General features: G+C 43.5%; 10 protein-coding genes, 4 long non-coding RNA genes and 1 other non-coding gene across 29 annotated transcripts; 5 read left to right on the top strand and 10 right to left on the bottom strand.

The window, feature by feature from the left end:
- Positions 1-46,207: 46,207 nt before the first annotated feature.
- Ido2 (indoleamine 2,3-dioxygenase 2) lies at positions 46,208-90,449 on the bottom strand. 4 transcript variants are annotated; one of them, XM_087901167.1, is made up of 10 exons: positions 90,076-90,449; positions 80,297-80,392; positions 74,034-74,156; positions 71,448-71,566; positions 69,772-69,786; positions 68,435-68,534; positions 67,149-67,266; positions 55,514-55,565; positions 49,524-49,672; positions 46,208-48,321 (listed from the first exon to the last, which is right to left on the bottom strand). In XM_087901167.1, the coding sequence occupies exons 3-10, from the start codon at positions 74,151-74,153 to the stop codon at positions 47,972-47,974; spliced, it is 1,023 nt and encodes a 340-aa protein (XP_087757293.1). In that variant the 5' UTR covers positions 74,154-74,156; positions 80,297-80,392; positions 90,076-90,449; the 3' UTR covers positions 46,208-47,971. The 4 variants fall into 4 exon arrangements, with proteins under 4 accessions (XP_087757293.1, XP_087757292.1, XP_085536725.2 ...); XM_087901166.1 differs by having other exon boundaries at positions 46,208-48,318; positions 74,034-74,153; positions 90,076-90,447; XM_085680599.2 differs by having other exon boundaries at positions 74,034-74,153; positions 90,076-90,446.
- LOC125414576 (U6atac minor spliceosomal RNA) lies at positions 83,771-83,893 on the bottom strand. Its single transcript, XR_007236315.3, has one exon. It is a non-coding gene; the product is annotated as a U6atac minor spliceosomal RNA (small nuclear RNA).
- A 1,700-nt stretch (positions 90,450-92,149) lies between the features above and the next one.
- On the top strand, positions 92,150-93,973 carry LOC125414552 (uncharacterized). The gene is made up of 2 exons (XR_007236300.3): positions 92,150-92,356; positions 93,459-93,973. It is a non-coding gene; the product is annotated as an uncharacterized LOC125414552 (long non-coding RNA).
- Positions 93,974-108,910: 14,937 nt separating this feature from the next.
- On the bottom strand, positions 108,911-121,114 carry Ido1 (indoleamine 2,3-dioxygenase 1). The gene is made up of 10 exons (XM_048456390.3): positions 120,959-121,114; positions 117,855-117,950; positions 117,615-117,737; positions 115,149-115,267; positions 114,432-114,446; positions 113,040-113,139; positions 112,185-112,302; positions 111,043-111,094; positions 110,484-110,632; positions 108,911-109,519 (listed from the first exon to the last, which is right to left on the bottom strand). Exons 1-10 carry the CDS (start codon positions 121,055-121,057, stop codon positions 109,200-109,202), a joined length of 1,191 nt encoding a protein of 396 aa, XP_048312347.1. The 5' UTR covers positions 121,058-121,114; the 3' UTR covers positions 108,911-109,199.
- LOC125414430 (uncharacterized) lies at positions 119,895-140,052 on the top strand. Of its 2 annotated transcripts, none has more exons than XR_015736218.1 (3): positions 119,895-120,210; positions 122,752-122,963; positions 138,873-140,052. It is a non-coding gene; the product is annotated as an uncharacterized LOC125414430 (long non-coding RNA). The 2 variants fall into 2 exon arrangements; XR_007236263.3 differs by lacking the exon at positions 138,873-140,052 and adding an exon at positions 125,121-127,334 and having other exon boundaries at positions 119,899-120,210.
- On the bottom strand, positions 130,800-190,224 carry Adam18 (ADAM metallopeptidase domain 18). Of its 2 annotated transcripts, XM_048456387.3 has the most exons (20): positions 190,118-190,224; positions 189,476-189,549; positions 183,970-184,025; positions 181,812-181,890; positions 181,275-181,351; positions 178,544-178,712; positions 174,385-174,450; positions 172,891-172,962; positions 172,527-172,693; positions 171,746-171,827; positions 168,963-169,099; positions 167,937-168,120; positions 166,593-166,688; positions 162,137-162,335; positions 155,392-155,491; positions 153,795-153,981; positions 150,548-150,628; positions 140,512-140,626; positions 134,368-134,525; positions 130,800-130,944 (listed from the first exon to the last, which is right to left on the bottom strand). In XM_048456387.3, exons 1-19 carry the CDS (start codon positions 190,167-190,169, stop codon positions 134,371-134,373), a joined length of 2,148 nt encoding a protein of 715 aa, XP_048312344.3. In that variant the 5' UTR covers positions 190,170-190,224; the 3' UTR covers positions 130,800-130,944; positions 134,368-134,370. The 2 variants fall into 2 exon arrangements, 1 of the variants encoding a protein (XP_048312344.3); XR_007236262.3 differs by lacking the exon at positions 130,800-130,944 and having other exon boundaries at positions 134,412-134,525; positions 140,512-140,582.
- A 1,589-nt stretch (positions 190,225-191,813) lies between these two features.
- On the bottom strand, positions 191,814-237,816 carry LOC125414431 (A disintegrin and metallopeptidase domain 3-like). Of its 2 annotated transcripts, XM_048456392.3 has the most exons (21): positions 237,688-237,816; positions 237,247-237,329; positions 236,207-236,262; positions 230,840-230,918; positions 229,823-229,899; positions 229,203-229,377; positions 226,989-227,054; positions 226,549-226,620; positions 226,164-226,330; positions 225,072-225,153; positions 222,983-223,119; positions 221,127-221,313; positions 214,484-214,582; positions 212,916-213,111; positions 212,377-212,464; positions 211,963-212,140; positions 204,965-205,051; positions 203,385-203,499; positions 197,738-197,903; positions 195,943-195,981; positions 191,814-191,971 (listed from the first exon to the last, which is right to left on the bottom strand). In XM_048456392.3, exons 1-20 carry the CDS (start codon positions 237,743-237,745, stop codon positions 195,951-195,953), a joined length of 2,199 nt encoding a protein of 732 aa, XP_048312349.3. In that variant the 5' UTR covers positions 237,746-237,816; the 3' UTR covers positions 191,814-191,971; positions 195,943-195,950. The 2 variants fall into 2 exon arrangements, with proteins under 2 accessions (XP_048312349.3, XP_048312350.3); XM_048456393.3 differs by lacking the exon at positions 237,688-237,816 and having other exon boundaries at positions 236,199-236,262; positions 237,247-237,263.
- A 1,788-nt stretch (positions 237,817-239,604) lies between these two features.
- LOC125414547 (disintegrin and metalloproteinase domain-containing protein 5-like) lies at positions 239,605-287,715 on the bottom strand. 2 transcript variants are annotated; one of them, XM_048456626.3, is made up of 21 exons: positions 287,580-287,715; positions 286,136-286,215; positions 285,571-285,626; positions 283,412-283,490; positions 283,062-283,138; positions 282,146-282,323; positions 281,262-281,327; positions 279,891-279,962; positions 279,545-279,702; positions 278,650-278,731; positions 274,204-274,340; positions 272,322-272,508; positions 270,577-270,672; positions 266,189-266,384; positions 259,771-259,861; positions 258,906-259,122; positions 255,902-255,988; positions 254,952-255,066; positions 250,485-250,647; positions 248,684-248,737; positions 239,605-239,830 (listed from the first exon to the last, which is right to left on the bottom strand). In XM_048456626.3, the coding sequence occupies exons 1-21, from the start codon at positions 287,632-287,634 to the stop codon at positions 239,758-239,760; spliced, it is 2,319 nt and encodes a 772-aa protein (XP_048312583.2). In that variant the 5' UTR covers positions 287,635-287,715; the 3' UTR covers positions 239,605-239,757. The 2 variants fall into 2 exon arrangements, with proteins under 2 accessions (XP_048312583.2, XP_048312584.2); XM_048456627.3 differs by lacking the exon at positions 239,605-239,830 and adding an exon at positions 242,899-243,095.
- A 2,449-nt stretch (positions 287,716-290,164) lies between these two features.
- LOC125414534 (disintegrin and metalloproteinase domain-containing protein 32) lies at positions 290,165-380,592 on the bottom strand. The gene is made up of 22 exons (XM_087901090.1): positions 380,484-380,592; positions 366,915-366,979; positions 357,824-357,885; positions 356,653-356,728; positions 355,610-355,686; positions 354,227-354,401; positions 348,628-348,696; positions 347,449-347,520; positions 347,087-347,253; positions 337,476-337,557; positions 336,837-336,973; positions 330,879-331,056; positions 313,383-313,487; positions 312,081-312,279; positions 306,937-307,045; positions 305,738-305,927; positions 304,211-304,294; positions 301,016-301,112; positions 299,796-299,952; positions 296,691-296,735; positions 294,420-294,458; positions 290,165-290,282 (listed from the first exon to the last, which is right to left on the bottom strand). Exons 1-22 carry the CDS (start codon positions 380,554-380,556, stop codon positions 290,276-290,278), a joined length of 2,265 nt encoding a protein of 754 aa, XP_087757216.1. The 5' UTR covers positions 380,557-380,592; the 3' UTR covers positions 290,165-290,275.
- On the top strand, positions 299,439-302,374 carry LOC146890565 (uncharacterized). The gene is made up of 3 exons (XR_014998697.2): positions 299,439-299,479; positions 300,049-300,296; positions 301,451-302,374. It is a non-coding gene; the product is annotated as an uncharacterized LOC146890565 (long non-coding RNA).
- Positions 380,593-381,356: 764 nt separating the features above from the next.
- Positions 381,357-447,088, bottom strand: Adam9 (ADAM metallopeptidase domain 9). 4 transcript variants are annotated; one of them, XM_085680737.2, is made up of 22 exons: positions 446,878-447,088; positions 436,772-436,869; positions 434,881-434,939; positions 433,307-433,385; positions 428,359-428,435; positions 427,261-427,456; positions 426,165-426,230; positions 423,780-423,851; positions 421,875-422,044; positions 421,054-421,135; positions 420,086-420,219; positions 410,075-410,246; positions 408,795-408,887; positions 407,704-407,899; positions 402,316-402,421; positions 398,571-398,754; positions 393,062-393,142; positions 392,520-392,625; positions 387,336-387,495; positions 386,083-386,275; positions 383,570-383,637; positions 381,357-382,733 (listed from the first exon to the last, which is right to left on the bottom strand). In XM_085680737.2, exons 1-22 carry the CDS (start codon positions 446,972-446,974, stop codon positions 382,640-382,642), a joined length of 2,583 nt encoding a protein of 860 aa, XP_085536863.2. In that variant the 5' UTR covers positions 446,975-447,088; the 3' UTR covers positions 381,357-382,639. The 4 variants fall into 4 exon arrangements, with proteins under 4 accessions (XP_085536863.2, XP_085536864.2, XP_085536865.2 ...); XM_085680738.2 differs by having other exon boundaries at positions 387,354-387,495; XM_085680739.2 differs by having other exon boundaries at positions 387,360-387,495; positions 446,878-447,087.
- Positions 447,089-447,527: 439 nt separating this feature from the next.
- Positions 447,528-452,514, top strand: Tm2d2 (TM2 domain containing 2). The gene is made up of 4 exons (XM_048456395.3): positions 447,528-447,850; positions 448,272-448,359; positions 450,159-450,274; positions 451,829-452,514. Exons 1-4 carry the CDS (start codon positions 447,627-447,629, stop codon positions 452,040-452,042), a joined length of 642 nt encoding a protein of 213 aa, XP_048312352.1. The 5' UTR covers positions 447,528-447,626; the 3' UTR covers positions 452,043-452,514.
- Htra4 (HtrA serine peptidase 4) lies at positions 452,430-466,961 on the bottom strand. Of its 2 annotated transcripts, XR_015736217.1 has the most exons (10): positions 466,313-466,961; positions 465,846-465,945; positions 464,888-465,092; positions 462,139-462,333; positions 461,708-461,740; positions 459,841-459,955; positions 459,391-459,448; positions 458,916-459,011; positions 453,848-454,668; positions 452,430-453,787 (listed from the first exon to the last, which is right to left on the bottom strand). XR_015736217.1 is itself a non-coding variant. In XM_048456394.3 (9 exons), the coding sequence occupies exons 1-9, from the start codon at positions 466,785-466,787 to the stop codon at positions 454,503-454,505; spliced, it is 1,443 nt and encodes a 480-aa protein (XP_048312351.1). In that variant the 5' UTR covers positions 466,788-466,961; the 3' UTR covers positions 452,430-454,502. The 2 variants fall into 2 exon arrangements, 1 of the variants encoding a protein (XP_048312351.1); XM_048456394.3 differs by having other exon boundaries at positions 452,430-454,668.
- Positions 466,962-467,095: 134 nt separating this feature from the next.
- Positions 467,096-529,171, bottom strand: Plekha2 (pleckstrin homology domain containing A2). 4 transcript variants are annotated; one of them, XM_048456397.3, is made up of 12 exons: positions 529,033-529,171; positions 515,404-515,567; positions 495,104-495,160; positions 488,920-488,968; positions 487,364-487,461; positions 484,871-485,011; positions 484,190-484,336; positions 483,169-483,237; positions 482,763-482,833; positions 478,350-478,413; positions 471,603-471,680; positions 467,096-471,028 (listed from the first exon to the last, which is right to left on the bottom strand). In XM_048456397.3, the coding sequence occupies exons 2-12, from the start codon at positions 515,542-515,544 to the stop codon at positions 470,669-470,671; spliced, it is 1,275 nt and encodes a 424-aa protein (XP_048312354.1). In that variant the 5' UTR covers positions 515,545-515,567; positions 529,033-529,171; the 3' UTR covers positions 467,096-470,668. The 4 variants fall into 4 exon arrangements, with proteins under 4 accessions (XP_048312354.1, XP_048312355.1, XP_048312356.1 ...); XM_048456398.3 differs by lacking the exon at positions 529,033-529,171 and adding an exon at positions 528,668-528,802; XM_048456399.3 differs by lacking the exon at positions 529,033-529,171 and adding an exon at positions 528,497-528,636.
- Positions 527,163-534,232, top strand: LOC125414435 (uncharacterized). The gene is made up of 3 exons (XR_007236265.3): positions 527,163-527,503; positions 528,403-529,208; positions 533,865-534,232. It is a non-coding gene; the product is annotated as an uncharacterized LOC125414435 (long non-coding RNA).
- The last annotated feature ends 42,484 nt before the right edge of the window (positions 534,233-576,716 follow it).

Below are 576,716 nucleotides of genomic sequence, written 5' to 3'. Positions count from 1 at the left end.
ATGAATTTCTGTTTCTTATACCACTCGTGTGAAGTCCTTGTTCTCAACCCACTGCCAGAGCCTGGACTGGATTTCCCCAGCTATTCCAAGAAACCCAGAGCAGATACCATTACAATGCTTGTATTGTATGAGACCCCAGAGCTGGCAGAGCTCTGGAGAGCGACGAATGGGCCGATTTTCATTTTCATAAAGTGACTCAGAAATTCCAGGTGACACACAAATGCTATCAAACCAGCGACTGGGTGGACACACTGGCCACCCAAACTTCAGTCTTTAATAGCATTTCTCGGAAGGAAGTAGCAGTCCTCAAAGAAATGGCAGATTTGGGACTGAGGTAGGAAATATGCAAGATGAACCTGGATTACTTTGTAGTTCTATAAAATGGAAAATGTCTTAAAAGAGCAAAAAGGCCCGTGTTGGTGATACAAAGGCGTCAGGGGCAGTTCTCAACCTTCCTAACACCAAGACCATTTAATACAGTTCCTCATGTTGAGTTGACCTCCAACTGTAAAATTATTTTTGTCAGTACTTCATAACTGTAATTTTGTTGCTGTTATAAATCATAATGTAATTATTTCTGATGATCTTAAGCAACCCTTGTGTAAGGGTTGCTCAACCCCCAATGGGATCGCAGCACACAGGTTGAAATGCACTGGGCTACAGGCATTTGAACAAATAAATAAATGAATACTAGTGTTGAATGATAGCCAAAAATAAAAACAATTTCACATGTATGTAATAAGCAAGTGAATAAATAAATAAGAATAAATAAGACTCCCTAGGCAGAGAAACTCTCACTAAATCTGACAGGTATTCCGCTCTTAAAAGGGGGTCTTCTATTTCTTCATGCTTTTACCATGGAGGACATGGTGACCTCGTCCAGGAAGTGCAGGGTAGTGGGGTGGGAGGAGGCACCTGGCTGAGGACTATTACAACAAATAGTCTAGGTGGCCAAGGTTAAGTCATAGGCCGCAATAATGTGGCAGTATTCTCCCTTCACGGGGTCTGATGAGGAAGGTACACTGTGGACTCTCTTATCTCTGTGGTCTTTTGCCCTCAAATACATAGCATAATACCAATGAGGTAACTGGAAAAAAAAAGAAAGAAGAAGAAAAAGGAAAGAAAGGAAAAAGTCAAAGAAAAGTCTAGAAATGATCACAACCAAAACAAGCCTAAAGAAACACAACTACCAAGTGTTCCATATCTGGGAGTCTAAAGAATGAAAGAGCTTCAGTGGAAATTGAAGGAATCTCAATAAAGTGTTGACTTTTGCTTAATGATGGTGTATAAATATTGCAAGCAGTGTGGGTATTTCCCAATCCTCCAAAAGTAGAGTACCACGTGATATGCCAACTTCTCCTGGGTGTCCATTCAACCCAGAGATGTTTACAGCAGAGTGTCTGCCGTTCATACCCCGTGATCTCTCTGTGCTGGAGCCCAAATACCGAACTGGTCCAGATGCCCTTTGAGACTGAATGGATAAAGAAAATGTGTCGTTTCACTGTGAAAGACCCCTCAGCCAACAGAATGATGAAATCCCACCATCGGCAGCAACAAGAATCGAACTAGAGTACGGGATGCTGAGCGAAATTAGTGAGAGGTGGGAGACAAACGGCTCGTGTTCTCGCTTATGCAGGCAAAGCACAAACCAGCCTGCAGAAGTAGAGGTGAACAGCAGTCAGATGGGAAGGGAAGGGAAGGAGCCCAAGAGAAACGAAAGGGGTCAGCTAGGGACAGAGAGTTTCTGTAGGGGGTGGACAGGTGCAGGATGGGTGGGTGGACGTGATTCAAACACAATGCCTTGCGCATTTAGAAAAGCTACTGAGTGGGCCCTTTAATTTGTCCGATGTATATAAAGCCGGACAATCTAAATATACATGCCATTCAAGAACTGTGATAAACACATCACACTAATACAAAAATCTCTAGAATGAGGGGAGCTGGGCCAAATATGAGTGTCTGCATTACCTTGAAGTAGTCTGTAAGTTTGTCACTGTCCTGAAATAGCCTGCTTAAAACAAAATGACAGCAACAAAAACATGACCTCGTGTGCCTCTGGAGGCAAAGGGAGTTCACTGTGTTCCCAGCTGCTGTGTGGACGCATCTAAGCCAAGGGACAGCTAGATGAAGGCATTTTACCTATGCACAGGGTATTTATACAGGGAGCTAGGAACTTCTCGCCAGCTTCGATGATTAATAGTCAGGATCAGGATGCTACCACAGTAAGGCTATTCCAAGGATTCAGAAAATGGCTCCAGTCATCTGTCTTCTCTCTCTCCTCTCTCTGTTATGTTTAATTTATGGACTATGGATTCCAGTGTAGTGAAAGCTCACAAACAATAGTGGTTTGTTCCAAGGAAGTGGGATGCCAAGAACGCTGGGGCCCACGCTTCTCAGAAACAAAGGAGAGAAGTAAGCATGGGAGGAAACAGAGGCTTTCTATGGTTGGGATGTTCTCAGATCAGATAGTACATGTGGTGACCCCACCCCCACCCCGTCCCACTGAGCCAGCCCCAAAGAATTGCTTTTAATATAATGTGAAATATTCTGTGAGCACCGAAGGTTAATATTGCCTTAAACTTTGTGAAACTATGGGAAACATAATTTCAAAGCAAGTTAAATGGAAAACACACCCCAAGCCTTGTGTGAATGCACTTGCAAGAATGTAGCTAACACTTGAAATCTTTCAAACAAACTCCTAAAAAGTTTGGAATTGATGGAGCTAAAAGAAACAGTCCTGCAAGTCTTCCCAAGGGGACTGGCAATGACTTCGGCAGCACTGAGGCCACATGTCTCTCCCAGAGGACTGAAAATGGTGAAGGAGGACTTAGTGGCTGACCACAGGAAGTAGAGGACTGTTTCCTAACATGGAAGAGATGTTCAGTGAGAAGCCTTGTGCCCACAACCGCCTATACTCCAGACTGTGTTGTTTAGTGAAAATACAATTGTAAGCGCTGGCCCGGAATGGGCTGCGGCCTACGGATGGTGTCAGCTCCTGAGTCATTTAAGAGTTCTGATGAGTCGGAAGTACAGCAGGCACACAGTCTAAAGCGGTGGCAGGGTTCATTCAAATCCACAAAAACAGACACACACAAAAAGGACAAAAGGACAGGCTGTCCACATACACAGAAAACGGCAAGGGTGGAGGTGTGAAGACAGAGACACAAGTTTGTGTGTGTGTGTGTGTGTGTGTGTGTGTGTGTGTGTGTGTGTGTGTGTGGCTAGGGGGTGCAGGCCAGTGGTTACAGCGTTTGCTGCACAAGTATGGGGGTCAGAATTCAGATAGATCCCCACAAACCCATGTAGATGCCAGGAGGGCTCATCTGCAATTCCAGTCTTGGAGTTGGAGACAGGATTCCCAGAACAAGCTGGTTAGTAAAGCTAACCACATCGGCAAGCTTTGGGCTTGATTGAGAGACCCTGCCTCAGTGAATAAGGTGGAGGAACCACATGCACACACATGGGCATCCACATGTATGCACAGATGCATTACTCCCCGCTACCTACACACACACACACACACACACACACACACACACACACACACAGAGAAAATAGGATTTTAGAAAAGATATTAACGGAAAGGGATACAGAGAAACTAAAATCTTACAACTCAATCATTTGACATAAATATTTTTCAAAATTTATTTAAATTCATTATGTGTGTATTGGTGTGAAGGTGTCAGATCCCCTGGAAGTGCACGGTTGTGAGCTGCCATCTGGATACTGGCAATTGAACCTGGGTTCTCTAGAGGAGCAGCCAGTGCTCTTAACTGCTGAGCCATCCCTCTATTCTCCCCTCCTTTTTTAATTTAATGGTAGGGATTGAACCCAGGGCCTCAAATCATGAACCCCAGGGAGATATTTTTTAAATGATCTAATATTTCCAATATTGGGAAAGTAACCTTGCCAACTAATCTGCCTCTGTTTTGATTATATCATACTCTGTCTCTTATGAAGCCAACCCTAATTTTTCTGGGCTTTGTGAAATACCTAAGAAATTACCTGAGATATAAATTTTAAGTGGTCTCATACAAGATCCGAGCTCCAATTTTTCCTTGTCTGTTTACTTGTGTGTGCTGATGGAGCTCCCACGTTGGCTTTCAACAATTTTGCCTATCTAAAGAAAAATGGGATTGGGATGGGAGTTGTTTTTACTTCCAAAAAAAAAAAATCGACTGCTGTACAATTTCTAACAGTTATCTTGCTTGAAACACTTCAGGAGCATACCGTGATGGCCCAGCTATCAAATCATAGAGGAACTGGTAACGACAACAAAGAGGGAACGCTAGTGATGTGGGTAACACTGCACCTCATTTATATAAGCTAAATTTCCAGATTACAGAATAATGATATAAAACCTTGAATAATACCACACTGTCATTTCTATAGTCTGCGACTTGTTATGATGCAAAAAGGGCATGGCATCAGGGAGTCGAGGGGAGAGAAAATGAGAGGCCAGTTCTTTGAGGCAATCTGTCGATAATGCTGACGTGGAGCTCAGTGTGGAGATTGCAAAACAAACTTTTGAATTTATTGTCAGCCTGCCCTCTCCTGGAGCAGTCTAACTGACACTTCCCTGGGTCACTGTCCCTGTCCTGCGCTGTCACCTGGACCATGCCTTTCTTGTCTGATTTTCCAAACCTCACTCAGTGATCAGGCCTAGGTGAATGGCCCTCCTCCACGCTAGTCCCAGCTACCTCTCCCTCCATTCTTCCTTCCTTTCATTTAAATAGCCTATGTAGGAAGGAAACCAACCTGAATGCTGTCACCTGTTTGGCTTTGTAGAACTTGGAGATCTAATGAGTAATGAACAAACAGGGACGTGTTCTTTCTCTTCTGTTAAATATGAGTAGGAGAAACCCCAGTCCAGAATCCACGTGTCCCTCTTCTCTGCAATGGTTCCCCAGCAGTAGTGACCAGGTGCTCTGTAAATGCTTTCTTACTGAACATGAATGAGTCATTAAATGGATGCCTGGACATGGTAAATGAATGCTGATGTGAGGAGAGGGGCAATGAGGTAGAAAGACAGGAGCAACAGAGCAAAGTATCAGGTCAGGACAGCTTTAGGGGGTCACCTGTCACTGGTTCCCATAGAGCCCGTGGCTTCTTCAGAGGCTGAACTCGGTTGTTTGGACAGAATCAAGGCAAAGAAAGTGAAGGAGGACTTTGTAAAATTGACGGCCCTTCATAAACATGGAGCCCACATTAGCAGCTCTTTATGGCAAGTGAAAAGTCACAGGACACAAGCTGAAAATAATTCTCCTTTCTTAGAGCCCAAGGGAAAAACAACCCGTGAACATCTTTCTTCAATCATGTCCTCATTTCCAGTAATGAGAAAACTTCAACCACTCTATTTCCTGTTTATGTAAAACTCTGTCACTGGATGCAAAAGACAAAAAAAAAAAAAAAATGCTGGCTTTTCCTAAGGGTAGCCAGTGAACATTTGTGTTTGCTTCAAGCAGGATCTACTGGTATGACTTGTCTCCAAGGTCTAGTTTCTGGAAGCCTTGCTTCCTTGGTGCCCTGCAACCTAGCAAGGGAGGGGTTTCATTAGATTCACTCTGTTGTATGGCCAGGGGTCTGGGAAAGCCTTGGTTAAATTTGGATGTCGAGCTTGACATATGACCTTGGTGGTTCAGCCTTCTGAAGCTGGCTTGCCTGACCTGAGACCTTTCTCGAGATCTCTTTTGTAATGAACCAAGACAGGATTACAAGGCATTTGTTTGCCTGTCTTCAGGGGCAAATGCCAGAACTCCGCCTTTGTTCAGATCCCGTCCTTGTTCTGCCAACACTTCCTAGTGATCTTATCACTGAAAGCTGGCCTTTGTTAAGCTGACTCTGTCCTTCAGTGGTGGGGGACAGCATGTAATTCCGCCTCTGGTCATCAGTTTGTGGCAGGAATTTTATCATCTGCATACTTTGGCTCACTGTGCCTAGACTGAGGACAATTGCCAAGGAGGCACATTTTAAGAGTCTTTCTTAACTGATTGTTCTGAAATAATCTTATACTTACACCATGTTTGTCACAGACTCCTCCCCTCACCCATATATAGAAGGAATGTAGACATTTTTTTTTCCCTGTATCAAATTCAGGGCTTGCACATACAAGCCAGGGGGGACTAACACTTAGCCACATCCCATTCATTTTGAGACAGCATCTCAAAGGTGACCCAGGCCGTCCTTGAACTCAGCCTCCTGGATGCCAGAATCATAGGGATGTGCCACCACACATGGCTTTCTAAACTTGGAGAGAAGGCTGCCAAGACGACGCTCCTTTTAGTTATTGTACATTTTTTCAAATTAAGAATGTTTCTTAGCCGAGTGATGGTGGCACACGCCTTTAATCCCAGCACTTGGGAGGCAGAGGCAGGCAGATCTCTGTGAGTTCAAGGTCAGTTTGGTCTACAGAGTGAGTTCCAGGACAACCAGGGCTACACAATGAAACCCTGTCTCGAAAAACAAAACAACAACAGCAACAAGTTTCCTTATAAAACACAAATACAATGTCTAATGCAAGGAAACTATGATGGCTCTGGTTATTTAGTTTGGCAATTTTGAGGATTGGGCAGAGGGCCTCACACATGCTAAGTAAGAGTTCTACCCTGTTTACTTCCTTATTTAAGCCAAGCTTTCCCATCTTCCCCCTTCTGGGATCCACTATGGACCGCATTCTGCCCTTGGCTCTCATGCTCCATTCATAAAAAGGACTCCTGAGTCTCTTTTCATCTTGACCCTTACGCTTTTGAAGAGCAAGGGAGCGTTGTGCTCAGCCTGGGCCATCCTGCAGCCTTTGGCAGTTGGATTCACAAAGAGTGTGGGGCTATACATCACAGACGCAATGCTGTCTTGTCTTTCTCTCCATGTCATGCCAAGAGACACATGATGTCTGTTTCCTGAATGGTCATGTGTCCTTGCACACCTTCTTTAAGGTACACCATCAAACTTCTACCGTTGTTGATTCTTAACTGAAGCAATTGTTATTGTGGGGAACAAATGGTGGTCTTCTGAACATATCATGAGATCTATATGTATAATATTGTCATTCTCTGTCAAGAACTTTCCTAACTTGTTCATTTTTTATCTTCCTTTTCAATGTAGATGTGTGGTCTTTATCAGTTCTTATAACCCTTATTTGGTAGTTAAAAACAATAATCATTTATTTACCCAAATTTTGATTTGACTAGAGAAAGGGACCTTTTCAAGTTTTTTTTTAAATGTAATTTTGACATATCCCATCATTCTTTGAGCATTTCTTTTCTTTGGGAAATGTTATGATTTAGATATGAAGTGTATCCCCGAAAGGCTTGTGTGTTAAAGCTTTGCTTCCCAGCTGGCTGTACCATTGAAAAGTCTGTGAAAGAGTTAAGAGGCCACCCAACTTTATCAGTGAGTTAGTCTACTCATGAGTTTATAGTCGAGTGAAATCTTAGGTGGGGACAATCTGAAGAAAATGGGTCACTGGGCCTTGCCTTTGAAGGATACTTTTCCTCTCTCTCTCTCTCTCTCTCTCTCTCTCTCTCTCTCTCTCTCACACACACACACACACACACACACACACACACACACAATTCTCTCGCCCTTGTTTCCCTCCCACCATGAGATGAACAACTTTGCTCCCTCACCTTGAAGATAAGGGAATAGGGTGTGTATGCTCCTACTGATGGTATCAGTGTCCCAAGAAATTGTCAGTGGGCAGAGTCAAGAAAAACCTTGATGTGCACAACTAGACACACAAAGAATTTTGTATTTATTTGGTTTTGTGCATATACCCTCATTTCTAATCCAAGACTTGAGCCCTCAAAATCAAACTGTTTGTCATGTTTAGAAAATAATCAAAAGTATTCAATAAAAATTCCATCCTATGTACATTTAGAAACATTTTAAAATATCAAGAAAAAAAAAGAAAATCAGTTAAATTTGACTAGAAAAAACATCCATCTATTGAGAGACTTAATTGGTTTACAATCTATAGCCAGACAAAGCTTCAGTTTTTGAGGCTGGTAATCCGAATATATTTTGTCAGCCCTGGTGAAGAGGGCTTTCTCATACAGAGGCATTTATCACAAGCAAAAGGGGAAGTAGTGCCATGGAACTTGGTGAATTATTTTAAAATTTCAAGTAAAAGAAATGTTAAGAATAACCAAGACAACTTTGAAAAACCAGAGAATGCTTATCCTATTAAATATCAAGGCATGTTTTGAACTTTAAAAAAAATCAAAGCAAGAGAAGACAAGCAAAGGAATACCAACAGGGCCACAGAACAAATCGTGTTCAAAAGCAGAACACATGCATAAGAGAGATTCCTACCCGATTTGAACTTTACAGTAAAGGGCACAGGAAAAGCTGCCTACACATCTGGTAAGTTTACAAGACAAAACACAGGATATAAAAATAAAACTTTAATTCATAAAAGAATGGTGCAATAACGAAGCAAAAATTGTTCACCTATAACTCTATACAAACAGTACACAGTGTTCTGACAACTCACAGACAAACCTACAACGCACATGAAGAATGAAATGAGGGAGGGGAACATAAATCATCATTCAAATTTCAGGGGGAGGGGTGTGTAGTGTCCAGCGATCAAAGAAAATGCAAGTCAAAATGAGAAAGGATTCTTCCCACTCAACAGACAGGTGCTGAGTTATGAGATTCATGGACAACACGGACAAAACCATGGCTCTGGCTATCAAAGGTGGAAGGTAAATGGGCACAATCTTTTTCCATTGAAACTTGCTCTTATTCATTAAAAAGAAAACCGTGGGTCTCGGCAACTCTTGCTATAATTCATTAAAAAGAAAACCGTGGGTCTCGGCAACTCTGCTTGCAGTCACTGCTCTGGAGAGTCCCATACCATACTCACAGAAATGCCTGGAACGTTGCAAACTGAAGACTTCCTGGACCTAAAGAACTATTGTAAAATGTCACCCATATGGGATTTACTACCAAATCTTATCAATAATTATCTTGTATATATCTCTCGGATGCAGTGTACAGGAGAAAACTATTTAGAATGAAAACATAATACGCCAGGTTTAAAGAAAGAGAGAAACCAACAGATAACAGATTTTATTGTACAAATGAATGTGAATATTTCAATGCAAATATTTCAAGTTCATTTTCCCCAGCATTAGAATGCCAGAATGGATGGAGTTGCATTAAAATCAAGTTTCCTGTGAAGGTGTGACACCCGGTAAGGGCTTTAATAGAGTAGAAGACGCCAAACAGATAGGAGACTAACATGTAGAGCTCTCCCATCAAACACCAGTGTAGTTCTAATGAAGGGCCGAGAAGGAAGAGAGAGCAAAGGATTGTTCAAGGAAGGTTTAGATACTGTAGCCATTGCTTTGAAAAGAAAATGCAGACTTTACAATTGTTGCACTATTTCCGTTGCCATCTATTAAAGATCTGCACATTGCAAAGTGAGGAAGGAAGCCATTCGAAAGTCAAGGTACGTCTACCACAGCTCTGCTCTACACTGTTGCCCCTGTTGGCCCATGTCCTTTCACTTCTAAATGAAACCCAGATTCCCCACCATTAGCACCTGCTCTCCAGGAATTGCTCTAGATTTTCATACAATTGTCCAAAGGGGGAAAAAAAAAGAAGCCAAAATGGATGTAAGGGCATGCACCTGTGATCCAAGCACTTGGCAAGAGGATTGCTTCAGGTTGGAAGCCAGCCTGGGTAACACAGTGAGTTCCAGGCCAGCTAACGCCACACAGTGAGACCCTTTCAAAAAGTATAAATCAGTTGAAAAGGTAATAGCTTGGGCCAGTGAGATGACTCAGCAGATTAAAGCACTCTCTGTAAAAGCCACATCTCTGAGCTCCACCCCTGGAACCCAAAGTGAAGGAGAACCTGCTCTTGACAGTTGTCCTCTGACTTCCATACATGTACCATGCTTGTATGTGCCTGCACTCACATAGAACACACACACACGCGCGCGCGCGTGCGCGCACACACACACACAGCCTCAAACACAAGTTTTGCATCGCAGAGGCAGACAACCAGGTGACCTTTTCTAATAATGCACAATTTAATAATCACACATCAGGGGAAGGACTAACACAGCAGTCTAATAGCCCAACGATCTAGCTCTAAGAGATGCCATCAATATCCAGAGGCAGTGTTCATTCACGGATAGCAGGCAGAGGAGGCACAAGCAAGGCACGGTTCAGTTGTTCAGGGCACAGCAAGCCACCCTGCTCATATCCACTGATGGCAGAAGGACATTGAGATCAATGGGGGTTAGCTGGTGACAACCTCAGTTGTGTTTGACCAGGGTAGGGACCATCAAATGTCACCAATGTCAGAGCCAGGCCAGAGCCAGGAGGTCCTGGGAGATGTGGTCTCTGAAAGGGTCCCTTCTTGTGAGTGTTGGTGGATCGTGTGTGTTGAGGTAAGTTGGAGACTACCGTCAGCTGAGCTGCCCGAAGGCTGAGATTCTGTGGTCCTCTAGAGGCCTGTCTTGTTCTTGCAGACTTTTTGGTCCCTGCTCCTGATTGGTGCAGCCATGGGCTCCCAGCTTTGCCAGTTACAACCAAGCGCTCCCTTCTGCTGTCAGCACATTCTAAGGTCAGGACCCGGAGCTGTGGTGCCTCTCTCTTCTCTCTCTTTGGTTTTTATGTGTTCATTACACATACTAATGAATGATTTTTTTAAAGGAGCTCCTAAAACAAAGATACACATTGCTTCATTAGGTCCTTCTCCAGTCAACCCATACGTGCTACGATGGACATACGGGTATTTTTATTCTCACCTGTGTACTGCCAAACTCGAGAACACAGATGAGCTACCCCTGAAGTTGGAGTTATTAGAATGTAGGTACACAGGCAGGAAAAATGTGGGTAGGCTCTCTGAGAGATGGCCACCACTTATGGCCCATAAAACTGCAAGCAAAATTGGTGGGAAGCCATAGGGGTCAATAGGGGAAGGGGAGGATCCAAGCTAGCTAGCTGTTCAGTAAACTTCCAAACTTAGGCTTTGCCCACCCCAAGTGTGGAAAATTAATTCTTTGCTGGTGTTGGAAGATGAATTCAGCAATCCCCTGGACAACTGTTGTCCCCTCCTTAAGTATCTTGGTGGCTCTCCTCTGGAATTTGAGAAGTCCTCTTCTCAAAGCCACATACTCGTCGGGAAATCACAAAGGCAAACTCAGAAGCAGCTGTGACCTGTCTGGTACGCCAAGCCCCCCCACCTTTGCTTTCGGAGTAAAGGGGACACGCTAACCTCTACCAGCCTTAGCTACCAGCTACCGTCTCCAGCGGGAGGAAAGGCAGGGACTCTGGTTCTGAAAGGATGTGGCGTTTTGATCATTAATGACTGGAAGGTTTCAACCCGGAGCACCAGGGTGGCAGCTTCCTGAGTGAAATGATCAGGTGAAAGGCATCCCAAGGCGCCGACAGTCTTCTGAGGGAGAAAGGATGGGAGGGCAATGATGACTCACGAGATCCACCTGAGAAAGGGGCTTCTAAAGAAAAAGGTGTTCTGAAGCTGCCTGTTTCCGTTTAGCTCGGGTTCAAACAGTGAACCTCGAAGCAAAAGAAGCCTCGGATGGGATGGGGGCAGCCTGTGGAGACCACTCAGGGCTTCTCAAGGTCGGACCCCATCCAAGGACTTTGGATGCAGGCGAGGCAAACACCAGCCAGAAGGGGGCGGGGACGCAAGGAGCTTGAGAGCAGGGCTTGTGGGATAAACAGAGGAAGCCCAAGGTCAGTTAAAGGCAGCCAGAAGAAGCATTAGCCTGGTGAGAGCAGATGCCTCGCAGAGCAAACAAAGCCCAGGGAAGCTTTTAAAGCTCGATCAGCACAAGCTTTGTCATCTCTTTTACTGCCTACCCGAAGGGGAGAAGGGCTGACAGACATCTTCAAACGCTGCATCCAAGAAATCAATTTTGTGCTCAACCATCACCTGTTAGGCATTTTAAATGAATATAACTAAATTTGGCTTATAATGGTTTAATGCCACTTTATAGATGGCTCAGTAACTTCCCAGGCACAAGGCAATGGCAGCCTCAGATGACAGATAAACCGAGTCTGACGGCACTGTCTGAGACTAGCCCATTGCGGGCGCTTTTGTTAGCGTCAGTGTGTATCAGGAAAGGGAAAATCAGAAGAATGGGAGCCTGATTCTGAAGCACCTGCTGCCTTATGAAGGCAGACCTGAGGGAGCCACGGGAGGGCCACACTCTTTTGTCTCCATCTGACTCTCCAGTGTTACATCTTTTGCATTCATTTTGGAAAATGCAGACACTTAACCAAACATTGAAGATATGAGAAAAAAATCACTTATGTGTTTGTCAATCAGACTGAAACAGGTGCCATTTTGTCCAAATTTGTCACATCCAAACGTCACAGGAAACCATAAAACCCCTCCCAGACCCAGTCCTGTCTCCTCCTAAGAGGTAACCATGATTTCCCAGTTGCAATGTGGCATTCATATTCATATTGGTATGTGGGAAGACTTCCGTTCCCGATCAACCATCAGAGGTCCTGAGATGGCTTGTTGGGGTTGTTTGGTTGCGGTTCTTGGTTCTGTCCTGTGTTTTGCAGAGCCAGGGACCAAACCCGGGGCTGCTCTGGAGTCTTGAATTTGTGTCTAACAGTGGGACCTTGCATTTCATTCTCTTTGCTAGGATGATGCACTGAGCACTTTCCAAGAGCAAGGGCTTACCAGCTTGGCAACAAGCAAGCATTTACTGTGAGACTGAGCACGTTCGGCCTAGAGAGAGGATCATGGGAGAGCTGAGCTGACCCGGAAACCATCTCTAGACTAGTCCCTGCCTGCGGTGGGATGAGGATGAACAGTCAATCAATGCTAGGAATCATTTTTATGACTATGGTGCAAGGCAGACATATAAATGGAGAATTTCTCTAAACATGCTTGTCCTTTGTTTGTTTGTTTGTTTGTTTTTGTTTTATTTTTTTCACAGATTTCAACCTATCCTACAGGGTCACAGTAACTGGCATACAAACAAACAAACAGACAACAACAACAACAAAAATAAACGGTTGCCTACATCCATGGACTAGACTAGAGGACCTAGAAACTGGTCCTCTAGCAATTACAAACACCTGATTTTTGACAGTGATGCCCCAAACATACACTAGAGAAAGACAGATGGGGATGGGAAAATTTGATAAAAACATACAGAAAAAAAAATGAAACTAGATTCCTTTCTGTCACTTTATACAAAAACCAATGCCAAATGAATCACAGATCTCTAACATGAGACCTGAAACTCTGAAATCATCCCAGGGAAAGTGATTAAAGATACTGCCAAGGGCATGGACGTCCCCTCCAGTTTCTAATGGCCCAGGAATAATGCTAAACAATGCTGTGGGACAATAGTCTTAAACTTTGTAAAGATTTTCCACTTGTATTTTAATAAAATGCTGATTGACCAATAGACAGGCAGGAAGTATAGGCTGGGCGACCAGGCAGGAAGTAGAGGTGACCAGAACAGGGGAATTCTGGGAAAAGGAAAAAGTTAGTCTGCAGGCGTCACCCAGATACAGAAGAAGCAAGATGTGTTTACCTCGCTGAGGAAGGTACCATACCAAGCCACATGGCTAACACAGACAAGAATTATAGGCTATTGTAAGTTATAAGAGTTAATAAGAAGCCTGAGCTACTAGGCCAACCAGTTTATGATTAATGTAGACCTCTGTGTGTTTCTTTGGGACGGAATGACTGTAGGTCCGGGCAGGACAGAAATCTCTGTCAACAAAACAGAATTGCATAAAGTTAAAAAGCTTCTGTATAGCAAAGGAAGCAATCAGTAGAGAGAAATAACAGCCTCCGCAATGGGAGAGAAATCTATGCTCACTACAAATCTGATAGAGGCCTTACATGTAGACTATACAAAGAACTAAAAAAATAAATAAATAAATAAAACTCAAGGAAGCCAAGCAACCTAGTTGATAAACAGGCTAATGAAATGAGTAGGTAGTTCTCAAAAAATAAAGTGCAAATAGCTAGTGAGCAATGAGAGTGTTCAATCTCTGCCACCAGAGGAATGCAGATTCAGCTACAGAGAGAGTCCACCTCACCCTGCTCAGAACAGCGGCCATCAAGAAAACAAATAGCAGCTAGGGAGGACAGAAGAGAAAGGAAGAATCTTAGGCACTGCTACTGAGAATTTATAGACTGGTCCCCCCACGATGGACATCTGTGTGGAGGTTCCTCACGGTCTAGCAGTAGAACTACCAAGTGGCCCAGCCGTACCACCCTTGGAACAAGTTGGCGTGTCACAGGGATGCATGTGCGCATGGGCAATTATTGCAGCATTGCTCGCAGTAGCTGATAGATGCTGTCTATACATGGAATTGAGAAGGGAAATCTGGTGGACATACAAAATGGAACTGTATTCAGCCACAAAGAAAAAAATTATGCATGCCATTTCCAAAAAAAAAAATACAACTGGAGATTATCATAGTTAGGGAATGGAGTCAGAATCAGGAAGTCAGATAGGTGTGTTTTCTCTTATTTGTGGGGTCTCATTTTCACATAAAAACATGTATGTGCATAAGACCTAAAAGGAGAAATGGGACTAGCGGGAAGAGGGAAAAGTGGGGGAACTGGTCAAAGTTCACTACATACTTGTGAAAATGTCCCTTTGAAACCCAGTACTGCTATATATAATGAATGTACACCAATAAAAATAAACAGATAAAATTAGTACTGCCCCTGTACCTATACATGCCACCTAACATCCTGTTTTGTTTATCCTTAGAGACGCTTCATCTTTTCACTAACGAATAATCAATGTTTATTATTTTCACACACATGTTTGAAATTACTTGGATACTAGTTTTTATTCCCTGTTCTATTTATTCTTTTGGGTCCTCTTTGTCTTCATCCTTTGTTTGTATGATTAGATTTTTTTCCTACTCCCCCCTGCAGATAGTGTTTTGCTCTGGTTAATGCACTGTTGGAACTCAGCGAACTTGCATTAAAAGTCTTAGCTGAGAACAGGCCAGGGAAACAGCACTGCTACGTCTTGCAGTTAGTGCTGTGGAGGTGTTTCAGTCCTGGCCTCGTTCCTGTAACATGTCTTCACTCATGTCTACAGTGAGCCACGACCCTGCCCCTTCTCAGACATCTGCTCGTCTTCCCCAACAGCTGGAAACCTTTGTCGGAGTCAGCATCTGCTGTGGCAATGACGTCACCACAGTCCTTCTGGGGTTAAGGTCTTCAGGTGCTTCTAGCCAGTAGGAACTCTCTTGTCTCTCTCTTTCTTAGGTTAGAAGTGTATGAAGATACCTTTGTTTCTGTAATGGCAAACAGTTCTATGAACTTATAGCAGTGTAGCTCAGTTTTCCTGGTAGGAATCAGAGATGTTTTAAGAGCAGTTCCTATAAATTAAATGCATGTGTGCAAGAGTCTATCTGTGTGTGTCTGTGTGTCTGTGCGAGTGTATATGTCTGTGTGTGTCTATGTGTGTCTGTCTGTGTGTGTGTATGTGTGTGTCTGTCTATGTGTGTCTGTGTGTAGTTTGTGTGTGCTTCTGTGTGTGTGTCTATGTGTGTCTGTGTGTATGCCTATGTGTCTATGTGTGTTTGTGTGTAGGTTGTGTGTGTTTATCTGTGTGTGTGTGTGTGTTGTGTGTCTGCGTGCTTCTGTGTGTTTGTCTGTGTCTGTGTGTGTGTGTGTGTGTGTCTGTGTCATGAATAAACACAGGTCACTTTTCAGTCCCACCTGCCTCCCTTCGTCCCAGCGTTCACCTCTGACCGAGCCATAATTACCATCTGACTTCATAATTGCATTTTCCTGTTTTATGTGATAGCTTTACCGCTTATATTAATTATGAAACAAAGTTTATTTTTCTGTGATTTTTTTGAATCATAAGTGATTGAAATAATTACCGGTTGGAGCAATTGCTTATTTTCTCTTTGGGGCTTAAGGACCAGCTGTCAGCCTGCAGTCAGCCCTTATGGTTGGCCGAGGCCCGGTTGCCAGGTTACAAGGAAACACTCTTGAGTTGTGATGTGTCAAGCAAAGTTGCAGTTTGCTACATGTAGAGGCAATTTGGGTCAGATTCTATCACCCAAATATGAAACATATTCAGGCCAAGTTTATTAATTTACCATTGGTCATGCAAATCTAGGTAATGGTGAATTTGCTTGGTTCAAGGGGCCAAGCTCGCTGGCTCTTGGGAGACTGTCACCCAGATGGATGTAGCCATTTGATTCTATTTCTTGCTGCAGTTCTCACTGACTCATTTCAGTGATGATCTGCATTTGAGTGTTTTTCAAATTTCCTGCTAATATTATTGTGCTAGAATGATATTCTGCATAAGAGCATTTTTATGTGTTTTATAGAATATATATCAAAGGGTGAAAATAGATAATTTTCCTATTAACATACTTCTATTCTATTATATTTATATTACATATTAATAATTTATATTGATATAGACAATAGTATATTGGTTATATATTATTATATATGTAATATAGATTACATATACTTATGTATTAGTATTCATATAAAGATTTTGAAAATATTATCAATTATTACATACATACACACACAGAAGTCTAGCAAGGACTATGGATGTAGCAATAACAGGAATGGCTACCTGTGTCTTGGGATATTATACTTGGCCCAGAAACAGCCCCATTGTAACTGCTGAAGTCTGCTACTGGGTTGGTTCTCGGAAATACTCCCACATCTCAGGTCCTAATGTAAAGTAAAGAAGAAAAGGAGCCTCTCTTCAGATCCTACAAAGACACCTATCAACATCAAAGAACACAGCTTTGAGTTAAGGATAGTGTTGGGTTTCAGGCTGTTCAAATATCCAGAAAGACCTAACCCTGGATCATCTAGGAGTACTTCTAGCAGTTAGGTAAAAGCCAGCATTCCTTAGGAACTTGTGAAACTGCTTCCCATCTGCTAAAAGGAGTCATTTCCCTTATGTATGGTAGAAGGGACATTTGGTTGCCTGTGACACTTATCAGCACATCAAAGCCTATGCTGGCCTCCAGGCTCTCTCAGTATCGCAAGCACGTGTGAAAGGGACTAAATTTGAAGACATTTATGGTATGTTGAATCAAACAGAGAGGGGTGAAGACTGGAACCTAGACTAGTGCTTACTTAATACAAGCAAGGCCCTGTGTTTAACCCTCCAACCCCCTCCCCACATGAAAGTTTATGTAAGTCATGTTACCATTGAAACCCCTCCTAAGGTACAACTTTCTGTGCCTTTATCAGATGCTATTTATTAGTCACTAATATATTTATTACTTATTTATTTATGTGTATTATGACGTTTATGTATGTCAGGGTATGAATTCTAGGTGGCTTGCCGTTTGTTTTTGTCACCATTATTTCAATGCTAAAATTGTTGTTCTTTCGGTCACTGAGCTGTCCTTCAAGCTGGTTTCTTTAGCAGACTGGCAGGCATTCTCTATGTCCCATGTCACTTTTGGCTCTGCCAGTCTGATCCTTGATGACAGCAACACTGAAATGTTTCTTCGGGCAAAGATCTCTCTGTGCTGTGCTTTTGCCATTAAACCTACTTCCAGTAATAATAGCATTTTTATGTATTAAACCGTTTCTAATGTTAAGCATTTTGTGTGCAATTCATTCATTAATTTCAACTGTCCATGTCTGAGAAATGAGTGGAAGAGTCACAGCCCCTCCCTCCAAAGATTGCTGAACATTAGGTCAATGGATTATATGCCTGGATTTGAATGCAGAGTAATCCAACTCCAAACGTAATTCTGAGCCTCCATGCTTGATACTCTTAGTCTCTACATCATGGATGAGCAGTCCACATTCCCACACCATGCTACATGCCAAGGGCATGGAAGAAGGCTCAACCCTCTATGATATGGCCTGCAACCCTGCTGCAAAAAGAAGTCTGGGCATGCTCGGGAGAGGTGGGTCATTGAGTGCTGTGTGGTTTGGAAGAAAATGACCCCTGCAGGGAGAGGCACTATGAGGAGGTGTGGAGTGGGTATGGCTTTGTTGGAGGAAGTGTGTCACTGTAGGGTGGGCTTTGAGGTCTCTTATACTCAAGTTACACCCAGTGACACAGTTCACTTCCTGTTGCCTGTGGATCAAGATATAGAACTCTTAGTTGCTTCTCCAGCACCATGTATGCCTGCCATGTCCCACCATGATGATAATGGATTAAACCTCTGAAAATGTAAGTTACCCTTAATTAAATGTTTTCCTTTATAAGAGTTGCTGTGGCCATCCTATCTCTTCACAGCAATACGAGACCCTAACTCAGACAAGCAGCCTTTGCTATTTCCCTCTGTGCCTTGGTCTGTGTCGGAAACTATGATTCTCATAAAATCGCCTGCCTGCAGTCCCATCCCCTGGAGGGATTGCTTCACATTTTAGACTCTTGCTAGAGCAACCTTTGTCCATTTGAAACTACAGAGGAAGACACGTGACATTTATCGCCTCTTCCTACGTGCGTCTCTGCTTGTGCAGAGAAGCCACGGTTATAGGGCTTTGCAGAAATCACGTCACAGAAATTACCTCTCCTGAAGCAAAAAGTGCACTGGGGTGGAGAGTCACGGGGCTGAGTCACTCAAGAACACTTCCCAGATGCAAGTGTCTTGTAGACGCACACCAGATACTCAGGAGCCCGACACAGGACACCAGCCAACCTGTCAGCGCTCTAACGGTGCTGCTCAGCCGGACATAAAGGCTGTGATTTCGATTTCTTTTTTCTGATGTCAAAATCTGAGTGACCAAGTGGTCCAGTGTCTCTGCTTTGCAAGGTGACTTTTCTGGGTGGTTCAGTGCCCCCTCAGCTGGCTTCATCCCTCAGAGACTGAGGCATTCCATCATCCGTTGATGCAACAGTACTGGCTTGAGGGTGCCCAGCTCTCGTTAAGTAATACAGTTTAGGTTTTGCCAGGCAGGTTGGATGGCAAGGACCAGCTTGCATTGCACCCCATTCTGCAGAAGATGTGAGGTAACCTGTGCACAGTTGCTTTTCACTTAGCATATAGAATGGAGATTGCAGAGAGATGGGAGCAGGGAGTCCTTGCTGAAGAAAGTCTGACCTGAACACAAACAGCACAGCGACACACACAAGGATGGGGGATGGTCTCAGAGTTCAGCAGTCCCCTCTCTGCATCCAAAGCCAAGAGACCTAGGTAGTGGATGAGGCAATCTCCTGAGCTGTGCGCCCTCGGGTCAAAGAGTCGGGAGTTGCCGTGGACACTGCACCTCCATTCCCTTGCAGGCTCAAGAACTGCTAAATACCATAGCAGCTGTCTAGAAAACCAACAGTCACCATTTTTCATGCGGTTTACATTTTAACGTATTTTCCTTTTAGTTATTTTTAGTTTGTTTTCTGGAGGGTTCGTTTTTATTGTTGTTTTGTGCAGGGTTTCTTTATGGAACCCAGGCTGGCTTTGAACTCAGCATCCTTTTAATTTTTCTTCCTCGGTCCCCCAAGTACTAAGAGTATAGGTGTCCACCACACCCAGCAGTATACTTCACACTTTAACTAACATACCACTGTTTATATTTATGTGGTGCAGTGTGACATCCCCATGCATGTAGGTACACAGTGTGCACTATTCAGGTCCCACCTCCTTTAGACATCTAGCCCATTTTTCTACTTCTCCAGCCTCTATTATTCAGTATTCTGCATTTAGGTAGAGTTTTTTTTAACTTTCAAATATGAGAGAGAACATATGGTATTTGTCTCTCTGTAACTAGCTAGTTTTTCTTACCACAGTGTCCTCTGGTCCCATCCACTTTGCTTGTAAGTGACAAGATTTCATTCTTTGCGGCTGAATAAAACTCCTCTGTGTACACAGAACATATTTTCCCTGTTCGTCTGCCTGGGACTGTGAGTCTTAATGCATAGCAATACACACAGCAGATGCTTAAGACAATGCATTCATGGCGCATGTTTCTGCAGTTCTTAAAACCCTTGAAGACCCTGCCTCATCACGACTCCCTCCAGGTAGCTTTCCTTGTCCTGTGTTTGGATAACGGCCCCCGTCTGTGTTTTTCTACAGCCCTGTCTTTCCCATGCAGCACTTGGTACACTTGGTACACTTGGTTAAACCGGCCTGCTCTGCTGTTGTTTGCTTCGATTCCCCCGTGAGTCAGGGCTCAGTGAGAGGAGCTATTCCCGCCTTTCTGTTCTGCTTAGCATAGAGCCTGACTTACCTACGGTATTTAATGCCATTGACTGGATAAATAAATCAGTTCATAACAATACCCAGTCTTCTGTAAATATCTGCATCTTCTTATGCAGCCTCCTTAAGCCTCTGCAAAGGAGACCAGGCAGCTCTTCAGGCCCTCACAGCTGGGAGAGTTCAAGTCTAAAAGCATTAAGGCGAGCAGGCAAAATTGTGTGGGTCTGAAGCGAAGCCGCCTGCTGTCAAAGTCTTTGTTCCTGCTGCAGAATCCTCTGCCTTGTCTTCCTGATACACAGGCATGTTCTTCCTCCATAGGTGCCCCTTCATGTGGCTCTCCCCAGATGCTAATTGTGTGGCTATGCCCAGCTCCCTTCTGCTGACTGCCACAGAGGTTCCCCAGACCCACACTGTGACAGTCCTACTCATGGGCACGACAGTTGACAGATGGGTGAAATTTGCCACCCCGAAACATCACCTTTACATGGTTCCTTTGCCTAAGTTTTTCTTTAGGAACACAGATGTTTGTTCCCTACAGACTGGTCCAACCGAGAAGTAAGTATGTACAGGCTGCCTCCGAGGTGTGTTTCGTGTCTTGTACTTTGAATGTGAAACACTGCCTGTAGCTTTAGGGAGTTGGTTGCCAATTAATTAATCCTAGGGGCGTTGGTCCTTTAATGAATCTCTTCATCTGAAGTCATCACTGGGAGGTGATCAAAAGTAGGAGTTTCCAGCTCTGGGGCAGCAGCATTTGCCCAAGCTCCTTCCTGCACCCCTGCCTTCTTTTTGCTTCCCAGTTATAATGTGAACAGCCCCTCCCCCATCAGCGGAGTAAGCCTCTGCAAGCTTGAGCTGAAACCGACCGTTCTGTTGTCTTCTTTGAGCATTGCATCAGAGCCGCCTGACTGACACACAGCTCTGGGAAGCAACCCTGCCCCCTCCACAATGAGGATGGTTGCCATTGGGTAAACAGCACAGGCTCTGATGGGGTGTTTCAAGGGAGTGTTCCCACAAGAGCAGTAGGAAGGGATTGAACTCTCTCTGCTGCCTGTTAGCTCAGGCACCAAACACACCCTTTCGCGGCTTTTCTCCTAGGACACCATGGCGGCTCTTTCGTCCGTGCTTCCAAAGATTACATCACGTAAAAAATCACCTTCAAAGCCGGCGGTGGTGGTGCGTGCCTTTAATCCCAGCACTCGGGGGGGGGGGGGGGGCAGAGGCAGGTGGATCTCTGTGAGTTCAAGGCCAGCCTGGTCTACAAGAGCTAGTTCCAGGACAGGCTCCAAAGCTACAGAGAAACCCTGCCCCCCCCCAAAAAAAACCCACCTTAATCTATTCTTTTTCTCAAGGTCTTCTCTTTAAGGAAAACCAATCAATCCAAAACTGGCAAACCCACAAGTAGCAGAATGAAGATAAAGAACAGGACTATCTTTCTTCTATTAGATATTGTTGCAAAACACCCCATCATGACACTTGTTTCCCCTCCCTGGATCTTCCCAGATAGGTCACAAATCTGTTCCTTCACCAAGCATCAGGAAGTCATTCTTCTGTTTGCTGTGAGCCTTGCTGTGGCTGCACTGGCTCACTTCCTTGCGGGCAATCCCCCAGGGTAGGCTTGCCACTGAAACTACACCTACAGCAACTTTCAACTCCTGTGCTCTTTGTTTATCAGAATGGGCTGCAATACCTGACTAGCATGCCTGGGAGAAGACAGAAATCGTAAACCATCACGGTTGTCTACACTCCCTGGGCTGAGGTCAGCAGAGCCCACAGCACAATGGAGCATTCGCTTCCGGACATCCCTGTTTAAATCGGCTGGGGCGAGCGGGGAAGAAAACACACCCAATCGGCGAAACGCGGGTGAGAACTGGCCCCAGATGACCTTGGTTAACCATTTCCAAAGAGGTTTCCGAAACCAGTTTCTCCAGCCTGGTAGAAATATTTGTTTATACAAGAGGCGGCGCTTAAAATCCAAAGGTCAATGTCCTTGCCATCTCCTCCACGAAAGGCACACTTCTGACTTGTGCCCTCCTTTGGCCACTCCCTGGTGATCAGGACTTCTACCTTATTGTCACCACCTGGATGGTGACACATCACAGGTGTCCAGGAAGAGCTGTGGGTCCAGAGAGGCAAACTCGTTAGTGACAGAGTGACCAAGGCAGCTCTGTGACTTTCACCTTCCATGTATTCACATTCTATTGTTCAGCTCAGTGCCTGTCACTTCTCAGATGTTAAATATTTGTCTTGAGTCCTTGGATACAGAATGGATTAATGAATATATTCAAAATTCATATAGTTTGACGGGTTTATGTTGGTTCTGTGCATATATCCTCTGACTAATTAGCTCTGTGCATAGTGAGTGCTCCTTGGTTTTGCCAATGATACAACATGATGAAAGGTCTGTGGATGAGACCCCTCCTTCATGATAGGATTGTGCCCGTACCGTTGTAGTTATGGCTCAGCTAAGTGGGTTGTGACTGCCAGCATTGCTGAGATCCGGCAGCTGTGAACAGATGACGTCAGTTATGTCACTACTGCTGAGATGGGGCAGATAAAGTCAGCTATGACATCAGCACTGCTGAGACCAGGCAGAAGTCAGCTATGACGTCAGCACTGCTGAGATCAGGCAGAGGTGAACTATGACGTCAGCCCTGCTGAGACCAGGCAGAAGTCAGCTATGATGTCAGCACTGCTGAGATCAGGCAGAGGTGAACTATGACGTCAGCACTGCTGAGATAGGACAGATGACATCAGTTATGTCACTACTGCTGAGATGGGGCAGATAAAGTCAGCTATGACATCAGCACTGCTGAGACCAGGCAGAAGTCAGCTATGATGTCAGCACTGCTGAGACCAGACAGAAGTCAGCTATGACGTCAGCACTGCTGAGATCAGGCAGAGGTGAACTATGACGTCAGCACTGCTGAGACCAGGCAGAAGTCAGCTATGATGTCAGCACTGCTGAGATCAGGCAGAGGTGAACTATGACGTCAGCACTGCTGAGACCAGGCAGAGATGAACTGTGACATCAACCTTGCTGAGACTGGCAGACATTACCTCAGGTGTACCCTCCATGTTCTCCCCATGCCCCATCTTGCATTCTTATTTTTGAGGCCCCTCTTCCTCTATCTAACTCTGAGGTTCGATAGTGGGAACCTGGGGCTGTGCCGGTTTCAGGAAGACAGTTAGTTGAGTACAAGTCTTTCCGTGGTCTCAAGTGCAGGTAATCAGTCCCTGCGGGAAGGGTCAGCCCTGCTATTTACAGGGCACTGTGGACATGTCATTCGTTCTATATGGCCACGCATAATACAGTTGTGGGTTTAGTCATTCATCATCTTCCCCCAGTAAAGTAGATTCAGAGGAGGCTGTTTAATACAGAGTCCTTCAATTTGTAATGATATTATAGGATAGAGACACTTCTGTTTTCTTATATTGTGTGTAGTATTTTTGGAATGTTACATAAATAATATATTTTAGGCAATTGTTTATTATATTTAATAATGATGATAATAATTTTAATAGCAATTCAAATATTGAAGCATACAGTATATGATGGACTATTCTAAATTATCCATGTAGTTTTACAGATTATATTTTAAAATCCATATCATCTGTTTCAGTTTATATATGAGGAACTAGATTAAACAATAAATGATAGAGTCGATGCCCTTTGACCTATTGTAAACAGAAGAACAGAGTTTCACATTTGAGTCTGTTTGACACAAAATTCTTTGTTATTAATTACTTCATCAGACACTGGTCAGAGTGCTAAAATTAGGAGCATTATTTTAAAAAGAGAATTGGAGTGGTGGCAGCTATCATTAGGTGTGGGTTATGTGTATTATACCAATTATCTCATTTAATATTGAGACTATGCATCTAATAAGCCATGTTCTGTCTTCCCCTTGAACAAATGTGAAAATAGAAGGTCTTTAAGATCGTGTAACTTGTCATGGATGATCTGCAACCAAGCGGCAGTGTAGGGCTCCAGCTGTACCATCACACACCGAGTGATCTATCTAGAACCTAATAGGATAGAGACGAGCAAACTATGGCAGACATCCTTTGCTTCATGCGGTCCTGCTCTCCCTTCTTAGAAAGCTTTGGAACATTTACGTGTGGAGAAAGGTGAAATCTCTTCTCCTTGTGTTTATAGAGCTGTTGGAATCATGGGTCTATGTTTCTGGCCTTAGCTAATGAGAATAGAAGACCACATTTCCAACTGATCAGCTCCTGTGGACAAGGTGTGCACCCCTGACCTAAATGTGACAGTTGACACAGCGGTCAGCAGCGTCCATCGTGAGGAACTGGTGTGCTTGGGATCAGCTGTCTCTTTCCTTTCCTACTGTAATTCTACCGTGCGAGCCCTTTCTCAAGTCCCACATCCCCACACTGCTTCTACCTCATCGAACCTGGGAGCCTAATAGGAAAAGTCAGTCCCTCTGTGGACGAACTGCAAAATGGATGTCCCATTGACATTGTAGGGAGAAATAGTCTGAGATGAATCTATCCCTTGACCAGAGTCCGTGGCCTGGTCAGAGGATGAGAATGTTAGAAGGCAACTCACACCTAGGGGACCAATGACAGGGAGTTTTGAATTGAAATATGCCTGGGTCTTAGGCATCGGATCCCATCCCATTTACAGGAGACAGCCAGCTCCAAAGGAACTGCTACAAAATAAGATAAAAGTAAGACACAAGCTTGTTCTGTTCTGTTTGTTCTTGAGTGTAAGTTACACTTGGCCATCAGGAATTGGGACAATGATTCTCTGGTCACCCTGTGGTCCCAAACATGTGACAGAGTACTGAGCAGTTACACTCTCAAGCATAAGAAAAAAGGGGGGATTTCTACAACTGTGGGGACATGGCAGCCAACCCCAACCTGAAGGCACCATGTTACTGCCTGCTCTATCCTACGCAATTAGTGACACTTGCTCCAGAGAGCTCAGACCTGCCTAATAATTTATACATAACTCCCTATGATGGCTCAATGAACTTAACATGGTTCCAGGCATCCCTGAAGAACCACTGACCTTTGCCTTGGAAGACCTGTGAGATCCCCATGACCTGCGGCTGAGATAAGAACAAAATAACTGTGTTCCTGCTTTCTGCTTTTGTAGGCTTGCTTATCGCTGTGAGCCTGGGATGAAGTGGTCTTTTCTTTACTAAACAAAGGGAAAGAGAAATGACTGAGGGGAGTAAATCAATTTTCTTGTCCAGATATGCCACTGATGAAAGATGCCAAAAAAAATATATACATGAATGGAGATACATGCTGCCTTCGCATGTTCAAAGATTCGATTCAGTAAAGCTGTCAGCTCTTTCCAACGTGATACACATATTTAGCAAAATACTTATCAAAACTGGTGCAAAGTTTTCTTTGCATATACAGATAAGTTTATTCTAAAGTTTTATGAGGGAGAAAAGGAAATAGAATAATTTAGAAACAATTTTATAGAAAAGTATAGAGTGGAATCCAGGTGTGAAAATGCATACTTATAAACCCAACATTTGAGAGGTTGAGGCGGGAGAATCCATGGGCTTAAAGCTAACCTGTACAGCATAGCTACCTAGCTTACACAGTTAGACTATTCTGCTCTCTCTCTCTCTCTCTCTCTCTCTCTCTCTCCCTCCCTCCCTCTCCACACACACACACACACACACACACACACACACACACACACACAACTAAAGTGAGAGGAATAACTTAACTTCGTATCTAGAGTTATCATTTAGCTATCACGATCAAGACTGCATGCTACAGGATGGGAAGATAGCTCATGTAAAAAGAACGGGTGAGCTGGCAAGCATCTGTAATCCTCGCACCAGGAAAGAAGAGTCAGGAAGATCTCTAGTGCTCATTGACCAGTCAGCCTCACCTGACTTGTCAGCTCCGGGCTGGTGAGAGATCTTGTTTCAAAGCAGGTGGAAGATGCGTTCCTGAAGATGACTCCCATGGTTGTCCTCTGGCCTCCACATGCACACACATGTGCCCATGTGCCTGCACACACACACACACACGTGTGTTCAAACACATCAAAACAAGCCTCTGTACATGCACCACACATACAGATGAAGTGTTTTCTTTTTTAACAGAGATCATTTCATAGATCAACTCAATGGGAAGAGAGTAAGAGAACCCAGAAGAAGACTCATACCAGGAGGACCAGCTGATCTCAACAAAGCTATGAAAACAGTGCAGTGGCGGAAGGATAGTCCTCCTAACATACGATGCTGGAAGAGTGAGGTGCTGTGAGGGAAGAGAGACAGGAAGAGTCTTAGCTACTGCTCTATTGGTTGGAAGAAATGCCATCATCAAGGCAACTCTCATAAAACATAAAAATACTAGCCAGGCAGTGGTGGTGCATGCCTTTATTCCCAGCATGCAGGAGCCAGAGGCAGGTGTATGCCTGAGTTTGAGGCCAGCCTGGTCTATGGAGTAGTTCCAGGACAACCAGGGGTACACACATATCTACACCTATCTTGAAAAACCAAACGACATACAAACAAACAAAGCCCCAAGTGTTCAAAAATATTAGCCTATAGGGGTCATTTGTATTCAAACCCCTGTATTCCTTTTCCTGGTTCCCATAGACTTGTAGCCATATCAGGACACAAAAACTGCATCCAGACCAACCTCAAAAACCCCTACAGGCTTTCATAGTGTCAACATTGTTTAAGTCCTAAGTCCAAGTCTTTTTTGAGACTCATGGCACTCTCTTAACTGTAAATGTGTTGTAAGGAAGCCACTTGTTCCTTTCCTGCTTGGCAGCTCAGACCTGAAATAGTCACACAGAAACCATATTATTTAAATCACTGCTTGGCTCATTAGCTCTAGCTTCTTATTTGCTAACTCTTACATATTAATTTAACCCATCTCCATTAACCTGTGTATCGCCATGTAGCAGTGGCTTATTGGCAAAGTTTCAACATATTTGTCCCTGGCAGTGACTCCATGGCTTCTCTTTGACTCCGCCTCCTTTCTCCCAGCATTCAGTTTAGTTTTCCCTGCCTACCGAAGTTCTGTCCTATCAACAGGCCAAGGCAGTTTCTTTATTCACTAATGGCATTCACAGCATACAGAGGGGAAGCCCACATCACAAATGCACAAAAAGTAAATCCCATACTGTCAACATACAATGTCACAGAATATGGGACATAGCAAGGAAACACTGGACTAAAGCAAGAATGAAACCCAGTGGGGCAAACTCCAAACTCTGCGGTTCTATGTCAGATGTTAAAGTGTTTATCAGATGGTTTTTCTCTTCCAGCTTCATTGGCTGTTTCACACTTCTGTCATCTGGGCTGACTACATTTCTTTTTATAGCTTGCGTTGGCAGGTATCCCATGGCTCTGGCATCTCCAACAACTTGGGGTCTCCAATGCAATCCAGGTTTCAAATTCATAACCTCATGAAATGGCCTCTCTAGGACTTCCCTGTCACATGCCTGGCCACAGCAGCTTTCCTTAACCATGGAGGAGGAGTCCATAACCCCTTTCATGTATCCTCCTTGACACTAAACTCAGAACCACGTGAGCAAAGAGGCCAAGTTCTTCTGCCTGGAACCTGCCCCCCTCCTTGAATGACCTTTGCATAAACTTTCCACTGGTGTTTAGCCTAGGAAACCTCTCAGGCTTTACCTTCCACAGGTTGCAGGATTCCTGGGTGGGATCTTGGCCAAAGTCTACCGCTCTCTTTATTCCACTCAGCATCGGGCTTTTCTTGAAGCTTCTCATCTCCTTGAGCATAAAGCTTGGCTCCAACATTGCATTTCTTGGCACTCTTTTTCTCCTCAAACTGCACCTCTTGCGTTTCTCCTTGCCCTGTGTAAGAATGATCACTAATAACCATGTAGCACAATTAATACAAGGTTGTCTTGAAATCTCTTCTGCCAATGCCATTCATTCAAATTCTCCTATTTAAGCCTCAGGCAGATTTTGAGGACAAAGGCAAAAGGCAGCCATTCTTTGCTAAAATATGCCAATAATGGCCTCTAAGTCATCTGATAATATCCGTTTCCTCTAAAACCTCTTGTGCTGGGCCCCTACAGTCCACATCACCCTAAGAACTACTGTTTTCTATGCTTTCACTAGGATGGCCCATTAAGCCTTGGGTAAGAATTCAACGATTCTGGTCCAAAGTCCTAAAGTCTTCTATATTACCCAAAACAGCAGCATGGGTAGGGCTGTCACAGCAATAACTTAGTCCCTTGTACCAATTTGTGTTTTAGTTACTGTTCTATTGCTATGAAGGGATGCTATGACCAAATACAGCATTTAATTGGGGGCTTGCTTAAAGTTTTAGAGTTTAGAGGTTAGTCCATGATCATCATAGCAGGAAGCAGACAGGACCAGTTCTGGGGAACTAGCTGAGAACTTTAGATTCTGATCAACAAGCAACAGGTGGAGGGGTAGGAGAGAGAGAGAGAGAAAGAGAGAGAGAGAGAGAGAGAGAGAGAGAGAGAGAGAGAGAGAGGAAGAGAGTGACTAGGCGTGTCATGGATTTTTGAAACCTTATATCCCATCCCCAGTGACACACCTCCTCCAGCAAGATCACACCTCTCAATCCTTCCCAAAGACTTCCACTCCCTAGTGTGAGCATCAAATGTGTGAGCCTGCAGCTCTACTCTCATAGAGTCCACTGCAGGATATAAGGAGGATATAAGGAGGATAGAGGGAGGGATCATAAAAAGCTTCCATCTGAACCTCATACCTCATGCAAAATTAACTCAAAATGGATCAACTTAAATGTGAAATGCAGAAATTATAATCCTTTTTGAAGGTTTTGTGATTTTACAAAGAGCTATCATAGTCTCCTTGACTGAATAATCTATTCAAGAAAGATCATTGATCTAGTTCATAAAGCCTTCGCATTTAATAGAATTCTGGACGCAACTGGAACATTGCCTTCACAAGCTGGTCTGTATTTCTGATGAAATGGGTGAGGTCTGAGCAGCTGAAGACGGCAGGTCAAGGACCTGGTGGCTTTTCCCTGTGAATCTGGTGGAGTTTCTGGTGGTCCACCTTGCTCTCTGAGGCACACTGAGCATGAATGCTCTAGGCAATATAACTTCTCATAAATTATAATCTGTTAAAAATACATGTCAAGATTTTGAAACTAGGGCTGGATGAAACCAAAGCATAACCCATAAAAGAAAAACTTCAATAAACTGATTGCCCCCCAAATTAGAAGCTTTTGTTCTATGAAAAACCATAACATGAAGAGCCAAGCTGCAAAAAGGTTGAAAATAATTTGATCGAATACATGAAGACATTCATGTTGCACATGCAACAAATTCTCTAAACTCAACAGTAGAAGTAAGGCCATTCAATGAGACATGAAGAGACTTTTACCAGAGAGGGTATGTGGGTGAAAAACCAACACACTAAACTGTGTTAAACACCACCAACATTAGTAGTCTTGAGCCACAATGGATTGTCAGAGCAAACATGTCACAATAGTTAAAACTGATTTTTTTTCAATACCAAATGCCAACCAGAATAGCCGCAAAGCTAACCTATACATCAAAAGACGTATAGTTATATAATATATATTATATATGTATATGATTATATACTTACATACTATAAGAATTCATAGCTGATGAGTCAATCGTGTGGTAAAAATCATTATGGAAGGTGGCTACAGCTTCTTGAAAGAACAAACACACATTTGCCTTTCCCACCCACCGCGCCCCTGGGTATTCTCCCAGAAAACTGAAAATCATGTTCACCCAGAATTCCGCACAGCAATCTTCTCTAGCGGTTCCGTCTGTAACCGTCCCAAGGCGGGAATGATTGACGTGCCCACAGCAGGTGGATGATTAAAGCCAACTGCCTCCCCAGTCTCTCAGAATACTAGTCAGCGGTCCGGAAGAGCGAACTATTGATACATCAGCAGCACTGTGGCATCTCTGAGGTGTTGTGCAGAGCCCAGATGCCAATCTCCTACATTGTGGTGCAGATGCGCTGGTTTCTGGGGGGCAGAGAGTCATATAAGTGGGTAGACTCCTGGGAACATAGCAGGGAGCATTCTATCTCTTTTAGAGCAGTCTCATTTAGGAAATAAACTTCCTGTGCCTTGCCACACTTTTTATTTTAACCTTTAAAGTTTACTTAAATGGCTTTGTCATCCTATAGTGCCTTTCCTTCAGGGTGACCTCATAGCCTAAGAGAGCTGAGTCAAGGAGCATGAACCATGCCCCACTATACAGTAAGGACAACAGAGAACCAATTTCCTTACAAATCTTTGCAGAGTGGGAACTGAAGAAACCATAAGAACAGGGAAGCCTTAAGAACACTGAGAAGGTTTCAAAGGCCGTGAGCTGTCACACCACGTGAAACCCATTCTTCACCCCTGGGCTTAGCCAGCTCACCACAGATTCTGCGAATTAGGAAGGTGAAAGACCCAAGCAGCCCAGCCTTCACTGAAGAATCTCTAGAGCCATCGAGGTGCTGCCTGGGTGTGTCTGGTCTCGCTGCACACCTACAAGGAACTTTCCTGAGCTTGGAGGACAAGTGGAAGTGGAGCAGAGAGAACAAGGCATTGGACTGGAAGACCTCAATGGCCAATCAGAAGCAAGACTCTCAATCTCATTAATCATGCAAAAAGAGAGTCAGGGGTGTGACCAGCATGAAAAATACACTCTGCCTTGGGGAGATAAAAAATCCAAGGAACTGTAGTATGACGGGCCAGCTTGTTGGGGTTTCTGTCCTACCCGATACCCCACAGCCGGCAACTCCCAAGGAAAATCACACACAGGACTCCATAAGATTATAAACTGATTGGCCCATTTGGTCAGGCTACTTATTAGCTCTTATAACTTATGTTACCCCATTATCCTTATCTACGTTAGCCACACGGCTCAGTACCTTTCTCAGCTGGGCAGGTTACATCCTGCCTCTTCGGTGATCTGCGCGGGAGTGGCAGAGGGAGTTTCCTGCGTCCCAGAATATTCCTGTTCTCATCACCCCACCTCTACTTCCTGTCTGGTTGACCCACCTATACTTCCTGCCGGGCCAATCAGCGTTTTATTAAAATACACGATTGACAGAATACAGATAATTCTCCTGCACGAGGGAACTATAAGCATAGAAGGCTTAAGAACTCTGAGGGTGCGTTGGGCGGTTAAGCGGGTACACAGTTGGGACAAATGCAGAGAGCAGTTCGTGTCTAGGCTCTATTTGTAAATAAAATGTGGCCTACTGGCTTGTGTAACTGGGGAGTCCAAAGGCAGCACTGATTTTGGGAACAATGACTTGGAAAGCAACCTCTAAATTGTCTTTTTCTCTCTCTGTCTCTCTTTTCTCTGTCTCTCTGTCACTCTCTTGACTCAGTTTCCCTGTCTTTGTTCTCAGACCTGCTCCTTTTCTAAGTGAGTCCAAACCGTCATCATCCTGAAGCTCTCTGGCACCAAATGTCCTGAGTCCGTGAAGATTCCCATGCCCAACTCTTGATACTTTCTGTGGTACGGGTTCAAATGGAGGACTCTGTGGAAACGGAACTAAGTTATGGGGTCAAACGAACACTCAGAAGATCTGGATTGTCCCCATGCCTGAAATACACAAAGCAGGCAAAAGCCATCCTGAGACAGACTCTGAAATGCTGACATAGCAGGCGGGCACCCTGCAGCAAAGGTAGAACCAGGCACATGGTGTCCAGGAGTTGACACAAAGCAGTGGGGTTCTTCAGAGAGGACTAGAGGCAAGCTCACACGCTTCAGTGTTCTGTTAAAAAGGGACTGTGGGTGGGTCCCACACAAAGAAACAACTGGACATCCAGAAAGGACACCCACACAGAAGCCCAGCAGGTCAGGAGTGAAGTGGGTAGGCTGCATTTCTGGAGGACCACACTGGGCACCCGAAGTCTCCACACTTCATGGTTACCCTGAGAGGTCATTTGCTGGGAGTGAGCAGTACTATTGCCCAGGACGAGAAGGCCAGGTTGGAGTCCGATCTGAACCATTCCCTCACATAACAACAAATGCTGGTAAAGCATGAGGGGCGAAGTAGTTGTGCCCATTGTTACTGAGAGTTTAACTGCTGGAGCCTCTATGGAAATTAGTGTACGGGTTCTATACACACCTTTAATCCCTGCACTAAGGAGGCAGAGGCAGGCAGATCTCTGTGTTTGAGACCAGCCTGACTACAGAAGGAGTTCCAGGATAGCCGGGGTTACCAAAGAAACCTTATCTCAAAAAAAACCAAGCCAACAAAAACAATAACAACAAAAACTCCTAAAGCTCTAATGACCTTATGACGTAGCTAAACCACTCCTGGCAGATTCACAATTGGCTGAGTCAACACACTAGAGCTGCGTAGACATCCATGGATCTTGCTGCGTGACTCACAACATCTGGGCAGTGAAGTCGTCAGAGATGTCCAGCAAGAGACAAATGGATAAGGATCATGGTAAATATACAAGTGAGTTTACTCACCTGCAAAGACAGACAAAATCCTTCCATTTGGATAGAACTGGATATCATGAGGTAACCCGGATTCAGAAATATAAATATTACATGTTTTCTTTCATATTCAAAGTCCTGGTTTATATTTGTAAATGAATATATATGTACACACACACACACACACACACATATATTCACACCCACACATTTGTGACTCGAAAGCACATGGGGAATATTGGAAGGAGGAAGGGAAACAGTGAAACACTACCAACATTATTTGTAATGGAGTAGAGGATATGAGCGTTCACATGGCATTCACACACTAAAAAGTGTCATAGTGGAATTCTCTACAAGAAATACAGCTAAAACGAAAGCAAGAAAAGCATTCACCTCCGTGCACTCTGGAGAAAGAACACAGGTAGAGGGACGAAGACCCGAGCTCAGTGCCGGAATAAAGATAGTTCTGTGCTGCCATGAAAACAGACAGACCAAAGGCATGGGATAGAGGAGCGGAGAGACCAACACAGCTGTGGCCACTGAAGTTTTGGCAAAAGTGTCTCCAACATGTAGTGGGCCAAAGACAGCCTGTTCAACCAGTGGTACCGGCAAAACTGAGAACCTGCTTGCAGAAGAGTGCAATAGATCCACATCTCTCATACTGTACAAAAATCAATTCAAAGTGGACGAAAGATCTTAATTTAAAACCCTGAGATACTGGAAATGCTGGAGGTAAATACACTGTCCACGACTCTGGGGCAGGCAAGAACGTTAAATAGAACCCCAGAGGCACAGTCCTTCAACCAGCAGATGTGACTATGTGAAATCAGTGTGCGTACAGGGCAAAAGAAACTATTAGACAGTCCGTGGAATGGGAGATAATCTTTCTCAGCTACACTCCAGACCAGGAGCTCATATCCAGAATTTCACAAATAACTTATAATGTATGCATGTGTATGCTAATAATGCATGCATTTATTCGTGCTTAAAATCCGTGCATGTATTCATGCACGAGTGCAGGTAACGTCTAAAACATTTAAAAGGTGGCCAAGAGAGGGTGACAGCTGAGGATGAAGGTTGAAAGGCAAAAGGAACCAAGAAATAAAACACGAACCTATTCTGTCCTAATTTCAACTTGGTGACAGTTTTATTTTTTAATGATGATGTGCGAATTCAACTTTCTGCTATTGAAGTGGCAAGAATCATGTTCACCAAAAATTCCAGCATGTGCTCTTCCTTTGGGGCATGATGGTGAATGCCAGGCTGTCTGTGTCAACCCACTGGCCACCGGTGAAACAGGAAGTAGATGTGATGAGTCACCGAGTGTGTTTGTCACACTGCCCCTCTTGGAAAAGTGATTGTTCTGGTGGATGGACATGGACTGGAGAGATGGCTCAGTGATTAAAAGCACTGGCTGCTCTTCCAGAGGACCCAGGTTCAGTTCTCAGCACCCACACGGTGCCTCCCAACCAGCTGTAACTCTAGTCTCAGGGGGATCGGGCACACGCTGAGCACCAGGCTTGCACATGGCACACAGACATAAGTGTAGGACAAACATCTCTATACACAAAATTAAATAATAAAACCTTTAGAAAATAAGTAAAAGTCTATTTAATACTATAGTAGTATTATTTAACATATAAGCTGTGTTGCTGTACACAAAGCCAAGTGTGGACTCTTGGTGACGGAAGGACTGGTGGCTACCCTTAAAACCACGAGCAAAAAGAACACAAACAGGCCAGAAACCTGGCCTGTATGACAGTGAATGGCATTTTGAAACTCTTCAAACTTATTTTTATTTCTGAGATCTTTGAAACCTTTTAACTTGCAGAAAATTCGAGTGTGAACGTACTTCCCATTTGGGAAGATGGGCTGACACACGTTGCTATGTGCTTAGATATACATGCACATGTGTGTAAATACCAACATATGGATAGGCATGGTGTTTATTTGTGCCTGCTCCAAAGATTACTTGAGACGTATGTTCTGGGGATTCGAAGTGCGTCTGTGGTCAGAAATCACAGTGTCGTTTTCACCCCTTTGTAAAAACCAGTGAATTCTTACACTGTGCAGGTGCATAGGAAAGGTTGGATGCTGGCATTGGGTCAGCTACTTAGTCTGGGCAGCACCCACCTTAGGCATCTCTTCCCAGTCTTGTGTATGCTTGCAGTTTATGATCTACTCCTTGACATCCTGAGAAATCAGTAAGTCTGTCCTTCCTCCTTGGACAGAGGGGCAGGGCAATCCAGGTGTGCAGCTCAGTGGTATCTGACTTTATTAGGTCCTTAGAGGTAGGCCCTAAAGGAGCCACAAACCGAATTCCTTTCTGCTTCCTCAACCACAGAAATCCTTCTGAAAGCTGAGGCAAAGCCTTCAAGCTCAGCTCCTCTGAGGACGGAGAGATGGCAGAGTGGGTTAAGAACACTTGCTGCTCTTCCAGGGGGTGTTGGTCCCCAACACCCACAACCTGAGCTCACCATAAACTGTAACTTCTGCTCCAGGGCATCCAACTCAACCTTCCGGCCTCCACACGCACCTACCCACACTTGCCGTCTACTCATGCAGACACATAGACGTAAATAAAGAACGAAAGTATTATCTTAAAAAAAATTCCACTTCTCTGTCGTGATAACAAGAAGGTTCCTAGTGACCCCACCTCTGGGTTCGTGAGCCCAGAGGACCAGTTACAAATCTCCTCTGCAGTTCCTCTTTTCCCCCTTAGAGGAGCCCCTGACTTCACTGTCGGGATGGGAACATTAGCGTGACTTCTCTGTTGAGAAGGAGGCGGAGGCCGGCTTTCATTTCTCAGGCTCCTCTCCCACTGTGAGGGAACTTCTGAAAGGCCTGCTTCTAGTGCCATGACTTTTAAATTAAAGACTTCTGAAGTAAAGGGAACTGTTTATGACTGAAAACCGAATTAAAGATTACCGTGAAGCAGCCTGACTCACTGGCCACCTGAGGGTGACTCATCCAAGGAAATCTCCAACCCAAGCCGTTATTGTAGTGACCAATTAAGACCTGCCTTGGCTTCCTGTGTTTCGTACAGAGGCTCAGAGACAGAATAGTGGGACGGGAGTGAAAGTCCCAAGAAGCCGGTGCTGAAGGGCTGTAGCCCTCCACTGATGGGGAACCAGCTCATTACACACTTCCTCTCTCTCTTCCCCATCCTTTGCAATTCCTGCTCCTTCGCCAATTGTGTCCAGATGAACTAAGCAGGGCACATTGCTTATGGAACAGAAGAGAATATTGCATCAGACTGAACAATCCGGGTTAATCTAGGTCCCTGCCTCTGTGCTGCTGAGCACAGGCGGGTCACCATCTCCTCTGAGCTCCACTTGAGCTAAACTGAGATAAGAGTGGTGTTTGCCTAATAGGTTTGCAGCGCAAACGTGTGGAGGTAGTGTGTGTGAAAACATCGCCTCAGTTCTGCCTACCTGCCCTTCTGACCTGAACCCTTATCTCCTCAGCTGGCCAGGATGCTCACTTCGCCTCAGGTTTCAGTCCTCAGAGTGTGCTTGATAGAGATTTGAATAAGATGTTCCAGGTAGAGAACTGGGCTGGAGGACAGACCCCGGGAGTCCTTTGTCCCTGGCAATTCGCGACAGACTTGGGAGTTACTGTAAATAAGCAGGTTCTTGCTTTTGTTTTTATTTTTAAGTGGTTCTTGCCACCCCCTAGTTATGTCCGAAGTCTGGGTTGTATTTAGTCCCGACTAGACTTTCAGTCAGGGCGCCCCAATCCCCCAAGCACCTCTCTGCCTCCTCACATCTTCCTTCACTCCAAAAACAGGAAAGGAACCCTGCCCATCTGCAGTGACATCACCACAGGACTCACAGCTAAGAAGGATGCACAAATAAACAGGTGGCGGGTGGGGGGGGGCGGTGAGACCAATAGGAGCGGAAAGGCAGCTGTGAGACGTGCGGGCAGGGGTGGGGCTTGGGGTGGGGCTAAGTCCAGGTGTCTGTGCAAGTTTATCAGAAAATGATGGGATGGAGCTGAGGGTGCCCTGGGCTCACCCCACACTAACGGTCCTGAACTGGGAGGCATTACAATAGTGTGACCTCAGAAAACTGTCCCAAATCCTCTGGGACAGAGGGAAGACAGCTCAGCAGCTTGGTCAGGGGCCCCTGTTTGGGGGATGTGGGTTTTAGGCTTTAGAGGGGGCATGTTTTGTGATAACTGTCCTGGGTATAGCTTGGTCTCTCTGATCTTTATTCTATTGTCACGCCCTTGCGTTTGTTTAACACAATTAGGCCAATGCCAGCCTGCAGGGTCAAGGACTGGCCAGGCATACAATGACTCCATGTTGATGCTAACCTCTGAATGCCCCAGGGCGCACTCCTCTGTGAGCCGGCAAACACTGGGGGTTAAGGTTGGGCTTTGTTGGAATGATCACCTCACAGATGAAGAAACCAAGGTTTGGTTGAGTTATGGCAGAGGGACCCCATAGGCAGAGAGGCAACAAGGATGTTCCATTGTATAAATTCTACTTATTTTTCAGGAGAATCCTGATTTTTATGAAACATCTCCAAGTCTGTCTTTTCTCATTAACTTTTGATATTTGGAAAATATTGCTTGTTGGATGCACCAAATCAATTTGCTTCGAGGTACCGGGGCGGGGGCGGGGGGGAGACTCTTGTCAATAGAGTCAGCATTGAATTTAGACCCGTGGCCCTCAATCTTCCTAACGCTGTGACCCTTTAATACAATTCCCCATGCTGTGGTGACCCCAAGCATAAAATTATTCTCATTACTGTACAACTGTAATTTTGCTCCTATTATGAATCTGATATCCAGGGTGGTCTTAGGTGACCCCTAAAGGGGCTGTGACCCCCAGGTTGAGAAAGCCATCCCTCCCTGATCTTTTGTCTCTTTCTTCAATTTCTTGAATTTTTACAATGTTCTTCACTGACCAATAGCATTGTCTTTTATTCTGAAACTGAAAGTGCTGTCTCCTTCCTTCCTTCCTTCCTTCCTTCCTTCCTTCCTTCCTTCCTTCCTTCCTTCTTTTTTTCAGTGTTGGAGAGAGATCCTGGAAAATCTTTCTGCTTGATAAATTACCATTGAGCAACATCCGCAGCTGATGAGTTTTTCATATCTTAACTCTAATGTCAAAGTCTGGGCTGCGGAGCTAACCCAGTGGCTAAAGTGCCCGTCACACAGAGAACAAGGACCTGAGTTCTGTACTAGAATCCACATACAAAGAGCAGTCACTTGGAAGACACTCACTTGTATGCAATAGCCAGCAGGTCCCTAGCATTCCCTGGCCAGGCAGCTTAGTGCAAATGGCCCATTTCCAGACCAAGTCAGGGACCCTGTTTCTAAACCCAAGTGCACGGTACTTGAGGACTGAGGGTCGGGGTTGACCTCTGGGCCCTCTACTTGTTTACATAGCATGTCTACGCATTTTCAGACAGAAAGGAATGGGAGCCGTTAAATAACCAATGCCTGGGATTTCAACGGTAAAACATGACTGAAGTCTTCCTCTTCAGAAAGCAAAACCTGTTCACTAACTATGAGAAGAATCAGAGAAGTTGATTTATGGCGTTCTGGCTAACAAGTAAAACAAAGGAGCCCCCTATGCCACAGTTTCCCAGATTGTAACACCATTACATGGGAGCTGGGCTGAAAAGCGGTCTTCAGGCAGAACTCGGAGCTCATTGGATCAGGAACGCTGAGAGGGGCTGCAGTCCTTCTGTGAGGTCCAAGTCTGAGGACCACAGCTGCACATGGGACTACTTGAGTCTGAGCTGCCCCCACAGGCTCAAGCTTTTCAGGGTCCCCAACTAGCATGCTGGAATAGGGCCCGTGGAACTTTTGGGAGGGGAGGCCTGGCTGGAAGAAGTACGTCTCTTAGGGTGAACCTTTGAAGGTCTAGCCTGGCTCTGGTCCTGTGTTATCTACCACTGTGTTCAAACCTCTGCCAATGCTGCCTTGGGCTCTGCCGCGCCTTCCCTACCACCGTAGGCTATGCCTCTCCCAAACTATGAGCTAAAATGGTTTCTCCATGTCTCTGTCATAATCTTGGCAGTGTGATGCAAAGTCTAACAAAATCCCTGTGAAGAGTGGCAGGCGTCCGTCCGTTTAGATAGCAGCCATTCTGAAGGGCCGGGTTCCACCTCAGAACAGCTGCGGGCCGAAGGCTGGCTCACAACCCCGAGTGTGCACTGGCCAGCCAGAGAGAGGAGATGGACACCGTGAGGCCAAACACTGCCTTGGAATTCCATTAGTGGAGTATAACAACTACCCTTGGTTTTCAAGGCTATCAAAATGCAAATCCAGTAGGTAATGTTAATGCCTTCCTCCACCGCCAGGCTCTTGTGTAACCCAGGGTGCTTTAGGTGCTTTAGGCTCTGAGGGAAGGGTTGAAGAATCTAAAGGGCACTGAGAAGACTGCACCACAGAAGAACTAGGCAGAGCAGGACATAGCAACGCGTGCTTGTAACTCAAGCTCTCGTGAGGCGAAGATAGAAGGGTTGTGAGTTCGAGGCTAGCCTAAGCTATGTATTGAAAGCGTATTTGATTAAACAGAAGGAGGAAGAGGAGAAGGAGAAAGAGGAGAGGAAGATGGCTTGGAAGTGGAGGACTGAGATGGCTCAGGGATTGAGAGTGGGTCCTGCTCACTGAGGACGGGGATTTGGCTCCCAGCACCCACGTCTGGTAGCGCACGACTGCCCATGAGTCCAGATCCAGAGGGATTTGACACCTCTGGCGGCAGCAGGCACTTGCACTCATGTGCATATACCCCCCCCAACTCTATAATTTAAAATAAAAGCCAAAAAGCAATAATAAATAGGACTTGCCATTCAGTGGTTGCACACACAAACACATGCACACGTTTTAAAGTCATAACATTTTGCCTAGTGCGTGGCTGTTCTCGTAAATGATCACACTTAGAAGTCTCCCTTGTGGCCACGACATCCACAAGAGTAAGAGACAGCAAAACAAAAAGATATAAAAAGGACTTCTTGGAAGCAGGGATGATGGCCTGCCCCCTAATTTTCTGCCTGGAGAGAGATGAGTGCTCCTATAGCCTTGAGCCAGGAGGCAGAAGAGTCCTCCTAAACTGGGTTAATGACACCATGGGTAGTTAATGACAACCCTGGGTAATTCTGGATAAGAGAGAGGAGCAGGCTGCTATTCTTGGGATTGTTTGGTTCTACAGAAACAGATGCTGTTCCACAGAAGAGAAGTCACCAGCCTGGGAGACCGGAAGCACTGGGACCAGGAGGTCAGAAGTGAGATGTTAGGTCTCACCAGTCCTGATGGGCCCAAGATGTTGTATATCTTCACCCACAAAAGGAACTCCTGTGCCAGTGGCCTTGGGGGACTATCTCTGGAACCCTAATTCTGGTTGTCAGGGTCTGTGGTTCCGAAGGTGTTGCTGTTGTTGTTTTGCTGTGCGTTTTACCAATGCTAAGACTGGAGCAGGGCACACTCACTGAGCAAAGGCTCCATGACCGAGCCACGCCCCGGTAGCTACAGTTCCCTCAAATCATACATACTTCTCCAAAACAGACGATTCGGGTTAGATTTTAAAAGTAGAGGGTTTGGGACAGAGAGATGGCTCGGTCCAGATTATGTCTGTCTCACAGTATGAGAACCTGGGTTCAGATTCCGGCACCCACATGGAAAGCCGTGTGTAATTATACACCTAGCTATCACCCCAACACAAGATGCGGGGAAAGGGAAGGAGGCAGAGTACAGACTGTGGCCCCGGAGTTCATTGGCCAGCCAGCCTGGCAGAACCATGTCTCAAAAATTAAAGTGGGTAGTGACTGAGGAAAACATCCTATGATCACCTAGCCTACACACACACACACACACACGCACACGTGAGTGTGCATACACTTACATGAACGTGTCCATATACCACACACACATACCACAAAACACATGTGAAAAACAAATAGCTGGGCCTGACGGCAAACACTGGTAATCCTGGTGTTGGAGAGGCAGGACAATGGAAGTGGCCGGCCAAGCAGTCTAGGCTAATTAGTGAGCTCCCAGGTGAGACCCTTTCCAAAGGAAGAAGGCGGATGGGCCTCAGGAGGGATGCCTCAGGTGGTCCTCTGACACACACACACACACACACACACACACACACACACACACACACACGTAATTTATATGATCTGGAATTTGATGTAGGGTTGAACAGCTTTCCATAGGAGCCAGGACAGCCATCAGTGTGAAAAACGCTTCCCTAAAAATAAGAAAGCAGCAGGGAACAGCTCTTCTCACCGAGACCGCAGGCTTCACAGACTATGGCCTTTCTTGCTGCCAAGCCTAGGAGGGTCACACAGGGGGCTCCTCCGTACTTTATGCATTAAGTGAAAAGGATAAACTTTGCTTCCAGGACCTCAACAGTGAGTCTAGGAAGTCCAAGCAGCCATGACAACACAGTGGCCAGTTACACAACGTGTCTGTAACCGTCAGCACATATAGTCTGATCCGGGTCAATGACAGACGGCGCTCACAGAGAGCATGTCCTGCTGTGTCATACGGTTATTACCATGAAGTTGGCCCTCAGAGTGCCCCAACTGTGCCCAGCGGAGGAACTGGGACTCTCGTCATGGTGGGTGACGCAGGGAGGAAGGTTGGTGTTAGCGTGTCCCTGTGGGCTGCGTACTGTGACCTGCAGACATGAATCTCGAGTTGGCTTTATACTGCGGCCACAGGACGCCGGCCGGGCCTGGTCTAGATGGGCTATTTGATAGGAGAATTTTGAAATTCCTGGCCACTGTCGTTATTAATCACTGGGTAGGAATTGACAAAGGAAGTAATATGGGCTCACTGCGCGTGCATGTGTGCACACACACACAGAGTTTGTATTCTTTTATACTTATTTGGTATTTTCGAAGAAGCATGGATTTGGAGCAGTCAGGATAACTAACTTGATGTCTTAGTCTCTCAGTGCCCTGAACCCATCCAGAGCTGGAGTTGGGTTCAGGACATGTTTAAGAGGAACATGTTTAGGCTTGGCACACACTGGCCTTTGCATAGTAGGGGATCCGTATGGGTCACATGTCCCACTGAGTTACACACAGTGGGGGTGAGGGGAGAGCAAGGAGAAAGAGACTTCATGCCCATGCTACAGTCTGTCTTTTTTTTAAAGATAAAACCCCGACTAATTGCTCTCTTACCCAGGCAACCATGTGGCTTTTCCTATGCAGCAGCGATCTTTTCTCCAATGACCGGTCTTGTTACTAATCTCTTCCTAATTTGCTTTCATTAAAGCTTCTTGGACACTCAGATAACACTTATCGTGGAGACGGGGAGGACTCTTTTCCAGTTACAATAAATCTATCATTGTTTTCCTTTATCATATCTGTTGTATGCCATTATAATTATTAAGTTTAGCTTTTACAAATAGACTACCGTTTGCTTTGGGGCCCACAGAGAGCCATCTGTGCTGATTTAATGCGGTTCTGGCTGAAGGCAGCACCTGGGGTGAAATAACTTCTCAAGGTCTTCCCAGTGCTCCTGTGGAGGGAAGGAAAGGCTTCTAAAAATATGAAATTTTGTCTGTAACAAGCACAGACTCCAGCGCCCTTGAGAGTGCCATAAAGATTTGCAGGTTGCTACTGCCCTCTTGTGGTACGTAGGCAGAGCTGCAAGCAAAAACTAAACACTCAACAGCCATTCCCATCTCTGTTGTTTAGGCTTGGGGGTCATAGTGAGAAGGGGTGTTGGCATATAAACTCTACACAAGCTTCACAGTTACAAATCAGTGCAAGACAGTACCCAGTAAGTCCAGTTACTTTCCACGTGACCCAAATGTCCATATTCAAATTAAAATTCTCAGACCAAATGCAGGGAGCTGAGCTCCAGCATAGAGTTCCTGCTTAGCACGCCTGAGGTTCTGAGCCTGTCTTTGTGCAGGCTTACGTGAGAGAGGAGGGTGCACATGACTGTGTGTGCCTGTGAAAATGATGTGGGAGGAACATGGGTGTCCTCTTCCACTCTCTGCTTTATTGTTTGAGACAGAGTATCACTGCGTAGTGAGCTCTGGGGATCCTCACATCTCCATCCTTCCGTTCTGTGATCTCACACACACACACACACACACACACACACACACACACGAATGCACACAGAGCCATGCCCAGGATTTTTATGAGTGCCTGAGACTTGAACCCAGGACCTCATGTCTGCAGACTAAACGCTCTGACCCATTGAGCATCTCTCTCTGGTTTCTTGAACTTCATCAATACAAAACATCAAGAAAGGTGCTAAAAAGGGAATAAGATGAAAGACATTCTCTGGGCAAGGCTGTGTGGTTCGGTAGCAGAACCCTCACTGGTCTATGCAGGTCCTTTGCACTGTATTGCATTTCTCAGACTTCCTGGGACTTTGTGTAAGCAGGAGATACAGTCGCAGCCAGTCTCCGGCTCAGCATCCTTCTCCACACAGCTCTGTTAGGTGGCGTGCATGCAGGGGCTGCTCACTGACCACGTGGGCATCTCCCATCATTGGCCAAACTCCATCCTCACTCTTAAAAAGCGTCTCCTACCACACTCACTGGGTCAGTACCAATTGCACAGCCAGGAGCAAACCCAGGAAGTAGACTATAAACTCCGGGAGCTGTGGTGAATCCATTCTTTCAGAATTCCGATCTTCCACACTCTAGAGCACAGTCTAGAAGCTGGTGGATGTGGGTTGACTCCAGCTCTTCAGACGATGAGGACGTCTAAGCCAGTTTGTCGAGTCTGTCTTGGGCCGAGCAACAGAGGTTTCACTTCGTAACGCTCTAATGTCCTAGGTTTTTGCAGCAAAGGATTAAAGAAAGAGTCTATGGTCCCAAATTGAGGGCTAAAAGTGACCAGTGGATTGGGCATACATTATCCACCTGCGTGGTCCTTGTCACCTTCCCCACCCGAGTGTTGGTGTTGCCAGCAGTGACCGCTGGTTTCGAGCAGTGGACCGCGCATTGTTCTCCGAGGGAGGTGGCTAAAGCTTGCCACCCCTGTGCCTGGCATCCCAGCGTGGCCAGCCTTTCACTCTGAGAGTGGCTGCACTGAGACACAGTGGATTTCATCCTTCATGTTTTGGATGCTGTGGTTGCATTTTCTAAGTTCTTCCTACACGTCTGAAAAGCTAAGGTGGCAGCAAGCATTCACAAATGTCTTTTATTTGTACGTTTGACTAGACACATCATTAATTATTACTGTCGATGTTAATTGGCAGATGAGGTTAAGATAAAAGTATTTGTGTGTTAGAAATCATGTCAATAGATGATAAAACAGCAGGTATTGCAGAGTTAATAAATGATTTCTAGAATATATTGGCTAGAAAAGCTTTGTGCCCCATTGGCTCTAAAATGTTAGCAGTTTTGACCCAAGACTCCTGGCACAACCAGCAGCCACCCCATCTCTAGTGTTGGCTAGGCTTAGGGTCACAGTGCAAAGGGATGCTGGCACATAAATTCTGCACACTCTCCACAGCTACAAAGCAGTGTAGCCCAGTGAGAGGGTTGCAGCCCAGGGGGCAATTGAGGTGATACCAGCTCCTGCACAAGCTTTCCTTCGGAGCACAGTAAATCGGCCCACAGGTACCTGTGGGCAGAGGGAACAAACCCATCTGAACGATTAAAGGTAAATGTGCAATGGACTTGGTACGCCAGCTCTGCACAGAGGCGCGCGGCCTCAAAGATTGGTGAGTTTATAAAGCAAATGACTTCGAAAAAAAAAAAAAAGCTCATTTATTTTTTGATGATGCGTACACTCAAGAAATCAGTTTTTAATGTTCGTAGGCAGCAGATGCTAAATTGCAGCAACTAACTAGCGAGTGCGTCTCAGAAAGTAGTAAAATCCGACTTCTTTATTAAGTTTACTGTTAAATGAGCGAAGGAAGACAAGCGTCTCCTCCGTTAGCAAAGCAAATACAACATCTGTCCACGGGAATAGGCAGGACTGCGTTCGGTATGGGTTCCTCGTTCTGGAAGAATGACTGACGGGCAGGTACAGAGCGTTTTCTCCCTGGTCAAAAACTTCAGTCAGATCTGGAATATAATCTCGAAATCCCAACCCCTTTCTTTTCCGTCTTCCTTTCCCCTGCCTTCCCTCTCCCCCTTCTTTCCTCCTTTGTGTTTTGAGGACACTGGTGAAGGGTGAGCCCTCATCCGTGGAGACAGGGCTAGGCCCCGAAGGTCAGAACAGTGTGCACAAGACCCTCTTAGGCTGCTGTCCCCGTCACCAAGGCAGGAGACAGGAAGACGCTGTTCCTCAGAAGGTTGTGCGCATGCACAGCTGGAGTTAGTGTTGGTTCTTTTCTTTCTTCTCCCCCCCTTTTTTCTTCCCAGAGGGGCTTTACTTCAACACTTATTTGGAAACAGTGAAAGGTAGTTTCCAAATGAGCCAGAGAAGACTCGGTTTTGGACTTGCTGCCTTGACTTCGCACCTTGACAGCTGAGAGGGCTGTGTCCCTCTTGAAGGACAACTCAGAGCTAGCTCAGAGTCAAGGCAGACCGGAGCCCTAAGCACCTTCCTGCTGCCTAGCTTTGTGGCTTTAATGATTTTGTTGTCTGGATGTTAAAATCGTCTGTGTCTTTAGTACTCAGATAATCAGAACTCACTCCAACCATGTGTGGACACAACCTTGTGAGGAACCAGTGTCTTCCTGTCTCCTGCACTGGTGACAGGGGCAACACCCCTGAGAAATGCACCTGAGCTCCCCACTTCACAACACACTTTGCCCCAGACTCTAGCCCTTCTTTTCTATCCATCCCGAGGCTTGATATCTTCGTTTCGTAATGAGTAAGAAACCAAGGATCAATTTCTCTATGGGACTGATTGAAAACCAACCACACTGTTTCAAAAATGAGAACCTCAGAATGGGAAGCTAGGTCTTATCTTGAAGGCCCCACTCTTTAGAACAGCAAGGGCTGGGGGCATGAAGGTAACTAGTCTCCCTCTTAGATACTTCCTGGACCCATACCGCACATGGTTCATCCCAGAGAAACATTTGAGATAAATAAGAACATCTGTGCCCCTATGTGGAGCTGCAAAAGTGACTTCAGCAGGAGACAAGGATGTCAGGTGGAAAGGAAGGATTTTTTGAGTCTTTATAAGCTCAGGCTGAGGCTCTGGATAGAACAAGAGATGAGGGCGCTGCTAAGCCCTACACCAGGAAGAGGAGCAGCAAGAACAGTGACAGAGGAGCATGACCCTGGGTCTCTGAGAAGCCCTTATCATGGTCAGGTGTACCTCCCAATCTTTGCCGGATGGAGCCCAGGGGATATGAGACAGGAAGAGCTCCAAAGCCTTGGGGTAGGACCTGACTTGAGCCCTCTTTTGGAGCTAGCATTCTCTCTCTCCCCCAGGTACTGAAAAGTAGAAATACTAAGCCAATCTCCTGTGTCCTTATGGTGGCAGGGACTATGGAACAGTAGGACCATGGGGCCTGAAAGGGATTTTAGATATGAGGAATGGGGATGCTAGGTCCACCTGATCTGGATCATTGCAGGGGCCAAGCATTTAGAAGAGGCTGGGCAATGATCAAATGGTCCTCACTGATGCTCCCCTCCTAGATGGGACAATGGAATGAAAGTCTGGTGCAGGTGTGTGTGTCCACATATGCATTTGAAACGTGGGGGAAACTCTAGTTAATGAAACTGGCTTTAAACTGGTGAAATCTGAGTTTTCTGAGGTCAGGTAGAGTAAGACCTAGAACTAGAAACTTCAAAAATAACAGTTACATTTATTTATATCCGAAACATGTGGACTTTCTATTTATTCCTATTTGGCTCACTTAGTTTCAAAGGGTCAATTAAAACATTTTTCAAATACAAATTCCAGTGTCACTAGGAAAAAGAAAAACATTACCCTAAAAATAGAGCAGGGAATTAAAATAGAATTTGCGATGACTCCACCATGTGGGGAAGACGCATCAGTTCCAGTTCAGTTGCAGAGAGTCCCCAAGCTGGTGACATTTAGGTTTGCATGCCCAACACCCTCATCCACATGTCCCCACTGGAGCGTCTAACCCTCAATGTTGAATTCAGCGTGGGCAGGGAGGAGAAGGCTGTCCCTGTTCACAGACGGTCCCCCAACCAAGTCTCTGTAGAGCAGCGCAGTAGGGACTCAGAGAATTAAGAGACTCTATAGCCAGCTGTGGTGGACCATGCTTACAATCCCAATGCAGGGAAGGGAGGCTGAGATTGGAGGACTGCCTTGAGTCGAAGGCAACCTGAGCTAAGACATGGTAAGAACCTGTTTTAAAATAAAAACCAAAATAAACAAAGAGGAAGAGGGGAAAGGGGAGGCAACCGTCATTATCGTCATTGTCATCAGCAGCGACGTGGCTCACTGGTTCATTCCTAGACATCCCAGATACTCAAACACAAGTCTAGCAAGAGCTAAAAAAGCTCAAAACCAGACCAAGAAACTCATAAGACTTTTTTTCAAAATCAAAAACACAGAGAACTGGGGCTGGAACTCGGTGGTGGAGCAATTGCCTGGTATGTACAAAACCTCAGGTGTAATCTCCAGCAGGGGAAAAGAAAAGAAGAGCGCTCGTGGCAGTTAGTACATATACATAACCTCAGAAGGTTGAGGTGGGGGATCACAGGTTCTAGCTGGAAGCTGGTCTGGCCTATATAGTTTCATCCTGTGTCAAAGACAAAGGGAGAGAAGAAGGGGAGGAGGGATGGGGACAGAGTGGAGAGGAGGGAAAGGGGGTAAACATGGGAAGACAAGAAAAGGAGAAAGTGGGGGATGAGAGAGGGAGGGGACAGAGAGGGAAGGGGGAAAGAGATTGAGAGGAGGAAAAGATGAGGTGAGAAGCCCAAAGGCAATTTGATTCTTTTTAAATTGAGGTTGGGTATCTCTGATTTGCCCACTGAATGGAGACATGGCTTCAGCTCTTGGCTGTGAGGCAGCGGGATCAAGCAGGGCAGAAAGGTTTCTAGCAAGCAAAGTGGCTGAGGGTGGGGTGGAAGTGGGAGTCACAGTTTATGAACAAAGAACATGGGGTTCTTTGGAGCAAAAGGATGCTTGGGTTCAGGTAGAGCTCTGGTCCTGCCTTGGACTCCCACAGGGCATAAGCACAAGGATGCGGGTGTGAACTGCTAAGCACAGGGATGCGGGTGTGAACTGCTAAGCACAAGGATGCAAGGTGTGAACTGCTAAGCATAAGGATGCGGGGTGTGAACTGCTAAGTACAAGGGTGTGGGGTGTGAACTGCTAAGTACAAGGGTGTGGGGTGTGAACTGCTAAGCATAAGGACGTGGGGTGTGAACTACTAAGCATAAGGATGCGGGTGTGAACTGCTAAGTACAAGGATGTGGGGTGTGAACTGCTAAGTACAAGAATGTGGGATGTGAACTGCTAAGCATAAGGATGCAGGGTGTGAACTGCTAAGTACAAGGATGTGGGATGTGAACTGCTAAGCATAAGGATGCAGGGTGTGAACTGCTAAGTACAAGGATGTGGGGTGTGAACTGCTAAGCATTAGGGTGCAGGATGGCCTCCACGGTCTTCTCCCTGACACTCTTCAGGAAGCTCAGCACTGCGGTTCCCCCGGTGCCCCTGTCCTCCAAGGCGTGGGGCGCAGGATGGCTCAGCATCTTGCTCCTGGCCCTGGAAGCAGCGGAGATGATGTAACGTGCCACCACATTGATGTGGTAACTGCGCAGCTGTGCCAGCGCCTCCACACACTGGTTGTAGGCCATCAGGCAGCACCCAGTCCCAGAGGTCAGCACGTAGTCCCTCAGTGAAGGAGCCAAATGCAGGTCCTCCAGGAAGGCCTTATGGGAAGGCGGCATGTGGTCTCTCATTCTGTGCAGAAAGTCTCCTGAAAGAAACAACCGGAGTAAAACCTTAACGCAAGGCCAGCATTCAGGAGCCTTTGCCTGCTGTTCCAGATTCAGATACACTGGTACCAGAAGGGTTGGATAGGGTTCGCGTTCAGCCTAGTTGGTCTTTTGTTGTAGCTTCCAAATACTCAAATGTACATTGCTGGATGTTGACAAGAGATGCAGACAAGAAAAAGAAGCAAGCATCTCTCAGATAATAAAGTTGGACAGGAATCTATGAGCTAGGGTGTACGTATCCCAAACCAAACATGAATGACATGACGTTTCCTGCTAAGGGTCATGAGGCACATCTAACACACATGCATACAAACCCTTACACTGACTACCGGAACACCCTGGTGAATTCTGTCTGCTAGATGCTTCCTGTGGTGAAGGGGTTGCACAGGTGGAACCAGTTACCAAGGGCATAGAGAAGACATTGGGAAACAGGTATCTCAGTAAAAACCCAGAGAAGTCAAAATACTGAAAACTCAAGTGTTTACTAGAAAACTCATTGCACCCTTCACTAATGTGTGGTTTTGTTTGTTTGTTTCGGTTGTTGGTTTTTGCTGCTGTTGTTTTGTTTTTGTTTATGGAGAATCAGTAACTAACATCAAATGCTGAAGTCCACAAACAGCTCTGGCTGTTCCAGGAAACAGGGCAGATGAGACAAGAGAGTTTCAATTTGATTTTGATCCCAGTCAGAGTTTGGGAGCATGAAATACCATGTGTAGCTGTTAAGGGTACAGCTCTGTGCTGGTAAGCAAAGCAGTAACTCCTTCAGAGGCTTCAGATGGATGGGCTCCCTCTTCTGGCCCAGAGGGATTCAGCGGGAGGCTGGGCCATCTCATGGTAAAGGTACTAGAAGAGTTCAGGCCCATGACTGGCTGCTGCAGACTGGGCCACACAAGGTCCTAGCCCTTTAGTTTACAAACTAAGGACCCAAGCCCACATGACAGTGACCAGCCCAGGTGTTCACCATTCCAAGACTTTGTGTTAAGACTTGGAAACGAACCCAGGATCCTGCTGAAATCTGAAGCTCCGATATTGACTAACATGGGCACAACCATCTGGTGGTTTAGGCAAGGACAAACTTCAGTACGTTGTTCTTTATACCTAGTTTTATAAGTTGGTAGAAATGCCTCCCCGTTCTGTCTAATTCTCCCCTTGAGAGAATACGTGAGGCCGGATGGTTGCTTACCACTTCCCTTGCAATGTTGAATGCCCAGGAACTCGTCGAAGGCCTGAAGCACAGAGCTCTGGGCTGCACTTCCTCCCGAGTACCTCAAAGGCTCCGTGGTCACACCCTCATAGACCAGCCCTTCAGGCATGGCTGGGTTGTCCTTCCACCTAGGCAGGAGCCAAAAAAAAAAAAAAAGAAAAGAAAAAAATGTGTAGAGGGATATTCCGAGGCACAGCTTCTTCTCTGCCGCGAGCACAGTGCCAGCGAGGAAGTGCGCATGGCACCAACTGTGGTTTGAGGAAGGGAGAGCGAATCTCGTCAGTTCCCAGACTCCCAGCAGAACAGGACCCGACACACTCAACTTGTCTCCCAAAGCTGTGCATCTGGAGTCCTTTCCTTCAGCGCTTTGCCATCTAGATGTCTACCTTCATTAAGAACCGGGCTGTTCTCTTCTGCCACCGAGCAAGGCATCTGGGTCACAGGGTAAGTAGCAGGTTTGTAGTAGTGTCTCCGTCATTCTAAGTCACTGTGTTCAGAGAAGTGAACACGTGGACCCCATATATTCAACAACTATGTGTTGACTCCCCCATCCCCCAACATCCTGGACATTCTCCAGACTCTGCTCTGAGGTTGCAAATGCACCAAGGAGCGAGGTTGCCATATTTGGAGGCTGTTTGGGGTCAACTGTCCCACAAATCTCTATGGTTATCAGCTGGGCAGCCACAGTCAGGAAGGAGGCACAGCAGAGAGGGCAGAAGGGAGGATACACAAGAAGGGGAGGCGTCCCCTAGACTGTGGGACAGGGGCTCTATCCTGGGAAGATACAGAATTCAAGCTCAGCCTCGCTGTGTGAGTTGGTAGGCCTGGCTTATTACATTTAACCTCTCGGAGCCTTGACTTCCTCATCTGAGTGGCATTAGTACAAACTGAAGTTCCTGGGGGAGGCATGCCTGAGGTAAAGATTCTAATTGACTAATTGACTGACTGGCTAATTGACTGGCTGGTCATGGAGAGTTAGAATGTTGAAGATCCAGATTCAAATGACATTGGGCTATCTTTAACCCCTCCTGACTGACCCTGTATCTCTATGACCCTTTGGAATGTATTGACTTAGTAGACAATGAGTTTCTACCACCCCAAAGCTGAAAGTGCCAACATACGCCATCTGTGTGCGACCTACGCATGGCACGTTCCTTGTCTTCCTCTAGCTTGCCTACCTGAGGTTCCCATCAGTGTACCCACAAAATCCCTTGGTTGGTAATTTTCTTTGTCCTTGCACTACAAAAACTCTTCCGTTCCTTTCTGTGTTGGGCCATGTTATTCGGGGACAACTTGAATCTGTGTTTTTTTGGCCACTAATGTTTGGCCAAAGAATAAACTAACTCTTAGTCCTTTGAGGTAAGAGCTGTGTTTTGCATTGACATTCATATTTATCTTGTTGCTCATTGTAAGAACTAACTCAAATACTATTTGCCTGGAACAGATTAAACACAGTAAGCACCCACCTCTTATTGTCCTAGCAACCCCAGGGAGCACGAATGCCAGCCACAGCTCTCATCGCTCAGTCACAATGGACAAGCCTTCCTGAGCCTCTCCCTAGGTTGTAGGGGAACCTGCTTCCCGTACCTGTTCTGGGAGTTAAACGCGCTTCAGAGAGGTCTGAGCACAATGCAAAGAATTTCAGGGCTAGTGCAGTGGGAGAAGGACATTTTCTGAGCAAGAAACGTTGCAGACATGGCTGCTGTGGGGATAATGAACCTAGTCCACACCAGCGCTTGTGCTGTGATCTGTGTGAAGAGCAGCCGCGTGCACACACATGCTCCCATGTCTCTGTGGTCTGTGTGAGGACCCACAGGATGCATCCCCTGCAGCTCATGCCTCATCTTCAAGATGATCACCCCTCATGTCCGCCTCAGCTGCTTCCCTTTGGGTCCACCACTGAACGCTTTCTTTCCAACCTTGTTCTCCACCTTCCCACCCCATTCGGCAGCTGTACTGACAACCCAAAGCCACAGATATACCTCTGGTTATCCCCTGACTGTGCCTCTCCCAAAAGAAGCCAGCCCTGCCCATGCTGTCTGGCCTCCACAATGATGCATCCTTCACTTTCTCTGGCATGTTTGACCCCATTCTTCATGCCTGCTCCCTCCTCAAGGCTGTAGCAATGGTTCCCCTTGTTTGGAACAGGAATCCCCATGGCTTGCTCCATTGCCCAGGTATATCTACTCACCTGGGATGCAGTATTTTTAGATCCCAATATACAAGATACCTCAGCTGGCACACCTAGTAGTCTCTCCCTAGTTCCCTACATCCTACCTGGCAGTGCCCCATGGGGTAATACACATTGTCGGATGTTTGCTACTTAGCATCTGCTCTCCTCTCTGAAATCCCCAGCTCCACAAGGACCTTTGTTTTTCTACTTCACTGCTGTTTCCAGCATGTACGATGCGGTCTGGAATGTGGGAAGCCCTCGCTGTGTGTTTATTTGATGAAATAAATGAATGAAAAATGAGCATTCCACAAGTCAGTCCTGAAGGGACTCTGGCCAGCTCAAGCACAGTGAGCGGGCCCTGGCAAGGCCTTGGCCCTCTCCCATTTCCTCTGCCGAAAAACCTTTAGATTACATTCCTGAAGCTAGCTAACTCCCAAGTCCATTTCCTTATTTGGCTAATCCCTCTTCCTGAGTCTGACTGCCAAGGCCCAGCTATGGAAGTAGTGAAATTTAGCAATCAGAAGTCCCCTTTGTCTGGCTCACATAGCTAACTCCTCCTAACACAGGGGTTCCCCCTTTACCTTTATAAACCCCCATTTGCCCACGTGCCAGTCTGTCTCCTCTCTATCCAGAGGCAGCCCTTTGTCCCCTCCAGGACCCCTGCCCCTTTCCCTTGTTCCTTTACCCTTCTCCCTCATCCTCTATACCCTCTGCCACCCATTCTAAGTCAGGCCCATTCTAAGTCAGGCCCATTCTAAGTCAGGCCTCCCCTCTCTTCTCCTCTTAAAACTACACCTGCAAGATCATTTGCTGCTGTTTTACTGCCTGGGTCAGAAAGTAGCCATTTTAACTTTTCTTCCTTGCTTAATAAAGGATATCTCTGTAAAAACAGGTGTTTGGGCATGGTCTGTGCTTCATCGGGATCTGGAAAGGAGCCCCCACTGTGCGGGAGTCCCCCTTCAAGTATGATACCACCGGAAGACTCAAGCCAAGTTCTTGAAAGGGTCCAGCTAGCCTAAGGGAACTATCCAATATGGCGGAGGCCAAGAACACATCAGGAAGTGTCCCTCCAGCACACACTGGAGTGGCTTTGCTATAGCCAGCCATGCTGACGCTGATGCAGGAAACTGCAGCACAAAGGGCAGATGACATGGGTCTGCTTTCACACTCCACGGCTGTGTGAGACTCGCCATCTCGGTGAGAGCCACTGAATGAACCAAGTAGGTGAAAGTCTCTCCCAGGCTCTCCCAGGCTGGGCTGCTGTTTGGGAAGGGATGGGGCCCTTTTCACTTCCGGTCTCCATGGTAAGGTTATTTGTAGTCTTGCTGGTGTTATTTCTAGCGATTTCAAGGAAAGAGGAAGTCAAAAGAGACAGCAAAAATGAGGTGACAATTTCCCCCAGAGGAGTTCCTGGCCTTTCTGGGCTGGGAACCGAAGGGAACACATCTCGTTTCCACATGAAATCCTCTCCTAAATTTCTTTTTAAGAAAATGTGTTTTAAGAAGCAAATGAGACACCAAAGACCCAAAGCAAGGCGGATGCAGAGTGGGAAAACTGACATTTTAAAGACAAGTCTATTGTAAATTCTCAACACTCTGGATGCTTTTTGAAACTATAGCTATGCTCTAGGATTTGGTCCAGCCTCGTAGCCACCCAGGAAACAGTCTCAGGGAGCGAAGCAGAGGACAGGCTTTATGCAGACACCAGATAAAAAGTGTCATTACCCTACGCTTATTTTGATGAAAACCAAGCTACCTTCTGGTTCCTATCACGCTCTGAGAAAGGAGGAAGTAGAATGGATTCCTTTGAAAGACACTGGTGGGTAGGATTCTAAAATTAGTTCCCCAAGATTTCCAACTGAATTCCTAGGACACTTAATACTATGAGATGTTCCCATCAGTGTGATCTAATATACGACAAGGCGGAAGGACCGTTCAGATGCAATTAAGGCTCCTAATCAATTTAACCTTCATGTGGGAATTTCCTTGACTCATCCCTGGCGGTCAAAGGAGAAGTCAGAAAAAATGTGTAGTTCTAAAAAAACTCCAAGTACCGTCACTGTGTCAGAAATCACAACTGGTGGGGGGGGGCAACATAGGAGGCTTCTAGCAGTCCAGGTATCATTTCTACACACACACACACACCAAAGCAAAACCTAATATGCTAGCACTGAGTTGGGAAGCAAGTTTGTGGTCACATTCTCAGCTAAAGCTGCCTGGTGCAGGTATGTTGGTGTATGCATACCCATAACTACAGAGCAAGGGAGGCTGAGAGAAGAAATCCCAAATTCAAGACCAGCTTGGGCTACATTGTGAGATTTTGTCTCAACAACCTCATGGCTAGAGAGTTCATCCCTCCCTCCGATTACCTTGATTTCAGCCTCTAGAGGCCATTACAGAAATCACCCTGAGCTTGCCTGCACTTTGGGCCCACAGAACTGGGGAAACAGCCAGGTGTTTAAAGCTGCTGGACACGTGGAGGTGTTCTACAGAGAGCTGACAGGGGTTCCAGGGTAGGGAACCACTTAGGGAGGTCCGGCTCACTGACCGGTCTAGTATATGCCTGCTGTAGGGTCTCATATAAAGAGAGGCCTTTGTTGCCCCTTAGATCAAAATGGTTCCCTTGGGGAAACGTTTCAAAGAATCGACCTATCAGAACATGAAGCTCTTCTGGTTTGGTCTGAGGTTTGGTCCTTGGTCCTTCGATCTCATCATTTGGCTGTGACTGAGGGATGCATCAGGGTGGAGGAAACATGAAGGAGCAAGGCTGGGGACCCTGGGGCTGAGTTTCCCCCAAGCCCTTCACGGGTATGATTTCCTTCCAGGAGTCTTCTTCCTCCCAGTACTTTCACAACTTCTCATCAGCACCACAGACTGGCAGACAAGCCTTCTACACACGGCCTTTGGGGCTGTTTAGAATCTACACTGTATGACCATTAGCTCATTCTCCTCTCTATTTCTTTCAGATTACTCTCTGGAAATCTTGTTTCTAATCTTTACCCCCTCAGTAGGGTTAACCTCCCAAGCCAGGCCCACCTTAAAGAGCCCCACAGCTCTTCAATTTGAAGAAAGTATATTATTTATGTATCCATTTTGCTTTTCTTCCAATGGGAGATGGCAACAATGGATTTGCATGTGGTCTGTCTCTTGCTGTGTCTAGGCATGGCTTTGATTCTTTCTCTCAACAGTATCCCATGCACCTCCAAACCAACAAGACAGAGACATTAAAAACTGACTGGACTCTGGTAGTTGGTGAACTAGATTGTCAAGTCAGGGATAGTTAGGACTGTATTCCCCACTGCTCTGAAGGCCAGGCAGTCTAAGAGCAAGGCAGAGACAGTTTGGTAGGGTCAAGATCTGAACCCTGGTTTCCAGATGGGTCCCTGGATGCTATGACCTCATGAGGTCAAAGGGCAAAGAGGAAAAACATGACAATTACTTCGCAGGCTTCCTCTCCATTTTCCCTCTCCTCCTCCCCTTCCTCTCTCTCCACTCCTATCTCTCATTTTTCTGCCCTTGTCATCAAGTTAGACTTCTAAGAGATTCATGGTTCTGGTCCAGCAGCTAAGGACAATCTCTTTGCACTTAAGTACCCAGACATGGAGTCCTTCGTCCTTATGATGGTGTGTGTGGGGGAGTGGGGTCTGTCCTCCTAGAGTGGACCCAGGTGGTGACTTTGCCAGCTTTGATCGCTTGCTATATTTCTTACTTTAGAACGCTCCTATCTGTCCACCCTCACACAAACTTGGGAAACCGTACCGAGGTCTCAGGCAGGAAACCAACGGCACTGTACTTACCCAGAGAGGAAGATCCGGATGACTGTGTAAAATATGTCTGGGTCTACATAATCTGGAACACAATCAAACATGAACTTTACCAGAGGCAAAAAAAAAGCAATTGGCCACATGTGCCTGAACCCCACTGCTTTCCTGGGGCTCCCCCATCCCTATCTGATCTATGCAGAGCCCAGAATGGAAGCAGCAGCGAGCATAGATGGAATGCTCCCTTGCAGAGGGCATGGGCCCTTGCGGGGCTGTTAATCCATTCCGTGTGCTAACCTCCTCTGCTTGAGGCACTTCTATTTTCTGCTCCTCACCACCGCCAGCAAGAGATGAAGGCCATCCTTTGAAAGCACAATGGTTTAAGTAGACACGACGCGCAAAAGACTATGATAAGCTGAGGAGAGGAACGCAGAGAGCAGGGACCACCCCCTTTTCTACAGGAGAGGCAGAGCAAATGATCAGCGTCCAGAAGTTTCTGTGTCAGCTGAGGGTTTCTCAGGGAGTTGCCACCACAGGTTCATAGGGCTCAGTTAGCTCCAAGCCTCACTGGCCGGCATGGACAGCCATGCTCGTGGGAGGATCGGTTCCACTCTGTATGGAGTCCCACCTAAGGAAATGCGCCGTTGTGGCTCTATTAATTCCAAACGTCTTTGGTCTGCTTTGAAAGGCTGATTTTGCGACAATACTGAGTTCCTCTGCCTTCTGGAGACTAGTCTACATTCATCTTACCCAGATTAAGGTTTAGGTTTCTTGGTTTCTGAGAGAAAAAGAAATACCTTTTGATAAGGCTTAACTAATAACACAATGCTTCCCATTACCTTCCCTTCCCTCTTATCACACATGGAGTCCAGTCTTTGTCTCTTCTCTCTGTCTACTTTCTCTGAAGCTGGCAAGACTTGAGATGTCCAGGCCTCAATACTTCAAGACACTTATCAGTGTAGCCATACCCTCTCTTCTCAAGGTGACTATGTCCCATGTGCTAGATGTTTTCTGGGACCTCTCCTGGATATTGGTGCTTGCTCATCCGTATTGTTAAGTACTACAAACAGCTCTTTGCAAAAGGAGTAATACTGCGTACTAAACTGCTATTTGACACAACTTACTGTATTAACGGTAAAGCCAAGCGATCCTTATGATAGAAACAGCAGGGTTTACATGAAAATGTAAAACATATTCAGTGGATATTTTAAAAGAGATTCGTGAGAGAAGGATCAATGCTTCCATTTGGTTCTGTATTAGAGCTTCTAGCCAGAAGAAAGAAATAAAAGTTGTAAGAATTAATGAGGAATGGATGGATAAGGTAAGACATTCCATGGTGAAACCACATTTAAGCAATATCTGTCTTCAACCACAGCTCTACTAAAGGCCCTAGAAGGAAAACTCCAGCCTAAAAAGGTTAACCACACCCAAGAAAACACAAGGAGTAAATAATCCCAGACTAGCAAATCAAAAGAGCGGAAACGTGCATGCGCATGCACGTACATACACACACACACACACACACACACACACACACACACACACACATACCATCACCACCACAACCACAACAACAAAGTAAAGGAAATCAAACACAGCTTATTGATTACTGTCAAGACTAAAGGCTTCAATTCCCGAGTAAGAAGATATAGACTGATTGAATGGATGCAAAATCAGGATCCATTCTTCTGCTGCCTCCAAGAAACATACTTTAACATCAAGGAGAGCCATCACCTAAGGATAAAAGGATAGAAAAAGATATTCTTACCAAATGGACCTAAGAAGGAAGATGGTGTGGCCATTTTAATATCTGACAAAATAGACTTCAAACCAAAACTAATCAGAAGAGGTGGGAAGGACACTATATACACAAAAGAAAAAAAATCTACCACGAGGAAGCTGCAATTCTTAACATCTATATGCTGAACACAGGACACCAAAGTTTATAAAAGAAATGCTGTTACAGCTAAAATCACATATTGATCTACCTCAATGGCCAACTGTACCACTCTTGGGCATATACCCAAAGAACACTTCATCTGCCACAAGGACACTTGCTCAGCCATGCTTATTGCTGTTCTATTCATAATATCCTGAAATTGAGAACAACCCAGATGTCCCTCAACAGAAGAATGAATGAGGAAAACGTGGTGCATTTGTGCAGTGGAATATTACTTAGCTGCTAAAAAAAAATAACCAGAAATCATGACACTCACAGGTAAAAATCATCCAGGTAACCCAGACCCAGAGAGATAAATATAGTATGAATTCACTTATATGTGGATATTAGTTGACAAGGCAATAGTAACCAAGCTACGATTGACTGAACCACAGAGGTTAGGTATAGCCCAGGGAACTAAATAGACTATGTAGTTACAGATGGACATAGTTATAGATGGATGGATGAAGAGTACTAGAATAGGAATATTGAGTGGAGATGGGAGGGAAAAAGAGGGTGGGGGAGGGAAGACAGAGAGAGACAGTTAAAATTAAGGGTCATTGAGGGGTATTTTAGAAGCCTAATACAATAGAAGTTTCTAAAATACAGACATATATGAAGGCGATCTAAATGAAATCACCAAATAATGGGGGACACAGAGCCCCAAATGGACATTTCTTGTCATCAAATCCTCCAGTACTGGGATTAGGTTACATCTAATTGAGCTGTTTGTCAAAGGGGTTCCATGAGAACCCCCAAACAACCCATGTTGTTGCCAAGACTACAGACTGCTCTCCACAAACTGACAAGCTGCTATTTCTGAAGAACACACTTAACACAACTCAGTGAACATGGAGAAATCAAGCTGGTGCCTACAAAGAGCCTTCACCGCTGTGTGCAAGCGTCTTTGGTGCAAGAAGGTACTCTGCAGGCTTCCAAAGGAGAACCATAAACAGGTCCACCAAAGGAGAATCATAAACAAGCCCGCCAAAGGAGAACCATAAATAGGACAGTCACAAACCCATCGGCTCATCCACAATGTGTCCTGCCTGCAAATCACGCTACAGCAACCGCGGCACAAAGTTTGAGGCACAACTAACCAATATCTGATACTTAACGCCCGCTCCACAAAATGGAAGCCATACCCAACACTGCTTAGGTTACCAAAACCCTAAAACTAGATAGCCGAGGGACCTAGGGAGAAACCAAATAATATTGGTCTAGAAAATAAAAACAACAACAACAAAAAGCCCTCAGCAATAAAATGACTCCTAATGACTTGCTGCTGTACCCAAAGACCAGTGCCTTGCCCATCTATCATCAGAGAGGCTTCCTCCTGCAGTAGATGGGAACAAACACAGAGACCCTTAGCCAGACATCATGCAGAGAGTGAAAGACCTTGGAACATTCAGTACTAAATGGATTTTGATGTCTCCATCAAATGCTTCCTCTCAGGGTTCAGGATACCCTGTGGAAGAAGAGGCAGAAAGAGTGTACGAGCCAGAGGGGATGGAGGACACCAAAGAAACACAGCTTCTAACTCAACTGGATTGACACACATAGACTTACATAGACTGAGGCCGTGTGCACAGGACCTGCAGGGGTCTACACAAGATGAGGTCCTAGAACTGAAAGGAGGAGTGGACACATGCCTCCATTCCTAGTCCAAAATCTATCTCCAACTGATAATCACTCATAAATGAAAACTTAGCTTTCTCTAAGGGGGTTGCCCTGGGAAAACAAACCACTCTCAAGGATAGGCTGTGATTCCCGCAGTAGAGGGCCAACAGAAGACAAACTCAGGGGAATCTTTGGAGGTTCATTGTCCCATAATGTCATGTCAGAACTTTTCACTTTTTTAAAGTTTATATTATTTTTTAATTTAGTTTTACTTTACCTATTGTCTTAGGTAGGGTCTCTATTGCTGCGATGAGACACGGTGACCGGAGCAGCTTGGAGAGGAGAGGGTTTGTTCAGCTTATGCCTCCTCATCACAGCACTGCTCCTCATCAAAGGAAGTCAGGACAGGAAGTCAAAACGGGCAGAATCCTGGAGGCCTCAGGCAATGCAGAGGCCATGGAGGGTGCTGCTCATTGGCTTGCTCGCCATGGCTTGCTCAGCCTGCTTTCTTAGAGAACCCAGGGCCATCCACTCAGGGAGGCACCACCACCAGTCACTAATTAGGAAAATGCCCTACAAGTTTGCCTCTAGCTCAATTTTATGGAGGGATTTTCTCAGTTGAGGCTCCCTCCACTCAGCTGACTTTAGCTTGTGTCAAGCTTACAAAAAAACTAGCCACCACACACACACACACACACACACACACACACACACGTATAAGTGTATTTCTTCTTTTTTCTTCTTCCCCTTCTTCTTCTTCTCTCATTTTTGCAGGTCACTTGTTTCCAGTGGAGTGTTTCTATGGTGTTCCTGTGCCTGTGATGAGTTGGTCTCTGCGTCTGTATTTGCTTTTCGTGCCTTCTCTCAAGCTCGTTTCCATCTGTCTGTCTTGTCCATCTCCAATCTGATAGCTTTTGTTTTATGTGCTATTACCGCTTAGAAGCCTGTTTGTTTTCTAATGAGACACAGAAAGGGGATAGACCTGGACGGGAGGGGAGGTCAGGGAGAACTGGGAGGAGCAGAGGGAAGGGGAACTGTAATCAGGACACATTATGTGAGGGGGGGGGCTGTTTTCAATAAAAAGGAAAACAAGAGAATCCCTGGTGAACCTAAGCACATTCTGAGCAGGATTCCCACAGAGAAAACCAGAGAACCTGACAATGTTTCCCAAACTGCTAGATTCCAAGCTAATGTTCAAATATTAGCTAGAAGTGAACCTAGCAGAGATAATTAAACAAATAGATACCTTTGCTAAACCCAAAACTGCAAATAACTATTAATAAAGTGGAATATAGACATCTACCTTCCCTCGAATTAAACTCAGGTAAACCTGCGCATAAAAACACAGACTCACACAACACATTCACATGCGAGCAAACTGCTTACTCAGTGAGGATATGTGCACTGAGAGAAGGGTCCCTGCTTCGGGAGCTGTTTCAAGCATGTGACAGAGAGAGACACCCAGTAACAGTGACAAACCAATTAGAAGGGGTCATCAGGAAATGCTGGCTTGTATTTGATGTTGTTTCTTGTCTCTCCACCTGTTTTCCTTCCAAGACAGCAGCTGGATATCACAAATGTCGATATCACAATCCACATTTCATGCAGCTTGAGCCAAGTCCCCAACAGAGGGTTTTTTGTTTGTTTGCTTGTTTGCTTGTTTTGGCGGTACCTGCAAAGGTGACTCTACAGTCCACACAAGACACAGGGGCAGGCGGGCTCCTGAAGGAGAAAACCAGGGAAGGGAATGATCCTTAGGAAATGAAGAAGACTCTGAAGGCTCAGGGAACAGGAAAAGACAAGTCCAGAGGGGAAGGGAGCCGAGACCTGGAAGTAAACCTGTTCTTTAAGAAAATATAGTGAGGGACTATGTCAACACAGGAGGAAAATCCCTGTGAAATTCATTTCCTATCTCATAGTATACTCAGATAATAATAATAGATGAATTAAGAACCTAAGTACAAACAATAACAACATTAGAGGAAAATATGGGGGAACTATTACTTCCAACCTGCTCTTACTGCATAAGTTCTCAGGTAAGAGATCATGACCTTATTTCAGTTAAGAGCTTTTGCTTGCAAAAGGCATTAAACAAATCTTATTGGTGGCACATGTAGTTGGCAGCCATCCAACCATATGTAAAGTGTCCACGTGCCTCCTGTGGCCGGAGGTCACTGTACAGGGCTAACCAACACCTGATACGCGACTGAGCAGAAAGGGGCTTCAGTCGGACTCGGCTGTAAAACTTTACTTGTGCCACCGTGTGCTCTGTGAATCAGAGCAGGGGACATAGGAGAGGGGGAAGCTTTGGAACGGTGCTGCTGAGGCCCAGGCAAGAGACATGATGGCGTCAATCAAAGGAACCAATGTAAACAGTATTGGAGAAAGCAACTCCAGTTAAGCGTGGTGAAGAAGTGTGGTTGCCTCCAGCCACTGAAAGCAGTGCAGGGCTCTTGCTAAAGTAAAAAAAGAAAACACCAGAAAGGAGTCAAAAAGCCATAAGGGGGTCAAGGAACCACCAGGAAAATACAAAACCAAATAGGAAAGCAGTTCTGTGGGAAACGCACTTGCTAATCTCAGTGCACTTTGGCTCTGGGTGACGCGGCCAGAGGCTTTGCATTTACTTTAGGGGTAAGGTTTACCCCATAACCGGCTGGCATTAGCTGGGCATCTACCAGTGCTGATGTCTCCACCTTCAGTGTGAAGCAGCCCCACCCTGCCCAGCTTGCCACACACAACCAAACGAAAGTGATTTGCTACAGAAGAAAGCAGAACGGAAAGTTAAAAGAATCTGTCCCAGAAACGTTGGGGCTGTGGGATACAAATGTTTAGTCCAAATGTAATTGTCTGCTTGGGCCTCAGAACTCAGTTTCCAAATTGATTCAATGTAGTTTAGCATCTCCAGGACCCAGGAAGAGGGGAATCCAAACATCTTCTTCTTTCTTAAGGACTAGCTTGCAGGTGACACTCTATGAAAAATCAGCATGGTATGGTTTAAAAAAAAAATCAAACATGCAAGTTAACAGGACAACCATTAAGAATGAGTAAAATAAATAGAAATAAGAATTAAGAAATAGCAAAGAAGTGGTTACAAGCAGCCAGGGGGAGAAGACAGGGCAACAACACAGGCTTCAAACTCTAGAATCGGAAGCTCTTATTTTGACGAGCTCTGGCCGAAAGATCTTGGCTGCTATAAAAATATTGTTCCAGCCGTGGAGAGGAATGAGGCAATTTTCAGGCAACAGAGTTTACCATCTTTTAATCTATCAGCAGATAAGTCTTAGAGAATTCTTTCGGGCTCTCCTGGTTAGCCTCAGCTGTCAGCTTGGCATAGCCCTGAGTTGTCTGGGAGTCTCAGCTGGGAGATTTCCTCCATGAGACTGGCCTGTGTACCCATGACACAGGCACGCACTCTTGGGGGGAGGGGCATTGCTAATTGATGTGAGAGGGGCTTCATCCATGGGAAGGTGAACCTGGGCTGTAGAAGAAAGGCAGCTGACAACGAACCTAAGAGCAAGGTCACCACCTTCTCTTTCTTAGCTCCTGCTCTGACTCTCTCAGCAAAGGCCTGTGACTCAGAAGTGTAAGCCAAATAACCCCCTTCCTCCCCAAGCTGCTCGTGAGCAAGGGTCTTCTGAGAGTCAGAGAAAGCAAACCAGAATGGGGCTATATAGAGAGATATAGATATACGTGTGTGTGTGTGTGTGTGTGTGTGTGTGTGTGTGTGTGTGTGTCTGAATAGAGGGTTGGTTGTAAATACAGGGTAGGTTGTGAATACAGGGCAAATCAAAGCTATCAAAGCTAGCCAAATTAGAGAGAATTGTGGAAGCCAGGGATAAGGGAGGGATGCTGGTGAGCACCTACTGAGCATGCTCAAAGGCCTGCACTCCATCCCCAGTAAGGCAGAAAACAAAGCCAAACCTCCAGCTGGCATGTAGTTTAGGTAGTTTGACCCAGTATACCCCTTAGAAGTCATCTGTTAAGATTAAAAACTCTTCAGCGCATGGAGAGCTGCCTTGGGTATGTGTATTCTTGCTGTAACCCCAACAAAAGCAGCCTAGGGCGGGAAAGCGTTTATTTCATCATATAGCTTATATTCTGTTATGGAGGAAAGTCAGGGCAGGAACCTGGAGGCAGGAACTGAAGCAGAAGCCACGGAGAAATGCTGCCTACAGGCTAGTTCCTTCTGGCTTGCTCAGTCTGTTTCCTTACAGCAGCCAGGCATGCCCACATCAACCACTAATCAAGAAAATTCCCCACAGGCTTGTCTGCAGGCCATCTGAAGGAGGCATTTTCTCAGGTGAGGGTCCTCATCTCAGATGAGCCTAGTTTGAGTCAGGTTGACAAAAAAATTACCCAGAACAGTGAGTACACGTTTTCATAACTGATGCTCAACCATGATACAAGTAGATTTAAGAGGCCAATGAAACTAGATTTAAGGAAGCAGCTTACATAGTTTGGATACATGCAGGTAAGTAATCAATCCACCAGTGAAGGCCAACTTTAGAAACAGAAACACATGTCTTATTAGATTGAAACTAACAGGGAATTTCCATGTGATAATTTTCCAAATGGATTTAGGAAAAAAAAAAGTTTACAAACTAAAACTCAAAATTTCTTTCACAAAATTAGATGATCAAATCAGAAGAGTCTAATAGCTAAGGCTCACAGTACAGCCCCACCCGCCTCCCTCCTCAGGGGGCATCATCCAACACTTTCTTAGAGGGGACATTTGATTGCTCATTCCCTGTGTGCAAGTGTATGCATAACGTACGGAGGTCAGAGGTCAATGTTGGGTGTCACCCCACCTCCTTTGAGACAGAGTACATTGAGAGTGTGAAGTGCGTTTAATAAAAGCTCAGGGTCAGAAATTAGGCTTCAACCTGAAGATCTGAAAAGGAAAACAGCCAGTCACTGGTTTCCACCTCGATCTCAGTCTGAAATGGTGATCCTGCCTCCGGAATCTCAGTGTGTGTTGAGAGCTGTTTCCTCCCATTTTATAATCCTCTCCAGGGCTGGGATTAAAGGCGTGAACCACTGTGATTAAAGGTATGCACCACCTGGTTTCTTTGGCAACTAGTGTGGCTCCTGGGATTAAAGGTGTGTGTTACCATAACCTGGTCTGTAAGGCTGGCCAGGGGGACTGTTTTACTCTCCGATCTTCAGGCAGTCTTTATTTATTAAAATGCAATGAAATGCCACTATAAGAGTGCAGCTCACAAATTCTACTACACTGGCTGTCGTGAGCTCCAGGATCCTCCTGTCCCCTCCCCAGCACTAGGATTATAGGCATGAACCCCTCTCCCAGTTGTTTGCTAGGTCCTGGGAATGGTTCTGTCTTAGTTTGGTTTCTATTGCTGTGAAGAGACGCCATGACCTTGGCAACACTTAAAGAAAAAACACTTAATTGGGGTGGCTTCCAGTTTCAGAGGTTCAGTCCATTATCAATGATATGGTGGCATGCAGGCAGACATGGTGCTGGAGAAGGAACTCAGAGTCCGATATCTTGCCTGGCAGGCAATAGGAAGTGGTCTGAAGCCCTGAGAATGGCTTAGGCATCTATGAGACCTCAAAGCTCACCCCACAGTGACACTTCCTCCAACAAGGCCACACTTACTCCAACAAAGTCACATCTTCTAATTGTGACACTCATGAGTTTGCAGGGGTCAGTTACATTCAAACTACCCCAGAGATACAACACCTCATGTTACACAGCTGGGGCTTTATATCTGAACATTTCCTCAGTGTCTAATAGAAAAAATTATCAAGTGAGTCAGGCTGAAGCCAGACCTTCTGCTGACACCGAAGGAAGGAAGGGAAATTAATAAAATACTTTCTGGAGAGAAATGCACTTTCTAAGGAAGTGCTGACTCTTAGGGGCGTGACCTACTAGCTAGCTGCAGAATCATGCCTGGAAATGATTTAAAGACTTGAAACCCCGAAAATATTTTGGCTGTCCAACAGGCCTCCAAATTCCCACCCAGGTGGGTCGCATAGGTAAGACAGCCCTCCAAAAGCAATCACGCAGGTACACAGTGCTAAGCTGAAGCGGGTGACAACAGGTTGAGACGCCCATGGCTGACATGTTCGGAACTCTGGTGGCCTTACGGGGAGTCTGACTATAAAAGCAGTGGTCTGGCTTTATTGTTTCAGCTCTTTGTGAGCGCTGTGAATAACAGCTGTGTTAAGCTGGGCAAAGGCCTGGGGACTCGGCTTGTAGTGAAGTGGGGCCTCTGATGTCCACAAAAGGCATTTTTACAGCACCTGCATGCTTGGCGGGAGGGGAGGGTTAATCCAGGATGCTTCCTGAAGCTGGGCTCTGAGAATAGTTGGATTATCTGGTAGACTCTATTTGGGAGGGCTGAAAGAAGAGGGGATCCACCCCGCTAAGTTGTCCGTATCACACACAAAAATTAGCAACTAGAGATGACACGCTGCCCAGAGGATGGGCACGAATCCCTGCCTGTGCCTCCAGCCTTTGCTCTTATTAATAGCTTCTCTCTTTCACGATTACTGTTGTGGCACGGCCAGCCAGTCCCATCCCAGTGACACTGAGTGCCAAGGTATCTGCAGAGGGCAGGGGAGTGGTGGCCTGTTTCTGTCCCACAGTGCCGCAGTGGGCTCAGCATGGACGACTCATCTGAAGGCCCATTCACTCCTTAGCCATGTGTCAACCTCCTCGTGTGACTTGCCATTGCCACTCAGCTTGGTGGCACCAGGATTCTTATGTTCCCCATGGTGTCTCAGCACTCAAGATGGGAACTCACCGGCCATTTCTGGGTTCAGTGTTCTCATTACTGCTGTTTTGGTTGGAAGAATGTCAGAGGCAGGGGCACATCCTCCATCCTGAGATGAGAGGAGTGTCTGGCCGCACTCTGAGGGGCCCATGGAGTGTTGTGGAGGGTGCTGTCGTCATCTTTGGAGAAGTGTGGACACAGGTTCCCTTCCTTCCCCCATGCATGTAGAGACAGCTCACCACAGAACCTTAAAAATCCCACTGCATGGGGAAATTCATCTGGGGATCAAACAGGGCTGAAGGGAAGGGGTCCATCTGGATCCTCAGACCTCCTGCAGAGGATCATGAAGGTCCTTCTGGGCCTGTAACATGCTCAAAAACTAGTTCCGATGAGGCTGGGATTAGACAGTATGGCGCAACTCTGGAGCGCAGTGTGACTCACTGGAGAGTCTCAGAACCTCCACCAAGGGCTCCAGTGTTCAACTTAGGATTGGGGGGCACTTAAGAGTGGTGACCCCAGAGGGCATATTGGCAAAGCTGCAATGTATGTCACCAACTGGGGAACACTTTGGGGACCAAATGATACGTCCATGAGAGCTTTAAGGTTGAATCCGAGGAACTGGGAAGTGGACAGGAAGTGTGTGATCCTGTGGCCTCCGGGCGGACAGCGCAGAGCCTGGGATGACCCCATTTATTTATACTTCTCTTTCCCACCCTGTGCCCTGTCAACACTACTGCCTGGAATGCTCCTCTCATGAAGTCAAGACTCAGGGGAAAGGGTGTTTGACCCTGTTTCTCACACAAAGGGACCACGCACTCCTCCCTCGAACCTTCCTTAAACACCCAGCAAGCACAATTGATAGATTTCTATGTTCATGAAGATTAATAGAGCCAGCCAGATGGTTTGCACCTCCAGAACAGAGTCGTCCATCAGGGAAGGGATGTCAGTTACTCCTTCCGTCGTCAGCTCCTGCCAGCACTGGCCACAGAAGACTAAAGGAAGGCTCAGATGTCTCAGAACCCACAAGGAGGAAAAGCAAATGAATCTGGAGGGGTTTGCAGACACCTCCACCGGACAGCCCTGCACCCTGCATCCAGAGAGACTGAAGTACAACCAACCAATATTCCCCCTTGTAACCCCATCCAATCTCCCAGGCTTCCGCATAAGCTCAGCGTACCAAAGACGTATCTGGACCCTGAAGAAGGCAAACTACACCAATCACAGGAAAATATACAGAACAAGTCTGCAAAAATGTTCGTACCGCCTGAAAAATCATTCTCTAGTTGACTAGCGCCATCTTGTGGAGAGCTGTACCATCACCACTTAGGGCCCCGCCCCGGTCCAGGCCCCTGGAGGCTCCACCCACGCTTCTTACCATGCATTTGGGCCAAGGCTTTGGCCATGTCCTGGATGGAGAGTCTCAGCTGCTGCAGGGCCTGGAGCAGGGTGTCCTGGTTGTGTTGCAGAACGGCCTCCACTCCCCGAACCAGGGCCTGGGAATGAGATCCATTTTCTCAGTTCACGACTTTCCCTTAACGTCCAAGGAGTAGGCAGATCCCAGGGCAATGGCCCACACTTCTGGCACACCTCTGGAGCAGAAGCCTTGACATCAGGGCCCTCAATGCTAGTATTTTCTCATTCGCTTTGGATTTCCCATGTCATGGTCGTTTCTAATCTGGCCTCCCGAGCCGGGATATCCTCCCCGCAGATCTGTGTGACATCGGACAGGTTCCTGAAGACTCCCAAGCTCCACAGCTCCGTCAGTCCAGATGCCCTCCTTGTTTTAGACTGATCTCAGCTAAACCGACGACCTAGCATCAAGCTGCTGAATCTTCCAGGGGACCAGTGGGCGAGACAAACGAATGAGGACGGAAGTGGCCACAGGATTTCACTACCGTGTGGGCACCCATGTACCTACACCCCGGTAGACCATGGAGCTACACCCCGGCCCTGACTTTCACTTTTGAGAGTGAAAGATTCTGCAGTAATTACGCCCTGACTGAACACTTTATTGAACAGCAGGCATCCAATAAAACCATAAATCCACCTTAATCTAGAGATAAAGGTGATATATGAAGGTTCCCGTCTCACTGTTTATTGTCTATATACCCAGCCCCGCTAAACCCAATGGGACCTGAAAGGAGAAAAAATAAATTTTGCAGCCCCCAGGACTGAATCACCTGGGTGACTGCAACGATGCCTGCGCTCTGGAAGAGATCATTTCTTCTGCATATTTACAGTTACTCTCTTGTAAGAAATTCACGCACACGCACGCACGCACGCACGCATGCACGCACCCTCATATCTTACCTCAGCTGCCATTTCTGTGGGGAAGTTTGCCTGACCCTTCAAGCATGCATTACTTTCACCTTCTCCTCACGGAACAGCCTTTTTCTTTCTAACCTATGTGACTCCAGCTGCTGCGGGACCGTGCACTGTGACAGCCAGCACAGTGGGTGTCTGTCGCACCCTGCCCCCGGTGCCTGTGTGTAGACGGAGGAATGGTTCGCTTCGTGCTACAGGGACGCTGACCCCACAGACTAGAACTCAGATCCCTTCCTTCATGTTTGACCAACTAGGAGAAGGCCTGTGTCTGACTGAAGGTGAAACCACAAGGACAGTGCCTGACTGAAGGTGAGAGACTGGGAAGCGAGGAGATACCTTAATGCCAGGCGCGGCTGCCTTCTCCACCAAAACGGTCACCAGTGCAAAGGCCTGCAGGCTCTCTCCCCCGGGAAAAGAGATGATGGTTTCCAGGTTACTGGAAGAAAGAGGCCACCAGGAAGGAAGGAGACCGTGTCAGTTAGAGACAAGCTCCCCTGACCTGAAGACTCTGGGTGTTTACCGTGGCCTTGATGATCCTTGACCTTTGCCCCAGTGAAAGAGCCATGGGAATCCACCATGTTGGGCAGGTTTTAGCAAGAGGTTTCTAGTCCTTCAGGATTCTTGTCTAAGGCTAAGGGGTCTTGGAGCTAGAGGGATCAAAGTGAACACCTTCTTCCCGATTAAGGTATTGAAACGAACTGTGGTTCAGGGAAGTAAGGCGGCTTATCTTCTTATCTAGAGGCATATAAATGATTATTCATGGCCAGATTCAGTATAGTTTAAGAACTTAACCTAGCCCGCTCCCCCTTTTGGTGAGGCGGGGTCTTACCATATTGCATATTGTCCTCCAACTCACGATCCTCCTGCCCCTGCCTGGCAGATGTGAAGACTATGGCTGTGTGCCTCTGAGCCTGGCTCGAGTTCTAACCGAGCATGAGATGCTACCACAGAACAGGGCTGGAAGACTATCAAGAGGGGCCATCTCTACTCAACCTGACATCTGACCGTCAGATTCATATCTAACCCGATCTACCAAACCCAAAGAAGTCGCTTTGTGCAGCTGCTTCATCTCCAGCAAATATGAGCAAAGCCAAGACTCGAACCCCAAAACAGCAAAGCCGATGGGGGTCAAGCAGAGGTGTGTCAGCTTGGGGAACGATATTTTCACCTTCCACCTATACCCTTCACAGATTTGAGGGGGATGCACACACAGTGCAAGAACAGCTTCCCTGCCGGCTTTGCTGCCCACGGAAGGTGGAGCCTCTGACTGCAGGCCAGATCTGCCCTCAAGGGTTCCAGTCCACCGGATGACAAGGGCTTTCAACAGGACCTTCCTATCACTGCTGTCTGCTCGCATCTGGCCTTTCGCAGATGTCGTACACAGATGAGAAAGCCCTGTGAGACCGTTAGGCTCCGCCACAGAGTCATACTTTGTTGTTTTCTTACACTGCACTTTTTATTGTAGACATATGGTAATGAAAAATTAATCCCTTTACCCCTACAAAGTAGCCTCCCTCAGAGCTAATGCTTGGACTACTGAGTTTTTAGCATATTTCTTTGCCTTTTCATGCGTTCTTTCATGATGCTGTGCTGTCCACAGAGCTTGCCACGCCTCCCCTGTTGTTTTCTCAAAAACCTTGAAAGGTATCAGTGATTCTAAAGAGACAGCTTACCTGATTTCCCACGGTCTGGTCGCATTCCGGTTATCGGCAATGGCAAAGAGAACAAGAAAAGAACAACTCGGTTGGTGACCAGAAATAATTCTTGGAGTCCCCGGTACCCAAGCTCACACCCTCATCAGCAATGCCCATGCATACATACTCCTTGGCACACACCGAGGACACCATGGGTTGTGATTGGACAAAGAGCCACTGAGTGACAGCGCAAACAGGCGCTCAGCTCTTGGTGCCAGTGCCCTGTGTCTGCGCAGGCGCGGGCTCATTCCTGTTGCTCTTTAGCTGGCCCTCGCCACAAGATCCACCCACGTGAGTTACTCGGATCCTACCCACCTCTTAGATCAGCATCTGCTCCCTCGCCAAGCTCTCCCTGCTGCTCTCCTGGAATTCTAGAGATGCTGTTTGTGTTGCTCTTTGACATCCATCAGGAGCCGCTTTGGCCCGATATTGAATTGCTTCGGGAGTGTTTCGCTTCTCTTTCTTTCATTTCTGCAAAGCCCGAAGCTCTGTGTAGACATCTTAGAAGATGTCAGGAATACGTTCACCTAAAAGGACGACTCGGGAGTCCCGGTCCTGCACCTACATCTCTGGGCCCTGCATCTCACTTGCTGGGACACTAACTTCTCGTGGTTGCTTTTTGCCTTCTCAGCCCAGAGCAGACACATTCCCCTTTAAAATGTCTTTTTTTTCCTTTTCCCTTGAATCATAAACCCAGCTTAGTCAACGCAATGCAGTCACCACAATAATCCATGTCATAATATTTATTATCTCACTCATCGCAATTGACTAATCCTGGTCTAGGTTTGATAGCTCTCAGTGCATACCAGTTTTTATTGCTGTATAATTGGTCAGGCCATGGCTACCTATAACCACCATGCCAAAGAAGATCTCTCTATATCCAGCTCAGTGTCTCCTCTGTGGTCTTAATTTACCACAAAAGTAAACGCTGCCTTGCGTTTACAAGCTAAAATAAATTTTACTATGAACATGAAGTTTCCACGGATTTGCTGCTTGTTTAAAAGTTAGAAGACAAATGCTACTAGGCCCAACTCAGCTGTGAAATGGTGCAAACTAGGTGAAATAATGGCATATATCAGATTCCCACACACCTAGGATTGTTCATTCAGAACCATATTGATCACTCCTTGACACCCAATCCTGACCTGACTGGAATGGAGGGCAGAAGGGGGAATACGCCATGTGCTGAGAAAAAAAAGAAGGAAAGGAAGGAAGGAAGGGAGGGAGGGAGGGAGGAAGGAAAGAAGGAAGAAGGAAGAAGGAAGAAAAGAAGGAAGAAGAAAGGAAGGAAAGAAAGAAAACAACAACAACCAAAAAAAAAAAAACAAAAAACCAAAAAACCCCAGCACAGTGTGATTACACAGGAGACTGAAATTCAGAAATCCAGATGTGAAGTGGAAGCAAAGGAAAAAGCAAAGTCTGAGGCCAATCTGTCAATCTGTTTCGAGCCCACAAAGAAAAAAACATCTGCAGTTTAAATGTGTGTATCCACTCTTTCATGGAACCATAGAGCAAAGGATGAGTGTGAACACACAGCTCACTATAAAGTAGCCCTAAGCCCATGAGTCGTTTTATCTGAGGACAGCTGAAGTTCCGGGTCCTCCCAATCCTGAATCTCAGTCCGCTGGCCTCTGAAGAACCTTTTCCCTCCTTACCCTTCTGGATTCCTTTTGGTCCAGTTTGTCAGCACCAGGTCAGAGTGGACCAGGATGGGAGGGAGCCCCAACTTCCTGGAGACTTCAACAAAAGGAATGGCAAGAGTTCTTGGCAGCACCTTTAGGACAGGAATGCAGACGATCAGGGTATTCTATTGGCAGAGGCAATTACCACGGTTGCCTGTGATAAGTGACCCGGGGACCAAGCTTGGGTTCCCTGAGTAGTCCACATCTGGACCCTACAGACACTTCCTGGGAGAGACCCAGTGGGAATACTGTCTATGAGAACACATGGAAAGAGAGGCAAAATTCAGAAATGGAGCATATGTACACACAACGCAGAGAACTGCTGAAGACTATGTAAAGTAGAACATCACCAAAACGTTTAGTGTAAATTGAGGCCAAAGAACTAACAATGTAAATTGATCTCTAGATAGATGATAAATTATAATATATATGATAGATAGTTAGATAGATAGATAGATAGATAGATAGATAGGTGATAGATAGACAGATGATAGATGATAGATAGATAGATAGATAGATAGATAGATAGATAGATAGATAGATAGATAGATAGATAGATGGTAGACATGTCGATATACAGATACAGGCATTGATGCCTATGATACATAAATGGAAATAGCGATGTAGATGTACATAGAAAGGGTGAGAGAGACTGAGCCAAAATAAGAGACAGAGAGACAGAGACAGACAGACAGGCATGGTCAGAGAAACAGAGATAGGTGAATGAAGGCACATTCACGCTAAGTTGAATGTGCGAAAATCAGTGGACAACTTCAGGTGCCGATCCTCACCTTCCACCTTTTGTGAGACCCAGTGGTCTCTTGCTTACTATTGCCACGCCAGTTTTCACATAGGGTCTGGGGACCAAAGCGCCCGTGTCAGGCCTGCTTGGAAGTCATTTACCCACTGAGCGGCTCCCCAGCCTGCGACCGAGGGCAATTTACAGATCTACGTCTGCCATTCTTCCTTCCTCAGAGCTGGGAGAGAAGTGTGTTGTAGGAGGGGAACCATTGTGGAGTTTGCAAAGCGTGGAACTCTGTGGCAAGCTTCTGCAGGAGGCGGGGGCTGGGGAGGATGGGAAGAGGTGAAGTGGTCCCTCAGCTGGGGGATCAGGGAAGACTTACACGATATAGGTAAGGGTCATGAGGCTGGGGTGGCCTTGGGGGCTGGCCGTTGCTTCCCTCACCCCTTCTCAAGCCCCCCTCCTGATTCAGGAGAACAGTTTAGGGAGCATATGGCAAAGGAACTCATTAAGATGTCACAAGCCGGGCTGGAGAGATGGCTCAGAGGTTAAGAGCATGGCCTACTCTTCCAAAGGTCCTGAGTTCAATTCCCAGCAACCACATGGTGGCTCACAATCATCTGTAATGAGGTCTGGTGCCCTCTTCTGGCCTGCAGGCATACACACAGACAGAATATTGTATACATAATAAATAAATAGATATATAAAAAAAGATGTCACAAGCCTAGGTTTTCAACTCTCCAACACTGGACATTAGACCCTTGAGCATCCGAAGAAGAGATACAATAGCTGCCGCGTTAGAATCTAGAGGAGCTGTCCTTTCCTCCCAGGCTCCCGTGTTTCCTGGTGGGACAAGAGATGTGATGAGCCTGGCAGAGCATGGCTCGGACTTCTCACACAATGGGGCGGTCCTGGAATAAGAGCCACACTTGATTTCTGGGAAAGGGAAACTTAGGAAAGGGGAAGAGGAAATATCTGGAGCTCCTGTCGAATTAACTCAGCACGCAGAGACGCTGGATTCTATCCCGGCACTGCCAGCCAGCACAAACAATACAAAGGAGGGGCTCATAACTGGACAGGGTGGCGCATGCCTGTAAGCCCCACACTTGGTGGGCAAGAGGATCATGAGTTTGAGAACAACTTGACTAAAGAGAAAGTCCTAGTCTATTTTGAATGATTTGATAAGACCTTGACAAGGATTAAAGAAAATTAATAGACTTTTAGAAAGGAAGGAACGAAGGAACCAAGGAGAAAAGAAAGAAAGGAAGGGGAAACTGAAGGTAGAGAACTGGGGTTTTATGCCCTAACAGACAGATTGAAACTCGAAAGTCACACAGAGCTAGATAAAGGACTGATAAATGAACAGCAGGCTGGGCAGGTATTAAGGAAATAAGGGAGTGACCGCATCTCTGTGAGTCACTGGGGGAAAGACATCTGTTTCAGCGGAATCAGTTACTCTGGTCTTCCCACTGTCCTCCGGCTGCTCTGGGCAAAGGTATTGACTTTGACTGGACAACAGGATGATTATGAAAATCGTAATAACCGATGTATTTGAAAAAAATTATTCAAGGTGTTTTATGAGTTCTTGGTATCTAAGGAAGCTTGTCCCACATTTTTGGAATTGGTGTGTCAAGAGCCTTTGAAACTGGCCATTAGCCTAAAAGAAAATCAGCTCTATAGCAGGGGGAGAAAGTCCTAACCCTTTCCTTGCCTTCTTCTGATTTTTTGGAGACCGTGTAGTGGAACCTCGGACTGGTGGCTTGACTCTTGGTGCAGGGACTCCAGGATCACCTAATAGGCTTCTCCCTACCCCTCACCTTTGGGGGCTGGGTCTCTCCTTCTTGCCAAACGAATCCCATGGTGATAGCAGCCAGCACCAGGTGTGCCAGACGTTGCTCACGATGACTCTTTAGGAACCTGGAGTCCAGGAGGGGCATCTACTAAAGAGATGTTAAGATCAGCAGCTGAAGCACTAAAGGGTGAAAGACGAAGGCAGGAGTTCCGTGACTTGAGGGTTCTGCAGTTATAGGAGCTGTTTAGCTTTCAACAAACATCTAAATAGCTTCATGCACACCCACTTAACCCAGCGACGCAATGTGGGAGATGCCACGTTCTAGGGTGCCAGAACCTGGTCTCCATCTGTTGCTTTGAGGGTCGCAGAGTAAGCATCGAGGTTGAGCTAAGTACCCCCCTCCCCCGTACTGGCCTCATCATATCTGCTGCCCCCCACCCCCACCCCCGCGCAGTTGTCAAATCTCTTAACCTTGTAGCAGCTTTGAAAAGAGTAAGATCCAGTGGGTTAGGGATGTAAACTCCCTACAAAATCGTGGCTCAGCTGGGCATAAGGCTTGCTCGGGGCCCTGGCAAATGACCCACAACCCAACAAGATGAAGTGGCGGGGCTTTCCACCCAGCTCCGTCCCCACCCTGTCTCGTGGGAAACCCCAACTTCTGGTGACACGGAAAGGTCATCCTGGAAAGCAGCGCCAGTACGCAGTCGAGCCACACCAGCTTCCCTATCTAACCCGGGTGCCATCTGCTCATCCGCTCATCCCTTTGGCACTCTGCACTTCGCTGCCTTTGCCCCACAGGCGCCTCAGAGGGCGGGTGCCACTTGAAGCTGCTGGGGACACTGGCTCCCTAGGGGTGGGATGGACCCTGAGGGTAGAAGGGGTGCAGAGCCCTTCCTCCTCCCGCCGCTAGGGGGCAGGGTCTGCCTGCTGTTGTGGTGGTGCAATCAATGACGACAGTAGTTACCTGGTACTCGCTACAGGACGCTTAATTTAATGAAGAGTGTCTGAAATATGACGCTGAAGCCCCCATGCAGGATCCAAAGGGCAAGACTGTCGCAGAGGCATTTGCTAACGTCACAGAATCAGGAAGGAATGAGGTGGTTCTGCGGACTGACCACAGCCCAACTCCCTTGAATCATGAGTCACAGGTTTTGTTCGAAATTTTCCAGCAGCCACAATTTTTTTTAAAGCGACAAAGAAGTAACATTAGTTTTAAAAATGTACTTTGTTGAGTCACTGTATAAAACATATATTTCACATGTAATCAGTATAGAAATCTTTCAAACTCTTGAAAATCTGTTTTGTCTCCCCACTTTGTCCTTGGCCGCATCTCAGCTGTTGAAGAAGGCACCTACCTACAGGACAGCCTCGGTATAAAGGAACAATGTCCTTTGAAACAATGTTTTCTGAACATTGCAGGGTTGCTGGCCTCGCCTTCTAAACATACAGATGATTCAAAAAGAAACTATGGGAACTGAAAGGGAAACGCTGTCTTTGTAGTTAATCCCTTTGCTATCACAAACAACCACTGATGGCCACGGACAACGCTAAACGCCTTTTACCTTCTGGAGTTGAACGTAGTGGCCACACATTCCAGAATTTTCCACCGTTCATTTTCCAAGTTCAGCTCTGCTCTCGTTTCAGTTTTGTTTAGAACACAAAGAAGTGAGTTTCATTGTGACATTTTCATGTGTGTGTGTTTGGGGGGAGAGAAACTAGAGGTTGATGTTCCTTCATACACACACACACACACACACACACGGAGTTTATTTTCATTATTTCTTTTTCTGGCATTTGTTTGTTGTTGGAAAGGCTGCTTCTTTAGCTCCATGTTGGTTTGCTTGTGCAAACTTGATGGTTAAGAAAGGTTGCCATTCACTTGCCTTATTGACAGCTCTAACTGTCCAACTGTACTCACCATAAGAAGCAATGGTGTCTCTTTAAAATGCATATATATCATATGTAATTATATATATTATATATAATAATGATAATAAAATATATTGTATGTTATAATTATATATAATTGTTTTTATTGAGCTATATTTTTTCCCATACCCTCCTTCCTCTCCCCTCCCCTTCAACCCTCTCCCAAGGTCCCCACACTCCCAATTTACGCAGGAGATCTCGTCTTTTTCTACTTCCCATGTAGATTCGATCCATGCATGTTTCTCTTAGGGTCCTCTTTGTTGTCTAGGTTCTCTGGGATTGTGAATTGAAGGCTGGTTTTTCTTTGCTTTATTTCTAAAAGCCACTTATGAGTGAGTAGACACGATATTTATTTTTCTGGGTCTGGATTACCTCATCCAATATGATATTTTCTAGATCCATCAATTTGCCTGCAAATTTCAAGATGTCATTTTTTATCTGCTGTGTAGTACTCTATTGTGTAAATACACCACATTTTCCTTATCCATTATTTGGTTGAGGGGCATTTAGGTTGTTTCCAGGTTCTAGCTATGACAAAAATTGTTGTGATGAACATAGTTGAGCACATGTCTTTGTAGCACGATTCAGCATCCTTTGGATATGTACTCAAAAGTGGTATTGCTGGGTCTCGAGGAAGGTTGTTTCCTAATTTTTTGAGAAATCGCCATACTGATTTCCAAAGTGACTGTACTGGTTTGCATTCCCACCAGTAATAGAGGAATGTTCCCTTTACCCCACAACCTCTCCAGCATAAGTTGTCGTCAGTGTTTTTGATCTTGGCCATTCTTACAGGTATAAGATGAAATCTCAGAGTTGTTTTGATTTTCATTTCTCTGATGACTAAGGATGCTGAGCATTTCCTTAAGTGTCTTTCAGCCATTTTAGATTCCTCTGTTGAGAGTTCTCTATTTAGGTCAGTACCCCATTTTTTATTGAATTATTTGTTCTTTTGATGACCAATTTCTTGAGTTCTTTGTATATTTTAGAGAACAACCCTCTTTCCAATGTGGGGTTGGTGAAGATCTTTTCCCGTTCTGCAGGCTGCCGTTTTATCTTGTTCACTGTGTCCTTTGCTTTACAGAAGATTCTCAGTTTCAGGAGGCCCCATTTATTAATTGTTTTTCTCAATGCCTGTGCTGCTGGGGTTACATTTAGGAAGTGGTCTCCTGTGTCAGTGCGTTCAAGTGTACTTCCCACTTTCTTGTCTATGAGGTTCCATGTGGTTGGTTTTATGTTGATGTCTTTTGGACTTGAGTTTTGTGCATGATGATAGATGTGAATCTATTTGCGTGTTGATATCCAGTTATGCCAGCACCATTTGTTGAATATGCTTTCTTTTTTCCATTTTATGTTTTTTGCTTCTTTGTCAAAAATCAGGTGCTTGTAGATGTGTGGATTGATATCTTTGTCTTTGATTTGGTTCCATTGGTCCTCCTGTCTGTTTTTATGCCAATACCAGGATGTAAAAAACACCTTTTTAAACTTACAAATTATTGAGAATGGCTGTAAAATGCCAGGCACATACATATCAGTGCACAGCAAGTGTGTAAACATACTTTAAAATCAGAAAATGGTCTCTTCGGCATCCATACCACACCTGGGATGGAAGTGATGTTAGAAATTTAGTGTGCTGGCCCAATGTCTGAGGTTTTGTGCTAATTATATTTTTGAACTGCCAATTACTGCTGTTGAGTGGAAAATACGTTACTGCTGTTTGTGGGTACCCTGACTCCTCAGGGCATTACTGAATTGTGTATTTAATCAAATATTATAAGATGTTATTTAATTATTTATTTAACCTGGAGAATTTAATCTCAACATTCTTTCCTCGGAGCTCAGTAAATACTCAAGAGCTCTTCGGCCCATTCCTGCCGCCCTGCTGACCTCAACACTGAAGTGCTGAGTACACACTTCACTGAGTACAACACTGAAGTGCTGAGTACACACTTCACTGAGTACAACACTGAAGTGCCTGAGACACACCGGGTACTTGGGCACAGCACTGAAGTGCTGAGTATTCCTGAGACACACTGGGTACTTGCACTCAGCACTTCTGGAGCCTATTGCAAAGCATCCTCGGCTGCAACATCTGGCAGGATGAATATGTACAAGACAGGGTATTTGTTTCTATGCAGGGTGGAAAGAGTCTTTTTGAAGAAACACTTACAGTTCCGGCATCCAGGAGGCTGAGACAAAAGGACCTCAAATTTGAAGCCAGCCTGGGTTACTTATTAAGACCCTCTCAGAAGGTAAACATGCATGTCTCTGCTTCTATCATTTACATAACTATCAATGATATGCACGCATCCACATGAGCAGATGTTCAATAATTGTGCACATATAGCCTACCATACACTGTCTGTTGCTCGGTAAACCATACAGCAAAGATGTATAAGAGTGGTAGAGAGGGGCTGGAGAGACGGCTCAGAGGTTAAGAGCACTGACTGCTCTTCCAGAGGTCCTGAGTTCAATTCCCAGCAACCACATGGTGGCTCACGGCCATCTATAATGAGATCTGGTGCCCTCTTCTGGCATGCAAGCATACATGGAAGGATATGCTGTATACATAATAAATAAATAATTTTTTAAAAAAAAAGAGTGGTAGAGAGACACATACACGTGTGTCTGGCCTCTTAATAGCTGTGCGTTTTCATTTATTTAACAGACGTGTTTGTTAAGGGAGATTCAGGGCCTTCACCTTTTATCCTTTCATCTTTGATTTTTTATTTGCTATCGCTATTTAAAATGACTATGACAAACAGCCCTGTATATTCATTTTTAGTTTGTTTTGAGTGAGTATTTTTGCAAGATGGAGCCATACAAATGAACTAGCGGCAGCAAAGAACATGCGTATTCAACATCTCCATTGATGTTGGTACCTTGCTTGTTCCACAGAGCTGTCCTGTGGCTAGTAACTAGCTAATCAGTACAAAAGAGGGTGGACGAGGACAGAAGCCTTGGTTTGTGGGTTCCGTCACATTGGGAGACCTTCCCCGCCAATGTCCATCTAACACTTTTGTGGGTTCTGGTTTTCAGCTATAGACAGAAGCATGAGGCATTCCCTCTCAGGGTGGAACATCCTGTGAGGAGTTTGGGGGGACAGTGTGTATGTGCTTCAAGCCCACAGCTTGACTGGGGGTAGTGCGCTCACAGCAGGTTTTCTAGGGGGTCAGAGGTCAGCGTTCGTTCTTTCCTGATAGTATTCTCCGTCTTATTTTCTTCCTTCGATGTTTTTGTTAGGGTAGTGTGTCCACAGTGTGTGCAAACCGCCTCTGTGGGTCCTTTCCCAGCAGGCTTTGCATGAGCTTTGTACAAAAATAAAATAAAATAACTTGGGAGTTGTGTTTTCTTGCATGGGGCAATTTCAGTCCTCAGCTTCAATGGGTGAGGACTGGGTTTGAGTGAGGGGGGTGTTTATCTAGGCTGTTACTGGGGCCAGCTGCCCATCCTGATTTCCGACGTCCCGTGGGGCCATTCGATAAGTACGTCTCAATCAGCTCACAATCAGACGTTAAACACCAGCAAAGAAAGCCCTGAAAGATGGAGGGCTGTCTCATAGCTCTGAAATCCTACGGCCTGCTTCTTATAGATGTGGACAAGAAAGGGGAGGCCCCGTGCAGATGTGGGTGCTGTTACATGGCAGGAGCTGTGAAGGGGCATTTACAAAATCCATTGATACTCACAACAATAAGACGAAGGCTTCCTCCATTTCTCAAACAAGGGAGCGAGATTAGGAGGCTCTCTCCAGGTTTCGTGCCTACTATGAAATTTCTGAATCAAAGCATTTTCTCCTAGCATGCCTTCTGGAGAGAGATGGCTCCAATTCTCCTAGGACCAAGAAGCCATCCTCTTCTGTGCCTGCCCACTCTGTCACAGATGTACCTCATATATGTTCATGCAAATTTTAGTGTGATGTCTCTGGATTTCATTATTTCTCCAGAGCCGTGACTGAGCCTGAATTTATAAGTCAGAAAGACTTTGATTCAGCCAGTATATCACATGCTATATCAATGATATGTTCCTCGATAAGATCAAGGTAACCCACTCAGGGGTGGCAGATCACCCATCACGTGACTAGAGACAAGGACACGCCTATCTTCCTACTTCCTCCCCTTCATTTATTTTAAATGTTTATCTGTGATCTTTTTCACGCAAACACGATGAAGACTTGGTATGTTGCAGGTGTTTTTTGTGTGAGCTAAGGAAGACAGATTTGAGGACAGTCTCGGCAGCATGATCGGTTCCCTTTGCCGGGTCAATGGTCCTAACTCCCACAAATTCGGGAAGAGAAAGGCTGTGAAGACAGAAGGAGGGTTACAGCAAGCGGGGGTGGCGTGAAGAGAAGAACAAAACATGTACCTTGTACACGTGGGCCCGGAGCTGGTGGCTCTCGATTAAGTGAGGAAGTTCCCTGGCAATCTCCATCCAAGGCCTGTATTGATCGGGGAGTTCTTTCTGCGTTTCAAAGAAAAACAGCTCAGTGTTTTAGATCTCTATGGACATCAGCTTTGAACTACTCTTTAGGAGAATTCGAGTCAGCCCAGGGGTGCAAACAGAGCACACTACTAGCCTGGCCTGAGGCTAGACTAGCCACACAGACTTGCGGATGACGAGAATCTTATGCTCACTTCATTTAGCAAGGGAGGGGGAAGTGCAGGCAACCGGGTCCCGATGCAAACCACATGCTTCATTTTACGGGCTTGGGACTCTGCAGAGAACAGAAGTGGTTAATGCTTCACCTGCTGTGGGAATGAAAAGGGACTTTTTCACAGAATCATGAGCATGGGGCCTGGTTTTGAAATCTGAAAGTGACTTTTTCTTTTCTCCATTTTTGCTTTTTTGTATGTTTAGTCTTTTGAGACAGAGTTTTGCTACGTAGGCCAGGTTGACTTTGAACTCAAAATAGTCTGTGTCGGCCTCGCAAGTACTGGGTTGTGGATACAAGCCCTCAAGTCTATAATTTTATTTTTATTTTGAGGAAGTCTCTGTGAATTGCCCCGGCTGCCAGGAACCTGGCAAACCTCCTGCTTCAGCCACCAGCCCAGCTAGAATTACAGGCTTAAGCCACCTGGTCTGGGAGCATCTATCTCTGTGAATCAGTTTGCACTGAGATCCATCTGCCCCCATTTGTCTGTGGCAGCTTTTGCATGCAAGCTATAGTGCTGAGAAACTGCAGAAAAAAAAGCTGCATGCTATGCCAAGGACGTTTCCTTGGCCTGCCAGAAAATGTTTGCCAAACCTGGATGGAGCCCAGTGGCTTTTCAGTGAGCCGGTTGTCCGAATTCATGCATGGCCCCTGAGCTGCGGAGGAAAGGGACGAAGACCGTGTTTGTGAACTGAGTGACTGTGTGATGGGTGAAAACACGAAGAGGAAATGCAAGCAGAAGGCAGAGCAGGCAGAAAGCTAGTTCTCAAGGGGCAGAGCGTACACGTCTGCAGACATTAAAGCTGTGTGCCCAGCAGTGTGAGGTTCGGAGGGAAAGTCGCTGAAAGGGAAACCAGAGCATGCTGCGGGCATTTCAGAAGCTTGTGCAAACTGAAAGAAGAGAGTCTAGATTAGCACCCCAGGAGTGTTTACAAGGCAGATACAGTAATTGGCTCTATTGGCACAGATAAAGAGAAAGTTCTCAAAGTTCACTGAGCCATAGAGAAAGACCACACGGAAGTCAGAACGTAGGAGAATTTGATGAAAGGCAATAATCAGAAGATCAAAGGCATCTACATAGAGTTAAAAATAAGGCTTCCCAACAGGGCAGTGGTGGTGCACACCTTTAATCCCAGCACTTGGGAGGTAGAGACAGGCGGATCTCTGTGAGTTTGGGGCCAGACTGGTCTACAAGAGCTAGTTCCAGGACAGGCTCCAGAGCTACAGAGAAACCCTATCTCAAAAATAAATAAATAAATAAATAAATAAATAAATAAATAAATAAATAAATAAGACTACCCCTTAGCCACAAAGCAACAGAAGGAAGTGCATGCTAGTTTCTCCAGTTGTTGCTGCTGCTGCTGTAGAACTTGAGGTCAGGGTCTCGGATGCTGGGTTCAGATGCGCCTGTGTTAGGGAAGTGTGGGAATATGTGGCTGAACTTTTTAGGAACTATGTTGGTGGAAGGGAACCTGCTTTCCCCGAGGTCTTCTAAGTAAGTGAAGCAAACAGTTCATAGTCCATTGCTCTAACAGGAGCAATGGGAAGGAGGAGAGGAGGGCACTCAAGGGCAGCAGAGCCTGGAGAAAGGAAGGAGCCTGGAGGGAAGGGAGCTGCATCCTTGAGGAATGAGGAAGGAGGGAGATGCTGCATTCTGGCAGAAAGAGAAGCAGGAGCTAGAGGCTTGGCTTCCTGGAGACCCAGTTTTTCAGCTCACTGGAATGAAGTTGAACAAGTTTACGGGACTAGAGAGGGGTTAGCATTACACTAAGAATGGGGGAGAGGAGTTGGATCTGACCCTGAGCATCGTGACAACATGGCCAGGAAGTTCGACAGTACACATTTGGAGAAGTAGCGATCAACAAGAGACCCACATATCACTTGGTGGGGGGTGGCTTTTTTCATGAACACCTGCATATCCCAGGATTCTGGGCTCAAACTCCTGGTTAACCTGCAACTATAGTCATTTCCAACATCTTGCCATAAACTCTGAAATGTTTGGACTTTAATTAGTCAATTCTTTTCTTTCTCTGACTCTGAAGTAATTCCAAACTGGAAGCCTTGAATTGAACTACATCAGGAAGGGTGGTTGTAGCTCCTTAAAGATGGGGGTGTTGCTGGGGAAGACCGGCATCAGACTCGGTCATTAGTCTCGTGACTTGCCTACTTCTGGGAGGCAGAGTCTATGCTGATCCACTCACCTCACCTCACCCCACTCCAGCCAGCCTTTGTCCCGGGCAGAAGTCACTGATGGTGTCCTATTCTCCAGAGATAGGGGCAGAGCTGAAGAGAGCTGACTTGAAACTGATGTAAGAAAAGGATAGCAGGAATAGAAGCAGAAGCTGGTCAATCGCTCAGGGGCAGAGCACTTGCCTAGAGCTGTGAGCTTGACTCTCACCCTTAGTACTAGAGAAAGAGACAGAAACTAGATAAAGACTGATAAATAGATGGCAGAGAGATAAAACATAGATAGATGATAGCTAGCTAGCTAGCTAGCTAGATAGATAGATAGATAGATAGATAGATGATAGCTAGATAGATAGAGATATATAGAGATAGATAGATAGATAGACAAGATAAGATAGATTTATGCAGATAGACCTGTGAACTGGTGACTTGTTTCGTCTCACTGATATGATCCTTACATTTTAGAACAGACTAGCATACCTTCTGCTTACCCTGAAACAGAAAAGCACACATGTGAAGTCAGGAGGACTCAGATGACCCTGGAGTGGGCAAAACTGAAGAAAAACTGTCACTATTACCTGTACCTTCCTTTCTTTGGCACCTAAATAAGGACTCCCCCACTCAGAGTTAAATTAAGCCTGACTGGATTCTGCCTTCCTAGTTTCTGTGAGAAACCTTAAATAGCTTGAGACTCTAGGCTGCGGGCTGTTTTTCCCATTAGAACCCAGAGGGCTGCTGCCTCTCTTCATTCCCAACGTCTTATGTTTGGACTTCTGCAAACAAACACAGCCAGGAGCCGTCCAAGTGTGGTCAGAGACCACAATACCTGTATCCCTTGGGGACTGTCCAACCCACAGCCTTGGCCCTTATCCCAGGCACATACTCCACTCTAGTGGAGCCCTGCAGCCAGGGACCCCCAGCTAATGCTGACACTGCCTGAGTTGGACAACCACCTTCAGGGACTAAGCCTTGCAAGTAATCCAGACAGAGAGGAAGAGTCTGAAAGGTAGTTTGCAACCTGCCTCAGTAGGAGGCAATGCCTCCCTCAACCACGGGTGTTGCTAGGTTCCCCGGCCTCTTCAATTCTTCCCCAGGAGAGTACTGAACACCCTCTCATACAATACCACAAGCCATTTAAAATGCATTCTGCTGCCAGCCTTTCCTTTAGAGAGTGAGAAAAGCCCAGAATTATGTTTGTTACTCTTCACTGCAGGATTTCGTGTTGCAGCGTTGGAGACAATAGAAGCAGGCAAGAGTCTCCTTAGGGTGCAGGCGTCCTCTCTGATGTCAGTTCGTACTGTACCTGTCGCAGTCACTTAATTAATTGATTAATTAAACTTTCTTCCCCAAAGGATGTGCCTTAGCCCTTTGATGTCTGAGGTCTAAGGTCTCTAAGTTCCTCTCAAGTCTGGTTGTCCAGGGAATTTGTTTTACAAATTCAGATAGACTGTTTTATATCTCCACATAGCATCGGGGAGCCAAGAATCAGCTACAAGGGCTGTGTAGAGAGGAAAAGACCTTTGGGGCCTCTGGGATTCGGAATTTTCTGAAGTCCGCACGGTCCTGGAAGCTTGTCAGACACCTACAAATTCCCCATGATGGGGCCTGTTAGTATTTGTGAGATGACATAGAATGTGGTCTGGTTTACCCCTGACTAAAACCTAAGGGCTCTGTAAAGCTGGGCATGATGGGAAGTGTTAGCTCATTGAAGAGAACCTGCCTAGTGTATGCAGCAACAGCAAAGAATAACATTAATTAATTAATTAATTAGTTAATTAATTAAAAAGCCAAATAAACAAAAAATAAAGAGTACTTTCAGCGCAGAGGATGGAAGAGAAGTCCCAGAACCGCCTAGCTGACCTAGAGAACTTCTGCCCAGCTCTAATTTAGTTTCATTTTTATAACAAGGGAGCTGTAAGCCAGAGGTGACTCTTCAGGTAGGTTGATCAAAACTAGCTGAATAAAGGTCTCGGATAAAGGGCCAGAGCAGGTGCTAAACACCTCTAACTTCATTGTACTAAATGCTACATCACATGCTCCATGACTCTCTTGGTAACATCACAGTCAACAGTTGCTAGGGGAATGGCCAGAAAGAGCCATAAACGTTAGGAAAAGAAGGCTAGAACCACAGGTAGGACCACAACCTGAGTTCATCCCGGGTCCCACGAGGTGACAGGAGAGAACCAATTCCTGGGACAGTTGTCCACTAACCTCCAGAACTCCAGAAGCCCACTGTGGCATCTGCATTCATATTCTCTCTCTCTCTCTCTCTTTCTATTTCTTTCTTTCTTTCTCTCTCTCTCTCTCTCTCTCTCTCTCTCTCTCTCTCTCTCTCTTTCTTTTCCTCCCTCCCTCCCTTATCACAGAAACCAAACACAAATTAGAACACCCTCTGAGTGAGTCACTCTGATTGTACTCAGAGCCTTTTATAGCTGGGCCAGAGTAGGAAAGGTGAAATGGGCCAGGAGGCAATGATGGTTGTCTGAGACAGTCAAGTTCATTGCCAGTGGCTGTTTCCAGAGGGTAAAAGTACTTAATGACAGTAAGTTCAGTTGCTCAAGGAAGAAAAGTTGGTTCCAGGCCAAGGGCCACATGGTCGTGTTATAATCTTTTATATATGATAAGACAGCAGAATACTGTTAGGTTCAAACCGGGGACAAATGGCTGAGGTGACTTTAACATATCAAAGCAGACCTGGCTACCAGCTTCCCCCAGCATTCCTCAATACCTACCTATTAAAGCCCCCCATACCCCACCCCTACCCTAAATTCTCTTTATCCTATGGGATAGGCTGTCCTTTCCCCAAGATGACCTTCCCTATGCCATTCAGCCATTTTGGTTACCAGTTCTCTCTTTGGGGCCTCCTGGCTGCTGTACCTGGCTCCCCTACTTTCCCCCTTTTTTCCCCTCCCCCGTCTCTTCACAGGGCACAGGACCATGTCCACTCTGGGCTCTCCTAGATGTCTCTGCCCCCACCTATGTTCTTCCCTTAATCTCCAATAAACATTCTCCTCCCCCATACCTAGGAGCAGTCATGTCCTTTGGTTTGTTTCTTTCTGTTTTCTTTTGTTTTTTATTAGGTCCGACTGCCTGCTTCTCCGTTGTCTCTCCAAATTTTTGGTTGCAGTATTACCGGCCCCCAAACCCCACACTTCAGTCATTATAGCCTCCTTTATTACCGCGTGCATCCCAGTCTTGGTCAATGTCAGCCATTATGCAATCTCCTCTTTGCCTTGACACCTACTCTGGATTGATGGTGACTCAAGGCCCCAGCATCCCGAGTCAGATGTGCCCAGAGGCCATCTGCGCTGACCTCCCATTGCAGGGCAACGCTAGTTCTTCCTCTCTGTCTTGTCTGAAAAGTACAGCCTTCCGTGGCAATTCATCTTCTACCCTTTCTTCCAACCAGTTGTGGCCGGATGCCTCAACCAAGTGTTTAGAATTTCTTCTGAAGGCAAAGGCACGGGTTTGTTTTCTGGAGGGTTATCCTCAAGGTCACTCCTGTCAGTCTGTCTGTCTGCCTGTCTGCCCCAATGGTACATGTACAATGTCTTCTGATTGTCAAGTCTAAGGGGGCTCCAATTCCCCAGACTCCAAAATGCAATTCAAATACCCAGAAATGAGCTCAACCCGGACTACAGAAAAACTTCTGGTGGTTAGGAAAAAGCCAACATCCCTCAGGAACTTGAGAAACTGGTTCCCCTCTGCCTGAAGGAGCCTCTGCCCTCACCTCAGGCAGAAGGAACATCACCTGTGGCACCAGGCCCCTTCAGTATCACAAGAACCTGTTACCCACGTCAAAGACCATGCGGGTGCCCTAGCCCTTCTCACCCCTGCCCCAATCCTAAACTCCCTCCTGCTCGAGCTCCCCTCCCGCCAGCTTCTCCCTCTCCCTATGACCTTGCTATTCTTGCTAATTCTCCCCTACCCCAGCTCTGCTCTCTTCCTGTTTCTCTAGCTATGCTTTCCCTGTTCTCTATACCCTGCCTTCTCCCCTCTCTCTCGCAGACAGCCCTCGCCATGTCAAGTCAGTTGGCCATGCTCAATCTACTTCTTTCTCTCTCTGCTCTGGGCTCCTCCAGGTGCCTCTGGCTGTTCTCGCTCTCATGTCTACAATAAGGATCTTATTATCAGTTCATCTACTTGGTGTTAGTTTTGCAGGTAAACTATTTTCCAGCCCTTCTAGAAGGTTCTGTTGACTGTGGCACCTTCATAGCTGGTTTGTCTAGCTTGTTCTCTCAGTCAGCCATCCGCCAGCCCATGAGACTGGAGCCTGAATAAACAGGGTGGGTGGGGCTCAACATTTGGGTTGTTTGTGAAAACTCCCCTAATGGTTTCAACACACTGCTCAGGAACCACCGCTCTCACCTGCCCTGCCCTTAGTGCTGTGCAAGGAAATGTCTCAAGTAGCAGTCACATTGTGTTTGTGAAGGATGTTAAGTCATTTTCCGGAGCCTGGCGTTGCGACTCTCAGCTGGGCTGCAGCCCAGCCTCTTACTGCCTTTTTGTCAGACTGATCTTCTTGCATTCTTCGTCTCCCTGATGCACACAGAGAACAGACATCTTATCAAAGATTTTTTGTGTCATTTCATAGATAGGAGGAGCGATTTTCCACAAAGACACTGAAAATTGGAAGTCTTTGGTTTACAGAACCATTCTGCTAGAGCCTGTATAACGTAATCTACTGCCCCAAAGCCAGATTGCCTTCTCAACCATTAACTAACTATGTTTAGTTTAGAGAGACTTCTTGGTAAGGATTTGTTGTAAGGAAACCCAAGGACCCCCTGAAGGAGATGCCTGAAGGGCCGCCCTCCTCACTGCCCATGGCCTGAGAAGAACAGATCTTGGCTATGCCCTGGAGCAGAGGATTGGGTCCCACCCACTACTCTTTCCCAACCAGTGATTGATGTGTTGAATGTGTTGCAACACTATTTGTCCAGTGAGTCTGTCTTGCCCTTTGGGTCAGCCAGGGCCTGATTCTAATCAAAGTTCCTTCACTCTCCTTTACCAGAGAAGACACTTAAGACCCTCACACAAAAGAAAGAAAATTGAAAGAGAAACGAAAGAGTCATACTGAAAGCACTGGAATATAAGTGAGTCACAGGATGGAGCCAGAAATTTTTCTTTTCTGTGTGAGCAAGACTGGGGATTTCTTTCAAGGGGTATCCATCCACCAAACCACAGCATAGCTCCTTCCTAACAAATGGGAAGAGAAGTTGACGCTGCTATTTTGTCTTCTGTGGTCCCGACATTTATAAAAAGGAAAGCGACAGAAAAGTCTGACCCGGTGTTTTCCTGAATGCACCGTTATCTTTCTGACTCAGCCCACAGTCTTAGTGATGCCAAGGGCGTGTCTCATCAGCACTTCCTCTCCTGTGAACTTGGAAGGATGGGAATGTACTGGAGCAAAGTCGTGCGCGCACAGTCCTGTGTGCTTTGTGGTACATTGCTTGGTTGACCGTTTGGTTTTGTTTCTGTCTTGAGACAGGGTCACAGGGTCTAGAACTTGTGAGCCTCCTGTCTTCCAAATACAGACATACACACACCGAGGGAGGGGGCGGAGGGGGGGGGCAAAGAGACAGAAAAAAAAGACAGTGAGAGACTATGAGAGTGATAGGGTGACTGGTGACACAGAGGAGCCTTTTGAAAAAACAACCTTCAGAGCCCCTCCCTCAGGAATTCTCCCGAGGACTTTAAAATCAATTCTCAGAACAAAGAAGATATCCACCTTTTAATAACACTGTTGGGGCATTGGGAAGTCGTGTCAGGTGCTTTAGTTTAGCATGGACTATGTGACATGGAGCCTGGAGGAGTCAGGAACCATAAGTAAAAAGCTATCATGTATGCTGGGCGCTGGTGGCGCATGCCTTTAATCTCAGCACTCGGGAGGCAGAGGCAGGCAGATCTCTGTGAGTTCGAGGTCAGCCTGGGCTACAAGAGCTAGTTCCAGAACAGGGTCCAAAGCTGCAGAGAAACCCTGTCTTGAAAACAAACAAACAAACAAAATCTATCCTGTCAGAGTACAGACTGCTTTTTAGCTCTCTGTTTCAGAGAGAGAGCTGCAGGAAGGCATGGCTTAATTCAGGCTGCGAGATCTGGCCTAAAGGTTCAGCCCCCCCCCAATTAGAACGAGTACCCCTCCACCCCTCCAGCTTGCAAATGTGAGACTGAGGTCACAGCTAACCGCTTTCTGTAGAGAACTTAGTTCTTCCCGTCCCTTTGTTCCCTCCAGTAACATTAAAAAAACCAAGTGAGGAGTTTGTCAGTAATCCCAGTTTTGAGGAAGCTGAGGCAAGAGGCCAGTCTGGGCTACATAGTGATACACTGTTTCAAATCAGAGCAAACAGAAGTCTCTTTGCTATAGGTATTTGAGTTCCTGGTATTTTTAAACAACAGTAAGGGAGGAACTGGCCAGAAGCAAGATGTCCATGCTGATTTTAGCAGTTACAGTGACCACGACATTGAATCCCTAGACTTTTAACTGAACAGCCTTACACTCACTTGTGGTCAATTTTTAAAAGATGCCAAGAGCCTTGGCTTTGCCACTAGCACTTTGCCTGGACACATCTTCCAAACTCAGACTACGTTTAATGAGAACAGCCTGATACAAACTGGCAGATACATAGGAGCATGCACAATGTGTTTTCCAACGTTCCTTCCTCATCTCAGAGATTCCTGATACCATCTAATCTTTATCAGCTCTGAACACACCAAAGATCCCCCATTGTCTCTGTTGCCACCAAGATAAACTAATTTGTACTAACACAGTACACTGAGCACATCGGCTGCTCATTCTCTCTGCTGGAGTACATGGCAATCTTGTCTCCAGAGCAGAATGGATCTCCAGTGGGGACATTCCATTATTCTGCGTTACACCCTGGGAGAGGTCACGTGCCCGCAGCACTGAGCTGTTGATCCAGGGCCCTACTTGCCTTCTCTCTGATAGCACATGGGCCCAAAGCAGCTTCTTTATTAACCAACGGTAATAAAATATACTCACAGCATACAGAGGAGAACCCCACATCACCCCTTTGCTTCTGATGATTCAGGTTTTGCTATATAGATTCCTTAAGTATATTAACTATATGGGATATATTTAAGGAATCAGTAGGCAAACACTGCGGCTCTTTGTGCCATCCCCTGGGAATCACAGGCCCATATTTCTAGCATCCTCCGCTGGCTGGTGACTTTGTATTATACTGACCCTTATAATAACTCCCTCCCCCATAAAATAATCAAACAATCAAGATATCAAACAATCAAATAATCAAACAATTTGGGCTAGCCGGGACACAGCAGTCCTTACCAGAGGATTCTGAAGTAGAAAGCCATACTCCTCAGAAATGTGATATCTTCCCAAAGACAGTGACGTCACTGGCTTCAAAGTCTGCCTTTGAGGCTCCATATTCTCGCTTGAGGTATCCATCTGCCTGCGCTGGGGAAAATGACTGACTAGGAGAAACATCCAGGTTCGGGCAGCTTCCCAGCTGTCCTCTTTTGACTTAGTCCAGCTGTGAGCTGCTTTGGCGGCAGCAAGGAAGAACCTTGCCCAGAGGTTGAATTCCAGGATGGTCACAAAGCTGTTCTCAGACAAAACCAGGTAAACAGCGAAGATTAGGAATTAAAACACACAAGCAAACAAACTGACTCTAAGAGTCCCCCTGCTTTTCCTGCCTTATTCATAAACTATGAGAAAGTTGCCTTTAAACCCAGGCATGAAGAGCTGAACTCTGGGAAAGGAAAGATTAACTTGACTCTCAGTTGTGGTTGCTCAGATCCACACCCAACACCCAAACGTTCGGTTCCTGAGGAATTCTCACAACTTACTGGCTTTTAATCTTTATTTATGTTTTATTGGAGTTACTACATTCTTCTTTTTAAAAATTAATTCATTTATTGAAATTAAACTTTATCATCTCCTCTTTTGGTTCCCTCCCTCCAAGCCCTCCCATGTCCCTCCCTTGCTCCCTCTCTACTTCATGGCCTCTTTTTCTTTGTTGCCGTTACCTATACACGCATAAATAGATAAATCCAACCTCTCAGTCTGTTTAGAGTTCCTTGTATGTGTAAAATTTCAGGGTGGACCTCTTGATACGTATACACAAGGGAGGTACAGTAAAGAAGTTGCTAACATGACCGCTCCATAGTTTGTTTGCTTTGTTTTGTAGGAGAGAGAGAGAGAGAGAGAGAGAGAGAGAGAGAGAGAGAGAGAGAGAGAGAATATCCAGAGGCATCTGGAAGAATTCAGAGAGAAAAAGAAGTAGTCTGACCATGGGCAGTGGACTGGGCAGGGCAGGGCTGTCTGGGAGAGGGGAGAGGACAGCAGGGGACAGACACTAGAAAGGACAATGGGAATAGCGGGAATGGAGAATAATGAGAAGAACTGTATTATAAGAAGGATGAGCCGCTGGGGTGGAGCAGGGGGAAGCCCCTGAGCTGGAGAGGATTTAGGAGGAGGTGGGAAGGGCTAGGACGCCAGCATGGATTTTGAAATATGTAGCAGGTCCTTGTGACACTGAGGGAGCCTGGAGGCCAGCAAGGACTTAGATATGCAACCGCAGGTAGCCAGATGTCCCTTCTGCCAGAGGTAAGGGAAATGACTCCTTTGGGTAGAGGGGATCCATCTTCACAAATTCCCGAGGAACACTGGCTTTTATCTAACTGCCAGAAATCCTATAGGCCAGACTGAACTCACTTCTGGATGTCTGGACTGCCTTTTAGAGTTTGGGGAACTGGAGGTTCCTTTGGACCTGAAAACGTTGGATAACCAATTAGGAGGCTCGTCCCAGGGGAGACCACTTCTCCTGTTCCAGAGCAAACTTTTAAAAGTAGAAATTGCCTTGGTGGTGGGAAGAGGCAGGAGGAAGAGTCCAAGAGCAAAATGGGAACCTGAGGAAAGAGTGGGTTTGGAAGAGTAGTCCAGGTCCTGCTTCAGCGTGCACGGAAAGGTGGCACTGACCACTGCTTGACACTTTTGATCAAATAAAGGATGACCAGATACTTAAATGTTTGCTTTTCAATTGTGCTTTCTTTTTTAAAAAAATTCTAGAAAATTTCCTAGAGTTTATTTAGTATATTCTGATTATGGTTTTCTGTTCCCTAACTCCTCTCAAATCCTCTGTTAGGAAAACTCCTAAGACGAGCCACTCCGCCGGCACAAAGAAATACAATCAGGTTAAATCAAACCAAATTAAAATGCCCGTGTATTAATAAATTCAGCATTCTCGGGTGACGAAGAACATGGCAGGCGAAGAGTACATGCAAAACCCAGGACCACGTGTTCCTCCTCTGCATGTCCACGTAAATACCCTGTGAGAGTAGTCCTGACCCTTCCCCGGGTAGGGGTCAGGACCTAGCATGCTGGGATTTGGAGTCCAGACCAATGCAACTCCCAGGCCAGGGGCTGGGATGGATGCCAGGGGCAGAGGTGAAGCTCCCAACTCAACATTACATTCTCATCTTAGGATTTTTCCTAATATTTGGAGGTTCCACCGAAGGGGTTCATTTTTTCCTGCAGGCCCAGGGTCTAGGGCTATGCTGGAATATGCCCTTTTCATGTGCTCCGCCAGGAACATCAGCTTCACTTGGTGAGTTACCCTTTATAAACTACATGCTAGAAGAGTTTTGGGGTGACCCGTTCACTTTTTGGGCTTTTGTTAAAGTCTCAGCCATGCCAAAAGCCTGATACACGCGTGGCAAAGGCCGGGCCTTTTGCAGAGATGATTTTTGGGGCAGGGAGACGTTCCTGACCAACTTATCATGGACCCCAGTTTTGTTTTGTTTTTTTAACTCAGTGCTCCGGATGTGGGAGTCCCCTCTGTGTGCTGTGATCACCATTAAAGAATAAAGAAACTGCTTTGTACCTATAGCAAGGCAGAACTTAGGTGGGTAGGAAAAAGCTAGGGTGAATGCTGGGAGAAAGAAGGGTGGAGTCAGAGAGAAGCCATGGAGCTGCCACCGGAGACCACCACTATAGGCAGAACTGTCTTTGAAATTCCCTGCTTTGTGGAAAAGTCTGCTGGATACTATGAGCCTGTAGGCTGAAGATGGATGCTCCAACGGTACAGAAGAACTTTGAGTGACTGTCCAGGCAGCGAGATGTCTCTGTCAATTCCAGAGTTTTGGAAGTTGCTTACAATGCACTTCCTGTTTACTTAGATAATAGTATATCCTTCTGGAGTCTTTGATGGAGTTGAAGAATTTATATAGTTATAGTTTTTCTTAGTTATGATAAACGATAAAGTGGATATAAATTTTGTAACTGTAATTCTTGCTTGATAACTGTTTTGTTCTATGTAATTTTACTATGTTAAAGTTAAAGCCTTCCTTTTTGTCTCAACAGAGAAGGGGAAATGGTGTAGGAGGTCCTTCTGTCTGCGTGTTGCCTTTATTGGTTAATGAATAAAGAAACTGCTTTGGGCCTATAGCAGAGCTATAGGGGAACAGAGCTAGGTGGGGAAAACTAAGCTGAATGGTGTAGGGAAGAAGGGTGGAGTCAACACCAAAAGCACCTACACCAGCTCCTGGGATTTCACCATTAGTACCAGTTCTCCTAAATCAAGGATACCTGTGAACTCTTCTGGATTGAGGACACCTGCCAAATGAAATCTGGTTTCTTCTGCTATTGTGTCTCATCCCATGGCTAGCTCCATTTCATAGGGCCAATAATAACAATATTTTTTCTCCTAGCCACCTGCCTTCGCATCTCCCTTAAAAAGAAGCTGCCTGAGTTCTACAGCAAACCGGATGCCACCCCAACCACACCGTTCGCTGAGTGTGAGAGAGCCAACTTTTAGCTCTTCCCTCTTCCACATGGTCCCGTGCCTGTAGGAAGTAGCCAGACTTGAGTCTACGCCCCTTTTTCCAAAGAGAGCCTAAATGTTAGGCATAATTATCACCTCAACTTCCTATCACCCCTATATCCAAAAAGTCTGGAATGTAATATTAAGTTGGGAACATCACCCCAGCCACTGGCATCCATCCCAGCCCCCTGGCCTGGGAGTTTCATTTGTCTGAACCCCAAATCCCAGCATGCTAGGTTCTGACCCCTCCCCAGGGAAGGGTCAGGACTACTCCCATAGGTGCCCAGAGGAGGAACACGTGGTCCTGGGTTTTGCATGTACTCCCCAGTTTTTTGTGTCCCCTGCCATGCTCTCGGCCACCCAAGAATGCTGCATTTATTAAAACAAGAGTATTTTAATTTGGTTTGATTTGACCTGATTGTATTTCTTTGTACCGGCAGAGTGGCTCGTGTTAGGATTTTTCCTAACATCCTCTCCCCGTCCCCACCCACCCAAATCTACACCCTTTCTTTCTCTCTCATTAGAAAACAAAGAGGCATCTAAAATAATAGCTAAAACAAAATAAAATGAGAACGAACAAGTGTAGCAGGCGAAGGCATTGTGGTTATGCCATCTCATGAATGCGTTCTTCAGAATAGTGCTGAAACTGGCCTCTGTTCTCTTGGACCAGCCCTAAATTCCTTTGGTAAGCTGGTCTCTGGATTGACCGCTACAGACTCCCACAGTATGGGACTCTGACCTGAAAGTTTAACTGCTATCTCTCTACCGCTGTAAACAATCCTTGCTGGTTGCAGATGCTTTCTGTATGGGTCACTGAATGAAAACGAGAACATGATCCCTCGGGAAGGATCCAGACTGACCCAGACCATGGGGTGGGGGGAGGACAGCAAGTAAGAGAGGAAGAAAAGAGAGAACACAGATGGACGAGAGAGGACCCTAGGACCAGAAGGACAAAAAGTGTGGCATAGCCAAAATGGCAGGTTTTTATAGGAATCAGAAGCTGGAGGAAGGGAAGCAAAGCCCCAGACTGGAGACATTTAGGGTAGGGGGATGGGGTCAGAGACTGAGAGCAGCCAGGAGGCTCTGTCACAGGTACTTGAGAATTTGCATATGCTAATAGGTACCACAATTAGTCACTTGTCCTGAGTTTCTTTGGGACCAAACAGTAACCTTTTTTCCTTCTTTCTCTCTCTTTCTTTCTTTCTTTCTTTCTTTCTTTCTTTCTTTCTTTCTTTCTCAAACAAACTGGTGATCACAAACTGGCAGTTATAGCTGCTTCCTGCTAATCTTCTTGAGAAAATTAATAAAGACTCCATTCAACTTATTCAGGCGTCTTTGGAGTTTTTCTCTTCAGGTACCCTAACACAAGAAAAGCACAAAACAAACTAGGATTCATATATTTTTAACCATACCAGAAAGTTTGAAATAGCCTGAACAGTTAACTAGATTTAACTGCCTTTTGTCTTAGGGTTTCTCCTGCTGAGACAAAACACCAAGGTCAAAAAGCAAATTGGGGAAGTGATGCAGGATGTCTTTCTGTATATGTGATGCTTTTATTGGTTAATGAATAAAGTTGTTTTGCCAATGGCTTAGCAGAGTAAAGCCAGGCAGGAAATCAGAACAGAGATAGAGAGAGAATAGGCGGAATGAGAGGGACACCATGTAGCTGCTGAAAAAGATACCCAGAACCTTAACTGATAAGTCACAGCCTCCTGGCAATGCACAGATTAATAGAAATGGGTTAATTCAAGATGTAAGAGCTAGCTAGAAATATGCCTGAGTCATTGGCTGAAGAGTGTTGTAATTAATACAGTTTCTGTGTGATTATTCGTGTCTGAACAGTCAGGAAATAAATGCGCAGCCTCCGGTTACAGAAAAGTAAGGGTTTATTTGGCTTACACTTCCTTGTTGTTACTCATCATCAAAATAAGTTAGGACAGGAACTCAAACAGGGAAAGAACCTGCAGGCAGGAGCTGATGCAGAGACTATGGAGGGGTGCTGCTTACTGACTTGCTTCTCAAGGCTTGTTTAGCTTGATTTCTTACAGAACACAAGACCTCTGGCCCAGGAATGACCCCACCCACCATGGGCGGGGCCTCCTCCATCAATCACTAGTTAAGAAAATGCTCTACAGCTAGGTCATATGGAGGCATCAGCTCAAGTGAGCTTTCCCAAGCTTCCCTCCTTTCCGATAAGTCTAGTTTATCCATCAAGTTGACATATGACTAGCCATATTTTACTATGTTTTCATTTTTAATTGTCACGTAGTAATTGCAACTAACTTCATCGTATTACTTAACTTTCCAAAACTACCACTGTGCTGGGTTGTAATTTAGTGTAGAACACCTGCCTGAGGGGCCTACCATTATGAGCAGTGACTTTACATCTCATGATAAAACCGGTTATTTTATAATATAACTAATATATGCTAATAAAATTTAAATTTTTAACATTTGTGTGTGTGTGTGTGTGTGTGCGCGCGCGCGCGCACACGCGCGTGCGCCATGCCACATGTGTCTTGTGTTCACAAACTGGGACCACAATCTCTGCCTTTAGGTCCAGTCACTCAAACTAAAGGGGTCAATTATACAACAGCCTAATAGTAAGAGAACAGAAAGAAGGAGATGTCTTACATGTGGCCACACCGGGCTGAGGGACAAAGAAATCCAGTGACACCGCCCCCCCTCAAACCCACTGTTAGGGTCCTGACGTGAGATGGAAATTTAAACAGAAAGCTAGGGAATTTGCATAGGGAAGCAGTCCTGGTCAAGATTTGGTATTGTCCACCCTTGACCCATTATGGTCTGGTCTTCAGTTTGGCCTGTAAGGAGGTCTGATGAACTGTCATGGCTGGGTGCGATCTACTCCCGGGAGAGATGGCTGTGTACGATTTACTCCTGATCTACTCCCGGGAGAGAAGGCCCCTTCCATGGGTACCAGTCTTCAGCATTTTACTCCTTGCAGCAGGAGATTCCTGGGGGTGATGGGGGATTTCTAGTTTCGTGGGGTCCATAGTTAGGGTACTCTTACAGTCTGATGATAGACACAGATGTCTTTATAAAACATTTATTTCCAACAGGTCAGTTACAGAAAGACAAATTACAAAAGTTGGCTTTCTTCTACAATGTGGGTTCTGGGAACTGAACTCAGATCCTCAAGTTTGGTAGCAAACACTTCCACCCACTGAGCCATCTTGACTGCTAATACAATTTTAAATAATAAAAAAAAAATATTGGTGGGGGCTGAGAGGATGGCCAAGTGGTTGGAGCATTTGCTGTCCAAACATGAGGACCAGAGTTCAGATCCCCAGAAACCCACATAAATGTGGGGTGTGCATGGTGGTCTGCCTGGGGTTCAAGGAGACAGAGAACCTCCAGAGCGAGCTGCTCAGAAAGACAAGATATATTGGCAAGCTCTGGGTTTGGCGAGCAGACTCTGCCTCAGTGACTAAAATGGAAAAGCAGTGAGAGATAATTCCTGACACAAAGCTTGGGCCTCCACCTGCACGTGTGAACATGTGAGACTCGCACGTCTCCTGACATGTATAAACACACAGACATGCATACCCTACATACAGAGAGAAAAACAGAAAGAGAGAGAGATTGATGATTTTACTTCTGAACTTAATTCTACTACTTCGATTTACGGGTCAGTAAACTGAGGCATGGGTGACAAACTCACCTGCTCAATGTCAGGGAGCCAAGATGGCTACGCCTGGGGTACCCAGACTTCCAAACTGCTGCTCTCCTCCCTGGATCAGGGAACCAGGCTGGCTGTCACAAGTGCGTTGGGACTGAATTCTCTTTCAAGTAGAGCCTAGGATAGCGATTTCCATAGCCTAGGTCTGCTTTAGGAATGTCTAAGGCCTGGCCTTTGGCTCAGTGGACTCTCGGTGGTCTTCAATTGGAAGACTGTCAATGAATTCATCTGAAAGCTCGGCTAGCAATGCCCAGCTTTCTTCCTCCTGTTCTCTGAAATATGCACAAAACGATAAACAGTGCCGGGTTAACGCATGTAGAGGTTCCCGTGGAGATTTCTCTAATGAAGGCTGTGTGTCTCAAACAGCCTGACTGTACAAAAGCAGACCTGGCTGCCAGGTTCTTTCAGCAACCCTCAGTCCCTACCTCTCACAGGGTATGACTGGCATACCTCACCCCTTAATCTAAACTTGTCCAGCCCTAGGGCTGACTGCCCTTCCCTATTTAATCCAGCCATTTTAGCTACCTGTCTTTTTTGTCTACCCTTTACCCTCCTGGCTGTCCCGCCTCCTCCTCATGTGGCCCACTCAGCTCAGGGCCGCGTTCACTCTGAATCTCTCAGATGTCCTTGCCTCTGGCTTTGCTCTTCCTCTCAGCTACAATAAACCTTCTCCACCACACACACCTAGGAACACTCACATCCTTCCTTTTTTTAAAAATTTCCTTTTTCCATTCCCCATCATTTTACAATTCTAGCTGTGTTAGTTTCATCTAGACCCCTGTGCCCTCTCAAGAATTGTCTTGAACATTATAAAGCCATCAAGTCATAAAATGCAAGAACTGAAAGAGAAAATATAGACGACCAAATTAAAAAGTGTTATACGAGTAACCCAAGATTTATTGAGTGAAATGGTTCATCACGTGGTGCCTGGGGAGATGGTGACAATGCTCCCCCCGGGGTTCCTGGCGGGGACCTGCCCACTGTAAACTAAGGTCATCCGCCCGTGTGACCTTTTGACAGGAGAATTACAATCCTTAACGTTTTACACATTTCCAGGAACAGCAATGTTCATGCCAGAGACATTGCGCTGAGCACTTGAGAAATCTTGAGAGGAACAGCGGCGCGAGATAGCCAGCGCCACTTTTCTTTGTGTTCTCTCTCCGGCTGTGTGTCCGATTTCTTTCCCACGGTGCTAGCTGCATCTTTCTGACGCTGTGCGCATCACGTCTGAAGACCCAGTTGCTCGTGGCACTCTTTGGCCATCCTCTGCCTTGGTGCCGTTAGGCATTGCGCTCTTACCGTCACCGCCCATTTTACCCTTGGCTTCTGTTTTGATTTTGTCACTCTGAGGTCCAGACCCATGTCGTTGGGAGGTCTGTGAGTATTTCACTCAGGGAAACAAAGCTCGCGCTTCCTGGACTTGGATGTACAGGTGTCCATTTCTAGCTGTGCCCAAGTCATCAAAAAACAATGCGCCACCCACAACCAACCAGAACTCGCTTCTCTTCCTTTGTCCCTGTAGAGCGTCTCCCGTCGCTGACAGACTTCCGGCTTGTCGCCATACCTGAATTCTACTTCTTTCCTACGAAGCCTCCTAATGCAGACACTTCCATGACTTTGCGGAACTGTTGTCTCCTGTCAGCCTTCTACAATCAGCTTGTCCGTTTAGCCCACTGATCAGGCTCTGCCGGGTTTCGTTATTGCTAATGTGCTCACCTGGTCTCTCCCTTTAGCTTTCTTCAGGACCGAACCCACCACCGCCCACTTTTAGTTACCAGCCAGCCCTGTGTTTGGAACTAAAGAGATGTTTTCTAGCTGAGCTATTTCTCAGCCTCGTTGTGAAGTTCGCCTTTTTATAACAAAGCCCTTAGAATGCGGGACATTGTGTTCGTCCATTTTATGTCTTTATTTACGTGTTTACATTTATTTTTAATGTATTTACTTTGTAGAGCTGTGGATCAAACCCAGGGCCTCACAAGGGTTAGGCAAATGATTAACCCTCATTTATACCACCTACATTGATAAAAAACAAAAACAAAAAAAAACACTTTAGACCCAGACCCAGAAACTGACCCAGCAGAAGGGAACTCAGGGCCATCCTGTATAAAAACACTGCCTGGTGTCTTTTTTGCTTTACCTCTTAGAAGTTAGTTGGTATGTGCAGGATTATTCCTCCTTGGGTTCCATATCCTGCATTTTTATGAATCACAGTAGTTCTCTACACAGCAAGACTTTCTCTCCATGGAGAGCACAAATTTGGATCTTTGGGGAACGGACTGGTGGCAATTTAGAAGCTGAAGAAAACATTCTCATAAATGACTCTGGTGAGGAGGCATCATCCCTCCGTGACCTTGTGAACCCGTCAGGTTTCCTTTCAGTTTCTAATTGAATGAACTCTGAATCGGAATGGCCCAAGACCAACAGCCCCAACAGCACGGAATGTTCTCGTCCACCTTATTTAATTACTTCTTTGTTCTCTTGTCCAATGGGTCTCTGTAGATCTTTCCTTGACTGGTTGCCATCTTTTTTTTTTTAACCTTTCTTCTAAATACCTATCCCTCCCTGTTTCCTATTAATCTCCTCCTTGACAGTAACTGATATTTAACAACCCCTGGTTTCTCTATTGCTCAGTTCTATGGTCAGTGCCGCCCACAGAGAATCCACTTAACTCACAGCTGACTTAGTCACAGGTGCCAATCCTCTAGTTCAGATAAGGACACTGCAGCTCAGGTGTGTCCTGTTAAAGACTAGGGTCATGCTTTCTGTAAGAGGCAAAACCAGGACAGTCTGACCATGACCAGCATTCCAAGGCACCTTCTGTTCAGCCTTGACCTCCTTCTCGACCCCATCAAAGACTTCTGCATGCCTCCTTAGCCTGGCAGCCAGCAGTGCTGGGCTTCAATTGTGCCGCCCTACCTCCACGCCCACGTATCGGACTAGTAACTCCCAACCTGTGGGTCGCAGGCCAATTGGAGGTCACATATCAGATACCCTGCATATCAGATATTTAAATTATGATTCATAACAGTAGCAAAATTGCAGTTATGAAGCAGCAACGAAATAATTTTATAGTCGGGGGTCGCCACAATATGAAAAAATGTATTAGAGGGTTGCAGCCTTAGGAAAGTTGAAAACCGCTCTCTAGAGGTGTCTTGAAAATATCTCCGCACACACGCTATTTACTAGATGTCTTCTAGTGAGTAAGCTGGAGCAATTCATAAAACCCACAGCCACTCCCTGCAGTCCTGGCTCAGAAGGCTTGGTATTTAGTGACATGTCAAAGCTGAAGGAACTCCCTTCTCCTCCAGAACTGTTAGCTCCCATATTTCAGATTTTGGTAGATGGAGTCTCTTAGAAGCCAGGGTGTGATGGGGGTGGGGGTGCTCAGTAATGAACCTAATTCTCTTGCTCCGAAGTCTAAGAATATAAGACAAAAGAGCCTAAGGTGACGTCTGAGAGCCTGCGCATGCTCATGCCTGCTCACTACCTGGAGCCGACCTGAAACCACCTCTCCGTTAGAGCTACCTGCAAGAGAGTTATCAGTCTTGATACTGATACTAATTCTTCTGCATAGCTGTAGTATCTCTCTGTTTCCTGTCCACTGCCACGCTTCAAGGAAGACTGTCATTTCCTACCGGGCCATTGCTCATGGGGCAGTAGCCACCTAATAACTCTAGCCACCTGGTCTCTGCCTCGAAGCGATTGGACCATCTCCCCATGTGTTCCTACTTGGATTCCTTGAACAGCGTCTGCGGTATTGCCCTGTTGCATTGTTAGTCCCCTGTTAACCAACCCTTGCGAGCTTTATTTCTAACTCCTGGAAAGTCCCTTAAGTCTAAATTACTTATTGTTACATTTTGAAGTTAATCGTTTAGCTTTTATTCAAATATTTTACTGTAATTGAAGACATGTTACTGGTAAGATTGGCCCCTTTGTTTTCAGGATAAATCAAAATGACTTCATCGTGTGGCCCTTGAGTAGGTGGGAGGGGGGTCGTACGCATGTGATCAAGCCCCAGGCCCCACTCCCCCTTGGAGAAGGGTCCAGGATAGAATATTCTCCAATGGTTATTTTCCTCAAAAAGACATGCAATTCTGGCATTCGCCTTTACTTAAATTGCACTTTCTGCAATGGAAAGTCAAACAAAATGGATACCTCTCCTGCCTGATCTGAGGGAGTGGAGGACCAATGGATGAAGTAAAAATACTTCACGCTTTTAAAACATGGAAACTCAAAACTACTTCTGATGTTGAAGCCATTGTGCTGGTGAGTGTGATCTGGAAAGTAATTCTATGGACTCATCCACCCTTGACCAGATGCTGGCTTGTTGTTGGTTAGGACTTCTAACATAATTAGCCTAACCTCTCCATTTTAATAAATCTGCTGCATGTTTCAGTTGCAGAGCTGGAGGGCTTCTCATTGCTAATGGTTTTAGAAGTACAAAGCCCATTATAAAGATGAAGGAAATTAAGATAATAGTGATTGTTTTTCTTATAACAGACTATTTAATTTTACCACACCCTCAGTTTCAGAACAACATCAGGCAGATGCAGGTTATGGGGCTCCAGGTACGGTATTGGAATGTTTGCCGTGTGCCCATGTGGGTGCCTTGGCTATTGATGTTACACAGCCTTAGCTATGAGGTTTCTTTGAATATCAGAAGAGACACGGGACAATCTTGCTACTGTTAAAACTATGGGGGTGTTGGCAGTTGAACTGAATGGGTTTTACCTTGTGAGCCAGGATGAGCCTATGGGGTCTGAGGCAGAGGATCACAATTTAGATAAGCGATACCCCGCCACAGGCTCACATGTTTGAACATTGGTCCCAGGTTTATGCCAATGAAAGCTTTGGACGATGGGGTCTCAATGGAGGTAGTAGGAGAGCAGACATGGAGGAGCATAGTCTGTCCCTGGTTCCGTGGTGATCTCTTCACTCCCTTACTGCTTAGTGACAGAACCAGACACTCCTGCCGCCAAGCCTTCTTCAACATGGTTCAAAAATAGTCCCTCTGTTTAATGTTTCTTTTGAACTTTTTGGACACAATGACAAGAAAAATTACCCAATATTCAACGTGACTGAAATATAGGAGCAGGATAAAAACACAACTGTAAGCCATAATTTATGTTTTCACCTATGGAACTGTTCATCATAGCTGTGTGTATACAAGGCTTTTGCAGGGAGGCTTCAAGATCCAAGGTTTGTTGCCCACTTCTTTTCCTTCTGAACATTACAAGGGCCAAGATGTCCTGGGTTCCCTAATTAAAATGTAGAGTTTAAAATTATCTTTTGGGAACATTCCTGAGATAGGAAGATGTGTTAGATAAAGTTTAAGGCAACAGAAAGCTACCTGTTGAGCCTACCTCCCTAAATGCAGATATTCCATCGATGAATGCTAGCTAGGTATGAATTAGAAAACGCCAACGGGATCAAAGACAAATACCGCAGCTACTGTTTGGTGGGAACTCTGAAGATCTGATTTTCTCTATATCTCATTATTTCACCCTTTTGTGGGATTCATACTTGGTAGAAGAAGATGCTCTTTTCAGGATCAGCTGAGATCTACTCTTTAATGAAGGCTCCAAACACCACTTTAAAAAAAAAAAGCATAAGTGATTGCTCGCAGTTGCTCTTATTTTGGATGACAATGGTCTGGATAGCTGAAGGGGGTGTGTCCACCGCTCGTGTGCAGCTAGGCCCCGCCCCCGATATGACTAAAGATCAGGATGGAAGCCATGGAGGAGAAGTCGAGCACTCATCATCATTCTGCTTGTCTCTCTTGATGGTGGAGATGGAGCAATGTTTCATCCAAGGACCAGGAAGACAAACTTGCTCACTTCTGTTCCCACCACTGAAATCATAGTCTGCTACTCAACAATTGCCTGGCCGTGCACAATGTCATCTCCCCACCCTAGCTGCCAATATGACTTTCTCCTTTCAAGGTGAAAGATGTCTCTCTTGTTGTTTTTTGTTTTTTGTTTTTGTTTTGTTTTGTTTTGGGAGATAGGATTTCTCTGTGCACCCCTGGCTGTCCTGAAACTCTGTAGACCAGGCTGGCCTCAAATTCAGAGCTCCTTCTGCCTCTGCCTCTCGAGTGCTGGGATTAAAGACCTGTGCCGCCACCACCTGGCTTTGCTGTTTTTTCCACCCCTTCAATTACTGGAATTTAATTTTTTCTTTTGATTCTATCATAAAATCAAACCTCAAAATGAATACCAGGGTGATTTTCCATCAACTACATTTTCAGTCCTTTGCAAAACAGGTTAGTTGGGGCCTAGATCTTCTGAGCTAGACACATCTACATGCATGTTCATATTTCCTCTGGAGAATTTTCTGGCTAATCATCACCCCTGTGGATGTTCCCTTAACGAGAGAACGCTCTGTCTTTCGTTTGGCTGGTGTACAGCAGCTACCTTTCTTTTCCGTGACACATGACGAGCTCTCTTTAGAAACTTCACAGACATCTCCCTTTCATGAAGTAAACTCACCGCTACCCTTTGGGTTTAAAGTTTAGTTTATTTTGACCTGGAAGGAGTCAATGCAAAGAGCTATGGCATCTCATAATGTGTGCTTCTGATAACCCAAATGGTGGCTTTCTGGGTCAGGTTTTTGCTGTACTCAGGAAAAGAGTGTGAGTGTGACATAGCCTGCCAATATCTACTGACTTGATGTGTTGTGGACCCTCAACATCAACTGCAATGTCATAAGTAGTAGCATCGACAGCATTCCAACCTAAGGCCCGAATAGTAATGCAATTCCAGGTGCGCCTCGTATTTTCTGGGGAATGTGGTTAGGAGGTCCACATGGAGTACAGTATTTCCAATGACATTCCTCCTTGAAATGCAACCACGAAGAGCACAATCCTGACGTTACATTAAAAGTCGGAAAATGGGCCTGGAGAAACATCTAAGTGGCTGAGTGCTTATTGTTATTGCAGGGTAGGACCCCACCACCCACATGAAGGCTCACAAGTCACAAGCATCCAAACACCAGTTCCAGGAGGGTCCAATGCCCTCTTCTGCATCTATGGGCACTTGCGCACATGGGATTCACATAAATTCGTGCTGGCACACCGAAAATAAATAAATCTGTAAGATATTATAAAATGTTAGTTCCTAGGATATCGGGAACTAATGAGTACCAGCCTCAGGACTCTCTCAGGGTTCAGAACAGGACTTCTACAGCAAGCAAAAACTGGCTTGTGAACAGGATCTGAGGGGTAGAACTCACTGACTAACTTAGGCACGTTATTCCTGTATGATTTTGTATTCCTTCGGGGAAGAGAGCATAAAGGTAAGGGGCTAAAGGTAAAACAAAAATGAACACAAGGGACATGAGACTAAGGGCAAAACAAAGAGTTGATCTCCACAAAACTTTTCAGTTTCTATAGGCATACAGACGAGATAGCAACCCCAGAGGTGGTAACACATTTTCACAGAGTCACATAAACAGGTTGATCTGGCAAGGAGGCAACTTCTGTCTCAGAGGCAGTGTGGTTGTGAAGTTCCCTTCAGCTGGGAACACAGCCTTGGTAGCTACATGCCCGTTTGATGGTTTGATTTGCATTAGCGTCTAGCTGGTTGAGTTAAAAGGAATCTCTTCTGGGGACCTGCCTTTGACTCCAACAGGGTTCCCAGATGAGATTTTTTTTCTCATTTAGTTTTAGTGACTGGGACCTTTTCCTGTATAAACAATTAATTTCCTGGGCTGTGATCTTATGTTAGTTAAAACCAAGGTGAAGGGTAAGTACAAAATATTAGTAATTTTAGAGCAAAGGGCCAGTAGATTATAGCTTCCTGAATCTGTTTTAGAGCAGACATACTGCCTCCTGTTTGAGACTCCTTTCTTATCAGTGAGTATTGTCAATATAAAAAGTTTGTGGGGGACTATTTTATGTAGATTTTGGCTATGAGAACAAAGGCTTGACTGAGTCCTTTTCACACTGTGGCTTCATGATGTGGGGGAGGAGATATCTGGTTAACCTACAGGAAGTCAGATTTATACACTGCTGGGATACTATAGAAGTGAGAAACGCCAGGATTTCACTAGATGTCTGCGAAATGGAAAGTGACTCATCCAGAGGACAGGTGTGCCTGTAGCTCTGCAAAAGTGGCTTCTCCAGGTGGAGTGTACGGATACACTTCCCGTGGATGGTTCAATAGATCTGCCAGTTGTACATTTACTGGATAACACTTGTGGGCTCACCACACTAGGACTCCGTTCTTCCCTAATACAAAAGATTGTTATGATGGCCTGGTGGAGGGAATGTTAAGCTCCATTTTAGAGTCTGTTTCATTCTGTTCTGTACTGGATTCTCCCTTCTCCCTGGTGGCAAATTTCGAATACTAGTTGTGTGTGTTTGCTGTCTCCCAAATAGTTGCACAATTCCAAGACAGAAGGATGCTCTAGTTGGTGATGTATCATCCGTCACCTTAGGTTAGACTAGCTATGCGGTTATAGTTCACCTTGCTATCCTACTGATAGGATTATTTAAACTTCTATAGACACCAGCAATGACTCCTTACTTTGCAGGCTTCCAACTGCAAACCCTTCACTTCTTGTGTGGTTTTCATCACCAGGTTCCCAGGCCCTGATCTCTGCATTCCATAGACTTAGCTCCCTAGGTGCACAGGGAACCTTGCTAGGTCAGGAACTTGCCTCTGAGTTCCCTTTTTGAAACTGTTAGCCCATAGTTCCTTATGGTGATGGATAGAAAATAGACCTTTATTCCTAACCTTTACTGTTCTATTACTAGGATATACTTTTAAAAATCATGTATGAGTTGGGAACTTGGGGGAACTTGTAAATTAAGCATCCATATTTGATTACTGCGTAGGGCATATTGGAGACTAACCCATTGCTTTGTACGTGGTAGGCAAGACCCCAAACACAGAGCTACATAACCAGCCCTGGGATTGGCAAAAGCCCAGATGGCCAGCGTTTCCTCATTTCTCTTTCAGCACAGCGGGCATTACCATGTAATGGTCTGATAATTCTAGACTCAGAGCTTTTGGAAGTATTGGACTCTCTGAAGCGTTTTCCTTAAAGGAAAAGGCAACTGGGAAAGTGCTTTTGTAGCTCATTGGGACCCATGGGGAACTGATACAGGTGAAGCATTTGGAAGTGACAAGCGTAGGGAAGGACTGGGTATGAACTGTCCCCAGGAACACTTTCTGCAGAAGCATTGCTTTACCAAAAGATTCTGCATGTCAAGCAATCTGACCATCATTTACGGAAGCCACTCTTCTATCCTGACTCCTTAGCTCATCTGAGGACTTGTGTATTTGCTTTCTTTCACCCTAGGAAGCTTGCAGGTTAGCTGTAACCGTTAATTCAACCAACACTGTCTATCCCAGGAAACTTGTTCCAACTTCCAAACAAAGCAAAAGGCCCCCTATCCTGTACTGCTGCCCCACACAGCTTTCCCATAAGCTCAAATACATTTTAACTGCTTTTATGATTTAGCTTGCCTATTGATTTTTCCTTTTACATTTTTGTTGGTTTATTTATTTTGAAAAAGGATCTCGCTTAGCCCAAGATGGCTTTGAATTCTGTGTGTGATAAAGGCTGGTCTTGAACCCCTGACCCTTCTGCCTCTACCCTTGAGATGCTGGGGTTCTGTGTATGTTCAACTGTGTTATCTTACATGCCTTGAAAAGGCCCTTTGATGCAAGCTTGGCCTATGGTACTACTGCAAGATGATGGAACTTCTGGGGTCTGTGAAAGGAAAATAGATCACCAGAAATTAGGCCTTTGAAGGGTGTATTGAAACCCTGGTTTCTTACTTTTGTCTTTCTTGTGCCCCGAAGGCCTTGGTTTTGTTTTATCATGTGTTCCCAAAGTATTATTGTATTCTTATGACAAAAATATAAAGTGACATGCTTAGGATCTCAAAGCCAACCAGTATTTAGGATGAAACCTATATATCAATCACCAGATCTTAGTTTTGAAATTCTGTAGCATGGTAAGGCCTAAAGATAATCTTTTTGATTCTATCTCAAGATTTACATACACATATATAGACATACAGGTTCTTAGAATGTAGGTCTACAGACATACACACTTTCTCATTCTAAATGCATGTGTGTTCATTATGGAAAGATCAACAACAGGAAAAAGAAGGCACATGCCATCACATAGGAACAGGTAATTGTACTTGTAAATCTTTGCCGTGAGCCAAATTCTGCTTGATGCCACGAGGACATGCTGTATCAGAGGAACGTCACTGGAGTTCATGATTGCCTCGCCTTGCTGGCATCTACCTGTCTGCACTCGTTTGAAATGGTGCGTTGTATTTTATTTCTTCAGAAATGAAGCCTTCACGCATTTAAAGAGATTGCTAAGTCCTTGTCAGTGGGGCCATTGCTGAACTTCCCCATCCTTTTTTTACATACTTGGTTTCTGCTTACGAATTTGTCTCTCCTGTGATTTCAGATCATTGAAATTCCTTCACTTCCCACTTCCCCAAGTTACTTTCCTTCTAGCATATTCTAAGTAAAGAAGAAACAACAATGAGTGTAGTTGAGAAACTAAATGTCTTCTCTCTTGTAATTATGTGGTTCTGAGTAGATAATGCCATCCTTCTGGGCACCGACTCTGTCATTTTTAAAAGAGAAGATTGACTCAGAACTTATAGGTTTTGCCCATTTTAGTTTTAGTTTTGTTTTTAAACGAGGTCTCACTCTGTAGCCTAGGCTGGTTGGATTTCACTGAGTAGCTCATCTGGCTTTGGACTTCCAGGATCGCTTATATGTTAGGATTGCAGGTGTGCGCTATTACAACTGACCCAGGTGACTTTATTTACTTATTTACTTTTTTTTTTTTTTACTGTGTTTTACTTATTTACTGTGTTTTTCGATAAAGGCTGGCCTGGAACTTAGAATGTAGTGCCATCTTCCCCTAACTTTCATGACCCTCCTGTGTTAGCTACACGAATGCTGGGATTACAAGTACTGTGTCCCCATCTCAATTCCTCTTGACAAGGATCCCATTATGAAATTACCTCATGTCAGACTGTGAATGCCAGTAACCCCGTCTTTCAGAAGAAAATTGTATTACGAAGACTTATGAGCAACTTTGCTGTTTCTGTGATGAAATACCATGACCCGAAGCCACTTATGCAAAAAAAAAAAAAGTGGCCTGTGGTTCCAAAGAGGATGCGTGGAAGAGTAGGGAAGGCGCTGCAGCAGGCAGCTGCAGCAGGAAGCAGCTGGGACAAGCCTAAAACCCTTCAGAGTCACTTCCGGCAGCAAGGCTGTACCTCCTAGAGGCTGTGACTACCCGCAAACTGTGCCACCCAAACAGGGAGCAAGTGTTCAGCTTGCCCGGTGTGAACGCATGGGGGGCATTCATCATCCAAACCATCACAAAACTCAGTTCACAAACATCATCCAACCAACTCAGTTCCAATGAATGCATTCACACGTTCATTCATGCTTCTATATATTCATTCCAGAGACATTTGCTAAGACTGGCAAACAGTAGCCGGCAGCCTCAGCTTCCTGTGTAATGAGAATACATTAATAAATAATTACAAGGTGACAATGGACGCGTGCAATAGTGACATTTTGAAAGTACAGGACTCAGGAAGTAAAAGTCGTTTTGAGAGATCTTGAGCTACAGCTACAGAGGACACAAGATTTATTCACCTTACAATCATTTTTATTTACTGAGTTTCATTGTTATACCCCCAATCAACAATATAATTTATAGTGTTTCTTATATCATTTTAAAATATTATTAAATAATTCGCTTTTGCTGTTCTCCTACAGGGAGATGTAGAGATGATTTTGAAATTTCTACAGTGCCTTCCTGGTAAATCATTCCATACTCGTCCTCATTGGGGCTGATCTAGATCTAATAAGTTTTGGCAGGGCATATGCAGATCTCTGTGCCCTGATCAAATGCAATCTTGCTACACTAAGCGCTTTACAGAATGGCGTTCTCGGTTGCTTTCATCACACTCTTCAGAAATTCCATGAGGTTAGTACCCCCAGTCCCTCTGTTTTCGCCTCCATGTTGCTGGTTGCTCGAAGGTTTCACAATGTATGTCCTTACTATTTCGAGGTGGAATTTTCTCAGAGAGACCAGGCCCTGCACACAATTATTATATGCGTTCCGCACGTCTTCATTGCCTCTTGACATGACAAACTCACGGACTGAAGGACCTGACTCTAAGGAGCGAAGGAAGTTGCGGTGGGCTGGAGGCATGTACTCTCTCATCTCCTGGAGGAATTCTGCGGGAGATCCTACGGTAAGATGAAGACAGGTGAGGTGGTTGGGGAGAAAGGACTGCAAGGCCAGCAGGCTGCATGATCATTATCTAAAGCCACTGTGGAGGATTTGAAGGACGCCCACCCCAAATGACTTGCTGCATGCTCCTATTAGTCCTGAAGACAGAATAAGCAAATGCTCCTAATAAGATCTTCTGCCTGTGGTTGCTCTGCCTTCCTTCCCTTTTGGCTTCCCGTCTCTCCTCTCCCTCTCCATGACTCCCTCTCTCCTTGCTTTATTTGGTTCCTGCTGGACAGGATCTCACTCTGTAGCCCAGGATGGCTTTGAATTTGCAACACTTCTGCTTCAGCATCCTGAGTGCTGGGATTCTAGAGGTACAGCGTCACACCTGGCTCTTGCCTTCTTGCTTTCCCGTCATACTGGATCCTTCCAAGAGGCTGATGGTACAGAAAGGGAACGTACGGTCTGCCCTTAGTCGATCATAATGCCTAACTGACGGGTTCAAGCAATCTTTTTAAACACGTGTCCTAAGTTTCACCTGCCACGGCGCTATCCTCTATGTCTCCTAAGCTTACAAAAACACGAAAGTGGAAGAATTTTTCTCTCTCCCTTGAGGACCCTAGAAAGCATTTAATAAACACAGTCAGAGGGTGCAAGCCTCCCTCTGGGCTGCCAGGCTGCGGGATGTTGCACACCAGGGCGGTATCAGCCCTTTGCTGTCACTGAGGCCCCTGCCTCCCAGCTTCTGCTCACAGGCGTGTCTCATTTTCCAGCATACGCCCCTGGCGATGGCTGTGGGTCAACACTCAGAGAATGATGAACCTGAATTTGAGCTTTGGCTCATCTGGGAAAGGGAACAAGAGTCCTGAAGGCAGCAGATAACATTTGAGAGAGAGGCTGCTGGGGAAGATCCGTAACCTGCATTAAGATCTAGTCCCGTTAGTAGAAAAGAAAATACATGCTGTTGTTTCCACCTACCTTTACCAGAGCTGTGCTTTATTCCCAGAAGGATGTCGAGGCACTGGAAGATGCTGCTCTGGCCTGCGCTGCCCCCTGCAAACATTTCTGGGGTGTCCGAGACCCCCTCATACAGCAGACCATTTGGCAGCTTGGGATTGTTTTTCCAGCTAGGCCAAAAAGAGAGGAAAAGTCCTTTGAATTAATTGCGAGATGGAAGATCCTACACTAGCGGTGATTCTCCCGTACACCTTCAGTCACCCGTTTTCGTTCATGAAAATAACAAAGAGCATGGTTCAGAGAAAGTTTGACACACTTTCTGAGTGGAACCTTACTTCACCCTAGCTCAGAGCATTCTCTCTCTTCGCTCTGAATCTTTTTCCCACCCCTGTTCCAGGGACTCCCTGGCCAATAGTCACCAAAGAACACAGCCTATGCTTTCTAGACAACGTGGATGTGGATGTGGATGTCAGCATACGAATCATTATTTCAATCCAAAGAATAGTAGAGGCCAGCGATTGGGATCTGCTCTGGTCTTTACCTGACTGGAGAAAATAAACTCAAACCACAGACTACGTACCCAGACAAATATATGCGCAGAACATTGAAAAACTGGTTTGGATCCACAAAATCTGTGAAAAGATGCAAGTATTTAACTTAGCAGCATCAGCAGTATGCAACCAACTCAACAAACCATAAACAACCATCAGCTTACAATAGATGCTTCAGGCAGACCCAGGGCCTCCTGGGCAAGCATTCCTCTCCTCTGTTCTCTCCTGGAGAAACCTACTCATCACTTGCCTGTAGCCCGCTAAGGTATCAACTAGCCTCACCTCCAAGACACCGCCATCCAAATGAAACTGTGAGCACCACTCTGTGTGCTTCCCGACCCAGCAGATGCAATGCTTGCAAAATCAAACCAGGACTGGACATGCACCTCAGTGGGAGTGTGCTTTCTTAGAATCTGTGAGCTCTGGGTACCATCACCAGCAGCACATACACATACTCACAGGCACACTCACCCACGCGTGCGCGCATGCACACACACACACACACACACACACACACACACACACACACACACGCAGTAGCCCCATGGGATCCATTCATTGGTCTTCCTAAAACTTACTAACATTTGATTAGAAGGGCTTTCTCCCTCAATAGACAGTCAGTAGCAGCTTCAAACTCAAACAAAATCCCACTTGTTAAAAATGGGCCAGGAAGGCAGATTTCCTGCCGCAAGTACTCCTTTGTACTTGTGGGTTTTGTAGGGTCTCTACTTTTTCTACTTCAATTTTGAAGCAGTTCTTTTCTCTGTTATCCCAGGCTGACTCTGTGAAGAAGCAGAGCGAATTCAGACCAGAGTCTGGGTTTTTCCAACACTTAAATTGCCTTTGGGTTCAACAGGTTTCTTCGTGGATTCTAGTGGCAAGCAAGGAAGTTCCTCTGTGTTAAAAAAAAAAAAAAAAAAAAAGACCCCGCTTTGGAATTCTGGGCTCCTTGTTTACTACCAGTGGTGCGACCTTATCTCTCTGACTTTAGATTTCCTTTCCTGAAAAAGGACACAGCGAGATCTTCTCCGCAGAAGTGTAATGATGCAAGGAGACGGATAGGCACTCTGTACTGGGTACCTTGCATTTCCTTTTCAAAGCTCTTTGCTCCAGACACCAGATGCATAGGGCTGTGAGCTCAGAATACGCACCCACCGCCGGCAATACTTACTCTGCATCCTCTGGAAATATGTCCTGGCATTATTCAGACTCTCAGCTATAGCTTCAAATGCCTTTTCCAGTGCTTTCTGATCTTGATGCTGTACTGCACTGCATACAGTCGGGACTGCCTAAAAAATAAAGTTGAACAATTAGAGGTCTGTAAGTAAGCTCTAGCGGCAAACATAGGCACAGGGCAAATGGTATCTAACTCAGCAAATCAAGTTTATGTTTCCGTTCCGCCTTCTTGTGTGCACATGGATGCATATGACTCTGTAGACTTTTGCGGGTGCATGTGCATGTGTCACATGAATGTGGAGGCCAGAGGTTAATGCCCAAGGATCCCTAGGAGCTGTTCCATTGCTTAAGAGACAGGACTGCTCCTTGTCTTAGGGCTCACTAATTAGACTGGCTGGCTGGTCAGAGAGCTCCAGGGCTCTTCCTATCACCACCTCCGGGCCTCACAAGTATATCCCAACATGCCCAGCTTTTTCATGTGGATCCAGGAGACCAGATTCAGGTGACATGCTTACACAGCAAGCATGTCAATCCACGGAGCCATCTCTCCAGGACTCTGTGTTTCTTTGTCCAGTCAGAATAATTGCCTTTACATCACTGTATACTAATGACAAATCTCTCTGGGGATTGTTATTTCTCGATGAAATTTCAAATTTGATTCTAAATGCATGGCCCCTAGATTTTATATTTCAAAACAAAAAACCAAAATATTTCTTTGTATAGCAAAGGATGTTATTTCCTCCAATTTTATGACCAGCGTGAACTCAGCCATGCTACTGTGATTTAGTTGTTATGTGGTTGCTGTTCTTGCATGAAAGGAAAGGAAATGGCTAAGGAAGAGAAGACATACTTGGATGGCAGAAGAAGCCGCGATTTCCACCAGTAGAGAGACGAGGAAGAAGCCCCTGCCACAGTCTCCACCAGGAAAGGTGAACAGAACGTCCATGTTCCTGAGAAAACCAGTCACGGTTGGCAAAACATTCAGGAAAATGAACGGCAAATTTGTAGAGCAACATACTTTCCCAACATCTTTATTTCTACTTTTATTTCTTATTTCAAAAATAATTGTGCCAGAGAGTTGTATGCTATGTCCTACTCTCTGTACTACACATTTGAGAATCCTAAAAGTCAGGTACATTGGGTGCACTACCTAAAGATCATGTGGAATTAAGGCCATGCTCACACTTGGAATTTAACTCCAGCACATGGATCTAGAAACCCCATAGCAGGTCTGTTTCTATAAATCGTACAGGCATGCATATTATCATAAGTATATGCCCAAAGCCCTGAGTTCTAGTTCGAGTAAGCCCTGCCCACTCACACCCCCACCCCGTTCCAACCCCATCACACATGGAGAAGACTGGCTGAATTCTATTTTTCTTTTCTACTGAAGTTTTGGTATTGTCGCAAGTCTGGATTCAGAATCTGTGTATCCAGGAGTTTTGAAGTGTTTACATTTCTGGATCCTAGAGCTTGGCCACTGCTTGTCTGCTGTGAGATGCTGTTTTAAAAAGTTCTTAATTTAAAGTTACTGTTTAAACTCTTGGCCATCACTGATAAAGGCCTATGGGAGCATTCATTTCCCCTTTTCCCACAGCTATTATTCACGGTGGTGCAAGCTAGAGGCCTCCTGTTCCAATAATGCGTCAAAACATTTGTGACTCCAAAGACCTTGCCCGTCACTATGTCTTACACCATAGACACTAGGCCTCCCCCATCTTCCGGATTCCCCCTTCCAGTCTTCTATTGAGTAGCGCTTATAGCACTTTATTTTTTTAATAAATGTATTTCTATATATTTAGCCTAACTTCATCTAGGTGAGATTACACTTGTGTCATATGGCTTAGTTCCCCAACTTTTAGAAATTTAGTGCATAGATCAAAAATGGCAAGGGTTGGGTTAAAAAGCACAGAGATAGGCTATTAGGTGGTATTATTAACTACTTCTAGTCACAAAAGTCATGGGGGGGTCACAGGCACATAGACGTATGTACTTTTTGTATCTGCCCAAATTAATTTCATGCATGTAGATACTAATGGCAGCTTTGCAAGGATCTGTAGCTACAATATCAAATAGACAGACTCATATCAATAGCTATAATTAAGTGCTGGATTATTTGCCTTTTAAATAATTATTCTAATAACTTTCTTCTTAAATCCAGTCATGGAGAATATCCCCATAAACCTACATTCATTTTAGACGGCAAGTAATTATTGAAATGAAATAAGAACCAAATACTTACTCGAATGTCAAGGGCCTTAGGAGAGCAGCCACGAAACAATGAGCCAATTGGAAGAGGGAAAGAAAACAGAAAAACCAGGTGAATTTGAATATTGGTTCATACACTATGATCCAGTAGTGTTGAGACACGGGTTTAATGAAGGAAAAACATATTTTCTCTGTTTCTCAAGATTATTTACCAGTGGTTCTCAACTATCTTGATGCTGAGACCCTTTAACACAGTTCCTTATGCTGTGGTGAACCCCAACTATGACATGGGGGCACATGTGCCATGGTGCACATGTAGTGGTCACAGGACATTTTTGGGGAGTCAATTCTTTGCTTCCTTTACTTGGGTCCCAGAGATTAAACTTGGACAGACAAGGCTGTGCAAGTACCTGTGCCTGCTGAGTCATCCTGCTAGACCCCAACGCAACAAGCACTGCTTAGAGTGAATTCTCTTGGTGCAGAGGAAGGAACCGAATGAAGAGAAGCATGAAGGCATTTTCTGAGGTGACACACAGGCTGCTATAGCTGCCTTCGGGTGGTGACTGTTTGAGGTGTGGCCACAATAGTCACACTGAACATGAAGGCTCTCTGGATTTTCCTGACTGTATCCAGATACTTCACATGCCCATAAAACACATTCGTAGTTACAGACACCACAGTCTAAGGCGCCATACCCAACAACAGAAGCCATACCCAATTACAGAACAATGTAATGTTCCTAGTTACATACCCATTGGGGTCCTTCTTCTTCCAGTTTGCCAGGACGCAGTCTGCATAAGAGAGAATTGGAGGTAGCCCCAGCTTGTCTGAGAGCTGGCGGTAGGGAACAGCGATATTTCTGGGCAGCACCTGATTAAAACACATGGCTCATTTTTATCCACTGAAACACCTTACTTTTTCTTCTCATCTCACTGTTCAAACTTGTCCTGGAGCGTAGACAGCACTTGGAAGCCAGTGTGTAATTTTCTCTCCCACATCTCATAACGTAACCCTGGCAATTGTTCAGTGTTCGTGTTTGGGATGCAGGTTTTTGCGGGCATAATTTGGGCACAGAAAGGAAGAAAAGTGAAGGAGCCTGAAGGTTTGGTTTTCTAATGACCCTGGGTTATTTTCACTCTGTCCTTCACCCATCCGTCCCATGAGACGCCATGTCAGCTAGTGGCAGCAAAAGAAGGAAAACTCAGCTGCCCCTGGATTTCTTGGCTTTGGTAAGGACAAGGGACGTGGCTCATGCGAGAAGCAAAAGCAAAGAGCTGTTCCAGAGCACAATGAAGAAGAAAATACTCCTGGACAGCGCTCTCTCTCTCTCTCTCTCTCTCTCTCTCTCTCTCTCTCTCTCTTCCTCTCTCTGTCTCTCTCTCTGTGTCTCTCTTTGTCTGTCTCCATCTCTCTCTCTCTGTGTGTGTGTGTATTGTATGTTTATTCTGTTTTCAATAAACTTCTTTGTACTTGGCACTGGTGCCAGGCACATTGATGCAGACATGCTATCCCACAACTTGGAAGGATGATGCAGAATTGAGAGTTCAAAGCCAGCCCAGGATACAGAATGAGTTCCGTATGTGCCTGTGCTTACATGGTGAGACTGTGCCCCATGCACAAAACAACACAACAACCCGCAAGCTATGTGGTTAGCATTCCTTTTAACTGGATAGTTGTGACTGTTAATCTCAATTTTCAACTTGATGCTGGTGAGAGCTGAATAGGTTCGGACAGCATAGTAGTCTGGACATCTCTCAGAGGGTGTTTCCAAAGATTAGCTAAGCCTGGAAGATGTGCCCTAACTGTGGGTAGAAGGGTCTGCTAGACAGCAGCCCCAGGTGGAATATCAGGAGAACATTAGGAAGTCTACAGCACAGAAGTCTCTGCCTCCAGTCTCTGGTCACCGAGAGATGGTGCTCCCACCACACGAGGCCAAGTGACTCTGGACTGAAGCCTCTGAAGCTATGAGCTGAAATAAATACTTCTTTCTCTCCTGGGAGGTGCTTTATGAAGTATTTCATTGGAGAAGAAATCTTGCTTTCCCTATGGGTGAGTAGTGCATCCCCCTCAGTTCCCTGGTGTCCAAGCCGAGTAATCCCAGTGGTTTTATTAACTATACAGCTAACACTGTGTTCTGAATCTGTCTGGCTTAACATCATTTGATTTAGAACTAGACGGTCCTATTCAGTGATTAAAGTAATCACGGTCAGAGTGAGTCATAGCTAGGGTGAGCATATATAACACAGGGAGAAGGTGAGGGACCCAAAGGCCACTGGGGCACAGACACTCTAGCGGTATAAAGTGAGCTTCATAACACACAGATGGGTTGACAGTCAGCTGATGCCACGGTTTGGAGAAATAATGACTTCAGATTAGCTCAGTATACTTGGGGGTGGATCTAACCAAGAGAGCAATATCAGAACCACTGTTCATCACATGCTGTCAACTAGTCATACATGTGAACTCGTCATACATGTGAACTAGTCGGCTGCAACTAGTCATACATGCTTCAAAAGGAAATGCATTTTCTTCATCAGAGGTTGACAGACACAGGAGCAGAGGGAAACAGTGAAGCATTTAGTAAAATAATTCGAGCTGACCTGGGAAAGCAAAGGGAGTTGCCCTAACACTTTTCTATTACAGCCAGCTTTGCAGAAGAGAAGAAAGGCAGAATCCTGACTTAGATTTTGCTCGTTTATTTTTGCTTTGAAACAAACCTCTTCCTTACAATAAGCTGTTGTATATTTTTACTGCCAGGATTTTAAAGTTGGACAAAGTTGTGATACATTAAAATGTGCTCCACTCTATCTTTCTTTCATAATTCTGACTTCCCTGCTGAGTCTAATAATCACGTTTTGTGGGGTCTGTTGTTGTTTAATGATGCTAAGACCGTGATGGTCTCTTCATGCAAACTTCTAAATTGCAGCCCCATGGAACCTAACACACACAAGGTCCTGGGCTCAACCCTAGCATCTCACTTGGGAAGCGCCAATTCCTCGCCATCACAAATAGTAATGATAATAATACACTTCTAGTATTTAACTTTTTGCAGCCCTAGGTTTCAAATCTAGGGCTTTCCATATGCCAGGCAAGATCTCTGCCATTGAGTTATCTCCCAAGCTCTCAAACGTTTTTACATGTCATGAAAGCTGGAGCCCGTTTTCATGTTAATGAAAATCCAACATGGGAAATACCGCCCCCCCCCAAATCTCCAAACCTCCTTAACATCGTCATCACGTCTTTGGTTCCACACATACGCCATGGTGATGCACCCCAGAGCCAAATGTGCCAGGCGCTGCAACCTGTGCCCTTTCAGCTCGTCAATGCTGAGCGTTGGCAGCTGAGAATAGATGGAGAAATTGGGCTAACATCAATGCTGGGAATACTGTGGGTCTTAAAACCAAGGTTAAAATGTGAAGAATCTACACAGAAAGACAATTAATACGGGTTTGCAAACCTGGTCAACTTCTTCTCTAAGTTGCCCGTTGTCGATCAGTTCAGGAAGACTTTTAGCAATGCGGATCCAGCCCTCGAACGCAGGGGGCAGTTCCTCCTTGAAAGGAAAACAAGACCAGCTTGTTGCAATTGCTCATGGAGGTCACTTAAAGTAGCACGGACTCTCCTGTGGATGGTCTAGCTTGCCCGTGGCTCCACTGGCGTCCCCAACAAACACCGGACAGGTGTTGCCACCTGACTGGTGCACAGGCAGAGGCCCGAGCTCCTTTCTCTCTTCCATTCACACCTTTCTATACCCAGCTCGAGATTCTCCCCAAACCTTCCTCGTGACTGCAGCCTACACCAGTCTCCTCCCCAGGAATCCACGGGAGATACCATTTCACACTGCGCCCTTATGCCCTGATACTTCCTCCTCAGGTTTATTCTTTGAATGGAAGAGAAATGAAATGGCATTAAAGTCACCAGTAAATTAGGCATCGCGCTCAGTTCTGCCTATATGTTTTTCATATTCCACAATGCCCCAAGAAGTGGTCTCTCTCTCTCTCTCTCTCTCTCTCTCTCTCTCTCTCTCTCCCTTGCACATTTAAATATCCATCTGCCACTTGTTTTGTATATAATTTATTTGTAGCTCAAACAAGCATTTCCAGTTAGCAGAATCCGAGCTGCGTTGTGGTTCTAATTAATCTCTTGCAGGGCCTGGCATTACCGGGCACTTAGGGCCTGATCCATCCTAAGTAGGCAGCGGTCAGGGCCCTGTTGCTCTAACTTTTGCAGTCTGAGGTAGGGCAGCAGAACTAGGACAGAGTCTGTGTATGCACATGCATGTGTATGCATATGTGTGCATGTCTGCATGTGTATGCATGTGAGTGTGTGTGTGTGTGTGTGTGTGTGTGTGTGTACATGGTGAGAAGACAGTCTTAGGTGTGTCTTTCACCTCACTTTTGAGACTGGGCGCCTCTATCAAGGAGCTCACCCATTAGGTTAGAATGGCTGGCCAGTAAGCCCTAGGGACCCATTGGGATTTCAAGAATATACCACGTCACCGGCTTGTTTGTTTGTTTTGTTTTAATTCATGTTCTTGTACATGCATGGCACCGAGTGAATCATCTTCCTAACTTATGAATTCCTGGCACAATTTCCAACAGATTTGTTCCCACCATAAATCTTAGCAACCTCAATTTATGACTGTTTTTCTTTATTTAATCCAGAACGGTCACCTCATCACTTAAAGGAAATGATTGACGGGCTCTCACACTCCCCTGAGACATGCTGTGCATGTACTGTGAGGTGGGGGGGGGGGGGGACACAACGGGCTAGGACCTAGGCTGTCGAGGGTAGGAGAAAGCATGGAAAGTAAAGCCAATAGTGGGGAGGGGCTGCTGTAGGCGTGGTGTCTACTTCTTCCACCACAAGCTATTTTCGCCCCCACCCTCAAATGAAAATGAAATTCAAATAAAGATGTCTCCTAAATCTCGTTTACAATCACACATCGCCAGTGAGTTCTATAGAGATACAGGCAATGTCCCCAAATGAACTCCGGAACTCTGAACCACACCCACAGGCAGACCAGGTTACTCCTTCCCTGGGAAGCTTGCAGCTTCCAGCTACACCGCAGTTTCTCAACCCGTGGGTCGCGACCCCTTACGGGATCGATAGACCTTTTCACAAGGGTTGCCTAAACCTATCAAAAAAAAAAAAAAAACCCACAGATATCTAACAGTAGCAAAGTAACAGTTATGAAATAGAAGCGACAAGGATTTTAAGGTTGGGGATCGCCACAACATGCGGAACTGTTGAAGGGTTGCAGCATTAGGAAGGTTGAGAACCCCTGCGCTAAACCCTGAGGTGGCCAATACTCACATAGGGACCCGGTACGCGGAGACCTCAACACTAGGTACGCCAGGGTACCCGAGGATGCAGCCTCCAGGGCATGGGTACCAGGCGTGGTGCCCACAGGCAAGGAGAGCCTGGGGATACGCGCTAGACCGTAGTACCGCCCTCGAGGCAGCAAGCCAGCGGATTGGATGAGAGTTGCAGGATGCTCCTCCTGAGCGCGCAGGGCGCACACTCCAGAAAGACCCAGACGGGGCAAGCTGGTACAGGCTCGCGGGCACCCTTAACTCTGCAAGGTTCCAAGTTCCTCGCCATCCCGGGAACCGCCTTGGTTTTCCATATCTTACCTTAGTCTCTAACCCACTGACCCCAAGACGCGCACCTTCTTGGCTCCGGGCTCTTCCTGGCTGGGTCCCACCCAGTGTCACTCCAGCTCAAAACGCGGCTGTTTACTCCGATTCTTAGCGGGACTAGGTGAGCACAGGCCACCTCTATAGGACTATCTTGCCTCCATCCTATTCTCCGTAAGTTCTTATAATGAAATTGTTGATGATAAACTGATATGCGTGGGTTTCTGTTTGTTCAGTAGGTTTTGGGTTTGTTAATTTGAGATGGTCTGGCCTCGAATTTGAGGCAATTCTCCTGCCTCTGCTTCCCGGGTGCTGGTTTTGTGCACCATCGTACCTGCTTAAGATGCGTGGTGTTTTGAGATGAGTATCCCCTTCACTCCCCGACCCACACACATCGCACTTCGAGGCTAAAACTTGCGCAAAAGCACAGTCAATGCAGTTTAGACCCTCCTTTGAATTATGCAAACGACAAGCATTATTAAGACCAAACAAAAGTTACTTGATATGTCATCCCATTTATCGAAATTAGTGAGGAACACAGATTTTATACATTTGATATAGCTCAGAAGAGGGAGGGGAATTCCCAGGACTCGGGCCATTTGACTGTTGCCTTTGAAAAGGTGGTTGTTAGAAACCCACTTCCCTCTACAAGCGCTGTTACCTTATAAAGCTAAAAGACTTCCCAGGCTCTCCCTTTCTCCTCCCATTGCCACGTTAGAAAAGTAAGGAACACACACATGAGTGAGTTTGGAAGAACAAACCCTGAAGTGCAAAGAGGCTCGCTTATTTGTACCCTAGCTCCGGGTTTGAGAGTTCTTGATGCATTCGTTCAGGAGAAGGTGAGGCATAGTTGCTTATCCAGAAATTTGTCTGCGAAGACAAATAATGAGGCTAAAACAGAGTTTTCACTTATATCTCTTACCAGTGGATGTGGCAGAGCAAAGCCCACAACTTCGTTTATGTGGTATTCTTCAAGGATCCTGTTAGAACCTTCCATTGGTGATGCCTCACTGTGTGCCATTGCTGTCTACTTCACTGACCCCTCTTGGCCACTGAAGGAACTGAAGGAAGTTTGTCTTTATAAATACTTGGGCCAATCACAGCTGATACGTAGGCAGGGCAGGGCAGGGAGAAGTGGCTTCCCCTTGGGAAAGTTTCGTTTTCTATTTTATGTATTTGTAATTCGGCAAACAATAAAATCACAAAGCATCTCTATTCATCACATGAAGAAACTAAACATTTATATTTCTTATCAGATTTATTCCTCAAGGACATCAACTGTTGACTATGATGTACCTGGGTTTCCAGGACACATTATGGAGGCTTCAGCCCTGGAAATGCCTCCACCCTGTCAGTGACTTAGAAAGCCACCTGCTACCCCAGTAAGAGAATTAGGAGTTCAAGCCACGATGGGCACAGCTGAAGTGAAAGGAAAAACCTGGGGACAGGTGACCAGGAGAGAGCATTTTACTTTAGAGAAACTTTCCAAGTTTGAGTCTAAAATAAAGACTATCACGACAGCTAGGGTCCTAACTACCATAGTTATCTGTTATTGGCTTTTATATGAGCTTCCATAGGTCTTTAAAAATGTCAGTGTCAAGTCTCCGTAGCCCTGAAAGCCAACCTGGGAGACAAAGGTTAGCAAGCCTCTTCAGAGCTGCAGAGAGCTTTTGGTGGCCTGAGCCGATCCGTACACAGACCTCCCTCCTGGGTATCTTACCTTGATGTCTGTCTGTGCCAAGCCTAGTGGAGGGCACTCTTCTTCACAAGGCTAGTGAGTCATTTCCTGGTCAGCCACCTTTTCTATGGCATTTGGCAACAACTCTGCACCTCTGGGGATTTTCTAGCATGCTCAAGACTAAAGTAGAGGTTCAAATAATGAAACATGTTTCTCACAATACAAAATTGAGACTCTGTCTGATAAAGGCTTACAGAGTACATCCAAGCTTAAGTCCACTTTGATGCAATGGTTTTTTTTGTTGTTGTTGTGTTGTTTTTTATTTTTAAGGCAGGACCTCAGTCTGTAGAGTCGTTACTTGTTCTTGTGAAATACTGAACCAGAAAAAGAAATCACGTCGTCCTTTTTGATGATCAGGAAAAAAAAAGCAAAACCTTGTACAGTACATTAGAAGAAAATGCAGGCTTATCACGCAGACCATCAGGTGCTCTGGGAAATGAATTAATGAGCCGTGGCTCTGGAACATTCTAGAACAGTCTGACATCATTGTCGTATGATGGCTTTTCTCTGAACAGATGGCTTTTACAAGAATATGTTCTCGTTATTAAAAAAAAAAACCAGTCAGGAAAATCGAAACCAAAAATGACACAGCAAAGAGAACACAATGGTGGTGTAAACTAAGTACTTCATGAGGGTGGGTTCGCTTGGAACCACGGTCAGGGCGGGGTCAGGAAGTCATATGATATCTTCAAGGTAGGACACAAAGTAAGGTTTTTTCACACGGAGCCCTATCATTTCTACCAGAAAGACAGATTCTAACACAGTATTGACAATTGGAAAATGTGCTAGTCTAAACCCGGAATGAAGTTCTAGAAATTCTGGCTTGGAAAAAGAAAAATATCTCAGAAGTAGTTCTAACGTTCTGAAGGCTGGTGAAGTTTCTCTGTTACCATGCTTGACCAGGTGCCTTCACCCCATCTTTGACGTCACACACACACGCTTATTTGCTCGCTTCTCTTTTGCGTCACACCCTCCAGGTGCCACGCATTTCGTACATCTGAAGCTGCATTGTACCCATCCCATCTTCTTGATTCCTACGTCCTCAGCCATTTGCCTTGACGTCCCCACTGCTGAGAGCATCATAGTTCCATGCTCTACCACAGACTCTCGTCTTCCTCCTGAGGGTCTCCCCTGTGACCTCGTCATCAGCCAGAGAGGTTGGGAACCTTGGCTCTACAGCTTCCTGCAGGTCAGTCATGCATGACTCTGCCTTCCTTATTAATGTCACCCGTTTGATAACTAGGGTGTTTCTCCATCGCTATTATATTTTCTGCTTAGACCTTTAGCTATACAATTCGTTTCCAATTTCCTTATCAACACTCCCATGGGAAAATCCCATTGTCCAGTGCACTGTGGCTGTGACTGACACCAGACACAAAGACCTAAAAGAGAACCCGCTGGGCGTGGCAGCACAGACTCAGAACTCAGGCTAGATTAAATGAGGAGTAGATCAAGAGTTCAGAGTCAGATGGAGCTATATAATAAGGCAATTAGCTAACTAATGAATCAAAATAAAAGATCTGTGGAAAAGTTGTCCAAGGTTATGCTAGACTAAACTTATTCCTTCTTAATACACGAGCCTCTGAAATACATCTTGCTTCCTTCCTAGCATTGTTATTATCCTTAAAATATGTTTATTTTTTAAATAAAGGGATTCTAAGTTAAAAAACAGAAGGATCTAGGATCCACATGCAAGAAGAATTTAAAATAATTAAAACACCAAAATCTGCTGATATTTTAATATTTGAAAGATTATTTGGCACAACATTTTTGGTGCAAGTTTATAGCAGGCCAATTCTTCCCCATGAAAATTTAGTGTCAGGGATTTTCTAAAAACTTTATTGGAAGCGAGGACCTTCATAGATGTCTAATTGGGGAATTTTCTGGATATTCCTGAAAGGGGATTCCTGTGATTCAGCAGTTTCTGTTCCTTTAGTTGCCTTGACAAAACACAATTCACTACTCCTTAAGGAAAACACCACCTTAGACCTCAGAGCACCTGTGTCCTCCTGGTAGCGGTCGGACAGATGCTGACATGGCCTCACACAGGATGCAAGACTATGAAAAACAGAAGACAGCAGGAAGAGACACGGGGGACTAAGTGAGAAAATAGATGGCAAACTGATTTGTTTAACATTAAAAAGTAGAGGGAAAGACTGGGAAGTCTTTTATATAGCAAATATGAATAACAGCAAGATGAGTATTATAGTTCTTCTCAGTTATGGCATTACTCAGAATTTATGAACTTGCAGATCTGTCAGAAGAAAAATACAGATAAAGATTCATAGAAAAATATGGTTACAGGATGTACATGTTTATCTATGTGCACACACACAGAATCCCTATGAGATGTTGGGTGTGTTGAGGGAATCTCACATAGGTATTATCTTGGTCTTACTCGAAAGAACAGAGGCAGTATTTAAAGAATTGGGGGCAGAGAATCTGTAACCTTGAAAGACACAAAGTCTCGTGTACATGCAGAGTATGTACTTCACGGAGGTTAATGACAAACGCAGCCAATCATGTTAACGCTGCTCAGAATCAAAACCAAAACCCATTTACAGATTATTCTAGACAAACCAAGGACCTTTAAATGATCAACAATGAAACTGACAGTTGAATAACAAATGATTGAATTCTGTTGGCAACGAACGTGATACCTTAAAAGACCTCGTGGTCAAGAGTAAGTCCAGTAAAACAAGAAAGGATAACTCTCAAATGCAAATAAAATGAAACTACTATAAAGCAGAGTAGATGTTTATTACCAGCAAGTCCGCAATTAAGACAGGATTTGTGTATATTCAGAGAGAAAACAGTTCAGGAGAAGATGCAAAGATATGACTGCATGAATGCCTATAAAACAATGAAAGCCAAACTTGGTGATGCATGCCTTTAATCCCAGCATTCAGGAAGCAGACAAGTGAATTGCTGTAGGTTGGAGGCCAGCCTGGTCTGCATAGTGAGTTCCAGGCCAGTCGTGGCTGCATAGTCAGTCCCTAACACACACACACACACACACACACACACACACACACACACACACGAAAGAAAAAAAACTATTGCAACAATAGTAGTACTCATATTTACTTAGATACATGGTGGATAGGCATATGTATATTGAATTTGAATATATATCAACAATTCATATCTCATAAGTGTGAAGAGGGCTAAAAATAATGTTAAAAGATTCTTACATGCTCTGGAAATAGATGAAAACCAATTCATTAAAATATATAGAGGTTTGTTTTTAACCTCCAGACTTGGTATTCTGTGTGTGCTTGTGTGTGTTTGTGTGAGTGTGTGTGCATGCACGTGCATTCATGCCTGCCTGTATTTAAATTTTAAGCATCAAGTCAGTAGACTGGGAAACGCTTGTTTGTAAACAAACATCAACACAAGAGAAGACGTTTACAAAGAAGAAAGGAGAGACAGTGAAGACAATGAATCGTCCAGTGGTGTATAAACTGTGCAAGGAAAAAATGTTGAAAATGTATGATCCCGGATTGAGCTAAAAAATAACTACATGCCATTTAAAGATATATATATGTGTGTGTATTTCTATCTATCTATATATCTATATCTGTATATTAAATCCTATGTATCTGTCTGTGAGTGGGTGTAAGCCCGAAGAGGCCAGAAGAGTGTGTCAGATCTCCTGGAGCTGAAGTTACAGGCCACTGTGAGCTGCTCAGTATGAATGCTGGAAACCTAGCATGGCTCTTCCACAAGAGCACTATGAATTTTTAACCACTGAGCTTTCTCTCCAGCCCTGAATGGTTTAATATATAGAAACAGCATATACATTATACATTATATATTAAATGTGATGCAATTATATGAGTAATATTATTGTATATTATATATACAATATATAGCAATAATGTGCATATATTACTGTCATATATACAAATATTGTTATACATACATCATTATATATTGTATATATGTCATATAATATATAACAATAATGTTGTATATTACATGCCATATATACCATATGTATTATATAACACATGATATATTAATATAACCATTATATTAAATATATTGTTTAACATATAAAAATCTGAAATATAGCAAAAAAGGAATATAAGAAAAGTTAAAGATATGCATCATGCATGAAGGCATGCACAATAGGCAAGCATCCTCAAATGCAGGTAACAGCTGTTGTAACATGAATATTAGATTGAATATTAGATTAGGTTACATTTTGAGAATTTAGCTTGGCAGTAGAGTGCTTGCCTCTATACATCTACAAAGCTTGCTGAGTCTCATTAGTGTTGTCTGCTGGTGCTGTATGTGTTTAGGGTTGGGCCAGCCTCGTAGGACGGGGTAAGCCAGAGCTCATCCCAGGGGAAAACAGTCTCTCTTCCTCAGCAGCCTTCCTCTGACTGCCTGGAGCTCTTCATCTAGGGGAGGGGCCTTAGGACCTCCCAATCCATGTTGGTGTGTTAATAGAGTAGTCCTGTGGGGCAACCACATTGCTGACCGTTCCTGGGTGTCATTCCCAGAAGACACTGTCTCACAGCGGATGGCTCAGTCCTCTGGCTCTTGTAATCTTTCAGCCAGTTTTCCCACTGATATTCCCCGAGCCTTAGGTGCAGGGGTTGTGTGATAGATGTCTCATTTGGAAGTAGTCGCTCCACATTCTCCTACCTCTTCGTTTTGATCACTTGTGGAACTCTGTAATAGCCTCTGTCTGCTGCAAAACCTGCCCTTGGCGAGAGATGAGAGTTGACTCATCTACGGGCTTAAATGCAAGTATTTAGAAGGAAGCTGAAAACTGTATTAATTTAGCAACATGATGGTAGTAAGCTCTCTTCTAGGATCTGTGGATCAGGGTACAGTTCCAGGCACAAATTTTGACCTTTAGAATGGGCTCTAAACACAATTGGAGAACTGTTGGTTATCCCCAAGATGTAAGTGTCACGATTGAACCCTTGGGACTATCCTGCTGGGACGGTCCTTGCTGTGTTTCTCAGGAGCTACAGCCATGTCGTACTGCTGATGACATCTCCCTTGGCAGCTGCTTTGCACCTTCTAAGACTCTGAGAGTTAGCCCTCTGGGAGAAGGCCTCCAGAACAGCGCCAGCTTCATCTCTCCAAGGCCTGTGGTGGAAGTGTGGAGTGTCTTCAGCAATAGGTCTTATCTTCAGCAGCCTAGAGCAATGGCGGTAGCCTACATTGCTTTAGGTGTCTTGGACTTCCTTGACCAACAACTTGAAGGGATTTATCCTTTGTCTGGCAATAGGGTTTTTGTTAAGTCTATGGCTCTTGCTCAGTGAGTATACTCTTCATGTGGGGTAACTCCATTTTTATGTAAACATATAGAGTAATAAGCTTCCTTCCTCTTTGCAAATATCCTTAGTGCTATGCACCTGTCTTCTCTCCCTCTCCCTCAGTACCTCCCTCCCCTTCGCAGTTAAGTACTTTCCTTTCCTCACTTCCCCTCCCCCTTCCTAGAAGCCAGTCCTGCTATCTCCTCTAGTATGTTTAACATATGGGCTTTTTAATGTAGCAGTTATCTCATTTTGAATCAAATTATAATTTTAATTGCTAATCAGTTTACCAGTTTGAATTTCATTCTGCAGAAAGTTGGTGTTGATACTGATGTGTGTGTTGGTGTGAGGACTGGTGTGGGTGTGGGTGTTGGTGTGGGGACTGGTGTGTGTGTTGGTGTGAGGACTGGTGTGGGTGTTGGTGTTGATGTGGGGACTGGTGTGTGTGTTGGTGTGGGAACTGGTGTGTGTGTTGGTGTGGGAACTGGTGTGTGTGTTGGTGTGGGTGTTGGTGTGGGGACTGGTGTTAGTGTTGGTGTGGGGACTGGTGTGCATGGTGGTGGCCAGATGATGGTGAATGTTCCCAAACCTTTCCCAAATTCTCCAAAGATCAAGTTTGGTGCACAGGGATAGAATTGGAGGTGTAGCTCAGTTGGTAGTGTGGACATTGGAGTGGGTAACAGTTCACATCCTACCCAAGCAGCAGTGGTGCCAACAGTTACAATGGGTCTTCCTATACAATTAACAGTCAAGATGATCCCTTATAGCCCTCTGCAGAGGCTGACCTTGGCCTAGATAACCCCCTACAGCTGTCTACAGAGGCTGACCTTGACCTAGATAACCCCTTACAGCCAGCTGCAGAGGCTGACCTTGGCCTCGATAACCCCTTACAGCCACCTGCAAAGGCTGACCTTGACTCAGATAACCCCTTACAGCCAGCTGCAGAGGCTGACCTTGGCCTAGATAACCCCTTATTGGTTCCTAGGTGATTCTAGATTCTGTCCAGTTGGCAGTTGACATTAACCATCATGGGAAGAGAGCATGGAGACAAAAGTCATTTTTGGCTAAACACCTAATATCCCCCGAGGCTTCTACCATCCAGCCCGGGAACTCTGGGAAAGTGCCCTGATGGGTCACAATCTCTTGCTGGCCAGCTGTTTAGAGGAAGGATATTTTACTCATAACTTGTTAGGATATTAACTTGTTAGATCTGAACTGTATTAGATTTTAGCAGTTCAAAAGATTCTGTGACCATGTGAGCAACATAATTTTTCCTTCCAATATTTCCTCTTCAAAAAAATTAATTAACCCAAGTACGGCTGGGGATGTTTATAATTCTAACACTTGGGAGACTGAGGCAGGAGGATGGCAAATTGGAAGATAGCCTGGGTAACACAGACTGTTTAGGTAAAAATAAACATGGCCATTCATTTTTTTTCTCTTGCTTTTTCCTTAGTTCATTCATTGAGTCAGAAAGTCCAGTAATTATTCTGATTTGTCTGTGAACTTGAGGGAGCCTGCTACTCACAGATGTTCAACACAAATGGGTCACAGGTCACCACTGCTGGTCACAAATATGTCTTGCTTTGCCCACAAATCAACGGTGACCAGTAGAGAAATTACATGGTTTCAGTATGAGATGGATCCCATGAACTTAGTGTAATCAAGAAAGAGTCTCTGGACCAGCGCTAGCAGTGGCTCAGACAGGTAGGAGCGCCTAATGCTCTGCCCTGGTGCCAGGGGTCGCCCTGGTACCATTTGTCGCGGGTTAGAATCCCGCGACAAATTATGCGATAGCGATAATCATAATAACTCGATGATAAAATCGCTGATCAATCGCTGCCGATTAATAATCGGGAAAAAAAAGTTTGGGGGCTGGAGAGATGGCTCAGCGGTTAAGAGCATTGCCTGCTCTTCCAAAGGTCCTGAGTTCAATTCCCGGCAACCACATGGTGGCTCACAACCACCTGTTACGAGGTCTGGTGCCCTCTTCAGGCCTGCAGACATACACACAGACAGAATATTGTATACATAATAAATAAATAAATAAATAAATACATTTTTTTTAAAAAAAAAAAAAAAGAAAGAAAGAGTCTCTGGTTGCAATGGTGCATGCCTTAATCCCAGCGCTGGGGAGGCTGGGAGAAAGGAGAATTGCCGGCAAGTTCAAGGCCAGCCTTGGCAACACGGTGAGTTCCCTGTGCTGAGGGTCTAAACTCTGATTCTCACATTCGTGATGGCAAACATTTTATTTAGAAAGCATTCTCCCCAGGTCTTCAGCAAGTGAGGTTTTAAACTTTGTTTTATATTTTGTGTTTCTGCAATGGACAAGATCACATGAAATGCAGTGGTAGAGATTATGAATATTGACTTGATGAAGAACTGTGATCAGAGACGACATCTGTTAGGAATGTGGAATTAGAGCCATATATGCTCGATGTCTGCATCCTCAGCCATGTCAACGAACAGATATAGGAATATATATTTTTGCTATTTTTGGAACAATGTTCGATCAAAACTAGCCTTGAATTCCCTGTGTAGCAGAGGATGATATTGAATTGGAAAAAGTGCTCAGGGGTTAGGAACAGGGGAGAGAAAATGACAGCCACCTCTACACAACTGTATATAACATAAAATTCTGAGTAAAATGAATAACTTAGAAAATGCTAAAAAAAAAAATAGTAATAAATTAGGCCGGGCAGTGATAGTGAACTCTTTTAATCCCAGCACTGAGGAGACAAAGGCAGGCAGATCTCTGTGAGTTCAAGGCCAACCTGGTCTACAAAATGAGTTCCAGGACAGCCAGGGCTACACAGGGAAACCCTGACTCAAATAAACAAAACAAAGTAAAGTTGGGTATACCAGTTGGAAGGGTTACTTGGCCTTTGAAGAGCACTCAGGTGTGCCTCCTGGAAGTTCTTGATTATACTGAAGCTCACAAGCTCCCCAGTTGCCCTGTTCTAGAGTGGAATAAAGTCAGGTCTATTCTAGGTGTGCCAGGCTGGATTTGCTGTTCATGGGTCCTGGGATTTTTTTTCTCATTTCAGAAGCTTCAACAGAGCATTTTTGCTACCATGTGATGCTGTCTATCATACATGAGGGCAGGCATAACGGTCTTAGTTTCCTGGAAGATTTTGGCAGAATTACTATCAACTTGTCCTTCAGGGTTGGTTAGAATTCTTCTTTGATGCTGTCTGGGTCTACAGTGATCTTTCTGGAAATGGTTTTAATTGATTGTATTTCTGTATCGAGTAGAGGGCTACTGAAGTAACTTATTCTGAATTGTTTGTGGCACTGTGGTTGGGTGGTATTTTCTGTTGCATGTGAGATCCATGTTGCCTGTAACACACATAACCAACACCATCTGTCTCCCCCACATGTCTGCTGCGGAGCCACTGGAGTCCTGTGCCCTTGCCCTTCACTAGCTGCTCTGGGGGCTTCGGTCTGTTCTCTTATTCAAGCAAATCCCACGAAAGGTCAGATCCATGATCTCGCCCTACATCTTGGACTCATCCATGCCTTTTCTGTCTTTTTAGAGTAAAAACTAATTTGTTTTCATTCATGATCCTTTCCCCACTTTGTCTTCCTTAAATTTGTTACTCTGTCCAAGCCCCAGGTCTGTGGGGCAGAAGTTTCCAGGGTGAGGACTTTGGACAGCGCTCCCAGGGTTTGCCACTAGCCCCCTTTGACCCGCTGTTTGTCACCTGTCATTCACAGCCTCTGGAGAGACACAGAGAAGCCTCCACTTGTGCATGTATCCATTTTATTTTACAAAAGTCTGAGGTTTAAACTGTATCCAGGGGATAACAGAGGGATTAGGACACACATTTTCTCCTTTGATCTATTCATCGCTAAACTCCTTGGCAGCTTTCTGATGTGATGAATAACTTGCTGTAATGAAGAAGAAAAGAGAAATTCACAATTGGGTCAAGAACCAGACCTGCTTCTGGGTTTCCACCTAAAGTTACTTTCAAATACACAAACATGAAAAATCAAGCCATGGCAGACGTGCTTAATCGTTAGGGATCTGTCTAAGAAGTGTGAAAGGGAGATGGCGTGTATGCTTTAGATGACATGTATGTTTATTTAGTATTAATAAGTATTTAATAAGTAATAAGTATTTAATAAGTTTATGGTTGGGGGTCACTTTAACAAGTGGGATTGTATTCAAGGGTCACATAATTAGCAAGGTTGAAAACCACTGCCCTAGACCCTGGGGTGGTCAATACCCTCCTTGACATTGAGACCTCAACAATAGGTATCCCAGGACATCCAAGGATGCAGATTCCAGGGCACTCTTAGCAAAGGTACCAGGCATGGTGCCCATTGGTCTGGGAGTCCAGGCTGTACACCAGTATTAACAGAATGCTGTAGCTAATATTCAGATTGGTAATTTGAGTTCCAATGAAAGCTGCAAGTTCTTATTTGCTCATTTTCAGATAATACGTTTTGCTGTGATAAAGTGTCCACAGTATAGAATTAAATCCTTTACTTCCCAAGTTGTTTATAGTTATGTTGTTTTATCACAACAATAGAAACACTAACACACACACACACACACTTACATACACACAAAACATGTGTACACACAGATACACCCAAACACAATACATACATAACCACATATATACCCATATATGTACACATATACACACAGAGATATACATACATACATGAATACTGTCACAAACATATTTAATAGTAGAATTTAAATTTTCAACTTGGAGAGTACTTTTTGCTACATAATTAAGTTGTCCATCAATGCTTGAATACATATATGCAATATCTACATAGAAAAATAAAATATAGAACACCTTAGCCTTAAATAGAAACCAAAATGAAGTAATAGAAGCTTTGGCAAATGTCTAGGCATGAATTAGGCAAAAATTTTGAATTTATTTATTTATTTTTTTTTTTAGTAAATTTTATTAAATTATAAAAGTTTCCATTTCCGCCCCCCCTCCCAACACCCTCCCACTCCCCCCACTCCCCCCCTCCTTCCCCTCCGTCCCCCAGGGCAGTCAGGGTTTCCTGCCCTGTGGGAAGCTCCAGCTCCCTCCCCCTCCCTCCAGGTACAGGAAGGCGAGCGTCCAAACAGACTGGATCCCCAAAATCCAGCATATGCAGAGGAAACAGGTCCCAGTGTCATAGTCAATGGCTTTTCAGAAAGACCCCGGGCCAGCCACAGTCAGAGAATCCGGCCAAATTCCGAGAATCTGGCTAGATCACGTCCTCGTTCTCAAGGAATGGCCAACTCTGCCGGGCTGAGCCATAAGGATGGTTGGATCCTTTTGTTACAATGAATGTATAGTGACATCTTGTGGTCATTCCAACAATTGCAATTGAACATTTTAAGTAAAGTTGATCAACAAAAGATGTATGAAAAATAATTTTGCTGTGAAGATAGGAGGGCGCTGCTCCTTCCAAATCCTCAGGGGACTAATAGGTGGCTGGAACCTCCTGGAAGTGTATGATGTGTAGTCCGTGACGTGTGGCAGCTTCATAGGGTTCTGCAGGTAAACACATCCAACCCCAGCACCACAAGCGGTTTATAGAGTGTGTAGGCAGGGCTTCAGCGACATGTGAAAGAGTGACAGATGATCCCACTGGTGGCTTTTTGGAGAAGCAACCTCAAAAGGGGGCACATTTTTATGACCCCAAACGCTTTTTTCACTAAATTCAATCAACAGCCTAAACTCACAAGGGGCACCTGACTTTCCATAAGCGATACTGACAGACATCCGTACCACTGGAGGCCTGCTCTTTGTGTGCCAGACTTGAAGAGCCTGTATCTTGCAAGCATCTGCTACAATAGGCTCATGGGCAGCGTGATGTGAGCCTGTGTTGGCCAGCTTGGGAATTGTCTTTTTCTTTGCCTGTATATTATTCTCAAATGGAGAGGACAATTCTGCGCTATCCCCTCCCACCCTCTGGTTCCTCCAGCCATGAGAATCAGTGCATATCAGTTGTATTCATTCTGTTTCTCTGACACAAACTGACCCGAAAAAAATTCTTCCCTTAATGCACGATCGTCCTTGAACTCCCCCGAGCTATACAGGGAATTAAGCCTGATGCTAAAGAATTCCTTCAGCAAACAGAGTGTTAATTATCCTTTGTGCATACCACACAATGAGAACCCATCCTTCTAGGTCAGGAGCCCCCACCCCCTGCCCTTACCAGGGCAGCCAGTAACATTGCCAGCGTCACTACTGACAGCCTGTGGTTTCAGATCTGCATCCTCCTTCCGGAGACCAGATTTTTCTCTGGGGTTGATTTGTGTGGTGCCATCATCTGGAAAGGCTGGCAATTTACCAGGCAACAAAGCCTTCAGGAGGCCCTAACAATGCAGTTCACCAACTGAGCCCAAGCGTGTAACCTCTCTGAGACCAGCTCCACACAGCCAGGTGTGGCAGACTCACTTCTGTGGCAGGCAGCACACACCTCGGCTGGTCACACAAGGCCACAAGGCTTTTCAAGAGAAACTGCAGCTTGGCCAACCATGAGTTAGGGATTTAAGTTACTGAGTCTCTGAGCCTGGATTTCTCCAGACCCCACGTACGTCCATACCGTCACTCACTTCCCTGTTCCAAAGGTAAATGATTGGGCAGATTCTCGGGGCAGGCAGCCGAAAGCTCAAACTGGATTCTGAACTCATCTGGAAAGGCCCATTTCCCCCTTCCTACATTTCTGAAGGATTTATTTTTATTATTTTTTAAGTACAGGTACATGTTTATGTGCACATGTGTATGTGTATGTACATGTGTGTGCGGGTGTGTTTAGGTATGTGTACTTGGGTACAGGTGTCCACAGAGACCAGAAGCATTAAGTCCCTGGAACTAGAGTACATGCAGTTGTGTGCCACACTCAATGCATGCTGGAATCCAAACGTGGGTCCTCTGTCAAGACAGTATGTGTCCCTAACCACTGACCCATGTCCCCCTCTCCCCCACACACTGTTTAATCTTACAGCAGAACAGCCTGAAACCCTCATCCTCCTGGAGTCAGGGAGCCATACTCAGAAATGGAGCAGCCTCCATGACTTACTAGTGCCTCGGCACTCTGACTGCAAATGGTCATTTTCTCTCTTCCTCGAGGAGAGAGGAGGGGTGTTCTAACTGACATTTCAGAAATTCAGTTCCCAGTACAGTGTGGAACACAACTAGAAAAAGATCCAGGGAGCTCAAGTACTGAGAGAGAAAGTTAAAACAATTCAACTTCTATGGGGCCAAAAATAGTTCATATGTAGGAGTCAAATAAACCATCAAAATGCAGTTCCATTTAACCCAATAGGCTAATACTATGGATTGTATTTACCCCTCATTTTTGGCATTCTCTCTGAGGCAGGATTTTCCTTTCATTTCTCTTCATGATCCCAATGATGATGCTTAGGACAAAAGGCAGAAAGATGAAGAAACCCAGGATCAGCCAGCTGTCCTGATGCTTGCTGAAGCTCTTTGCCGCCAAAATTATGTCTGGAAAGCAAACACCAGAAAGGACAGGTTGAGCTGAAGCTTAGACTCCTTTCTTCCACTTTAATCTCATGTATGCATAATGTGCTTAATATGTGCTTAATACGTTGGCAAACTGCAAGCAGCTCTCTTGGGGGAAATAAGAGAACACTTCAAAACTACATGACACGTTTTCCATATGTCTTTTTCTGCATATTTATTTAACATTCTGGTGCTCCCTACTTGTTTGGAGGGATGTTGGTTTCGTGTGGTTCATTGGTTACATCAATAATTCAAAAGATTCCACTGAACGACCTCTCCACACCCCAGGGCCCAAAGTTCTTCTAGAATGGGGGACAAGATCACCGTGTCCACAGTAGAGACCTGCAGATGACCACATGCTGGATATTTCAAATGCGGCAAGGAAGGATGCTGAGGGCTTCCCCACTAAGCCACAAATGCTGGAAGAGTCAGGTCTGCTCAACCTGACTCAAATTCTTAGTTTATATATAATTTAATAGTTATTTTCATTTAAATATCTTAGAAGTCACTACGTTAACAGAGTTTAAGTGAAAATGCAAGAAAACTTTTGTCCACAGTCTTGCCAAGTAAGTTCCTCTCCTTAGATGCACACATTCTTATAAAACTCCATCTTTCCATGCAGTACTAACATTTTAGGCACACAGAGCCTCCTCTTTCCACCTTCACCACATCTGTCTGTATGTGCTGAGTATCTTGGAATAAATACAACCAAGGCAGTGAGAGAATTAGACAATAAAAGATTTAAGACACTGAAAAAAAAACCCTGAAAGATAGATCACCTATGCTCATGAATTGGTAGGATTAATACTGTGAAAATGGCTAACCTACCAAAAGAAATCTGTAGATTCAGTGCGATCTGTACCAAAATCCCAAAGCAATTCTTCATGGAACTTGAAAAAAAATTAAATCTCATATGGAAACACAAAAGGTCCAGTAGAGCCAAAATAATCCTAAACAATAAAACAATCTGCTGATCATATAACCATCCTAGATTTCAAGTTATGCTACAGAGCTATGGTAATGAAACATAAAAGCATTGATACATGGAACAGAACTGAAAACCTACGAACAAGCCTGAACTGCAATCAGCACCCAAGTTTTTACAAAGAGACCAGAAATACACATTGGGTAAAAGATAGAATCTTCAATAAATGGTGCTAGTCAAACTGGCAACTCTAAGTACAAGAATGAGGCTAGATCCTTATCTCTCTCTCACTCTACAAGAAAACTAAACTCCGAATGGATCAAAAACTTCAACATGAGACCTTATACCATGGATTTGATAGACGAGAAAACAGAGAATAAGGTTGAACTCAGTGGCACAAGAAAGGATTCCCTGAGCGGGAACCCAGGGGTGTAAACATTAAGACCAACAGTTGACAGGTGGGGCCTCATCAAACTAAGAAGCCAATGTACAGCAAGGGGTGTGGTCATCTATAGGCAGCCTACAGAATGGGACAATGTTTATCAGACACAGGTCAAATAGAGGGCTAGTGCCTAGGGTACATAGAGGGGAAAGCAAACAAACAAACTCCCCCAAACACCTGAACATCAAGAGAAAACAACAACCAAATTAAAAACTGGTGGGTGGAACCAAACATGGTGTGTGGAACCCAACAGAGTTCTCAAAAGAAGAAACGCAAATGGCGTTAGAAAACATTTTTTCTAAATGTCCAACATCCTTCGCTGTTGGGGAAATGTAAATGAAAACTGCTTGGTAGTTTCATATTATCCCAGTCAAAATGGCCAAGGAAACAAAAGCAAAATCCCCCAAAAGATGATGACAGATGCTGATGTGGATGTAGGGGAAACACTTATTCTCTACTGGTGCAAGGGCAAAGTCGTGCAGCTACTGTGGACGTCAGTGTGGCGGCTTCTCAAACAGCTCTGCTCTCTTGGGCATCTATCCAATGGACCCTGTATCCTGTGTTACAGAGGTACCTGACCATCCATGTTCAGTATTATTCTATTCATAGTAACTAGGAAGTGGACACAGCCCAACTGCCCACTAGCTGGTGCATGGATAATGAAAGTATAGGAGATTTACATAATGAAAGATTATCCAGAAGTTAAGAAAGATGAAGTCCACAGGTAAGTGGACAGAACTGGGACAGATCATTCTGAGTGAGACAACCCAGACCTAGAAAGACAAACATTACAGTTTTCTCCCATTTCTGGGTATTGGCTTTGGGTCGTCAGATATGTGTGTTTAATTTGGAATAGCCACAGAGGTCAGAAAATTAATAAAGGGACATGGGGGGGGTCTTTTAAAGGAAGGGGAGAGGAAACAGTGGCATAAGGGTGAAAGGGGAGTAATACAATCAGAAGGAGGGAATGGGAGGGCAGGGTGGGGGAATACAGGGAGGGACAATAAGACTAAGGACATTTTTTAAAAAGTCATATGGAAATGTACACTGTAGCAGTACATACACACAGAACAAAGCTGCAATGGTCTTGTGCACTAACGGGGTGACGAAGCCTCTCTTAGACACCAGGGCCCAGCAAGTGACCAGCATCTGGAACAGGTTACCTCTTTTGGAGTATTAGGCCCATGGTGTCTCATAGTTCCAGCAAACACTACAGGCCAATACGCTTGGCTACCCCTAGAATGAGATGGTGAGACCCTCCTGCTGAAGACACCACATGTTTGAATCACAGGACATAGAAATAGCAGTCTGTCACCTCCTGGATGTTTGGTGTCTACTGGGTGGTTTGCGCAGTGCTGGTGAGTGCTGTGTAGACTACCAAGGGAAAAGTAAGCCAAAGTCTTCCCCAGCTGTGAACCAAGAGAGCTACAACAGTGGCTGGCCTGACAGGAAACTGTGGCTAGAAATGTCATAGGCCCTAGAGAAAAACCCACTACTATTGGGATTAAAAAAAAAAAAAAGTGGGAGAGGACCCAAAATTGGTTGGGCTGGGTAGCAGGGGAGAATCTACGGAGAGCAGAGGGAGGAAGTAGATACAGTCAAAATGCTTTGTTCAAAATCCTCGAGGAACTAAAAACTGAGAAAAATCTTAAATATTTTTATGTTTTATTAAACATATTTTATTATTCGGCTAAGTGCAGATATAATATTAAACTGACCCAGAATCATCCTTCCCGTAGATTTGGCACATCCTCCCATCCTCATCCTCATCTTTTAACAGTAGGTGAACGTTAACAGAGACCCATGCATGGTCAAGATGCAAATTATAGGACTGCAGAATGCCCAGCCTGTAAATGACACAGCCACACCACACCCCTCCCCCACCAAGGCTCAAGGTTCCCTGCAGAGTGGGCAGAATGATTGGCAGACGTGGAGGTGGGGGGTAACTACGAGAGACTGTCGTTTTCCGGACACAGCAGGACACATAGGCACTCAAGAGGCTTTGATTGGATGCCCCAGACCTGTGCAACGCTCAGTCAGACAAACACCAGCGTGGAGGGAGGGGGCACAAAGTCCCACCCGTGACAGAGCAGCGGCTGTCAATTGATAGCTCAGGGAGAGGGGGAGTTGAGCTTCTTTCGTCACGTAAGTCCTGAACATAGACCATGTTCTAGTGGAAGGGCACACATCCACGAGTATATGACCAGTAAAAACCGTACTTCATGGGTTGCAAAAAGAGAGAGGACCCGGAGCTGGGTAATTAGGAAGGGAGCGTGGATCCAGAAAGAACCAAGGGAGGGTGGTAAATATGATCAAAATATAAATTATTCAAAATCTTCAAGGAACCAGCGAAAATATGAAATAAAAATTCATTTCTGAGAATTGTCAACAACAAAATCCTTTTCGTTTCAGTACCACAGAGTTTCTCCTTTTCTTCTGTGTTCGCCTGGTGACACAGGTGCAGTGCAGTGGACAGGGTGCCAAACATTGAGTCCTTCTCCTTGTCCTCTCTCCCTTCCCTCAGTCCGTAGCCATAACCTAAGGTTTTCTCCACTGCTCCTTCCTGATTGGACTACGGTGCTGGCAGAAGCGGCTGAGGGGAGATGACACCTGTCAAGGGGGGAGTCTGCTGCTCACACTCGTTATTCCAAATACTTCCTTCCCGTGACTAGAGGACTGGGTCTCTTTGGTTGACGCGTCATTTAACCATTCCAGCCGTTCTTTTCCCTTTCCTTCCTTTCCTCTGTTCTTCCATCGCATTGACAGGAATGTCGAAGCTGTCTCACCAATGACCCTTACGCCTATACTCCTCTCTAGTTACCCACAGGCCTACGTTCTCCTCCAGTTGCCCATAGGTCTATACTCTTTTTGACAAATAGTTCATGCAGTTTTCTGATATTATTCCGTCCTGACGAGAAACAAGAATCTAATTTTCTGTTTTGTTTTCTGCCTTTGTTTTCAGACCAGATTTCACACTGAAACCCAGGTTGACCTCAGACTTGGAGCAATCTTCCTGCCTCAGTCTCTCAAGTGCTGGAATCTCAGGCAGGAGCCACCATGGCCGGCTTCAACCACTCCTTGTTTTAGTACATGTTTTTAGCACGGGCGCTTGTCTCAGACAGTGTGTTTCTAAAATGCCACGGCTCCCCGAAGTTACACAGTGTCCTTTCCACACTAATTGCGGCGGCCACCTAGAAGTATGAATTATGAGTTCTTCGTGTCCTTAGTGAATTATAAACAGCATTATTAAAAAATGCCTTCACATGAATTCCACAGAGAGCCAAACTGCTTGCTATTCAATTTTTTTTTCCTTTGAGATAGCGTCTGGCTAGTTTCCTCTCAGCTTGGCTCAAGTGAGAGTTGTTTTGAAAGAGGAACTCTCAGCTGAGAAAAGGACTCCGGAATGAGTCTGCAGGGCATTAATCAGTGACTGATGTGGGAGGGCCCAGCCCACCGTGGGTGGTGCAACCCGGGCAGGTGGTAGTCCTGGGCAATATCAGAAAGGAAACTGAGCAAGATAGCAAATAACAACCCCCACGGCCTCCGCAGCAGCTCCCGCCTCCGGGTTCTTGTCCAGACTTTCTTCAGGGACAGAGTGTGGTCTGAGAACTACAAGGTGAAATAAACCCTTTCTTCCCCAAGTTGCTGTGAGTCACAGCAATAGAGACCTAAATAACACAGAGAGGGGCTTTCTTTTAGCCCAGGCTAGCCTCAAACTTGTAGCACTCCTCCTGCTCCAGATGCCTGCGTGTTGAGATTATATCGTGTACCGCTCTCTGTACAAATTTAAACAGACTGTGTTCATGCTCCTTCAACCCTTGACTCTCAAGGAGATGTGTCCAGCATCCTTGAACCTCGTTTCAGGGGCCAGGCATTAAGTCACAACCACGTTTTAGTCACTGCTATTTTCAAATACTTGACTTATGAGACAATTTATTCATTGTCCGCATATATATATCTACTTCAGGCCAACATAGCTAACGCCATTGCTTGTCAGGTAACACACTTTCATTATTAAACTTCCATGTTACTGATTATGTAGACTTTCCGAAACACGGATCTCCATATTAGTCCTTCTCCAAATACCTGATGACATGCTCATGGAGGAGATATATGAAGGAATAAATGATTGTACCAGCGAATGGCTTGTGATCTGGCTTTCATTCACCATAGGAACAAGGGAAAATAGGAGCACGTATTCAGAATGTGACTTACCATTATTTCCTGGTAGGGAATACTCTTACATTTTGCTGTACGTTTTTCTAAGTCTCAGTCAGAAGGAACAGCGTATTCCAGGGTTGCTTTTCAATAATTTTCTGTTTTAATAATATGAAATATAAACCTTGCATATAGTTTTCATTATTCTATATATGACTTTTAAAATTTTATTTGATGACACTTCTGAAACTTAGGGAGTGCAATTCTATTTTAGTTTATATCACTAAGTTGGTTAGAGTTGGTCAGAGGAAACGCATTACAAATATGGCACCCAGCTAATTTACCTTTAACTCGGCTGGGAAAGATGTGACAAAGATGTCTTTCTTCAATTAATACCACAGAAAACAACAGACTAGTTGCCTAGGAGGTTTATTTGTACTGACCTGACCTGAGAATGTTTCCATCGTCGATGCTGCCCCCTGGTGACCCAATCTGTAATTTACAGTCTGGAGGCCTGTAGTCAGGAAAGCATTGGCAATTACCAAAGTTATTACATATCTAAAACAGAAAAATATGTAGTCATTTTGAATCATCTTAGCAGGTAAATCTGATGTATGTGACTGAAATATGTAGAATACTTTAAAGGGTTTTATAGCATCTCATGCAGGCAGGCCATCGTTGTAGGTCACAGGGTTTGTATCTGGGCAATACTGGTGATTACTTTTCTCCTGGAGCATGCAGAGGACCTTCCAGCAACATGAATGGTAGCCACTAGGGGTGATGTTTCTAGCTGGGTACCAGCTTGACGTCTCATGTTTTCTGTTAGGTATGTGTGCTGTGATCCAAAGAGCCATGGATGTTCGGTCTACAGTAAGGGACCAGGAGAGGAGAGAATCTCATAAAGAAACGGAAATATAATACAGTGTTATAGAGGGGAAGGGAAAGCGTAGGAAGAATAGTAGGAGGGTGAAGTGGGGAGGGATGGGAGAACAGGCTAAATGTGGGGCGATGAGGAGGGACAGTTAACACAAAAGACTTCCTGAAAACCTGCTCTTACAGGAGTTTCTTAAAATTGTGTGTGTGTGTGTGTATGTGTGTGTGTGTGTGTGTGTGTGTGTGTAGATTGTAGAGGTCAGAAGAAGTTGTTGGATCCCCTAGAGCCAGAGTTACAGGACGCTGTAAACCATCTGTTGTAGGTGTTGAGAACTGGACTCAGGTCTTCTGGAAGAGCAGCCAGCATTCGTAACCATGGAGCCTCCTCTCTGGTCCTTGCAAATACTGCCATATTTCTTTAATTTGAAAACATTTCCTGCCTCTATGAATTGACATGGACCCTTTAATTCCCCATCCAGGCTCCCTTTCAACAACTGATTGACAATTTGTATGCCTTTGTATGCCATTATTTTTTTCCCAAAATAAAACAGATGTCAAAGAGAATGTGAATCACAAACAATAAGATGTGGTGGCATACCTTATAACCCCTGCTCTCAAATAAGAGTGAGCCCAGGGGTACCTAGGCTGTATAGTGAAGCCTTTCCTCAAAATGCACAACAAGTTTGTACTGCTACTTTAAATTTGGTAGTGTCTGTCCCTTTGGTATCAATCCTCTTTTATTTTAGTGTCTCAATATTTAATTTTAAAATTAAACAAGTATTTATTTTGTGAAGCTAAAGTGACGAAGCAATTAGAATATATGGAATTATGGATCCTCAACTAATAATGAACTCCCTGGGGCTCTTGCTAGACAGTTTATCTGGGTGTGGCACACAGCTGTAATCTCAACGCTCGGGAGGCTGAAGCAGGAAAACGAGGTACACCCGAGGATGGCTTGGGCTATGTAGTGAGGTCTCTTCCTCCCCCACAAATACCATGTGCATTTGCATACGCATTTATAACCACACATATCCAAAGCTACTGTCTAAGGGTTACTACCGCTGTGATGAAACACCATGACCAAAGGCGACTTGGAGGCGGGGAGAGTCTATTTGACTTACAGATCCTGAGTCACAGTTCCCTGTGAGAAGCCAAGCCATGGAGATCTAATGGGGGCAGGAACCTAGAGACAGGAGCTAATGTAGAAGTCAGAAAGGAGTGTTGCTTGCTGGCTTGCTTGTCTTGGTTTGCTCAGCCTGCTTTCTTATACACCCCAGCACCACAAATCCTGGGGCGTCCTACATTAATTTAAAAAATTACCTGCAGTCTTGCATACAGTTAAATCTTATGGAAACATTTTGTTATTTGAAGTTCTTGCTTCTCAAGATGACTCTAGCTTGTGCCAAGTTGACATAAAAGGTAGGCTGACAGCCAACAACATCTATTTCTATATTTTTGTCAAACTGTACCACCCATATTTCTTGAAGGCATTTACACACTTGTAAGTATAAATGTACGGATTAGCATATTTTTAAATTTTCACTCAGTCACCCATACTTATATAAGTACACTACAAAATTACCTTTCACATTTACATGTTTTTAAATAAGTTAGTATTTTTAAAATCCATTAAAGCTATTAACCTGACTTTTTCTGCATCTCAAAAGAGAGTTCAATAAAGTGAGTTTGAGTTGAATTATAGTCTTAGATTCTACAAAGTTTGAGTGTGTGTGTGTGTGTGAGAGAGAGAGAGAGGTGTGTGTGTGTGTGTGTGTGTGTGTGAGAGAGAGAGAGAGAGAGAGAGAGAGAGAGAGAGAGAGAGAGAGAGAGAGAGAGATGCTTGTTCATATTGCAGCTGGAGGAAACCATCAAGTGACTTGCTATACCATGCCCTGCCATATTTGCTTCAGAGATGGTTTCTCACTGAATCCAGAATTCACCATTTTTCACCTAGGCTGGCTACCCAGTCATCTCAAGTGATCTTCATGTCCGAACTCTTCATCGCAGGGGTTAGAGCTGTGTAGGCTGCATTTTTTGTGGTTCTGGACATCAGACCCCAGGTCCTCATGCTTGTACAGAAGGAACTCTTATCCGCTGCTGTGTAGAGGCTTCCTCCAAGATTTAAACCTTTCACTCTTGGGGGAAGCTTATTAAGATGGGGTGTGTAAAAGGAGGGGAAGTAACAGGATGATCTCAAAGGAGATGAAACTTTCCATCCTGCAGGGAAGCTCCTCAAGCTCAGGAAACAAACAACATGTCGGCTTCAGGAAGTCACTGAAGTTGAACAGATCCATTAGATCCCCTCCTCCCCCATAGTGTATAGACAGTACATAACATTGAGAGACATTTTCTGACTAGTCAACCTGCCCAGAAGAGGCAGAGACAAGTCAAGCATTCTGGGAGAGAATCAGACCAACTGAGGTCCACCTGGAAAGGACGCTCTCAACCTGCTGAGTTTTCTACAGACTGTGCAGTGGGCTCCAGGTTCCCAGCTTTGTGAGCTGTCGCCCATACTGGGGTAGGCTTTGGTGACGTCACTGTTCTGGGTCATTTCTGTCCCTTTAAGCACCTGCTTAGCCGTATTACTACAAGTTACCTTAATAAAACCCATTGATTCATGAAGTTGGACTTTGGTGGTATCCTGAAATCATCTGTCATCCTTTCTCTAGCTGAGGCAAGTAGACATTATTCATATCTCCCCAGTAATATTATCATACAACATCAGCTGGGTCATCTCCTCACCCCTGTACACACACTACAAAGTAGACTTTCAGTTGATAGATGTATATTTCTATTGTTGACTGTATGGTGTGTCAACAGTAAGCATATGAACACGTTGTTTGGAAGGTAGGGTTGGAATACTACTTGAAAACTATTTAGGTTTTATACAACCATTGGTAGCGCTGTGTGACTTAGTTCATACTTTTTATCACTGTGTTTCTCAAGTAACCTTGAGAAAGTCAGCTAGAGCAAACCCATACCAAATGTTCAGCATTTGTATTCTACATGGTGTTCCACATCCTTTTCAGAGGGGAAAACATTTCAGACCACACATTAGCTGACCTTTCTCATAGTAAAGATGGACAGCATCTCACTGTCCACTGAGGAGGCCACTGTCTGTCCACCTAGGAAGCCAGTAGGCCAGTGTCTACTGAGGAGGCCACCGTCTGTCCACTGAGGAGTCCATTGCCCTCCTCTTTCCCAGCAGGACTGAAAGAAACTGGCAAGATGAGAGACTTCAAGAATTTTGGGGGAATAAAGATAATAATCCTATAGAATCAAGCACATCATTTATTGGGAAATGAAAATCTATATCTCCCTCTAGACATGCATCTCTCAAAATATATATTTCCATCTGGACTTTAAACAAGGTGGTATTGCAAAACACCACCTCTCTCATAAAAGGAGGCCATTCTCATGACAGAACCTTTGTTCTGAAATAGGAAATATGATTTCTCTAGTGATGACATGACTCTTATGAAATAAACTTGATGTAATGCATAGGATCCCTTATAATATATGAGACCTTCAGGTTCCCAAAAGCCAAACAATATGCAGAATGTAGAGGTCAAGGTTATGTAGAACATGCAAAAATATAAATGATCAAGACATAGATGTGCACAAAAAAGAAGTGTCTATCTAGGTTTGTGATATAAAAGAATAAAGCTTAGAAACAGATGTCTATTAAAAAATTAACTTGTATCCAAAGATTACAGTCCATAATTCCTTTTGTATAAAGTACAGAAAGAGAAGGAATTCAAAATTATTTAATATGCGGTAAAAGGAAATATAAAGGGAAAATACAACTAGTAAATAGTCTCTAATATATTCAATAATAATTCTTTAAAATGCAGAGAGGAGAGGGTCCTGCAAACAAAAATACATCAAGAAGAGACACACTAGAAACCCAAATAGGGAAAACACATGTTCTAATTCCCTTTTTGTTGCCGTGACAAAACACCCTGACAAGTTGTCCAAGAGACTCTCAAAATGGTAGCTGTTATCCTTGGTTGCTCACCAGAGGTGGGTGGTAAGTACTGTCCAGATGCTAATGCAGCTGTTCCTGGCCATGGGAGCCACACTTGGCTCCTAGCACTTGGGAGGGTATGGCAGGAGGACCATGTACTTGAGGTCAATCTCAGCTACACATGGAACTCAAGGCCAGCCTGGGCTACAAGACCCTGCCTCAAAGAAAACAAACAAACATGCTTAGTCTCCAGTCATCAGTATGGACCTATGGGTAATAAAAGTAAAATAAATAAAATTTATGAAAAATTATATGTTCAAGAATTGATGATCTAGGAGAAATGGCCTAATTCCCTAAAAGAAAAAAAAATCCATGAAAATGTACATGAACAGAAACACATACTATGAATTCTTCTATAATAAGTAACAAAATTAAATGAATGTTTACTTTCAAAATAGAGAGCACGAAGCCCAGATTTATTCTTTCATGAATCAGACCAATGTTTAAAAGTTGCATCAATTTATCTATAGTCTATAACAACAGAAAGGAAAGGGATCCTTATAAATCCATTCTACCAGGCTAGCATGACCTTAGTTCCAGGTCAGATACCATGTAACACAAAAGAAAAGCCACAAGCCAATATTACTCCAAACACAGTGGAGAAATCCTCAAAAATACTTGTAAGAGCCGGGCGGTGGTGGCGCACGCCTTTAATCCCAGCACTCGGGAGGCAGAGGCAGGCGAATCCCTGTGAGTTTGAGGCCATCCTGGTCTACAAGAGCTAGTTCCAGGACAGGCACCAAAAACTACAGAGAAACCCTGTCTCGAAAAATCAAAAAAAAAAATACTTGTAAAATTAAATTCAACAGATCATAATCCAATAGCATTTATTGATGGTCTGTAGACAGGATTTAAGTTAAAAACGAATTCTCATAATCCATTATATCCATGAACTGAGTAAGAAAAAGGTCATACGATTGTATGAACAAAGAGGGATAATTTGATAAATTCAGTGCCATATACAATGGGCACTCTTAGAAAACAGGGACTAAACAGTAAACTGCTTATAATGAAAAAAATTCGATGAAAATGAAGCAAACAAAATGCACCCTGTGATGGGTGGGAAACCAGCAAAGCATCATGGAGTACATCTCTTCCATTTCTTTACAGCATGCACTAGAAATGTAGAAAATGCAGCAAGATAGGTAAAGGAGATAAAACACACAAAACTGAGAAAGAGATAATACTGTCCCTCAAGGCAGTCTAATGCAAACATCAGATATATGCTCAATTGTTTACAGTAGTGGGCAGTAGGAATTTGGACTTAAAAATATAATGCCATTTACACAGGTAAAATGGCACACTTATTTATGAACATAATTATTTATAAATATGATTTATGTTAAGAAAACAGCAAAAATTGGATTGAACTAAATTTTTAGTAGGACAGTGATGATGCATGCCTTTAATACTAGAACTTGGGAGGCAGAGGCAGGTGAACCTCTATGAGTTTGAGGCCAGCCTGGTCTCCAGAGTTCCAGAACAGCCAGGGTTACACAGAGAAACCCTGTCTCAAAAATAATTTTTTTATTGTATAGAACTGGAGAGATAGTCCATGTTAATGGAATGCTTTTAGGATGTTGGATCTTACCAAAATGATCCATAGATTCACCATGACCCTTACCCAAGTCCCAGGCAAGTTATCTCATGGATACAGACTACAGAGATCTGTCAAGCTAAATCATGTATTTAAAGAAAAAAGGTCTAGAACAAACAATGCTTTTCACTGTTGACAAAGAGCTAAGATGAATAACTTCGTTTTATGATCGTTTTATGAACCATAAACTATACAAATCATGAAAATGTGGCACTGGTAAAAAAAATAGAACAGTAAAGGAAGTTCAATTTAGATCCATAAGTTAGTTTTCCTTTAAAAATATTTTGCTGGATCCCACTCTCACCACTGGACAGGACTGTGAGACAGAAAATTAACAGAGAATAAGGAAACTAAGAGATGTTATGAATCAAATGGACTTAACAGACATCCATAGAACATTCCATCCAAACATCTTCTCAGCACTTCGTGGAACCTTCTCAAAAACTGACCACCTACTAGGTAACAAAGCAAACCTCAACAGATACAAAAAAAATGCAATAATTTCATGTATCTTATCGGATCACCATGACTTAAAATTAGAATTCAACAGCAACACTAAATTCAGAAAGCCCACAAACACGTGGAATTTAAACAATGCTTACCTGAATCACGAATGGGTCAAGGAAGAAATACAGGAAGAAATTAATGACCTCCTAAAATTCAGTGAAAGTGACCTCACAACATACTCGAATTTATGGGTCACAATTAAAGCAGTGTTAAGAGGAAAGTTTATAGCACTAAATGCCTACATAAAGAAGCTGGATAAATACCACACTAGTGAGTTAACAGAACGCCTGAAAACTCTAGAACGAAAAGAAGCAAGCTCAACCAGGAGGAGTAAGCAGCAGGAAATAATCAAATTGAGAGCTGAGAGCAATAAAATAGAAACAAAGAAAGCAATACAAAAAATCTAAGAGGCAGAGTTTGTTCTTCGGTAAACCAATAAAATAGGCAAATCTTTATCAAAGCTAACCAAAAGGAAGAGAAAGAATATCCAAATTAACAAAATCAGTAAAGAAAAGGGGACATGATAACAGACGTAGATGAAATCCAGAGAATCATTGGGCCATATTTCAAAAACCTGTACTCCACAAAATTGGAAAACTTAAAGGAAATGAAATTTTTTCTGAATAAATATTACTTACCAAAATTAAATCAAGACTAGATAAGCAAATTAAATAGACTTATAACTGCTAAAGAAGTAGAAATAGTCATCAAAAGTCTCCCAACCAAAATGCAGCCCAGGACCAGGTGGTTTCAGTGCAGAATTCTACAAGATTTTCAGAGAAGAACTAAGATCAATACTCCTCAAATTGTTCTACACAATAGAAACAGAGGAACATTCCAAACTCTTTTTATAAGACTATAATTACCCTGATACCCAAACAACACAAATACATTACTAAGAAAGAGAATTACAGACAAATCTCACTCATGAACATTGTTGCAAAAATACTCAATAAAATATTAGCAAACCAAATCCAAGAACACGTAAGAAAAATCATCCCCCATGATCAAGTAGGCTTCACCCCAGAGATGCAGGGATGGTTCAACATTTGAAAATCAGTCAATGTAATCCACCCTATAAACATTCTGGGGAAAAAACACATTAGATGCTGAAAAGGCCTTCAACAAAAGACAACATCCCTTCATGATAAATGTCTTGGAGAGAGCAGAAATACAAGGAACATACCTAAACATAATAAAGGCAATATACAGCAAGCTAACAGCCAACCTCAAACTAAATAGAGAGAAACTCGAAGCGATCCCACTGAAATCAGGAACAAAACAATGTTGTCCACTCTCTCCATATCTATTGGATATAGTTCTTGAAGTTCTAGATAGAGCAGTAAGACAACAAAAGGAGATCAAGGGAATACAAAACAGAAAAGAAGAGGTCAAATTCTCACTATTTGCTGATAATATGATAGTTTACATAAGTGACCCCCAAAATTCTACCAAGGAACTTCTAGAACTCATAAACACCTTCATTAATGTAGCAAGATACAAGATTAACTCAAAAAATCAGTAGCCTTTCTTTACACAGATGATAAATGGGCTGAGAAAGAAATCAGAGAAACATCACTCTCACAATAGCCACAAGTAGCATAAAATATCTTGAGGCAACTCTAACCAAACAAGTGAAACACCTATATGACAAGAACTTTAAATCTTTGAAGAACGAAACTGAAGAAGACACCAGAAAATGGAAAGATGTCCCATGGTCTTGGGTAGGTAGAATTAACATAGTAAAAATGTCAATCTTACAATGTAATGCCCATCAAAATCACAGCAAAATTCTTCACAGACCTAGAAAGAATAATACTCAACTTCATATGGAAAAAATAAACCCAGGATAGCGCAAACAATCCTGTACAATAAAAGAACTTCTGGAGGCATCACAATCTCTGACTTCAAACTCTACTTCAGAGCTACAGTATTGAAATCAGTCTGGTACTGGCATAAAAACAGACAGAAGGACCAATGAAACTGAATTGAAAACACAGATATTAATCCACACATCTTCGAACACCTGATTTTTGACAAAGAAGCAAAAAATATCAAATGAAAAAAAGAAAGCATATTTAACAAATGGTTGTGGCATAACTGGATATCAACACATAGAAGAATGAAAATAAATTTATATCCATCGCCTTGCACAAAACTCAAGTCCAAATGGATCAAAGACCTAAACATAAAACCAATCACACTGAATCTCATAGAAGAGAAAGTGGGAAGTGCACTTGAACTTGAAAACTTAGGCAAAATTCCAGGCACACACTCAAGATGGCTGTGCTGGCTGTTTTTCAGTCAACTTAACACAAACTAGAGTCATTTGGAAAGAGAGACTCTCAACTGAGAAACAAGCGTTTGTAAAATAGGCCTATGGGCAAGTCTGCAGTGCATTTTTTTTTATTGATGATTGATGTGGAGAGCCCAGCTCACTGGAGACAACACCACTCCCAGCACAGCCATGTGGAGCAAGCCACGTGGAACAAGCCAGTGAGCAGCATTCCTCCATGGCTCTGCTGGAACTCCTGTCTCCAGGTTCCTGCCTGAGTTCCTGCCCGGATTCCTTTCATTAGTGGAGTATAACCTGAGAGTTGTAAGGTGAAATAAATGCTTTCCTCTCCTAAAAAAAAAAAAATTGTTGGAAGGACAATATATACAGGGAAATATAAATAAACATGAATGGAAAAGTTTTATTGAATGAAAAAACCAAACAATCAAGGTAAAGTAATTAAATAAACAGCAATCTTTAAAAAGTGTGCCCAGTAAAGCAGAGGATCAAAAAATTACACACACACACACACACACACACACACACATACACACACACATATACACACACATATACACACACATACACACACACTTATTTTCTGCTTTATTGAAAGTATTAAGAATGAAACATTAAAAGAAAGATCTAACAGAGGAAAGCCACAAAACTGGCCAAAAATCAGAATTACAGAGGGCAAGTGCAAAGCAAGAGGCTTGTCCGTGTTAACCTTTCCACACATCCCAAAGCTGATAAATTCAGATATTATAAAACTGAATGCAAATAAATTTGAACAAATCCAAGTCTATTCTTTCTATTTTTGCTTTTTGTTGTTCTTGCTATTTTATTTATTTTATTTTATTATACTACATGCCAATTTCCTTTTAGGAAGTCCCCACACCTGTAAATGTTAAAAAATAAAAAGCAGTATCTAGGCAGGAGAAATTTTACATTACTAGATAAATGATTGCGAGAAATTAAAAACGCTCCTGAAATGAGCAAAACATGCAATTCACTCGATGGCATTGAGAAGGCTCATTTGATTTTCTCGTTTTAACCTACTGGTCATAGTCACGTCATTTAAGAGTAGTGCAGCCATCGATCAGTTCTCCAAAGCAGGAGATCGGAACTGCCCACAGTCGCTGCACGGGCACAGGAATCACCTGCACGGGCACAGTCCCCTGCACAGTCACAGTCACTTACCCCATTCCCTTTGCACTTCTTAGTAGCATTACAGTCATTTCCTGTTAGATCAACTTCTTGGCAGGTTCTGTTTATGCAATACTAAAATTAAACACACGATATTTCACGGTCACAAATGCCGCATAAAAATAAACCACTATTTGTTACATAAAAGACACACATTTGTTGCATAAAAGATGTCCAAGACCTGCTTATCCATTTTGCTTTGATTCCAATACCAATATTCTAGCTTTCTAAAGTAAGCCCCTCGACAGCAATGGTATCAAAGCAGGAGGAGCCTCTCTACTTGGAGCTAGACAGGGACTATGTGTGGTTTGAATTTTGATCCCTACAGTTTGAACTGACTGAAATCCACATTGCATTTCCTACACTGTCAATATTTGATGGATTTTTGGATAGAAGTCAAAATTGCCCCCTTAAGGCTGGAGAATAATTTTTCTTATGTCCCAAATACAATTCATAAGTTGTTTTGACTCTTTGTGGTGGCATATATCAGAATTATAAGGTAAGATAAATAGTTTAACTTTGTCTTTTGGCAATGACCAAGCCTTGTCCTGTCAAAGTAGCAACCAAATGGTAATCGGTAATCTGGTATGTAATTATTTTGGTCTCATTTAACTTTTTCTATTTTGTTGGGCTTGGTAGCTTATTTTTTTCAGTTGTTGACACAAGATATAATTAAGTAATTCACAAAATGAATACATCAAATGTGGGTGAAAATGAGATCTTTGTATTTATTCAACATTAACATGTAACCAATAAATAAATCATAAATTGTATATACTAGCCTTTCTTTGATCCTTACAGTCAATATGCAATGCAATATTAAGTATTCTAGCTGGAGCAATTTAGATATTAAAAAGAAAGAAAAGATATTCAAATCACAAAGGAAGTAATAAAATTATTTGTTTGTAGATGACATGATCATGTATGTAAGGGATCTCCAATGTACACAGACAGACTATACAGAGATGCTCGTGCCAACACATGCAGACTGACTGACTGTGGACAGATGGCTATGTAATCACACACAGGCCTGTAGGCTGCACAAAGATATCTATTTAAATACACACAGGCTGACAGATTACACACAGATGGCTGTGCAAACACAGGCTGACACACTACACATAGATGTCCAAGAAAACGTACACATAGACTGACTGACAGACTGTAAAGATCAGGCAAACACACCCAAGCTGACAGACTGTCCCCAGATTCATTTACTAGCACACATAGTCTCATACTGCACACTGATGCCTTTGCAAACACACGCCGACTTACAGACTGCACATGGAGGTAGTACAGGCACACACAGATTGGTAGACTACTCACAGATGCCCATGAAAATGCACACTGACTGATTATACACAGATGAATGTGCAAACACACACAGGCTGACAAGCTCCACACAGATGCGTGTATATAAACACACTAACACACTGCACACAGACCAGCATGGAAACACATAGGAAGTCACAGAAGGCACACAGATGGACAGGCAAACATATACAGAAGGTCAAACCACACACAGATGCCTGTGCAAACACACAGACTTACAGATTACATAGAGATACACAAGCAAACACACACACACACACAAACTTGATACATCAACGAATTCAGCAGTTTCAGGATAACATATCAAGTTGAAAAAAATCAGGTACAGTTCTACCAATTAACAATGGACAATCCAATAAAGATATTTACAGTTTTTGTCTTTATAATAATAACACAATATTTACTTAGAAATAAATTTAACCTAGCAGAAAGAAAGAGTCAGGTTTGGGCCATAGACTTGAAAAGCTACCCCCTCACCCGCCAGGCAGAGTCACCTGTGACCCTGACCAGGAGCACCACGCTACCTTCTACAAACTAACAACTGTCACTTTTAGGGATTTTTTTTGGTCAAATTCTTCATTCACAAGGCAGTCATGATTGGCACTCTTGGAAGTTCATTTGTTCCCACTTAGATGATGAGAAAATTTGGCATGCTGTCCTGGCAGCCGTGGAGTCAGGGCACACTATCTGGGGTGGGCTAGGTCCCAGTGCTTGGAGCTTCTACCTCATAGTCCTGTGTGGAATTCTGATCAAGGTATCTGGGGCTACTACCCTATTAGAAGGTCTGAGCTGAAAGATACACCTTCATTAATGACTTGCTCATCTATCTGGGGGTGGAGTTCTATTCCTCCCTGGTTATCTGAGTAGGGGTTATGTGTGTCTCAGGCTCAGAACTGTGGACTTCTCTATGGCTGCAGCTCACAACACTAAAATATTCTAAGACAAGAGAAACAGGCCAGGCCCACCATGCACCACACTTCCCTAACCTATTATTCCAAATCTCTTTATTCTATTTGTGCTAAGTGAGCTCTTAGATGTAGCTCATGAGGAAGTTGGCCACACAAGGCAGCCAAACCAAGGAACTGGGTTACTCAGCATTAATAAGCATCTCTGGGGTTCAGGAACCACTGATTTTGGGGTTAAGAGTTGATTCTATAATCTCCAAGTAAAGGTTAAAGGCCCCACTTCTGCGCTAACGTGTTTATAACCGCTGCTTTTAACCTCAAAGGACTATTCGTGTGTTTTCAAAGCTGGGTCCCCTCATCCCCTAGACTGATAAACTCTGAACTTTAGTTCTGCCTTAGTAGAATGACTACACGAGCGTAACTTGTGTAAGTGTGTACATGTGCAAGCACAGCTATGCATGCACTTACGAACCCATCTCTGTGCGATAGCCATTAGCCGTGCTTTCCTAGGTCAGCTTTGGCTCTTCCAAACTGTTCACACTTACTCTCTGATCAGATACATAAGCACATGATTTATTTAATATGGATATGGCTTGCAGCGAAGACAGGTGAAATGAAAACTCGGAATTTACTATTGTAAATTATTAGGTCTAAAAATAATAGCACTTGGTGGTTACTAGACTCATGTCAAAAAACATGTACTTTTTAGCTGGGCAGCGGTGGCGCACACCTTTAATCTCAGTCAGTTTGGTCTACAGAGTGAGTTGCAGGACAGCCAGGAGTACACAGAGAAACCCTGTCTCAAAACAAACAAGCAAACAAATGAAGCCCAAGCCCACATTTTGTCCACATAGGGACTGAGAGGAAGCAATGCAACCTGCTAACTAAGGCTTATTTCACACCATATTGGAAAGGAACACAAAGTATCAGGGTCAGACTGTGATCACTGTCCTGGAACACGGCTGTGGTAATTACACAGCTAAACGTAATCCTCAGCCTCTTACCATCTGGGGTCCACACACAGTGCCATCAGCCACAAACGCATAATCTCTGCCGTCTGACCTCATAGATAACCCCGGAGGCATGGACAGGCACACGCTGTCATGGACATACGAATATACCACGGACCGGGCTGTGCTTTTGTGATTCTGGTGTGGCTGAAAGCAAGCTAATTTCCCACAGAGAACATCCCTGGAAACGGAAAGGACAAAATTCTTCATCATTTTACTTTTCAGTGATCCCAGCTTCCTTAAGTATTGCGTGGATAGTGGCCTGAATGCTTGGCTCGTGTCAGAAAACCGGAAAAATGACACAGTAGCAACATTGTTTTATGATGCTCTAAGATTTTTTAAAACATAAATGGCTAAATGCAAGCAGATTAATTAGCACTGTGGCAGAACTGAGATGTTTATGCTTAGTTTACGCATCTACGGGTAACTTTATTTTCTAGTGTAGGTCTTGATGGACACTTAGGCTGACTTTAATACAGTTCGGCCAGGCTGGACCTGTCACCTAAGTTTCCCAGTGGTGGCAAACCATGTAGCCTTTCAGTATCTTTTGATTATGTGTCATTATATATATATATATATATATATATATATATATGTATATTATTATACCTCATAGAATTTCACAATACACTTGTCACTCAAAACTGTGTATACATATGTGCTCATATGTGCATGTGTGCGTGTACATGGAGGCCAGAAGACAGCAAGGGGGGTTAGTGCCAGTCACCTTTACTTTTTGTTTTTCGCTGGCCTCGGGCTCACTGAGTAAGTTAGGCTGGGTGACTAGTAAGTTCCTGAGAGCTGCCTCTCTCTCTCTCTTTCTCTCTCTCTCTCTCTCTCTCTCTCTCTCTCTCTCTCTCTCTCTCTCTCTCCCCAGCACTGAGATCACAGTGTCAACCCTCACATCTTAGCCCTCTTCCCCTGAGTTCTGTGGTTCCAACTCAAGCAAGACTTTACAGGAGCTAGAATTTTCCCAGCCCCTTGTGACTTTTTAAAAAAATACCCAAGTAAAATTCTGGCAGCACTTGCTACAATGCCATCACCCCCAGTATGGATCCAGGAGCTGTTTTATGCTATAAAAAACCATGTTACAATAGTCCAGTCTAGCCATTGAGACAAGCTCTGTAGCTTTACATATCAGTCATTTGGAAATAACAAACAAGGTGAGAATTTCTTTTCTCTCAACAATTGTATGTTAAAATAAATCAAAATACCCACTTTAGGACACCTAAATGATAGACAGACTTAAAACATGAGTCAATTTTAATACTTAATTGAGAACAGAACTCCCTATTTTCTGAAAACTGGTCAATTCCTCTTATTAAATTTCATTCTATTCCTCATTCAGTCAAATTCTTAGTGCGGTAAAGGGGAAAAACTGGAGAAAAGTGAAAAGTCTGAATTTCTATGAGATTACACACATGTACACATGTGTGCAGGGTGTTCATGGCACATACACACATGAGTGTGTCCATGCATACATGAGAATATTTTCCTATCAAACAATTTGATAGTTGTTTTTATTTAGTATTTGACCCTTGTCAAGCAACGGTTCTCAGAAGAAAAAAACAACCACACTTTACATACATACTTTTGTCCACATGGGGATGAATTTTTAAAATCACAGCTTGCCAGTTTTTCACGTGGTGAATTAACTTTTTCAAAACAGGCATAGGAGGCGCCTTGAGAACCTAAAATGGGAAACACGACCTTTAGGTTATTATCCTTAATGCAGATTACGTGCTCTTTAATAACAGACTAACAAAACTACCCTTTCAAAATAGGCATGTATTTTTCCAGCTTTTCTTGCTTTTCATGGGCAACCTGCCAATGTCATAACACAATACAAAAGAGATCATATCCAATGCTAGTAGTTACATTGATGTATTTATGTATTTCTTTGTTGTTTTGAAACAAGGTGTACTATACATCTCAGACTGGTCTTGGCCTTGAAAAATCTCCTGCCTCATCCTCCTGAGGGTTAGCAGTAGATGTATGTCCATCTTTGCTCCCTTAAATTTTTTCTAAATATATATATATATATATATATATATATATATATATATATTGTGTGTGTGCCTGAATATGTGCCTATACAAGTGCATTGTGCACATATACGCCTGTGTGTATACATGTCTCTATATGTAGAGATCAGAGTGAAAGTTTATGTATTTCTCCTCATGTGTATACATGCCTATAATATTCAGTCCTCTAAATTGGTGACAAGATAAATAACCAAAGCTAATAAATAGTCAGAACTGAATATAGTGTTTGGATTGCACAGCATAGCCTAAGACGCTTCCATTGGTTCTTCCAGACCTGCCTTCTCTCCCTGTGGGAGAGCATCCATCATCTCTGCATAGACATAATCAAGAGAAAGTAAGTAAAGAAAACAATTAAAAGGGAGACAAACACTTTAATAAGGAACATTTAAACACAATAATGAGATTTTCAGAATTAGTTACAGAGTTTTTCCACAGTAAGTTCCTAGGACATTCCATCAACCAGAGGATTTTAATAACTAGGAGAAGATACCAAGACCAACTCAATGGGGAGAGACTGCATCTTTATATTTCTTACATTATTTAATGTTTAGATATGACTAATTGCCTAAGGCATTTCAAAATGTGTTTGTTATGTTTATAAATGATAAAATGATAGTGATCTTGAGTTTAGTGAACCTACAGATGAGGATGACTGCATGTTCTTATTGTGACCACGTTTTGATATGATTGTCTGCCAAACCAGACCTCTAACCTTACTTGAACCTACTCTTTATATTTCCAAAAATTCACGCTTCTCTCACTACTTTTGTAAAAAGAATTATTATTGCTATCATTATTATTATTATTATTAGATATAATAATTCTTCCAAAACAGAAACTTCAGATTGAACCTGAAACTCCAAGCTTGGACCAGGATGCACATTCTTCATGCCAGCCCCGTGTCCACAAGAGTCATATGCAACCTTCAATCCCTCCCTAATCTGCAGTATTCATATAAAGTCCACAGACTCAGACCTCAACACAAAAATATGAAGAAGAAAGATATGAAAGACCAAGGCTGGATCCCCTGCTCTAGCCCCCTAGTCCTATAGGAGAATTCAAGGGGCATTACCTAGAACCCTGAACACAGAATTCAAGAATTACCTAGAACCCCGAACACAGAATTCAAAGAAAGAACCATGAGCACCACCAATGAATTGAAGAAGCTGAAGTAAGGCACAAAGGACGGCTCAGTGACCTTAAGGAGGTTAGATGTGGGAGTTATCCTGAAGAAAGTACAAGCATAAGGCTGATGGGAAAACTGAAAACAGCCAGGGGTTTGAAAATATGCACACACAAGTAACATTATACAGACTGATTAGGTTGTATTTATGTATTTAGGAATATATATATACACATACACAATACATACATATATGTGTGTGACAATAATTAATGAAAAAAGAGATCATTAATTTGAAGGGGAACAAGGAGAGACATATGGAAGGGTTTGGAGGGGGAAGGGGAAATGGTGTAATTATTTTATAATGTCAAAAACTAAAGAAATATAAAAGAATATAAGAATTTGAAAAAACAGAAAATGAACACGCAGAAAATGTGGCCACCATGAAAAGACCGAATATTCATGTTATAGGAATAGATGAGGCACAAAAATCTCAATTCAATGGCATAGATTAGATCTTCAACAGGATCATAGAGAAAAATATCCGTAAATTAAGATACACCCATACAGACACAAGAATCACAGGGAATACAAACCACAGAAGACCAAAAAAGACACACAAGCCAATAAATGTAATAAACCACATAAATGGACTGAAAGATAAAAATAGGATTATCCTCTCAATAGGTTCAGAAATTCTCTGACAACATCAAACATGCCTTCTTGATAAAAGTTCTAGAGAATGTACAACTGAGGGAACATTCCCCAACATAGTAAAAAGCTACAGGTGAGAAACTGACAGCCAACACTGTCCTAAATGGAGGACGACTTGACGCACACACACACACACACACACACACACACACACACCGAGATCATGAATGTGGCAGGGCTGTCCACTCGCCTGCTCCTTTTCTGCACTGTGCTGGAAGCACTGCCGGAACAATAAGGCGGGGCGGGGGAATTGAAGGGATACAAATAGAAAAAGAATAAGTCCAACTATCCCTATATGCAGATGGCATGATATTGTACATTAGAGAGCCAAAAGAATTCTACCAGAAAACTTCTAGACATGATCACCAATTTCAGCAATGTGGCAGGATACAAAATTAACTTGCACAAATCAGTAACTTTTCTATACACCTCCAACAAATGCAGAGAAAGAGATCATGACAGATCCCCATCATAAAAGATTCAAAGGAAGGAAAATATCTGGGAATAAACCTAACCAAGGAGGTGAAAGACTTCTACAACAAACACTGTAAATCTCCAAAAGAGAGAGGGGGGGAGAGAGAGAGAGAGAGAGAGAGAGAGAGAGAAGGAGAGACAGAGATAGAGACTAGAAAATGGAAAGACATCCCATGCTCTTGGATTGATAAAATTAATATTGTGGGATGACCACTTTACCAAAAGCAACTCATATATTCAACGCCATCCCAATCAATTTTCACATAATAGAAAAACTATCCCAAATTCTTATGGCACCACAGGAGACCCCAGATGGCAAACAATCCTGGGTATAAAGAACTGAGGGATTACCATTACAGAGTCAAGATATCCTACAGAGCCATAGTAATAAAAACAGTATGGTACTGGGGCAAACACAGACGTGTAGATCAATGAAACAAAGTCATAGACTTAAATGTGAGCACACATAACTACTGCCATCTAATTCTCAACAATGGTGACAAGAGCAGACCCTTGAGAAAAGACAGCACCTTCAACAAATGGTGCTGGGGAAACCGGATGTCCACATACAGATGAATGAAGCTGGAGCTGGACCTTTACAAAACCAACTCCAGGTGGATTGAAGGTCTACATGAGGAACCCAAACCCTGAAAATGCTGGAAGAAAATATAGGCAATCTCTACAGGATGGAGGGTTTAGGGAAGGGCTTTCTGAACAGGGCCCCATTTGTTAAGAAATTGAGGCCAACAATTTACAAGTGGGACCTCATAAAATAGAAAGCTTCTTATAGATAAAGAGGCAAACCTGTGGAAAGGGAGATAGCCTCTGCCAACTACACAGCCGACAGAGGCCTCATACCCAGAATCAAAAACCCCAAAACAAACTTGCTCCAACCAAACGTCCTAAGTAAAAAGTGAGATACAGATCTGAACATAAAGTTCTTAAAGGAAGAAAAAAAATGGGTAAGGGATATCTTTGAAAGTGTTCAGCATGCTTAGTTAGGAAAATAAAAGTTAAAAGGGCTTTGAGATGTCTTGTACCCCAAGCCAGAATGGCCAAGATATCATTCAAATGAGTGTACACACACACATTATATATATGAAGGCATGCCACCTGCAGTGATAACACTCCCATTAAGAGACATAAGACTACATAGCAAACAATCTGGGGTCAGGCATGGGAAACTGCCTTTAGAATTGTTGAGCAGAGGAGTCAAGGAGTCTTCGAAAATCATATCCACCATTGTCATTGCTTTAGTTGCCTCCCAGAGGTTGAAGGTGGGTCCCTATTGCTTCAAACACTACAGTACTTCAGACACAATCAAGCTGGATCTGACCTGAAGCAGCCCTCCCTGGGGATTAGCTCTCAAGCTGCCTGAACCACAATGGCCAGAACAGCAAGAGTCCTAAAAGGTGTAATAGTGGCATTTCTATCGTGAGGGTAACCGACAGCTGTGTAATTGGACTTAAGGCACTCTCAGCACAGGGGAGTCCATGCCTGGTACTGTAAACTTGCCAACTCTCTGGCTGGTGGGGCCATGGAACCTAGAGGAAAGTCCACTACTGCTGCTATCTTAAGCGAGTATAATTTATAATTGCATTTTGAAGGCCTCTCCTTAGATCACAAGTAAGTGTAACTCTCACCTCTCATGCAAGGAGCTTCTTTTTGCATCAGAGAGCCCATCACAGAAATCCACAACTGGTCAAAACACAGAGAACAGCTGGCCATGGAGTGCCCAACCCCAATGAACACATCTCCAATATAACCACTACACCCAAGGCTCAGTGGACATTTCAGAGGAGAAACAAAGAGGCAGAGGATCGGGATAGATGCTGTTTGATAGTCTCCTATACACAAAGGGAGGCTGCATCAGTCAAAAGCTCAAAAACATTGTTGCCTAACCAGGGCCTGAACAATTACAGGAGTGGTTAGTACAGCAATGGAAAAGGCTCTCTCCCCAGATGAAGACCTACAGGCAACCAATGGCTGATGAAAGAGGCAAAACCAATTTTTCCTGTATCAAGCTGTCAGGTAATGTTATTCAATCCCAAGTAATCTGAAACACAAACACATAGGCTCAACACCAAATGGACTCAACTGACTATACTTATACTACATACGTGCATATGTTTGAAACAATAAAGAAGAGATCATGAACTTGAGAGACGGGGAAACACGTGAGGAGTTGGAGGAGCAAGGGAGTATGGTAAATATAGTGCTCATTACGAGATTATTTAAAAAATTACATTTAAAAAGGGTTTAAACAGAGTTACCTTATAACAAGGCAACTTAGCTCCAATTAGTCTTTATAAAGTAATAAGTCCAGTGCCAGGAACAGGTTGCCTCTTAGAGAGGTCCTATAGCTCCCCAAACATTATAGATTATTGCCAATGCTCGTGGCTACTTTTCAGAACTGAACGGGAAGATCTTGTAGCTGAAGATGCTACCAAGCTGGTACGACCTGAAAGTTTCATCCTTATTGGCTAACTTTAATGGTGCTGCTACACAATATGCATGTTACCAGAACAAAAAAGTCATTACCCTACTTATCCGCCTGAGATCTTGTACACTACAATTACAATGGCCTAGCAAAACGTGCATATTGGTACACTAGTGGTACAAATGTCCTGGGAGGGGGCTGGAGAGATGGCTCAGCGGTTAAGAGCATTGCCTGTTCTTCCAAAGGTCCTGAGTTCAATTTCCAGCAAACACATGGTAGCTCGCAACCATCTGTAATGAGGTCTGGAGCCCTTTTCTGGCTTGCAGGCATACACACAGATAGAATACTGTAAAAATAAATAAATAGATAGATAGATAGATAGATATTTTTTTTTAATGTCCTGGGAGTAACCAACCACTTTCTGCTCGGATGTAAGGCCAATCCCATACACTGGAACACATAGCTGTAATTTGGGATAAGAACATGCGGCTAGACAGGTCATATTGCCTGGGGAAAGTCTATTATTCTCACAATATTAACTAGACTCCTAATGACTTATGAATATACCCATACCTGCTCTGACTGGAGGATTTTTCTGAAGGCTCCCTCCCCACATCAGGCCACCCTTCCTGTTGACTGTGGCAGATTTTTCTTACTCTCTTCTTTTAAGCTCTGTTCTAATGAAGTTCCTCTCCACATTTTAATTGGAAACCAGTCTTTTCCTTTAAAGCCCAGTTGTGTTGTGTTTTCTCAGACAGGAAACTCCATCCATCCTAACTGTTCTCCCACCTCAAAGTCCAGTCATAACTCACACGTCCATGAGGTTCTCTGCTCATCTTGAAGTGTATTTCCTGTTATTTCCCAAATCCATTGATCTGGTGTCTAACATTGCATTGTAAATCTGTTGTGTATTCAAATTATTTTAATCACTTGACACATAGATAATCATATTGGGGCACCCTAAAAACACCAGCAGGCAAGCAGGAGTCTTATCTAGAGTCCTCTAAAAATGTTATTTAAAAAATATGAATAAGGTCAAGACAGGAGGATGGTGAGTTCAAAGTCAGCCTGGACTATACAATGAGACTGCCTCAGACAAACAAAATCTGTCACAAATCAGAGACAGGAGCTCTGGCCAGGTAGCCTGTGGCTGCTGCTGCATTGCCAGTTCCTTGGTCAGAACAGAACATGTTACATGTGGATGGCATTCACTGTCAGCTTTGCAAGGCTCACGTTTTCAATACTGGATTATGAATGTGGTAGATAATAGAAAATCAAGGCATCACTATCTGCTTATCTGCTATTCATATTTTAATATAATTTAGGAGAAATGGCCAACATTTTTTTTCAAACCAAACCTACATGGCATTTTTTTCTTGGAAAATTTCAATTATGCTTTTAATTTTTTTTCTTTAATTTCAGTTTAACCCTCCTTAAAACTGTGACCCAGGCTCTTCCTCGCCTAGGCTCTCTCTATGGCGTGTAATATATACTCCACGGAGCCATCCAAGTGCAGCACAAATACAAAAGAAAGCAGTACCTTTTCCAAATAAGCTGACACACTGGTCATTCAGAGCTTGGCACTGTCCGTTGTAGCAGTACGCAGATCCCAGCCGGCACAAATGGCCGTTCACTGCGAAGGTGTCGGGGACACAGTGGCTAGAGGATCCGTTGCAATATTCTGTGAAGTCACACTCTGGGTCAACAGCCTTCCGACAGGGAGTGCCTGCTGGTGACAGCTAGGGACAGGAGGAAAAAAAGATCAGGAGCTGCGAATGACTCTATAATTATTGGTCAAAGGAGTCAGTTAAACATGTCTGGTTGTGGCTGAGGGACTGACGCCTCCCCAGGCTAAGAATTCTAGAAAGGGGAATCCAGGTAAAATGTCCACTGGGAAGCCCAGAGAAGGGCAACTGTCTTCGGGATAGACATAGATCCCCACGGACAGCAGGCTGGCAGCTGCCCACAGCCTTGTGAATTCCAACACGAGCCACATGTGGATTGAGAAGCATAGAACAATTGGTTCCACCTCTGATGTTGGCAAGACCCGGAAGCCAGTTCCAGCTTTGACTCTTACTAGCTTATTTGTGTTGGAGAGACAATGGATCTCTTTAATATTTGCAAATTCCTAATGAAGATCACATTCTCATTTAAGGAATGCACATCTCACCACCGCCGTTGATATTCCCAGAACAAAAGGGTCTCTCTGCATAGTTCGGATGCGTTTTTATGGCTGGTTGACCACATTTCTCATCTGTTGCCATCCATAACAAAATATTTATAGTGTTCAAATGTTCAACTACCCTATGTATTGAAAACACAGACACACAGACACACACACACACACACACACACGCTATAAGCATATGTAATTGAACTAATGTTTAGTGAAATAGAAAGATAATTAATAAATAAAGTAGTGTCTTTAAAGAAATGAAAGAGAAAAATCTCAAGTTGGAATTTCCTTTTTTTTTTTTAGAAAGTAATTTTATTAAATTATAAAAGTTTCCATTTCCGCCCCTCCTCCCAATACCCTCCCACTCCCCTCACTCCCTCTCCTCCTCCCTCTCCATCCCTAAGAGCAGACAGGGTTTCCTGCCCTGTGGGAAGTTCAAGTTCCTCCCCCCTCCCTCCAGGTCCAGGAAGGTGAGTGTCCAGACAGACTGGATCCCCAAAATCCAGTATATGCAGGGGAAACAAGTACCAGTGTCATTGTCAATGGCTTTTCAGAAAGACTCCGGGCCAGCCACATTCAGAGAATCCAGCCACATTCAGAGAATCTGGTTGGATCGCATCCTCGTTGGAGAAGATCTTCACAAACCCCTCATCAGACAAAGGTCTGATCTCCAAAATATACAAAGAACTTAAGAAACTAGACACTAAAACTCTAATTAACCCAATTAAAAAATTGGATACTGAACTGAACAGAGAATTCACAACAGATGAACTTTGAATGGCCAAAAGGCACTTAAGGTCATGCTCAACCTCCTTAGCGATCAGGGAAATGCAAATCAAAACCACTTTGAGATACCATCTTACACCTGTCAGAATAGCTAAAGTCAAAAACACCAACAATAGCCTATGCTGGAGAGGATGTGGAGTGAGGGGAACACTCATCCATTGTTGGTGGGAATGCAAACTTGTGCAGGGACTGTGGAAATCAGTGTGGCGGTTTCTCAGGAAACTGGGAGTCAACCTCCCTCAGGACCCAGCAATTCCACTCTTGGGAATATACCCAAAAGATGCCCTATCATACCACAAAAGCATTTGTTCAACTATGTTCATAGCAGCACTATTTGTAATAACCAGAACCTGGAAACAACCTAGGTGCCCCTCAATAGAAGAATGGTTAAAAAAGGTGTAAAGTTGGAATTTCCTACCCTGGAGATACACGTCAGGAGGAATGAGAGGGCCAGCAGGACACTTCAGCGGACAAACGTGTCTGCTGCCAAACAGGGTGATGACAGGGGCCCAATGCCTGGAGACCTCATGGTGGAAACAGAGAACTGGCTCTTACAATTAGCTCTTTAACCTCCACCTATGCTGTGGCATACACGTGACAATTCATACACACACAAAAATGATTTTAAAAACTATTGAGAAATAAAACCTTTCCTAGGCAAACAGTAGCTGAGAGAACCCATTCTCAGTAGACCCAGACTATACGAAATAGTCAAGGGAGGCTTTCAGGTGTGAGAAATTTGGCATGAGGGCAGGGGTGTGGCTCAGTGATAGAGCACTTGCCTAGCATAGGCACAGGACAGGGGTGTGGCTCAGTATACGCCTAGCATCCACACAGACCTGAGTTTAATCCTTCACTGAATAAAGTAACAAACCATTAAATAAGGGAAGTGCAATTAAAATATAAGAAATATGATAATCCACAGATATTTGCAAAGGGAAATGAACAGAGTAGAAAATGGAATACATGGTGTTATCTTCTTTCTCCTTGCACGTGAACTAAAGGAAACAAAGGTGGCAGCAGCATTGATGGCTACAGCAGTGCTTTATGCAGCATCTGTATGGATATGACAGGACGAAAGGGTCGATTATTGAATCTACTCTGAAAAGAGAGAAGGGGGGAAATAGATTTGCTTACTGTGTAAAAGTGATTTATTATGAGAAGGGATTATGCAATTAATCAAAGATTATTAAAGTCTGGGAAACTAATAGAATAATAGCTACGAAGTCTAAATAGTAAAGGTAAAAGAAAGATGTAGATTAATGATTTTACTTTGTGTTTAATTTACAAAGCAACTTAAGTATCATATGTTGGAACTCAGAGTAGAGCATTTTCTTTGGAAAATCATCCTTCCATTTTCTAAAAAGTTTCAAGTCCACTTGCTGCAGGATTCAGCAGGTCCCATGACAAGTAACTAGCTAAAAGTGAGTTGCTACTTCTAAATATTGTATATGAATATGTCACATGACCCTGCACTGGAGACTGTACTAATAACCTGTGGTGTGTCCTAAAAACTGCTTATGAATATATCACATGACCCTGCACCGGGGACTGTATTAATAACCTGTGGTGTGTCCTAAACACTGCTTGTGAATATATCATGTGACCTTGCACCAGGGACTGTACTAATAACCTGTGGCGTACCATTGTGAGACTTTCACACTATCCAGCAGCAGAGGAGTGATGGACTGATCAACCGCATGTGAAAACAGATCTTATGTGCATTACCCATGATGCTCAGTTTGTATGTTTACACATATGGGTCACCTGTGATGCGTCTGTGAAAGCAAAATGATAAAAGTAGGAAAAGTTGGTGAAGGATAGGAACTGTGGGCAGACTCGGGGTAGACTGTGGGCAGACTCAGGGCAGACAGTGGGTGGACCGTGCATTGACTGTGGGCAGACTCGAGCAGACTGTAGGAAGACACTCTGTGAACTGACTTTTGGGAGGCTGTGAAACCACCCCACCCTTCAGGAAGATGCTGCTTTGCTGTTGATTGTTCTAACACAACTCTCATTAACCAAGTTTTACTATATTAAATTAATATTAATAGAAAATTTGAGCTAGATAAAGAAACAAGCCTATAATTCCTGAACTTGGGAGGATGAGGCTGGAGGATTTCAAGCTCTAAAGTCAGCCTGGGCTGCAAAGTGAGAGACTAAATAAAGATCCCAGGCCTGAGAATGTACAAGGGTCCAGGTTCAAACTTCAGCACCGCAGGAAGCTGAGGACAATTGGGGGAAAGGAACATATGCAATTTTTATATATTGTTGATTTGTAAGAATGGGGATGCTGAAGTATTTCCATTATGGAGCTTCCTCTCTCCCCCAACCACATCGTGTTAGGGATAGTGCTGAACTGCTGCTGCAGTTTTTGCCACAAGTTATTGTGCATTTGTGTAATAATAAGAAATGTGTGCAACCAGGGCTGGTGAGATTGCTCAGTGGCTAAAGGTGTCTGATGTCAAGCCTGAAACCTGAGTTCAATCCCCAGAACCCGCATGGAAGAGAGAGTATGACTGCAAGTTATCCTCTGCCCTTCACATATGTATCATGGCATGCTTGCACGCACACACACACACACACACACACACACACACACACACACACGCCTGCAACAAAAATTAATTAAAAGGTAATCATTGCAATGCCAGAACCAATTCTGGCTGCTCTCCATGTGCCTTTACTTACCACCCTGTGAGGGCTTTGCCCTGTGTATGCTTTGTCTACTGTGCCCATTATAATTTCCATTGGCCATCATTTATCTGACTTGGTGAGTTATCTGACTATTGCCGCGCTCCATGGCGTGGTGTACATCTTTTATCCCATTCGAGCATCTAGAAGACGCTAAGCTTTGTGGTTCCCATACCATAGACTCGGAAGCACCAGTCTAGGACATCTTCCTTCAGGCTCATGGTGGTTTATCATGGAATCTCTAGAGCCCACATTCTTTGGATCATTCCACGTGGTTTTAATCAATCTCGCCTTGCATTACTGCGGCTCAACTTCCCTTTGCTAAGTACCAGCCACTCACCTCGCAGCTTGGTGTGCAACATCGTCCAGAGCCACATTTCGCAGAGGCTTTCAGCCTGCATGTTTCAGAGTTGCAGCACTCTTTAAACTGGCATTCCTGCACTTTCGGAAGAAAGAGGATTCCGGTTAGGATAGATGCCCCAGCTCTCCTTCCTTCTCCTCTTCTCCCCTTCCTTTCTGAGACAGGCTATCATGTGGCCAAGATTACTCTACTGTACAGTGGAGGATGCCAGTGACCCCCTCACTTTCCAGCCCCCATCTCCCAAGCTCTGGGATTTTAGGAAAGTACCACCACCCACAACTTAATAGCTCTTGCTCTTTTATCCCAACTTTAGTTCGCATGCTGTGCTCCTAATGATATTCAAGGAAGCTTCACTATCCTCAGCTTTTATTATTTGTAGAATTACCGAAAGTATGTGTGACTGAAAGCACTAAGGAAATAGCATTTAAATCCATTGTTGATCTCTAACATGAACATTTTGGTAACTGACTCAGAATTTACTAATATGGAATGCTTTGGGGTCCGGGGGAGTGTGACTTTCCAGGAGAAACACAAACTTTCTTCAATATTATCATTAATGATTTCTTTGCTACACATTTCTATTGAGAATGAAGCTAAACTTTAGGAAGGAAACCAAGACACATTAAGTATTTATTCATGGACACTTTTCCTATTAATAGTGTTGGCAGTGGCCTGTCTACGTCATAAGACACCTCCATTTTCTCACAAAGTAACAGAATATGGAGTCTGTATATTAAGACGGCGTTGGAGGCTTCTAGTGCCATGGTTGTTTGCAATGCTTCTGTGATACCGCTGTTATTCATTTCACATGGTTAAAATGACCCCCGCATCTCTTGATCTCTCCATCTAAGACATATCGGTCTCTCTTATTTTCTATCCTGGAAGTTTCAGGTCTTTCTAATTGGCCTTTACTCTCTGGATGGCTCTTAATGCACATGATATATGGGATTAGTATGGGAGGTCTATAAACTTCAGAGTAGGGCCATCTCAGGAGGTCACAAGACATTGAAAGTATCAGCTGTAGATTTTGTTTATAGACTAAGTTTGATCATTGGGAGCAGCAGTGGACACAGTTGGCATGACGGGCAGTCAAGCCTAGAAAGAATCAGCAATCTCAGCCTGCAGGCCGGTTCAAGGTCAGGCTGGGCTACACAGAACCATGTCCTACAAAAGAGATGTGGGAAAGCAATTGATTTATCTTCATTCTCATATATCAATTCTACACTAAAGATGCCATGATACGCCCAGCATGCACTATGACAACATGCTCTGTGCTCTTTGGATTAGAACAACTGTGGCCAAACATGAATGTCCAGTCCTCACCGTGTCATTGCCACAGTCACACTCTTCATTAGCTTCCACAATTCCGTCACCACACACGGGCTGACTCTCTCGTAATTCTTGCACATTTGAAAGGTTACCAAGACATTTCTCAACAAATTTTGAAGCGTAGTGCTTGTAGTCATGCATGCTACAGTTGCTAAAAGTCTTCACCCCGCTGGAACTCCTAAAGCAAAATAATAGTCTCAGATAAATAAACTTAGCTACTAAAACACATTTAGACAATGCTCCATTAGTAAATCATAGAAATATATACTTCAGCAGAGGTTAAACGTTGAGGAATAAGATATGTCACTGTGATTGGTTTAATAAAAAGATGAGTGGTCAATAGCGAGACCATCCCAGACTTCTGGGATGGCAGAATCAGGGAGAAGTCATGCAGCTGCCGCAGGAGACAGATGCTCTAGAACCTTGACAGTAAACCATGAGCCTTGTGGTAAAATGTAGAATAACAGAAATGGGTTAATTTAAGATGTAAGAGCTAGCTAGAAATATCCTTAAGCTACTGGTCAAACAGTATTGCAATTATTATAGTTTCTGTGTGATTATTTTGGGACTGGGCAGCTGGGAATGAATGAGCAATCTCCACCTACAAGACATGGACTGAGTTGGACACACACACATGGAAAATACTTTATATGCTATCTTATCAAGCACAATATAACATTCCAACTTATAATGTAGAAATTAATAAAAATATTTCAATGTTCATCAAATCATAAGATCAATATTGGAAGAACATGTGCAAAATTAGTTACAACTGAGGGCTAAAGAGATGGCTCAGCAGTTCTAAGCAGAGGTCCTGGGTTCAATTCCTGGCATTCACATTGTAGTTCACAACTGCAATTTCTGTTCTAGGGGACCCTGGACCTGATGCCCTCTTCTGTCCTTATTGGGCACCATGCCTGCACATAGCATAAAGACATACATGCAGGCAAAATACACATAAATAAAATAAAAAAGTATAACAAAGAATTTAAAGGTAAAATTCATCATAAAAATTCTTACACGGCTTCCTGTTGCATTATGCATGGAGCTCTGGGACAGGAACAATTATTGACATCATCATATGATAATCCTATTTGAAGGCCAATCAGTTGAGTGATAACTACCGACAATCCCTCCAAACCTATGTCTTCTGGACACTAAAATAGAGAAGATTAAAGAGAAAAAATATTATATAAGAATAAAACAAAGGCAAGTGATAAATGTCTTTGTAATCACAAAATTTTATTCTCTACTTCTTTTTATATTGAGCGTACCTTGAAATAATTTACTTTGCTATGTATATCTCCGGCTACTTTAATTTAGCTGTATGTTTTATTTGTACATTTATTAGTATAAGGTGACAAAACCCCCACAAAACTACACATAGTGTAGACATGCGTGTAACTTAACACAGAAAAATTCTATGAGTATGAAAAAACCTAATAGGTATGCTTCCCTAATGTTTGTTGTATCTAAGTTTGAAATCCTAGTTTTGACGTTTGAATATTAAAGTCAGAACATGCCATAGGGAAGACACCCAATTGGGGAACACCAGATTTTGAGGTAAAATATAGAATCTGAAGTCTTAATGCCCAGTAACACAGGAGTCATGGTCTTCTTTTATTATTGCCTAACTTATATAAACTATTGAATAAAGTCATTCAGATGAAGTGACTCCTCAAAATAAAACACTTTTCAAGTTAAAGTGCTCAAAATGATTTCAGTCCCAAAGCCATCAGTATGAGTTTTGCAGATTTAAAAAGTGCCAAGACATATCCTTCTCTGGGGTCTAGCTTAATTATCTACCACGGAGACTGAAGTAGGAATAAAAAGCCTCCCATCTAAAATAACTCCAGGGCCAGATGGAATCATAGCAGAATTTTACCTAACTTTCAAAGAAATTATTCAAAATAATAGACATAGAAAGAATAGTCCAAACCTTCTATGAAGCCAGTACACCCAAACGGAAAAACTGTACACAAAAACCAAGTAGACAGAGAGGGAAAACTTGGAATCTCAAGCTCTGCCAACCAATCACTGCAGTTCCAATCTCAGATAAAGACATCCATTGAGAAGCAGACTGCAAATCAAAATGGATCCTCAGCCAGCCCAGGAAGCATGCTGATTTTAGTGTAGATCCCACCTATTTTATTATTCATATTTTTGAGCACTCAATATCCATCTCGATTTGTTCCTCTGGTAAACGTCACTCAAGAAGAGCAAAATCTTTTCTAAACTGTCCCCTTCCAGAGAACCACTTCCTATTTTGATTATGCTTTCTGAGCATGAGAATTAATAAAAAAAACATTATTAAAAAGACAGAAAAGTAAGCTAATTCTCAATCCAGGGGTGTCACCACATGAATGAACTGCCTCAGGACCCATGGAAAAGTGTTCTCAGGAGAAAGGAGATCTACAGATGGAGAAGCAAGCATCTACACAGACCTGACTCTACTTCAAACAAGGCCTAGGAGAAAGATTGCATTGCCTTCCTGCTGATCTTCCAGTCAACTGCGCTTACACACACACACACACACACACACACACACACACACACACACACACGCTAGGAGGCAAGGAACTCTAAGATACTCTGTTCCCATGGAGACATCCTGGAACAGGAGCTGAGGAGACCTGGTCTAACAGCGTGTGGGTGAGGGACTAAGGCCAAAGGAAGGGCTTTGAAACACTGCAGAATGAAACAGAATACTAAAAGTAGAGAAAAGATGAAGTAAAATGGTTTTATATGTGTGCATATAATTAATAAAGGCTACTGTTCTGAATCATAATGTAAATGTCTAATATGCAGGATTATGCAGGATATCTGACATGCCACCCCGGTGAAAGGGTCATTCAATCTGCCCCAAAGAGGATGCGACCCACAGGTTGAGAACTGCTATTATAGTGATGCACGCAAGCAACAAACAAGAGTTCCCAAGTGGATTAATAGAGACCAGTAAATTCCAAGGTGTGTGCATGTGTGTACATATATATACACATATATTATTATATTAGATATTATATACACATTTTAAACACTACAATTAACCAAAAATTTAAAAGAATCAAATCCCTTCTCCCTCATCCAGCTCCCATGATGCCTGGCTTCTTTTTTTCCTCGGTCATTTGTAGACGTAAGTCGATGGAATATGAAACAGAAATGCACATGTTCCAAAGGAGATAAAGCAAGAACTGTCACGCCACAGCTGTGCACCATGTCCTATGTGCAGTGCAAGAGAAGAAGACACACTCCCCAAATGTCTCTAGAGGACTTTCTTAAACACAGAGGAAGGCAGACATATTTTATTAAAGAATTTGGACAAACAAATGTGATACAGTTATTAAGTCCAGGAAGAGCCACTTATGAAATCAAAGCAATTCAATATTAGTCCATTATTTGGCTCATAAGAGAATGAAATGAAATTTGTGTAGATAGCATTAAGGGTTATGAAATGGCAAACTCAAGTTGATGGCTTTTGCTACTGCCTGACCTTGGACACACAGAGGTGTCTCTACTTTTGAACTAATGTTTGTGCTACTTAAAAATCCTAGGCAACTTTTGCAAATGTCACAACTAGTTAGTGACAGAATATACTAGTCTTTGTATCATGCTAATTATGCTTGAAATGTGTGATACAATGGGATGTTCTTAGAGTCTAACAACTTTGTTCCAAAAGAGTAACAATGAATAGACATATATAGGCTAAAACAAGCTGTTGGAAACCATTTAACCACTGCACAAACACTTACATAATAATAAGGTTGTTGAAAAGTAGTAACATAAAGAAGATGAAAACTACGTACCATGACGATACCCGCAACATAGCTTTTATTGCATATTTCACCCGGTGATGTTGCTCCAATATTGTTTGGATGTTTCCTGTAACTAAACCATGATGGTTTGACTTTGTATTCATGTAATTACATAGTGTAATATATAAGCATTTGTTTACCTCCTCATGAAGTTAAAAAAAAACTTGAGAAATATATAAAGGTCCAATCTGGATATCTAATAAAGTTTGCAAAATGTTCAAATTATTATAATTATTTGACATCAACCTTTTTTCTTCACTTAGCTCCAAGATTTGATATTATTCTATTATCTGAAATGCTACCAAGTTTCCCTTATTGTGCCATAACTCCTTAAGCCACTAAAAGTTGAAAAGTAAGGAAAATAATGTTTAACTTGTAGAAGTCATTTTACTTGTCTTAAACATAAGCACTTATTTAATAATAAATTTTCACAAAGCAAGCTACACAAATCTATCCCTGTGAAAAGTGATATGAAATACATCGATCTATATAGGTAAAATTAAATAAACTATTTTTAAATTATTAATTAGATTAGATTGATGTATTCTGTAATAAAGCTGATATCATATAAGCTAATGCAATTCAGGATTTGTTCACATTAATTCTACTTTAAATGTAAAAATATGCAAATATGAAACTGGTCATCATTGTTTTTTATTTTTAAACTATTGCCTTCATACGTCCTACAGAAAACTGAAGAGTAGAATGAATGCAAAACTCAACCTTCGTGGAATTATTAATCTGTTTATCATGCAGAGCACTGTCTACTTACGTGAGTAAGTGTGTTATCTCACGGGACTGTAGGGTAAGATAGTCTCGTTTCCAGTCCAAAAGTCTTTGTAAAATATCATTAGCATCGCCATCAGTAGAAATTTGATTTTTATCTGACCACAGTTCCAAGGAGGCTAACACAGCCGTCAGTTTCAGCTGAGTAACCATCTATGAATAGGATTTACAGTGCATGCTTAAAATGCATTAGCTATTATATAAAAAATACAGAAGGACGTTCGCTAGAGTATTGGGAACATTGATCTAATAAAATATATTCAAGTCATTAATTTTCCATACTTATAAAATGCAAATTATATTTAATGTTTTTTTCATGAAATTAGAAATCTGAAAAATTAAAAACTTACTGTGTTGACAAGCTCAATAATCTGGAAAATTTTCTTTGTTACAGCCATAATGTCAGATCCCATATAATCATACTGAAACACAAATTTAAGGTTTTTAGAATTTATTAAAATAATACGACAGTAAATTTTCAACAGCCAAATTATTTTGGAAATTTAGGGCAAGCATAGGTTTATCAAGTATATTAATATTTTTTATTTTTTATTAAAGTTTTATTTTGTCAATGATATGTAAAATGTAATCCTAATTATAATACAATCATATATAATCTATATTATATAAAACATAATTATATATGATAAACCCTACAATTATACAAATACAACTATATAATAATAATTTTTTAAAGTAATTTTTATTAAAAACGAAGACCCAAGAACGCACTAGCATTTAGAACAGACTTAATGTACACTTCTAAGACTCTTAAGCAGAAAAGAAACTTATTTTTCTAATCCCCAAGCCCCTACCCTGCTAAGTGGTATCTTGGTCAAAACTGGTCTCCAACAGGTGATTTCAGTTAAGCCCCTTTCTGTGAATATGCAATTATAAAATAAAACAGCAGCTTCTGTATGGGGTTTAGTTGTCTCTTCCAGCACGCCCTCCTCTGCCTCACGTGCCCATCTCTCCACCCACTTTAAATTCGCTCCACGTCACTGAATCATCAGTCTTAACTGATTCCACTTCTCATGTTGCACACATTCCTCAGCATCTCCCAGCTACATATGGGTGAAACACAAGCTCCAGCCTTAGGCTGAGATTCAGCCACCCTGATTGGTCCTCCCACAGACCCACACTCCCGGGATGATTGTATCCAGTCCAGTTACATCCACCCGCCTATCACTCAACAAACAGAGCAGCATATTTCAGAGACTCCTGACTTGGGCTCCCACAACTGTGTGCATCTGCTACATTCTTCGCTACTTGTCTTAAAAATCTTCCCTGTGTGCATTGCACAGCTACTGCACCTTCCAGTATATCACCATTTCACAGTTTATATGAACATACACTATATCACAGTGCAATTCCCTTACTGTTTAGCTCTTTTCAAAATTAAATTTTATAAAGCAGACGATATGGAATAAATAACAAACTAAAAGACCTGTGAGCTCAAAGAAAACAAATCATTTCTGTCTCTAATTTTTTTTTGTTTTTTTTTTTGTTTTTTTTTGTGTTTTTTTTTTTTAGTTTTTTGAGATAGGGTTTCTCTGTGGCTTTGGAGCCTGTCCTGGAACTTGCTCTGTAGACCAGGCTAGCCTCGAACTCACAGAGATCTGACTATCTCTGCCTCCCAAGTGCTGGGATTAAAAGCGCGCACCACCACCACCTGGCTCTAAATTTTTCATTAAAAGAAAGGAGGAGAAGAAATGGAGGAAGGTAGTAGGAGTGAGGAAGTGAACAGGAAAGAAGGGGAAATAGGAGAGAGAGAGAAAAGGAGAGAAGAGAAGGAAATGTGATAGAAGGGGACAGGAAGGAGGAAAGAAGGGACATTGACTTACCAAAGATTTTCCCACTATCATGTGCAGTTTTAGACTTTGAGGTAATAGTTGTGAATCATTTTTATCCTGGAAAATAACCAAAAATATTAACTGTTAATTCATACTGAACTTTCTAAAAGCAAAAGTTAGCATGCAAAGAAGTTAGGGGAGACATATATAAAACCATCGTGAAGACCTAATATAAAAAAAAAACTATTACAAAACATAACTTTCACTTCAAAACATCCTTGACACGAGAGGTTCACTGAGGGCTTCACCTTTAGAAGGAGAACTTTAAGCACTGGTGGTTGCTGTGAGCTCCTGATAGGTTAGCCAACCACAAGAGGTCTGCTCTAACCACATATGTGCAACACTGAATAATCTCAATGGGCTGTGTTTATGAATGTTTTTCTCTGTCTCTCTTTCTCTCTCTGTCTCTCTGCCTCTCTCTCTCCCTCCCCCCTCGTGTGTGTGTGTGTGTGTGTGTGTGTGTGTGTGTGTGTGTGTAACAATTACAATTTAAAAAAAGAAGCCATGAATTCAAGGAAAGGAGGGGACACAGGACGAATTGGAGAGAGAACAGGGAGAGGGAGAATGATGTAAATACATGAAAAAAATCAGAAGCCCACTGGAGAGTCTTTATCACATTCTCCCTGTGTGTTTTTTGCATATTTGTTACTGTCACATGACCTTCTGCGATTAAAACACTGTGACTTTAAGAGAGGCCTGGTGTGGGAAGTCCTTCTGTATATGTGTTGCTTTTATTGGTTAATGAATAAAGAAATTGCCTTGGTTTGTGATAGGGTAGAGAAGAGCTGGTAGGGGGAACTAAACTGAATGCTGGGAGAAAGAAAGCAGAGTCACAGAGATGCCATGTAGCTATGGGAGGGGAAAGATGTGAGCTGCCAGTTGGAACCTTGCCAGTAGGCCACAAACCTATATAAAGTATAAAATAATGGAAATTGGTTAAATTACGATGTAAGAGCTAGCTAGCAATATGCTTAAGTGATGAGCCAAGCAGTGACTTAAATAATACAGTTTTCTGTGTGATTATTTCGGGAGTCTAAACAGCTGGGAAATGAACAAGCAGCCTCCTTATAACAGAGGCCAGTTGGTCTTTCCTTTCTTCTAGGGGTTGTGCCTTTGATTTATGTTGTGGGTTCTAAAACATTTTCAAGTGTCTTTATTGTCAATAACAGTGCAGTCATGGTTGCTTATGATTTTGTCTACGGCTCATGTTATTGTGTAAACACATATTATCTTATAATGATATCTAGTACCCATGTATCTACTTATCTTCTTGCTATTTTTTAACAGTTATGAGAAATTCATATCACTTTCAGAGAAAACATAGTCCTTCGTATGATAAATCTTACAGTCCCATAAATAAATAGTATTCTTCTCCACTTACTTATTCTTTATTAAATCAGCACTTTGCAGTTTGTGTGTACAGCATTTCTATACTTTCCCTGCTATTTATAGAAGTGTGATAGATTTTTATATTTCATATAATACTCACTACACGTGTATTTACATCATTGGATTCAGGAGTATCACATAATCTGCCAAGGAATCCTTTATCACGATGGGGAGAGTGATAAAGGGGGACGGCCCTGAGTTTATCAAACTTTAATAAGAGAGCAGTTGGTATTGTGTCACTGCGCATCATATTTGATTAGGTTTTCATGAATAGTATTTGTCAGGGGCAAACCCCACTCTATTACAAGGTTTCTGAGTGTCTACATCAAATGGATGTTGAATTCTATTATCCTCTTTTACTACACAATGGACAAAATGTGATTGAAACAAATGGAGGTGAAACAATTCATTCCATGGGAAAGTTTGTTACTTTCAGGAAATAGAAAACTCAAAATGTTTAGGAAGTCCCTGAAACTGACCAGATTCATTAAATCTCTCACTTCCCAAGATGTATATGCCATAAGGCCAGCTGAGAGAGACTCTCAGTCCATCCAGCCTGTGTGTAAATGGTATTTCTGTCTGAGGAATGTTGTCTAATCTTTGCCTTTAAATTTCGACTGTTACCCAAATACTTCAAAGTCATTTACAACTACGTATTCCTTCTGCCTGTGTAGTATACGCTGAATCTGTTTGGAATTAACGGATCTATGCTTTGGATGGCTCAATGTACCTTGTTCCCTGCTTTTCCTTTGTGACTCTTTTGTGGTTCTGACTCAGCAGTGCCTATGTGTGGGAGAGGAAGACCATTTGGTGGAAGCAGTGAAGCCTTTGAAGCAATGCCCCTCCCCAGTCTCCATGGGCTGGAAGCCACACACAGGTGGTAAGAGCTGATTGTGCCTTTGTGTGTTCTGGGTCAACAAGGCCAGAGAAGCAATCATCTCCTTTATGAGACTCTTGTAGATTAATTAAGACAGAAGTTCCTCCCTCCTTTTCACTACTGCATAGAATGAGATCAGCTGAACCTCTTCTGAATAAATCAGGCCCTCTCTTGGGCAAAGGGCCCCGAAAGCTAGTCCTTCTTCATCAATGCAGCATGGCGGCAAATGTGCATTGCTTGGAGGAGGCGCAGACAGCCTGAGCCGCCTAGAAGAGACACCCTCTATTCTGCCGAGTTCCTTGCAGGGGCAGTGTACTCAGGTTTCCAGCCCTTGTCATTTTTTAGTTATTGCTAGCCACTCCTCATGCTGTGGTGATATTTTAAGGTGGTGAGGCTGACTTTGAGTAATCACTTCTGTTTCTGTAAATAGCCTCTCACCCACAGTCCTGTAGGGAACCCCAATACAACACCGGTTCACTCAATTGGACCTTGTCAGTATCCATACTTGGATCTGTCATTGTAGTCCTATCTGGAGTGTTCAGATCTCCCCAGAAACAGTGTCATATAATACCAAAAAGTGGAGCTACCCCAAAGTAGGTGGATCTTCCCACTAATAAAGATAATCCCCCATAGACATACCTAAATGCTAAACTCTCTCTCTCTCTCTCTCTCTCTCTCTCTCTCTCTCTCTCTCTCGTCTTTTCAAGACAGGTTTTCTCTGTGTAGCTTTGGAACCTGTCCTGGAACACTCGCTCTATAGACCAGACTGGCCTCAATCTCTTACCAACACTCCTTCCCCAGGTGACTGGAGACTGTTAACTTGGCAATTAACGCTAAACATCAGGAGCAACATTGTGAGAATTAACCCTATCCAGGGAGACCTCCACCCAGGCACCAAGAGAAAGAGAACGCTGGCCTGGGCTCAGCACCTGCTTTAGGGGGTCCTGCCACAACCAGAAGTCTTTAAGCACAGTTTATATCAGTCAGATTACAATGTTGCAATCTTACAGGTACTTCCATCTGCAGCTAGGTTGTAGGGTCCAGCCCCAGGTTATGCTTTCTGAGCAACTAAACGAGTTCACAGGGACAGAGAAGTACAGATGCAGTTGTCATAAAACAAATCAGACACCCATCCTCTGGGCAGCTGACAGCCAAAACTATCCTCCCAAGGCAATGTGATAAAAGTGTTTCTTCTGATGGGAGGAAAGGGCTTTGCATTGGCAAGCGACTCTAATAAACAGGTTTCAAAAGGCGCAACACTCCAACAAACTTAAAATTCTAATTAAGTCAGAAGTGTCTCTCTATTTATCTTTCTATATTGGCCTAGAGAAACTGTTCAGTGCGTACCCATCTTACAGCCACACTTGAGTGATGGATGAGGCAGAACCCCTTAACTAAATGTTTTATTTCTATGGAACTTAGTATTTCCAAGGTAAGCTTATTAGTGAACCCTATTTAAGTCATAGTTTAATTGGTTCGAAAGCTTGCTAATATTTCTTTTCACCTCTGGTAACACAGAAATGACTGCCTATTAGAAAATATGTCCGATTAGCACAGAAAGCTACATAAGAAACACTGGAAGCACTTTGAGCAGGCTACTGAAATTAGTGGTATTCTTTCATTGTTCAGAAGATTTTAATAACAAATGTTTCTTTTGAAAAATACCGACGTGAAGATGTTACAACTACATCATAAAGCAGTAAATGTGAGGTAGGATCCCAGGTGATCTTCCAGGCTAAGTGCAATCTGAATGTTTCGTGTCAAGGCAGAGAACAAAGCTACGGAATGTACTATTTATACTCGTCAGTCTAGTCACTCTTCGCGACTGATGGACAACGGGAGGGATTCCACAGTGCTCCTTACCACCACAACTCCTATGGTTACCTGTGCATTGAAATGACCTTTATCGGGCTGGTCTATTTGCCAAATACGACTGTAATTTTTTGCTAACGTTGAATTGCCATTTTTCACTTGATAAACTATGTGCTCAAATCTTGCTGAAGACTCCAGTGGTTCAATTCTATAGGTGATATTTTCAAACTGTAGGAATCCCCTGAATTCAGAAAGACAGTCATTATCAAAACCATGTACAATACTTTCCAAGCTACCATCCGAAATGTGAGAAAGAAGAAACCACCGTGAAACAAATGGCTTCGTGCATTTTTCCTGTTTGCATTTGCAGGCAGCGCTATTTAAAACTGCCACTCTTGGTCTTAACTTTGAAGGATAGCTCAGGGTAGCCTCAAACCTTGGATCCTCTTGCCTCTGCTACCAAGTGCTGAGATTGATCGGATGCCTGCATCACCCTAGGTAGCACTGCACTCCTTTTAAAGGACAGTGTTAGAAACCAAGGTCTATTGAGGTGCAGGAACAGTGGGACAAAATTAAAGTCCACTTCATATGTTCCTGGGAATAAGAGCATCAGGGCAGCACGAGAGAAGTTCTGTTCTGGTGAGAGGAGAGGGGTATTGTGGGAACAGAGAGAAAATGGAATCAGAAAGACAACTTAGAGCAAAGTACAAAATCACAGGCAACTTCAAGTTCGACTCCTTGGCAGTGGGCAGAGCCCAAGCTAAGACACGGCGAGCACACACGTGCAACAAACTATCAGGCCCAGTGCAGGAGAAATCCCTCATCTTTAAGAGCTTCAAACCCAACATGAAATACGGCCAGCCAGGGATGACTTGTTCAGATAACAAATTCATTCCGTCTCTCAGCATCACTGGGGGCAGTAACCAGGAAGTATCTAGAAAAGGCATTACTGTTGAGGATACACTACTCTTTGGGTCAGGAAAGGTACAGTTTTGGGCCCCTGAGGAGACCTCGCCACAGTGACTGAGTGAAACCCAAGTTTAAGAGACAGTCACAGACAGGAGAGATTCTAACACATTGCCAAAGGAAATTTACAGATTCTGTGCACTCTCTATTTAAAAACAAAACAAAACAAAACCTAAATCTTGGTGGTGATGGGGCATCCTGAGATTCTTGTGGGAGGACAAAAGACTTTGATCATCCAAGTAATTGTGAGCAAATTCAGAAATCTGAATGTATCCAAACACTGAAGTTCAAGTTATACTACAAAGCTATCTATAGAAACAGAATGGCAAGTTATCGACAGAAGTACAGATCAATAGGGTAGGACCAAGAACCCGGAAGTAAGCCCATACATCTTTTGCAAACTGGTTTCTGACAAACAGGCCAACATCTTAGGTTGGAGGTCTGACCTCCTTATGAACATTGTTGGAAAAACTAGATATTCACAAGTAGAAGAGTAACGTATGAAGGCGTAAGTCACAGACAATCCCACACCAGTTTGGAATTATGATTAATAGAATGGTTATTTATTCAAAGGGGGAAAAAACTTACAGATTACCGTCCCAGACAAGCCCCTCCGTGCGAACAGGAAAGGAGTCTAGAAGCCGGAAGTGGAGCCAGAAGCTGGAGAGGGAGAGGAGGACAACCGCTGCTTTTTTTTAAAGAGAGAGAGAGACCACGCCCTAATGGGCTGGTAACTCAGCGGCGATTGGCTGAAGGAGCAGAAGGAGCTCCTGCAGCAAATGTAGATCTTTTAACTTATATAGAATTCATCAAAAAGTTGACCAGAGAACTTAGAACAAGACCTGAAACTTTAAAAACACTAGAAGAAAAAATAAAGGAAAGACTTCAAGAATGAGCCTTGACGAGGACTTTGCTTAGAAAAGAGGAGCATTGGCAAGTGAGATAGAATTAACGTGAAAGTGTCTGCGCGGCAAAGGATCAACAGAGCAAGAATGTCCTACAGACTATCAGTCATTCATTTGTCCCACATCAGACAATTGCCAAAAACCTCAAAAATTAAGAAAAAAAAAGCAGCAACTGAGTCAATAAATGGAGAAAAAGTCATAAAAGTCACTTCTCGAAATATGTTCAAGGGACCAGTAATACATGAAAAAGTGTTCAAGTTCACTCGCTGTCAGATAAACACAAATCAAAGCTACACAGGAGTCTGGTGGGTGAGCGCAGGGGTGGAGCACTTGCAGGCCAGGCCCAAGGCCGTGGTGAGATGCTCAAACACTGGGAGAAAGGAAGAGAGAAATGCACTGAGATTCCTTCTGGTCCCAGTTAGAATGGCTATTACCCCCCCCCCCCCCAAAGCCAATGCTGGCAATGAGGAGAGAAAAAGAACTTTATATATTGCTGATAAAGGTGTCAGTCAGTATAGTCATTATGGAGTACACTAAGAGTTCCTCAAAAAAGAAGCCGCAGAAGAACCAACTATTGCATTCCTGGGCATGCACTTCATTAATCAGCTTTCCACTCCTCAGACAAAATGCCTGAGAAAACTTTAGATGGTGTCTTAGTTAGGGGTTCTATTGCTGTTAAAGCACTCTCAAGTCCTCATTTCTCAAACCATCCCTTCCTGCCCAATAGGAAACACCTCTGCTCAGGTGGCCTCGGCTGGGTTAATGTGAGTGACAGCTTAGGTCCACGTGGTAGCACAGATAAAAGGTCATCGGAAAAGAAACTTTCAGAGTCCCGCTGGTGGCTCCTCTTGATTTGTATCTGCTCGGCACGGCTTCGCTTTAAAGTGGATCCTTCTGCGCTTTTACATAATCGTTCTCTAGGATGCTATTACCTGAGGCCAGAGCAGATGTTGAGAGTCACAGTGGAATTTGGAAGTTCATCAACATACCCTCGGTAATAGCAATGCGTCTGCAAAACAGATCACACGGGTGAAGACGCAAATTCTTTTTATAATAAAAAAAACTGTGTTGTCAAATATTTTAGAAGGCTCATGGTAGCAAAAGATTTGATAATATTAAATCATGAATTGTGTAGAATTTTTAGTGCAAACTCTCAGGAAGTAAGATTTGGGGCCCTTTCTTTACTTGTGGGTTTTCTCCATTTTTCTATCTCTTTCCCAGGACATTTCTATGTATAGAAGTCATCCATATAATAGGTCATAGTCCCAAGGAGTTAAACATTTGAATTGGTGTCAACATGGGTCTTAGAAAGTAGCACCATGATAGAGTTTTCTTAGGATGTGCAAAGGCCCGGGTTCAGTCTTAGCAACCGAAAGCAAAGTCTAAAAGGGAGTTGTGGTCCAATATACTGTACATTCTTTTCAGCAACAACATATAAGATAACAAATATTAAGACATCTAATTCTTACCATAATATGTGAAGAGTCAGTATACAAAGATCCATTTTCATTATATGTATAAACCAAAAAATCCTGGGATAAGAATGAACTAGAAGGAAACCAACAGACAGAATTTCAGTCATCATTTAAAATGAATAAGCACATTAATAAAATAATGTTTAGTGCAATGGATTTATATAGTAGCATGATTTAATCATATTAATTTTAGTGTGGTATCATTGTTCATACTATTTTTTAAAAAACTGACATATGGGCAGAGTCAGGAGAATTCAACCCTGGGACAGCACTGTCAGGTATTTCTGTGTATGTCTTCATTGAACAAATACTCACTAGTATGTTTATCACATGACAGTCCCTCGTCTGGGCCTTGGAATATAGTCCTAACAAGACAGTCAGAGTCACATGTGGTTATATGACAAAGAGCAAGGCCTGGTTATTGTGGAGTGATTACACAGAGTATATAGTCATACATGACAGCACTCGTGATTACATGCCCAGACACAAGGGATAGGCCATAGGGACCTTCAAGAACTGGGACAAAATGAAAGGGTCTTGAGCCAGACATAGCTGTGCACATACGAAGAGTAGCAGTGAATACTGGGTCTGGCCTAGAGTGTGGAGTGACAGAGTGAGATGGAGTCACAGAGGATTGGGGTACATGTAGATAGTAGCCAATCAACGTTCTAAGAGAGTCACAGGCAATGCTATGTTGAGAACAATCTGCAAGGCAAATACACAGAAGCCAAAGCTAGTCAGAAGACTAATCCTGTCACCAGAGTCATCGCGATGGAGTCTGGAATGGTGATGGAAATCACGGTAGAAGCCCACACAGACCTGAAAAACCCTCTGAACCTTGGGCAAGGCAAATGTAAGAGAGATGCTAAGGATATACTTTTCTTCTTTCTTGTCTTTTTTCTTTTTTTCTTTCTCTTTTTTGGAAAACTGGAAAGGATGACTTGCCATTTGCTAAGATGCTCATGAGTAATGCAGATTTGGGAAGAGCATCTGGGGTCCACTTTTAGAAGGTTAGCAACACGACTTGGAGCAAACATTTGATTATGAAAAAGAAATAGTGACTGAGCACAGCATCCATTGCAATGAAGAACCACGTGGATATAAACTGACAGCAACCAACAGTCAGAGAATACACTTATAGCCACAAGACTGAACTGAAACACTAGCTGACTGAATACACATTAGACACGAGATTCATTTTGTATCCTCGGCTTGGAAAGGTGAAGAAGAATCTGCAAAGGGCTGATGCAGAGAGAATAACAAGATTAGGAGTACTGGTAAGAGTCAAACCAGGGCCAGGGGTTGATGACAGTCTGGAGTCCAGTGGAGTCCATTTTATGGAAAGGACATTGACCAGTTACGCCAAATGCCCTCAGCTGGTAGAGAATAAATGACTAAATGAAGATTAAAACAGAACCATGTTATTAAAAAATACCTGAAAGGTAGTGACAATCTTATCAAAATTTCTAATCCTGTTTAAATGGGATACATTGCAGAAGGGAAGGTCACTGTGAGGTTGGCTGACATCATGGAGGACGATGCAGCCACAAAGCAAAGAGGAAGACAAGCGGCGGCTGCTGCACGTCTTTGTTGTCCCTGAGGCTGCAAAGGGGCCACCCGATTCCTCTTGTAAGAAAGGCCGAGAAGATGCAATGATGACATAGAGACCGTGGGTGGGAACAGAGACGGACGAAAATTTCAAGTCAACTGTTGTTTAAGGACAGAAAGATTACTACGAAGCACTGAGACTTCCGTGAGCTGAAGCTGACACGGGAGATTTTTAATATGCAAAACATACTAAGGAAGATTGTTTTAAGTCACATATATAATTAGTGCACCATAAAATTGACTCTACCTGAATTTCTCAACAATAGGCAGTTGAGTACTATTTGTCTTCAGAAATCTATGCAATTTACCACGCTTGGGTCTAATGGAAGATTTCCGAATACAAAATTCATTTCTCAATTTAAAATATAAATCTGAAAAATTAAATACAAGAGCCTCATAGGCATAATATTCAGGACCTAACAAATTCTAAATTGAAAAGTTGATTGACCATCATACTACTGGATTTAAATACTGTATATAAACTTAAAAGAGTAAAAACTAAGCATAGGTATTTACTTTTTCCAAAAGAAAAAATACATCTTACTAGTTCCTGAGATGCAGAGAATGGGATTCACCATCAATTGTAATGACATAAGCCACCTAAAATAGAACAAATTGAAAGATAATTTAGTAATGCAGACATATGCAACGTAAGACACTATTTTTCACTCAATAAAACTATCTCAGCACATTAAAAATGACCATATTCTTTAGAATATATTGCATTAATTAGTAAGATTTTAGAGTTGGTTGACTTTGGAAGAGTGTGATTTAGTGTGTTGCTTGAAATGCTTAAAAAGGAAAATATTTTGAAAACTATAATTTTTAGAATTACTGATATTTTATTAATTGATTTTATACATTTCTAATGAAAATAAATAAACAATGATTGAAAGTTATATTATACATCAAATATAATGAACAAATAACAATTTATAAATACATGCATATTATAGTATACACATCTCAACTCTCAACATGTAAAACTACAAAGGGGTTAAAAACAAGCCTAAAAGACTAAGCAGACAAAAAACCAAGAGCAATGCCACAGCCCAGGGGCAGGGCTCCCAAATATCAGGAACTGAGTAACAATCACCCTCTTCCATGTTACACAAAACCAAGCAGAATGGGAGGTGATTGCAGAGCCGCTTGGTTCATGCCTACAGATGGAGATCACACCAACCCAGCAACTCACTTTAAGTTAAACTACCAGAACCCGTGAGCTTTGCAGGAGACACGGGCAGTGTTGCTCATGACCAGACACACCCAGGAAGTTCAAGAACACACAGTTATAGAAGGGAAGCTCATAACCCAGATCTGGGGCAAAGCTGATACTAGCAGCCCCTTATGACCCATGCTAAGCAGTACATCAGATCCAACACATTGTTCTAGAATAAATGAAGAATCAAGACTGCAGTGATACATCTTATGAAAATATTTCTTATGCTGGAAGAGACTGGAACCTTTGCTGTACCTCACAACTGAGTTAATAATAAGCCACGTAAGAGTCCCTTGGTCTTTGAGCCTCAGGCTCTTACACTCTTTCCGCCCCCTCTTCTGCAGTGCTCCCTCAGTCTTCGGGGGGGGGGGGGGGTTGTGGGACTGTATTATACTCCTGTCCATGGAAGAATGCTTTAGTATGCCTGTGTGTTTTGACACTCATTTTTTTAAAAAAACAGCAAATAGAACAAAAAATGTCCTTATACAGTGAATATCTGCATTCATGCTGGAAATATCATTCATTAAACAATACAGAAAACTGACCACAAGAAAGGAATGAGAGTCATTTTACAGAAATCTGTAAGGTTTTGCAAGGGATTAAGTTACGCACCCTGACTGGTCCATCTAAGTCAGGTACCAAACAGTACTGCAAACACCATGAGTAAGTAACATCCATATGCTTTTTCCAGCATTGATGGTGGATATTTGTTGTAAGAATGCTCTAGACCCGTTGGTTGTACACACACACACACACACACACACACACACACACACACACACACACTGCTCTTAGTCGGGGACATGGAAGAGATTACAACCATGGCCATGCATTAATTTAGGTTGTAAAACTGATTTCATGAGAAATACCAGGCAATTAAGGTTAATTGTTACTCTCTACTCTTACAGGCAGGTTAAATAAATAAACGGGCTGAGTACACAGTAAGCTAATTCCTTACTAAGACCTCAGGGTATATGCTTAATTCAGCTTTTGGGTCCAGTGAAAGTTCTAGTCTCTTAGAATATAAGCAACATTTTCACAACAGTTTAGGCTGGCTTCACCCCCAGCTAACAGCTTTCCTCAGCAGGTATCCCATGACTCTGGCATCTCCAGCATCTTGGGGTCTCCAAGGCAACCCAGGCTTCAACTTCACAACTTCATGCAATGTACTCTCTTCTGGGCCTCCACTCAAGGACACCCCTGACTCAAGCCTGGCCCCAGCAACATTCCTTTGATGCAGAGGCAATTTCCATAACCTGTTTCTTTTATCCTTAACTCTAAAGCCAGAAGAACATGGCTGAAGCTGCCAAGTTATGCTGTTTGCTTGAGCTGGAACATGGCCCCCTTTGTCAACTACATCTTCACCTGCTTTCTGTTATTGCTTCCTTCACTGCTTAAGTTTGGATGTTTTAGAACTTGCTCTGTAGACCAGGCTGGGCTCAAACTCAGAGATCTGCCAGTCTCTGCACCCCACCTGGCTCTAAGCTTTTCATCAATGCCTTTTCACAAGTTGGAAATTTACCCGGATGAGATCCACCTGCCTCTCCCTCCCAAGTGCTGGCATTAAAGGTGTGCACCATCACCCTCGTTCAAAGCTTTTCTTTAGTTCCTCCCCATTATAAATCTTCATTAGAGTTGCTACCAAAAACCACATGACAGTCTATATTAGGCTATTTTGACAGAATCGTCAAAATTCTTCACTTTTGTCTTGGGCCAATTGTTTGGACAGGGGCAAAAAGCTACCACTCCTGCATCAAAATATCACAAGAATAATCTCTAAGCAACATACTGAAATTCTCCTCTTCTGAATTCTCTTGAGGTAGCGCCCCCCCCCCACAGTTCATGAAATTACATTCAGCACCATCTTCCATGTTCCTATGAGTATGACCCACTAAGTGGTGCTTAAAGTTTTCTGCTGCTTTCCTAACCCAAAGTCCCCAAAGTCTATATTACTCCAAACAAAAGAATGGTCAGGCCTATCACAGCAATATTTCATTTCTAATACCAACTTCTGTCTAAGGGTTTTTATTGCTTTGAAGGGACACCATGACCATGGCAACTCTTACAAAGAAAAAAAAAGTTGCAAAACGAAAGAGATAGAGATCAACAACATTTGGTGCTGCCTGCCCGTGACGCTGACAACCCCTATAACAGTGTAACTGAACACATGATTTTACAAGATTGATAATAATTTTTAAATGCTTGACAACGCTAGTGAGATACTAACTGTACAAAAGCATTGTTCTGCTTTGTTGATTCTTAAAGCTTTGAAAGTCTTGACTGTTATTATTTTGATAATATAGGAAAAAAACAGTACTTTTCAACTTACGCGAAAACATTAAAATTGCTTACAAGTTCAAGTTTGACATATACAATAAAACTTTGTGTGAAGTAAGGTAGTCCAGTCCTGCAAAAATGATCTTTAGACTCATTGCAAGCTTTTTCCAAATGTCAATGACACCCCACACAAAACTAGGAAAAAACTAAAATGAGCTTGCAACCTAAAAAGTCCTGGAGTCGAAGCAATTTTAAACAAAAAGAACAAAGAAGAAAGCAACATAAATGACTTCAAAAATATGCAACAAAACCATAGTAATCAAAATAGCATGGTGTTAAAATTTAAAAGAATAAACCATTATGGGCCAATAAAATAATATGGAAAATTTAGATGTAAACTCACATTTAAAACCATCTGATTTTTTTTTTACAGAGGTAATAGAAAAAAAAATCATTGCAAGAGGGACAAACTTTTCAATAAATGGCACTGGAAAATTGTTTATACACATAAAGAGTGAAATTAGATTCAGTACAAATAAAGATATTTAGCGTCATTGTTCATGGTAAAAGATCAAAGCCACAATGAGTCATTATGGTCTTGAAAGTGTTATTAGTACCAAAAAGACAGCAGACAACACGTGTTGGTGAAGATGTAATGAAATTAGAATTCTCATACACCAGTAGTGGCAATGTTAATGGTTCATCCACTATGGAAAATGGAGGAGAGATGGCTCAAGAATATTCAGACATAAATTATCACATAGCCCTTCAATTCAACATACCTATATATCTAAAAGGGAAAGGTCGATACAAACTTATATGCTACCGTGCAATATCCATTACAAATGTCTCAGAATTGCCAAGATATGAAGACGAAAATGTGCATTGATTGATGCATGATCAAAGAACAGGTGGAGGGTGTATGTGTGTGTGTATGTGTTTGTGTGTGTGTGTGTGCACATTGTAAACAGGATTGAGGTTTTTGTTTATTCTTTAACATAATCCTCTATCAGTGTATTCACACACACACACACACACACACACACACACACACAATGACCTTCATAGGAGGTAATGCTACCATATTTACTTAGATGAATCCAGATGCTGCAGCATTAGGTAAAATGTACCAGCTACTGAATGACCAATACAAGGTTGTACTTACATGCTGTGTCTACAGAATCAGACTTAGAGAAAGCGAATAGAATGTTGGTTGTCAGGCTCCAGAAAGAGGGGGAAAGAGAACTGTCACTTCGTGGGCATAAAGTTTAAATTATGCGATATGAATCAGCTCGAGAGAACTGATGCACACCCAGCAAGCATGTAAATGTTTGTTAAAGATGGTAGATCATTTGGTCATGTTCTTGCCACAAAGAAAAGCCCCGAAGCACATCAGGAAAGTCTAGGAAGTACTGCGTCTATTTAGTAAATTCAGGGTCTTAACGGTTTCACAGATGTGCGCAGATGCCAACACCCATAAAAATGTGCATTCAATGTGTGCACTTTTACAATCTAGAAAAGCCCAACAGAGCTTTAAAAACCATTTCTCAAAAGTAGACTCTACCATAAATCAGCTTCGAGACCTGCGAATAAGGGCTGGTGAGGCAGCCCAGCAGATAGAGGTGCCTGTCTCCAGGCTTGACTGTTTGAGCTCTGTCTTTAGGGCTGGCAGGGCAGAAGGAGAGAAGTGGCCCTCTCAGACTGTCCTCTAACCCTCACACAGGGACTGTGGCACGCATGCACGCAATCAGAGACACCCGTGGGGGAGGGGCGGTAAGTCAATTTTGAATTATTTTGTTTATTTATTTTCTGTGCATGGGTGTCTTGTCTGGGTGTAAGTCTGTGCAGGACACACATACAGTGCCTGGGAAGGCCAGAAGAAGGTGTCAGATCTCCTGGAAGTAAAACCACAGACAGTGGTGAGCTGCCATGTGGAAGAGTGGTTAGTGTTCCTTAATCCCCAAGCCATCTTTCCAGCCTCAATGACTACATCTTCAAAAATCAAAACAAGGGTAATTCCAAATTTTTAAAAAATATGCCAAACTGTAGTCAAGTATTAACACCTCCACCCCCACCCTGTTCTCAGTGAGAAAAAGTATTTCCTCTCTACATAATAGCTGTTAGGACCTTCAGTATCCAGAACTAGAAAGGCAAACTATCTTCCAACTTATTTGTATATAACACACATGTGTGTAATATATGCTATATATAATATTATACATATTCCTTTCTCTAACTTAATTCAGCTTATGACAACATTTTACTGCGAAGCAATTCATTGTGTAGAAGCTACTAACAGAGCTTTTGATTTGCACGTTGGGTCAATGTCATGCACATTTCACATAAAATTGTTTTATATTTTTTTTTAGACCAGAATGATTACTGGGAAATGTTCACTATTTCTTGCAATTTAAAAATAAAAAGAGACTTTAAAAGGAGATGGGAAAGGGGAAGTGACACAGGAGAGGAGAGGGTGAGGGTGCTTAGGACCAAAGCAGAGGTCAACAAAAGGCCACCCTCAGGCTTGAGGCATGAGCAGAAAACCCGGACTGACCTCTCCTTGAACTCCGCTCTCGGGCGGGTCTATCTTCCTTGGCACGGTGACTTGCAGCCATATTCCTTCCGAATCTGCAGCAAGAACGTGGATTTTGTTGTTTGGGGCTTTTAATTTCGGTTGCTTTGGTTTATTTCCCGAATCCATACTCCAGCCACCGTTGCTCAGTGCACCCTGAGCCCTAATGTGGTCAATAAACTTGCTTGCTCTAAACCCACTGTTTTTCTCAATGCACAACTTCCGGTGACGTTCTAACGACCCATTAAAAATGGTGTAGATATAGACAAAATAGAGACAATGTTCAACCTTGCCTCCCTGCTCCTCCTCAGAATCATGCTGAGGCGGGTGTCTCTCGGGGGTCTGGGGAACAATTAGACAGGGGATGATGGTGCACAGGCACCTGTGGCCTCCCTTCCCAGAATTTGGGGACCTTGGAACACTAGTCAGATTTCCTCTTGTTGGTCCAGACATAAAGACAGAGCAGAAGCCACTATGATTATCCTGGGTTCACCTGGCCTGGGCTGGACTGGGGATGAGGTGGGGCAAGATGGAGGAAGGACATCACTAGGATCCAGGAGCACAGAAGTCCTCTCTGTTACGGGAAAGCAAAACGGAAGGAGTGCGAGGCTCGCAGGGCCTTACCGAGGCCGGCTAACAGCATGGCAAACTCGGCGAGTATGAAGAACAGAGGCATGGCTGGACCGGAGTGCAGAAAGCACAGCGGAGCCCAAGACCGTTGGCAGCCGAGGGGCACGTGGGCAGCGTGGGAGACGCCCACCAAGGGATCGCCCGCCCGAGGCTCTCAGGGCCTCTATCTGGCTCAGAACAGACGACAGCTTCTAGCCCAGGCCCTCGCAGGAGGCATAAAAGTACACACAAGCAGAACTTGTCTTGCTTGGTTATTTTTGTTCTCTCCATATTTTTTCTTGTATTGTGATGGAAGACAGAGAGCAAGCTAGAAATGCTACCTATTATCAAGGTGACAAATGAGTAAATAGAACGTGATCTTGGCAAGGCAATCATAAAGCATAAAGCGTTCCTCTCCTGTCTTCTTTTCTTACTGTGCTTGCTTATGATTGGTAGAGGGAAGAGAAGGTTATCTTATAATGCAACTTAAGTGTGTTCTGTTAACGGTGACTATCTCAGGGCTTCTATCGCTGCAACAAACCACCAGCTAAACACTGAGTCTGATAGAATTTCCCCCGCCATCCTTTCTTCATTTCTAGTCACTAGGAGCCCTAAACCAGTTTACTAGTTGTAAACTAATTCTTGCCTTTACATATGTGTGACATGGTCTTTCTGAGTGACATTTTAGCATAATGACTATTTTATATATGATTTTATATATGACTGTTTTTTATATGATCACCATTTTATAGTGATATTTGTGGTCTGTTAAAGGCGGACTAATACTGAGTTGGGTGGATGTTCCGCATTTATCCAGTACAGTTGAAGGCATTTGAAAAAAAAAGAGCATCTGAGTCTCTGCGATGAAGCTTGGATCCTCTTTGCTATGGGCAAAGGCTCGATCACCATGACCGACCTTGATGGTGATGAAGAGCGCACTAACTCAAGTATCAGGTTCAAGGTGTGCGGATCTACCCTCAGCCTAGACCAGGATGGGAGTTAGGGCCATGAAGGCGGAAAATCACATCCAGAAAGCTCAGCTTCAAGAAGGATGCGGCAGAGTTCGGGCTTACCACATTTTAGGAATAAAATATCAATTCACAACTCAACCCAAGACTAGGTTGGGGAACCAGCTTATTTATTGGGGTTACTCACAGGACCAAGGCAGATGTATCAACCAGAAGGCTGTGTGACCTTGGTCGTGACTCTCTCATGAAAAGATTCATCCCTAGAATTACTTGCCTGGCTTACAGGCAGCTGAAGAGAACCACAGGGAGGGTCCTCTGAGCCTTAACAACTGCCCAAAGGGAGCTCCCTGTGTCGTGAGTTTTATGGCCCTGGTTCCTGCCCATTAGGAGGAATGCTTCAGTTCAGAAATAGCCCACAGCAGCAAATAACAAGAAATATCCTAATTCTAATTCTCAAGGGGCTATAGGGTCGTTATCAGTACCTCTGATCAGAAACTCAGTCTAGGACATTCCTTTAAGAAAATGAAAATAGTGACTATTTGGGACCCACAGGAAGAGCTCCCACCCAGGGGATCTCTCTCTGGGCATCCTGAAACTTGACGTGATAGGGCAGGGGAGTGAATAGGTTGTCGCACTTGCTGGCTCTTGACTTTGGGCACTTGGCAGGGAGTAGGCGTAGATAGTGGAGTGCTAAGTGCTGATCTCCCTGGCACAGAGGAAAGAAGTCACAGACACAAGCCTGCTTACTTTCAGCCACAGGTTTTATTTGGAGGTATGTAGAACCGAAATCTGTAAGCCAAAGAAAGAGAGACAGGCTGGCTCTTGTTCTCGGACCAGACCACAGAAGGTGAGTTTCTTGGGGGTGTCCTTCTTCCACTGTGTCTTTGATGTTGCATGACAGCTGTTGTAAGAAAAACACACACACAGGAAGTAGACAAGCTTAATTCTCACCATTATTCTCATCATTAGAAAATTCTCATCATTATTAAAAAGCTACCCAATTTATACTGTGAAACTATAGGTACAGAAACTTAATTAACTAACAATGAATTAACAAGATAAGTCTATGACTGTACTCTGACCTTCTCTGAGATTCACAAAGTTTGTAAAGCCAAGGTGTTTTTTTCCAAGTTCTTTTTTGTTTTGTATGTAACTAGTTTGCAATGACCATATGGAAAGAGTATGTTGTTAGATGTGTTTTATGTGTTTCAGCAGCATTTTCTAAACTTGACGTGAAGAACAGAAAACCACCCAGAAGGTAAGTCCCTAGTGCTGAAGATGCCACGCCCTTCAGACACAGGGCCCAGAAACCCCTGAGCTGGTACTGATCTGAATACCCCATTCCTGAGCCTATCTTTTATCATAGCAAAAGACGCCACACAAACTTTCAAAGGAGGGAAGCCGCTGTGATGCCCACGAACTACACGAAAAATCAGCAGGGCACAATAACCCAAAGGGTGAAGGAGAGGCATGCACACCTTGATGCTAACCAACAGTTCCCTAAAAGGCTCACTCAACCAGAGGGAAGCCACACCTGGTACTGGAAACCTTGTCAACTGCCCAGGGCTGGTTAAGCAATGAATCCTAGAAAAGAACCTAGAACCAAAACATTCCTAAACCAGCCTTACCCCTAACTACACTTTAAGTATTCTAAATATTTGTCCTTATACCCACAGGTAAGCGTAGTCTTTACCCCTCAGCAAGGAAACTTCTCCTACAACAAAGACCATGATAGAAAGTCACAGCCTATCAAAATGCACAGAGTCGAAGAGCCCAGTCCTGATGAATACATCTACAACACCACTGCCTTGCTCAGGGAACACTGTGGGAGAGGGGACGGAAAGGCTGTAAGAAACAAAGAACCGGGAGTTTGCTGTGAGATCGTGTCTCCTAGTGGTGTTAGAAGCTACACCCATGAACATCTCGCAAGCATGACAGCCTAAACATGATCTGAAGGAGAACGACAGACACGCTGAAGTAGGAGAGGAAAAGCTCAGGATGCCTCAGCCCCACACAAAGAACGGTAGGTAACTAAGGAAAGCTGAGAGCAGGAGAAACAGTCTTTCCCAGGAAAGAACATATCAAGGGATTATCAATACTGAATGGCCGGTCCTGGAACCGTATGTACAAGGAACCGTGCACAGACAGAGCCTGTAACAATTAATGAAGAAAGAGGCTGTGACTTTGAGAGAGAACAAGGAGGGATTAGAGGGAGAAAGGGAAAGGGGGACGTGATGTAACTGTATTATAACACAAAAAAAATTAAAGAAGTAACTTTTAAAAAAAGAAAACCATCAACAGGAAACAGAAGCAATGCAGAAGAATTGAGTTTTTTACTAATCAATGTTCAGTGACAAAAAGTGCTTCCCAGCCTCATGTGTAGTGTGAATTCTAGTTGGTCGCAATAATGAGAACTCCCTAGTGCTGGGATTAAAGCCATGGAATTCCAAATCCTGGGATCAGCTTGTATGATCTCTGATTCTCTTTTAGACAGATATTCAGTCTCGTGTAGCCCAGTGTGGCCTTGAACTCACAGAGCTCTGTTCTGTCCCCCGAGTGCTGGGATTAAAGGTATGCGCCACCGCTGCCCGCTGCCCGGTCTCTGTGGCTAACCAGTGGCTTAGCTCTGCACTCTGATCTCCAGGAAGCTTTATTTGTTAGATCACAGAATATCACTATGTCTGTGTGCATCACCAGCAGCTGCCTCTTCTACAAGGGATCAAAGGTCAAACTCATCCGCCCCCACACACGTCTGCACATGACGCTGATTGTATGTAGTACTTGGTCACTGTCACGTGTCCTTACTCTATCCCACCTGTCAGCACCCAACACTTTTTTTTTTTCCTGTGATCCAGACTTACCTTTTTCACACCTTTACTGTGTGGTCAACAGGCTATTTTATGCCAAGAAATGTATAAGATAAATACTACATCTGATCAAATCCTGCTCTTACCACTTTAGAAACAGTTTGACTACACCCCCATTCACATGTGGCTAAATGAAGGCTCATATCATGGCACCCTCAAACTTATGATTAGCTTGGGATTTGTCTTAGTATATTTTCTCTCTCGGTATTCATAAACTCAGAAATCCACTTTTGGAGGAGTAACAAGAGAGCAAACTTTGGATACAGAGAGGGCCTATAAATTTCAATACTTATAATTTTCTATCTTATTTACGTTATTCTTTCTACTTTGTTGGCTCTTGTTTGTTGATTTTGGCTTGTCGTTTGGTGGCGGCAGTAGTGCTGGCTTCCTGTTGTATGCCCACAAACATTATTTTTTCAGTGTTTCTTTTCTTTTTCTTTCTTTTCTGTTTTTGTTTTGTTTTGTTTTGTTTTGTTTCAAGATAGGGTTTCTGGGTTTCTCTGTGGAGTCCTAGCTGTCCTGGAACTTGTTCTGTAGACCAGGCTGGCCTTGAACTCACAAAGATCCACCTGTCTCTGCTTCCCTGGAGTGCTGGGATTAAAGGTGCCCACCTCTCAGTTTATCAGTGTTTTTTAAGGAAATACATTCACCTTCAAAATTTCTCCATGAGCTATCCTTACCACTCCTAGTCTGAAACGCGAGGGAGGCATCTACACTTCTGCCCCTACCACAGTACGCTATTCACAAAATAATGTGAGACAAACAGCTTAGCATTTGAAGCAGAAGTTTGAATTCTCAGTGGTACAGGTGAGTCTGACCTTTTATTCAGAGTGAGAGATGTGGCCTCCAAGGACCCTGCTGAGCTTTCCTTCTCCCCCCTGCTGCCTGACTTCCACTTCTGCCAGCCACATCCACGACAGTAACCAAGCAACCTGGCTCAGGCTCTCTTCTGGGGTATTCATGTGTTAAAAGCCACCCTTGAAAACGTGCACCCAGGTATTTCTGCCAGCTGCATTTCTACAGAGCACACACTGGCTGTGGACAGTCGGTGCCTCTACCACTATCTCTGATGTCACCTGGGTTTCTGGTTTGAACATGTTGCCAAGATAAGGGCAATGAGATTGTGCTGAGATGATTACAATTTTAAATAGGAATTTTTCAGTCTTGGTGTGTACCCCACTCTCCCACCCCAATGTTTAGTGACAGATGAAGCGACAGCAACCCATTAACTCAGCTATCAGAGTCAGATGCAAATGAATGGAAGACAGGAAGCTGGATGGATGTTTGAGGTGATGCTTTGTTGAGCTTTGGAATTTTTCTACTTGTTCAGGTGTAGTATATAAAATATCTTTAATTTTACATAAATGAGTAAAAATTTTGAAAAATATATATGGATCTCTCTTTTATCTTGTCTTATGATAAGGAATTGTCTTTCTGTTTGGCAAGGTGTGCATCGTCTTTCCTGAACCTCCATCAACATCAATTCCACCCCTTGTTTTCAGGTAGATTGTGAGGTATACCTGTCAGGTTGGTTCTGACAGTTTGAACTTGAGAGGCATGCCTTAAACTACAGCTACGCAGGCAGGAGGCACTGTTACAACTTCCTACATCTACTTCCTCATTTCTAAAGCTAGATAGCAGTTCCCATTGAACCTCGGTGATGAAGAAAAATATGGAAATATTGGAAGACAACCTCCTATACCTTTGCAAACTAGACCCTTAAACAAAAAGGTGTATTTGTTTGTAAATACTTTCTAAGAATATATGGAAAATTCCTTTAAAGAGATTTCTTTTAAAAATCGGATTACTGGCTGTTTACATTGAAGCTTTCCAATGCAAAACAATACAAAGAGCAAACGCTTTCTGCTGGTCTTGTTACAGCCTGTGAAACGAGCAAGTAGGAACCTGCTTGAGGAAATCCAAAAGCAGCTGTGGACCCATGCTGAGGTCTTGTTCACAGAGTATAGTTATAACATTTTCTCGGCAACTTGGCGCCCGCAATCACCTTTGACTCTATGACTGGTTGCTACCTTCGTAAATCGATCTGTTACAAAAGAGATAGGATTGTTTTTAGGATTATACAACACTGTCATTAAGGAAGAACAATCACAAAAAGCGTCACAAGCCAGATTTGTATTAAATGATCAATCGCTGTGGTATCAATACAATTTTTGCAAGTGATAGCCCATAATGAGACAGTACAGTGTTTGGTTTTTCCAAATCCTAACTTTCAAATTCTGGGTTATTACTTATTTGTTTGTTTACATTGGACGGTTTCGGTTTATATAGTTTTGGCTTTGGACTAACAGTCTAAACTATTGCTCCCCTCTATCTCGTCTACATGGAAATTGATGAGATATTAAAATACCTATCATCAAAGCAGTTTTTATTATTTACATACATATGTGTGTGTGTATAACAAATTCTTACCCCTCTTCAGTTTTGTTTCTACCAAGTAACTATACATAATTATTTTGATTTACCTTCACTAATGAGGCTTCTAATAAGATCTTTCAGCTACATTTAACAACATTAGTGGTATTAGAGAGCCTCTTGATCCCTTATAATGTAATAGGGTAATACACTAGGCATGCCATTATAGTTGTCAAGATTCTCCTGGGCCACCTATGGTGACTTCAGGTTTGAGCAACTAACTAGGGATCATCAACTCAAGTAGAATGTAGGTGACTTTAATTGATTTTTGCATAATTCTTTGATGCTCCATGTCAAGAATATGACCTATAGGGTTGTGAGTGTGGATATATGTTTGGTAATCTGTTTGAAAAGGAAAAGAGATAGACTGGGCGGACACAACAATCACCATCCATGGAGTGCTGAGGGCCACACGTCTGTGCCTCAGCCCCATTTCAATTTGGCCTCTTGCGACCCAGGAAGCCACCTATATTTGTAAATCTTATCTGCTTCAACATGGTTTTGCTATGCTTTTTAAACCATGATTCCTTTCTGTGGTACTTCTTCCAACAATCAAAATTTCTAGCAATTATTCAGATTTTCCCAAAATGTTCCAACAGTACAGGAATCTTTATGCCAATTGTCATGTCATTTGGTGACTCTGAAGGAATTTGATTGCTTTATAGGTGTCTACATAAACCATCAGGAACATTGCCCTAAATATAACTAGTTGCTGCCACCTCCTGCCTAATCTGAGAACTAGGGATGGTATTGGGGATTAGGCATCATTGTTTGCTTATAGTGAGGACTCCGAGAGACTGGCTGTTTACCCTCGTTCCATCATCCCGCCTTCCCTGAAAACCCACTAAACAAAGTGTGGCTTGCCCTGATATTATAGCTGAAACAAAAGCTGCACAACACCTTAATAGCAGCCTAGAAACACACAAGTGGTGTGAATCGCTTGCACACTCTGGCGCAGCCTTGCTCTGCGCTCTGGCTTTTCTTGCCTTCTGCGTATTCAATTCGCAGGTCTGCTCCTGATTTGTCTCTGCGGATCCCTCTATGTGCAAAAATGGCGTGCAGTGTGAGGACACGTAGGTTGCCTGGGAAATCAACAGAACCTTCTAAATCAATTACAGCTCCGGAGGCTTTTCATTTGAAAGGTCCTGAAGATTGGCTGAGTTGCTCCCATTGTCTTTGGCACAACAGGACATGAAAAGATGCCCATCAGAAAACGGAAATCGATTTTTCTATATCCTGAAAACCCTTTGCTCTGGCATTCTAGCAATTCGTGCAATCAACCATTCATCCAAAAAGCCGTACATACATTACATAGCTTGGTTCAAATACTTGCGTAGTGCATTTTCAATACCAACACGCTTACTTACCCTCCTCTTACAGGCTCTTCCTTGTGCCAGAATTTTTTTGAGATATTCTGCCTAACAACCATGATGGCAAACATGATGAGGAAAGGCAGGAAAACATAGAAACTGATCAAAAGTCCCTTCTTATATCGGTTATCACGCCGCTTGACAATCAAAGGTGTGCTCTTATCTGAAAATGGGAAAATCTCATTTAGGTTTCTCAAAAACTATCATTGACGCAGACCAGGGAGTGATTTGGATTATTTTGTTTGGTCCTCTGTGACTTCTCAGTTTTACTTTTATATACTGTTATGTTAGTTCGTTTTGAATTCATTTTTATGTGCGGTATATGGATCTGAACATTCTTTAGCGTGGAATTGTTTGGTCTCTTAAAGCAGAGAGACGAACAACACTGGGCCAGAAAAGGTCGCTGCCTGGAGCTGAATTTGTTTTACTTTACTTTTGTTTTATTCTGTTGCTTCAAAAATCTTCATCCTTGAATTAAATTATCTGTAGTTTTAAAACCAATCTGTTGTGCCACACATGGTCCGTTTCTGAGCCTTTCAATTACATTTGTGCGGCTGCACCCTTGCCCACACCTCAGACTCTTTCTCTCATTTACACACTTCACCATCTTCTCTCCATCTCTTCCCCTATTTACATTTTTCTGTGGTTTTAATGATTCCAGAGCTCCAGTTACTCTAACAATAACTCACTCCCTCTTATTTACTTTTCCTTCCTCTATTTTTTCTTTGTTTAAGTAATAACCCATAGTCTTAACTCATTTCTCCAAAATCTTTCCCTTAGTTACTCACATCTTAGTATGTACTGTATTATCTTTGTACTTTATCCCCTGCCCCAAGCTAGTGGAGATGGATAAGAGATTGCTTATAATTAATCGACTTTTACTGTATCTTTATTACTAGGTATGTCTATCAATTGTGGCTATTTCTGTAGTTAATATTCTACTCTGAGGGGCTGGGGAGTCCTGAGTTCAATTCCTGGAAACTACATGATGGCTCACAACCGTCTGTAAAGAGATCTGGTGCCCTCTTATGATGTACAGCTGTATATGCAGGCAGAACAGTGTATGTACATAATAAATAAATCCTTTTAAAAAATCTCTTCTGAGTTGTATTAGAAATCTTGCCTGGGACCCTGAAGGCTTAGTTATAGAGCTATACCTCAATTTGAGAAAGAACCAGTGCTGAACCCTAGTAATATAGGAACATTGCAAAAATGGCAACTAAAATAACGTGGGTGATTAAAAAATTCCAATCAATGATCTAAACTCAGATGCCTAAGTCTCAAAATAGAATTACAAGAAAACATGACAAAATCCAGGTGTGAAAATCATACTACTAATTCCATAGTAATGGATTCTGATGAAAGTGCATTAGATAAACTCCCAAAGAAACAATACAAAAGGAGGAGGAGGAGGAGGAAGAGGAGGAAGAGGAGGAGAGTCAAAGCAAAGGAGGATCAATGAAGTCAAGGTGCTGGGATGTAAGTGGCTGTTGAGTTGCTAGCCAAAAAAGGACACCCATACCAAGACCTGCCTCCAAACCTCTGAGCAGACAGGGCAGGAAGAACAAAAGCATCAGAGGATGGGAAGAGGCCCTCCCTCTTCTGGGCACTCATGAACTCACTGTAACTATGGTTACTTATATTCGACCTGTACGTGATCAGTCAATATACCTGTACGTGATCAGTCAATATCCCAGCACTCAGCGCTTCTTGGATTCAGTTGGTCTCAATAAAAAGAAACCAAGTTAAAAGAAGGTGGCCCAGCCCTGGTAAGTGGAGACATGTACGTCTCAGGAGCTCTCTGGCCAGCCAGCCTAGCCAAAATAGAGCACTCCAGGTTCAGTGACAGTCCCCATCTCAAAAAATAAGAGGGAGAATAACAAAGGGCTGTGCCGAATGTCCTGCTCTGGTCTATGCATCAATGTTCACAGGCATGTGCACACACATGTGTGCTTGTGCAAACACACATACACACTACATAAATTTGTGAAAAACATGATACATGAAAAATCATAAGTACTTTGGTATTTAAAGTCTTACATATCTAAGAAATCTTAATCTGGATATCTATAGCCTTGCAAATCTAAGAATTTTAGAAAAATAAAATCAGTGAGAAAAAGGTTTGATTTGCTAAACCTAGAAATGAAACTGACATAAATTAAGTGAAGATCACACAGATGAAGACAAATTAATAGATTATAATGATAAAACTATAATATAGAACATTAACAACATACATAAATTTAATTACCATAATTATTTCAACTAAACATTTCCTTAAATTAAGAAAATAAATCTTTCTTTCGTTCATCTACTAAGAAAAAGTCTATCTTACTGGGTTGAGGGAATGCACTTTAACAGTTTTCCTGAACCATCCCTATTACTTCCAGTCAGTAATTTCTTTTACACCAAGCTGCTATAGTAAGTTACTATAAGTAAGTTAACTATATGTATATATAGTTAATTATAAATAAAATGGATACATTGGTATACTTGACTCCAGACAGCAACCGTACATAACAGTATAGAATTCTAACTGTATGAATAAAGAAAGAATATTAAAAGCTGCAAAGGAAAAAGACCAAGTAACATATAAAGGCAAACCTATCAGAATTGCACCTGACTTGTCATTGGAGATAATGAAAGCCAGAAGGTCATGGTCAAGCATTATGCAGACATTAAGAGACTACGGATACCAGGCCAGACTATTATACCCAGCAAAACTTCTAATCATCATAGAAGGACAAAACAAGATATTTCATGACAAAACCAGATTTAACCAATACCTAGCCACAAACACAAAATACTAGAAGGAATCTCCAACCCAAGGAAGTTGGCTACATCAGCAAAAACACAGACAATTGATGGTCTCATTGCAGCAAATTCCAAAGAAGAGTAAAACGCACAAATTAACATCACCAACAATTAAAACTAAATTAACAGGGGATAGAAATCACTGGTCATTAATATCCCTTAATTTAAAAGGACTCAAATCACCTATAAAAAGGTACAGGCTAACCAATTGAATACAAAAACAGAATCCATTCTTCTTCTGCATACAAGAAACACCTCAACCTCAAAGACAGACATTGCCTCTGAGTAAAGTGTTGGGAAAAAAAAATATTCCAATCAAATGGACCTAAGAAACAAGCTGGTGTAGCTATCCTAATACCTAACGAAATAGACTTCAATCTAAAATCAATCAAAAGAGACAAAAAAAGGACATTTCATATTAGTCACAGAAAAAATCCATCAAGAGAAAACCTCAATAGTGAACATTTATGCCCCAAATACAAGGACACCCTCATATTTAAAAGAAACACTTCTAAAGCTTAAATCATACATTAAACTCCACATACTAATAGTGGGAGACTTCAACACTCCACTCTCACCTCACTGGACAGGTCAGTCAGACAAAAAAAATGAACAGAGAAATAAGGGAACTAACATATATAATGTCTCAAATGGACTTAACAGACATCTATAGAATATTCCGTCCAAACAGAAAAGAATATACCTTCTTCTCAGCACCTCATGGAACCTTCTCAAAAATTGGCCATATACTCGGTAACAAAACAAACCTCAACAAATACACAAAATCTGAAATAACCCCATGTATCTTATCAAAAGACCATGGTTTCAAACTAGAATTTAACAGCAATATTTATTCCAGAAAGCCCACAAACACATGAAAATTAAACAATATTCACCTGGATCATCAATGGGTCAAGGAAGAAATAAAGGGAGAAATTAAAGACTTCCTAAAATTCAATGAAAATGACCACACAACATACCCAAATTTATGGAACACAATAAAAGCAGTGTTAAGAGGAAAGTTCATAGCACTAAATGCCTACATAAAGAAACTGGAAAAATCCTACACAGGTGAATTAACAGAACATTTGAAAACTTTAGAACAATAAGAAGCAAACTAAGAGAACTAGATGGCAGGAAATAATCAAATTGAGAGATGAAATGAACAAAATAAAAACAACGAAAACAATACAAAGAATCAGTGAGACAAAGAGCTGGTTCTTCGAGAAAATCAACAAAACAGACAAACCTTTATCCAAACTAATCAAAAGGCAGAGAAAGAATATCCAAATTAACAAAATCAGAAATAAAAAGGGGGACATAACAATAGACATGGAAGAAATCCAAAGAATCATCAGGTCATACTTCAAAAACCTGTACCCCACAAAATTGGAAAACTTAAAAGAAATGGACAACTTTCTGGATAAATATCACTTACCAAAATTAAATCAAGACCAGACAAGCAAATTAAACAGACCTATAACTGCTGAAGAAATAGAAACAGTCATCAAAAGTCTCCCAACCAAAAAAGGCCCAAGACCAGATGGTTTCAGCTCAGAATTCTGCAAGATTTTCAAAGAAGAACTAATACCAATACTCCTCAAATTATTCCACACATAGAAACAGAAGGAACATTGTCAAACTCTTTTTATGAGGCTACAATTACTCTGATACCCAAACCACAGAAAGACATTACTAAGAAGGAGAATTACAGACCAATCTCACTCATGAACATTGATGCAAAAATACTAAATAAAATACTGGCAAACCAAATTCAAGAACACATCAGAACCATCATCCACCATGATCAAGTCGGCTTCATCCCAGTGATGAAGGGATGGTTCAACATACAAAAATCTGTCAACGTAATCTACCATATAAACAAACTGAAAAATAAAAACCACATGATCATCTCATTAGATGCCAAAAAAGCTTTTGGCAACATACAACATCCCTTCATGATAAAGGTCTTGGAGAGAGCAGGGATACAAGCAACATACCTAAACATAATAAAGGCAATATACAGCAAGTTAGCATCAAACAAAATGGAGAGAAACTCCCAGAAATCCCACTGAAATCAGGAACAAAGCAAGGTTGTCCACTCTCTCCATATCTATTCAATATGGTTCTTGAGGTCCTCGCTAGAGCAATAAGACACCAAAAGGAGATCAAGGGGATACAAATCAGAAAAGAGGGAGTCAAACTCTCACTATTTGTTGATGATATGATAGTTTACATAAGCGACCCCAAAAATTCTACCAAGGAACTTCTACAACTCATAAACACTTTCAGTAATGTAACAAGATACAAAACTAATTCAAAACAATCAATAGCCCTCCTGTACACAGCACCCCCAAACTCACTCTTCTCTTTGTCATCTTTCTCATGCATGCATGCATGCAAGCACACACACACACATACAAACACACACACACGCACACGCACAAACACACACGCACCTAGTTTTTAAACATGCAACTCTGTTGTAAACTTGAACATTTTCCTATGTATCTCTCTGGGGAAAGACAGAGTGCAGTAAGTTCTCATTGTTCCTGAAACTCACATTTCTGCAGAAAAGTATATGCTGCATGGCATGGAAATGTTCCGCAGGTCACAGTGAGACCAGGGGAATGAGGTTTGTTAGATATTCACACTTCTAGTTTAGATTGGAAATAGCCTCACACGGTTCTGTAAATCTAAATAAAGTCAAGCAGAGGAGATATACCACGTTCTCTGTTGAACTTCTTAAAAGTCAACTCTTCAGTGGCCACAACGACCAGCGGAGATGGTGTGTACTTACATACATGCGGACCCTACTCTGGACACTTACCCATGGGCAGCCAAAACCCGTCGTCTAAGCTCCCTCCCGGAGATGAAGGTGTCATGTCACACTCTGGAGGTGAAAAGCCAACATCGCAATGGCAGTTGTTTAGATTGTTGCAAATCTACAACCAGATCCAAATGAAAACTGAGCAACCCAAGGGTTTATATACATATGCCTATAATTTATTATGCATAAATAAGATGCATAAATTAATCAACTACTGTGGTTTAAGTTAAGCAGTTTTAATATGAAAGTAAAAATAGCAATGATCCAATAAATATGCTTACATTATGCTTTTTAAATCCTATCTTTTGTTGGTCATGTTTCTAAACAGAAGTTATAATGTTCTTGATGTAATTGAAATGACTAGTTAGATAGAGCGGCTATGAAGTTAGAGAATATAAATTGGGGCAATTACAATTTATTATTAATTTAGACTTAAAAAAATAGCTATGATGGGAAAAAAAAACTTCTATGGAAAATGAAAGAAAAATCCTTAAAGGAGACAGTGGACCAAAGGCAAACATTAGTTCATCCAGAAAGCTAGAAAGACTCTTGCGAAAATAAAAGGAGAGTCAAGTGCCCAGGAGGGACTCCAGAATCTGCATCACAGAAAGTGAAAAATGAGTTAAACTAGGTGAATTCCAATTCCATTGCTACAAAAAGCCCAGGTTTTGAGGAAGACACCTTGCTGGCACATTTTAAGCAAATGTAAGCTGCGAAATCTTCCGACCTCTTAAAGCTCACCGTATAATTTCCCAACGGCTGGGGAGGTTGAACTACCAGGGGTAGGTGTGACAGGTGGAACTGAACCACTGATGATTGAAACCGTGCCCTTAACAATGCATTCAGCACGTTGGAAGAGATTACAGCCTCGCCAGAATATGAGGAGACACCGGCTCTCATGCTCTCGTGCATGCTGTGTGGGTACGAGAGTCCCAGTACTTCTTAAAGAGAAAATGTTACCTATGTTCAGCCCCTAGGATTTCATTGCTTATAATTCGGGGAAATGGAGTAATTTTAATGTACAATGGCAGCTATTTTTTTTACAGTATTTCTACTGATTACACATTATCTAAAAGGCTGTCAGTGTGAATTAGCAAAGGCGGCATAGAAGACACAGGTGAGGAAATTAACTGAGGTCATTGAAAGATACACCTAATCTGAGTAGATCGGAAACCCTGGTTTCTTAAACGCCACATGAGAAGTCACGCATATATTAAAATAAATGAAGTGTGTGAGCACCGACATTCCCAGAAAGCTCATGGATGCATGGGGGTAGGCCATACGTATGGTGCTTGATAACACACTTACATGTTAATAATCCAACATTGGGACACTGTTTCACGCTCTATCTTCGTGCACCGTTCAAACCTTATCTGCTCAGTGGGCCTGTCGCAGTCTCATGGTGCGCACAAATCACGCACATCTGCGTAAATAGTACAGTATGTGCCCCCTTTTTTAGCTGCAGTTTTCGAAAGGGAATTTCCGCATCAAATAACTCTGAACCTGATTATTCTGTGGAAGGTTTGTTTCATGTGAACTGAAATGATCGCGTTAAATGAAAACACAAAATGGTTACAGACCCCTTGTCCTTGGCACTTCACCTCTGAGTTACACTTCAACTCTCCTCTGTAGGCATGCACACGTAAGCATTGCCCTTTGATGCAAGCCTGGAAAGAATATCAAAGAGAAAAATACAAAAATGAAGCAACAGCAAGAACTTCAAATACAAAGTCTGGCTGAAAAATTATATTTGCTACAAAATTATGGACAGGGATAGCATTTGCATAAGGGTGGATTTGCGTTTCACAACATCTAGTCATTCTAAGGAAAGGGTGTGCCCACAGACTTCGAGCGGCTTGCATTTTGGAAAGGAGATGCAGCTTCTTTTCCTTGAAGCAGCAGAGCTATCCACACACAACAATAACTTGGCATGAAAATGAACGCAGCCAACTTGTGCTGAGAGCAGAGCTCATTACTCGTGCTCTTCCTACTGCTGAAGACACTCTCTCACCTTCTGTTCTAACCTGGAGTGCTGTAGAATTCCTCCAGAGATTAGTTTAAACCATCTATGCATTCGGAACTGTATAGACCTATCTCATAGGTTAGGAAGCTGCAATAGCTTCCTGCAGTGAATAGTCAGTCCGACATCAGTGTGGATTACCCAAAGCCGAACTGAATTTGAACGTCTTTTGGTGCATTTTCTAAGGGGAGCGGCTGACTTCACTCAGATGATCTGATGGAATGGTTCACGTGGGATGAGTAGTCTTTTTTAAAGAGATACACTGACGCACAATTAAATGAAAAGTTTAATGTTAGTAAAAGGTGAAATTGGTGAACCAGAAGTGACTTGGAAGCTGCAGGAAAAAAGGACAGGAGGAGCTTTTTAGGGGGACACGGAAGGAAGGCAAAAGAAACACCGGATTTGATAGGCTGAAGGTGTCTAGTTGTGTTATTGGTTTTATGCCTTTTCTTAGTCAGATGATGGTAAGTTAGTTAACTGCTTCTGCTTGTTTTAGCTTAACGTTTCTATTATAGGCACTTATCTAAAAAAATACCTCAAATTATATCTCGCTATTTTTGCAAATCAAACAAGCTTAATGTCACTTAGAAGCCTTAACTGGCTTTGGACCCTCTGGAATTCTCTCTTTCTTCCTTTTGAAATTATGTGTGTATGTGAGAGAGTGTAATGTCTGCAGAGGCCAGAAGAGGACTAGTAAGAACAGCAAGCACCATTAACAGCAGCTGAGCTATTTCTCCAGCCCTTGGTCAGAAATCTCCAGACCCTAGGTCCATTTTAATTTATCATCCTAAAATTCCTATTGTCCATATTCATAATTCTGTCTCATTAAAAGAATTTCCAAATGAAGCTTAGAAAGGAAAATTATTTTATATTTTGCATATGCTCTAAGTTATTTGGCCAGTCAACAATTGGCATTTATTATGTCTTGATTTTTTTCTATGCCACTTTATATTTCTTTTTAAGATATATTTATTTATTATATATACAGTGTTCTGCCTGCATGTCTGCCTGCAGGGCCAGAAGACAGCACCAGATCTCCTTAGATAGTTGTGAGCCACCATGTGGTTGCTGAAAATTGAACTCAGGACCTCTGGAAGAGCAGCCAGTGCTCTTAACTGTTGAGCCATCTCTCCAGCTCCTGCTTTATATTTCTTAACATCTAAAAATCAGGTTAATACTACTCTATTAAAATGCATAATGTCTATTACTATTAGAATAGAAAAAACTGAGGTCAGGCAGTGGTGGCGCATGCCTTCAATCGCAGTACTCAGGAGGCAGAGGCAGGCATATCTCTGTGAGGTTGGGGCCAGCCTGGTCTACAAGAGCTAGTTTCAGGACAGGCTCCAAAGCTACAGAGAAACCCTGTCTCTAAAAATCAAAATAAATAAATAAATAAATAACTAGATAAATAAATAAAATAGAATAAGAAAAACTGGTCAGAATAACAGATTCTCTGGGCAGGGTAGAGAACTAACAGTCCATATGTGATGTGGGCTTCCCCTCTGTATGCTGTGAATACCATTGGTTCATAAAGAAACTGCCTTGGCCTGATAGGGTAGATAGGCAGGGAAAACTAAACTGAATGCTGGGAGAAAGGAGGCAGAGGCAGAGAGAGGCTTTAGAGCCACTGTCAGTGACAGACATGTTGAAACCTTGCCAGTAGGCCACGAGCCACGTGATAAAATATAAAATACAGGAAATGGGTTAATTCTAGATGTTAGAGCTAGCTAGCAATACACTTAAGCAATTGGCCAAGCAGTGATTTAATTAATACAGTTTCTGTGTGATTATTGCGGGTCTGAACTGCCGGGGGGGCCTGGAAACAAACTAGCGGCCTTCCCACTACACAGATGGCTGAGGACATGGCTTGGCCAAGAATCATCTCGAGGAAGGGGGACTCGCCTTCAAGCATATGAAATAAATAGGTGGAGTATTGTTTCCTATAATGTGATATAGGACTTTTCCTTTTCAGAATCCCAGTCCATGGTGGATTAACTGTCAGGCCACAGTCATGTAGGGTTTTATGTCTGCCTGCTTTTCTGAATTGACCTTTCCCTTTCTGCTCTCTTCTCAGCATGCTTTCCTCAACACATTGACTTCCTCCTTTTTGTAAAGCTTCCTCCTTGCCATGGGGCTGCTTGTCCACCCTGTGTCTGACCATCTAAATGTCATGCCTTTTTCCTTTCCTCCCAGCAACTGCTGAAGTCTTGCAGCTTGCCTGCCATCAGCTTCTTCTTTTCAGTGTTAATACAATTGTCCTTCATTTGAGCCCTTCTTAAATTCTTTTATTAGCAAGACTAAGAATTCCAAGTGAAGACCCTGAATGACCCTGTATCATCTGGCAACCACGAAGGGACCCCTGAAATTTGAGTAACAAGACAATACATCATTTACTTGATATTTACTGAATAATGAGTTAGACATTAATGCTTCTTACATATATGCTTCATCTCATCAATTCCTACTTTTCATTGCATGTACATAAGCATATACATTGGGTCATCAACGGTATCATCATCTGGGATCAAATATTCTGACATCAACCAGGTGTCCTGCAAATCAATTAAATTCTGACATTACATCTGTGGATGAGAACTCCTGGAAAGAAACTGGGTCTGAGGAACTGATTGGTTGATTAGAATTGCTGTGATGTGGAGATGTTGGGATGTTGCTGGCCTCAACCCTAATTGCCTTGTCTTGGGTTAGCTTTATCCATGTTCATCTCTGTGTTGAAACTAACATCCTGCGACTAATAGATAAAACCCTTTGAGAAACTATTAACTTAGCAGGTCACCATTTTCCATTAACCTAAAAGCTAAGGACACCTCTCTAATGCATCCATCAATGTAGTTTAAAATTCCTTTAATTCATGACTTATTTTGTCTGTTGCTACAAAACTCCATGAGACTGCTTTCGTGTGGGAACATGGAATCTCAGGTAACTCTGTGCTTCCCAGGCCACAGTCACTTGAAGTTGGCATCAAAATAAACTGTCGTTTAATCTTATTGAGGTGAAAGCTGTGTTTCTGTGTGTGTTTGTGTGTGTGTGTGTGTGTGTGTGTGTGTTTGTATGTGTGTAGATAAGTCTGTCAGATTTTTAGATAGGACAACTGGTTCACGAAGAAAGATAGACTACTGAAGAGGAGGAGATTGTCTGGAGTTATTAGTATTAACATTATGGGCAGGTATACAGAGGGATAACAGTATGGTGGGGCTCCAAGGAGGCCTCAGGTCTTGGCACCAGAGACAAATCTTATGGTATGTAGGCAAAGATTGCTCATTTGTTTCCTGGATACCCAGACCCAAATAATTACAACACTGCTTGAACAATAGCTTAGGTTTCTTATTAACTAACTCTTATATCTTAAATTTCTATTAATCTACATATTGCCATGAGGCTTGTGGTTTACCAGTAAGGTTCTCTGGTAAAGAACCTATCTCCTTTGGCAGCTATATGGTGTCTCCTTGACTCCACCTACTCTCTTTTCCAGCCTGGCTATATTCTGATCTGACATAGGCCAACGCAGCTTTATTCATTAACCAATAAAAGCAACACATATACAGTAGGACATCCCACAACACTTCCCCTTTTCTGTTTAATTAAAAAGGAAGGTCTTAACTTTAACATAATAAAATTACATATACAAAAAAGTTATCAAGCAAGAATGATAGAATTATAGTTATAATAATTATAGTCCATTTACATTTGGCAAATTAAGGAAAATACTCTATCATCTATCCTATCTTTATGAGTCTAAAGTTTTATGTCTAATTTATCTTTTATCAAAACTAAGGAAAACCATAACTATCTGTCTTCAACTCTTCAAAGACCCAGAAGGATATAATATTACCTAAGTAAACTGGAAGAGAATTACAAGCAACTTCCAAAACTGTAGAATTGACAGAGACATCTGACTGTCTGGGTAGTCACCCAAAGTTGTTCTGTAATGTTAGGGTATCCATCTTCAGTCTACAGGCCCACAGTATCTGGCAGACTTTTTCATGAAGCAGAAAATTTCAAAGATTGTTTTGCCTATATTGACAGTTGGTCAGTAATATTCTTCTCTGTCCTGCAGAATATCTGGCAGGCTCTTTCCTGAAGCAGGAACCTTGAAGGACTGTCTCACCTTCTTTAGGCAACTTAAGCAGTCATTTTTTTCTGTGGGATTGCATGTTCAGTTCATATAGCATATCATCAAGCAGTCCAGGCAAGAGCAATTTCTTGCCCAAATGGCCAGCAAACTTCATAAGGAGACTCTTTGATGCCCATCATCCTCTTGAAGTAATTGGTGCTGCTAGAAGCAGACATGTCTCACTATTGAGATAAGCCTAAATTCTTAAAGACTTTTAAATGCCATATTCTGTAGGTCTTTGAAGTGTTGAAGATTATCTTTCTAACTGAAATTATATATATATGGAAAACCTAGCTAACATGACTACAAGTTTGACTATTATAAATGACTATCTATTAATCTGTAATTTTCAATTATATATTATATTTTAAATGAGCTGTATAAACATAATACCTTAAACAAGAGTAGAAATATACATATATATTGTAACAAAATTGACCTTACATGTGTATCAATAGACGAAAATCCATACCAACATTCATTTCTATATCATGCACCCTTTTAAATAAGAACAAACATTTATAAACAATCATTTTGGGAATTTAGGCATCATTTTCTCCAAACTGCCTCCTGTTGTTTGTCAGGTGAAACATTTTTAGGGTCCACAGAGACATTCTGGGGATCTTGTTTCATCATACCACCTAGAAAGAATCCACAGGTTCACATCTTCCGTGGAAACAGAAACAGAATCTCTTTTTCAACATAACATATCCTTAAACTCAAATTTTGGAGTCAAGATACCTTTTTGTTGGTTTTACTTATCGGCCCCCACAATCAAATGTTTCTTTGCAGCCAAAATATTCAAAGAAAATATAATATGCATAATCCAGACTCTCTGCATTTTTCTATATTTACATGGCTTATTTTTTTAACCTATTACTTTTTAATATTTATTTTATTATCTTTACTCATTTAATCTATGACTGTTTATACTCTTATCTATACTTTTTTTTCTCTCTTTCCCAAGCCTACATACATTTTTCAGAGGCTTATCTCTGTGTGAATCTGTCTTTATTGCCTGTCTATAATCATTTTCTGACCAGGAGCACTTTCTTTTTAAATGCTAAGCAGGTGTGGCTAGGACCAACTCTGTAGCCCTGCCTGTTTGCTCCATTCAGTCCAACACAGTGGAGGTATGTTCACCACCTCTGCAAGCCATGTTTGCTGCCCCAGTTCCAGGGATGCAGCAGGTCTATGTAACCATTAAGCAATTTATAACCTGCTGCTCACAGACCCCATTTAAGTGATCTGTAACAGGACCAGCATGGACCAGGAAGCCTTCCCTTAAAGAAGCCTCAGAGTTTTGGTTGCTGATGCTGAGTCAGGAAGTCTTCTGTTAAAAGGAGTTGTGCCTCTGCTTGCTGCCAGCAAACAGAGCCCACCTGAGACGATGCTGCTGGATCTTGTGGTAGGTTGATTCCTAGTTTTCTAAGAAAACGCCACACTGACTTCCAAACTGGCTGTACAAGTTTGCACTCCCACTGGCAATGGAGGAGTGCTGCCCTTGATCCACACCCTCTCCCCTTGAACTGTCGCTTTGTTTTGGATCTTATCGTGCTGACAGGTAGTAAGATAGAATCAAAGTCATTTTGGTTTGCATTTCCCTGATGGCTAGGGATGCTGAACATTTCTTTCAGTGTTTCTCAGCCATTTGAGGTTCTTTTGCTGAATAAAATAAAATGATGTCTTGTGGGGATAGACACTTCTCAGTTTTTCTAGAGCAGGCTCTGCCTGTACTTTGGCTTTAAGGCGCAATTACCTATCTGAATACTTTGTTTGACTTTGGAGAATTTTAATAAGAAAGAAAAAATGACACTTGAACCTTCTGTTTTATTATTGTATCTTATTAAAAGGAAATTACTTTTATAACTTTTATAACAATACTATATTTTGGAGTGTTAGCATATTATGAAAATTGAAAGTTACATGATTTACTTTATTAGTTAATAATAAAATATTTATTTTTGACTAAGCACTTGACTCTTTCATCTCCTTTGATGTTAGTCACATTATTCTGACAACCTGACATTTTGGTGACATTTTGTTATAATTTTTTAAGTATGTTTTTTGGCTTTTCGTTTGTGGTTTATATAAATTATTGCAGGCCAGATCCTAGCCTATGAAGTAAGTTTAGATAGTCCAGTGTGAGAAAACAAGTTTAAGTATCATAACCAAATTCCTAAGGAAAATATTAAGAAAATGAAAAGTTTCTTTGACCAATAGCAACTCAGATTTTCCTTTCAAAGATTAATTATTGGATAACACACCAACAAGTGGATATTGTTACTCCTTTTTTTAGTTATATACCATTAAAGCCAGAGAAATTATATGCACTTAAATATTACACACTCTTGCATATGTATGTTCACACTCATAAATCCATTATAAACATACACTGTGTAAATGTCAAGTAAAAGTGTGTTTACCTTGCCACCACCACAAATGGTACCATCAAGGACATAGGTGTCGTCAGGCCCGGAGTGTCTTGAGTGCGCCGATATGCACACTTGGCCCGCAATGTAAGTATACTGGATATCATATTTTGTTGTTGGCACAATTTCTTCATGGTTCCAGTAACAAGCCACTTTCCCACAAAATAAAGCACTGGTGTATAAGGCAGAAAATTTGCATATTGTCACTTAACTGTCTTATCCATTAGTTCAATAATAATTCAATATGTAAGGATAATGCAAAACCTTCAGGCAGACTATACTAGCAAGTCGTTGGGAATATGTCCCTGCAATGACAGGCAACACGTGTCCCTGCCTGCAAACACTAGATGCACCTCTTTGCACTGCACATACCACACATGGAAAAGGTACAATTTGTTGAGTGTGTACCTATAATGACAGCGTCCGTGACAGTTTCCGAATTTGTCATTTTGACTGTTCACTTCTTCCATGCACACATAATTAGGACCCTTAGCATCTGAAAAAAAAAATAAAAAGAATCTCAAGTTTCTCAGGCTAAAAGCCAAAAAGTAATTTACAATACTTAAAAGTGTAGTATATTTATACTGAGATAGTCAATGTCTTGAAGTGTAAATGGGAGCAGTGGGCAAGAATCTACCAAAAACTACTCAGGAAGAAAACTGTATTATGTTAAGGAAAACTGTTGAGAAAACCACTCTCTCCCCAAAGCCACATGCTAATACTCCACCCTTCTCCCACCAATGACCTCACCCTGACTCTCACATCCTATGTGGTTTCAATGTTATAGTCTTTTCCGTTTTGACATGGGAAGGATTTGCTTTGATTTAATTTTTAAATATGGTTTTAGATCAATATTTTATAATAAGGCTACAGGATAGATTAGTGGCTTTAAAATAACAGCGGTTCAAAAACAAACAAACAAACAAAAAACAAGGAACATCTCTTACGTTTCCCAAATAAATCCATGCACTGCCTGTCCAGATCGCGGCAGATCCCACCAAAGCAAAAGGCCGTGCGGTTGTTGCAGGGCTCTAGGTCAGCAGCCATTGTGTCAGGACCGCAGATTTCGGAGTTTCCATTACAGAACTCAGGGAAATCACACAGGTCTTTACTTTTCCTACATGGGCGCCCCCTTTCGGCGATCTGAGAGACAAAGAACCGACAGCTGTTGCCTGGGTGACTCGGTTCTCCTGTTCCTGGAAGTTAGGCAAAATTTCTCTACTCTTTTGAAAGATCATGCCATATGGATTAAAAATCAGTTAAAAAGAAAAAGGAAAGAAAGAGAAAGAGGCAGTGAAGTTTCTCCGCAACATAGGGACGGAGCTTGTTTGCGGACCGTCAGAAAAACAAGCTCCCCAAAGACATACTGAACAAAGACCCCGCCACTCACTGTCTGACTTCAACTCATGGATTCATCATCTTTTTTTTTGTCTATATACCAGGGAACATCATTATAATATAATACCAATTGTTTTCAAAGTGGCCTGTAAGAGTGTCGAAGTGCTGGTTACAAACATCTTTATCACTAGGACCTGCGGGTGAAGCAGCTGGTCCTATTGATGTCCCTCATAGCTTTGCATGCGCAGCTGTGTCTAAACAAAAAGCATTAAGGAAAACTCTCGGATCAAATCTCTCAGCTTCGGACAAGGTCTAGTAGAAGCTCAACTATTTGCAAGAACACAAAGAAAAGACCAGGGCCTTCTCTACTTGAGGAGAGTTCTACTTATGGTTAATCATAGCTGACAGAATGAGAATGAACTCGTTCAACCTCTTTAGCGCTTCTCGATGTGGCTTTCCCTGATGAGCAACACTCCAAATTCTCACTCTGGAATGATGGGTTTTATGGAAGGGCCCGACTTAGAGATAAAAGTTATAAAAGGGTAAGTACAAGGTCTATTGTGGATGCCCTGCGTGGACTCTTCCATTCAGGCACCTTGAAAACGGACAACCTCTGGCTCTAACCATCAGTTCTCAGAGAAGACACCCTGCCAGGGGCTGGCTATCTGCTGCATCCCACTGGCTCGCTCACCTGCCCTGGTCCCCCTTTATGGTTTTCAGAATGGGATTCGCTCTGGCTGCTTTGTCAGACAGACCTTGTTAGTTCTCATTTTTGTTGTCCATTATTTGATCATAAAGAACTATGTTCAGGCATTGACTAAGAAAAATGTGTGGCCCAACCATTCTGAATGGCACTGCCTACCACAGCTGGAGATGTCTTTGGGACAGATTGAAGCGTGATGGAAAGTAGAGGTGAGGAAGTGATCCACAGGCTGAAAGTAAGGACATAATGGAGATTAGAAAATATCCTTAATATCTACCCCATGGGGAAATTATGCATTTTCTTGGGGAAAAAGAATGTGCTTCAAATGGTCATGGTCTAACTTAAGACTTAGACCAAAAGAAAGCTCTCCAAAGAGAAAACAAAGGAAACCATGTCAAGGATGCTTCCAGAAAGTAGGAAGGAAGAGCACTCGAGCCAGACTCCCAAAAGGCCATCTCTGTGTCTGAGACTCACCTTGCATGTCCTTTTGTCACAGCATGCTCCAGTCCCACAGTCCGCAGGCTTTATCAGAGTACAGTCCTTAGGGTTACAGCATTTTTTATGAGTACATTCCTAGAGAAGAAAGGATAATCCAGGTAAAGATAGGAGTTAGAAATCAGATATAAGATTTTTATCCCTTTTCCGAGTCCAGCTGGGGGCTGCTCAATGGACCTTCACTGGCTTACACACTTCTGCTGATAGCTCCAGCCCTACCAACAACAAACCATTCTGCACTGCAGCGTGTGCTACACACCGGTGTTCACGGCAAGCCTCCTACCAGTCAGGTTAACACAGACACGTGCAGCCACTGCCTCCATAGCCCTGACCGTGGGATAGAAGCAGGGGAGTGGCGGTGTTTCACTTTATCCTGTGGGTCGAGGCTAGGCCAAGGCTCCTGTGTGTTTTCGTCTTCGGGTGCGTGTTTGTTTGCTTGTGTGTTGCCAATTTCTTTAAATAAGCCACATAGCTGCAGCCACATTTGACAACAGTTTTTACACTCAAGCTGACCAAATCAGAGGATATAGTTCAAATACCTCCTTTGTGGAGCTCCTATAAACTAATCCAGCATTTCCCCTTCTCAAAACACGCCAGGGACAGGCGCTCGACAACTGGGACCTACCTGGGAGGCAAGAGCCATCCCTGAGGGCTCAAGTTCTCCAGTACTGCTCCTGGCAAGCCCTGCCTTGCCTTTTCTCCTGAGAGCAGGACAGAGGCCCTGATCACACTCCTCTCGCCCCCCACCTCTGCTTCTCACTTCCTCTCCACCAACTATGGCCTTTGTCCTGGCTTCTCTCTCTTCACCGGAGGCCATAAGGAGGAAAAAACTTCATTTAAGGAATAAGAAAAAAAACACTATGCAATTCAAAAGCATGTACTATTTCAAGAATATAAGTTAAAATTATAAAGGACATGATTAATTGATTCTTCCTAAAGGCGATGGGATGCGTTAATTTGGAAAAGATAGTCTTTTCAACCAATTACCCCCAAATAATTGGATATCCACACAGGAAAAAAAAAAGTCATCCTGACTCTAAAAGCTTCTGTTTATTAAAGGCTGCAGTACAGAAAATGAACCGGGGGATAGAAAACAATGGTGGGGTGGTTGTCATAAAATCGTTGGTCTAGTTTATAGCTAACGTATGATGCACTCAACCGTTATCCTGGAGGACAGAAAGAAAGAAAATACTTGTACTGCATTTCCCAAACTCCCTTGATTATTCCAGTACCTGTAGATTGGTATCATGTAATTGTCTTTAATCCATACTTTGTTATCTTCTAGGATGCTTCCTACACAGGAAGGCTGGTACTACAATAGCAACTAATAGATTATGTTAAAATATGCTACTTTTGGGGTGTTTACACTTCCATATGTAATTTAATTTAATTTTTTAAAATGTTCAAACAATTTTAAACTCAAAGAAAATTTTCAAGTCCAGAACAAAACCAACTGTTTTCTGAGCCATTTTGGAGTAGGTTGTACCATCATCACTCTCGGACACTTCAATGTATTTCTACCAAGGACACTCTAGTATAACCCACAGTCAGCCAAATCAGGAATTCAGCTCTGGGATTTGGTTGTCATCCAGCCTCACCAGTTGTCCCAAAGACTCAGCTGAGGGTTACACATTGCCTTTATCATGTGTCTCTCTGTTCTTTATCAGCCAAGAACAGCTTCCTCGGCTGTTCCCGGAATGCTGTGTTCTTGACTCCATGTGAAGACTATAGTCCAGTTGCTCTGTCAACTGCCCAACAACACAGATCTGTCCTTGTTGGATCATGTCTAGATCTGGGTTATCCATTCTTGGTAGAAATATCACAGAACCGGTGTGGGCTCTTGCGTCTTCTCACATGACCCAGGATTTCAAAGTTTGCCACAATCAGTCATAATAACATTGACCACTTGATTCATGTACTGTCTGTCAGACTTTATGTTTTCTTTATTTTTATTGTTTTATTTGAGCTATTTATTTTTCTCAGCTTCCTCCCTTCCTCTCCCCTGCCCTTCTACCATCTCCCAGGGTCCCCATGCTCCCAATTTACTCAGGAGATCCTGTCTTTTTCTACTTTCCATGTCTCTTAGGGTCCTCTTTGTTGTCTAGGTTCTCTGGGATTGTGAACTATAGGCTGGTTTTTCTTTACTTTATGTCTAAAATCCATTTATGAGCGAGTACATATAATATTTGTCTTTCTGGGTCTGGGTTACCTCACTCAATATGATGTTTTCTAGATACATCCATTTGCCCACAAAAAAAGGAAAAATATTATTTTTAAAGTTTCCTAATATATACACATGAGTTGAGAGGCAGTCATACTGCACAGAATGATAATACCTCATCCAGAAGCTGTAGGTTATCAAACAAAATGCCCAGTTACCAGGTTTGGAGTAGCTCCCTTTGAGTTGTTGGTTACCGGTCAGTGGGTCTTATAGAATTCACTGCTCCCCACAAAGATGTCGCTGCCATTGCTCTGAGCTATCCAATAGGACCTGATGGAAAGACCCTATTTCTCATACTTTGATCAGGAGACATGGAGAATTCAACCCTGACCTAGAAACTTCCCCCCTACCAGCTAACTTTCATTGTGTGGCAAGGGGCTTGCTACCCAGGCTGTGAGGAAGAACAGTCATCGGTGAAACTTGGGAGCTAAAACACTTGGCTTGGTGAGAAACACACCGTGGTGTGAATACTATAGAGGTGACCAGCTACTTTCTAACTGGGGCCAATGCCTGGTACTGTAATTGGAATCAAGAACTCATGGGTAGGTATGTCATGGACCCTATGAGAGAACCTATAACTACCATTTTACCAGTTGGATATAGTATCAAATTGTCTTTTAAGTATTTATTTTTTAATGTTTTTCTCTTTTTTCATGTGGTTTTATTTTGTTTTCTTGGTTTAGGTTTCTGTTGCTGTTGTTGTACTGCCTTTTTACTTATTTTTAAAGAAAGAACCTAAAGTTGGGTAGGTTGGGATCAGGAGAGAATCTAGAGGAGTGGTCCTTAACCTGGGGTTCCCCCCCTTTGTGGGTCAAATGACCCTTTCCCAGGGGTCACACATCAGATATTCTGCCTTTCACATACTTATAGTACAAGTCATAACAGTAGAAAAATTACAGTTAAGAAGTAGCAATGAAAATAATTTTGTGGTTGGGAGTCACCCCAACATGAGGAACTGTATCAAAGGGCCACAGCATTAGGAAGGTCCAGAACCACTGGCCTGGAGGGACTTGGAAGGAGGGAGGAATGTTATCGAAATATATTTATAAAATTGTGTTAGATAATGAAATATATGGCAGTAAAAAATAAAACCCCCAAATAATGTTTTGAGAGATGAAAAACTATTCTGAGATTATAGCATCATTACAACATCTCTCCCTTCCCTTTCTTCCTTCCAAGCCCTCCCATAAACTCCCCTTGCTCTTTTTCATCTTTGTGGTCTCTTTTTTCCATTAACTGTTATTATATGCATGTATACATATGCATATATATTCTTAAATATAGCCTGCTCTGTCTATATAATACTACTTGTATGTATGTTTTCAGGGCTGGACATCAGCATTGGATAACCAATCAGTGTGCTCTTGCCTGGGGAAGACTTTCTCTCACTCTCAGTGTTCCTTAATTATATGTAGTTCTTTGTGGAGGGCGGAGGCCCCATGGCTTTTCCCCCCTTTACTTTAACACATTCATTGGTATCCTCCTCATTTAGCAAATGACTAAATGACTGCTTAGGCAGTCATGTTAGTGAGATTTGGTGAGCACAACTTCTGACATGACTAGGAGACACAATCCTAGCAAACTCCCTGGTCCTCTGGCTCTTGCAATCGTCCTGCCCCCTCTTCCACAATGTCCCCTGACGTGTGGTAGTGTTTCATAAATGTAGCCGTTGGGACTAACCTCAACATTTTGATTGGGCGTGAGGTAACCTAGACCCAGAAAGATAAACATCACATTTTCTCCAAATCTTCAGATGTGAATATACAGTCTGGAGTAACCACAGAAGCTAGGGATGTAAAATGGGAAAATGGACAGGATAGGGGAGTTGGGGAGCAACAGAGAGGGGGTCACAGGACATGAGTGGCCTAGTAAGGGTGTTTTCCTGCATCCGTGTACCACATGTGTGGTGTCTGGTACCAGAGGAGGTCAGAAGATGGTTACAGATGATTTAAACCACTATGTGGGTGCGGGGAATTGAACCCAGGTTCTCTGGAAAAGCAGTCAGTGTTCTTAACTGCTGACCCATGAGGCCTAACGAGGGAAACGGGAAAAGGGGCAGTGTTTTAGGGATGAGGGAGGAAGATTAAAAACAATAAGGATATCTGAAAAAAACCCATAAGTAATCATACTATCAGCTACTTATCATTTAAAAGACATCTATAGTAAACCTAATTCTATGTATAAGTAACATATGTAATTTAAAGAGTTTTTCTCATTTGGGCTGACTATGCTTCCTCCAAGAGTCAAAGACCGCCTAACAAGAATTCCAACACCAAACACGAGAACCCCTCTTTTGAATTGTTGGCCAGAACTGTCCAAGAGACTCCCAAGACATAAAGCTTATTGCTGTTGTACTTGATTACCTCCTGGAGGTGGAAAGTAAATCCCTATTGCTGAAGACACCGCCATGCACTTCAGAAACAGGGCCCAGAGACAACCCCCCCCCCCTCCGAGCTGGAACTGACCCGAACACCTTTAATCCCAGCACTGGAGAGGCAGAGGCAAGCAAATCTGTGACTTTGAGGTCTGTCTGGTCTACACAGTGAGTTCCAGGACCGGGGCTACAGAGTGGGAATACATTCCAAAAGAAAACAAAATCCTTGTTTGTACTGAATCCTGAAATCCTCTGACATGCTCTTCTGCAAATGTGTGCTATGCCCAACAGTTTCTCTTTGGTTAGAATTCTTACTCAAACACGAAGAGAGTCAATGTGATCAGGCGTTCCATGGAATTAATGCCACATTGAGATTGGACAAATTCATTAGAAGGTTACAGCAAGTAGTGTCAATGCCCAAGACTTTAGCCAATCTTCAAAACTGAGGGCTAGACCAGGGTGGTAGATAGCAATAAGTTAAACTGGATTTCGGTTGCCTTCCAGTTTTACGCTCAGCATCTCCACACAGCCATCTGCAACTTATTTTTTTCTATTAAAAAAACAAACAAACTGGAACCTAATTAGAGCCCATTTTTATAACAAAAACCTACTCTGAGAAGTAGAGCGTTGGCCATTCCCAAGAATGGCAAGAGATGAGGCTGCATTGTTATGAAACAGTGTGTGATTGGATGACCAGGTTATGGTTCAGCCCCAGCTGCTTCTGCACACCATGCCTGTTCTGTCTGTAAAGCTGTTTGCTTGCGTGCATGTGTAGTGCTCTCTGAAGCTCCAGTAGCTCAGAGGACAACTTAACTCAGCAGATATTCTTTTCCCAAAGAAGCTCTGCCCAATTTAATGTGCGTCAAGTTCTAAGAAACAGAAGACATTTTTAAAGAATCGAGTGGATTAAAAAAAAAAAAAGGAGGGGGAATCTTTAAACAAAGCTTCACTAGGTCTCATCACAAAAGAAGACTTCAAAGGTAATGGCCGATATTTCCATAGGTACATGCAGAGAGACATAGAAATGGAGTGCTTTCACTGAACGAAGGGCAGACATTTCGTTCGTCATTACCAAGATGTACTGTAAATTAGCTGAAATAATCAACAGGGGGTTTGATAAAATTATAGCAATGGCAATGTTAAACAGCAAGTGTCTGGGGTTATTTTTGTGGCTCTGATGGGGAGAAGATTAAGAATAGGAATGCTGTGGACCCACACACCTGCTGGGCCATGTATGCTATTAAGGATAAAGATGAACAAATGAAGAATTTTCTGAATGATGCTGTTCGTGAAACTAAGTTAATATAAATGGCGTTTCATGGACCGATGTATCATTCCAACTAGAAATGCCACTGGAGCTCATGGTCTGGCTATTAAAGCTAATACAATTTGACCTATGCGACCTTAACCCACAGTTTAAATCTGCAAATTCAAAACTACTGAGCCACTATGTGCCACAAACTCTCAGTCTCCCATATTACAATGAAATGAAACTCCTGCATTCAAGGAAAACATCAGATACGAGCATGTTCGTGTTGGCATATTCAGTTAGTATGATAAATAACCAGGCCAGCTCAAGAACAACAGATATAATTTAATAATTGAAAAAGGGGGGAACTCACGCTACAGGAGTGGGAGGTCCGAAATCCAAAGTGGTCCAGCGAGCACCGCGCGGCCACACCCTAACCAGATGTGATTGGTTGAGCTTCCCCATCACTAGCAAATGTCGAAAAGTCTTTGCAGTAAGAGCTAACAACCTCGCTTATCCTAAGGTTAGTTACAAATACCATTTTGTTGTTGTTTTGAGACAGGATCTCCCCACGCAGGCGAGGCTGGCCTGGAATTCTGTATCCTCCTGCCTGAATGCAGGATTTTCAGGCAGCTGAATTACCATACCCAGCTTAGTTAATGCAATGGCCCATCATCTTTCGAAATGATGTCCTCCCCTTTCCAGTACATATAACTCTACAGGAGAATATGTGACCCACAAACCAAGTGTCGGGATGAGCCAGGACAGTTTGACTCACCTCTTCTGGGCCGCAGTCACACTCCTCTGGCGCTTCCACGATGTGGTTGCCACACCTTCGATCTTGGGGCGCCGCGACAACCTGTGGCTCTGGTTTATCCTGAAGGCAGTCTAGTTCCGACTGCAAAGCCAGCTGCTTGAATTCATTCATGCTGCAGCTGCTAAAAACCTTTATGCCTTGGGAACGTCTAAAAATAAATGAATATTCCTCCGATAAATGAAGTGCAAACGGTATTTCTTAATAAAGTGTATGAATCCCCAAATATCCGCCTTAAAGGAGAGCCGAGGAGGAGAGAGGGAGTTGCCTCTACCTTTAACACAGGCCAAAACCAAAGCAGTGCGTTTCTTTCTCTTATTATTTGTTAGAAACAATAAACAGAGGTGGAGGGGGGGAGTTAAAGAGCTGAACACCTCACCTTCGGGGCACGGGAGGAAGCACCACATTTGTTTCAACAGAATTATCTCTGCAAGAAGCTCGCAAGAATGCGTGAGTGTGGGGTAACTGGCCACACCCCTCTCTGCCATGTGGTGGAGATGACTTTGCTCCCCTAGTTTCCCCTATGTTTTTTTTTTTCTCTTTAGTGCCTGGGGAGACTGAATCCACTGTTTTTGACTGGATGTGTTTTTGCACATGGCTTCCATGGTCTCTATCATTCATCACACGCACACCCCCTTCCTCGCAAAGATTCCATGCCCTTCGGGACCCCTTCCTCCTGGCTGAAGCTTCTCTTTTCACCCTGTGAGTTCTCTTAACATTATCTGAACATAATTTTTTATTTTTTTAATCTGTACATAATTTTAACTCTCTTCCATCAGCTGAAGATTTGTACACTCTAGAACACTTGCCCTTGAGGCACAACCTCTGCGGCTTATTTACGCGCATGACTGAAAAGTCTAATGGACAATGGATCATGCTGGATGCAACAAATCAAACTGTTCCATAAATCTCAGTATTTACTAGTGGATTGTGATAGCCAGGAGCCTATGAGTGACTCTCCAATGGCTTTACTTCTCAACGTCGATAAACTTTCGTGGATTGTTATGAGAACAGCGAACTCCCTCAGTGTTTGGTCTCCCTTGGAGGCACCACACATTCACTTTGCAGCGCACATTTATTCATCCGTGCTGTGCAAAATGATTGTATACTATTTTGTTTATTATAAAATCTCCCATTCTGCAAACATTTAGTTTCTGCCCCAAATCTCAGGTTCTGTCTCCCTCTCTCTCTCACCTCAGGTTCTATCTCTCTCTGCCTCTCTCTCACCTCAGTTCTGTCTCTCTCTCACCACAGGTTCTCTCTCTCTCTCTCTCTCTCTCTCTCTCTCTCACACACACACACACACACACACACACACACACACACACCTCAGGTTTTGTTCTCTACCTCTTCCCATCTCCTTACTCTCCCTCTGAATCTGACTCTTTAACCAGGTTGCACTTTACTTTGTTTCCCCATGCCCACAATTTTCTCCCTTGTAGTCTAAGTAGCTTCTAAATTTTTGTAACCTTTTTTCTCCCTCTACCCCAATATACACAGCCAAATCTCCTAATTCAGGGGTCTGTTGAGTCCTCAAGCCTTCTGCTACTTCAGCATTATTGCATTTCTTCAATAGAAGCATGCTGGCAAAGCTAAGGCAAGAACCCATCAACCCCCACTCACTCCACAAACAAGCAGCACACTTGCCGCTAACTGTTAAGGACTGATAGGCGTGTTTTCTGTAATACCCTAAGCTCATGCTCTTCCCTGCGCTTTCAATAATTGCACGTGCACTCATTGAAACTATTCTTAGCCGAGCCCCACTGTGACAGAACACACTGCGAGCGTCTCCAGAGGTCTGATCTGGAAAGGCACCTTACATTGCTGAAGGATTCATTAGGCATGTGCTTCCTGGACAGAAGCAGTTGTAGACGTCATCGTATGTCAGACCCAGGTTAATCCCAAGCAGCTGCGACAGAACGGTGGCAAAGCCCTCCACGGTTAATGTCTTCGGGTGCTAGACAGAGAAAGACAACAGAATTATTGTGCCCAGTTCTCCTTCTGCTTCCTTCACCTCTTCCTCCTCCTCTTCTTCTTCCTGTTGGCTTTTGTCAGGCTTCGTCTGACCACAGCACCTAAACTACCATGCAAATTCAAGGAAATGGAATATCAAAACTTTCAAGAATGCAAATGTGAGAAGATATGAGCCAGTTGTGATTTTCTTTTCTAGGCACTAATCTTTTCGTCCGAATGGAGCTGACATATAGGAAAAAGAAGATTGCTACATCAAACTTCAGTTTATGGTATATTACTGAATAAAATTCAAACAAGCATAAAGGCATTTAGGGAAGTAGATTAATTTTAGGAACAATTTTTTTGAGGATATAATTAGGAAAACTGTAGACCACAGAGAGTTAACGAATGGGCAATTAATTTTTACTTTAGAAATTGTCTGAGGAAATTTAAATAAAATTTTACTTATAATTGACTTAAATTTAATATTGTAGCCAAGTGCAATGGCAAACAAAAAGTCTATGGAATATAGACGCAATGAAAGGAGATCCCCAAAGGTGGTGAAACACACAAGACAGTGATTCCAAGAACAGAAGGGGTATAAATATCTAGAATCTGTACAGTGCATACCCAAGGAAGATAGAAAAATAGTCTGTATGATAGTAAAAATGACAGCATGAAATCCTTCCCTACAACAAACTATTTTGAACATAAATGAATTAATATTCCCAATAAAAGTGTGATTTAGCAGAGTGGATTAAAATCAGAACAGCCAAATGAAAAAGAGCATTCACTTATATTTCTACATTTGTTAAATATAATATATGTATATATATTAAAACTTAGCTAAAAACAAATTCAAGACCTAAGTGAGAGATTCACAGCTGTAAAACAGAAGATAATAGCAGAAAGATTCAAGACGTCCTCACCATCGTCTCCCCGGAGAATGGGAGCAAAGGTAAAGTCAGGCAAAGAAGATTCTGCCACTGTCTCAAACGTCCATGTGTCAATGTCATGATAAAGTCAAAGTGAAGACAAACACACAGAGATATAGTGGAAAAAAACATTTAGAGACCACATGTCTGACAAAGGATTAATGTCCATAATGTAGAGAATGCCCACAATCCAACAACAAAGCATTAAACCACTTAAAAAATAGGCCAAATACTTGAATAGCTATTTCTCTGGTAATACATGATAAAGTCTATCAAGCATATGAACTGGAATTGCAGCGTTTGCGACTGCAGAAACACAATTGAAAGCCATGAGAAGATGCAACGTGAAGCACATTCGCCTGTCTCTATTAACTAAAGGAAAACTAAGTTTGGTTGACTGTGCAGTCAACTATATGTTGGTAAAAGGATTATAGACTGGTAAACGGTCTACCAAAACCAATATTATAGTCCCACAATAGATTAACAAGACTGATGCAAAATTCAGTAAGCTGACTTCTGGGCATACTCCGAGACTGACCCAAATTAGGCCCTCAAAGAGATATCTGCTCTATCAGATGCATTGCAGCAGGGTGCATAACGGCAAAGACAGGGGAATAAAGATCTGTTGATAGAGTGGATACATTAACTCAGCCATTAAAAAGAAAATTATGGCGTAGATGCAACTTTAAGTACATTGAATGGCTTCAAGTAAACCCCAAAGTTGCTCTAACAATAGAAAGAGGACAGAGTGAGCATCACCTGGGGGCAGAGGAAGGGCTGCATGATTGATGTGGAGACTCATCTTTAAAAGGTGGATGTATCTTGGGACTTATTTCACAATGAGGGTGAATGCAGCTAACATCACAGAACTGGTTAAAATTTGAAATGTTTCCCCCCAATCAGATCAACTATTTTATAACATTGAAAGCCTAAAACAGAGTTATAAAGATTGCTGAAAGTATACAAGAAATGCATTCTCTTGTCTTTTCATTCGGGGAAACATGGGCAACAGGAGGCATACCAGAGCGATTCCTGCTGTAAACTTCGGGTTGCAGACCATCTTGTGATATGTTGCTCCCACATAATCAGGATAATCCTTATACCTAAATTAAAATTTTATGTCAGTGCACTTGTTTCAAAATGTCGCTAGAAAGGACATTTAAACAATGGATTTCTGAACGTTCCGTATCTTTAAAACATGGGATTCATCATACATCATGCTTTGTGCTACCAATAATTCATTAAATAGTTAAAAACACAAATAGCATGCCCTCCATACTTCCCAGGAATTTGAGTTAAAAATAATGCTTAAGAGTCTATGTTATGCAATCTAAAACCTAGAGGAGCCTAGTATTTCCAAACCCTGTTCCTTCAGGATCCCCATCATTGGGTAGATATTGACTCTAAGATCTAAAGGCCAGTGTATCTATTGTCAGACTTTTCATTTACTAAACAAATCTGAGAATTGTAAACAGCATTGAACTAGAGGAGAGAGAGAGAGAGAGAGAGAGAGGTTCACCAAGAAAAAAAGAGGTAGCCTGTGTACAGAGATCAGTCCAGTAGGGCTGTCTTCAAACACCCAACCCTGGCCTTGAGCCTAGCAGGAGGAGCAGAAGACGTGTGGTTCCTGTCATATCTCTGGAGATCGTCGCCAGTGAATTTCTCGTATTTACATGTACCATGATTGACTGAGTAACGATAAAACCTACATACAGACTCTAGAAACACGCAGAGCAAGTAACTCAAAACTACCTCTTAGGTCACTATGGAAACACTGGAGAGTAGCCCCCGTGGCCGGTCCATTTCAGTTATTTACTTTTTTTTTTCCCACAGCATGATGGGCAATTATTGCACTCATAACGTTAACACCATGGTGCTGGTGCGACCGTTTCCCCGGGAGGGCTTTGCAAACACAGAGGCCTGTGTTCACCTTGCTGCTTTTCATACAGGACCTTGGTGCTGAAGTGCAGTGGGGGGCGGGAGGGGGGACTGCGTTTGGCTACTGATCACGTCTTTACATTTTGCTTATGCTGGCACAACTACACACGCACGGCTTTGGCAGTTGACGCTAATCAATTAGGCAAGTCCCCACCCGTGGGAAGCAGGTACTTACAGGAGTAAGTACATGATAGCCTCAGTGCTTTCAGGTGACTGCTTCTGTTTCCACAGCAGAAACCTTTGCAGGACTTCATCGGCGTCCCCATTTGTTTCGATCTTATTTTCGTCCGACCAGATCTCTACAGACTTTAACATCACCGTCATCTTCAGCTGGGAAAACATCTAAAAGGAGGACATACTTCGGTTTGGGTTGTCAATCACCCTGCCGTGTCTGTAAATGCTGGGATTGCATGCACTTTAGCGCTTTGAGGAGATAACCCAGCTCCAGGATCAAAGTGCCAGGAGGAATATGCATTTCACAAGAGCCCACAGCTTTGCACACAGACTGCGAAAGTGGGGTAGCATTAGCCTCTTATGTCATCGGAAACGGAAGTACTCACAGTGTTAATGAGACCAAAGATATGAACAACTTTCTGAATCGCGAGTCCCATCTCAGAGCCCATGTAGTCAAACTGAAAGACAAGTTTGTTTCTCAGTTACTCCTACAACCAATTCAACAATCACTCTTTAATAGTTTCAAATATAAAAGTGAAAATAATGCAGTACTCAGTTGAAGAGGCAAAGGCAAAATACGTTAAAACTGATTGTCAATTCATCCTTCCCATCTGTAAACTTTTCCCGATTATTGCCTTTACTTGCATTTTACACGTAACCCCGGGGTCTTAACAACTAAGGCTACTAAAAGGGGTATTTGTGATTAGCTTCCTTTTTATGGGCACAGAAATGAAGACAGGATATGGTAAAGTTCCAGAGCACGTGACCAATAAGGGCATGATCTAGGATTCCAGTGGCTGATCTCGGGCAGACAGCTCATCCCTACCATGGCTTTATCCATGACGATCATCACATTCAGAGTCCTCTTCATCAGTGCTACGTTTGAACCTTTCTGTGGAACAATAAAAACACCAGTGTTTGATAAAACCTTCAATGGGGCATGCGCACAGCTGTTCGCGGGGCTGACTTAGAACTGTTTATGGTACCCATTTTAGTAACCTGGGTGATAGATACGCTCTCCAGTCTCGGGATTCTTTAGAGTAAAATGCTCTAAAGACAGCTGGACTGGAAAGAAACTGCTCAGTCTTATAATGTGGACAAGGGAAACCATGACTGTTTTAAAGGTTGTTTCCTGTTCATATTCTTCTATCTTTGCTGAATGTCTTTCATTGAAGATAAGATGGGTATGGAATTAACTCGTTATTTATTAATAAAATCAAATATATTAGCCATATTATGTCTTCCTACTGATTTGGTTTGTGGCTTCTTGAACATTTTTTTTGTAATAAGGCTTACTTATTCCAACAAACATTTAATATTCAATTACATGAAATGTGCATACATGTGCACAAATATGTAGATTACATGAAATGTGCATACATGTGCACAAATATGTAGATTACATGAAATGTGCATACATGTGCACAAATATGTAGCTGGAGCTAGCTTCTGTGATCATAGAGGTCAGTTAGTCCAATGTCTAGACCGCTCCAGAAACCTGGAACTCGTCCAGGTCCAGAGCTCTCAGCTGGAGACCCAGAAGGACATGACACTGAGGTTGGACCTCAGTGGACCCAAAGACTACTGTACGTGAAGGTAAGCTTTCTTCTTTTCGGGCCTCCACTGATTTGACAAGAAGGTCTTCCCTTGTGTAATGGAGTACAACCCAGTTTACCCCAAATGGAGCCATGCTATTCTGATTCAAAGACACCCAGGACAACATTTTCCAACTCTGGAGTCTTCTCAAATGTGTCCAGTGCCTGTCCCATCATCAGGACTTTCCACAGAGAGTCGCGGAAAGTTTGGAAATTCCATCTCCAGAACATTGGAGACATTATCGGTTTTGTACTTTGCTGTTCAGTTAGTGACTGACTTTATCAGTTTTATGAATTTCTTTGTTTAATTTGTTAATCTTTACTAAAACCCACACTTTTAGCAAACTAAATAAAAACAAGGTAAGGGAATAGCGAAGGGAAGTTTGTTATTAATTAGATTCAAGCTTCATTAACCATTTCTTTTTGGGTGGGGGTTACTTTTGTTGTACATGAACAGTACTGAAAAGAATGTGAATCTAGAAATTAACTTATTTAGCCACTGGTGATCAAATGTGAAGTTGAGCAAACATTATAAAGGCGGACATTATGATACACACCAAAAATCTCTTTGGAAGAGTGTCTGCTATTGGCTGAAATTATTTATAAGCAAAGCTGATTCCTAATTTTTTCTATATTCATCACATCAATTTGCTGATTAAAGGGAAGATTTAAATGTAAAGATGACATAGTTGTATAAAGTATATACTTTTTGATGTAAAGCCAATATAAAGTTACACACTTATGGTCAGAAGCAGAGAGAAAACCCACTGCAAAACAAGAGTACTGCATCCCACTGCAGCACCAGACAGGGGAAAACAATATTTTGGTCCATTCTTATTTACACTTTTTCTTGTACACTCTTTTACTTATCATTTTAATAGATTACTTGCCAATATTATTTAATTTAGAATGTAATGAAATCACATTAATAGAAAAACGAAAAATTTAAAACAATAATCACAATTAGATTATTTTTCATTAAAAAAATCTTAGACATTTATGGTGAGGAAATGAGAGCAAATACACCAGCGTTCTCGGCACCATCTTTAGAAGGGGAGGTTTGAGCTGGTTTCTAGTTATTACATGACTCAGTTTTCTTTCAAAGTTTGTAGCATTGCAATGCTTTTTTACAAAGCAAATATATTGACAAAGAAAATACAAAGTATCAGTAAGTAAATCCAGAATGAATTATGTTAATGGTCTGCAAATTAATATACATAGCAACTATATGTGTCTCTACAAACTCCTCAAATAATAACTATACAAACTATTTTTATAAGTTTGATGATTTTTTAAAAATTATGCCTACTTGTTATTTTCTAAAGGCTATCTGAGAAACAAATGATTTCTTAAGATAATTACCATACAACAGTTTATCTTTGTTGTCCCAGTGTATCCAGTCTCAAAATTTCCATGTGAGTAGCACGGATGAAGGCAAGACTCACCTCCGGGTTTACAAGAATCCGGTAGGATGGACTTTCATGCTGGGGATTTACATTCTCTTTTAAGGGTGAATAATCAATTTTATTATTCTTTATTTGATAAATCATGTGTTCAAACGTAGCTGAAGATTCTAGTGGTTCAATTCCATAAGTGATGTTCTCTAACTGCAGCAAGCCCCTAGACATACAAAGGGAAGAAAGCGCAATTAGTATAGGCTTCCCCTGAGGAATCACACTAAAAGTATTTTCCATAAATTCCGCATCTAATCTCCAAGAAACACACAGTCTTACTTGGATTAAGTTTCAAACCCAGTGTTATACCTATTTTCTTTCCGTTATGGAATTTAAGAAAAGTTTGGTCCGATGTGGCCAGAATAGGTGACTTCCCTCCCTGCTCATGAGAGCTCTGTCTGCTTAAGTTTTATGATGGCAAAAATACAAAGAGGCCCCCAAAAGTACATGAAAGGACTAGAGAAAGAGATAGGAACAAAGGGGCTGTATAAACAGGGCCACCACAGTCTACGGGTCTGTGTTATTATTTTTTGGCCTCATTCTATCCTCACAGACGATGTTGGAAGATGAGGGTTGACATACAATCTTAGTTCACACTTCCAGAATGGTACCTGAGACCTGAGCAAGTGCTGAGGGTCACAGTGGATGCTGGAATCTCGGCAGCGTGTCCTTGATAAAAGCAATGGTCCTAAAAAGGGACAGAAGAAATATTCCATCTGATTCCCAATGGAAGCCTGGTGGTGGGGGAGTTATTCCCACTTCCTGACAAGAGCAAACATCCACCCACATTCAGCCGTTCCATCATGTGTCCGTGGGTCTGATGTCCAGCGTCCTTCCCACCACCCCACACATGCTTCCTCAGCACCTTCTTGGGCTTCACTTGTCATTATTATTTTCCTCTCTCTGAAATATTCTTGCTCTAATTTTAATTCTTGACCACTATTGATATCATTTATCCATATCTTTTGCTTTATAGAAAGATTACCTAAGAGTATATAGTTCATACACTCTGGCTTATGATTTATACCATTTGGCTGAGTTGAACTATGAACATTTCATTCAGTTTGGGGGGGGGGGGGTGTGAAAATGGTTTTTGAAGTATTTGCTCATTTATCTTGCCTGTCTGTGTGCACCTGTCACAGCGGGCATTCAGAGGTCAGGGAACAGCTTTTGAGAGCCACTTTGCTCCCTCTACCACGTGGGACCCGAGGATGGAACACAGACTATCAAGCTCAGCAGGAGGCATCTTGCAAGTCCCTAAGTATTTAGCTGACATTTGTCCTCCTTGCTTTCTCTGGGATCTTACTAGAAAGATAATTAATCATCAGTAATTTACTCTTCCTCATTGATTTTATCAGTGTTGATGATTCTCAAACTCTCACACAATAATCCTTTTAGTGAAGTCTTCTTCCTAAGTCTAAATTATAGTGATTTCCAGATACCTTTTTGTTCTTAATGCTGTGAAGCCTCACTTCCAAATAGTTCATTGACTCCCTCAAATGTGTCTATGCATTAAAAGCATTCAGGCATAGATTTCCATTTAACAGCACTACATATGCATACACACACACACACACACACACACACACACACACACACAAATCTACACAGCAGAAGTCTAAACTTACCTTCATTAAAAAAGAATGTGGTTGCAATGTTCCTAACTTGGTATACGAATTTGCCAGAAAACGTGGATGCAAAAATGATCTGTTTCAATCAAAACAATGACATTTCATTGTAATATATCATTAATAACAATATGTAGCATTAATAGTTCATTAACAACAAAAACTTCCAGAATAATCAAACTAAAGTGTAAATTTTACCAGCCCAAATATCTGAAAAGTAAACATACGTGTCTTTCCATTATGCAGCTTGCGTTCTAATGGTATATTATATACACAAAAACTCAAAGATGCCAACTAGGGCTAAACTCAAGGACCAGCATGGGGTCCTGACAAACTTCATATAGCAAACTGGTGCTCACGCCCGCCCACATCTTCTCTTTTCAGCTTTAGTTTCCCTGAACCACAAATCAGTCGCAAAGCACGATGACTGTAGCATTTGCTAATGAGTCGAATGGGCTGTTTATAAAGCAGCACCAAATGGTTGTGACAAAATTACAAACCTCCTGAAAACTCTTGCACCTGTTTCTATTTCATCTTCCTAGACCTCTGTTTAGTTCCATGCCCCATTTGTCACCTGTTGTTTGTTTCCTTGAAAATCAGCTTTTTCCTTGTCTGTGTTAGCCCTCTCTAGATCCTAGTTACTAACTGTCAGTTAGATACGTAGCTGCTAAATATTTATTTCCCATTCTGTAAGCTTCCCCTTCACTCCAGGGATGGTGCTCTTTATTGTTCAGAAACTTTAGTTGTTGGTTTTAATGCTTCCTTTCCTGTGCCAATGAGTTCAGACATAGTCCCTACTACTCCCTCTACCAGATTCGGGGTGTCTATCTTAGACTGAGGTCTGCAAGCCATTGGTAGTTGAATTTTCTGTGGGCTGAGAAATAAGACTCTAGTTTTCGACTGTACATGTAGTCATCCAATTTGGCCAGCAACATATTAAAGATGGTGCCTTTTCTCCAAAGTGTATTTTGGGCCTCTTTGACATAGATCAGGTAGCTTTAGGAGTATGGACTTATGTCAGGGTCCTCACCAGATAAACGTAACAGACATCAACAGAACATTTCACCCAGACACTAAAGAATATACATTTCCTAAGCAGCCAATAGAACGGACTCCAGAATCAACCATGTGGAAGGACACAAAGCCAGTTTTAATAAATAGGAAATGGAGAGGGCCGTCTGCATTCTAGCTGATCCCAAGGTGGGCATCAGCAACAGAAACTAGAGAAAGCACACAAACTCACGACGGACTACGGAGTCATTGCGCTGAGGAGGAAATCAAGAAGGAAATGTAAAATTCCTGAACATAGTAAGTGAAAATGAAAGCGCAACATGGAGGCAGTCATACAAGTAAGTCTAGTATTGAGGGTCTATGTCGGGAAATGTGAGAGATCCTTAGTAACTGAATGATTGCACCTCAAGGCCTTGGAAATAGAAGAGCAAGCGATACCCCCAACCCAGATAGGAAGAGATAATCAAAATCATGGTTGAAATTAGTGAACTAGAAATGAAAAAGATAATACAAAAAAAAACATAGTGAAATGAAGAATTGGGGTTTTTTTTTTTTTTGTAAAGATTAACAGGATTGACCAACATTTGGCCAATTTATTCTAAATAAAAAGAGAAGGTATCTGGTGTGGGAGAATTGTCTGTATTCTGTCAATCATGTATTTTAATAAAATGCTGATTGGCCAGGCAGGAAGTATGAGCGGGTCAACCAGACAGGAAGTAGAGGTGGGGCAATGAGAAAAGGAGAAGGCTAGGGATGAGGAAGTTCCCTCTGTCACTCCTGTGCAGACCACCGAAGAGGCAGCATGTAACTTGCCCAGCTGAGAAAGGTATGGAGCCATGTGGCTAATGTAGATAAGGATAATGGGGGTAACATAAGCTATAAGAGTTAACAGGAGGGCTGACCTAATGGGCCAATCAGTTTATAACCTTATGGAGTCCTGTGTGTGATTTCTCTTTGGGATTTGCCGGTTGTGGGGTACCGGGCGGGACGGAAACCCCAATAAGCCAGCCCCTCATGTTACAGGTATCCAAATAATAAAATTGAAGATGAAATAGAAGATTTTATGACTCTAAGGAAATTCAGAGAATCTTAAGAAAACACTTTAAAAAATCTAAGCACCTTGCTAACCAATTATGCCACTGGACCTTTGGTACCAAACTGTAAACCTAGAAAGAAATATTTGTGTTTCTGAATATATATGGCCTGCAAAAGCTAATTAGAGATGTAGTCTTGTAACATCCAATGAGATAGAAACAGTGATTTAAAAAAAGAAAACAAAACTGGGACCAGATGGATTCAGAGCAGAATTCTTTCAGACCTTCAAAGAAGAACTAACTCCAATACTCCTCAAAATACTCCATAAAACATAAAATAAAGGGGTATTTTGGAACTATTCTTATGAAATAGGTATTGCCCTGATGCCAAAATGAACATGGAAAGATCTAGAACAAAAAGAAAATTACGGGGCTTTCTCCAATGAATATGGATGCAAAAAATCTCAATAAAATGCTTGGTAACTAATTCAATAATACATAAAAAGATCACCTGCTATGATGTAGTCAACTTTTATCACAGAGATTCAAGGATGATTCAACATACATCAACCAATAGACATAAACTATCACAAAAATAGACTTAAATCATCTCATTAGATATATGAATGCCTTGGATAAAATGCAACCTCTCTTAATGAAAATAGTTCTGGGGACTCTAGGGATACAGGGGACATACCTCTACACACTAAAGACAATTTACAGGAAGACCACAGCCAACATCTTGCTAAATGGAGAAAAAGTCAAAATATTTCCACTAAAATCAGGCACAAGACAAGGATATCCACTCTCTTCATCCATATTCAATATAGTGCTTGTATTCCTAGTTAGAGCCATAAGACTACTAAAGGAGATGAAGGGATACAAGTTAGACAGAAAGAAGTCAAGACAGCTGGGCAGTGGTGGCACACACCTTTAATCTCAACACTCAGGAGGCAGAGGTAGGTGGATCTCCGAGTTTGAGGCCAGCCTGGTCTACAAGAGCTAGTTCCAGGACAGGATCCAAAGCTACAGATAAACCCTGTCTCGAAAAACAACAACAAAAACAAACAAACAAAAAAGACAGCTTTATTTTCAGATCCTGTGATTGGATAGATAAAAGACTCAAAGAATTCCATCAAAAAAAACCTCCACAACTGGTAAACAGAGTCATCATTTAGCATGCTATAAAATCAACACACACCAAAAACAAACAAACAAACAAAAACTACAAAAAGTTGCCTCCTATAAACAAATGGCATCAAGAATAAATTAGTGAAACAAGATCATTAACAATAGCCTCAAAAATTTTTGAATAAATCTAGCCAAAGAAATGAAAGACTTGTACAGTAAAAATTTAAGACATTAATGAAAAAAATTGAAAACCATACCAGAAAAGAGAAAGACCTTCCATGCTCATGGATTGGTAGGATTACTATGCTGAAAATGATCATCCTACTGAAAAATTTTACAGATTCAACATAATTCCCCTTAGCATTCCAACCCAATTTTTCACAGAAATTGAAAAACACAACTTTAATTTTTATATGGAAAGACAAAGGACCCAGGATAGTCAAAACAATCCTGAACAATTTAAAATCAAACAAAGCTATAGTAATAAAAACAGTATGGAACTGGCTCAGAAGCAGACACAAGAGCCTTCTAAAACCTATACCATGTCACTCGGCTTCTCTTTGGCCAAATCAGTATCACAGTCACAAAAGAGTGACAGAATTTGTAGGTCTCAGGATGGAATAAAACCATCTCAGTACACTCAGAAAGCTTTACAGGGTGCTCAGAGCATTAACCAGATTGTGTGGATCTGTGGTATTCCCCAAAGACCATGTGCCAATGCCAAGCCTTCAGTCCCGAGGGCTATTGGGATAGGGTAGAGCCTTCAGTCCCAAGGGCTGTTGGCATAGGGTAGCACCTTCAGTCCCGAGGGCTATTGGGATAGGGTAGAGCCTATTGGAATTGGGCCTTGTCCTAGTTTGGTTTTTGTTGTTGCTGCTGTTGTTTTGCTTTTAATAATATATTATTTACATCTATTTAAATGTATACTAAATGTTTTGGATTTTTGAAGCATGGAGATTAAATATAGTATAGAGGAGCCTGACCATACTTTGATTATAACTGTGGACTGGGATACATAGTCAGATGTAGCAAAAAAAAGCAAAAATGGTATTCCACCTTTATCTCCTATGTGCCTTAGACAAAACGCCCATTTGAGCATGGCAAGATTCTAATTGTTAACATTATTTTCAAAATTCATCGAGACAATCTCTGTTAAACAAACAAACTCTTATTACCTATTACACTCTACACTACAAAATTTTATACTGAATAATGTTATCAGATATATACCCACACTTAGAAAGTGTACCCTGCACACCGTCAAACAAGAACTGACTGTTTCAAAATGATGTACACAATTGTTGTGGGGGGGGGTTACTTTTTATAAGTTTCTGTAAATTTTATATAAAGACAAAATATAGACAGTGATGGAAGGTTGTATACAAGGTTAATGCCATTCACAGAATAAAGGGGGGAGAGGAGGGAAGTCAAAACTATATTGAAACAAAATGGGAGAAAAATAATTGTGGGTTGGCAAAACCTTTTGAGCATAAGAGAAATGTAGAGTGTAAGCAAGAAGCAGCTGCACTTGAGCAGGAAACATAAGACCGAAGGGGACAGGGGGCTGGTGCTGGGGCTGGGGCACTGAGGGGCGGGAGCTGTGCTGGGGCAGTGAGGGACGGGCACATTGAGAATGCAGATCTTCAGTAGCTACAGCTGTAGGGGAGCATTCTGCTTTGCCCCTGTGCCGACACCCCACAATTGGTGTCAGCTCACTCAAGACTGATTCTCTCCAAGCAATGGCCAAGGCAAATTTGGTCTGTGTTTTCAAATTAAAGCCACACTTTAGCATTTAAACAGTCTACCTGATTTCCTAGGCTGGGATATTTTTCCAGCCTGGCTTCCAATTTTTTTAAGGCATATGTAGTGTACTAAATAAGATGCTTGAAATCCCATAGCTATGCAAAACAGTGTACCAGGTGCAAAGTTCCACGTGGGGAGGCAGCAGCTGTACCTTCAGGACCGCATGCATGGATATGCTTTAAGGACTTTGGTCATTTTCATTTATCAGATGTGGCCTAAGACATCATTAACTTAAAATGTAGAATATTGGATTTAAGATCTCCGTTCTGCATGAATATTAGAGACAGAGCATGCCGGGTGAATGGGGTCTTTATGCTCAGCTTAGGGAGTGGTTGAAGAAAAGCCACTGGAAACAGCTGTGTGGTAGAGCCAGCACTTACGGACTTACTGTTTTTCAAGATGGAACGTGTATGCTTTGCCCTCAATTCTGATCAAGTAAGTGACCTGCAACAAAGTGCCGGGGGGCAGGGAGAAAGCCATTATTAGAAATGTCAGCTCCTTAAAGGTAACAAGCTATGATTGGTGTATAGACACATTTTGTAGGACCAGACATTAGAGCCTATATATCCCCAAACTGAAATGACTCCACAATATAGTATCTACTATTTCTCATGTTTCTCACAAGGCTATGCTGGTCAGGAGTTTTACACATTTATGAAGCAACAATGTAGATGTTGTAAAACAATATTGCCATAGACAGCAATAGAAATGTGACTAAATATTCAGTTGGTTAAAATTAGTGCCTCAGACTTATATGGATGGATACTCAATTTTTTGCACACCTCTCTATATTACTTACAGTAACTTTGTAATTTTTACACTTCACTGGTTTGTTTTGCAAAAAAAACAAAAGACAAGTTCTCCTGAGTAACTTAGGAGCGTGGAGGTCAGGGGAGAGGGGAGTAGGGGAGAAGGGGAGAAGGGAGGGAGGGAGGGAAGGGGAGCAAAGCAGACAAAAATGTAGCGCTCAATAAAAAAATATTTTAAAAACTACAACAAAAAAAAGCAGACTAAAAAAAATCACGTATTTGTTTACATATGTGTGCATTTACAGGCCTGAAGATTTTTATGTTGCCAGCTTAAAAACCATGAATCAAGGTAAAATTTAGTGCAGTTTTGTGTGTAAGAATATATATATAATTACTGTGTGTGTTTTCTCTGACTTCAGTAAGCCCTGCACAGCAGCGTGGGGACCGGAAGCTAGAGCAGTTGAGTCTCAGATGAAACAGTAATGCAGCGTTCACACACTACTCGTTAAAAAGAGAGAAAGCTAGGATATTTGCCCTTCCTCGGACCACCCGTCTTTAGATCACCAAATCTGGCGTGAACAGAATTTCAAAGAGGCTGTGTAGGAATTCACCGATGTGGGCCAGAAGCGAAGTCCTAATTAATACCCGTCATTTCCCCAAAATCCAGTTTCTTAATTACATTTGTTTCTGGCTCCCTGGCATCCGTGATGTTGCTCTCGATTTTCTGTGGCACTATGATCCGCAGTAGAGGCCTTTCAGAGTCTGCAGAGAGGGACACAGTGAGGACACCCCAGCGTACCAGTAGACATCCTCTCTTGACTAAGCTCTCCTTTAGCCAATGGGAGAAGACATGGGACATGTAGGCCCCTCTGTCTATCTAGCTCCCTCTCCATCATCTCTGTCTCCTCCCACTTTGCGGACCACTTTACGCATGCATGTTCTCCTGAATATTATACAAAGAATGAGGGTCGATGGGCTTTGGGCTTAGTCCTCCTACCACCGGACGGCGGTGGACCCCAAGACCCTGGAACTGGGTGGGCTTTGGGCACCTTGTTCTGAAGCCAGCATGGCAGGAGGCCTGTTGACAGGTGGTCCTCTGCCCAGAAGCATCCTCACTTACCCTGGCCCGCAGTGGTGAGTTGGCCCAGGCATGTGAGGACCAGGAACAAAGGCAGCATGGTGTGGCCGCTGGCTTTGCCACAGTGACGACAGTTGGTGCAACGGTGGTAGCTGCGGTAGCTCGCGGCCCCTGCGCCTGGGCTCTTGCGAAGCAGGAGAGCAGAACCAAGCAGGAACAGGAAGTCCAGCAGCATGGTGGCGGCAGCAGTTCTCTGTGCCTCAGGGACCAGCATTTTGCCTGCAGAGGCCACAGGATGCCTTGGAGCCTCCCCCACAAGTGTGCGGGACTCAGGAAGAGTTTTTGCACCCTCTTAACGCATGAGCAATGTCTCCAACCACCTAGTAGCAGGGTTTTTTGTTTTGTTTTTTTTTTTTTGGTTTGGTTTGGTTTGGTTTTTTTTCTGAGCAAGCTTCGGTTTGCATGCCTTTACATGCGGTATTTACATATAAAATAAAATGAATACCTTTCCCGTTTTGTAAAAGGAAACAGAAAATAATAAAATCCAAACACTTTTCTTCATTAATTCTTACTAAACATCTAAACATCTTAAGAAATAACTGCAGGAGCTAACTACTAATAACAAGAAAAATTGAACCTTTGTTTACAGAAGAATTTGCTCTGGTTTGTGTTATATATCATATTTATTTAATGTTCCGGTGTTTCATAAGGCCAGATGGTTTTCATATTCTGAAAAATAAATCACCTAATCATTGACAGCAAATAATATATAAGGGCTTCTACATGGTTTCTCCTAAAATACGTGACTTCCTGGCTGGTACCTTCATACATTTTTGAAATTCAAAATAGGCCATGAAAGTTATGATAGGTGGTAATTAGTTATTCATGATTTTATCATATTCTATGGATGCTAGCAAGGTAATCAAAATCAGAAACATGTTTATTGCTTAACATTGTTGGTGCTTTCATCTGATTAGCGAAGAAGCACTTCAAGGTGTTTGACTACAAACATTAAAATTATTTAAATTTAGTTCAGTCTTGAACTTTTTGAAGGTCAACAAGCAAAAGGCATGGAGCGCAAAATATGATAAATATTGTATTTGTGTCTGAATTAGGTACAAACAGGAAGGCGGATGTGAGTCAGTAGTAAGACGCACGACGTTTTGGGTGAATGTATTCTTTTTTTTTTCCTACGTTGCTCAATAGTGACTACAGAAAGGATGTCACATTTATGATGAGGCATAACCAAATTAGTAAATGACTTCTTCCAAGGGTTTTACTAGTGCTACATTTCTACTTCAAAAAAAAAATCTGTAATAATCTGGACATGAGATCAGTCATGGAAAATGGAAGTGAGAACTGAGCATAGTCAGACCACAGACGCCAACCCATGAGGAGAACTGCACACACTCAGACCGCAGATATCAACCCATGAGGAGAACTGCACACACTCAGACCGCAACCCATGAGGAGAACTGCACACACTCAGACCGCAGATATCAACCCATGAGGAGAACTGCACACACTCAGACCGTAGATATCAACCCATGAGGAGAACTGCACATACTCAGACTGCAGATATCAACCCATGAGGAGAACTGCACACACTCAGACCGCAGACGCCAACCCATGAGGAGAACTGCACACACTCAGACCGCAGACGCCAACCCATGAGGAGAACTGCACACACTCAGACCGCAGACGCCAACCCATGAGGAGAACTGCACACACTCAGACCGCAGATATCAACCCGAAAGAAAACGGTGAAGGATACTTACCTTTTAATCTTTGAAAATAAAAACTTTTGCAGAGAAAAATAAATCTCTCATTTAGCCTTCAAAGTCCCCTTCTTAATAAAACTTGTGTTTTTCTACATTTATTAAATGTATTCAAGAAGATTATGGCAGAATAAAGACAAAGAGAGATCCCATTCCTTTATAGCCATACAGATGCAATCAATTTCATAGGTAGTCACTATCTTTATTAAAGGGTGTTTCTTGGAGGTGACCACGAAGGTGTACTCGAACCCAGGAACCCAGACCACCTCGCTGAGAAGACAGGGTTTAATGACTTGGCAATACTTTCGCGCTGGGGCTCTCTCCGCCCCCAACTTTAGCTCTTCTTCATGGCAAAGACAGTCAGGGTCCTTTCTGAGTCTGCTGTGATTGGCAGGTTCGCAGGTGAGCTGAGGATGAGTTAGAACAAAGGAGTGCGGGATTTAAGCAATGACGTTAAATTTAGTGAGGCTCTTTAGGAGGAGGCAAGAGTGGATGAGACAGTTTAACAAGTACACGGGGAACGTGGTATAGATAAACATGGTGCAAGCAGAACTATGCAAGAATATAGAGGAATGTTAACTTTGTATCACAAATTTATTATGACTCGATATGGTTGAACGTCATAGTAACATCTTGTGTAGCCTATACTGTGTCTTCCATATTTTAAATCTATTAACTATGTATTACAATTTACTATATCCTATTATTACTCTTCCTATCCTCTTTCCTAGATTTTATTAAAATAACTACTTTTGGGGGAGGTGTGGAGTACAGATAAATAATGTGTAATATTTAAGATAGTTAGAGATTTGGGGGAAGTTCTATAAAAACTTTAACAAGGAGATGGGGCTGGCGAGGTGGCAGTACTGACTGCTCTCATAGAGGACCTGAGTTTGGTTCCCAGTACCCGTGTCACAGCTCAGAGTAACCTGTAACTCCATTTCCGGGGGATTGATGCCCTCTTGACCTTCAAGGGCTCTTGGGCACACATGGTGCATACTAACTTATGAAGGCACACGCATACACATAGAAACACTAAATACAGACTTTAAAGCTTCTATAAGGAGAACCCACATGTGTTCTTTTACATTGTCTTTTCCTGTGATAAGACATGATACACACAGATGACATGTGTATGTGTGTATGCCAGGGAAAGGGTGGCATGCAACTTAATCACATTTACTTCCATGTAATCATAATCGCATCAAGAAAAACTGTACAATGAGAATAAAGCTTTTTGATAATTCGCTTTACAGACACACCCACACTTTCCCTTCCTTAAGCATTCTCATCTAATCTCTTTCCCTTACCTAGAATTTTTAATATGCTAGTAAATTTACCAACATAATCAAAGGCTAGGCGCTGATCTGGATATTATCTACTAAACATGTGTTCCTTCGTTTTTATTATAGTTGCCATCATTTCATTCTTCTTTATAACAGTGTAGTATTGTGGAAAACAATTTTCACAGTTTGAGCAAACATTCATCTGTTACAAAACATTTTGAGCCATTCCCAGGTTTGGGCTGGTATGTGCTTTAGTGTTACAAACACGCGTATGGTAGTGTGAATGAAAATGGCCCCCATAGATTCACAGGGAGTGGCACTATTGGAGATAAAGCCTTGTTGAAGGAAGTGTGTCACTGGGGGTAAGGGGAGCTTTGAGATTTCGGAAGCTCAAGCCAGGCCTAGTGGCTTACTGTCTCTTTCTGTTGTTTGTGGACCCAGATGTAGAACTCTCGGCTCCTTTTCCAGCACCATGTCTGCCTGCACGCTGCCATGCTTCCTGCCATGCTGATAATGGACTGACCCTCTGAACTGTAAGCCAGCCCCAATTAAGTGTTTTTCTTTATAAGACTTGCCGTGGTCATGGTGTCTCTTCACAATAGAACCCTAAATAAGACAGCATGTGTTACAATTTCTGTATGAATATAATTTTGATTTCGGGGTAGAAAGATAAATACCCAAGAGCTATTTACTGTTTCTGCAGACCTTCCAAAGCAGTCAATTCAAAACAAAGCAAGGAAGTACAAACATAAGGGCCCGGCCAAAAACCCCAGCAACTGTTGCCCTCAGAGAAGAGAAGCTTGGGGGCTCCATGAGATGGCTGGAGGCTGATCAGAGGAAGAGAAGGTCGAAGACGGCCTCAAAGTCTGCCCTTAGGAACAATCTCAGGAAAGGGAAGCAGCCTGGTTGGATGAGGCTGTGCAAATATCTGTGCCCCGAGACTCGCTGAAATCAGCATGTGGTACACACTGTCACATACAGGCAGCCTGTGCCCTGAGACACACTGAAATCAGCATGTGGTACACACTGTCACATACGGGCAGCCTTTAGTCTTAGTAGATGAAATGATGACCTGAGCGAAGGCCAGCCAGCAGTCTCGCCAGTATGAAATATCAATACGTAACATATAAATATTAGATGTGTTTACCAGTTCTGATTCTATCATTCCCTTTCTTTGGGGGCCATAAGCCCTCCTCAGTTAAAAATTAAATCAGAAATTAAAGAAATCTGAACATGGAGAGAGAATTTGAATATTTTTCTTTGTCTATATATTATCTTCATACTGTACTTGTGTTATGGGCTAACTCTAAATAAGCCATGTAAATTATGCTCTGGAGTATAGCATCTGTTTGTATAGCAAGCACCATGAAGAGCCTTAAGTATATGTTTGAAGTCACCATATGCTCCCATGGTTAAATCTGGATATCAGAACTTATCTTTGAAATGGATTAATAACTCTTTAATACACCGATTACAAAACAAAGACACAAACAATGGGAGAGACAGAAAGGCCAGTGCATCTTAGGGCTTTGTTTCAAAAGTGTGTGAACTCATTCAAGCTTTCAAAGTGAAATGATGGTAGATTACCCCCCGTAAAGATGAGAAAAAGGTAACTCATGTATGAGGTTGGTGGGGATGAGATAATTCACCCTGGAAGCAGTGTGGTCATGTAGGAGAACTCTGTGTAGTTCAGTGCAGCAATGTCTACAGACCATGGACTAGAAAGCAGGAAGAAAAGTTGAAGTGGTGAAGGCACCTGGGATTAAGGTAAAATGCTGCCCTGCACGGGTGTTTCTGATCTCGTTAGGTGGATAATTTGATGTCTAAGTTGATGGTTTTTCCATAACTGGGCTGCTGAGGACAGTGGGCAACAGTGTCAGGACAAGGAGATTTCTCTGGGGACTGAGATCTGATATGTTAAAGATGTCAGGTGTGTCTGGGAGGCGTAGATAGCAGAAGGGTAGTTAGTAGGTAATGCTTATTTGAGCTGAAAAGAATAGAGATTTATAACCACATAAACATGAACTTTAGAAAAAAAACGAGAAAATAAGATTGTCTCAGAGAAATATATGGAGAGAGAAAAAAATCCAAAGAGTGTCCAGTCCTGGTCTGCTCAGCCTGGATTCACCGTTTCTCCAGATGCAGATCAAAGAGAAACGGAGCTGATGATACAGAGAAGACGCCAGACCTAGGTTCATCCACTCAGGCACAGATCGTTTATTATTTCATGGTTTCAAGACCTCAGGCATCTCTGCAGAAGGAGGAGAGAAGCTGTGGTTTCTCATTCCCCCCCCCCCTTCTTCTTGATTAAAAGGCCAGTTTCTCATGGTCACGCCGGATCTCTTCTGTCTAGGTAGCAGCACTTGCAGGGGCTAGAGGGGGGGCGCTGTGGGAGAAGCCAGATCACAAGCAGTGAGCCAGTGCCGCTCAGTTTCTTTCCCAGTGAGCCTATTTCTAGCTCCAATGGTTTTAAGGACACAGATAACTGAGGAGGAGAGACTAATAACAGATTAATCTAAGAAAAGAAAATCACCTGGCACCTCAACAGCGAATGCGCTCGCTTGCCTGATACAATTGCAAACACTCTATGTGTTCAGACACAGGAGCCGAGTCAATAAGCAAGCACCTTGTACTTTATAGTCTCAGACACAGTTTTAATTAAAAGAAAAAAACTGGTAGCGCTATATGGTTTTTATTCTTTTCCATTAGATTAAATGCAACCGTCCACACATGTGCATGTATCCATATACAGGTGTGGCCATCCATAAGCACAAGGGCTTTAACGCTTATGCTGACTGATGTGCCGGAAAAGCAGCAATGATTTTATTTTGCCTACCCATGTACCACACACTGCTTCCATCCAAAGCTAACGTAAGGCTCTCCTGGTTTGCACATGTTGCTTAACTTCACAGTGCTAGTGCTGCCGTTCAGCTGGATTGATTTAACACTCATCTTTTGGAAATATGTCTTTTCTAACTCCATCGCTGGCTTTTTTTGTGGTACAATAGTGGCATGCATTTTATAAAAGTAACAAATCACTTTCTTTTTGGACTTAAAGTCTGTTCCATACAATAGAACTCATGCTTGGTACCATTAACTACCCCCCCCCAATCATGAACCGTTAATTCATAGGCCCTCATGGAGAACTATCTGCTAAGTCGACGAGGTAATAAATTTCTTATTGTCATTCCCATAGATTGGTGCATCTCTCAACCCATATCAGAGAACCTTCTTTTTGCAGTAGATGAATAACTCAGAGACCCACAATTTGTCAATATTCAGAAAATAAAAGTCTATGGAGGCGTTTAGCTCAAAATAGGACATGAGTATCCCACTCCCTTGCCTCAAGGTTCAGGGACGACCGTGGGAAAAGAGACAGACAGATTTTAACAACCAGGTACTGCGCATCTGGTGCAAAACAATATTTACCCAGCATGACGGAGGCTATGACTACACACACAAGACCTACACAAGACAAAGCAGTCGAAATCCAGCATAGCGGGTACAGGGGCTCATAAAGTCCCACCCTAGCTGAGGAACTACAGGCAATTAATGGCTGCCAGATGAGGGGGAGGCAAGTTTTCTTGAGGGATGCAGCTCCTGAGAAGTTACACTCTTGCACACATAGATAAAATCTTTGGATTTTAAGAGAGCACATGAAGTTGGGGAAGAAATGTGGTGAGTAAATTGGGAACTAATTGGAGGAGGGCTAAATTTGATAAAACACATTATATGCATGTATGAAATCCTCAAACAATATAAAAAGGAGAAAAGATAGCACCTTCAGTAAATAACGCTGGTCAAACTGGATATCTGTATCAAGGGGAATTAAATCAGCTCCTTATCTCTCACTCTGCTCAAGTAGAGAAACAAATTCAAGATGCAGGCATTGGTGAGCATGACCTCAATAGAACTGTATGTTCTCAGCAACTAAAGCCCGCAATCCACAAAGGGGACTTCAAGAAATTAAAAGTTTCTGTACAGCAGAGGAAACAGTTAATCTAGTCAGGTTAATCTTTGCCAACTAAACATTGGACAGAGGAAAATCCTTTCATAATTTATATTTTTTCTTAAAATAATGAAAGTAAACACATTTTTTTTCTGTTTTGAAACTTTCCAGCTGCCACGGTAGCAGGCACCTGCAGCATCCACCAGGCTGAGATGGAGTTATCAGCAATTCATGACCAGCTGCAACTACAAAATTGTTACTTGATTGTGATGAAGCTCCTGACATGGGGTCAAACTTAACAGATGCTTCCGTCCAGTACACAGTCTTGTTCATTGTGAGGCTGTGCTGTACATGACTCCAGAATTTGTTCATCTTAATGTCCGAAGCTTCATTTCCATTGATTAATAACTCCCTGAAATCACCGTAACATCCTAAACCTGAGTTCATTTAACTGATGAGAGCCTTTCCCTCAGATGTGGAGCCTCTCAGGATGGGCGTGTCTCTGCTGATTATGGTCTTGAGCATCTCTTCATACACCTGCTGGCCATCTGCATGCATTCTTCGGCTGGTGGTGTGTTGAAGGCTTCCGTCCTCGTTTTTTACTTGAGTCGTTAAAGAGTTAGTTATGAAGTTGGAAACATGCCTTGGTTTTGTTTGCTTTGGGTGGCTGGTTGAGTCAGCTCTCGTGAAAATTCTATTTAAGTAATTAACCTGCTTTGCCCATCAAAGTATTATCCTCGTTAGCAGAGGCATTGCTTCGGTGCTGCGCTACTGAGTTGTTTTCTGCTTTTGAAATTAATGACTTATTCTAGTACTTGAGTTCCAAAATTGTTTTTCCTCATTTTTTTACTCCTATTTCCCTTTAAACACTGACGATTTTTGATTTAATCTTGTGCCGACTACTTTTTTGGACATCAGCACTTTGAATTCTACGGGGATGATCATTCCACCAGACATGCAGAATTTGGCACAGGACTGCAAGAGCCATGGAAAGGGAAGGAAATGGGGCAAGAAAGCACCAGGGCAAGATTCCACCTCCAAGAGGATGCGCAGTGACCTCTCTACTCCAGCTAGACCCATCTCCCATTTGACAGAATCGCTATGTCATCATATTATGCATGTACTGGGAAGCAACTCCATCGATTAGGCCAGGGTTCTTAAGATCCAATCAAAGCCCAGATTCTGGAAAGGAAGCCTTTAACACATGGAGAGGAAGGGACATTTTATATTCATACTTCATCAGATATCCAGCAACGGTTTTGAGAGAGAAGTTTGCAACAATAAATGCTTGCAATAACAAAGGAGGATTCCAAATAAAACCTAAGGTTATGCATTAAGAAAAAGAGAACTAAACATACAGAGGACAGGATAAAGCAAACTGATAAATATCACAGCAGACTGAATGAAACACGGAACAGCCACACCAACAAAGTGTACAAGTATTAAGTATTAGAAAAGCAAAGTATCAGTTCCTTGAAAAAGTAAGTGCCACGAATAAACTATCTGGACTAAGACTAAAAGACAGAAGACTCAAGTGAAATCCTAAGGACCAGTGCTATTTACAAAGGCAAGTCACCACACCGGCCTAGATGCCCAATGACAGAAACAATGGATAAAGAAACAGTGGTACAAGCTTGTGAGAGGGGGCAGTAGAATCAGGATTAAGGTTGGGCTACACTGGTTAAGCAGCTAGCGTAAGGCTAGCCTGGAATACATGAAAACCTGACTTGTAAGAAAACCGAAGAAAAACAAGGAGTGATTAATACTTTATTTAACCACAAAGAAGAGTAAGAGACAGAGCAAGGTGTATTTGATAAGACCAGCATCATTCTGGTGCCTCTATTGGTTTTCTTTCTGGTTGCTATAAAATACCATTGCCAAAGCAACTCAGGGAAGAAATCCTTAGCACACAGTTCTAGGCTATAGTCCATCATTAGGATGAAGACAAGGCAGCAGAAACTTGAGGCAAATTTATTCATATCCACTGTCAAGAGCAGAGAGAGAGAGAGAGAGAGAGAGAGAGAGAGAGATATGCAGGCAGTCTTGTTCTCACTCTCTTTCTCCACTCTTTAGATGACTCAGGATCTCCTGGCAGGTAATGGCACCCACCATAGTGGGTGGGGCTTCTGACCTCAATAAATATAATCTAATATAATCAGCTGAGTTTAGATTTATCAAGATAACAATTAAAATAATTATCAGGATGCCTAAGTTAGACAAAAGTAGCAAAAAAGTAAAGTATGTAGGCCGATATCCTTAATAGCAATTGATGCAAAAATTTCTATAGAGTCAAACATAATTGCTTGGACCTATGATTCCAGCAATTGGGAGCCATGATGATCCCATTGACTCATCCTCCCAAGGGCTGGAGTTGTTGGTATGTGCTGCCATAGCTGACAAAGGCAGAGTTTAAATTGCAGATTTCTGATATTGAATAGATAAACAATAATTGACTGTTTTTACTATTGCATCCTATGAGGCTAGAGACAGACATGTTTGGGGAAGGGCATATATTTCATCTAAATATTTTAATTTACTGACTTTAAGTTCTTCTAATGCCCAGAAAATAAAAATGTGCCATTTTACATTAATAACTCTTACCATTTCTCTTTTGATTTGAGCTATGTAACAATTTGTGTAAATTTTATGAACTTTTCACAGAATCATCTTTTGTCTTTGCATACTCTTTCAGTTACTTTTCCTGTATGGATTTGTTTCTACTTTTCTTTCTATCCTGTGTCTTTGAGTACAATTAACTTGTCTTTTTCTACTTTTAGGGTTAGCAATAAATTCATGTCTTATGTAGCAATTCCATCTGAATTAAACATTTTTCCTCAATGGAAATTCGTTATGACTCAAGAAAGTATAAAGATTGAGATTTAAGATTCAGGAAGTGAACAACTTACAAGTCTCAGGAAGTCCCTAAAACTTAACTGACACAAAGACTCTTCCTTCCCCAAGGTTATAAGATTAGTAAGGACTGCTGAGGAGAGAAACTCCCCAACTTAAGTAGCTGCTGCAAGTCATGCACAGAGAGAAAGTCAGGGTTTCACCTTTTATTGTCATCACGGATGTTGGAGTAACCTTTTGGTGATACAACTAGCTAGCTGTCTGTGAGTCATTTCTTATTCTGTGACTAAACTTTTCATCCATATTCCTCAAAATCACTCCAATAAAAATCATCATTTCACCAAATCAGAGTTTAGTAGTATCATTATTTTGGTCTGTCATTGGTTCCTTATGTCTCCCCAATCCCCCAAAAAATGTGTCACACAAAATATATCTCCTTATAATTCAAATAAAGACATTCCTAATTTTTATAGATTGCAAAACAGACTTTTAACAATAGGATGACAATAATAACTGCCAATACATAATAATACATCTCTTAGAATTCTCCCAATTCAGTTATTAATCTCAAGTCTTACTTGTGATTTCATGCTATGGTGGTGTGGTGAACTTAAAATAATCATAGATTCTGCATTAAATAGTTTCACTCTTATATTCTACCCACTTTTTGTAAGGAGAATTTTTATAACTGATAGTCTGAAGGATGCATAATTCACACAATTGATTTATTTTTCCATATGTAACTCTACTTTCCTAGATGGATCAGGGGAACAAAACCAAAACTCCAAGGTCAATATTGCTAACATTTATTTCTTTGAGATAATCTCATGACTATATGTGTAAAGTGCATCTTTATCAAGACATCTTTTTATGTAATGGTAAAATGTCATTAGAATATAGATTCTTCATCCTTCTGCTAATAAATTCTTTCCTCTACACAATTGCCAGTCTCATTTATGCTGGCATGGAGGTCCAACTGTCAGTCTCCTGGACAAGTCAATGGGAGAGACCAGAGTATCATGCAACCATGTTTCATTGCTTACTATTATAAGACAGTCTATGAGGACAACTATAAAGACCCTCATAAAGAAATGTGTGGCTTATAAACTAGCCATTCTCTGCAGCCCTAAAAACTAATTACTACAGAGTAATTAACTTTATCGCTCCACACTTACCTTTCCTTACTGGTAGTCAACTTGTTGACACTCACACTGTCTTCTGATGTAGACCTATAGAATTGATAAAGTCCGTTTTAAACTGGAGAAAACGACATCTCAAACATTAAATACAGAGATGGCTGTTCAAGGAAACAGCATGTTTCATAAACATGAAATGCCATTTCTTAGTGTGAAAAGGCATTATCTCTGCGTGAGTCTTCTCACTTTAAAGTAGTTCAAGTATTTACACTATTAACCCACATCTCCACACTCAGAGAGATAAAGGATAGGAAACCCTATATTTCCCTAAGTTGGATTAAAAGCAAATCATTAGCAACGTGCAAAAAACCAAGCTAATCAAAACATACTAGCCCATGAATAAATGTTTTGTGAATCTGCCAAGATAAGTTTGAATTTCAGAAAGCTTCTAACAATCATATAATAAACACTAAAGTATTTTGAGAATTTGTGTTATATATGTATATTTAAGCAGTATTTATATTTAAAATTTCTGTTAAATTACCTTTACTTTAGATGCTGACAAGGTTTATGTGGATAAATTGTGTTTCTATCAACTCACAAATATTGCACAACAAATAAGCATTTCTTAAATGTCTATGAAAGACAATATGTAGATGTGTGTGCATACCTGTTCATGCATGAGTACATGTGTGTGGTGATGCCTTCTTTACCCATGCTACAACTTTTTTAGGGTGTGGGAGGCGGGGACACAGAGTCTGTCTCTCTTGGGACTCAGAACTCATTAATTCAGCTACACTGTCTGGACTGCATCCCCACCCGGGTTCCTCTTGTCTGTCTCCCAGGTTAGAATTACAAGCACGTGCCACAGCACTCAGGCTTGTGCATAGGGACTAAGCATCCAGACTCATGGTTTCATGGTAAACATTGTCCTTTCTGAACCATCTCCCCAGCCTAGCGGTGGGCATTTCTACTTCTATTTAGTAATAATTTCTATTTCTACTTAATAATCATTTTACTGTTTATTAAATAAATTCTAGAAAAAAACTGGCATTTTTCTCTTTAAATATATTTTCCTTATCATGAAAAATACGTCTGTTGAATATTTTCCTATCAATTCTTGAAAGGTCAAACCAGAGAAAAATATTATGGCAAAATACTGTGAGATAAACATAGGATTGTCAACATCATGGCAACTAATTCTGTAACTGGTTCCATATAATAGGGTGGTTTCACTTATTAAATTTATGTTTCTAAAGATTTGGGATACACTGGAAAACCTTCTTTATTCCAATCTTATAGCATTACCAAAAATAACTACAGGTATACAGAGGTTACATCATTGATCAGAATAGAGTTTTGCATGCAAAACTTGTAATATAAAACCAAGTTTCCTGAAGCCAGGTGTCATCAAACTCCTGTCTCGGTCTGATACTATTCAGTATTCAGCCAATTACTGTGTGAGTGAGCAACACAAATGTTTAGGATAACAAATTTAGATTTTTTTTTTATTTTGATAATACAGTTCTTCATGATGTTAGCCTACCTATGGGCTTATAGCTAGTTGGCAGGGTCCGTGAATAAAGAGACTAGATTTGCCTCCAAGATGCCTAGCAGCCTATAGCTGCCTACAGCAGCACTCTCTTCTTCCTGCTAGTGGTAAACTGAGATTTTAGTGGTGGGAATGCACGCACATGGAAATGAACCCAGTTTGCAAGTTGTATCTGTGCCTCTCGTTGTATTGTCTTACCTCTAATCTTATTTTGAATAAAAGCAAATCATTTTGTCTTAACCCATTTGATGTAACAATAGTAAATATTTGTGCCTATTTAATATATACCTGTTGCTTTCACTTCCTTCTCTGTAGCATAGCTGTCTCAGTTTACTTTGCCTTATAACCAGAGCTGTAATAATGATAACTGCAGGTAGTGTTATGTAGAGAATGAGCTGAAGCCTCTGATCTGAAGTAAGGTCATAAGCTTGCCTCCGCTTAAAGCTTTTACCTAGAATGGAAAAGACCGGTTTTTAATTGTGTCTGAGATTTTATTAACCAAATGGAAAAGATATCATTACCAGAATTCTTCCCCAACATTGAACACCTCATTCAAATATTCTATAGTATAATAGTAAAAAAAAAGAAAAAGAAAAACCATAAAATTGAATCAATGAATAGATGTTACCTCCTTTTAAAATTATTTTCCCCTTTTGAGATTATAACTACACCATTTTCTCTTCCCTTTCCTCCCTTCAAGCCCTTCCTGTCCTCTTTGCTTTCTTTAAATTCCATGCCCTCTTCTTCATTTACTATTATATGTATGTATATATATATATATATATATATATATATATGTATGTATGTATATACAACCTATTAGTTATTTCAGTTTCAGTGCATGGTAATTTCTTAGATGACAAAATGATTACAGAGATTTATTTAATTCCTTCCTAGCTTAGCATCCCACACTGCCAATGTAAGGGACTTTGTCATCTACATAATAGTGTGATCCAGTTTCACATTTATCAAGGGTGGGAAATCCATCACTGTATCTTTGTACGTCAACTGGTCCTTCTGCTATCCAAAGGTGCTTAACAATTACAGGTTTGGTAGTTGGAAAAAGGCTATTTGCCCAGGAATTAAGACCAACAACTCCCAAGTGTGGTCTAATAAGACTAAAAACTTCCCATAGAGCAAAAGAAACAACCAACCAAGGGAAGAGGAACCTGAAGAGTAGGGGGAATCTTTGCCAGCTACACATTTGACAGAGGATTAATATCCAAAATATATAAAGTGACCCAATTAGATCTGGATCCTAAAATAATAATGGCTAAGATTTTTAAAAAAAAAAAGTTCATTTTCCCTAGGAATTATGGGAGATGCAAATCAAAACAAGTCAGAATGGCTAAGATCAACAAAAGAGTTAACAAATGTTAGTAAGGAGATGGCAAAAGGGGGTGGCACACAGGGGCTGCCACTATGGACATCAATGTGAAGAATTCTCAAAAAGCTAAAAATAAATCTACAACCCAGTAAGTCTTGTCTAATCAGGAAAAAGGGTACGAACATGTTCCCCATTTTAAAAATAAAAATTTCTATCGGATAATATAATCACAAGCTTTCAGTTGACAGCTACCTTGTTTGTGTCCAGGAAGTCTATCTTCTATTTCATATAGCAAGAAAGAAGTCTTAGTAAATCCTTCACATAGTCCCAGGATGCTAAAAGGGACTGAAATCTTCTGTTATATCACTCAGGAGAGAATGTGCTGTGTGTCCAGAAGCTTGTTTGAATAGTCTGAATACAGGTCACCCCCAAACACCCACACACATTTCTACTGTCCCAGAAATATACAGGTAGCTGAGGAAAGTCTGTATTTGCTGAGAAGAGCAAGAGTTCTCTGCTGTGTGTTCCCTATGGTTTTAGTAAACTGTTTTATAGAAATTGAGAAGATACTTGATTTTATTTTTGGTTTTTTGAGACAGGGTTTCTTTGTGTTGCTTTGGAGCCTGTCCTGGAACTAGCTCTTGTAGACCAGGCTGGCCTCGAGCTCACAGAGATCCGCCTGCCTCTGCCTCCCAGGTATGCACCACCACCACTCGGCTTGACACTTGAAATTCTACTTTGAGTATTTTAGAAAAACGAACAATAATGGTTCTCTATATCCTTTTCAAAGATTCTTGGTGCCATGTTTCAGTGGTGCCCTCCCTTCTGCCTTCCTTTGGCTCCCTGTTGTGCCCATCTACCCCTTTGTAAGCACCCATGTCCTGCTGTTCTCCTCCCTAGACCTCCCCACCCACATGGCCCCTTTCACTTTTCTGGTATCTCCAGTTATTCCATGGAATATATGCACATCTGAAGATCAAAGCTAAGAATTACAGAGAGACAGAGACAGAGACAGAGACAGAGACAGAGACAGAGAGAGAGCACGGTGTCTGTCTTTCAGAGCTTGGGTTATCTCACTTCATGTAATATGTTCTAATTCCAGCCGTTTGCCTGCAGATTTCATGTTTCCTTATAGTTGAATAGTACTCTACTGTGGATATGTGTCACATTTCATTATACATCCAACAGCTGGAAGACACCTAGTTTGTTTCCACTTCCTAGCTCTTGTGACTAGATCAGCAATAAACATGAATGAGCAAATATCTGTGAAGTAAAATTTTGAATCCTTTGGGCCTATGGCTAGGAATGGTATAGCTGGGTGCACTGGCTGGTTCTTTGTGTCAAGCTGACAAAGCTAGAGGAACGAGCCACAGTGGAGGAAATGCCTCCATGAGATCCAGCGGGGAGGCATTTTCTCAGTAATCAATGGAGGAGGGCCCAGCCCATTGCAGGTGGGGATATCCCTGGGCTAGTGGTCCTGGGTTCTAGAAGAAAGCAGATTGAGGAAGCCAGGGGAAACAAGCCAGTAAGCAGGACCTCTCCATGGTCTCTGCATCAGCTCCTGCCTCTAGGATCCTGCCCTGTTTGAGTTCCTGTCCTGACTTTCTTCACAGTGGTAAACTATGTTGTGGGAGTGTAAACCAAGGAAAACCACTCCTCACCATCCTGCTTTGGTCCTGGCGTTTTGTCACAGCAATAGAGACCCTCACTAAGACACTGGGTAATGGAATAGATTCCCAGAATTTGAGCTTAAGGCCCTATTCCTAAAGACACCAGAGTCTTTAGCTTGGAGAACTAGAGCTGCAGCTTATCCATAGGCCTCCTTCCTCCATGAGGATTAGCTCTTAGGGTTCACCAAAGGAGCTATACAAATGCCCAAGGGAAAAACAACAGTCAAGAGTTCTACCCAGGGCTGGAGAGATGGCTCAGAGGTTAAGAGCACTGACTGCTCTTCAGGAGGTCCTGAGTTCAATTCCCAGCAACCACATGGTGGCTCACAACCATCTGTAATGAGATCTGGTGCCCACTTCTGGCAGACAGACATGTATGCAGAACACTATATACATAATAAATAAATCTTTAAAAAAAAAAAAAGAGTTCTACCCAGCTGTAAGTCTAGGAACTAAGACAATGACCAAAATCACAAAATACCCCTAAAGATATCACAGTGCACTTACGTCTAGGAAATAATCAGCTGCAGTCTAACTAAATTTAAGGCCTGCTTTGTAGAAGAAACTCACGCCTGGGGCTGTAAATCTACCCGACTGTCCTTGGCTGGTGAGGCTCTGGAACCTAGATAGAGTAGAACATACAACTACCACTTTCCCAAACCAGTATAGTCTCTGGCCGTGTCCTTAATATTTATCTTTATGGCCAAAGATAAGCAAAGCTCTCATTCCTCATCAGTGAAACTTCTTTTTGGAGTTTGGAGAGCATTACAGAAAGCCACAACCGGTCACAGTGAGCAGTTCTGTGGTGTCCGGCCCCGTCTGACAAATCTATACTACAACAGATGCTATCCACTAGCTATTTGTTTTGTTCAAATAATTACAGTTATTTGATTCAAAAGCAGTCAATAGCCAGGCAGTGGTAACTCACTTCTTTAATCCCAGCACTCATGAGGCAGAGGCAGGTGGATCTCTGTGAGTTCGAGGCCAGCCTGGTCTACAGAGTGAGTTACAGGACAGGCTCCAAAGCTACACAGAGTAACCTTGTCTTGAAAACCCCCCAAAAAAGCAATCAATACAGAAAAATATATAATTGAAAACATCTACTTCCACATATATTGTGAAATAAAAATGTGTGTATAGTTCTATGTTCTATGTCCTTTTCTTCCCGAAAAACTGGTCATCTTGTAACATCCGCAGAGAAGCACATCCAGATTTCCACAAGTCCTTTGTGAAGCAGCAACACAAAGGAGAACAAGGCTTCCAGGAATGGTCAGTTATGCTGAGTGAACTGGGTGCCATCTCCAGCTAAGGAGCCCTTAGTTTTCCAGTCTCATCCATTCCTGTGTCACCTCAAGATACTGCTCGGGCACAGCACAGTGGAGATCTCAGCTAGGAAACCCTAACTCTGACCTGTACAGTGGGAGAAAGTCAGCCAGTTTTTCAGTCAACTGGAAGAAAAGGCAGCCTGGAAGATTAAAAAACACTGATGCTGTTCCAAACCAGGACTTCTGGAGACAAAGCAAGGCCGACAGCTGAAATCCGCTATTCAAATTATATGAAATAAATGAATTTCACATGAAAATTGCTGACATTGGGCACCCTTTGACCTTAGTATGCAGTGTCAGTCGTGAAAGGGAAAGATCTAAGGAACTGCGTAGTCCGTGTTTTTAAATCATATGAAAAGCCCCATTTGCTCCGTTAGTTACGGCATAGGGTAGACGTGAACCATTTAGTCACTAAGGTGTTAGGGTCGCTAACCTTCAATGTAAAACTCATGTCCGTCATCGATGCTTCCAAACTGTCCATTCATTTTTTCGCAGTTAGGAGGGTAGTACCCTTCTTCACAGTGGCAATGGTGAAAATTGTTACAAAACTGAAAAAGTTCCAAAACAGCAATTGAGTGCCACAGAACACTGCATTCTAGGAAATGTAGTTTAAACACAGCAGTAACTCACCAAATTTCCTCTCGTAGTCGTCCATAGTTTAGAGGGTACATCTAAGTTCCTGTGACCAAGTCAACTATTTCTTTTTTTTAAATTTTTTTCAACTTATCCAAAAACATACCTAAGTATCACAACTACTAATAACATCCAATTAATTGTCACTTAATACCTGCCAGCTCCACGGGGAACCCCAGAATCCAGTAAGGCCAGCAATGATTTTTCTAAAAACATTTGTTTCCTCTTCCTGCCTTGTCTGTATAAGCAGAGGGTTGAATAGCTCTGTGGCTACACAAGGACGGATATCCTCCTGTCCATCCTCCTGTCCATCTCTCTGTCCATCCTCCTGTCCATCCTCCTGTCCATCCCCCTGTCCATCTCCCTGTCCATCTCTCTGTCCATCCTCCTGCCTTTCCTCCTATACATGATAAATATGTAACATGATAAATATAAATAATATATAAATATACATTTTATAATATAAATAAAATATAAATTATATAAATGATTTATAAATCACTTATAAATTTATAAATACATCTATAAAAATATCCCACTTATATGATATATGGAATATGATATATTTTGTACATTATGTATGATAGAATATGATACAATAGATATAATATATAACATAATAAATATGGTAAATATAATAAATATGATCAATGACACCATACAGAATAAAAATAGCAAAACAAATCCAAGTCAGTTTTAATGTCTTGCTTATTAGATTACTAAAGCCGTGTTGCTGAAATACATACTCACCCCATGGCTATTGCAATCTCTAGAAGTATTGCAAGCGTCAAGATTTCTGACAAATCTCAATTCTCTGCACACTGTCTCCATACAGTACTAAAGCAAAGCAATAAAAAGATAAAAAATAAAGGCAGTCAAATCATGAAATTGAGAGCATAGATAAAGCACAAGACATATTTAGAAAAACCAAAACTTGTATGACCTAGAGTTGGGATTCATATCTCTGCGGCTATAGCCAAGAAAAAGGTAATTCCTATATACTGAAATGAGTTTTGTGCCTACATCCTGCAAATTATACAAGGACTTTTGAATCTTACTTTCAAGCCGTCTATCGTAAGTCCTATCCGAAAGATAAAGCAGAATGAGATGATATCAGTTTTGATCCCAAGTGGAGGGAACCTGTGTGTCCTGCAGTGAGAGTTTACAGACAGATCCTCTGTTTGATGAGGTATTACATAAAAACTGACTAGCACATAAACTTGCTATCAGAAGTGTGATCATTGCTGAGCTCAGGCTGTTTGAAGGCCTTTGGAAGTGACTCGCAGGGAAGACATAGAGTTTGAAGCTAGAAAATCCCTGGGAGTTTGAAGCTATAAAAGCCCAAAAGACCATTGTGCTAGGATTTGGAAGGTCAGCCTGCTGAGAGGAACACAGGCAGCGGGGACCGGCACATACACTTGAGAAGATGGCAGGGACTATTGCTAGGGATCTGGCTCCAGGCTCTTCCTGTGATAGCTTGGCAGAGTCCAGCAGAGTCCTGTCTGTTGTCACTCAAATGAAGCTAAATTGTAGAGTACCAACTAATTTGTTTGGTAGGGGCCATAAAAGGCAAGGGCATTCAGGCTGTTACAGTCACTGTCACTGTGTCCTGGTTAAAGTGAGCAAGAGCAATAAGCAGAGCTGGGAACCATGATGTTTGTCGGGGGAGGCGTGGATTTAATGTTGGAGACAAAGGCGGTGCTGAGGGAACAATGATCATTCTTCAAGATTAGCATCCTGAAGTAGACGTGTGCTCTAAACTGGTGCAGCAGGAACGCTTTCCCGAAGGAAAGACCCAGCCCTTCAACATTTTGGATCTTGTAGAGACCCTAAAAGAGGGGTCTTCTCAAAAACACTTTTTTTTGAGAAGCATTTTCTTAGGATCAGCACACAAGGGCCAATGTATCCGTCAGGTTACAGCTCAAGCCGGAAGCAAACCTTGACAGCCATAGGGTGTACTGAGTGCACAGCCATAGGGTGTACTGAGTGCACAGCCATAGGGTGTACTGAGTGCACAGCCATAGGGTGTACTGAGTGCACAGCCATAGGGTGTACTGAGTGCACAGCCATAGGGTGTACTGAGTGCACAGCCATAGGGTGTACTGAGTGCACAGCCATAGGGTGTACTGAGTGCACAGCCATAGGGTGTACTGAGTGCACAGCCATAGGGTGTACTGAGTGCACAGCCATAGGGTGTACTGAGTGCACAGCCATAGGGTGTACTGAGTGCACAGCCATAGGGTGTACTGAGTGCACAGCCATAGGGTGTACTGAGTGCAAGACTGAGGGGCTCGGGGAGACCTGCTCCACGGACAGAGGGCAGCTTGTGCTTGGCCATACATAATAAAAACTGATCGGTTTTATTACGAGGACTCCTGGAGGGGCCACTGCACAAGGCCGTGAAGGTCAAGGCTAAGACCCCATTAGACCCGGGGATAGAAGAGACTCCCAGCAAAGGGAGCGTCCATTGATGAAAGCAACAGGCACAGATTGGAGCTGGCCCGAGAGAAAGACTGGGGGGGGGGGGGCGGTGACAGACAACAGAGCTGGAGATCTAAGGACGCTAAAGCTCTTTAGATCCCATTTGTTTCCATCATGAGTACCAGATGCCCAGTGTGAAGCTGAAAAATTTTGGTTTTGATGAGGTTTTGTCTTTATCTGATTCATAATTTTCCTTGCTATACCTCGAAAAGCATTTCTGGAATGGAATCTTTATGCCGTTCTAAGTTGGAAGTATATACCTTTTTTTTCTGTTATGATGGGTGAGAGACTGCCTGCTTCGGGAGAGACTTTCACTCTTGAACAGTGTCGGAACTGTAGAGTAGAGAGACCTTTGCCATTGGACTAAATGCATTGTGCATTTTAAAATGGTCAAGAGCCAATGGGGAGAGAGGGAAAGACATTATGGCTTCAAAGTGATATGTTGGACGTTGAGTTCATAAGGGGTGGACTTTCAGTAGTTAATATTGATTGTCAGCCTGAGAGGATCTAGGGTCACCGGGGAGCTGAATCTCTGAGCTTATTTTGAGGTGATTCTAGATGCTGTCAGATTGAAACCAATATTAATTATCACACATACACTATTTAAAATGTTGGTAAGAGTACAAAATGCTCTAACCATTATGGATAACAGCATAGTAGTTATTCAAAATATTGAAAACAGAGTTACCTTACAAACCAACAATTCTACTTCTAAGAATATACTCAAAATAACTAAAAGTAGGATTATGAACACTTTTGGTCCTATAACACTCTCTACAGTAGCTACAGTACGAAAATAGTCATGAGCTGAAGAATGAATTAAACAATACGTGAGAGATCCAAATAGTGAAATAGTACACAGGCCTGACAAAGATAGAACTTGTAATTTCTGCTACAGTGTGGATGGTCCCTGAGGATCTCAGCTAAGTAAAGTAAACCATCCACTTCTGTGTCGTATCTATAGCGATCACATAGAACAGAAAGGGGGTGCCAGAGACTACAGAGGGGAACAAAGAGCAAACCCAATGCTAGAGTTTCAGTTCAACAAGAGGAAAAGGCTATAGAGATGCCCGGTGGTGTGGTAGCTGCTCAACACTGGGAGTGAACTTAGTACCACTAAATTACACACCTCTTTTCAGAGGGGAACCTTTGTTATGAGTTATGAGCATTTTACCACAAGGATGAAACTGTAGAAAATACAGTACTTGATTTAGTGCCAAGACAGACATGACTACAAAATAATTTTAAATCAGTTTAAAGTATCTCAAATTACCATATCAGGGCCACAGATGGTACCATCTTCTACAAAGGTTTCATCTCTGTCTTCAAGAGTGCTATATGTCGTCTTTGTGCCCTTAGGGACTCTCCCGCTTTTATAGAGAGATATACACACGTCATTTTGCACATGCGTATAAACTGTAGATATATTGGTGAGCTTCAGTATCTTCCTGAATGGCCATGTACAGACTAACTTCCCACACAGAACATTTCTGTAAGCATAATGGGAAAGGTCTCTTAGCATTTATTGACATAAGTAGTTGATACCACAGGCTAGCAATTAAGGGTCCACACTAGGAAAACCAGCAATGCAGCCCCACCTTCTCTGAACTTTTTCTTTCTGTCTTAGTTCCCTACACAATGTGAAACGAGAATTTACTCTTCTTTAACTTAGTATCCATCTAAGTTAAAATAATTAAATCTTATTTAATTTAATAATTTAATATTACTAAATTAAATCCAGGTTGAATCATTTTTAGAATTAAAAAATAATCATCATGACAGCTCTTTTATGCTTTGTTCTAGCTACTGAAATTGGATTAATGACCATTGATTATAAGTTTTTTTTAGTAAGTAAAACAAGATAATTTTATTAGATACATTTTGTAAGGTATATTTATCATAAATATATATGTGAACTATTTAACACAATAGATAGTTCATCAAAGCTATATACAAAAGATATTTCCAAGGTCACTGGAGCTTTAACATTATTGGCCCTGGACAAATGTTCCATGGCAAGGGACCGCAACCATTCAGTTGAGATCATGGGTGAAGGGAAACCTGACAAAGTACCCCACTGCGGTTCACACAGAATACATTCTAGTATTTGAGAATCTACATTCTAGATAAACACATACTCAAATTTACAATGCCGAGAAATACAGTTGCCAAATCTATCACCTCTGGAATTCAACTCTTCATGACACCAGAAGGGAGCTCCTCTCACACCTGAAGATGAAGACAAAGAGAACTGAGATGGATTGAGAGTTCAGCTCACACTCCTGGACCCATAGAGGCGGACTGGAAACTGCAATGTGACCCCTTAGCATCAATACATTGTTGGGACTGAAATACTTACAAAGAGGTATCTGGGTTCTACTGCAGCCTAGGAGACTGACCAACATGAGGAAGGAAGGAAGAAAAGAAGGAAGGAAGGAAGGAAGGAAGGAAGGAAGGAAGGAAGGAAGGAAGGAAGGAAGGAAGGCAAGCAGGTTTAGATATCTCATATTTTAAGAGAGGGGGCAGATGTGGTTCCTCTCTATTCCCTTTGAATTGTTTTCTTTCTTGGTTATTTATTTACTGGGAAAAGACATTTCATTCTTTAAAGTAGGGCCCAGTGTTCAGAGTGCAACCCAGAATGAGTTTCTTTTCTGTGCTCCACACCAGATTCCTCATCTCCATGCCCTATCCAGTAAACATAAAAGCAGCATTGAATTTTGAAAGTAGAAAGGATACTACCATTCATCTATATCATATGGATGGACAGACAGACACAAGGAGAGAGAGAGAGAGAGAGAGAGAGAGAGAGAGAGAGAGAGAGAGAGAGAGAGAGAAAGTCATGCCTAGTCTTAAAAATTAGCAAAAATTCAGCTACCTATATCAGACATCCCCATTGCTTTGACTCAGAAGTTTAAGGGGAGACTGCACTGTTCATGTCAGCATCTGGTGAAGAACTGAGATCTTTGCTTTCATTGCAAAGAAATGACAATTCATTGATAAGAGGCCCCTCTCCAGCTGCTGTGCATGTTCTCACACCTGCAGAAACTCATCTACAGGCATGGCCTCCAGAAGGACATACTCCCTGTGTGTAGATGCATTGTAAAAGGAATACACTGCTGTCTGTAGTTCAGTCCTTGAGAAGAGTCTCCTCATTAACAAACCACACCAATGCGTTTCTGTCCAACCCATCCCACCTTAGCTGATACTCTAAATCTAATTTAGACCTCACCCATTAGAATCTAGACCAGGATTAAATGATAAAAAATTTAAAGAGATAGGCAAAAATTCAATAACCAAAATAAGTAACATCTTCATGCAGATTTTTTTTTTTTTAGAAAAGCTATCAGCAATCCTCCTGCATCAGCCTCCTGAGTACTAGTACTGGGATGACAGGTGTAAGCCACAAGATTGATGGTAATTCTTTAAAAATCAAGATTAACATAATAAGCATTCATTGTAAAGGAATCACTGAGCTTTTTAAAGGGGAACAATGTAATGGCTTTGGAACACTGAGAACTGCCCTGTGGAGGCTCCCTGGCTGGACACTGCAACCACAACCATGTCCCAGTGTGTTCATAGTAGTCAAACGCAGAATGCTCTAGAGCAGTGGTTCTCAACTGTCCTAATGCTGCTACCCTTTCACACAGTTCCTCATGCCTTGGTGACCCCTCAACCATAAAACTATTTTCCTTGCTACTTTGTAACTGTACTTTTGCTACTGCAATGAGTCATAATGTAAATATCTGTTTTCAGATGACCTTAGGCAACCTCTGTGAAAGGGCCTTTTGACCACTTCTGGGGGGCGTTGCCACCCACAGGTTGAGAACCACTGTTCTAAGGCGCTTCCTGAATCCCCCACGACTCTTAGCACCTCAGCCATTTCTTCCATATTCTTTGCCTTTCATGTTTTTGAGGCTAGGGGAAATAAACCTGGCATTGTTGTTTTCTCGATCCCTCAAACCCACAGCTCTGGTTCTCCTGCCCCTAGTCCTCCGAGGCCAAGACTGTCGTCTTCGCTCCTCACCCACCCAGGAGATTGTCCTAGCTTCAGCCGTCTAATTTCCCTGGAGTCGTTGGGGTCGGGATTTCGGCTCTGCTGACACAGCAGCTTTTGGGTTTCTGCCTCGGTTTTGTGGGCTTTGAACTGAGGGCTACCTCAAATCTAAAAGTATGACTCAAGAATGGAGATGACTGTCAGCTGCCACAAGGGATATTTCTAGACCGACCCTCGCACCTCCCAGCTGTGCTCTGAAACTCCTGGGTGCATCCCACTGGCACACAGTGGCAGTGACTTGCCCTAAGAATGTTCTTGCCAGAGATCCTGAGAGTGAAGCTAGTAGGAATAACAGTTCTTATCTGGCTCTAGTAAGAACATCCAAAGGCAGCGGTGGTGCACCCCCTTAATCCCAGCACTCGGGAGGCAGAGGAAAGTGGATCTCTGAGAGTTCGAGGACAGCCTGGTCTACAAAGTTTGCATTCCAGGACAACCAGGGCTACACAGAGAAACCCTGACTCAGAAAACAGACAAAACAAAACAAAGCACACTAAACAAGAGGCATGCACTCTGTGGCCTTTATATGTAAATCTCTGTTCATAGGCCAGTGACGGAAGTTAGAAAATAATCCCACACTAGTTCAGAATTACGTATAATAAAGGGTTATGTATTTAGGGGTAGACTCAAAGGTCATAGTCCTAGAGCACAGTCCTCTGCACAAATGGGGAACAGGAACCAAATCTAGCAGCAGGAAGCAAGAGCCGGAAGTGAAAGAGCAAGTGTACACTTTATAGCCGCATTTATAGTATAAGAGACTGATTGCAGACTCCTAATGATTGTTCCTGAGGATCAGAGTAATGACCCTCACCAAGAATTTGATCTTGGGAAGTCTCAAATCATTTTGCTTATCCCTGTTGTTCTAAATTTTTTGCCTCTTCTCTCAAATAACACTTACAAAGCAGCTGAGGTCTCTCTTCTAGGACTGCTGAGATTCATTGAAGCTAATCGTGTGAGATGGCCTTATTGCTTGAAGCCCATGATTTTACCATTTCCCTGATAAAAGGTGAACGTAGTCCATAAGAAACTATTGCTTTTTAATTTCTTTGAGATCACTCATAAGTATTGGTTCCCATTTATATTCTTTGACTACCTTAGGGTACTTTGTGCCAGGTGGTCTTTCCACAGAAATTACCAGATATGCAGTTAAAACTCTGTGTAAGTCCTCCCAGGGTCTGGTACATACTGATGAGCCTAAGTCCTGTCCTTGTACCTGCTGCCCTTGCTCATCAATTTCAATAAATCCCTCAATCTTTTCAACTCTTTGTACTATTGCCTCTTGTAAAGTCTGAATCTCCTGTTCATTGTTCAGTTCTAATGCCCTCACTGAGATTCCAAGATATAAAACTTGTCCAGTTAAAATAACATCTCATCTTTGGTCATAATTTTGATGGTGTGCATATTACCTTCCTGGAGCGATACCTTATCCATTAATCTATTATAACTTTTCAATGGATTCTGATTGTTAAATTCAACAGCACAAATCCTTTCAGATAAGTCTGTCAAATTGATGCTATCCCTCTCCATAGTAATGATCTTTTCGACTGGCTGTCCATTATTAGTCTGTAAAGACCATATTATTTCTAAAGGTGCCTCATTTTGGTCCTATTATCAAAACATTTTAATGAGATAATATGAAAAACAAAACCAATTCCTAGAATCAAATAAAAGGATGTAGAAGGAAAATCACATAAGCCTTGCAGAACACCATCCATAGTATAAGCAAAGTAATTATTGAACTCCTGGATAGTTATCAGTAATTTTGTAGTTTTTCAGACCTTACCTTTCCAAAGGCAATTACAATAAATTGGAGTAGGTATAATAATCATTTTCAGCCAGCAGATTGCAGCCACATGGCTGAGAGATGCTGGCAGCAGTGAACAGCATGTAGTGCTTACTTAGGTACTGAAAAACATGGCTTATTTAACAAATTAAGAGCAGTTATTAAGGCGATCAAATAATTCTGAGAATTGGGAACCAGGATAAAGAGAAAACCCTAAGTTTTCTGTCGGTGAGAGTTGTGGATGGTGTGAGCCGTGGGGATCACAGTCAGTTGTGTGTGGGCCAGCATGTAATGCGCTGAGCAGAAGTGTGTGGGTCGCAAACCAGGGAGTGCTGAGCAGCAGCCTGATGCATCTGAGTACCGGCTGCAGCCATGGGTGGGAAAGTCAGTGCCCACTGTGCCATGCAGCTGGCAAACCCATTCCCAAAAGGGTGAACTGATCCCCACTTTTGGGCACCAGATGATCATGGAAGTTACAAAATAATTCCACACTAGTTCAGAATTACGTATAATAAAGGGTTATTTATTTAAGGGTAGACTTACAGATCCCAGTCCTTCGCACAAACGGCAAACAGAAACCAGATCTAGCAGCCAGAAATGAGTGAGCCCATATTTTACAGCTACATTCATAATATAAGAGACCATGCCCAAGTGGGCTGGTAACTTAAAGGCTATTGGCTGAAGGAGCTCCCACAGCAATAGGCAAAGCAACCCTGTGAGATCAGAGGTAGATTTTTTACGTTCCAAGAGGGGACAGGTTAGTAACATGAAGTCCCACTTTTAAATTTGGCCTTTTCAGGGGTCTCAGAACCGAGATGTAGAGCAAATAAAGCAGCAATACGGACACCTGCTATGATGTCAGGTATCTGGTATGGGAAGCAGGTAGAGATGAGCTGAGATGGTGACCACCTCCAACACACACACCCCAAAAACAATTGCTATTACTGAAATGTCTAATTCAGTTCAAAGCCTCAGAAGTCAATAAAACAAGCTCTGGGTGAAAGCAGTAGGTCTGCAGATACATTCTCCCACATGAAGCTGAAACACATTGGAGCCTAGGCAGGTCCACGTGTGCATAGCCTGGGCTGAGGTTACAAGAACAAAAAACATACTGAAGAGTTAGACACCAGTATAAATTCCATAATTAAACATTAATTCATGGGCTAGGCAATGGTGGCATGTACTTTTAATCCCAATACTCGGGAGGCTGAGGCAAGCAGATCTCTGAGTTCGAGGCCAGCCTGGTCTACAGAGTGAATTCCAGGACAGCCAGTGTACACAGAGAAAACCTTTCTTGAAAAACCAAATAATATTAATAACATTATTATCATCATCATTATCATTAATGGGAGCTGTCACGTAGATGCCAATCAAAAGAAAGTTCAGAGAGGATTCCCTATCCAATTACTTTTCCTCTTATTCTGTAAGTTCCACTTACTGAACTGTTTATCCTAGCTGTTGTTTATGACGCTTGGCCCTACATTTAACATTTTAAAAGCATACTCAAAATCTCAGGAAGGGGCTGGAGAGGTGACTCAGCAGCTAAAAGCTCTGACTACTCTTGCAGAAGACCCAAATTCAGTTCTTGGCTCCCCTGTGGAGGCTCACAACTGCCTGCAACTTCAGTTCCAGGGGATCCTACATCCTCATCTTATCTCTGTAGGCACTGCACACTCAGGGTACAGATAAAGACTCAGGCACTCACAAAATAAAAAAGCATCAATCTTTTTTTTTTTAAAAAAAAAAAAAGGTTTTTTGGTTTTTGTTTTGTTTCGTCTTGGGCATAAATATAGATGGCATCAGGGTGTTGAGAGCATTGAATGACGCTGAATGCAAACCACAGCAACACACTTCTGCCTGAGTTCTGCTAAAAGCCTTCACTGATGCAAATCACAGCAACACACGTTACCCTGAGCTCCACTAAAAAGTATTCCCAAGATGTCTTATCACGTTTCCACAAAAAAAAAGTCAGTGATGCTCTTGGCTGGGAGATGATTCAGACAGTAATGGACTTCTCTCACACATCTGAGGCCTAGAGTGTGGGTCTCTGGAACCCACATAAAAATCTGGGCATGCAATTCCAGTTATGGTAAAACGGAAAAGGAGAAACAGACAGATCCATGGCCAACCAAGCTGGCCTCTGTGACCGGGTCCCAGGTCACTCTTTCTCTCACCTCCCCCCATATTTTGGCCAGAGACAAATACTTTGGGGGAGCATGTTGATTTTTCTAAGTCATGCCTTTATTGTCTCTTGTCTAAAGGGACAATTCAGAATGAAAGTCCTTGTTCTCAGCTAACGTGAACTTGATCCATTCAGACACTATTTTTCCATGCAGCGAGTGACCCAATACTCAAGTAAGGAACGGAGTTGTCAACTGTCAGAGGCCCCCTTGCTCATCAACAAGTTCTTGAAGCCCCCGACTCTGCTCTACTGGAAACCAAGCTTCCTTTAAAACTTAAACTAAACCCTGTGACTACGAATACAATATAATATTGTGGAACCTGTGTTTCTGCTTGTACATTCTTTCTCTCACAAGCAGGAAGTCAATGTAAGTTCAGGGATCCTTTCTGCTGTCTCTTAGACATAAGAAAATGAGTCTCCTTTCAAATTAATGATTACCAAGCAAGACTTTGGCCAGTAATAGATGACATACTTTTGTCCTATAGAACTGAACATTGGTGTTGGGATAATCAGATTTTAGAGGAGCATTATGGCCCTTACCTTTTCCAAGCAGGTTGATACATTGCTTGTCAGTAGTCTTGCACAATCCATGGTAGCAGAAGGCTTGACCCGAGTCACAATACTCCCCATCACGTAAGTATGTGTCGTGCACACAGTAAGAAAAGCTCCCATTACAAAACTCGGGAAAGTCACATTCGCCGGTTGATTTTCTACACAGTGTATTGATTGGTTTTAGCTAGAAGAGAACATAAAAAATTATTTCCAGGAATGTTCTCTCTCTCTCTCTCTCTCTCTCTCTCTCTCTCTCTCTCTCTCTCTCTCTATCAAATTTCGGTTCCCATTTTTTTTAATTGCCAAGATCCAAAAGAAAAATCTCACTGGGCAATGATGGTGCATGTCTTTAATCCCAGTATTCAGGAGGCAGAGGCAGGCGGGTCTCTGTGACTATGAGGGCAGCCTGGTCTACAGAACAAGTTCCAGGAGAGCCAGGGCTACAGAGAGAAACCCTGTCTTGAAACACCACAAACAAAACAAAACAAAACTTTGAATACTCGTGAGTGAAACTTGTGTTAAAATCCCATTACCAAAGGCCTCCCATAAGACAAGATAGCAGAGGACCCAGGTCAACCTGAATGTATCTATCAAAAAATATTTCCGTAGCTGCAGTGGAGGGGGGATGTGAGTTATACCCATCCCAGGCTCAGGAAGATTTGTTCCTACACCTCTGAGCATGTGTGGACATGGTTGGTTCAATCAAAAGTTCCCTTCAGGTATAGCATGGGCAATTAATTCGATTATCTTATTATTATCTTTTTTTTTGGTTTTTAAGACAGGGTGTCTCTGTGTAACAGGACATACTAGCTCTTGTAGACCAGGATGGCCTCAAACTCACAGAGATCTGCCTGCCTCTGCCTCCCAAGTGCTGGGATTAAAGGCGTGTGCCACAACTGCCTGGCTGTTGTATCCATTTTTAAAGGATTTATTTATTTTACGATTTTATGTGTATGCTATTTTTCCTGTATGTACATATGTGCACCATGTGCCTCTCTGGTGCCTTCAGAGTGCAGAAGAGACATTAGGATCCCTGAGGCTGGAGTTACACATAGTTGTAAGCCACCATGTGGGTGCTGGGAATCAAACTTGAATCTTCTGCGTACGGAGCCAGTGCTCTTGACCAGTGAGTCATCACTCCAGCCTAAAGAGGTGATTTCTAATCAAGGAAAACTCAATATGCACACAAGACAGAAACAAAGTTGATTTTTCTAGACTATTTCATCGTATCTGGTTTTGTTTGTTTGTTTTGTTTTGTTTTGTTTTGTAATGCCTAAAAGGAAATGGTAAAGTGAGTTAGAATCTGAGAGGGACAGCAGAGAATTCTAAAATTTAAACTTTTAAAAATTCTCAGATGAAAAGTACACTGGATAGGAACAGTAAAGCTGAAGGCATGGCAGTGGAAGTCATTACAAATGAAACAGAAAGTCAGTTTTTTAAAAGTTGGCAGAGCATCAGCCACCCATGAGATGTTTTCCCATGCCCAATGGCATGTGTGTGACATTCTCAAAGGAGATCACAAAGACATAAAGACTGAAGCAAATGCTTGACAACAAAGCAGCTGAATGTTCCCCAAATATAATAAAAGCTAAGTTCAACAAACCCCGAGCAGAAGACACATAAAGAAAACCATACTGATACACACATCAACAAATTGCTCAAAACCAATGACAAAGATAAACCTTCAGGTGGAAGGTAGAACACATTATGTGCAGTATAGCAAAAAGTAAGAATAATCTCAGCACAAGCAAGAAAATAGAATAGCAACAACTTGAATGTGTGGCAAATAAAAATGTTATATTTCAATATAGCAAGAGAAAAAATGGTTTCAAATGAATAAAGATGGAGCGGATGGGAAGTGGCTGAGTCAGTCAAGAACTTGTCCAGCAAGCTTGCTGATCTGAGTTTTCATCCCAGCACCCACATAAAAGTCTGGAATTAGCAGCCTATGTTTGTAACCCCTGCTCTGGGGAAGTAGAGACCTGTGGAGCTCCTTGACCAGCCAATCTAATGAGAACAACGGGGCACAGGTTAAGAAAATAAGACAGAGAGAAATCAAGGAAGATCCTGCCAGCCTCTGGCCACACCCACAGACACATAACCTATGTCACATAAACATGGTCTTCAACAAAAAGCAAGCAAATAAAGCCTGCTTTAGACTTTCAAAATCTGAAACCCTCTGTGACCCAAAAACCTAATCAACACACACATGCACATACACTATACCCATGTACCACACACACACTTGCATGTACAGTCATGTACATACATACTCCAAGTTGGAAGCAAGGCAAACAAATACTCAAATGTTATATTTGAATAAACCTATTAATCTAAATGCAGCTATATAATAAGCAGCCAGCCAGGCTACATAAAAAGTAAGATCCTACTGAATGCTACTTAAAAGGGATTGTTCATATAAAGAGAGTTTGAAATAAAACACTATGAAAGTAAAATAATAACGCCCAATGTACTATGCTAATATATAATGCTAGCTTTAATGATAAAAAATTGGAAGTGATGATATCAAGAAAGGCAGATTTAAGAATAAGGGATATTGTTATATATGAGAATTATTTTGAAATTATTAAGAGAGCTGTTCTCAATACATTACAATGATAACAACGACAATGCAATAATAACAAGTGTGAACATTGATGCAGCAAGTAACAGAACATCAAAACATGTGAAATAAATGCTGAAAATCTGCAATAAAAGTAGGCAAATCCACAACTGATAGTTATTTCAAGGACTGATGTAGTAAGAGTATGATAAATGGGCCGGGTGGTAGTGGTGCATGCCTTTAATCCCAGCACTTGGGAGGCAGAGGCAGGTGGATCTCTGTGAGTTTGAGGCCAGCCTGTTCTACAAGAGCTAGTTCCAGGACAGGCTCCAAAGCCACAGAGAACCCTGTCTTGAAAAACAAACAAACAATTTTAACAATACAAAAGACTTATCCTTTGTTGCCCCAAATGAGAATGTTTATCGCGTTCATAATGGTTCATAATGGTAGCGCTGTTGAGGACAAGGCATAACTTATATACACAGAGCATCAGAGAGCACTTACTATACTCTCTCCAGCATCCCAAAGGAGATGCTGCTAGTCTCTGTGTGGAGGCAGAACCGACCTCTGTGAGTTCCAGAGTTGGTCTGACAAGACCCAGATCCCTGTCTTTCCGTTCATACCTGATGGCATTGTTTTTGTATCTGGGTGCTCTAGGGTTGGATGCATACGTACTATCAACTTTATACCCTCTTGAAGAATTGTCTCCTTAGTATCATATAACTACCTTCTTGTCTTATAAGAAAGGTTTGTAGGGTTTTTTATGGGAAGGGGAGATTATAGATGTTTGTTTTACTTAAAGCCACAGTATGTGGGACTATCTTCCGCTGCCTCAGCCAGTAGTCGCTGGAGCAGGAGCCGGGAGCAGGAGCCGGGAGCAGGAGCCGAGAGCAGGAGCCGGGAGCAGGAGCCAGGACCAAGCGCCGGAACTAAGAGAGCCTGATCCGGATCTGTGTCTCTTTTTAAAAGAGAAATATACCACGCCCCAGTGGGCTGGTATTTCAGCGACTATTGGCTGAGGCAGCGGAAGATACTCCCACAACACCAGTAGTCTGGAACCTGGACCCAATGGGGTCTTCCATATCGATCACTAAGAAGAAAATGCCCTACAGTCAGAACTGATGGAGGTAGTTTCTCAATTGAGGTTCCCTCCTTTCAGATTAACTCCAGTTTGTGTCAAGTTTGAATAAAACTAGCCAACACTGTGTGTGTGTGTGCATGTGTGTATGTGTGTGTGTGTGCATGTGTGTGTGTGTGTGCGCGCGTTACTGTTCCTCTAGGCAACCATGACTAATACAATCTCACACTCAGTGAATTACAAGAGCACCACTGCCTCAATCTTTGAGTTTCTGCTGTTTCCTTTGCCCAGTATTATTTTCTTAGGATGTAAACATGAACGGAGCTCTCTTTAAATAGTTTCCACACTGAGGAAGAGGATAACTGCCACATTAGCTGCGTGCAGTCGAGCAAAGGCCGTTCCCAGACGACAGTAAAACGACTTCAGGGGGCACAAGGAACCCATCTAACTTCTTGCCCTCACATAAGCTACACACAGAAAATATACATGAGAAAACCTGGCAGAGCCTCACGTGATCAGACAGACACGTTGGCCGCCATAGAGAAAACTTCAAAAAACCAAGTTAGGAAAGAAGGAACATGAAAAATGATACCCACGAGAGCAGAGTAAGTGACAGATTACTGAATGGAGTCCAAGTGTGGAATGGATACAGAGTATCATCAGCTAAGAGAGATACTGATGCTTTCCTCTCTTTGAACTATGTATTTTATTTCAAAAAAAGTAGTTTCCTCTTACCGTGCAATCTTGCTTACAACACTCTCCAGAGCCACATATGGCTTTGGGCTTTAATCGGCATGACATAGGGTCACAGCATGCTCGGTGTGTACAGTTCTGCAAGGAAATGAAAGCCTTACTCAGCTCTGTCTGGCCATGCAGCATCAAAGCAAGCTGTGCACCCGACCCTGAAAATCATACAGTTTTTCTTACCTTTATAGTTTCAATAAATACATTCTCCTGGAAATAATCAGCTGCAAACTGTGTTCTGGTCACTGTTATCCAAGCTGCTGCATTGCTGTGCTACCTTCTAATCAGCTTCATCTCTGAGACCCTACTGTTGCTGAGCTCCCACCACCAATGTTTCACATTTACCCACCAAGCGCTCTGGCTTCCTGCCTCTGGGCACAAGCTACCTAGGAAGTACTCTGCTTTGCCTTGTGACTGGTTCCTGGTACAGCGGACAAGCAACGGTAGGGTCTCAGAGATGAAGCTGATTTGAAGATAGCACAGTTAGGCAGCAGACTATGGAGTCCAAAGTTGTTTATTAGCCAAAATGGCAGGTATTTTTAGCAGTGGTGGAAGTCACTGAGAGACCCCTGCTCACCTTGTAGGTGGCATCATAGACAAGTAGATCCTTATGGTGCTCTGTAATCCGACTGAGCCTCTGGACTCTACAGAATTTCGACAGCTGCTCCGTAGTCTCTGGCTGTCTTGGGTGAGCTGCTCATATGATTGTGTGCATGTGTGTATGCGCATGCATATGTATACATGTGTGTTTAACTGTTATGGAGGGGGCTATTTCCTACTTGAGTTCTGTGTTTACATCATTTCTACTCCCCTCTTTCTCCCTAACTCCTCTAGCGTGCTTTCCAACTGCAGCTTAAATTCATGACTTCTTCTATAATTACTATTATCACAGCTAAATGGATATACAACCTTTGGGAGTCCATTTTGTGTTGTTTATATAGAATGTGTGTAGGGATGGCCAGTTTGGACTGGCTAGCCTTTGAGGGTGTAGATAAGACTACTACAGACAACTGATCAAATACAGAGAATGAGTGAACGTGGGGTTCAAGCCTGGCTGATATGTCTGCAGAGTAACTCCTACGCCTAAGGCACAGGGAGCACTGTGAAAGAGATGACAGAAAGTTTGTAAGAACAGGAGGACCCGGATGCTGCTAGCATCTTCTAGACCTCACAGAGATGCTATCCCATGGTATAACTTTCATATGCACTACTTCTTCTAACATGTGACCGAGCCTGTTAAGCTTCCTCTATTGTTTTTCATCTGTAGTTTATTTTGATCTGATTTTCATACTTTCTAGCTTCTCTAAGTGATGGCAGGTTTTATTTTGGAATATTTTAATTAAGAACACTTGTCCCTAGAATAATGTTCTCGGAATATTAAACAGCAACGCACCGTACCATCTTATTACACACAGTCTATCTCCTGCCTTTTACTGTCTTATTAGTGTTCGCAAAAAACAGATGGTGCTGACAGTTTAAAACAGTTTAATCATCATTTTTTTTCAGCTGGCACAGGCAATAAACACTGTCACAAGGCACCACTTATAGGCAGTGACCATTCAAAGATCTAATATGCTAACTCCCAAAAGGAAAATTAGGAGACTGGAGATTTTAGCTTCACAAAAGAAAAAAAAAAATAATCGACTTCAAATCTATTTAACTAAGAGAGAAAGTTTTTTCTGCTTTTCTTACACATAAGAAACTGAGATGATTTCAGTAAAAAAGGAACCACCAACCTTCAACGTGCCACAGTCACACTGTTCTTTCCCCTCCAACACGCCATTGCCACATATCCGTCTCGGCCTGCGTTTAGCTTTTCTCTCCATAGGCCAGTCCTGGAGACATCCAAGGTCTTTGCCCATCAACAACTGTTTAAAGTCATCCAAGCTACAGGTACTGAAACTCTTCATGCCCCCAAAATATCTAGAACATAACAGTGTCATGGTCAAAGCTTCTGCCATGTACTCCAATTCCCATAATGCCGTGTTTTGACAAGGATTTCAAGAGTGGCCGCCATCCTTCACAAAAAACATTAAGTGCACTTTTGAACACAGTGATTGGACTGCTAAGATGTTTTCTCAGACTTCTTTCTGTCTACCAAGAAAAAGTAAAAACTAATGATACCATTTTAAAAAATTGTCACATACTGTACTTATGTAGAACCTGGTGCAGGTGGCCCCTCAGTACATGCCAGATACTGATCCAGGGATCCTTCCTGACTTCTGCTACCTGGACAGCAGCATCATAGACACTAAAGTCTCTTATCTGTGTATGCATGTTATCATTCTGCTTCTTCTCACCAAGTATATGTGAAAATTCATAAAATAAGGTGAGAAGAAGTTTGCAAAGCTGAGATGCGAGTAAACAGAAACCCAAGACCTAAAGGACCACGTAGGGCCTGGACATTTTCTATCTGCCTGCCCTCCAATCAGTGACATGGGATTTGTGGCTTTATAACTACAGAACCTGATAGAAAAAGATAGATCAGGGAGGCTCCCTCCTCCCCAAGATCAGACAGAAAACAAGAAAGTGGGTACCACCAGCCAGAGAAAGCAATTAAAGCATTTCTTACCTACTGTGAAAGAAATAGAAAGTATTGTAGTTATTGCATGACACTATCTCAAAAGTGGCGGGGGGAGGGGGACCCTACAGAGAGATCCAGAAAGCCTGCTGTGTATGTAAACAAAGGAGATGGAGCAGGTGTCAAAGGGACCCCTGGGCTCTCATGCTCACTGCCGCAGTTTTTACAAATACCACAATATGGGATCAACCCACATGCTTGTCACAAAATGGGGAGAGAAATCAAATGTCTGTCTTTGCAGCTATTCAGCCATAAAAAAGTACATAGCCCCCTCATTAGCCACAATGTGGGTGGGTTTAGAGTACATTCAGTTAGGTGAGAGGATCCAGGGACATGAAGAAAAATGTCACAACAAAAATAGAATTTAAAATTTTGAAAAATAGGACTTAAATTTTTGAGCCTACATAAGTTGGCAGTGGGATAGTGCCTGCCAGATGCCATGGAGAGCAGGGAGAAGAAAACAGAGAGAGAAGTCTGCCCTGGTGAAAGAAATAAGGTCTGCCTTTCCGGCATGACAGGGTGATTAGAGCTAGTGTTAAGGCATTATGTATCTCAAAACCATTAGGACCACGAGGACCACTTTGAGACCGTGTCACAAAACAATTAGGACAGCTTTTAATGTCATCACAGAAAAGAAACAAAGTGTAAAGCTAAGAGGAGGCTCAACATTCAGAGTTGATCAATGCATGATAGACTCACGAATCAAAATTTCATAATGAACATCAGGGTGCTGCAGCAGCGTTATATATCAAAAAAGAGCAAAATAAACACTGAGAGAAAAGAGAGGTGCAGGTGGGGGCTATCAAGACATATAACACAGTGAGTGGGGTTTAAATCCACATGTTCACTAAGGAAAACAGCATAACAGCTCCTCAAAATGTGTGTATTACATATAGCATACGTAATATATAGTGTATATATATACATATATATATGTGTGTGTCTGTATAATCAATACTTTAATTCAGTTAACAGAAACTGAAAGCCAGTTGAAAGCAAGAGGAGATGTGTGTGCTTAGTAAGGAAGGTTGTCTTACATTGCTTTGGGCGTCATTAGGCAAACATCTCCTGTACAGTGACAGGTGTCGGTGTTGTCGTACGTGAGGCCCATGCCGAGGCTCAGCAGCTGTGCGACAATGACACTGTATGACTCTAACGATAAACCTTTGGGATACTGAACATGAACAGAAGGGAAGGAGTTAGCAAAGCAACGCTGACTGCAAGGAAAATCGATTTATTAACACATTCACGACACCTCCGTGGATGCAACTGTAGTAGCGATATAAATGTTTTGATGAAAATCGATTTATTAATATGTTTGAGACAACTCCATGTCTGTAACTGCAGTAGTTATATAAATGTTTTGATGAAAATTGATTTATTAACACATTCAAGACACTTCCATGGATGCAGCTGTAGTAGTGATATAAATGTCCTGCTAATGGGTTCATTAAACATGGGTGGATCCGTAGAGGAAGTTTTACTTCCGAGTACTATTATTACTATTATTATTGTTAAATGACAGCAACACAAGCTGCCTTAGTAAGGTTGACACATGAACACCGCCTCATTTTTAAGCCTTCTTTGATGTAACTTTGACACAATGCCTTTAATCTTCTAGTCAATAATCAAATCTGCATTCATCAACGGGTCCCAGTAACTCAGATTTCCCAGTATTAATGCCCGCTATGATGTCCTTCTGTTGTGGAGAGGAAGCTAGTTTTGACCTCTTCTGACTCATCCAATACAGTAGGGGGATGGGGAATCATTCATGAATAGCTCGTGTAAATAATGCCTTTGTGGAGTCTCTATCTTGACCATATTAAGGAAAACAGTGGCTTTGTGGGGAGTGGGGACTTTTGGAGAGACCTCCATGCTTGAGGTTGGAAACGTGTTTCCTGCAGCGTGAGAGCTGCCAGGCCCCTGAGCTGGGATTCTGAAAGCAACAACAGCCTCAGACAATGTTTTTTGCCCACAAGCTAATTGTAAAAAACAAAATGGACAGTCTCACATACGCTTTTCAAGTGACCACTATGACATCATCTAAAGTATCACATTTGTTTAAATGTTCTCAGTTTAATCATAAATTTTTATGGATCTGCTAGCGGTGGTGTGTCTAGTTTGTACCTCTGAGGACAGAATAAAGGGTGGTCGAGTTGAATATCAATCAACAAAAGATGTCCGTGTTTAGGCTGTGAATATCATAAACAGAGCTTGCCCACTAGTTGATACAAGGAAGGGATTCCTGCCCCCACCATTTCCTTCAATGTACAGCACTGAAAATCTAGCAGGAGCAATGAGTCAAGAGAGAGAACAGCCATGCAAGAAAAAAGGAAAAGGAAGTCACTGTGGTCTGCAAAAGGCATTCCCTCCTGCCCAGAGAGCCTGCGGATTCTCTGACGTGGTGTTCGGACACACAATGCTAACACATAGAGTTTAGTCACATTTGCAGTAATAATGCAGCAGAAAAAAAAAACAAGAAAATCATGCTACTCCTGACACACAACCAACGCAAAATGCTTAGACGGGGGCTTACTGCACCCTAAACTACAAACTAAGAAAATTCAAGTGACACAAACACCCTGAAAGCTCTCCCAATCTCAGCGAGTAGAAGGACAAAATTGGTTAAAAATATGCACCTCATCTATAGTTGTAGATGGTTTTTTAAAATCCCAATTCGATTCTTCATATAAGTAAAAGAGAACCCTAAAGTCTGTACACTATCACAAGGCCACAGGCCACGGCCGTCTAAGGCATGAAGAACAAGACTGCTACCGTCATTTCTCCTTTTAGATCCAGTTGTAATTCAAAGCTAAGTCAACCAAAACAAATGGTACTTATACAAGACCAAAGATGCAGCCCAGCAGAGCTCAGCAGAGGGCCCCCACATGAAACCATGCATGTAAGTTGCTGATTGTTTTCGTCAAGAATGGCAAATATCACTACGAGAAAAAAGCAGAGTCTTCCACGCAGGGCGTTGTGAATCCCGGAGATACTCACCATTCACAAAAGCCGACTTAATATGGACTACAGACCTGAAGCCAGCATCCGGGAATGAGCAGGGTGAAGGTTTCTGGACCTTGTCCTTTGCAATTTCTTCTTGGCTAAGATGCCAATAGTTCAATTAACAGAGTGAAAAAGGAATGTCAGACTATAGTCCTTAAATCAGATCACTTTTTTTTATAGCAAATGAATCAATCAACAAATCAAAAGGCAGCCTGTGGGAAGGAAGGAAGTTTGAAAAGTACGCATCTGCTGGTGTTAATGTCCAAACACGTACAGAATTCTTGCAACTCAATGGGAAAATTAATACATGACAAAAATGTAGACATGTGCTGAGACCCAAACCGACACTTTCTTTAAGGCATGCACATGACCAACAGTGTGAGGCCTTTGGCAAACCATTCATCGGAGAAACAGAAGTCAAAACCACAAGGTCACTTCATATCTAGTGAAATGGCCAAAAAATTGATAAGATGAAAAAACTACAGAACTCAAAAGAAAGTGAATAAAATAGAACACAGGCCCAAAGAGTGGACATTCTAAAGCTCTCGAAGACCCTACAGCTGCCCCATGAACATCAGAAGATGCCTGTCAATCAAAATGAAGATATTAAATCAAACCACAAAAAGGAAAGGCCTGATAGCCTAGTCTACAATAAGCATGAGAGGAAAAAAAAAAAAAGAAGAGAGAGGAAAGGAATAGCTAAGTGCCACATTCTTCCACCACATCTGAAGAGAGAACGGATTCCTTTGTAGAGAAATTCAGCCACAAAGAAGGAAAGCAGTTTCAGTCCTTCAGCGAAGAATAAAATTTCTCTCCCCCCTAAGAAATGTACCCAAGGAAGATACACACACACACACACACACACACACACACACACACACACACACACACACAAAGCTAGCAAAAAGTAAGAAACTTAAAACTGACAGAAGCCAGGAAGTCAGGTTGAGGGTTTTCTGGTTTCATCTGGATATAAAAGCCCTAAAAAGGACTAGAGAACAAGCCCTTGCATTGAATCCAGAATGCTCCAGAAAAGAAGCCTTCGATCGAGAGCATGCTCAGACAGAGACTGTTCATATAAAGTGGAAGCTGTGTTGGACAGATTAAAAATACTATGGACTTAATTATGAAGCTTCAAAACATCTAAGATATACCTAAGTTGGCATAAAATGTTTATGGCTTTAAACGCCTTCAGGCAAATTCGCCATCAAGGTTTAGAAACTGGAGAAGGGAAACAAAATTAGAACAAAGTATCAATAAAGTCAGACATTGTTGAAACAAGTCAATCGAATCTTAGTTGCTTTAAACAGGAAAAGAATCAATAAACCCTAAGGAAAACAACCCCAAAAGGAGGAACAAGGGGAGGAAGGAAGGCAAAGTAAAATAATATTATGAGCAATTTGATCATACATATGACATTAACACATCCTTTGAAAAACAATATACCATCGCCTACACAACACAAGGCATTACATCATTGATAACAGTATAGATTGATCTCTTTAAAATCATCCAACAAGTGAGACTACTTTCAATAGCTTCATTGATGAACTTTTTAAAAGAAGATTTAATGAAAAATAAATATGTCAAAAATAAGGAAGGAGATGGGGTGCTTGCTACTTCAATGATGTATCTCTAATTTGAGTAAAAAAATAAATATGGCAAAGAATCATAAGATAAACAAATACAACCAAAAATCATTTAAAAGTAAACAAATCAAGTCCACCAAGGAAAACAGCAGTGTGCTTTGAGAGCAGTGGGCCACAGTTCAGGTTGATGCTAGGAACTGTAACATAAACACTAGAAAAAGATGAGGAAACTCAGAAAAAGGTTTTCTCTGCCTAGAGAGATCCCAGGTTGGAGGTCTCCATCTGGCCCCTCCCCTCAGAGCTTGGGGAACTCTGCAGAAAAGGGGGAGGAGGAATTGTGGGAGCTGGAGGGGTGGAAGACAGCAGGAGAACACTGCACAGAATCAACTAAGCAGGGCTCAGGAGGGTTCACAGAGACTGACTGGCTCAGCCATCACAGAGCCTGCATGGGTCTGCGCTAGGTCCTATGGTTGTTGGCTTGGTGTTTGGGGGAGACTCCTGACAGTGGAAATTAGGGTGTCTCTGACTCTCTTGCCTGCTCTTGGGACCCCTTTTCTTCTACTGGGTTCCTTTGCCTAGATTTAATGTGAAGGTCTGTACTTAGTCTTATTCTAACTTGCGACAACATATTCAGTTGATGCCACTAGAAAGCCTGTCCTTTACTGGGAGAAATGGGACTGATGGAGATGGGGGTGTAGATCTAGGGCAGATGGGAGGGGGGAGTGGAAGGAGAGGAGAGAGGGAAGTACAGTCAGGATGTATTGTATGAGAGAAGACTAAACAAATAAACAAATAAATAGAAGATTTTCTCCTCTGATAAGATATTTAGGAATTTTTGAAACATGGGGGAAAAAAGTGGGGGAAGAAAACCGGACAGCAACTGCATACCAGGGCAACAGCAACATCAAAATCCGCTCTGCACAATTCCCCTGGATACAGGGCTCCAATGGAAGCAGGATGCTCGTCAAAGCTACAAAACAAACAGAAGTATATAGGAAAGCAGTGTTAGTAATGTCTATAGGATCAATTTCTATAGGATCAAATATTTAAAAACACTTACTATATTCTCACCTCTATGCCACTCAGGGTTGTACAACTTAGATATATTCCACCAAAGCTTCAATATTAAAAATATTTCCATGTCAATTGTGAATTTCATAACTACCTAGGAATATCTAAAAGGTAAGACCTAACTGTCTAGTAATGGCAGCTTTCAGTTTGATTCCATATACTCTGTATGTATGTGTATAAAACTTTGAGTATCTATTTAGCTAGGAATTCCTAAAACTTCACTTTTGAGGCCTTGTTGTTCATTTATCATTAACAGTAAATAGATCTTTATTTAAAAATAAAAATATTAACTAGGTGATGAATTAATTCGGTAAGAAACGGAACTATCGAGATTTGATAGCAGGTCACAGATGTTTGTAAGCCAAAGCAGTTGGATTCTTTTTCACCCACTTCTAATTCTCCATTATTCTTGAGGTTTTCGTTCTGTTCGAGAGGAAAGTGGAGCTGCTGTCCCCGGACCAGCGGCTGCAGCCACCAGCAAGCCCTCCACCATCCATCTCCTCTGCGGCAGACTGGGTTGGCAGTCTGGAAAGCGTGTGCCGCTTTCCTCACATTAGTCCTAAGGAAGAAGCCTTCATAGAGTGCATGTTTCGTATTCATGATATCCAAGAAATTAGAAAACAATATACAGAAAGCAAATGCGCATCTTATGGAAGTAATATGTCATTTGAGCTATTCCTTCCATGTCAGTAGGTACAGGATATATGCTTACGCCAATAAGTATGAAACATGCTTCTGTTCGTGGTCTCGTTTCCAGTTTAAAAATGCAATCAACAAACTCTTAGGACTCGCTGGCATAGAAATTCTGTTTCCCTTTGACCAGATTTCAATGGAATGTATTATCACAGTCAGTTCTAACTTGGAGAACATCTAAAAAAAAAAAAAAGATAAACAGATAAAGGAATTTCTATATGAATTGATACATCCCTCGAAACGCTTAAAAACATATTTGGCATGGTATTTTTGGTTACATAATAAGAACTCAGCAAACTATACGTCATAGATCCATATCTCTGGTTTTGCAGATTATATAAACGAATTTGCTTTTGGAAACTCACGGCGTTAACGAGGCCGATGACATGAGTAACTTTCTGTATCACAGTTTTAATGTCAGAACCCATGTAATCAAACTGGAAAAAAAAAGCAATATTGAAGAATGAATGGATCTAAACTAACAAGTGCATGCTTTTAAACAAACAAATGTGCTGTGCTCTGAATAAGCAATAAGACTACATTCTGATGGAAACCCAAAAAATCAATAATGATAAGCAAATAATTACTTCAAAATGCCCAATAGCATGAATTTTAACATCATTCAATACATTGTAGACCAGAAGCAAGATGGAGTCACAATGGCTCCAGCCATACTGTCTCCACAGAGGGATGCATGTCAACAGTTGCACACAGCAGTCCACATTCACAGTAGCTGAGGAAGCCCGGGAAAACACCACAATGGCTGGTAGCAGTAGAGCCATAAGAAAAAGTGGTAGAAATATTCATAGGTCTTGGAATGCATGTCTACAGAAGACAGGAAGTAGGAGGGGAGCCTTGTGTGAGAAAACCACAGAAGAGGCCGGGGTGGGAAGTGATATGAAAGCATAAGGGAGGAATGCTAGGAACAAGATTGAAATGGGTAGAGGACTGGGAGGGGAGGGGAGGGGACAGGCGGAGAGGGAGGGAGAGGAGAGGAGGGGAGGGAGCAGGAGAGGAGGGGAGGGGAGAGGAGAGGATGGGAGGGAAGAAAAGGGAGAGGAGGGGAGGGGAGGGAAGGAAAGGGAGAGGAGAGGAGGGGAGCGGAGGGGAGGGAAGGGGAGGCTAGGGATTGGGAGGGAGGCAATCCAAACCAAAGATGGTTTTAAGAGCATACAGATAGCTACTAGTTTATAAACTAACTAATCATTATAATTCTAGAAGAGCATGAACAGAGGTAACCTACTAGTGAGGATAATACTGCTCCCAGGAGCAAGGAATAGGTTTTGAAACAAAAAAATCCCAATGCCAAATGCTGGATACCTCTGATGCCAAAGGCTCCCAAAACAATGCATATGATTGCCAGCTTTTTCTTGGTTGCCCATAAGAAATAGGTACTGAAACTCTATTGTTGAGAAGACCACATACTTTGGATACAGGACACAGAGACATCAAGCTAGACCCAAAGTGAAAGCTCACTATCCGCGAGCTAACCCCCACCCTGTAAGAAGAAAGTATGTCGGCTCCTGTGAGGGAGAAGTCTTCTCCAGTCTTACCCAGCTGTGGGCTCTCCATGCTACAGTACTGCCCTGTCAGGCAAGACATGCCCACCGTTCAAAAACAAGAGAAAGGGGGTCAAAGAAGATGAGACAGGGGGATGGACGCAGATATGGTCAGAACACACTGTTTACATCTAGGAGACTGTCAAAATGAAGAGCAAGAGAAAGAATCGGACACACCAGCTTCTTATCCACGACAATATCCATCTTGAGGTACCGTGGGGATAACTTGACTAATGAAGTTTTCTGAAAGACACATGACATGGGTCCTGAGAAAAGTTTTTAAATGCCATCTTCTGTTAAAATTATATTTATAAATAAGATGGAAGACATCTGCTACAAACTGTAATAAGGCTGTTCTCAAACACGAAATTTCACTGCCATTCAGAGGATCTCCCAGCACAGAACTGCTGCTGTAATCGAGAACTTTCAGTTAGACATCTCAAGCTGGATGAGAATTCAGGAATCTTGATTTTGTAATATTTGAAATAAAATTCTAGGTTTATAACAGAAGTTCTTGCTTTTCTTGATCCTTCTGATAGTCTCAAACTATCCATGTAGGAAGATATTTTTGCTAACAAGTGTGAGGAATGATTTAGCTAACCGTGTACTTCAGAAAAAATACTACCAAAGTTAGCAGGTGGTGGCATTACCAGAGGCAGGCATGTTGCCAAGACAGTTTATGGGTCTTTGCTAAAGGAAAGGTCATTACTCTATTTTACCTTACGTAAGCCATTGAAATTATCTATTTTTGAACTGCCATAAAAGAGTTAATACTTTCATCCAAATGACCTGAATAATTGGAGGAATATTCTGTGTTAATTATCTAAAGGCACAGATGTTAAAACTTTAGCCACTTTCAGTTCTAAGTTCAAATCTTGTTTCTGAGATTAATTACCTAAGTTTTTACTGATTCCGTGTCTAATTTCAACTGTAAATCCTCTACCTATTAAAAAATGGCACAGGACCTTCATTTAAAAAATAAATCCACATTAAAGTGTACTTCAAAAGCATTTTTCATTTCATAAAATTATATGAAATGGGTTGAAAGAGTGGACACATACCTTCACGTTACTTCCGAACTGAAATTGTGAACCATTATACCAATAGTAACTCTGATCTTCTTCTAAGACAGGAATCTCAGTGTTGTCATTTGTGATCTCATAGATCACGTGCATAAATCCCGATATGGTTTCCACAGGTTCAATTCCATAGGAGACATTTTGGAATTGTATTGTTCCCCTGAACGTTAGAACAATCAAAGAAAAGTCTGAAATGATTCAACCAAATCTATAATATTCTAATGGTAAAGTTTGGTCGGGATTTTCTTAAGTCCAAAGTCAACTTTGTTTGCCTACTCCACCTTATTTTCTTCAAGGTTATTCCAGAACTAGATCACTGTACTATGAATGCGTATGCCTGCCTATTACAGACATGGAAGAGATCAGGTACAGGCATGAATGCGCGCTTCGAAACAATGAATAGTCCTCTCTGGTGTGTTGTGTATTGGCTTTCTGGACTAGACCGTCGAGGCTGCAGGCACCCTTCCTTAGTCTTGGGTCCTGTGCTGGTCATTTTTGTTAACTTGGCACAAACGTAGACATACCATGAAAAAGAGGGGATCCTAATTGAGAAAATGCCTCCATCAGATTGCCTCTAGACAAGTCTGCAGAGTGTTTTCTTAATTAATGATAGATGTGAAGGGTCTTAGGCTACAATGGATGCTGTCATCCCTGGGCATGTGGTCCTGAGTTGCATAAAAAAGCAAAGTGATCAACTCATGGGAAAACAAGTCATGTTCCTCCACGGCCTCGGCTTCAGTTTCTGCCTCCCAGTGCCTGCCCTGACTTTAGCGATGGACTGTTACCTAGAAGTATAAGATTAAATATGTCCTTTCCTCCCCTAGTTGCTTTTGGTCATAGTCTTTCTCACAGCAATAGAAATCTATCAACGATAATATCTTTAAATAATATATACAACCTGAGTCCTGAGCAAATGCTGAGCGTCACAAGAGAGTTTGGAAAACCTGCAACATATCCATTGTAAGTGCAACTTTCCTAAAAAATTTTAAAAAAATGTACAAATGAAAGCAAAAGGTTAACTCATTCTTAAATACACACCCAAGACATGTCATTTATATTTATCATTTACCTACCTCAATACTTTGGTATAAAAGTCAATTACCAACAAATTTGTATCAAGCAGAAAGTAGTGTGTTATACAATTTCAGTGAATGTATAAAATAATACTAAAGTAATTACTAGAAAGTGTTCATTTTAAAAAAGAAAACCCAGATAGCAAATCTGTATGAAAGAAACCTTAAGACTTACCAGAAAAGACAGAGGTTGAGAACGACGGACATCATGGTTGTCATACGTGTAAATCACTGAAGTTGGACTTATATATGATCTATGCAAAAATCCCAAAAACATCTTTCAGTGGAACAAATGTAGAAGGCAACAGTCTTTACATGAAAATTAACTGAATACCTGTCAGCTTGCTATATTCTATTGTCTAAATATTTTCCTCTCGCTGATATTAGCCTTTTGAATAGAGAAAAAAACTAACATGCAGATTAATGGGCAGCTCAAAACAGCAGATAACTCAGAAATAATGAGTGACAAAAACAAAGATTTGAGAGATCCTGGGCGTCACTCATTGGCATGAGATTTTATATTTGAATCTCTAAAGGAGAATGTGGGAATAACACCAATTTTAAATGATTATCTTGGTCCTGCCACAAATTCATATTCAATCAGCTTGCTAAATCCAAGTCCCTGTTGTGACTGCCTTCTTCCTCCTTTTCTGTCCCCACCCTTTTCTTCTCTCTCCTCCCTTCCCCTCCCTCCCCCTTCCCTGCCCCCTCCATCCTCTTTTTCTCTCTCCTCCCCCTTCTCCTTCCTCCTCCTCCTCCTCCCTTGCTTCCTCCATGCTCTTCTTCCTCCTTATCCCCTTTCTCTTCCTCCTCTTCCTCCTCTTCCTTCTTGATACATCTGTGTAGACACAACTGAACCCGGAGTCATTGCAGTCCTTCTGCCTCAGTCTCTTGAGTGCTGGGTCTACACTTCTTAATAACAAGAGTCAAAAATTTCTTCCATAATCTCCCACCCCAGTAAATATTAGAGTACTTGACCCCATTCCTACCGACCATAGCACACATCCTCCAAGCCTCTCGCCCCCACCTTGCCTGAGCCTGCCTTACTCCCTTCCTTAATGTGGGTTAATTTTCTATTTCAAAGGAAGCCCTTCCATGTGTGCCACGGATTCCACCCTGTGAGCGTACTGAGCTGTGAACCGTCTCTCTCCACCATGGTTCCATAAGCCTTTTTACCCTGTGCTCTTAGAAAAGTTATCTGCAAGTGACCACAGCCGAAAGGATTCTCCCTTACTGTCGTGCTCCAACACTGCTCTGTTCTGTTCTAACTGTCAACAGATTATCTTTTCTATCAGGAGTGCCATCTATACATACGTCTTTTGTTTTCTTGGTTCTTACGGTTGTGTGGGAAAGATCTAAAGCCCTCGGTTTTTTAAGTCCAAAAGGCACATTTCTGACCATAACTGTCCAGATTACCCAGATGACTGCCTGCAACAACGACTACCTCCTTCCAGGGTCTATATTTATTACACCTCCTCTGCTGCCTCTTGCCCTGCGTCTCTGCTCCTTCAGCTTCAGCTCCCATGTTAGTTACACACTTTCCCATCTAGTTCCAAAGTGTTGCTATTTCCCAAGGTTTATAAGCATTTGCTGTATCTGTATTCATTAATGATAATATTAATAACCCGGCTACTGCTTACTAATAAGTCAATATACCTATTGAACATCCTCAGAGATCCAGCCTTACATATACTTCTCCAGTTAAAAATACCGACTTGGACATACATACTCAGTCTTCTTACAAATCCTCCCATGCTGTGTAATCAGCACTTAAATGCACAATATCCTAACCTTTTTCTTGGGCAACAGCTAAATTATCTGAGGTCCTTCATTGTATCTCAATTGTTCTACTGATTCTGTCTTGAAGTCTATGAAATCTGTCTTCCTCATGCAGTAACCGATGGTCCCTCCCCAACAACCCTCCCACTGATCACCTGACCCATATGAACACGGTGTATGCGTTGTCCTTACACAAGTTCTAGAATTTATCTCCTACTTATTTTTCCAAAACCTTTTATTGCTATCCTTTATCAAGTCACAACTTATCGCTATTCCAAAAAAAAAAAACTGCATTGAATTGCTAAGAACATTTCCTATGTATTTATCACCATATTTTAATAAAATTCTGTTTCTTGTGTTAGCGCCTTGGAATATATCTTCCTATATTATAAATGCCCTGTGTATCTTGTTTTATTCTCCTTTTTATGCCTAGGGCCTTATCTAATGGCCAACATTCAATAGACACTAATACATTAGAACTGTAATGATTAAAAACTACTTAACTCCTATAAAAGTCAAAAAATTTAAATTTTAAATGACAAAATAATTACTTACTTCTTTTTAAGATGGACAAAATATCGTTTTTCAGCTATTGTAATAAGATATGCAATCTGCAACAAGAATATTTTTTAAAATGTCAGTCACATGCTAATTTAAATGTATAGTCCGCTTTGTGTTTTAAAGGAATAGCAAAACTAATATGAATATGCCAGGGTCTTTTGACTTTCCTTGCCGTGTGGATTTCTGCGCCTTCAAGATGCTGAACTGAGAAATAAGTGATGAAGCTGACCACCTCCGGCCTGGCGGTCTAGGGCAGAAGCTTGCCTGGTGTTAACTGGTATCTTCTGGCTTAGTCAGATACGCCCAGTGCCCCCAGACAGCATACTTCACCTCACCCCCTATATCACAGCCTCACCCTAATCCCATCCTGGAGGGACATTCTAGTTGCTCGTCACCGTTTTGGCGCCTGTGAGGCCCCATCCTCAAAGTTCCTATCCCACAATGCTCTGCTGCAGTGAAGCTTTGCTGGGCTCCAGCAGCTCCACCTCTATCTGACCAGCTTCAGTCATGATGGGCACAACCTCACACGAGCAGCGTATAAAGATGCTGTTGCTATTACATGATTTTCAGGGTCTTTTTCCACATCTAGCGATGAAATCTTTTCAGGAACTGTCGTCTGCAGGATGGTTTTCTGAGGGCCTAAAAACAAAAATAAGTGAGATCTATTTTGAGATCCGTTTTTAAGTCTGATTGTGCACCCGTTTCTCTGCTTTGGGTGAGTTATACATTTCTTCTTTTCCCTTTCCCACGGTTTGATTGTTGCTAATCCATTCTCCCTCTCCCCTGTTCTCCCCTTTCTCCCTTCCCATTGTCCTCTCTCCTCTCACTTCACAGCTAAACTGCCGAAATACAGAACTACAGGGATGTGAAAAGCTTAGAAACAAGAGTACCATTCTGAAGAAAGAACAGTGGTTATTAAGAAAGGAAAAATCGCCGGGCGGTGGTGACGCACGCGGGAGGCAAAGGCAGGCAGATCTCTGTGAGTTGGGGGCCAGCCTGGTCTATAAGAGTTAGTTCCAGGACAGGCTCCAAAGCTACACAGAAAAACCCTGTATCGGAAAGAAAGAAAAAAAAAAAAAGAAAGGAAGAAAGAAAAAAAAATAAAGCGAACATCAGTTTTCTCTAATGGAATGACCCTGTATATATCAACCACACTCCTGGGCAGCCGACGTGCCGTGAAGTAGTTGGTCAGCACAAAACAGACACCATGTTTTTTGATTTAATTTGGTACCTTTTATCTTATTGGGCCTTTTATTTGATTTGGGGGCGGGGCTGAGTGAGACACAGGGAAAGAATATGAAGTTGGGTAGGCAGGGAGGTAGAAAGAATCTGGAGCAGGGGAGAGAATATAATCAAAATACTGTGTAAATACTCATAAGTGGCTTTTAGACATAAAGCAAAGAAAACCAGCCTACAATGCACAATTACAGAGAACCTAGACAACAATGAGAACACTGAGAGAGACATACATGAATCTAATGTACATGGGAAGTAGAAAAAGACAAGATCTCATGAGTAAATTGGGAGCATGAGGACCATGGGAGAGGGTTGAAGGGGAGGGGAGAAGATGGGAAAGGAGCAGGAAAAAAAATGTATAGCTCAATAAAATCACTTTTTAAAAAAGACACCATGGAACAAAAAAAAATACATTGTATAAAAAAATTAACTAAAATTTTGGGGGGAAAAAACTTATTCAAGGAGGGCAGCAGTTGCCAAAAAAAGGATTTCTTTTTTTTTTTTTTTTTGATAAACACCTTTTTAACGTTGATTGGTTGAATCTTGACTACCACTTACACAGTAACAGAACTGGCAAAGGGAAAACGATTCATTGTCATGCACATTACACTTAAGAAAACCCGTCCCACTCCAGGGACTGCTTTGCAACAGAGGAGGTGCAAAGAGAAAGCCAAGCCAGAGCAGTATGTGAGCCTGGGGCTAGGTGAAATCCACCCTGCCCCAGGGTCACCCTGGCCCCTCAGAGACTCTTGGCTCTCCGGACTCACTCTGGCTGGCCTGCAGCCCTCTAAGACCCATAAACAGCACTAGAAAGAGGAACATGGCTCCCTCGGTGGTCCTGGAGCCGAGCTGAGGAGCATCAGGCCTGGCAGGAGGGCGTTGTGGCCAGTAATGGCAGCGCGCGCACCTGAACCCACAGGGCTGTCTCCAAGGAAACCAGCGAGGAAAGGGTCGGGTCTGGGATACACACTTCCGGGTAGGCTACCTGCACCAACCATCCTTCGAACAGCAAAAGGAAGGTTGCTGCCTAGGCTTTACTCTTCAGGCTAGCGAGAGCTGGTTTTCTTTGTATCGTTTCTTGTTCTTTGAAACGTCCGCTTGACTGAGCAAAAGCCACATGAAAATGTTCAAGTTACTGATGGCCACCGCGTGTCCTCCATGATGTTCTAGCCTATTGTCTGAACAACTGAGCACTATGAAACGATGACTTCTCATCTTCGCAGCTGCACGCTCAACACTCCTTGGTCAAACAGACTTTTAAACCATTCTCTGCAGGATCATATTGTCACATTCTAACCCTGCCACCTTGGCTTTCTCCTTTAATTAGTCTTTGAAAGGGATGGGCACATAAGATGAAGTAATTACAAAAGCCAGAAAAGTAGAATGAAACTGGGAGCGGGGCCCCGGGGCGGGCAAGAGATGGGCATGGTGGGACATAGACGCTTTGAAGATTTGTCTTGGACCATGGCTTCAGAAGATATTGGTCCACCACAGCTGGGAGAGCATGGAGGAGTGACTGTTTTTCCTGGCAGAAGTGTGTGTAGAAGCTGCTCATGCCATCATGGACTTGGAGGGAGAGGAGGGAGAGAGTACTCCCTAACCTCAACCCTCCCAGTGCTGCAACTCTTTAATACAGTTCCTCATGTCGTGGTGACCCCCAGCCATAAGGTTATTTTCATTGTTACTTCATGACTGCAGTTTTGCTGCTGCTATGAACCATAATGTAAATATCTGATATGGGGCCCACAGGGGGTCATGACCCACAGGTTGAGAATTGCTGGAGTAGGGGAAACGAGAGGAAATATCAGGAGCTAGGTAGAACCTTTCTCCTGGACATTATCACACCAGAGTTGCACAGTAACTAAAAGGCTCCCTACTATCATACACGCTGAAATCAATTTTAAAAAATGGACTGAAGAAAATGGACATCAAGGACAACATGATACTGCCTTTGGATGGGCCCAGTGATGGGGAATCTTTGTCAACCAATTATCTTTAAGAGGTGGGACCAAGTTAGGGTGTGATTTTCTGGGACTGGTGGGAATGCAAGCTGGTACAGCCCCTTTGAATATCAGTGTGGTGATTTCTCAGAAAAGTAGGAAACAACTTCCCTCAAGACCCAGTAATACCACTTTGGGGTATATATCCAAAGGATGCTCAATCGTGCCACAAGGACATGTGCTCAACTATGTTCATAGCAGCTTTGTTTGTCATAGCCAGAACCTGGAAACAACCTAAAAGTCGCTTTACCAAAGAATGAATAAGGAAAATGTGGTATATTTACACAATGGAGTACTACACAGCAGAAAAAAATAACGACATCTTGAATTTTGCAGGCAAATGGATGGAGCTAGAAAACATCATTTTGAGTGAGGTAATCCAGACCCAGAAAGATAATTATCACATGTACTCACTCATAAGTGGTTTTTAAACATAAAGCAAAGAAAACCAGCCCACAAATCACAATCCCAGAGAACCTAGACAACAATGAGAACCCTAAGAGAGACATACATGGATCTAATTTACATGGGAAGTAGAAAAAGACAAGATCTCCTGAGTAAACTGGGAGCACGGAGACCTTTGGAGAGGGTTTAAGGGGAGGGGAGAGGCAAAAAAAGGAGCACAGAAAAATGTAGAGCTCAATAAAAATCAATTAAAAACTAAAAAAGAAAAGATTCTATAAACAAAACACCATTCTTAACCATTGGCATTATCAGCATTATCCTTGCCACTTGTCAAGAGCCAAGTTGGCACCTTACCTCATACCTTAAGAAACTGGAGTTGCCTTTCAGTCTTCCTTGCTTTGCACACTAACTGATTCCCAAGCACACTGTAAGGTGGCATGCTAGTGAGTAAGCCAAGTAGTCCTGAGAATAGAGGCCAAGTCAGTCTATGGGATGGCACTGTGTGCATTTGCAGTACATCTTCCCACCTCCATTTATACGATCAAGATAACCCCTCACAGACATGAGCAGAAGCGGGTGTCTCTTCAGAGATTCCCTCCATTAACACAATCTAGATAACCCCTCATAGATAGACATGCCCAAAAACATGTCTCTTCAGAGATTCTAAATATTTTCCAGGATGTTACACAGCACAGGAAACTCCGCAGCTTCAGCTACTACGGGTAAGGAGGCTTCTGGGAACCCACTGTGGGGAATGGGGAGTGGATTCCAGACAGTGGGAGCAGCCGAAGGAAACAGGAAGATCCCAGAGAGTCAGTGACAAGGACCACAGCTGACACCACTGGCTGCCACCCCCCCCAACCCCGCACTGACGTGACCGGACTACAGTGGGCTGAATGCCAAGGCGAAGAAAACAGCACACAAAAACAGACGAGCAAGCCTGCAGATTGGTCCACATTTGGTTTATTTGCTCCTTTAGCTGTGACCAAGAGAAAAATGTGGACTCTTCATTTCCCAGTGAGACTCAGGGTGCTCGCCTCCTCCTCCGGAAGGAATAACTAGTAACTGCGGAAGAGAACAAAACACAGTTCAGGGTGGTGGCTCCGAGCACAGCCCCTCACCAAGCCAAACGGGGGCTGCCAAGAGCAAACCTGTGTGCCCGCAGAAGGGGCTTCTCAAATGGCGCTTTCAATTTTGTGTGTTCATTACATTGTTTTGGCCACAAGTAATTGACTTTCAAATTTTTCTAGCATTTTTAGCTTTTAAATCATAAATACTTGTAACTGAAAAGCATTTACAAATTTCACATTTTCCAGATATAATAAAATATTTATAATATAATAATATATCTATTTTTAAATTTAAATACTTTTTCCTCTTTTTTGCTTTTTGTGTTGTAAAATACATTTTAAATCTTTATTTATTTTTCTGCTGAAATAGTTTCTCACATAGTCCAGGGTGACCTTGAACTCATTAAGTAACTGAGGATGACCCTGAGCCTCTGATCCTCTCTGCTTCCACTTTCCAAGTGTTGAGATTACAGACATGTGACACAGTAAACAGCTGTCTTATTCTTTTTTATTATTAAAATAAAATTACACATTGCCCTCCAGTCCCTTTCTTCTTTCCAACTCCTCCCATGCCTGGCTCTGTCTCAAACCCCTGGCCTCCTCTTTATTACTGTATGTATGTAAACACAGCCTGCTAAGTCCATTCAGGGTGCATGCATGCATATTCTTGGCGCAGCCAGCTGCCGACCGCAAGAGCTGAGCTGCATGGCAGGTTCCCAAACACAGGGTTGGCAGTAAACAGGCTCCCAGCTACTGCCTGTGAACTTGAGAGCACAGCTGTGGGCTGGAAAACACAACACAGCCGTGTGCTACATGGTGGATTCAGAGATTTTGCTCATACTGACAAACAAGGCTAAAAATACACAGTAAAGACAGATTCAGAAAAAAAGGCCTCTAAATGGGCCACAATGTGTTTGAGAGATATGCACAGGCTTGGGAGAAAGAGGATAAAGGATAAACAGAGTCATAGATTAAAATAATTTAAAGATAATAAGTCACACAAAGATGTAAAATACCCAGAGAGTCTGAATTATGTGTATTATGATGTTTTCTTTAATGTTTTGACCGTTAATGAGCTAACTGCTGAGAGACATTTGATTGTGGGAGCTGCTAAGTTAAACCAACAAAAATATTTTATAGATATCTTGACTTGAAAATTTGAGCCTAAAGATATGTTGCTTTATAATGTGGGAGAATTGTCTGTATTGTGTCAATTATATTTTAATAAAACATTGATTGGCCAGGCAGGAAATATAGGCGGAAAAGCCAAACAGGAAGTAGGGGTGGAGCAAAGAGACCGGGGATATTCTAAAAGCAAAAGCTCTCTCAGCCACTCCTGCGCAGATCACCGAAGAGGCAGCATGTAACTTGTCCAGCTGAGAAAGGTACGGAGCCATATGCTAACATAGATACGGATAATGGGGTAACATTAAGTTATAAGAACTAATAAATAGCCTGACCTAATGGGCCAATCAGCTTTATAACTTATAGAGATCTCTGTGTGGTTGATTTTCTTTGGGGCTTGCCAGCTATGGGGTACTGGGCGGGACAGAAACCCCAACAAGCCGGCCCCTCATGTTACAGCTTTAGAAAAGAAGTTCTGCTTTTGCTTCCACAGAAGATGAGAAGCTGTGGATTCTTTCCAGGCTAATATGATTTGGTCAAATAAAACCCCCTGAGAGGTCTTTAATGGAAGTGATTACCCAGGTGATCCAACATCCAGAACAGATTCAAGGCAACTGTCTGAGATGATACAGTCTCACAGACTACTATAGCCAACATTTAACCATAATTCTAAATTTTCTCATGTTCCCCATAAGATTATCAGCACCCAAAATCAACAGTGTGGAGAACTATGTCCAAATTCCCAAAACATGATTTATGAATATTTGTTTTCATTTAATGGGGATTGATTATAAATAGCTAATGATCATAGTCAATCTCTTTCTTTAAAAAAAGGTTATATGATATAAAATGATGGGAAAAAGAGTAGATTTTTGTGATTAAAAAAAGGGTGGGTAGATTATTGAATCTACCTTAATCCAAAAAACTGTTAATCACAAAATATTTTATGTTGGTATGGACTTTGATTTATTGAGATAAATTTAAAGTCAATTTTATTATATTGTATGTATATTTCTACTCTTGTTTAAGGTATTATGCTTATATAGCTCATTTGAAAATATAATATATAGTTAAGAAATACAAATTAATAGCCATCTAAATTAGTCAAACTTATAGTCATGTTAATTAAGTTTTCTAGATATGAAGAGATATATTTCAGATAGATAGGTAATCTCCAAATACTTTGACCTGCAGAATGTGGTATTTATATGTTTTAAAAACTTAGACTTTTCTTGACAATGAAGCATGTCTACCCCTAACAGCACCAATTACTTCAGAGGATGATGGGCATCAAAGAAGCTCCTTATCAAGTTTGATTTCAATGTGACAAGGCTAGCCATTTGGGCAAGAAACTACTCTTGCCTAGACTGCTTGACAATATGCTGTATAAACTGGGCATGAAGGACCCACAGGAAAATGACTGCTGAACTTGCTAAAACAAGGTGGGACAGTTCCTCAAGGCTCCTGCTTTATGAAAGAGTCTGCCAGACATTCTGCAGGATCCAGAAAAGAGCAACTGACAAATTTTGCCAAAATAAGCAGGACAGTCCTTCAACTATCCTGCTTCACTGAGAAATCTGCCATATACTCTAGGCCTGTAAGGTGAATATGGATGCCCCAATGGTACAAAAGAACTTTGGGTGACTATTCAGGCAGTCAGATATCTCTGTCATTTCTGAAGTTTTGGAAGTTGCTTAAAATGCACTTCTCAGTTACTCAGCTAATATTATATATGTCCTTCCGAGATTTTTATGGAGTTGAATACTAGATAGTTATAATTATAATTTTCCTTCATTATGATAAAAGATAAATTAGATATGACACTTTGACTCACAAAGATAAAATAGATAATAGAGTGTTTTCTTTAATTAATACACATAAACTAAATATCATGACTGCAATTCTTGTTTGATACCTGTTTTGTTATTAGTAATTTTATGATGTTAAAGTTAAAACCTTCCTTTTTAGTTAGACAGAAAAGGAGGAGTGATGTGGGATGTCCTTCTGTATGCTGAGAATATATGCTAATTTTATCGGTTGATAAGTAAGGCTGCTTTAGCCTATGACAGGAAAGAATATAGCTAGGCAGGAAATCCAAGGAGAGTTACAGGTAAAGAAGGATGGGGTTAAGATAGAGGTCAATAAGCTGCCAGCGCAGCAGGATATACTAGAGAACAGATAACACCACGAAACTGCGGCAATACATAGATTATTAGAAATGGGCAAGTTTATATGTAAGAGCTAGCCAGTAATAAGCCTAAGCCATCAGTCAGCAATTACAATTAATATTAAGCCTCTAAATGATTATTTTATAAGTAGCTATAGGGATTGATGGGAGGAAGATAAACTGGTCCAGTGGTACTAGGCAAGACAAAGAAAAATATCTGGTTACAGCTGACCACTTGATATTGTGTAACCTTATTCTTTATGAGAAGTTTGGGACCTTAGCTAACTTTTTTTTAGAGAAACTCAGTCAGTCATTTAGGCCAAGATGACCTCTAACTCCTGATCTTACCAGTTCCTCATCCCAAATGCAGGGGTTACAGGTATATGCAATCACACCTGTATCCTAAATAAATATTTTTACCCTTAAAACTCATAAACCATAAATACTGCTGTCTACTAGCACCTTACAAATAAAAGGATCTATAATAATTTTTGTTTTATAAGCCAATTTATGGATCCTTAGATCTTATTAGGTACAATTTCCTAGCTCCATTCTAATGATAAGAGCAAGTTCCAGAACACTTAGAATATTTCTAAACTGAATAAAAACATATTAAATTATTTATGCATTAGCAGCAGCTACTTTAGATTTATATATTTATTAGCAACAGCTACTTCAGATTTACATATTCATTAGCAATAACAGCTTAAGGAAATATAAGTAGTTCATTTATTAGTCTACTATTTTAGCCATTCATCTAACTAATGAATACTTAAGAATCAACCAACTATGGATTGTCACTTTAAGTGTGTTCATCTTAGTATTTTCTAACACACTCACCCGCTGGCAGGTGTTGTACTGCTTGCCTGGGATTTTGATCTAAATAAATAAGAAAACACCCTTTTAGGCACACAGGATACAATCTGTGAAAATTGTATTATGTTAGGTTCATATTGCAATTGCTTCCACTTTCCCTTCAAAGTTGTAGGTATAAAATAAAGGAAAAAACTTTCTGGAAATTTCTGCTTCTATATCATTATGCCAAAAGTCAGAATCCTGAGCTTCTATTCCATTTTATATCCACAGACTCCATATTTCTAATCAACCAAATGAAATAATGAGAAAGAGAAAAGAATGAGAATGACCTGAGACTCCCAGCAAACACAATACAGACACAAGACAGAGGCTCTTGTGATACAGTGATGTAATCTTATCATTTCTGTCCCACCTTCTGCTTCCACTATTGCACATTTCCTACTATTCTGGCTAAGAAATATCCCATCTAATGTTACTTAATTTCTTCCAAACCAGTAGGTGTTTGCATATCTAGGACTATGAGCATCCACCCATCAAAAAGAAATTCCTGTCATACACTTAATTAGATTCTTTAATTTCCTCAATTGTTCATATTTGGGATAAATGCAACCTAAACTAAGTAGTGACATTTGCCTGTGTGTGTCCCAGCTGAAAGCTCCACAATATTCAAACTAAGTTAGTTTTTCTAACTAATTATATATGTCTTCTCTCTTCTGACATTTTACTAGTTGTGGTAGTTTGAATGTAATTGGCCCCCATAAGCATAGAAATGGCAATGTTAAGAGGTGTTGCTTCATTGAAGTAGGTGTGACCTTGTTAGAGGAAATGTGTCACTGTGGGGATGGGCTTTGATGTCCATATGCTCAAGATACCTCCCAATGTCTCAGTTCACTTCCTGTTGACTATGGGTGAAGATATAGGACTCTCAACTGCCTCTCCAGCACCATGTATGCCTTCATGCTGCAATGTCGCACCATGATGGTATTGGACTAAACCTCTGAAACTGTAAGCCACCCCATTAGGTGTTTTTCTTTATATGGGTTGCCATGGTCATAGTGTCTCTTCACAGCAATAGAAATGCTAACACAATGGTATTGCACCTATATATCATAAGAGTAGGCAATCAAATAAGGTTTAGCCAACTAAAGACCAGTTAATTAGTACGTGTTCCTAGATTGACAAATATTGTTTGTTTTGATGTATTTTATCAACTGCAGCTACTCAAAAACAGACTGAGCAATTGTTTGCAAAATGTAACTTTTTCATCTTAAGTTTATAACTTACTTACTTACAAGAACACCTCCCAAATGTTTATCTGATAGTTTGTGGCTGGGTAGTACATTTTGATGTGGATCTAAATAAAAATTAAAATTACATCTGGAAGTGTCGATAAATCAATTCATGTTGAAAATGCAGAACAGAGCCAGGCAATGGTGGCACACGCCTTTAATCCCAGCATTTGGGAGGCAGAGGCAGGCGGATCTCTGTGAGTTCGAGGCCAACTTGGTCTACAAGAGTGAGTTTCAGGACAGGCTCCAAAGCTACAGAGAAACCCTGTCTTGAAAAAACAAAAAGATTTTCACAGGCTACTGTGAACCCTACCTACTACAGGATTCAAGTTCCAGACAAGATGTAACCTACCAGTGCAATAGTGGCAAGATTGTTACAAGAGTAACCAGCCACTCTCTGTGTGTTTGGATTTGAGACCTGTTCCACCAAAGTAAATTCATGTCTGGTAATACAAACCCAGTCAAAAAAGAAAAAAGAAAAAGATGATGAGGAGATCTTGGGCCCATGGGCTGAAACTTACTATTGTTTAGCTAAATTGTCATAGATATATTATATATCTAATATATAATATAATAATTCTAAATATATTTTTCTTATACCCTTAGATAAGTGTTACACCTGGTCTTGATCAGAAAAGCCCCTCTTGGTAATGAACAACGGTGCAATGCAGAACTCATGGCTGCTCAAGCTGCTGAGAAAGGGACCACTGAGTGTGCAGCCCTAAACAAGAGGTTCCCACAACTTCCTCTAAAACTCAGGAACCAGCTGGAAGGGTAAGTGGAAAGAGCATAGGAGAGAAAGGCGTCGGTGTCTACCCGATGCTAATAAATTAGTAAATAAATAAAAAATTTATTAAAAGCAAAACTATTACATATTATTAGTCTGGTTTTTCATAGCACTAACTTAGCAGTTGAAGTTAAGATGTCTAAAATTTCATTATGATTTATCATTAACTTATTGCTCATTTTCAACATGTTTCTTTATGCCACCTTTTAATGGACTCACCTGCTGGTGTAGGTGTAGGTATGAGTGTTGCTTTCTGATTTGGTTCTACAAAGAAGTAGAAAATAACATGCTAATCAGTAGTAAAAAGGTTTTTAAAAAATCTTAACTTTACAAATAAAAACTGGACTATTGTATAAGCAGTATTACCTCTTTTATAAGACCAGTGACCAATAGATAAAACACAATGGTATCTGAATAAAGAGGAGAATAATTTTTTAATGGTAGTCAAAACAAAATATAGGACCTTCTGTCAGGTGAGCGAGTGCTCTGCCAGCAAGCTATACCCTCAGCCTCTTGAATGATGCATCAATCTTTTTACATAATCAGCTGTAGAAAAACACAAACCTCAAGCAGCGCAGTAATGAGAGCACAAAATTCCTGGATTTGCTTTTTCATTTATCCTTACAGTTTTGGCTGTGTGTGTGTGTGTGTGTGTGTGTGTGTGTGAGAGAGAGAGAGAGAGAGAGAGAGAGAGAGAGAGAGAGAGAGAGCTGGAAGTGTAGGCGTCTAGGGAACCAAGTGGTCACAGGCTAGGAAGTCAGACCAGAAAGGAGAAGCCTGAGAGAGCTCTTGAGGCCTGTGTCAAGCCAGTGCTGATCCCCTCCCTTTCTGTTGTCTCCTCGAAACACAAAACACATGATTACACATGTGTGGAGACAGCTGCTCAGGCAGAGCAAATATGCTCACTCAGAACAAATACATGAGAATTTTCTCTTGCTCACATGGGGACATTGAATTATCGATCATCTCACAACTCAGATGGACAGTCGCATTCTTCTCAGGCACTGAGATGGACAGACCTGTTTAAGGCCAGCACCCGTTGTCTGTGACTACAGAGATGCTGTTTAACAAAGCCTGGGAACAATGGAGCTCCATGGAAGCAGCCTCAGCCCTCTTGGCCATATCGAACTCAAGCCAAGCTCAATGAGCACCAAACTGTAAAACCGAAAACTATGGAACATTCGGGAGACGCCTTTGTGAACTTATGTTGGGCTCTTGTTTGCTACGTCCAGCACCAAATCGTGGCCTACAAAATAGCAAACTGGTCCACCGAATTTCACCAAGTTTAGGACGTACTTTCTGCACAGCTGCGAAGAGAGAAGACAAGCCTTCGCTGGGGAAGCACACTCACGTTTTCCTGATTTTGAGTTCAGGGTACCCTAAAGTGCATTGTAAAGATGGATGCACAAACCAATGGAATGGCATAGAGTGCAGAAAGAAACCCCACACAGTCAGCCCACCAAGCACACAGCAGGTGAGTAACAGTGTCCTCCGTAAATAGTGCTGGGAAGCAGGATAATGAAGCATGTAACAATAGAACCGGACCCTCCTCTAACACCACACAAAATTAACTCAAAATTGATTAAAGAAAAAGCTTTACTAAGAACTCCCCCCAAAGTAAGCACGAGAGAGCATGTGTTTCACCTTAGACTTGGCAATCATCCACACAGAGGGAACACAGTCAACACACAAAAAGGCCACAGAGCACTTCAAATGCTGGTCAAGCACTTATGCGATAAGGAATCAGCATCCTAACACAGATCCAGAATTCGCAAGGAATCCATGCCACTCAGGAGGAACAAATTCTTAATTAAAATCTGGCTGAAGGCTTTATGCCAGCACTTAGGAGGCAGAGGCAATTAGATCTCTGTGACTTCAAGGCTGGCCTGATCTATATATACAGAGAGTTCTGGGTCAGCCAGGGTGACATTGTGATGCCCCGGCTCAAAATAAAATACAATATGCCCAAAGGACTTGACTAAGTCTTTTTCTAAAGAAGATACACAAATTTTCGTTAACACAAACCTGCTTCTGTTAGGATGGCTACAGAGAAGGTGAGAAGTTGAGAAGTGGAAACCATATAGAGAGAAAACGGGGTGCTTGTGAGGATGCAAATCAGGACCTGAGACAGCTGCTCTGGAAACCGGTTTCCCTGGAAACTAAGAACAGGCCCACCAACATCCCATCCAGAAATCCTACTCTGAGGCATTCTTAAAGAACTGAAATCAGGATCTAAAGATCCACCTCTTGTTGATTAAAGTATTCTCCAATACTTTAATATGTAACTTCCAGTCTGAGACAAACTTGAACTCGGGGTACCCTCTAATGTGCAAGCAGTCAGCAAGAGGCAAAAGGGGCCTGGCAAACTTGACGTTATGGTGCCATTGAGTGCCCGAGTGCAGAACACGGCCAGCTTAAAAGTCTTTGGAAAACATGCCATAAACAAACCCAGGTTTCAACACTTGGGTAAATATCTTATTTGATATGCAGATGCTATCACGTGTCCACAGTTTGCAGGGCAGCATGGGGAGGTGCAGGGCTTACAAACAAGCATGAGCACGAGAATTCAGATCCTCAACGCCCACGCAGAAAGCCAAGCACACTTGTACCCTTGTCCACTGGAGCAGACACAGGAGGATGACTTGGTTAACACGGTGGGGACTGTGGTTATATAGACAATCACCACACTCCTAAATCTTTGCCAAAGGGCTCGCTAGCTAGGATTTTCACAAAAGCTTCACGTGATCCATTAAAATTGATGATATGGTGCCCAAAGTCCTAGGGAAACAGAAAGCATCTTTGCTTCTCCTGACGAGAATTGTCTGTATTCTGTCAATCATGTTTTAAATAAACGCTGATTGGCCAGGCAGGAGGTGTAGGCGGGAAAACCAGACAGGAAGTGGAAATGATGCAAGGAGAGCAGGAGAATTCTGGGAGGAGGAAGTTGATTCCTCCCACTCCTGCCCAGATCACCGAAGCAGCAGGGTGTGATCTGCCCACTGAAAAAGGTACTGAGCCACATGGCTAAAATAGATCAGTAAAATGAGTTAATCAAGATGTGAGAGTTAGCCAGTAAGAAGCCTGACCTAATGGGCCAATCAACTTTATAACTTATAGAGATCTCAGTGTGATTTTTCTCGGGGGGGGGGGGGGGGGGGGGGCCGGGCGGGACAGAAACCCCCAACAAACAAACAGCCCCTCATGTTACAGAATGGTGCCCAATGTGGACAGAAACCCCCAAACAGACAAACAGGCCCCCTCATGTTACAGTAGCAAGGTCCTTATGCTACTGAAATTTCACTTCAGAATGAAAATGAAATTTACTCGCTGCTCAGGAATTCCTCTTCCTTGACAAGCCAATACTTCGTGCATTTCCACACTGTGGTTACTAGGGCTGCTGAGGTGAGAATGATTAAAACAATGTACAAACTTAGAAGCCACTTCTTTTCTGCATTCTTGGATGGTCCTTCCTTGATCTGATCTAAAAATAAAAGGTATGTTAAGCATTAAATAGTGAGATTTCCTTTCAAATTGTGACAAATTCGTTAAAACAATTTTCTTTTCTTTTTCAATCAAGGAACATGGAAAACTAACTCCAGTGCCACAATATTTGAAGGTGCCCCTAAAAATCTTCCTCAAAACACAGAAACAACGTGTCAGAGGTTCCCAGCATTACCTGCGCATGCTGGCAATTACAGGAAAACCCCATTGTAACCCTGTGAGGGCCTGAATCCAGTGATCCGAAGGGCAGGTTGATCACGATAAGACTCTCCAACTTGGACAATCAACAGATCTCAGTGTGCTTGTCTGTCACCTCCTTCACAGGTAAGAGATGACTGGCTTCTCACCTTAGGGCTGTATTTATATATACGAGATTGTGACACTATGTACAGGGCCACGAGATTAAAATGGAGAAGTTTGACTCCATCCCTTGCTGAGAGTTCCTACCCGAGCTGGGCAGATCCTAAGTGTTCAAGAAAGTGCAAATGGGTGAGTGGGGAAAATGGGGAGGATCTGGGGGGCGGGGACCAGCACGTATACTATGGAAAGATAAAAGGCATCTTCTGCTCTAAAACAGAGAGTTCCAGCTGGGTGTGTGAGAGCACACGTGTATTCCCAGCACTGGGGAGGCAGAGGCAGGTGGATCTGTGGGAGTTGGAGGCCAGCCTGGTCTACAGAATGAGTTCCAGGACAGCCAGGGCTACACAGAGAAACCCTGACTCAAGAGAAAGAGAGAGAGAGACAGAGACAGAGAGAGACAGAGACAGAGAGATCCAGACCTACTTTCAATAGGTGTATAAACGACAGACACCAAAGGCTGTCGTGGAAACACCCCGCCTGGCCTCACACACATTTGACAGAAATGGTGAGTGGGTCTCTGTTTGGGACCAACATTTGGTCCCATTATTTGAGAAAAGTCTAACTGCCTTTTGATTCCAATACTGTAAGTCTCTCTTCAGGTGGAAAAATGTGGCTTCGTTTGAATGTAACTGGGTCATTTTATAACCTTTTCCCAAGGGCTATCTAAAGACATAAATACTTGCCAAGTTGGTTGAGCCTCAGGGAAGCTCGGGCACGCGTTGCACAGTATGGAGGTGCGTAGCCACCAGTACAATGACACTCGCCAAGCGAATTGCATACCTAGGATCGTTTTGAGACATGTCAATGCGTTTTTAAAACTGTGAAACTCCATGCTGTGCCATCATAGTTGCTGTTTTATCTTAGCCAAGTATGAGTATATATACATGATTTAAAGAGAGAATTCCATAAAGTGAATCTAGAGACTAGAACTTCACCCGCCAAAGAAAGAACTATTAAAAAGTACCCAAGGGAGACATATTTGAATCAAGGAAGCTGTAACATCTTGAAATGTTTGCCCTTAAATTTAGAGAGCAACTTCTGACACACCCATCAGCCAGTGTGCCGGAGGCGGCTGATCCCAAGGCTGACTTGCATTCATTTTTTTTCCCCTTCTTCAGATCCAGTGACTTCCTGTTGGCTGCTTCAAATCGTGGCCTTTACAAGCAAGGACCAAAACCTTCCCCAGGCTAATTGTGAAATGTTTCCTAGCAACGAGCTGCTTTTCATGTGACCCAGCCTATATCCTCTTCACTGGCTCTAAATTTCAACATAAGAACAAGAATCTCAGCCAGGCAATGGTGGTGCATGTCTTTAATCCCAGCACTTGGAAGGCAGAGGCAGGTGGGTCTCTATGAGTTTGAGGCCAGCCTGGTCTACAGAGCGAGTTCCAGGACAGGCTCCAGAGCTACAGAGAAACCCTTTCTTGAAAAAAAAAAAAAAAAGAGGAAAGAAGGAAGGAAGGAAGGAAATCTTGATTTAAAAAATCAGCAATTTCCATGATAATAAATTTTTTAAATGCAAAGAAATTGAGTTTTGGGGCAGAGAGCCAAATGAAAATCTTGACAATGAAAGAAAAAAAAAGATCAAATAAAAATTGCAGTGGAAGGAGCCAAGACAGACTAGTTCAAACAGAAAAACTCATGCCCTAGACTAAAGCAAGGTCCCTGAGCTTCCGCATTCAGAGACCAGTATGAGGACTCTGCTATGAACAACCAGGAGCTAAAAGACGCTGAAGACCTGGTCAACTAAATTACAGCAGGAAATCCGGAATACATAAAGAAGTATTATGCAAAGGACAGTTAGAGCCACAGACAGACAAAACCAGAAGCAAAGCCTCTCTGTGTGACATCCCAGTGACAAAGCTGGGTGTCCAGAATGCAAAAGATCCCTAAAGCTAAAATTAGGTGAATGGTGCAAACCTGTAATCCCAGCACTCAGAAGGCCAAGGCACAAGAGACACGGGTTCCAGGCCAGCTTGGGCTACAAGGTAGGACCTTGTCTCAAAGGATGGTCATTGGATACTCTTTAATATCAAATGATGCAGGCTGGCAAACTTAATTTAATAAAAATAAATAAAAAACGTAAAGGTGACTATTCCCTGAGGGTGGGGTGGGGGGAGAGTACACCTTGCCCTGATAAACACAGAAAGGGAAAGGAAGGGAAGTGTAAAACAGTGTAATGAGGAGGTGGAATATGAGAGTGAGTTGCAGTGCTACGTGTTTGTGCATGTGTGTGTGTGTGTGCATACGTGCATGTGTGTGCGTGCGTGTGTGTGTGTTCTAAATAATACATATCCTGAAAAATTACCACAAAGCAAACGTAGAAGCAATAAAGGGAACAATTCATCAAAAAGACATAGTGATGGTGAATATAAATGTGCCCTGGATGACAGTTCTCTCAAGTACATAAGAGACAGAGTATTGCCTGTAAAGGAACAGGCAGGTCAGATGCAAGGATGATGGGAAATTTGAAGACCATACTCTTATCAACATTCAGACAAAAAAAAAAAACCAAAAGAAGAGAAACTTCAGGTTTAACTTAACCTTCACTATAGATCAAATTAACTTAGAAAGACACCAAAACTTCCACCTGACAAAGAATTAGCATTCTTCTCAGTGGGTGGACAAACTTCCTCCAAAAGTCACACATTGGCAAATAAATCAAGCCTTAACAAAGGCAAAAGTAATAATTTTTTTATCTTCTTAGAGCAAACTGGAATAAAACCAGAACAGTGTGAGAGACAGCGAATGAGAAAGGCTTGGACATGAAGACTTAACAACACTTTGGACTGTTTTTCTAATTCTTTAACAACTACATATATGCATAAGCTGAATTTGGGGCATTTTTACCCCCTATTGCCCTCTCTTTTCCCATCACCCACCTCCCTACTGCTGAAGATCAGAGTGCAGTCCTAAGCCACTAGAGGCCAGGAGGTGGCGGCTCACACCTTTAATCCCAGCTCTAGGGAGATGGAAACAGGAAGGAATATGGCTGGACTGAGAGGGGAATATAAGGCGGGAGGAGACAAGAGCTCAGTGCAGAACACTTTTGAGAAGTGTGTATTCAGAAACATTGTGAAGTCAGTACAAGCATCAGGGGCTGCTGGTGGGTAGAGGAAAAGAAGGGTAGATAAGCCAAGTACAGAGGACACTGCACGGTGCAGAAATAAACGATGCCCACAGACGGAAGACACCGAGTGATCCTAAGATTGCATTGTTAAACACCAGACTTTGGGTGACAATAACCGGTTGAAGTCTGTCACCAGTTATAACGGATATAACGCCGTGCTGTGTGACACTGCCGTGAGGGGGAGGGGCTTGTACTTGTCAATCAGTTCTTTTGTAAGCATAGAGATGTGCTATACTATAAATACAAAGATGTATTTTCAAGAGAGAGATGAAGCTGACATTTTTATGAACCCACAGACTCACAAACAGGAGAGTTATCTCCTTTGGTGAACAGGCTACTTAGGTTCCTTTATCTTTCCTTTTTCGCCGGGGTGTGTTGAGACAGGGTTTCTCTGTGTAACACAGCCCTAGCTGTCCCGGCACTAGCTCTTGTAGACCCGGCTGGCCTCGAACTCACAGAGATCCGCCTGCCTCTGCCTCCCAAGTGCTGGAATTAAAGGCGTGCACCACCACCCATAACTACTTAGGTTTTTAATGCCCTTGGAAAAGTGCCTCACTGTAACAGAATTTATTAAAGTCATTATCAATTGGACTTCACTAAAAACATTTTCTAACATTAATTTTAGCTACTGAGTTTGACTGTGCACTTCAGTTCCCAGGTGTCAGTAGGCCTTGGTGCCTTGTGAACCCCAAATGAGACCAATACATTCCTGATGCTGTGGAACACTCAAGGAACATGGGGCTACTTACTCCATTTCCGTTGCACTGGCTTGCACAAATCTGTGACTCAATCTTAAAGAATCTTGTTTCTACACATTCACTGTTTAAACAAATCTAGAGAAAGCAGAAAGAAGTCTCCAAGTCAGAGGGCTCCAGCCCTATCTTAACATTGTAATCAGAAATTTAATATCAAAACCACAACCATTCACTGCTATAAATTTAAGGCTAGTCATTTTGCAGCATTCCTCAAATGTTGATGTCTACTCTTACTAGTTTAAAAAAGTAGTACTAGATGTATGTATATATTGGGTCTCTGTGACAGGGTTCCCTATATAACAGCTGGCTGTCCTGGAACTAGCTCTTGTAGACCAGGCTGGCCTCGAACTCACAGAGATCCGCCTGCCTCTGCCTCACGAGTGCTGGGATAAAAGGCGTGCACCACCACCGTCCATAATATATTTATTTTAATTCTGTTGCGCTTTGATTGTTTGAATGGTGTGATATTTGGGACTGCGTGTGTTAATCACTGAGGATTTTGAGATTATTTGGGTACACCCAAGTGTTCTAAAGACAGGGCGATAATGATCGTAACAAACGCACCTCTGTGATGTGAGAGGTAGAGAGTTAGAACACGGGAAGAAACAGAGAAACTGAATTTTTCCTATGCATCTACACCAAAAATATAGGGGCTGGCATTTGAAACAGCTCTCATGTAGTCTGGGAAGTAGGTAGCTTTAATAAAACATGATATGACGTGTTTCCACACAAATGCAGGTGTGGTCAGAAATTAAATGAGATTCTGAGGAAAATTCAATCCCTATGTATTTTCTAGAGTTGGGGTCATGGACGCAAAGTAAAATCAGTCAAACTATACTTAGCTCAAACTATTGCTAAGCATTGTTGCATTCGTTTTATGTAACCCACTTTAGTTTCCACAAAAGCCCTCTCAAGGAAATGCTGTTATCTCCAAAATTACTTATTCTAGAAACACAACACATTGTTCAGGTGGCCGGTAAAATGTCACATAATAATTCTAGGCATCCTGACTTCAGGAGTGGCCTAATCCAGTGAGCCTCGAAAGCTAAGTGGATTTCCTCTCAGATGAAAAATGCTTTGTGAAGTACTTGAGCACAGTCTATTCCCGAGAGTTCTTCTCTCCACACTCTAGCCCTCCCTCATTATGCTGAAGTTCTAAAGAAATGAAACATTTCTATTTTTCTATTACCAGCTAAACATCAGCTAAAGGTACTCATTTCTCCCTCCAAATATTTAGGATTAGACAGCGCAAGTCACAGTTGGATACTTTAATATGAAAATGCTGACCAAAAATAATAGAAGAAACAAGATTTTATTGTTGTTGTTTTGTTTTGTTTTTCAAGGCAGGGTTTATCTGTAGCTTTGGAGCCTGTCCTGGAACTAGCTCTTGTAGATGAGGCTGGCCTCGAACTCCCAGAGATCCACCTGCCTCTGCCTCCCGAGTGCTGGGATTAAAGGCGTACGCCACCACCCGGCCCAAATAAAACAAGATTTTTGATAAACTGCTTACAAGTGACTCACCCTATCCTGGTCACACATAGAACCACTAAGGACCTTGAGCGGATCGTCTTGGACACTCGATCCAAAGTCCACAGAGATACATACATGGTCTCGAACAAAAGCATAGATCACAGAAGCAGTGCTATTATTAGGTGGGTTGTATGGAGTTCGGCTGGGGTATGTACAAATTAATCTCCCACAGATGAGATTCCTGAGAACATAAAAATGATTAGCATGCATTAGGTGGTTATTAGAAATACTTTGTCATTATTTGATTAAAAACCATGACTCAGCATTTATACCAACATAGAGAAGATATGATATGTGTATTTAAATATTTAAGGTAGAAAACTGACACACACTGATATAAAATATTCATTATTACTCAGTCTCTTGTTTATTCTGTAGATTATATAGTTACTGTGAAGTAATCAGTTAGAGACAGTGATGAATAATTGTAATAATGAAAAAATAATCACAAATGAATAAATTTATTACATGTATCCTCAAGGACCTTTGTAATTGATATTAAACGTGATTTTTAAAAAAATCCCACCATAATGCCATAAATAAAATAAGTCCTTATAGAAATTTAAGACAAGGTGGTATTCTAGATTAACAGTTCCAAAAAAGTTCTGTAGACATTACAGATTCAAAGCTTATAAGTCAGTTTTAATCAGGAAGCATAAACAATTCAAAGAAGTTTCAAAGGCCATGGTGCATTTGATAATCTACCAATGGTTTGAACATGTGTGTGTGTGTGTGTCTGTGCGTATGTGTGTGTGTGTGTGTGCATATGTGTGTCTGTGTACGTGTGTGCATACATATGTCTGTGTGTGTCTTTATATCTGTGTATGTATATGTCTGTCGGTGTGTATATGTGTGCCAACTATTATTTAACTCAGTGTCTAGTACATAGCAGGATCTTAATAAATATTTTTAGAAGAAAAAAACAGTAACTTTGGAAGGAAAGACTTTGTGGGCACTGTGAACATCGGTTTTAAATTTGGAGTTAGGGACCAAATGATCACCTACAAATAAATTCTTTGTATGTTATCTCGTAGCAGAACAATGTTCAGGCCTGGACCTTCCCTTGGCCTTCAGATTCACTGCCGTGCACATGGGGCATGTGAAACAACTGGAATTTGTGGCATATACTAAGGACAAAAGCTAAGTAAAATAAGTATATAACATAAAGAGTATTGTTCTGTGTGGCACACCTCCATCCACAGAATATATATCTGTTTTGCCGGTCTTTACCACAATTGCCAAACCTATCAGTTTGACCCTGGATCTCTTCATAGCAGGAAAATGGAGCATTCCGTGAACCTATCAAAATTTGAAATATATTTAGATTAAAATATATTTGTATGTTCCTCCATGTCCTCATACACTGTATTTCCTTAACCTCTGTCTCCATTATTACCTAACTCAGTTTCTTAATAAGTCATAAGGACAGAGAAAGTTCTGAGAGAAAGGTGGTGTCCATGACTATAACTTAATGATGCTTTGCTACACTGTATTCAATCCCATAATAGAGAATACAAGAGAAGGGAGAATTAGAGACGTGTGTACAGGGTGGGCTTTGTCACAGACAGCAACATAAGGCACCATTGCTCAATAGCAGGCAAGTCTTCCCAAATGGACTACTGCTGAAGGCTTCGTCCTGGGTACTGCATGAAATCATGGAAGGGTAAAACTGCATCGTGAGTGTCTGCTCTAACCAGGGAGTTAATCCGCTGACAGATTTGTAACTTAGGGGCATTAATAGGAAGTGCCAGAATTCTGAGATGGGTTAGGTTCTGAAACATAGGCCGTAAGTTGGTTGGTTTTAATGTCAGCATGACAATATAGAATAGCATGGGACGGGTGTCTCAGTGAGGGAGTGTCTAGATTGGCCTGGCCTGTCTGTGTAAGGTTTGACCCAGCCAACCATGGGTGGCATTAGTCCTTACGCTGAGTCCTGAACTATATAAAGAACAGCACAGGGCTAAGCACAAGGAAGCAGGCATCATGCGTTCTCTCTGCCCTTGACAGCAGATGGGATGTGAGCGGCCGTCTCCGTCTACTCACATCTTCCTGAAAGGATGGTGTAACCCGGAATCATAAACTCTCATAAACCTTCCCTCTCCCAGGTCCCCACAGCAACTGGGCATGAAACTCGTGGGGAGAGGTTGTCTTACACACACTTTTCCATCAGTACTAGAGGCTTGCTTTTAACCAAACTTAGTTTCCCAAACTGAGACTGAGACATTAAAAGGAAAGCATTTTTGCAAATAAATCATCTAAGGAATGACGCCTTAAATCTAAGGCATCTACCAAGACTCCTAAGTAACCTATTCAGACGTCACCTATTCAGGAACAAGATACTGTATTATGATTCCCTGTATGACATTATCAAGTCCTACAAAATACAATCAAATAATAGACCCGCTTTAATAGATTGCTATTCAAAGAGGGTACTAGAACAATAAAATACTGTATAAATATTTTATTTATAAAGAAATAAAAATATTGGTTATTGCTGCAAACGAGGTAATGCTTCAAAAAGATCACAGAGCAGTAAAGGGCTTGGCACTGCCTTCCCTAACCACAATCAGAGTTAATTCAACACAGTAGGTCATTCACTCTACATCAACTGAGAGCCCACAGGAACGTCCGCTTTCTTACCTGACATAGAACTGATCTTGCCTTTGACTAATAGATATTTCAACTTAACATCACTAACCAAACCCTGTTTTATCCATACCCTCTTTTATTTTATACTGTTAGTCAGTCAGATGATGAGGCCAAACTTAGAAATGGTCCTGAGACCATTTCCCCTCACTAGCTACCTCCATCTCCTAATCTTGACGCTGCCCATAAGGCCAGCCTAAGTGAGGTCATGTCTCACCTTCTCTACCATGTTGCTTTCCAGGGGTTCCCACCCATACTATCTACCACAAAAACACAACTACAGTGATCTTCACTAAAGCAAAACCATAGTTTTGGCCTCTTAAATATCTCAACTGGTTTAGCATATACTAAAATAAAAAGGGGGGCATTTTTCTGATCCTGATACACTGAGTTAGAGTCCAACTCCAACCAGGCCTTCCATCAGCAGTTCTCCCCCACCCCCCGTGTGTCACAGCCATGGGGAGACACTCTTTCTGACAGTCTTGGGGACTGAGACACCTTCTGCAGCAAAATTACAGTTATTAGGCAATTTACTTATGTAAAAATAAATTGATAGCTGGAACGCCCAAGACCATTGGAAATAAGCGTTTTCCAATGGTTGTGACCCGCATCTCATCCAATCCCACGGAGTGCTCAAACATTGGCTATGTGACCCGCATCACATCCACATCCCACGGAGTACTCAAACATTGGCTAAGTTCCTCTCCCTGGAATGCTCTCCAAGCCATGCCTTGATTGGCTCCTTCTCACCGTTCCCATTTTTCCCTGCTGCTTCCTTTCCCCAGACCCTAGGCAGTCAGGTACTGTCCTGTCACCCTGTCTGTGGTTTCGCGCTGTTTGATCGCTGTTTGTCACCCTGCCTATAGTTTTGCACTATTTGATCCCTTGTTTACATTTGCTAATGTCGCTTATATCACCATGCATTTTTTCCATTTTATTCATTTTTTATTTGTCTATCCATACATTCTTTTATTCATCTGATGCCTCCCACATTGAAATGTAAGCTCCGTAAGAATAGGAATCCTGGTCTCAACCTTGATGTTCTCACCCAATTCTTGTCCATATTCTCAAGGTAAGAAGGAAGGCTTCTCCACCCGATTAAGATGCTAACTAAATAGTTACATGCTTAATAAGGACCATACATAATCAACTGGCACCAAACGCTGGTTGACTGTCAACCATGTCCATTTCTCTTTCATAGGAATTTGGCAAACAATACCAGGACCTTAAATATGAACTATATCTGTTCTATTTGAAACTATAGAGGACTTTTTTTTTTGCCTTTGATGGCTGAGCCATCTCTCCAGCCCTAGATATATTTTTTAAGCATAATATTTGAAACAAACTCTTTTGTGGTCTTTCCAGATAAGTTTTCCAATGCAGTTTCACCTTACTGAAAGACATTTTAGTTTCTCTCTTGCAAGTCCAACTGAGTGGTTGTTAAACCAACATCATTCAAAGATCCTACAGAGGGAACCAAGAGAAAATTTGCATAGACAAACAGGGGTTTTTCTTCATAGTAATCCAGAAAAGTAACCAACAGCTTCCTAGCCTATCGTCTGCCAGAACAATCATCTTGTGCAAAGTGATGAATTAAATTCCCCTTCTCTTGCTGTCTTACGGTCTCCCTTCCCCTTCATACTTGATTTATATGTTTAGGTGTTCATAAATTTACAATATATCTTCTTGAGGAGCTGACTTCTTTACCATCATATAATAAAGATATCTTTCCCATCTCTTCCTATCAACCTATGTAGAGAACCTTAAAGCGGAAATAAGTCTCTTGCATAGAGCAGACCCATACGCAGGATCTGGAAGACAAACACACAAAAGACGACCATTTCAGTGGCCTGGGAATTGGCTGGTTTTCTGTGAGTGTAGCTCAAGTGCTCTAAGCAATGGGTACACATATGGTACCCATTGCTTAGAGCAGGACCCAGGCGGGATTCCGTTGGATCTGGAAGTGGCTGTCCCTCTGTTCTAGAAGCCGTGTGACAGGAGCTACTTCTTGGAAATGTGGAGAGAAACACTATGGCATTTCCTTTTTCAGAAAGGTTTGGAGACGATAGCTGTTGGTGGCCAAACCGGCAAGAGGTCTCACCGGCTTCCACAGAGCAAACCAACGGAAATCACAAGTATTTTTAATATTGTTCAACATCACTAATCATCAAGCAAATACAAAAGAGTAACCAGAGTGAAATGTCTCACAGATGTCCAGGTGGATGCCAAAAAAGACAAAAGCTAACAAACATTGGTGAGCATGGTGGGTGGAAGTGCTCAGCCATTGGTGACAGGGATGGGGTACTCAGCTGTTGGTGACAGGGATGGGGTGACAGGGATGGGGCACTCAGCCATAGGTGACGGGGATGGGATGACAGGGATGGGGCACTCAGTCATTGGTGACAGGGATGGGGCACTCAGCCATTGGTAACGGGGATGGGGTGACAGGGATGGGGCACTCAGCCATTGGTAACGGGGATGGGGTGACAGTGAAGGGGCACTCAGCCGTTGGTGGCAGAAGTATGAGCTGGTTATAGAATCTATTGAAAACAGTTGAGAACTTCTTTAAGAACTGGGAAGTCTCACCCTCTCTAAGGAGTGGATGGGAGGTGGGGAGGGGCGAAGGCAGAGAGAGGAGTAGGAGAAGGGGAGGGAGTGGGAACTGAGATTGGTGTGTAAAATGAGAAAAGATTGTTTTTAAAAATTAATTTAATTTTTTTTTAAAAAAAAGGACTCAATACAGAGTTATCTCATGATTCAGAATTCCACCTTGCTGTATTTAAGGGGGAATGAAAGCATTTTCCCAAGGAGATATGCACAGTTCCAGGCTCGTTATCACAGGCTTCACAACAGCCAACATTTTAAAACAACCTAAAAGTGCATTGACTTTTAAATTAAAAATAATGAACAGATTAAACATAATTTAAAAATAATTTGTAAGAGATAGATGTATAGATAGATAGATACATACATACATACAGGTAATACATAGACAGACAGATAGTAGGTAGGTAGATAGATGGCTAGATAAATAGACAGATCGGTAGATGATAGATAGGATATTTAAATATCAAGTGCTATTTAGGCATAGATTTGATGCTTTTTGTCACAAGACTGAATCTCTACAAGACATTGTGCTAATTGAAATGAGTCAGGTACAGCAGTGAAAACTATGCTAGCAATCTCACTTACACGTGAATCTAAGACTGTCAAGTTCACAGAAGCACAGTATGAAAAGGTAGTTTTTAGGGACCCGGGGAAGGGGAAAAGAGATAACAGTCAAGAGGTTCAAGGTCTGATTTATATAAAGTGGTTCAGCTTAAAGGAGCTAAAATACAACCTCATGAAAATAGGAAACATTACTCTCTTATATATTTGAAATTTGCTAAGAGCTTAGATCTTAATATTTTATTTAAAGCTAAAAGAGAAAGCAGTACCTAAGGGAAGTTTTATGTGTATTTTTTAATTAGCTTGTTTATACCAAATATCTAAGTATGTGTACAGATATCAATTATCAAGTCCTATACCCAAAGCCATTTTGTATTTGACATTCACACTTCAATAAAAAAATATTTGTGAAACAATGTAAATATTAAATAAAAATTGAAATCTACATGGTGGTTCCTATTGTTTGAGCAATGTGAAAAGAAAGCATGAGTCACTGATTTAGATGTAACAAAAAATTTACCTTTTCCATATATCTCCTCGCAGCGTTTATTCAGGTCTGGACAGTCTCCATTGTAACAAATAAACCCGCCGTCCCTGCAGGTGTTCCCATTGCGTATGGTTATATCATATGGACATTTTCCTGAGCTCCCATTGCAGACTTCAGGAATATCACATTTTGCATGCTTTGGGGGTCTGCATACATGGTTTTTTGGTAAAAACTAACAGGAAAAAAAATTATATATAACAATACTGTGTTCACAAGTATTTCAAAACAGTATATTGGTCGTGTGTTCCTTTGATTCCTTAGTGTTTTTCAATCTCTTAGTATAAGTTGCTGTGCTATTCACTTAAAAATAAGCTGAATGCTTATATGAAAACAAGGGATAGGGCAGAGAAATAGAAGGATTGGTATAAGAAAAATTATGCTCTGGGATCAGGGAATGACTCAATGGGGAAAGGGTTTGCTGCAAAGCATGGGGAACTGAGCGCACATTCCCAGAACACACATAAAAGCTGGGTGTGGCCGTGTGCATCAGCAAACCCAGGACTAGTGCAGGTGTGGGGGTGGTAGGCCAGACAAGCAGATTCAAAGGTTCATGCACCAGTCAGTGTAACTGAAGTATCAGGCTTCCAGCTGAGACAGAGACATAGATCCAAGACCTAAAGTAGAGAAGCAATAGAGGAAAGCCATCCCAGTGTCAGCACCTGGCCCCCATATGGGCCACGTTACCCATACAGGCCACTGTGAGCACATGTGCGTGCACATGCGCACACAGGAACACACTCCATTGGCCTTTCATTCAAGGAAGCAAAAACAACTGTTAGCTTTGGAAAATAGGCTTGTAGGGTGAAAATATTTTAATTAAGTCAATTTTTAAAAATAGAAATGTTTACACCATAGTTTGCAATTGTGGAAGACTTGTCAATTCTGTTATAAGTTAAAACGAAAAGGAAAATGGTTAACTGGACCTTGTGGTACTGTCTTGTAATTCCAAGTTTTTGGGATACTGAGGCAGGGGGATTGTAAATTCAAGGACATCCAGGGTTACAGAATGAGCTCAAGCACAGCACGGGTCAGAGAAACTCTGCCACACACAGAAGAAGAGTCGGGGGGTAGCACCAAGTTAATAGAAATACGATATTAGGCAAAGACTGCAGCAATGGAGAGAATGTCACAAAATAAGAAACTGAATCCTTAATTCATTATCTTTTTCTTCACTTAAAAGGTAATTTGCTTTCACATAAAACTGTAGTCATAAGTCAATACATCCCCTGTATAGTTCATATGTGCTTATACAATGTCACTAAACTTAAACCTTACTTGACAAGATCGGCAGCAGGTTTGTAAGGGAGACATGCTGTCACATTTATTTCCTTGTTTCAGAACACAAGTTTTAGGTTCACAACAGCTATTGGGCCCACATTGCTGCAAAGAAAGATATATGTCAGTGGCAAAACTTGATAGAGCTGTGTAATCTAGGAAGACATTAACAATAGTGGCTTGTACCAATATTAGCATTCATGAATAATCATTATGATTAATGGGGTCTTAATAGAATAACTGATATCCTACTTTTCCTCCCAATCCAATTAGAAGCCATAGAAAAATACACGAGATACCTTTTTCCAACAGTTGGATACAACAGAGAAAGAAGAACAACTTCACTGAACTCCCATAACAAGAAACCCTTGAAAGTGCCCAAGAATGTATAAACACATAGCTGAATGATGCTGCGGGAGTATCTTCCGCTGCTTCAGCCAAGAGTCACTGAAGCACGAGCCCACGGTGCTGTGGGAGGGCCTTCCGCTCCATCAGCCAATAGCTGCTGAAATACCAGCCCACTGGGGCGTGGTATATTTCTCTTTTAAAAAGAGCCACAGATCTTGGCTCGGGCCTCTTGGTTCCGGCGCTTGGTCCTGGCTCCTGCTCCCGGCTCCTGCTCCAGCGACTAGGCTCCCTTCCTGATGGTTTATGGTGTATGTAAGTTTTACTCCCCAAAATAAATAACCCCTTAAAGCATAACTGGTGTGGGATTGATTCGCTGTTATTTGGCGCCCAGCGTTTGGTTTAAGAACCACCCCACCCCCTCACCTCCAGCTCGGCCTCTGGCTTGGCTACCTACCGCCGGCTCGGCTTGGCCAGCTGGTCTTGGCACGAGCCCTCCCTCAGTCATAACCTCCATGCCTCCCAGGATACACAGGTCCGGACAGTTTCTGCCAGCCTACTTTGCCCTGTTCTGTACGGATTTTTAAATTTTTCCTTGCAACGTGAGTCAAAGAGCTCACAGCGCAAGCTCCCTTTGAAGTTCCAGCAAGCTGTTTGAAACCTCTGCCATCCGCCATAACTGATTGGGAGTGCTGCAAGCAGCTTGACCCTTAATTCCAGCACAGGGACACGGGGCCCAAAGCACTAGGCCTCTTTAGCAACAGCGCAGTGGCTGTGTCGCGACCCTCTGCATCGGGTTGAACAGAACGGCAGGGCAGGAGAGCCCGGCCAGGATAGGCCAGGCTGCCTTGTTTATTGGCCACTAGAAGCTCTCTGACCTTTTGTGATCTGTGAATTTAACCTCTGGATTTGAGTGTATATATTCTAGAGTTTACTTCCTGATTCGACGCCATTGCCACGTGGATTCAGGTGCGCCCCACCTCCTACTGGCAGGCAATGGTCATTACAGGTAAGATTTTTCTTTTCAGTTGAAAATACATACATACATACATACATACATACATACAAGTACAATTTCTTTTGATTGAAAATGTCAGAAAATATTACTATCCAAAAGTTCAATGGTTTTTTTAATTGTGCTATGAAGGATATTCTGAAGGAATATTCCTCTTACTTTGTTATTCCTGGGATCTGTCGCTTTTCTGGTGTTTGACTATTTTATAAGAAAGATACAGTCCTTACAGACTGAATCTACAATGCTGAGGGCAGAGATTAAAACCTTAAGAACAATTCAGACTGATACCAACCTCCTCAAAAAAGAGTTTGGAGTTCTCAAGGAGGAGACTAGATCTTTGTCTGATATGACTCGGTCGACTGACCAAAATATCAAGAAGGTACAGTCTGATATTGCTTCTTTAGAAGGGAGCTTCACTGCTCTGGAGGAGGGGACAACCAAAATGACTCGTAACCTCCAGTCCATGACTGTAAGTGCTGAAACATTAGCTGAGAGGATTATAACCATTGAATGTGAAAATCGAACTTTATCAAAAGGGTATGATAGATTAATTGACAGGATTTCCATACAAAAAGGCATAGTACATGCCATGAGGATTGTGTCCAAGAAGGAAATGGTGTCTCTGACGGACAAGCTCCATGCCTTAGAATCGTTAATGAAGGCTTTGGAGCATAATACTGGACAGGAGATTCAGGACTTACAGAAGGCAATGGTGAGCAGATTTACTAAGACTGAGGAAATCATAGACTCTGATGAACAGGAGCAAAAGGTAGAAAGGCAACATTCACCTCAAAAAACTCTCAGTCTACATAGAGTTATACCTGCCTTTCCAGTAATAACATCAGAAAAGATAACCGGCTCCAAAAACCCTAAGGTCATTAAAGAACATACATGGGAGCCTATACATATGAATGATCTGAAAGAATTTAAATAAGCAATTGTGAATTATGGACTACATTCATCCTTTGTTAGGGAGATGTTAAAATCCTGGGCTCTGAGCAGCAGGGCCACCCTCAAGATTGGAACCAGCTCACGTCAGCTGTCCTAGAGAACAGACCTTTATGGCATTTCAAATGCCTATTCAAACAAGAGGCCAGACTTTTACAACAACAAGAATCAGCGAAAGGAATTGAAGTTTCTCTAGATCAAATTCTAGAGGAAGGACTTTACTCTGATCCTCAGGAACAAGCTCTTTATGATGAAAACATTTTATCCATATGTGCTACAGCAGCTCTAAGGGCCTGGGACAGGGTTCAAGACTCAGGTCAGAGAGTAGAATCGTATATCAGGGTCAAACAGGGTCAGAGAGAACCCTTTAGTGACTTTTTACAAAGACTAACTAAGGCTGTACAAATAGGGATACCTGATCCAGAAGCAAGAAATATAGTAACTGAGTCTTTGGCTTATGAGAATGCCAATGTAGAATGCAAAAGGATCCTGGGGACTTTAAAGCTCAGATCAGTGCCTTTGGATGAATGGGTTTTACATACAATGAATGTTGATATATTTGATTATGGCAATGAAACATGGGTGCAAGAAGCAATTTCCAAAGGTAAAAGGAGACATCAGATTACAAAATGCTTTCATTGTGGCAAAATGGGACACATGAAAAGGGACTGCAGACAATGGAATTCCAGGAATAATGCCTCTTCTAGGAATAACAGGAATAGGAGGACTCAGCCTTCAGGTTTATGTAGGAGATGTGGAAAGGGCAGGCATTGGACGAATGAGTGTAGGTCAGCAAGAGATAAACAGGGCAACCCGTTGCCATCGGGAAACTCAATAGGGGGCCTCTCGAAGGCCCCCATGGCAAATGTGGTCCAGTCATTTCCGATCACTGCAGAGAACGTGCCTCTTCACGGAAATTAGAATGCCCCATGCCTGCTGTTAAAAGCAATAATGGCCTGAAGGATGAATTAAATGTGGTGAATGAATCAAGAAATCTAAGAGGACAAAGTAAACGAATATTCTGGCAGACTTCTATAAATGAACAAAGACCACAGCTAAGAGTGTGTGTAAATGGCAAATTTATTATTGGCTTACTGGACACAGGTGCGGATGTAAGTATCATTACTCCAGAATCTTGGCATCCGCATTGGCCTCTTCAGGAGGTAGATATTCAGTTCTTAGGAATTGGAACCCTATCTCGAGTAAGACAAAGCATGAGATGGGTCAATTGTATAGGTCCAGACGGACAAATAGGAAAACTAAGGCCATATGTAGCCAATATTGCAGTGAATTTATGGGGCCGTGACCTATTGCAGCAATGGAATACCCAAATTAACATTCCTCTGCTTCCAGAGCCTATATTTCTAAGGACAATATTACAAGATATTACAGATGGCAGACACAAGCCATTAGAGCTATACAAGAACACAACACAATTGATGACCCTTCAGAGGTACCAACAGCCATGCCTCTACAATGGTTGACTGAGAAACCAATATGGACTAAACAGTGGCCTTTAGCTGAGGAAAAGTTACAGGCTTTAGAACAGCTGGTACAAGAGCAATTAGATGCTGGACATGTAGAAGAATCTACCAGCCTTTGGAACTCTCCTGTATTTGTTGTTAAGAAAAAATCTGGTAAATGGAGAATGGTGACAGATCTTAGAGCTATCAACAAGGTTATTCAACCTATGGGCCCCCTGCAATCTGGAATTCCTCTGCCCTCCCTGTTACCAAAGGGATGGCCTCTTATAGTTATTGATCTTAAATATTGTTTCTTCACTATACCATTACAAGAAAAAGACAGAGAAAAGTTTGCCTTCACAGTGCCTACCTATAATAACTCTCAGCCTGCAAGGAGGTACCAGTGGACTATCCTCCCACAGGGAATGTTAAACTCTCCCACCCTGTGCCAATATTTTGTAAGCCAACCATTGAAAATTATACGCAAACAATTTCCTAAGTCCATAATATACCACTATATGGATGATATCCTGATATCTGATAAAAACAGAGACACCTTAGAAAGGCTGTTTGAAGAAGTAAAAATAGTATTACCTAAATGGGGATTGCAAATTGCTCCTGAAAAAATTCAGAGAGGAGATTCTGTTAATTATTTAGGTTATAAAATAGGTTTACATAGAATTAAGACTCAAAAGGCACAAATCAGGAGAGACCGGTTATGAACTCTTAATGACTTTCAAAGATTATTAGGAGACATTTCCAGTCTATGACCAGCTGTTGGGATAACACCTGATCTAATAATTCATTTAAACAAAACCTTAGATGGTGACAAAGATTTGAATAGTCCCAGAGAGTTATCAGCTGAAGCAGAAAAGGAACTGACGATGGTTGAGGAAAAATTACAGGAGGCACATGTAGATAGGGTGGATCCAAATCTTAGTTGCATTCTAGTCATATTGCCTTCCAGAATTTCTCCTACGGGAATTTTAAGGCAGAGGGAAGATACTATTTTAGAGTGCATCTTTTTACCACACAAACCAAGTAAAAAATTAAAAACTTATGTGGAAAAAGTCTCTGAATTGATTATAAAAGGAAAATTGAGACTTCGTCAATTAGCAGGTATAGACCCAGCAGAAATTATAGTGCCTTTCACTGCTGATGAGATAAAAAAGTTGTGGGAAGACAATGAACCATGGCAAAGAGCTTGTGCTAATTTTTTGGGAGAAATCAATAACAATTACCCAAAAAGCAAGAGACTTAACTTTATAAAGAGAACTTCTTGGATCCTCCCTCGAATTGTCCATGATGCTCCAATAACCAGAGCCTGTACATTTCATACCGATGCTAATAAATCAGGGAAAGCAGGTTACAAATCAGAAGAATTGAGTAAAGTGGAACAAAGTCCTTATGATTCTGTCCGGAAGGCAGAATTATATGCCATCCTTATGGTGTTTAGGGATTTTAAAGAACCTCTTAATATAATTACTGACTCACAATATGCAGAAAGAGTTATTTTGCATATTGAAACTGCTGAATTTATACCTGATGATACAGAACTGACCTCATTGTTTATCCAGGTACAAGACATGATCAGAAACAAGCTCTGCCCTATGTATATAACACATATCCGATCCCATACGGGTCTGCCAGGTCCTCTAGCACAAGGTAATGCAGATATTGATCAATTATTGATTGGTAGTGTGCTGCAGGCATCTGAATTTCATAAAAACCATCATGTCAATAGCAAAGGTTTGAAAAAAGAGTTTTCTATTACATGGCAACAAGCTAAGGAGATTGTAAAGAAATGCCCTACTTGCTCTTTTTATAACCAAACACCATTGCCTGCAGGGACTAATCCAAAGGGTATTAAAAGGAATGAAATTTGGCAGATGGATATGTTTCACTTTCCAGAATTTGGCAAATTAAAATATGTACATCACACCATTGACATGTACTCAGGTTTCCAATGGGCAACTGCTTTAAGCTCAGAAAAAGCTGATTCAGTAATCACTCATTTATTAGAAGTTATGGCCATCATGGGTATACCTACACAGATAAAGACGGATAATGGTCCAGCTTATGTTTCTAGGAAAATGACACGATTTTTTGCTTATTATAATATTAAGCATGTTACAGGTATATCATACAATCCTACAGGTCAACCAGTTATAGAAAGATCAAATCGAACTATAAAAGATATGTTGAACAAACAGAAAGGGGTGGAAAATACCCCCAGGAATAGGTTACATAATGCTTTATTAACCTTGAATTTTCTCAATGCTAATGAGAAAGGGACAACGGCTGCAGAAAGACATTGGATATTGGAAAAGTCTGCTGAATTAAATCAACCAATTTATTTCAAGGATGTGCTGACCTCACAGTGGAAGCCAGGAGATGTGTTGCGTTGGGGAAGGGGTTTTGCTCTTGTTTCCATAGGAGAAGAAAAATTGTGGATACCATCAAAATTAATAAAGGTTAGATCTGAAGAGAAGAAACCTCTTGGAACGGAGAAATGATAGCATCTACAATGATGATGACCATACAGGTGGTAAGAAAAACATAAAATGGGGGCAGAGTTCTGTTCTTGTCTCCACAGGAAAACGTTCGTCTTTGAAACTTCAAAGGACCCTGGATGTTTGAATACTGACAGATGGACAAATAACTACCCAATATGGATTATCAAGAAAACTGAATAGGTTCTGTGAGTATGAAGCTCTGGAATATACTAAATCATATTTCTGAATTTATAGAGCTGGTTTTGGAGTTGGACTCTTGGATTGGTCCCTCTCTAATTCCAAGCCTGTTGTTAGGAGAAAAACCCAGAGTTTCTGGAGTTTCTGTCTTATGTCAAGAGCCATGATATGAGACGGAAAGAAATATGAGTTTAGAAAACATCTTTGCTTTTCTTCATATCTATCACACTTTTCATCGAATATGTCTATCATACCTTTCATTGAATATATGTTTATATATGTCTATATAATTAATGTTGAAGTTTTCCACAATGAACAACGAGCTCTTTCTGCACTGACATTTGAAGTTTCCAGGAAGAAGATGGGACCCCCGTAACAACATAACAACAACTCCACTCGGTTGATATGACGTCATGATACTGATAGTGCTACTACAAGTCCTGTTCCGGGTATCAGCTGCACAGATGATTCCAACTTGGTTAGCTGAAATGGTGCACATCTTGAACAACATTCTGGCCAGACCTCCACCAAATACTCAGAGACTGTTTGCAATTTTAAAAGACATTGACCTTGAAATTTAACCATCATTTTAGTTTCACAGGATCCTCCAGAAAGAACCATACCCCCATGACAGCTGGAAGTAATTCTAGAGGACGATGTCCCCTCTCTCAGCAAAGTTTGTCCTCAGGTTTAGGAACAATATTTAGGGATTGATTATAATTAGTATACGGTTGAGAGTTGGGAAAGGAATTTTATAAGCTCAGTGATCTTTTGGGAAAAAAGGGGGGGATAATTGGATAGATAATAATGGTATTTGTGAGTTATTGTTTATAGATAATTACATCGGCGTATAGTGAATATTGTATGTATGCATGCTTCTACCTGTTTAAAACATTTTTTATGTATTGATATATATTGTATTGATATATGTATACCATATTGCAGTGTACATTTCTACCTCTGATTAAGATACTCATATGTTGTTTATGTATTGATAGTTATTGTTTACATTTGGAGGTCATTGTCCTCATTTATTGCACAGTTGTTTATTCTCTTAGTCTTTAAGTTAGATACATGTTAAGAATTGTAGATCTTAATTACAGTTAATTAATTGTAACTTAGTTGTAGTTAGAATAGTCATCTATGTCTGTCATATTTATAGTTAGACTAATCAGGTTCTTTAGATACATAGAGATTATATATAAATAGTCTTCAACCTCTTCGAAGAGCTGTAGAAAATGGCATTTAATTTAATCTTAATGTTCTGTGTAGTGAGACACAATCACTCCTGGCAATACTGACCTATTCCCGAGAGATTGTTGAGCACCAAAGACACTCCACTTGGAGCTTGTCTTCTTGACAAAACTGGCCTCTGGGTAAGGAACTGCCCATACTTCAACTACTGACAAATACACGGTATCCGGAAATGGATAAACAGAACTGTCAAATCTTGCCAAGACAGGGTAAGATGGTTTTGAAAAATCTCTTGCCTGTTAAAATCCTGAAATGGATAAAATCCAGAAATGGATAAACAGAACTGTTAAATCTTGCCAAGACAGGGTAAGATGGTTTTGAGAAATCTCTTGCCTTTTAAAAATAATCTGTCAGTTATTCTAGGCCTTAGTCAAAGTTGGATGCTTCAACACTGCAAGCAGGTCTTTGGTGATTGCCCAGGTAGCCAGTTGTCTCTGTGATTTGTTGCATGTTTTGGAAGTTCTTTGATTGCACTTCCTAATTACTCAGGTAACATTATTTCCCTTCTTGGATCTTCTATGGGGTTGAAGACTAGATAAATGTAGCTACTTTCCTCTCATGACTTGGCCAAGTTATTTATTATACAAGACTTCAGCTAGTTAGAATAGGATATTTGTACTTATTGTATATAATTGTGTAGGTTTGTACTTACTGTATATAATTTTGTAGTAGGCTTAGAACTCTCTTACTTAAACAAAAGGGGGAGGTGCTGCGGGAGTATCTTCCGCTGCTTCAGCCAATAGTCGCTGAAGCACGAGCCCATGGTGCTGTGGGAGGGCCTTCCGCTCCATCAGCCAATAGCCGCTGAAATACCAGCCCACTGGGGCATGGTATATTTCTCTTTTAAAAAGAGCCACAGATCTCGGCTCGGGCCTCTTGGTTCCAGCGCTTGGTCCCGGCTCCTGCTCCCGGCTCCTGCTCCAGTGACTAGGCTCCCTTCCTGATGGTTTATGGTGTATGTAAGTTTTACCACCCAAAATAAATAACCCTTTAAAGCATAACTGGTGTGGGATTGATTCGCCGTTAGAATGACACTAAGGTAACTCTGAATTTGAACACTGAATTCATTAAAGAGATAGAAATATTGAAGAGAACGCATGCAGAAATGAAGAATTGAAAAACTTAATATGCCACTTGGAAAATGCAGGAACAGTCTTTCATGTTGAACGAATCAAGCAGAAGACAGTATCAGGACTCAAAGTAAAGGATCTAGACAAAAAAAAAGAGAGCATAAAAAAATTAAACAAACACAGGAAAGGAACATGAAGTAACTTTCAGACCTTATGTAAAGACCAAACCTTCAAATTATAGGCTTGAGTAAGGAAGAAGAATGGCCAGAGGCAAGGATGAGATCATGTACAAGATCACAGAAGAAAAAAATCCCCAAACTAAAGAAGGACATACCCATAGAGATAGAAGAAGCACACAGAACCCCAACTAGACAAGACCAGAAAAACAAAACACCCCACAGCATAGCATAATTAAACACTAAATATATAGAACAAAGAAAAACTACTAAAAACTTCAAGAGAAAAAACCAAAGTCACATATAAAGGAAAACCTATCAGAATATTTCTCAGTGAAAACTGAAAGCCAGAAGAGTCTGGAATAATACATTCCAAGTTCTGAAAGACCATGACTGACAACCTAGAGTACTGTACCCAGAAAAACTACCTGCAATAGTTAAAGAAGGAAAGAGAACTTTAAGGACACAAAAGAGCTTTAAAATTCATAACAAAGAACAGAGCACTAAGGATCATACATGAAGAGATGAATAAGCAACACCTAAGAGACTCTAGTAAGAAAACAAAGCTATAATTTAATGAAATACAAAGCACAACTAAGAATACAAATCTTCAAAAATAAATATTGCAACCTATAAACCCATTTCAATATTTAATGTAAATATTAATGGCTTCAAATCTCTAACCAAAAATCCATAGCAATGAATTAAGAAACAAAACCCATCTATCTATTGTCTATAAGAAAGTCATCCTAGCTTTAGAAATAGGGACCACAGGGATAGAAAAAATTCTCCATTTAAATTGAAACAAGGGACAAACAGTCAGCTATTTTAATATCTGACAGAATAGACTTCAAATCAAAATTAATCAGAAGAGTTAGGGAATAATATATGCTTATTAAAGGAAAGATCCACCCAAGAGTATATTACAATTTAAATCACTTATGTACCAAAAAGCACTACTATCAACACTACTATCAGCTAAGATCACATGTTGACCCTTAAATATTGAAAGCAGGAGTCATCAGTAACCCTGACCCACCAAGAGAAAGGTCATTGAGACAACAAATTAAGAGAAAAATCCTGAAATCAATCGGTGGTGGCAAATGCCTTTAATGCCAGCATTAGGGAGGCAGAGGCAGGCAGATCTCTGTGAGTCTGAGGCTAGCCTGATCTACAAGAGCTAGTTCCAGAACAAACTCCAAAGTTACAGAGAAACCTTGTCTCAAAAAACAAGAGAGAGAGAGAGAGAGAGAGAGAGAGAGAGAGAGAGAGAGAGAGAGAGAAATATGCTGGAATTAAATGATGGATGGATCAAATGGATCTAACAACCACAATAAAAATCTATGTAAACGCTAAAAGAATATACTTGCTTCTCAGCAGCCCACGGAACATTCTCCAATTATTAGGTCAAAAAGCAAGTAAAAAAAGATAGATATAACACTGGGCAGTGGTAGCACACACCTTTAATCCCAGCACTCAGAAGGCAGAGGAAGGCAGATCTCTGTGAGTTCAAGGCCAGTCTGGTCTACAAGAGCTAGTTCCAGGACAGCCAGAACTGTTACACAGAGAAGCCCTGTCTTGAAAAACTAAACAACAACAAAAAAAGAGAGATAAATAACAGCCGATATCCTATCTAACAGCCGAGAATTAAAGTTGTGTATCAAGAACAAGTGAAATAGCAAAAATATATAAATTCATAGAAGTTAAAAAACTCACTACTGAATGAAATTACATCAAGACAGACATCAAGAAGAAAAATAAAATAAAATAAAAATGCAACATTCCCCAACCTTAGGATATAATGAAGGCAGTGCTAAGAGGTAAATTCATAGTGATAACTGCCTACATCAAAAAATAACTGAAGAGAACTCATATAAATAATGACAACACAATTGGAAGTTCTAGAAAAACAAGAATATGAGCCGGAAAGAGTAGACAGGAAGAAATAAACTCAGGTTGAAATCAGTAAAATAGAAAACAAAAACAAACATAAAGAATAAGGAAACCAAATGTTGGTTCTTTGTGGAAATCAACAAAATGGACAAACCTTTAAATAAATTAACAAAATCATGGAGAGAGATCATCCAAATTGATGTGGGATTCCCCTCTGTGTGCTGTGAATATCATTGGTTAATAAAGGAACTGCTTTGGGCTTATAGCAGAGCTATAGGGGAACAGAGCTAGGCATGGGGAGGGAACTAAACTGAATGCTGGGAGATAGGAGGCAGAGACAGGGAGAAGCCACATAGACCTGCTAGAGACAGATAATGGAACTTTAACCAGTAAGCCACAGCCACATGGCGATACACAGATTAATAGAAATGGGTTAAATTAATATGTAAGAGTTAGCCAATAAGAAGCTAGAGCTAAAAGGCCAAGCAGTGATTTAATTAATACAGTTCTGTGTGGTTATTTCAGTTTCTGGGCAGCCAGGAAACAAAGAAGTGGCCTACTAAATCCATGTAAAACCTGATAAAGCTTAAAAAGGAATCCTAAACACAAAAGAACAGAGTTAAGCATGGCTTGGTAGAAGCATTTTCTTGTGTGGGCTCTGTTTGCTAGAAGCAAGCAGAGGCATGGCTCCTTTAAGAGAGGTCTTCCTGATTCAGTGATAGCAGACTGGAAAATGTGCAAGACTTGCAGAGGCAGTGAATGGACTTCCAACATGTTGGACTCTTCAGAGCAAGCAGGCAGTGCTGTGTTTCTCCTAACAATGGAGCCACTTAAATTTATAAGAAGGGCTTAGCATTTTAAGAATCAGTCCTGGTCATAAAATAATTATAAATATAGAATAAAGACAAATTCAGATGGAAAAGACCTCTAAATTGGTCATAGTGTTGGATAAACATACGTAGGCTTGGGAGAGGGAAGAAACAGAGTATAGAGAAGGAAGGCAGATCTCTGTGAGTTCAAGGCCAGTCTGGTCTACAAGAGCTAGTTCCATTAAAAAGTAAATCATTAAAATTTTTTAAGCAAATCATTAAAAAATTAAAACAAAGTCTTTAAAGAGACAGAATATAAACAATCATAGATTAAAGGGAATTAAAAAATAATAAGCCACGTAAAGATGAACTATACACAGAGTCTGGATTATGAATATTATTGTATTTTCTTTGAATTTCTTGACTGCAGAGAGACATTTGATTCTGGGGATTTCTAAGCTAAACCAACATACATATTTTAAAGGTATCTTAAATTCAAAATGTGGGTCTCTAAGTATATGTTGCTTTGAAATAGAGGTTCTGCTTTTGTTTCCACAGAAGATGATAACCTATAGAATACTTCCAGACTAATATGGTTTGATGGACCAAGAGCCCCTGAAAGGTCGCCTTGAACACTCCTCAAAAAATTACTTTGCCCAATAAACAACAGGAATCAGTTTGGAGAAAACTATGCCCATATTCCCAAATATTGTTTATAAATGTTTGTTTATATTTAAAGGGGGATATCCAATAGATGTTTACATTGATGTGGATATTGGTTTATTGATACAAATTTAAGGACAATTTTGTTATACCGTGCATATGTTTCTGCTCTTAATTAAGGTATTGCGTTTGTGTAGCTCATTTAAAAATGCAATGTATAATTAAAAAGTATAGGCTAATAGATAATCATCTATAATAGTCAAGCTTGTAGTCATGTTAGATTTTCTAGATGTACAGAGATGTATTTCAGATGGATAGGGATTCTTCAAACCTTTCAAAGACTACAAAATATGGCATTTAAAATGTTTAAGAATTTAGGACTTTTCATGACAATGAGACACATCTGCTCCTGGCAGTTCCAATCTACTTCAAGAGAAAGATGGGCATTGAAGAGGCTCCTTATGGAGTTGTTTAGCCATTTGGGTGAGAAACTACTCTTTCCTGGACTGCTTGATGAACTGGACATGCAGGACCCAAAGAGAAATGACTGCTAAAATTGACTAAAAGGTTCCTACTTTATGAAAGAGTCTACCAAACATTCTGAAGGACACAGAAAAATGTAATAGATAAGATGCCAATATAGGTGGAACTATCTTTGAAATTTCCTGCTTTGTGGAAAAGTCTGCTGGACACTATGGGCCTGTGGGCTGAAGATTAGATGCCCCAACAGTACAGAAGAACTTTGGATGACTGTCCAGGCAGCGAGAAGTCTCTGTCAATTCTAGAGTTCTGGAAGTAGCTTTCAATACACTTCCTGTTTTCTTAGGTAATACATCATTCTGGAGTCTTTGCTGGAGTTAAAGAATGGATAGTAATAATATAGTTTTCCTTAGTTATGATAAAAATATAAGATATGTATATAAATATTGCAACTGTAATTCTTGTTTGATAACTATTTTATGTCATTTTACTATGTTGAAGTTGAAACCTTCCTTTTTATTTAAACAGAAAGGGGAGGTGATGTGGATTCCCCTCTGTATGCTGTGAATATCATTGGTTAATAAAAGAACTGCTTTGGGCCTATAGTAGAGATATAGGGGAACAGAGCTAGGCAGAGAAAACTAAACCGAATGCTGGGAGAAAGGAGGCGGAGTCAAGGAGAAGCCATGGCATCCTCACCAGAGACAGATGTGCTGAAACTTTGCTGGTAGGCCACGACCTCATGACGATGGACAGATTAATGGAGATGGGTTAAATTAAGATGTAAGACTTAGCAAATAAGAACCTAGAGCTAATGGGTCAAAATTTATTATTTAAATCCATAATATAGTTTCTGGGTGATTATTTCAGGTGGCCAGAAAACAAACAAGCGGCCTCCTCCAACACCAAATTAATAAAATCGAAGATGAAAATGGAAACATCACAACAGATGCCAAGGAAATTCAGAGTATCATAAGGAGGACACACTTTAAAGATACATATTTCATCAAACTGGAAAACCTAAAAGAAATTGATACATTATTTGATTTATACAACCTGCCAAGGTCAGATCAAGATGAAATAAGCAATGTAGGCAAGCCACAAACCCCTAGTAAAATAGAATCAGTAATTTAAAATCTCCTAACCAAAAATTACTGGACCAGATGGATTCAGCACAGAATTATATCAGACCTTCAAAGAAGAGCTAATGCCAACACTCCTCAAAGTATTCTGCAAAATAGAAACTGAAGGAACATCTCCTAATTTTTTTATGAAGCTACTATTACCCTCATACCTAAACCACACAGACTCAACAGAAAAGAAAATTATATACCAATACCTCATATTAACATAGATGCAAAATTTTCCAATAAAATACTTATAAGCAGAATTCAAGAACACAATAAAAATATTATTTACCATGATCAAGTTGGCTTCATTCCAGAGATGCAGATTGTTCAACATACATAAATCAATAAACTTAATCCACCACACAGACAGACTGAAAGACAAAAACCACATGATCATCTCATTGGATGCAGAAAGGCCTTTGATAAAAATCAATATCCCTTCATGATAGAAGACCTGGAGAGACTTGGGATAAAACTGGGAAAAGAACAACATCTTCAACACACAGTCAGATTGGATGGCTGTATGTACAAGATCACAAGCAGAGCCACGCTTATCATCCTGCACAAAACTCAACTTCCGATGGACCAAAGACCTCAACATAAGGCCAGATACCCTGAATCTAGCAGAAGAGGAAAAAGGGGATAGTCTTGAACTCATTGGCAAGGAAGAAGGCTTTTTGAATGGACCCAGATAGAATGGATGCTAAGGACAACAATTAATAGCTAGGCCCTTATGAAACTGAAAATCTTCTATATGGCGCAGGACACCACCATCTGGACAAAGTGGCAGGTGACAAGATTGGAAAAAAAATTTTAACAATGACGCATCCAATAGAGAGCTGACATCTAAAACATATAAAGAACTCAAAAAAACTAAACATTCAGAAAACACAAAACCCAGTTTAAGAATAGGGCATAGATCTAAACAGAGCTCTTGAAAGATAAAATACAAAGAACTGAGAAGCACTTAAAAGAAATGTTCCAACACCCTTAGCCATCAGAGAAAAGAAAGTCAAAGCCACATTGAGATTTCATCTTACTCCATTCAGAACAGCCAAAATCCAAACAAATGACAGTTCATGCCAGCAAGGATGTGGGGTAAGGGGCACACCCATCCATTACTGGTGGGAGTACAAATTTACACAGCCGCTGCAGAAATTAAGTGTGGCAGTTCCTCGGGAAGCTGGGAATGTATTTACCTAAAGATTCAACTCTCACTGGACTTAGCTCCCAAGGTCCAAATGAGGAGCTGAAGGAGGGAGAACATAAGCAAGGAAGTCAGGACCACGAGGGATGCGTCCACCCACTGAGACGGTGGGACTGATCTAATGGGAGCTCACCAAGGCCAGCTGGGCTGGGAGTGATGGAGCATGTGATCAAACTGGACACTCTGAATGTGGCTGTCAATGAAGGCTGACTGAGAAACCAAGGGCAATGGCACTGGGCTTTGATTCTACTGCATGGGCTGACTTTGTGGGAGCCTGGTTTGTTTGGATGCTCACCTTTAAAGACCTGGATGGAGGGGGGAGGATCTTGGACTTCCCATGGGGCAGGGAACCCTGACTGCTCTTAGGACTAGAGAGGGAGAGGGAGGTGGGGAGGGAGAAGGAAAAGGGAGGTGGGGAGGAGGTGGAAATTTTTTTGTTTTGTTTTGTTTTTTAAAAGGAATTTTGTTTCATTTTATTTTGTTTTAACATTTTTTTTGATTGAGTTTTTATCTGAGTTTCATTCTTAAATTTATTTTTATTTTCTTTATGTACATTACATCCTGACTATAGTTTCCCCTACTTTCCCTGCTCCCAGTGCCCCCTTACTTCCTCTCTCCCCTAGCAGGGATAACAACTTAACACTACATAACAAGGTGCAATGAGCCTAGGTACAAACCCTCATTTCAAGGCTAGATGGGGCAATCAAGAAGGAGTAAAAGGGTCCCAATAGCAGCCAAAATAGTCAACGACATCCCCCCCACTTCTACTGCTAGGAATCCCACAAGAACACCAAGCTATAGAATCATAACATAAATTCAGAGGTCTTAAGGTGGATCCATTCAGACTCTGTGATTGTTGGTTGACCCAAGGTTAATTTTATTTAATTTTTAATAAATAAATAAATAAATTTTAAAAAAATTAAAAAAAAAGATTCAGCTCTCTCACTCTTGGACGTATATCTAAAGGACTCTACATCATGCTAAAGGAGCATTTGCTCAATGATGTTCATTGCTGCTCTATTCCTAATAGCTAGAAAATATAAACAGTCTCTATGTCCATCAGCAAATGAATATATCAAGAAAATATGGCACGTTGACACAGTGAAAAGTTACTATTTGAAAAAAAAACAAAATCATGACATTTGCAGCTAAGTAGCCCAGACTAAAAATGACAAATATATGTCTTCTCCCATATGCAGACATTGTCTTCTAAGCATCCAATAAGCATGCTAGTATCTGAATAACCACAGAAGTAAGGAACAGTGCAGGGAGGGAATGATCTCCTAAGAAACAGGGAAGAGAATATAGTTAGAGAGAGATGAGGAGACTGGAACAGGATTGTATGTGGTGGCTTTAAAGAAAAGGGTCCCCAATAGGCACAGAGGGAGAGGCACTATTAGGAGGTGTGGCCTTGTTGGAGTAGGTGTGGCTTTGTCAGAGGAGGTGAGTCACTAGGGGGTGGGCTTTGAGGTCTCTGAAGCTCAAGTCAGTTTGCTTTTTGCTACCTGTGGATCAGGATGTAGAGCTCTCAGCTCCCTCTCCAGTACCATGTCTGCCTGCATGCCACTATGTTTCCCACAAGGAGGATAATGGACTCAACCACTGACACCTTAAGCCAGCCCCAATTAAACATGTTCCTTTGTAAGAGCTGCTGTGGTCATGGAGTCTCTTCACAGCAGTAGAAACCCTAACTAACTGCCTGGAGATGAACAGTGTGGAAACACAAGAGAGGCATGACAAGTCTCGGCAATGATGATCAGCGTCTGGATCTGACGGCCACCATAGTCACTCATGTCTGCCAAGCTCATCATCCCGTCTGTGTAGCTGGTCCTTTTATTTTGTGGAGAGCACGGCCCCAGTAAAAATGAATTTTAAAAGCAAAATTTTAAGAGTAATTTAAGAGTGAAAGATGAGGACTTGCTCAACAAGAGAGTCACAATCTCTTTTGGTGATGCGCTGTGCGAAGCAATAATTCGTGCCTATGTATATGAACAGTGCTACTGCATTTATGCTGTATTCGAGGTGATTTCTGTTATCACTATAGATGCTCTATTACCCAGAAGCACCTTACCCGGGACCGTCTGCATTCACTATATTTTCAGGACTTTCCTGCCATGCAAATTATCAAAACTACCTGAAGTGCAGTCGACAGTATATGACAGGTTCCCATGGGAAAGCTATGTCCTAAAATTTTGTGTTGGACTGACGACAGATTAAACTCGAACATACAGTAATGAAATTTGCTTGCAGCAGTGCATGGTGCATGGTATAATTTAGCAATATAATATTTCTGACAAAGAAAAGCTAACACAATGGGTTTGCTCTACGCCCTCCTAGATGGCACACTCACTTGAGGGGAACCACAGTCGCAGATCTCATTACCCTCCACTTTGCCGTTTCCACAGATTGGTCTTGGATTAATTTGCATTTGCGGCTTATTCTGAAGACACTTGGCACCCGCATTAGATTTAAAGCGTTCAAAGTCACTCAAACTGCAGTTGCTAAACACCTTCACACCTGCAGATTGCCTAAAAGGGAATTCATATACTGTCATTAGCAGAATACATCTCAAAGCATAACTCCATAGCCTATGTTAGCTTTGTGATATTATTTAATAGATGACAGCAAATACTCCTAATAGGTGTTCATAGTTATTCTTGAGGAGGTCATGTGATTTTATTCGCCACAATGCATTTTGTCGCTTAAAAAAATTAAGTACAGCCATGCAGTGGTGATGCACACCTTTAATCCCAGCACTCAGGAGGCAGAGGCCGGCGGATCTCTGAATTCGAGGCCAGCCTCGTTTACAAGAGCTAGTTCCAGGACAGCTAGGACTGTTACACAGAGAAACCCTGTCTCAAAAAACAAAACAAAAAAAAAATACAAATCAATAGTAAAAGCTATGATTTTATAACAGATAAAGGAACTTGATTAGACCCTACTCATAAAAGTTACACCAATTTTCAACTATACACAGAGAAAGAAGAAAGACAGTTTCATCCATGTGAACATATGAATGAAGAGAGTTTGCAAAAGAAAAAGATAAACAGATAAGGTTCAGAAAGGAATAGATAATGTCCAACCAACAAACCTCTAAATAATATCAGAAGAGGTTAAAAGGTTCACTAATAAACCAATCAGAACAGCAGCCAAGAAAATCATCAGTCATAACAAACACCTGTCACTAAGAACCTTAAATGCAAATGGCCTCGACTCACCCATTGAAGGATGCAGGTGAATAAATCACATTAAGACAGCAATCCATTTTCCCCAAGAAACCAATATAACTAATAAAGCCATTCATAAACTGAGCTAAAGTCTGGAAATAATAGGGCTATTATTTATATATTTTACATGTATTACAGTATATATCATAGGAAATAAAGAGAGACATTAAGAGAGGGTCAAGTCAACAAAACTATAATTATTGTAAGTTATGTGTGAAACCTTGCCCTACCCAATTTCATAAAACAAATACTAAAGACATAAAAGGACACATTCATCCTGACACAATGGTGGGAAGAGATTTCAACACAACATTCTCATTTCAAGATAGGGCTGACAATCAAAAAGCAACAAAACAAACAAACCATAGCATAAATTTTAGCTAAACTATAGCATAGACCAAATGGATTCAACAGATAAAGAATATTCTACCCAACATACGGGCAATACACATTCTTTTGAGTAGAATAATTCCCAAAAGCTGGTCACACAATAGGCCACAATGCAAGCCTTAACAAATTCAAAAGAAGTTGCTATAATTTGCTGTGTTGTATCACGCCAGATAGATGTCATCAGCAAGACTAATCCCAGATTATACAAAAATACTTGGAGACTGACTAATACATGTTTTGAATGAATAGAGTGACAAGAAATAAATCAGGAAGGAAATTTGAAAATTTCTAGGGTCAAGTGACAATAAGAGCACAGGCCATGAGAACCCTGTGATACAGCCTAAAAGGGCTGCCATGCAATAAATGCTTACATTAAAAATAATAACAAGAGAGCTCAGGTAATCTAGTAGTGTGTCTGAAATGGTTTCTAGAAAAATAAAAAGATGCCAAAGCCAAATGTAGTAGATAGCAAGAAGAGGTAATAATCGTGGAAGAACTTAAACAAATAGAAACTAAAATAACACTAAATTGTTGTTCTTCCACGATTATTACCCCTTCTTCTAAAGGTATATGATCTGCCAAAATTAAAGCCAAAAGATGCAAATGATTTATATAAACCTGTAACTGACAATGAGAGTAATTAAGTCTCCCCATAAACAAAATCCCAGGACCAGGTGTACTCCCCGCCAAATTCTCTCAGACCAAGACTTTTCCAACTGTTCCATAAAATAGAAAGAGAAGAAACATTTCCATACTCATTCTATGAAACCAACCTTACCCCCAGACCGAAGCTGGGTAATGAGAGTAACAGAACAATTTCTCTGATGAACAGAGATGGAAATTTTCTCAACAAAATAATTGCAAGCAGAATTTAGGGCCGTACTGAGAGATAATCGGTCGCAGTCACGTTGATTTCATGCCAGGAATGCAAGGTTGACTCAACACACACAAATCAGTAAATGTAAAGAACCTTATAAACAGAATGTGAACAGCAATCGCATGGCCATTTCAATAGATGCAAGAGCACCATTTGGCAGGGTTCAATGCCTCTTGATGATAAAAGTGGTGAAGAAACTAGGACCGGTTGGAGCATAACCTCATCATGATAGAAGACCATGTAAGAAAAACCCATGACCAACGTTATTCTGAGATAGCGCTGAAGATGTCAAAACCTTTTCTTGTCAGATGCAGAACAAGTGCCCCCCCCCTTCTGCTCTTATTCTGTATAGCGTTGGAAGCCTCAGCTAGAGCAACAAGAAAGAAGAAACAGCAGGGTGTGGTGACATGTGCCTTTAACCACAGCACCCAAGAGGCAGAAGCAGGTAAAGTTCTGTGAGACTGAGGCTAGCCTGGTCTACATAGTGAGTTCCAAGTCAGTCAGGACTACATAGTAAGACTCTCTTATAACTGGAGGTTTCTCTCCCACCCTCCAGTTCCCAGATAACTACTCTGAGGCTAAATATTAATTACAAACTGTTTGGCCAATGGCTCAGACTTCTTACTGGCTAGCTCTACATATAAATTAACCCATTTCTAATAATCTGCATATTGTCACGTGCCCATGGCTTACCAGCCATGCTCTGGCCTCTTATTCCTCTGGCAGATGCTGGTGTCTCCCTGACTCCGCCTTCTTTCTCCCTGTGTCTCTGCTTGGATTTCCTGCCTAGCTATCTCCTGCTCTGCCATAGGCCAAAGCAGCTTCTTTATTAACCAATGTAATAAAACACATTCACAGCATGCATAGGGGCATCCCACATCACCCTGTCTCAAAAACAAAAAGATCAAGAGGGGGCAGGACAATGGCTGTGCAGTTGAGAGGGCATGATGACCCAAGTTAGATTCCTAGAACCCACATGAGGCGGCTCACAACTGTGTGTGATCCTATCTCCATTGAGGTTCAGCTCTTCAGGCCTCCACAGGCACACACATAACACATACATACATACATACATACACACATACACACATCGTTAAAAGTAAAATATTTTTTAAAGAAAAGAGAAAAATAAAATGGAACAAAACTAGGAAAAGAAACCATCAAACTATCCCTCTTAGCAGATGACATGATTCTATATTTAAGACCCCACAGACTCATCAGAAAACATTTAGATCTAATAAAAAAAACTTCCAATAATATTAACGGATCCAAAATAATAATGTGGTGTGTGTGTGTGTGTGTGTGTGTGTGTGTGTGTTGAACTTTCTGAGAGAAAAAAATTAGAAAAAGATCACATTGGCAATAGTTTAAAAAAAAAACTGATGTTAAACCCAATCAGGGAAATAATGTACTCCTGCAACCAAAGATCACTTCCGCAATCAGCCCGCATCAGAGAAGTTTCCTTTTGCAGGAAAGGGGAACTAAGCCCACCAGTGAACAACGTGAGACAGTGGGAGACTTTGGGAACGCTCAGTCCTAAGTGGGCTGTCGCCATCACAGCCCTTTCCTCAGGGCTCAGGGATCCAATTGGAAAGGAAGATGGAAAGATTCTAAGAATCGAATGTGCCGGGTGACTCTAAACAAACAGTTTTTTCCCGAGGCAGTGGGACTGGTGCTCTGTGAACTCACGGAGATTGGGTAGCACAAACAGGACCTGCACTGGTTCAAGCTAGTTGGGATCCCAGCAGAGAGGGGTGAAGTGATGGGCACAAAGTCCTACCGCCACCACTAGCCAGGACAATATCTGCAACTGATACCCACTAACCCGCTAGCAAAGGGAGAACCAGTTTTCTCCAATGGAGTCTCAGTGGGTATACCAACCACACTCCAGGACAGGTCCCATTTCCAAAAGCAGTTGGCCAGCACACAATGACTCAATAGTAATCTCGTCTTTTTTTTTTTTTTTCTTATTGGTCTTTTCTTTGTTTGTTTTGATTTTCCTTTTTCTGTGCAGGGATTATGTTTGGTTTTGGTATGGGTTTCTAGGGGTTTTTGTTGTTGTTGTTGTTGTTGTTGTTTTTAAAGAGAGGGGAACTAAAATAAAGTTGGGTAGGTAGGGAAGTAGGGAGGATACGGGAGGAGTTGGGATGGGGTTGAAAATAACCAAAATATCCTGTTAAGAACATTTTTATCAAAAAATATAAACAGAAAAAAGGAAGACTTGAGAGTAAACCTGATCTTGAGCTTTTCTAGACATTTCTTCCGTCTCCTGAGCTCAATTCCTCCATTCCCAGATTTACCTTGTGTAAGTACTCTGTCTCTCATCGCTTCCTCTTTCCTTCCCTCTCCTCCTCATCCTTCTTCATCTTCCTTTCTCTTTCATCCTCATATCCTCTCTCCATCTCTTTCTGCTTCTCTGTCTCTCCCTCTGTCTCTGTCTCTGTCTCTCTCTCTCTCTCTCTCTCACACACACACACACACACACACACACACACACACACACACACACCTTCTTTCTACGTACCCCTCACCGCCTTGAAACTCATGGGACTCATCCTGCCTGTCTTCCAAATGCTGGGATTATAGGCACCAGTCACCACACCTGGTTCATACACCGTCTTTAAAAGTGAACATCTCCTTTTTAAATAAATTAAATAACCAAAATCGTATTTTGGGAGAATCATTGGAGCCTAAGGATGGAGCTAGTATAAATACTGAAGTTTTCTTGAACTTGATATCAACTAATTCCGATATATTAACTGTCTGATAAGTTAACTGTCACAGGATCATTATGCAAATGAAATAACAAGGGAAATGCCTAATTTGACTCTTTGGCTTAAGGTGCCCACTAGGCCACTGATATTGTGTACAATCGCTTAGGTTTTATGAACTCTAGGGACTTGTCAAAAATATTAATTAAGTGCTTACTACAACGCCAAAATCTTAGATACTCAAGCCATAATCTCAGACACAAGCCATAATCTCAGATACTCAAGAGGTTGAGGCAGTGGGATTGGGTAGTCATGGCCTGTTTGGAAACTTTTGGGACTCTGTATCAAAATAAAAAACTAATCCTGGGCTGGGGATGTAGAGCTCAGAAGTAGAGTGTCCCAGTTCAGCCCCAGTACCGAGAAACAAAAGGCAAGAAATGGAAATGACATTTGCTGGATTTGCATGCCTTCTTTGGGGACTAACACAGAATAATGCATGAAACACACTGTGCAATTATTCGAGCTGAACCTGTGCAGAACTGTCAGACTTTTAAATTGGCAGTCCCTTCTCTTACACACAGTGTGAACAGACTTAGAGAAAAGGATGGCTGTGTTCCGAAGGTGGCCATTGTACTAAAGGTGACAGGGACATTGCCCAGGTGGTGACCACTAACTAACCAACTTGCTGATCGTGGGTGATTCTTTCCATACCTCAATTTCTCTCCTGTAAAAACGAGGATAATAATAATAGGACTCGCTCTCCAGACACACTGTGAGAATCTGAGAGGTTAATAATATGTATAAAAACTCAGAATGGTTTTTAGCACATAGTTTTCCAATTTTAAAGGCTCCTTACTGGGGGGTTTACACAAATTACATATTTCAGGAACGTTCCTTTACACCCGCATATTACATACGAACTGTCTGCCCTGACTAGAATTTTCAGTAATGTCCCTCACACTCCACTGCTCCTTCTATTCAAGCCGCAGGCACATGTTCTATCATGAGCTCGGTTCCCTTCCAGTTCATTCAGACTACAAATCAACACTGCACTTAACGCAAAGTAAACACAACCAACAAATAAACGTTTGCAGAAAGCTTACATAGCTCTTGGGTTCATGATGCAGGTGGCTTCTGAGCAGGGGCATTTCGCCGGATCATCGTATGATATTCCCAGACTGAGACCCAGCATCTGGGTGACGACGACCGAAAAGGCCTCCAAAGTCATGTTCTTGGGGTACTAAGGCAACAAAGGGGACAAAAGAGAGGGCACTGTTGAATGGGGAAGGCTCTTTTCCAGATGGGAACCCTTGGATTTTGTATCAAACGCTTCAGAGTAATGAACGTGATTCACGGATGGGTGAAAACCCGGAGTTCCTCTTAGGCAAGATACAAGCAGCCAGGCAATATGGAGCTCTGTTCATTTTTTAATTTTCAACTCAATTCTCTCCCAATGTTTTATTTATTTCTATATCTATCTCTGTCTTGATTATAAAGGGATTTTAAATTTTTATATAAACTATTTACATCCCTCCACTTCAAGACTTTCATGGCTTTCCAAAATGCCTCATTCTTTGAGTATGTCTCCCCAGTGGTTCCCACCTCCCCCAATGCCCTCCCTCAGCTACTCAGTCCTAGGTTCTCATCTAGGCCTAGCCTACGAACTTGACAACAATGGTTACTCCTCCATCACTTCAGAAACCACAGCTCACATCCTTCTCAAGGAACGAATAACAACATACCATTGTGATTCCTGCGGAGTAGCGGGTCACACACATCTTTCCAGGATACGTCGCCCCCACGTAATTTGGGTACTCGTTGTAGCTAAATAAATATATAAACACACATTTGTCATTAATCCCAGGGAACAACCTAGCTGTGAGAATTCTTGAAAATTTTAGGCCCTAATTTAGGAAAATCCTACTCTGAAGCCAGTTGAGGCTCAATGGTTAAAAATGTCCTTATTGTTGGAAATTTGGGATTCTTAACTAAACTGGACTAAATGCTCTCATCTCAGCTGGCCTTGCTGCTCTCCTCACCTTTGGTTTGAGGCGAGCCGAGCCTCTGCTCCGAGGTTTGCAACAAGCACTTTTTCTCCAGTGGCAGCAACAAAACTTGCTGCATGGAAAAAAAATGTGTCACTTTTTCGTAGAGAATGTGACAGTGCCTTAGGAGAAGGACTTTTATTTCTGAACTCACCCTTCTCGCCCCAGCTTTGAGAAAGAAGGATCATGACAGCAGTGACCCCACTCTCCGATCTCACCAAAGTTCTTGAGCGCAGGGACTTCCGCAAGATGGCTGAGGCGAGGTGCTCAGAGCATTTGGCTCCACAAAAAAGCAGGAAAATAAAGGGGGCTGGGGAGAACCAGCGGCTATTCTGCTAATGTGCCTACAGCTAGGAATGCTGTGAAGACACGGCAGAGATTTTGTGGAACAGAGACCCACAATGGCTTGATGAAAGCCTGTATCCTCACGTCTCTCCAATCGAGATCAGCTGTGAGCCACAAAGGGCTTTGTTCAACTGGTCAAAGCAAGTGTCCCAACACACACCACACACACACACACACACACACACACACCAAAAAAAAAAACTTGCTTAAAACATGAAATTTGGGCAGGAAGATTAAGGCAGTGGGTGAATATACATGCAAGTGCGTACACACATGTAGGTGTCTGTGGAGGTCAGAGGTCAACGGTTAACCCTCAGGAGCTTTTTTTTTTTTTTAATTTTGGGGTGGGGGTGGGGGGACAAAGACCTGAGGCTGCCTGGCTGATTAGGCTCGGCACGCTGACCAGAAAGCCCTTCAATACTGTCCCTGCCTTTCTGCCACTGAGGTTACAAGAGCCACCACGCTTGACTTCTCACGTGGGCTCAAACTCAGATCCTCCAGCTCGTCTCCTTCCCTGGGACTGCAGCCTCATCTACGCCAGAGTCTGGGAAAGAGTCTTCCTAGCTACAAAGGGACTTTAATGATGGTTAATAAACAATATGTGGCTCCCACGTGTAAACACTGTGATGGCCCTGAACAGAAGCTGTGACTACAAAACTGACTGTCGAGATCGTTGGAGTACAGAGACCAGAATGTCGCAAGTCCAGAGCCAAATCTTCTTGGGTCAATTTTAGCTTCCCTTCATGGTCATTTATGACCTAGCTCTGGGTGTGGCCTAACGTCTCTGTGACTGTTAAATGGCAAATACCATGAACTGTATAAACAGATTCCTGGCTTCCACTTACCAGAAAGAAGAATAAACTCAGTACCGAAGACCAATGGGGAAGATTTTCCCCTTGGCTGTAGTCTGCCCACTCAATATACCCACCAATATCTTTGAAAGGTTTCTTGGCTCATGACTTTCTGGGGTAAAACTTCATGAAGTTGTTACCACACTAGACCCACGGGACTGAATCTCTGTTCCCAGGCTATGGCCTCTCATCCTTGGCTCCAGAATAATCAATCTCTTGTTGCCTTTGAGGTAAGAGTTCTGTACTCGCATTGATGATTCTTGTCCCGTTTTCCCTAGACACATGACTCGGTTAGCTGTCCGCCCTTCAGCCAAGTAGCACACATCTCGAGGGAAGTGTGTTGATTTCAAGTAAAGGTCCACATTCTTTATACTTGTTCATTCCTGTTTCAAGATCTAAAGAGTTTCTCGTTTCTGTTACTAGTGAGTTACAGGTTCTCTTTCTTCATACTATATCTAGGTAAAGACCTGACAGTTTTATTTATCCCAAATAATCTGATTTTATTCTATTAATTTTCTATATTTTTCTTACCCCTTTTTTGCTAACTTCTGCTTTTATCTTCATTGTTTATGCTTAACTTGCTGAGGTATTTTTTTCATTTTTTTAATGAAAAAGTCAATATAGGCATGTTTCTTCTTTTCTTTTCTTTATTTTCTTTCTGTTGTTTATTCTTCTCTCATACAATACTTCCTGACGGAACTCTTCCACCTCTTGTCTCCCCTAGATTTATCACCCCTGTTTCCCTTCATAGAAGAGCAGCCCCCACCCAGGGATATCAACTGAACCCCAGCATGCAACATGGCGCAATAAGATGTTTCCTTCTTTCTAATATAGGAATTTATTACTATAAAATTTCCTGAGGCCACTGTTTTATCTGCATCTCACATTTTTTACACTTTTTTTTTTTTACTTTTAATTATGTTTCTGTATCTACATGTTGTGTACAGTGACTTCAGGTACTAATAAGACCAGAAGAGGGCATCAGATCCCAAGAAACTGGAGTCATGGGCAGTTGTGAGCCACCCAACAGAAGAGCAGAAAACCAAACTGAGATCTCTACAAGAAAAGTATGTATTCCCAACCCTGAGTCCTCCACAAGAACAGTATATGCTCCCAACCCTGAGTCATCTAACTAGTCTACAAACTTTCATATATGTACTTGATGTATTGTTTGTCTCAAAACACTTTCCAACATTTTAATTGGAAATCTTTGAGTCATGGGTCATTTACATTACATACATTTACACTGTATGTTTTCATTTCAAAAAAGAAATTTTTTAAAAAATCTCTTACTGCTTTTAAACTAATTCTGTGGTTAAAGAATATATTATCAATAACTCGAATCCTTTTCAATCCATGGCTATTCGTTTTCTATCTAAAACGTTCACTCTGCACATATACTTGGCCCCAGTAGGTGCAATGATTTATAAAGGTCGACGAGCTTAAATCAGGTGATAGTCATGTTGTAGTTTATATGCTAATTATGTCTATCCAAGGGGGACCTTAAAATATGCAGCAAACCGCTAATCAGTTTCTCTTTCTTCTCTGTGTGCTGCAAGGCTCTGTAATTGGTGTCATAAAGGCCTGTGCACACCTGCCCTCCTAAGGCATTCACCTTTCCTTACTATTTGACATGGGCCTTAGTCAAAATCTTTTCCTTGGGGTCTTCACCTGGTGGCATAGCAGGCCCAGCATCTTATTATTAGTAAAGACCGTGACCTTCATCATTTTGCTTTCTTTAAAACTTGGTTTTATACACGTGACCTATAACAAGCTCTTACTTTTTCAACTTGATGCCACATGTGGTGGCTTACATGAGATGCTCCCCATAAGTCTGGGGCCCTCAAATACTGGGTCCTTAGTTGGCGGCCGTTTGAGGAGGATTACGATGAGAAGGTGTGTGGCCTTGCTGAAGGAAGCATGTCACTGGGGGTTGGGGGGATGCTGAGGTTTCAGGAGACTCCTGTGATCCCCAGAGTGCCCTCTGCCTCCTGCTTGCAGTGTCAGATGTGTGTTCTGTTCCTCCCACCAAGCCTTCCCTTTGTGGTCACCGACTCTGGCCCTCTAGGACTATAAACCCAAGTCAGTGTTTACAAGTTGCCTTAGCCATAGGGCTTTATCATACGATATAAAAGTAACTAATACACTGCAGTGTCCATCTTCAGATTGTCCTGTTTAAACCAAATCTATTGAGTCTGACTGCTGACAGTGGGGTTAAATCTGCCATCTGGTCCTAATACCTCACACTTGGATCGAGTGTGTCTCTGTGGCTTTTCTTGGCTTAGTCCTCCATCATCTCTCCACAGTGACCTTGAGTCTTGTGTTATTCATCTTTAACGTTACTTTAGCTGGTCTTCTGTTTCTCAAGTGGAAGACACAGAGGGAGCAGTCAGAGCCCCGCTGAGTTGTTCATAGGTCCTCTTACATTAGCTGAGACATTTGAGATTGGGACTTCCTGCTTTCCCAAGTGACATTTCATTGTCTGCCAACATCACAGGCAGGAAACCACAGTGCAGAGCCATGACTCTCAGTTCTGACCAACAGTAAGTCACAGGACCACTTTTCATGGGCCAGCACCTAGAGATCGATAATTAGTGTCCGATTAGTTGACATTCATGGAGTCCTAATCGGAGCAAACTCCTGCCCCCTCCCTTCAAAGCAGTAATAAACAGTTTCAGTGAATACAAATAAGGAAGCAGCAACAATGCACCAATTGCAGACCAGAAAAACCCTGAATATAAAGCACCACCTAGTGAGGAGGTGGCAGCTGTAGACATAGATTCAGCAAGAATAGCAGGCAACCTGCATAGAACTTCTGGAAGGGCAGGCATCAACAACCCAGGTCAGAAAGATGGGAAGAAACAAATTTTCAAAGTGTATCACCTGATATCAGACCTTTCAAGGAACCATAGTCTCGCCTAAGGGACAGAAGAAGGTATCTAAAACAGACCATGATGACTAATTGGACAGACCCCAAATAATCGTAAATAGCTGTCTTAAGGAATCCCATAAAATAATTTTTTAAAAAGTCAGTAACTTTTAACAGAGACATTTCATTTTCTAAAATCAAATGGAAATCTTTGAACCTACAAATGTTAATAAATCAAAGCACTAGGGAATATATTGATTGCAGAATAGATCAAAAAAGAAGAAATAAACTCAAAGCCAAGATGTTTAAAACTACATTGAGGAGAACAAACAAAAAGCAATGAAGGAAACTCATGGAAATTTTCTTTAAACAGAAGTGGTCTCAATGCTAGACTACTCTAAAATACTCTTGACAAGAACAAAGAAAAGAGAATGAAGAAAAATTTGGGAAATTTTGGACAGCGCTGAAAAAATAAATATTATGATTAATTGGACTGAAAGGAGTCTTGAGAATTTCAAGCTTATTCAAGAGAGATAATGATATCTCATCAGTCAGATTCACACAAGGGTTCTCTCTTAAGATACAGATCAATAGGGGTTAAAAGTTAAAAAATTAAGATGATTCTTAAAGCAACAGGAGAAAATTAACAATTGAGGATGTCTCCTTCCTGCTCACAGGCAACTTCTAAGCTAAGACAGGCCAATGTCACATAGCCATGGTGCTGGAGGAAAAATTGTGAATCAAAAACACTATACCTAGCAAAGTTATGCTTTAGAGATAAGAAATAAAGACATCCCCAGGTAAACAAAAGCTGGGAGGGTTTACCAACAACAAACACACCCTTGCAAGAAATGCTAGAGGGAATTTTTCAAGTAGACGCTAAGTAGAGTAAGAAGGAAGCATCAACATGTATAGAACTCACAGATTTAAAAAAAAGTATCCAGTTCATGCAAAGTTCTGCAGTATCGCAGACATGAGACGGAAACCTATCATATAGAACTTGAAGACAAAAATAAAGAGTACAATAGCGTATCAAGAGCTAGACGACAGAGTAAGAGGTGAGTTCAGAGTTAGAAATGAGGAGAAACGGTAGAGGGGCCAAGGAGTTTTCTCTCCTTTTATTTCATTCATCTGCTCTTCTCTATTGACGCCAAACAGCTACTCTTCGAAAACTGCTTGCTATAATCAAAAAAAAAAAAAAAAGATTTTAAAAGCTTTATGGTAACCACAAAACAAAAAAATGTGTAACAGACTAACTGAAAAAGTGAGCAAGGAATCAAAGTCCGTGATTAGAGGGAAAAAGATGACTTACCCACAAAGTTAGGCTTTAGTCCTTGAGAATTGCCTTAAATGTAAATGACTTAAACTCTCAAGTTTAAAAGATACGCAGTGGTTGGATGAATTAAAATACAACACGCAGCTATATGGTACTCACAAGAAACTCACTTTACCCCTAGGAGTACAGGGGCTCAGGCTAAAGGGTTGCAATAAGATACTCAGTGTAGATGGAGAAAAAGCAGGGACAGCTGCACATAAAATTTGGAAATCGCCAATCAACAACCTAACATTGTAGTTCAATGAACTAGAAAAACAACAAGCAAAACCCAGACTTAGTAGAAGGAAGGAGATAATTTAAAAACCAGCAGAACTAAAGGAAATAAAGAAGCCAGAGCACGGCACAAACAGAAGGAAAAAAAAGGGCTGAGAAGAGCAGGAAAACATAAGACTACAATATTGTAGAACTCAGGTCAGCACAGAATACTAAACCTTAGAAGACAAACACCTGAGCAGTGACTAAGATGTACAGGTCCCAGAAGAAGGGCAGGCAGCAAAGGCTCTCAGACTCAACCAACAGCACAGAATTTGATATGCAGACCTCACATAAATGCCAGAGGGCATGGCGGGTGGCCTGTCTCTCTAGTTCCAAAAGACAGAGGTAGGCCATCCCCTACGCATCTGGTTAACAAGATGTGCCATATTAGGGAGTTAATAAGAGGCGGGAGGGAGATCTAGCAGGGAAGGGCAGCTGCAGCCCCAGGGGAATTCAGAATAACTGTACTCCCCCCCACCTCCCCGGAAGAAGATTCTGTCCTCCCTGGAGCACAGGTGTGGCTGCGTGGCTAGAGGTCGGGACTCTGAATTCTTTAGTGGAGGTAGATATTTCATAGATTTGTCATAAACACAACACTTAAAAGGACATATGCAGCCAGGGGTGGTGGCGCAGGCCTTCATCCAGCACTCAGGAGGCAGAGGCAGGCAGGTGGATCTTTCTGAGTTCAAGGCCAGCCTGGTCTACAGAGTGAGTTCCAGGACAGCTACAGAGAAACCTTGCCTCCAAAAGCAAAACAAACAAAAGCCTATATGCAAACCAATAAGGAGAATCTTTTATGAAACACAACTGTGATAAACCCAACAATTTGTAGCCAAATTCTAGAAACTGTCACTATGATACGGATAAATTATCCTCAATGATTATTTTTAAATTTAACTAACCAATGTTGATGAAGAGAATCTAAAAAGTATAAATAAACTCAAAAAAAAACTACCTAGAAGGCAAAAACTGTAATAAACATAATTGAGAAGCACACCACCACCATTTCAGAAACAAAGATTAGTCTTACAAAAACCTAATATGCAGAAAGCAAAAAGTCATAAACAAACATAGCATACATAAATATACATAAACTAACATAACGAACCAAACCTGACCACACAAGATAGCCTCAGTAGTCTAGAGATTTAAAAAAATAATAATAATAATTGACAGAATCCAAAGTAAAGTCATTTGGTAAAAGTTAGCATGTACCCGTGATTTTATAGCCCTACTTTAAAATGTGAGGCCAATTTCTGAATTTACTAAATGGCTTTTACACCAACTGCATTGGGAATATTACTCTTAATATTAAGAAGCCAAGATTCCTCCTCTCAGATAAAAATATGACATGAAAATATTTTTGATCACTCCTGCTCACGTGTAGCCTTAGGAATACAGCCAGACAGCCAAAGAAATAAAACTTGTAACTTTCAGATGTCATGATTTTACATGCAAAACGAGAAAGCACTGGGGCTGGGAGACGGCTCAGAGATAAAGGCACTGACTTCCCAGGCTGACCACCTGAGATTGATCCCAGAATCCACATGGTAGAAGGAAAGAACTAACTTTAGTTATCCTCTGACCTCCTCATGCACCCTGTGACGTCCATGTACCTGTACACGTACAAACATACAAATACACACACACACACACACACGTATACACGCACACACACGTAGGCACACACGTGAGCACACACATGCACACAAAGTCAATAAAAAGTGTGGAAAAAATACCAGAACATCTTAACATCATTATAAATTTACTAAATATTAAAGAGTTCATACAACACAGAAAACAAATTCTAATATAAGCCATGCACTTCAGTTAATAGCAGTGTATGCATCAATATTGCTTCAACAGTTGTAAAAGCACCACCCAATGCAAAATATTAACAATAATAATGGAGCTGACAGGGTGTGATGAGAGAGTCCCGGGAGATCACCCTCTAGGACTGCATCTGTAAGAAAACCTATGAAACAAAGTCTGTGCCTGGGAAAAATGAATTTAGGTAATGGCATTTATAATTTCAAAAAATTCTTCTAAAAAGTTGATAAAAAAAATGGTACTTATGGTGGTTTGAATAAGAATGGCCCTCATAGGCTCCTGTATTTAAATGCTTAGTCAGCAGGGAGTTGAACCATTTGCAAAGATTATAAGGATTAGGAGGTGGGGCCTTGTTGGAGTTGATGCGGCCTTATTGGAGGAAGTGTGTCACTGGAGGAGGGGTCTGGGTTTCAGAAGCCCATGCCAAGGCTGTTAGACTGCTAGCTCCTTTTTTGCTCTCTCTCTCCCTCTCTCTCTTTCTTCCTGCTTCCTTCAGATGGATGTAACTCTCAGCTATTTCTCCAGCACCATGTCTGTCTTGCATATTGCCACATTCCCCATGAATGATGATAATGAACTAACCCTCTGAAACTGCTAACCAGCCCCCAATTAAATGCTTTCTTTCATACGAGTTGTCTTGGCCATATTGACTCTTTGCAGTAATAGAAGATGTCTGAGGCTGGGCGGTGGTGGCACACGCCTGTAATCCCAGCAGATCGGGAGGCAGAGGCAGGTGGATCTCTGTGAGTTCGAGACCAGCCTTGTCTACAAGAGCTACTTCCAGGTCAGGCTCCAAAGCTACAGAGAAACCCTGTCTCGTTAAAAAAAAAAAAAAAAAAAAAGATGATGATGATGACTGAGACTGTACTTACAGAAATTAGCTACATTTCTGTTTATCTATAAAATATTGCAGAGCATTAAAAAACTAACATTGGCAAATAAATAAACAAACAAATAAATAAAAGGCCTAGAAATAAATATCAAAATTGTCTGGAAGAATTCCAGCAAAAAAAACTGCAAAAGTTTTCCTGGAGAAATATTTCAAATATTTGAAGAATATTTGAAGAATAATTCAAAAACTGGAGCGATGGATTCATTCACATTGACTGGAATGCTCCATATAATAAAGATATTACAACACTGAAAACATTTAGTCATTCCCTAATGGCTCAATCAAATTCCTCGAAGCCCTGTAAAAACTCTAAAAGGTGTTCACAGGGAAAATGTGTGACAGGGTGCTGGTCTATCCATGTGACAGAAAACCAATTTTATCCCTTTTTATACTATATCAAAACGAATTGTGTTGCATATATTTAGAGATAAGAACATACATATAAAGACACCTATTATATGTTGCAATTCTATTATGAACGCAACTGCAAATGCATAGCTACCATTTAACGTGTTTAAACTAACATTTTAAAATAATGCAGAAAACCCATTCATGTAAGTACATATAAACAACATTACACCCAGCCTTTGCCACCTGTGTAATCAACATATGATCTTCGCTACATGAGTCCTGGATCTTTCTTAGGATTCTTTTTTAAGGGCCAGCTCTGCTATGACCGCGTGCAGGCTTTTATTCAACAACTGATTTTACGTCATAAAATGGATGAAGCTCTGCAGATTTCACTCTGAGTTTTATAAAAGATTAAGAAGCTTAGAAACAAATGCTATTCATCTTTTTTGCATTGCCTGGCAATTAAAAAGCATCAACCTTGAGTAAAGTGTCTGGGTGATCAGAAATGAATAACTGTTCCCCGAATTCAGCTATATCGCAAGCCTTTTGTTTTCTTTATAGAGGACCGAGCATGCTTACATGAATAAATACGCAACATCGTGAGGTCTTAGGGTAAGATGGTATTGCTTCCATTCTAAAAACTGATGCAATAATTCATCTGCTTCACCAACGGTAGGAATCCTATTTTTATCTGACCATAACTCCAATGAGGACAACACAATAGTAACCTGGAGTTGGGAAAACACCTAAAAACAGAAGAAATGAATACATACCATATTAACCTGTCTTATTTTATAAATGCCCTACCCTAGAAAATATTTTAAAAGGTTCGCCAATCCACATTCTTTTTATATTAATGACCTAATTATTCAGAAATGTCATCTCAATGATTTCAAAAGTGAAAATTTTTAATATAAAAATATAAAAAGGAAATTACTTACTGAATTTATAAGACTGATAATTTCAATAATTTTATTTGTTACAGTCATGCTGTCAGAGCCCAAGTAATCATACTAAAAGATAGAAATGATTTTTATAGTTAAAATACTATTTTTGTACGATGTTTTTTATATTTACAGCTACATTAGAAGTTTGTGGCTGATAAAGAATTCAGTGTTTCAAATAAGATACACAATCCCCAATGTTTCAGAACACACATGTATACATCATACAGATGTACATACATACACAGTCAGTGCAAGCAGGTATATATGTAAATACTGAAATATGGATTGACCCTCGATGACCTCTGGTAGGCGCCATCATTTTAAACACCTCCTCTGGCCTTCACTAGGAGTGTAACCATCAAGCGTTGGCCTATTCTTCCTCAGATATTACCTCTGACCTCAGCTCTGGATTCCTGGCAAGCTCTACTTAAGAACAGAACTGCTAACGTGTATTTCTGTTCACTGTGATAGTTCACCAGGGTGATAATCAAATCTGGATCATCAGGCAAAAACATGGAAAAGACATAGATCCCTAGAAATCAAATGACTTGTTGCTTACGGGAGTCAAGGATCTAGAGACATTTTCCTGCCAGGAAACAATGACGTGGGACAGGCGCGGCACCAAACACCTGTCTGTGTCTTACAGCATGTGTGGGTACACCCGCCTTTGCTGCCAGCAAAACATTATAGGACTGGACTCTCTCTGGCTTCATAGCGATGCTCTTGCTCTACAGGCTTGCCAGAATTGTCTCCTATTGGGTCATCTCAACTGCCTGGTTTTCAGTTAGCAAATTGTTGTCCTGTGGTGTCTGCTATGGAAAGTGAGGAGTGGAATATTCTAGTCACCTCTAGCCCGAGGTATCACACATTTACACAAATACTTAAGGACCGACACCAAAGGACGCCAACAGTTTGCAACTCTTTTTTTAAAGTGCTTTTTAGGTTTGTGTATTTTATTATTTTATGTGTATAAGTACACCGCATGCATGCCTTGTGCCCTCGGGTCAAAATAGGGCATTGGATCCACTGGGATTGAGAGTTACAGTTGTGAGTCATCATGTGGGTGCTGGGACTCAAACCTGAGTCCTCTGGAAGAGGTACAGGTGCTCTTAACAGCTAAATCAACTCTCCAGTCCCACACCAAATACATAAAAGGAAAATCAAAGCACATACCAAGGCTTTGTCTACCACAATATTCATCTCGAGATAGAGAGGAGATGACTGTTTTACAGGTGTTTCCACCTACAAAGGAACAAAAGCACACAAAAGTTTAAATTTTCACAAGGCATTTACTTGGAGCTCCTTATTAAAACTACTAGGGCAGCACTCACAGCTAGCACTAGGTAGGAGAGCTAACATGGAGTGCTTGGGGGTTATAGCATGGAACCCAGTGATAAGAACACTGGTTATGAAGTCAGCCAATGAATCCACAGCTTCCAACCTGTGAACTGCTCATATACTAAAACGTCACGCACTTTTAATCATCGGTTTGATCTGAATGTCAGAAGTGGATTCAAATTTTGCTGGAGAGGTTGTACAGATGTTGAAGGCTACGCTGGGCAATAGTGGTACCCACCCTTAATCCCAGCACTTGGGAGGCAGAGGCAGGCAGATCCCTGTGATTTCGAGGCCAGCCTGGTCTACAAGAGCTAGTTCCAGGACATGTTCCAATGATACAGAGAAACCCTGTCTCAAAAAACAAAAAACAAACAAACAAAACCGAAACAGATGTTGAAGGCTAAGAACCTATGACTGTGTCTCATTTCTTCCCGTAGCCATAGGCTTTGCAATATGACTGCAATGTCTTTCAAGATGAGAATCTGCTTCCCCTGGCTCCTCATCAAAGCTGTCCATCAAGTTCTACAGGGCAAATGCTGCAGTGCCAGTTCAGCCCGGGTCTCCTCTGACTGCCATGTGTACTCTTAGAGTACCAGCTGGTGCATATCCTGTCAGTCCCCATACAGCAGGAAGAGTGGGGAAATACTCATAGGAAAGAGAACAGGGCATTGCTTTAGTGGAAAAAAAAGCAAAACAAATAAACAAACAAAAGAACAAAAACAACTACTAACTTTCAGTGAAATCCCATCATGGAAACCCAGTTAATTAATATCCATGAGACTGGTGGTCAATGTTCTCTGTGTGGCTTATTGGTACTAGAGATGGCAATGCCAACTTGTTCTCAAAGAGCTGTGGCTATGTGATATATGCTGTGAATACTACTGATTAATAAAGAAACAGTCTTAGGCCTGTACAGGGCAGAATATAAGTAGGCGGGGAAAACTAAACTGAATGCTGGGAGAAAAAGGCGGAAACCTGCACAAGTCATGTAGCCCCACCAGAGACAGATCCAGGAACTTTACCTGGTAGGCATAGCCTTGTGGTGATACACAGATTAATGGAGATGGGTTAATTTAAGATATGAGTTAGCCAGAAATACGCTTAAGCTATTGGCCAAACAGTATTACAATTAATATGGTTTCTGTGTGATTGTTTCGGGCTGAGCAACCAGGAACAAACAAGCAACCTCCTACAACAGCTATGTGTTTCTTCCGAAAGAGTTTGCACACAGAGCTTTTTGATGCCTCCGCCTTGGAACTTTCACAGAGTTGGGTGGACTTGTGGGAAGTATTTGTATAAGAAAAAGTTCATGGCAAGTAAGTTAGCTGCTGTCTAGAACAACAAAGGGAAGTCAATGGGACGACATAGTGGTAAAGACATTGCAAAAGAAGGCATAAGTTGAGTGAGGAAGCAAAGGCTTTGAAAAGTCTCAGGCATACACGCTGAAAAATACAGAAAGTCACATCTATGTCCAAGACTAGACACAAACTGTGAAAGACCTTAAAATGATACTAAGTTTTCTGTCCTGGCAAACCTGGAGCCGCTGTGCAAACAAGGATGAAATCCAAAGAAGCTAGTCACAAATAACTTGAATAACATTGCTGACACACCCAGTCCCGGCTCACAAAACCCCAAGAGCTCCTGGCCTCTTTCCCTCCCTTTTGGAGTGACCACATCTTAGCCTTTTTGTACCCTGGGACCGCCATCCCACATGGCCCCTAGATTGATGTAAGCTTCTTGCATCCCTCGATTTGGGTCGCTCCAAAGCCCTGAGGCTGATTGCCAGGGAGCACCTCCTTCTTCCAGCCCCATTCCTTCCCTTAGACGTTCCCTAGTGCACTGTTAGCTGTCTGACTGGAATCTTCCAGTTACTTCATACAGCTTTGAGATCCAAACCAACCCACACTGCCAGGGAAACTTATCTCAAGGTCCTAAACCAGGTCACTGCAGGAACCAGGATGTAGCCGATAAGTGGAAGACATGGGATAACAGCTTTATCCTTAAATACCAGACAAACAGGAAATGACCATCCCAAACCTGCTATAAGTTAGCCTCCTCCTAAGCACTGGAAACGCCTCCACTAAAAGAATAAATATGCATTGAACAAAAATGAAATGTTTTAATATATATGCATGAAATGTGGAAGAGTTGGGACATTATGAAAACACTTAATCTTTGAGCAACAACAGAAAAAAACTGAACCAACAAACTAACTGCAGATGCCCAAATACCAATGCAGATGAAAACAATACAAAAATTAACATGTTTCTTTCAAAAAATATAAATTCCATAGTAATGGCACCTAGTGGAAATGAGCTGGAAGAAATCTCAAAGAATTTAAAAGAACATAATACCAGGAAGAGGGCAGATGTCACTGTCCTAGTATCTGACAAGAAAATAGACTTCAAACTAAAGAAGGACATTCATTCAGACTTAAATAGCAATTAAGCAAGAAGCCATGATAATCCTAAACACATATGTGTTCAACTCTAGTGCACACATTTCACAAAAAGTGTAGTGCTGGATTTAAAGACATAAATTATCTTGAGCTATAAAGACATAAATTATCTCGAGCTAGTTAATAGTAGTGATTTTACTATGTATGCCAATGCTTCCAATATACAGATTGTTCAGACAAAAACAGAGAAACATCAGAATTAACAAGATCTAAAGAATATTCCACCCAAACACAAAAGAATAGACATTCTGCATAGCAGAACATGAAAGTTTTTAGACCATATGCTGAGACACAAAACAAATCTGAAGGAATTTAGAAAAACTGAAATAATTCTGTGCACCCCTCCTGGCCATAATATAATAAAAACTTAAGCTGGTGAACAGACAATGGAAGTGTGCTATCAAGAGCCATAACTAACATCAAGCACACACACACAAAAAACAAAAAAACAAAAAAAAAACACCCTTTGAATTGTTGGTCAAGGGAGTTCAAGAGACTCCCCAACAATAGAGGCTATTGCTGTTGTCCTTGGCTGTCTCCTAGAGGTTGAAGGTAAGTCACTGTTGCTGAAGACACACACCACACACTTGGGACACAGGACTTGGATGGTGGGAGCTGGATCTGACCCAAAAAGCCTCCTTCTCTGAGGACTAGCTTTCATGGTACCAGAAGGTGACATGTAAGCTGCCAAGAGAATAAAGCCATTGCTAGTCCAAGCCAGTTGTGGTGCCTATGAACCACAACAATGACCAGCATGGCAAGGTGTCCATAAAGACACAGTAGTGACACTCATGTCTTGGCAGCAACCAACAGCTATCTAGCTGGTCTGAAGGCCTGCTCAACAGGAGGGAAATGAAGCCTGTTTTTGGAAAGCTAGCCAAATACCCAAGGACTGCTGAGGCCAAGCACCTTAGAGAGAACCTACTACTGCCATGTTAGTAAACCAGTATAATCCCAAACTGCATTCTGAATATTTATATATATAGCCACAGTGGTGTGGGAGAATTGTCTGTATTCTGCCAATCATGTTTTAAATAAATGCTGATTGGCCAGGCAGGAAGTATAGGCGGGTCAACCAGATAGGAAGTAGAGGCGGGGCAATGAGAACAGGAGAATTCTAGGAAGGAAGGAGGCCATTCCTCCCAGTCCTGCCCAGACTCCAAAGAAGCAAGATGTGAGCTGCTCCACTGAGAAAGGTACTGAGCTGTGTAGCTAACATAGATAAGAATAATGGGTTGATATAAGCTACAAGAGCTAATAAGTAGCTTGAGCTAATGGGCCAATCCGTTTTATAACTTATGGAGATCTCTGTGTGATTTTCTTTGGGGCTTGTCAACTGTGGGGTACTGGGTGGGACAGAAACCCCAACAAGCAGGCCCCTTCATGTTACACCACAGTAAGTAAGACTCTCACCCATCATCAAAGAAACTTCTCTTTGCAGCAGATGGACAACATCATCAAAAAATAATAATAATAAAAAATAATCAAAAACCACAACTAGTCAAAATGCAGAGAACAGTTGATCCTGGGGTGCCCAATCCCAATTAACATATCTACAATGCAACTCCAGTACTCAAGACTCAGGGAGCATTGTGAAAGAAAGCCAGAAAGATTGCAAGACCAGGAGGTCTGCTATGAATTGTGTTTCCTTTAAACGACAGGGAAACTACACCTATGATACCTCAATATAGTCACCTAAACAAGACCTGGTTGGTGACAACCTCAAAAGGCATGCTAGTGTGGAAAACGGGGTTCTCAGCAATCTACTTCTAGAGACAGAACTACCAGCAACTAGGGACTAATGGGGATGGGGTATGGATAGCAGTCACCATCAATGAGTCTCCTAATTGGTTATTTAGCATGGAGTGATTAGCCCTGAAATCCTACATGTACAAGCAAATGCTAAATGTATTCATCAGGGGTGTGTGTGTGTGTGTGTGTGTGTGTGTGTGTGTGTGTGTGTGTACATGAAGGCCAGAGGGAGGCATCAACTCCTTTCTACATTATTATTGATATGTCCCTAACAGAACTATTGGACCTCCTTGTGCTCTGTTCCAAATGTAGTTGTTTATGTCTGCATGACCTGAGTGACAATTCCACTTCTTCTTCAGAGCTACATTTATGAAGAACTGCCATATCCTTGTCCAGGGTGTGCCCTGAACGATCTGGGTATGGCCAACAGTTCTGTTAGGGACATTTCGTTGTATACGTATTTAACTATGCTAATGTTGGTGCAAAACCACTCTCATCTCAATCAGAATAAGAGGTAGTTTATTATGGAATTATTTTGAGTGACTAGGGCCCTGGAGCACAGATTCAGGTGACCCCAAAATCCCATGTTCCAACGTGAAATCAGTTTCAAGGAGCTTATAGTTTTGCAGAACAAAGAAAATCATAAACCAAGGCAACTTTAAAATGTATTGGTGGGTCCATAAGAAAGACGCTTTCCCATAGGCTCAAGGTGCTATTGGATGACATTCTCAGCCTTTGGATTGATGGAAGCCAGTGATCTGCTAAGTTAATAGATCTCAAAAGCTTTCTATCTACTAAGTCACAATTTATGTTAATTCTGGCACAGAGGTGGACAAGGAAGGGCTGCTCCAGAGTTAGACCCAGCCTAGGGAAAGGTAACTGGCCTTTGGACCCACAACATCCCATTCTCTCCATGGTGCTGAAATTCTTCTACTCAGACAATCATTCTCTGCTGACATTGCTTCTTTTCAGGTGGTTTTGTTCACACCAATAAGAATACAACAAAACAAAACAAAAACAAAAGCTAAAGTTAAATGAGCAACGTAAAATAAACGATAGGATGTGGCCAGAAGAAAAAGATCCTGACTGACTTCAGGGCAGTAAGAGACAGGGCTAGCCATGAGAAATGGCCTTACTGAAACCACACAACGGTTTCACACATTTTTTTGTAATGAATTAGAACTAACAGGTGCTTTGAAAATGATTAACGTATACAAAACTCACCTTTTCATTGATAAAAATGCCGTAGTTTGTTGGCATCTCCAAGTTTCTGCTATTTTTGTTAAAAATCGTTAACTTATTTTCTTCATTCCCTAATTTATAAATAATGTGCTGCAATGCAAGCGAATGTTCCAGGGGCTCGATTCCATAAGACACGTTTTCAAACTGCAGGATTCCTCTGCAACAGTAGGGATGAAATTGTAAAGTGCTTTTAATAAAATCTGCATTGTGAAATTCTATTCGCACCCAATGAAACGATAAAAGACATAGAATGCTTTCAGCCGTATAGTATTTTGCTCCAAACACTGTCTCACAGATGACTTTGAGGAGAAAAACATTTTTTCTAGCTCAAAAATCCAAATTTTTTTCTTTCTTTTATTTAAATTTTTTGTTAGCTACAAGACTAATAGAAATCAGCTCTAAAATTTCTAGGAACACAGTCTGACAGTAATCAAATAACTTCCCTGTGCTTCAGTCAGTGGCTCCTGAACAGCTTAGTAAATTGAAACATTAGTAAATGTCTCTCTAGCCTGCAGGACTCTGAAAACCTGATTACCAAACTTTTATAATGAAAATGTACATCTGCAATTTTACTAATGACAATTAATCTAGCCATGTTTGTAAAATGGTGCTAATTTTGGTTGAGTGTATGGTTTGAATAAAAACTCAAAGCCTGATTCTGAAGAGATCATCTGTTTACAGAACTTGGCTTCCTGGAAATGAGGTCGTTCAGTGTGTCACTTCTGCATGACAAACTGGTTTCAGGTTTAAATTTCAGGGTTCCAAGCAGGAAGCTTAGAATGCATTTGTAAAAACAAAGATGTACACTAAAAACAAAGGTGGAGAATTCTGACAAGACGAGAACCTAGCCGAAGCAGGAAAGAAGAAACCAAATGATTTTTCAAGAGTTAGAGAAAGTATTGTCAATCACTTTTTAAAAAGAGAGTATTGAATTAATAATTACAAAGTTATGACTTGACTCTTCACTGTAAAGATATTTTTCAGGAGGAAAAGCAAAATTCATTTTTGTTCATTTATTTTACTTTTATCTCCAAACACTAAAATCCCTGGTGGGTATTATAAAATTTCTAATTGCTGAAAAAAAATAATAAACCGTCCTAAACCTTGCTCTTCCAACTAAAAACATTCCTGTGTCATTTCTGCTGTTAAGAGCAGAGCAAAGATATTGGGAAGTCTAAACCCTCCAGAAGGTAGAATAATCTCTGGTCTGCAAAGCAAGGGAGAAAGATCCCAGACCAGTGGGACCACATCTGGAGGACATTGCCAACAAGCATGTGGGAAAATCCGCCCCCACTGTGTGCCAACAGAGCGGAGTGCGTTCCCCACGGACAAATATCACAGCCGGAGTGGGAGAACTTTAATGACCTCAGTCCAGAGCACGTGCTGAGCGTGACAACAGAGGTCGGGTAGCCTTTGATGTAGCCTTGATAGTAGCATTGCATCTAAGGACGAGAAAAAGGACACGAGTTACTGAGGAACTGGCAAACCTTTCAAATCATTTCCTGCTTTGAAAACAGACAGAAGCGTGTGGAGACTGTTCGTAAATACACGATTTACAATGGGTTGTATACAATGATACTCAAAAAGTCTCCTTAATTTTTTCCCAATGTATAGACTTTAAGACTTCAATTAAAAGCCCTGAGAATCTTTAAAACTGTAACATGTTAACTAACGATCACTGGAGCCTAAGAGTCTTGGAGCTTGAAGGGCCAGGCGTGCCAGCAAAGGGGGAGGACTCTGAAGCCGTGCTGACCAAAGCATGTCTGACACCTGCAAGGACAGAAGCCGTGCCAGAGAAGGGGTGTGGCGAGGACAAAAAGATACAGTGCTCCCCCAGACACATTCACCAGACACAACACGCTTCCAGAAGCAGAAAGCCCAAGTGAAGAGACAGGAAAAAACAAAAACAAAACAAAACAAAAACAAACAGAACACACACAACCGTGTTAAAATAAAGTAGAGCATTGTTTTACTCGATAATAGATCAAGTAGGGCAAGCATTCAAATTCCTCAGGTCTGAACAAGGTTAGGGGAGGGACATTGTAGAACACAGTACATGTATGATGATGTATGTATATGATGTGTGATGCATGCAGCGGGGACAATGGATACAAAAGGTCTTGGTCTGTGCTTCTGTGCGCTCCTGTTCTTAATCTGCTTATTTTCCTTTTAGTTATATTCACTTTCTCGGGAAGTATAGGTAAAGCCATAGTTCATAGGCAGTACCCGTGCAAGGCAGGCCCTCAGTCAACTAATTTCACTTCACCAGGACATCGGGGGCTCTTAGTGACCAGGCAGCAAGTACCTCACGTATATCACCTACAGGTCCTCAGAGTCTTTGCATTGGGAAAGCATTCACTCAATTATTTTCAAGTTTTCTGAAATTCATAAAATAACTTAAGTCTTACCGGGATGTCTGAAAAGCGCGAACTCACAGATCCTTTTTTATATGAATAAACCATAAAACGCTCTGCTAAAAAATAACTATGTACAGAAAAGAGAAATCCAGTTACTCTTTTAGAAACAACAGAGCAGGCATCGGTAAACTCTGCCCCACCCCATGTTTGTGCAAATAAAGCGTTATGGGAACATAGCCATGTCCATTAATCTGCGCATGCTCGGGTAATCTGCGCATGCTCGGGGGACATTCCAGGCACAAAAGCAGAGGTAAGAAGCTTGGGCAGAAATGAGAGGACCTTAAAAACTAAAAGGCTTACTCTCTGGAGCTTCCAAGGAAAAGACAACTTTTGGTATAATGGTAGCGCTTCCTTTGCCACACAATACACTTTATGCAAAGTAATACACATTTACTCAAAATAATTTCTGCAACTTAATGAGTTCTTTTTAATTTTCAAAAAGATTTACTTTTTTATGTAGATGTATGTGCCTGCAAGGATTTATGCACCGCAGTGTGTGTAGGTGCCCATAGAAGTCAGAGGGTATCCTGTCTCCTAGAGCTGGAGTTACAGGTGGTTATGAGCCATTGGAGTGCTGGGAACCAAGCCCAGGTCCTTTGCAAGGGCGGTTAGCAGTCTTAACCACTGAACCATCTCTCCAGCTCACCAAGCTCCTTTTAATAAAGGGAAGAGGCTGCAAGAGGGATAAAGCCATTTTTTTATTTACAGAGATATAAACTGAATGGAGAGTTGTGAAAATTTTCTGCTTCTTTATTCTAATATGTATAGTATGACACTATAGATTAATATTGAATTTCAATTATATATAATATATTAATATTACAGGTTGATATATGTGATATTAATGATACATGATATAGTGGTTATATGTTAATATAATTATATCTTATATTTTATTATATATGATATATTACATTTTATGATTTTTATATAGTTAGAAGGCATATAATTATATTAATTATATAATTATATATTTAATAATATATTGAGTGATTGGGGACAACAATTTAATGACTACAAAGCACACCCGTTCACTAGAGAGAGACAAGTGGCAATTCCAACGAGAGCTCTGTCGCTGCTCTGATACGCCACTGCTGTGACAAGTAAACCATTCGAATGACATAAAATGAAATGCCACGCTAAAGAATGAAAGAAAAGTCACCTTTTCTGGAGGTGCACAGTGTATGGCTTCTTGTTTATTGGAATAACGTAGGATATCTTTTCCTAGAGAGACCAGAAGAACGGGGTGAGGACAAATTTCAATGAGAAGCAAACAGCAACTCAGAATCAACCAACCCTTCCCTAAGAATGTTTCGAACAATTTGTAAAATCGTCACACACTGCCTGTGTTAAAAACGGGCAATGAGATATTGTAAATATTTACCTTTTGTATGTAACCATTCACTGACACACAAGTCACTCAACTTAGCGGGATTAGAGTGCCACATCACTAAATCCTAAACACCTATGAAAGAGGAGCCCACGCGGGCCACAGTCTCTTCTGTGCACCATGAAGATGGAAGCGCCCCAACTGTTCCCTCCATAGTTCTGGGATAAATTATTTCTCAAACAGAAGCAGAATAATGTGGGGATCCTAGTTGCCAGCAACAGCTCTTCACCTGCAGTCTCAGGGCCCACCCGGGCACACACTCCCGGCACTGGCAGAATAAACGGGGGGATGGAGTCGTGCCTCAGAGCGAGCATCAGGGTTCATCTACGGGAGCCACAGGTTGTCTGCCGAACGATATGTTAAATTTATGTTTAAGTTTCTAGCAGCAGGCAAATGCCTACTTTTGATGACTAAGAAATTCCACTCCTGGGAAGAGAGCAACGTAACTGAATAAGGAACTTCAGTTCAGTTCCAACCACCCACACTGGGTGGCCCTTGACTCCAGCTCCAGGAGACCTGACACCCTCTTCTGACCTCCACAGCACACACAGTCTGTCTTCTAGGCTCTGGCTGGCTCCACCCCACCACTGCTGCTGTTCTGGGTAATCATCCCATGAGACCAGCATCCCCAAAACTGCTGGGGTCCCTTACCACGACTAGGCTGCACTTTCACCTATAACTTCTCCCAGACTCTCTTCAGCAACTCCGTCCCTGGCACCCAGTGCCACGCCTGAGCTGACCTCCAGGATCTCACTTCATGCCTTCAAAACCAGTACCACCCAGGAGACTCTTAGACCACCAAGTTCTGCTGCTGGGAGGAGTTACAGCCCTGCTGCTTGCTGCTTCAGCTTCTGTGTGCTGACCCTCACAACACCTCGTCTCAACGATGCTGGTCTCTTCTCAGTCACCACTAATTTCTCAGCTCCCACTGAGAAGCATCTAGGTCCCAGCAAAGCAAGGGTTTTACTTTATTAGTTCTGGTCTCTTGCTAAACACAGCTACTTCTTCAGCCCCAACTAATGAGAAGCAGAGATTCTTAACTTCCTGAGAAAATCTTTTAGGGACTCTCAAACTTCCTTCTGGAACTTCACAAACCAGCCTCCATCACCCGCTGTTCTCTCAGCACTATCTTCCAAGCTCCCACAGAACAGCTCACCAAGGTTTGAACGCTCCATGACTTTTCTAGCCCAAAGTTCCAAAATCCTTCTGCAATCCTCCCCAAAACACTGTCAAGTCTGGCCCGGCAATAACCCCACGATCCTGGTACCAATTTCTGTATTAATTAGAGTCACTATTGCTATGATGGAACACCATGACCAAAAGCAACTTGGGGAGGAAGGGTTTATTTGGTTTATACCCTGTAGTCCATCACTGAAGGGAGCCAGGACAGGAACTCCAGCAGGGCAGGAACCAAGGCAGGAGCTGGTGCAGAGGCCATGGAGGGGTGCTGCTTACTGGCTTGCTCCCCATGGCTTGCTCTGCTTGCTTTCTTATGGAACCAGAACTATCAGCCCAGGGATGACTCTGCCCACACTGGACTGTGCCCTTGACCATCAATCACTAAGAAGATGCTCTATGGACTGGCCTACATACAGTCTGGTCTTATGGCGGCCTTTTCTCAATTGGGGTTCCCTCCTCTCAGATGACTCTATCCTGTGTCAAGTTGATATAGATTAGTCAGTATGCATACATATATACATATTTTAGAAGATAAATCTTGAAAGGCAAATCATGCGACTATATCAATGGATGCAGAAAAGTCCTTGACAGAACTCAACATCACTGCACAACAAAAGCCCTCGGGAAACTAGGAATAGGAAGATCATATTGCAACATAATGAGCAGTGTACACAACAGAGCAACAGCCAGCATTACACTGCATGGAGAAAGAAACAAAAGAGCTTCCTCTACAATCAGGATTGCGGGTCCTGTCCATTCTCTCCTTTCTTACTCAATATTGCACTTAAAATCTTATGCAGAGCAATAAGAGAAAGGGGAAAATGTTTATAAACAAAAGGAGAAGTTAATTATCCCCATGTGCAGATGACATGATCCTTCACTGAAAGGACGCCAAAGACTCCACCAGGAAGTACCCCAGTCTGATGAACAGTTACAGCAGAGCAACAAGGTTGCATTTGTTTAACTCTGTGAAGCTGTGTTATTTTGCCTGTCTAAAAACCTGATTGGTCTAATAAAGCTCTGAACCGCCAATAGTTAGGCAGGAGAGGGCTAGGCAGGGCTGTCATGCAGAGAGAATAGACAGGAGAACTCCAGAGAGAGGAGCTAAGAATGAGAAAAGGAGAGGGGGACACCAGGGACCAGTCACCTGGTCACACAGCCAGCCACAGAGTAAAAAGGGAAGAAAGACATATAGATTAAAGAAAGGTAAAAAGCCCAGAGGCAAAATATAAAAGAGAAACATGCTAATTTAAGTTAGAAAAGCTGGCTAGAAACAAGCTAAGTTAATAAGTCTCCGTGTATTTATTTGGGAACTGAGTGTAAAAAAGTACTGAAGAGTTAAAAAAAATTCAAATGATGCAATCATTGAAAACAAAACCACAAATGCAATTTCACTCACAAAATTCCAAAAGTATCATTAAATAAATTAAGGGAGGATGTGAGAGAACTTATTAATGAGTTTCCAAACATTGAAGGAAGAAAATGAAGACAGTAGAAGGAAAAAGGACACACTCCCCACCGTACCACCCATGTTTCTGTCCGGGCAGAATTAGTACGGTAAAAATGGCCATATTGCTGAAAATGTTCTTCAGTTAATATAAACCCCACTAAAACTCCAGAGATTTGATTCATAGCAATAGAAGAGCAAACTCCAACTGTACTGCGTTACCATAGTGATAATGCGCAAACACAAACACATCAACCAGTGGGATAGTGCAGAATGCACAAAAGTAAACCCACGATTCAACAGCATCTCACTCTCAATACTGGTGGCCTTGGAACAAGATGTGCATTGGGGGGAAAAGCAGCATCTGTGTTCATCCACATGTAGAAGAGAAACTGTCTCAGTCTTATCAAAATTCTCCCAAAACGCACCAAAGAGCTTCAGGTAAGACTTGAAACTTAAAACTCGTGTCGGAAAACATTTCCAAGATAAAGGTATTAGCAAGGATTCTCTGAGTGAGACCCCAGCAACTCAGGAAATAATAGCAAGAATTGGCAAGTGGCATTAAGTGCAATATAAGGACTTGTGTACAGAAAGTAAAGAAGCTGCAGATTGAAGAGACCCTCTCACCCCAGGCAGAACGACAGTTACCCAAAAAGCACACAGTAAACGCTGGTGAGAATGTGGGAAAAGGAGCCAGCCAAACACTGTGAGTTTGGTGGAAATCGGCATATTGCATCCACTAAGGAAACCAGTAGGAACGTTCCTCAGAAAATAAACCACAAAATGGTCCAGCCAGCTTTACCGCTCTTGGACATACCCAAAGAATTCAAGTCAGCATTCACACGTTTATCAAAGTGCTAGCAGTAACAAAACTGGAGTGTCGGCCCAAGTGCCCTTCGGTGGAGAAGTGGGTAGAAAAAGTGTGCTACACACAGTAGAGTATTGCTCAACCATCGAGAAGAACGGAATCATATTTTTCTAGGAAAATGGATGAAGGAAGGCCATTGTGTTGGGCTGAGTGAGCCGGAAGCAGAAAGACACGTGTTTCTTCGCACACGGAACTGAGCCGGAAGCAGAAAGACACGTGTTTCTTCGCACACGGAACTGAGGCGGCAGCAAGGCAAAGTAAAAGCGGAACTACTAGGGTTCGGAGGGGCAGGAGACAAGTGGGCTGAGCACTAGGGGTATGACCATAGTGCACTACAGGCATGAAAGTGTCACAAGCAAACCCATTAGTTTGTAAATTAATACATAGAAATCATTCACAACCTTCTGTAACTCCAGCCCAGGGGCTCCAACTCCCTCTTCCGACCTCTGCAGGCTCTGGGCACAGACATATGCAAGCAAAACACATATGCGCACACAACAAAAATAAAGAGATCTTAAAATACACATGTATACAGACACATACACACACGTATACACACACACACACACACACACACACACACACACAGAGGCATGATGGGAGGAAGGGGAAATAGTGGCAGGGAGAGCGAGCTGGAGAGATGGTTCCGTGGCTTAGAGCAGGAACTGTTCTTCCAAAAGGCCCAAGTTCAACTCCCCGGGCAGCTCCAAACTGCTGTAACTCCAGCTCCAGGGTGTCTATGTATACCACCTGCACACGCTCATACACACAAAAGAAATGAAGAAATGAACAAAATCTGTACTTAATGCACACAGCTCTGTTGTCCTTGTCCTGTAGAATTCTGAAACTATAACAGTCTTCCTTTCTTCCACTCTGTCCCTTTATCTCTTCCCTTCAGGCCTGGCCATCAGTGTTCCCCTTGCTGGAAGCCTGCCTCTCCTCCTGGGTTCAGCGTGTCTGACTGTTGACGGCAGGAGCAGCAGCCTCCTCACAGCCTGCAGCCCAGCCACCTTGGATGCTGCCTCCAGAATATGCCCGTCTGTTATTAAAATACGTACAGGCTGGGAATTGTTCCAGTCTTCAAGAGCCATCCCTATCCCTGCTTAGTTAAAAATTCTTTCAATTTTCTCTGTTCTCTCGCATATGGCTGCCGACATTACTCACGGAGGCCACGGTTCAAACACTCAATGCTTTGCTTAGCAATCTGCCAAATCAAGTTCCAGCCAGCTTTCTGGTCTACCCCCTGAAAACACTAGAGTACACAAGACTCTCCTAGCCTGCCATTTCTATGAAAATGCTTCTCACTTCCGTCTGTGACCTCACTAGGAGCCTGTTGCTTCTCCATCAATGTTCTATTCATGATTACACACGTGTTCTCTAATGTTTTCATTCTGGGCCCTCATCTGGGCTTCAGCCAATATTCTGGTCCACCAAACAAAGTGTGGTGGTTTGAATGTAATGGGCCCCCATAAGCTCCTTGGGAGTGGCACTATCAGGAGGTGTGGCCTTGTCGAAGTAGGTGTGGTCTTATTGTCACTGTGGGGGCGGGCTTTGAGTTCTCAGTCGCTCAAGCTACGCCTAGTTCAGTCCACTTCCTGTTGCCTGAAGATCAAGAGGTAGAACTCTCAGCTCCTCCAGCACCAAGTCTGCCTGCAAGCCGCCATGTTCTGCCATGATGACAATGAACGCAATCTCTGAACTATACACCAGCCCAATTAAATGTTTTCCTTTATTAGAGTTGTGGTGGTCGTGGTATCTCTTCACAGCAATAGAACCCGAAATGCAATGTAAGATTTATTCCCAGCATGATCAAACCTCTCAGTCTCTGTCCACACATTTCCAAGGTCATGTCCACATCCTTAGTGATCTGTTACAAAATCCGTGTTACTTCAGTTTCTGCTCTGAGATAAACACTGACTAAGGGCAGCTTGGTGGAGAATGAGGTTTCTTCCAACTTACAGTTTAAAGTCCACCATTCAGGGAAGCTGCAGCAGACGCTAAAGCAGACCCCATGGAGGGAATCTGCTTACTGGCTTGCTTGAGGCTCACCGTCAGCTACTTTCTTATACAGCCCAGGAGAATTTGCCATTGGATAGCACTGCCCACAGTGGGCGGGCCCTCCTGCATCAACAGCCATTAAGAAAATGCCTCACAGATGTAGCCACAGGCCAATCCAGTGGAAGCAATTCCTCAACTGAGGCTTCCTCATCCCTGAGAAGTGGTTTTCAACCTTCCTAATGCTGCGACCCTTTAACACAGTTCCTCATGTTGGGATGACCCCCCCAGTCATAAAATTATTTTTGTTGCTACTTCGTAACTACAGTTTTGCTACCGTTATGAACCGTAATGTAAGCATCTGTGTTTTCTGATGGCCTTAGGTGGCTGACCCCTGTCACAAGGTCGGTCAGCCACAAAGGGATCACGACCCACAGGTTGAGAATCACCATCCCAGAATGTCACGTTAACAGCTCACTGTGGGGGCACCACATTTGATATGCCTGAAAAAAGTTGTATTAGCTTCTTCCGGACACCTAGGCAGTAAATCCTACAAACAAGATAAACACTGAGAAGAGAAAATCATCTTCTCGCAGTTTAGGAGGCTGGAGGCCCCAGCAGGAGGCAGCAGAGTCGGGCTTCTGGGGCCTCTGCTCCTCCTTCTATCCTCCTACGACTCTTGCTTTGCACGCATGCTCCGTTGTAATCTCCACCTCCTCTCAGAAGCTGTGATGGTTAGGGTCTGGTTTTCGGTTGCTCTATTTGTGTTGTTGTTGTTGTTGTTTTGTCCCCCTGATACCAGCTTGTGTCGTCTGGGAAGGTGGGACCTCAAAGGAGAAAATATCTCCTTCGGACTAACCTGTAGGCAAATCAAATATGAGAGGCATTTTCCTGATTAATAATTAATGTGGGAGGGGCCAGGCCACTGTGGACAGCGCCAACCCTGCTCAGGTGCTCTTGGGTTATATGAGAAAGCAGGCCGATGCCTTTAATCCCTGCACTCAAGAGACAGAGATAGGTGAATTGCCCGGGGTTGGATGCCAGCCTGGTCTATATAGTAAGTTCCAGGCCAGCCATAGCTACTTACCAAAACCCTGTCTTAAACAAAAACAAAAGGTAAAACAGGCCGATTAAACCAGGAAAGACAATCTGAAAAGCAACACTCTTTCCTGATTCTATGTCACTTCCTGTCTCGGGGATCCTGCCCTGGGCCCTCCCCTGGCTTCCCCACAGGATGGACCGGGACCTGTGAGATGCAAGGAGCTCTTCTTCCCAAGGAGTGTTTGGTCTTAGCGTTCATCACAGCAATAGACAGCAGGCTAAGACAGAGCGCACGGACTTTGGTCTAAGATCTTTATCTTATGACCTCATTCAGCTTCAGGTACATCCCTGAAGGCACTGTCTCCTGACACGGTCACAGTGAGGGGTAGAGATTCCACATATGAAGTTTGAGGGAGCACGATTTAGTCCTTAACAAAGGCCTTAGATACAAAACCAACCACAGGACCCTTAAAGGGAAATGTGACAAACCGTACATCATCAAAACTGTGTTTGCATTTCAAATATTTTGAAAAAAAATAAAAAGGTAAGTCATAAATTGGGACAAGAATATTACAACTCATACATCGGACAATGATCTGGAGAAGAATATACAATGAACTCTAAGGATTCAAAAGTAAATAAATGCAGACTTAAAGCAAATGAATGATTAGAAGCAACATTTGAATGAAAGGTGCATCAATAGCTAAGGGACCCCCCCCCCAACAGAAGATGGCACACATTTAGAAGAAAGCTGAATGAGAGCCGTAACAGCTCTTCCCCACACCCTATGGCCACATCAAATGCTCCTTGTCACGTGGAAAAACTGGAAGGCTCAAATGTTATTTGTGTGAATTATAAATTGATGTGGAAACAGATGCTGCGGGAAACTGCATGGTAGCTTATAAATATGTTAAGCATAAACTTATCTATTTTACTGCCAAGAGTCTAACCAAAAGGTAGGAAATACCTCTGCACACATGAATATTCATAAACAGTTCTCCACAAAAGCCTGGGCATGAGCCAAACAAAAATGCCTATCCACTGGCTAATGGATAAATATGGTACTCCGTGTTAATTTTAAGAAAGCGATGCCCTGATAACCATTACAAACAGATAGATTTAATTGAGATGAGTGTGATCATCAATGGTTGCGGAGGTCTGGGGATAGAAAGACAGGCGGACCACAGCTGGGCAAGGGGGAACTAGGTAGAACGAGAGAAACGTTCTCCAATGGAACGCACCATGCTTGCAAGCTGCATAGTTGCTATCAAGGCTCGTTAGTGAGACTGAATTCTGCAGCATGAAAGCTGTGCTTCACCAAACTTCAGTGTAACCGCACGTGTTGGCCTCCTACCCTGTGGAACCTAGATCACATACATGACATGACAGTAAAGGGGGACAATTGGGAGAGGAAGTAGAATGTGGAAAGGGAAGAGGCAGGAGCGGAAATGGATAGCCGTGTACAATCAATTTATGCTAATTAATACATGCTCACTACTGTATGCTAATTCAAAGATCTTAAAGGATTGATCACCTGCTGGAGAGATGCCGAGGCCGGTAAGACGCCTGCCTGGTAAGCATGAAGACTTGAGTTTGGTCCCCAGAGCACACATTTAAAAAGACAGTTGTACTTGGCACATGCTTACATTCCCAATGCTGGGAAAGCAAAGACAGATTTCCTGGGGCTCACTGGCCAGCCCCAGGTCAGTGGGGCATCTTGTCTCACAAAACAAGCTGGACAGCTCCCAAGGAACGATGCCAGAAAGCAACTCCAAGCACACACATGTTTGTGCATCACACACACACATGCCCACACTCAGATACTCAAGAGATTCATTACCTATAAGGCGGGTACCTTTAAATTTTTAAAACTCCTAAAACACTTAACATAGCCAAATACCAACTCCAAAAATCAGTGAATAAAATGAATGATTTTGCTTTCTAAAACATTAGCATAAAAATTCTCTTACTTGAGAACTATGGGTACAGAGATGAAGCATAAAGATGTTTTGCTACAAGGTACCAACAAAATCAGCTACTTTAAAGAATATTATTCTCCTCCTGGATCTCCAGACATCTCTTTAATATCAGACACTTTTCTCTGTTATTTTGTACATGTGAACTGCTAAAAATATTAAGAATTGACAAACCTTTTTAGCAGACCATTCTAATTTTTATGTTTGCTTTTACCATAAGAACTTTGAATTCCTTATCAGTAGTTAGATATATACATAATATAGTTTATATACATAATACAGTTTATGTGTTCCATAGCTATGTTATACAAATAAAATTCTATATAGCAATTTATATAGTGAATTGACGTTTCTTACTTCTGAGCTTGTACTATCTTCAATTTTCTCTGGAAATACAATTTGTAGAAATGAATTTTGAGAATCTGAGGAAAGAAAGGCATAATTAGTAACCTTGCTTTTAATTTGACTAGGTTTCAGTTTCTTTCATAAGGTTTACTTAGCCAACATGAGTGGCTCATCAGTGTGTGCTCCTTCAAAAATTCTAGTGCTGACCTCACGAGCACAGCCCCTGAAACTGGAATTAGCCCCTGTGCAAACTTGATAGACTAACTCATGAAGTGTTTCACACATCATTGTTCTGGTAAAGTTATTGCCAACTTTGCACAAGCTCAGTCATCTAGGAAGGGAAAGCTCCAACGAGAACGCGAGCCCTTAAGATGGCCCCATAGGGAAGTCTGTGGGCCCTTTTCTTGATTAACAATTGATGTCAGTGGGCCAAACCCACCGTGAGCAGTGCCGCTTCTGGGGAGTTGGTACTGAGTTGCATCATAAGCAAGCTGAATGAGCTACGAGAGCAAGCCAGTACACAGCTTTCCTCCAGAGCCTCTGCTTCAGTGCCAGCCTCTGGGCTCCAACCACAGCTTCCGCTGTGATGGACGGCGACGGGAAGTCATAAGACACAGTCCATCTTTTTCCGTCAGAGCACTGGGACGCAAACCATGTCAGGCATAAGGGGAGAAGCGCAGCCTGACTCAGGTATCCAATATTACAACACTCCATTTAAATTAATGAATTGAAAACCCAAGAAATCGATACCGAATAACACTGTCATTCAACTACCAAAAAAAGACATATTTATTAATAAATTGCCCAAGAAAAGAATCCTCGTGCGCTTGTCACAAAAGACAAATCTCTCCCAATAACTCTATCTATGTTGTACTACAAAGTCTAGAAGTACGCGCTAAATACACTCAAATAGAGAGTAAAGGCCACACCACACCTGTGGAAGTCACAGCGACATGATGAATACAATATTAAGTTATGTGACATATAATAGTACGCACCACCAGGAAGTGTAGCATAGAAAGAAGAATGTGTAAGCATCCTCATTTCCTTAAATCTACTGTAGATAATGGTCAAACATGTCAGTTTAGGGGTACAGAAAAGCTAAAGTTAAAATGACACCACTCCCCACCCAGCCAGATCTTGCATATTCTTCACCAGGGTAAATCTGGGTGGTTACACCTAATCCTCTCCTCCACACACCCTCCTCAATCACCCAGATAAAGGCAGGATTCCACATTCTGTGCCCTAGCCTCATCTGTCCACTCCTGTTAGCATGGTCCCCCAGTGCCCAGGCTCAACCTATGGGTCCCTTGAGCCATATAACAACTTCTCCATTCATCAGATACTGCACATCTTGTATCATGATCTAGTCCAGTGAGTCTTGTCTGATCCTTCACTCTACACTCCTTCTGCAGTGTCCAGACCTACCTGCAAACTCCAGGCTCAGATCAGAACGCACATCCTGCCTGACAACCCAGCACCCTGTGTCTGCCTGATTTATTCCGGCCTTAGCCATTTCCAAAATGTAGAGCCAACCTGACCTGCACATCCTGTATTTTGTCCATATCAGAAAAAGAACAAAAGCAGTCCATATGCCCAGATCTTATTGCAAAAAAAAAAAAAATCCAATATGGAAAAAGAGTATCTGGATCAAACAAATCTAAGACATGAATTTAAAAGTACAATAATCAGTTACAAAGAGGATGATGGAGAGATGACTCAGTGGTTAAGAGCACTGGCTGCTCTTCCTCTGGAAGAGGAATTTCCCAGCACCCACATGGCAGCTCACAACCATCTGTAGCTCCAGGGGATCAAACACCTTCCCACAGACATACATTCAGGAAAAACACCAATGTGCATAAAATAAAAATAAATATTTTTAATTTTTTTAAAAAAGAAGACATAAAGAAACAGTAGCTCAACAAACTTAAAGAGAATTAAAGAGAATAAATTCTTGAGCGGTGCCCAAAAGAAATCATGAACATAAGGCTGACTAAAATAAAGACAATCCAAGATTTGAAAACAGAATTCAATAAAAAGAAATATTGAAGAGAACACAAGCTGAAATAAAGATGGAACTGAAAAATCCAATAACTGAGCTGGAAAACTCAAGGGAAAGCCTTTTGAGTAGAATGAACCCAGCAGAAGATAGAATATTGGGACTCAAAGATAAATTAAAGGGTCTACAAAAAATAATAATATGAAAATTTTAAATAAAAATAAGGAAAGAACATGTAGGAAATGTGAGATACTATCAAAAGACCAAACCTTTGGATTATAGGCGTAGATGTGGGAGAAGAATCCCAAGTCAATGGCATAGACCAGATCATAAAAGAAAACATTTCCAAACTAAGAAAAAATACATCCATACAGATACAAGAAACATGTAGAATGTTAAATACACAAGACTAGAAAAGAAACTGCATGGCATGTCATACTTAAAACACTAAGTATACAAAACAAAGAAAGTGTATTTAAAGCTGGAAATCAAACACAAGTCACAAATAAAGGAAAATTATTTAACAGTTGATTTCTAATGAAAAATTTGAAAGCCAGAAGATCCTGGAGCAATGCATTACACCACAAGTCCAAAAAAATGAAAAAACCCACAACAGCCAACCTAGATTAATATGACCCCAAAATTATCTGCCACCGTTGAAGGAGAAAGAAAAGCTTTCCATGATATAAACAAGCTTAAAAATATTTCCAACAGGCCAAACTTAAAGAAAATCCAGGAAACAATATCTCAGGATAAAGAGAGGAGTGAGCACAACCAAGAGACTGTGGGAAGAAAATGAAACTGTAATTATTGAAAAATAATGTTTAAAGATTGTTTAACATTCTAATATGAAGTCTTAGTCTATAAGTTATATAGGTATTAAGAATTATAGGTCAATAGTCATCCATGTTTGTCATACTTACAGTTAGACTAAGCAGGCTATTTAGATACATAGAGATTGTATTCGCATAGATAGGTAATCTTCAACTACTTCAAAGAGTTGTAGAATATGGCATTTAAATAACTTAGGGTTCTGTTGATGTGAGACATGATAACTCCTGGCAGCACCTATCTATTCACGAGAGAATGTTGAATACCAAAGACACGTCACTTGGAGCTTGTTTTCTTCTTGGCAAAACTGGCCTTTGGGCAAGGAACTGCCAATGCAACAACCGCTGACAAAATGCACGGTGTCCAGACAGGAAAAGCAAGATACAAGAAAAAAGACTGTCAAATCTTGCCAAGGTTTTAAATTTTTTTCCTGCCCCTGTAAAAGGTCTGCCAGTTACTCTAGGTCTTAGCTGAAGTTGGTTGCTCCAGCGTTGCAAATGAGACTTTGGGTGATAGCCAGTTGTCTCTGTCATTTGTTGCACATTTTGGAAGTTGTTTGATTGCACTTCTTGTTTGCTCAAATATTATTTATCTTCTCAGGTCTTTGATGATGTAGAAGACTAGATAGTCGTAGTTACTTTCCTCTCATGACTTGGCCAAGTTATTTATAACACAAGACTTAGACTCCTTAAGATAGGATAATTATTGAAACATTTATCACATATTTCTTTCTTGATCTTGCTTATGCTGGTTGTAATTCTAATTTTTATACTTGATATTTGTTCTTATTGTATATGATTTTGTATTAGGCTTAGAACTCTCTTATTTAAACAAAAGGGGGAGGTGCTGTAGAAACTCCTTCAGCCAGTAGCCTTTAAGTTATAAGCCTATGTGGGCGTGGCCTCTTATACTATAAATGCCAATGTAAATCACGTGCGCTCCCTCTCTTTTGGATTCTGGATTCGGTTCCTGTTTCCCCATTCTTGCAAAGGACTGTGATCTGTGAATCCATCCCTAAATAAATAACCCTTTATTATCTTCAATTCTGAACTAGTGTGGTATTTCTTTTTGGCGTCTTTCTTCGGGGAAGTGAAAATTCCCTTAAAGAAATGGAGGAAAAGGCAAATAAAAACTTGGAAGAAATCAATAAATCTCTTAGAGAAACCCAAGAAAAACAAACACACAGGTAAAGCAAGTAGTTCAAGACTTAAAGACTGAAATAGAGGCAATAAAGAAAACACAAATCAAGGAAATTCTGGATATGGAAAATCTGGGTAAACAAAAGGGAACTACAGAGACAAGCATCACCAACAGAATGCAAGAGATGGAAGAGAGACTCTCAGGTGTTGGAGATACTATAGAGGAAATAGATTCATCAATCAAAGAAAGCATTAAATCCAACAATTTCTTAACACAAAATATCCAGGAAATATGAGACATCATGAAAAGACCAAACCTTAGAATAATAGGAATATTATTATTATATTATAATTATTATTATTAATTATTAATAAGAAGGAGAAGAACTCCAGTTCAAAGGCACAGAAAATATATTCAACAAAATCATAGAAGAAAACATTCCCAACTTAAAGAAAGATATGTCCATGAAAATACAAGAGGCTTACAGAACACCAAATAGATTGGACCAAAAAAAAGTCCCCCTCACCATATAATAATCAAAATGCAAAACATACAAGATAAGGAAAGCATATTAAAAGCTACAAAGAAGAAAGGACAACATATAAAGGCAGACCTACCAGAATTACGTGTGACTTCTTAATGAAAACCATGAAAGCTAGATGGTCCTGAATAGATGTGATGCAAACATTAAGAGACCGCAGATTCAAGCCCAGACTACTATACCCAGGAAATCTTTCAATCACCATCAAAGGAGAATGCAAGATATTCCATGACAAAACCAGATTTAAACAACACTTATCCACAAATCCAGTCCTACAGAAAGTACTAGAAAGAAAACTCCAATCCAAGGAAGCTAACTATACCCACAAAAACACAGGCAACAGATAACCTCACGCCAGCAAATCCCAAAGAAGGGGAACACACAAACACCACACCACAAATATAACAGGAATTATCAATCACTGATCATTATTATCTCTTAATATCAATGGACTCAGTTCACCTATAAAAAGACACAGGTTAACAGAATGGATACAGAAACAGAATGCATCCTTCTGCTATATACAAGAAACATACCTCAACCTTAAAGACAGACATTACTTCAGAGTAAAGGGTTGAGAAAAAATTTTCCAAGCAAATGGACCTAAGAAACAAGCAGGTGTAGCTATCCTAATATCTAACAAAATAGACTTCAAATTAAAATCAATCAGAAAGAGATGGAGAAGGACATTTTATACTCATAATAGGAACAACCCATCAAGATGAAGTCTCAATCCTGAATATCTATGCCCCAAATACAAGGGCACCCACATATGTAAAAGGAGTATTACTAAGTATAAATTGCACATCAAATCCCACACACTAATTGTATAGGAGATTTCAACATCCCACTCTCCCCAGTGGACAGGTCAACCAGACAGAAACTTAACAGAAAAATAAGAGAATTAACATGTCATGACTCAAATGGACTTCACAGACATCCACAGAACATTCCACCCAAACACAAAAGAACATACCTTATTCTCAGCACCTCATGGAACCTTCTCTAAAATTGACCATATGCTTGGTAACAAGGCAAATCTCAACAGATACAAAAAAACTAGGAACAACCCCTTGTTACTAACCATGCTTTAAAGTTCGAATTTAACAACAGTGCTAAGGGCAGAAAGCCTCCAAACTCATGGAAACTGAACCACCCCTGGGTCAAGGAAGAAATAAAGAAAGAAATTAAAGAGTTCCTAGAATTCAATGAAAATGAAGGCACAATGTACCTAAACCTAAGAGACACTATGAAAGCAGTGCTAAGAGGAAAGTTCATAGTGCTAAATACTTACATAAAGAAAGTGGAGAAAGTTCACACTAATGGCTTAACAACACACCTGAAAGCTCTAGAACAAAAAGAAGCAGACTCACCCAGGAGGAGTAGACAACAGGAAACAATCAAATTGAGGGCTGAAATCAATAAAACAGAAACAAAGAAAACAATAGAAAGAGTCAATGAAACAAAGAGCTGGTTCTTTGAGAAAATTAACAAGATAGACAAACCCTTATCCAAACAAATCAAAAGAGAGAGAACATTCAAATTAACAAATTCAGAAATGAAAAGGGGACTTAGTAATAGAGACCAAGGAAATCCAGAGAATCATTTGGTCATACTATAAAATCTTTTCTTCACAAATTTGAAAAATGTAAAAGAAATGGACAAGTTTCTGGACAGGTACCACATACCAAAATTAAATCAAGACCAGGAGAACAATTTAAACAGATCTTTAACTTGAAAGGAAATGGAAACAGTCATCAAAAGCCTTCCAACCAAAAAAAGCCCAGGGCTGGATGGTTTCAGTGCAGAATTCTACATAATAGAAACAGAAGGAACATTGTCAAACTCTTTTTATTAGGCTACAGTTATCCTGATACCAAAACCACACAAAGACTCAACCAATAAAAAAATTAACAGACAAATCTTACTCATGAACATGGATGCAAAAATACTCAATAAAATACTGGCAATCCTAGAACACATCAGAAAATCATTCACCATGATCAAGTTGGCTTCATCCCAGAGATGCAGGGATGGTTCAATATACGAAAATCTGTCAATGTAACCCACCATATAAATAAACTGAAAGAGAAAAACCATATGATTATCTCATTAGATGCTGAAACAGCTTTTGACAAAATTCAAAACCCCTTCATGATAAAGGTCTTGGAAAGATCAAGGATAAAAGGAACAAACCTAAACATAATAAAGGCAATATACAGCAAGCTGAAACTAACATCAAATTAAATGGAGAGAAACTCAAAGTGACCCCACTAAAATCAGGAACAAGACAAGGCTGTGCACTCTCTCCATATCAATTCAACATAGTTCTAGCTAGAGCAATAGACAACAAAAGGAGATCAAGGGGATTCAAACTGGAAAGGAAGAAGTCAAACTTTCACTATTTGTAGATGATATGATAGTGTATATATGTGACCCCAAAAACCCTACCAGGGAACTCCTACAGCTGATAAATACCTTCAGTAATGTGACAGGATATAAGATCAACTCAAAAAAAAAAAAATCAGTAATCCTCCTTTATACAAATGATAAAGAAGATGAGAAAGAAATCAGAGAAACATCATCCTTCACAGTAACCACAAATAATATAAAATACCTTGGGGTAACACTAACTAAAGAAGTGAAAGACCTATTCAACAAAAACTTTAAGTCTTTAAAGAAAGAAACTGAAGAAGATACCTGAGAAAATTGGAAGCATAGGGGTCGGGGGAAAAGGGAGGAGAAAGGGGAAGATGAGGAGATAGGGAACGGGGGAGGAGAACCTGAGGGAACAGGATAGCAGAGATGAAGGAAGGACAGAGATGAGAGCAAGGAAAGAGATAATTTGATTGAGGGAGATATTATGGGGCTAGCGAGAAACCTGACACTAGAGAAATTCCCAGGAATCCACAAGGATGGCCCCAGCTGAGACCCTAAGCAATAGAGGAGAGGGTGCCAGAACTGGCCTTGCCCTGTAGTCAGACTGATGACTATCTTAAATGTCACCAGAGAACCTTCATCCAGCAACTGAAGGAAACAGAGGCGAAGACCAGCAGCAGAGAACTGGGCTGAGCTCCCAAAGTTCAGTTGAAGAGTGGGAAGCGTGAGAATATGAGCAAAGAGGTCAAGACCATGATGGGGACACCAGCATAGGGCCAAACTAGACCTTCTGAATGTGGGTGACAGTTGTATGGCTGGGGCAGATTTTGGGACCACTGGCAGTGGCACCGGGATTTATCCCTACTGCTGGTACTGGCTTTTTGGGAACCCATTCTCTTTGGATGGATACCTGGCTCGGCCTAGATATAGTAGGGAGGGCCTTGGACCTTCCCCAAAGCAATGTGCCTTACCCTCTCTGAGGAGTGGATGGGTGGAGAAAAGTGGAAGGAATGGGAGGAGGGGAGAGAGAGGGAACTGGGATTGGGATGTAAAATGAAAAAAGATAGTTTGTTTTCTTTTTAAAAATAAAAAATAAAAAAGACGAAAAAAGCCAGAGAGAGAGAGAGAAGGAAGGAAAGAAGAGAGGGAGGGAGGGAGGGAGAAATAAAAAAAGAAAGAAAGAAAGAAAGAAAGAAAGAAAGAAAGAAGAAAGAAGGAAAGGGAAGTGTGGCTATAAATGCTCAGCAGACACACTGGATTGTGGAAGGTGACAGACCTGTCACTCATACTTTTCCACTACCCTGTGTCCTTCTAATAGAGGCTGGACATCAAATAACTCATACTTCAGACTAATTTAATTAAGGGGGGAGAGGTGTCAGTCACACTGGGCGGTGGTGGCACATGCCTTTAAGCCCAGCCCTCAGGAGGCAGAGACAGGCAGATCTCTGCAAGTTCGAGGCCAGTCTAATCTACAAGAGCTAGTTCTAGGACAGGCTCCAAAGCTACAGAGAAACCCTATCTCGAAAAACCAACCAAAAAAAGACAGTCACACAAAACAGAAGCAGAAGTGGGCACCGTCAGATGACGGCACTCACAAAGCCCTGGTCCTTCTGGCACGTGATAGAATCACCTGGCATCTCTGTGTCACCAGAGCAGTGATGCCACAAGCTAGCCCAAGACATTAGGTGGCACCATGGTGTTTCCGATAGAATGGTCAGCTCGTTTACTGCTGCACACGTCTTCTGACAATATAGCTGCCATATTGTGGTATCTTCATCGTGTACAAACCTCTCTCCAACTCCCTCCAGGATTTTGTGGTCCTGGCATTCTTTTGCATGTGGCAGCATCAGATAGCTTCAAAACCCTCAGAGAATCCTATGAATAACTGACCACTTCTGCCATGGTCCACCCTTTAAGACCCTTGGGTGCCTGTGTTGCAGCATCTCTGTACTCAGTGATGTAGGAACGGAGACTAGAATCCTGCAAAAGGGACTCTGGCTCCCAGAATGTGAGTGTGGATTTCATCTGGGAGGATTAGCTTTCCTGGGTCCTCCAGGTATGTGTAGCGGGGAGGCAGCATTGTTGGGGGGCTACAAAGGTATGATGTCAGAAACCTTCAAGGACAAGGATTTCAACAGAGAATGATGACCATATTCCTTGACTTAGAAGACAAAATGCTCCTCCGTGCTGCCCAAGATTTTCTCTGTGAAAAGGGAATACCTTGGTAGATGAACTAGATAGATACATTATGAGGTCACTAAGTGTACCGCCTGCCTATACCACATGACAGTACGGTACTACTCCTGTATTGCGGTGCCTGCACTACGGGACCATGCACAAGCCAGGCAGATACACAGACAGAGACAAGACACACAGACAGAGACACGGGTCATCCTTGAAACAGGAATGCCCCAAAAATGTCCCCTTTATTGTGTCCAGGGGCAGCTTATATAAGGATCCTTAACTGATAGCCACGTCCCAGCCAAACCCACCAGAAATCACTCCCCTGCCATCAGGAACTCCTGAGGGTCTCGTGCTCAGAGCAGCTGCAAGCATAACACGTTGTTTACAAGAAACTCGGGATCTGGGGGTTCACAGCTCCCAACTACTAAGGATCTAGAATTTATTTTTTTTATGCTTTCAAATAACCTGTGGTGGCTTTCCAGAGTCTGAATTTTACTAGAAAAGTACAAAGCCCATAACACTGAAATCAGTCCAAAAATCAGGGACAAGTCTGAGAAGTCACCTGGTAGAGAGACCTAGTAAAAATAAAGAGAACAGTCAATGGAAAAAAGCCTTCAACAAAATTCCATATTCCAATGAAAGCAAGAAGATGACATCTGGGGTAAAGACAAGGAAATGCAGTTTATGTGGAAAAAGTTTTCATCTGCCAATCCTCTCAACTAACCCATCAGGTTACAAACCTGTACCCAGGGCACAAACCATGAACGTCAGGGATGCAGAGAGAAGCCATATAAACATGGGCTGTTTGTGTTATCAACAATCTGCTCTTTGACATGAAGGAAGTCCCACTGAGGGATGTATGGAAAGTGGAAAGCATGTATTTGCTTCCAAGAAGTTTTAAAGATGTGATAATACGCACTAAAGATGGGTTGTGCCAATTTAAGGAATATGGGCAAGAGCTAACCTTTAATCACACACACTGCAGAAACCTTATAAATATGAACAGTATGGGGACATCTACCTCTCATGGGCTCTCATCAACATAGTGGAATAAACACCTCATAAAGATAAGGGCTGTGGGAGGCCATTCAGTTTTCATCATTCCTTTCAAATTCACGAAAACACTCAGGAAAGAATCTCCGTGAACATGCAATGGGATAAAGCCATCGGATATTGCACAGTTCTTGGGACACACATGGGAACCCACAGTGCAGAGCTGCTCTACGGAAAGAATATAAAGAATGTGCAAACAATTGTAGCCACAAAAGAAAGCAAGGAGGAGAAAGTCTCCAAACGACCCACACACTTAGACACTCAGCTGGAATGTCTGGCTTACAAAAACTCCTCCCTTAAGGTGTTTCTGGACACTGCTGCAGCAACGACGGCAATAGCCGATATGGTCCAGTATAACTGCATTCACACACGGTGCTAGAGGAAGCTCAGGAAAGAGAGGTTTGGGAAGGCTTCGGACCAATGCTGCTTTCTGTGGTTTTAGTTAACTGTACAAAATAATGCATTTCATTATACTGTTTTACATACGCATGAAGCATACTTTGACCATATTCTATTTTTGTTTAAAGTCTACTTATGTGGGGGTGGGGGGGAGGTGGAGACAGAATCCACAGGAGTGCAAGGGTCACCTATTCAGAGTGAAAACCAAGAATTTTTAAATAAAGTGCTGTCCCGCGCTACCGTCTCGCCCGCAAGAACCACGCGGGAAACTTAGGATCCTTCTGTAGCAAAGCTTTAATGCTTCTTGAGAGGGAGAGCATAAGCTTACATGGCGGAGACCAAGAATGAGGGGAACCCAGCCCTTATAAAGGAAACAGTCCTCGCTTCTGACGTGTCACTCTTGGATTGGTCCGCTGCCCATTATCCCAGGTGATGCCTCGGAAGTAGGCAGGGACGCAGCAGTAGAAAGTTACCAAGCACATGCGCTGGGATTAAAGGCGTGTGCTACATCACCTTGAACTCACAGAGATCTGCCTGTCTCTGCCTCCCAGGCACTGGGACCAAAGGCGTGTACTACCACACCTTGAGGTCACAGAGGTCAATCTCTACCTTTGTCCCTTGAAGTAATGTGGTTGCGGCCCTCCACAAAGTGCAAGAACTAACATCTGATGTTGTTGCGCGCGCGCACACACACACACACACACACACACAACATACACACAACATATACACATATAAGAAGGTTAAAAATAAAGTACATCTGATAAAAAGATTATTAATCAAAACACACAAAGAATTTTATGGTAATAGTAGCACACAACCCAAATTTAAAAATGGGCAAGTGACCCGCAAGGACCCCTCTCAAAAGAGAAGAAAGAGTGAGTGAGCTCTGAGAAGATAGCAGCCACAGGGCTGAAGAGATGGCTCAGCGTTTAAAGACGAGGCTCAAAGCCAAACTTCAAGACAGCACCGTGCCAACAGGAAATTGAAAGTTAGAACAGTGAGACACCACTGTCTCCTCTTAGCAGCGCAATGACAGCAGGTGACCGTGCAAAGGAAAGGAAATTTACATTCACATAAAACCTAACAGGCGTGTAAACAGCAGCTGTCTTCACCACTGTTAAATAAAACTGGGAGCCCCTGAGATGTCTTTTCAGTAGGTAAATGGATAAACTGTGGTTGATACTGACAACAAATGGGTATTTTTCAACACTTCAGAGAAATAAGTTATCGAGCCACAAAGAGACATCAAGGAATCTAAATTACATGCTTGGGATGGAAAGAAACCTGTCTGCAAGGCTACATCATGTATGATTGATTCCAAGTATACAACCTCCTGGAGAAGGCAGACAGAGAAAGGCAGTTGCTAAGGGATAGTGGGAAGGAGGAGGAATAGGAGCTTGGAGGACTGTTGGGTCAGTGAAGCCGATCCTGCGGTGATGGGCATCCATGTGCAAACCACAGAACATACAGAACCCGAGTGCAAGCAGGATCATGGGCTCGCACAAATGCATCCTTGTAAGACCATGTGCTGACCCCTGTGGGAGGACCAAGAACAGACACTACATCCAAACAGTATTTTCTGTTCAGTTTTGCTGTGAATCTTAAAGTGCCCTAAAAAGTAAAGTTTAACATTTTCCAAAAAAAAAAAAAAAATCACCACCACCACCAACAAAAACTGTTTGAGGAGCCAGAGAGGTGGCTCAGAGGTTAAGAGCACTGAAGACCTAGGTTGGATTCCCAGCACCCACATGGCGGTGCACAAACTGCCTGTAATTCCAGGCCTCTGGAATCCTCTCTGACTCATCCTCTCCTGACCTCCAAGGGCACCAGGCCCACAACAGATACACAGACTTACATGCAGGCAAAATACCCATACATGTGAAGTTCAAATTTATTTTTTAAAAAAAATCTTTTTAAAGCTCTTGATAAATTTTTGTACTTCTCAGTTTTAAAAATTAAAGATACTACATTAAAATAGGCATGCATAAAACTCAAACGTCAATATTTATATTCCATTGAATTTCATGAAGAAAAGCTTGCTGGTATAATTTCATACATACATACATATATATATATACACACACACACACACACACACATCAATTAAATAAAGAGATGAGAGTTGGGGGTTGGGTAAACTAGAGGGAAGAAAGGAAAAGGAGTTGATATGTTTTAGTTAAAAAAAGAAAGAACAGTAAAGCTTGCTGGTATGTTTTTCGATTCTGTATTGCGACTATTCTTTTTCCCTTGGCCCAATTTTGGTGCAGCATGCAGACAGCCTGTGAGTATCTGAAAGGGCTACAAAGGTCCTCCTTTTGTACTTCAAGTTAAACATGCAGCAGGAGACTGGAAGCAGCAGGCATACAACCTAGGTGTCTTCCTTTGAAGCAGGTGGAAAAGCAAAGCTTTGCCAACTTTCTATTCTCCCCCTGGAGAACAGTTCTTAGTTTGGTTTTGGGTTTTCCAGACGGTTCTAGGTTTTGAAGTGTGTTAACATGTAAAAGGTACGGCCCCGTTTTAATTACTATTTTAATTTCTAATAAACAGGAAGAGGACACTCATCAGAAGCGGACCGTGCATGCGGGTACCCTATCCTCACGTTTCTACTCTCCCAAACTGTGAGGAATACATGACCTGGAAGCAGAAGACGCCCTCCACAGATTCTGTAGGAAAACTGGCCACATCTCAGAGCTAGAGACAAGCGCTGGATTCACCCTTGAACATCACAACCTGTCAAGCTGCTCTGAGTGTCTAAACCACCCTCCTTGATCCCAAAACTCAGCCAGAATTATGTCCCTGCCCAGCCCCCGTAGGAACCGCTACAGATTGCCTCTGAGCTTGAAGTTTGGGGGCTTACTGGCTTTTCGTTCTTCTTTTCGGATGAATTATTATGGCAAGCACATCGTCTGTGGAAGGTAATTTTTGGAGTTTAAGTAGGGTTCCAGAAGCTGTTGGGGTGCTTTTGGGGATACGCTTTTTGAGCTTTATGACGTGCATGTAAAACCTATTAGTGTCCCCCAAACCCAGAGTGCCAGCCCCACGGAGCGCTCACCGGGTCCTGATGCCAGCACGCTCCCGAGCATGGCCACCAGAAGCAGCAGTGGGCACAGCGTGGCGCCCAGCATGGCGCCTCCTGGAGCATCCAGGCGGTTGCAAAGCCGTTGCACGGGTCCGGGTTCGTGGGGCGCGTGCCAGGGGCCTCCTTGGGCCACATCCTTCGGTCCTTGGAGCGTAGCCACCCCACCCGGCCTCCATTTGCCAATACTCACCTCAGCTTTCACGCTGGTCCCTGCGGCTGCAAACCCCCGCACACGTGGAGCTTGTGATGGCGCACAGGCCAATTAAACACAGCATAATATGTATGTATTCTTTCTGAGGTTAAACTAAGATTTATTTTCAAGATGTGTGTAGAAATTTTTCAAGAAAGAGTAAAATGATTTTCTTATTATGGGTCTTTATTTCCACGAACACACTGCTAATTGGACCCGCCACCAGGCTTCCTTCCAACCTGGCTCTCCATTGCACGTTGGCTAAAATTCATGTGACTTCGTCCTTTTTAGAAACTTACCAGTGCAATAAATTAACGTAGCAATGGCAGATCCCTGATATCCTACAATGCCTGCATTTCAGCCCAAGTCCTACAGGAAACCTCGGTGCTATAGCCACGTGCTTCGCAAGTCAGACTCCTGTCAGTCAGCCACTTCCTCCGTCCTCAGGGGTTCTGCCTTATTTCTCAGTAGGGCTGGCTCATCAGCGTTCGTACATACCCAACTGCTAAAATACTTATCCTGAAAAATGAGCTTTCTATCTTCTACTGTGTTTTCCCTAAACACAGCCTTTGTGCACACTTGGGAAAAGCCACAACACTTACACTGATATGACTCCAAGTAGTTGTGTGCTTAGACAGTAACGGGAAGACCAAAAAGGAGTTTCAAGTATTTTATTTGTTGTAAATGTTTTTATTTTAATATGTATATATACACAAACCAAAATATTTTAGAAAACTAATGAAATTCAGTTAATATACCTATTATTAAATTTCTTTATGAAAAATCATGAAAAAATTTAAGTATTTAAAATTTTAGTGTCAATATCATTCCTTTCAAAGTACAAATTCATTTTAATACAGCTGAGATAGTAACTCACAGATGTCATGATAACTTCTGTAGTTATCTAAGGAAACCAATTCTTCCTTCCTCTCTCCACCCTAATTTTTATGAAAACATTAATCAAAAGAGACAAGATCCAGCACACCTTAGTAAATGTAAACATTCTAAATGACTCAGTATCAAGCTCTGAAATTCAGATTTGAGAGTTTAAAGTGCTCGTGGATTCTCAAGTGGTTTTGAAACAACAGCTCAGCTGGCGAAAGGCATTCTCCGTGCTTCTGTTGGATCGGCACCCAGCGGCACAGGTCTACTAAACACCTCGTACCATAAAGTGTACACTTCAGTTACAGCAACACTACTGAGTGCTCTGTCATGATGTGGAAAGAGAGTTTAGTGTTAAATCAGTTCCTACCATAGTCATTATAGTTGAAAGATCATAAAAAATGGAAGCCAGTAACTGATTTAGTGTTAGATCAATTTCTATCATAGCTATTATACTTCAAAGATCATAAAAAATGGAAGCCAGTAACTGAATACACACCGTATTTCATACTTTCAAGTCACTTCACGACCTAGTAACTGTGATTCCCGTGTATTCTTCTTCGGGGCAGCCGTTTATTTGTGGAGTAAGAGACAGGAGTCTGGATAAGCGGCTGTTAATCCATGCAAAGTGAAAACATAGATATTATTGCAGCTGGTCAGCTTTCCTAGGTTAATACATGTTCAAATGTCCAACCAGAAATTATTAAGAACTGACATCAAAAAGTCAGGATTACATTTAAGCACATGACGACGAAGTACACCAGTACAGTTAATTGGAGAATCATTACAATAACATGTCCAAAATAACTTAATCCACACTAGGGGCATTAAAGTCACAGGGGACAAGAGGGTTTTTAAAGATGGCGATGCCAACTCTAAGTCTCCCGGAGTGCCCGCGCGGCCCTGCATGTCTCAACTCTCCTCTCTGGTTCTGTGTTAATGAAGCGTGTTTTCATTCACTCTTGGAAGAGAAGAAAGGCTTTTCAAGAAAACATCAGGAAAAAAAAAAAGCATTTGCTCAGTTCCCTGAAGACGGCTGAAGAATAAGACCCTAACATCAGGTGAGGGAGCTGTATAACGGAGGTGCAGGAGCTGGCCGAGCAGGAACCAAATTTCCCTGAGATGATATTTTTGGCTGTGGTGGAGGTGGCCTGTGAGGAGGAAGAATAAGTTAGCAGAGTGCATGAAACAATGCTGGATTCAGATATATAGAATTTTCTAAGAAGCAATTAAAATCAACTACATGTAGGGGAAAAGGCACTGGTCTTCAGGGTTTCTGTAGTTGACTTGAGACAAAGGCTTAGCTTCAATCATTAAAAATATACAGACTTCTCTAAGATCCATGACTTCACCAGCCCTGGGTAGCTGGCTAGGTTTCCAGTACCGGGCATGACTTCCTTCTTGTTGAGTGGCTCTTAAGTTCTTTTCCCGCTTCGCTAAACTAGCATAGTCCCTAACTACATTCTCTGTGTCCCGCTCTGGCCCTGGCCCCGCAATCCCATACATCCTTGGCCTTTTCCTTTCCAAACGATGGCATCCTCCCGCTATCTCGCTTCTCCAGTTAGTCTCTGTGAGAAAGCAGGCACACCTACCTAGTCTTCTACTGCTCATTATTTTAAAGGTCCTCGATTCTGAATCTTATACATGCCAAAAGATATAGAGAGTGGCAGTCTAATTCAGTTTTCTTTAAGATTTCTTTCTGACATCGCACTAATATAAAAATACTCATATCTAACATTGTACTAATGTAACAATATCGGATGTTGTACTAATGTAATAATATTTACATCTGATGTACTTACGTAACAATATTTATATAAAAGTTCTTAGAAAACTTTCCCACAAACCATGTTCTATCCAAACTTGTTCCAAGTTAAATTACCTAACTACCTTGCCCTAAGTCAACTTTGATGGGAAACTGCTAGGCACTGGCTCCTGAATTTTAATGTGTGGTCAAGTCATCTACACCCATTCATTTCCTTCCAACCTTGATGGAAACTGCGGTGGCTGCTTGGCTGCATAGGTTGGTACTGGAAATCTGTTTGCATTCACAGGCTGAAAAGAAAAGAAAATATATTGTGAAATTTTATTAGCAAACACATAAGTTACCTAACTGGCACTGTGAACACCAATAAGGAAACATCAGACATGAACTATATACCTAACAGACACGCATTCTGTGGGAAAATGATCTTGTATCCAGTAAAGATTTGTCAGTTTTATTGTTTTAATAAAATACTGATTGGCCAGTAGCCAGACAGGAAGTATTAGTGGGGTGATGAGAGCAGGAGAATTCTGGGAAGAGGAAAGATGCAGTCTGAAGTTATCATCCAGACGAGATGAGAAGATGAGAATGCCTCACTGATAAAAGGTACCAAGCCACATGACTAACACAGACAAGAATTATGGGTTAATGTAGGATGTAAGAGTTAATGAGAAGCCTGAACTAATAGGCCAACCAGTTATGATTATTGTAGGCCTCTGTGTGTTTCTATGGGACCGGGAGGAGCAGGAACCTCTGTCAACAGGCAAATACTCATTGTTCTCCAGTGCACTGAGCATCTGCATGAGAGCATTTGCTCAGCCACAAAACAAGTCTGAAGAATCATATCGCATGTCCTAACCACAATGGTATGGCTAAATAAATATGAGGAATTTTAGAAAATTCTAAATTACATAGAAATTAAACATTATGTTTCTGAACAATCATTGGATCAAGAAATCAAAATATACAAAAACACCTCTTGAGACAAAAATGTAAACACAAAATTTACAACGCTTGTAAAATCCATCTGAGAGGCAGCTAAAGATAGTTCACAGCAAACTTACAGCAATAAATACCTATATCAAAAGGAGGACATGTCATTTCAAAAGGAGAAAACTATCAAATAACAACCTAATGTTATGTTATAAAATGGAGAAAAATAAGAATAAACTAATCATAAAAGCTGTAAAAAGGAAATTATATAATGACAACGGGAGTGGAAGGAAGAAAAATCAAGATAAGAGCAGACATAATGAAACAGTCAGGAAATCTACAGAAATAAGGACAAGGGTTTTGAAAAAATAAACAAAATCAAAATACTATTATCTAGACGTACCAATCAACACTGACTTTCAGATGACTAACGGGATCTGGAATTACCTAAGAGACAAGCCTCTGGCGCGCCTGTGAGGGATTATCTTAAGTAACTGGAGTTGGAAGCCGGAGGGTGGCACCATCCTTTAGGTTTGGGTTGTGGGCGCCTTCAAAGGGAGGAAGAACTCACACTGCTCTCTTCTTCCGAACTGGGTAGGATGGAAACAGCTGTCTTTGCTTTCCTAACACAAAGAACAGCACCCTTGAACCTAATTGAGCCCTCCTGTCCACAAGCTGCTTTGTTGGGGCACTTTATTAGGGAGAAAGTAAAAGTAACTCGTACACGAGACTATCAGAAAGAGAAAGGATGACAAACTCAGGACCGCAAGAGGAGGCATTCCAACTCAGACTGCAGCAACACAGAGGGTCCGTAAGCTGCGGCTGCAACTGAGCAAACTAGAAAAATGAAGGCATGTCTGGAAACACAACCTATCCTAGTGACTGTGAAGAAATAAAAACTCTACACAGATGATTCACAAATAAGGAGATTTGGATAAGCAAGAACACACACACAGTTGAATGCTCATACAAGCCAAAGCAACCTACAAAGGCAATGCAATTCCTGTCCAAGTTCCAGTGACGGAGTCAGTAAACACACACACCTGAAGCCAACTGTGTGGGTGGTGTGTGCAGGTGTGCATGCCATAGTGCGCATGTGGAAGGCAGAGGGTATCCTCAGGTACCTGTCCTTGCATTTCCCTTTTGAAACAAAGTCTCTGTTGTTCATGCTGCTCACCAGACTAGATGGCCCGAGCATAACAACTGGGATGAAGACCAAGGTAAAGTTCAGTACAGCACGTTTTCCTGTAGCTGCCCAAGCATGCTTCAAAGTCCAAAGGAAGACAGAACCTGTATTATGTATTGTTTATCAGTGCAAGTCTACCCTTTCCCAGCACTCTGTAATACACTGGCAGAAATGATGATAAGGGCTCCTCTTGCCAAAATGATAAGGTTCACCCATGCGCTCAGCTCCAACCCTTTGGCAACATGTCCTAGGGAAGCCAAGAGCTGAAACCAGAAAGAACTGGCAAAAAGAAAAACATTGAACCCAGGTTCACAATCCTCATTTTAAGGCAGAACACTCTGAATAACCCAATGTCTTCTCCTACGTCCTCCGAGCCAGGACTCTGCTGGCCCTTTAATTTGAGGACTACCTACACTAGTTCCCAATTCTTAGGAAAGCTATCTATGTTTAAGCCTGTGGAACCACTTTTTGATCTTTTCTTGTGTCTTTGGGACTGAAGCTCAAACCTACAGTCTTACACATACTAGACAAGGGCACCAACACACATTCCTAGCTCCCTTTCGTGTCCTTAAATGTGAACACTTGAACAAGTAGGAAACAGCTGTACGAGACTCACAGCTTCTCTAGATGGTGCGAGTGGAGAAACATGCTGAGGAAGCCCTGGCTGTCGAGAGACGCTTGGGCCCCCAGGCTGCCGAGACACACTTGGGCCCCCTGGCTGTCGAGACACGCTTGGGCCCCCTGGCTGCCGAGATACGCTTGGGCCCCCAGGCTGCCGAGACACATTTGCTTGGTTTCTACCATCTGATCTGAAAGACATGATTGATTACTTTGAGTTAATTCATGAGAAAACATTTGTACAAGACACACTATACATAGCTTCAATTTTCCTTGATGTAAAATAAACCTGCCGGTGATGGTGGCGGTGACAACAGAGGGAAACTGAGGCCTCTATGGTATTTTCAATGGTGTTCACACAAATCTTATCCTTGTGGGAAAGAAAGGATTCCAAACCCCATTTCAATTCAGAATTCAATAACCTGAAAACCTAAGAATCTATGAATTTCAAAAAAATTGGGTCAGTGTTCTCTAAATTTTCTCAATTTTTTTTTTAAATCAGAGAAAATCAGAAGCAAATTCTGAGGCTGCATCCACATTTGAAGCAGTCACGCTAAGACTCAGCAAGTTCGGTGGCTGAAATCACACCATCTAAGTATCAGCCCCTCTTGAGGAGTCAGCAAGTCTGCCAGGCAGGGGTGCTTGGAGACTGCTCTCACTTCACCACATCAGGACAACTGCAGAAGTCTGCAGGGACTGGCCAATCAGAACCGTGATGGCCAGCAAAGGGGCGGGACAAAATACTCAACTCTGAAGCTCCAATCAGCACACAGCAGAAAAGTGTGACATAGTACATGACAACCAGGACCCTAAAGTCAGCACGGACCTCTGGAGTCATTATCAGAGCCACACGAGAACCACATGCCTGCCTGCACTGGGCTTTCTGGGATTTCCTCATTTCCTGTGCCTAAGAGGTGGCTTAGCCGCCAGTCTTTCTTTATTCTTTCCTTTTCTTTAATTTGTGTGTGTGTGTGTGTGTGTGTGCGTGTGCGTGTGTGTGTGTGTGTGTGTGTAAGTAATAAGGTCTCGGTAGGAAGTCGAGACCAGCCTTGAACTCACAGCTTTCCTGCCCTAGTCTCCCAAGCACTGACAGCACAAGCCTAATCCACCATGGCTGGTTCACCACCAGCTTCACCCTGTGCTTATCACATCAAAGGAACAGCAAGATATCACAGAACCCTATTTCTAAAAGATTTCCGAGTTCTTGGATAGAGCATTAATAATTACTTTAAATTAGTTAATACACATTACAAAGAAAAGGCTGAGTACTCATACGCTTGCGATCTCTTCTTTCGGAAGAAGGTTCTCCGTAGCTCATTTCTCTTGATAAAGAGGAAAATGGCAACCGCAACCAGGGGGACAACTAAGAAGAAGAACACCAGGAGTCCGTCCCTCAGTGCCGTGCTCCTTGCTAGAAAGAAAACAGTACACTGTCAGTCAGTTACACTGGACAGCAAGACTCTTCACCCAGAACGAGTCACTGTGCGTTACTGTGTGTGGTTCACATTGGCATCTGTCTTATTTAATCTCCTAGTGTGTCCTCGTGCAGATGGAAGAAGGACATCATATGTCTCCTGGGGACAACACACGTCTCCCGGAGGTCCTCTGCCACCCACTAGGCAGCATCCTGCCAACAGACACTACAGCACATGGCTTGTTCACCTGCTCCTGTCCTACACCACACACAGAGTCTTCCTGCTCTCGGTGCAGCTACACAGAGCGAGGGGGTCTGATGTGTGCTGCGATTTGTCCGACATTTCAGCACTGAAGAAAAGTTACCGCGTGTGACTCTGTTCTTAGGTCAGAGCATATGCACTCGGGCGTGACTGCAGAATGGTTTTCCCCAGAGACTGTTCTATGTCATGGAAACGCATTCATCCTCTCTTAGAAGGGTTATAAAGCTGTCCTCCACAGGGATGGTTAGAATTTGGTACACTCCCAAGAGATATCTAAAAATTTTCCATAGCCAAAACGGAAAATGGGCCTACAAGGTTAAAATTCTGGCTTTGTTCCCAATATGGTAGACAAAAAAAAAAAGTATCATATGTGATTTTAAAATTACATTTTCATACTGAAGTAAGTAAGCATTTTTGCATGTTTTATACTAAATATTTGGTTTCTTCCTTTCCATTTCGTCAAGCTCACTACACAGCACAGGTTTACCTTCATCTACGATGACATGGAAATGTGCTGTCTATTTCTGCCATTCGCCTGTGGTATTACAGATCTCTCCACACGCAAATGACAAAATTGACAAATCCTTAGACAAATCAAAGGAGAGAGAAATCAACAAAATTTGAGTTCAAAGGGGAATATTACACAGATACCAGTGAAATCCCGGAGAATATTAGAGAATTCTTCACAAGTCCAATAAACAGGGGAATCTATAAGATATTGTTAAGTATTTAGACATTCTCACCTCTCCCAATTAAACCAAGAAGACTCTAAGATCTAATAAGTCAACACAAATGCTGAGCCTGCAGCTGTAATAGAAAGTCTCCCAGCAGTTACATGACCAGGCACGGGCAGACTCTCAGCTCACTTCTCCAGACAAACTGACATTGGCTCCCCTCACCCTGCTCCCTGCCTTAGAATGGGAGGGCATGCTCCCAATAGCAACCCTCAAAGTTAGCACTACCCTTACTCAGAATATGATAAAGATGTATCAAAAAAGAAAATGAGTGAGGTCAGGAGGACTATAGATGAATATCCTTCATAGAAATGATATAAAATCCTCACTAAAATACTTGAAAATCAAATTTTAAAACATACCTTAGAAAAGTATACACTATGATTAAGATGGTTTCATGCTGGGCTGTAAGGATGACTCAATGTATGGTGCAAATAGCAAGAAAATGTCAGCACACAAATAGAAACCATGGGATCATCTCAAGATACGGTGAAAACCTAAGATAAGACTCCACATTCCCTCATGAGAAACACTGGATAAACTAGCGGGTGGAAGGACCTAGGCATAATAAATGATGTATTGACCATAGCCAAAATCAGTAAAGGGGAAAAAACAGCAAGCATCTCCTCCAAAATGAGCAACATGACAGAGGTGCCCACTCAGCCTTCAGCCTTCTTATTCATTATAGTACTGGAAACTTTTGTCAGAGAAAGCAGTCAAGAAACAAAATAAAAAAAACACCACGAGGAATGGAAGGAGTTCGGCTATTCCTCTTTGCAGGTATGATTATCTACTGCAAACTCCCAAAGGTGTCACTATACACTCTTAGAATTGATTCCTAAGTTTTAGCTGGACCATATGTACAACAACAAAAAATAAGGCAAGAAAAAAAACCTAACCAAGAAGGTAAAATGACAAAACTGAAGAAACTAAAAATGAGACCCACATGCTCAGATGCTGCTGAAATAACCTAGGACCAAAGCCACCTGCAGGCTCAATGGCAGAGCCACCTTCACAGAAATGGAAAAAGCATCTGAAGACTTGTATGTAAACACAAGAGGCCTCGAACAGACAAAGACATTCTAAGCAAAACAAGTGATGCAGTATAGTCCTTAAAACCAAACAAGCCATCTCAAAATACCATAGCAACAAAAACTCCATAATGCCAACATCACAGTGGGCACATCAACTAACAGGGAATCAAAAATAAACCCACACAGAGAGAGCTATCTGCATCTTGATGGAGGAGACAGGCATTTTTGTTAGAGAAAAGACAGCCACTCTGGCAAACTGTAGGAAAGGGGATGTCTGCTTGCATGCATTCCTGTGCCTCGACTCCACCAGTCAACTCACAAAGGATCACAGACCTTCACGTAAGATCCAACTCTGTGAAGTTACTGGGGGGACACGCAGGAAGCACTACTAGCATGGGGTGTTCTGACTAGGAATCCATAACTCAGGAACTGAAAGTACGAACTAATCAGTAGGGTTGCATCAACCTAGAAAGCCTTTACATAGCACAGTAAATAGGCAAACTGCAGAATGCACGACAGGGGGCTGACATCCAGAACACATAAAGAACTCAAGTATTTAAATACAAAAACAGCAATCCCATCCACAAATAGACAAGTGAACTAAATACTTTTTCAAGAGTCACTGGGGAAATACAAATCAAAACTCCCCTAAGATTCTGCTTCTCCTAAGCACAATGATGATTAATAGGAACACAGGGTTTTTCCTGTTTTGTTATCGTCTGCCCTCAAGAGACAACCTGAAGTTTGATCCTCCAATAAAGATTCTTTCTTCCCCCAGAGAAGTCTAATTCAGTGGTTTCACTGTGCCATTGCTTACATTAAGATACAGAATAAATGTAAGTGCCCACCAGTATAACTGTAATAAATACATAAGTATAAACAACGGAGTATTATTCAGCCATAAAGAAAAATGAAATTGTATCATTTGTAAGAAAATGAAGTTAAATCATTGAGTTAATCAAAATAAGGCAAACAGAAAAACTAACTTCAAGTATTTTATCTCACACACAGACTATGTTTTTTAAAAGATGATACCCTTTTAAAAGATGAGACAGATGAGAAATTAGTAAATGAAAACAGAATAAGGGAAGGAAGAGGGCAGAGTAAGAAATGGTAGTCAGGAGAAAAGGAGTAAATGTCCTGAAATATGCAGGGATGGAAATGTCATGGTGGAACATGGACAACACTATTTACAAAGAAATAAGTCACCTCCAAGTTAGTACAGCGGTGAGTATCCCTGCCTGCCTCCAAAAGGGGTGCATCCTTCTTTGAGTCTAAGAGAGGGGTCATTGAGCAAAGGCAGGTTTCCTGCCACACCTGGTGACCAGAGTTGTATTCCTGGTACCCACGTGGTGGGAAAACCTCCTCGCACATGCTGTATTCTGCCATTCACACTCATGGTGTGGCACATGCAGCCACACACACAAAACTGTGTTAAATCGATTTTAATTGTAAAAAAGAAAAAAAAAGAGTCAGTGAGGTGGGTCAGAGATAACGGAACTCAATAGCAAACCTGACAGACAACCTGAGTTCAATCCCCAGGAGGTACATATTGGAAGGAGAGGATTTCCACATGTTGTGCCATACATGTACGTATGTGCACATACACACATGCACTCGCAGATGCACACTCACTAAATAAACTAAAAACTTTTAATTTTAAAAAAATCTCTATAAAAAATTTAAACATAAAATACATATACAAAGCATATAGTTGATGAAGGATTTGTATTCATAATATACAAGGAACTGTTAAAATTGAAAAAGGAAAAATTGGGGGAAACACTGAACAGATACATCAATAAATATGATGTATTCCTGACAAATATGCATATGAAAAGATGTTCAGCCTCATTAGTAACCAGGAGAAAGTAATGGAAAGGCACAACTGAGCCTTTCGGCACTATGTCCGCCGAGAATGGCTTATGTGGCAAACACTGGCCATAACTAATGCTAGAGAGGCTCCACAGACCCACAGGGGACACAGACTGTGCTGTGACCACACATACACACCTCCAGCAATGGCTACTTAGGCTCGCAGTCACTAGTAGTAAACAGAGCCATTACAACGTGCTGTGGTAAGTATTACACGAATGTGGGCTTTTCTCTCCAAAATACCGTACTGCCTGTGCTCACCCTACCACTTATGACGATGTATGAGATGATGTAATGCCTTTTTGCTGAGAAAGTGAGATTAGCATATTACCCGACAATGAGTCAAAACAGGACCAACTTCTTTGGGTCACCCTGGATAAATGAACCATAGAGATTTTCCAAACAGCCTTTGATCACGAGTAAATGAAACCACAGGTGCAGAGAGTACTGAACTATTGTGGCCACTTGGGGAGGATCTGGCAATTCTGGCAATACTCAGCATGCACCTATGAGTCAGTTACTCCCCAAGTGTCTGCTTGAGAAAAGAAAGCCTATCTTCTCCCCAGGAAAATAAAAATGAGATGCTTTTTTAAAGTAATTACAGCAGCATCCGGTTGTGTAGCAGCTCCAGGGAAAGTAGGAGCAGACTCTGAGATCCAGGCGGCAAATAAGGAAGACACTACAGTGGCTAACAATGGGTCCAGAGGGCATGAAGGAATTACTTCTTGCTGGAGGCACAGAGCAGTGTGCTGGGAGCTAAACCGAGAGAACTCATGCTGGGCACACCTATGTCACGCTAAAGACCTTGGGCTCATCCTAGGCCATGGTATCTTCTGAGCTGAGGCAGCAAGGGCTGCAAGAACACCAGAGACCTTCAGTGTGATCTAGACATGCACGGCAGGAAGCAAGGTGGTCAGAGAGCTAAAGAAGGGCTAATCTCTAAGGACAGGCAAAAACCTGAAAGAAACTGGACTAAAATAAAACCCCAGAAATATCTGTGAGCAATGCAGAAGCAGAATGAACACAGTTTCGATGCACAGTGAAGAAGGGGCTACGGATGCCAGTTTATAACCAAAGCAGCTGGAGGCCACGCCAATCCCCGTCGGTGCTACTTACCATTGTACGTCGGCCCGCTGTCCACGCTTCCTCCATATCCTTTAGTCTCACAATTTGGGGGAGCCCAGCCATTTTCACAGTGACAATTCTTATTGCTATTACACACCTTTAAAACAGCAAAATGCCACTTGTTAATTGAGAGCATGCTCTGAATCAACTATGGAATGGGAACTAAGAACAAAATTCATACAAACACACACCCGCCCCAGACAGGATCTCACTGTGCAGCCCTGGCTGGATTGGATTTCACTCTGTGGACATGCACCGCCACACTCAGTGTGAGTGTGTGTGTGTGTGTGTGTGTGTGTGTGTGTGTGCATGTGAAGTATGCCTGTGCATGCATGTGTGTCTGTGTGTGCACGTGTATGAAGTGTGTGTGTGCAAGCGTGTGTGCGTGTGTGTGCGTGCGTGTGTTAAATGAAACATTTGCCAACATGAACAAATTCTCCCAGCCTAGAAACCTTGGGAACTCTCTCTAACCCTCACTGGGATCATCGCCTCAGCTCTACCACCATGAACAAACCAAAGGGAACACAGCTTACCCCATGGCCGTGACATTTTTCCTGAATGTCACAATCATAATTCAGGACAGAAGCATTTACACACTGGAAATTCCTACAAATCTGAAAAAACAAACAAAGAATTTACTGATATACAGAAAAACTAGACACATTAAAAAAGAATATCAGGTCAGGCAGTGGTGGCATGCGCCTTTAATCCCAGCACTCGGGAAACAGAGGCAAGTGAGTCTCTGTGAGTTCAAGGCCAGCCGGGTCTACAAAGCAAGTTCCAGGACAGCCGAGGCTATAAAGAGAAACTCTGTCTCAAAAAACAAAACAAAACATCAGGAGAAAAAAGATTAGCATCATGATTATTTATTTCATTGAAGGATTCTTATTTTTAATTTCTTATTACCTCTTGATTTGGAGTGCATGCATGTGTGTGTGTATGCACATGTGCGTGTGAGTGCCAACACACACACAGGTATGTGCAAACACATGTGAATATGCATACGAGTGCATGTTATAGTGTGTGTGTGTGTGTGTGTGTGTGTGTGTGTGTGTGTGTAAGTCAAGGGACAACGCTTGGTTGGTTCTGTCCCGAGGTCGTCAGGGCTGACAGCAGGTATCTTTACCCAGTGAGTCACCTTGCTTGTTCGACCCATCATTGGGGAAATCGTCAAACTTTCAAGGCATGGTTAATCCCAATATTATATATTTTAATGTAGAAAATTAGTGAAATTAAATAACATAGAACAAAGATTAAGAAGACAGAGTATATGAAGGCCAAAAAGAAAGGTTAAATTCTAGTCTGTCTTTTGATAAGGGTATAGAAATGAAGATCTTAGAAAATACTCACAAAAAAAATTTTTTTTAAATCAAAAGAAACCACATGCTGAGTGTGATAGTGCCCTGCTATACATATGGGGGGGGCAGGCCATGGAAAATACTAAACCACATTAGAATAATAACTAATCAAGAGAGGAAGTGGGGAAAACCAAACACTATAAAACCAACAAAATGGCAGGAATGAACACACACCTTTCAGTAATAACTCTGAATGTTAATGATCCCAATTCCCCCAGCCAAAAGACATACATGAGTAGAGCGTGGAGCAGGAACCATCCTTTCCTGCTCCCCAGACACACATCACCACAACAGACAGACATCAGCATAGGGTGAAAGGAAGGAAGAGAGAATTCCAAGGAGATGGATGTAACAAACATGATCTCTCTATTCTAATACCTGACAAAATAGACTGCCAACCAACGCTAGTAATAAAGAGCCCACTGCATACAGACCAGAGGAACCCTTCACCAAGACAACACTGTGGTTCTAAACGCTGTCCCAAACACAAGTGCATGCAATTCATAAAACAAGAACGACTATACGTAAAGTTCCAGATTGACCCCCAAAGCAATGGTAGTGGTGACTTCAATATTCCACTTTCACCAACTGACAGGTCATCCCAACCAAAAATAAACAGAGTAATGTCTGAATTAAATAACACTATGGATCAAATGACTGTAACAGACATCAGGGGAACAGTCCATCCCAGCATTGCAGATTACACATTCCTCGGCAGCCCGGACAACTTTTTCTTCAATATTTCATGCATTAGGGCACAAACAATGCATGAAATTGTTTTAATGCTAAAAAATTAGCTTGAACAAGAGGAAAACTGACATAATTCTTCATATTCCATCTAAACACAATGTAGTAAGACAGCAAGAGAGACCCCAGAACACACAGACTAGGAGAGTTTAAAGGAAACATTATTGAACAATGAATAGGCCCTTGAACAAACCAAAAGGAAATTGTAAAAACTGGGTCAAAGGCAAGCGACAGCATCAACCCTGTGGGATACAAATAAAAGCAATCCTAAAATGCAAGCTCATAGCTCTAAGTGCCTACCTTAAGAAACCACCCTATGCCAGGCAGTGGTGGTGCACGCCTTTAAACCCAGCACTAAAGAGGCAGAGGCAGGCAGATTTCTGTGAGTTCGACGCCAGCCTGGTCTATAGAGTGAGTTCCGGGACAGGCTCCAAAGCTACACAGAGAAACCCTGTCTCGAAACCCCACCCCCAAGAGAAAAAAAGAGAAAGAAATCGCTCTACACAACACTCAATTCCATCAACAACATCAGAGTAGGACCTGATAATCTGAAGGTGATGAAATGGGGATTTCTTGAAAGCACTGGAATTCATAGGCAAAGAGAAGACTTTCTGAACAAACCCCAAAAGCACAAGCAGTAAGACCAGCAACTAACAAGTGGACCCCAAGAAACTTAACAGATTCTACATAGCAAAGGATACCACCACTGAACAGAAGCAGCGGCCTCCCAGCTACATATCCAACAGAGGGTTAAGAATCTAGAATATATAAAATACTCAAAAAATTAAGAACAACTAGATTGAAAATGGAGCATAGAATTAAATAACAGATACAATACAAACTGGCTGAGAAATATATCAATATGTTCAATATCCTTAGCACTGGGAAAATGGATGTCAAAACTACGTTGGGATTTCATCTTACCCCAGTCAACACGGCTAAGACTGAATAATGACAGCAAATACTGGCATGGATGTAGGCAAGGGGAACCCCTATTCACTGCTGGTGGAAATGCAAGCTAATGCAGCTATCGTAAGCCAGTGTGGAGGTTCCTCAAAAGTCAGGAATAGACTTACCACATAACCCAGGTCTGCACTGGGGCAACAATGACCCTAACAGATACCACAGGCGAACAAAGAAAAATGGGATTTTATTTAGCTGTAAAGAGAAATTAAATTTGCAGACGAATGGATGGAACTAGAAATATTCTGTGAGGGGTGACCCTGACCCCAAGATGGGGTCTTCTGACCTGTGCATAACAGCATCTGTTTGTGAACCAGATGTCTATAGAGACCCAAAGTGGGAGAAGGCTGACGGCGGGAAGACAGATGCCGTAGGGTGGGGATGGTAGAACAGAACACACGTGATCTGAAAGGGTGGGTGAGATTTGAACTGGAATGGATGGAGGAGGATAAGAGGGTTAGAGTGGGAATTGACCAAAACTAGGGATTTATGAAGAAACCACATGGAAGCCTGTTTTAGAAACTAATTTTTAAAAAACACTGGCATTAGCAAAACTGTTGTCATAAAGATACCTCACATACTGTTAGTGAGAGGTAAAATGCTGCCACACTACAGAAAAGGTAAACTGGCAGTTCCTACCAGAATTTAAATATACATAGGCAAATGTAAAAAAAAATAGGTAAATAAATGTACATATTCCTTACTTTAAAAAAAAAAACTCTTGCAGCAAACTATCCTACAGAACAGTAAAAGAAGTAGAGATCAAATGATTAGATGTAAATATGTTTTAGTACTAGCTAAATAAATAATCTAGAGGCAGAAATGGCACTGTATGGCTAAACAACGGCTGCACTAGGGTGGAATAAAGTAGATTTTCATACAGACCTGACGGAACTCTCTTCTATGTCGCTGAGTAACCACATTTCAGAACTCAAAAGTCTGGTGTGGTTTTGTTTTCTCATAGTATGTGAGGTTTATAAAAGCCCAAAGAGAGAACTGCACATACACACACCAGCGTTAACCGTGGCTCACTTAGACTGCACAGACACGCACGCACCAGTGCTAATCATGGCTCACTTAGACTGCACAGACACACACCAGTGCTAACCGTGGCTCACTTAGACTGCACAGACACGCACCAGCGTTAACCGTGGCTCACTTAGACTGCACAGACACGCACGCACCAGTGCTGACCGTGGCTCACCTAGGAAATGAGCTGGGGAAGAGAAATGACTTGGGGATCCATTTTTGTTTAGTACAATATTTTTTAATAATTGAAATGTAATACTTTTATATAAATACTTTCCCAATAAAAGAAACTGAGAAAAGAAATAATATCTAATTATTCAAGGCACACACATAAAACAAATTTCATTTTAAAGTTTAGTTTAAAAACTTTTGATTGATACAATTTAATCATGAACTAAGCAAGCAATAATATCAATTAAAGAAAAATTTAGCATAAAAATATTAAAATTGAACAAAGGGGCATTTAAGTTAATAAAAGATAAAACCTACAATTAAAATATAATTGCCAAGAAACTGACACAGCTGTAGCACTCTTAGTTCAAAAGAAATTTACATGAGAAATTGATATAGGTGGGCCTTCTGTCTATGTGTTATTTTCATTGGTTAATAACGAGACTGTCTTGGCCCTTTGATAGGACAGAAAATTAGGTAGGCGGAGTAAACAGAACAGAATGCTGGGAAGAAGGGAAGTGAGGCAGATGCCATGGAGCCAGCCACCAGGTCAGACATGCTAAATCTTTCCTGGTAAGCCACCACCTCGTGGTGCTACACAGATTATTAGAAATGGGTTAATCAAGATGTGAGAGTTAGCCAGTAACTAACTCTCTAGAGATAATGGGCCAGGCAGTGTTTAAAAGAATACAGTTTCTGTGTAATTATTTCGGGTAAAGCTAGCTGGGTGGGCAGTGGGAAGCAGCCTGCCGCTCCTTCCACAAGAAATGAAAGCAGGACTTAACTATTTCTCTAAAGCTTTAACACATTAAGAATGTGAAAGACCAGGCTGGAGAGATGGCTCAGAGGTTAAGAGCACTGACTGTTCTTCCAGAGGTTCTGAGTTCAATTCCCAGCAACCACATGACGGCACACAACTATCTGTAATAAGATCTGGTGCCCTCTTCTGGCCTGCATGAACACACGCAATAATACATAATTAGTAAATAATTATTTAAAAAAAAAAGAATGTGAAAGACCTAGACACATAATTACCATATACTACATGTTGTAAGATGATATTCCTTGCAGACTCATTCAGAATATGCATCTAGAAGTGACACATATTCAGCTTACTAACCATGGCTGTTGCATTCCGAAGAAATACTTAACAACCCAATCAAGGAGAAATTATCACACACACACATACACACACACACACACAGCCATCTCTTTTCCTAAACCTTGAGAGAAGAGAGGGACATGTTTTGTTGAGTATGGTTTTGAAACTAGACAGCCAGCACCTCTTTCTGCCACAACAATCATTTCAGAAGAAAAATAAAAGGCCCTGATCATCCACTCACATGGAAACACTGTTTGTAAGCCAATGTTGGCAAACCCTGGGCTCATAGGAGATACAAGGCACACGGGCAGGACAAGCACCATGACATTATTGACCCAGAAGCACAAACAGACACACACAAATCCAGGAATCTGAGCTCCCATTGTGGAAATCACCTATGTTTCCCAGTAAGAGCAATCTGGCTAACCAAGGACAGCACACTCACAGACAAAGACATGCACAGTGTATTGCAGCATGGAAGACATTAGAGGACTTCTCTGAAGAAATACAGGCGTCACGACTCAAGTTGTCCCCAAGTTTCTTCCCAGTGGTTTTAGAGTTTCTAAAAATGCATAATACTGACTTTTTCTTCCAGAGGGAAGAGGCCAGCCACCAACTTCATGTAATGATTTTTAAGGTGGCTTTTGCTTGTGAATATAAAGCATAGGTTACCTTTCCGGCATCACATTTTGTGCCTTCATTCACCATCCCTGGGTCTGGGACATCTGAGCCAAGCTGGAAGTCCACGCCCCAGCATTTGGTGCCTCGACTAGGCGTCTGGATGATGGCCGGCACTATTCCAAACACCGGCATGTCCTGCACATTCTCACACTGGAGCTTCCCACACAGAGCATTCCTGTTGAGCAAGAGAGAAGAATGGAGACATGAAACATATTTCGTGGGCACACAGAAGGAGCTTTTATGTTTATGTGCAGACATGCTGGTACTACATGTTTATGTTTATGTGCAGACATGCTGTTTCTTGGCTGAAGGAAATCTTCACAGAAAGTCAACACGGCTTTCCTGAAGCAGCAGGGAAGAGGGGAGCTGTGGCTAAAATACAGTTACCAGGTAGAGCAGCAAGCAAGGTTTTCCTTCTCCCACTCCGCCCCCTCTTCACTACCTGTCTACGGCTCAGCAGAGTCTAACTAATCAAGTTGGTGACAAATACAGTGTTTATAAATGGGTCTGCACAGGAAAGGAGACAGAAGTGCCAAATGAGCAAACAAACACCAAATAAATAAACAGACAAATAACAAATAAATAAACAAACAAATGCCACATAGATAAACAGAAGCCTTAAAGGACTACAGTCTATGCGATGAGAGAGAAAACATATGACTCATGTTTGTGAATGTGCACATATCTACATATACACCACATGTGCAGCCCCACACAGGAAGGCAAGGCCAAAAAAGGATCTCTGGGTGAGGGAATGGCAGGAGAGAAAGGCACACAGCACAAATGTTATAACCTAATGGCTAGCACGACATCCCCCACCCCAGGGCTCTTGGTCTCACAGCAATGCTTGCGAAGAGATGCCTTGACTGCCCCATCTCGCAGGAGAGAGAAGAGGGGCAGAGGTGAAGGACTCTGCCCAAAGCAAGAGCCTTGAGGAGGCCAAACCAGGATTTAGATTTACAGACTATAGACTCTAACCGCAAAGGCACACACTTTTTTTCTTGCTTTTGTTTTGCTTTGTTTTTTGTTTTTTCAAGACAGAGTCTCTGTCTAACAGTCTTAGCTGTCCTAGAACTCACTCTGTAGAATAGGCTGGCCTCGAACTCAGAGATCCACCTGCCTCTGCCTTCTGAGTGCTGGGATTAAAGGTGTGTGCTACCACTGCCTGGCTCTAACATACACTCTTAATCCTTGCACGAGCTTTGTAGTACTGTAAAGTTCTCAAATAAGCTTCCCAGGAATGTTAAGTTAGATAAATGTAGCTTCAACATCTTCAACAAGGTAATCTTGAGGCTAAACTAAACAAGGCTAACAGCAAGGATGTGTGTCTGGCATGGTGGGATGTGCCTACAGTGTCAGAAGTCCAAGGTCAGCCTAGCTGTAAAGCAAGATCCTTTACCAAAATACAGACAAAAAAGGGATGTGTTCAGTCCACAAAACTCCTTTACATTTCTACTCCTCCCTTCCCCCAAGGTTCTACATCAGCTGATTCCATCATTCACACTCAGCCGCTGACTTGTCTCTCACACCACCTGTGCTTACACTCATTCACTCACCAAACACTTCACGGCCACCGTATTCCAGGCATTATCTAACCACAGAGAAGACGTGTGTCACCAATCCCAGTGAGGAGAGGTGAAGCAAGCAATGAGGAAGTGACACTGTGGCAAACGCTACAGAAGAATACTCCGGAAGTCGGGGTGAGCATTTGATAAGGATAAAAGGGCGATTCGCTAAGACTTAGTCCTAGAACGTTATCTATGCCCGACAGCGAATGGAAACCTGCAGCACAGAAGCTTGCCGAACTGAGGAGGAAACAGATCCACCTGGCCTCTCAGTGAAGAAGCAAGGCCATTCAATAGCCCCCAGGTCGTGGAAACAGCGGATTAAGAGAATAACTGGCAACAGATACAACTACCATGTCCAACAGCTGAGGCTGGCACGTGAGGAAATGAACAGCCCCCTTAACAAACCATATGCTGGCCATGGTGTGCAGCCCAGCAAGAGCTGGGCATGCAGGACATGTTCTTTCTAAATTATCTTAGAATGTACTTCTTTGCTGTGTGTGTGTGGTGTATGAGCACGTACATGTGGCCTGTGTGCTGTGTGTGGAAGCCAACACGGATGGCTTGGATTGTCCCACCCTTTATTTTCTGAGAGAGGGGTTTCTCACTCAGTCAGGAGCTCACCGGTTGGCCACACCGGTTGGTGAGTGAGCCCTAGAGATCTTCCTATCCCTGTACCCCAGCGCTGGGATCACTGGTGTGCACTGCTGGGGCAGGTTGCTATGTAAGGGCTAGGGACATGGACTCGGGTCTTCATGTTTGCACATAAGCGAGCGCCTTGTAGACAGAGCCACTGCCCCAGCCCCCAGAGTCTACTCAATGAGATTAAACTAAAAAGCAAATTTGGAAGTTAAACAGTAACTCATGAGTCTATGAAGGATTCATGATACACATTTGAAAATGTTATTGTGCTGGTTTAAATAAGAGTAAACCCCATAGGCTTATACACTTGAATGCTGAATCACCAGGGAATGGCACTACTTGAAAGGCTTAGGAGGTGTAGCCTTGTTGGAGGAAGTATATCACTGAGGGTAGACTTTCAGGTTTCAATGCTCAAGCCAGGCCCAGTGTCTGTCTGTCTCTCTCTCTCTTTCTCTTTCATCCTACAGATCATGATGTAGCTCCCAATTACTGCTCCAGTACCACCCCTGCCTGCCTGTGGTCATGGTCCCCACCATGACGATCATGGACTCACCCTCTGAAAATGTAAACTCTCTTTTTATTTTTCTGTTTCTTCTTTTTTTGATTGTTTATTTGTTTTTTGAGACAAGGTTTCTCTGTAGCTTTGGAGCCTGTCCTGGAACTAGCTCTTGTAGACCATGATGGCTTTGAACTCATACAGATCCGCCTGCCTCTGCCTCCTGAGTGCTGGGATTAAAGGTGTGCATCACCACTGCCCAGCTTTAACACCTTCTTTTATAAGCTGCCATGGTAACCAGTGGAACAGTTACTAGAACAGTTGGCATGACTGAACACTCCTGCAGAGTTAAGGAGCAAGAGGACCACATAAGCCACAGTAACCATGTTGCTGCCGCTGTCACTGCCGCTGCCGCTGCCACTGCTGCTCAGTCATCACAGCCTTCCATTCGCTACTGCGCTCCACCAGAGGCAGCACACAGTACTGCAGAATCATCCTCACCAAGTAAAATGCCAGTGTGGGTGTGTGCAGAGTGCAAACACGGAACAGGAAACGCACTGGGATGATGCCTTCTCGCTTATAATACTAAGTTTTATAAGTAAACATTAATTATAAAATCAAGCTTTTTACATTTATGTATTGATTTTTGTGTGTCTGTGCATGTATTCCCTTGCACACAGCTGCCCCTGCACAGGCGTGTGTCTAGGTCAAAGGATAGCTTGCTAGAATCAGTGCTCTCCACCCACAGCACAGGTTCAGGAGACCAACTCAGATTGTCAAGCTTGGTGGGAAGCACTTTAGCCTGCTAAGCCTTCTCACTAGCCTACAAAAGTAACAAGGAAGTTTAAATGCACGGAAGGCTGGAAAAGAAATACTAAAAGACCAATTGGAGTAAGAGAAACTTTCCTGCATCAGGAATCTTACTGTGGGTTATGGATGAACAAAGGGTCTAAACCCACTAGACTCGACGGGACGAGACTCCAGATATGACCGGGCTCTTGCTCACAGTCCTCCACACCCTGCCTCCACTTACCCCGTGGCACACTTCTTGTACTCACTGCCGGAGAAGCCACAGTTGCCAAATCTGTCACCTTTAGAATTCACTTCGATGAAGCAGTCTTTTGGGGCAGCCTTGGCTTCTGCAATGTTAGACATTTAAGAAAAGAAAGGAGTTGAGGCAACTTGACTCAGAGCTGGAAGCATTCCCTGAGACTCCTCCCACATCTGCAGGGACTACCTGCACACCTACAAGCTTCAGCCTTCCACACACAGCGCATTAGTCTCACACTTCATACACAACAAAGATATGCAAAATCACGGCTTAGCTTGTACATGAAAGTCTGGACTCAAGTACTCAAATTCTACAACAAATACCATTAAATGAATATTACAATTAAGACTCACACACAGTGTGACGCTTAGTATTGTCAACGTGATTGGACTGAGAAAGACATAGATTATAAAGCCTGCCTGGGTGTACCTGAGGTCTGTCCAGAGCACTCATCTCCCAGACTCACCAATCCATTGACGGGTTCAGAATATGACGGGATTATTGGGAAACAGGGAAAAAAGCAAGGGGCGAGTCTAGTTGAAGGGCAGGTCACTGGGTGGGAGGAGGGGGGTCTGTGCCCTTGAAGTCATATCTTGCTGCGGTCCCTCCCCTGAATCCTTCCCTTCCTGTCTCTATCCACCCTGGTGTAGAGAAGCTTCTCTGCCACGCGGTGCCATCACTGTGATGTTCTTCAGATGTCCACAGGGCCAAGCAAACACGGACTGAACCTCTCAGAAATCAGGAGCCAAAATCTATCTTCCTTAAATTCTTCCCGTGGGTGACTGGTCACGGCTCTGCAGCAGTAACCAGTGCATGCACTAAGACACAGCTCGAGGGGCACTCATGCTCGGTGCTCACATACCCGTCACTGCTGCAGCTGCATCAGATACTGCAGGCTGGCTTTTTATTACTGTACACGGATGCTTGCATTAGATAGGGTGAGACCTACACCACATGACAAAGGATTCGCCCACCCTTGTTTTCTTAAGTCCTTCTCCCTCCTAAACGAAATCCCCTTGCATCTCCCACATGCCTGGTGTAAGCTAAGTTAGTTTTAAAGAAGATGGACGTGGGTGAAAGGAAGCAGAGCCCCAGCGGAAGGGGGCAAGTAGAGGAGAAATATCCAGAAGGCTGCCCAGGAGAAATGTCACACAGTTTTTCCATCCAAGTCCTCAGAAGACAAGGAAAGTTACAGATTTTCCAGGTGATATACAGGAAGGGATTGAGTCAAATCTGCTTGCTGCTCCTGCCAACTCAAGGAGAGAGGAGAGAGTGATGGGGAGACGGAATTTGAGGCAGGCTCTTTGCACAAACCATCAGCATCAAAAATCAGTCACTGCAATCTGGGGAAACGTGCAGAAAAGCAACATTTCTCCCAAGGGGACCCGACTGTGCTCAGCTGACTAAAAACTACAAAGGTGCAGCAAAGTACAGACCTCGGAACAGGACGCCACTAGCACCATGGATAATCAAAATGAAGCCAACTGAAGGCACCACCAACCCATGTCTACTGTTTTCCAAGCCCTGCCCTGGCACCTGTGACCCAAGAAGGGACAAACAAATCACTTTACAAATGGCAGTATGGAAGCATCACCCGGAAGGAAACAGCTGCAATACTGTGGCCTCTTCCCTGCAATGAGGGAGTATATGGTCTTGTTCCCTCTGCTTGGAGGGAGGTGGGAGAATGCATGATTGTGACTGAAGAGTTTGGGCCAAAACAACAGAAAGGAAGCCAGTGAACTGTAGGCAGCCTCTTCACCCAGCCACCTCTGCCATCATCCAAATACACTGAGTCTCTGATGTGGCACTATTTCTGGAGGATCAATTGGCTGGCAACTGGGTACCAGGGTAACCACATTACTCCTTTCCCACCACTGAAGGGACAGCACTGTGCTCCTGCACATACACACTACTCATTTTTTTCAGGACCGGTGGCTGAACTTAGGGCCTGTGCACACCAGCCAAGTGCCCTACCACTGAGCTATATCCCAACACTTTTTTTTTTCTGTTTGAGACAGGGCTACACTAAGCTACACAGGCTGGCCTGGAACTTGCTCTGTAGCCCAGACAAGTCTTGAACTTACAATCCTCCTACGTCAGCCTTCTCAGTGGCTGCCATTACAGGCCTATCTATATCACTAAGTCTAACATTTTATTTTTACTAGAACAGCTTGCTAGCATGGTGGAAATTCATCTAGGAGACTCAGTTTCAGCGCAAGTAAGAAGGACGGGAGCAGCATTTCTTCAAAAAGCTATATACTCCTGAATCAGGTCCACAAAGGATGCCTGTGATCAAACGCAGTGTACAGGTTTTAAGGGGGAAAAAAAAAAAAGCTGGGTGGTGGTGGCACATACCTTTAATCCTAGCACTCAGGAGGCAGAGGCAGGCGGATCTCTGTGAGTTCAAGCCCAGTCTGGTCTACAAGAACTAGTTCCAGGACAGGCTCCAAAACTACAGAGAAACCTTGTCTCAAAAAAAAGGGGGAGGGTAGGGGGGGTGGAAAGGCAGTATCAACTCTTAACAGTATACCCCTGATGACTCACTAGCAAAAACATGCTTCCTGGCACCATGACTTCATGCTCCAATAGCTTAGAGGTCTGAGTGTTCAAAGAGGACATTCTCCCACCGGATGTCACAACAGTGATTCCACCGGAGGGGAACCTATTCACACACTCAGTTACACTGGGCTCCTCAAGCCCTGCACTAACAGAGAAAGGCTTTGCAGGTGGCTGGATGACAGAGCCATTGCCCTACATGGAAGCAAGAAGAGCAGGCCTGGAATACAGGAGTCTTTCGAAGTGTTTACTGCATCCTGTCACAACCAAATCCAGCAAAGCTACACATGGCCCAGACCCTTAAGGAATGAATGTGTGGGTCACTCCACCAGCAGACGCTATAACCAAGTAAGGCACTTACTGTTGGCAAAGGGACTACAGAGTGGGCAGTGTAACAGCATAACAGAGAATGGAGAGCTGGAAGGGCAAGACACGGTGTGCAGGACATGACCGCAGAGCAGCTACAGCCCTGAGAACCTCAACTGTCACCAAGCTCATCTTACTCGACCATGGCTAGAACTAGAATGTTCCCAAGACTTCCCACTCTCATCCCTTCACCACGTGCTGCAATATGTACTCGACTGTGAACTCGCTCGAGCGCTCTGAATCAGACTAACCCCTGACTGAGTAGAGCGAACACAGCGGCTGCAGTCATGCATGTGCTTCAAACAATCCAGTTCACATTTGAAGAGACGTCAGGTGCTGTTCCTACCATCGGAACTGAGCTGGAACCCCAGCTCCTTCTGGGTCCTGAGCCTGCCATCCTTGACCAGAATGACTTCATCAGCTCTACCAATAGCAGAACTGCATGAGTCAGTCCATCCTCTGTGTGTGTGTGTCTGTGTGTCTGTGTGTCTGTGTACATATGTATCCCGTTAGCTCTGTTTCCCTAGAGAGCCTGAACAATACAAAAAAAAAAAAATCCAAAATAGAACACAAACAGCAACATCCTGTTTAGATTTCTTTATACAGACTGACATCAGTAAAAGAGCCTGTACCACTGCAAGACAATATGAGAATAGCGGTTAACCATTTGCAGTTCAACTAATGGTAAATATTTAGCAAACTCACTCAAAGGAGAGAGAGATCTAGAGGCAGGGAGGCAGACAAGAAGGGACAGAGGGAGACAGGGAAAGAAAGAGGGAGAGACTTTAATTTTCATGGTAAAGTTATATGACTCCACTTTTTAATATACAGTATACGTTTCATACAGATGAAACTTAAAACAAAAAAAACCCCTAAAAACATATACTACACCCCCATCAATATACATATTGAAAACAAGGAGCTGGGAAGATGGCTTAGTGGGTGCAGAGCTTTGTCATGCAAGTCAGGATCAGAGTTCAAATACCCAGAACCCGCATGAAGGAGTTCACATCTAAAACTCATGTGCCCCTGTGGGGAAGAGGGAGGTGAAGACAGAAGAATCCCCAAAAGTTCAAGAGTCAACCAGCCTGCATTCATGCTCACACACACTCACACCTGCGCACACCCACGCACAAAGACACAATACACACATGCATGAGAAACTAAATCAGGGTCTACTTAATAAGACTACTCTAATATACTGTGATATAAATGTATCAACAAAGATGGATCACACGCACATTTTAAATGATGAATGCAAACACTGGACCCATAAAGACTATATAACATTGAAACTAGAAAACTGGAGGCAGAGGATATAGAGCAATAACGTGCTTGCCTTGTATTCTGTTGCTAGAACAAAACAAGTCATGCTCACACCCTAGACCAAAACATCCTGTAGGCAAACCACTCCCTGGGGGGAATTCAAAGTTATCTCCTTAAGGGAACTGGAACTTAGCTGGATCCCTAGATTTCTGTTTGAGGCAGAAACACATCTACTTTGCTATTCTTGAAATACAAGGTCTGGCTATTGGCCACACCTGTTGACAATAACCTTGAGAGAGCAGAACTCTCTAAATCTAGGTGGGACCTTTGTTTGAAGGACTAGAGGTTAAGTTCCAACTCTCTGACCTTTGGTCTTTATGGAAACAGGCTCGCATTTTTGGGGCCTCCGCATTGCCTAGTGTATGTGAGGCTCTGGGTACAGTCTTCATTACCCCTCCTCTCAAAACAACCTGAGTGAGTGTGTGTGTGTGTGTGTGTGAATATATACTGTGTGTGTGTGAATATATACTGTGTGTGTGAGTGTGTGTGAATATATACTGTGTGTGTGAGTGTGTGTGTAAATATATACTGTGTGTGTGAGTGTGTGTGTGTGAATATATACTGTGTGTGAATATATACTGTGTGTGTGAGTGTGTGTGAATATATACTGTGTGTGTGAGTGTGTGTGAATATATACTGTGTGTGTGAGTGTGTGTGTGAATATATATTATTTGTGTGAATATATACTGTGTGTGAGTGTGTGTGTGTAAATATATACTGTGTGTGAGTGTGTGTGTATGTGAATATATACTGTGTGTGTGAGTGTGTGTGTGTGAATATATACTGTGTGTGAATATATACTGTGTGTGAATATATACTGTGTGTGAATATATACTGTGTGAGTGTATGTGTATAAATATATACTGTGTGTGAGTGTGTGTGAGTGTGAGTGTGTGTAAATATATACTGTGTGTGAGTGTGTGTGTGTGTGTAAATATATACTGTGTGTTATCCAAATTGGGAAGAGGGAGCAGAGCACACAGCATCAACTGATCACCAAATCAGACATGAGATTCCTAAGGGAAGAAGGGTGAATATCTGAGAGCCTCATCAGTATAAAAAAAAAAAAAAACTAATGAGAAGAAACGATAAAATCAAACCAGTCAATTATAAGTATCTTACTTGAACCGAAGATGACCTGACACTGCGCGTCGTAATACTGGCACATGCCGTTGTAACAGTAGGCTTTGTTATTCTGGCACGGATAGCCGTTCTGAATGAAGACGTCTGGCGGACAGAACTGGGAGGAGCCATTGCAGTACTCGGGGACATCACACTCACTGGTTTTTCCTCTGCACATAGAGCCTCCTGGAAGGAACTAAGGTAATGAGATCCAAATCAAATAGGAATATCAGGGCACTCTCCACAAATCCATCAAATTTAAAACCACAGTAAATATATAAAGGTTCTAACAATAAAGATTAAACCACCCAACACAAAAGTAAACAAACCCCGTAACAGGCAATTAATAAATACTATAAAATGGAAAAAGTAAAAAAAAAAAAAAAAAAAAAAAAAAAAACCAAAACTCTCCTTGGTAATTAAAAGAAATGCAAGTTAAATAAAAACAAAAGGAACACTGCAGAAGTAATGTGCTAGCTAACTAGGGTGACACTCTCCCTCAAAATCAACAGCAGCATGAAAAGGTGAGTCTGGGGCTGGGGAGATGATGCAGTAGGTAGGGAGCTTCCTGGCATGGTAGTGTGGCTGGCGTGGCAGCTCAGCTAGAGTGGCAGTGTGGCTGGCGTGGGAGATGAGGACAGGAAACCACTGCAGTTCAATCCACCAGTCTGTCTGGAAAGAGCTCCTCATTCCCGGCTGGGATCAAGGGATCACAAGGCATGTCGTCAGAGGGTTTTGTTTCTAAATGGTTCTGGGGATCAAATTCAGATCCTCTTAATCAACTTAATTTACTACAGTATTTGTGCATTTTCTCTAACAGATATATGTTACTTTAAAAGGAAAATAAAAGATGGGGTCATAACTTATCGGTAGAGTGTTTACCCAGCAAACACAATGTCTTGTATTTAATCCCTAGACCACCAAACACACAAACTAACTCAATAGACCCCTTACAGAAAAACACATGCACAGAAGTAGGATGAATATGAAGAGAACATATAACAAAAATGGTATGTAGCGATCTCGGAGGATGCATTTCCATGTATCGGTTTTCCTTCTCTGATTTGCCCCTGACAGGGAGAATTCCTTGCCTGGCAATCTTTGCAACAGTCGCCATATGCACACTCGGCAAATGACTTGAGCTTACAAGAGCTTCCTTCACAGCATGGATCCGACTCACATTCCTGCAAACAGAAAAGGATCACCCATGAATAAGGAGTCCTTGGCAGCACAGCCTCTGGTAAAGCTCTTTTCCCGACCTGTGATTTCAGGCTAACCTAGCCAGCGCTGTCTCTCCCCCTAGCTGTGCTTCAAGGCACATCAGCCTCGTTAGCTCCAAGTATGTAAGTCTGAACATATTTCAAAAGACAGCTGGTGATTCCATAATAAAATACCAAACACTGAGGGACTTAAAGAATGGAAATGTATTTTTCTCACAGTTCTGAAAGCTAGAAATGCAGGGAGAAGGCTCTCCCAGAGAGCTTCTGGGAACCCTCTCTTGCAGGCTGGCATACACAGTATGGCCAGTCTGCAATGCTTACACTGCAGAGAAAGCTGAGCTAGGGAAACAAACAGCGACTGCTTTGCCTAGGGATCCACCCTGCAGTGCTAATCTTAAGTATTTCCTCAGAGACCCCATTGCCAAAGACAGCTTCTCTGGAGGTCAGGAGAATCCAACGGGTTTAAGAAAAGTCACGGAAGGCATCAACCATATAAACTAGGAAACAGTTGTCTCCTATGGGATATGGGAAGGCTTTCCAGACCAAATATGGTCGGGCAAGGAAAATGACTGAGAATAATACAGACTGAACAAGTGTGTTCTGAGTCTAACGGCAGCCCAAGGGGAAAGGGTTCAGTGGGTATTCTGGGAGGAATGTAGCTGGGGTGCAGCAACAATGGAAGGTGCACAGAGCTGAGGGCCGTGCAGCCAGGGATCTACAGGTAAAGGAACGATTAACAAGAAGACACTGGTCCGCCAAGAGGAAGAATTTTTATTCTGAGGGTCGCTGGAGGATAAAATCAGCTGCAATTCACTTAATAAATGGGTCCAGCTGAACAAACGTTTCTTGAATGGCATGACCGGCATGGCGAACACTTAAAGAACTAACCAGATATGTAATACCAGTAACAATCCAATATCTACAATAAAAATAGAAGACAGATGGGTGACATTTAAGAAGAATGGTGTCATGGTGCTTGCTGGAAGCCATGGCTTCATGAGGTAGATCCCCAGGTGCTGACCAGTCCCAGAGACACAGCCACACAACACCGTAGCAATCCTCACTTCACTACAAAAGCCCACAGCCACTCCCCCACCAGAGGTCCCAAAGCCAAGGGTAACTTCACAAAGCCAAGCTGAAGGCCAGCTGACCTGCGGGGTGCCGCAGTCGCACTCTTCCCCGGGGTCCACCAGCTTGTTACCACAGAAGGGTGCGCTGTAAGCCTCATCCGGCTTCGGGACATTAAGAAGGCAACTTCCTCCCTTGTTCAGAGTCAACTTCTCAAAGTCCTCCGCACTGCAGCTGCTGAAGTTTCTCGAACCTCTACAATAAACACCAGGAAAACGATCGCACATCATTGCCAGAGCTTATCTTGTTGTTCTTAGTCAGATTGTTAAACAGTAAGAAGTTAATACTGTGAAAAGCAGAGAATACACAAGAGTAGGCAAAAATGAGGCTATCTATCTCTAATAAATACAGGAATCGCTTTAGTTAGTACATAGTTCACCATTTAAAGTCACACTGTACTGGCCTCCGTAAAAATATCTTCCAAGCATATTACGTGTTAAAACATTGGAAATACAAATCAAAATTCTTTCCATCCACAGAAACCTTAAAAACTTATCTAGTCTCATTCAGAATTGAGCTTTATGTTCCTAAAATGCTACATCTCGAATACTGGAAGCTACCTGTGTGCTTCCCAGTCCTGTTACTGGAGGTATGAGGCTCCCCTCCCTCCACTCACTCTGAGAGCCAAGAGAAAAAAAACAAATGGGCGATCGCAGCACACAGGCTTCACTGTGGCACTCTGAATGAGAACGCCACCTCCCATAGCTCATAGATTTGGGTATTGTCTCAGTCTCTGTGTCTGTCTGTCTCCCTGTGTGTCTGTCTCCTTGTTGTGTCTCTCTCTCTCTCTGTTGTCTCTTTCTCTTTCAATCTCTCTCTCTCTGTGTCCCTCTCTGTGTCTGTGTCTCTGTGTGTGTGTGTGTCTCTCTCTCTGTCTGTATGTCTGTCTCTCTCTCTCTCTCTCTCTCTCTCTCTGTCTCTCTCTGTCTCTCTCTCTCTCTCTCTCTGTCTCTCTCTCTCTCTCTCTCTCTCTCTCTCTCTCTCTCTCTCTCTCTCTCTCGGCTCACGGTTGTAGATCACAATGAAAGCCCTCAGCTAACTGCTCCAGCACCTGTCTACCTGCCTGCTTGCCTAGGCTGACATGCTCCCCAACATGACAGCAATGGACCCTAGCTCTCTGAAACTGGAAGCCTCAAGTCAGTTCTTCTGTAAGCTGCCTTGGTTGTGGTGTTTTTAGCACAGGGATCATAAAGTAAGAGAACAGTCACCTAGAGGCAGCTGGCACTGTGCGGTCAGCTGCTCTAATGACAAAGTTTCAGTCTGCACCTGCTAATAATGACTGTCACTCTGAAGGTCAGATGGACTGTGCACATGAGAGTTACACAAATTCAACTTTGATATGCTAGGTCTGACTTTTTTCCCTTTTCTTGGTTACTGACTTTCCCAATTGTGGCAAAACATTATGATAAAAATATTTCTTACATTATAAGAAACTGGAGCCTTTGTTGGACCTTACAGCCAGAGTTAGTAACACCTTGAGTCATTCAGGACTTACGACTGCTGTCCTTAACTCACCTTTAAGAGAACAATGTAACAACCAGCTTTGCTTGCCTTGGGTTTTCCATGCTATCAATTTTTATAACCTAAACTATAATCTTAAATTATGTACTCTTCCATGTGCCTAGCCCAGAGTAATGCATATGTCATGAGAATCATTTGCAGGATATAGCAAATAGGCTGACAGCAATCTTACAAGTGAAAATCCACCATAAACACTGAATGCAGCACACAGAACTGCTTGATAAACAGTGATGTTTGCAATACCATTTGCTATCTGAGTCAGCTGGGGTCAGTCATAGTCAGCGACTTTACCCCTTGTAAGACTCTGTTACAGATTTCTATAAATTATCCCGTGTGTATTCCTTTTCCATGTAATGCTTTCTGTGCTGTTCAATAATAGAGCAAAGCCCTTTGATAGGAACAGACAGACAGACAGACACACACACACACACACACACACTCAGGCAGACACAGATTTAGATTCATACAACAGATAGACAGGGATGACCGAAGTCACAGTGAAGTACAGAATTCAAATCTGGGCTCACTCTTAGTAAAATGATATTAAGGGGAAGAGTTTTGACTTCTTGTTATGATGCTGATTCAATGCATTCAAACCAACCACATTCTTTTGCCCTATGTGAAACTGTGTAAAGAACACATGGGGAACAACAGAGAAAAATGTACCATCTGAGGACATCTGAGATCACCAGGGAATCTTCAGTCATTTAACCCACACAGCCATCACTACACGATGTCACCATGTAGTCCTGCTGATTATTTTTACTTTTGAAAATTGTAGGAAATATACCTATATGCCACAAATCACTGACAAACCCACATTTTGTTAAAATCTTTTCATAGTTGTCTATCTACCTACCTACAAATCTGTCTGTGTGGTATCCTGAACTTTGGTTATGATACCACTACTAAGGCCAATATCAAGGAATTTTCCCCTGATGTTTTCTGCTATGGTTTTATGTGTCTAGGTCTTTTATCCATTTGACATCATGCGTATAAAAGGTAGGGATCTAATTTTGGTATGTGGAAAACGCTCCTTCACAGAAAATATTTGTAAACTATATATCTGAAAAAGGGTTGATACTTAAATGTATAAAGAAAACTCAATGGTAAAAAACATCTCAACTTAAAAATGAGAAAGTCGTCTTGAATATACATTTTCAGATAGAGACAATAAACAACAAGAGCTACATAAAAAGGGACTCAGTGTCACTAATCACCAAAGTTTGCAAACCGGAACCACAAAGCATCCGTACGTCTGACAGGGTGGCTGTTATAAGCCCTAAAGAGAAGTCCAAGCAAGACTGTGAAAAAAGCAAGCCCAGCAGAGAACATCATGGTGTTCCTAAGGAACAACAAGAGAGGCCAAACGGCCTAGAAATCTGACCTGTGCTGCAAACCCACGAGAGCGAGAGCGCCGTCATCCAGACACCTGTGCTCTCTCCTTCAGCACTGGTCACTGAAGCCAAGAACTGGAAACAACCTAAGAGCTCATCAGTGAGCAAACGGATAAATATGCTACAGTACATATGCATACATCCCATTACATATGTAAGTACATATACTGTATGTGTGTTTGTGCATGTATACTCATGTATGTAAATATATATTATTTAACCTCAGAAAAGGAGACCCACACTACATTGGCTACAATATAATGAACTTAGAGGACTCTGTGCTAAGCAAAATAAGCCAGAAACAGAAAAGAAAAATGTCACATGATCTCAATCATATGTGAAATTGTAAAATAAATAAATAAATAAATAAAAACAGTAGAAAATAAGAGTGGATGGGAGCGAATGGGGAGATGGGGGTGAAAGGGTACACGCCAACAGACACGCAGGGCTGGCAAGTGTGGAAGTCATGTATAACACGAGCGCTGCCGCTACTACTACATAGTCTCTGGGCATTTCACTACAGGAGCAGGGCTTAGGTTCTTCTGCTGCAGAAGGAAACCCGGGTAACTATGTAGGGTGATGGATATGTTAGTCTGCCTGACAACAGTTACCATTTCACCACCTACGGATAGTGCATGTCATCCCAGCTCTCAGGAAACTGATCAAGAAGATAGAGAATTTGAGGTTAGCCTGGGCTACAAAGTAAGCCTTTCTCCAAAACAAAAAAATACAAATTTTCCTTTTTTTTTTTTTAAATACAGAGTCTCACTATGTAGCCCTGGTTGGCCTCAAACTCACAGAGATTCACCTACCTCTGACTCCTTATTACTGAGATTAAAGCCATAAGATAACCTCACCCAACCATGTTACAGATTTCAAATATTAACAGTAAAAGCAACATATGTAATATGTCTATAGCGCAATAGGCATGAAACATGCAAAGATGCATGCAGTGAGATATATAATATACCTAACATACATGTGTTATCTATAATATACACATATATGCCATATGGTGTACACAATATGTGTGTATATACTATGTATCAGTGTACACTATGCACACATATCTACAACTGATAATACATGGTGTATGCATGATAGGCATGTATATACACATATGTAATCAATCCTTTGCCATCAGCAGAGCAAGATGGACGAGCAGCAGCAGGAATAGGGTCTGCAGAAGCAGCCCTGCCTACAACCGGACGGAGCTTTTGGAAATAGAAAGACCTCTAACCCACAGATCCTTTCATGACACTTCCTGCCCCAAATTGCCTGTCAGCACTTTTGTTTGCTAACAAGGAAGCAATGAGCCTGCTCCTGAGCCTAGAACATTCCAATGCTGTTAACTATTTAGACACAGTCCGGATGTGAGACACTGAAAGGCGTTAGTGGGATGGCAGGAAAAAAGAAAGGAGAAAGACTACAATTGTTTATAGTAAAAGAATAATTTAAAAGCAAAGCTGACTTGTGGGAAGAAAAATTCTCCCACAAGGTCTGTGATAATGACAACCCATTTTTCATTTTCTTTTCTCACTACTCTTGAGGCTATTAGGGGGACCCCCTTGGTGTCCCATCAACATCTGTGCATCCAACACAGGCATGTTGGGTATCTGCTCGGATAAGGTGCTCTTCTCAGCCCTTGGTGTCCTATTAAACATCTATGCATCCAACACAGACGTGTCGGGCCTCTGTTCGGATAAGGTGCTCTTCTCAGTTGAAGGAATAAAACCGTGAGCAGGGTAGAAACTCGACAGTGAGCATGACAGAAACCCTTTCTGTGAGGGCCACACTCTAGAGAAAGCAGCAGACCACAAACCTAGTGGGCAATTTCCCTGGAAGGATAAAAGGAGGCGGTGAGCTGTGGGGAGGCTGGAGTGCTTGGCATTCAAAAGGACAGCCAGTCCAAGCACTTGATACCATGATACTTCAATCAAAACTGGATATCTGAACAAGGATATCACAGAGAGAAAGGATAACATGAAAAGAAACCCTGAGGCAGAGGCTGCAGCATGTTCTAGAAAGAAGGAGGGGGAAGGCCCTGCAAGGGCAGCAGTAAATAAGGAAACAGGTAAGGGAGACTGTGAGCAAAGGCAAGAGGCCACAGTGCAAACATGACTTCTTGCTGTAGGGAAGTATGGCCACTGTGCGTGGGCATGAGACCAAACGAAAAAGACACACTCTGACTCATGTCAGTACGGTCACCACTGCCGCTACATTAAACAGGAAGACTGGAAGAGGTTCCTCCCAGAATTCACTCCACAGACAATGATGAATCAGAATGAGGTCCTGGGAATCAGGAGAAGAGGACGACTATTTCAAGGAACAGCGTGGGAGAATACGGGAAGACAGGGCTGAGTGACGGAGGAAAGTTAGCAGTACTGAGTGTGGGAAGTCTGTGGGCAGATCAGAGCCTACGGGGGAGGAGCATGGGGGATAACCACGCGGGAAACGATTGGACATCAAGTAGAATAGGTTTTTAATCGTTGACTTCCTCTCGTTGATTGTGCCTTCCACACAGGTCTCATGATAATGCTGGCTGTAAGAATGTGTTCATCGGACAGCCATAGCAGCCATGCCAGCGTATGTTTGGCCTACACACCAGCCCCAAAGTACCACCTGCACAAAACCTCCACCTTTAACAAAGGCTATTTGAAGAGGCTTCTTGTTCAGCAGTTGAACCCCATTTTCTCATAAACAATGTTTGAAAGTGGGAGCCTAGAGCAAGGTACAAAAAAAATCAATTTCAACTAGAATGAAATTACTATTATACGGAAAACCCTAACAAAATCATAAGCATTTGCAACTATTTATAGCTGATAGGAGCTGGGATTTTAGGGGCATGACCAGACATTGGCCTTCAGCAATGTCATAAAAAAACTAAGACAACAGGAAAGCTAATCCTCCGCAGACCATCACAGGATGGCACCCTACCCTCTGCCTGTTACTCTAAATGATACAAGAATAATGACGTAAGCTGGGCGGTGGTGGCGCACACCTTTAATCCCAGCACTCAGGAGGCAGAGACAGGGCAGAGACAGGCGATCTCTGTGAGTTTGAGGCCAGCCTGGTCTACAAGAGCTAATTACAGAACAGGCTCCCAAGCTACAGAGAAACCCTGTCTCAAACAAAAGAATAATGACTTAAAACATCACCCCCCAGCTTTTCACTGAGTTTTGAAAAATTACTTCAAACTGAAATTGGCAATGAAGGAAATGATTTGCCAGGATATGACCAAATATCACATCATAACTCACTGCTTACATTGCTGCTCTATTTCTGTAACAGGTACAGTAAGCAGAAGTGACCCAGAACATGTTGTCACCATGAACGCCCTCGTCTCGATGGCCTGTCTAAAGAGTCCAGGAAGGAGACGGAGAGCACATGAGGAGGGAAAGCCCCATCATGAAGGAGGTGGGGCAGACTTAGCAGAACCATCTCTCACCCTTTGTTTCTTTTTTTTGAAATGGGTCTCACTATGTAGCTCAGCTGGCTTCAACCTGGCCATTCTCCTGCCTCAGTTTCTTACATGTTTGGGTTATACACCCCTGTCATCTGATCTCAGCCCTTCCTTGATAAAGCACCTACAGCAACTACAGGAAGGACACTTCACACTCTCTGGAAACCAACAGCGGATCTTTGGGGTAATACTCATAGGCGAGCAATCACTACAAACCATTAAAATTCAAAGATGCTGGACTAGAGAGTTCATCAATGAAACACTTTTCCTGACAGAGACCAGATTGGAAACAAACGTACTGTGGCAGATATCTCTGTGGGGAAGGAGGCAGGGGCCATGGGGATCCACGCCCCCTCCTCGTCCCTCAACACCAAGTCAAGCCTGACAGTGTCCCGAGGAGAGAACTGGGAACTACACCACTCGGCCAACACAATGGCTTCAGGGACTCACTCCAGAGGGCAACTACTCCGAATGGGACCCTACAGCCCTGACTGATGGGGTACTTTTAAGTCTAATGAACGTTTATTATACTTTTCCTAATTTGTTAATTTCTTAGACTTTAAAACTCACTCTTCCATACATATCCCACAATGCCGCTGCTTGGCTTGTTGGGTTTGCTGTATGTTCATCCGCCCAGCCGACTACTCTAGCATTCCTCTCATGCACAGATCACACACTTTCTCTCCACTTTTACCACTTTCTCTCTCCCATTCTTATCCTCTCTTTTTTCTACATAACTACATCTAACTACAACCTTCTGCTGTGGTTTGAAAGAGAATGGGCTCGGGAGCAGAACTGCTTGGGAAGGATTAGGAGGTGTGGCCTCACTGGAGGAGGGGTGTCACTGGGAGTGGGGAGGTGGTCCTCCCCAGGGAAGAGCACAGCAGCTGGCTGTCCACTGCCAAACAATCAGCCTGGAAACAGACATACAAGTAACTTATACGGGCTAAACGGGCTACATTTAGAAAAAACATATATGTACATATACATATATGTGTGTGTACATATATGTGTATATATTTACACATATGTATACACACATATATGCATGCAATAACTGAAAAAACAGACAACAAATTTGAAGAAGACTGGGGAAGAATATTTGAAAGGGTGTGGAGGGAGGAAAAGAGAAATGTAATTATATGGTAATCTCAAAAACAAAGTTTAAAGAATGAGAAAAAATAGACTTCAGACCAAATTTAGTCGAAGAAATAAAACTGCTTCATATTGATTAAAGAAACAACCTATCAAGTTCCCAGAACTTGAGAAAACCTTATAAAAATAAGACTAAAGTGTTTTACTTGCACAGTGGCATGCATGGCTACTTGGAATACTGACACAGGAAGAGTATGAGTTCAAGGCCAGCCTGGTTTATGTACTGAGTCTGAGGAAGGCCTGGGCTACATGGCAAGACCCTGCATGGAAACAGGAGTTACTCTTACAACCCTATTCTAAACAGAATGGCCTATTTATTATCAAAGTATAGCATAAAAACATAAAATCCTATTAGAAAAAAATGATTAAATGATATATTTCTCCCAATACTGCCTCCAGATTCACAAGAACCAAACAGTAACTATAAAACATTTATGCTTCAGAAAGAAAAATAGCAAGCTTAAATATTTTTTCAGGACATCACAGTCCACACACACACAGAAAAAGCCTAATATATCAGATTTAGAGAAAAGTCATATGGAACTTGGACAAATAAGAAAAACTAAGAATCCAATGGATAGGTTTAACAGGCTAAATACATATAATTAAAGAATCAATGAGCTGACAGACATCAGAAGAAATCATTCAGAACGAAACAAACAGTGATAAACGATATAGCAATGGCGGAAATACCAGGAAAGTACTTACTTCCTCCCTTCCTCCCTCTGCTCCAGAACCCTAGGAGCACTGACTCCCACTCCCGTTCCTGCACACAGGCCCTCATGGAATATGCTAGAGCCAACAGGATCTGAAAACGTCACATCTCAAGTCAGCCCGCTATGCCAGCCTACTCCATAAGTGTTCTTTTTATTTCTTGTTTTCTGTTATTTAATTTTCACTGTTGCGTATATACATCCCAAAGGCTATGCATTTGCCTGCACACTGATCAGTTAGGATTTAGTTCCACTGCTCTGCTTCTCCGGTATTTCATAGGAGGCACTCTTTACCACATTCCCAGCTACGCTGCCTGCTTCGAATTTTGTTTCTTTTTGAAGCTGATCTGATAGTTAATCCTGGTCCCTCCCACTCCTAATCTTATGAACTAAAATCCTAGTAAACCCCATATTATTTTGGGTTGTTTAGCCTCCAGCAATTATTATTAAGTCAAAGGTTCCACTACATATTACTAATTCATTAGTGCAGCATTTGAATAGTGGCAGTTTCAAACATCTGTGGTTGCTCTCACGGTGAATCCTCTACTCCAGGGATAGTATAGAATTTATAGCAGGCACCCTGAGCTCCTGGACTGAGGAAGTATTTTCTTAACTGTATGTTCAACTCTATCATATCCAAGTCCACTTGAGGACTGGAAATATTTTAACTGAAAGAATAGAGCTGATAAAAATAAATAAATGAGCCAAACAATAAAATCACCCCAGATGCACAAACCCCAGGGCAGTAACATAAGAAACATGGAAAAAACAGGACAACAGAATGCCTCTAAAACCTTAAACTTGAGTAACGGCACCTAGAGAGAGTTGGTGACGTAAAACCCCAGACAGAGAACTAAGCATGTCCAAAGAGACAAACAGCTTACGAAATAATAAAGGTAATGAACGAGATGACGGGACAGTTCAATGAAGACACAGAAATACTGAGGAAAACTAATCTGAAATGGTGGCACTGAAAAGCACAATAAATAAAATTGTAAAAAAAGAACCTGCTGGAAAGTTCTCACAATGAAATGAAGGGAGAAAAGGACAGACTATCTGAGCCTGAAGACCAGGTGCGGGACTGAGACAGCCCGTTGGGGACAGAAACAAAATGATAACAGGAAGCACTGGGGATCCGAGATACACACGACACTGCACATCACAGGCACAGGCAGAGGGGGAGAAGCCTGTTCTAAAGGCATAAAAATGAAAGAGGGATACATGAGAGGGTCTGAAGAAAGGAAAGAAGAGAAAGGATAAATGAAGTAATGATATTATAAATTCAAAAAGAAACAATTTTTTAAAAAGAAAACATGTCAAGCCAGCCACACAAAATTTATTTCTCATTTCCCTAAATCCCTGTCCTCCTCAGCTTCATCGACAGCCACTTTTTTAAAATATTTATTTATTTATTATATGTACAGTATTCTGCCTACATATATTCCTATAGGTCAGAAGAGGGCATCTTTTCTCATTATAGATGGTTGTGAGCCACCATGTGGTTTCTGGGAATTGAACTCAGGTCCTCTGAAAGAGTAGTCAGTGCTCTTAACCTCTGAGCCATCTCCCCAACCCCCTACCACAAACACATTTTAAGCAGCTCACAGCTGCCTGTACTCCAGCTCTGGGGGATCTGCTGCCCTCTTCTGGCCTCCAGAGGTACCTGCACACATGTAATATATTCTTAGACTACACACAGACACAGGCACACATAATAAAAACTAGGGGAGGAAACCCACTGCTCTAGACAATCGTACTAAGAAAAGAAGAGTCTTTGTTACTCACGATGCCCCTGAATTCATGATGCAGCTCTTGGCTCCACAGAAGCACTCTCTCCCATCATCGTGATTCATCCCAAGGTTGTGACCCAGCTCGTGGGCGACGATGGACGCAAACGTCTCCACAGTGATTTGTCCGAACTGTGCAAACACAGAAAGGTGCAATTAGGAAATGTTTTCGCCATCAGATTATTTTCGACCAAAAGCGATGTATCTACTGTAACGCTGACTCTAGTCAGCCCAAGCGTAGAGCACCAGCCTTTATGCCCACACACTGATAAGAGACTGGAGGGGGTGACTCATACACTGATAATCAAGTACTAGTAGATCATTCCCTGAAGTTTCTAAGAAATGTGCCGGCTTGTTTGAAATGGAGCCTGTTTCCTCGTTCATAAAGAGATAACATCCTGGTAAATTTTGTTGTCATTTGGACACATTTGGGAAGAGGGACTTTCCAAGTGAAGACCTGCCTGGATCAGACATGCCTATGAGACATCTTCTGGTTTGTCAGTGGATCTGGAGGGGCCTGAGCACTGTAGGCAGTTCCATCCCCTTGGCAGGTGGTACTGGGCTATATAAGAAAATTCTCTGAGCATGTGCCAGAGAGAGAGTCAGGACACATCACTCCTGTGTACTTTCTTCTTCATGCTCCTGCTCTGAGTTCTTGGTCTGTGTTCCCTAAGTGGTGGACTACAGCCTGAAGTTTAATTCAAATAACCCTCTCCTCCTCTACGGTGCTTTTGGTCATGGTGTTTATCACAGCAACAGAACAGCAAGCTAGCATAGCTAATAACACATATTAAATATTAAAAACGTGATCCAGTTTCTAGGGAAAGAACATGTCTGCTACTCCCACCATGCCCTTCATAATGTCCAAACTACTGCCATAAAAAACCGAGAGGAAGCATAGAGTCAACCAGTGCTGGAGACTGCCCTGATGTCTATATCCCAAACCGTAATTAAAGAACAACGTACCACATTAATCCCACCTGCATGGCTCCTCGAACATACTGTTCCTACAAATGCCATTCCTGCAGTCCCACCAAAGCCTTTCTTCCTAAATGAAAATATAAAGTTATAAAATGTACTTGGAGGAAAAAGAAACACATTAGTCCTGTTTCTATAGGTAATCTTAACCACACTAACAAAAAACTATAGAAACTGGAAGAAAAATGAGAATATGATGTTAATATTACAAACATAATTTTTTAAATTTTTTCATACAATGATGATGCCTTTATGTACCAAGTCAAGTTTGGGGGTTTGCCTTGGTCACAGCTATGTTTCTAAAAATGTATTATATTTATTCATTCAATAAATGTTATTGAGGAGAGACAGTAACACAATAAATATATTCACAAGGGATTGCCTTCAAATCTGTAAAGGGGAACAACTTCCACTGCCAGCATTTTATACATAGCTAAACAGTCAAAGACAGTTACAAAACACTACAAGAAAAAATAGTTTAAAAAACCACTCAGTAAGTATGAGTTAGGATAATCAGAACTCAAACTGAGATGATCTTTAAAGCTATTCTTATTATATGAAAATGTTTTCAGCCAGAAATTAATTTTATTTCTTTCCATATAATCTTTTACACACAATAATAATAATAATAACAACAACAACAACAACTGTAAAATACGCTGTACCAAGGTGAGGAAAGAAGAAAGACATGGGGTAAAGACAAAGATGAGCCAGACACCAATGAGTGGCGAGAGAACAGAACGCCGCCGCCACAGGATGGGCAGAGCCCTTTCTCTTGTCATGTCACCCACAGCATTAAAGGCACTCACAAAACAAGCTGTGCACTGTCATGCCTCCGGCGCGCTATGAGAAACTTCTCCCGCCACTGCACGAAGTTGCCCAGCACATCGCCAGCACCTCCGATTGTGTTGATTGGGTTTCTGTCTGTCCAGATTTCTAATCCAACTAGAACAATTCGAATGTTTAACATGATATACATCTGGGGAGGAAGCAGAAATGGGACATGTAAAACACAGTAAGAACATGAGAAGAAGTGGGGGCCTGAGGGGACAGGCAGGTCCAGCTGGCCTGGACTTTTCTGTGTTGCTGAGGGTGACCTTGGACTCCTGACTCTTCTGCTTCAGTCACCCGAGTCCTGGGATTACAGATGTGTGCCATTACACCCAGAAGAAAAATACTTGATAACATTTGTGAAGGAATATGACCAATAAAGTTAAAAACTGGATTATCTGTCCCAAAATGAAAATCTACCCTTCACCCATCAAGAATAGAGAACTAAGATTCAAACTCCTTTTTTTTTCCCCACTGTAAAATCTGACAAACACAGGAAGTTCAAAGTTTTGAGTAAATTCCATTACAAAACCTTCCTTATTATGCAGTTTGGATCTTGAACATTGCTAATGGTCCATTGATAAAAGCTTTTTTCCCCTGTTCCATAATGACAATACAGAAAGGTGATGGAACCTTTAGAACATGGAGCCCAGTAGAAAACGCCAGGCCACTGAAGGCTTACCTGCAGAACACTAAGGAAGCATGGCCTTGTCCTCTCCCTCTCTCTAGATATCCGAGCCTTGGGGTGAGTCATTGCACTCCACCACGCATGGATCCTACCACGCATGGACCCTACCACTCATGAATCCCACCACACATGGATCCCATCACACTTGGATCCCACCACACATGGCTCCCACCACACATGGATCCCACCATGCATGAATCCCACCACACATGGATCCCACCACACACGGATCCCACCACGCATGGATCCCACCACGCATGGATCCCACCATGCATGGATCCCACCATGCATGAATCCCACCACGCACTTCACTCCATCCCTCCGTGAATGCTGCCTCAGCAAAGGGCCCAGCAGGCAGGAGGGCCAATCAACAGAAGCCTCCCACACTACGCATCTCTCTGTAAGGTGAATACCTCGAGCAGTTTGCTATAGTGGTGGAAAGCTTACTAGAATACAGACTTAGCATGGATATTCAGACATTTTACGGCAGAAATGTCAATTCATTCAATCAATAAACCATAAACATTTCTAACCTCATACCTAAAATCCTAACTACGGAGACACCAAAGCTTTCCATAAAAGGACAATAGAATTCCCATCTATTTCACAGAGATATCGTGAGGAGTGGGTTGATAGGCTCTACTTCTAGACCACTGGGAGTCTTCAAAAGAATGATGTCAAGACCATCACTACACCTGAGTTCACATCCCAGCAGTCTTCTACTGGATGAACTCCAGCATTTCTCTCTCTCTCTCTCTCTCTCTGTGTGTGTGTGTGTGTGTGTGTGTGTGTGTGTCTGTTTGTCTCTGTCTCTCTCTGTGTGTCTGTGCTTGTACCTGTCTCTCTCTGTACCTGTCTCTGTCTCTCTTTCTCTCCCTCTCTCTCTCTCTCACACACACACATACATCAGCATCAGCATTATTAAAAAATACTATTCTTTCAGTAAAGAAAAGCAAAGAGCCTTCCATGAACATCAGAGCACCGTGCCCGATCTGTTCCAAGTTGAGGCAGATGTTGATATGAAACCTCTTGCTCTTCTGAGTCTTTTTACATTCCTATTTCCCTTTTCAATGTTATTCTAAAGATTACAGAACAAACATGTACACATCCGGAGGTCAGATTTTAAGAATGACACATTTTAAATTCTGCCCTGAGACTGTGTGCATGGGTGGTACCGAAGAGAAATACAACTTACACTGTCCAGATAGTTTGCTAGGCGGATCATCTCTTCTCGCACAGCAGTCTGGTTTTTTCCCATCATGTCATACTGGAAAAGCAAAGGAGGAAAACCACCATCACAGAGTGGCCAAGCAGTAAGATACCTGCACTCCCCTACACCGGAGAGAAAGTGCCAAGGATTTCCTTGGAACTAAAAATGGAAGCATCTAGGCATTTTGCAGCATTTCAAATGAACCAACTTCATTGTGGTGGCTGGAATGAGAACCATCTCCCATAGTCTCAGGAATCTGAACACCTGGCCCCAGTCAATACTGCCCTTTGGGGAGCTTAGGAGGTGGGGACTGGCTGGAGGAAGTATGCCACTGGAGGCGGGCTTCCTAAGTAAAATCATCCTGCCATTTCCAGTTTGCCCTCTCAGCTCTTAGCTCCAGCCACCATGTCTGCCACCTGTTGCCATGTGTCCCCACCATTACGAATCTAGCCCTCGGGAACCATAAACCACAATAAACTTATTCTGTGGGCGGCCATGGTCATGAAGCTCTCCCACAGCAACAGAAAAGTAAGACACCAAGGGACACATTTTAGTGATAAATAAGAGAAGAATAGTAAGGCACACTAATTAGAGATGCAAGGAAGTCTTAGGTTTTCTTCAAAGGCATGTAATTTTAGAATAGATTTTCTTCTTATTATTACTCTCATTAATCTTTATTTGTTTGTTTGTTTTTGAGACAGGGTTTCTCTGTAGCTTTGGAGCCTGTCCTGGAACTAGCTCTTGTAGATCAGGCTGGCCTCGAACTCACAGAGATCTGCCTACCTCTGCCTCCCGAGTGCTGGGATTAAAGGTGTGTGCCACCACCACTCAGCTATTCTTACTGATTTTAATACAAATTATTCTCAAGATTTCACAGAGGTACAATCTTTGAAAGCTTAGATAATAGCATGAAAAACTATGTAATAGATTTCCTAATCTTTTATGTCTTAGGCTAATGCCGTCAACAATGAACTATTTCTAGACCCAAAGCTAAACTAATAATGAGAGGTTAGTCCAGGATCATGAGTTCAAAACTGTTCTGTGGCTGGAAAACTAGAGACATAGAAATTCCACCATGCTAGACCAAGTGTTTCACTGATGCTTTGTTTGCACCCGGCTAAATTTGCACATCTATTTTAATGTTATCTTTACACAGCCTACTGCTAACAGAAAGAAAAGCTTATGGAGTGTGTGACTTCACTCTGTGACAAAGGTCCTAACAACAGAACCTGGGGTTGTGTCTGCTCAGTCAGAGCCTGCACTTCACAGAACCTGACGGAGACGGAAGCGCTGCTACTCTGAACTATTTTCTATGAGTGTAGTCAGTCTCTCTGGGGAAAACCATGGAGGAAAATACTTTCAATCTCTATTTCTGCCACTTATCCAAACATTCTACAGAACCTTTCGGCCTCTGCTGAGACTGGGTTCATACTGGCCCCTTCCCTTGCTTTTTTCGGCCACCAAGGGCTCATAAGCACACCAAGTACACATATGTGCAGCTCTGACTAACCAGGGCTTTTACCAACCTACACACAAGAAGGGACCTCTAAAAACCAGGAAAAGGGATCTTCAAATGTTCTCTGTGGCTTGCTATAAAAGACCTGCCGATCAAATCATGTTTATGAATAATTTTTCATACAAGCCAAAGAGGTAAAAGTCACCCGGAACATTACCAATCATCTACATGATTTAGATTTATATTATATTATTATAATATATTATGTTAAATATATTATATTAAATTATTTAGGAGCAATGTGAGAAACCAATGATCTTGTAGTAGCTGAAAAGGACGCAGTACCTCTTGCAATCAAAACAAGCAGTTCGGTCTTTCAGAACAACTATGGAAAGCATCCGGCTGTTGCCCTGTAGCCTGAAAATGCTCAGTGATTCTACAGCAGGCCCGGCCCTGGGCTGGTTTCTTAGACTGAGGAAGACATCCTCTGAAACAGCATAAAGCAAGTCAGCCTCACGAGGCGGCACCCAACTGTCCTGGCATATAGCCTCAGCCTGTCAAGTAATCTGAAAAGGGTGACAGATACAGTATGAGACAATCGCTGTGAAGACTGCGGTTACGCTCTCCCATTTAGGTCTCTGGATAAAGCCAAGTCAAGCGGGCATGAGTACACACCTATAAATTCTGCACTCGAGAGACTCAGGCAGGAAGGTTATGAGCTCAGGACATAGCAAACCCCTGCCTCCAAATAAACAAACAAACAAACAAATAAATAAGGAGTAAATAAATAAGCTATTTTAGTCTTGAGATGACCACATAAGCCAACTATTTATCGTGTTTTATATTTTCTTCATAAGTTGCTCACTTCTCAACTGCTTTTTTATGAAAAGGGGGAAAAGGAAAGCAATTCCTACCCTTTCCTTGTCTACAACAATGAACAGTTCCACGTAGCGGGTCTGCGGAAGAACAGCTCTTCGCCTCTGTTAAAGACAAGCACCACAGAACAGGTTTGTTAGACGAGATACAGTCCGCAAGAGCAACAACCAGACCAAGGTCTAGTCATGTGACTTCACTCTGCCCAAAGCAGTATCAGTTGGTTTACTCAGCACACCCATGTCAGCATCACAGAAGTATTAGCTGCTATTTGTACTGATAAAAGAGAGGCTCTAAGGATAAAATGGGTTTTCTATGTCTTTAGAGAGCAGAATCACTGTTTTCTTAACTGAAGCACATATACATACACCTTGTATAAGGGAAATCTGATTACCATGCTAACACAGAAAGGAAAACACCGGCTGAGATCCGAGAAAAAGATAAGCAGGGTCGCCAGTGCAGACACGGCTTAGTTACGTCCTCTAACAGAAATTCATGCCACACAGAATAAGCAGATGCTTAACAGCTCTCCAGTGGGTAATGAGTACGGGGCAGAGAAGGCGATGACAGCAATGGCATGATCAGGTGATGGTTATCTGAAATAAGCCTTAAGGCAGCATTGTGGTAAATACTCTTAATCTCACAGAACAAAACTGCACACCTCACCCAGCATGTGTGCCATGTCACCCGTGGGGAAGCACCCTACAGCTGAGGTAAGCTGGCAATCCAGGGCATCCTCAGGAAGCCTCAGAAGCAGGACCTCAGTGTCCCTGGGAAGTATCTGAAGCAATAATTACTGTAAATCTATATCTCTCTCTGTCTCCTTTCCTCTTTTCTTTATCTCCCCCACCCAAAGCTGGCGGTACCTAAGTAAAACCTCCGCTGCTCTCTTGACCAGAGAGCAATGATTACACAGCAATGCCTAAGAGATGGCTGCTTAAGACTTAAGCCCTCCTTTAAAATGTTGACTGCTCTCCTCTCAGTCGCCAGAACTACCTATTGCTCATCTTTCCATACCCGGTTCTGGTCACAAGACCTGGCACGGAGCTGGGAAAAGACAACAATCACCGTTTTAGTGTGAAAAGGAACCATTTCTTAAGAACGGTCTGAGGCCCGAAGAGAGCGATTGCTCCTTACGCGCAGCAGCTGAGTCAGGCTTGGATGCTCCTCCTCGTCCGCCTTTGCGGCCTCCTTCTCTGTGTCCCTGTTAGAAACGCCACATCTCAGAGGCTCCTGGTGGACACCGTCCATGGGGTAAAATATGTGCTCGAAGTGCGAGCTGTTGTGTAGAGGTTCAATGCCAAAGCTGGCGTTCTCAAAGTGCAGCAGTCCTCTGCGTGGTGCGGGACACAGACCATCGGAGAAAAAAAAGAAACACACAGGACAAATCAGAAGCTGACTTTACAGTCTAGTCTCGAACACGCAGAAGGGAGGAGTGGAGAGTTCGGTAAACATCAACTTTTGGTCCTCCACTTACTCAGCTCCAACATGAAGCCTGCAGAGCAGCTGGGAGAAAAGGTGGGCCTGGCGCCAGAGTTTGACCCCAGATATGTTTCCTGCGAGCCCAGGGACTCCCAGCGGGTCATTTATCCTTGGCCTTAGTATACAATCTACACAAAATGGTTTCCACTAAATTATTTAATATGCACAAAATACTTAGACTATTTCCTGGCAGACAGAAAGCATTAGTAAGTGTTCTTTCTTAAGAGACTCTGATGACAGCCATCATTTATAGCTGACCCAAGAATGGAAAGTAGTATCTATTAGTTCAGTCAGTCAGGACAGCTCCACACACGCAGGCCTCCACGGTCTGTAACAGCAGCGCTACGAGAACTGGCGTGTGACAGGATTTCTCTGGGCCTTGTTTACTTATCTGAATATGATCATAATTTGCTTATCCGAATATGATAATAATAAATACTTCTACTATCAATGTGACACTTGCATGAAATAATCCAGGAAAAAATTTTACAAGGTGCTATAGGAACTTAAAATGTATTTTGTTACAAATAGCAAACTTTTTGTAGTCTGAAAAAATGAAATTCTCCCATTGGACATTGCAACTGAGCAATTACTAGATTAGAAAAATATTCCAAGAATATCTGAAGCACGCCTGGAAAGGTTTTTAGTAACCTCAAAGTAAGAGCCAACTTCATTAGACACCGAAAGGACCCAGTTTGGAACCAGGAGGAGAGGTAAGGGCGGAGCAGGGAGACAAAGCAAGGGATTCCTCACCTGAGTCCAGAGCAGACGCTCACAGCAACGGCTGAATTGTGCATGCCCTCCACGTAGCCCCGATAATGGCAATGTTTCTAAAGGAAAAAGACACACTCTTCAAACACTGCTGTGCTGCTCGAAACCATCAAGACGCTGCAAAGCTAACCAAATTCCTGAGGCTAACCTAAGAAACAACCTAAGAAATACCACACACATGCTCCAGGCTACCTGAAGACGATCTGCTGCCACCCAACAACACACCAATGTCCAGGCAGGATCCCCAAGGACACCAGCTACAAACGGTCCTGCCCCGTGACCTTCCAGCCCAGAAACAGCAGGCTGGAGTTACACTGCATTTAACATTTTAAGTTACAGTTGGTCCAGAAAACTCCAACAGAGAATTAATGTATAAGGACCTAGCTGAGGGCTGAGAAGGCCCCCAAGAAAGGAGGCCATTCTGCATAGGGGATGACTGTCAGCATTGGGTGAGTTCCCCTTTCCCCCTGGGCACATTAGAAATTGAATGAAATTTATGTCTTGGCAATGCTGAAGCATGCATGGGCAGCCCGTATATGGCGGTTCTGTAGAATTTGTCCATATTGGGTTTCATGATCTAAGTTGATGAGGACGACTGACCAGGTCTCTTCCTCAAGAGGGCACCATATCTCATTACAGATGGTTGTGAGCCACCATGTGGTTGCTGGGAATTGAACTCAGAACCTTTAGAAGAGCAGCAATGCAATGCTCGTAACCACTGAGCCATCTCTCTAGCCCAGGGCACATTAGCTACACGAACCTATATATAGCCATCTTAGAAAGTTTAAATGCCTTTATTCTAAATTTGGGGGCAAGAAATTAATCAGCCAAAAATGCAAAAGTCAGCATCGCTTGCCAACAGCAAACCTGCGTGCACCAGGAGATTTTGTCATCCCAAAGACAGCCCCAAAGCACCATATTAGAAAAGTCACAGTTAGGGACTCCTACCCTACCAGACAGGAAGATGCACACCAGGCCAGTGAGTAACACGATGCACCGGCCACTGACATCTGGACCACAAGCAAGTCTTTCAACAAACGAGAGCGCATGTAGGGCTTCCTACAGGGCACATTTTAGATCACTGGGCAAAGGCACACCTTTAATAGCGAATGCTGCTATCCACTGAACAGACACATGAAAAAGAGTAAACTTCGTATCACAGGAAACAAACTCCAAATAGATCAAAAATCAAAATGTAAAAACTGAAAGAGTGTAAAATGTTAGAGAAAACGTGAATAAAGCCCTTTAATCCAGGAGAATGGATGGAACCCTCTCAGCCTATCACTCAAAACCTGGATGCACCGGGGGTGGTGGCAAATCACTGTAATCCTTGAGCCTGCGCAGAAAGAGTTGGCGTTCCGGACCAGCCTGGGCTACAGTTCCGGACCAGCCTGGGCTACAGTTCCGGACCAGCCTGGGCTACAGATCCAGACCAGCCTGGGCTACAGGTAAGACTCTGCTCAAAAGTAACAATAGTAAAGTTATCTAGGTGCAATGAAAAGAAAGAGGAAAGACCTTTACTACATTTTAAAAAAATAATTTAAGCTTCTACACAAAAAGGCATAAAACCCTCAAAAACAAAAACCATAAGGAAATATTTGCAAATTACATAACAAAGCGTTCCCAAATATAAACATCTCTTAAATTGGAGGTGCTCAGCCTGGGGTCTTGACCCCTTTGGAGGTTGAAAAAAATCCTTTCACAGGGGCCCCATATCAGACATCCTGCATGTCAGACTTTTACATTATGATTCATAACAGTAGCAAAATTACAGTTATGAAGTAGCCACAAAATCATTTTAGGGTTGGGTGCATTGAAGAGAACTGTGTGACAGGGCCACAGCAGTAGGAAGGTTGAGAAGCACTGTCTTAAATACCAAGTAGGAAACTGGACAGAGGACAGAATCTACAAATGCACTCACTTATACAGAACTGTTAAGCAGCGGGACCTGCGAAGGATGTGTCGCTGTAAGACACACTGGGAAAAATAAAGCTGGCCAGTGCCAACAGCTGACCCTGAAGCCAGCAGCCTGACGTTTGTTTAATAACTTGTCTTTACAAAGTATTTCCACAGCATTCTATCTAGTTCTGCAGGTGCCTTATCTGTGTGACCAGATCTGCCAAGAAAGACCCAATACCTCCAATTTTACTAAAACCTCATTAGTGGATGAAAGCCTGCAGTCTGTCAACACACTCAGGCTGACTTTGTCGCATGCCCTTGTTCTCTATTCAGCCCAAACCACCACCTGTTCCAAGGCCAAAGGGACTTAGACCCAGGTCACTGCGTGTTTTCCAAGCCTGTATGATTCTCCTAAACGTTATTTACTGCTCTGGATCTTCCCCGACTCCCCCACTCCTAGAGGAAACAGTGTGCGAGTTTCTAGAGTATACTAGGCTAGCTGTAACCACACTGATTTCTTACATACTGTAGCCTTTCCCTTTTATGTGCTAATAAATCTGCATTTGTTTTCTCCTATTTAATCTCTGTCAGCTCATTCCAGCAAACTTTCAAAGAATGGAGAGAAATTTTCTCCTTACCAGCATAAGTCTCAAAAAAAAACATATTGTATTTATAGGTTAACAAAACTGATATTCACACTGCATGGCTGCAGTGAAGAAACGCCCAGTGTGCACCACAGTGAAGACACACCACAGTAAGGACACGCCCAGTGTGCACCACAGTGAGGACACACCACAGTAAGGACACGCCCAGTGTGCACCAGAGTAAGGACACACCCAGTGAGCGCCACATTGAGGGGACACGGCCGGTGTGCACCACAGTAAGGACACCTGGTGTGTGCCATGCTGAAGCACAGACTCAGGGAAACTCTGACCCTTAAGAGCAGAGCAGAGCAGAACCACCACAGAACAGCCCGCTAGTCCAGGGCCCAGGGAGCCTTGCCATCTGTTCTCAGAGAGACGGAAGTGCAACAGTGGTGAGGGGGCAGAGCTGGGAGCAAGTCTACTGAGTCCCAAGATAACCCCGAAGTCCTCAGACATCATAATCACAAAGCTGAGAACTCAGGCACTTATTTTTCTTATTAAGAAACGGCCTTGTGAGAGCCAGAAAAGAGTTTTATAAATTACTTCAATCTTAGGGAGTAGAATCCCAAAGGAAAATATTTAAAGTTTATAAATATACATGTAAATTAATTGTGCATTATAGACAATACCGTGTACCATAAGGGACAATCTAGCCACATGCAAAGAAAGGAGAGTATCTAACTTTAACTTTGTATTCCAAATCTATTGGCACATTTTCATTTGTCTGAACAATATTAAACAACCAAGAAATAATGGAAATACTCCATGTTGATACCTGATATTTTTCAAACATCTAGCATTCTATAAAACTAAAATTATTGAAGTTTCTATACAATTAAAATCTAGTTTTGAAATTTTAGTAGATAGTCTTTCAATAATGAATAATTGTTATATTTATTTATAAATTGCCAGACTATCTCTTGTAAACACCCCTCAAGTATTACCTCATTAAAGTCCCCAGTAACTCCATGAAGTCATAACTACTATACCCCTGTTAAAGTGAAGGCACCAAAGCACAAACAAGTTGGTACAAAACCCTCACCAGACAATAAACACGGAGTCAGAATTCAAGCTTTAACTGTGTTCGGACGGGGAGGAGGTTCCACAAAGAACAGTAAGAGTTCAAGGGCATCAACTGTGGTCTTTGGCTTCTTACCGTCCATCGCTGGACAGATGGACATATGGACAAACTACCTTTTATCTGGAATATGCTACAATGTAAATTTAATCTGTTTACTAGCTTCCTATTAAAACAATGCAAAGTTAAGATAAAAGAGTCAGGCCGGGCCATGATGGTGCACGCCTTTAGTCCCAGCACTTGGGAGCCTGAGGCAAGCGAATCTGTGAGTTTGAGGCCAGCCTGGTTCCAGGACAGTCAAGCTACATGGAGAAACCCTATCTCGAGAAAAAAAAATTAAAAATAAAAATAAAAAGGGAATCAGTGGACTAGAAATAGACAAGGCAAAGTCAGCATTTCCTTGTGGTTTTGTGTAGTGCAGACTAAAGCATTTGCTTCCGGTTCTTTTGAAGAATGCTACAAAGGTCCGCAGTGCCGTACGTGACCCATCTAACAGGGCGGTACAAAGTTCAAGCAAAGCAAGAACACAGTCGGCGGGAGTTACGACTTCTCATGAACACTACTGCGCAAGAAGTGTGCACCGCCTAGGAGCCCAGGGAACTGTGACACTCCTCCTCCTGAGCAAAGCTAGACTTGCGCATGCGCCAGGAAGAGACACCGCCAGGCCAGGCTCGGCATCTGCCAATTACTTGGAGGATTCCAGGCCAGCTCTGTCCCCGAGAGGGTTCTGTTGCCTGACTCAGAGAGGACCACACCTCTTGAGGAATAAAATGTCAGCAAAAAAAAAAAAATCAGAACATCAGAATACACAACAACAAACATGTGGCTTTACTGGACATAAATAACAAAAGGAAGGTAATAGTTTACCAAAACAGTAAAACCTTCAGTCTTCCCCTTCACGACCAGTCAGCATTATCATTAGAGAACAGTTAGTTACTTTCCCATCTTATAAACGCAAATCTTTTTTTTTTCTTCAGTTTTTCAAGACAGGGTTTCTCTGTGTAACAGTTCTGGCTGTCCTGGAACTTGCTCTATAGACCAGGCTGGCCTCGAACTCACAGAGATCCACCTGCCTCTGCCCCCGAGTGCTGGGATTAAAGGCATGTGCCACCACCACCACCACTTCCTGGCTTTAAAGACAAATCTTAACTAAGGAGTGCAGTAGAGTGGTAAGGTGTGACCCAGTCTCCTCCAGGGCCATCATATACAGATGGGGAAGGCGTCCTGCAGGACTGGCAACCGCACAGCTCGGGGAACCTGACAAGAACACACTGAAACTATGTAAAGTTTAGAGGGGAAGATAAGGTACCTGCACACTGGGACGGTCAGACAGCAGAGAGCCTTCCTCGTTGTAGGTATAAACTACGAAGTCGGTAGGTAAGAGGTCTCTGGAAGAGGAAGAAAAGAGACGTGTCAAGTACCAAGAGCGGAAGGCACAGCTCATAGGACGTTGTTCGCAGGAGAGAGGCAGAAATTAGCTTTTAAAAACGTTTTACCTGATCCACTATTGTAAAGAAAGTGCTACTGCGAAACCAAAAGCTAATAAACAGACTTGAGCTTCAGACATTAGCTGAGCAACGCAAATTGCTCTCCTGGCACGATGCTCACAAGGAAAGAACAAGTGAGGCTGCTTGACGCTCGCATATTTGTATGAGACAAGTGAGTATTTTATATTCCTTTCTACAAAGCACTATGTAAACCAGAAACATCACTGTCCTAACCTAGGTATGAAGACAAGCGTCTGCTGTCAGTTGTTAAAGGAAATGCCTCCCCTCACTGAGGAACAGCTGTGTGGACCATGGGAAAGCAAGCTTCTCTCACACGGACCTCCAAGCCTTGTGGAAAACCAGGGAGGCAGATGCACTGTGTGGTTAAAGTTCAAAGCAACCCGAAGTCGCCCAAGACCAACTGACCCTCCTGTCCAGAGATGGACAAACTGATGGTTTGCCCTGCTTGCCCTGAGTGACTTCAGCTACACGACCACTATGGCACAGAAAACCCTTGGTGAAACTGTGCCTCTGCCTCCTTGAATACAGGAAGCCCCATGGCAGCAAATCTGGAGGCAAAGCAGTCCCTGTGACTAAGAGCCTGGATGGAGCACATGAAGCTCTGAGATTCCAGAGTAATCTTTGTCCCATGTGTCTTTGCGAAGTCTGCGCTGTTGCTCTGTGGGCAGTATTCAAATGAGACTATGGAGCTGAGTCTTTTCATAAGCTGATCTCACTGGGCACTGGAGTCTATATATACACATGCACCACACACACCAGACATACACTGTACCACTCACACACACAGACACACACACCCACACCCCATACATCCTTCACATATATACACACACACACACACATACACACACCAGACACATACCATAGCACTCACACACACATCCCACACAACCTTCACATACACACATGCACACATCATACCACTCACACACACACATCCCACACATCCTTCACACACACACCATACCACTTACACACACACCCTATACATCCTTCACACACACACACCAGACACATACCACTCTCTCTCTCACACACACACACATCCTTCACACACATATATACACACACCCCACATCCTACACACACACATACACACCCTTCATTCTCCCTAAAGGTAAATTTGAAAAGAATTAAGCTATGCATGCCTGGCTTCCCTCTGCACTGCCTCTTGGAAGTGCAACCTGTCCAATCATAGCATGAATTCCTGTGGACTTCAGATGCAGGCCTGCCCCTGTGCAGCAGGGTCAGCAATAACTAAATCTGCTGATTCCAGGATTCAGACTCCACTAAGCAATATGCATCTAGAAAAGAAATCACTATACTGATGAGAGAAAACATAATCAAAAAGGCAAAAATAAATGAATTTTCTTACGTGTTTCTTTCCAAGTGAATAACATGCTGTCTTCCTTGCGCCTGGATGACATAAGACACCTAAATGCACAGAAATGGAAAAAGACAATAATAAAACACCGTCTTATAAATTACTTTTCAACATATCACAAGAGGCAGGAAAGTTCATTCCAAATTAAAGTAACTTGGCAATGCCTGCAAGGGTTAATGGAAAGTTTTTTATTTTTTGGTTTGCTTTTTTTTTTTTCTTTGAGACAGGGTTTCTCTGTAGTTTTGGAGCCTGTTCTAGAACTAGCTCTTGTAGACCAGGCTGGCCTCGAACTCACAAAAATCCACCTGCCTCTACCTCCCAAGTGCTTGGATTAAAGGCATGCGCCACCACTGCCTGGCTAATGGAAAGTATTCTTAAGTAATATATATTCTATTTATCTCTGTCTCCCTTTAAACCCGGGCCATGGAAAACTGCCTACACTTCTAGCTACTCTTTTTTAATTTGTTTTAGAGTTGTCTGTTTGTTTGTTTTGTGGGGGTCTCTGTGAACACCACAGCCAGCAGAGTGTCAATCTGCAAGAGGCAAGAAGGAAGTCTGGTTCAGTTTAACTCAGTAGCTGCTGTTCAAACTTTGAGAGTCTGGCGCCAGGTAGTTTATTTTAGGCATATTTAAGCACAGCACAATTCGGAAAAAGTTTCCTGGTAATAATTAGCTCAATCCCATGTGCACAACAAAGCTTAAGACATGATTCCATAGAAACTTTTTAAAGTACATGTGACCTCTTCTATAAATATATGTTCTAAAGATTGACTACATGTGACATTTTAGGGTTCAGGTGTGGTCTCGGTCATACAGATAGTGTGAAAGCCACCAAGCCATTAACTACCTCCACTCCCAGCCTCCTGGGCAGAGAACGGGTGTCTCCGCCTGAGATGTTTAACATGCCTGGTTCCCTAGCGCTTATCCGTGAGCACCAGAACTCCCTGGCCTCCTACATGATTTTACACATATCACGCTTTAATTGTGTGGATGTCTGTGTACTATGTGTGTGCCTGGTACCCCTGAGTTCAGAAGAGAGTGCCACAGCTCCCGGAACTGGAATGATGGATGGTTATGAGCTAACCAGGGGTGCTGGGAAGTGACTCCCGGTCTCAGCAAGAGCAACAAGTGACCTTAAGCGCTGAGCCCTCTCCCCAGCCCCAGCTGTCTGCTCTTCCCAAACATGTTCATGAATCAGCTGTAACTTCAGAAATTAGTTTCCAGGGCACCCACATGGTGCTTCCTTTGCAGAAGGAGCTCTTCCTTCTGTTTAAGTGAGTTTCGAGAGATTATTTCGTTCTACAAAGTGGACAAGAAATTCCTGTTCCCTTGCGACCTTTCTAGTGTATCTCATCAACTCTAGCCCACACTTTCTCCTCCTGCCAACAGCCCCGCGGAGTGAGCACATCACACAGAGGCGTGACAATCTCACTAGCAGCACCTCAGTGTCTTCAGTGGCGATAAACCGAGTCATCTTAGAGCTAGTTCATTCTTTAGAGAACTCTGACTTTGTCATCTTCAAGTTCAGGGGACCTTTTCTCTAGCTCCAACAACTTCCCTATTCTAACTATCGGACAAACTATTGATCGCAAGGTCATGTACAAGGGCTCAGTCCCCCAGGACAGCACTACTGGCAGGTGTAAGGGATCTGCATGTACATGGCTGCCTCGTCAACAAACAGAAAAAATTTCCTCCAATGGAAAAACAACACCCAATTTCCTTATACATAGTTCTGCTATTTTTTTAAATCAACACATAAGGTAGTTGATATTAAAACTCATACTCAGCCCCTGAAACAACCACTGCTGCAAATATCATCCTTCATTAAGAAAAGAAGAAAGTGAAATTTCCTTATAGTCACAGTTCTCAAGAGAGAACTCACCTGCTTGGAACCGGACCTCGGGGCTTCCCTTCTTTCTCTAGTTAGTCTCCAAGGTGTTATAATCTCATAAGAAGAAAGATGTTTGGTCTGCTGAATGTCTGCAGCAAAAAGAAAAAAATATAACAATGTGAGTCCGAAAAACATATATGGTACCAAAATATCAGAAATAAAAAAGTGAGTGTGCAGCTGGCTACAAAGCTGCATGTTTTTAATCCCAGCACTTGGAGGCAGAGGATCTCTGTGAGTTTGAGGACAGCCTGGGCTACACAGTGACTTCCAGGACAGCTAGAGCTACATACTGAGACCCCATCTTGAAGGAAAAACAAACAAACTAACTAACTAACTAAGTGTTCAAATCATTGGGGGGAAAAAACACCTGATAGTCAAGTGATTTTTTTTTAATTTGTATTTTTGCTATTATTCTATTTACAGTGTTTTGCCTGCATGTCCATCTGTGCCTGCATGTCTATCTGTGCCTGCATGTTTATCTGGGTGTACATGGTGCCCGTAAAGGTCGGGTGAGGATGTCAGACCCACTAGAAGTGGAGCTACAGAGAGCTGTGAGCCCCCATGTGGGTGCTGGGGGTCGATATGGGTCCTGCGGAAGGGCAGTCAGTGCTCTTAACTGATCAGTTATCTTTCCAGATTCTCCTGTGACTTTTCATATACAATCCTAGACAAGGATGAGAGTGAAAATATTTCCTAAGAAAAAGACGCCAGTCTCTATCCAAAAGTGTGTGTGTTTATGTATGTTAAAACAATCATTTCCAAACACTTTGCATCTGTGTACTCCAGCCCTTTTCCTCAACATAAGTCTTTTGTTTTAAAATCTTGGGGCACAAACAAAAGCAAAGACCATGAGGTTTAATATGGCAGAGCGCCACGTGCCATGCTCAGAGCTCAGAGCATGCCCTCGTCCCTCACTCCTACCTATGCCTCTCGAGTGATGAATCCTAGGAGAGTAGCCAAACCCGGGATAAAGATGATAAGACGGGGAAGACACTTTCACTACCAATGGGTCAGCTCTAATATGTGCTAACAATGGACAAACTGCCTCATATGGACTGACTGCACCATGAGGCCATCAGAAGAAAATTTTACACAGAAACATTAGCAGTTAAGAACTCTGGATATGCACACTTACATTCTAAAATTATCAGTGAAACCGAGTGTCTTAGGGTTTCTATTGCCGTGAAGGGACACCATGACCACAGCAACTCTTATAAGGGAAACATTTAACTGTGGCGTCAGCTTACAGTTCAGAGGTTTAGTCCATTACTGTCATGGCTGGAACAAGGCAGTGTGCAGGCAGACATGGTGCTGGAGAAGGAGCTGAGAGTCCTTACATCTTGACTCACAGGCAACAGGAAGTGGTCTGAGACACTGGACATGGCTTGAGCATCTATGAGACTCAAAGACTGCCTCTGCAGTGACATACTTCCTGCAACAAGACCACACCCACTACAACAAAGTCACACATCCTGATAGTGCCACTCCCTTTGGGCCATTTTCTTTCAAAACACTACACCAAGTACAACCAGAACTGAAAGATAGGACCAGACATGGTTGTGAGCTCTTCAATCTACTGGTTTTCAACCTGTAGGTCATGACCCCTTTGGGAATCGAATGACCATTTCACAGGGGTCATCTAAGACCATCCTGCAGATCATTTATTTATATTATGATTTATAAGAGTAGCAAAAGTACAGTTATGAAGTAGTAACAAAATAATTTTATGGTTGTGGTCACCATAACATGAGGAACTGTATTAAAGGGTCTCAGTATTATGTAAGTTGAGAACCATTGCTCCCAGTACTTGGGAGGCAGAGAAAGTCAGATCTCTCTGAGTTCAAGGCTAGCCAGGAATACATAGTAAGACATAGAAAAGTCCTATCTCAAAAGAAAAAAAAAATACCACCACACTGAACAATAAATCATGTAGGAGTTGAATATAGTTTTTCCCTTCCAGTATCATTACTAAGGGCATAACAATTCTTTCTCACTGTTTTCATTGCTGTTTGTTGCCTTTGAGACAAGCTACTAGTCATTCAAGATGACCTTGAACTCATGACCTTCCTGCCCTGTCTTCCCAGGGTTGAGATGACAGGAGCTCATCACTGCACCCAACAGCCACAGTAAAAGTTCTTTCAGGGAAGTCTGGTGAGGGAGACGGTCACTGTGGTCACTGTGAGGGAGATGGTCACTGTGAGGGAGACGGTCACTGTGAGGGAGACGGTCACTGTGAGGGAGACGGTCACTGTGAGGGGGATGGTCACTGTGGTCACTGTGAGGGAGATGGTCACTGTGAGGGAGATGGTCACTGTGAGGGGGGCGGTCACTGTGAGGGAGACGGTCACTGTGAGGGGGGCGGTCACTGTGAGGGAGATGGTCACTGTGAGGGAGACGGTCACTGTGAGGGAGACGGTCACCAGTGAGAAGGATGGTCACTGGTCACAGGCTCAGGAGCTTCAGAACTGAATGCTGAGGAAGGACAGCTGCATCTCCCTGAGCCACAAGAAGGGAAGTGGGGAATTTCATAATTGAAAAAGCCTTACAACCAAACGCAGTCTATGGACCTGTCTGGATCCTTGTTAAAATGAACCAACTGAGAAAACTCTGAGAACGTCTGGGAAATTTAGACATAGGAAACATTTGATGATCTTGGGGAACTGTGTTTAAGGTTTTGTGATTTAGTGATTCATGCTGAATATTCAGTGATAAAATATATTACAATAAGTACAGTGAACTCGAAGGAAAAACAAAAACTAGATTAAACCTGAATAATGCACACACAGGCATTCGCTCCTCTTTTTCTGTTCTTATGTATGTTTAAAAACTTCTATAATGCCTGGCGGTGGCAGCACACACCTTTAACCCCAGCACTCAGGAGGCAGAGGCAGGCAGATCTCTATGAGTTTGAGGCCAGCCTGATTTACAGAACAAGTTCTAGAATAGCCAGAGATACACAGAGAAACCCTGTCTCGAGGAAGAAAAAAACAAAACAAACAAAAACAAAACCTTCTATAATAATATAAATAAGTGGTTACCTACAAGCACGAATGAAAAAAGACTAATACTTTTGCTGCATACAATCATAATTACAAAATGGTAAAAGGCTTTGCTGAGCTGATTCCTGGGACCACGTGGTGGAAGGAGAGAACAGACTCCCAAGAGTTATGCTCTGACCTCCCCGACCACACACAAATACAATGCAATTTTAAGATGTAATACTGTATTTATATATTGCAAATTGCGACTCTCATAAACATGTACATAGCATAAATCAATGAACCAATCTGTTGGGTGTCTTTTCCATGTGTGGCAGGGTCAGGAAGCAGTAAGAAGTCTGTTTCCTACAGTGTGCGTCTCCACTGTCCGAGCTGGTTTACATGTACGCGGCTTTCACTGCTATTCCTTTGCGAAAACTAAGGCGCACCTGCTCAAGTGCTGACCCTGACCGCCTAGCAGCTCTACGTGCCATCATTTCTAATGTCTTTTTCAGACCCTAGAGACCAACCGGCGAGTCGCACACTCTACCAAGGCTCTACCAATGAGCAGCCTTCACTACCTCACACCTGAAGAATGGGTTGACCTTTTCACTTGGCCCTGACACCCTCTCCTCCGATGTCACCGCATCTCATTCATATTAACTGCCCGTGTCCCTCAGCCTTCTCACAAACAGATTTGGATGAACTATCGCATCTAACATTTTCCAAGTTGGCACTGTATAAAAATCTGTTCGTAGCTCAGGATTTCAAAGACATTGACAGGAGAACATAAGCTATGTCAGGTCCAATACACAGCATACTGAGAGTTTTCTGACTCCTCTCCATCGGTCTCTCAGGCATCTTAACTCATACCATGACTATCATCCAGATATGATGTGGGATGTCCTTCTGTCTATGTGTTGCTTTTATTGATTAATGAATAAAAGCTGTTTGGGCCAATGGCTTAGCAGAGTAAAGCCAGGTGGAAAATCAGAACAGAGTTGATTTTCTGGGATTGGAGGCTATTTCTTTACCTAAAGTGAGCCTTTCAATGACCTCCAGTCTTCTCAAATTCCTAAAACTAGGTTTAAGTAGCATCCCTAAAAACCTCCTTCTGCATCAGTAACCAACCCTACTGCTGCATGCAGCAAGATAAACGCAATACTGCAGTGGGCAATAAATTCTGTGATCAGGAGTAAACTGTATCCCAGAAAAAGATGATAAGATGGGGGGGGGAGATAAGGTGGTGGATATAGGAGGGGTTGGGAGGAAATATGATCAAAATACACTGTATAAAATTTTCAAAGACTTTTTTTTAAAGTAAACTAGCCTGAAGTCAGGTGGGTAGGCCAAATCTATAATCCCAGCCCTTCGGGAAGTGGGTATAGTAAGGGCACAAGTTCAAGGTCAGCTTCAGCCACAAAACAAGTTTGAAGCAAGCCTGAGCTAGTGGCCTAACTAAAAAAGAGCAAAAATGGCGTATTCCTGCCGCGACTCATTATTTCCAAGAAAAAGTTTCAGAAATTCACTAGAGACAAGAACACAGACGCTGAGAAGCACGGATCGCTGCTGCAGTAGGAGAGGCTGAGCCGCTGGCGGCTAAACTCACATTTTCACTATGATTCAGAAGAGAACTCCACAGAGAGAAAAATATGAAACACTTCCAAAGGGCAAAATTTGAAGTTCTGGGAAGGAAGGTGTTTCAGGAATTCTCTATCCAAAACAGGTTCCGTGACTTCCTAAGGTCACCGCCTACTTTACAGGAGAAGACAGGTGTTCCGTGTTCTAGGGAATCTTTTACCTGGATGGCTACAGGGATAATAAAAGCTAGATACAAGAACAGAAAGTAGGCCAATCATGGTGGTGCACGCCTTTAATCTCAGCGCTTGGGAGGAAGAGGCAGGCAGGGCTCTGTGAGTTTGTGGCCAGCCTGGTCTACATAGTTCTGAAACAGCCAGAGATACGCAGTGAGCCCCTATCTCAAAAAGACAAAACAACAACAACAACAAATATATATATTATAGGTAATATACCTATAATCCTATATTTTTTGTCAATTGGGAACCTTGTCAGAAAATATATTATTGAAAATATATATGTATTCTAGAAAAAATATATAAGTATTGTAGAATGTTCTTTCGCTGGTTCCCATTTTAAAATTTTTTTTTGTTTTGTAAAGCAAATGTCATAATCATTTGTGGTTTTTTTTAAGGTTTCAAAATTATAGCACTTCTGTATTTAGGAGTTCTTACTCTGACACCAAAGACCCAAGGATCCACCTTCTATATCAAACCCACGTACAAACACCATGTACAAAGCTTCTGAGGGTGTATTATTTCAAAAAGAGTATACACTAATATACATAAACTACAAGGGAATTCTTGTTTCTCTTTCTTTCTTTCTTTCTTTCTTTCTTCCTTTCTTTCTTTTTTTGCCAAAATTCCTGTCTGGTTTCTTTTTTCTTATCTCCTGCTCATTCCCGACATGCATTTCCCTAATTCCTCTAATCTATGCTTCCCGTGGGAACCAAAATGCCATTTCTCTCATTTTACTGTAAAGGAAACACATTTAACCTTCCTAACACTGGCATTGTGGGCTGGAAAATCCTTGGCTGTGGGTCATCCTGTGCAGTGTAGGCGTGTCTAGCGCCACCCCTGGCCTCCACTCTCCAGATGCCAGCAATGTTAGCTCTGAACACTCAAGTGTCCATGTGCCTGCAGGTGTAGGAGGTAACACTGCCTCCAGTTTAAAAACACCAGGAATGTCAGGTGTGGTGGTTAAAGTCTTTAATCCCAGCACTCAGGAGGCAGGGGGCAGGCAGATCTCTGTGAGTTTGTGGCCAGCCTGGTCTACAGAGTGAGTTCCAGGACAGCCAGGGCTACACAGTCAGAACCTGTTTCAAAAGTTTTTTGCAAATAATTAAAACGCTAAGCACCAGGCGGAAGTGGGGTACAGTTCACAATAAAAGTAAAAATCTTAAGATTCTCTGGGGTATACAAACTTTGATATTAGAATCTACAGAACAAGCATACTGTTGAAAATAAGGACACTAGGGGACATGAACTGAAGAAAAATCAAAGTTGAACGAGAAATGTAAAGGCCGAGACTTAGTAAATGAAAGGGCGTGAGTTGTTCTTGCCACCTCTGACTCAGGATTCTCGTGCATTTCTGAGGAAGTAGAAGCAACTGTGGTAGAAAAAAAAAATCTTCCAAAGAATTCTACCTAATTGCAAGACAAACAAACGGGTATACCGAACCATCAGAGCCTTTTTCGTCTGCCTTCCTGCTTATTAACTAAACAAATAGCCACCTTTATGTGCTCCCTCTGAAAAAGATAAACCTCCACATTCAGGTTGAGTGAGATAATCTGTTGTCTCAAGTACTCCTGAAGGGAAATGACTGTAATTAAACCCTACCTGCTAGTCACAAGCCAACCCCAAATCAATGTGTTTCAGCTACTATGTCCTTCAAGAGCACACTTCACTGCCCTCTCTGCTGCTGTGTTTTATACTGGTCCGTGTCTTAAGACTTTACCTGCCTGACTTTAAAGAGAGATGGGTACCTATTTAAAATGAGAATTGCTCATTCTGGGTTTTATCTCAAAGATCCTATCCCCAAATAAGAAAACAAAATGCTATTTTTGTCTTGAAGTACCCCATTGAGGAAAAACTTCAATCATTTAGAAAATGTAATGCTCTTAAGAATTTGAGGCCCTCCAGAAAGGAATTTAAATTGTTGAAACCAAAGCAGCTACTTCCTACCCAGACACTGCAAGTACTCAATAAAATGTACCCTCAGTCAACAGCCTCCTACGATCCTTACACGCTCTTCCTTAAAGCGAACCTGTCCCTTTTGACAATTAACATCTTTTCCACAACTGTGCAGGGCCCTCAAACATATTTACCAGCAACACCAAATTCCCCTCTTCAAACTAGGGCTGGAAATTTTAGGTCAAGAATGTGATTGTGACAGTATTTGACTGTGCCACAGAGGTTCATAAGGAGGGAGAGGGCTCTGTTTGCCTGGGGTGCTACTCAAAGTAAAGGGTAGTCATGTTGAGGTGAGATAAACCATGAAAAAAAAATCTTATTCCAAGAACAATGTATCAAAGGAAACAAAACATTTGGAAGTGGAGTTTGTAGGACTGTCATACAATGTAACAAGTTTTGTAGAGAAGCTTTGTTTTTGAATTATCGTAAGATCTAGCAGTAAGTTAAGATGAAGGAAAACAAACCCAATCAGGACAGCATAGTCCAAAACTGACCACTAGCTCTTCAGGGGACAGAGACAGGGAGATCTCTATGAGTCGGGAGCCAGCCAGGGGTATAAAAAGAAACCCTGTCTCAAAAAAGGAAGGGAGGGAGGAAGAGGAAAGGAAAAAGACAGATGTGATGACTGAACATGAATTTCTCTGGCTAGCTCCCTTTTTATTCTTTTTTTAATAATATTAATCTTGGGGGTTGGCACACAAAGAAGCAAGTTTCATCTTGGCATCCTCGTAAATGTCATTACAGTTTGTTCTCATCCATCGCCCTCCGCCTTACTCTTGAAAGATATGCCACGGGACAGGAAATGGAGAGAGGGCAGGGAAACAGAAGGTGAATCTGGGAGGGGCGAGAGGGCGAAATGGGGCTGAGTATATTCAAAACACTGAATGAAATTCTCGAAAATTAAAGACACTACAATGTCCCACATATTTCTCCCACATGTGAAATCTAGGTTAATACATATATGTACATATATAGACATATTACACATCTGTGACATGAGAGGTGAGGGAAACTATGATAGGGAGACCATGAGAAGACAAAGAGTCAGAAGATAAAATGAAAACACGTACAATGATAAGCATGCATGAAACTGTCATAATGGAACCTATTATTTTATATACTGACTTTAAAAATTATTTTTAAAAATATGCTTGACATCTGAAAATGAGCTTGGCATGAACCTCAGATCCAACTGTTAAATCTACTTCATTTTCCATTATTTGCCAAGAGCAAGCTTTCAAACAGCTTTTTCAGGACACCAGAGTTTCTAAAAGAAATTGGGGTTAGTCTACATGTTGTATCCAGTACATTACATTAAAGAAAAAAAATACTGGGTAGTGGTGGCACAACATCTTCAGTCCCAGCACTTGGGAGGCAGAAGCAGGCAGATCTCTGTTTGGGGCCAGCCTGGTGTACAGAATGAGTTCCAGAACAGCCAGGGCAACATAGAGAAATCCTGTCTGAGGGAAAAAAGAAAGACATAAAAACAAAACAAAACAAAACAAAACTGAGAGGCTTCATACCCATCTGATTTCCTTACATTTGTTGGCCCAAGTTTTTTCATTATTTGAATCCACTGTTTAAAAACTATTCTATATTTCCTCGTGGGCACAATGTTACCAAAACCAATTAAAAACCCTACCGAAATCAGCTTAGCTCCCAACCTAACTAGTATGTGGATGTCTTGGTTCATGTTTTAAACATCCTGTATTCCAAAAACTCAGCTGATTTGGGAGATCGTTCACTTCAGGAAACTCGAGTTGACTCACTGTGCTCAGTGCCAGTACCTCCAATCTTGGCTCCAGCTCTCTGGCCTCTCCCTCCTAGAATCCATCCTCCATTGTGTTCTCAATGTTTTAGCTGAAAATCTGACTGCCATGCGCCTTAAAATCCCTCACTTCCCAGACCAGTGTGCAGGGTGGGTGTGACTCCTTAGCTTGCCACCCATGGTCCCACACTTGGTGTCTGCCTCCCTCCACTTTCCCTTCCCTAGCTCACTTTCACAAATGTACACACTTCCCTTGTCTCCTCACAGGGTATTCTCTTTCACACCCACTTACCCTTGGGGAAAGGAAAAAAAAAAACCCTAGATTTATCTAGATTTATAATGGATCCTCCCCTCTAACTTGACATTTTCTCACCAGTTTAGCTCAGTTCAAAAACCACTTTCTCAAAAAAAAAAAAAATCAACATCTCTCATATACCTTAGTACACAGGGCCACATTTTGGTCCTCCAAAAGCATCGGAGATGATGTTTACTCCGAGTCTGATAAATGTTGTATAAGTGAGCACCCGGTCTACTGCAGTCACAATTGAAGAACATAAGGATATTCCATTCACTTTTACACACATGCGTAATAATAAACATACACACGAACTGAAAATATAGTCTGATTTATACTGACAAACACACCAAGTTAGAGATTACTAAACCTTCAGACCCTTTCCTATCGATAGTGTGAATCATCTAGAACAGCATCTAGAACCGATCTGGCCCAGCGTCCTAGTCAGATATTTTCAGTATTTTAAACGCAGCAGAAAGCAAGCTTAATTTAAAAGAGAAGAAACACTGTAATTAGTTTGGTGAAGGTCAGCGCTCCTGCACTCAAATCTTCACTCATCACCTTTGAAGGCAAGAATCTAGAAAAGCCTTCCGTTGTCCAGCGCATTCCCGGCGCTAGTAGAAATAACTCAGCCAAGCAAACAATGATTTAATACAAAAGATAAAATAAATAACTTATTTCCAGAAAGAAACTAGTGTGTTGATGGTGTGTTTCTACCCCCATTTCATCATCTCCAATATAAATATCTTACATATTTACGGGAAGTTTCACAATTCAAACGTACTGGTCGACAGTCATTTCTTTCCGATAATCGCCTGGGTTAAAGAGAGCAGTGATTCTTTGTCCAGATTTAGAAAGACTGAACAACGGGCTCTAGAAATGTAGCTTTTCGTTTATTCTTTTTTTTCTAAAAAGTACTCTTACTCTAACAAAAACTGCCCAAGGAAAACCCGCCTTCTCCTCCATCAGAATCTCCGCGGACCTACTACGGGAGAGTCCGCTAAGACCACGACCGTCAAATCTCAAATTCTGATAGGACTGAAGCTAAAGTTCCAATTCCCAGTCCAGGGCCAGTGACAGCCACTCCACCCGCAAGCGCTAGCCGTAGCCCGGGAGCGGCGAGCGCACGGCCACGGGGCAGCCGGCCGCCGGGCTGCGGTTCAGCACTGTCAGGGTCGCCGGGAGCCTGGGGTCCGTCCACCTCGCAGCCCGCACCACCGGCCACTCGGGAGCGCCCAGCCCGGGACGCGCTTGCTCCCGGAACACCGTCCCCCCCCGACACCCACCTGGCCGCCCGGCATCGAGGACCGGGCCCAGCAGGCCACACGCCAGCAGCCACCTTAGTCGCAGAGAGGCAGGGGGCGAGAGCGCGCGTGGCCCCATAGCTAGGGCTTCTGCAGGTTCCGCTCAACGCGCGGCCACCGCCTCCGCCCCTTCGGTCATCCTTGCAACCTCGCGGGGGCCCCCAGAGGCTGGCGGGGCGCGCGCCGACGGCGAGCACGCGCGCGGCACTGACGCAGCCCCCCCCACCCCCGCCTCCGGCCCGCTCCGACACTCCTCCCTCCCCTCTCAACCACGCTCGCTCCGGACGTAAGGAAAATACAGTCTGCGGTGAGCGGGTGGCCTGCTCCACGCCGGCGGCTCCCGACCGTGCCTGTCTGTCCCGCCCCTCCGCCCGCGCAGCCGGTCCGGGAGAGCGTAGGGGCGACTGGAGGGCGGAGTTAGGAGGAGCCCCGCCCCTCCGTGCAGCAAAGAGCCGAGGATCGACTAGGGGGCGGGGTTAGGAGGAGCCCCGCCCCCCGCGCAGCGAAGAGCGCAGCGTCGGCTGGAAGGCGGGGCGAAGTTTCACGCCTTCCCTCTCCTCTGGAGTCCTCTGATTGGACGTAGCGGTGGGGCGGGACTTCGAGCTGCGCACCGGTTGGCTGTGTGTCGGCGACCTGCGCGCCGACGCAGAGGCCTGACAGCCCGGGTCTTGGGTCGGTCGTGGCGGCCTGGCTTTGTTTTTAGGCCAGGTCTCTGGGACCGGCCCGGGAAGATGGTGCTGGGGGGTTGCCCTGTGAGTTACCTACTGCTTTGCGGCCAGGCGGCCTTGCTGCTGGGGAACCTGCTGCTGCTGCACTGTGTCTCTCGGAGCCATTCGTTTAATGCCACGGCCGAAGTGGATCTGACACCCTCAGGCTCCGCTCACCCAGAGGGTCCCGCAGCCCCAAGCTGGGAATACAGCGACCCCCAGTCTCCGGTCATCCTTTGCTCTTACCTGTAAGCTTACGGGGTCTTGGGGCCAGTCCTAGCGGGGATCGGGCCCGGCTGGGTGGGAAGGCTGCTTCCACCTGCGGGAGGTGATTCCGGGATAGCCTGACTCTCGACTCCCCTGCCACAAAAAGCCTGGGAAAGAGTGGTGTAGGCTGTAGACCCCTTCCACTTCCTGCGCCCTTTCTCCTGCCTTGGTTACTAGATGAGTTCAAGGCCAGCCAGCCTGCAAGCCTGGATAATTTGTCTCAAAATTTAAAAAAGAAATTTAAAGGGCTGGAGATGTAGCGCAATGGTAGATAGCATCTCTAGCGTGTATAAGTCCCAGTGCAGGAAGGGGGCAGTGTAGAAGGAAGGAAAATAACTGGGATTATGTGCGTTCGCATAGCAGTTGGTAAAGGGGGCTGACGATGGTCTTGATGATTTGCAGACCCGACGAGTTTGTAGATTGTGATGCCCCAGTGGATCACGTTGGAAATGCAACTGCGTCCCAAGAGCTTGGTTATGGTTGTCTCAAGGTGAGGTTTTTGTTTGTTGTACGTTCGCTCTTCGTGGGAAGCATGGCTGAATGCTGTTACAGAAGACCATAGGGCATATAAAGAGACTTTTTTTTTTTTAAGAACTCCATCCGTATAACTATTGCTGGAGATGTCCAGCGGGACCAAGGTTTAGTGGCTGAATAGCACATTTGCTTTTGTCGGGAACTAGCAATGACTGTGCCCAAGACACCCAAATGCAAAATCCAACCTGTGTTGGTGCCTTTCGCCATTGATATTAACAAGTTAAAGCTAAAATGTCATCTGTCCTTTCAAAGCATGCCTTCTCTTAAAAGAACGAGGGAAAGGGACCGTGGACCTTGGAACGGTGTTGCTGAACTGGGTTTTCTTGGTTACACACACACTTGGAACAAGTTGCTCATGCAGGTGATGTAGACCTTAGGAAGTGGCTGGGGTCTGACAGTGATGTTTTTGTTTGAGAATAAAGCATTCCAGAGAAGCCTTTGGTAGCTTTGGTAGCAGTGGCCTCTCAGCCTGGAGAGAAGACAGTGAAAAATGAATGTATGAAATTTATGCCCTGGCCATGCTGAAGCATGCATGGACAGCCCATATATAGCGGTTCTGTTTAACTTGTCCACAAAAAAGACATTAGTATCCTTAAAGTGGGTGTACCTACTTGGTCTCTCAAAACCCATTGAATTTTGGTTTGGTTTGGTTTTAGTTTTGTTGTGGTTTTGGTTTGTCTGTTTTGTTTTGTTTTGTTTTGTTTTGTTCTGGAGAGATGGTCTCACTCTGCAGCCCAAGATATCCCTAAATTCATGATCCCACCGCTTGAGCCTCCTGGTGCTAGGATACAGGTATGCATCACCGTGCTCAGCCCACACCTAAGAGGTTCATGTACCCTGCACTACTGACTCAACACTGCCATAATGCAGGGTTCAACCTGGTGTTGGATTATGAGGAAGGCATTGTTTTACTACCTCAGACCCAAAGAAATAAAACACTCTAATACCACAACCAAGGGGACAGCTCTTAATTGAACTGTATGTAGAGAAATATTTTAAAGACATTGAAATTTCATTTTATTGGTAATTGGTAAAAGCCTGACTAACATTGCATAGAGATAACTTAATTTTGATTATTTTAATTAAAAGCTGAATGTATCCTGTCACAAGATTGAAACTCTCCCCCAGCCCTTAAGGACAGGCAGGACTCAGGAGGCTGAGAAGTGAGCATCCTTGTCTCCAGTCTCACTTTGAGAACACAGGAAAAGGGTGGGAACGCAATAATAGGGCACGGGTAAGACTGCATAACTCTGCTCTCTCCATCGGAGCTGAATTGAGCAAAGGGGTAATACCCGGGTTCTGACCGCATGGGCTTGGACTTAAACTTATACTGGTAGGGGTAGACTCAGAAACCTATAGCCATGAGCAGCCCAAGTGAAGTCCTCAGGTGACAGTCTATATTATTTCTAATTCTGTTCATTTACAGTAAATCTACAGCAGATGTCTTGGTATGCATTGACATGTCAATTCCTATTCTAAAAATGCTTCACTGTGTTCCTGTATATACAAGAAAACCAAACCATTGTGTACCTCTGCAGTTAAGGTTTCTTGTTTGTTTTTATTCCGAAGAAGCCAGTCATGGAAAAGCAAGGTTTATTTAAAGCAGTATACAGTTAGACTGGGCTAAGTCACTTGAGGTCCTCGCCGCATTTCGTGCTTTTGAGAGTTTTGCTGAGTTCTGCTAGAATTATTAACAGTTCTAAAGCAGCCTTTACTAGTGAAGATGCACGTGTGTTTGTGTTCCTTTCTCCACAGTTTGGGGGTCAGGCCTACAGTGATGTGGAACACACCGCAGTCCAGTGCAGAGCCCTGGATGGAATTGAGTGTGCCAGCCCCCGGACCTTTCTACGAGAGAATAAGCCTTGTATAAAGTAAGTTTTACTTTCATTGTTTTACTGCGTGTGTGGTGCTGGGATTTGAACCCAGTACACCTTCTAAGCAAGTGTTCTGCTAATGAGCTACACCCCTAGCCACAGCTATTACTTTGAAAGGGGGTAATGGAGGTGCCAGCTGATGGGACTTTTCCTTTGAAGTTTTAAAGAATGCCTGTGTGCAGGCCCCGCTGATTGAGGCAGTGTGATTGCAACACCTAGGAGCAGAAGTTGTGGGTTCTGAGTCTTTCCGTCTGCCCCTCATCCCAGCTTTGCAGGCCCTGGGCCAGACAGTGTAGCTTCAGAACTCCAAACCGGCAACCAGCCCACGAAATCTGCTTTAGGAATTCTGGAACAAGGTTTTGCAAAGAAATTCGGGGGTTCCTCAGCTGAAATCACCTGATCCTAAAGAAATGTGGTATAAATTCTCCCAAGAGATACAGACCCTGCTTAGACTGTTAGCTCATGCTTAGTGATGTGTAGTGACATTAGCACCTGCAACCCAGTGTTCTCACTGAAGCGTAAAGATTGGTCAGCAGATAAAAGCTTAAGAATATTTCCTCTGGAAAAGAATTCAGGAAGCCAGCGGAGCCACAGGCCCCCAGACCCTCAGCTACCACAGTCTGTGATGCACTAGGCTAGTCCAACTCTGTCTGTATGTGTGTGTGTGTGTGTGTGTGTGTGTGTGTGTGTGTGTGTTCATGGGGGTGGTGGCTAGGTTTGTACTTGTTGACTGCAGGGCCTGCAAAGACCAACAGAGGGCATCTGGTCCAGGTGCTTATGAGCCACCTGATGTCACTGATGGAAACCAAACCTGGCTCCTCTTCGAGAGAGCAGCAAAAGTGTTCTTAACCACTGAGCCATCTCCCCAGGCCCCTTTCTGTTCTTAAAGTCCCTTCCTATCTTAGCAAGAGCAACTAGAGATAGGGAAGCACTCACAAGAGTCTGTTATACTATAGTTAACTTTTTTTATGTCTCTAGAGAGACTACCCATTCCAAGACTAGAACATTCAGTGTTAGCAAAGGACCTAGTCAGCATGTCCTAAATATGCCAACTCATGCCCTGAGCCATCTAGTGGTTGTCTACCCAGGAGACTACTCCTTTTCCTTAATCATCCCAGGTCATGTATCAAGCCACTAGAGCTCACACTGAATGTAGCTTAAAGCTGCTGGTTATCCAAGTAGCCAATCCTAAATTGCTGATCTGTCCTGCCTTGGCTTTCCTGTAACACCCCCAGCAAAGATTGCAACCTGGACCTACCCCTTCCTCCTATCCTGCTACCATGTTCCCCTTCCCATGTAGCCCAGTAGGGTGGTAGCCCTGCCCCTTTCTAGGACCCATGAATGTAATAAGGACCCATGAATGTAATAAGCTGTTTGGCTTTATCCCCCTGAGGCTTTTTTGTGCCCCCCCCCAAGTAGCCACACCTGAGTGAATGTATCAAGAGAGAACCGAAACAGAGTGAGAGGCCCCTGCAGCACAGTCAACAGCTGGTGTACTTTCTTATGGTCCCGTCGGTTGTCACAAGGCAGACATCTCCTCCCTCCATGCAGGTACACCGGACACTACTTTATAACCACGCTGCTCTACTCCTTCTTCCTGGGATGTTTCGGCGTCGACCGTTTCTGTTTGGGGCACACTGGAACAGCTGTCGGGAAGCTGCTGACCCTGGGAGGACTCGGGATCTGGTGGTTTGTCGACCTGATTTTGCTCATCACTGGAGGGCTGATGCCCAGTGATGGCAGCAACTGGTGTACTGTATATTAAAGCTGCTGCCGTCCCGTGCTGGCAAGGATAAAAGTGCTTGGCTGCCTGCCCAGTTATTGCAAACTCCAAATCCTTCTCAGGGCAACACTGTCCTCTTTAGAAGTTCGGACTGAATTTTTCAATCCAAACCTTACCTTGCAGACCAGAAATGGCCAACAGTGTCGTGGGAGTCCAGTCGTACCTTTCTTCATGTACAAACTAGCAAACTAATGACTTCTCCCCTCAGATCGTCTTAAGTGCTCCATGTCTGTGTGGCTGGATCATGAGTCGTGTGGAGCAGGGGGACCCAACAGGATAAACGAAGTGCATGTTTATCCATGCACAGCCTTTCGTGACCCTGAATTTCTAACCACAGGTCAGAAACTGTGCCAATGAGAAATCTCCAGATGACATAGAAAAGACTGTGGATTTAATACACACAAAAATTCTGACTCTGTGAACTTAAATTACAGAATAAAGTAATAAAACTTCATCTGCTGTGTGTTTCCAATGAAGAATGAAGCTCAAAACCTGCCTTTTGCTGAAGGGTGAACATTTGAAATGAAAGCTGTGGTCTGAGTGTGCAGGGTCTTCCTGCAGCCTGCCTGTTCTAGTCGTCGCTCGGCCTGTGGTCATCACAGTGCAAGTGCCACTGCCCTGACTCTGGGCTTCTGGAGTGTTCTAGAGACAGTAATTTCTTCATTCCAATTATGTTCTGAAATCCAACAATGGCAAACATGTATGAATTAACAGAGTTGTCCTACCTAAAATTACTATTTTCCCATTTTAATCAGCTTTTAAAATATGGGCCCCATATATTTAAAGTGATTTAAAAAGGTTGTGTAGGCTAGAGTATGTTTCATTTGTGGCACTTGGGAGATAGAGGCAGACAGACCTGCGAGTTAGAGGACAGCCTGGTTGACATAGTGAGACCGTGTCTTTAAAAAGAAAAGGATTCTATACAAGTAACTCTAATGCATGCCCTTAGAAAGAAAAGCGTATGCCTGCTTAGAGGATACTGACTGCTGGGGTCAAGTCCAGATGTCGGAAGGGAGAGAGGAGGAAATACTCATGTCCACACAAGCATGACAGTAAAAGTTTTCAGGGTGCCACAGTGTTGGAGCCAGCCAAGTTTCTGCAGTCCCGAGTCACTGGGAAGAAAAGCGTTCTGAATGATAGGCAGCTTTCAAAATCTAAGTTGAAAAGAGACGTTAAATATAATGTAACTGGCAGGTCAGACCAAGAGCCTGCTCCTCAACTAGCCATGGGTTCTCGAAAGAACAGAGCTACTCCACATTCATTCCCATAATAACTGACATAAAGACCAGCAGAGTTCAAAATTAATCCTGGAAACAGCATCATTTTGTAGAATTCAGCATCCTTGATTGATATCACTGTTCTCACGTTATTAAAGATGGCAACTGTAAAAACTTTGGAAGCATCACACTGACCTTAACCCTGCTTACGATAGCAATTGAAAGAGTCAATTCATAGTCCCTACACACTACGGTTGTATTCTTAGGTTAACTGTGAAGAAACTAGATCTTAAAAATACACAAATCAAGCTTCACATAGACTTTAAGGAGATCCAGGGTTGTGATATAGATATATAGATATAGATTTTTTTTTAATTCTGGAAGGCTCGATGGTGAGTGCTCACCTAATATGCACTGGTCCCTGGGTTTGACCCTGCACCCTCCCAAGTCTGGAAGACAGTAACTAAAACTAGTTTGCCCAGAATAAACTATTTAAGCCCTGAGTTGGCCCTACCACAGCTCACTATGTAAAATGTCTGAGTGTTTGAAAGCTCCGTTAAAAGGAAGAACCTACATATAAGTCTACAAATGATTCAGAACAACTATTTTAATGGAAGAAGTGGTCTCGAAACACTGGAGGACCAAAATTGTTTCTACTGCTAAAGTGGTCATTTTGAGACTAATATTCCCGTGTTATAACCTGATGTCATCAGTTTCAGTCTGTCTTGTAATTGATGACTTTTCTACCCACAATCCCTGGCCAAGCATGTGATACAACTTGGGAAACTGAGTATACAAAGGAGGATTATTTGAAACGTGATTGCCTTTTTACTCCAGATTCAGACTCTTACTATTTGGTAGGTAGTTTGTTTGTACGTATGTGTGACATAGCAGGCTGTGGCTATATAGGAGGTTACCAAAGTCTCCTGTCACGATTCAGTTGGGAATTGCCTGTTTTCCAGTTGTTTTCTGTCTTTCAATTTTACCAGACCACCATGCTGCTTCCACATGGCTTAGAAGATTTTTGCAACAGAGGAACACCCTCAACCTCAAGATCCGTGTGTGTGTGTGTGTGTGTGTGTGTGTGTGTGTACAAACGTACATTCATGCATTCAAACCATCCATTTTTCTTGACATCCCAAAGCCCCTGCCACCTTTATCACTTCTTCAATACTAACCATGTACTATAACTGATTTTGCTAGCTTGTTTTTCAGAGTAAGATACTTAATTGATTATTTCAGGTGTGACTGTCAGAAACAAGGTCTGACTTCCTCGGCGCACAGTGATGGAGAGAAAGTCATTGTCTTTAACAGCTTCGATGACATCAGTTGTGGTGGTGACAGGTTGCCCATTTATGCTGACAATTACGTCATGGTCTCTCAACCCCGAGCTGAGAAAGGAAAAGGAAAGACGATGAAACCACCGGTTGGTTGTGGTGCACGCCCTTAATCCCAGCCCTCAGGACTCAGAGGCAGGCGGATCTCTGAGTGTGAGGTCAGCCCGGTCTACAGAGCGAGTTCCAGGACAGCCAGGGCTACACAGAGAAACCCTGTCTTGAAAAACAAAAATAGAGATTGATAAAAGCAGAAGAGTTCTACTCATTCCCATTTGGGGGGTATAGTCTGTCAGTCTGTCTGTCTGTCTGATTCCTTCCCCTACGCACACACACACACACACACACACACACTGCCCCACTGTTTCACTGATCTTTAGACATAAACCAAGAAGGTAGGACTAGCCTGAAGCCCTCCAGCTGTGAGGGCAGCTGGAGGACGACGAGCCCCTGTGTTTCCTATATTAACACCCTGTGAGAATTCTGGGAGAAGCCGAGTCCTCGTTTCCCTTGGATCTCCCTTGGAATGGACAGTTCAGCTTCTGATTTCTCTTCACCTCTGCCCTGTGTTCACTGCAAACATTACCGAATCCACTAGCAAGACTGCCAAGCCCAGTGTTTTTCCCCGGGAAGCTGTGCTCTGATGAGCCTGACTGGACAGCCCATCCCATGGGTTCTGGAACTGGAGCTTGAGCTGCTGTGTGTCCCAGATGTTCTGTGTCCAGTACACCAGTCGCCACTCACGCTTCCAAGTCCAGATGTTTACAGCTCTGACTCGGAGCTGTCGTTCTATTCAGTCAACACATTGACCCCACATGAAATATATATTCTGGATACAGACTCCAGTTCCAAAAGCAAAGTGCAAAAAACGTGGACAGGCTAGTTGGGTGTGTAAGGGTAAGAATGGGGGGAGAAAAAGACAAAAAATTAAATGACTCCAAAAGATGCTGTTTAAAAAAAAATAAAAACACAAAACTCAAGAAAAAATGACGCTAGGCACACGCTTTTAATCCCAGCATTTGGGAGGCAGAGGCAGGCGGATCTCTGAGTTCGAGGCCAGCCTGGTCTACAAGAGCGAGTTCCAGAACAGGCTCGAAAGCTGCAGAGAAACCCTGTCTCCAAAAACCAAAAAGAGGAAAATGACATTGTGAGCAGATTACCAAGATATATGGAGTTTGAAAGCTATAAGGAGCTCAGGGTATAGCTCAGGGTACAGGCTATGTTTAGCATGTACTTGGCTCCTAGTTCATTGGCCCGCATCAAGGGGGCAGGGTGCAGGGGGGCACTGGGGTATGAAGAGAAGGAAGGGCAAAGCTCCAGGCAAGGAATCCGTAGGAACAAGGACAGCAGCTGCGGGACAAGGAGGAAGCAGTGCTGTGGCATGACCTACTGTCCTCTGAACATGAGGAACTTAGCCCACAAAGGATAAGTGGCCTCTTCCCGTGTCTCAGCCTCCAAGAGATTAAAGCGAGATTTGCTCCCGTGTCTTTCAGACTTGAAAATCCATCTTCTGGCCACTAAGTCAACTCGGCCTCTTGGAAAGGAGAGTAACTACAAAGTCAGGGCTGTAGAGGAATGAAGCCAGGGTGCACACCTCCTCTCCGGCCTCTGTGTAACTCAACACAGCTGCTTCCTCTTAAAAACAAGGACTATGTCATAAGACTCCAACAACTGTGTAAGAACACTTTGGTTCCTCAGATGTAATAAATGCCTCCTAAGCGCCAGCTGCTGTTTGTAATTATTAGTAGTTATTAAATATAGGCAGTTGAAAGCCAGCAAGGATGGATGTTGGGCTGTCGAGAGACTGACAGCAGCGATTCTCACTTCAACATGCGTGTAACTACCCACCTGGGAATCCTGCTTAAAATGAATACTCTCCAGGGGAGGTAGGCTAGTGGTAGAGCAGGTGTTTAGCACACACAAGGCTCTGGGCATGAACTCCAGGAAGCAAGAAATCATAGAGTTTAATAGAGTGCAGGAGAATTTGGGAGAGAGGAAGGAAGAGGGAGAGAGAAGGTTCATCTTACACAGTGTGTACAGCTAACCCCAACACCTGGGAAGTCAGGACAAGAGAATTCAGAGCTCAAGACTAGCATGGCGATGGGATGGCAGTGGGAGGGGGAGTCTGATTCAGGGATGGGGGCTCAGGCCTGCCTTTCTGTCTGGCTACGGCTGATGCCGCCACTGTTGGCACACCACACTTTGAGAACAACTTCAAGAGCTGAGAGTAGTTCTCTGGCCTTGGATCAGAAGTTAAAATAAGGGCAAGGGCACAGCAGGGTGGGGACCCGGAGAGTCTAGAAAAGCTTAGGAAGTGCCAAATCTAGTAGTGTGAGACCTGACACTTGGCCATGCCAAACTGCTGGTACCTTGAGTTCTTCCAGGTCTAACAGTGTTGCCAACGTCTAAACAGACTGCTGAGCCCTTGAAAAGCAAACAGTGAGCGGTACTAAAGGAAGGGCAGGGCCCAGGAGAGCAACATTTGCCTAAGAAGCTGCCTCTCCCTGATACTAAATATTCTAAAGCAAAGCTGGAAACAGTTGCCAAACCTTCCGCAGGGCTGTTTGATCTAGCAGCACAGGTGTCAGCCCAGCCATTTGTCAGCCATTCGGTCCTCAGAGAACCCTGAATCCTTCCCATTCTTTATTTCTTCCCTTTTCACCCCCCACCTCCACTGTCAGCAATCCCACGAGAACACACAGCTACAGAACCATCACTGAGATGCAGAGGACCCAGCTTAGACCCCTGCAGGGTCCGTGATTGTCCCTTCAGTCTCTTGAGTCCCTGTGAGCCCTGCTTAGCTGGTTAATCCTTCCCGTTCTCATTAACTAATAATTACTGAACTGTTGAAATCATTTGTTTATCCTTAGTTTTTGGTTATTAATAACTGAATAACTGGGACATCATAGCCCATGCCTATAATCCTGGCATTCAGGAATCCTAGCATTCAGGAGGCAGAAGCAAGAGGATTACAAATTTCAGGCTAACCTAGGCTGCACAGTGAGGCCATGTCTCAAAAATTCACTAAGTAAAGAGCTCAGAAAGACTCAGAGTAAAGGACTTGCCACACAGCATGAGGAAGGTTTGGATCCCCCACACACCTATTTTTAAAAAATGCTGGACACAGTGGCACACGCCTGAGATCCCAACACTGCGGAGGCAAAGACAAGCGGATCCCTAGAGCTCTGGGGACAACCAGCATAGCCAGACTGGTGAGTTCCAGGTTCAGAAAGAAACCCTGCTTCAAAGCATCAGATGGAGTGGCTGAAGAAAACACTCGGCATCTACCTCTGCCTTCCACACACGCACATGTGCACATACACATGAAAACAAACACCGCATTCTAAAATTAATATAAAAGTCATTAATAACTTAACATAAAACTTAGTTATTCAGGAATAACCTGTAACATTGAAAGAATATGTTTAGGAGGTAGTATACAGCTTAGCTGGAAAAAAGGAGAGGGGTTTAATTTGGTAATTGCTTTTTGTTGTTGCTTTGGGTTTTGTGGGGCTTTTTTGTTTTTTGGTTTTTTGGGGTTTCTTTGTTTTTTGTTTGTTTGTTTGTTTTGTAGGTTTTTTTTTTTTTGAGACAGGGTTTCTCTATAGCTTTTTTAGAGCCTATCCTGGAAGTCACTCTGTAGAACAGGCTGGCCTCAAACTCACGGAGATCCACCTGCCTCTTCCTCCCAGGTGCCGGGATTAAAGGCTTGTGCCACCACCACCACTGGGCAAATTTGGTAATTTCTTTAAAAATTAATTTTAACCTAGACTGTGACCCCTATCAGCACTGCCCAACATAAATGTAATGCAAGCCGTGCTTTAGATTTTAGAGTAGTCACCTTTTTAAAAAAAAGTCAGATAAAGTTACCTTTAATAGCACATCTTATTTAATGCCATAAATCTAAAATTTTGTCATTCTAACACAAAATAAAAATTGTGAAGTTTTGACAAATATTTTGCACTTTTCTATACGCCTTTGCCATTCACATAAAATAGTACACACCCAGTCTTCCCCCATGCTCTGATAGCTCATCCAATGACATAAATAACACAAAATACAGTTCTTCTGAAAACGAAAAAGAAAATAAGAAAATGGTTTGCCTTGTTTCTGATGTTTTATTTTTTTCCTTGATATCAACTAAAAACACAATTTTAAATTGTGTTGCCGAGTCACACTGGGCAGCTCTCAGGAGCTCAGTGTACAGTGTGTATAGGCCGTGACCAGGATGCTGGTGCTTCAAGCTCAGCCTGGTGCCTGCCTAGAAACAACACAGGAGGCTGGGCAAAGGCCTCGTCACTTACCTTGCAGCGGCCGTTCCTTGAATCACTTCATAGACAAAAACTCCAGAACTCACATCAGGGAAATCCGGATCTTGCCTCTTCATTTCTTGTAGGAGGCTGGGAACAGTACAATGGTTAGCAAACACAACGAGCCCCTCAGGCCTAGGAAAAGACTTGGATGTGATCAGAAGGCACACAGCCTATGTCTTTCCCCATCTCTTCAGCTGGAGACCGGCAGGCACCCAGGCAAATTCCATCCAGCCAATCACAAGCCACCCCTGCTGTGTGCTGGCCCCTCCCCTAGGCCAAGGCTTTACATCTCTGGACATGATGTAAGTAACCAGCCAGAATGAAAGACACTGGGACTGGCAGAGGGAGACACAGCCCTACAACAGAGTCTGTGATCACAGGGGTCCCCTTACTGCTGTCCAAATGCTTTTGTTTTTTTGGTAAGACTGCCAAGTGATGACATGTTACCTAGTTACCCAGTACTTACTTCAGAGTGAGAGGCAGCATTCGAAGACCCAGGTATTTCTTCTGTGAAGGAGCCTTTCCTGGAAAGGAAGGTCATGACGTATGATGCACAACATGGCTTATTTCCATTTGGCACAGCTTAAGAGACACCTAGATCCTAGAGTCTCCTGTTAGACCGTCTAGCCTTGTATATCATCTGCTGCAGAGAGCGGCCGTGGTCAGCGCAGGCGCAGCTCCACAGAGCAGCTGTGGTCAGCGCAGGCGCAGCTCCACTCAGTGGGTTCGTTTCTAAACTGTACAATACCAGCGCTTTCATGGATGTCTCACATTAACTTTGTGCTTAGTGCCCCAGTATAATTACCCGACTCCTGTTACGGCTCTGAGACCTGCTACCTCAACACCATAAAGAAGTCAGGCCTCCAAAAGTGGGAGTGCCCACAGAGGGGCTAAATCCCCCCCCAACTCCTTTCACCTTTCAACTGGCGCTCGTGATAGTCGGCCAGGAACTGTCTGATCCGATCTGAGGGAATTGCAAAGGAGATTCCTGCCGTCACCTTCAGGGTGTTTATACCAATCACATCGCCGTCCTGGAAAGGAAGGGGAAACTCGGCATTAAATCACGATGCTCTGCACACCCAACCATGCAACATCAGGACCAGCAGAGGAAAGTAAAACTAATCTCACAGGGTCAAAACAAGAGGGTGAAGGAGAATCCACTTCTTCATTGCGGAGAACATATGTCATCTTCCTGGGCAATTAGCATGCCCGGGGGAAGGAAGTGGCACTTCACAGATACAGGTTACATTTTGTCACTTCAGAAAGCCAAGGCTACTGTGGAATAGTATTATTCCCTAGTTCATTCTCCTGTTAGTAAATGGCACTCATTTTTAAAGATGAGCTACAGTTTACATTTTGATACAAATAAGAACACAAGATACCAAAATAGCATCAACCTCCCAAATGCTAGCACCTGTGAGGTGGAAGCAGAAAGATTAGAGTTCAAGGTCATCCGCAGCTACCTATTGAGTTCCTGACCAAATGGGGCTACAGGAGACCCTGTCTCAAACAAAACAAACAAAACAATAACAATAACAAAACCCACAAGAAGCGTTTGCCCCTTAATTACTTAAAGGAGTCTAAAAATAAACAAGAAAAGCCAAAAGATGTTGAATTGTTACAAATTAGCAATATTTCAGTAGACCTGTTCGTCAGAAACCAGTTGCCCTTCCTGAAGCAGGGTGAGCTAAAGCTGGTACAGGGAAGCAGAAAACACTCTCCTGCCTGCACCCTTCGCCATTCTTAGCCATTGCTGGGCAACAAGAACGGCAGAAAAGGTATTCGTATTAAAATACAAATGGAAACTTAACAATTCTGGAATATGGCCTACAATTCTATATTCCATCCCTGCTCTATGAAGACATTGTATAATTGGAAGATGGGCACAATGCTACGAGGAGGAATCACTGTGTTAGCCAATGCTGTAGCTAAGTGGCAGAGTGTTTGCCCAGCATGTGCATCCCAGGCCCTGGGTTTCATCCCAGAGCTAAGGTGGGGGAGGATGTTTGAAAAGGAAAAGGAAGTAACAGTTCAAGGAGAAGCCTGAGACTAGGGGTACTATACTTATTCATGCAGGTGAGCAAGGAGAAGCTTCAGCATCACCAGTAGAGGCACTGATTCAATTAGGAATAAACCACACCACCAGGCAGTGGTGGTGCATGCCTTTAATCCCAGCACTCAGGAGGCAAGTGGGTCTCTATGAGTTTGAGGCCAGCCTGGTCTCCAGACCAAGTCCCAGGACAGCCAGGGCTACACAGAGAAACCCTGTCATGAAAAACAAACATACATCAAAGAATAAATACACAGCAGAACAATGGATTCTGGATATGACTTTTCTGCCGTCTGTGAGCAGGCAGAAGATTAAAAACCTGGATAGACTGTACCATCCAATCAGCATTATTAGATGAGGGATCATTCATATGTAAAAGAACTGTGATCTCAAGGATATACATACATAGCACAGTTGGTCTTCTGACAGAAGTCAGAGTTTAATCTCCTGGGCTTTTGGGTAACTATCCAATGGCAACAGAAAGCATGTAAAAGAGGAAAACTCTGAAATAAGCCAGGTCCCTGGTGCTTTTGGTGAGATGAGAGCACACACCAGCAGCATAAAACCCTCACAGGCTCTAAAGCTTTCCCTACCCATTTCCTTAAGACCCAAGAATAAAAAGCATCATTCCTTAATTCCTCCATGAGAGTGGTACCCAAGTCCGCATCACAGATTTTGAAACGCGTTTCAAGTTAAGAAGAAATATGAAACAGGAAGGAAAGCGGCCACTTACCAAGTTCACCAGTGGGCCGCCGGAATTCCCATGCTAAAAAAAAAAGTCGAGAAAGCCACCAGTTAGCAAACAGATACATTTCTCCTCATCATTTATATAGAGTTCCTAATGAGCTTTGCCAGAGCAACCTGCTTCCCAAGGCAGCCAAATTCATGCCTGTCACCCTCCCAATCCTAAAGTCAGTGTGGGTACAGAGCAAAGCAAAACGACCCCATACGGTATCACAGAGGTGACCTCTGTGACAAGCCCCAAGGGTGGGTGCCAGTTATATCAAACATTGGGCTCTAGCAACAGGACATTCCAGCCCTCCCTTAGGGATATCTTCTGAGAATGTTCAAAAGACCAAAGAAAAACAAGATCACTCTAAAGTTTTCTTCTGACTCTATTCTAGCAATACCTTCCTGGCTGAGATCAGATTCCCAGCGACTTACGTTAATGATGGCATCTGTCTGGATATAGTCTATGTCTGAATCCTTCAGCCCCAGCTCTTTGCCACCTCTCTGTGTGGTGCTGACGATCCCGGCAGTCACTGTGTCCTGCAGAGAAAACGGGCTGCCCAAGGCCACCACGAACTCTCCAGCCCGGAGATCAGATGATCTCCCCAGCAGCAACACAGGAAGGTCAGTCTGCACATGGGGGCAAGGGACAAAGAAAGGAAAGAGGGAGAATAAGAGCACAGTCAGCCAGTACCTGCTGACAGGTGACACCGGCCTGAACCAGCACCCTTTCGCATAGAGCCTTGCCTTCCTTCCTGCTCAGATTCAGGACCCACCAAACTCTCACTTTGTTAAGAAAACTGAGATCATCCCTAAGATCGAAGCTTGTAGGTGTAGCGGCTAGAGAGTTGGCTTAGAACTTAAGAGCATGTACTGCTCTTCTCGAGGATGCAAGTTTGGATCCCAGTACCTATGTTAGACAGTGGACAACCACCTCTAAATCCAGCTCCAGGGAATACAAGTTCCTCTTCCGGCCTCCAGGGGCACCTTGCACTCACTTGCACAGACACATACACAAATATACATCATTAAAAATAAATGTTGAAATCGAAGTTGTATAGAAATTACTAGTAATCGATGATTGGTTCATCTGGTGTTAGCAATTCACTTAACACTATTCCAATTCGAACATTGATTATCAGAGTGAAGTCACAACCAGTTCAGAGATCACCCAACTGTAGTGTGTACCTAAAATCCCTAGGAGCTTATTAAAATGCAGGTTCTGGTAGATCTGGATGGGTCTGAGATCCAGGGTTTCTAACAATCTCTCAGCTGCAGATCATATCTTGTACAGCAAGGACCTCAAAGTGTAACCAGCAGGTTTGGGTGCATTGCAAATGATTTCCCCAAAAGTTGCATCTGTTGAAGAAGGAATCATAGAGGAAATGGGGGGGGGGGTGCTATAGACAATAGAGATTGTTGGGGATTGATGGGTAGCAAGAACAAAACATACATGGGGAGTGAAGCCCTTGGCTAGGCCTCCTTTCACGAGGCCCCCAGCTTGGGTTTCCTGTTCCCCATGACTGAACACCTGACTTTGGACTTGGCCTTCTCAACCCTCCTGTCGGATGGCAGTGACAGACCAAAAAGACTGAAGCCAGGCTGGGTGGGCTGACCCTTGGACTTGACTAAGTTTATAAAGCCCTATGGGTGGGCCGGGAATCAAATCAGGGGTTGGGCAAATATTGACAGACAGTATGCGAGATCTCCCCATCCCCACCAGCATGAATTCTGCAGAGGGCTAACTACTCTAGACCTCAGGTTAGAGTAGGCCTATTAGCCCAAGTGGGCCTGAAGACCTTGAAGCCTGAGAGTCAGGTAGGAGCCCAAGTGGAAAGCAACACAGAGGGCATCTCCCCTGGGCCTTGTGCTGGCCACCCAGGTGCCTTGAAGGTTACGAAGGTGAAGCTGCAATCAAATCCCCCAAGAACCCCAGGACCTGGAAGCTCTGCAGAGAGAAATTGGAACACCTGCCAAGCTGCTGAAGCTGAGGTCGATAATGCTGGAGTACACCCAGGTGTTCTCTTTGGAAAGGTTCAGCCAGACAATCATCTGTTGCTTTGAAGCTCTGCAACTCAGTCTCAGAGGTGTGCGAGCTGCAGCCCCTGCTGCAGAGTGGACAGAGGAAACTGATAAAAAAAAAATAAGAGCCTCAAGAGGGAGGCAGAGACCCTGGTGCAGGGACACAGGCCCACGTGAGAAAGGAAATGCATATCAAGAATTGAGCCTGAACCTGGAGAGTTTGCCACTGCAGCTGGAAAATCTACCTTGCAAGAGCAGCCTTGACTGCAGGGGAATGCCGTCCAGCCTGACTCTGTAGCCCATGCCAGAAGGGCAAACAATCTAGCATTGTTCCCAAAGGAAGGCGCGTGAAGCTGCAGGGTCCCTTTCCTGGGGAGGTGGGGGAGTGGGGGGGGAGGGCGAGCTGTGTCGTTTCCTCTGTACCCAGTCCAGTTGGTACCCCAGGGGTAGGAGTCCACACTTCACTCTGTTCTCCTCTGCCATCCCTTTTCCTGACCCTTTCCTCCCACCCCTGTGCCCACTCTGGGTTCTCCAGACTGAGTCACCTGCCCTGCCCAGGGATGGGGGTGGAGCAAAGGAGGTAGGCCAAAGAACCTGGAGTCTGTACCACAGCAGCTTTGGGGATTAGGTTCTTCATTTGCTGAGGAGGGATTGGAAACACAGCAGGTGGGAGAAGGGGGCTGGAGTGTAAGGGAGGGGGCGTTGAGGGAATGTGAGGTTTCAGTGAAGCTCTAGGTTGTCCCTTCCTTTCTTTTTTTGTTTTTTTTTTTTGTTGTTGTTGTTTGTTTTGTTTTCTGTTTTTTGAGACAGGATTTCTCTGTAGCTTTGGAGCCTGTCCTGGAACTAGCTCTTGTAGACCAGGCTGGCCTCGAACTCACAGAGATCCACCTGCCTCTCCCCGCTGAGTGCTGGGATTAAAGGTGTGCGCCACCACTGCCAGGCTGGAGCTCTAGATTTTAATCTCTACATTACTCATGATTTTGTCTTAAAAAGAAGAAGCCTGGGACACCAGGGTTTAGGGAAGGGTGGGGGAAGTGGGGACACATGTACCCTACATACGGAGAAAAGATATGGTGAACGAACTTACAAGAAAATAAATATCAGCAAATAAGCTGTGAAATTCACAAAGGTGAAGACTCCGACTTAGCTCCTGACTACTCACTTTTGGCTCAATCTTAATTAGTGCGAGGTCCAGTTTATGGTCGATGTCTTTGACCGTGGCTTCATAGCGGGCCCCACTCTGGAGTTCTACCTGGATCTTCTGATGGTTGGTGAGGACGTGAGCATTGGTGATGATGAGTCCATCCTCAGACACTATGAACCCAGAGCCACTGGAGGCAGGGATTTCCTGGTTGGTGAGAGGTGACCTGCACCGGAACAAGGCAATAGAGGAACTAAGGGCAGGGACTGGGGAATCCAGACATTGTTAGACACAGGAAACATCGCATTTATCAACCAGAGCCCCAGGAGTTTTCTCAAGCATTATCCCTTTCCTTGTCTATTTCCATCCTGAGCCACAGGATGTCCCGGCCATCTCTTCTGATGACAAATCAGAACCAGGTCCTGAGACACTGCTTCCTCCTTCACATCGAGCCAGAGTGACAACCTGTGGGTTATCTGCTGAGAAGAGACCAAACCTGGCGCTAACACTGTATCGGCTCACACCGCTGTCACAGTGTCAACATCTAGCTCTTAGTTTCCTCTGTCAACTGGCGTCGTAAACAGAACAAATTAAATTTCTGCCGATCTGGGTTTCCTTGCTGGCTAGGCTAAACAGGGAGCTGATTAGCTCCGACAGTCAACCTTAAGCTTTGCTTGTGGAGTATGGGGGGAAAAGGAACACCAGCCACCAACGTGCACGGGTGAAATTTGAATTTAGAAGCCAGAATCCTCATGCTTGGCCCTTTGCTCTTTAGCGAAATAACTCTTAATAATTTTTCTTCGGGTACTGGGCGGGAACCTGAGGTTTCCGTGCCTGCTTCGCACGAGCTCCACGGCCCAGCTATACCCCAGCCGACTCTTTGAACCTGGGTTTTCTCACAGCAGGCTTTTTTATTTTTTAATGGTCAGATAATGCACAGCTTTCAGGTGGGGTAGTTGACCCTCCGTGTGACCTTTACCTGCGGAATAACTGCAAGTGAACCACAGAGGGCGCCACTTTCTCCACCACCGCTGCGATAAAGTTAAACTTCCTCCTGAGCCGCCCTGCACTCCTGGTCCCTGGGGAAAAAGTGGTCCGTGGTGAGGGCAGGCATTGTTTGTTCCCTGAATGCAGATGTCACATCTCAAAATTCCTCAGCATCTCTCCGTCCCCCTGCCTACGCAGGTTCTCTAGACTAGCACATGGAAGAACCCAGCCTGTCATACCAAAGGAAAGAAAAGGAGAAAGAAAAATCCCGGTGGAAACCAGTAAAGACCACATTATCCAGGCAAGAACAGCAGAAATAGCCACAACAGGTTGACTCCCTGGAGCTGGAGGAGGGCAGACCCCACGAGCGAGCGAGCGAGCAAACTCAAGAGTATCCACTTCACCTTCTTAGGAAAACTCATAAGTGGGGGGGGGGGGTATGCCCCGCACCTCTCTCACCTGGGTCCCCGCAGCCTCCTTTCTGCACGGGCACTGCCGGGGGCGAGCCCCGTAGTCGCGCCGCTCTGTTCTCCTTACGCAGCGCGCACAAGCTAGGGTAGGTGCGCCCATCGCTGCCGCACACCTCCGCGCCCTCCACGCCCTCCACGCAGCCGCAGGTGCCCAGCCATGCGCCCCCGGCAGGCTCCCGGGAGAACGGGGCACCGCAGCGCAGCCCCGAGATGCACGGCCGGCCCCGGGTCCCGCCACACTCCTGACCCTCTCCCGCAGCGCACACACGGCAGCAGCCGCAGCGGTCGGGCACGGGAGCGGTGCCAGTCGAGCAGGTGGGCAGTGGCGGGCAACGTGTGACATCGCAGACCTCGGGACAGGGCATCGAGACTCTGGACCTCCTGGCCTCCACCCAAGGAACAGGCAGCAGCAGCCACAGCAGGAGAAACTGTGCCCACACAGTCCAGAGCGCCTGGGAGCTCATCCTGTTCCTTGCCCTCTTGGATTTCACTTCTCCAGTTACTCCACTCAGGATTCACAACTGGCCTAAAATAAGCAACACGTTTTCCTGGCCTTGGTGCCGCCTCTGCCAGCCTCCAGACTTTTTAAAGGACAGCGTCTGGCTCACTTCTGGGTACACACACCCATATATCACCCACCACCCGTGCCACCCCAGAACCAGAGCCACCCACCTATAAGCCATGGGGGGAGGAATTCTAGTCATGGGTCAAGTGACAAACGTGACCACCCACCCACGGCCACGAGATCTGACCAAGAAAACAACCGACCAGATTTCAATATTTCACGTTTTTATTACAAAAACAAGCAACCAAACAGTTTTAGAAAATGACGTTTTGCTACATACCAATTAGGAAATCACACAACATAAGAAGCTGGAGTTTCCATGCACTTAGCTCAGTGCCTTGGAGGTGTGTTTCACAGCTCAACACCGGCTCAAACGGGACATGCCACACCTTCATAAACAGAGGACCAAGGGGTCACGCTGTGTGTTTTTGCCAGACATTCACTTTATTCAAAGCCTACCTAGTATGACTGACTGTAATTGGCTCCAGCAGGCAATAACACCCAGAGAGAAGGGAGGGAAGGGGGGCACTGAGAAAAACAAATTTTAGAGAGGAAAAAAAAAATCCAAGTTAGAAGTGACAGGGGAAACCTAATTTCCAAAATGCTGCCATTGGCTACCAGATGGCTGTTTATTTGGTTAATACTGAAAATGGCAAATCCCCTGTTCAACGGCTGATCTGCTATTTATTCGGAGAGTCATTTAAGATGTTGGGCCTTAGATCTTTCCCCAGGAGCTCAGCATTGTACCTGGAGAAGAGGCATTCCACTGCTTTGACCTGAGGTCCCTCTCTAGGCCGTGGTCTTCCATACCCTCATCAGAATCCACAAAATGAGAAAGGCACAGTATTTTTGCTAATTCTCACCTGACCTTGGTAAGCAAGTCAAGTCCATCAAATTTTTCAAAGGCTAATGGATGGTGAGCTCTTTAATTGCCAAGAATGCTGCCTTAGGAGCCTTGTAGAAGAACCCGACCTCAGAGACTGCTTTTATTCCACAAAAAAAAAAAAAAAAAAAAAAATACAAATACATTTAAAAAGCAGTACTTTTTGTAATTCAGAAATCCCTTCTGATTTATCCACAGCGTACGTTTAACCACGAATCCACACTGTATCACACTCTATTTTCCCCTGCCCCCAGGGTTCTAGTTTATACATCGAACACCTAAGGTTCATGCACTGATCTTTGACTCACAATAAAATACCGTGATAGGCCGGAGATGGTGGTACATGCTTGTAATCCAAGAACTCGGGAGGCAGAGGCAGGAGGATTACCAGTTCAAAACTGGCCTGAATTACGTAGCAAGACTCCAGCAAAAGCAAATGGATTTTAAACGGGGAGATTAGTATACAACTGGTCAGAAATCCAGACAGAAAGGGAATTCTGAAATAAGAATTGAAAATTTGAATGTTTCTGGACTTCACAAAGATGATTATGCTTTCCCAACACTGAAACTATATTAACAATGATCTAACTCGGAATTCTCGTGCATTGGCCAGGTAGAGTCATTGAAACTCTGTACTTTCCCTTTATTTATATAATGTAAACTGCACTGGGTTTAACCTAACGACAATCTCAAAATACTTAATGAGACTATCAGTTTTCTATAATGACCAGCTAATGCGGCAGTAATAGCCTAGCTAACGGTGTGTTGGAGAGAGACAGACAGATTTTGCAATTTAAACACCAGAAGATGACATCATCCCCATGAGTCAGGGGATGTGTAAAGCTCACTCCCAAGCTCCTGACTTATTTTCATTACTTCCTCATCTCACATTGAGCAATTCTGTTGAGCAGCCAAAGAATTTTCTAGAGAAAGATTTTAAGTTGAAACCAGAGAGACAAAGGGCTTTTAGAATTTGACTTTTGAAGTAAGCTGTAACCTTGGTCACTCATAAATAAATAATTCCCAAACCAAGAGTTTATGAAAAGCAAAATACACAAAAATTCTTTTTAAAAAACAATAATAAAGGGGGAGGGAGAAAGAGATGGAGAACAGAAAAAGAGAAGGAGATCCAGTGGGTTTTGTTTTTTAGACCAGGAACACAGGCCAAACTTAAAAGTGGGGGACAGCTCCCACACGTTGAGCTCGGGAGTCTTCAGTGTGGCACCAGCTTCAGGGTTTTAGCCACATTTGAAAGAACACACTTTTCTCACACTTACACACTTCCTCTCACACAGAGATTTGTGCCTGTTTTTCTTTTGCATTAACTATAGACACAAGAGTGGTGATTGGCTTAAATAATAATAATAATAAAAATGTCTCCAAGTCTCTTCTTTGAGCTACAAGTTTCTAACTAAAACACACAACTAACTTATCTAGCTGGTAAAAGTTACACAGATAGGAATGAGCCACATCCTCTCTCCTTGTAGGGAGAGCCATAAGTCTCTGGTAGCACAGTTTACTCAAGGTTGATAGACAAATGCCCCCAAAGGCAATGAAAATAGTATATTGCCAAATGGAAAAGCCACACCCTAGATTTCGGGTGGAAATCCAATCTTCTGAATTCTTCTAGAACCTAGGAAATCCCTAGCCAACAATTTTTCCTTTGATTCAGCTTCTTTATTCCCAGTTTCTAGTCCATGAAAAATATAACCATTAGAAAAAAAATCTTTGTTGTCTCTCCACTGGGGAGTGTATAGGATCTTATCAGATGCTAGGGTTCCACCTACTATATGCTTCATTTACCGGGCAACTTAAAGTCTAAAAAGCAAGTCCATCAGCAGGGTGCACAATATACAAGCACTTAGCGTTAGGCAAATGCCGACCCATTCTTAAAGAGCTCAGAGACAGGGGTTCAAGACCGGCTGTGCCAAAGCAGAACCATTCTCCTGTCTGGGAAGCATGACTGACATAAACAATCATCCAACTCCTCTCGGGAGCTGCTTCACCTTAAGGCTCTGAGATAGAGATTGAACACATACACACACACACACACACACACACACACACACACGAAATCATTCTACACTTAACCATCACACATATACTCAAATAACATGCTTTCAAGGGAAACGTCCATTCTGATCTCCAGGGTCCTGACGTTTTAACACTGATAACGCCATCCTCGCCATCCTCGGGGCCGGACACAGAAAACAGACCTGCAGCTCTGTCATCCACGTCGAGAGCACTGGGGGTCACAGGGGAGCAAGAGGACAGCGTAATTCCCACAAGTGGCTATGACAGTTTAATTAGCCCTCATGACTCACAAGAGGTCCCCTCTCCTCCCCTGGGAGGCGTCCTGAGGGAACTGCCCAGGAAGACATTCTGAAGTTTGCCCTTCACTCCCCAGATTCTACGGCCACCTCTCAGGTGAAGCCCAATCATGCTGCAACCTGAGTCTCCCACACCTGAGGCCTTTCAGTCCTGATGGTAACCCTTTGCCTGATTCCCACGCTTCAGCCAATAAACAGGGGTAGGTGAAACCAGCTCTTAGCCTGATATCCTGTATATAAACTGGAAACAAAACCAAGAAAATAAGAGAAATACAAATGGCGGGGAGGGTACTCGGTTAGAGGTGAAACTAGACTTGAACCCCCTGCCCCAGTTTTAACAGTTAAAACTAACCCCTCGCTATGAAACCTGGGGAAAGAGGGGCGTTCAAGAGGCAATGGAGTGTGCCTGTGGGTCTACCCTAGCGATTTCCCCCAATTAAATAATAACAAAAACAAAAGCCAGCTGGATGGGTCCCTCCACTGTGAGTGCCATTAGCCTCTGTCCTCCACCGCGGCAGAGAAACTGAGTCACAGAGCCGTCTCTCCGGCACACCAGGGCACTGCATATCACACATCAGAGGTCCGTATGTTTTCATCATCGAGGTTGAACACAAATGGCTTCTCCTTGGGGTGCTGGGGCTCCGACCTGTGCCTGACCCGCGAACTCGCCAGTACCCCGGTAGCGTTGCTCTCCCCAGGGTGAGGCAGGAATAAAGAGTCCTCCGGAGCATTCTCAGCTGACAGTGGCTTTTCCCCAGCCTGGGGGACAGGTGTCCAGGGTTGCCAGGAGGAGGCCACAGAAGGGGCCTTACAGAGAGCCCTTTTCTCTTCCACTGCCGGTCTCCTCCGCAAGATGAAGTTAGGCCCGCTTGCCAGGCTTGAGCTTCCAGGTCGAGTCAAAGAAACGGATCTAGAAAAGGATGGTTCCTGGAAGCAGAAAGAGAAGAAAAAGACCACATAAGAATTTTCCTCACAGTGTTTATCCCAAAGTCTCAAGAAAAGTACCCACCCAGGGTCACCACCTCAAACAGGGACACTTGGCTACACAACCCAAGTAAGTGTATCAGTCAGGGGTACCTGCAGTCCCTGCTCCCCAGGAGGCTAAGGCGGGAGGGTGGTCATGAAGCTCAGCGCTAGTCTGGGCCACACAGCAAATCCAAAAATAATATAAACGCATTTCAAAAATAAATAAGTACATAAGTAAATACAAACACTAAGCAGAATTCACTACATATGTTTGGAGATCTGCTTGACACTGGACTTGCAGGACACATTAGAAACTCCATCTCTCTGTCCAGCCCAGCCTCATGTCCACCAACAAACCAAAATGGGGGCAGGGGAATGTCCCCAAGTTAACTGAAAGAGAAAAACAAGTGAGCCAGCCTATGGCTCAGCTGCATTCATGGCTGGGCTGCCTGCCTACATAACCAAATAAAACATGCCCATTCAAAGCTAATTTATCTTGAAGCGGACACTGGGGCCCAGAAAGGAAGTGACTTACTCTGGGGTGGCACTTGAGGGCCTGCACAGCTGCTCCAATCTCCTGGATCCAGCTGCGCATGTCTTCGGGGCTGTCTGCCTGCAAAACATCCGCAACACTTACACACATTTTTGGGGTGTGACTTCAGCTTCTAAGTCTCTGGCCCAAGTTCATAAAATCCCATCATCCCAGTTCAGAGGGACCTTGGAAACCGTGTAGCCCGGTGGCTTGCAGACTTTTGAGGACATTGTCCCGGCTGCAGTCTCTCTCTTCACACCCCATAATCAAAACTGCTCAAAGTGAAGTTGCCCTGAAGAGGGGAGGGGTTTAGGGCAGGGGACACGGAGTACCCCATCTTCTGTCCAAACCCATCACCCTATTTTCGCCCCATCTGAAAAACAGCTGAGCCACTCCAGACTCCTAGTTTTTACCCCCAAAGGAAAATGGGGTTCAGAATGCCACAGCCCCAGATCTGGAGCTGGTCTAGACCCCACTCTCATCTCTCCCATAATTATCTGAACAGGAGAACCCCCCCCCCAATCCCCTCACTTCAAATTCCACCAAAACAAACTCCCTCTGCAGACCTTCCAAAGTATACACAACTGTGTGTGCTGTCAACAGAAACAGTGCCTTCCTCAAAGCACAGGGTCTGTCGCAAAAATTCACCTCGTCCTTGGAGTGAGAGCTAAATGGAAGATTACAATAGCAGAACCGAGTGAAGCATTTCTCTGCAAATAACCTCCTCACTCCAGAAGAGGGCAGCAGTCTCTCTATGGAAAGAGGAAGACTGAGGAGGCGTGGCCCCTGCAAGCAGAGCAGCCCGGCGCCTTCCAGCAGTAGGAAGAAAGAGTACAAAATGAACTCAGAGTCGCAGAGGGCCGTATGCCGTAGCTGCGGAGGAGCTGGAAACAAGACTAAAGTTCAGCTCTGCTAACGCCTTCCCCTTACCGTCCACCCAAACACAGAGTGCGCACGCGCACCCAGTCCCCATAGGCTCCACTTGCTCCCCTTGCTTTTCCATACCCCAAACCACTCTTCGAATCCTACCGAGATAAAACGGACCGCCTTGCTTTTCACGGGGTTTTGCGTTTCGTATTTTCTCTCACATTTGCCTTGCCATCCCTCCCCATCACCCCCAGACAGAGCCCCTTGGTTCGCTGCCGCCACCACGTGCAGCACACACCAACAAAGGCACCAGGTCAACAAGAGTGACAAAGGCCCGCTGTGCGCAGCTCTGCCACCTGCCACCTGCTAACTTATTTATACTTGCCCCTCCCCATGATTCGGTCTGGTCTAGTAGCTTTCCAAGAAAAAGACAAACACATCCCTGTCCAAAGAGAGTAGCCAGAATTAGGTATCCAAACTTTCCCTAAGATCAGAATGAGAGAGCGCCTGGTCCCTAGACAGACCTACAAGGAAGAACTAAGTAAGTTGTGAGGGTCCACTGTTTGAGTGACACCCAGGCCGCGGAGCCCTCTATGGATTAGTAATGGTTGTTATTTTACTATTCTATGTAAGAGGAGAGCAAATAAACCTGAAATTCTACCATCATGGCCTAGCACAGTGACACACGCCTTTAATCTCAGCACTCAGGAAGCAGAGACAGGTAGATATCTTCCAGTTCCAGACCATAGAACTACATAGAACTACATAGAACTACCATAGAACTACATAGGGATTTCCAGGCTAGCCAGGGCTACGGCCATGAGACCATTATCTCCAAACAACAACAACAACAACAAAAATGTATTTCACCGGTATGGATTTATTCAATGCCCTCATCCTGAGACACTTATCTTTGAATTACACATAAACCCACCCCCAAAGGATCAAAGACTGGGTCTCGGAGGCAGAGCACTTGCCTGGCATATGCAAAACTCTAGGTCCTAGAACCAGTAATGAGACAAATTTTTAAAAGGATCAAACAGGATAACATTTGTGGAGAAAAGGTTTTTACCCCCCAAAAGCAGATATTGCAATTAATCCTGTAAACACTGAAAATATATTTTATAAAATATCTTCAGTAGTTCTAACCACTATTTTATACTTTTATTTCCAAGTTCTTTTGATGGAAAGGATGAGGAGCTAGCTCAGTGGGCAAGAGGGCTGCTGTGCAAGTAAGAGAACCTGGGCTTGAATCCCCAGGGCCCACAGAAAAGCTGAGCATCTGCGTATGCCCGGAATGCTAGTGTTTGGGGGGACAGACAAGTGGATTCCAGGGCCTCACTGGGCAGTCAGCCTAGGCGAAACGACAAGTTCCAGGTTCCGTGAGAAAGTCAAAGGTGAGGACCTTGACAGCCAGCCCGGCAGTTAAAAACACTGGCTGTTTAGCCAGAGGACCCAGATTTGATTCTCAGCACCCACTCGGGGGCTCACAACTGTCTGTCACTCCCGGTCCGCTTGATCCAACACCCTCTTCTAGTCACCATGGGCACCAGACATGCGCAAGGCACACAGGCATACGTGGATGCAAAAACCCATACATCACAAAGAAAATGATTAAAAAATAAAGTAAAAATCAGAGAAAGACATTGATATCCCCCTCTGGCTTCTGCATACATGTCACAGGCATGTGCCCCACGTATACATGACTGCATACAACACAATATGCTGCCATTTTAAAATATTATTCAAATGAAAAAAAATCAAGTATTGCACTTGATTCCATTCAAGAAAGAAATATCATAAGGTCCATTCAGCCCAGGTGACCTAATAGGAAACCAAAAAGTGCCCAACACTGGACAGATAAGAAGGGGAGATGCCACATGTACCTTCCTCTCTCCCTGTGCTGCTCTTGCATGCATTATGGTTTCCAGCCTCGATGGCAGTTTATAAGAAGAGAGGGACAAACTTCCGAAATGAATTCCTTCACAAAACCTGTGGTTTTGCTGCGTTCCAGAGAGCCTCTGTGCACCAGTTATGAGGTCAGCACAAACGGATGCAGTGAACAACGGCAGACAGCAATAACAGACGTGCAACCTTCGCCTCTGGTTACCGCCATCACCCCTACTTCTCCAGCAGGTCCTTCTTCCCTTGATTCCCAACTTCCTCCTTTCCCATATAGGTGTCATGACCCACAGGTTGAGAACCACTGTTGTGGGCAGTACCCTTTGCTTTAGAGTCGAAGTTCTGAAGTAACTACCCAAGAGTTCTAGATCCACACCCTACGGGTCCCTTGTCACTCTTCTGGGTACCGTTGTCCTGGCACAGTAACCAAATTCTGATGGGTGAGCTAAAGACGATTTCAGAGTTCTCATTTCTAGCAACAAACGCTCCTGTTGATAAACTACCAGGACCCCCAGGCCCTCTGTGACTGGGAAATGCAGACATGGAGACCCCCCTGCTCTGTATTGCAAGGACTGGCAGTTGGATTCTGTTTGGGGAGTTGCTGGAGATTGACAAGGGGACTTTCTGCATTCCAGGCAAGCGCTAAACCACTAAGCAGCAGCCCAGCTCAGAAATCTCATCCTGAACCCTGGCCAGAGCTGAGAAATGTCTACCTACTGACAGGACTCGCCCAGGGCCAATTCCATCCGTCCTGAAGTCTGACTGCTACCTGGATCTGTTCAACATCACCCAGCTTCCAACATTCCCAGACAATAGGAACACAGACAGAACACTGCAGTAAGAGTGAAGTCCCTATTGTCTGCCACGAGTCTACCATTAAAGAGATGCCTAGAAGATGTACAGGAAATCATCCTGGCCTTGCTATTTTTAGAATAGTTCTTTTCATAGGGTGTCTTTTTAATTTATTATGAGTTTATACTTGTAACTTCTAAGTGAATCAACAGATATGTTTATTGGTTTTTCATCCATCCTTCTCTAACACGCCATTCTCTGTAAGTCATGTGCTACACATGAATTTGATTTTCAGTCATTTATGTATTCACAGAGACGCTAGTATCCTTCATTCTTAGAAGTTTAGAGAGCAAAAGTGAAGGAGTAGAGAAATGGTGAGGACCTTGGGATATGCTGGTCCCTGTCTGTAAGGTGATGCAATGTCTTCTGAATGTTTTGTTGTTTTGGTTTTTTTCTTTGTTTTTGTTTTTTTTTCAAGACATGGTTTCTCTTTGTAGCTTTGGTGCCTGTCCTGGTACTCTCTCTGTAGATCAGGCTGGCTTCGAACTCACCAAGCTCCCCCTGTCTCTGCCTCTCGAGTGATGGGATTAAAGGCATGTGCCACCACTGCTAGCTTTTCTGAATGTTTTTGGTTAAGCCTCCCATGTCCCAAATTACTATCTGTAGTGCAGGCCTTTCGAAACATCATTCACTCGACAGGTATGTATTTAGTCACCCGTCAGGCATCACCTAGGCAATGTGCATCACAAGGGGTACCCTGGGACATTCCACAGACACGGTAAACTCAGTGCTGACCCCTCTGTCATGGTCTGAATGACATCCTCTAAAGACTCATGTATTTGAACATCTGGCCCCTAGTTTATGTGGTCCCCAGTTGGTGGCACTGTTTGGCGAGGTTACGGAACCTTTAGGAGGTGGAGCCTGGCTGGAGGAGGCACATCACTAGGGCAGGCCTTTCCCCTTTCTGCTTCCTACTCCTGGCCTGTATTTCCTGCCCCAATGGACTCATTGCTTTGGAACCATACGCCAAATTAAACCCTTTCTTCCTGGCTGCTTTTGGTCATTGTAGTTTCTCACAGTAACAGAAGTAAGTAACAATATGCCTGGTGCTAACCTTGGTTTTCCCCACAACTGCTTGCCCGCTGTACTCCCCGGGGAAGTTGGCAGGTGTTATCAACCAGGGCAAAACTCGGGCCACACCTCTGGGATTTGTCTTCAGCTCTCCCCTTCCCCTTAGCCCAACCAGCTCTCCAGTCCAGTCATGGAGAGTGGCCCTCTCTGTCTCTCTGAAAGTCATCACTTTCTCTCATCCATCTAAGTCTGTCCCTCAAATCCTTATCATGGCCTTCAGGTTGGCCTTTCTCATCACGCACTGCCCCTTTCTTATCTGCCCTTCATGATCCCTGCGGTCAAGCAGCGTTAAGGGTCATTAGAAGGCCGAGGTTGGTTGAGTTTTTCATCTCCATTTTACACATGTGGAAAATGAGACTCTGAATACTCAATAAGTTCTCCGAGTCCAGGAGCTGTTTCTTACGGCTCTCATCTCACCTTGGACTTTAAGGATCAATTTTAAGCTTGCTAGCCAAGCAGATGGGGCAATGAGACTCTGCCAAGAGCTGCCCAGCCTACCTCACAGCTCTCTAGTCCCTTAACCCGGGCTCTTGTCACAGGGCTGTTCCCTTGCCTGGCCCCCTCCCTCATGAGTCTTCTGGTCACCATCTTCCTCCAGAAAACCTTTCCTGCCTCTTTCTCCCAATAGACAGCAGCAGACAGTCACCATCCTAGAGGCAGTTATAGTAGCCACAGTTTTCCGGAAGAGTTTGGGTTTGTTTTCTCATTCCGTAGTTCCCTTCAGGTGGCTTGTTCTGTGCTGGCGGTAGCTACATTTGGATTCTTCACCTTCCGCCACCCACGAGAGGACTCCCTGAGCTCCTTGGCGTTATTTCAACTTGCAAATGCTAAGAGCTAGTCTTTGGGGAGTTCTAGGCCAGCTCTCCACCATCTTAAGTATCACATATCGTCCAGCAGATTTCTCTCTGTATAATCTACCAAATGTGTGATTTCAGTTGCTTGATTACTTCGCTTAAAGATCAGCTCTGTCTAATTCATGACCCCAGCACCTCAGACCATGCCCAGACCCTTGGCCATACTCTATGAATATGAACTCAAGCACTAGAAACTCATGTTAAAGTCCAGGCTAGTCCTGGTGTCTGAATGGTAGAGGCTCTGGAGAACAGCTAGATTCAAGAGCAAAGTGTACGCCCTCCATGGCCTAGTCTGTTCCCCAGCCTCCCTGCTGCCGTCTCACCCTGGACAGGGTGCTTGTCCCAGTGAGGACGGCCTGAAGATGCCTCAATTAGCCAGCATGGCTGCTGGCTTAAAGTGGAAAAAGCGTAGAGACACACACGTGTATACTCACACACACACACACACACACACTCACACACACACACACTCATGGGGGGTTAGGCCTCATCCTTTTACGGGAGTGCTCCTGTGGGGAAAAGAAGTGGGAAGTCTCCAAAACTCCACTTGGGAAGGCTGCCTATTTCTCCGCTCAGAATCCCACATCAGCCTCACACTGGATATCAGCACATTTTGTGGGCTGCTGGATAGCCTAGGCCGAGCACTTGGCCCTGGATGTCTTCGCCCTGCTTAGCAATCTGCCTTGTTAGCTGCTGTGAGTTCATACTGGATTGGGAGCACTCCAGATCTGGGGGTGGGGGAGCTCCTGGTAAGTGAACCCCGTCAGAGCCCCAAACAATGGCTTTCTCTGTGCAGCTGGCTATGCACCTGTGCCCGCCACAGGGCCCTCTGTGCTTCTGTCTTTCTGCGCACAGTAATGTTCATACATAGGCAGGACTTATAAATACCCTCCAGAGCAGAAGTGAAACTCCCCACCAGTTCCCCTTTTCTCTGCTTAGCTGGAGCTCTGCAGCCCAGCGCAGCTGTGACAGGCACACATCCTCCGGCACGGTTGACTGGCCTGTTTGTAGTATCCTAGCGTAGGGAAACTCCTCTTTAGAATGAAGTGGGACACAGAATGGCTAAGGGACTGAACTGATCACGGAGAAACTACAAGCTAAATGAAGAGAAAACAGGGACAAGGGTGGGTGGAGGTGGCATTCACCCACATTCGCGGAGAAGGGACGCCGGTCTCGGGATGAACATTTGGGGATGAGCATTTACCTGTACGTAGAATGTCCTGGAGGTGGTTATGATTTCAAACAGGTTGTCCCTCATTAAGAGATCGCTGGGCGGGGAAAGAGAGAGAACATTATACCAGGCGTTGTGAGTGCTTTCTTTTGTACGTTATTCCCTAACGTTTTCACAATCACCCACTAACGCAACTCAAGACTTTCTCCTCTTTGTGGGTAAGGAAGTCCAGGCTCAAAGACTTTTAAATGCTATGTCCATTCAAAGTACTAGAGTACCCACCAAGTCCAAACATGCTTCTTCTAAGGGAACCAGTGTCATTTCTAAACCCTTCCTTCCCGCTGGGTTCCACCCACAGCTCTGAGTTCCTGCTCTTGGCCTCAACACACCGTCCCAGGGGACAAGGAGCTAAAGGCAGAAACAGAAATCAAGAGTAAAACGACTTTAATATTTGCTTCCCAGGAAGCTATTCGACATCCTTGGCCCTCAGAGAAATGCAAATTCAAATTATTTTGAGATTTCACCTCACCCCAGAATGACCCACAGCAAGGAGATAACGAATGTTGGCAAATGGGGAAAGGTGAACCCCTACTTACTAATGGGGTGAGTGTAGACTGGTACAGCCACTGTGGAAATCAGTTTGGAGGTTCCTCAAGAAAGTAGAAACAAAACGACCCTATGACCCCTCTATCCTACTCCTGACGTGTCTCAGACAGACTCCGAGTCCTACCATGGAGAGACTTACACATCCCCAGCAATCACCGCATCACTCACGATAGCATGGAGCACGGAAATGCTATCAACCTTGCCGTCCACCAGTGGATGGATGGTACACAGACACAACAGAGTGTGTCTGGTTGTAAAGCAAAGGAATGGGGATGGATAGATGGCTCAGCAGAGAAGAGCGCTCCCTGCTGTACCGGAGGACCTGAGCTCAGCTCAGAGCATCCACATTAGGAGGCTCATGACCACCTCCTGCACCTCCCGTTCCAGGGGATCTGACACTCTCTTCTGGCCTCCCCAAGTGCCTGCACATGGGTGGCACACACTCTCACAGATAGCCTACCTCCACATGAAAAACAAAAAGCAAAAATAATTTTAAAAAGAGGGAGATGATCATGAAATTTGCAGAGAAGCAGATGGAACTGGAAATTATTATAGTAAGCAAAGTAATTCAGACTGAGAAAGGCTGAGGCCATGTTCTCTCTCCCAGCTGGATCCTAGACTTTCATTCTTGCACATGTGTAGATTTACATGTGAGAGCAAGTACCACGCCATGAAACTCCACGACAGTTGGCAGGATGGCTGGCGGGGGGGAGGAACTTACCACCTACCAAGTCTAACAAGGCAGAAGGAGAGAACAACTCCTACACGTTGCCTTTGGACCTCCACATGCACATGTGTGTGCATGCATCCACACATGAGTCAACAGGCAAATAATGTGTGAAACAACTTTTTTTTTTTAAGACAGGGGACCATGAAGGGGGAAACAAAGAGGCTGTGAGAGGCGGGGCAGAACAGGGATGACCGGGGGTCAAAGGACCAACGTGGAGAGTGGGAGGAGAGGAGGATGGGGGACAAGGAACAACCAAAACAAAGCATTATGAAAATGACATATTGCAACCTATTCCTTTGTACGCTTGTATAAAATAAATTTAAAAATTAGTTTCCTTCATTGGAAAAACAAAAAAGATCTGCGTCTGGGGATAGGGTGTAATTTAGTGGGGGTACACCCGGTACCAGACAAACAAATAACAATAAGCTTCAGAGAGAGACACAGAGAGAGACAGAGAGAGGGCATGAACTTGATGGAGATCAGGGAGGGAAATGTGGAAGGGTTTGGAAGAATAAAAGGAAAGGAAGAATTATTGGGATCAAATTGCAGTCTCGAAAAGAAAGGAGCAACAAGCTTCATATGGGATGCGGGTTTTGGCAAAGAAGTCCGACTCCTGCCAAGCAGGGGGCAAGTGGTGACGACACAGCCCCGAACTGGCGGGAGTTGTTGTCTATGTTCACTGCCTGCCGTGTGCATCTGGTTGCTATGGGGACTGGATGAGGGGCAGAGACATAATTGCCACCAGGAAAAGCACCTGAGGAGGCAAGACCAGATGCAGGTAAGACTGCATTCCAGGTTAACAAAGAGCCTCATGCCAAGGAAGGGTTGGTCACAGGCAGAAAACGTCTTCCAGAATGAAAACACACAAGGGACATGGTCAGTGACAAGTCCCCCAGGCAGAGCAGGGGACATGACTTAAGACTAGGCAGGGCGCATGGACCTGTGAGAGAAAGTCTTGCGGACATGAACTATAAATGTTGTCAGTCCTTCCGTGAGAAGTGAAAACAAAAAGATGCTCAATGATCATCATCAAAGGCAGCTCGAACTGCATGGACCACTTGAAATACATCCCACCAACTACTACTCCGACTTCCTGACTGCTGCCTAGGGACAGCTCTCTGTAAGAAGATGCCTCCGTAAGATCAGGCTGTAGGCAAGCCTAAAAGGGCATTTTCTTAATTAGTGACTGATGCAGGAGGGCCCAGCCCACTGTGGGTGGTTCCATCCCTGGACAGGCAGTCCTAGGTTCTGTAAGACAGCAGACTGAGCAAGCCATGTGAGCAAGCCAGTAAGCAGCACCCCTCCACGGCATCTGCATCAGGTCTTGACTCCATGTTCCTGCCCTGAATTCCTTTGATGACAACCGGTGATGTGGAAGTGTAAGCCAAATAAACCCTTTCCTCCCCAGCTTGCTTTTTAGTGCAACTCAGATAGGGTTAAATCTTTAACCTTCTAGCTTATCCATGCAGATGTAGGTTAAATCCTACAGCCCACTGAGATGAGAAGCAGGACGGGAGCTCCGCCCCTTTCACATTCACTGCCCAGGCTGCACACTGCTTTCAGTTCGATTCATTTTCGACAGCAACCATTGATCACAGCTGTCCCGAATTCCCCCAATGGCTCCAGCGAGGCTCCACCATCTGACAGAGCTGAGGCCACAAAGCCACAGCCTTCCCTGTGGACTTCACCTCCCTGACTCCGTATGACTCAGGCAGACTTAGAGGTAGGGTGTTTTCAAGACTCTCAGGCTGAACCCTGCCCTCGCTCTCTAAGCTGGGCAAGCATGTCCTCGTCACCCCAGAGGCTGCTCCTAGATCTACACAGGCCCTCCAGGGTCAGGAGCAATCAATGATCTCTCATGACCCAGTCATGCCGAGTTCTGCCCTCTGGAGCCACACGCAGGGCAATGTCTAACTATAGCTACTTCCGCGAATTGCAAATTCTCCCTGGGTGCCTCCCCAGTCTTCTGTAGCCGACAGTTGCTATTGGAAAAACTTAGTACAGCATTTCTATGTCTGCTTCTTTGGATCAGACAGCATGTGTGTTTATGTAGGATGCTGCCATGTTTTCGCAGGACAGCAGGATGCTTACTGCTGTAGGCCTCAGAGCCTACAGGGGGGAGAGATTCAAGCACAGTCTAGACAGACTACAGACTCATGGCCAAAAAGATAGGGTTGGGTTCTATTAAGGTTCACTTGTCCACGAGTATTTGGGGCTGGGTATGGGACACTGTCAAGTCCTGAATCACCCCACTCACCATGCACTCAGAAGGGATGCTTCCTAGAGGAAAGAAGAACAAATAAAAATACCTGTTCCACCAATGGTAGTAACTTAAGGATGTTGTGAATCGCCCCACGTGTTAATGGAGTCACAAGAACAAAGGACGAATGCCAGGCAGTGGTGGCGCACGCCTTTAACCTGAGCACTCGGGAGGCAGAGGCAGGCAGTTCCCTGAGTTTGAGGCCTGTCTTTTCTACAGAGGAGTTCCAGGACAGCCCAGACTACACAGAGAAACCCTGTCTTAAGAAAGCAAGAACAAAGGAGGAAAGGCCTGAGATCTTCAGACAATGGCGAGTGTGAAGCCAGTGAAAGCCCAGGCCCCCATCTGAGCCCCGGACCCTGAGACCAAGGACCTGACATCTGACTGACGCCTGAGAAAAGCCTAAACGTCACTCCCTGCTGCCACAAGAAGTTACCACATAGGCTCATTTAGGAGCAAGAGTAGAGAAAGGGAAGAGGGCTCTTGGCCCAGGGTAACCTCAACCCTGCGTCAGTTCTGATGCACCCAGGCAACCACAAGGGTACAACTCTTAAACAGAGCCTGAAAAGGGGTAATAAATGAAGATTTAGAAAAGACAGAGGCTTTGCTCAGAATGAATAAGAAGGGGCTGGAGAGATGGCTCAGCGGTTAAGACTACTGGCCGCTCTTCCAGAGGACCCAGGTTCGATTCCCAGCACCCACATGGCAGCTAACTAATCTGTCCATTAACTCCAATTCCAGAGGATCCAACTTTCTCACACAGACAAGCATGCAGGTAAAACACCATAAAAAATGAAAGAAAGAAAGAAAAAAAGAAAGAAAGGAAATTTAATGAATAAGAAGCAATTACCCAGACTTGACGAGACACTCGTGAGTCTTGAGAACATCCTTAAGCAGTATAGTACGCAGGGGCTCTCTGTCCTGGTGGGAAGAATGGAAGACAGACAAGTGAGTCTATGTACACGGCCCAGTGACCCACACCAGCTCACCAACGTCCCTTTCTCAGAGTCTTGGCTAAAACCAATCTGGGTTTCAAAATAATCATTAAGAGGGAGAAATCTAAGCAGCAGCTGCTCTGTGACCCCGCCCCCACAGCAGCCCACTGCGCAGGTCCTTTTAATAGCATCATAAAGAGACACAGGTTGGACAGAGATAAGACAAAGAGGTGCCTTGGAAGTCTACGTGGGCCTGGTCTCTGCTCAGGCACACTCTCTGCTTCTGCCACCTCTGGGGAGGAACCGGAACCTACCACCTACCTGCTCACACTTGAAGTAGCAGATGGTAAAGTCATCGAGGGCAAAGAAGCGCCGTTTCCAACTCTTCCGCTGAAAAGCAAAATAAGGAGCCAAACATTAAGGACAGGTCTCCGGTGCCAGGACTGGCCACGGTCACAATAAACGCCCAGGGATCCGGCACCATGGAAGCTAGGCTCTCATCTTCATTAGGATAAGCACCAGGAATAATAGGAAGTGGAAGGGCAGTGAAAAGCCCTGGCCTCCATCGGAACCCCGCCTTCCCAAGACCAGGCACCTAACTTCAATGCCTGTGGAGGGTACCAGTGTCATTCTCTGCTGCCACCAGAAGCTACCCCTGTGCTGGCTAGTTTCCCATCAACTCGAAACAAGCCAGAGTCATCGGAGAGGAGGGAGCCTCAATTAAGAAAATGCTTCCAAAAGAGTGGGCTGTGGCAAGTCACAGCTGAGAAAATATGCCTTCATAAGATTCGACTCTAGGGCATTTTCTTAATTAGAGATCAATGGGGGAGGGTCCAGCCCCTTGTGGGTGGGCTTATCCCTGGGCAGGTGGTCCTGGTTTCTGTAAAGAGCAAACCGAGCAAGCCGCAAGAAAGCAAGCAGTAAGCGGTGTTCCTCCATGGCTTCTGCTCCAGTTCCTGCCTTCAGGTTCCTGCCCTGCTTGAGTTCCTGTCCTGACTTCCTTCTGAGATGAACAGTGCTGGAACAGTATAAGCCAGATCAGCCCTTTCCTTCCCAGCTTGCCTTTTGGTCACGGTGTTTCAGCTCAACAAAACAAACCGAGACTAAGACAACTGTGGGGACTCATTCGCTCAGGAGAAGGAGCAGGGAAATGGGAGGAGGGAAATTTGCCTATCAGTCTGAAGGCCTTGAGGCTTCTTGACCTCAGGGGTGAGCTTTCTGGGCGGGGCTAATGGCTAGTTCCCAATGGTGGTTAGCAGAGAGGGGTGCAGTTCCTCCTCTCACTGTCCTCTGCTGCACCCATGCCCACTGGCCCCAGGGTAGCCCCTGTGTTGGCACTCACCACGTTCCCTTGCTTCACACAGTAGCCACTCTTAATGAGGGGAGGCCCGGTGGGAGGACGGCAGCTTGATGTGGGGATGTAGCTCTGAGACCTCCGCAGGAAGGCATGAGACCCTGGCTCACTCCCTTCCTGCCCATCCCCACCATTCTACAAGGAAACAGTGTCACTGTTAATGCCCCGGTTGCTCCTCTGGGCAGCCCCAGCTCCTCCCAGTGTTCCCACCACACCTCTAGCCTTTCTGATAGTATGTCAGGCAAAGAAATAAAAGTTCACTTTGCTCCCCATCAGGTGAGTCACTGAATGTTTTCATAAAGCAAGACACCAGCTAGAGACCCAGAAGAGGGAGACAGACGGTGCAGAACAGAAGAGGGCACAAGCCCCCAGGGACTGCAGTCTTGGGTCTGGTTTCACTACCTGCCTCACCAAGTTTTACAAGTGTTTGTTGCCTGGGACTTAAGCAGAACTACATAGACCACACATCCTCAAGATATCATGATGTCATGGCCTCAACTTCTACATTGGCACTGGCCACACCCACCCTGCACTGTATTTTTGTGGTCACCCCTCTCCACTAGCTGCCCCCGCGTCCTGTTGCTAAGTGCCAGTCCTTGGGCACAATGGACATTTCTCTGCCGCCCCCAGCCACCCCGAGCCGCCCCCAGTCACCCCCAGCCACGGCACCTGGCTGATGGGTGTTTGGACCACTACTCCTCCGATGATCTCAGTCTTGTAGGCCACCTGCGGCTTCTTATCTAGGGTGGGAGGAGCTGTGAGGCTTCTGAGAACTTCAGTGGCCAAGGGTAGAGTCCCAGCCTTGGGTACCTGGGGAGAACAGTGATATGGTCAGCAAGAAATGGGGAGCTTAGGAGAAGGGCAGAACCACAAAGAGGATGTGGGGGAAAGGAAAAGCTAATTTACTAAATGATGGTGAGAACACTCTCCTTTTCCCTTCCAGCTCTCCCATGGGCATCCAGATCCAAATATGAGGAACTCAGCCAACCCTTTACACACCCTTCCACAGTTCCACACACAGCTACACACGCAGAAACACATATGTACACATGTACACACAAACACACAGATACACATAGACTTTTACATACCCACAATACATACAGATACACACATACAAACGCACAAATAACATACACATATACACACACACATACACACATATATACACACATACACAGAAAACTTATGCCATGCCTACAGGATGAGCTAACCCTGATTAAAAAGCAAAGATCAAACACCAGATAGAAGAGACCTGAGCTCTATCCTCTTGGCACTGAAATGCTAATAGTTAAGACTGAATAAAAAGTCCTCAGCAAAACAAGAGTCAGAATACTTATAAACGAGCAGGACATGGTAGAATACATACATGTATACATTCATCCATCCATACACACACACACACACACACACACACACACACACATCTTCTGCCACCACCTCTCCAAAACAATCCAGACTTCACCCTTCTCCTGTCCCTCAGGTGGCCTGCCATGTAGCAGTCCTCACACCATGGCACAAGCAGTGCCAAGGGAAGTGCTCAGCGTCCGGTTGCCCCCTCTTAGTCCAGGATCATGATTGTCTCAATTTTATCCATAAGGGAAACTCAGATCGTCAGAGCTGTGCCCTTTACTCCTAGGATGCTAACTATCACTGTCCCCTCAAGCCACCCTTGTTAATTTCCTGTGAGTGACTGAGGTAGCATCCCATGCCCATAGCTCAGAGACAGCACACGGCAAGACCCTTCCTCTGCTAGCCTGGCCTTGCACTCCCTTGATGCAGGTTCATCAAGGCTCACCAGAATAGTAAACAGTTGCCAGGCTGCTTACATGGCTAAATTTTACCCTGCTTGGGTCCAGCGACACAAATGCTGGACAGATATAGAGATTTTATCCACTAATACTCATGGAAACTCTAAGGTATCTGGAAGAAAAATTTGCCCCAGCGATGGGCATTTTTATTTGAAATCATTGGAAGACCAATATTTCTGACTGCATGTGTTGGCTCCTCTTATTTGAACTTGACACAAGCTAAAGTCATCAGAGAGGAGGGAACTTCAATTAAGAAAAATGCCTCCAGAAGACCCAGATGTAAAACATTTTCTTGGTGAATGATGGGGGATTGCATTTCGCTGGTCATTCTTTCTTTCCTCAGAGAAGTTTTTGCTATGGTCACTAAATATTCCCCCAGTTAGATATTGGGTTCCCAGCCTGTGGCACTACTAGGAAGCAGTGGAACTTTCCAGAGATGAGACAGAGTGGGAAAAGTTAGGTCATTGGGCATATGCCCTTCATGGGGATAGTGGGACCCCAGCTCCTTCTTGCTCTGTTCTTTGCTTCCCTACTCCTAGGAGATGAACACTCTCCTGTGTCACATGCCTCCGTAGCTTGCCTGATCACAGGCCCAGACCAGCAGGAAAAAGCCCCATGATTTGCAAGAGCAGCACCATGATCTACCGTTCACCTCCCCTTAGCACCAGAGTATCTCAAGCATGTAGTCAGCATGCTGGGAAACTAACACGTCTACCCCCTCCCCCCACCCTCCTTCCTTCTAACGCTTCTCTGTTTCATTTTTTTTTTAAAGAGATTTCTAGGGATCTCTAGGGATGTCTAATGAAGAAATAATTTCTTCATTAGCCAAGACAAGAGTACTTAATACAGCCCATGAACAAGCTTCAAAGTTAGCAAAGCTAACTTTAACTTCCATTTAAAAGCTTTTAAACGGAAGACTTGTCCAGATTCAACAAAGAAGAATGTCCCCCAAACTAGAAAAAAAAAACAAAACAAACAGATGGAAGTTCCTTCTCATATGCTGTCCCTGTTCCTCGACTTCCCATAGTCAGCAACCCTTCTCCAGCACAGCACTGAGTCAGCATCCCATAATTACCCAGAACATGACTGATAGGAGCCCCTCCCAGGAAGCACAAAGGGGATGGGACATTCCATAAACTTCCCCTTGAACTTGATGCAAACTCACACTCTCAAGTTAACCTGTAGTTGTCAGCCAACTGGCAAGAGGCGGTTAGAGAGAGCCGAGAGAGCCGGGCCTGCCCAGTCTCGGGGGCAAGTCCCTGCTGCCTTCTAAGTTCTGTCCCCACCCCACTGAGGCCAAACATTGGGACACGCCACTAACACTACCAGAAACAACAAAAAGCATACATACGGTGATCTTGCTGGCTTGGTTCAAAGCTTCAACCCAGTCCTTCAGATCTTTCTGGTCATTGGCTTGAAGAAAGTATCTCTGAGACAGGGCATTGATAACTGTAAGAGTAATGTGGAAGGAGAGAAAGGGTTTTGGGTCAGAATTCATAGACCACAGAGCCCAGGAAGTTAGGGTGTCTGAGGTGGCAAGAGCCATAAGGGCCATTCAGCAGATCCAGAAACTATCCACCATGATTTCAGAGACAGCCAATCGCAGCAACTCATCTTTAACGTTCATCTCCCATCAGCCACCAGAAGGAGACTGGCATTAAGAGTAGCCTCCTTGTGTTATTGGTAGCCACAGGCTACTCATCGGCCTCCAGTAAGACATTCATGAAGCACTGCACATGGATGATGCAGGCTCCAGGCCTGCTGGTGGGCTAAGCTGGGAGCCCAGAGCTTGCTTCTGCTAGCACATTGTCTATACCTGGGAAACGGAAGAAGGCTTGCTGGAGATCGGGTCTGTGAGCTTGGCCTTGCTTTCAACCTGTTCTTCCCTCTGAGCATTTCCTTAGTCAACAGCTTACCTTTGAATTTATTATTATTATTATTAATGTATTATTAGCATATTACAAAATCTAAGAATGATTTCTGAACTTAGCAATGATATTTGGAAGAAACAGGAGAAAGAGAGCACCAGCCCGGAGTTGGGAAAAGGGGGTTACTTCATCCCTCTAGCATAAGCATGAAGTCAAGAAGCCAATGCAGAGGAGACAAAGGATCCCCTGCATAAACAAATCACTCATATAACAAATATTTATTGTGTGCTCACTACATGCCTGCAGCCATTCTATGTGCTGAGAACATGCAGGTACAGAGCAAGAAGTGGCTCTGCCTCCCTGGACACAGAAATGCCTCAGCATCTGCTCACGGCGAGGGCTAGTTAACAATTCAGCGACTGAGTCACCGAACTCACCAACGGTAGAGAAACCTGAGGCACTGATGGTGGCTCTGCTTCCTGTGCCACTAGCGACCCTCCCCCAGCTGCCTGCCACTCATCTGGCAACCTTGAGACTCTCGACATTCCTTCCTTCCTTCTCACTCTTTCCTCCTCTTCTCCCCTCTCTGATCTCATTTCCTACAGCACCGCTCAGCTCTATAGCGGCAGCTTCCTGGAAACTTCCATGAGATGTTTTCTCTCCACCTTGTGGCATCACAAATACTGAAACACAACTGATAGCTTAGCTGGTAATCCCAGCACTCTGGAGTCTGGGTGCTGCAGAAACGAAGTTCCAGGCCAGCTTGGGCATGGAGCTGGTGTGGAGGTGGGGCTTAAAGAGATGGGGGGGGGCAGACAGTGAGCAGAGGCCAGCCTAGCTAAAACGCGGCTGGCCCCTGTGTGCCTGGCCACAGTTATTAATAATTTTGCGGTGGTATTACTTGGCATCCAGAACACCACGATTATCTAAGCCGCTCCTGCACCCAGGATACAGTTCCCATGGTACCACAGGGCTGTCTTCCATGGAAAAGAAGTTGTCACACATCTGTGGAGAAAACCCACCGTGGCTCAATACTTACCAAAGCAGAATGGAGTTTTCGGTTTCTGCTTTGGGGTAGCTATGCTCACCTATACCAAATAAAGACAAAAGAGACATGAGTGGGTTTCCAACAGCATGAAAAAAAGATGTTGACTTTGAAAATATTCCTACATGAGAAAAGCACATCAAGGGACCATTTGGAAGACCAAGAATTGAGTTTTAACCTCAATCCCTTAAGAAACTGACTTTATCAGCCCTACTTCTTAAAACAGTGGTTTGACCTTCCTGATGCTGAGACCCTTGAATACAGTTCCCCATGTTGTGGTGGACCCCCCCACCTCGGCCATAAAACTATTTCATTGCTACTTCATCATTGTAATTTTGCTACTGTTATGAATTGTAATGTAAATATCTGATGTCCGAAATGTTGAGTACCAGGGATCGCGACTGCCTTCCAAACTCATCATACCCCTTCCATGACGGAATCTCTACCGCCCACATAACTGCTATCTTGATGCCTGTGTTAAGTTTCGTCTCTGCAAAAACACTTTAAAAGCCACCGAGTTGAGACAAGAATCTCTCTCTGAGCTAAAAGATCTAGCAGAGCCCCATTCATACCAGCAGGCCCCTGCTGTGCTTTCAAGAGCTAATCCCCTTTCCCTAAACAGTCTTCCAACTGAGAGTGGTATTTCTTCAGCCACACAAACTCAGGTCAAAACAGAATGGGGGGTGGGAGCATGGCTAGCACTCCTACATTTAGACATGCTGTCCAAAGGCCTAGTTATCTATGCTGGCCATGAACACAGGCAACTCTCCAACAACTCAGAGAGCGGCTGCCAGATGAGTATGCTCACCTGGGTATATTTGAGAACAGGGTCTGGGAAGATGGGAATGCTGGTGTACTGCATCTGGCTTTTGCAATCCCACCTGTTGCATGGGCATTGCTGTGTATCTGCACAGGAGCCCACATCACTCGGGCTCATGTTCCATCACAGCCTACAACAATTTGATGACCATCCTACATGCTGGTCCAGCCACACTGGAGCACCCCACACATCTGCCTACTGAGGCAGCGCCTACCATGGATCCTATCCACAGAGAGCCACCATCCTGCCCTAGGCACTGTTCTGAGTCCCCGTTCTAGCTGTCCTAGGTCTTCTTGGTCTCCATTCAGGACTCTGGGACTTGGAATTAGAAGTAGGAATTGAAGTCTTGAGGAGAGAGTGATGTTTCCTTGCGGCTTGCTTCTGCTAAAAATCTCACATTGACTGACACACCGGTCTCTAGGCTCTTGTTGCTCTTGACCCTAAAGACTTCCTAGAGACCTGCCTTGCTTCCTTAGCCAAAATTAGCATTGCTCCAAATGCTCAACCAGGAACTGAGGTGTCACCCTCCAAAATATCAAAAGAACAAATAGTAGAGGCTGGTGTTGGAGTCAGTCTCAGATCACAAGTGTGTGACCTCCGTGACACGGTCTGTCAAGAGAAGAGTCAAAGTTGTGCCCCCATGGAGTTAGCATGAGCCTTGAATATAGCAGTACAAGCAAGGGACTTGACTGCACTACCATACAGACTCTGCTCATCGAAGAGAGACTGCTATTCCAGGCAAGGCAGCACACATCTGTCATCCCAGCACTCAGGAGGCTGAGACAAAAAGATCTTGACTTTCAGGCCAGCCTAGGCTACACGGCAAGTTTCAGGCTAGCCTGGGCTACATGAGCGGACCATGTGTACATGAGTGGACATCTTAAAACAAATCATCCACCAATGCATGTACATGTGCACATGCACACACAATAATAATAATAATAACAACAGCAACAATAATTTAAAATAGGGCCTGAAAAAACTGCTTAGCTTCCAACACTAAAAAAAAAATGACATTTCCAATGTCAATAATTAAATGTCTACATAACATTACATCATCCTCAATGGCAAGTATTTAGAGCATAAGAGAAGTCACATGACCCCTGTTTCTGAAGGCTGCTTCTATCAGTGAGCTTCCTCCTAGCAGAATGCCAAGGCCTCATAGAGCATCAGCAGGGAGAGCCAGAGAATCTGCTGACGTGTGTAGGTCAAGACACGGTGCTGATGAGGGAACCCTGAGGTGGAGGCTCTGTGGCCTAAGAAAGTCCTGAAGAACATGAAGGGGAGCCCACAAATCTGAGCTCAGACAGACTGACTACCAGAGGCAGTCATATCTGCATACTTCACAGGTAGCACTCAGGGGGTCGTCAGTCCTGTTCCTTAGCCACCTCATTTTCCTGAGGTTTAGCCCAAGCCAGCTGCTGAGCTACAAGCCACTCACTTCCTGGTTGTGACCTTCAGCGGCTGTGTTCCCCGGGCAGCCTCCTGCCATCTGCCTTTGCTATGCAGGGTTCCTGCCTTAACCCCAGGTGGCACAGACTTGTGTTCTGTCCCCTCAGCTCCCTTTTCATCCGGCTGGCAATTTGGGTGGCATGGAAAAGCCTGTCCCAGAGATCCTCCCTCCTCATATTTACCACCGACTGGACAGAGCGCCACGGGCTGACCCTTTCACCCTACATGGATTACAAATGAGCCTGCTTGTGGCGCTGATTAGTCAGCCTGGGAAAATGCTGCCCAAGCAGTTATCGTGAGACCCAAAGCTTCCAAAGGCAATACATGGCTTTCTGCTTGTTCTTCTCCATGGATGCACTCGAGAGGAAGGCCGCATGCACGCATGTTCACAGCGTGCCTCAGGCCCATGGCTTAGCACGGAAGTATTGTTGGGTAAAGTAATTCATTGACAGACTCGTGGGATTGGTACCCGTTCTGTCCTGAGTGACCATGGGACAGGGTTGAGAGCCTCCCCAGACCAGCTTCTCCCTTAGTAAGGACAGTACCGCTCTTCTCACAGACACGGGCTGACAGCAGGAACAGGAAGTGGATTTGCCCACCCTGTGGCTGTGCCCACAGAGAAGAGCTGCTTGTAACTCTGGCTTTGGCCTCTCTCCCTGACAGTCTGCCCCCGGAGGTCTGAATGGCCCCAATCCACCTGCCACCTGTTGGCGACTCTGCCAGGCGGTGGTAGCCATCTTCAAACACAGGAAGAGAAGAACAGAGGACCCGCAGGAAGCAGTGTGGCCACAGGTGGGTGAGGCCATGCAGCAGTCTGACTCAGGCGAGAGCACCCAGCCAGGCACAAACATCCTCACACCACACGGTGGCCACAACTGAGTCACTGCCCAGCAGTGGTTTACTGCCAGGTCCCGCAAGCACGCCAATGGCCAGAGCGTGTTGGCATGTGAAGGAAAGAGTACCCGTGGGGCCCCCACGGAGTGACGCAGAAGAGCTGCCTGGCCGCTGGACGGCCCCTGGAGCTTTCGCTTATCAGATCAAACCTCAGAGGGACACTGTGAGGGCCAGCCACACCCTGTCTGCCATTGACGGGAAGTGGAACTGGGGCCCCTCTGACGGAAGGGACCAGAGCAGAAAGAAGCCTTGGAGAACTCAAGCGTTGCTCCGGTGGTGTCTGGGGAGCCTTGTCCCTCAAGGGGGCACTAAGAGCAGTTAAGCAAAAAGTCGCTGCCACAGTCAGAGGACTTTGAAGTTGTTACATAGGTACGTAGGCATGTTAATCTGGAATAGGAGTAATACTCTTCACTTAACTCTCTAGCACCGTGCCCTTCCTAACGAACGCTGCAACCTTTTAAGACTGTGATGACCCCCCAACCATAAAATTATTCTCGTTGCTACCTCATAACTGTAATTTTGCTACCGTTATGAATCATAATGTAAATATACGTGTTTTCTGATGGTCTTAAGCGACCCCTGTGGAAGGGTCATTTGACCTCCCTCAAAGGGGTCGCAACCCACAGGTTGAGAATCACTGCTCTAGCGTATCCACACACAAATAGTTAATAACCCACATTTTAGGAAGGCCTGTCATCTATCAGAAGCCCTAACAAAAGTCCAGCCTGGGCAGAACTGGGGCTGGCGGTGTGAGCGGAGAAGGGCTACAATGCATTATGGGCCAGGGTCGGTTATTTTCTAGTTTGCCCAAAGACTGGTTCTGTTGCCATGATGCCCTGAAAACAGACACTTCCATCTCTAGATTGCCTCTCTGGAGGACAGGACACCTCCCCATCCCCCACCACATTCCTCCCCAACCCCCCCCAACCCCCCCCCCCCCCCCCGCCCGCATGCCAGCCCCATCTTCCCCACACTGGCCTTCGGGAGATGAGGGACAAAGCAAACCTGTGCCTCGGACAAGGTGCAAACACTTGACCCTGGGAGTCAAGGCTGGGGGGGGGGCAGACACAAGGGAGGCTCAGGAACCCCAGCACCCAGCAGCACCAGGACCTGGGTATGTGTTCTGGCAAGCGTGTCAGCTGGAGCAAAGGTGATCTGTAACCTAACCCAGTGGCCGTTGTGGGTTTTTCAAAGACCCCCAGCAGCCTTGGCTGTCTCAGGAAGGGCAAAAAGTCAGGTCACCCCTTCTGAAGGAGACAGCCAACGCGGCTGAGAACACAGAAAGCCTCCTCTGGGCTGTGCTCATAAATCATGGTTCAGCAGGAGATTATATCCACTCTTCCCTGGCCAAGACAAAAAAAAAAAAAAAGAACTCTTCCCAAACCCTCACCCAGGAGAGATGGTTTCAGTGTTCATTTTTGACAGGGTTCTTTGCTCCCCCTTCTCAATTCTCTTTCTGGAGAAATGACCTAATGTGCTCACAGCAGAGGAGAAGAAAGGGCCCCTGGGGGAAGGGGGAGGGGAGAGGGAGGGAGGGAGGGAGGACTGTGCTGCCCTGGCCTGGGGCGGCCGCCACATTTCTTATCAAAAGGCACGCACAAATTGCCTGCAGCTGTGCTAGGGAAAGCTGCACTTTAACCGTGGCTCGTCCCCTGAGGCCATTATCTCCTCTCTAATCAGCTCAGCCACTGCCCGGCTTCTTCTGCCTCGCTGAGACAGATCTGCCAGGTTCTCTCTGCAGCTGGCAGGCACGGGATAAGCCTGCCTGCCGGTCCAGCCTAAGATGGCCACTCCTCTCAGGAATCTCTTGGCCCTTCTCTTTTTAAGCATCTCCCTTGGGAGCTTCCCACAGATCTCCTTAAATCTGTTACCAGATGGAGCTGGTAGCTGCTTAGCTCAACCCCCAGCCCCTAAGTCCTCAAAGTCCCTAGGGTGGGAGAGGCCAGGAAAGAAAGCAGCAGCCCCTCTGAGAACTGGAGTGGGGGACGGGACAGCAGCTTTGGACAGCAGCTTTGGAGCTGGCTGGATGCCACCTGGCTCTTTCCTCCTGCTTTCAGGAGAGAATCTAATTCCCCCGGCCTTTTTCTTTCTTTCTTTCTTTCTTTTTTTTTTTTTTTTTTAAAATCAGGGCCACATCATGGGTCAGCGGCAGTGGCTGCCCCAGGGAGGAGCTGCTAAAGGCAGCTGAATTCAGCAGTTCTTTGTGGGCACCATGAACTGGCCCTACCCCGGTCTCAGAGGCCAAGGGGAGTTGTTCTTGCCCCTCAGGGCATGTTGGATGAAGGCACAAACTACCAGCTGCCTGCCATACTCTCTAGAAGGTACCCAGATGCTGAAAGTGGTCCTGGCATATCTTAGGGCCTTCTGGGAAGCGGGGTGGTGGTTCTCAACCCTCTCTCCACAAGCATTCTCTCTGGAGAATTGGTAAAATTCCAGGGGGGCTGAGCCATTTCCAATCCACCGCTCGCTAACTGCACACTTAGAGAGAATCTTTTACTGGATCAAGGTCATTGTCCTGGTGTCCCTTTGTCCCAGTTACAAAAAGGTGACACCCTACATAGTGCTTTATTTTGGATGCGAAATGCCTCCAAAAGGCCAGTGGTAACACCTGGAACTTTTGGAAGGTGGGGGCACATGGAAGGTCCTTAAGTGATTAGGGGTACCCTTGAGAGAAATGATAGGTGCCCAGTCCCTCTATAATTTGCTTCCTAGCCATGAGGTAAGAAGTAGGCCCCATTCTGCCATAAGGCACTGCCTCACATGAACCCTACGATCATGACTAAGACCTCAAACACAGTGGCTCAAAGTAAACTTTTCTCTTTATAGATCATGTCAAACATTCCTAGAGGTCTGGAGAGATGACAAACAGGCACATCCAAAGAGCGGGTCACCCTCCCCACTGCCGACCAACCGCCGTGGAAGTCAGCAAAGCCTGGGAAAGGGAAACACGGTAGCCTCCAGGACGTGGAACTCCCCTCTTGCTCAGACTCCAGCACACCAAACCAACCTTACCTTCGAGATGTAAGTCAGCTGCAGAGATCCAACAGCTCCCGCCCCAACTGCCAGGTTCTGAAAGACAAAGGTGTTTTCTTAAGATGCTAGGGCCCCCAAAGCGGCCGGCCGCCGTAAAAGACAGACCAGTCTCTAGTTCAGTCTGTGCCGCTCAGCCTCTGTTAGTCACTGCCCCACCTGCAAGGCACTGGTGATAGTCCCTGGGTAGCAGATTTTCCGGAGGAAAATGGTAGCATTAACAATACCCCCGCCCCATGCAAGTTAGTCTGGGACAACGGTTAGACGGGGTGCTTCACCATGTGACTGTGAAGTCTCTTAACTAGCCTCAGTTTCCCCAGCTGTAAAAATAGAGGCAATCTCTTATGGAGCTCCTAACGGTGGGAACAAGGGCTGTCTCTGAGTCTTTTACCGGCTTTTGGGAGACTTTTCATACTGGGTCACCTCGCCCAGCCTTCATACATGGGGATGCTCAATCTTCCCGCAGGTTTTATTGATACTTATGGGAAACCTGCTCTTTCTTGGATGGAGATAGAAGAGGGGATGGGGATGGGAGAATAGGGAATGGGGGAGAGAAACTGGGAGGGAAGACTGGGGTGGGAGGAGGCTGCAGCTGGGGTGTAAATACATAGATGAATTTTTAAAAATGTAAAAATAATAATAAAATTTTAAAAAATAAATAAAAATAGATTGATTTGGATTTTTTTTTTTTTTAAAAAAAGGCAATCTGAGTTGCCTTTATCCAAACCAAAGTGCTCAAGATTTCAGAGTTTCTTTTTTTTTCTAATTTTCCTTTTTTGGGAGGTGATAGTGTCCTCCTGCCTCCACTTCCTGGAGAATGAGATTATTAGGTGTACGTCACCACATCCCGGTGCTTTAAAAACATATTTACACCTGGCGGTAGTGGTGCACGCCTTAAATCCCAGCACTCAGGAGGCAGAGGCAGATGGACCTCTGTGAGTTTGAAGCCAGCCTGGTCTCCAGGGTCAGTTCCAGGAGAATCAGGACTGTTACACAGAGAACCCTATCTTGAAAAAACAAACAACAAACAAACAAAATTTACATTAAAAAATGAGAAGTCCTGAGAACTGGACCCAAATCTAAGCACAAAATTCCATTTATGGTTCATATACCCATTACACAGATTTCCTGGAAGCTGTAATTTTGTACAAGGGCTTAGGTGCCTTGTGTTTTGATGCCAATGTGTCACATGAGGTTAGGTGTAGAATTTCTACTTGTTATCATATTAACATTCAGAAACTTGCAAATCTGGGGTCATTTCAGATTTCCAAATTTTTAGATTCGGAACGTTTTACCTCTAGCCCCACCCTTGTAACACAGCAATGAGGGGATCAGCACAGGGGAGTGTTTCAGTGTGGGACTTCTCTGGCACACAGGGATGTCCTGCAAGTGTGGCCTACAGCATCTTTTCTGAAAGATTGCTCTGTCTTATTCATATCATTTCAACATTCATTTCATAACATATAGGATACAAACTCATATGATACAGATTTTTTTAACATGCCTGTGAGCTTGTTTCCTTACTATAATACATGCCCGATGAAACTGATGTCGAAACACACACACAAACACACACACACAAAAAAAATAAATAAAAACCACTAAGGAAGCATACTACAAACGCAGCAAGGATGGCTGAGGGGGCAGGGCAATGGGAATGCTTGCCTAGCGTGTACAACAGTCTAGGTTCTGTCCCAGGACTGCAACACACAATGTGGAAACAAATTAAAAACAAAAACAAAGCAAGGAGCAAGAAACAAACAACAGTGGGGAGCTCCAAATACTGGGTCAGCAATGTTCTACCAGGATGGAGCCTTCCTGGCTTCCTGATTTCTGTTGACCAATATTAGAAATCATACCAATGGCATTGCCGATAGATAAGACTGAAAATCCTTTCCCTTTTAACCTGAGTCTGAGAACCCACCCCACCCCCAAAGTCAGAGAGTCCATTGAGAAGCCACGCCCACAACCTGAACCTGCAGCTTTACCCTCCAGGAAGACAACAGAAGCCCTCACGAAATGGGGCTGTCTCCAAGCAATGAAAGGAACAAAATCCTGGATAAGAAAAGTTAGTAAATTTACCTAAGGATTAACAGTGAAATGGTCCACCATTCTAGAAGACTGCCTTAAGAAATGTCTTGACCAGAAAGATGTCTCAGAGGTAAGATACTTGCTTCTCTTGCAGAGGACCCAGTTTGATCCCTGGCACCTACATGGTGGCTCACAACGGCCTATAACTCCAGTTCCAGGGGATCCAATGGCCTCTTATGGCTTCACAGGCACCAAATACATATGGTGCACAGATATACATACATAATACCACATATATAAAATAAAATAAAAATACAATTTTTTCATTAAAAGAAATTTTTAAAAACAAATCTTAGTTTTTGGAAAAGCCTTCTAGCCCATTGTCTAAATTAACATAGATCTCTAAAGTAAATTCAGTGCCAAATTTCCTATTCATAAGAAAATGGATAGGGGCCGGGTGGTGGTAGTGCATATCTTTAATTTCAGCACAATGGAAAGCTGAGGCAGGCAGATCTCAGTGAGTTGGAGGCCAGCCTGGTCTATAGAGCGAGTTCTAGGACAGTCAGGGCTACACAGAGAAACCCTGTAACATGAGGGCCGGCTTGTTGGGGTATCTGTTCCTGCCCAGTACCCCACAGCTGGCAAGTCCCAGAGAAAAATCAATCACACAGAGATCTCTATAAGTTATAAAGCTGATTGGCCCATTAGGTCAGGCTACTTATTAGCTCTTATAACTTATGTTACCCCATTATCCTTATCTATGTTAGCCACATGGCTTGGTACCTTTTTCCAGCGGGGCAGCTTACATCTTTCCTCTCCGGTGGTCTGGGCAGAACTGCGGAGGGAGCTTCCTGCTTTCCAGAATACTCTCAGTCTCTTTGCTCTACCTCTACTTCCTGTCTGGCTTTCCCGCCTATTCTGCCTGCCTGGCCAATCAGCGTTTTATTAAAATATGATTGACAGAATACAGACAATTCTCCCACATCATTTCCCTCTTTTTTTTTTTAAACAAAGGAAAATACCCATAGTCCATTTGTTGGAAATGTGGGTGTAGTATTTCAGGCTACTTCCTGCTGGTTGGGAGTGTTGATAATCTTATGGGGACCTAAAGAAAATTTTAGAGTTATGATCAAGTCCTGACTGAAGTATCCTGTGAGTCTTGATCATCTCAGGCAGCAGTCTTGAACCTGTTCTGGATGAAGAACTCTGTCATCTGGGCCATCTGTTCCTATTAGAGATTTCTCAGGTGGTCTTCCTTTATCGAACCTGATTTTTCTTAACTCAGAATGAATCCACAGCCTCTCATTTTCTGTGGAAACAAAAGCAAAATCTCTTCTCCAAAGTAACATACCTTTTGACTTCAGTTTTGAAGCCAAGGTATTTTCAAAATTCCTATCTTGGGTTAGTTCAGCAGCATTTATAAACAAAAGTCCTTTAGCAGCTGTTGCTCCTTCCTCAGCATTCAAACAAGTCAAAGAGAGCATAATAGCATACAGTATCAAGATTCTCTGTGTATTTTCCATCTTTATGCAGCTTTATTTCAACCTCTATTTCTTTTATTTTTACTTTTAACTTTTGGCTTTTTGAGACAGGTTCTCTGCATATCTTTGTCCTGGAATAACTCTGTAGACCAGGTTGTCCTTGAACTCACAGAGATCCACTTGTCTCTGCCTCCCCAATGCTAGAATTAAAGGTGTGTGCTGCCACACCTTGAACTCAGAGATCTGTCTGTCTCTGCCTCCCAGGCATTGGGATTAAAGGTGTGTGCTACCACATCTTGAAGACACAGAGGTCAATCTACCTCTACCCCTTGAAGCCACAGAGGTCAACATACCTCTGCCTCCCAGGCATTGGGATTAAAGGTGTGTGCTACCACATCTTGAAGACACAGAGGTCAATCTACCTCTACCCCTTGAAGTCACAGAGGTCAACATACTTCTGCCTCCCAAGCATTGGGATTAAAGGTGTGTACCAACACACCCTATTTCTCCCTTTCTTTCTTTTTTATTTTTAATGACTTTAACCTTTAGCCTGCATATATTTTTAACACACTGTAAAACATTTAGAGGTTTTCTTAATCTTTGAATCTATCTTTACTGTATCTCTCTCTCTTTTTCTGACCACATGAGTCTAAAACTGTGGCTTTGATGGCTGGATCCAGCCCATTCCTTAGCTTTCCAGCCTCATGGCAGAGGTACTGCTGGAGCCATTTTTATCGTCACAAGTCTATGGCGTTTCAAGGTCCCTGCCCGCAAGCAAGCTGCAGCATTCTGCTCACAGACCACACTCAGTTGGACTGCCTGCCTAAAAGAGTCATAGTTTGCCCTGGCAGGACAGCCCAGAAAACTGGCATTTTAAAACAGCGCAGCTTTTTTCCTGCTACAGCTGAAAACCGAAAAGCATGTGTTCAACTTTTCCTCAACACAGTTTAAGTGTTTAGTGGCAGGACCTCTTAAAAGAGCTGCAAAGTTTTGCAGCCAAAGCTGAGTCAGGAAGCCTCTTCTAGATGAGAGCGCTTGCTTGCCTCTAGCAAGCAGAGCAGACCCGAGAAATCGCTGCCACCAAGAAGCCTCGCTTTACTCTATTCTCCTCCAAGCTCTCCCAGGCTTTCTGTGGATTCAGTCATCCACGTTGGGCACCATATGTAACATGGAGGGAGAAGGCTTGGGAGGAGGAAGCTCCCTCCGCCATTCCTGCACAGACCACCAAAGAAGCAACATGTAAGCTGACAGCTGAAAAAGGTACCAAGCCATATGGCTAACATAGATCAGAATGATGGATTAATATAAGCTATCAGAGTTAACAAGAAGCCTGAGCTAATGGGCCAATCAGTTTATAATCTTATGGAGTCCTGTGTGTAATTTTCTTTGAGGCTTGCGGGCTGTGGGGTACCAGGCGGAACAGATACCCCAATAAGCCAGCCCTCCATGTTACAAAACCCTATCTTGGAAAAAGAAAAGAAAAAGAAAAAAAGAAGAAAAGGAAGATGGACAGGAATAACACAGCCATTGAAGAGAACTCTAAACCTCAGTGAAAAGACCTTAAAAAAAAAAGACCCAATTGCCACCTTTTACAGATGAAACATTAAGTCAGAAGAATTCCTTTGAGGGGGTGAGAAGATAGGTCAGTGGTAGAGCACTTTCTAAGCGCATCTGAGGCCTTGGGTATCACCCCAAGTTCTGTAAAAGATAAGTAAGTGAAAGCTGCCCTGGGGTGCTCAGGTTAGCATTCCTTTTATTTATGCATTGTTAAACCTCATAATGATTTTTAGATCTTTTTTAAAGGAAATCTCCTTTTTGATAAGAAAAATAGACTCTGCAATTCCCAAATCAAAATCCAAAGACAGCCACCACTGTCCAAGAGGCAGGAGAGATGGCCTCCAGGGCTCTGAACTACTCTGGGCCGAGACTCAGCTCTGCTGGGCAGCAGAAGCAAGCCTGAGTCTCTGCAGCCTCACTGGGGCCAAGAGATCCAGGGACACATGGAGCCAAAGGCTCCCGGGTCTCCTAGAAGCCACCACATCCTAACTGTAGTATTAACACTCTGACTGCAGACAAGACTGTCCCTATAAAATATAGATGATAAACTGTGCCAGGCGGTGGCCGGGAGAATTACGTGAAAATAGGGTGAGCATAGCACAGGGCGGCCATGGGCCTCTCAACCAAGCTAATTACAAGATACAAACACCAGGGTCTGGGCTACTCTCAAATAACTGCTCTCCTCACCCCCAAACCACATCTCTAAGCCTCTGGAGCCCCATCCTGAGTCCTGAGTAAAGTGGGATGGGGGAACAGCTTGGCCTCTAAGCCACATGTAATGACAGGGGCAGATCAGATTTCGAGGATGTCAGCCCTCTGCTCTAGCCTCTCACGCCTCCTCCCACTCACCGAGATGTGCTGCCCAGTTACTCTGGGGGTGAGGGTGGGGGAGGCACAGATAGATGCTCTCTCCATCCCAAGGAGCCAGGAAAGCATGACGAACGTCTGAAACGCTGTTTGCCCACCTCTTCCTACCCACTCGAGGGGGAAAACATCCCTAGGATGCCTGAGACAACTCCATCCAACGTGAGACTCGGTGTCCACTCCAATTAACTGGATGTAGAATGGCAACAACTCACTATCATGGTGGCACCCAGACAGACACTTCCTGACCAAGCGAGGTTGCACAAAAAGGCCTGAGCAGCCAAGTGCTGGGGCTAGAAGTCCAGACATCAGGAGCCTGAGTGTGGGGAGGACCCTGGAAAGATAAATTCAGGGCTCTCCTGAAGCTCAATGCCACAGACAGATCCTGGACTTTGGTGCAGACTCAAACCCCTAGAGAACCCACCGAGGAAAGTTCTGGCTCGGGCTTCCCCCTCAAAATGCCGAGTCTAAATCAAGTGGGATGGGTTAGATGGCACACATTTCAGAACACTGCCAGTGACCCCTACATGGACCCAAGTTTAAGAGCAGCTGATCCATGGGATGAGACGTAGCTGTGTTGCTATTTTCCCATGAGTCTAGTCTACTACACTAACTACTCTCTCAGCTTACCTAGGACATTGAGGTGAAGGCGTCTTGTAATTCTAGGTATCTGTAATCCCAGCATGCAGAAGGCGAGGCAGAGGCAGGATGACACCATCGCATCTGAACAGATGGGGCCCCCACCCAGGAAGGTTTGTAAAATGCACTTTGTTATTGGTTCACTAGGGATTGAACCCAGTTTCTTCATGAATGCCTGGCACACACTTTAACCCTAAGATATACAGCCACTCCCTCACTTTTAAATGGAGGAGTTAAACTTCTAGAAGGCAGTATATGTGAAATCACCCAGGGTGTTTTTTTTTTTCTAACTGACACATAATAATCCTACATCTTGGGGTACAGCAAAAACCATTCAAGACATATACACAATTATAATGATCAGATCGAGGTGTCTGTTTGTGGCAGTTTGAATGGCAATGTCGGTCATAGACTCGTATGTTTGAATGCTTGGTCCCCAGTTGGTGCAACTATCTGGAGAAGATTCAACCAGATTGGCCTGGTTGGAGGTGTGTCACTGGGGGTGGGCTTTGAAGTTTCAAAAGCCCACACTAGTCTCAGTGGGTCTCTCTCTGCCTCCACTTTCAGACCAAGATTTTGTGAGCTCTCTGCTGTTCCTGTTGCCAAGCCTTTGATCCTCCATCACTGATAAAGGAGGGTCATCAGTCTATGTGTTACTCTCATTGGTTAATTAATAAAGAAACTGCTTGGCCTGATAGGTCAGAATATAGGTAGGCGGGGAAGACAGAACAGAATGCTGGGAAGAAGAAGCAGTGAGGCAGACGCTATAGCTCTCCTCTCCAAGATGGACGCAGGTTAAGATCCTTCCTGGTAAGCCACCACCTCGTGGTGCTACACACATTAATAGAAATGGGTTAATCAAGATGTGAGAGTTAGCCAATGAGAGGCTGGAACTAATGGGCCAAGCAGTGTTTAAAAGAATACAATTTGTTTGTTGTTATTTCTGGTGTAAAGCTAGCCGTGCATGAGCCAGGAAGGAATGCAGCCCGCCACTCCCTTCTACACATCATGATTCTCTACCCCTCCAAAACTAGAAGTCCAATCAAATGCTTTCTTTTCTTAGTTGCCTTGGTCACTTGTCATAGTGACTGACAAGTAAGCCACTGGCATATCTGTCCCTTTGGACATTTTCCATTCTCCTGTGATGCAAACATTCAAAATTCTCCCTACCAGTAATTTTGAAATACACAACTAGTTTCCATACTTGCCCAAATAGGCTATAGAACTTGTCAAAGAATTTCTTTCTTTCTTTCTTTCTTTCTTTCTTTCTTTCTTTCTTTCTTTCTTTCTTTCTTCTCTCTCTCTTTTTCTTTTTTTCTTTCTCATCCTTCCTTCCTTTCATAGTCTCACTGTATTACCCAAGCTGACTTATTAAGGGGTGATTTTTTTATTATATTTATTGTGTCTGTTTGTCTGTCTGTGTGTCCATGTGTATACATGCCAGAGTGTGTGTGTTATGGCCAGAGAACAACTTTCAGGAGAAGCAGGAGTTGCTTTTCTCATCCTTCCATGTTGGTCCTAGAGATTAAACTCAAATTGTCAGGATCGGTGGCAAATGCCTTTACCCACCAAAACATCTAGCCCTAATGGGGCGATTTTCAAGCCAACAAGTACCATGGTTTCCTCCCACACTTTTGAGTGATCTAGAGGAGGGTCCAGACACACCTGTGTGTCCTCAGTGCTCCTTGGGAATCCACTGTGTTGCTAGGCTGGAGGCCCTGTGCTGGGGAAACCAGCGGCTGGTACAGAGTAGACAATGGGGAAATGAAAGCCCACATCTGGCGAGCAGCCCTTTGAGAGGAATAACAGGACCACAGAGCCAGAAGCCCTCGGGGAAGAGGGGTGGGTGGGGAAAGGAAACCCCAACACTGCACCCTGTGTGAGGCCCGTAATTCAAAAGAGGCCTATGCATCTCTTAGACTTGTGAATTTTCTGGAACCATGTAGAACACAGGGCAGGTTCCTGTGAACTAACAGGCGACTTTAAGAAGACCCTGAAAACACTATGCATTTTGTTCAAGATCTCTTTAGCCTGCAAGGACCTCAAAAGACTGTGAAGTAAGACATGGTCTCTTCTATGACCAAGAAATGAACCGAGCTGCTCACGAAACTGGTACCTCCATCCTAAGCCCTTCTGTACAAACAGCAGCACTTCGGGCCAAAGTAGAAACATAACTCCATTTCCCAGGTCCTAGCAAGAGTAACAAAAAGCCTAGCCGTAGCCAGAAGACTCAACCAAGGACTCATAAATCCATAGGCGTCAGCCCTGCAAGCGCCAGTGACACCTCCTTGCCTACCATGACCCGCTGTGTGGCTTCTGCAGGGAGACCAGGAAAAAGAGAGCTAGTCACTCCAGCTGCAACCTGACACTCTGGAGAGCCCAGCATGGGAAGAGCGGGTTGCTCAGTGCTTCAGAATGCTGCTCCACAATCCCGTTTCACAGACACAGAAGCTGAGGGCCAGCAGGTGAGGCCCCTGGAGCAAGATCATACAGATAGCAAGTCAGGCCAGAATTCAAACCCAGCCCTTCTGGGTTCCCAATCCTCCGCGGTACTTTCCTTCCCGAAAACAATATCTAAGAGTTGATTATCAATGAAAGGTAAATATGAGAGCAGCAGAAGAAGGGTTCCGCCAAGCAAGGCTTTAGATACTTAGTTGCCCAAGCTGGGGCTAGGGAGGAACTAGTCCAACTGGCTCTTGGGTGCCAAGCTCCACAAGAGCAGAGGTTGAAGGGTGGGAAGGGAGAAGGAAGGGTGCCCAGCCAACAGCAAGGAGCCCAGCAGGCATCAGATACGGCTGCTGGCTGCCAGTAGGAGAAAAGACTAGAGGAGAACACAGGGAGCAATCTCATCCTGCCTGGGGCGTGGGCTAAAACAACAGTTTCCCACACCAAAGCCAAGGCCATCCGGGCTCACAAAGAAGCTCCTGTGGCAAGAAGGCAAAAGCGCAAGCCGCCCAGACCTGCATTCCACAGCCCTTCTGGCACGAGAGAGCAGCTAAATAAAAAACGAGCTCTCCCAGGCCCCGGCTACCCTGGGCAGTTCTTTACCTCCGCCCTGTAAAGTTGCCTCCTATTGAGAACTTGCTGGCCCACCATGTGCCCATGGCCGCTTTCCCCATTCTCTGGTTCCAGCATGTGTTTTATTTAACCTTGCTTTGGGAGCAGTCCATGTCATAAGATGAGGTGTTGGTTTAACCCTCTGGTCTTGGGTCTCTAATCTTGGCTGACTATGCACCTTCCTAGACAGGAGGAAATGCTTGTGTGTAGTCACATGACCTCCATATCCCTTGCATCCCTCTTCCAACCTGGTCCCCAGCCCGGGCTTCATAGATGCTTAGATAGAGGTGGGTCTGCAGTTGTTAATAACCCGAATGGTTCATAAGCTCCTTCATCCCTTTCTTCAACCCAGCATCCTCCAAGTTTGCCTCAACTCATTGGCCTTTCCTCCCAACTTCCACATCTCTATCAGGGGTTCCACATCCTTTCTCCAGTCAATAGACGTGAAATAGAAGTTAGACATGAAACTTCTATTATAAATACATAAAATTTATTGTTTTTTAATACAGTTAGGTACACAAATTATCCCTGAAAAGAAAACATTTGACTTTAAACAAAGAGAAAATAGCTATGATATACCCGTTTAAAAGTTGAGCTGAAGTTGGCCAGACAGTGGTGGCACACTCCTTTAATCCCAGCACTCAGGAGGCAGAGGCAGGAAGATCTCTCTGAGATCAAGGCCAGCCTGGTCTACAAGAACTAGTTTCAGGACAGACTCCAAGGCTACACAGAGAAACCGTGTCTTGAAAAACAAAAACAAAAGCAAAACTAAACAAAACGAAAGTTGAGCTGAAGCAACACAGCTTTATCCTCTTGTGACTTTTGGTCACGTTTATCTGTTGTTTAAGGATGGGAATGCTTGAGGGTAAATGTTTTACCCCCAGTCTCATAACAGGGATGGCTCTATTGGCTTATAACTAACTGACACACCAAAGAATCTTACTAACCCAAAGGAACGAAGTGACGCCGAGAGCAAGTGCCAGATATCCATGAAGCAGTTGGCAGATCACAGGCTGCTCACAGTTAACTAAGACTGATTAAGCACCTCCTACTTTCCAGGCCCCCCAACATTACAGAAGTCTCAAACCATCCTTGAAGATGCTAAATAACAAAGTTTTTGTTTTGTTTTCATTTTTGTTTTGTTTTTATTTAACAGAAGAGAACACTGCATCAGGCCAATAGCCCAGACTTGCTCAGTGCCAAGAGTAATATGCCGAACAAAACTCACTGCCGGCGTCAGGAGGCACCTACTCACACCTGTGTCCTTAAACAGGGTCTTCTGGCTGTTTGTGAGACAGGGTTTCTCTGTGTGGCCCTGGTCATCCTGGAGCTCACGCTGTAGACCAGACTGGCCTTTGCACTCACAGAGATCCTCCTGCCTCTACCTCCCGAGTGTGCCACCACCACCTGGCTTAGCCTAGTCTTTGTTACCACATTTCTTAAATTTGCCTGCTATAAATAGCATATTATCTACATCAGCATGGCTCCTCTTTCATAAGAGAACGATACTCCTGTCTCCCTAGCATCATCATCACTTATCTATAATCCCTTGGTTATCAATCCCAATTATATATGGGATATAACACTAAGTATTACATGATTAATTTGAAATTTAAACAAGGCATAAGCATATACTTGGTTTGGGGCTAAGAACATAAAGTTTGGTTTGCGGCGAAGTTTAACAACCTGAGTTCCATCCCTCAGACCCACATAGGGGAAAGAAAGAACCTGTTCCCACAAATTGCCTTCTGATCCCCACACATACACAGTGACTTGTGAATGTCATGTGTGAAACACACAACATATAAAAGCCTCCTATGGCTTCTAAAATATACAAACTTATAATTCAACCCATTATAATTTTCAGCTTATAAATACAACTTTCTAGCAAGCAAGAGAAAAAACTCAGGGTAGATTATCTATCTAATATGCACGAAGTGCTGGGTTCAAGCTCCCAGAACCACAAAAGTATAGGATTTTATAAACTCAGAATATTAAGAAGCCCACAGGTGAATATTGTTAATGGTTAGCTATGCAAAAGGAGGCGCTGAACTATTGAGGCTTCTCCTTCACCCCTGCAGCCAGCCACCCAGCCTACCATTCTCATCCCTCAGACATCCGGTAAGAATGGCCCTCAGTTCCCACCATTTACCGCGCCAGGCACAGCTGTGAAAGTGAAGCCTGGACTGCGTTGCTGGAGGTGGCAGAGCTGTGGCATGGCTGCCAGGGAGACTGAGAGAGAGGGAGCAGAGCCAGCCCAGGAGAGAGAAGTGGGATGTGCGCAACAGAGCTGGAAAGACGGAGCGCAAGGATGGAAAGAGCCAGCTAAGGTCTCTGACATCAACCATAGAACGATTGGGTCTGGAGTTGGTCCTGCTGGGCTTTTAGTCTTGTTTTTGGTCCAGTATTTCCTCACTGTGCCCATGTCCCTGCATTTTGGAATGCTAATGTATATTCCATACCTTGGTATGTTAGAAGTAAGTGATTTGATTTTTGATTTTACAGGGGGTTATAAAGAAGAGGCTGCCTTGAGTCTCAGAGGAGACTTTGGACTTTAAATTGTCTTGAGACTGAAAGACTATAGGGACTTTTAAAATTGAACTAAAAGCATTTTGCATTTGATGTGCCTACAAGCCCATGAGGGTCAGTAAATAGAATGTGGTAGTTTCAATGGGAATGACCCCTATAGGTGCATATATTTGAATGCTTAGTCCTGATTGGGGGAACTGTTTGGGAAGGATTAGGAGGTGTCACCTTATTGGAGAAGGAGTGTCACTGAGGATGGGCTTTCAGGCTTCAAAAACCCACCCCTGCCCCCGTGCCCAGTTCATGTTCTCTCTCTCTCTCTCTCTCTCTCTCTCTCTCTCTCTCTCTCTCTCTCTCTCTGTATGTCTGTTGTTGGTTCAACATTTAAACTTGCAGAGATTCCCCCAACACTGTGCCCGCCTGCCTGCTGCCATACTCCATATTCCTGGCCATAATGGTCATGAACCCTAGCCCTCTGGAATTCTGAGCCTCAATTAACATCTTCTTCTGTAAGTTGCCTGAACCACTGTGTTTTGTCAGAGAGATAGGAAAGAACTAAGACACATGTACACTTAATATATAAACTGCAGAAAGTCCATCTTTTAAAAAAAAAGCCACACACAAAAAAATTTTTTAAAGACAAAAATTGAAGAATATTAAAAAGAAAAAAACTTTCCCAAACCAACTGCAAAAGAGGTCAAGGTTACAAGATGCCTATCCATGTGGAGGCCGCGTGGGCAGACGGACACTGAAGAGGCCTGTCGTGTTGCTGCCCGCGGAGGGGCTGCAGCCGGGGAACAGGGGCAGGACACAGAGACATTGCCGCCATGTCCACTTTCCTACACTAAATTTGTACCGGGTATATATGTTGCCCAGTTCCCAATGAAGTTATTCCCTGGGTTTTGGCTGAAGCTGGCAATGCAGAAAGAAGCCTTTGAAGTACGGGCAGACCCCAAACCTTTCCAAAGGAGGCTTCTGACATAAAAACGTCATTCTCAAAACACCGTTGTCATGCGGCCTTTAAGGCGACAGTGTAGTTATACATCATAGCATTATAAGGTACGTATGAGCCCAGTATCCATCTTGCTGTGAACACCGTGCTTTTTGTCCGACCAGTGGAAAGGCCTGTTTTCAGTCTGGTTTGTTTGTCTGTCTGTGTGTGTGTCTATTTTAAACAGAGAAAAGGTCTTTTACTGGGGTCCCTGATTTGCTAGGAGACCTGCAATCTTCGGGAATACCACGATGATCCACAATTCACATGATGGCCTGCGTAAAAGACGTGTACCAATGTAATATTTTTAGCAAGGAGAAAAAATACAGTCCACTGAGTAATTCCAACACGGACCACCATCAAATGTCATATCATTTCCACGCTTCGGTTTGCTCTTATTCACGACTGTATAATTTAGCCTTGCAATTAGCCGTGTGGGTGGGCCCTGGCAGGGCTGAACACCAGTGCGGCTGAGCAGTTGGGGCCTAGGTCATCACTCAAAGGTCACTGCAGAGTGGAGGAGGCCCAATTAAGAATTTCCTCTTCTCGATCGTGATAGGGACCGACACTCAATTAAAAGTAAAACTGCCAAGGTCTGACAACGTAGCTCAGTGGCACAGCATTTACCAACACATGCGAAGTAGCCTGGGTTTGATCTCCAGCCTTAACAACAGGCACACGAGCGCAAGCACACCCACACCTGCTAGTACTGTAACTCGAAGGAAGTTTCGACAATGTTTCAAGAGTCGCTGCCAACCCTGGGGACAGACACATGCCTATAATCCAGCAACTCTCCTCAAGGGAGGGAGGCAAGAGAATCCCAAATTCAGTCCTGCCTGGATTAATTAATTAATTAACTAATTAATTAATTTAGCCAGACCTTGTCTCAAAAATAAATAAAATGTGGTCAGTGGAAGAGCACTTGCCTATCTTTGTGTTTTGTTTTGTTTTCTCGAGACAGGCTTTGGAGCCTATCCTGGAACTAGCTCTTGTAGACCAAACTGGCCTCAAACTCACAGAGATCCGCCTGCCTCTCTCTGCCTCCCAAGTGCTGGGATTAAAGGCGTGCGCCACCATCGCCCGGCTCAGCACTTGCCTACCTTGAATGAGACCCAAGGTTCAACCCCCAGCACTGAAAACGTGAAAAAAAAAAAACCAACAAAAATCTCGCTTGCGTGCAGGATGCCTAGGTTTTAGAGAAGCGTGCTGGGCTGCCGGCTCCGTGCTGTTATTCTGTGCCTACAGCTGACAGGTTATGAGTTCAGAAACCTGCTGAAAGGACAAACTTCCTGCTAAAGACGATGACTGCGATAACAAAAGGATTATCCATTTGCTTGGTGTCGCCAGCATACTGATTTTTAAACACATTAGCCGATGCGGCGGCCTCATCGATAACATTGGTACTTTCCATTTAGCGAGGCCATTTTGGCTATCGGGTTTCACTCCTGGTTTAGTATCACATCTGCGACTGAAAAACCTCAATTCCTCCCCTCAGACGGCCTCAGAGTGCTGCCATTTAAAGCTTTGCTTGGTCATCACGCTGTGTTCAGATCCCCCCCTCCCCCATCGGCCTGCACATCCCGCTAGCAGATGCTGTGGCTGGCCTCCCGGGCTCCTCTACTCTGCCTTAGGGGACTGGCCATGGGTCTCTAGAAGCCATTCTGACTACATTTGCAGAGCTATGGTCCTTGCTAGTCAGCACAGGCATACACGGTCCCGGCTCTTCCAGGACAACTCTAAGGTTCACCCAGAGTTCCCAGGAGGCCAGGCTAAGCTTTCCCTTCTGACTTCCATCTGAGCACACAGCAGTATGTGGCCTTCCTCCTTTCCCATCCAGGCTTCCCCCTCATCCCTAGGTCCTGAGAAAGCATTTCCTTAAAATGAAGAACTCACCTCCAAATCTTTGTCTGGGCACCTGACTACTCATCCTAAGGGCTTCTTCTGAAGACCCTACCCTCAAGCACCCCTCTAGCTCGGTGTCCTCCCATGCCCTCCTGGGCCTCCATGATGACTGTTGTCTCCTCCCCTTCCTCTTCAGCTCTGATTGGCTCAAAATGGCACAACCATTAAATGAGACTTTGTACATAAAAACATGTCAAAACCCACAAACGCTCCGCAAGTCTGAATGACGTATAGTAATAACCATTCTAACATGGCCCAGCACCATCGGGTGTGATGGTATATGCTCACAATCCTCAAACTCAGGACATGGAAACAAGAGGGTTGTCAGTTCAAGTCCAGCCTCGGCTACATAGTATGAGGTACTGTCAAAACAAACAAACTCTTCAGAAAATTAAAAGATGATAATCTAGTGCCACTTCCCCCATGAAGAGATGGTTCACAACTCTCTCTACCCCATTCTATGTGGTCCCCGACCTCTCTACCTGCAGAGGGGGGCAAGTCTATGATGCCCCATCTGTCTTGCTCACCATGGTGCCTCAGCACCTAGGTAGGCATCTAACACACTGGGTAAGTTTAGCAAACACGTGTTGGGTAAAGCCACTAAGCTTCAGAACAGAAAGGACTTGCTTAAGACACCAACAAGCTAAGCAGAGGAGCCAAGGTTACAGCCCTGACCTCTTGTCAGGCAGCCCTGAGAACTTTTCACATGAAGTTCCGCCTTCTAACGAGTGCTCTGTCTTCCTGGACAGACAGCAGAAATGGAAAACTAAGGCTCCTTCCCTCCAACCAAAACCCTGGCCAGCATCCAGGTACTGGATTGCTGCAACCAGCAATGAACGGTGGGATGCCTTGTCCTGAGGGCCAAGATCATTATAGCTGTGAGGTTTACACTTGCCATTTCTATTTCCTCAATTTGAAGCTCCCTAGAGGCAGAGAGATGTTGAATTCACCTTCCCCACCATCTACAGGAGCTAGGAAACTATCAGAAGGAGAGAGAGAGGGCACAGAAGTGAACGATATGATGGATCCAGCTTCACACACTCCCGCCCTCAGCTCTGTATTTCCAGTCTGGTCAACAGAAACGGATTTCAGTTCCAAGGGCTCAGGATTAGTCAGGAGCTTTAATGAGATACACAGGCCATCCATGGCGGCTGGTTTATAGTGAGCCCTTAGCAAACAGACTGAGAATAGTGGTAACAGCGGCAGAGAAAGGCTTATCAATACCAGCTACGTGCAGGTTCAAACAGGCAATGATCAGAGACAGCTGGAGTCCAAAAACTTGTTCATTAATGCTTGTTAAACATTATCATACCATATCATAATCCCCTTTCCTTCCAAAAAGAAAGATATCCAATTACCCAAACACAGCTGTCAAAGTAGCCCTTCACAAGAACAGGCCAATATTCTCAGGGAGCCCCAGGTTGTAGGTGGTACTAGATTCGGGTTCCGTCCCTACTTCCAGGAGAGCAACATTAACCCCTCACTTCCTCCGACAACCTCATTCACTGCCCCTCTTCCGGCTTCTATTCGTTCCTTTATGCAGGAAGTATACATTCATCCAACCCCACACACTGTAGATCACCTTGAGCACACAAGCTCTGCCCTCTGCCACCTCCCAGGCTGTGTCCTCCACTCTCTTTCTTAACAAGAAGCTTCATTTATAGGTTTTTCTTCCTCTCAAAGCCACCCAAGCTAACTGTCTTATTGTGAGCAGCAATGACAAGAGGGCTGGGAGTCAGATTGACAGGTTTATAGCCCCAGTTCTGCCGCTGTCTTTTTATTTAACCCTGAGCAGACTTCTGCTCCACACTACCTCCCTCGCCTTCGCAGCAACACTGTCTGCACCTATCCATTCCCACCAGAGTGACACAAAAACCCAGCAAAAGCAGGGCATGGTGGCACGTGGCTTTAATCCTAACACTCAGAAGGTAGAGGCAGGTGGATTTCTGTGAACTCAAGGCCAGCCTGGTCTGCAAAGTGAATTCCAGAACAGCCAGAGATACACAGAGAAACCCTGTCTCAAAAAAACAAAAACAAAGCATCCCAGTGAATTGTGCTTAGCATGGTGACAAATGGTTCATGAATGTCATTTCCTTTCACGCTTTACCAAAACACCATTCTCAGATCTGGAGAGGCTGCTTGGCCATGAATGTGACTGATAACTAACACAAGAACTGAAGAAGGAAAATGTTCTGAACTGACTGTCACAGCTAAGACCTGATGTGGGAAAATTGTCTGTATTCTGTCAATCATATTTTAATAAAAGGCTGATTGGCCAGGCAGGCAGTATAGGCGGGAAAGCCAGACAAGAAGTAGATGTGGAGCAAAGAGACTGGGAGTATTCTGGGAAGCAGGAAGCTCCCTCCCCAGTTCTGCCCAGACCACCGGAGAGGAAAGATGTAAGCTGCCCAGCTGAGAAAGGTACTGAGCCATATGGCTAACGTAGATAAGGATGATGGGGTAACATAAGTTATAAGAACTAATAAGTAGCCTGACCTAATGGGCCAATCAGCTTTATAACTTACAGAGTCCTCTGAGTGATTTTCTTTGGGGTCTTCCGGCTGTGGGGTACTGGGTGGGACAGAACCCCAACAAGCCAGCCTGCCTTGCTACAAAGACTCTCCCTGCTGATCTCTTCTTCTCCACAGGAAGATGTCGGTTCCCCAGGTTTGGGTCATAAGTTTACATTGGTAACCCAGATAGGAAGATTACAACCTGAGACACCCAGAGCAGAAAGGAAGGGAGGCTACCCTGAGATGGGTGGACACTAGTGCAGAGGTAGTCCCAAAGAGACAAGAAAGTAGTCTGGCAAAGCATTGCTGGTGAGCCCAGGTCCCAGGTCCATGAGGCAATCAACTCAGAGAGTGGGTTTCAATGTGGGGAATCCGAAAGGCTAGCAATATCCATGACCCAAGATGAGGACACCATGGTCATGGGTGACCTGTGGTTGACAGCAAGACTCTCTTATGGCCCAGGGTATGAGTGAAGAAGGTTCAGCTCTCAGCTGGGTACATGGTTCAGTGGGTTAAGCGCTGGCCACACAAGCCTGAGGAGCAAAGTTCGAATGCCCAGTACCATGGAAAGTCTGGGCACGCACAGTGGCTGCCTATGATCCAAGTACCCTGGAAGCAGAGCTCTAGAGGTTCTCCAAAAGAAGCAGACTAGTCAGTATAGCAAAATAAGTGAGCTCAGGATTCATGCAAGAGACTCTGCCTCAGTTTACCAGGTGGAGAGAAATCAAGGAAGACAGTGACATCGAACTCTGGCCTCCAAACTCATGTGTCACACACACGTGAACACACATATATACATGCACCACACACACACACACATCGAAGGAAGAAAAATAGGTTGGTTGACAGGTACAAGTCAGGGCCCGGCAGCAGCTGGGCAAGACTCCCGAAGAAACCGAGTCTTGTTCCAAGACAACGCAAACACAGAACAGTGGGAAGCAGGTCAATCGGGACAAAAATCCTCAGGAAAATGGCGAGCAAGCTGGAAGGTGGACCAAGACCAGAGGATGGTGGGAGGCAAGCCGATGACGCTGCAGCCTCTTGTCAAGGGGTCAAGTTCAGATGTTCAGCACTAAGAGAAAGTAAGCAATGCCTTATCAGGGGTGTGGGGTAAAACGCCTGGTTGCAGTTGTTTTGAGGGTTCATTTCTTCCTGGAGTCGGCAGTCCACAGCACATGACTCTGCGCATTTTCTGTATCTATTATGGTTTTTACTCAATTCTCAAATCCAAAACACAAACATCGAAGACCATTAGAAGGTTAGTATGTGGATAATGACCTTGAGATTCACATGACTCTTCCCACCTCATATCTTTTTTTAAAAAAAAAAAACCATTAGTTTTGTTCACATACAGGTCTATGTGTACACACACACACACACACACACACACACACACACACGTGTGTGTGTGTGTGTGCACGTGTGTACCAAACACATGGCAGTCAAAGCCCAACTTGCAAGGACTTGCTTCTCTCCTTCTACCATGTGGATCTTGGGGAGTTGGACTCAGAGGTCACAGGCTTAGCAACAAACACCTTTAACCAATGAGCCATCTTATCTACCCTCCACCTCCCATCTGAAAGCACACATCTAATCCCCAACTTTAACACGATCCTCTTCAGCCCTCGAACAGACCCAAACCCCACCCTCGACGTTCATATCCATCTATACACAGCCACGCCCTGTCTTCGCGCTGCCCAGGGACCATGCCTCACTTTCACCAAAGTGCTATGGACCAGTGGGAAGAAGGACTTGGCAGCACTCCATGGAGAAAGAAAAAGCTGCAGGTTTTCAATGATTGCTTCCAGTCACCCAGCCCCCACCCCTGCCAAGACAGAGCAATACAACTTAGGTGGCCAGGACAGGCATGGTGGTACCCATCTTTAATCCCACCGCTCAGAGGCAGAGGCAGGTGGATCTCCAAGTTTGAGGCCACAGTGAATTCCTGGCCAGAAAGGGCTACATGTTCATCCCTGTCTCAAAAACAAAACCTTGGTTCCCCAACTCTGTGCCTGGCCTCCACAGTATGTTAACCTGATCATTTCTTCTTGCCCAGAGTAGATTGCCATGTCCAGGACTCAAGTTTTCTCCTTGGCAGCATGAGAAAGACACCAGGTGACCTAGACGATCGCTATTGCCAACCCAAGACTCCATGACTTCCTGATGCAGGAGACCAAAGAAGCCTGGCATTGTCCGACTCAGGGAACCAGATCACATTCTCTGCTGGGGAGGAGCCCCAATCTGGAAGAGCAGGAGCAGCCACCAGGCCGCAGCCCTGAGAGGTGAGAGGAAGCGACTCACGTCTGGGCCCTGGGAGGCTCTGCCCGACTTGTGCCAAGCGTTAAATTCTTGTAGGTGAGAAAGGCACAGATCTAGGACTAAGAGACTCTGCCCTGCCCCCCAATCTGCTCCTCAGCTCTCCTCTTCCTCTCTATTCATTCTCCTACCTAATGCCCCCTACTCAGGATTAAATCAAGATTCCGGTTCATGCTAAGAGTGCACACACCACTGAGCAATATGGCCAGCTCTAGAGAGCATTCTCTTGGGGTGTGCATGTCGGTATGTGTTGAGTGGTCTCTCCCTCATCTCTCGCTCTGTTTAATCAGCTCCAGACACAAAGTCTTTGAAAGAAACCCACCCCCTCCCCCACCCTCAGCGCTCCTCCCCGATGCGGCAGAAGGTGAGGCAGCCCTCCTGACCCCTTCCCACCTGGCTTCTCACCTGGGGATTGTCCATGTACCAGAGGAGGCAGTTGGCCTGGGTGTCCAGGATAAAGTACCTCCGCAGGAACTTGCCACTGTTCTCATTGTCCTCGATATCCAGAAACCCACAGATTCGGTTCTGTCGATCCACATAAGGCATTCCTGGGCTCTGCTCACATTACCCTGCACAAGGCGAGAGAGATGCTGGTGAGAAGCGGGTTAAGGCGGGCTCTGAGGGCCTGCATGAGCCTCACCTGTCCTTGGTTTGACTCACCTCTGTGACACGCTGGGCCCCTTGCCGCCACCTTCCTTCCCTAGGCACCAAACGTCTATCCTACTGGGCCCTGGAATCGTCTACCAACTCTGAGCTGTCATTTTTGATGACTGTTAATGAAACCCATTAGAACCGACTCAGCACATTTTCCTGAGGCCCTACTGTGTGTGTGCAGGCATCCAGAGCCTCAATTTAGTCAGGATTCTTCCTGGGTCATCACTAATTACTTCCTAGTCATTCTGCACCTCAGCTTCCACATCTGTGAAGTGGGAATAATCATGAGTTAAGTTATAATTATATAATATATAAACATATATTATGGGATTATATAATAATCATGAGGTATTCAAGAAGCCCTTTCTGGCCATCAGTCATTACACAATGCCATTGTAATGGGATCCTGAAGCCTTTTGGCAAAGCCACGCCCCTTAGTCCTCCTTGCTGCTGATGCCCCTCTGCCACAGTGACTCAACCATGCCCCGTAAGGATTCACATGCCGAAGTCCTAACCTCCATATCTCAAAATATGACTGAGTTTGGAAACAGGGTTTTGGCTTTTTGTTTGTTTTCTGTTTTGAAACAGGGTCTCGCTCTGTATAGTCCAGGCTATCCCAGGCTACCCTCAAACGCATAATCCTGATGTCTCAGCCTGCTAAACTGCTGAAATTATAGGTGTGCACAACCACACCCAGCCACAGACAGGGTCTTTAAAGAAGTAGTTAGCACGTATTTAACACGTATTTAGCAAGTATTTAGCCCTGGCCCATTGATACCACTTCTTTGAAGATGACATTTGGAACCCAGTGGTCCCAGAAGTAAGACAACAGAAGACTTGAGAAGAAGACAGAAAGAGAAAGGCCTGAAGCATTCCTTGATCTTCCACTTCTGGCCTCCAGACAGGGAGAAAATAAATTTCCATTGTTTAAGCCCTCAGGCTGTGGTGCTTTACCATGACAACCTGAGCTGAGACTCCCACAGCTACCAAATGCCTACAGATTTGATTTTGCAGAGCAGCAGGACGTATTCCTGGGCTGTGTCCACATCACCCTGCATGGGAGGCGGAAGCGGGCTAGTGCGGAAGAGGGTGAAGCCAGTTGTATCTCAGGACCTGGGTCAGTCTCACCTGGCTTGAGTCACCTCAGTTCTGTGCCGGGAATAAACAGCAAGCCGTAAAAAATCAAGTCCCCAAACCTGAGCACCTTCCCTGAGTCCAGAGCAAGGCCTCTGGCAATGTGACAATAGCCACTTGTCCCGGCCACTTCATCTCTCCAGAATGCACTCTAAGAGCCTACAGGAAAGGGAGAGTCCCCAAGCTCCTCCCCCAGGAGAGAAACAGCCAAGGCACCTGGCCTGCATTCACACACTGGGAGGAAGTACTAAGGACAGAAGCCCTATAGGGCTACAAAGCACATATCGCCCTCAGATCCCCAAAGCCAGATAACATCCAACCACTGAGCCCTGACTACATCAACAAAGCAGGATTCACAATGGCCACCTCCGGAGGCCCTGCAGCCAAGCAAAAGTGTGGCATGGCTGATGAAGGGACCCTATGAGCCAACACTGACTCAGAGAATCTATTACCCTAGCTTTCCAAGCCCAGAGGGGACAAGTCCCATGAAGCAATGGGACACATTTCCAGGCCAGGCTTGCTCGATAAGGGATGGCTTGTGGGGTGATGTAGTCTCTCCCATTCCAGTGAGCCTGTGGTATCGAGAGGGTCCCCCCCCCCCCAAGAAACGAGTGCCACATACATTCACATGCACACGCGCAGACACCAGTGAGCCCCATGGCTCGGGCATGTGCTGGCGGGATTCCCGAACAAGGACAGAAGCTGTAGCCGCCTAGAGAGCTCACAGCTACTCTTAAGGAGTGCAGGGTCAGAGAATAAAACAGCCGGCAGAAACAGTCAAGATAGAACAACACAGCGAAGCTAAAAGGGAAGTAGAAGAGGAGGTGAGAAGAAGGAAAAAACGTAGGAAGGAGGGGTTCTGAAAAGGAAGCTAACTGTGTAGCAGAAGTGACGGTCACGGAGGGGTGGAGGAGGGGCACCCTGGGCAAAGCCGCATCACCTGCTTAGAGGTGTTACCCGGCTCCCAAAGTGGAGCAAGTTTTGAGTTCGGAGAAATGGAAAAAGCCAAGGGTTAGGCGATGCTTTGGGGACTTATCTCTAGCACACACTGGGTCATGGGCAGAAGGACAGAGGCAGTGAATGTCTGGGAAATAAATGGCTGTTCAAGGAGCAGAAAGACAGAGCCACTGTGCATGGAAAGGTGCAGAACTTTCAGGGGAGGAGGGGAGACACCAAACCACCTCCCCAACCCCCAACCCCCAGAAAATCTAGGCAAATTCCCTGGATGCCAACCCAGTACCGGAAGCAGAAATTCCAGAGGTCACAGGACTCTGGCTACTCCAGGGAAATCTCTCCCCACTTCCATCTGAAACAGGGTCTCCTTGGCTCACTTCATGTAGCCCAAGCTGGCCTCTAACTCATGGTGGTACTCCTGCCTCAGCCTCCCAAGTCCTCAGATGGCATGCCTGTGCCACCATGCCCAATGTAATGACAAAGAGAACACATCCGGCTGTCCAGGAGAACAAAGCTAACTGGCCTGGGGACAGCTGGGCAACCTAGTGTCCATGAACGCTGGCTTTCGAAGTTCCCCTTTCCAGCCTGCACGATTGGCCAGAGTGTGCTTCTTCCTCAAGACAGTGGCTGGGAGAAGGGCCTCTTTGTCCAGAACCTTCCTTCTGCTGAGGGGCTTCCCGGGTGCGCGTATGACAGTGTGGAACTGACATGCGCCAAAAGGAAAGATCTGAAGCAGAACTCCAACATCCAGACTGAACTGTGTGTATGCGTGTGTGTTTATATATGTGTATATGGGGGGGGGGGTCCTCAGAGGACCTAACACAGCTCAGTCACACAGCTCATCAAGTCTGTGGGAGGGAGGCAGCAGATCCGCAGGAGAACGAGCACAATATGGAAATGTTATGACTATGCAACTTGTTCATCAACACTGTTTTTAACGGTTCCAGAACATTAATGCATTGACTGCCGTATGACTTACTTAATCATAGCTCTATTACTAAACAACTAAGTCCAGGAGCCAGTTTTTTGATATTATAAATAATACCAAAACTTCCTATTTTGTGCATTTTTTCCTTTGACACGGAGAAGAGCAGCTGTTAAAGATGATAACATGGGAATGGAGAAATGGCTTATGGTTAAGAGCACTTCCGCTCTTGCCGAGGGCCTGGGTTCCGTTCCCAGCACAAATATGGCAGCTCGCAACTGTCTGGACACACTGCACACATACAGGTGAAGCATGTTTCAGTACACATAAAGTAAAACCAAACAAACTTTTAAGATATGTAGTTAGAACCTAGCTGTATGCTCTGTTGTCATCACTGTGACCTACTATAAAACTACTTTCTAAAAATATCTGTTGCAATGAATCATTAACTCACTTGCTTTTTCCCTAGACAAGGGCTGGAACTCACTATGAAAACCATACTGGTACCAAATTCACAGAGATCTCCCGGGCCTCTGCTGGGATCAAAGGCCTACAAGCCCATGTCTGGCCGTACTCTTACATCAAACTGTTCCTAGTTTGACACGTACAAGGATGACTGGTGAAGGGTGAGCGTTCAAATTTGTTTCTTAGTTCATGTATTTTAAACTTACACACACACACACACACACACACACACACTCACACACGTCTCAGCCTCCAGGGCATCAGGCTCCCCGAGCAGGAAGTTTCATGATGATCCAGATGTCCTGGGTAGAATTTAAGTTCTAAGCATTGCTATAAATGAAAATAAATTGCTTCCTTGGGATAAAACATGGTACACGCCTCTAATCTAAGGAGTTGGCAGGTGGAGGCAGGTCAGTCTCTATGAGTACAAGGCCAGCCTGGTCTATGTAGTTCCAGGCCAGCCAGGACTATATAGTGAGACCCTAAATTTACAAAAGGAAAAAAATTAAACTTAGAAAGAGTTAGTTGTCTGAAATTACCTAATAACCAGTAGCAGGGAGTGGGCTAACTAGCCGTTCAGCTGGCATCCTGACCAGGATTTACTAGGCAATGAGAAACACTTGTGATCGTCCAAGGCCGCCCACTTTCCCCATCTGTCCTGTAATGAGAGGCCCTCTGAGGCTCCTACCCCAAAATATATTTTCCACAACCACTGGATGCGCAAACCCAGAAATTGAACTTTAATAGACCTACACCCTAATGGAAACAGGGGAACAGAGCCTTTCAAGAGTAGACCACACACCGGGTGGGAGACAGAGGCACCACGAGGCTGAAACCTCTGCTCAAAACAGGTTTCATTTCCTTGGGCAGGTTGGGGTGGGGGTCCAAGGATCCGTAGACACCTGGGACAAGAGGATGACCGTCCTGAAAAGTAGTTTGGCAGTATGCCAACAAGACAGCTAAAAATGTTCCTGCCCTTTGACCAAATCATTCTAGTTTCAGGATGCCCTCCAAATTATTTATCATTTGAAGTAGAAAGATGAAAACTACAATCAAATATATAACAAAAACTTGAAAATGTCCCAAATAACTCAATGATCAAGTCATAATTCAATTCGGAGACACTCAAGTATATTAAATATTGTACAGTTGTTTAAAAAAACCACTGACTGTAAGTAATTTCTTCTGGGGTATGCTTGTGTGTGTATATGTGCCTGTGTGTGTGTGAGTGTGAGTGTGTGTGTGCTCTAAGTCAATATATAGTAGAGGGACTTTAGAAACCCATCATAGCGAGTTTTTCAAAGACATAAAATGTTGCATCAATTGTGTGGCCAATCTTATTCCTATATGCAGATATTTTAAAGACTAGGTTTATAGTCACCAAAATATTAACAGTTATTAACCACGATACAGGGGACTCTTTCCTTTCTGAAGTAAATATGTGCTAACTTTTTCACAGAGGAGAAAGTGAGATAATTCCCCGGGCACACCCACCAGCAGCAGTTGAGTTTCTCAGTCCACTGTAGCTGTTGTGCATAAACACAACCTCAACGAAATATTGTAATCTCTTGCATCCTTTTGGTGCTTCATCAACCCCAGTCTAATAAATCATCATCTTGATGGTTCAAAGACAGACACCTGCTGTAAGGGTACCCTTCCTCTATCCTTTGGGGGTTTCTTGCTTCCTGCTGCCAAAGACTCTTAGAGACTCATCTTCCGGTTACTCTTCCTCTTAAGAGGGTTCGGGTCCTTGGGTCTAACCAAACACTACAGCCTATGTCTTTGTTGCAATAGCTGATCCATAGGTGCCTGCTATTCTGAAGAAAGGAACTGGAAATCTTCATAAAAGCCCCTAGGGAAGTCAGGCATGGTGGCTCATGACTGCAATCCCAGCACTTGGGAGGCTAAAACAGGAGAATTGTCATGAGGTCCCTGCCAAACTGGGCTTGACTCAAAACAGCAACATCACCGAAAAGCCACCAGAAACACAATGACTTTTCCTGGGAGAGAGACCTGGGGAGACAGCTCAGACAGTAAAGTCCTTATGGAGCAAGCATGTTCAATCACCTAAACCTGAAATGCTGGGTGTAGAGGTGTGAACCTCTACTGCCAGCAACAGCAAAGAGGAGCAGGCAGATCAGATCCCCAGGCTCCTTGGACAGCCAACCTAACCTAATGAGTGAGTTCCAGATCCCAGTGAGAGACCCACTCTCCCAAAAGAAGGTGGAACTGCGAAGATCTCTCAGTAGGTAAAGCACTTTGCTGGGGAAACACGAGGACCTGGGGTCCCCAGCACCCATGTAGAACTTGTCCAGAGGTACACATCTGTAACTCAACTGTTACAGGGTTACAGATGTGCACTTCTGCACAAATTACAGATGTGCAGGGTTATACACATCTGTAACCCAACCACTGGGACTGAAGGCAGAGTCACTTACATACTAGGGACTCGCTGGCCAGGCAGTTTAACTGAAACAGTGAGCTCCGGGCTCCCGAACTCAAGAAAATATGGTGGAGAACAGGAGAGGAAGAAACCCATTGTGGACTTCTGGCCACCAGACAAATATGCAAATGAGTCATGGAAATGAATACATATTACAAATAACAAGACAAATAAATCCAAGACGGCCGGTTCCTGAGGAATGGCATTCATATTGACCTTTGGTCTGCTTGTGTGCGCACGCACGCGTGCACACACACACACACACACACAGGACTTGGGGAACAGTAGAGGGAATGCCTTAGTGGGCAACAGTGCTTCTCTCGCAAGCGAGTGGTGAGCACTTGAGCTCAATCACCACACAGAACTCTCCCCAGCCCTTTCCAAAGTTTTAACAGGAAAGAAAGGTTGGGCTTCTGGTGGCCTGCGGTTAGGAGAACCAGATAACACCCGGGTGTGGTGGTGCTCACTTGGAATCACAGCTCTGGTGAGTGGACACAGGCTCTCACTGGCCGGCTAGCCTAGTTTACTTAGCAAAGTTCTAAGGCAGTGAGAGACTCTGCCTCAAACACGAGATGGAGGGCACCTGAAGAATGTCGATGCCTGAGATTGTCCTCTAACCTCCATACATACACTCGCACACATGCATACACACACATTACAATAATAATAACACAATAAATATAATATTAATAAATAAATGGCTACCCCGGACAGAGTAGTGCGTGCCTATCATCCCAGTACTTGGAGGCAGAAGCTGGAAAACCAAGGTCATCCTCAGCTACATAGTAAGTTTGAGGGCAGCCTGGGCTACATGAGACCTTGCCTCAAAAAACCAAAAATATAATGAAATAAAAATCCAACCAGACATGATGTCACCTGTGGTCATATCTACTCTGGAGACCGAGGCCTGAAATTCAGGAGTAATTTAAGCCAAATAAGTAAATTTTAAAATAAAATAAAAAGGAGCCAGAGAGATTATTCAGTGGTTATGAAAACACACTGCTCGGCCAGGCAGTGGTGGCGCACGCCTTTAATCCCAGCACTCGGGAGACAGAGGTAGGCGGATCTCTGTGAGTTCGAGGCCAGCCTGGTCTACAAGAGCTAGTTCCAGGACAGGCTCCAAAGCAACAGAGAAACCCTGTCTCAAAAAACAAATAAAAATGAAAAGAAAAGAAAGAAAGAAAGAAAAAGAAAACAACAACAACGAAGAAGAAAACACGTTGCTCTTGCAGAGGATCTAGCTTCAACCATCCGTAATCCTCGTTCCAGTGAAATCCACAGGTACATACACGGTGCACATACATGCACATAAGCAAAATATTTATACACAGAAATAAGTCTAAAAATCTTTAATTAAATATTCGGCTGGATAAGTAAAAGAAAAGATGGACAGACAATTCAATATTTTAAATAAAAATCGACGGAGAGCTGGGGATGTTGCTCAGTTGGTAGAACGCTTGCCTAGCAGGAACCAGGCATGGCAGGTCATCCTTGTAATCCCAGCACTCAGGAAGTAGAGGCAGGAAGATCAGAAATTCATCCTGGACTATATCTTGACTTTGAGGCAAGCGTGGGCTACATGAGACATTGTCTCAAAAGAAACAAACTACAGAGCTATTAGATGATGCAAGCTGCTGCTGGTCAGAACTAAAGAAGTTTCCTAAAACACACACACACACACACACACACACACACACACACACACACACAAATAGAACTTCCCTACAACAGGGAGACAGATAACGCCTCTCTCAAACACCATAATGTAGCAAATAAAAAAAACAGGTGTGGGTTACCTCTCTTTGAGTTGTTGGTCAATGAGGTCCCATAGGCCCCTAAACACTACAAATCATTGCCAATGCTTTGTGCTGTCCTCCAGAACTTGATAGTTCAACCCTGTGGCTAATGATATCATGCGCTTGAGTCATAGAATGTGGAGAAATCAGGCTTGTACTGACCTGGAAGCTTCGTCCCTTACTGGCTAAATTTCATGGTGCCAAAAGATTCTGCTTATGCTAGAAGAAGGGAAAAGTGTTCAGCAATCTTACTTAGTTGTGAACCCTACGAGCTACAGCAATGTCTGGCCTGGCAAGATGTGCCCACTTGGGCAATGCTGGCACAACGGTTATGGGAGTAATTATCACTTTCTGGTTAGATTTAAAATCTGCTTCACAAGACAGAACTCAAGCCTGACACTGTTAACTTGACCAAAAGGCTCATGACCCGTTAGGTCCTAGGCCTTAGGGGAGAACCTAATATTATTCTGCTAAATGGACACAGTATTAAACTGCTCCCCTCCCAAGTTCTTGTTTTTATACCCATAGGTTAATGCATCTTAACTCTCATCAGATAAGAACCTAGAAGGCTCAGGGCTGGAAAGATGACTCAGTGGTTAAGAGCACTGACTGTTCTTCCAGAGGACCCAAGTTCAATTCCCAGCACCCACACGGCAGCTCACAACTGTCTGTAACTCCAGTTCCAGGGAGCTCAACACTATTACAAAGACATACATGGAGGCAAACCACCAATGAACATAAAATAAAAATAAATTTCTAAAAGGAAAAAGGACCTAGTTCAATTCTAAATGGGGTGTCTATATTTTACCCCCTCTCCCAAAGGCTCAGAGATTGTCGTGGCAGTGGGGGAATAAAGGACTGTCAGAGCCAGAGGTAATAGACATTTGCCTTGAAACATCTGTTGGGTATAGCTGTATCCACTATACACATGAACTCACAGTGGCCGGGACTGCAGGCCAAAGACCTGCATGAAATCAAGCCGGCTAGAATCCCAGCATTGACAGAGGAAGGTTTATGAAGTCCCATCCCTAGCTGAGCCGCCACAGATGACTAAGCCATGCTCCAGTACTTGACTCTACGCTCATGCGTGTGCAGGCAGCACTAAGTATTCAGTGGGGGGGGGGCACGGTTGTAATGAAGTTGGGGAACATGGAGAGGTACCGAAGAGAAGGGAATAGAGAATAGATTTGGTGAAAACATATTATAAATGAAATTCTCAACAACAACAAAAAGAAGTTGTAGTTTGGGTAAGAGTATAGCTAAGTTATAAAATACTTGCATATTTTACAACATACACATTGCCCCCCATTAAAAAAGGCAGAAAATGTTGGCATCTGCCTGTATCAGCTCTTTGATTCTTGGAGTAGTTAATGTGGTTTGCAACATGGGGGAATTCATTTGCTAGACTATTCTGGTATGTGTGGGAATAGATAAAATAGTAACAGAAATCATGCCTTAAACGGTATTGCCCACCTTACAAAATAAACCTACACAATAATATACTACAATCCCAGTTCAAAAACAGTTCGTTTGGAGCTAGAGAGATGGATCATCAGTTAAGAGGACTTGCTGCTCTGGCGGAAGTTGGGAGTTCGATTCCCAGCACCCACATTGGGTAGATCACAACCATCTGCAACTCCAGCTACACGGATCAACAGCCTCTCCTGCCCTCCTTGAGCAGGTACACACACACAGATGCATAAATACACACACATGCAAATTGAAAAGGATTTTAGTAAGAATTTTTTCTTTGTGAGAATTTTTTAAAGATTCATTTTTGTTAATATTTAGAGATTTTCTTTCACATTAGTCCACGTTGATAAGGCAGGAACTTTCTAGAATTATGACCTAGTAAGAGGCAAGATGGTGCTTCTTGATTTGACCTCCCTTGTTGCCCTCCAAGAGCAGAAGATGGGGGGACAGCCACAGCATCAGGGGGTGACACTGCTAACCTCGCCAGAGAAGAAAGTGCATAGGAAATGACCTCAGAGGTCTCAGTCGCAACCTGGGTGTGGAGGTAAGAGCAGTCTCTGCAACCGCAGAGTTCACGCCTGCTCCATGCAGGGTGACCACATATCTGCAAAGCCTCGACCACGCTAACTGCCCTGTGAAAAAACGAGAGCACACAGTACTACCAGAGCTCACCCCTGAGCCCGGCCAAAAAGCAGAGCCTGGGAAGGGGGGGAGGGGGAGCACGAGTTTCCAGAATCCGGCTTCAGTATCCTCGCCTTTGGAATTTGCTCCTGTGACCACTGCAAAACTACAGAGGATAGAGGAGGAATGACCCTGGAGAGAAGGGAATGTACCGAGTCCCGCGTCCCCAGAGGGTCCCCAGCGGAAGCCTGGGTGAGGAATGCAAACATCTTCAGGAATGGGGAGGTTCAAAAAGGGTGCCGCCCCCCTGACCCTGAGACAGCCCAAACTCCTCTAGATCCCAGGATTTGGGGGAGGAATCAAGAAGCAAATTTTAAAGAAAAAGCGTTTCGGAGGGAAGACAAAAGGAGGCAGAACCAGGGGGCTACTTTAAACCATCATGACCTCTCTTTTCTCGCCTGCTTGGGAGAAAATGCAGCCCGTGGGGCAGTAGGCAAGAAAGGAAGATACACCGGGTCACCTTCCCGGAAGGTCATAGAGCAGGCAGGCAGCCACGTCTGAGATATAAATAGCCCAGAGAAACTGAGCTCCACAGTGCTCAGGACCTGAAAGCCCCCAACTCCGGAGACACCAACAAACAGGCTGCCTGCGAGGGCTTCCCCCTGCAGCTTCTTAGGGACTGCAAAAGAGAAGGAAGCGTCATTCCGTTTCCTCTCTTGCCCTTCTGCAAAGTGTACACTGCGGCCTAGGTGTGTCTGTTTAAACCTTGTCTCTAGATTTAGGGAAGGAAGAAGGGCTGGGTGTGGCAAGGCGATAAGCAGGTGACAATGATCCATATGTGTATTTTTAAACTTTTGCAAAAAAAAAAAAAATAGAGCTGACTTCAGTTACCCATCCACAAGTCAAAGGAAATTTTAGAAGGATTTAGAGTCAAGAGAACCTGGGTCCAAACATGGACAAACCACTAACCTCTTCTAGACGGGTTTCCTCATTTGAAAATAGAGACAATCGTCCTGAAAATTAAATAATGCATTGGAAATTCTTAACCAGTAAATACCAGGCAAGTGCTGTTGTTTAATCCTGTGTGTCAAGTGGGTAAGCACGTTTCGAACTCGAGCGGTTCTGGGAGACAAAATTGGATCAAAGGTCTTCCAAATACAATCCTCCAAGGGACAGTGTCCTTCTTCCTTAGCTGCCCCTTCTTCCCAGCCCGTCCAATTCTCTCTGGGTAATGGTCTTGTGCTGGGCGGGGCTGGGGTGTCTCTCCCCCCTCACAGGCTGTCACCCTGTAATGTTTGTTCTGCTTCCTTCCTTTCCAAAGTCTAGCAGATTAGATTGCTGAGTGCCGTCCAGCTTACCAAGACAGACAAGAAAGCGAAAGTAGGGTGGAGAGAGGCTCACCAAGAGCAGCTCTGCGGCCAGCCCAAAATCCTAGCAACCAAGCCCTGAAAGAGGGCAGAATAAAGAAAGCCTTGTTGGTTTCTGAGACCCCAAAGCAACAGTGGTCTATGTCAAGTTAAATCTGAGCCATTCAAGCCTACCACAGGGGCATTGCCCAGCTGTGCACCTGCCTGACAGCACGACAGGAAATCAAAGAGGTGTCCCGCTCCTGCTGTTTTGTCTGTCCCGGGCACTTTCAGCACACACCTGGGAGGGAGGCAGTGATGCTCTCCCCGGGCTTGACTGAGCAGCTGACACTGGTCTTTCTCGCCCACCCCCTCTGGGGCTGGGAGGGGTGGGGTCGCAAGGCAAGCTCTCTGTCATTGAGGTACATCCTGCCGCCCCTTTCCCACAATTGCAGGCTCACTTCTCCAGTAGCTCCGTGTGTGTTCTGGATTGATTCTGTCCGCTCCCTCCCCCCGGAAAATACCAAGCTGAAGAGAACGTGTTTAGCTCACCATGATGACGTGAGGAAGATTGCAGGCCCTACTTCCTTACGCAGAAGAGAGAAGCAGCAAGCGCCAATGTAAGGGAAGAGAAGGGTTTGCAGTCACCCTTCACCAAACAGGAGGCCGTTTGGGCAAACTCGCAAGCTATGAGGTGGGTAAGGATCCATTGTCAGGCAGCTAAAACTCCACTAGGAGTATCACACTTTCTAAAAGAAGTTTGCAAACACAGCCAAAGGACTCTCAGTCGAAAGACAACAGCTAGAGGAAAGCCCTGTAACTCGTTTTTGACGTCCTATCGTTCCTCCATTTGCCCTCAGCGATAGCTTTCATTCATTTGCTCAACAAACGTTACTCTCGCTAGAACTCTGACTCAGGCAGCACCTAAGGGAAGCTAAGATCTGCCATGACGATAGCGCTGCACACAAACCGTCCTCTGGCCTCTCCAAACACCAGGGCCTCCAGTTTGGTAGTTTAGGGGCTCTGCACAGCCAGGGATCTCCACTGGTCTCCTGCCTGCTCCCTGAAAACGGGGTTGAGCTTCTTGCTCACCGCTCCTTACTTCGTTCTTAGTACCCAAACAAGTCAATAGATGCGACCGGATTGAAGATAAAACTTCTACCTCTTCCAGTGTCTCTTGCTTAGCTGTTGCTGAAAACTCTGTCCTTCCCCTCGGAGGGAGGTAGACAACAAAGAACAGGGGAGGGGGGACGATTTGGAACTTCAGCCCCAACTGCAAAGCAAAGTGCCCCCCAGGAGCCACTGCTGGTTCAGACGACCCCACCCCCACCCCCGCCACCTCCGCCCCGGTTCTCCTCTAGAGTTTATACTCCCCTGAAAAACTCTTGAGTCCTACCCAGGACAGGAGTTACAATGGGAAGATGCTCAAGAAAGAAGGAAGCTTTTAAGGTGAAAGGCACGACTGCCCGGGGCAGAAGCGAACAAGGTGCCCTGGGAATGCCCTGATACTTTTTTCTTCCCACACGACCTGTCCTCATCCCTCCTTTCTTTCTTTTTTCTTTTTTCTTTTTTTTTTAAATTTTAACAACATAGTCTCCGAGACTGAGCAGGACAGGCAAGCGAGGACGCTGTAGAGGACAGAAAAAGCAAGCTTCCCCTCGAAAGGGTTGCCTAACCTGGCACCGACCTGCGTTTTCCACCAAGTCACCTCCATTGCCAGGAATGCCAGAAGCCCGTGGCGGGACCAGACGAAAGGAGGAGTCTCCCCGGGGAGAACATTCTAGGCCCGCCAAATTAAAAATGAGTGAGAAGGAGAAGGAAGAGACTCTAGCACCCAACTCGTGCCAGAGGGACTTGCCTGGGATGTTCTCTGTGCTCCTCCCCAACCCGCTGCCTGGGCAGTTCTTGCGGGGCTACTACCCCGGCGCTAGAACCAGGGAGAAGTTTCGCCGCTGCAAACGTGAGAAAATGCAGCTCCGCAGGACACCGCCCCCACACGCCCCACCCCACAGCCCGACCCCTGGCGGTGGCGACCTTGGTCACCCCGAAGGACCCAGTGCTCGGAGGAGGGGCTGCCCTCGGGGTTTTCCTGGGAGCTAGGGAGGTCGCCAGCTTAGGGCCACCTCCGGTCGCCTTGCACCACCCGGACTGGCGCCACCAAGCCCGCAAACCCCACTCCTCTCGGCCAGTGCCCCGGCCCTTGCGCCTCTCCACACGACTCACCGCGCTGTGCGCAGCAAGGGTCGCATCGGGTCCCAGGGCTCTGCGCCTCGGGGCTGCGGCTCCCCGCCCGTCCTGCCGCTCTCTTCTTCCCCCACCCTCTGCTGTCTTCCACGCCGTCTCGAATCTTTTTTCCGGGTTAATTACGTTTCGCATTAAAGCAAAACCCAGCCCCGGATGTGAGTACAATGCTCCGCGGGCCTCTGGGGGAGGAGAGGGGTGCGGGGACCGCGCGCGGGGACGGCAGAGGGGGTGACGGGGAGGGGGGTGGTGTTTGTGGGCCCCGTCGCAGCAGGTGTCCGCGCTGTGGTGCAGGACCGGCACTTCCCGAACCTACTCCGCAGGGCGCAACCCGCCCAGCCGGCGGGGCTCCAGAGTGCGAGGGGGCGTTGGGTTTAGGGGTGGAGAGAGAAGCGCCTAGCCCTGAGATCTTCAGTGCGCCGGGGAATCCCAGCGGGCTACGGGTGCTCCGACCCGGCTTGCCCGACCTGCCATGGAGCTCAGAGGGAAACAGAAGCCTGGATCTGATAGGTTCGGCCTAGGGTGACAGATAGAACTCCTGCTCCCTCATCCTGCAGCCACACTGCAACCCATAGGTATCAATCCCATACCCGATGAGGAAACCGAGACTCCGAGATGTTAGGTAACATGCTCTGGGTCCCCAGTCAGTAGAGGGCAGGTCTGTCCGGTCTGACACAGGCCTTCCTCGTGGGGACATGGACATTTAAATATAAGTAAAGCCAGGCGGACAACATCCGAAACCTAAATATAGTGGATTCGCCCAGTCGGAAGGATGAGGCTTCTGGGGGGGGGGGTGCTGATGTCAGTCCCACGGATCCAAAGAGTCCTGGGAGGGAGCAGAGTGAAATTCGCCCCGGGAAGGTCTGCAGGACTAGGCCTGGATTCGTGGGTCGGGAGCAAAGGCCAGCCCACAGCAGAGCTGTGTAGAACAAGGCAGCCGGTACCAAAACCTGGGGGGCAAGGGCCAGAGCCAGGTGAGCCGGCAGGAAGGCGGGACAGCCCGCAGCACACGCCCCGAAAGCTCCAGTGATGAAACCGCAGGCGCTTCCTCTTCTATTTTGATTGCCAAAGCGAAAATAAGCCGCCCAGTTCGCTCAGGTGTGAAAAAAAGACGTTTGCTTTAGAACATTCTGCTCTGAATGAGGAAGGAAAAGACACAAGGTTGAGGGGGGAACCATTTCCCTTGAAATAAACATCAACGTCAATTTTGCGCATTCGTAGAGGTCTGGCGCCCTGCACATGGGCTTCAGGCAGCCTTACCCCCAAGCTGGGTAAATCCCAGCCGGCTCCCATCCCCTCGACAGCTTGTGATCTGTGACTCGCTCAGTGCCTCAGTTTCTACATCTGGGTTAGTGAGTCAATTCTTGCAAAGTGTTTCTTTCCAACACAAAGGTGCGTTGTGGTATGTGATATATATATATATATATATATATATATATATATATATATATATGTGTGTGTGTGTGTGTGTGTGTGTGTGTGTGTGTGTGTGTATGTATCTCAAGATGGTCATTTTTACCGTAAAAGGAGCATAACTCTTTAGGGGTTAGGGGTGAATTCGTACTAGAAGTCATCAGCTTGGGTCAGATTTGCTGAAGGAGTGTTTCCCGAAAAATCCCACAGAAACGATGGCTTAGCAGCAGCGCAGCACAAGCGTCAGATTTCATGGTATGGTTCCTATTAAAACCCATTAAACTGCTCCTGTGGGGCCTGCCTGACTCACCCAGTCACAGAACCACAAATATCTTCTGAGCCCTACTGTATTGACTGCCTGGGAGGAAAGAAGCCAAAGGCCTCAATTTCCTCCACAGACGAGGTGGGAGCCTGTACCCTTCAGAGATGATGCGAGGAATCTACCTTCAATATTTCGGAGAGCCAGAAGAGCCTCTATGACAGGCAGGGATTCTCACGGGCTGAGTTTTGAGTGAGCCTACGAAGCAGTTAGGTCAGCTTTACTCTCCGTGGGAGGGCAAGGGAACTGAAGCAGGGTCCTCACTGGCAGCCCCATTAGTGCCGCCTCCATCCCTGGCAGGGGTTAGATACTTTCTATGCCGAATCCAGTTCCATCATTCTGGGTTTCCCAGGCTTCTCAGATGGTCCCTTCTGCCTGCTCTAACAAGTACCAATGAACAAAACCAAACTTGCTAGAGTCCATCTCTGTGTCTGTCTCTCATAAAATACATATACGGGGAATTACCCCGTTGTAATCAATTTAAAGTGTACATGTGGTGACATTCACTGGCACACTTGTCACCACGGTACAGTTCCAGACACTTTTCATCATCTCTAAAGGTGACCGCGGCGCATCCTCTCCTCCCTTCTCCCAGCCTTGAGTAATCACTAATTTGCTTTCCATCAAGTCTACATCTATGGGACATTTTGCATGAGGGAAGTCACATGGCAGAGGCTTCTGTATGTAGCTTCTCACATGCTTGGCCTTTCTTTATAAACCCATTTTGAAATCTTTCATAGTCTGACCTGATGCGTTAACTTTGGCTCTCAGCAATAATCCACCAATGTGAGTCTTACCTATAGGGAAGGGGACATCAAAGACGATCTTTTACGTAAACTATTTTGGTACCCTCACTGGATCAGCACAACATAAAATTCCAAAATGTGTAAGGTTTTGCAGCTAGTTAGCGGTTTCAGCTGGCTCCAGAACACAGGGCTTGACTTCTGCTAGATCTTCCAACAGAGAAACTTGCCCTGAAAATGGGGATATCTAGTCAGGACCTAAGAATCAAAGTAGCCCCATGTCTAACACGGCTATTTCATCATGTGCCTTCTATTTTCAAAGCTGGTGAACTAGGGAAGCTAATGACATCAAGTGGGGAGCCAGTGTTACTTCTAGGGAGCTGTATTAGTCTTTTCCCTCAGAGGTCCCTATTTTTAAGGTTCTGAGCTGCAGCTGGGGCCACTTGATGAGACCAAAGTCAATTCACTTGGCCTTCTTCAAAATAGTTTGTTTTGCCCAGCGATAAATGCTCTCAGACCACATCGTGTACCTCCAAGATTCAGAGACCATCTTTCTAGGTAACTATTATTTTAACAGTGAAGTGCCAATAAAGTAATTGCACTGTACAATTCTAAGATTACTTAAATTGTTATTATTCTGCTCAGGTTTCGGGCCATTTAGTTTCCTTCCTACATATATTCTATTTTCTCCTTTTTAGGATACACTGTTAAATGCTTACACATATTTCCCAACTCAGGCGCTCAGCGCCAGGAACCATTGTTTTCCTCTTTGGGGTTGGAGAACTGGCTACTCCAATACAAAGATGAAGCCTGGGTACAGAGCCCAGCAGCTTGCCCTCCTTCCCCTGAGCTACATTGACATGTGATGGGCCTTATAAAGGGCCTTTGGACAGAAGCCAAGGCTCCTCCCCTCAGTTCTAGTTGTCATATTTCCATCTCATCTACAATGACATATTGCAAGGCATATCCTAAAGGAAGTGATGACATCAAAACTATGATGATTTGCATATGCAAATGTGTCAGTGCATATTCTCATTGCAGCGTTGCTCACCATGGGAAGAATTGGAAATCATTTAAGGGATAGGACAGGTCAACATTGGGACATGTGTACATTTTTTTCTCTCTTTCTTTTCTTTTTTTTTTTTTTTTTTGGTTTTTTGAGACAAGGTTTCTCTGTAGCTTTGGAACCTATCCTGGAACTCACTCTGTAGACCAGGCTGGTCTCAGACTCACAGAGATCCACCTGCCTCTGCCTCCTGAGTACTGGGATTAAAGGTGTGAGCCACCACCACCAGGTTAATTATTTTTATTCTATGTGTATGAGTACATTCTTATACTATGCCCTGAACAAGAAAGAATGCAGTTCGGTTGATGATGTGGGATTCCCCTCTGTATGCTGTGAATATGCTTTGTTACCGTTGGTTAATAAAGAAGCTGCTTTGGGCCTGTTGCAATGCAGACTATAGCAAGGTGAGAATTCCAAGCAGAGACAGAGAAAAAGAGAAGGTGGAGTCAGAGAGATGCCATGTAGCTGCTGAAGGAGACACTGGAAGCTTACTGATAAACCACGAGTCTCATGGTAAAATATATAATAATGGAAATGGGTTAATTTAAGATATAAGAGCTAGCTAACAATACACCAAAGTGATTGGCCAAGCAGTGTTTTAATTAATACAGCTTCTATGTTATTATTTTGGGTCTGAGCAGCCAGGAATGAATGAGCAGCCTATGCCTACAGGTTGAGAGCATGATTCGGTGGTACAGCACCTACTGAGAAAGCATCAGAAAGCCCCAGGGTTCAGCTCAGTGGAGCAAAGGAAGAGCTAGAGGGGGAGGGAAGGAGAAAAGGAAGGGAAAAGAACAAATCCTATTTTAAAACATTACAAAGCTGTATATGTAATACAAAATATAAATGTGAATGATTTATTCCAAATTTTTTAAATAATTTTTTATTTTATGTGCATTGGTATTTTGCCTGCATGCATGCCTGTGTGAGGGTGTCAGATCTTAGAGTTACAGACAGTTATTCACTGCCATGTGGTTGCTGGGAATTGAACCTGGGTCCTCTGGAAGAGTAGTTAGTACTCTTAACCACTGAACCTTCTCTCCAGCCCTTATTCTGAATTCTTAATCACAGTTCTCTTTGAGCAAGCAGAGGGGCTATAACTGCGGATTTCACTTCTAAGATATATATTCTGCAGTGTTTTTAGGGTTGTGTGCATTCACCCGTGTGTTGGCACACATGCATGTGTATGTGTGTGTATGTGTATGTGTGTGCACGTGCGTGGAAACCAGAGATCGCACATCTCTTGATCATTCTCTCCCTTTCATTTACTCAGGCACCACCGTGTCTCACTGAATCCTGAGTTTGCTGATTCAGCTAGTCTAAATAAAGAAGCTTGCCTGGAATCCCTCATCTCTGCTCCCGAGTGGTGGTTCATTATTAGGGCACAGTGCCTACCCAGCTCTTCTGTGAGTCCCGGAGATCCAAACTCCAGTCCTCATGCTTAGGCAGCAAACGCTTGCCTTCACTGAGCTCACTCTCTAGCCCATGCTTATTTTATTTTTTGCAGAAATGCATGTGTGTATCTAGTTATCAAAAGAACAACAGTTAAGTTTTAATAAAGGTTGGGGACTGGAGACGTGGCTCTGTGGTTAAGAGCACTGACTGACTATTTCCTGGGTTCGATTCTCAGCACTCACATGGCGGCTCACACATAACTGTCAGTTACCTCCAGTTCCAGGGGATCTGGCACCCTCACACAGACATCCAGGCAGGCAAAAACACTAATGTGCATACATTTTTACAAATAAATAAGTTTTAAAAGAATTTAAAAGTTCTATGAGATGGAAAATCACATTGCAGTCCTCAGAGGCACCCCCTTGAGCAGGGAGGAACTAATAGGATGGGGAAGGAGTTAGGGTAACAGACAGAGTCATACAGAGTAACAGACAGAGTCATACAGAGTAACAGACAGAGGCACACAGAGTAACAGACAGAGTCATACAGAGTAACAGACAGAGGCACACAGAGTAACAGAGTCACACAGAGTAACAGACAGAGGCATACAGAGTAACAGACAGAGGCATACAGAGTAACAGACAGAGGCACACAGAGTAACAGACAGAGGCATACAGAGTAACAGACAGAGGCACACAGAGTAACAGACAGAGGCATACAGAGTAACAGACAGAGGCACACAGAGTAACAGACAGAGGCATACAGAGTCACGGAGGGATTTGAAGGAGATGAAGAGCCAGGTATGGATGGGGATACTAAGGAAACAGGACCCTGAGAAGTCCTTGAATGATGGCATGTGCAAAGCTATTGAGAGAAGAGAATTTGGGATTGAAAATGATCAGATGCCGGCTGAGAAAAGAGCCCAGTTGGTTAAGTGCTTGCAAGCATGAGGACCCAAGTTAGTAAAACTGGACAGAACAGTACGTGCCTATGATCCCATCCCTGGGGGATTTGGAGACAGGACAAGCCTGAGGCTCTCTGGCCCACAGTCTACCTGAATCAGGAAACCCTATGTTGCCTTTAAGGGCAGTGGGGGAGGTGAAAACTGATTGGCGAAGATGCTTGACATCAGCCTGTTGCCTCCACGTGCTCATATATTCATGAACACACATGCACATATTAGTGTAATGCCTATACACACAGAGAGAATGATCAAAGACGGAAATATTGGTGTGCAGACTCCAGTGGGGAGTGCTCTGAACGGTTCAAAGGAAACACAGGAGTTACCCTTTTGGTGGCTGTGAGAAAATGCCTACCAAAAGCACATGAAGGAAGCAAAGGAGAGAGGTTGGGAGTCCCGGAAGCCGGAATTCGAGGCCTGTCACGCTGCACCCACAGTCAAAGCGGAGGGGTGAATGTTTGCGCTCAGTTCACAGGCTCCTTTCTATTCAGCCTGGGACCACACCCATGGAATGGTGCACAGCTCATGGAATGGTGCCACTCAACCGGCCCAATCTAGAAAGTCCTTCACCCACGTGTCCAGACCTTTGTTTCCATGGTGACTCAAAAATCCCATCTTGTTGATAATTGTTGGTCAGGTGCAGGGAGGAGTTTAGTGGGAACAGCCAGGAGACAGGGCACTACAGAGTCACACAGTGCTGAGCCAACAGGACACAATCAGAAAGAAACAGGAAACAATCCCATAGCTGATGATCATTTAATAATCAGTGTCAACATGCAAGGGTTTGACTCCCAGTCTGTGTTGTAGGAATTCCGACCGCCAGTAGCCTTTAAGTTACCCACCCACTTGGGTGTGACTTCTTATACTGTAAATGCTGATGGAAGCTGCCGGATTCCGTTGCTGTTTCCCTGTTTGAGCAGAGGACTATAATCTGTGAGCTTACCCCTAAATAAATAACCCTCTACTATACTCAATTCTGAGGTAGTGTGGGATTTCTTTTAAGTGTCTTCATCTGACACCCAACCTGGGGCCCAAACCCACGACCCTGAGATTTAGTCTATGTTCTACTGACTCAGAACCAAGCTAAGAAGGGGGGGAGAACCCAGAACCAGACCAAGAAGGAGAAAGGGCCCAGAACCAGGCCAAGAAGATAGGCAGAACCCAGAACCAGGTCAAGAAGAGGAGAGAAGGGGCCCAAAATCAGGGCCAAAAAGGGAGATGGAAATCCCAACCAAGGCAAGAAGGGGGAAGGGGCTCCTAACCAGAGCAGAAAGACTGATATACAGTTGCTAATCAGGGCACAAAGGCAGAAGGTGACTCAGACCTAAAAGGCAGAGGGGGGTCCCCTAATCAGGGCAAAAAGGTAGACACAGCTGCCAATCAGGGTAAAAAGTCAGAGTCGGCTCCTGCCCAGGGTAAAAATGCAGGAATGGTCCAGAGCCAGGAGACACCAAAGTAAGAGGCGCCTGCGAAGAAGAAGTCTGGTTCAAAGAGAAAAGGTGAGTCTGGAACCCCAGATGGCAACAGCCATCTTCCTGCCCTACAAGACGCTGGTCTCCATAGTTGGAAGTGTGCTGTTCAATGAGGGTGAGGCCCAGCTTATTGAGATCCTCAGGACATAAGGCCACTCAGAAGGGTGACCCTGTAGCAATTCTGAAACGCCAGCTAGAAGAGAAAGAAAAGCTGCTAGCCACGGAGCAAGAGGATGCGGCTGTTGCCAAGAGCAAACTAAGGGAACGCGACAAGGAGTTGGCTTCGGAGAAGGCCTTGGCTGCAGCTGGAGAGGCCAAGGTGAAGAAGCGACTGGTAGCTTGGGAGCAGGAATTGCAGCTGTGCAGGCACGAATGCAGACCAGCTACCAGGACCGTGTGAAGTAGGTGCAGCAGCTGCAGGGCCAGATCCGGACTCTTCAGGAGCAGCTGGAGAATGGCCCCGACATGTCTGCCATTAACTAAACAAGAACAGCCAAGAAACCCATTACTTTCCTTCCCTGTGTCTTCTACAGAAGAGCCACCGCCATCTCCTACCACAGATAGGCTCGTGCTGAGTAGTGGGTGGGGCCTGTGTGGGCAGCAAAGTACTTACCCAGCATGCTCCAGTCCCCAAGTTCCATCCTCCTGGGTCCACAAAACTAAATAAAAATAAGTGTTGTGACTTTGTATTATAATCTTTTTACTTCATCCTGAATTTTTTTCTACAAAGAGCCAGCTGTTTGCAAACACTTAGGAGTTAATAGATTGTTAGTCTCATTTGACAGATGGGAGAATATGGGTTGTTGTTTTTACATTCTTCAAAAGAAATTTTATTCTTCTAGGCATATGTTTAGCTTCTCGTTTTACAGTTGTCCACACATTATGTGTCCATTTTCCTAAAGATGAACTTGTATGTAGGCTCAATTCTTTTGTATATATTTGATTTTTGAATTGTTTTTCATGTACTATGCTTTGATCATATTTTCCCCTCCCCCCCAACTCTTCTAAACTTCCACATGCCTACCACCCAGCTTCAAGTTCTTTCTCCCTCTCTCAAGTGAAAAGCAAAAACTGAAATTAAAAACAAAAAAATGACAAAAAAAAAAAAGCATGTGCTGAATAACAAAAACATGGAGTGTGTTTCGTGTTGCCAAGTCCTCCTGTCCTGGGGTGGTGAATGTACCCGATGTCACTTTATTGGAGAAAGCTGATATTCCCCTTTCCAGCAGGTGTCGACTGCCAACCCCTTCTCAGGAAAGGGTCAGACGTCGTGTCCTCTTCCCCTTCTCCGCGCTGGGATTTGGTCTGCTAAGAATGTGGTTTGAATCTCAGCCTCACCCAACCAGTCCTGACCTGAGCCCTGAGTTCTGAATCACAGGTCAACAGCCCCAGCTCAAAGTCCAGTACTATCTCTTAGCTCAGATCCTCAGGGACTCGAGAGTAGGGAGAAAAAAAAAATGGAAAACGGAAGAAACATCGGAAATTTCTGTTTATAACACAAGGGAAGCCACAGTAAGGGGCAGGGATAAAGTCAGATGCAGGAAGATAAAACTTTTGTGAACTCCTGGAAGTTTATGCATAATATCAAATGTAAAATGTAAACAGGAGATGTGTCTATATACACACCCATATGCATGCATAGATACACACACATACATCAAAATTATTTCCTAGTAACAAAGTTTGAAAGGCACGGCTATACTGTTAAACCCGACTCAAGTCAAAATCTAAAACAGAGTGTTCATCCTGTTCCCAGAAATAAACCAGTCATTCCTATTGATTCCTGCCTGTGGTGTGGCCTTGCAGACAGCTTGGTGCCTGCAGTGTGCTGCAAGGATTCCATGTCCCCTGTGACCCTGATGGCGCTTCAGGGAGGAGCCAGGCCTTTTCTTTCAGAAAGAGGCCCAAGTAGCTGTCATACCTCCAGACCCATGACCATGTTTTAGCGCTGTATTTGACTTTACTCTTCAGACTTGGTTATAGTTCACATCCTCAGTTGTAGTGATATTTTATTTGTATTTTGATAAATGAAGCTTGCCTGAGGATCAGAGTTCAAAACTAAGCCCCTAGAGGCCAGGGAGTGGTGGCACACTCTCCCAGACAGAGGCTGACGGGTCTCTGTAAATTCAAGGCTAGCCTGGGTTACACAATCAATCCAGAAACAAATTCAGGTGGTAGTGGCTCACACCTTTAATGTCAGTGTTTGGGAGTCACACACCTTTGATCCCAGCACTTGGGAGGTAGAGACAGAAGCGGTATGACTGGGCAGAGAGAGGAATATAAAGGGGAAGAGACAGGAACACACTGGAGTGTGGAGTCTGAGGATTCATGGAGACAGGATCTCACCCATTCAGTCTGAGCAGTGGTAGAGGTAAAAGGTCTCTTTGATGGTTTTCTGTTCTGCTTCTCTGATCTTCAGCTTTAACCCCTTTATCTGTGGCTTGTTCTACATTCAGTACTGAGATCACAAGGGGAAGGGTGGTTCTAAGTAAATCCATGTGGATAACACAGTCCACACCATTAGTAAGAATGAACTTGGGCCCACTTGTTCCAGGAGATGTCAGGTCATCAACACGGCAGGTGACTGACATCAACGATTTTCAGCACAACACAGTAAAAAAAAAATCAAAAGGGTATTTGCATATGGGATATTTATTCTTACATCGTTTAAAGAAGAAAACAGCTTTTCTACACCCTAAAGAAATTCTTGTGACATTTAATTTTTGTTATGAGGTGTTAAGAGGTGGTACCAAATGGATCTTTAAGAATTGACTAAGGGCCAGGGCAGCAAGGTGGTTCCGCTGGTAAAGTCACTAACCACTGAGCCTCACAACACAGGATTGAGACCCAGAACCCATGATGAAAAGAGAGAACCAGTTCCCACAAGATGTCCTCAGACTTCCACATCCACACCACGGTATGTGTCTGCTCCCCAGAAAATAAGTAAAGAGCTGACAGGGAAGCTGGGCAGTGGTGGCTCATGCCTTCAATCCCAGCGTTTGGGAGGCAGAGGCAGGCGGATCTCTCTGAGTTCAAGGCCAGCCTGGTCTACACAGCAAGACCCGGTTCAAAAGAAATAAATAATAAAAACAAAATGCAAAGTCCTAACAGTGTAGTTCCAGGACAGCTAGGGAGGTTAACAGAGAAACCCTGTCTCGAAAAACCAAAGAGATGACGGGGCTGAGTAATCTGACCTCAGGCCTAGAATGATTCCATCCTAGGAGCAGTGGGCAAGGGTTGTTTTGTGAGTCTGGAAGTTTCTTACATCTTACATCAAGTCCTCTTGACCCCGCTAGCCGTGCACTGGGTTGAACACAAAAGCCTTCACCAGATAAAAGAACCAGCAACAGAATCAACGTTTACTCATGGATTACTCAGCCTTGAGTATCTGCGGAGAGCGACAGGAAACAGACTGAAACAGAACAAGCACAAAGATTAAAAGTCCAAAGGCCACCAGGCACACGCCTGTCTTCTCAGCACTCAGGAGACAGAGGCAGGTGAATCTCTGGGAGTTCCAGGCCAGCCTGCTCTACATAGCAAGATCCGATTCAAAAGAAATAAATAATAAAAACAAAATGCAAAGCCCTAACAGTGTAAAGCAATGAATCTTCCCTCTTGCCCAGGTGTCTGGTCTCGCCCAAGCCTTTGGGTACAGGAGGAAAGAGTCACTTAATAACACTCAATTTGCAAGGAATTCCCTAAAACTGTTATTAACATCAATTAACTGATTGATAGTTTTAATGGCCAGTTATTGAAAAAAGTCTTTATTCGGGGGTGGGGGGTTTCTAAGTTTTCCTTAATCAGCATAAATTCTTTTCTCGGTGAAATTTTTAATTAATTATTTATTTTTTATGTGTATGGGTGTTCTGCCTACATGTATGTAAGCGCACCATGTGTATGACACGGCCTAAGAGAACAAAGGTTGGCATCACATCCCTGCGAACTGAAGTTAGTGATGGTTGTGAGCCTCCGTGTGGGTGCTGGGAGCTGAACCCGGGTCCTCTGTAAGAGCAGACAACGCTCTATACTGCCGAGCCGTCTCTGTATTCTTTGACGGTTAGAAGGGAAATGTAAATTTTCACAGTAATTCTTACAGAATCCCCCTCCAGGTTGACTGGATGCGTAGCTCAGTTGTAGGGTGTTTGCCTAGCACACAAGACCTAGAGTTCACCTCCCAAACGTGGCATACTCATTTAAAAACAAAAAACACTTTGTTAAAAGTCCACTGGAAACAAAACTTAAATCTTAGCCTGAATGAATTCTGATTCTTACGGAAACACAGGTGGATTGCTAGGGACTTGTAGTTTACCCAGGAATTTTTCTTCAGATTTTAACATAATTTGTGTAATGGCTCCACAGCAAACTGTATTAAGTGTGGTGTGTGACTGGAGAATTAAGTCCAGTTTAACTTAATGCTTTCCTCCAGGAATTCAGTCCTAGGAAACTAGATGTATGTGGATGCCTAAGGCTCAATATTGGCGGCATTGGAACGGAATACAGTTCCAATGATGAAGGTCAGGTGCACCTTCATCCGATGACTTTGTCAGCCTCCTGGTTTCCAGAGAAGACACAGGACTGTCCTCACCCTCCTGGCAGCACACCTGTGGGCACAAGTTAGCAAGGGATCTGGGTCATCAGACTACATGGTACCTGACTCTCACTGAATCGATAGCAAGAGGGTAGAGAAGTCATTATAGTCGGGGAGGATGACACTGTGCGGGGGGGGGGGGGGGGGGTGAGACCGTGTCTGGCTCATCCCCGTGTCTGTAAGTGGAACCGCCGCCGACTGTGGCAAAAGAGAGAGAGGAGCTGCCTTGAGTTCTCAAGACTATATGTGCTTCAGACAATCGCCTGCACTCCTGGGGAGGACACTGGATGGACCATGTGACTGTGCCGCTGTTTTCAACTCAAAGCTTGACGTCGTTTCGCAGGTGGGAGAGGGGCTCTCTGGATGTCAGACTTGCCCCTAAGGTGATGAAAGCAGACCTCGCAATTCACTCATGCCATTTATTTTATATCTTTTAAATATTATGTTATGTGCAATTACATACCTTAACTTATTATTGTCACTATTTATTATGCACCTGCAATCTCTAACCTTAATAAAATATGTTCATGTTTACAAAGAAGATATAGGCCAAAATGCTGTGTAAAGGAAAAGGATAAGATTTAAACGAATGTACCGCAATGAGATGTCAAATATATATATATATATATATATATATATATATATATATATATATATATATATATAAAACGACTGAAATGACAAATGACAGCCACACCACATGCTGATGAGTGTGCAGAGAGAGAGAGATGGGGTACACTGCTAGTGGGACTATAAATGTCCCCCTCACACATACACACATGCATGCACACACACACACTTCTAGGAAACAGTTTGGCACACACTGAGCACAGTGGCCATTGCCTGTAATTACAGCATTTGGGAAACAGGAACAAGAAGATGGCAAATCTGAGGACAGCCTAAAAGCTTCATGTCTAGATTTGGCTCAAACAAACAAGATGGCGTCGTTTGTGGCAGCCCTTCTGAAAATAACAAAGAGCCAAGAGGTACAGAAAAGGGTTCTATAGCTCTATGTATAGTCTAACCTTGGCTCCTACTTGCACTCATTCTATTCATTATATTTATAACAGATACAGACAAACTCTACTTTAAAATGGAAGTAAGGGTGGGGTAGAGAGATGGCTCAGCAGTTAAGAGCACAGGCTGCTCTTGCATGGGTTTGGTTCCAGAATCCACATAAGGGTTGACAACTACATGTAACTCCAGTTTCAGGGGATCTGATGCCCTATGTTGGCCTTATCGAGCACTGCATGCATGGAGTACATATACATGTGCATGCAGACAAACACTCATACATGTAAAGAGAGAGGGAGGGAAGGAGGAAGGGAGGGAGGGAGGAAGAAAGTGTCTCTTTTTTGTAACTGGGCCTGGCAGCCATGCGGATAGTCTAGAGATATTTTTCAGTCTCTCTGCCTATCAGACTACTGACCCAATGAACCCAAAGAAATGGGAATTTTTCCAAGAATATCATGCACCAAGAAGGAAAAAGCTCCAGCCAAAGGAGGAACTTGTCTCCCAGAAAGAGATTTAAGGTCTAATAACTTGTGAGACCATTTCCAGGAGGAGACAGAAACCCAGACAACGATGAGTCAATGGTGGGTGGAACCACACCTGGATCCTCTGTTTAATCTTTAATGACAATTTGGGGCCAGAAAACTACCAGGGTGAGGGGTCTGCAGGCTCTCACTCCCTCTTCCTAATGCCTTGAATAATCTTTTGGTTTTTTTTTCCCTGTTTTCCACTATTAAAAAATAAATAGCTGGGCAGTCGTGGTACACAGCTTTAATCCCAGCACCTGGGAGGCAGGTTAAGATTAGGGTTGGGGTTAAGGGTTAGGGGGTTAAGGAAGGGTGAGGAGTATCTTGGGTCTGACTTGAATTCTGGTTCCTCTGGCATGTTACTTTCATGACTCCACAACTGCCAACCAGTTTAGAGTGGGCAGGCTTCATGGGCAGAGCTAGGAACTTCCCCAAACCCTTCCTCCCCATGCACTGATGCCTATCGCTGCTCACGCTCAAGGTTGTTAAGGCTATGAGAGAGGCTGTGCCATAAGCAGGGGTACCAGATTAAAATATTGCAGCCCCCCAAAATGCCAGCGCACTGCATGGCACTTCACACCTCTCCCAGGGGCCTCTCCATTGAAATGGGGTACTTAGATGCCTGCAAGAGGCTGTGTCCTAAGACTGAACGAAGCACCCATTAGCCTCTGAGCACTGTGGCAATCTGACACCGTCATTCGTTTTTCAAACATGAGCAAGCAGTTCTTTGACAGTCACGAATGTTTAATCACATTCCCTTCCCAGCAGCACTACCCTGTCAGCCCACTTGCCCGAAATAGCTTACCCAAATGTCAGGTATTTTTGTGTTTCAACTCAATTATTGATTGCCTTATCATATTTTCTGAAGCAAAAAAAAAAATGCACATGTAAGCTGACTTTACTAAAATGTTTAAAAATATCCTGTGTCCATGAGGCTCTCAGTGGTGGAGCATTTCTGAGAGGAACTCATTATTACAATTATGATTGTTGATTGGCTAATTAATTGATCAGTGCCCATGCAGAGACTCAAACCCCAGACTTTATTCCTGCTAGGTGCCCTCTCCACTGAGCTATATTATAGCCCGATATGTATCTGTTGATTATTACATATAAAACAGTAACACAGTATTGGAAATTATTAGTCCCCTAAGAAGATGTTCTAGATACAAGTATTTAAGCTTACATACACACATGTATGCAAAAACTCTCATTATCCACCAATTGGCATTACTCATTGCCAGAACAACCAGAGTTGAGCTGGACTGACTGGCACACGACTGCCATCCCAGTGCTTGAGAGGCAGAGGGGGAGTCAAGGTGAGCCTGGGCTACACAGTGAGACCCTGCCTCCTCATCCACCCCCAAACGCATAGATAAAAGGCAAGTTCGAGCATCCATTCCATATCCTCATTTCTTACAAGAGGGTAAATTCTGATAAACCCAGGACCGTCCAGAGAAGGAAAACTTAAACACAGCCAGGCTACTGCTTCACCTAGGAGCCCGGAGAGACAAAATGACCTGTGTCACTGGAAGATGGCTGCCTCGCCTGCTGTGGATGGCTGCAGCATTTATGGACGCCTAAAGCATCTACCGAGACTGGCTACAGCATCCACTGAGGATAGATACATTGTCTGTGGTTGACTCCAGCCCCAGAAGATGGCCAAAGCGTTCACGGAGGAGGGCCGCCGTCTCTCTGCAGAGGATGGCTATAAAATCCAAGGATGACTGACTACAGCATCTACAGAGGACGGATACAGATTCCCCACAGGACGGCTCTAGCACCTTCGGATTTGCCTCTTCAGCTTTGTGGAGATACAGCTGGGTGTCATCTATGACGCAGATCAAGCTCTCGCCGGATAGCAAACATGGTAGTCTTCCATCTTGGACTTTCCCAGCTTTCAGAACTGGGAGCTGTAAACGTCCCTTGTCCCTGAGTCACCCAGTGTTTTGTCGCAGCAACTGAAATGACCCGTGGCCTGGAGAGCAGACAAAGGGAAGCCCTTGCTGCTGGGGGCCCTGCAAGGTGTGGGCACAGAAGCATCCTTTATTTTCATAAGGAATAAAAAGGGCTAGGGTTTGGATCAACAGGCAAAGGAATTGCTCAAAGGCCTCTCTGTACCTTTTTCCTTCTTCCCTCTCCTTTTGTCTGTCTGAAGCTGAGGCCTGCGGCCTGCTAAACTTGCACCTGCCACTCCACTTAGAGTCTTTACGGGTGGTTTTGTTGAGGTTCTGGAAATGTCACTGAATGAGGAATCATAAAACATGCCCTGGTATATTAGGTGACAAATAAATGGAACAGGCCAGCTGACTGCCACAGGGCCCTCCCAGGCTGACACCCATTGTTGAGCGTCAGGAGTCTGTTCCCAGCAGGCAGACACACTGACAGCTGACAGGACTATGGAGAGCGTGCCACCCCGGATGCTAATCAGCCAGGGAGGATCGGTAGCACCAGGTAGTGGAGGGTGGGGCCAGGCAGCAGATGGGCAAAGGGAACTAAAATATGGATGGACTGAAGCGGGTATCATTCACAAAGAGCAGCCTCGCCCATCCAGTGGATCTGCTCACTGGGAAGCTCAAGGGTCTCAGAAAGCAAGCCAGAGCCATGTTGCTTCCTTCATCAGAGGGCTGACTTTGAGAACTTACAGTAAGGATGGAGGCATAGCCAAGGAGTTTTTGGCCTGAAACTTAGGGTTGGATGAAGCAGAGGAAGGGGAGGGGGGCACTGGAAAGAAGAAGTTGCCCCATCACCAGCCAGGCTGGGCCTAGCGGGGAAAGCCTGTAATGCCAACTACCTGGGAGACTGAGACAAGGGAGGACTGCAAGTTCTGGGCTAGTCTGGGCTACATGACAATACTCTCTCAAGGAGGGAGAGGAGAAACACCACATTATACACACATCCCTACACACACACACACACACACACACACACACACACACACACACATCACTAGCCCCAGTGAGCTGACCCCAAGCCAGCCTGTCCCATCTCCAGCTCCTAGGACATACTCCTTCATCCTCCGCGTCTCTGACTCTGAACTTCTCTGTAGCTCAAGATAGATTAGCCTTTAAGCAGAAGGCGATTCTGGAGTAGACCAACCACCATGTCCAACCTGCTTGCTTCTGCTGTGGCCAGGATGTCAACTTTCCTAGGAAGGTTTTTATGTTTTATTCTTTCAATTTATTATTTATTTTATGTGTATATGTGCTTTGGCCTGTATGCTATGTCTGTGCACCACACACGTGCAATGCCCAAGAGGCCAGAAGAGAGCATAGGAACCCCTGAAACCGAAGTTACAGACAGTTGTGAGCCGTCCTGTAAATTCTGGGAATGGAACCCAGGTCCTCTGGAAGAGCAGCCAGTGCTCTTAACCCTAGAGTCATCTCTCCAGCCCTTCCTGGAGGGGATTTTTGGTGGGAGTTGAAAACAGCGAAAGAAATCAAGCAAAGCAAGCCAAGATCTTGCGTGTATTCAAGCCAAACACAAGGCATCTCTGACTGGTGGGGACCTGGGCTGTGTGAGGATGAGGATGCTAGGCAGACTCCAGGTGCTTCTAAGCGCTGAGCCCTGTAGCCTTGAGCAGCTGATTAGGGAGAAAGCAAAATCCCCCTCCCCCTCTCCCTCCCTCTCCTAGGTCTGGGTCCCAAGCAGCACATTTGACTGGCATGTAAGGGGCCCCATGTTCCGTCCCCACCACCACAAAGAAAACAAATACGCTTTTACATTTCCTTTTAAATAAACAGACGTTTGATGTTCTGTGGTCATTTAAATAATGACCCTCTCGGTGATGAGTTTATACAGGCAGGCAAAGGAATGAAGTGTGAGGGGAAAGGGCAGGCTTGCTGTTTGATGGGGCCTGGTTTTTCAAGGTCGCTGTTCAGAATGAACATTTGGCTCCAATGCTAATGGTTGACTGCTTCCCCTGTAGCCACCCAGCAGACATCCCAGGGTGGCAGTTCTGTGGTATGCACAACACTGCTGCCCTCCTGTGTGTGCCTTGCTCACTAACCCTAGGGTTCTTGTCCTGGGACAGCCCGCCTCCTCCATTTTTCAACCCCATCTTGAAGCTGCCCCTGTGCTGAGCCCGCTTGCCCTTCCTGAGCCAGAAGGGTTCAGTTCAGCCTCTTAGTGTGTTTCTTCATTAACTCAGATAATATTTGCTGAGTGCCTTCCTTGGCAAGACTTGCTACAGGTGTTCAGGGTGAACACGGAGGAAGACAGTCCCTACCCTGTTCCTGGGGCTGACATAGACAAGGAAACTAGTAAGCAGCATTGGTGTAGCAACATGAATTAAAATAGAGCAAGAAGAGAGAGCGACAAAATTTACAAAATGTTGTGTACGCTATCTCTCATTTATGGTTCCTAGCCTTCATAAGAGTCTCATAAAATCAAGTATGTATACATTAAATAAAGTAGGAGAAGAATTATCTAGGGGAGCAAAGGGATTAAGAGAAGGAAAGATGGGGGCTGACAGTATGGCTGAGTGGTTAAGAACAAGCACTTGCTGCTTCCACAGAGAACCTGGGTTCGGTTCCCAGAACCTGCTTGCCAGTTCCCAGCCATCTGTCACCGTAGTTTCAGGGAATCCGATGCGCTCTCCTGGCCTCCGTGGCACCAGGCACACACATGATGTACATGCATACATGTTGGCAAACACTCATACACACATAAAAACAAAACCACAGTTTTTAGAAACAGGAAGGAAAAAAGGGAGGGTGGAGAATGTGCTCAGGATATGATATACACATGTAAGAATAATACCTTTAATAAAATAAAATATACCAGGCAATTAGGCGTTGTAGGGTGTGCGTGTATGCCCAGCTGCTTAGAGGCTAAGGGGATTGAACAATGAACTCTACAAAGGCTACAACATGTCCAAGCCAGCCTGAGCAACCTACTGGGACCCGGTGTCAAAACGAAATGTAAAAAGAAGGCTAAAGATCTAGCTTTGCAGTAGATTACTCTCCTAGTACAGGGGCAGGGACCCAGGTTCAATCCCCAGTGCTGCAAACCAACTAATCAATGGAGAAGAGATAAGATGTCCTGAGGGAAGAGCTCAGCATGGGAGACCCATGTGCAGGATGCAGTGAGCCACCCAGTGTCTCAGGGAGGAGGGTCCCAAGGGAGGGAGACCAGCTGGAGGCCTACTCAGTGCCAAGTTCACCAGCCTGGCTGCAGCACAAAGGCCTTGTTGGAGCATGGCACACAGGGGAAAATGTGCAGGAGCTGAGGTGAGAGATGAACGAGCCCCACGTGGAGGACACTGCAAGACGTGGTCCTAGCATTTCCCATGGGACATGGCAGGCAGGCCTTTCACAACCAGAACAATGCAGCAGCATCAGGAGTTTGGTTCTTGCCAGGAGTGGTCATGAACACCCATAATCCCAGTACGCAGGAAGCTGAGGCAGGAGGATCATGAGTTTAAAGCTATCTTGAGTTAGTTTCTTGGGTCCTTGTATAACCACACTCAAAAGTATAGCCATTTCAAGGCAACTGGTCAGCTTGCATGGAACTGCAGCCCTCCACTTCCCCCTCTTTCTCAGCCACAGTCTTCTCGTGTGTCCTGAGAGACTTCCTGAGGATGCTCTCGATATTCAGACCTCCCATTTCACCCCAGTTTCAGCATGTTATATTCTGAACCAGTGGGCGACTACAGTTCACAGTCACCTATTACATATTTTATGAGTAACTGGAAGAGAAATCCTTCAGGGCTTCCAAAGTAAACTATAGATAGAGAAACGGAATGTTAATGACCTGGCCAGTTACACGCTGCACATGTAGAGTAAAATATCACCTGTCCACTTACTTCATATTCATGAGAGTGACACATGAGCCCCCCTGTTTGATAGTTACAAACTCTGCAGATATATAAAGTCATCACACTGTTACCTCCAAATTCATACGACTGAAATAACTTTCAAACATCCTGTCTACACAAACCGTTGCCTTTTAAGGCAATCTGAGGAAGCCGGGCTCGGGATTAGTGAGGAATTGAAAAAATGACAGAAGAGCAAACACATGCTTGAGTTTTCTCCCTCCCTGGCAATCTCAGAAAGGGATTTGGAAAGGCTCTGCTTGGTTGTGTGGCCTCCTGAGCATCCTGCTTCAAAGCTTGATTAACCCACATTCAACCAGCAGGCTGTGTCTATGAGCTACAGGCTGATTAAGGGACAGCAACACTCCTGCTTAGGCATGGTGGCAGCAGGGCCGACCACGCAGGAACCAGGCTTTAAGTCCTCAGCCGGTACCACTAGTTTCCCAGAGGATTGTGGGTGAGCCATGTGACATTCTGGAAGAGGGAAGAACGAAGAGAAGAAAAAGTAGGAAGTCGGTTTGGACTTAGTCTTTCTTCCTTTCTTTTTGTTTGTTCTGGTTTTTGCTGTTGTTGTTGTTTGGGGTTTGGTTGGTTTTTTGTTTTGTTTTCTTTTTGTTTTTGAGACAGGGTTTCTCTGTGTAACAGTCCTGGCTGTCCTAGAACTTTGTAGGCCAAGTTGACCTCAAACTCACCTGAGATCCACCTGCCTCTGCCTCCCAAGTGCAAGGGATTAAAGGCGTGTGCCATCACCGCCTGGCTGGACTTCAGTCTTTCTTAAAGGTGGGAGAGACAGAGAGAGAGAGAAACAGAGACACACAGACACAAAGAGAGAGACAGAGACATACAGACACACAGAGAGAGACAGAGACACAGACACAGAGAGACACAGAAAGAGAGAGAGACAGAGACAGAGAAACACTACTCACCATACAGAGAATTGAACTAAAGAAGTAACCAGATAAGGCCAGGTGATGGTGGTGGTGCACACTTGAATGAGAACCCAAGGAGAGGAGGTTTTAAGCCACCAGGGCCATGCTCTTGAAGAGCACGCTGGGGACCCTGGGCTCTTCCTCCTCTTCTCTTTGGAGATCTTTGTCCTACCACACCCTCTGCCATGATGTGACTGAAAGCAACAGGGAAAGAAACAAACCATGCTAAGACAGCTCCCAAATGGTGAGGAAAAGGAACATTTGCTCTTCATGAGTTCATTGTCTCTGGTATTGGTTATAGTGACAGAGAGATGACTAAATGTCTACAGAATATTAGAAAACAGCCAGAGCTAAGACAGAAAAGTACAGCAGGAAAGAGGGAGCGGAAGTGGAGCTTTCGAAAGGGCAGCCAGTTCCAGCCCTGAGGAAGCTCAAACAGAAGGGTCACGGGAATAAAAGAAAAAAGTCTCATTAAGAAGGTAACGTTTGAATCAAACCCAGAAGGGGCAGCAATGGGATCATCTGGGGTTTGACACACAAGAACAAGTACAAGGCCTGAATAAAATACTGCATGCCTAGGATTGGGGAGCAGTTACCCAAAGGGCCCCCAATATCACTCCACAGAATCTGTTTGGGGTCGTCATACAGGCCTCACTCAAAGCCATTGTCTGAAGGAAACCCTTTGGAGCTCAGTCACTGAAGGATGAACCTGTCAGGTAGCTGAATGGAGCCTTCAGTTGGTTCATTCACTGATTTTTGGTCTGTTTGTTTTTTGTTTTGTTTTGTTTTTTTTAAGTGTAAGGGGGCTGGAGAGCTGGCTCCACGGATTGGAACATGTGCTGGTCTTCCAGAGGACCTCTGTTTAATACCCAAACCCCTCCGTCAGGCAGCTCAGAACCACCTGGAACCCCAACTCCTGAGGAATCCAACCTTTGGCTTCTACACATACCCAAATGCACACCTATACACATAATTAGAAATAAATACGCGTCCGTGTTTAAGCAATCCCTTGCGACGCCAGTTATCAAATTCTTTGGAGAAAGTAATTTTGAAGAGACTGCGGGCATGTTTGTGTTTTTGACTCATTGGCTCCCACTCTCAAACTCTTTCCAAACATTAGGCTAGGACACGCAGGTGAGAAAAAAATTACGCATATGTATTCTAGGCTAACTTGTGTTCTCCACCTGGAAATGCATAGCCAGCACCTCAAAATATGCCTGTCTTGGAGAAAAGACCTTAACTTGAAATATTCAGTGAAGTTAAAGATAAATAGTTAACCTAAAGACAGAAGTTTATGTTAAGTTAAAGGTAAGTTCCTTAACTTGTAACGAGAATGCTGAGGTGGGCATAATTGTAATATATTTTATGAGGCCCGTGGAAGAAAAAGAAACCCTGAAGAAAAAAAATGCCAATTTCAGTATTTTTAGAGCTTATTACTATTTTTGTTATAGAAATAATTTCTCGTTTCATCATTGATGAATTTAATCTATTGGTATTGAAGACACACACACCCCTTGCACCACCAATCCTCATGGGACCATCCCTGCCTAGCATTCTAGAGGGCTGTGCTCTTGTGGGGAGTTGTCTTCTGAGTGAACCCTATGTGTTGGGAGAGGCTTGGCTCCTGACTCTCCAGCACACACTGTATTGAGGGGATCCTGCCTCAAGCCCAGGGTGAGCAGCTCTCAGGCACGTACTCCCTTGATTGGCCCCAAGGCTGGGCCTATTGTTTTCCAGCCAGAGGCCAGGCAAGGGGAATTGTCTTCAGGCCTCCGTGCATACTCTGCCGGGAGTTTCTGCTCTTGGGGCCCCTGCACAGGCCATGACTGGGAAAGCTATCAAAACAAAACAAGAAGCAAAAATACCTGAAACAAAAACCAGACAGACCATTCCAGAGGTCCAGGCCTAGTCATTGGTACGGAGGAACATCACTTCCCTCTTCCCTGTGGCCTCTTGCTGACCGCTCTCAGGTGTCTGCTGAGCCTGGGCCTTTTCCTGTCCTCTAGATACCATATCTCACTATTCATCATAGTCAGGGCTTCTATCACTGTGATGAAACACCATGACCAAAGCAACCTGGGGAGGAAAAGGTTTATTTGGTGTCCTTGACCACACTATAGTCCTTCACTGAAAGAAGTCAGGACAGGAACTCAAGCAGGGCAAGAACCTGGAGGCAGGAGCTGATGCAGAGGCCATGGAGGGGTGCTGCTTACTGACTTGCTCTCCATGGCTTGCTCAGCCTGCTTTCTTAGAAAACCCAGGACCACCAGTGCAGGATGGAAGCAGTCACAAGGGTGGTTCCATCACTAATGAAGAAAACGCTCAACAGGCTTACCTTCAGCCTGATCGCACCGAGGCATTTTCTTAACCGAGGCTCCCTTCTTTTAGATGACTCTCTCCTGTGTCAAGTTGACATAAAACTGTCAGGAACAACTGACCCCTTGTCAACTTGACACACAAACACATCACTGCTAAACCACAACCTTTCCTTTCTCGTTCATCCCCACGATCTCACATTAACATCAACGCCACGATACAAAACATTCTATAAACTTAAAAAAAGTCACAGTCTTTACACATCCAAACACTTCAAAATTCAATCTCTTTAAAAAACCTAAAGTCGCTTCTAAAATTTAAAACCTCTTATAAAATTCAATCTCGACTGTGTGCTTTGTAAAACCAAGAATAAGCTGAATACTTCCTGACTTCAAGAGGGAAGAACCAGAGCAAGAGAATAGTCACAATCAGAGCAAAGCAAAACCGAACTCCAACTGTGTAAATAATTCAGTGCCCATTATCTGGGGTTCACTCACTGTCTCCTGGGCTCTTCCAAAGGGCTTAGGTCATTTTTCCAGCTCCACCCTCTGCGACACACACAGCTTGTCTTCCAAATTCTGGCAGGCTCCACTCCGCCTCGGCTGCTCTTCTTGATGGTCGTCCTACGGTCCCCGGATCTCCAAAATGTTGGGGTCTCTTGTGCAGCGGAGCTGTGCTTTTAGCAATAGCCTCTCCTGGGCTCTCTTCAGGGACTCCAGTCCTGCCACACAATGCCAAGCCTCAGCCGCTCTCCATGCCCCCTTCATGCCTTTAAAACCAGCACCACCAGGGTGACTCTTAGGACACCAAGTTCAGATGCAAATGCAAGGCACAACCTTAGCTGCCTCCAGAGCAGAGCTTCCGTGTGCTGACTCTCAGGAAACACTTCCGGGAAGATCTCACCGCAGCGATGCTGTTCTCTTCTTAATGGCCACTAGTTTCTCAGCGCCAGTGGACCAGCATCCATGGTCCTGGTAAAGGAAAGGCTTTACATCAGCTGTTCTGGTCTCCTGTTAAGCACAGTTGACTCTTTGGCCCCAGCTAACAATACACTACAGATTCTCAAATCAAAATTGCAAACAGCCGGCTAAGTCTTTTGGTGACTCTGGAACTTTCCCTCTAGAATTCACAAGCCTTCTGCTCTGTTCTTGATACTCTTGTCTTCCAGGCTCCCACACAACAGCCCACTGAACTCTTAACACTCAACGGCTTTTCTCACCCATAATTCCAAAGTCCTTCCACAGTCCTCCCCAAAACAACACGGTCAGGTCTGCCACAGCAACACCCCATTATTCGACTACCAACTTATCTTAGGGTTACTAGTGCTGTGGAGAAACACCATGGCCACAGCAGCTTGGGGAGGAAGGGTTTATTTGGCTTACATTGCTACACCATAGTCCATCACTGAAGGAAGTCAGGACAGGAATTCAAGCAGGGCAGGAACCTGGAGGCAGCAGCTGATGCAGAGGCCATGGAGGGTTGCTGCTTACTGTCTTGCTCCCCATGACTTTCTCAGCCTGCTTTCTTACAGAACCCAGGACCAGCAGCCCAGGGATGGCACCACCCACAATGGAGCTGGACCCTTCCCACTTCAATCACTAATTTTAAAGATGTCCAAAGGCTGAATCTTATGGAAGCATTTTCTTAATTAAGGCTTCCCTCCTCTCAAGTTGACAAAAAACTATCAACAAACATACTGCCTCATGTCTACCACTTTGGAATGTTCCCAACTTAAGATACCTGATACTGACATCCCTGGCTAGACCCCCGTCTGCCCAGCTCTCTTGTGTTCCTTGTTCTCTACAGACACAGCCAGCTGTCCAAGCAAGAGACCCAAATGTCTCCCTGCCTCCTCCTCTCTCACCACCCACACCCTGCAAGGCACCACGCACCACAGATTCTCTCTGCTGTGTGTCTCACCCCTCCTACCCCCTACCCCTCTTGTTTCAGGCTCTCATCATCCCTTCGTTCCCCACCTCTAGGGCTCAGGGACATACTGGGGAAGAAGACAACAGATGACCTCCCATCTATGAATCATACTTGGGGGATAATGACCACATGAAAGGCTCTCGCAGTTACAGTGTCAGGAGGTGACGTGAAGGAGTTGACTGTCGTCCCGAGACGGTGAAGTTAGAACTGAGACTGGGATCACTACTTGAGAAGAAAAGCCATAGCAAAAAAACCCAAGGGTAAGCGGCAACCAAGAGCAGCAGCCAGTGCAAAGGTCCTGGGGATAGCTGCCTATGAGAGAATGACAAAGGTCCCAGAGCTGAAGCACTGCCCCCAAGAGAAGGTGACACGCGACAGCGTAGAGAAAGCATCACTGAGAAACGAGGAGACATCTGAGTTTTCTTTTTATTTGCTTCCTGGTTCTGTGGCGTTAAGGATCAAAACCAGGAACTGAGGCACGCTAGGCAAGGCCTGCACCACTGAGCTATAGCTCCAGCCTCTGAGTTTTCCTTTAAGCTCCTGGAAGGTTTTAAGGAGACCGATGAGTCTCCTGGACTTTTTCCTGCCCCTGCAATCTTCCTGCGGGGCTACCAGCCTGATTTTCCTATGGCAACAACCTAAGGCTGTGTTTCTTCCAGTTGCAGTCATTTACCTACAGAAACTGTGGGGTTACCTTGCCTGATCCAAAGATCCTCACCGACCATGCTTCCATTGTTTTCTCCGTGGGGCTTCCAGGTAACCCCGCAAGTTCCACCAAGACTTCTCCAGTGGTACATCTAAACGTAGACGTTCTTCCTGGTCACCAAAACCCAGGCCTTTCCTCTTCTAAGAAGAAGGTCAGAAGCCAGCTCATGCACAGTATCTTTTCTGACACCCAAGAGGATCACCCCCCTCCTGGCATCTTTGCTGTACCCTGTACACCGGGCAGACCTCCCAATTGCCCTTTATCCCCAGACAGCCGCTTGGCCGTGCACACGTGACTCTCCCCGTTAGACGTATTCCCTTCTATTTGGCACAGCGGGTGATCAAGAAGACACTTTGCAGCAGAGAGATGTCTCCCCCGTTTCACATGTTTAGACCACACTGAGTGGAGCGACTTTTGCAAAGGAGCAGGGGTCTGATGCCTACCGCGAAGATATTAATAGGTGTCAGGTGATACACAGAGCCGACCTACCTGCCCTGGGGCTGCTGGCACCGCCATCACTGGTCTCCCCCACAGTCACAGATGGAACTGGCAAAGGGCTTAAGTGGGTGGCAGTATATATGGGGCAGGAGCTGTCACTTTTCAGCCATCTCTCACGGCCCTGAAATGTCCCCACCACCCCATGTCCCCAGGGGCAGGGAGCTCACCCAGTGACTGGCCATGCGAGAGGATCCACCAACTGCCTCTTGCAGGGCTGCTGGAGTCTGCCCACGACCCATCACAGCCTCCCTCTCAGTGCTCAGAGCTGTGGAACAAAGGTGGGAGAAACGGGGAAGTAACTGTTCCGTGGCACAGAGGGAGGCTGCGGTGCACAAGCATTCGGAGTCCAGAGACTCCACACACAGAGAAATGATCGATGTTTAAAGTGCTGCCGGGAGGTGGTGGCGCATGCCTTTAATCCCAGCACTCGGGAAGCAGAGGCAGGCAGATCTCCGAGTTCAAGGCCTGCCTGGTCTACAGAGCAAGTTCCGGAATAGCCAGGGCTCCACAGAGAAACTCTGCCTTGAAAAAACAAAATTAAAAAAAATAATAATAAGTTGTAGTATAAATTCCAATTACTCTAACTTGATCATTATCCACGTGTGCAAGCATCAGATTTTCACACTGACCCGCATAGCTATGTATAATTATTATATCAATTAAAAAAATACGTGGTGGTCAAAAGTGGTGGGCTTCGATGACTTTGTAGAAGGAAGAGAATAGTATGTTCCTAATATCTGAGAAAGAGCTCATAGACGAAATTAATTGATCAGCTATCAAGTGTAATACATGGCAAGAGGATCAGCCAAGCATCTGTAATCAGGTCCCGGCTGGTAAGCAGCGGGCAGCCAACACACTGTGGACTTCCGAAGTCTTTCAGTGTGGATACCGAAGGTCAGTGTTGCGGCTGCTTTTCACAGGTGGGGGCCACAAGTGAAGATGAGTTTAGTCTGAAAACGATTTCCAAGAGTTCTCTCTCTGAGGTAAACATGGGGTGCCGGCTCACTCTGCCTGGTCAGAGGCTGCTCAGAAATGCGTGGGAGGAATCCGGCCTGGAGAAGCAGAGAGGCGCTCTGCATGGACCCACGCTGCTGGGTTTTTCTGGCGGGCTGCAGGGCGGGCGGGGGCGGTCCCGGAGGCGGTCCCGGAGGCGGTCTCGGGGGCGGTCCCTGGCTGTCTATCACACAAGAGAAGCGGGGCCTCTCTACCACTGACCTGTACCTTTGGCCCTTTGTGGCATTCGTGTTAGTCTTGAATTTGCAATCCTCCTGTCTCAGTCTCCCCAGCAGTCAAGATTATAGGTCTAAATCACTCAGAGCCCGTCTATACATTTATTTTTTAACTGATCACTAACCCAACTCGACACAAAAAGACAACTTCAGAACAGAGCGTTTTGTCCACAGCAAAACTGTACAAAACATCTGTGGCTTGATTAACTGATGGAATTTTGGTGGCGTACAAAAGAGTTCCACAGGCTTTTTGGATCTCAGCAGGGTATTCAGTATGGATTAGACACCATGTCACATGGAGTCCAGACTCCTCTGGCTCCAGCCCCACATGATTGGCCCTTTCAGCTGCGTGGAGATAGCCATGGACCTGAAGCCTTTTAAGCTGGGGGTGATCTGGTGGGGTGTCTTCCATCTGCACTTTCCTGTTCTTTCTTGAAGGGCTGTTCTGCATCTCCAGATGCTGAGGAGAATGGGCTCCGTAGCCTTTCCCTGGTGACTCTGCTCTTCTGTGTGATGAATGTCCTTGTTTTCCGCTTTGGTGCTGGGAATCAAACACTTTAGGGCCTCCTGAGCGGTCCACACAATTCTCTACGTCTGTATGTAAGAATTGGCATAGACTGTCACACCAATTGTTTTCCCAACGCCATACCCTGGCTGGGTGCCAAGGGAGGAGCAAGCAGTGGGAAGGCTGCTCTCCAAATCTTTGCTCTGAATATCAGCTCAGCAAATTTCTCAACCAGGGTTTTTTAATTTTATTATTTAACTTTACTTTATGTGCTTTGGTGTTTTTTTCATGAGTGTCGGGACCCCTGGAACTGGAGTTACACACAGTTGTGAGTTGCCATGTGGGTGCGTGGGAATTGAACCTAGGTCCTCTGGAAGAGCAGCCGGTGCTTTTAATCGCTGAGCCATCTCTCCAGCCCAACAGCTTGGTTTTAAAAAGTAAAACAGCTGTCGATAAGATGTTGTCTGTTGGATTGCCGTTACTCTTGCAGAATACCTGAGCTAACCAACTAAGAAGAAAGGTCTGCCTGCTAGCAGTTTCTGGGCTTCCAGTCTGTGGTCACTTGGCCCCATGGTTCTGGAGCCTGTAGCAGCACTGCTTGGGTGTGTGACAGAGTGGTCTGTTCATCCCATGGCAGTCAGGGATCAAAGAGGGAAACAGGAAGGGACTGGGGTCCCAATGTCCCCTTCAAAGGCTCACCCCAATGACCTAACTACCTTCCACGAGGCTCCACCTCCTAAAGGTTCTATTCTCTCCAAATAGTGCTACAGCTGAACCAAGCATTCAATGTATGGGCATTTGGAGGACATTCAAAGGCCAAACTATGGCAGATCTGATGTTAATTACATTTGTGGCCATATGCAATTAGGTGATGCTTTTTCCATTACCGCACCCTAAAATAGTGTGGATTTTTTTTGTTTATTTTTGTTGTTGTCTTGTTGCTTTCTTTTGTAATTAGCAATAGCTCATCTTTAGGTAAGCCACTGGGAGTCTCACACAGCAAGGACCAAAAGAACCTGCATTAAGGAGCTGAGAAGTTTAGCAGGGCAAACACTTCTCCGGCAAAACTGCCAACCTGAGTTCTGATGCCTGGAACCCAGAGTGGATGTGGTGGCATGTGTCTGTCCCAGCATTCCTGAGGCAAGATGGGAGGTGAGGAAAGGAACATCCTCAGGATGCTCACAAGCCAGCTAGCCTGCAGGACACAGCACAGTGGAGAACAAGAGAGACCCTGCCTCAAAACAAAACGAAAGACAAGGACTGATACCCAAGGCTGTCCCCTGACAGACACACACACACACCACATACCATATATGCCTATATAAGCAAAAATAAATCCACCGTAGAGGACAGGCTTAGATGCACGGGGTCCAACAACTCTGTGCCTGCCATTCCGGCTTTTGTGCGCTGACATCTGACCACTCCCAGCACCTATATTTAAGTTGTTTCTAGTGTGCATGTGTACCCAATGATTCATCCGAGCACTTCTGGAAGTTGTTCCTGGTGTGACAGTAGAATCTACCCACCCCTGTCCTCCCTCCGTCTGGTGAAAACACAGACTACCAGCTCTGGGCACAGTCATCAGCACACAGTGGCCTTCTTTATTTAGGTACAGCGCTGTTAGGCAACTTGCTCCCACGCGGGAGCTTTTCATGTCTCCATCCCAGCTCCCTTTGTTTGCAGCAGCCTGCGGCACCCAAAGTGTGCAGGCCCAACAGGAGGGCTCCCCAAGACCCCCTCACCCCACAGTCCTGGCCTTTCCAACAAATCGCCCCGCGGCTTTATGGGTCCACATTTCCAAGGACTTCAGTGACAAGGCCATTTCCTGGCAACGTAGATGGAGGAGACCTTCCGTCATTTCCGCTTCACCTGAGACGTGGCAGGTTTCTAAGATGACAGATTCAAAAGAGATGGTGGGGCTACCAGTTCTAGTCTTATTTAGCTGAGAACCGGAGAGCGGTCCGGTTCTGAGCATCAGGCGAACCACCACCTCCTCCTTTCAAAAAGAGGTGATTTGGCTTTTGTTTGTGTGTGTAAGAGAGAAAGCGTTGTCCTTATGCCCTCCTTTTTTCATTCCTTCCATGGGTTTTCATTTCTAGAGGAAATTAGATTAAAGGGGAAAAAAAAGTAAAATATTCCACGGTAGATGCTTGAACCCTCACAGGCTTCCAGCTTTCTTCCCACCCCACCCCCTTTTTCTTTTCTGCTTCTGTCTCCTCCCTCTTTCTCGGTCTATGACTAAAGCTCTCCTGAGTATGTGCGGCCAGGACAGGGTCTGTGCGGCCTTTCACGGTGACAGTCGGCTGTGATGACTCTGGCATTAGCACCCACCACAGGCTGCTGTTCACCCCCTCTCCCCACTCAGGGGATGCACAGAGGGCATGCTCCATCACTGGAAACAGTGGCTATGTTTTTATTTTTCAAATGATAATAGTTTCAAGTCTAAGTGCTTGGTGGCAACATTGACTAGCCCCTGCCCCCAAGCAAAAACAAGGAAGGCTGTGGTGGTACCTCCCTGCAATCCCAGCACTTGGGGGCTGAAAACAGGAGAAACAGGGCTTCAAGATCAGGCTAGGTTTCTTGTCTCAGAACACCAAAAAGCAAAAAGAGAGAGAAAGAAAGAAACAAACAAAAATGTCCCCCAATCAGTCTTGAGCCCAGTGACCCGTTCATTCCACACGTAGCTTCTTGGAACATGTGACACCAAGGGGAAGTGACTCTTGAACCACTTGTGTCAGAACTGCACCCAGTTTGTTCAGACACCAGGTTCTGACCCAGCACACAAGAGTGGGTCTCAAAAGTGTATGTTTCTAGGGACGGGAGGAAACAAGGGCAAGGGAGCCATGGACACCATGAGTTCACGTCATGTGATCTCTGGGAATGCCACCGTGAAACCCATTATCTTCTGCAGATATGCTAATGAAGTAACTGCCCGAAGACTCCATGAAATAGGTAGAAACCCAATCGGTGTTTCTGAAGTGTCTAGGCAGTTGCCTCTGCCAGTTTGGGTGTATCTTGAGAACCACAACCGCATGGTGGGTTAGAAGGGTCCAGCGCTCTTTTGCTGATCTCAGCAAAAGACAGTGTTCCTATGAAGAATAACAGCCATGAGGGACTCTGAAGTTTCACACCTGTAAAATGTTATTTCTCCCCATGATATTTAGAAGAGTAGGAAATGCTGAAAGTTAAACTGTATTGATGAGGGGGGGAGGAGGAAGGGAGAGAGGGAGGGAAGGAGGGAGGGAAGAAGGGAAAGTGAATAGAACAAGTCTCAGTTCCCCTTACCTGGCACTTTATGTGAACAGGAATACAAGTTTTCCGAAATAAACCCGTGGCTGGCCGTGATGGCACATGCCTTCGATGCCAGCAAAGACAGGCGGAGAGCTCTGTGAGTTCAAGGCTAGCCTAGTCTACATCATCAGTTCCAGGCCAGGTCTGATGCGTCCCCCTAACTCCTTACACTTGCTCATCCACACTATCCTCTGGCTTTAGGGCACCCTGCCTGGACACCCTCTCATGGGTATTCTGGTGCAAACCTATTCCAAGAGACTGCTAAAGAAAGGGCAGCTTGGGGCTGGAGAGATGGCTCAGTGGTTAAGAACATTGACTGCCCTTCCAGAGGACCTGAGTTCAATTCAGCAACCATAAGGTGGCTCACAACCATCGGTAATAAGATCTGGTGCCAACTTCTGTCTGTAGGGACACATGCAGGCAGACCATTGTATACATAATGAATAAATGAATAAATCTTTAAAAAAAAAAAAGAGGCAGCCTTCATTCAGGGTCCTTCCCAGGCTTTCTGCTCCAATTCCCAGACCTGTGGTCCTAAGTGGCTTGACTCTGAGTCCCCAGCAGCTCCTGAGGGAGCAAGGCTTGCCACCCCAGGGATGGGAGGGAAGAAGGACCCTGAAGGTTGGATAACAGGAAGCCACTGAAGACTCAACAGAGGCCGTATGGACAAGCTGAACTTGACCGTGTGCTTGCCATAAATGCTCTATACTTTGATGGGGGAGTGTGTGTGAAATCTCATGTGGTTTAAGCTCCTCCAAAACACATAGCTGAGGATGCCCTTGAACTCCTGATTTTTCCCATCTACCTCCCAAGGTTTATCACCATGTCCAGCTGTGCTGATGCTCATGGACAAAGGTGGCCCAGAGCAAATAGAAGCTTTCAGGAACAGACTTGCAAGGGAAAGGAAGCTGTAGGTTCTGCAGGAGGGAAGTAAGAGTTCCCTGAAATTACAACACCTGTGAGAAATGTTCCCTATCAGTCCCTGGACTCCAGTGTCCAGGCCCCCAAGGCCCTTGCTGTACTGGCTGGGGGAGGCAGGCAACATCTTTCAGGGTCTCTTTGCATTTGATAGTCTTAACAGGTGACAGATTGTTCTGAGGCTTAGAGCTTGGAGGGTACCTGGGGAAGTTGGTCTTCCTGTGCTCCATATCACACACACACACACACACACACACATACACACACACACACACACACACACACACACACACACCACAATGCTGGGGTAGACCCCAAAACTAGAGCCTTACACATGCTAAACAAATGTTCTATCATCCTTGGCTGTCATTGTCTTCCTTCTTTTCTTTTCGTCTCTTGAGACAGAGTCTTACCATGTAGTCCAGGTTAACCTTATGTATCCCATGTATACATCATCATGTATTCCAGGCTAGCCTCAAACTCATTGTCCTCCCTTTCCAACTGCAGAGTACTGGGTCCGTAGCCATGGGCCACCACACTTGGCCCAAATCTATTTTTGAAGATATTTTTATACTTACAAGATGACTTATGATTTGAGTTTATTATAAAAACAAACAAATGCCAGGCAGTGGTGGTGTACGCCTTTAATCCGGGCCCTCGGGAGGCAGAGGGAGGCGGATCTCTGTGAGTTCGAGGCCAGCCTGGTCTACAAGAGCTAGTTCCAGAACAGGCTCCAAAGCCACAGAGAAACCTTGTCTAGAAAAACAAACAAACAAACAAACAAACAAACAAACCCAAACAAACGAAAAACACCCAGTATTCTGGGTCTCAGGAAGCTGATCCCCTTCCCCTGATGTGCCACCCTGCTACTTGCAGGCGGCAATGTCTTCAACTGCTTAGGCAGCTTACCGTGGCTTAACCCACACACCATGCTGCTTTGGGCTCCCAAGGTTGCCAGTCAAAAAAAAAAAAACAACACGTGGTCATGCTTTGTGAGCACCGCTGGTGACATCAGAGTCTGGGAAAACAGGATAAAGCAAGGTCTACAGGGAGTTCCTCAAATTCCAAACATTTGATCTCAAAAGTTGGCAGAAGTTGTCACTGAGACTGCCCCTGCCACTGAGACTGGTAGGCCCCTCGCCCTCTACACCTGCTACCACTGCTGGATTCAGCGTGCTCCCAGGCACTCTATCCACAATTGCAGTGGCACTTCCGGCGGGGGGGGGGGGGGGGCTGGCTTCTTCCTGGAGCCAATTGAAGCCCAAGGAGGCCTTTAAAAATCCACTGAAGAGTTGGACAGCACCCTGCCCCTTTAGCTCATGAGCTCATTCCTGCTGGGAACCCAGTGATATTACCATTCCTGAGTCTCAGTTAGCTTTTGCTTTAGATTTCGTTTTTTATATAAACATCCCCCTGCAAAATTCTTCTCACGTTCTAAGGGAACGTCTGACGAGGCTCCAGTCACACTGATTTTTCGTCTGTTCCCTTTGCTAAAATCCCCACTGGATTCCTGCTCACCAGCTTCTCCATTTCTAGGCAACTCAAGGCAAAGTGACTCTTTTGTTTGTTGTGACCTCATACCGAGCCGAACCCTGGACTGAACCCCAGGCCTTGCTCATGCTAGGCAAGTATTGTAACCCTAATTTCTGAAATCCCCTCTTCTTGAGGTTACCTTCTCTGTGCTACATACAAAGCCAGGCCTCTTAAAGATGGAGACGAGACGGGCCCAGCAAGAGGCCAGGAAAGGCGCACACATTCGGGAAGTGGAGGTTTAGAGTAAGTAGATCAAGGGCCTGGCCGAAGGTTCTCGCGTGAGCCTGAAAGGAGCCTAGAGGTCACCAAAGAGAAGGTAGGAAAATTAATACAATTGGCCCTCAAGGGCAACCTCCTCTCACCTCTTTTCGTCCCCATAAATGTTTCTATTGAAAGTGATCTTCCTACTTCACCCTCTAAAGTGACGCTCAGCCTAGGTCAGCGTGCGTCAGCGCGCCCAGGGAACTTGCTGCAGAGACTTTGCCCGAGTTTCCTTTAGCAGACTGCTATTCAGTTTTAAAACACAGCTATGCATCCGGGCTACCACAGCCACGTTGGTGGGCACAGCACGACTCCAAGGAACGCCATTCACACGAACTCAGTCTGTCTATCAAAATAATGATGTAGTTTCTTCCTCTTCTACTCCTCCTCCTCCTCCCTATAGGGACTGGGTCTCAGGCAAACAAATACCCTACATCTCAGTTACAGCCGCTGCTCACTTTTATAGTTCAGAGACACCCTCAGGTTCCTTCTGTGCACTCAGAAACTGAAAGTGGATCGGCGGAAAGCGGGCCAGAGTAATTACCCTATTCCTGCCACGGTAACTATGTGAGCTCAGCAGCGTCTGTGTTATCCGTGTAAACCTATGAAATAAAAGTGTGAGGTTTAGAGATCTCTAACTAATGGTCACTCCTCTCCGGGTCTGTCCTCTTTGGTTCTGTCCTCTCAGGGTCTATTCTCCCAGGATCTGGTCTCTCCGGGTCTGGTCTTCGGTAGTAATGTTTTATGCCCAGGATAATGATGCACTCTTTGATCAATACATTACACAATGGGGGAGCGCATTGGTCATTTCTCCTATTGATAGTGTTGCGTATTTTAACATGAGGAATGAGTATCTGAGGAACAGCAGATATGTTTAACCTGATTTAGAAGTTGCACAATGCCTATATGGCTCAGAACATCAAATTACTCTGTTAATATGTGAAATCTCTTCTCTGTAGTTACTTAGAGAGTGTGTGGCTGAGCCATCTTGTTGCCAGCCTCCACCCCCACCCCCGCCCCAGGCCACTTCCCTTTTTCTGTTAATTTTTTAGACAGACTCTTGCTATATAGTCTTGACTAATCTTGAACTCAAGGCAGTCCCCTGCTTAAGCCTCCCAAATACTGGGATTCTAGGCTTATGCCACCACATTGGGGTTTTGTTTTTATATGCTAGTTAAAAAATTTTGTATGGACAGATGGCACACGCCTAGAATCCCAGAACTCAGGCACTGTTTGCCATTGTTAAGTGTGCAGCTGGACGTGCTGAGGCCTGTGTGGCAGTCGGAGGACAACTTTACGGACGTGGTTCTCTCCTTCCACCTTTCTGCGGGTTCCCAGGATTCCACAAGGCTTATGTGGCACATACTTGACCCACTGAACCATCTCTCTGGCCCTCAGGGGTTGCTTTTAGCATTAAAAGATAGGACTGAAAACAGAGGCAGGAGAATCGCAGGCTTGAGGCCAACCGGGGGATGACATCGTAAAACCTTGGCTCCAAATAAACAAATACGCCTGTCTTTATTTGCATTCTGTTGCTGTAATAAAAATACTGACCAAAAACAACTTACCACATCAGGGGAGAAAGGGATCGATTTGGCTTATAATTCCATGTTCAACACTGATGGAAATCAAGGCAGGAACTGAAGTAGAGACTACAGGGAAGCAGCCTACCAGCTTGCTCTCCAGCCTCTCATTCAGCCAACTTTCTTATCTCTCCCAGGACCTCCAGCCTAGGGGGATGGTACCACCCACAGTGGGCTGGAACCTCCTACATCAATCATTAATCAAGAAAAAGCCCCCATATACTTGCTCACAGGCCAATGTGATAGAGGCATTTTCTCAGCTGAAGTTCCCTTTTCCCAAGTGACCTTAGCTTGTTGGCAAAAATCTAACCAGGACAGCAAACATAAATTTACTTAATATTTAATAATAAATAAATAAATAAAATTTTTATTTCATTTATTTATTTACTTATTTATTTTTGGTTTTTCAAGACAGTGTTTCTCTGTAGTTTTAAAGCCTGTCCTGGGTCTAGCTCTTGTAGACCATGCTGGCCTCGAACTTACAGAGATCTGCCTGCCTCTGCCTCCTGAGTGTTGTAATTAAAGTGTACACTACCACCACCCAGCTTATTTTTTATTTCTTTACAGTCTTGGAGACAGAAAACAGATTCTCTTGCATGCTCTCATGCATACGAGACAGAACTACACCCCCCAACCTCACATAACAGATTCTGAAGCTCAAGGAACACAGATTACACCATCCCTCTTGTCAATCATTGGAGCTATTATAGCGTTACTCTGAAATAGAGCAATTCAGCTCATAACAGACCCATATCTGAAATTTTGACTTTAATTACTCCTGTATTCCTGTTTTACAAACTGAAGCTGAGTGACATTAGAGCAACCTCGTCCTAGCTGTATGAGATGCCTACCTGGGTTCCTACCACTGCAGTGGGCTTCATGGTTCCCATCAGTTGCTATAAAAATTATCAGGCTGTGCTTCAATGTAGTTTCCAAAATCTGATGGAAGTGAGACCCGGGCAGCAGGAGACTCACAGAATTCTGCTTTGTCATACGCTGATATTTGTGTCAGTGAAACCACCGCTATCAACCTAACTAGATCCAGAATCACCTAGGTCACGGGTGAGGCATGCCTCCACCTCACCATGAATAACGGTGGTGCCGTCCAACGCGCTGGGAGAGCAGAAAGGAATCAAGGAAAAGAAGAAAGCTAGTCTATCGATAGCATCGACACCCTGTGTAGGGTTTCTACCCCTGTGAAGAGACCACGACCATGGCAACTCTTATAAAGGAAAACATTTCATCGACATGGCAGCTCACAGTTTCAGAGGCCCGGTCCACTACTGTCATGCATGTAGGCAAACTTGGTGCTGGTGACATCTTGATCAGAAAGCTACAGGAAGTGAACTGTCACATTCAGCGAAGCTTGAGCAAAAGAGACCTCAAAACCCATCCCCACAGTAACACACTTCCTCCAACAAGGCCACACCTCCCAATAGTGCCACTCCCTATGAGCTTACAGGAGCCAATTACATTCAGACTTGTAGTGATGACGCAAGCAGGCCTGCTTTTCATCCCGCCCAGCTCCTGCACAGCTAGCTTTACACCCGAAATAACAACACACAAATTGTATTCATTTAAATACTGCCTGGCCCATTATCTCCAGCCTCTTATGGGCTAATTCTCATATCTTGATTAACCCATTTCTAATAATCTGTGTAGCACCACGAGGTGGTGGCTTACCGGGAAAGATTCAGCATGTCTGACCTAGTGGCTGGTTCCATGGTGTCTGCCTCATTCCCTTCTTCCCAGCATTCTGTTCTGTCTACCCCACCCACCTATGTTCTGACCTATCAAGCCAAGGCAGTTTCTTTATCAATCAATGAAAGTAACACATAGACAGATGACCCTTCTACATCACAAACTCCCACAACCCCCCTTCTTCCTGGTGGGCTAAGGTGAGTGAATCAAGCTGCCCATGATGCCTCTGCTTTTGTCAGAATGGATCCACTAAAACCATGATCAAAATGAACCCCCCCTTCCCTTATATTTTTTTTATTGTATTTTTATTTACTTATTGTATAGGAGGGTATGTATGAAAGTCAGAAGACAGCTTTGGGAGTTGGCTCTCTCCTTTCACCAATGGATCTTAGGGATCACTCTCAGGTCATCAGGCTTGGTGGCAGGTGCTTTAATCACCAAGTCATCTCACCCACAACACATTTTGTTTTTTGTTTGTTTGTTTTTTTTTTTTTTACCAAAGTTGCTTCTGTGATGGTATTGCCATAGTATGTGTTAGTCACTTTTCATAAAGAAATAAAAAAAGATAGCATACAAATAAAAAAAATAGTTAGGGTTATGAAAACATGATTGACTGCCAACCATATAGTGTGACTGAACCTAGAAAAAGTAGCATCATTAACTAGGTTACGAAGCACACCACGCCTATAATCCCAGCACCTGAGAGACAGAGGCAGAGGTCTTCAGGTTCAAAGTCACTCTGAGTATAACAAGCAAACAAGGTAGAAGGACAGGTCTCAGGAGCTGGTTCTCATCTCCCCTTTGTTGAGGCAGTCTCTTTGTGCTTCTGCATGGTGTGCTGGCAGCAAGCTTCTGGCAGATTCTATCTATACATCCCATCTTGCAATAGAAGTGTAAGGACTGCCCGTGCATCCGTTCATGCAGATACATCCAGTTTTTTATATGGGTTCTTGGGACTGAACTTCCCTGTCAGACTCCGCATTGGGTTTATGCAGCCAATTTCCTTTACCTGCTGAGCCATCTCCCCAGTCCAAGAATTGTTTCAGGGACAAAAGAATATAAAAGCCAGAGGCCCAAGAAGTCCTCTGTAAGATTGTATCTTCTAGATACGAGAGGGAAGTTATATCCATAAAATCTCAATAATATAGCTGCTTAAATGAGACCTGAATGATGCCAACGCAGATGGGGGACAATCTCATGGGGTCTATGCTGGATAGTTTTCTATCAACTTGACACAAGATAAAGACAACCAAGGCTACACAGAGAAACCCCGTCTCTTTTGAAAAACAAAAGGAAGAAAGAAAGAAAGAAAGAAAGAAAGAAAGAAAGAAAGGAAGGAAGGAAGGAAGGAAGGAAGGAAGGAAGGAAGGAGAGAAGAGGAGAGGAGAGGAGAGGAGAGGAGAGGAGAGGAGAGGAGAGGAGAGGAGAGGAGAGGAGAGGAGAGGAGAGGAGAGGAGAGGAGAGGAAAGGAAAGGAAAGGAAAGGAAAGGAAAGGAAAGGAAAGGAAAGGAAAGGAAAGGAAAGGAAAGGAAAGGAAAATGCCTCCATAAGATCAGGCTGTAGTCAAACCTGGAGGGCATTTTCTTAATTAGTGATCAATGGAAAGCAGGCTGAGCAAGCCATGAAGCACAAGCACCTCCCCTTCATGGCCTCTGTATCAGCTCTTACTTCCAGGTTCCTGCCCTATTTGAGTTTCTGTCCCGACTTCCTCCAGTGACAGGCTACAATGTGGAAGTGTGAGCCGAATAGTGCCTGTCTTCCCCCAACTGTTTTTTGGTCATGGAGTTTCATCACAGCAACAAAAACTGCAACAAGACAGGGCCACACTCTTCAATGAAGAGTTCAGGCAATGAAAAGCTGCCGAAAGAGGGAGAATTAGTCTTTCACGGAGATGAATCCCCTTATGGCTATCCAAGCCCAAATGGTCAGCTCTAAAAAATGTACTAGCAACACTAACCAGACTCTCGGCTGATCTCATTTATGCATCTGAATCTATGTAACAGTAATAATTGAAGGCACACGTTTGAAAGGGTTGGGGTGTGACACGGGAGGGGTAATAGAGGAAGAAGAGAAGGGAATGATGTTATTAAACTTTTAAAATGTAAGAAACAATGTAAAATAAAAATCGAATTTTTCCCAGGGGAAATCTAGGGCTGAAAGCGGAGGAATCTGATTGTTCTATACAGGAGAGAGCTAGAGCCACGGCTTAGACACAGAGGGATGGCCGAGTATGAACAAGACCCGGGGCTCGATCACCACTGAAAACAAAACGAACAGGAAATAAAATGTCAGCACCTGACCAATGGAACAGAGAGTGTGTTGGGAGAGAATGAGGGGGTAATATACCCTAAAGGACTCAACTCCAACAACCTGCAAAAGAGCTCAGATTTTAAAGGTGATTCTAACACACATAGTTGCACACCTATTGATTCTACCATATGGAGTTCCACACACATAGATTTTAACATGCATAGTTGCACACACACAGATTCTAACATACATAGTTCCAAACATATAGATCATAACACATGTAGTTTCACACATATAGATTCTGAAATATTTAGTTCCACACATTCAGAGTCTAACATACATAGTTTCACAGAGAACAAGATTCTGGAACTAGACTCATTTCTGGTGTCTCTCGGTGTCAAGGTGAGGAGAGAGACTGGGACGGACAGGACACGAGGGAAGCCTTCACCCTAGTTCACCTCCGAACCAGGCTCAGGCCTGCACAGAGGTAGCGTGCGGAGGTGGAACAGAGAGACCTTTCTTCCATTTGATGCAAACTACTGCATATGGATTTGTATCTTTCTAATTTCTATGAAGTCATTAGGCATAAATATTGGGAAAGAGATGTTCATGATACCCCCACTTTGCTCTAACTGCAGTTAATTTATGTTGCTAAAATAGAGCAAAGGATTCACGGTCCTTGGACCATTATCAGAACAATTGCATGAGGAAAGAAGCGGGGCGGGGGGAGTTTAGGGCAGCAGAGGAGTGAGAGAGAGGCGCCTAGGTTCAGAGCCAGACTTACTGTGGCAAAAGAAAAAGGGAAGGGAAAATGAGTGGTGGGGAGAAGGGAGGAGGAGTGGGAAGGAGGGAGGAGGGAAGATGCAAATGCAGGAAATGGGGTAGGGGGAAGCAAGAAAAAGTCAGCACCTCCACAGGACTGTTGGTCCTGGAGGCTGCGCAATAGAGACAAGGCTGCAGGGCCCCACACCAGCAGGGGATGAGAAGGATCCACACCAGCAGGGGACAGCAGGAGGTGAAAGGCCAGAGCTGATTACAGAAGGGTTCGGCTCTTCTCTACGTATAAAATGGTCCCAAGTTTAAGGTGTCCAGGGAAGTTATCGGCCAATGGACTCATGTTCTCCCAACCTCGTGACGGTGTTGCAGGACCTGCCCGTGTCCTGAGTTTGCTTTCTCCTAGGCCTCAACTTTTCATTTTCTCACACTTCTGTAATTATGGGGCAAACTCATGACTTGGTCACTTGGTCATTTAACTAACATATTGCCTGTGAAGAGTAGCGTTGGCAGGCAGAAAAATTACTCAGATCAAGTTAAGATTTAAATAAAAGATGTCTTTTTGCTTATATAGATACTTGTAATTTAGAATTGAACTGAGTGGAGGAAGTAGTTGTGAGAAGTTCTATTGAGGTAAATTCTTACAAGAAAGGTTTCACTGGGTAGTGGTGGCACATGTCTTTAATCCCAGCACTTGGGAGGCAGAGACCTGTGAATCTCTGTGAGTTCAAGGCCAACGTGGTCTATAGAGTGAGTTGAATCTCTGTGAGTTCAAGGCCAATGTGGTCTATAGAGTGAGTTTCAGGACAGCTAGGGCTGTTACACAGAGAAACCCTGTCTTGAAAACAACAACAAGAAAGGTTTCATTTTTAATTCTTTGTAGTGCTATGTATGGACCCCAGGCCTGACCCTTGCGAGTCACGGACTCTATTCTGCACTCCAGCCCAGAGCCTGCGTTCTTTCAGGCATGGGCCAGGCTTCTTTTAGCCATGGCCCCTGAACAGAAATGGGGTCCTAAGCCTCAGCATGCTGCCCTCTGCTGCCACGGGAAAGGAAGAGGTTAGTATGCTCGGCTAAGGGAGGAAAGATTTTTGCTTTGTTTTCTCGTGGGCTTTTAACGTTTTAAAAATGGTTTAAGCTTCCCAAGCCTCCCAATCAGGACATTAAAGATTGCAATCCTGAGGCTCGAGAGTCAGCTCAGTGCTTAAGGGAAATTTTACTCTTTTAGAAGACCTGTGTTTGGCTCCCAGTTCCCACATGGTGTTTCACAACCTTCCATAACTCTAGTTCCAAGGATCCAGTGCCTTCTTCTGACCTCCACAGACACCAGGCATGTACACGGTACAAACGCGCGCACGCGCGCACACACACACACACACACACACACACACACACACGGAGGGGGGAAGGACAGACAAAACACTCACATGCATAAAGTAAAAGGATCTAAAAATCCTTTCCAATTGCAGCTCAAAAGATGCAATCACACGTAGTGTAATACAAGCTGTGGATGGCGCTTACCCTCCCTGTTTGCTTGCCCACCAAGTATTTGCTGCGGCTCTTCTGTTTGCTTTTTTATTTGTGGCCTCAAAAATAGGTTTTGATTGTTTTGGCTATCCTGTGTTTTTTGTTTTTTCCATATAAAGTTGATTATTGTTCTCTCAAGGTCTGTGAAGAATTTTGATGGGATTTTGATGGGGATTGCATTGAATCTATAGATTGCTTTTGGTAGAATTGCCATTTTAACTACGTTGATCCTCCCAATCCAAAAGCAGGGGAGATCTTTCCATTTTCTGGTATTCTCCTCAATTTCTTTCTTCAAAGACTTAAAGTTCTTGTCAAATAGGTCCTTCACTTCCTTGGTTAGAGTTACCCCAAGATATTTTATGCTATTTGTGGCTATCGTGAAAGGTGAAGTTTCTCTGATTTCCCTCCCTGCTTCTTTATCCTTTGTGTATAGGAGGGCCACTGATTTTTTGGAGTTGATCTTGTACCCTGCCACATTACTAAAGGTGTTTATCAGCTGTAGGAGTTTTTTAGTAGAGTTTTTGGGGTCACTTATGTACACTATCATATCATCTGCAAATAACGAGAGTTTAACTTCTTCCTTTCCAATTCGAATCCCCTTGATCCCCTTATGTTGTCGTATTGCTATTGCTAGAACTTCAAGCACTATATTGAAGAGGTATGGGGAAAGTGGACAGCCTTGTCGTGTTCCTCATTTCAATGGAATGGCTTTGAGTTTCTCTCCATTCAGTTTGATGTTAGCTGTCGGCTTGCTGTAAATAGCTTTTATTATATTTAGGTATGATCCTTGTATCCCCAATTTCTTCAACACCTTTATCATAAAGGGATGTTGTATTTTGTCAAATGCTTTTTCAGCATCTAATGAAATGATCATATGATTTTTTTCTTTCAGTTTTTTTACATGATGGATTACATTGATAGATTTGCGTATGTTGAACCAACCCTGCATCTCTGAGATGAAGCCTACTTGATCATAATAGATAATTTTTCTAATGTGTTCTTGGATTCGGTTTGCCAGGATTTTGTTGAGAATTTTTGCGTCGATGTTCATGAGTGAGATTGGCCTGTAATTCTCTTTCTTGGTTTTGTCTTTATGCGGTTTTGGTATCAGGGTAACTGTAGCTTCATAAAAAGAATTTGGCAATGACTCTTCTGTTTCTATATTGTGAAATACATTAAGGAGTATAGGTATTAGCACTTCTTGGAAGTTCTGGTAGAATTCTGCATTGAAACCATATGGTCCTGGGCTTTTTTTGGTTGGGAGGTTTTTGATAACAGCTTCTAATTCTTCGCGACTAACAGTTCTATTTAGATTGTTCACCTGGTCTTGATTTAACTTTGGTAATTGGTACTTATCTAAAAGCAAGTCCATTTCTTGTACATTTTCCAACTTTGTGGCATATAAGCTTTCGTAGTAAGATCTAATGATTCTCTGAATTTCCTCTGTGTCTGTGGTTATGTCCCCCTTTTCATTTCTGATCTTATTAATTTGGGTGTTCTCTCTCTGTCGTTATATTATCTTATATAATAAAGGAACTTCTGGAGGTATAACCATCCCTGACTTCAAACTCTATTACACAGCTACAGTATTGAAAACAGCTTGGTATTGGCATAAGAACAGAGAAGTCGACCTATGGAATCGAATAGAAGACCCAGATATTAACCCACAAACCTATGAACAGTTGATTTTCGACAAGGGAGCTAAAGGTATGCAATGGAAGAAGGAAAGCATCTTTAACAAATGGTGCTGGCATAATTGGATGTCAACCTGAAGAAGAATGAAAGTAGATCCATATATATCACCATGCACAAAAATCAAGTCCAAATGGATTAAAGACGTCAACATTAATCTGACCACTTTGAACCAGATAGAAGAGAAAGTGGGAAGTAGTCTATAAGACATAGGCAACAGGAGACCACTTCTTAGGTAGAATCCCAGTAGCACAGACAATAAGAGAATCAATGAATAAATGGGACCTCCTGAAACTGAGAAGCTTCTGTAAAGCAAAGGACACTGTCAATAAGACAAAAAGGCTGCCTTCTGACTGGGAGATCTTCACCAAGCCCTCATCAAACAAAGGTCTGATCTCCAAAATATACAAAGAACTCAAGAAACTAGACACTAAAACTCTAATTAACCCAATTAAAAAATGGGGTACTGATCTGAACAGAGAATTCTCAACAGAAGAACTTCAAATGGTCAAAACACACTTAAGGTCATGCTCAACATCCTTAGCGATCAGGGAAATGCAAATCAAAACAACTATGAGATACCATTTTACACCGGTCAGAATAGCCAAACTCAAAAACACCAATGATAGCCTATGCTGGAGAGGATGTGGAATGAGGGGAACACTCATCCATTGTTGGTGGGAATGCAAACTTGTGCAGCCACTGTGGAAATCAGTGTGGCGGTTTCTCAGGAAACTGGGAGTCAACCTCCCTCAGGAGCCAGCAATTCCACTCTTGGGAATATACCCAAGAGATGCCCTATCATACCACAAAAGCATTTGTTCAACTATGTTCATAGCAGCACTATTTGTAATAGCCAGAACCTGGAAACAACCTAGGTGCCCCTCAATAGAAGAATGGTTAAAGAAGGTGTGGAACATATATACATTAGAGTTTTACTCAGCGGTAAAAAACAATGACATCTTGAATTTTGCATGCAAATGGATGGAAATAGAAAACGCTTTACTGAGTGAGGTAACCCAGACCCAAAAAGAGGAATATGGTATGTACTCGTTCATAAGTGGATTCTAGCCATAATTAAAGGTCTTTGAGCTTATTATTCGTGATCCTAGAGAAGCTAAATAAGAAGGTGAAGCTGAAGGAAATCATACAGTTATCCTCCTGGATATTGGAAGCAGACAAGAGTGCCAGGCAAACTTGGGTGCATGGGGGGGGGATAGAAGGGGAGAGGGTTAGAGAGAAGGGAGTAGGGGAGGATTGGGGAAAGCTTGGGGGATTGCGATGGGGGGAGGGAGGAAGGATGGATATGGGAGCAGGGAAGTATATATCTCAACTAAGGGAGCCATTTTAGGGTTTACAAGAGCCTTGATTCTAGAGGGGTTCCCAGGTCCAAGAAGAGATCCCCAGATTGTTCCCTGGACAGCAGAGGAGAGGGTGCCTGAACTGGCCTTGGCCCATAACCATACTGATGAATATTTTGCATATCACCATAGAACCTTCATCTGGCAATGGATGGAGATAGAGACAGAGACGCATATTGGAACACTGGACTTAACTCCCTAGGTCCAAATGAGAAGCAGAAGGAGGGAGAACGTGAGCAAGAAAGGCAGGATCAGAAGGAACCTTCATCTGACGATAGATGTAGATTGAGACAGAGACCCACATTGGAGCACCGGACTGAGCCCCCAAGGCCCAAATGAGAAGCAGAAGGAGGGAGAACATGAACAAGAAAGGCAGGACCGTGAGGAGTGCGTTCACCCACTGATACAAGGGGACTGATCTAATGAGAGCTCACCAAGGCCAGCTGGACTGGGACTGAACGAGCACGTGATCAAACCGGATTCTCTGAATGTGGCTGGCACGGGGACTGTCTGAGCAGCCATTGATAATGGCACTGGGACTTGTTTCCTCTGCATGTACTGGATTTTTGGGATCCTAGTCTGTTTGGATGCTCACCTTCCTAGACCTGGAGGGAGGGGGGAGGAACTTGAACTTCCCACAGGGCAGGAAACCCTGACTGCTCTTAGGGCTGGAGAGGGAGGAGGAGAGGGAGTGGGGGGAATGGGAGGGTATTGGGAGGAGGGGCGGAAGTGGAAATTTTATAAATTAATTAAAAAAAAAGAATGTTAAAAAAATAGGTTTTGAGCTGCAGTTTGAAAACTTTGGGAATGGCACCACCCAGTGGCCATTATCATGTCTGCACTGAGGCGGATGCTATGTGTAAAACATTCTACAGAGTTTTGGTTGAAAACAGGCGACTCTAAGGCTGGGTATGGTGGCACACGACTTCACTCTGTGAGCTTATATACCAGCCTGGTATACAAACCGAGTCTCAGGACAGCCAGGGCTGTTAAACAGAGAAACCCTGTCATGAAAAAAAGAAAAAAAGAAAGAGAGAAAGAGAGAAAGAGAGAAAGAAAGGAAGGAAGGAAGGAAGGAAGGAAGGAAGGAAGGAAGGAAGGAAGGAAGAAAGGAAGAAAGGAAGAAAGGAAGAAAGGAAGAAAGGAAGAAAGAGAAAGAAAGATGGGGAGGGAGGTTGAAGAAAGATTCGTTACTTTAGAAAAATTAACTGGGAAGCTGGCTCAGTAGGGGTGCTTTCTCCCAAGACTAAGGATTTTATTTTGGTCCCCAGGACGCACATGGTGGAAGACTCCTGAAGGTATCCTTTAACTTCCAAACATGCACAACGTTGTGACCTGTATCATTCACACAAAGTAAAACAAAAACAAAGTGCCTGGGGGAAAAAAATCTAAATTTCAAGCAAGACAATGGAAGTGGTGCCCTTTCCAACGAGAGGTGCGTTTCATATTGAACCTCACAGCAGGAGCCTGTCTGGAAGTTAACTCTTCATCTCACGCCTCTTCCTGTGTGCATCCCACCAGCTAACTGCACTTACAAGAACCAACTTACCTGTCATTTCCGACGTCTAGAACAAAAATGCCTAACTCCAAAGTCTTATTGCAGAATGCATGTGCTGTGTTTCTGTCTTAAGAACTCCGTACATCTGATATGTGGGAAATGTAGCTTGGCCCTCAGGGGCTTCTCTCAGGGAAACAGTCAGTGCCTACTGTAATCATAGCAGTGTTAGTACGGGCAGTTGGAATGGCATTCGCTCCTTGGGAGAGAACTGAGGAGAACATGACCCTAGTTTCTTCATCACTTGATGAAGAACAAGAACCAAGGAAGGTCTAAACTAAAAAAGTCTGGGGCTGGAGAGAATGTCCAGACAACTGACTGTTCTTCCAGAGGACCCAGGTTCAACTCCCAGCACCTACACAGTGACCCATAGTAGCCACTTGTAACTCGTCTAAGGTGCTCCTACAGCACCCATAAGCAACACAGACACACACGAAGACAACATACCCTTTATTAGCCACTGTTCTATTGCTGACATCATGACCAAGGTAACTTAGAAGAGAAGGCATCTAATCGGAGACCGGCTTACAGGTTCAGAGGTTTAGTCCATTTGCATCAAGCATGGCAGTAGGCAGACACAGTACCAGAGCAGTAACTGAGAGCTACATCCTCATCTGCAGGCAGAGAGAGACACTCTGGTCTGGCAGAGGCATTTGAAACCTCAAAGCCCCACCCCCAGTGACAAACTTCCTCCAACAAGGCCATGTCTCTTAATCCTTCTAATCCTTTCAATAGCACCCTCTCTGGTGACCAAGCATTCAAATATGTAGAGCAAGCTATCTAGCCTGGACTTGGATGTGGGTTTGGGATCTAAGGCCCGATTCTTCCTTCGCTGTGACATGGGCTGGCAATTCCATCTTTCTAAATAATGTAAATCAATGGCAATATGTGGACTCACTGGCTTCCAGAACATCTGCTTTAGTACATAAATCTCAAGCCTCATAGGCAGCACTTCTATGAGGGAAACTTATAAAGTCAGACCTCATCTCACTTCTAGCATTCCCCATCTAAATGAGGGCATTAGGGGCCTACCTGTTGCCCCAAGCAAAGCTAGAACCTTTACTTCAACCTTTCATGCCAAAGCTTTACACTAGGCGAAACTGTCTGAGAGTTTCTCTGTGTAGCTCTGGCTGTCCTGGAACTTTGTATGTATACCACCAGGCTGGCCCTTGAACTCCCAGGGATTCACCTGCCTGACTCCTGAGCACTGGGATTAAAAGCATGTACCACCACTGCCTGGTTCCTGTTGTTGATTGAAATCAAGATGGTCTTATCTTGGACAGTCTTATCTAAGGTCAATTTTCATCTTACTTCGTCAACAATGCTAAGAAAATGAGATCAGGAGGCTGGAGAGATGGCTCAGAGGTTAGGAGCATTGCGTGCGCTTCCAAAGGTCCTGAGTTCAATTCCCAGCAACCACATGGTGGCTCACAACCATCTGTAATGGGGTCTGGTGCTCTCTTCTGGCCTGCAGGCATACACACAGACAGAATATTGTATACATAAGAAATAAATATTTTTAAAAAATGAGATCTGTTGTAGGATGCCCTCTGCAGTCAGAACAAATTGGTACCCTGTCCCCCAAACCAGGACCAGGACCATCACAGGCTGCAGAGATTCACATTAAGCAAATAAAGCACCCTGACTTCCTCATCCCTCAGCTAAATTGTAAAAAGAGGTCTTGAGTATCCACTGCTCTCTTCCAGCTCTGCCCTGGCCCACCCTAGCCAGAGAGCTGGTCCAACCGACACTCACATTTTTCCTGTACTAACCTAGAAAACACACAGCGCACCAGCTGTGC

The sequence above is a fragment of the Myodes glareolus genome, chromosome 23, assembly GCF_982192425.1.
Source record: "Myodes glareolus chromosome 23, mMyoGla1.1, whole genome shotgun sequence".
In the NCBI taxonomy this organism is placed as follows: Eukaryota; Metazoa; Chordata; class Mammalia; order Rodentia; family Cricetidae; genus Myodes; species Myodes glareolus.
Note: the sequence above shows the minus strand (reverse complement) of the source record. Positions and strands in the feature narration are given on the sequence as shown.

Coding starts and splice junctions, on each gene's coding strand:
- Ido2 (XM_085680599.2), bottom strand. CDS start 90,234: ATGTTTCTCCTAGTCAGTCATTTTCCCCAGCGCAGGCAGATGGATACC. Junction 74,154..80,296: donor TCCGGGCCCACGTGTACAAG/GTACATGTTTTG, acceptor TCTCTTTAGTAG/ATGCCCCTCCTGGACTCCAG. Junction 48,322..49,523: donor TCAACATTGCAAGGGAAGTG/GTAAGCAACCAT, acceptor TGTTTCTTTCAG/GAGACTTTCTGCACAGAATG.
- Ido1 (XM_048456390.3), bottom strand. CDS start 121,057: ATGGCACACAGTGAGGCATCACCAATGGAAGGTTCTAACAGGATCCTT. Junction 112,303..113,039: donor CGGCTTCTTCTGCCATCCAA/GTATGTCTTCTC, acceptor TTTATTTTTTAG/GCAGTCCCGACTGTATGCAG. Junction 110,633..111,042: donor CTGCGCATATATTTGTCTGG/GTACGTAGTCTG, acceptor TTTTTGGCCTAG/CTGGAAAAACAATCCCAAGC.
- Adam18 (XM_048456387.3), bottom strand. CDS start 190,169: ATGCCTCTGTTCTTCATACTCGCCGAGTTTGCCATGCTGTTAGCCGGC. Junction 168,121..168,962: donor ATAATGCAACAGGAAGCCGT/GTAAGAATTTTT, acceptor ATTTTGCTTTAG/GAGTTCCAGCGGGGTGAAGA. Junction 166,689..167,936: donor GTGACTGTGGCAATGACACG/GTGAGGACTGGA, acceptor CCGAAAGTGCAG/GAATGCCAGTTTAAAGAGTG.
- LOC125414431 (XM_048456392.3), bottom strand. CDS start 237,745: ATGCTGCCTTTGTTCCTGGTCCTCACATGCCTGGGCCAACTCACCACT. Junction 214,583..221,126: donor GTGACTGCGGCCCAGAAGAG/GTGAGTCAAACT, acceptor TTTCTTCTCTAG/GAATGTACTCATAAAAAATG. Junction 195,982..197,737: donor GAAGAGCCTGTAAGAGGAGG/GTAAGTAAGCGT, acceptor CTTTTGTAACAG/ATCGATTTACGAAGGTAGCA.
- LOC125414547 (XM_048456626.3), bottom strand. CDS start 287,634: ATGTTCCTCTTTCTAGTGCTGTTTATGGGTCTTAGAGGGCTGCAGGCC. Junction 281,328..282,145: donor AGTTCGGAAGTAACGTGAAG/GTATGTGTCCAC, acceptor TGTGTCTTTCAG/AAAACTTCATTAGTCAAGTT. Junction 259,862..266,188: donor TATCAACCTGCTTGGAAAAG/GTAAGGGCCATA, acceptor CTTCATCTTCAG/GTGTGAGAGGAGCTCCCTTC.
- LOC125414534 (XM_087901090.1), bottom strand. CDS start 380,556: ATGCTGGGCGCCACGCTGTGCCCACTGCTGCTTCTGGTGGCCATGCTC. Junction 347,254..347,448: donor TTATCAGTCTTATAAATTCA/GTAAGTAATTTC, acceptor TTCTGTTTTTAG/GTGTTTTCCCAACTCCAGGT. Junction 304,295..305,737: donor CTATGTGTGACCAGGATAGG/GTGAGTCACTTG, acceptor TGCTTTCTCTAG/ATTTGTTTAAACAGTGAATG.
- Adam9 (XM_085680737.2), bottom strand. CDS start 446,974: ATGGGGCCACGCGCGCTCTCGCCCCCTGCCTCTCTGCGACTAAGGTGG. Junction 436,870..446,877: donor CCTCGATGCCGGGCGGCCAG/GTGGGTGTCGGG, acceptor TTTTTGCTGCAG/ACATTCAGCAGACCAAACAT. Junction 386,276..387,335: donor GAGTACTCAGCCTTTTCTTT/GTAATGTGTATT, acceptor CATGTCTTTCAG/ATCAGATGGTAGAAACCAAG.
- Tm2d2 (XM_048456395.3), top strand. CDS start 447,627: ATGGTGCTGGGGGGTTGCCCTGTGAGTTACCTACTGCTTTGCGGCCAG. Junction 447,851..448,271: donor GTCATCCTTTGCTCTTACCT/GTAAGCTTACGG, acceptor GATGATTTGCAG/ACCCGACGAGTTTGTAGATT. Junction 448,360..450,158: donor TTGGTTATGGTTGTCTCAAG/GTGAGGTTTTTG, acceptor CTTTCTCCACAG/TTTGGGGGTCAGGCCTACAG.
- Htra4 (XM_048456394.3), bottom strand. CDS start 466,787: ATGAGCTCCCAGGCGCTCTGGACTGTGTGGGCACAGTTTCTCCTGCTG. Junction 465,946..466,312: donor AGGAGGCTGCGGGGACCCAG/GTGAGAGAGGTG, acceptor CTTTTTCCCCAG/GGACCAGGAGTGCAGGGCGG. Junction 454,669..458,915: donor CAAGGAACGGCCGCTGCAAG/GTAAGTGACGAG, acceptor TTCCTTTCTCAG/CTCGGGGTTGAGAGACCATG.
- Plekha2 (XM_048456397.3), bottom strand. CDS start 515,544: ATGCCTTATGTGGATCGACAGAACCGAATCTGTGGGTTTCTGGATATC. Junction 487,462..488,919: donor GAAAACTCCATTCTGCTTTG/GTAAGTATTGAG, acceptor TTACTCTTACAG/TTATCAATGCCCTGTCTCAG. Junction 471,029..471,602: donor CCCTCAAGTGCCACCCCAGA/GTAAGTCACTTC, acceptor TTCTGCTTCCAG/GAACCATCCTTTTCTAGATC.